This window comes from Neofelis nebulosa, chromosome 8 (assembly GCF_028018385.1).
Source record: "Neofelis nebulosa isolate mNeoNeb1 chromosome 8, mNeoNeb1.pri, whole genome shotgun sequence".
Taxonomy (NCBI): Eukaryota; Metazoa; Chordata; class Mammalia; order Carnivora; family Felidae; genus Neofelis; species Neofelis nebulosa.
In genome coordinates this window covers 52,571,460-53,148,175 of record NC_080789.1, presented here as the reverse complement: position 1 = coordinate 53,148,175, position 576,716 = coordinate 52,571,460, and the positions used below count along the sequence as shown (strand labels likewise).

The 576,716-nt window shown below is 40.5% G+C and overlaps 5 protein-coding genes, 1 long non-coding RNA gene and 8 pseudogenes across 17 annotated transcripts; 8 read left to right on the top strand and 6 right to left on the bottom strand.

Moving 5' to 3' along the window:
- The first annotated feature begins 6,653 nt into the window (after positions 1-6,653).
- On the top strand, positions 6,654-18,076 carry LOC131483808 (protein FAM136A-like; annotated as a pseudogene).
- A 31,528-nt stretch (positions 18,077-49,604) lies between these two features.
- LOC131483975 (protein mago nashi homolog 2-like) lies at positions 49,605-50,107 on the top strand (annotated as a pseudogene).
- A 12,505-nt stretch (positions 50,108-62,612) lies between these two features.
- On the top strand, positions 62,613-89,069 carry RXYLT1 (ribitol xylosyltransferase 1). 2 transcript variants are annotated; one of them, XM_058742155.1, is made up of 6 exons: positions 62,613-62,913; positions 63,711-63,866; positions 68,200-68,302; positions 82,724-83,038; positions 85,500-85,670; positions 88,640-89,069. In XM_058742155.1, the coding sequence occupies exons 1-6, from the start codon at positions 62,745-62,747 to the stop codon at positions 89,055-89,057; spliced, it is 1,332 nt and encodes a 443-aa protein (XP_058598138.1). In that variant the 5' UTR covers positions 62,613-62,744; the 3' UTR covers positions 89,058-89,069. The 2 variants fall into 2 exon arrangements, with proteins under 2 accessions (XP_058598138.1, XP_058598139.1); XM_058742156.1 differs by lacking the exons at positions 62,613-62,913; positions 63,711-63,866; positions 68,200-68,302 and adding an exon at positions 80,033-80,158.
- Positions 89,070-94,555: 5,486 nt separating this feature from the next.
- LOC131483807 (transcription elongation factor 1 homolog) lies at positions 94,556-99,434 on the top strand (annotated as a pseudogene).
- A 16,351-nt stretch (positions 99,435-115,785) lies between these two features.
- Positions 115,786-400,536, top strand: SRGAP1 (SLIT-ROBO Rho GTPase activating protein 1). Of its 4 annotated transcripts, none has more exons than XM_058742151.1 (22): positions 115,787-116,601; positions 255,634-255,829; positions 260,206-260,368; positions 282,903-282,965; positions 307,335-307,517; positions 307,975-308,103; positions 324,964-325,185; positions 327,680-327,781; positions 339,262-339,459; positions 340,197-340,281; positions 347,335-347,362; positions 354,027-354,060; positions 357,179-357,239; positions 357,524-357,601; positions 359,591-359,725; positions 372,349-372,454; positions 376,584-376,808; positions 378,761-378,840; positions 389,087-389,267; positions 390,727-390,861; positions 390,999-391,338; positions 395,269-400,536. In XM_058742151.1, the coding sequence occupies exons 1-22, from the start codon at positions 116,535-116,537 to the stop codon at positions 395,644-395,646; spliced, it is 3,189 nt and encodes a 1,062-aa protein (XP_058598134.1). In that variant the 5' UTR covers positions 115,787-116,534; the 3' UTR covers positions 395,647-400,536. The 4 variants fall into 4 exon arrangements, with proteins under 4 accessions (XP_058598136.1, XP_058598134.1, XP_058598133.1 ...); XM_058742150.1 differs by lacking the exon at positions 354,027-354,060 and adding an exon at positions 353,346-353,448; XM_058742152.1 differs by lacking the exons at positions 115,787-116,601; positions 354,027-354,060 and adding exons at positions 163,908-164,867; positions 353,346-353,448.
- Positions 169,551-169,904, bottom strand: LOC131519291 (small ribosomal subunit protein uS8-like). The gene has a single exon (XM_058742154.1). It carries the CDS (start codon positions 169,899-169,901, stop codon positions 169,563-169,565), a length of 339 nt encoding a protein of 112 aa, XP_058598137.1. The 5' UTR covers positions 169,902-169,904; the 3' UTR covers positions 169,551-169,562.
- Positions 183,240-183,355, bottom strand: LOC131484222 (U2 spliceosomal RNA; annotated as a pseudogene).
- Positions 284,104-284,652, bottom strand: LOC131519288 (actin-related protein 2/3 complex subunit 3-like; annotated as a pseudogene).
- LOC131519289 (COMM domain-containing protein 1-like) lies at positions 373,233-374,680 on the top strand (annotated as a pseudogene).
- Positions 382,253-382,719, bottom strand: LOC131519290 (large ribosomal subunit protein uL24-like; annotated as a pseudogene).
- A 32,026-nt stretch (positions 400,537-432,562) lies between the features above and the next one.
- LOC131519284 (small ribosomal subunit protein uS3-like) lies at positions 432,563-435,324 on the top strand (annotated as a pseudogene).
- A 2,080-nt stretch (positions 435,325-437,404) lies between these two features.
- On the bottom strand, positions 437,405-456,808 carry KICS2 (KICSTOR subunit 2). The gene is made up of 3 exons (XM_058742148.1): positions 456,574-456,808; positions 450,215-450,500; positions 437,405-438,652 (listed from the first exon to the last, which is right to left on the bottom strand). The coding sequence occupies exons 1-3, from the start codon at positions 456,806-456,808 to the stop codon at positions 437,836-437,838; spliced, it is 1,338 nt and encodes a 445-aa protein (XP_058598131.1). The 3' UTR covers positions 437,405-437,835.
- A 195-nt stretch (positions 456,809-457,003) lies between these two features.
- Positions 457,004-570,381, top strand: LOC131519285 (uncharacterized). Of its 2 annotated transcripts, XR_009265576.1 has the most exons (7): positions 457,004-457,118; positions 477,959-478,043; positions 483,672-483,732; positions 513,030-513,135; positions 515,027-515,105; positions 566,731-567,040; positions 570,165-570,381. It is a non-coding gene; the product is annotated as an uncharacterized LOC131519285 (long non-coding RNA). The 2 variants fall into 2 exon arrangements; XR_009265575.1 differs by lacking the exon at positions 570,165-570,381 and having other exon boundaries at positions 566,731-568,112.
- On the bottom strand, positions 459,413-575,070 carry C8H12orf56 (chromosome 8 C12orf56 homolog). 7 transcript variants are annotated; one of them, XM_058742145.1, is made up of 14 exons: positions 574,579-574,943; positions 547,117-547,297; positions 538,159-538,231; positions 525,773-525,923; positions 525,515-525,622; positions 520,476-520,546; positions 514,884-515,028; positions 508,224-508,330; positions 507,287-507,376; positions 499,702-499,825; positions 496,455-496,529; positions 496,084-496,158; positions 492,626-492,804; positions 490,356-490,772 (listed from the first exon to the last, which is right to left on the bottom strand). In XM_058742145.1, the coding sequence occupies exons 1-14, from the start codon at positions 574,828-574,830 to the stop codon at positions 490,589-490,591; spliced, it is 1,815 nt and encodes a 604-aa protein (XP_058598128.1). In that variant the 5' UTR covers positions 574,831-574,943; the 3' UTR covers positions 490,356-490,588. The 7 variants fall into 7 exon arrangements, with proteins under 7 accessions (XP_058598130.1, XP_058598129.1, XP_058598124.1 ...); XM_058742147.1 differs by lacking the exon at positions 490,356-490,772 and adding an exon at positions 459,413-460,818 and having other exon boundaries at positions 525,515-525,923; XM_058742146.1 differs by lacking the exon at positions 490,356-490,772 and adding an exon at positions 460,884-461,112 and having other exon boundaries at positions 525,515-525,923.
- Positions 575,071-576,716: the final 1,646 nt, after the last annotated feature.

Below are 576,716 nucleotides of genomic sequence, written 5' to 3'. Positions count from 1 at the left end.
GTATTTAACGATTAATGTTCAAGTTTTTAAAGTTGATAAAGTTTTAAAGTTGATCGAGTTTATAAAGTCTTAAATCCTCTGAACTCTATTAAATTCTTATAAACATTTACTATGCTCATGCAGACTGTCAGTTGTCAACATTTCCAAATTAATGCACACTTCAGTGTTCCCTTCCTGCATCATGTTCCCAGAAATATTATAAAAGATACCATAATATGATAATAAATATATAGCCATGCTCTAAAATGAAAAAAACTCTCAGCAGAACAGAAAATGTATGTGAGGAATTAACGAAATACCTGAAGCATTGAAGAGAGGGCTTGCATACTAGGTGCACAAAATTAGGTACATCTCTGGGAGATATGAGCCATATCAAAGGTGCTATATGACTGGAAGTGATGGAAATAGGAAACTGGTCCAGAATGTGGACTGGAAGTATTGCTCATTGGCCAAAAAAAAGTGGGGGGGGGGGGGGGGGGGGGCAATTTTCTAACTTGATAAAGCATGTTTTTTTTCAAAATGCCTTAATGAAAATCATGCTTAATAATGGGATGTTAGAAGCATTTCAATTAAATGTTCAAGTAAATAGGACAAGTTTGGCTGCTCTTTGCACTACAATACATCATTGTATTAGAGATGCTGGCCCATGAAATAAGAGAGAAGAAATGAAAATGAAAGAGATGAAACTATTATTATTTGAAGTGATATTACCAATTTAGAAAATCAACTGAGAAATTTCAGTCTGGCAGAGGTGGTTAGACACAAAATCAACACAGAAGCTTCCATAGTTTTCAAAACACTATCAGTGTCTTGTTGAAAAACTTAATTTTTTTGAGGCGCTTAGGTGGCTCAGTGGCTAAGCGGCCAATTTCGGCTCAGGTCATGGTCTCACGCTTTGTAAGTCTGAGCCCCACATGGGCTCTCTGCTGTCAGCACATAGCCCACTTCAGATCATCTGTCCTATCTCTGCCCCTCCCCTGCTTGGTGTCTCTCTCTCTCTCTCTCTCTCTCTCTCTCTCTCTCTCAAAAATAAACATTAAAGAAAGAAAAGGGGCACCTGGGTGGCTCAGTCGTTAAGCATCCAACTTCAGCTCAGGTCATGATCTCATGCTTCATGAGTTTGAGCCCTGCGTCAGGCTCTGTGCCAACAGTTCAGAGCCTGGACCCTGCTTCAAATTCTGTGTTTCCCTCTCTCTCTGCCCTTCCCCTGCTTTGTCTCTGTCTCTCTCTCTATCTTAAAGACATATAAACATTTAAAAAACATTTTTGAAAGAAAAAAAAAGATTTTTTTCAAAAATTTAACTCATAATAGTAATAAAAAGTACAACATACTTAGGCATAAACCCAACAATAAATTTCCAAGACCAGTATAGATAAAATTATAAGCTTACCAGAGACATTAAAGAAGTCTTGAATGGGGCGCCTGGGTGGCTCAGTCGGTTAAGTGTCCGACTTCAGCTCAGGTCACGACCTCACGGTCCCTGAGTTTGAGCCCCATGTCGGGCTCCGGGCTGATGGCTCAGACCCTGGAACCTGCTTCTGATTCTGTGTCTCCCTCTCTCTCTCTCTCTCTGCCCCTCCCCTGTTCATGCTCTGTCTCTCTCTGTCTCAAAAATAAATAAACGTTAAAAAAAAATTTTTTTTAATAAAAAAAAAAGAAGGCTTGAATAAATGGAAATACAGGTTTATGTTAAAGAATGAGAAAACTCAATACATCTTACTAAATGTCTGTATCTTAGTCCTTATAACATCCTTGATTGTCTTTTTACTCTACATAATCCCCATTTGGGAGAGTTATTCTTCAACCACCACACACTGGCCAATCGTTCAAAAACTTCTTACCTCCAGACCTCTCTCTTCAGCTCATTAAATAAATATTTTTTGAGCACCCACTGTGTCTTGGCACTTGAAGAACCTACAAAGCATGTGTTGACTATACACTTGATATCTACATCTGGGTGTCCTCATATTTAATTTGTTCAAAGGGAAATGCATGAACGAATCCTAAATCAATTAGGATTAGGTTTGGTGGCAAAGAGAAATTTCTAAACAAGATGGAGGTTTACATTTCTTTTACATCAAAGATATCAGAAAGCAAGTATGTAGGACACCTCACATACTTTCATCTTTCTGGTCCACCATCATCAGTGAATGGTTTCCATCCTTGTAGTTGCTTTTTTGCCCAAGATGGCTGCTAGACATCTAGTCATCACATCCACGTTCCAGGCCAACTAGAAATGAAGGAGAAAGGGAAGAAGGGCAAAAGCTGTTTGAAATAACTTCCTCATAAATCCAATTCAATAGCTTCTACTTAATGTCATTGCTCAGAATTTCGTCACATAGCCATTTCTATTTGAAAGGAAGTCTAGTGGGGCGCCTGGGTGGCTCAGTCAGTTAAGCGGCCGACTTCGGCTCAGGTCATGATCTCGTGGTCATGAGTTCAAGCCCCGCGTTGGGCTCTGTGCTGACAGCTCAGAGCCTGTAGCCTGTTTCGGATTCTGTGTCTCCCTCTCTCTGACCCTACCCCGTTCATGCTCTGTCTCTCTCTGTCTCAAAAATATATAAACATTAAAAAAAAAATTTTTAATGAAAGGAAGTCTAGAAAAATATAATGTTTATGGAGACCTCCAAAAAAATTAAGATTCCATTGATAAGAAAGAGAAAATTGGTGAAAATTTCTTCATGATGAGCCCACCTATTCCACCTTATAAAATTTTTCTTTTAGTAAAAGTTATCGCTGGGGCACCTGGGTGGCTCAGTCAGTTAAGCATCCAACTTCATCTCAGCTCATGACCTCTCTGTCTGTGAGTTTGAACCCCATGTCAGGCTCTGTGCTGACAGCTCAGTGCCTGGAGCCTGCTTCAGATTCTATGTCTCCCTCTCTCTCTGCCCCTCCCCTGCTTGCGCATGCGCTCTCTCTCTCTCTCTCTCTCTCTCTCTCTCAAAAATGAATAAACAATAAAAAAATTTTTTTACCTGGAAAATAGTAGTATTGTAAAAACACCTTGATCAGTGGAAAACTGAGTGACCAAATAAACCTCAGCAACCCTCATATGTGACTTCCCTAGACACATAACAAGAATGATAAGTGCACTCTAGTTTTCCCGTTGCCGTAGAAGCTATTGGGGAAATATAATTAAAAAACCAAATCTTCTGGGGCGCCTGGGTGGCGCAGTCGGTTAAGCGTCCGACTTCAGCCAGGTCACGATCTCGCGGTCCGTGAGTTCGAGCCCCGCGTCAGGCTCTGGGCTGATGGCTCGGAGCCTGGAGCCTGTTTCCGATTCTGTGTCTCCCTCTCTCTCTGCCCCTGCCCCGTTCATGCTCTGTCTCTCTCTGTCCCAAAAATAAATAAAAAACGTTGAAAAAAAAAAAATTTAAAAAAAAAAAAAACCAAATCTTCTGTATTCTATCCTCTCTGCAAAGATCATAGAGAAAGAAAGCATTTTTATGGCATTAAACCAGAATGTGATACACATCACAAGCATTCAATTAAGAGATTGCAAACGGGAAGAAATCTCGCTCTTTCACAGAGCTAAGCAGATAGAACTCATCATGTACATGTTTTCAAAATAATAACAAGCCCTCAAGTGAGAGAACTTGACAGCACAGTTTTTCATACATAGTTCATCCTAAACTTGCTTGGTAATTGAGGTGACCATCTGTGTTAGCTAATTGGCTTTCTCCAAAGGAGAAACTACTTCTCATATATTTATGACAGGAGGTCATAAATGTTGCAACTTTGAGCTGGACATCCAAAGTTAAGCACCAATCTCCACAGAAACTGTAAGAGAGGAGTGATGTCTCTCTTGACATGACATTTCAAAGTTATGGCTCCTTTTCCTAGATCCTTGAAAAAGATCTTCTTGGTTCACAAGGCTGACAAAAGTCCTACCTCGTCTTCCAAAGGATTTATATACATCTCAAAGAGAGGAGAAGGTACTTAATGTTACAATTTTCTAAAGTAAATACTCTAAGGAAAAGGAACCGAGGGAAATCTCTTCCTTTGTTTTCAACAAGGAGAACTAAGCTTATTTTTTTTTTAATTTTTTTTTAATGTTTATTTATTTTTGAGACAGAGAGAGACAGAGCATGAACGGGGGAGGGTCAGAGAGAGAGGGAGACACAGAATCTGAAACAGGCTCCAGGCTCTGAGCCGTCAGCACAGAGCCCGACGCGGGGCTCAAACTCACGGACCGTGAGATCATGACCTGAGCTGAAGTCGGACGCTTAACTGACTGAGCCACCCAGGCGCCCCATAAGCTTCTTATTTTTAATTTTCACTTGTCTTCATAGAACCTAGGATATTTCAAGATTTTTCAACGAAATGCTGCTGGCATTTTGAGTGGAATGATTCTAGCTAACATAGATCTGCCAGATATAATGCAGAATAGGTCTTAGGCAATAAATACTTGGAGACCCCAAGTTATTGAAATAGCATGAGATTTCTCCCAACACCTAGCCAGATGCTTCCATCATGTAAAGTGCCACCCCGGTTAGGAACCACTGTTAGGTCCCTTCTCTTCTCTGCCTCTGAGGTCATATAATATCACTCTTTGGCAAGTATACACAAGCCATCCATCTCGGAGGTACCAGGGACTCTCCCATCAGATTCATCAATGCAAAATTGCTAAATATCCTGAATCCTCAGGAAGACACATTCTATAAATGATGTGTTTAAAACACCCAGAGTGTCTTTTAAAGGAAGTGCTCTTCGACAACGGAGTTGTTCTCAAAAGTACACTAAAGACTCCTTCCCAGGGGAACTCTATTTTACTAAAAGAAACTCCTTCATAGCCCAGAGCCCAAACCTTAACTCCATTAACTGGAAATAGACCAAAAGGGAGTAACTCTTCCCTGACTGATTGCTAAAGCCAGAGGACAGAGAATTGTTTGTCTTAGGAGGAAACACTCCTTTTGGAGCATGAGGTGATGTATAGAAATGGACACTTACATGTGTATAAACAATTCTTGCACATTGTTAGATAATCTCTCATTTTTGCAGAGTAAATCATATTCCCCCACAAAAGTCCTTGAGCTCTGTGATTCACCCTGACATATTACAAGTTTATTCAACTAGGCACTTTGTTCACAGATCTCAGGGTCTCAAGAATATTGGCCTGTTTGGAAAAGCATCCCCCAAACAAACAACTTTTTAAAAGATTTAACTGAAAACATAAAAGATTTGTGGATAAACATGTAAAAAAAAAAAAAGTGTTCAAATTGACAGTTTTTTGTGTGTATGAATTACATGAGAGGGTTTTTTGTGTGTGAAAAGTATTTATTGACATGAAAAGATATGCGAGACACACGGTTGACTCATATTACAAAGTCGAATGCACATCATGATGCTGTTTTTTACAATATGTAGAAGTCCAAAAGTCTGAAAGTGTATGTGCTAAAATGAACTTGTCTCCTACCTCCAGTCCCTAAATGTTGTGTGAACTTCAGACAGTCACTTGACTGCCCTAAACTTGTTTTTTCATCTAAAATAGAAGCAAAGAAAGGATAAAATCAGAAAATGTCATAAGGTCATTAGCTTTGGAACCAATTTGGATGCAAGCATGTTGTAACCTTCCACTCCCCTTTTGGTGACCAGCACAGGCCTATTAGGGGAGGCTCAGTGAATGTTGCGTTACAGTTAACTTCTTTGGATGGAATGGATGCAATTTGTGTAGGCTATTTTACGTTAAACAAGATACTACAGTCAAAACCCACTGTGTGGTACTTGACACATAGAAAGTAGTACAAAAACTTTAGTTATTATTGTCATCATTATTATTGATCTTATGATTACATGACCCATAAAAATCAGTAAGATGGAAATTATCACAGAATTTTAATATTGGAAACAATACTGAAAGCAAGATGTCTTAGACTAATCCTTAAAATAAAAGGTAGCTTAGGGGCAACCAGGTGGCTCAGGTAGTTAAGCATCTGACTTCGACTCAGGTCATAATCTCTCATTTCCTTAGTTCATGTTCCCCATCAGACTCTGTGCTGACAGCTCAGAGCCTGGAGCCTGTTTCCGATTTTGTGTCTCCCTCTCTCTCTGCCCCTCCCCTGCTCATGCTCTGTCTCTTTCTCTCTTTCTCAAAAATGAATAAACATTTAAAAAATAATAAAATAAAAAGCAGCTTAATTAAAATCTAGTAGCTGATGATCTAAAAAGAACAATAACAACAAAAAATTAAATACATTATCTAATGTCATTCTTCCTGAATTCAAGACTTAAATGACTTGACTTGGAGTCAAAGATTTTAATAAGAATTAAAATCTATAATCCTATATATAAGATTTTTTTTAAGCCACAAAAATAAAAGCAACTAATATCTATAATCAGAAATAATTCCTGGGCAGGGTGCATGGGTGGCTCAGTCAGTTGAGCATTAAGACTCATGATTTTGGCTCAGGTCATGATCTCGTGATTTGTGAGTTCGAGCCCCGTATCTGCACTGTTAGTGCAGAGCCTGCTTGGGATTCTCTCTGCCTGCCTCTCTCTCTCTCTCTCTCTCTCTCTCTCTCTCTCTCTCTCTCTTTCTCTTTAAAAATAAATAAATAAAGCTTAATAAAGAAACGAAGAAATAATTCCTGGGTAAGTACCCCAAGACTGCCATATCCACAGGCCTACCTTCCACACAGGGTGCCTTGGAACAATGAACAGCTTCCCCACAGGCTTTGGAATGATGTGTTTCCAAGATGCAGAAGGCACGAGCAATCTGCTAACGAGATTCAGCAGGTTGAATTTTGCTTCCCCTATTTGGACTCTGCTCACGTTCTTAGCTGTTGATCAGTTTCCAGAAGAGGGGGAAAAAAAAAAAGTATGATGGATAAATTTGGACAAAATAAAATAATCATAGAGTTCAATAACCCCAGTGAGCAGTGTTCATCTAACAGAACAGGGTAAAAAGTTGAATCTCTAGGCAGAATAAGAAAAAAAGACATAAGCCCAGTGTACCCCAAATAATTGTTAGTAAATGTTATAAAAAGTGGTCTTTCTCTGTAGCTGCCCTAGGGCTTTAATACCACTGCAAATGAAGTCACTGAATTAAGTTTCCAAGGAGAATTAATGTATCATTTTGTGACCCGTAAAACCATACCAAAACTCACTTAGAGATTCTATTAAGAAAGAAATAATTACTTGCAGGATATGGAGTTATTTGAAGAATCAAATCACTGTAGCCATCACAAAAATCTCCATAGGCTTTGTCAATAGAGAACCCTTCAAATCCTTTAAAAACCTTATGAATACTGTAACAGCTCTAATGAACAAAAAAGAGGTTTTCCGATTCTGCCAAAAGTGTCACTATGAACAATAGAGACAGAATGCATTTTTCCAGGGAAGAGGAAAGAATTATAATAAAATGATAAAGATGACAGTGATAATATCTACTGAACGACAGTGATAATAGCTACTGAATAACTACCATATGCAAGGCATTGTGTTCACATTATTTTAATTCCCACAAAAGCCCTAATGTGATAAACATTATTTGTCCCCATTTTTTCTGAAGGAAATGCCAACTCATATATAGCAACCATTTTAGTTAGACTAAGTAATACTATCTGTTTTGATAAATAACCCCCAAATCCCTGTAGCTTAACACAATAAAAGTGATTATCAAACTCACGAGCCAGGAGATCATGACCTGAGCGGAAGTCGGACGCTTAACTGACTGAGCCACCTGGGCACCCCACATCTTTATCTTTTAAATATCAGGTTAGGTTCCCTTTCTCTCATTCCCCTTCCTCTTTTTATGTAAGAATTTAACATTTTTTATTTCCCTTACATGTAGAAAGTTCATGGAGATCCAAACACATTTTCTGAGTTTACTTAAGAAACAACATTGCATTGGTTGCATCTTAATGTTCTACACAGTTAAAATGGAACAGTTTTGTGAATGGAACATTGGATGGGTGGAAAATTTCTCTAATTTTGTTGTGATTACTGAAAATAAACTTATCGTATGACATGTCTGTCTAAATAAATGCCCTGAAGAACAACATTTTTGTCTTGTCTTGGCAGTGAACATACATTAGTCATTCAGCTCATGGCCATATGATTCGGAAGTGATCCATATTTTGTTGTACTTTGATATGAACACAAACTGCCTAATGATTTTTTATTTTCTAATTATTATTTTTCCCTTTACAAAAGTAATGTACGCTTATTAGAGAAAATGTAGAAATGATGAGAAAAAATGGAGAAAATGTATGGTGATGGTCCATTTCGTTTATTTCTAACTTTTGCTTTGATAAACGATGTTGAGACACGTATCTGTGGAGATAAATATTTGTTGCTTCATTGATTAATTTCTTAGATTTCAAGTGATAGAATGATTACATGAGAATCTTTTTATAAACTCTCAAATTGCCATCCAGAAAATGTGTGCCAATGTATGTAATAGCGGCAGTATAGAAGAATAGCCCACACTAGACAGAACTGAATATGGCTTTTGCTTTGTGTCTGCCAATTTGAAACATGAAGAGTGTTATATTTCATTGTTTAAATTTTTATTTCTTTGAGTGCTAATAAATGTTCTCTCTCTATTTTCTCTTTCTTCATGCCACACTAACCTGGAGATTTTTTCTACATTTGTTTGTTTGTTTAAGTAATCTTTATACCCAACATGGGGCTCCAACTCAACAACCCCAAGACCAAGAGTTGGCATGTTCCACTAGCTGAGCCAGCCAGGCTCCCCTAGCCTGGATGTTTTAAATGGGGATCGTATTACTAGTTTGTGTGCCCATTTGCTATTGTGGGACCATTGATCTTTTAAATGGCTCCCAGGGATGTCTCCTGTAGAAGGGACACAACCTGCTGACTGTCATTGGTCATCTGCCATTCTCTTTTTTTCTCTGACCTGACTTGCTTCAGAAATATCTGCAGCCAAGGTCTCTACTGCTGAGAGACTGACACAGCCACCAACTCAGGTGTCCACAAACAAGCTTCCTCATGCTAAGCAGTAGCACTACGAATGACTCCACTCAATCCAGGGAAGCGTCTGCCTCCCTAATTACTGCTGGTGATGCTGAAGTACTTGTCCTCAGATCACCAAACATGCCTGAGCTCTTTATCCCCTCACAAAGGCTGTCTGACCTAAAGGGGAAGGGCCAGAATTCAAGGTCAGCTTCTCAAAGACCCACAGTCAAGCGTTGATTCCTCTCTGATTCTTTTTGTTTAAATCTCAGACCAGGAAAAGTCATTATTTCTCATCCTATATCAAAGGAACAAAAAATATAAACGGACAAGAATTTTTCCAAACTCGTTATTCCTACTAAGAACTTGTGTGGAACTTGCTAAGAACTTAGCAAGGATGAGGGAGTAGTTGAGTAAAATAAGGAATTGAAGGGACCAAAAAAAGCCGACATTTCATAATACCATCTCTTCTTTACAATAAGGACTTAGATATATTTCTTTATGCGTGAATTAAAAACCGGAGGGCCACATACCAAAATATTGACTGTAGTATTTCTGGAGCCATAGGATTTGGGGGGAACAAAGGGGGAGACTTCCATTATTTATACTATACACCTCAAAAATGGAGAAAAAGGCATATTGAGATTATAGATCATTTTTACTATCTTTTGGTATTTTATGTATTTGCCAAATTTGACTGCATAAAAAATTATGTACCAAAAATACAATAACCAAAGTTAAGGAACAAAATAAAATCAGTTAAATAAATGCTAATATCCATTATATATATATATATATATATCCATTATATTATATATATTATATATATATTATATATATCCATATATATAATATATATAATATCCATTATATATATATATGGATATATATAATATATATATAATACCTTTTATAATTTATTCACAAACTAGGAACACACACAATTTAGTGGTATAACAAATTTGACAGCAAATCCAAATGGACAACAGATATATAATAAAAGGCTCAAATTGATAGTAATCAGGGAGATAAAAACTAAAGTGACAATGAGATACCATATTTCACCCATAAGCCCAGGGGGAAAAATGAGTAGAGCTACAGAACTTTTTATTGGTGGAAATGTGAGAAAAGGTGTGCTTTCGTGTATTGCTAGATGTTTGAAATGTTTCAGCCTTTAAGGGGAGCAGTGCAGAGATCTATTAAAATTAAAAGTACATATACCCTAACACAGAAATCTCACTCTTGGAAATCTATCTCATAGACATAAAAACCAGTTGGTGAGAACATGCCTATAGACATGATTATTGCAAAATTTATCAGAACTTAAGCACAGAAACAAAATGAACGCCCATCAATATATGAATTGCTGAGCGACACATCACAGAATATTATGGAGCCATCGTAAATAACAAAGTGCTATGTCAGATGATTTAGACAGATTCCCAAGGGATACTATTGAGTGAGAAAGCAAGAAGCAGAAAAATATACATAAAATCATACTTTTGGAGAAAGAAAGAGAAATCCTGGTATTTAGAAATCCTGTATATGTATACATGTCAGTGTAGTATTCCATGAATGCAAGGCAAAGTGCAGGTTAATTTATTAGAGTGGTTTACACTAAGTTATTACATTGCGGTGTCCTGGAGGAAGGTGAAGGAGCTGATATAATGGGTGCAGAGAAAAGAATGATGGGGAAATCTAATCCCAGACAGAAAAGAAAGGAAAAAGAATACTGGCTTTTTAAAAAATCTATGTAATAATCATATTTATATTTTTAAGCAAAATTATATGAATGTAGGTAACTTTTTACTTTTTAATGGATATCTTATAAATAAGGAAATATACTCCTAAAAGTTGAGATATATACATTATAAAAATAGTTAGCTATAAAAATCATATAAAAATATAGACCATAGTCAAGGGGAAATTATACTTTGCTTGATATCAAGGTCAAGAAGTTCAAGTTTCAAAAATAGTCAATCATAATTTATCATGATGTCAGCTAATACTCTGTTTATGTTAAAGATCAGTACAAATTATCCAAAAAATTTTTGATAGTTTTGAAAAAATGGTATACAAAAAAGTTTCCAAAAATAGGTCAAACCTGTGAAATTAAAAATCATTAATAAGTGAGCTTTTACAGCATAAATGGAATGGCATTGATAGTACTAATTCAAGAAATGATTTATAAACTGTTCATAATGATAAAACTGAAATGGTAACTAGGAATTTCAATAATAAGCTTTAGGATTAACCAGGTTTGGGGTTAATCCCAAATTTTTTGGACAATCAAAAACAAGATGGTTGGTTTGTTTTGGTTTTTTTTTAAAGATATAGGGGCACGTGGGTGGCTCATTCAGTTAAGCATCCAACTCTTGATTTCAGCTTAGATCATGATCCCAGGGCAGTGGGATCAAGTCCCGCATCAGGCTTTGCACTGAACATGGAGGATGCTTAAGATTCTCATTCTCCCTCTCTCTTCTTCTCCCCAGTTTGCACTCTCTCATTCTCTCTCCCTAAAAAAATAAATAAATAAAAATTAAAAAATAAAAAAATTTAGACTATGTCTGAGTTGGCTGGTATTTTCAATAAAGATACCATTTGTCAAATAAGATATGAGAGTAATAAACCTGTGGACAACACTTGAGCCATAGAATTATTTACCTTTGAATTATCTGTCCCAGTTTAGTGAAAATAACTTTAAAACCAAATGGTACTAAGAACATCAGCAGAGCCTTTTGAAGAGTACAATAGCATGTTCTGGGTGAAGAGAAAGGCAAGATTATTGAGATACAAAGCTAGACTATAATCAAAGGGATGGGGTTTAAAAGAATCTAGAATGTGTTCAGAAATATCTCATCTCGGGGTGTCTGGGTGGTTCAATCAGTAGAGCATCTGGCTTTGGTTCAGGTCATGATCTCATGGTTTGTGAGTTGGAGCCCCGCATCGGGCTCTCTGCTGTCAGCAGGATCCTTCAGATCCTCTCTCTCCCTCTCTCCCTGCCCCTCCCTGGCTCATGTCTCTCTCCCTCTCTCAGAAAAAATAAATAAACATTTAAAAAAAAGAAATATCTCATCTCTTAAACTGAAAAAAATTAAAGTTCCATTTCTAAAGTTTGTATTCAACTCTCCGATATTAAATAGTCCCTCTTTTTTGCTATCCCTGCCTCCAGGACTGTATTCAGTTAGCAGTAGTCTGTATAAAGTATGATAAGAGAGTGAAAAATACCACCATGTCTCTATCATGGGACTGCTGTCTTTTCCTGTCTGATGTGAAATTCTCAAAATTGGAGTCATCAGTGCCACCTCAGAGTCTAGATGCCATATTTATGATGTGATCAAAATCATTTTCTCATATCTGACACTTTCCTAAATTTGCTCACTGTCACCTTGAAATAAAAAGAGAAGATTATTTTAAATTTTTTATTTATTCATTTATTTACTGACAGAGATCTTGAGCAGGGTAGGGGCAGAGAGAGGGAGAGTGAGAGAAGCCTAAGCAAGCTCTGCATGGCCAGCACAGAGCTTGATGCTGGGCTTGAACCCACAAACTGTGAGATCGTGACCCGAACCAAAACCAAGAGTTGGATGTTTAACCAACTGAGCCACCAAGGCACCCCAGTATTTTAAATGAACATTCTGGCTTGTATGTTAAGAAAAAGGGAATAGAAATATAGCGGCCACCATTCACAAATATAGGATGCAATGGGCATGCTCAATTTTGTTCATTGAAACCTAAGTTTGCAGGGGTGCCTTGGTGGCTCAGTCAGTTAAGCGTCTGACTTTGGATCAGGTCATGATCTCAGTTCGTGAGTTGAAGCCCCCTGTTGGGCTCTGTGCTGACAGCTCGGAGCCTGGATCCTGCTTAGGATTCTGTGTCTCCCTCTCTCTCTGCCCCTCCCCTGCTGGTGCTCCATCTCTCTCTTTCTCTCAAAAATAAGCATTAAAAAAATGTTTTAAAGGAAACATAAGTTTGCAAAACTCATTTAGAAACAGCTTGGTGTTAGATTTTAATATTTTCACCAGGATTACCATTTTGGGGACCGTATTCTAAGAAAACAATTCTAAATCTAAGGAAAAAAATACATACACATAGCTCCTCCCACTATTATCTATAATAGAAAAAACAAAAAGAAAGAACAGTTTAAATTTCCATAGAATAATATTAACAATGGTATTTCCACCTTCCCGGTATTATGCAGTCACTAAAAATTATGTTTAAAAAGACTATGTCAAGGCAACAAAAGCAGATATAAACAAGTGGGACTATATCAAACTAAAAAGCTTCTATATAGAGGGAAAGCCATCAACAAAATGAGAAGGCAACCTACCAAATGGAAGAAAATATTTGCAAATCATATATCTGATAAGAGGTTAATATCCAAAATATAAAGAACTCATACAAGTCAATAGCTAAAAAGCAAACAATTCACTTAAAAATAGACAGAGGATCTGAATAGACATTTTTCCAAAGAAGACATACAGATGGCCAACAGGTATATGAAAAGATGCTCAATATTACTGAACATCAAAGAAATGCAAATCAAACCACAGTGATATATCACCTTACACCTGTTAGAATGGTTATTACCAAAAAGATAAGAAATAACAAGTGTTAGTAAGGACGTAGAGAAAAAGGAACCCACGTGCACTGTTAGTGGGAATGTAAATTAGGCAGCCACTATGGAAAACAATATGGCAGTTCCACACAAAATTAAAAAGGGAACTACCACATGATCCAGCAATTTTACTTCTGGGTATTTATCCAAAGGAAACAAAAGCAATAACTCAAAAAGACATGTGTACCCCCCTGTTCATCGCAGCATTATTTACAGTAGCCAAGACATGGAAATGATCCAACTTCCATCACTGGATGAATGGATTAAAAAAAAAACTGTGGTATCCACACAATCTCACACACACACACACACACACACACACACACACACACAGTGGAATATTATTCGGCCATAAAAAAAGAAGGAAACCTTGCCATTTGTGACAACATGAATGGACCTTGAGGATATTATGCTATTATGCTAAGTGAAATAAGTAAGAAAAAGTTAAATACTATATAATCTCATTTGAAAAAATATTTGAACTAATAAATACAGAGAGTAGATTGGTGGTTGCCAGGGGTAGAATGGAGGGTGGGCAAAGTGGATTAAGGTGGTTGAAAGGTACAAACTTCCAGTTATAAAATAAGTCATAGAGATGTAATGTACAGCATGGTGACTGTATTGTATATTTGAAAGTTGCTAAAAGAGTAGATCTTAAAAGTTCTCGACATCAGGGGAAAAAATTGTAACTATGTGTGGTGATGAATGATAACTAGACTTGTTATGGCGATCATTTCACAGTGCATACAAATATCAAATCAGTATATTGTATGCCTGAAACCAATGCAATCGTTATATGTCCATTATATCTCAATAAAAATAAATCAGTGACAAATAAATAAGAGACTATACCATACAATGGAACATTTTGAAACCATAAGAAGGAATGAAGTACTGATTCATACTACAACATGATGAACTTTGAAAACGTTATGCTAAGTAAAATAAGGCAGACACATAAGGCCGTATGTTGTATGATTACTTACATGAAGTGTCCAGAACAGGCAAATCCGCAGAGAGAGAACATACATTTGAGGCTTCCAGGAGTTGCAGAGAGAGGGAGAAATGGGGAGAGAAGAGGTAGGAGATTTATTTGGGAGGATAAAACTTCCAGAATTAAACAGTGATGGTTGTACTTTTTAAATATGCTAAAAACTGCTGAATCATACCTTTTAATAGGGTATATTTTATAGTATGTGAATTACAGTTCAATAAATTATTTTTAAAAGACTATACCAATATAGGAAATGTTTACAACATGATGTTGCAGAGAAAAGTAAGGAATAAAATTATATAAACAATATAGGTTGCTTAAATAGATCTCAGAGAGGATAGCTGACATCATAAAGCTTACTTGTTTTTTTCATACCATATCCATGCTCATTTCAGAGGAAAAAAAGAAACTTCTGCTAATTTCTGCCTGTTAGTAGAAAATTAGTCCTTCATCAGAGTAATAATATTCCTAAACTTGCCTAATTTCTAGAGATATTGATACTACCTAAAATTAAAAAACCATGTGTCTGAGGCTTGAGTTTTATTTTAGTCAATAAAACATCTTCAGGGCACTTGGGTCGCTCAGTCGGTTCAGCTCTGGACTCTTGATCTCACGGTTCATGAGATCAAGCCTTACATGGGGGCTCTGAGCTGACAGCCTAGGGCCTGCGTGGGATTCTGTCTCCCCCTCCCTCTGCCCCTCTCCTGCTAGTGCTCCCTCCCTCTCTGAAAATAAATATATAAACTTAAAAAAACAGAGATTCTGAGGGCACCTGAGGGTCTCAGTCAGTTAAGTGTGCCACTCTTGATTTCCACTCAGGTCATGACCTCACAGTTTGTGGGATCAAGCCTCACGTCGGACTCTGTGCTGACAGTACAGAGCCTGCTTAGGATGCTCTCTCTCCCTCTCTCTCTCTGCCCTTTCCCCGTACATGCTCGCTCACTCTCTGTCTGTCTCTCAAAATAAATAAACATTAAAGAAAAATTCCTATGTAGACGATCATATCATTAAATAAATAAATAAAAGCTCTTCATTTTATCTTTTTTAAGTTTTATTTATTTATTTTTGAGAGAGAGACAGAGAGAGTGAGTGGAGGAAGGGCAGAGAGACAGGGAGAGAGAGAGAGAATCCCAAGCAGGCTCTGCGCTGTCAGCACAGAGCCCTACACAAGTCTGGAACTCACACACCGTGAGATCGTGACCTGAGCCGAAACCAAGAGTCGGACTCTTAACCAACTGTTCCACCAAGGCGCCCCTTCATTTATTTTTTTTTAATTGAAGTGGTAGTCAAAGACTGCTTCTCTTTTTAAAATTATTTATTTATTTTTTTATTAAGTAAACTCTACCCACAACATGGGTTTCAAACTCACGATGCTGAGATCAAGAGTTGCATGCTCTACTGACTGAGCCATCCAGGTGCCAAATACCTTCATTTTAAAAGAACATTTCCATTGAAACAGTTCTGTCAGAAGCTTTCCAATGCATCATAGTTGGTAGCTGCCGACGGAAGAAATATTTGAACAGAGATTTCCAGGAATCACAGAGCAAAACCATTCATGCAGTGACATGAAGAACTGACAAGTGAACCAACAGCACGGTTCACGTTACTTCATCAGAGTTTGTTGAGACGTCATTAAACTCCCAGATAGGCTTCAGACTTATCCCCAAGCACTCATTTCCTGGGAGTGAGTTGATAGGTTTAATTTTTCTGTGTGATTTTAAGAATTCAAGATATAGCCCAATGGATAAGAAAATGAATTTTAAGTACAAAATGTAAATTTCTCTAGGAACTGTTTTTCTATGTATTACTCTTTATGTGTGTTTCATTTACTACTTGGTTAGTAAATAAACTTTCATTGTTTAAATCAGTAAGGATAATATTCTTCATCAGAGATGCGCTCTATCTGGATTCAGATCCCAAGTTCATCCTTGTGTAGCTGCACTTTGATCATGTACTTAACTTCAAGTTCTCAAGTTTCCTGATCCATAAAATGGGCAGTTATTCCTTTGAAGAATGCACATACACACATAAATATACTCTGTGTGTGTGTGCAGTTTCTTTGCATGGTGTGTATTCTTTTCCTTTGGGGGAGATAGATGTATATATTCACTTCTTTAAACCATTTAAAACTATGACAGGGAAAAGCACTAGTCGAAAAAAGAGACAAAAAATAGACTCTTAAATACAGAGAACAAATTGGTGGTTGTTGAGAGTGGGGGGTGGAGGCAGGGAGGACAATGGGTGAAATAGACAAAGGAGATTAAGAGTACATTTATTTATCTTGAACACTAAGAAATGTATAGAATTGAATCATTCTATTGCCCACTTGAAAGTAATATAACACTGTATGATAACTGTACTTGAATAAAAAAAGGAACAAAACGTTAGTTATAGGTTGGGGATAAGAGAGTCCCTAGAGAAAATAAGAAGTATACGCAATGCTGAATGAGAACATCTGTCAGGGCAGAAGGCCTAGAGTACGTAGCGAATGAATACAGTAGAGATGTCCTGTGGAGAGAAGAAAAAGAACCTCCAGCTAGGAGGACCCAGAGCCCAGTGTCCTGACTATTCCTCTACTTCAGACACATACAAATGAGAATATTCAAAAACTTGACTCAAACCAGCCCCAAGGTCAAATGTCTTCATGAATACACCCTGAAGTCCTAGGGCTTGTCTCTCTTTCCTTTGTCATCACTAAATCATCCAAGAACCAGTAAAGAGTTTCATAAGGGCTCTTGGGTGGCTCAGTCTGATAAGCCTCTGACTTCAGTTCAGGTCATGATCTCATGATTCATAAGTTCAAGTCCCAGTCCAGCTCTGTGCTGACAAATCGGAGCCTGGAGCCTGCTTCAGATTCTGAGTCTCCCTCTCTCTCTGCCCCTCCCCAACTCATGCTGTGTGTGTGTCTCTCTCTCTCAAAAATAAAAATAAACGTTAAAAAAATTTTTTTAAAGTTTCATAAACTTCCTCTTCCTTTTCTCTCCTCTCTCCTTTTGTTTTCCTCTAAATGTGTAGAATATAATGAAACACCTTTTAAGGAAACTCAGAGTCTCTGCCTTTGCATTCTCAATGGTCTTTGTACAGAACTGACTTTCGAGGTGGAAACAAAAAGGAATCTTAAGTAAAGTTTAGTTTTAAAACTTCAAACCCGGTAGCACGGGATCACCACTGCACAGCTACAGCAGCTGCAGGTGCAGGAGGTGGTGAACTCCACAGTGCAGGGTCTGGAGAGACAGAACTTCCAGAAGGTGCAGTGTTCACTGTTGTGAGGACTGCCGGGTGGCCATGCAGCAGGTGCACCAGTGCAGTGAGTGCTGCCGTATACCTCCGGCTCAAGCCCAGGCCCTGGTGACCAGTGAGTTGGAGAAGTTCTAGGACTGCCTGGCCTGGTGCACCATGCATTGCATCAACAAAGCCAAAGATTCAATAGATGCGGGAAGTAAAGAGCTTCAGGTGAAGTGGCAGCTGGAGAGTTATGTGGCCAAGTGTGTGGATGACCACATGCACTGAGAAGATGAAGGAGTTTCTCCTGTCCATTTGGAAATAGAAGTTTTTGCAATGGCCATTGGAGTGGACAGCAGGAATCTATTTAAAAAGAGAAATGGGGGGGGGGGGCGGCGCCTGGGTTGCTCAGTGGGTTGAGCATTGGACTTCGGCTCAAGTCATGATCTTGAGGTTCGTGGGTTTGAGCCCTACGTCAGGCTCTGTGCTGACACCTCACAGTCTGGATCCTGCTTCAGATTCTGTGTCTCCCTCTCTCTCTGTGCCCCTCCCGCACTCATGCTGTCTCTCTAAACAAACAAACAAACATTAAAAAGAGAAATGGGAGCTTTGGTCCTTCAAGTGAATTTATGAGGAAATTAGGGATGGCAGCAAGTTTGAGGCATGTGTCACTTTGCTCCAGACACTGGTTCCTTTATGTTTCAACCCTAGAAAGTGAAATGAGAAACACTGGTGCTAACATTTGGGACAGAGATAGCATAGAGAGTTTTTGGTAGCCTAAATTTCACATGCTTGTCCTGAAACTAGGGATCTCAGTCGTGCCAAGCCAGAGCCCTCCAAGGTTCCAGATCTTTCTTAGTATACAGGTACCAACAAGCTGGTGGGTTCCTCTAACCTTCCTATGATCAGGTGGTCTGAGCAGAAGTGCTTCTGTTTGTTGCCAACCTCCTGTTTATCAGAAGGATCTCTAAATCATTTTCCATAAGCTGATAAAATGCATGGGGTCACAAATGTAGAAGGGAAAAAAGGTTTCTGGGTCTTTGCTTTGCTTGGTTTTGTTTTATATACAAGGACTTGAAGTTGATTTAAGATGCAGAGTTGGGAGGGGTAGTTTGGATAAGAACTTTGAACCGTTCTTGTGGATATCTGTTTCTGACCATCAACTGTGGATATGCATTTCTTAACATACACATTACACCTTTCAGCTAGGAGACCCTGCAAAACCAAGAGAGGCGATGTTACACTGGGTATGGGAAGCCACCTTCCCTCTCTCTGGCTGCCATGGTGGGCCGTGAGGCTATCTACAGCAGAGCCACAGGACAATCTTGCCGTGACACTCCCCCTTGAAGGGAAAGGGGGTTTTGGCTGCCCTATATACCAGTATCCAGGAATGATCATTGAAGGAGGAATTGTTGCCTTCTTAAGAGAATTATTAAGTACCGGATTTGGGAAAACCTGGTTTTTATAGAACAGAATGGAATGAAAGCCTACACTCAGTATTGCTTATTTTGCCCCCTGAAATAACAAAACCCTGATGAAACAATCTCTTGGCAACAGGAAGGTCAAAGGAGAAACAGTAGGCAACTCAGGGGTGAGCTGTGATTCCTTTAAAGCAAAAGGGGGCAACCTCCCCCATTACCAAATGCCACTTTTGCCTGGAGCCTTTGCAGAAAGCAGTGTTCCTGCCCCAGCTCTAGCACCTTTTCATTTTGATAAGCACCTTATTGTCTTTTTACCAACTTATTACTTGAAATGGTAATATAGCCTGTGTTTGGTGATTCAAGGCCTTGATCTATTTTCCTAGTGGTTCAGTTTTTAAAAAATGAATAAGGTTTACTTTTTCCTCCAAAAAAAAAAAAATTCAAAACCAATGCAGTTGTCATGAGTATTGAATGCGATGATTTATTTGAAGTACTTAGCAGGATGTATAAACATCCAACTAATGCTAGTTGTTGTTGTTAGTTTTTGTACTATGCTCAGGGTATTAAGTGACCTCCTGGTTCCCTGAAAAAAATAAGTCCCCCATCATACAGAAGTCACTTACTCTCTTTGCATTAGATATATGAGAAAGTATTTTTCTTTTCCTGTTCAAAACCCTAGGGAAATTAACTCCTTTAGGTGGGTTATGGAAGTCTAGAGTCTCAGATACAAAGACTCCTTCTAGTAGAGATTTAAGGCATTAATTACCTCTATTGAAAACTTTGTTAGTAATGTAAAATCCATTTATACAAATGCAAGTCTTTTGCTTGGATACAGGATGGAAAAAAAATGTCATATTATTATTATGTATTATAAATACGCAAATCTATTTTACTAGCTTTGTGGTTTCTTTGAAGTGATTTTTAAATATACTGAGAAAACTTTTTCCTTTCTATAGACTCATAAATATATAACACTCAGGTACTCATATGGTGTATTATTTATGGTTAAATTTATGATAGGATTATCCTTTCATTGCTTCCTTGTGAATTAATTTCCATATACTACTGAATAGTATTCTTTTCTATTAACAGTGATTTGCTTTAGGCTATGAAATGTATTTTGTAAGGAACAAGATGGTGAAATATGCTTCAAACATACCATACTGTATTTTTCAATTCATAGTTAAGTTATAACATAAAGTCCCTGGTATTAAGACACCGAATGATTTAGTGAGAAAAATCTGAGATTCCTAGTCTGGATTTGAATTTGAACTGAATTACTTAACTTCTGAGTGGCCTAAAGCAAGTTCCTTGGTCTTGTTTTGCCTCTGTTTTCTCATTCCTTTTTCCTGGATCCATGCAAAATTGAAAATAATTAACAAGGCGTTTAAAAACAATTCAATTAATCAATTGTAGTGGACTCTATGATTTTGAGGGCTGAAAGATTCACTTCCCAACACCTATTTGTCCTTTCTAACAGCACCCAAATTTCATTCTGAGGAGCTCTAGCCCATTGTATATGGTCTGGTGGGGCTCTATTTAGATTCCCTAGCTTCCCCTAGACAAAGGACATACCAACGCCCCACGATAGGCCAAAGATTCTCTCCCTGAGTGGGTGAAATAGAAACTGGATACGTTTACCATTTGATTTTTCCCCGAGGAACAGGGTCCTGAACACATTTGTTGTACAATAAGCCCCATGTTGTGCTTCGCACCTCAAGAGGAGCCCTGGATGAACCTGTTTCCAGCTTAGTTTCTCAGCTTCCCATAAATTACGTGAGCATGCGAGAATCTCCATAGATTCCTTCCTGCTTAGGTTGGCCAGAATCACCTATTTCTGTTGTTTACAACAAAAGAGCCCCCATGAATAGGTCAGTCTAATTCTATTGAAGGTTTTCTCAGAGCAGGCACTAAGCAGGGCATTGTGAGGGCTACAGCAATTCTTCAAGCATAGTGACTATTTCTAACTCACTGGGGAAACAGGTCCATAAAAAGAAAGTACTGTGTAAGGCAATGGATAATAAGCACCAAATGAGTAGGAAAAACCATCCTGGAGAGGCAGTGCTTTATTGTGGTAAAAATATCCTGCTGGAACTAGATATTGTGCATCTGAGCCTCAACTCTGCCACTTTTTACCTGTGATGGGCACATTTCTCAGACTCGCCCCTTCTCTCCTGCTGCAGTTAATAAGATAGCAGATTTTGGGGGGCATCTGGGTGGCCCAGTCAGTTAAGCATCCAGCTTCAGCTCAGGTCATGATCTCACAGTTGGTGAGTTGAAGCCCCGCATCAGGATCTGTGGTGACAGTCCAGAGCCTGGAGCCCACTTCAGATTCTTTGTCTCCCTCTCTCTGCCCCTTCCCCACTCTCGCTCTGTCTCTCTCTGTCTCTGTCTCTCTCTCTCTCTCTCTCAAATATGAGTAAACATTTAAAATTTTTTTAATTAAATATCAAAACTCTAAGGTTCTTAATAGTTTTCTTTAAAGCAGGTAGTAGACTGGGAATTAAGAACAAAAACCAGAAACACTCCCTTTCCAAGAGAATGCTTTATTTCTTCATCTGCCTCCATGTACCGAGAAAAATTTTAAAGAGAGTCAAAGGGAAAGGACAAAGGGTCTTTACTTCAGGGTCGTGGCATGAGAGACAGAACCCCCTCCCCAACCAACAACCCTCCTTTTTTTCTTTTTTTCAACGTTGTTTTTTTTTTTTGTTTTTTGGTTTTTTTTTTTTGGGGACAAAGAGAGACAGAGCATGAACAGGGGAGGGGCAGAGAGAGAGGGAGACACAGAATCGGAAACAGGCTCCAGGCTCCGAGCCATCAGCCCAGAGCCTGACGCGGGGCTCGAACTCACGGACCGCGAGATCGTGACCTGGCTGAAGTCGGACGCTCAACCGACTGCGTCACCCAGGCGCCCCCAACAACCCTCCTCAAACACACTCTCCATGCTTCTTCCTGGCTCTCCCAAGCAGCAGAGCAGGTAAGTGAGATGCTCTCAGGATCCAGAATGGAAGGACTGATGAAGCTGCTCCACCTTGAGACAGTTCACACACTGCTTTTGTCCCCTGAAGCTGTTGCAGATGGACTCCATTCAAGCTTCGTGGGAATGCTTTGCCATAGAGACTGCATCTGCTTTCCTGTGGCCTGGAATACTCTTACCTCAGATTTCCAGATAGCTCAGTCCCTCAGCTCCTCCTTACTTGAATGTCACCACCTTGTCAAGGCCTTTTCTGGTCACCTTATTTAAAAATTTCAGTCCCCTATCTATCCATCCATCCATCCATCCATCCATCCATCCTGTTTCTTCCTTATCCCCTTTTCCTGTTTTATTTTTCTCCATAGTACCATCGCCATCTGCCCTGTCGTCCAGACCTTCTCCACATCCACCCCCAACCTTCTCAGCCCTGCTTTGTCACAAGAAGGCTGACCAGTGGACTCTATCTGCAACTTCCTTTGTCCTCTGGCTTCCTTTGTTGGGTTTGAACAATGGGAGACAGCAGGAGGAGATCTGGGGGAAGAAGTGGTTGGGGATTTATGGTCCCGGCTCCATTCCTGCTAAGTCCCTGTGCATGGGCTGCCTTCCTTAATGAAGATCACAACTCCTATCAGGTGGCCCTCTCCATTCAGCTTTCCTCTCTGAGTTCTGGTGAATTCTCCATCACCTTACCTTACAGGTCTCAGGGTGTTAGGACCTCCCCACCGCTGCTAACTCCAAGGCACAATGCATCCTTTGCTCTTGTAACCCTGCTTCATTTTGTTAATTATTAACCTTTACTAAACTCTTTATTAATTATCTATTAATTATATTAATTATTGATTTTTGTTGAACACTTCTGACATCGCCCATTTTGACTGACTTTTTTACTTTCGTAACTGCTGCATCATCTGACATCCTATACATTTTACTTAATTTTTACTGTTTCTCTCCCACTAGAACATAGGATCCATGAGGTCAAGAATATCTGTCTCTTATAGAACAAACCAACGGTTGTGGGAGGGGAGGTGGGTGGAGGATGGGCTAAATAGATGATGGGGATCAAGGAGGGCACTTGTTGTGATGAGCACTGGGTGTTGTATGTAAGTGATGAATCACTAAATCCTACACCTGAAACTAATATGTATGTAAACTATATGTTAACTAACTGGAATTTAAATCAAAACTTGGAAGAAAAAAAAAAAAAGAATATTTGCCTCTTTTATATACTTCTATATTCCCAGAACTTACAACAGAACATGGCACATAATCAGAGCAGAATAAATAGTTGTTAGGTACGTGATTGAATAATGACTAAATGTATGACCTAGGAAGAGACATGTAAAGTCAAGTCTGTAGATCTTTATCTTCTCTATATACAGGGTTCCTGCCTTTACAGATGGTGTTCCCTCCCTTCCTTCCTTCCTTCCTTCCTTCCTTCCTTCCTTCCTTCCTTCCTTCCTTCCTTCCTTCCTTCTTCCCTTCCTTCCTTCTTCCCTTCCTTCTTTTCATTCTTTCATTCTTTCATTCTTTATTTCTTTTGGTGTCAAAAGCAAATGTTTTCTCTAGGTGGATGGGCATTATTTCAGCTCCCAATTCATACTTAACATTTTTACATAACATCATCTAGGAACATCTTAGAGAATACACATAAGTAAACCCATATATTTATAATCTGACATAGCTTTTTACTTCATAATGTTCATAAACAACATTGCTAAGCCAGAGGTAAAATCATGTAAAAACATTTTTTTTAATCTTTATTTATTTTTGAGAGAGAGACAGAGCATGAATCTGAAGCAGGCTCCAGGCTCTGAGCTGTCAACACAGAGCCCAATGCAGGGCTCGAACTCACGGACCACAAGATCCTGACCTGAACCGAAATCAGACACTTAACTAACTGAACCACCCAGGTGCCCCAGAGGTAAAATCATTTGAAAACAAAGAAAAGAATTGGGCTCTGGGCTGGCAGCGTGGAGCCTGCTTGGGATTCTCTCTCTCCCTCTTTGCCCTTTCCCTTCTCTTGCTCTCTCTCTGTCTCTCAAAATAAATAAATAAACTTTTTAAAGAACAAATAAATAAAAATAAAACAAGACAAAGAGCAGTCCAGCAATGAGGAGAAAATTGCCAACCAAACCTGACATATGGATGGGCAATAACATATAACCCTGAAGCATAGATTCCAGTATTTCGTTTCATTTATTATTTATTTATTTATTTATTTATTTATTTATTTATTTATTTTAGAGAGAAAGAGAGTGTGCAAGAGTGGAGGAGAGGGGGAAAGGGGGAGAGAGAGGATCTTAAGCAGGCTCCACCCTCCATGCAGAACCTGACACGGGCTCAATCCTGCGACCCTGGGATCATGACCAGAGGCAAAATCAAGAGTGGGAAGCTCAACTACTGAGCCACCCAGGTGCCCCTCATTTTAAAAACATTAACTATAATATAAGCCTCATGAGAAAAACACTTACAGCTAGCACATATTAGATGCTCAGTAAGTATTTGCTAATGTCATAAATGATAGTCACTCTGTACTAAGGAAATATTTGGAAATGACAGAAATATTTGTGATTGGATAATTGTTGCAACACTTTGCTCCCTCCTTGTAATGGAATATTATGCCCCCACTCATTGTCATGTGAAGTATATCCTATGGAAGAAGCAGTCCTCATCTCATTGATTCTGAGGATAGCGATGTGGTGTGGAAATACTTTGGCCTATGGGATGTGAGCAGAAGCAGCATTGTGCAAGTTCTGAGTACAACCTTAAGTGTGATTTCTCGTTTCAGCGTGGTTTGCTGTTGCTGTATTCTGCCATGAAAAAAAACAGCATGTGCAGGGGCACCTGGCTGGCTGAGTCAGGAGAGCATGAGACTCTTGATCTCAGGGTTGTGGGTTCAAGCCCTGTGTTGGGTGTAAAGGTTACTTAAAAGTAAAATTTTAAGGGGCGCCTGGGTGGCTCAGTCAGTTGAGCGTCCGACTTCGGCTCAGGTCATGATCTCGTGGTCTGTGAGTTCGAGCCCCGCGTCAGGCTCTGTGCTGACAGCTCAGAGCCTGGAGCCTGCTTCGGATTCTGTGTCCTCCTCTCTCTCCACCCCAGCCCTGCTTGTGTTCTGTCTCTCTCTGTCTTTCAAAAATGAATAAACATTTTTAAAAAAAATTTTTAAGTAAAATTTTAAAAGGAAGGAAGGGAGGGAGGAGGGGAGGGAGGGAGGAAGGAAGGAAATTAGAATATGTGTAGATAGAAGAGGCTCACTCAGACCAGTCCCAAACCAAGAAGACACATAGAGCCAATCCTCAGTCTACTGGCAGCCTAGAACCACAGAGCCACAGCGGATCAAAAACAACATGTATATGGACAACAGATACATGTAGGATGTTTGTTATGCAGGATTACCACTGCAAATACAGAAGCCGGTACCCAGAAATGGGGTGTTGATGGGATAAAACCCTAAACTATATGGATGGAGGAGGGATAAGGACACAGTTACAGGAAACAGAAAAATGACAACCCATATTATTTAATGACACAACATTTCATAAAATTATCATGCATATTAGCTTTCTATCCTGAGATGAGCTTTCAAGACAAGCTTGTTGTTGCCATTTTTACACCGGTGAGTCAACCCTTCCTGACACCATTTCGTAGCAAATTGATTTCCTGTCTCTTAAAGTATTTTCATTTTACTGGTATACACAGAATGGTGATAGTACTGTGTGTTATTTAGGAATCAATCTGTCATTGAGACTGAAAGTGGATGTATAATAATTGCCCATCCCATGAAGGCATTTTTAATGTTCACCAAAAAATCCATTTCTGTGCAATATTCTAGAAGTAATGCTGTGTAGTGGGTGTTTGCATCCATTTGAAGATGCTGAATATATAATTGCCTTTTTTTTAATATTAGAGAGACAGTGGGCAGAGGAGAGAGACAGAAGGAGACAGAATCTTAAGCAGGCTTAACGCTCAGCACAGAACCCAACATGGGGCTCAATCCCATGAATCCTGGGGTCATGACCTGAGCCAAAATCGAGTCAGATGCTCAACTGACTGAGCTACACAGGTTCCCCCATGCATTAATTCATTTAATCCTACACTGAAGTAGAAGGTATTTATTATCTCCATTTCATAGCTGAGAAAACTGAGGCAGAAAAAGATTAAGTTCAGAGAAACAGCAATGGTTGGATCTGGATTTGAACCCAGCCAGACTGGCTTCTGAGCCTGCATCTTACTCACTCATTCCCCACCCTACTGCCTGTGAGGATGAATGAGGCCCCGCTACTGTCCTCCAGGAGCCTACAGTTCAGTAGTGAACACAGACAACAACTACAGTATAGTGTGATGTGTGCCATATTAGCTATACAAGGAACAGGATTAGAAAGGAGAAATTAAATTTCTAGAATAGTAGGGAAGACTCCGCAAAGAAAGTGACACCAACTTGATTATCATAAATAAAATTCATATTTGAAATTCTGTTTAGGGGCGCCTGGGTGGCTCAGTCGATTAAGCAACCAACTTCGGCTCAGGTCATGATATCGCAGTCTGTGAGTTCAAGTCCCACGTTGGGGTCTGTGCTGACAGCTCAGAGCCTGGGTCCTCCTTTGGATTCTGTGTCTCCCTCTCTCTCTCTCTGTCCCTTCCCTGCTCACACTCTGTCTCTCTCTCTCTCTCTCTCAAAAATGAACATTTAAAAAAATATTTTTTTCATTCTATTTAAACTCATTTCATGTACCTAACTTAATTGGCTTTGGTCACCAAGCAATAATTTATAACACTAAACTATATATTACTTGATCCCAGGGCACAAAATTCAACTAGTTAAGTAATTATGTTTTCAAAAATACAACAGAAATTAGAAGAATAAACTAAGTCTTTTAAAAATGCATGAACTCTCCACCATTCCCATGAACAAAACAGGAATGATGTGAAAATGAGAGACTACAACACAGAGGTTTATGTACCTGAACAAGGTAATAATCCAAATCTGATGCAAAATTGAAATGGGACTGGGTTTTGTTACCTTGATATAATTCTCCATTTGGTGTTGTATATATTCTAACCCAGACTTGGTCACTGTAGACGAAAATGATGTTGAACAAAGTATCTCTGATGGTTATAGAAGTAGAAACCTTGGCTTCTAGGTTAAGGAATTCACTTTACACTGAATCTTATGCTACAATAAGCAAATTCAGACATTTTTCTCTAAACGGAGCAAGGAGTGAGCTCCATTTCTTCATAACTGGAAGTGACAAGTGAAATAAAGTTAATTTAATAAGAAATAAGTATGATTGGAGAAGAATACAAATAGGGCTCATTAGGGAAAGTATTACCATGCAATTAATTTTAATGGACTTATTCACACTCCAAGGAGTTTAAAGCACTAGATTATTTCCTATGAAAAGTTCTGAGAATAGTAAATCAGGTTGAGAATTTAATTTTGGGGCACCTGGCTGGCTCAATCAGTGGAGCATGCTACTCTTGATCTCAGGGTTGTGAGTTCAAGCCCCACGTTGGGTGTGGAGATTACTTTAAAAAATAAAATCCTTTAAAAAAAAAAAAAGGTAGAGAAAATTTAATTTTTGAAACTACATTGAGCAAAGACCAAATATCCATGTTAATCAATTAGAGTGAATTGTATTTGGCTCAGTGGTCAGGCAATAAATTGCTTTGTTTACAACACTAATTCATTTGTGAGAAGATGGCATTAAGTGCAAAGTAATTGACAAAAGCAAATGCAGAAAAAGGAACCAAAAAAAAAAAAAAAAGTGGGAAAAGACCCAACTGAATTAGAACAGAAAATGTTCTTCCCCGAAAGACACTACTATGGTTCTCTGTCCTGCGGATTGCCCTTACCCCAGATCCACCCAAACAATCCTACTCCTTCACGTCCCAGCTCCAAAGCCACGAATCTAGTAATTATTCTCTAATGCCTTCTTTCTTCTTTGTGCTCCTTCAGCTACAGATAACATTGTTACCTTGCATTCTCATTAATTTTGTTTGTATTTATCAGCCCAACCTAAAGCACAATGTGATATGCCTTTAGGATATTATCATGCAATTGAGAGCTAGATGGAACCTTAAATATTCGTTGGTCTAATACTTTGGCAACAGGGTTCAGCAGATCCCAGACTAGAAATCAGGATTAGTGTAGGGTTATTGGACTCTTGGCGCTCAATGGAAAGAGGGTTGTTCTGTAGAGTGAATTAAAAAGAACTGAAACTTTATTTTTATTATTTTGTTTATTTTAAGAAATCTCTACATCCAGTGTGGGGCTGAACTCATGATCCCGAGATCAAGAATCATACACTCTTCAGATTGAGCCAGCCATGTGCCCCAAGAATTAAAACCTCCAAAATGTGTATTTCTCAGTGACTAGATACAAATTTGCATCTATATTGACATGGGGCTGTGTCAAGAATCTCTTGGGGGGTGTCTGGGTGGTTCAGCTGGTTAAGTACCAACTTTTTATTTTGGCTCAGGTCATGATCTCCAGGTTTGTGAGTTTGAGCCCCTCTTTGGGCTCTATGCTTGCAGTGTGGAGCCTGCTTGGGATTCTCTCTCTCTCCCTCTCTCTCCCTCTCTCTCTCTCTCTCTCTCTCTCTCTCTCCCTCTCTCTGCCCTTCCCACGCTCGCTCGCTCTCTCTCTCTCTCTCAAAATACATAAACTTAAAAAAATTCCCCATTTTCTTGGGGAAATGAAGAAGTCGTATCATTGGTAGCTATTTTAGTTATGGATGGTGAATGTTTTAAAGGTCTGGGATGACTTAGCTTACAGGATTGTTGGGTGCTTTATGATATGACACACATATGACATGAGAGCCCCATAGTGGACTAAAGATAACAGCAATCTTTTATTCTCTTACATATCATAGAAATAACTAGATACGACAAATAAAAATCATTCCTTTACAAATCAGTGTTGACTACATATAGAACCTTGTTACTGAGCAGAGAGTGTTTGAAATGATCGATTCTTTTTGAATCATCTGTTTCCATGAGTTGCTACACAAGAGTTTGGTTTTTGTCTTGAGTGTGGGAGGGTATGGAAGAAGGATGAAAGTTCTGGGGAGAGGTGAGACACGGATGGTGGAAAAGGATGGGATGAGAGCAACTGCCGGTGGCTTGGAGAGCTGAATTTGATCCTTTGTGGGGGTAGATTCTTAAGAAGCTAATTTAATGAATGGTTTCATGAATCTCTGAGAGGAAGGAGAGAAGGTTTGGTGATGTGTTGACAAAATGTTGAACAGCACTTATAGAAGGCCATGCCTGATCCTCACTCTACCACGGGCTTCGTGCAGTTTGGGGTACCCTGAGACTCAGACATTACCGATGTATGATCTGGAAATCACCCTTCTCAAAAAGGCACTGGCAAAAAGAACTGGTGTTGAAGCACGTTGGCAGGAAGAGACCGTGGAAAACTGGAGCAGACTCATTGAAGAGAACACCTGAGATGTCTCCCCACTTCACCACTGGGGGATATCAGAAATAATAGGCAGAATAATTATCAGAAATAATAAAAATCAGAGATTTTGCAGGGTTGTGGGTAGGACTCATGGTGAGCAAGGAATAAGAGCCGTCGTAATTGGAGCACTTGTGTGGCCTTGTTTGTGCTCATAGGCTGGTAAGAGCATTTGGGTCATGTTCTCATTCAATGGATAATAAAACTGGTCAAAAGACCTTAAGTGACCTGCCCAGGATTTCATAGCAAGCTAATGACAGTTAGAACCAGCTTCTCCCCTGATCTCCTGGAAAACCATAGCATTCATACGGGGTTGCCAGCTAGAATACAATGATTTTTTTCTCCTCTAAAATTGTATATCCATGTAAATCACTAGAGGCTAATAAGTGCTTTGTTTTTCTACTGTGAACAACTAGAAGCCTTTGCTTCAAATGGGTTATTAAAATTAACATAACACTTTACCCTTTAGATTCAGAAGACTAAATAGAATTCCCGACCTTACTATTGATACAAATATTTAAATAAATCTACTAATATATATGGATTCTAATGATGACTCACTAACACACCACTAGGAAAACGAATTTCTTTACCTTAATTTTATATGATATGGCCTCAGTCTTGTGCTTCTGTGTCCTTTGATCTGAATTTACCGTCTTTCCCTCTCCTTTGGCACTTGAGCCATCAGTTACTTGCAGTTTCTAGTGTACCTCCATCTGGTAGCTTTCCTTGAACTGCATTCAAATTTTCCACTTCCTATTTGATAAGAGTTAGGAAACCAGTCGAGAAAGTAGTTGAATTGCACATAAATGGAAAATGAACGGGAAAGCACTCTATCAGAAGTAGGATACAGTTTCTGTAGTGCTTAGATTGAATGGTATCCTCTTTGGCAGCTCAGAAATTTTTATGGAGGCATTCCTACCACTGGGTTGCCTCCAACAAGGTTGAGCTGCCAAGATAAGTGATTTTCACCTAAGAAAAGTACTGGCACATAGACAGAATACTCTAGACATAGGATATGAGCCCCGCTGCTAAACATTATAACAATTCTAGGTTAGGAAGCTTGATTATACAAATAGGCCATTATGATGTTATTTAGAACAAAGTAAAATTTGGAAATCACTTAAATATCAAAAAATGAGGAATGGTCAGGGTGCCTGGGTGGCTCAGTCCGTTAAGCGTTCTACTTCGGCTCAGGTCCTGATCTCATGGTTCATGAGTTCAAGCCCTGCGACAGGCTCTGTGCTGACAACTCGGAGCCTGGAGCCTGCCTCAGATTCTGTGTCTCCCCATCTCTCTGCCCCTCCCCCACTCACTCTCTGTCCCTCTCTCTCTGTCTCTCAAACATAAATAAACATTTTAAAAATTTTAATAAATAAGGAATGGTTAAATAAATTGTTACATCCATGCAACGTATAACCATAGCTTAAAATCCATTTATAAGGCATTAGTTATAACTTGAGAAAATATTTTTGTTATCAAATAAAGTTAAGAGAATTTAAAATACCATATGACAATAACAATAGCTAACCATTACTGAACGTCTACTACATATCAAGCACTGTTCCAAGAGCTTTACACGTAGAAGTGTTTCAACTATGGGGGAAAAATGGGACCAGAAATTCACCAAAAGCATTAAAAAGTGATTGTTTCCAGGTGATATAGTTATGATTAATCTTATTTCTTCTTTTTGCTTTTTAGAATTTTCAAATTCTTCCTAATAGCTTTATTTAATGACCATGCATTACTATATCAATGAGGGAAATATTTGTATTTTAAAGTTCATTATCATTCAAAAAAAACTGGAGCCACACAAACCACAGCAGAACAGATTCTTATCTCATCTCCCCTTAATATAAGGCCAAAAAAGCCCAAAGTACACAAGTTTTCAATTACTTACATATATTTTGGTACTCCCAGGGCAGGTAATCAACAAGAGTATGTCCCTATACTGTTTTATTTCCTCTGTAAAACCTGATATAGTAGTAACTCAAAAGACCTATTTCATATTATGACAAACTATATGCCAACAGATTGGGCAATCTAGAAGAAATGGATAAACTCCTGGAAACACATGACCTCCCAAAAGTGACACTGGTAAATAGAAAATTTGAACAGACCAGCAATGAAACTGAATCAGTAATCAAAAATTCCCAACAAACAAGAGTCCAGGACCAGATGGCTTCATAAATGAATTCTACCAAAGATTTAAAGAGGAATTAATACCTATCCTTCTCAAACTGTTCCAAAAAATTAGAGAGGAAGGAAACCTTCCTAATTCATTCTATGGAGCCAACATTACACTGATACCAAAACCAGATAAAGACACCATAAAAAGAGGAGAACTACAGGGCAATATCTCTGATGAACTTAGATGAAAAAACCCTCAACAAAATATTGGCAAAAACTATTACTCAGCCATAGAAAAGAATGAAATCTTGCCATTTAAGATGATGTGGATGGAGCTAGAGAGTATTATGCCAAGCCAGAGGAAGACAAAAACTATATGATTTCACTCATATGTGGAATTTAAGAAACAAAACAAGTGAGCAAAGGGAAAAAGAAGAGAGATAGAGGCAAACCAAAAAACAGTCTTAACTATAGAGAACAAACTGATGGTTACCACAGAGGAGGTTGGGGGGGGGGGGTCGTTAAATAGGTGATGGAGATTAAGGAGTGTGATTGTTGTGATGACACCAAATGTTGTACCAAAAGTGTTAAATCACTGCATCATACACCTGAAACTAATATTACACTGTATGTTAACTAACCGGAATTTAAATAAAAACTTTAAAAAAAGTCATTCACCATGATCAAGTGGGATTTATTCTGGGATGCAAGCATGGTTCAATATGTGTAAATCAATCAACATGATACATTGCATCAATAAAAGAAAGGATAAAAACCATATAATCATTTTAATATGTGCAGAAAAGGCATTGGACAAAATACAACCTCCATTCATGATAAAAATCCTTAACAAAGTAAGTTTAGAAGGAACATACCTTAAAACTTATTGTTTTATATGTTTTATATGTTTCTATATATTCATATATATTCTATATATGAAAAACCCACAGCTAACATTATACTCAATGGTGGAAAAACTGAGAACTTTTCTCCTAAGCTCAGGAACAAGACAAGGATATCCACTCTCACAACTTTCATTCAACATAGTGCTGAAAGTCCTAGCTACAGCAATCAGACAAGAGAAAGAAATAAAAGGCATCCAACTTGATAAGGAAGAAGCAAAATTTCCATTATTTGCAGATGACCTGATACTATATATCAAAACCCTAAAGACTCCACTAAAAACTACTAGAATTCACAAATGAATTTAGTAAGGTCACAGGATACAATATCAATATACAGAAATCCCTTGCATTTCTATACACTAATATTGAAGTAACAGAAGGAGAAATTAAGAAAATAGTCCCATTTACAGTTGCATCCAAAATAGTAAAATACCTAAGAATAAACTTAAACAAGGAGGTGAAATACCTATACTCTGAAAACTATAAAACATTGATGAAAGAAATTGAAGATGGCACAAACAAATAGGAAAATATTCCATGTTCATGGATTGGGAGAACAAATATTGTTAAAATGTCCATCTTACCCAAAGCAATCTACAGATGTAATGCAATTTCTGTCAAAAATACCAATAGCATTTTTCACAGAAGTAGAACAAACAGTCCTAAAATTTGTATAGAACCACAAAAGACCCTGAATAGCCAAAGCAATCCTGAAAAAGAAGAACAGAACTGGAGGTATCACAATCCCAGGTTTCACAATACATTATAAAGCTGTAGTAATCAAAACAGTATGGCACTTGCACAAAAATAGACACATGGATCAATAGAACAGAATAGAAAGCCCAGAAATAAACCCATGATTATGTGGTCAATTAATCTTTGACAAAGGAAGCAAGAATATGGAATGGGAAAAAGACAGTCTCTTGAACAAACGGTGCTGGGAAAACTGGACAGCCACATGCAAAAGAATAAAACTAGACCACTTTGTTACACTATACACAAAAATAAACTCAAAATGGATTGAAGACCTAGATGTGAGACCTGAAACTATAAAAATCCTAAAAGAGAGCACAGGCAATAATTTCTCTGCCCTGGGCCATACAAATGTTTTTCTAGATTATGTCTCCTGAGACAAGGGAAACAAAAGCTAAAATAAACTGCTGGGACCAAATTAAAATAAAAAGCTTCTGCAAAGCAAAGGAAACAATCAACAAGACTAAAAACCTACTGAGTGGGAGGAGACATTTGCAAATGACACACCTCGCCTGTATCAGAATGGCTAAAATCAAAAACGCAAGAAACAACAAGTGTTGGTAAGGAAGTGGAGGAAAAAGGAGCCCTCTTGCACTTTTGGTGGGAATGCCAACTGGTGCACTCACTGTATGGAGGCTCCTCAAAATGTTAAAAATAGAAGTACCATATGATACAGTAATCACACTACTGGGTGTTGACCGGAAGAATACAAAAGCATTAATTCAAAAAGATACATGCACCTATGTTTATTGCAACGTTATTTACTTTTTTTTAGAGAGAGAAAAAGCACAAGCAGGGGAGAGGGACAGAGGAGGAGAGAGAGAGTATCTTAGCAGTCTCCACGTTCAGCGTGAAGCACAACACAGGGCTCGATCCCACAACCCTGGGACTGTGACCTGAGCCAATGAGTCAGGAGCTCAACTGACTGAACCACCCAGGTGCCCCTATTGTATCATTATCTACAATAGTCAAACTATGGAAGCAGCCCAAGTGTGCATCGATTGATGAATGGATAAAGAATGATATATACACACAAAGTAATATCACTCAACCATAAAAAAAAAAGAATGAAATCTAGCTATTTGAAATAACAAGGATGGATCTAGAGCGTAAAATGCTTTCTTAGCAACTTAAAGTATATAATACAGTATTGTCAACTATAAATTTCTAAGGCAGCTCGCTCATTCTGACATTTGAAGGAAGAGTCACTTACCACAAAGGAAGGGCCACAAGTTCTGAAGCCAAAGAGATGAAGGGAATTGTCTCAGAAAAAAAAATAATGAACATGAGTTCATTCTCAACAGACATGAGTCGGTCCCATAAATCCACCCTAGGGTAGCCTTAATTTCCTATTCATGCCATGCCAATATCTAACGCCAACAACGCTACCAGGAAAAAAGCGGCTTGGAACCTTACTCTAGATGGACCAGGCTGATAACACCTGAACCCACTTGATCGATCATAACAGTACAAAAAGAGAAACGTCCCATCACTTTATGCCTCCTGACTTGCTGCGATCAGAAGTACCACCTATATTCTCGCCAAAAATCAAATCGGAATCAGATCTCTACTTCTGTGTGTTTGAAATTTTCCACCATGAAACATTTGTAAGGAATATTGGCAAGTTGACTGAAACTTTTAAGAGGACTTGAAGTGAGCCTCAGTGGCTCAGGCGGTTGAGCATCCAACCCTTGATTTCAGTTCTGGTCCTGATCTCACCGTTGTGAGATCAAGCCCCACGTCGGGCTCCATGCTGGACGCGGAGCCTGCTTAAGAGTCTCTCGTTCCCTCTCCTTCTGCCCCACCCCCACTCCCGCTCTTGTGCACGGGCATGGGAGTGCTCTCTCTCTCAAAAAAAGATTTTTTTTAATAAAAAAAAATGAGAAGACTTGAAGCAAAGCTGCCGACAGCACAACTTCCACAGAGCTATCTGAGCAGGAACCGGTGTGGCCACCCTGACCCCAAACTGCTGCCGTCACACCACTCCAGCCTCTGCACCGGGAGCTCCTTGGCTCTCCGTCCACCACCACTGCCATTTCTTGCAGGCTTGCTGCTGCTCCTGCCGGATGAGAAGGAGCTTCTGACCTTTTCTCTGGCACTGGTTTCTGAGACAAAGCTTGGTGTGGTGTGGTGGAGTCTGGGTCACATAACAGCCTGCACTGTAAGAGAGAAGGAAAAGGCAAATATTTAACATTTGTATGGACTCTAAGTCTTTGCCCTTCCCCAGACCCGTAAGGAAGAAAATTCCCCAGAGGGTAAAGGGTCCAAGTACTAGGCCCAAAATGAAAGACAATTGCCTGTTACAACTTTTTTTTGTTTTAATTACAACTTGTCTGATTATGTACAAACTCCTCAGTCTTATTCAAGTTCCTCCAAAATGTGAATCCATCAAGTTTTCAAGACTTGATTCTCCTCTTCCTCCACCCATGCTCTGCAGTTCAACCAAGCTGGCTGATCATGGTTGACTTTAAAAACCCTTTCTCGGGGCACCTGGGTGGCTCAGTCGGTTAAGCGGCCGACTTCAGCTCAGGTCATGATCTCACGGTCCGTGAGTTCGAGCCCCGCGTCGGGCTCTGTGCTGACAGCTCAGAGCCTGGAGCCTGTTTCAGATTCTGTGTCTCCCTCTCTCTCTCTGACCCTCCCCCGTTCATGCTCTGTCTCTCTCTGTCTCAAAAATAAACGTTAAAAAAAATTTTTTTTAAATAAAACAAAAACACTTTCTCTCTCTCTCTCTCTCTCTCTCTCTCTCTCTCTCTCTCCCCTCTCATGCTTACACTAGATCATTTTCTGCAACATTATACCCCTGGAAATCTGGCTCATTCTTGAAGTCTATCTCGTTTATTACATCCTTCATAAAAATTTCATGATCTCTGAAATGTGAAGTTGTTTCCTATTGCAATCCCGTGTTACTTTATTTGGACTTTCTCCTAATGATTATTACATTCTATCAGGTATTACATTACATACTTGCTCAAAGTTCTCTATTACACTCTAAGCGTCTTTAAAAAGTATTGCATTTGATGATCTTTGTCGCTCTTGTGGTGTTTAGAAGAGAATCTTGGATATAATTATAGTTTCATTAAATGGAATTGAACCATGCTTATGCATAAGAGGTTATTATTTTTCATTATTTCAAATATAAGGTCTTGGTAGAATGGATTAAGAATGGCCTGTGGAAGGAAGGAAGGAAGGAAGGAAGGAAGGAAGGAAGGAAGGAAGGAAGGAAGGAAGAGGGAGGGAGGGAAGGAGGGAGGAAGGAAAGAAAGAATGCCCAGTATACATACATTTTTGTACGTCAGTTATACCTCAAGAAAGTTTAAAAACAGGAGAATGTCGGGGTGCCTGGGTGGCCCAGTCAGTTAAGCAACCAACTCTTGATTTGGCTCAGGTCATGACCTCAAGGTTCGGAGGATCAAGCCCCAAGTCAGACTCTGGGCTGACAGCTTGAGATTCTCTCTCCCCTTCTCTCTCTGCCCCTCCCCTGTTCATGTTCTCTCTCTCTCTCTCTCTCTCTCTCTCTCTCTCTCTCTCTCTTTCTCTCTCTCTCTCTCAAAATGAATAAATAAGCATTTAAAAAATAATGTTAAAAAAAATACAAGAGAATACCCAGATGGCGTTAAAAATATATCAGACTGGCAGGTTTCAGCCACATAAGCCACACCCATTCCCATTCTCTTAGCAGCCAGAGTCCTACACCCAAATGATAAACCTTACTCTGCATCCATACCTCATTTCATTTCCATCTGTTCCACATCTAACCCCATGCCTTCTCCATCCAGCTTTCTACTGGTGGCAGCTTTAGCTTTAATCTTAGGCATTATTGTTATCTTAGGCATGATCTCTACTATAAAATCCCAGAAGAGAAGACAATTCTATGTATAGAGATAAGGAAGGTTTTCCAGGAAAGATGATATTTTGACTGTTTTCTAGGACTTAACTAGGCATTTACTAAATGGAAAATTGGCAGAGGGAATTTTAGACTGAGAGAGAACTGAACATATATGCCATAATCAAAATGCATTGTTTTCTGTGCTGAATCATTGGCATATAAGGTGGGACAGGAGAGAATATTTTGGATCCAAGCAGGCTTATGCAGTTGCTTAGACTTTATGTTCTAGCACAGTAGCTCTCACCCTTTCAGCATGCGCTGATAGTTTTAAGAATCTGAGGAACCTTGTGGACTCCCTCCCTAGAAAATTATTTGCTATAGACGAAATTTCCAAAAAGTTCCAAGAGTTTCAAAAGATGCATTAAGCCCATTTGCGGACATGTGTCCACAGACTGTTGGGTTAATAACTTAATTTTTAGTCACAAAGGAGTTATCAAATAAAAGAAAACTATTGTTTATTTTTTGTTCCAAATTTACATTTCTTGTTTTCTCAGTCTTTCTCAATCACTGATTCATCGATGCCTAACTGCAAGGACCACCGATCCTTGGGATCATTCTGTGGCAGAGGCTTTTCTTTCTTACAGAAGAGGCTTTTCTTCTTCTGGAAGAAAGCCATGTCCTAATGTGATTTGAAAACGGTCAAAGAAAGTGGGTCCTTGAAAACTACATAAAGCTGCCTCACCAGCACTAGAATAATGGTTTCTGGACTTTTTTATATGAAAGAAGAAATACTCATGTGTTTACATCACTATAGTCAGATCTCTATTACCAGAAGCTAAATGCAAATTCTTTCTAGTTCTTACCGTGGTCAACAAAACACTAGGTACTTACCTCCTTAATCCTATTTTATGGCAATGGAGGTGAGTGGGGAGAAACTGTCTTCTTTTAGAAAACCTTATGAGTGACAGACTTAGGATGGCTGTCCCAGGTCCGTTACTAGAGGATAGTTCTCAGTCAAGCAAACCAAGAGCATAGAGAAAGGTTCCCCAAGAATTTAAGGCACACGTCCCTCATCAGCTAAAAACTAATGACTTCATAGTCTTCATAGCTCTCAGGGGGAATGCTGAATATCTCTCTTTGTCCATAGCGAGAAAAGGTGTCTGAGGGATGCCTAACAACACTAATTTAATAACCTCTCAAGCCACTGATTATTTGGATATTTGTTTTCCTCCCGGGGCTGTCCAGAGCAGAGGCTTTTACAGTCGGAATGTTTCTGGTTCTACTTTTCATCTTCAGTGGCTGGAGTCAGGGGTCTACCAACCATTTCCATTCATATCCCACAGGTACTTCCATTGCAATATGTCCAAAATGCAACCTACCTCCCCTCCCCTCCATGACCGAATGAATGGTACTAGATCCAGAAATCGGGGGATAATCTCACACTCTTTCCTCCACCCCCTTGGTCGCTATGTAGCTGTGAGCCTACGACCTGCATTTTCCTTGTGTCCTCTTACTGTTCCACCTTCTCTTCCTTTCTCATCCAGACAGTATCAGTTCCTAAGCAACTACTGTCTTGCTTGACTCATGTTCCATGATGTAATTATAAAATGAAATTCTGATCGTTTTTTTTTTTCTTTTTGTGATGTTTATTTATTTTTTAGGGCAGTTTATTTACTTATTTTGAGAGGGAAGGGTAGGAGCAGAAAAAGAATCCCAAGCAGTCTCCACAATTCTGTGAGGGAGCCACAACTCTGTCAGTGTGGAGCCGGACGTGGGGCTCAAACACACAAACCGTGATATCATGACCTGAGTCAAAGTCAGACGCCCAACAATCAGAGGCCCATTAGGACCTCTTCCACACTTGCCTCAGTAATGCCATCTTTCACTACTTTATCCCATGCCATACACGGCAGCTGAACCAAACCACCAATAATTCACTGAATGAGTCAGACTCTACAGCTTTCCCTAAAAAGCTTTTTCCTCTCACCTGGAAAATCACCATTCATGCTCAATACTTAACTGAGGCATTACCACCTCCAGGTATCCTACCTTGACTCTGTCTTCAACAAGCAATAGAACATGGTATCGAAGAACATCACTCATGAATTCAAACTACTGGTTCTGTGACCCTTGTCTAGTAATTTCACTTCTCTGTGCCTCAGTGTCCTCATCTGTAAATAGGGGATAATTTCTCACAGCGTTATTGAGAAAATTGAACAAGCTACTATATATAAAAGTGGTTTGAAGTATTCATGGAATATGGTAAGTGCTCAATATATGTGAGCTATTTTTCTAAGATTGAGTTAGATTCCTTGGTTTTGGTCCCAGCCTTCCATGAAGTTGAGAAATGTGTGGAAGTTATGGACCTGCTGACAAAGTCTTATCCACTCGTCTTGTAGTTAGGGAAACCAGAAGGCTAAAACTATTAGTTGGCCTCCCTTAGACTTAAGGTTTGGACTACAAGCTATGCCAGTGGGCAAGATTTGAAGGGTAGAAACCACCCAGGGTCATCGTCCAATCAATTCTTTTTTTTTTTTTTTTCAACGTTTTTTATTTATTTTTGGGACAGAGAGAGACAGAGCATGAACGGGGGAGGGGCAGAGAGAGAGAGGGAGACACAGAATCGGAAACAGGCTCCAGGCTCCGAGCCATCAGCCCAGAGCCTGACGCGGGGCTCGAACTCACGGACCGCAAGATCGTGACCTGGCTGAAGTCGGACGCTCAACCGACTGCGCCACCCAGGCGCCCCTAATCAATTCTAAGCAGTCTGCTAGCAAATATTACCTTGGAAATGACTGTTCTAGATTGCTGGGTATTGAAAGGCAATTTGGCAGAAGCAGCAACATCTTGAACTGGATCCCTAAAGGTAGAAGCTACACACAGCTACAAGTATCCATTTTTTGGTTTCGTAGGTGTCCAGAGGCGAAAGCACAGTGGCAGTACAGCTGACAATCTTGACTTCAGCATAGCCTTTTTATGTGGCCTCAGGGCCGTAGCTCCCCTATAGGTCAGTTCTCTACTATTCTGAAGGCGTTGCTGGAGACCCAGCCTAGTATCTGCTCTTCCTCCCTTCTCAAAATATTGTAAGTACCTAACTCCCTGTATTAAATTCCTTACCGCTTCGATTATCTAGGGTGGTTTCTGTTTCCTGCACTGACCCTAACTAACAATCTAACTGCCCCACTATTAGCTTTCATGTCTTTCAACATAAGCTTTGCAACACAGTCAAGGTGCTCCCTACTTCTCCATGCTCTCTTATGCACCTCTACCCTGTTCCCCTCTTCCCTGGAATCACCCCCCAGTAATCCCAAGTCTCCTACTTGAAACTACATTTTTGGAAAGCACCTTAGTCCATATAAACAACTTTTATTTTGCAATTTTTGGCAAAAGCAATCTACAACAGTACAATAAGGATTAGGAAAGTTTACATGCATCAACTCATAACCTAGCCAAGATTTTATGAATCATTTCCAGATTTCCATAGAAGTCATGATGTAACTTGGAGATCTTTTTCTCAGGACTTTGTAGGGCTTTTCAATATCTATTTAATACCTCTTACTTCTGGTGAAAGAAATTTCTATAGCCCCAAGTTCAACATATAAATAGCATTAAGCTAAGTTATATTACCCTTGGGGAATACAAGATTTGGAATCAAAATAAGCCCTTTTAGACCAAAATATGTAATTGCTTCAATATTTAAAAATTTTTAAGTAATGCTGAATTCCAATACCTTTTAATGTAAGTTAGGGCATGGACCCCAATCTATATTCAGGTTATACATTTTAAGGTTTAGAGATATAGATCTTGAAATCATCTTCTTCAGTAACTTTAGTTTATCTGAGAAAATTATACAACTGAAGTAAAAATCAGCAACACAAAAATACTATAATTCTAAAGCTATTAAGAACTCCATGGATTCAATGGGAAGTCTAGAAACACGTTCCTCCATTAAGTCTTCTCTGAAGTAGCTTTTTCGTCGCCCAGGCCACTGGGTATATGGACACTGGGCATCAGCATGCTTCAGCAGAAACCTTCCTGTAAGGAATATAACCTTAACTCAGTTTTGCTAAACACTGATACCTGTGCTATAAAAACAAAACAGGGCTGCTTGGGTGGCTCAGTCGGTTGAGCTGCCGACTTCGGCTCAGGTCACAATTTCACAGCTCGTGGGTTCAAGCCCCATGTCGGGCTCTGTGCTGACAGCTCGGAGCCTGGAGCCTGCTTTGGATTCTGTGTCTCCATCTCTCTCTGCCCCTCCCTCACTCATGCTCTGTCTCTGTCTCTGTCTCAAAAATAAATGAACATTAAAAAAATTTTTTTTAAACAAAACAAAAACACAGCATGTATGACTTCAGTGTCTTATGCAAATTTTTATGAAAAAGCTCAAGTTTTTTTTTCTTTATGAAAGATTAAGGCTTAAGCATGACTCCAAGGATCTGAACCAGCCAGCGATTTGAGAGTAGATACACAAAGCTCTATGCTCAGAATGTCTCGATCTTCTGACACTGACACACTGCCAAAAGAAAACCCCAAGTATCCCACTCTCTCTTCTCTTAAACCCAGTTCATTCTTAGGGGGCAACTTCGTCATGACATCTCCAGTGGCCATCTTTCCAACTTCCACACGTGGCCAGTGTATTTGTTTCCCGTTGCTGCTATAACAAATTGCCACAAGTTTAGTCAACTACAACGCTACCCTTTTATTATCTCACAGTTGTGGAGGTCAGAATTCCAGGAGGGCTCAGATGGGTCCTTGAGTTAAAGTCTCACCAAGAGGCTGGCTGGCCTAGACTCTTTTCCGGACACTCTGAGGGATATTCCATGTCCGGGCTCATTCAGATTGCTGACACACTTGTCCCCATTTCCTTCCCGGCTGCCAGCTCCTGGAAGGTGCCCACGGTCTTTGGCTTGTGCCTCCTCCTTCAAAGCCAGCAGCAGTGCTCCAAATCCTTCCAGAGTTTCAAATCCATCTGACTTCTCTTGCGTCGCTCTAACTTCCTCCTCTGCCTTCTTCTGGATTAAGGGCTCATGTGCTTACACTGGATCTACTAGAAACTCCAAGAATCTCCCTGTTTCAACATCAAATGATTAGTAACCTTAATTATACCTGCAAAGTTCCCTTTTTACCATATAAGGTAACATATTCATAGTCCTAGGGTTTAGGGACTATGAATCTTCTTAGGGGCCATAATTCTGTCGACCACAATCAGACATGTTTGAAACTGAGTTTTTCCAATTGGAGTACCTACTTCTTATAGCATTCAAAGACCAACGGGAAAAATCTCTTTATTCACAAGTGTCTACTTCAAATCCCTGAAAGACAACATTTATTTGTTAAATCTTATAATCGTTGCCTCGGCCAAATGTATTTATACTCTCCTATCCAATGCCTTTCTTTTATCAAATAATGTAAGCTAGTTTGGTCATATGCAAACTATAATTACAAGGTCATTATTCTGGAGAAAGCATTATGTGTGTTTGACATTGTGTGACTATGCATGACAATCAGAATAATGTGAATTTTTGTGTCTGTGTATGTATGTATATATGTGTGTGTATATATTTTTTTTCCTTTATCCATTTATCTGTTAATGGATGCTTAGGGGTTTTTTTTTTTCCATGTCTTTACAAATGTAATGCTACAGCGAACATGGGGATGCAGATATCTCTTCGAGTTAGTGATTTTGTTTCCATAAGTGGAGTTGCTAAGTCATATGGTAGTTCAATTTTTAATTTTTTGAGAGGCCTCCATACCGTTTTCTTTTTTTTTTTGTTAACGTTTATTTATTTTTGAGACAGACAGAGACAGAGAATGAACGGGGGAGGGTCAGAGAGAGGGAAACACAGAATCTGAAACAGGCTCCAGGCTCTGAGCTGTCAGCACAGAGCCCGACGCGGGGCTTGAACTCACGGACGGCGAGATCATGACCTGAGCCAAAGTCGGCCGCTTAACCGACTGAGCCACCCAGGTGCCCATACTGTTTTCTATAGTGGCTATTCTAACTTAAAGTCCCACCAACACTGCACAAGGGTTCTCTCATATGGGTGGTATATAGGTGTGTGCGTGTGTGTGTATGTATGTGTGTATATATATATATATATATATATATATATATGTATCTGTATATATATATGTATATATGTGTGTGTGTGTATGTATATACACACACACACACACACACAGGAATTTATTCCACCATAAAAAAGGAGGAAATCCTGCCATTTATGACAACATAGATAGACCTTGAAGGCATTACACTAAATGAAATAAGTCAGACAGAGAAAGATAAATACTGTATGGTCTTACTTATATGTGGAATCTCAAAAAAAAAAAGGAGCTCCCTGGTATAGAGAACATATTAGTGGTTGCCAGAGATGGTGGTCAAAAGATACAAACTTCCATTTATAAGATAAATAACACCTAGAGATGTAATGCACACCATGGTAACTATAGTTAACAATACTGTGTTGTATATTTGAAAGCTAAGAGAGTAGATCTTAAAAATTCTCATCATAGGGAAAAAAATGTATAACCACGTGTAGTGATGAATGTTCACTAAACTGATTCAGGTAATCATTTTGCAATACATGCATATGTCAAATCATTGTGTTGTACACCTAAAACTAATACAACAGTATTTGTCAATTATATCTCAATTTTTTTAAACTTCTATGAAGTATTTTTCCTTTCTTCTTTAGAACAACCACTGATTTTGCTCCTCATGCAAATCATCTCACTGCCAACAGAAGGGAATTTACAAGTTGACAAATCTGCTCCTCAAGACACAAAATAAATTGAACTGTAAAAGCTTTCAACATCTTGGGGCGCCTGGGTGGCTCACTCGGTTGAGCCTCTGACTTCCACTCAGGTCACGATCTCACAGTTCATGGCTTCAAGCCCCGGTCGAACAGCTCAGAGCCTGGAGCCGGCTTGAGTTGTGTGTCTCTGACTCTCTCTGCCCCTCCCCTGCTCACATTCTGTCTCTCTCTCCCTCTCTAAAAAATAAATAAACTTTAAAAAAAAAATTAAAAAGAGCGTTTCTTGGTTTATCTCTCTCTTTCTTTAAAAAAAAAAAGCTTTCAATATCTTTAGATTCGCCTATATCCTCGTGCAAAACAGATGAGTTTCAAAATCTCTTCCTATGAAGGCAACACAAGCAGAATAAATCCCACAGAAGAGTTTACCCTTCATTTTTTTCCGGTGAGGAGTCCTAATGCGACTCACTCGTCCTCTGACATCCGCAGCGGCTTCCCTTTGCTCCAGTGACAGCCTCTATTTTCCTGCACACAAGTGACTGCACAAAACATATTTTTAGTAAAACATACGCAATATGTGTTTTGGGTACAAGAGGTAATGTCAGCTATTACTCATGTACCCAAAGACCACATGATATGGATAATATTTGTTGAATATAGTTGAAAGTATTCATAGTAACAGAATCTCAGATTTTTTTTTTCCCTGAAAGGGATCATGGCTCAAAAGCCATATAAACCATACAATCTTAAAAGCTTACATTTTCTGTTACTTGCTCTAATTTCAAACTACCTAAATGCAATTATTTTTCTTTCATTGAACTCTTATTATCAATCTCTTAAAAGGTAGTTTGTATTGGGGTGCTTGGCTAACTCAATCAGTACAGCACGGGACTTTTGATCTTGGGGTTGTAATTTCAAGCCCCAGGTTGGGTATAGAGATTACTTAAAAAATAAAGCATTTTTTTAAAAAGTAATTTGTATTTCCCAATAACTGCTGCTGATATTCAGAGAATCTGTAACTTCATAGGTGAGGCAGAAAAGTATAGTACTTAGAACTTATACTGTCTCTTCTGTTTCCATATGACATATTTATACTATTTCTATTATGATAACTTGAGAGTATTTCAAAAGGCTGACACCATCTCTATCTACTTCTTTTTTTTTTTTAATGTTTATTTATTTTTGAAGGAGAGAGACACAGAGTGTGAGCAGGGGAGGGACAGAGAGAAAGGAAGACACAGAATGCCATGCAGGCTCCAGGCTCTGAGCTGTCAGCACAGAGCCTGATGTGGGGCTTGAACTCATGAACCATGAGGTCATGACCTAAGCCCAAGTTAGAGGCTTACCTGACTGAGCCACCCAGGTGCCCCTCTATCTACTTCTTATATCACTGATAGCATAGTATCTGCACATGGTGGTTGCCCAATAACGATTTTTGAATAATTTATTAATAAAATTCACAGAACTCAATAGAGCAAATAACAAAGTAGAGAATAGTCCAGTTCTACTAAATGCTAATGAGTTATCAACCAATGCATTATGTTCTGTTCTTTTCCAGTCTGTTCTGGGTGCCACATCTTTAAATCAATTTTATTCAGGTACAATTTATATGCAGTTAAACGCATTCATTTTAAGAGTCAATGAGTTTTGACAAATGCATATAACCAGGCATAGTCTACCGGCATAATCAAAATACATGTACCTGCATGGGGGTGGGGGTTGCAAATGGAGGCTGCACACACAGCATGTTTTCATCAAGCACAGAAACCTTTTATAACGGATGGTAAGCCTGCCTCACCTCTTTGCCCTGGATTAAATCGTTATCTCTCTGATAGTGGACAGTGAACAATCCTGCCTTTTTTTTCCAGGAGAAGACACTGCCTCCATCTTCTAAGACTGCTATGCAAGCATCCTTGAAAGTATACTCCAGAACAAAGATGGCCAATGCCTTAGCTCACAGAACATACAGAAATGTGAGAGACCCATGGACAATTATGTTTTTTTTAATTTATTATTTATTTTTGAGAGAGACAGAGAGAGTGCAAGCAGGGGAGGGGCAGAGAGAGAGGGAGAATCTGTCAGTGCAGAGCACAGTTGGGGCTCCAACCCAAGAAACTATGAGATCATGACCTGAGCTAAAATCAAGAGTCAGACCCTTAACTGACTGAGCCACCCAGGCACCATGAGAGTTGTTTTATAAAAGAGAAAGAAAGAATTTTATATACATTCCAAAAAGCATAAATTACCTCTAGAGGTAAATGTCGCCTAAATTAAACTTTTTCATACACATCGACTAGAATTGGTCTGAGACCAGAAAACAATATGCACAACTCTGATTATATTTTAGAATGATGAGAAAAATTATAGATAATGGGTTATTTGAGGAATAATTGCTGGAAATATTTGTACCCTTTGCGTCCATGCACAAGTTCAGACTAGATTCTATTGTCTCAGATATACTCACCAATAGGGGCCCCCCTCCCCTACCTCTGACTCTTGCAAAGAATAACAATAAAATTATCGTAAGAGTTTTTGAGATCCAAGCTTGATTTTAAGCTGCCTTTATTCTGGGTTGTAAGCAAGGCTGAGCAGATTTTGAGGCCTGATGGAAATAAGAGTAAAGGGATCATTTAGGATGAAATGAGTAGAGGATAAGTGGCATCGGTGACAGCATTTTGTACAGTCAATGGACACCATGCCAGCAGTATGGCAGTGACAAAAGGCTCTTGGCACCGATATCAGTCCACCTATATGAGTATGGCGGGGTGGTACAGTGTAGGACCAAAGCCACTGGCCCTGGGCCTTATGTAGGTGCTGCACACAGAAGGCATCATCAGCAAACCAGTGAAAGAAGAAGCAAATAAACATCAGAGCATATCACACGTAAGCCACTATTTGGAGATAAGTGTCCATGCAGAGTGGATGGTGGCAAAGCCAGAGAAATCTTTCTTCTTTTAAAGTGTGATGATAGGGGCGCCTGGGTGGCTCAATCGATCAAGCGTCCGACTTTGGCTCAGGTCATGATCTCGCGGTCCGTGAGTTCGAGCCCCGTGTCGGGCTCTGTGCTGACAGCTCAGAGCCTGGAGCCTGTTTCAGATTCTGTGTCTCCCTCTCTCTGACCCTCCCCCGTTCATGCTCTGTCTCTCTCTGTCTCAAAAATAAATAAACGTTAAAAAAAATTTAAAAAAAAAAAAAAAGTGTGAGGATTATTCGATTGTGCCCCCAGATTGGTGTAACCTTGGAAACATGGTTTACTTATGAAAGAAGCGTTACTGAATGCAAATACCTTTAATCACAAATCTAGAATTAACCTTGTGGCCTTCCTTTCCCCCAAGGAAACACTGCCAGTTCACAGATACAGAAATATGTCATTTTTATGTGTAATAAAATTTTTTGAAGAGTGTGATCATTTGTATGAGAATATATCAGAAATCTCTAATATAAAAACAGTTGTGTTCGTACAGTTAAAATTCTACCTGCAGCTCCCTCCTCTGTTGACTTTCAATAAATGCAGTTTCCCTTCTGCCTTTTAGAATAATGCATCTTGACAATATTGTTTGATTCCTAAATTCTCAGGGGATTTTCTTTGGATGATTCCATTTCTATTAACTAATATATTTTTTTCTTTTTGCTAACTTAAGCAGCTACGCTGTTAGAATAAGGAACACAAAATCTATTACAAATAATATTTAGGGGCACCTGGGTGGCTCAATCGGTCGAGCGTCTGACTCTTGATTTTGGCTCAGGTCATGTTCTCACAGTTCGTGGGATCGAGCCCTGTGTCTGGCTCCCGGAGCCTGCTTGGGATTCTCTCTCTCTCTCTCTCTTCCTCCCTCTCTGCCCCTCCCCGCTCATGTGCTCTCTCTCATGCAAAATAAACTTAAAAAAATATATATTATTTAAATTCCTTTCATCAACATTTATTTTAATCACAAGATACATATCAAGCCTATAATATTTTTAGTTTAAACTGGAAACTTGGCCCAAATCGTTCAGATGCTGTTTTTTTAGGCTGACTGTGTTACACATCTTGCACATAGTTCCACATGCACATAGTTCCACACATACTTATGGAATGAATGACACCACCAATAGTTGATGCAAACTTTCTCATAGTAAATTTTAAGGCAATAAAAGGACTGTCAGAGACTGTTGGGTTGGCTATGCTCGTGTTACCACAGTGTCTGGAACAGAACTTGTCATCTTGCCACAAGGAAGGTCCCTTTGAGCAGGACCTCATTTTGCTCACAGCTGGTGCCCTCAGTAAAAGTAGTGAGGAGCACGTAGTCATTGTCCAATACTTTTTCTTGGATAAATAAATGTGTGCTTGAGACCATCACCAGATTCCTGCTGCCTTCAGGATAAGGACAAAACTCTGCATTATTGAATACTTTGTTCTTAAAGTCCTCTCTACCTGTGTCTCTTGAGGAGACTACTAATTGCTGTCCCGATAAGCAGAACTGCTTTGCCTGAGGACAGTTCTTGGATATTCCAGCAGACATTTATTTTTTATTTTTTTAATGTTTATTTTTTTGAGAGAGAGAGAGACAGAGCATGATCCGGGGAAGGGCAGAGAGAGAGAGGGAGACACAGAATCCAAAGGGGCAAATTCTCTTCATGCCTGATGTCTATCAACAGGCCAAGAATATATATTCTCCTCCGAGGAAGGGATACAAACATTGGTGAACAAGAATACATTCTATCACTGCCATGTACCGAAAAATAGAATGTAGAATGTCAAATCAGCCGTTTAATGGCATCTGCAACTCAACCCAGTTTATTCTTACAAAAACGAGGAAGCCGTTGGAGAACAAGAAGCCGGAGGCACTGTAAGAATGTTCTGAAGGAAACCCACGGAGCAACAAGGAACTGAAAGCAGTTTCATTCCCAGGACGGAAGGCCTCCGGGACTGCTCCTTCTCTCCAGAAGGACATCATACGGGCGCCAGGCCTGGGATAAGAATGTTTTGTCTGGCGCCAGATGTATTGATGACCCAGTATGGAATACACTGCAGGTGCAGGACCCGTCAAGATGCCAAATACTATGTTGTATGTGCTTGGTGTCATCAAGACAATTTGCAAAAATAAAAGAGGCTTGAGGCAGGGGAGCGATGCTTCACCTCTGGAGAGTCTTAGCCCCCTGCTTTGCAATTCTCTCATCACTGCACCTTTAGGACCTGTCTCTCTACAGGAAGAAATGGAGCAAAATATATCATTTAATTTTTTTACTTTGATAATTTTAGAAATATAGGCTAAAAATTCCTTTCACTAAAAACAAAACCTACGAAAACTGTCACAAAATTAAAACAGTCACAAAATCTCTTCCAAGTCTCTGGAAAAGATAACAGCAAATTAAAGAAACTCTGTAGAGCAAAGATAAGACGAAAGAAAGAGCAAGGTTGCACAAAAGATATAAAGCACGATAGCAGAAGATATACAAAGCAGTTATAACCACATGCGCAAAAGGCTTAATGTCCCATAATGAAAGGCAAATACTAGTTAAAAAGTAAAATCCAACTATGTGCTGCTTGAGAGTTAAACCTAAAGTAAATTAAAAAAAAAAAAAAAAAGAAAGGAAAAGTCAAAACTGAGCGATTGAAATTGTAAACACAAAAAGAGGGAACAAAAATGACCATGGCCAGTGATTTCTACCTGTGCTGCTGTGTAGGGCACAAGGCAAGCTTGGACTTGAGTTTCTGGAGTATGAGGTTCAGCCAGAGAGAAAGCTTACATATGCCAACCACAGCAATTACAAAAATGATGTCATGATCAGAAAGCGGGCTTAAATACACAAGAATGTAATGGGAGAACTGAAGAGAATTATTGATGACAGTGAAATTACAAAAGAAGATGCTTTGTGGCCCCCCTCGGACAGAGTTAGCCACCTGGAGCTTAAAATTGTCAATGGAGATGAACACATTTCTTTTACCACATCAAAAATAGGTTCTCTTGTTTATTTTCAAAAAAGTTATTTGTAGATCCTGCAAGAAAAATAAAAAATAGGCTCTCTTATTGACATAAATCAGTCAAAGGATCCTGAAGGCCTTCAAGTATTTTACTATTTGTTATAGGACCTGGAATGTTTAGTTTTTAGTCTTATTGAATTACAATTCAAGATGAAACCAATCTAAGTTGTATGTTTTTAAAGCTGTTTTTATATTTAATTAAGGGATGAGTTTGTCATTTATAATACTGGGATTTTTATAAATGCGAAACTTTTTTATATGCCAATTAAAAATAAGAAAATACATAAACAGGGGTACCTGGGTGGCTCAGTCAGGTGGGCATCCAAGTCTTGATTTCGGCTCAGATCATGATCGCACCTTTCCTGAATTTGAGCCCTGCGTGGGTTCTATGTTGATGGTGGCACGGAGCCTGCTTGGGATTCTCTGTCCTCTCTCTCTACCCCTCTCCCACTCATGCTCAAGCCCTCCTGCGTGCTCTCTCTCAAAAATAAACATTTTAAAATGAATAAAATATGTAAACAGGCTTAATGTCTATTCTCATTTGGGTCCAAGTGGTTTGGACAGTCCCCACACATATTAAATTCTGTAAATAAAAGCAACCTTTTGTTGAAATTATGTTCTAATAAAACATGTCAAAGCCTGAAAAAAAACACACAAACAGACAAAAAAGAAAGTGGATAAGGAAATATCAGCTCAGGTAGAGTTTAAATTTTAAAAACTTAAATGTAGGGGCACCTGGGTGGCTCAGTGGGTTAAGTGTCCAACTTTGGCTCAGGTCACGATCTTGCAGTCCGTGAGTTCAAGCCCTGAGTCGGACTCTGTCTGACAGCTTGGAGCCCAGAGCCTGGAGCCTCTTTTGGATTCTCTGTCTCCCTCTCTCTCTCTGCCCCTCTCCCACTCCTGCTCTGTCTCTGTCTGTCTCTCTCTCAAAAATAAATAAACATTAAAAAAAATAAAATAATTTAAAAAATAAAAATAAAACTTAAATGTGGGGGCGCCTGGGTGGCTCAGTCAGTTGAGTGTCCGACTGCGGTTCAGGTCATGACCTCACTGTTCATCGGTTCAAGCCCAGCAGCGGGCTCTCTGCTGTCAGCACAGGGCCTGCCTTGGATCATCTGTCTCCCTCTCTCTCTGCCCCTGCCCTGCTAATGCTCTCTCTCTCCCTCTCTCAAAAATAAATAAATAAAAATTTTAAAAAATTTAAAAACTTAAACGTAATAAAGAGGATAATTTAATAGTGATAACAATTTATGTTGGAAAGAGAGTAGTTATTTATTAACATAAACCACACACGTCCCCTCAGAACAGGAGATAGGACTTCAGGCCTGTGTGAAGCAAGAGAGTAAAATTGAACCCTTGCATAAGGTCCAGAATTTCCTTCTAGCCTATTTATTTTTTAAAAGCCGGGGGGAAGGATTCTGCCCATAGTACTAGGAACTATGAATTAGTTTATTGGCTGCTCAGAAACTTGGAAGAAAAACAAAGTCGCCCGGAAGCATTAAAATCCCAAGACTGCTACACTTACTTGTGTGGGATCTTAACCTGCAAGACCTGCTTAGAACAAGAGCCAAAAGCTAACATAATATTAAAATTAGTCCAGGTAAATAAACTGTGGTATCTTCCCACATTGACACACTGTACAACAATGAGAATGATCAATACAACCACACACAAACATGCATGAAATTCACATATGTATTGTTGAATGAAAGAAGTCATTCAGAAAACTATAGGACTTTTTTTTTTTTTTTTTAACGTTTATTTATTTTTGAGACAGAGAGACACAGAGCATGAACGGGGGAGGATCAGAGAGAGGGAGACACAGAATCTGAAACAGGCTCCAGGCTCTGAGCTGTCAGCACAGAGCCCAACGCAGGGCTCGAACTCACTGACCACGAGATCATGACCTGAGCCGAAGTCGGACGCTTAACCGACTGAGCCACCCAGGCGCCCCTATAGGATGTTTAAGTACAAACAGACCTACTAACAGTGCTGAAAGGCAGGATGGTGATCACTCTTGTGCAAGAGAATGGCCCTGTCTGAAAGGGGGCAAAAGGCTGGCTTCTAAGGTGCTTCTGCGGCAATGTTGTTTCTTGATCTTGGTGCAGGTTACAGAACGGGGTTCACTTTGTGAAAGTGCATTAAGCTGTATGCTCATGATCTTGCCCCTTCCTATATGGATTTTGTACTTCAACAAATGTCTGTTCTATGTTAGACTTTCATAAAAAGAAAGGAAAATGGGTCCTGGTCTATTGAAACTCAAAAACACAATCCAGTCTCTAGAGACCCTTTTTGGTTTTTTTACTGTTTATGTATATTTGAGAAAGGGGGGGAGGGGCAGCGACAGAGGGGGACAGAGGATCCAAAGTAGGCTCTGCGCTGACAGCAGAGAGCCTGATACAGGGTTCGAATTCACAAACTGTGAGTTCATGACCTGAGCCGAAGTCAGATGCTTAACTGACTGAGTCACCGAGGCGCCCCTAGAGACACTTTTAAAACTCAAGGTAATCTTCATTTGACCTTTACCCAGGACAGATCCAACTCCCCCCAGGGGAAACTAAGCAACCTTTATCTAAGGAACTAACAAGGAAAAACTTACCAACATTCAAATATGACAAATACTGGGGCGCCTGAATGGCTCAGTTGGTTAAGCATCTGTCTTTGGCTCAGGCCATGATCTCATGGTTCGAGGGTTTAAGCCCTGCATTGGGCTCTGTGCTGACAGCTCAGAGCCTGGAGCCTGCTTCAGATTCTGTCTCCCTCTCACTGTGCCTCTCCCCCACTTGCACTCTGTTTCTCTCTCTCTCTCTCTTTCTCTCTCTCTCTCTCTCGAAAATAAATAAAACATTTTAAAAAATAAGAAATTAATTAATTAAAAATGACAAATACCAACAGTGGAGTCAACAACAGTATTTTGTAAACAAAAGTTTTCCATTCCCCAAAAGAACACCAGAAAAGCCTGTTAATCAATGAAAACCTGCTAATCAATGAAAGCCTGCTAATCAATGAAAGTTTATTAGAGCCACTCCAGTAAGGAAGGACAGAATCTTGACAGAGTCTGAGTAAAATGTCTCAGAAGAGGAAAATAAAGACAGGGTTCTCGGGCCGGGGCTAGGTGATCGCAAGGTAAATCTTGGAGGACAGGGAACTAGCTGGGATCAGAATTTAATACATTGTATCTTTGATTGGATGAACATAGTGAAACTAGGATTTTGAAGCAAGATAAGTAAACTCTTTGAATTGGTTTACAATCTTAACCTCCAGGAGCAAGTATTTCCTGGAGCAAGTAGCAAAGCTAGATTTGCCTGCCTCAGTATTGATTAGTTAAAAATAGGAAAAGTATGATTTGGTCCAGGATTGATCAGCCCAGGGACAAGAATGTATATTGTTTTCGATGATGTATATTTATACTTTCAAATACAAAAATGATATGTGTAAATATGAAATTATACGCACAAATACAAAATGATATTTTCAAATGCAAAATGACGTAGACATATATTAAAATACAAATGAACTTGGGGCGCTTGGGTGTCTCAGTCGGTTGAGTGTCCGACTTCAGCTCGGGTCATGATCTCACGCTCCCGTGAGTCCGTGCCTTGCATCAGGCTCTGTGCTGACAGCTCAGAGCCTGGAGTCTGCTTCCTATTCTGTGTCTCCCTCTCTCTCTGCCCTTCTGCTGCTCACGCTCTGTCTCTCTCTCTCTCTCTCTCTCTCCCTCAAAAAAATAAACATTAAAATACAAATGATCTTTTCAAATACCAAAAAATGATATAAACATTTATATTTTCAAATGCAAAAAACTATAAACACAGTAAAAATGTAAATTAACAATAAATGGTAAATAAACATTGTTATTAAAATATAAATTATTAACAAATAACATTAATGAAAATAATAGTTCTCTAACTATTAAGTACAAATAAAACAAAACGGAGCCTGGGTGGCTCAGTTGATTAAGCGTCACTTCAGCTCAGGTCATGATCTCACCATTCATGAGTTCGAGCTCGAGTCGGGCTCTGTGCTAACAGCTCAGAGCCTGGAGCCTGCTTCGGATTCAGTGTCTCCCTCTCTCTCTGCCCCTCCCCGACTCATGTTCTGTCTCTCTCTCTCTCTCAAAAATAAACATTAAAAGTTTTTTCATAAAAACTCGATTATCCCCAAACTATTCTATAAATGCCATAAAATTTCATTTACAATTCAGGAGAGGTTTTTAGTGAAACTTGGCAGGCTAATGCTAAGATGTACGGAGAAAAGCAAAGGGGCAGGAATAGCCAAGACAGTATTAGAAAGAAAAAAACAGGTTAGGGAGACTTGCCATACAAATATGAACACTTAGTATGAAGCTATAGTGACTGAGACAGTGGCATATAATAACTGAGATGGTTATGGTTGTAGTAAATGACACAAGAAAGTCCGAAAAATCAGACCAAGACCCACATATACAAGAAACCCTGATGTTGCAGAGGAGGTCTTGCAGATCAGTCATTGAAGGATAATCTATCAATAATTGTTACTGGGATAACTTGTAACACTAGTGGTGGGAATACGCAATATTGTAACATGTCAGCTCTACCCAAATTATTCTATAAATCCAATGCAACTTTTTAAAGTTTATTTGAGAGAGAGACAGAGGGTGCACATGCACATGAGGGTGCACAGGTTGGGGAGGAGCAGAGAGAGAGAGAGAATCCCAAGCAGGCTCTGCACTGTCAGCACAGAGCACCATGTGGGACTTGAACTCATGAACTGCTAGATCACGACCTGAGCGGAGATCAAAAGTCAGAAGTTCTACCAACTGAGCCACACACATGTCCTCAATACAATTTTAATCAACAGAATTATCCAGAGAACTTTTTCTTAAAGCATACAGATACACACACACACACACACACACACACACTCCCCAAACTATAAAAGAAATGATTGATAAATTTAGCTATATTAAAATTTAGAATGTCTTTACCATAACAGACAATATAAATAAAGGTAATAGAACAGCCAAAAATCAGAAGAATACAATATATTTTGGGGATCGAGCCCCATCCATGTCAGGCTCTGTGCCTGCCCCTCTCCTACTCTCTCTCTCTCTCTTTCAAAATAAATAAATAAACTTAAAAAAAAAAACACAAATGATTGCAATATAAAGTAAATAAAGAAGCCCCACCATCAAAAGTAAAAGGTAAGCAATGAATAGAAAATTGTTCAAAACATACAATTCACAGAAGAGGAAAACAGAAATTAATTAATTAAATAAAAGTTACTTAAACTCACTATTAACCAGAGAAATGCTCATTAAAACAACAGAATATCATTTTAGCCACTGCATTGGTAAAATTAAAAAGCCAAATTAAATGCTTATCACTTGGTGATTAAAATACCCCACACTCTTTTATAATCACTACTAGATTTAAAAATACCCAAACAACAAAGAGTAAAAACATTGCACTTTCAGAAAATGACCAGTGTTGTAGAAGTAAATTAATAGGTTTCTATGATTTCATTATTAAGAAAGACTGATAAAAATTTTAAACTTTCCAATTGAGAAAGTTAGGGAAAAGGTCAAACAGGAAAACAGAAGGAAGAAACAAATAATGCACAATCTAGTAATAGCAAAATAGAAAAAATCAGAACTGATAAATAAATCTGAAGATGATTGGAAAGGAAGGGGAAAACAAATAATAAAATAAAATAGAAAATCTGAAATTTTTAATATAAAAGAAAAACCCCCAAAAGGAAATTAGAAATTAGATAAGGGATATATCTGAGTATTTTTCAATCCCATTGAAGTAAATTATTCTCTTGGAAAATTAAAATTGCCAAAACAGACTCATGAAGTATTACAGACACGAATACGCCAATTAAATGTTATTAAAGAACTGTCTCCAAAAATAGTTCTAGGGCCAGTGAATATTAGTGAAAAGTACAATGAAGCTTTCAAGGATCAAGTATTTTCTGTGCTGTATAAACAGTTCTAGGGCCGTAGAAAAACTGGAATGCTATCCAATCCAGGTAGCCAGCAGTAACCCTGGTACAAAATAAACACAACTGGGTTTATAAAAATAAAAGTAAACTTCAGTTACTGATGTGCAGTATTAGTCTGGGGTATCTTTCTATCAGGGTGAGTTAATAGAAATACAAATGTCTGAAGATTATGGATTAAAGGAATATGTACAAGCCATCAAGACCTAGTGATGGGAAGTCAAAGTTGAGAAATATACCAAATGTGGACATTCTTATAAGCACAAAAATGAGATGAGCAAAAAAACACAGCAAGGTTTAAACAGCTCTAAAAGTGTTAAACACTTGTATCACTCCTAGGGCCCTACAGTAGACTTCTCCAAGCTATTAGAAAACCAGCAAATACCAAATTGATACTAAATTAAAAATGGAGCCAAATGGGTCCAGCTGCCTTGAAATCCTCTCAGTGGCTGTGACGCCTACCCAGAAAGCTTATAGTAAAATAGAGTCCACGAATATCCATAGCATTTAGGAATATAACAGTAATAATCTTAAATAGCTTTTGACTAAAGCTAGTGGATTACGTGCAATACGTAAACAAAAATTGTGATGAGACATTAAAGCAGTGATGAAATTGTGTACGGAGCTCAGAGGCTGCTGGGGGCGGGGCATGATTGAGAGAAAGATTGGCAAAGGAAGCGAAGTTTGCGCAGAACCTGTTTCTACTCATCTGTACCTTCCATGTCACCTTATGGTTCTGCTGTCTCTAACCTTCATATTCTAGTTGTATCTGTTTGGCTTTTATTTGCTGTTTGGTTGGTTGTTGAAAAAAACATTACAATGTGCTCACTATTTCCCAATGTCAATAAATTTCAGTAGATTTTCTTCACTTATTTGTATCATCATCATACTTACATAGAAAAAAAAATGTATCTCAAGGCCCCTGGGTGGCTCAGTCAATTGAGCCTCTGATTTCAGCTCAGGTCATGATCTCGTGGTTTGTGCATTTGAGGCCCCCATGGGGGCATAGATCCTGCTTTGGATCCTCTGTCTCCCCCTCTCTGCCCCTCCCCTGCTGGTTCTCTCTCTCTCTCTGTCTCAAAATATAAAGAAATAAACTTTAAAAAAATGTATCTTATTGGGATTGATTCTTATAAATTTAATATAGCTATAGCTAATGACTTAAAGATTTGTTACATGGCCAACCCCTACTAGAAGTATCTATTAAAAACAAAAACAAAAAAACCACTTTGTTTGAAACAAAGGGTTTTGGCCAAGGTGTAAAATATCTCCCAAAAGTAGTTAATGCCCTTCTTGAGTATTACTTACACCTTAATAAACTTAGGAGAGAATTTTGGCCAGGTATCACAAGAAATTTGTACTGTGGATTTCTAAGAATAAATGTGCAATATTTCTCAGGCAGTTGGCAGAAGGCATTAGGGCATTAGGACTTCTTTCTTTATATTTTGTTGATTAATAATTCTTCCTTTTGCATACAGAGATGAAAATTTCACCAAACAAAATTTTTAGACTTGCTTTAGTTTAATTTATCTCGTGTTCCTTTATGTACTCCCTCCCGTGGTTTATCTTCCTTGGGCTGGTTCCCTATCTCTGGAGCTCCAAACTCAGTATTTATTTAGTCCCTTCTTCCACACTGCTCCACTCACCACCAATTCTCTTTCCCTTTCCTTCTCTCATTCACCCATCCCAGACTAAGGAGATTACAGTGATACACAGAAAGAGGCTCTCAGCCATAGCTCGCACATTAAAAACAAAGAGAAAGAAAAACGAATACCGCTATATTTAGATCAATTAGAATATTCCTTCCTTTGTGGGGTGCCTGTGTGTCTCAAACAGTCAAACAATGACTCTCAATCTCAGCTCAGGTCTTAATCTCTAGGTCATGGGTTCCAGCCCCGTGTTGGACCCAGCATTGGACTCCACGTTAGGCATGAAGCCTACTAAAAAAAATAATAGAAAAGAAAAGAAGATTCCTTCCTTTGTAACCTAAATACACAACCAAAATTTATATTCAAATTATACAGACATTGGTAGTTTGAAGACAACACCTCAATTTGTATGGTCTTCTTCCCTACTTAAGACAACCTCAACCCCATACTTGTTTTATCTTGCATATTATTCTCAATAGTAAAACCATTAGATAGTAGCACCTGAGTGTACATTGATACAGTGGGTGTTTTATGTACTTATAAAATAAATACTCCCTTTCCTTAAATAACTATCATTCCCACAGAAAAGATAGGCCAAATAAAAATATACATAAAACAATTGCTACCTCCCCAAGAGACCACCAGAATAACCTGGTGATCAAGGAAAGCCAAATTTATTAAATCTACTACTGTAAGGGAGAACAGTGCTCTTTGACAGAGGCTTAGTAGCCTCAGAAGGAGGAAGATAGCAGGTGATACTTCATAGGCTATGGGAGTCTGAGTACAAATGGTTTAGGACAGCTCTTTTTTTTTTTTTAATGTTTATTTAGTGTGTGTGTGTGTGTGTGTGTGTGTGAGAGAGAGAGAGAGAGAGAGAGAGAGAGAGAGGAACTGAGCCGGGGAGGGGCAGGAAGAGAGGAAGACAGAGGATCTGATGCAGGCTCTGCACTGTCATCGCAGAGCCCAATGCAGGGCCTGAACTCACAAACCATGAGATCACCAGCTGAGCTCAAGTTGGACATTTAACCAATGGAGCCACCCAGGTACCCAGGACAGCTCTTTTAAAACAAGGAATTGTTTTGGGTATTGAGCAAAGTTTTTGACATAATAGCTTAGGGCTGGTGGTATAGTGGCCACTTTGTCCTTGGTTTTCCAACACTTTCCCAGATTTAGCACTAAAACCCCTACATCCTGGGGACCCTTCAGTCCTGGACAAATCCAGACAGGTGAACATCCTAATGGGTGAGCACACCAGTACAATGATTTTGAAGCAAGTCCTGATAGCTAAGATGTTTTTTCATATGTAAAGTATTTCATAAGTTTTATACGCCAAGTATTTGCCCAGATAAACCGTGTGTTTCAGCTAAAAGAGATACTTGCCAAGAAGAGCAAGTATTTTTTTAGATCAATTAGTTTGCAGAAATTTTCCTGAAATAAACAGTGAAGTTAGTTATTAGTTTATGGCCTTATGCTCTTGGGCAAGAATTTACTAAAACTAGGGAAAAGTCATGTTAATGTAGATGGCCTGAGTTCTCAGTCCTGACACTTAAGCAACGTGGCTACAGTTGGTCTCAATTTTTTTTTAATTTTTTAATGTTTTTTTTTTTAATTTTTTTTAACGTTTATTTATTTTTGAGACAGAGAGAGACAGAGCGTGAACAGGGGAGGAGTAGAGAGAGAGGGAGACACAGAATCTGAAACAGGCTCCAGGCTCTGAGCTGTCAGCACAGAGCCCCACGCGGAGCTTGAACTCATGGACAGTGAGATCATGACCTGAGCCAAAGTCGGACGCTTAACCGACCAAGCCACCCAGGCGCCCCTATGTTTATTTATTTTTAAGGGGGGGGGGTGGAAGGGGCAGAGAGAGAGGGAGACAGAGAATCCAAAGTAGGCTCCAGGCTCTGAGCTGTCAGCACAGAGCCCAAACACAGGGCTCGCACCCATGAATAGTGAGATCATGACCTGAACTGAAGTCTGACACTCAACCAACTCAGACACCCAGTCGTCCCCATAAATTCATTTTTTAATACTGATAAGAATTCAACAGAAAATATTTACTGAACACCTGAAATATGCCAGATCCTATACTAGGCACAAGGGACACTATTAAAAGTATATCTGTAGAGTGACCCAAGGCTGGTGATGCGTTATCATCTACAAACACATATTAAGCATCTATTAGCCTTAAGACGATGCACTAAAGACTAGTGACTGAAGACCATGTACTCTTGCTGCCCTAGTCTCATCTAATCCTGATAATAAACATTTCATTTTTGCCTCAATTACTGAGTTTCCTTTAAAATTTACTGGGCACATTGAGGAGGGCTCCTGTTGGGAGGAGCCCTGGGTGCTGTAGGGAAACCAATTTGACAATAAGTTATATTTAATTAAAAAAATAAAATAAAATAAAATAAAATAAAATAAAATAAAATAAAATAAAATAAAATAAAATAAAATTTACTGGGCCAAAAACACAGTAAGGCAAATCATCCACCTCTAAAAAAAAAAATGTCTCTTCATATCATGTTTTCCTTCTATACCAGTAGTAACACTAGGGGCACCTGGCTGACTCAGTCGGTATAGCATGCAACTCTTGATCTCAGGATCATGAGTTTGAGCCCCTTGTTGGGTGTAAAGCCTACCTAAAAAAAAAAAAAAAAAAAAGTAGTAACACCATCCTTCCATCTAGAAAACTATGAAGTTTTCTTTGATTCCTCACTATGGCTCAGAGCTGATACTTCCTCAGTACTGTGCCTTAACTGCTTCTAAACAATGATATCTTCAAGTTCACAGTCATTATCAGCATTTATTTCCATTTAAAAATGCTTTGTTTTCTTTTTCAAAATGTCACTCTAAAGATTCTTAACAACAACAGCAAAAGCCAAATCTGAAATATTTTATTTGGGCAAAGGAAGTGAGCAGAAGCAAGAAAAGAAATTATTTCTTTTCAAAAATCATATTAACCCCACTTGACAGAAAACTGAAAGATAGCAAGTAACTTGACTTAAGGTTATATAGTTAATATATGCTAAAGCTAATATTAGGCTAAGAAGAATAGCCATAGGAAAGCAAGAAACAAAAACATATATTTTTTTAGGAGAAAAGACCAAAAATGAGAATCTGTAAGCAAAGGAATTTTCACCCCTTCATTTGATGACAGTTATCTAATTTTGTATAAATATATTGGTTGGATATACATAATAATTCCACTGATTGTGCTCAGAGTACTTTGAGAGCTTCTTTGGAACTGCCTTTAAAGTTTGTACTACCTTGTTTTATATTCTCAACTATGGCAGAGTCATCCTTTGATAATGGATTTAATATGGAGGAACAATCAAACATTATGTATTCAAAGTCAAATTGGAAATTGGATCATTAAGATCTATGATCAAACTCAAGCAGTTCATCACTAGGATCTGATGTTGTTAAGCAAAACAAAACAAAACAAAACAAAAAGCAATTAAAAAAAAACAGAATGAGATGAGGGACCAGGACATAGTTACTATAATGTCAAGAACACAGAACTTAAACAGATGCTGGGTTTTTAGTCCAGCTCAGACACCAAAAAAAGTATAAGATGTTGATCAAGTCACCTCATCCCTCTGGACCCAAATTTCCTTCCAGCCATAAAATTTTCCTTATCAAATTATCTGGATGTCACTAGGGAAGACAGAGACCAGACCCCAAGAACATAAAATTCTGGAAAGGTAAGTTTTTATTTTTGTTTTTAATGTTTATTTATTTTTGAGAGAGAGAGAGAGAGAACGCGCGCAAGTAGGGGAAGGGCGGAGAGAGATGGAGACACAGATCTGAAGCAGGCTCCAGGATCTGAGCTGTTAGCACAGAGCCAGATGCAGGGCTCAAACTCAGGGAGGGTGAGATCATGACCTGAGCCAAAGTCAAACATTTAACCCACTGAGCCACTGAGGCACTCTGAAAGTGAGTTGTTTTTTGGTTTTTTTGTGTGTGTGGTTTTGTTTTTGTTTGTTTGTTTGTTTGTTTGTTACTAATGAAGACATGGAAACTTTATCCAGAAATATTAAGAAAACTGCATCAAGTTGGAGAGTTCAATCAGTCAGGACATAGCCAGTGAGGGCTGTGAGGTCCTATTCCGCTCTTGTATCCTACAAGCTGTCTGGCTACCAAGACTACCAAGTTGAACAAGTGTTAGACACAGGGGCGCCTAGCTGGCTCTGTTGGTAGAGCTGGTGACCCCTGATCTCAGAGTCATGAGTTCAAGTCTCACATTGGGCATGGAGCGTACTGTAAAAAATAGTGAACCCAATCGACAAAAAATTTCACAAGGGCTTGACAAAGTTTATTGACAAAGTTCAATTTTACGGTCCCTATTAGACAAAAGACTGTACTCCTGTTTCCACTCAAGTAACAAAACTTAATTTTCTCAAATATGTTTATTACAGTGAGCCATACATAACAAAGTTTGCTATTCTGACCATTTCTAAGTGTACCATTGAGTGGCATTAATTACATTCACAATGTCCTGCCATTCCTAACTGGGAAATCCAGAGGGCCGTGCTCCACCAAGCGACAGAGACAGCCAGAAGCCCCACCACTGACCTTTTGTTAATGGACATGTATGTTCCTTCATCTATAAAGTTGCAGGCCCTATACTAAGGACGGAGAACAAAAACTGGCATGGGACCGTGCTTCCACATGGACTTCGTGGATCAAGGTGGGCGCTGTTTCGGTGTTTTGTTTGTTTGTTTCCTTTACAGTCAGATAACAGGTACGTTTTTATACACGTAGGGAGGAGGGCAGGGTTGAAAGAGGCCGCGGATACACTTCAGAGGTCAAGGAGCAGCTCGCAGGAAGACGTGGTCTCCCAACGCCCAATTCCAAAGACCGAGGCCAACAGGCTACCAAAGGGAAGCGGGTGAAGGTGCCAGGCCTGCGGAGGGCGGGGCGAAAGAGCCCTCGGGGAGGCTTGGGAGGGGCTGAGGGCGGGGCCTGGGCTGGGCGGGCACGGGGGCGGGGCGGAGATGCCGGGGAGGCCCCTGGGCGGGGCTTGAGCGGGGGCGAGGCCGATTCTGGTGAGTCGCTCCGCCCCGGCTTGGGCCTGCACCTGAAGTGGCCGGAGCCCGGGCGCTGAGTGCGGCTTCTTCTCCCGCCCGGCTCCCGGGTGGCGGTGGCCGACGGGAAGCCCGAGTGGGATGCGGCTGACGCGGAAGCGGCTCTGCTCGTTTCTCATCGCCCTGTACTGCCTCTTCTCCCTCTACGCCGCCTACCACGTCTTCTTCGGGCGCCGCCGCCGGGCGCCGGCCGCGTCTTCTCGGGGCCTAAGGAAGGGGGTGGCCCCGGCGCGGGAGAGGCGCGGCCGAGGTAGGACACTGGGTGGCCGCAGACCTGGCGCTCGGGTCCGGGAGTGCCCGCGGGCTCCCGGGTGCCTCTCGCCTCCTCCCGCCCTCGGTTGCCTGCCGTGAGCTCGGGCTTGAGGCGTGTGCGGGTGCCTCAGTCCTCGCCCGAATCTCGCACGCCATCCTCACTGCCCACCCCCAAAGCTGGCAGGGGCGCACTCCTGTATAGCACGTCTGGAGTACGCAAGGCGTGGCCGGTCGCCCAGTTCTTGGAGATGCAGCTGGGTTTAAGACCTCTTATTTCCTCATTGAAACAAAGAGACTTTTCTAATCATGCAGTGACTTGGGAAGGCCTGAGCGTTTTGCCTCCAAATTGTGATCTTCTGTCCTGTGTTTTGACCTATGTCCGATTCCGATTCATATTTCTCTCTCCCTTTTTCCAGAATTTTGCACAATAGTGTCTAAAACTGTTGGACACTTTACATTCCGAAGTCAAGTTTTTATGTGTAGGGTACGTGTGTATATACAACCTATAAAGAATTGCAAAAGGTAAACTTGTAGCTTGATACGTGCTATCCAGTTATTGTAGGTTTCATTTGGGAGAGAGAAGTTTGTGTCTCCTGTTAACATTCTAAGATCTTTCAGAATAAAGATTTAATAAAAATTAAATTTTGACTTCCTTTTTTTTTTTAATTGTATGTGTTTAACCAGTTCAAATTCAGTTGCTTTGAGCACTCCCTAACATCTAATTTAAATGGCTTGAATTTATCTACAAGACTGCTCTACCTTACTGATAACACTGTCACTCTTTTTAAAACACAGAACAATCTACTTTGGGAAGTGAAGAATGGAATCCTTGGGAAGGAGATGAAAAAAATGAGCAACAACACAGATTTAAAACTAGTCTTCAAATATTAAATAAATCCACAAAAGGGAAAACAGACTTCCATGTACAAATCTGGGGCAAAGCTGCCATTGGTAAGTTAATGTATAGAGCTAAGACATGTGAAAAGAATCCTAAAATGGACTTTATTAATATTAAATTAATTTATCTTAATACATTTAGGATATGTCATCATTTGTTAATTAAGGCATCATGGTGCTTCTTTTTTTTTTTTTTTACTTAATATTCCTCCTTTCTGTTAAACAATATCTGTGTAAATATAAATACACGTACATAAATATCCTATTGTTGGTCTTTAGCAGAGTACAGATTTATTTGTGGACACAAAGTAGAATGTAAGCATTATTATGTAGAAATGCCCATGTCCTCTGAATTTTCATGAATCTATGTGTTTATGGGATACTTGATGCACAAGTATAAGATGTGGCCTCTGTACTTGATGGCCAAACAAGTTTGGGAAACACTGAACTGAACAAAGTTAAACAAAGTTCTTTATTGCAGGACAATCTCAGAGCCTTTAATACGTCTGTGTTCATTATACATATGTAAAATGGGGATATGGTATATAGTTGAGTAAACTTGAATGCCCACAAAATTATTTTTGCTCTGAGTATCATAAGAGTCTAGTGTTCCAAGTTATATATTACACTCAATTAAAGAATGGGATCCTCAGAGTTACAAGAGTCAGAAAGAATTTAGTGAATTAAAAGAAACTTTACTGGACCTTTAAACATACGTTGGATTTATGTACAGTAAGGGATATGGATAGAAAGGGCCAGATCGGAAGAAAGTAATTGGAGAATGATGCTTTTGCCTTTAGCGTTTCATAAATTCATTCGCCCTTGCATCCAAATATACATCCTTGAAGATCACCCCTGACCTCCCAAGCTCCAATCAAATTCTAGCAATTTTTTCTTTATAAAATCTCTAATATTAATTTTTCTGTAAATTACCACTTCCCCATTCTAGTTTTTAATTAAATCTATATCTTAACAGGTTTTCATGTTTTTAGACTTTTCTCTGTTTTTGTTTTTTAAGTTTATTTATTTATTTTGAAAGAGGGAGCAAGAAAGAGAGAGAGCAGGGGAAGGGCAGAGAGAGGGAGAGACAGAATCCCAAGCAAGCTTTGTGCTGTCAGTACAGAGCTCCAGTCGGAGCTTGAACTCATGAACCATGAGATCATGACCTGAGCTGAGATCAAGAGTCATATGCTTACCCTGCTGAGCCACCCAGGCACCACTGGACTTTTCTCTTTTCAATTCAATAAGCACAAAGTGGCCAGCTGAGTTTTTATCAAACACTACTTTTCATCAACCTATTTCCCAGGCATAAAGGATTGTAATTCCATTCCTATTCAAAAAGGAGGGGGGCACCTGGGCCCCTGGAGGCACCCAACCTGGCAGTTGGGTGTTGAGCGACCAACTTCAGCTCAGGTCATAATCTCACAGTCTGTGAGTTCAAGCCCCACGTCTGGCTGTCTGCTGACAGCTCAGAGCCTGGAGCCAGCTTCAGATTCTGTGTCTTCCTCCGTCTCTGACTGTGCCCCACTCACACTCTATCTCTCTCACTCTCAAAAATAAGTAAACATTTAAAAAAAAAAAAAAAACAGTTAAAAAAAAAAAAAAGGAGGAAAATGAAGTCATGGTCCAAGCAATTCTTAAATCCAACCAGGCAAATCATTAGGTTTTAAGGCCTGAGAATAATCTGTGGCTCAAAGTTGCTTCTAGTCTTTTGGCTCTACCTCTGTAGAGCCATCCTTTCTTTTTCATGAATGGTAGCATATGCTTGCAGCTCAATGGTTTTTTTCAGCCTGCTGATAGGATTTTGGGAGTCCAACACCCTTCTTTCATTTCAGCATTTCTGTGTCCCCTCTAATCCAAGCTAGCAGTGTTTCTGCTGATACAGCATTCTCAAGTCTTTGTGGGTCTCCCATGTATGTCACTCCATTACACAAGAGCTCCTCCACAGGTCTTTCCTGGGTAATCCCATCTCTATTTCTGCCTTCTACTGAGATGGCTGAGGAGATCCATAAATGACACACCTAATATCCTCAAAGAGCCCTCTATGTGACTGAATATTTTAACCTTTTTATCCCTTCTGAGTCACTAGCAAAAAAGATATTCACCTACATCCTTGGCCTTTTTTCCAGAGCATGCCTTCCTGACAGTGAATCTCCTAGTTTTCCACCTCTTTTGCAATTGAATAGACAGAATTTCCCAAATCATCAAGTCCTGGCTCCTTGCTTTACAGTTTTTCCCTCAATCACTCTTTGCTCTCACATTTACTATAATCAGCAAGAAGAAACCAGGCCACAGCTTCAATACTACTTGGAAATCTTTTCAGCTAAATATCCAAGTTTATCATTTATACATTCCACTTTCCATATAATTTCTGGACACAATTCAGCTAAGCTTTCTGGTGCTAATATAACCAGGATCCCCTTTTCTTCAGTTTCTAATAGCATGTTCCTCATTTCCTTCTGAGCCCTCAGCAGCAGCACTTTTAACATGCATATTTCTACCAACAGTCTGCTCAGATATTTATAAAAACCAACATAGGGGTTCTTTTCTACTATACTTTTTCATGTGAGTTCTCACTAGCTGAGTCACTAACACCCATACTTCTACCTATAACCTGTCCAAGGCAATCTTATCTAGCCATTTTTTTTTTAATTTATTATTTGAGAGAGAGTGAACAGGCAGGGAAGAGGCAGAGAAAGGAGAATCCCAAGCAGGCTCCACACTGTCAGCACAGAGCCCAACGTGGGACTTGAACTCACAAGCCATGAAATCATGACCTGAGATGAAACCAAGAGTTGGATGCTTAACTGAGCCATCCAGGCACCCTTCTCATCTAGGCATTTTTAAGTCCTGCTCCTCAAAATTCTTCTAGCCTCTCCCCATTACCCAATTCCAAACCACTTCCACATTTTTAAGTATTTGTTACAGTAGCATTCCATTCCCAGGTATCATAATCTGTGGTTTCCTATAGCTGCCATAACCAGTTACCAAAAATGGAGTGGCTTATACAACACAAATTTCTCATTTTTTTTAAATTAAGAAATAATTGACATTTAACATTATATTAGTTTCAGGTGTACGACATAATGATTTGATATATTTACATATTGTGAAGTTATCAACATAAGTCTAGTTAGTATCCGTCATCACACATACGTGTACTTTCTTTTTCTTGCGATGAGAACTTCTAAGATCTACTCTCTTGGAAACTTTCAAATATACAAAACAGTATTATTAACTATAGTCACTGTAAACTTAGAATCTTACATTTTTGAGGGTAGAAGACTAAAATGTGTCCACAAGGCTGTATTCCTCTCAGAGGCTTTCAAGGAGGATCTGTTTCCTTGACTTTTGCAGCTTCTTGAGGTTACCCAAATTCCTTGGCTCATGGCTCCGTATCACTCTGACCTCTACTTCCATTTTCAGACCTCCTTCCCTTACTCTGACACTCTTGCCTCCTGTTTGTGAGGACCCTTTGCTATATAGGGCCCATCCAAATAACCCGGGATAATCTTCCTGCCTCAGCATCCTTAATCACATATAGAAAGTCTCTTTTGCCATGTAAGATAACATATTCATAGATTCTAGAGATCACATCTTAGGACATACTGGGTGGACAGGGAGGCATTATTTGGCTACCACTTTTGGAAAGCTGTATCTGATTGGCTAGGTATTGAAACACGGTTATTTTGTGTGTGTCCTCTAGTTCCCCAGGGCATACTTACACATCTGTCAGTGTAAGTAAAACAGGGCTCCCAGGTTACTTCATTGTGTGACACTGCTTTCCTCTCCTCTCAGAGCTTTCATTCAGGTGAGATCATGGTAAAATACCAGGGGCTGCCGTAAAGAGAATGATACAATGGCATTTGTCTGCTGAGGGCATCGTGTGGTGAGGGATGTGTGTTCCAGTGAGGAGGGGTTACTATCTCCTGGATGTAGTGACTGTATACACGCATACCTGAGCCTCTCTGGTTGTGTTTGGCACAAAATCGTGAATCCCCCTAGTTTGTTATGATATAGAAACTAGAAACCGTTCTAATCATATAGTAACTTATATTATAACACATTTCAGGATAAAGCAGGTAGTAAAAGTCCAGTGATAATTAGGGGTTTCTCAAATTTAGGGTAAGAAGATTATTGTCCTCATTATAACCCACATTTTGCCACATGTCACACTGTCAACCTCTGAATTCTGTCTCTCACACATGAACTGCCATATTGATGATTTTGAGCTATTGCTTGGTAGAACTGCCTACGAAGGGACCAAAGAGGAATAAAATCTGGTTTCTTGCTCAAATTATGTAAATGAGCAGAGCATAAACTCATCTCACACACCAGAGTAAACCAGACAGTAAATGGGTTTGTTTTTGTTTTTTTTAATTACCAGGTTTGTATCTCTGGGAGCATATTTTTGAAGGCTTACTTGATCCCACTGATGTGACTGCTCAGTGGAGAGAAGGAAATTCAGTTGTAGGAAGAACACATTACAGGTATTAACTGTGCAACATTAACCTTTGTTGTATTTCTGTGCAATGTTTTATGTAAATACTAGAAGAAAAATAAAATAAGAGGAAAATATATTTAGAGACAGTTTTTGCACTTCAACTTGCTGTGAAGAATAGAGAAGTAAACTCATGAATATATATTTGTAGTTAAAGCTTATCTGAACGTTTTACAAAATACTTCCTTTTTAAAATTTTGTCTGTTTCATTTTTATTGAAACATTGCTGATTATATGGGAAAGCTCATGCTCCAAATTTTGTAACATTTGATTGTTGATAAGCATTTAACATTCCATATCTTGAAGGAATAATATGTAAACTTAAAAGTATTCTCATTTTTCTCTTTTCATATAATAGTCATGTTCACATATTTTTATAATACTCAATTAGTGGGCGTGCCTGAGTAGCTCAGTCGGTTAAGCATCTGACTTCAGCTCAGGTCATGATCTCATGGTTTGTGAGTTTGAGCCCCATGTCCGGCTCTGTGCTGACAGCTCAGAGCCTGGAGCCTGCTTTGGATTCTGTCTCTCCCTCTCTCTCTGCCCCTCCCCTGCTTACCTCTGGGTGTGTGTGTGTCTCTCTCTCAAAAATAAATAAACATTAAAAAAAAATTTATAATGCTCAAGTAGTATCAAAGCTGTTGTTATGAGCTTTGAAAATTTTATAAAAATGTATTTGTATATGAGTTCTATCATGATTTAATTTGTATAGATTACCATTTTAATGAAATACTAAAAAATCTTTTTTTAGATTGCATAAAATTTTTATCTATGATTCCATATTTTCTAAAGATTTTTTTAAGTTTACTTATTTATTTTGAAAGAGAGAGAGAGTGGGAGCATGAGTGGCGGAGGGGCAGAGAGAGAAGGAGAGAGAGAGAATCTCAAACAGGCCCCATACTGTCAACGTGGAGCCCAACATAGGGTTCAAACCCATGAACTGTGAGATCATGACCTGAGCTGAAACCAAGAATCAGACCCATAACCAATGAGCCACCCAAGTACCCCCTAAAGATTTTTAAACAGGTAGAATTAAGATTGTTTTATTTAGGAAAAATGTGATAATTTTGCTATATGAAAGAGTGCTATTTTCTATTAGATTTTGCTTTCTTATTGAAATAAAAAATAAAAATAATTATTTTTAAATGCTTATTCCATATAAAAATTGTACTATTAGGGGGAAAAAATGCCAACCAAAGATTCAGGTTTGTATTAGCATTCTGTTTATTTCCCACAGAAATCAAGAAGAAAAGCTATGGTTAATCTCAATTTCATTTGCATTTTCACTGCTCCTTTCATTCTCTGTTGACTTTATACACACTTGGAAAACAATTTCATTTCATGTATCTTTTCAAAGTAGTCATTCTTGAAAAGTAAAGACGGACTGTAAGTAATACCCAATTTATATGAGGGTTGTTTGATTAAATATGGAATCAAGATATGGGGTTTAACTACATGTAGTACTACAGGTCTCTGTTTCAGAGGGAAGAAATGACTCTGTTCACCATGAATCAATAACACATGTGGTCTGTGCTCAGGATATGAATACACTTATGGTAAACTGAATTTTTGAGTCAGCCTGATGAAATTCTGCACACTGCGGGGGCGCCTGGGTCGCTCAGTCTGTTAAGCATCCAACTCTGATTTCAGTTCAGTTTGTGAGTTTGAGCAACGCCCCCCCACCCCCACCCCACCGCAGTGTCCATGGGGCAGAGACTGCCTGGAATTCTGTCTCTCCTCTTCTCTCTCTCTGCCTCACCCCCACTTGTGCACATGCTCTCGCTCCCTCTCTCTCGCTCTCTCTCTCTCTGAAACAAAACAAAACAAAATTAAAGAAAAAAGAGCATGTACTGCAGCCAAAATATCTGAGTTCCAATTCCAGCTTTACCTCTTTATTTTTTAGTGTTTATTTACTTGTTTTGAGAGAGAGAGCATGCTAGCAGGGCAGAGGCAGATAGAGACGGAGAGGGAGAATCCCAAGCAGGCTCCGTACTATCAGCACAGGGCCTGACAAGGCTCGATCCCATGACTGGGATTATGACCTGAGCCAAAATCAAGAGTCAGCTGCTTAACTGAGCCACCCAGGCGCCCCCCGCTTTATCTCTTATTAGCTGTCTGAACTTGGGTAAATCTCTTAACCTCTCTGCCTGGATCTCCATAAATTTAAAATATGGCAAATGATAGTTTCTATTTCACAGGATTATTTTGAAGCTTAAACATTAACATATAGAGTGCTTAGAACAGTATCTGGCACATAGTAATCACTAAAGAAGTCTTGTGTTGTTACTAGTTTTATTATTTTTACTATTACTTAAATAGGTACTGCAACATCTCCCTACTTTTCAGTTCCTTCTCTGTGTTTCCAGTATTGAATATTATCTCACCTTCATGTTCCTTCACATGATACATATAAAGATACATTCTTTATATTAATACCTTCAGTTAGGTTACAAGCCAGCCTGGGACTCAATCTGTCTCTTGCAGAAACTTTGCCTGTCTCTACTCATAGCTATCATAGATTGATTTACAGTTTCGTTTCATGAGGCAACTTCATTTTTAATTTCTTAGGAGGAATCTTACCTCTGTTCATCATGGCCTTTGCTCATCCTTAAAAGACTGCATTCAAGACCCTATAATATCCATGTGCAGCCATTATATAAGATATATAAATGACTATCCATTTGATAAAATGAAGGCTAGATGCTAAATTACTTAATTTATTGTCATCAGGGCTCAATTATGGTATTTTCAATGAGCATCTGCTACTTAGGAAAAAGTTGAAAAAAATGGAGTGCCTGGGTGACTCGGTTAAGCATCCGACTCTTGATCTCAGCTCAGATCTTGACGTCAGGGTCGTGAGTTCAAGCAGCACGTTGGGGCTCTGCCCTGGACATGAAGCGTAGTTGAAAAGAAAGAAAAGGAAAGGAAAGAGAAAGGAAAGGAAAAGTTGGGGGAAAAAAGAAAAAGTTGAACTTATTGCTAAAGATCATGATAGAATAAATATGTCTGATTCTATTTTTAGAATTTCTAGACATTACTAGTATAAGAAGTTAGGGAGCTCACTACTCATCACAATGAGTGAAACCTTCTTTTAAAAGAGGATTTTTAAAACTACTAAGTTTTAATTTGTATTTCATAAAATTCACCCATTTGGGGGCACCTGACTGGCTAAGTCAGAGGAGTGTGGAACTCTTGATCTCAGAGTCGAGTTTGAGTCACATGTTGAGCATAGAGGTTTCTAAAAAAATAAATAAGATTTAGGGGTGCCTGGGTGGCTCAGTCGGTTAATCATCCAACTTCAGCTCAGGTCATGATCTCACAGTTTGTGAGTTCAAGTGCTGTGTTGGTCTCTGTGCTGAGAGCTCAGAGCCTGGAGCCTGCTTCAGATTCTGTGTCTCCCTCTCTCTCTCTCTGCCCCTCCCCCACTTGCACTCTGTATCTCTCCCTCAAAAATAAATAAACACTAAAAAAAAATTTTTTTTTACAAAAATAAAAAATAAGTTTTTTTAAAAATTCACCCATTTTAAGTATATGATTCAATTTTTTTTTAGCATGGTCAGCACACAGTGTTACCTTAGTTTCAGGTGTACCACACTGTGATTCAACACTCTGTATGTTATGCTGTGCTCACCACAAGTGTGGCTACCATCTACGTAAGTGAAAGCTTTATACATAATATTAATGGTTACTGGGACTACCTTTAAGTCAAACACTGGACCATAGATCAGTGAGGGTTTCAGATAACATTCTCACTGGTAAACAAAGACAATGTAGTTAATCTTTCATAATTCGCATTCTCCCACTCTAGCCATGCGAGAATGAGAGTGGGACTATTCCATCACAAACGTTGAATTGGCAAGGTATGGAGTCATGATGGTAATGCCGACCACAAAAGTAGGGTGAATTGCAGCAGCTATTCAAATGTAAAGGCCGCTCATGAATTCAGTATACCTAGTTTGTAAAACCAAAATTTTAAAAACTGTTTATTAATCAAAATTGATATAAAATTCTGTGCCTAAGAGACATGTGGACAGTACAGCTTGTGTATTCTTTTTTTTTTTTCTAAGATTTTATTTTTTAAGTAATCTCTCCACCTAGTGTGGGGCTCAAACTCACAACCAGGAGATCAAGAGTCACGTGCTCCACCGACTGAGCCAGGCACCCCATCTTGTGCACGTTTTTCTTTTTGTTTTTGTTTTTGTTTTAGAGAGAGTGGGAGTGAGGGGCAGAGGGAGAGAGAGAGAATCCCAGGCAGGCTCTAGCATGGAGCCTGACACGGGACTCAATCCCACGACCCTGGTATCATGACCTGAGCCGAAATCAAGAGTTGAAAGTTAAACCAACTGAGCCACCCAGGTGCCCCAGCACTTACAATTCTTTTAAGTTTATTTATTTATTTTGAGAGAGACAGAGTAGAAGAGAGAGAATCCCAAGCAGCCTCTACACCAGCAGCACAGAGCCTGATGGGGGACTCGAACCCACAGAACTATGAGATCATGACCTGAGGCAAAACCAAGAGGCAGACACTTAACTGACTGAGCCACACAGGCACCCCTGTTCTTTTTTTTTCTTTCTTTTTTTTTTTTTTTTTTTTTTTGGTGTTTATCTATTTTGAGAGAGAGAACAAGCTGAGGAGGAACAGAAAGAAAAGAGAGAGAATCCCAAGCAGGCTCTGCACCATCAGCACAGAGTCTGACACGGGGCTCAGGGTCACAAACCGTGAGATCATGACTTGAGCTGAAACCAACACTCAGTCACTTAGCTGACTGAACAACCCAGGGACCCCTGTACTGATTTGTATCTTATTTACTTATTTTACTTAATTTTTTACTTATTCTGGCATTTGCCAGACTCATAGCTGGCAAATTAGTAGTCTTATCTATAATTCTATTAATATCATAGTGGTGTGTATGTAGTGTTAGTTCAGTAGTACTTGTTGAATTTAGAAAAAATGAAACAATAATAATTACATTGGATTCTAAAAAATATATTCGTTTCATACTCAGCTTAAAACTCAAAATTTGAATGATTTCTCTGGCCTTTCTACATGTTGAAAGTACTTGCTGGGGGGCGCCTGGGTGGCTCAGTCGGTTGGGCGGCCGACTTCAGCTCGGGTCATGATCTCGTCAAGCTCTGTGCTAACAGCTCAGAGCCTGGAGCCTGTTTCGGATTCTGTGTCTCCCTCTCTCTGACCCTCCCCCGTTCATGCTCTGTCTCTCTCTGTCTCAAAAATAAATAAACGTTAAAAAAAAAAAATTAAAAAAAAAAAAAAAGAAAGTACTTGCTGGGAGGAGATATTTTAACTAAGCCAAGGAGAAGAGAAAAAATATTGGAAATTATAAGTCCTGACTATTAAATATATGCTAAGAAATGCAGAAGAGTAAATCACTGTTCTAAAAATTCTGTCTATGAGCTCTTTAAATATGCTTGTTCTTCAGTTAATGGAATTTTATGATTGTTGCTTGACTAATAACCTTAGAAAATGAAAATGTACTTTTCATCACGCGTGAATATACTCTAATATCTCATAAATAAGTCCTACTTTATATAATAAATGTATAGCTGGAAAGTTATGATTAAATTGAACTTTTGTAACTTGATTCATACTTTACATGCAGCAAGAGAATTTAAATAAATTGGTAGGGCAAATAACTCCCTGAGAGAGAATTATGCTTATTCATCTAGCATCTACCGAGGCCTATACTACTTGTTCATACTAGGCTCTAAGGATTTCAAAGTGAACAAAATACTTTTCTCTGGCCCCAGGGAGTTCACAGACTAGTGGTTGAAACAAATATGTAAATAATTTCCATACTCCATATAAAGCATATTGATAAGGATGTGAATACTCTATCGTGTTAGTAGGTAGGGAAATACAGAAGAAGGCAACTAACCAAGTCTAAGTAGAGTTGTAGAGTTGGGGGTATGATGCCTATCAAGAAAGACCTCCCAGAGGAGGTGACCGCTGAGCTGAGTCTTCAGAGATTAGTAGGATTTAGCAAAGCAGTGAGAGGAGAGATTATATTCCCACAGAGGCAACATCAGAGACTAAAAACTGATAAATAGCCATTTTGGTCATGGAATTGTAGACCATTCAGAACCCCTGGGGCATCATGATGGCGTGGGGTACCTGAGATTGGGAGTTCAGGGCAAGGGGCAGATCATGGTGGACCTCATGTGTGCCACGTTAAGACTCTTGGACTTTACTCTTGGGCAGTGAAAGCAACTGAAGATGATTAGACAAGATAGTGGTATTGTCGTGTATGTTTTTGGTGCCGATTTCTCTAGTAGCCATGTGGAAAAATGATTTCAAGGAGACAACTGGGTGCAGGCAGACCAGTTAGGAGACTATAAGTATCCAACAGACCAACAGATATATAAGTAAGGGGTGAAATAAGAATATGCTGGCGCAGTTGGAGCCAGGGACAAGTTTGAGAAATATTTTGGGGCCCAACTATCAGAATCTAAGGATTATTAGATGTGAGGATGAGAGCAAGAAGCAAATCTGACAATCCCCTCGTTTCTAGCCTGCATGACAGGATAGCTGGTGTGCGATCAAAATAGCAAATACAGGAATAGGAGCAGGTCTGTCCACTCCTCTCCAGCTCACTGCACAGCACCTGCTTGACTCCCTGTTTCTCAACAGACAACCCTGCCTCCTATTTCCTCAAGAAAATTGAGTGTATCCATGATTATATTCTCTAACGTTCACCTTCTGATCTCCATCTGACCCCTCACCTAACCTTATGTCTTTCCCTAGCTCTGAGACTTCCTGGTTCAAGGTTAATTCCCTCCGCATGTGCTTCCCTTCTGCTCCTTCCCAGACCTTGCTCTCTCATTCATCTTTAATCTTTCACTCACTATTGCTTTCCCACCTTCTCATCCAAACTTTCAAGAGCGTCTGCATTCAGTATGCCCAATTCCTCACTTCTCACTCGCTCTCAACCCACAGCAATTTGACTAACACACCTCCCAACACACACAAAACTATTTGAATCTTATAGGATTTTTCTTTTACCCCTGAAGTTTCTTTACCCAGGTCTGTGTTTCCAAGACTGTGTACGGAGGCACCCTGGGGCACCATAAAATATATATTTTTAAAGATTTTATTTTTAAATAATCTCAACACCCAACGTGGGGCTCAGACTCACAACCCAGAGATCAAGAGTCACATGCTCCACCGACTGAGCCAGCCAGGCACCCCAGCACCACAAAATATTTTAAATATTTGTGGGAAATACGGTTATACTTCATATCTGTCAGACACCATGCAAACTACTGGCTCGAAGTAATTCACAGTTTCAACATTAGATCCCCCTACATTTATTTCAGTGATGTCATATCTTTGTGGAGCTGGGTTTTCCATGGTTGCTGTGCTAAAATTCAAGTACTGTGCAAAAATCAATGTGGGACAGGGAGTGATAGTGGCAGTGTCCATTCTGACTCAAAAGTTTGCAAAGGTGTGTAGTCCTCAACAGGTGCACACATCCATCTCATTATAAGGTATTTGTGGTTAGTTAAGAATGAAATAGGAGGTTTTTTTTCTTTCAGTGTGTGCCTGTTATTTTTCTAAGTGACTTTTGGGCAGTTAGGACACAAATACTAAGTAGTTTGGATTTAATGACTTTTTTAAGTGTACTTATTAGAGAGAGAGAGAGAGAAGGGGAGGGACAGAGTGAGAGGGAGAGAGAGAATCCTAAGCAGGCTCCTCGCTGTCAGTGCAGAGCCCAATGTGGGGCTCCATCCCAGGAACCATGAAATCATGACCTGAGCCAAAATCTAAAGTCAGACGCTTAACCAGCTGAGCCACCCAGGCACCCCTGGACTTAATGACTTACCATACTGAACCATTACTCATTTCTTTTGGCTAAAAAAAATTACTGAAACACTGAAAGTGCTGGGAATGAGGAAAGTTTAGGAACCTCAAATTTACACCTCAGCTCCCCATCATTGACCCTGTGGCTCACACCATTACCTAAACATGACCTCGAGGTCTGGAAAGCCGATTAGTCAGAGCATGAGAGCCACGTTCCTGCTGCTGGAACATAAGAGCACTCTGCAAAAGAGAGCTGTGGAGATTCCAAGACTAGTCCAATGAGCCCCAAGTGAATCAGACCTCATTTCGTTAGTTTATGTGAGTCAATAAAATTAGAAGTATTCCTTTCACATGAAAGTGACATTTGAGCACAGCTTACTGTACTATTTTATTTTAACTTACAACTAAAACCAGGTACTAAAACACTTACTGTAAGCTCCCAAGTTAATGACATATGAACAAAAGTTTTGCAATGTCCATCTAAGTTAATACTGTGCAAAGTTATCTTTTGGTTTCTTCCTATACAGATATGGCATATTTCTAGTTATTGGAGACCTTTGTGATAGAAAGGCCCAAAACATTATGAGTTACTGAAATTTTTATAAGCTAGGTAAATATAGTTTACCTTTTCTGGCTAAATTATAAAATGTCTTCTGTCTTTATCTGTTTCTGTTTGGCTTAAGGTTTTTAACTTATTTAAAATAGTCAGCACCCGGGGGCACCTCGCTGGCTCAGTCTGAAGAGTGTGCGACTCTTGATCTCAGGGTTCTGCGTTCGAGCCCCATGTTGGGTGTAGAGATTACTTGAAGATAAAAAAATCAACTTGTGGCAGTGCCCATGTCACCGCCTCTGCATTGGCTCCACACAGACAAGGCAAAAGATGTCCAGCCTTACGGGGACTGAGTGGTGTATCGAGTCTCTTGTTTTCCAGAAGTATCCTGGAAAGGAGCTTATTAACAACTGCACACTCTCCAAGACAGAGTCCCTGAGCTTTCTGAATACAGAACTGGCTGCCTTCACAAAGTACTCAGAGGACCCTGGTGTCCTTGACCTCACGATGAAGAAACTGGACCTCAACTCTGCTGGGCAGCTAAATCTCCAAGAATGTGTTAACCTTATTGGCAGCCTGGCCGTAGCTTGTCATGACTCCTTTGCAAGGTCCACCCATTTCTAGAAGTAAATCCAAGGGGCTCTCGGGCCTGACTTCACACCACCCCCTTTCCTTCAAAGAAGCCTCAATCTTCACCTCCTCCTCACATCCTACACATACCCTGGGCCCAGAGCATCCACCACCCTTTTGCAGGCCAGTCCTGCTGGTAGTTAATAAAGCAACAGCGTTGGGGCACCTGGGTGGCTCAGCCAGTTAAGCGCCCAACTTTAGCTCAGGTCATGATCTCATGGCTCACAGGTTCAAGGCCCATGTTGGGCTCTGTGCTGACAGTTCAAAGCCTGGAGCCTGGTTTGGATTCTGTCTCCCTCTCTCTTTAACCCACCCCTGCTCACACTTTGTCTCTCTTTTTCTCTCTCAAAAGTAAATAAACATTAAAAAAAATTTTTTTTAAGTATTATTTGCAGGTTATGGCTTTGAGGTATAAAGCATTTTTCAATTGATATATATTTATTTCTTTATATAACATTGTAATAGATAAAACACTTGCATAGTGTTTTATAGTTCAATAAACACTAACATGAGAATACATATTAAATGCTATATTAAGTGATACAGAATAAAATTGCTATGGTAGTTTACATTAAAGGGGAATCAGAAGAGGAAGGTAAAGGTGGAAATGTGTTCCAGGAAATATCAGTAATGAACAAAGGCAGAGAGGCAGATAAGTTTGTGATTTAAGGGTGTATGGGAGAATGAGATTACATGTGGGGAGTGGAACTAATTTAGTCAGAAACAGTGGATTGTAAGGATAAAGGGTAATGGTTGTAAAGCACTTAATACAATATTGGTCATGGAGCTTTCACTCAGTGTAGGTTATTAATCTGCGAAACAGCAGGAAACAGTATTATATCTGTACTTCAGTTTTAATTACATAATACTATAAATAGAAAAAAACTGGAAGTAGACATGACAAAATGCTGTCTAACCCTGTTTTGGGAATTACGGGCACAGAATTATGAGTGATGGAAACATCTTTTGAATTTTCCAAGTTATTGTAATAACCGTTTGGTTATTAATAACCAAACTAATAAATGGTTTTTTTAATTATAAACCTATCTTAAAAAAGAAAGATGTAATTTTAAAAACAAATGAACTTGCAAAATTTGAATACTGAATTTATTTATTGTGCTTTTAAACAACGCTATTGCTTTTTTTTTTTTTAACGTTTATTTTTAAGAAAGAGAGAGACAGAGCATGAGTGAGGGAGGGGCAGAGAGAGAGGGAGACACAATTCAAAACAGGCTCCAGGCTCTGAGCTGTCAGCACAGAGCCTGAGGGGAGCTCGAACCCATGAGTCGTGAGATCATGACCTGAGCTGAAGTTGGACATTTAATCAACTAAGCCACCCAGGCACCCCTGTAACTTATAAATAATACTTTAAAGCAGTTATCTCAAGGATGCGCAATGACAGGTAAAGATATTATCTCTCAGGGCATAAAGGCTCCTGGTATTGTTAGATAATCTTATAAATTATCCTGATAAAAACATTTTTAGACACAGTCTTATCTAGTTAGAAATTGAAATGAAATATTAGATAAGTTCAATACTATCCTTAATAAAATGTTTTATGTCTTTTTAAAAAAATAGTGCAGAAGTCTATGTGACATTCTTTGAAATAGTTTGGGCACATGATATATATGTACTTAAATGTCAAATAACTAAGCTTGAGGCCCATCTCTACCATTGCCTATCTAGTGTTACTAGCTTTATATAAGTCATGTAACCTTTCTCAAAATTTCCTTTTCTTCCTTTGGAAAACTGACCTAGGGTAGGAAAGCAAGACTGGAAGACTTCATGTGCTCTAGGAATTAGGCCTCCCTATAAATCTAAAGGAGAAATTAAATGTTATATACTACCAATAATAAATTTTTAACCCTGTCATAACTATTATCATGATCCCTAAAGTATTCTTTACCTCGCAGATTTTGCAGATTCTCTTAAATTGCTAAAGAATCATTGAATCATTGGCCATCTCAATGCTAGGTACTGTCCAACACAAAACACAGTTCTCATTCTCGTAGGTTACTGTCATTGTGTAATAAAGTCATAGAATCCACACAGTATACATACACACAAACAAAATATATATTTAGGTCTTGGGTTTTTAATATTATCTACTAACTCTAGTATTTATTAACCATAGTGCCATGGAAACAACCTCTGAAGTAGATAGGTCTTAACTTACAACTCAGTGTTGCCATTACAAGTTGTGTAACTTAAGCCTGATTTCCCAAATGCAAAGTGGGGATTAATGCGCTGCGGAGTTGATAAAGGTTAAATGACAACCTATGCAAAATGCCTATCATCCATATAAAAGGCATTTAATAAATGTTGGATTTTTTGTCCAACAATAGTAAGCAATAAAAGCAGGATTTCAGCATATTTGTACTAAAGACTCTATCAGGTTATGGGGAGCCTGACTGGCTCAGTCAGTAGAGCATGTGACTAATGATCTCAGGGTTGTAAGTTTGAGCCCCATGTTGAGTGTAGAGATTACTTAAAAATAAAACCTTTTTGAAAATAAGATGGGGCACCTGGGTGGCTCAGTCAGTTAAGCTACCAGCTTCGACTCAGGTCATGATCTCACAGTTCGTAGGTTTGAGCTCCGCATCGGTCTCTGTGCTGACAGCTCAGAGCCTGGAGCCTGCTTCAGATTCTGTGTCTCCCTCTCTCTGCCCCTTCCCCAGCTCACACTCTGTCTCTCTCTCTCTCTCAAAAATAAACATTTAAAATTTTTTAATAAAATAAAACAACCCAGTCAAGAAATGGGCAGAAGACATGAACAGATACTTTAACAAAGAAGACGTCCAGATGGCCAACAGACACATGAAAGGATGCTCAACATCACTCATCATTAGGTAAATACAAATCAAAATCATGATGAGATATCACCTCACACCTGTCAGAATGGCTAAAGTTAGCAACATAAGAAACAACAGGTGTTGGCAAGGATACCAAGAAAGGGGAACCTTCTTAAACTGTTGGTGGAAATGCAGACTGGTGCAGCCACTCTGGAGAAGAGTATGGAGGTTCCTCAAAAAAACAAAAACAGAACTACCCTACAGTACAGCAATATTCAGTATTTACTCAAAGGATGCAAAAAATCATATTCGAAGGGGCACTTGCACCCCAATGTTTATAGCATCATTATCAACAATAGCCAAACTGGAGAGAGCCCAAATGTCCATCAACTGATGAATGGATAAAGAGGATGTGGGGTGTATATGTGTATATATATATATATATATATATATATATATATATATACACACATATATAGATATATATAGATGTGTGTGTATATATATATACACACACACATATATATCTATATATAGATAGATAGATATATCATGGCCACCAAAAAAAATGAAGTCTTGCCGTTTGCAACATGGATGGAGCTAGAATGTATTATACTAAATGAAATAAGTCAGAGAAAGACAAATACCATATGATTTCACTCATGTGGAATTTAAGAAAAAAAAAACAGATGAACACATGGGAAGGGGGAAAAAAAGAGAGTGAAACAAACCACGAGAGACTCTTAATGATAGAGAACAAACTGAGGGCTGATGGAGGGAGGGAGGTGGGAGATGGGCTAGATGGGGGATGGTTATTAAGGAGGGCACTTGTGATGATCACCAGGTGTTGTATGTAAGTGATGAATCACTGAATTCTCCTGAAATCAATATTACACTGTATGTTAATTAATTAAAATTTAAATAAATTACCCCCTCAAATGGAAAAAATAAAATAAAAAATAAAATCTTTTTAAAAATAAAGACTCTAGCAGGTTATATGGTTTAGCAGGTTATAAAGAATCCAGGACCACTGTGACTAATTTTAACATAGCTTAAAGCTATTTTTTATATTTAACACTTAGGTTAAAATAATTTAGAGGTAAGGGCACGTGGGTGTCTCAGTCAGTTAAGTATCTAACTCTTAATCTCAACTCACATCTTGATCTCAGGGTTGTGAATTCAAGCCCTGCATTGGGCTCCACACCTAGCATGTGGAGCTTGAAAAATAAAAACAAAAACATAACCCACAGCAGACACATCCTTTTAAAAAATAAATAATTTAAAAAAATAAAATAATTCAGTGTTGTTGGTTGTTCTAAAGGAGCACATAATATAAAAATGTAAGTTATGAAACATGTCTGTTCCTTTTATTACTTTTTTATTACGCTAAGGAGCACATTCTCATTTACCCATCACCCAGAACTAAAAAATTCCCATTTGCTTCAGATATTTAACTTCCCTCTTAAAAGAGTTAAATATTCCCAGTAAAAGGGAAGCTTTCTTTGTACTGTTCCCATTTCTTTTCTCTTCCTGCTCCGAAGCAACCATTGTAGTGAATTTGGTGTGTATCCTCCCATTCAGATTTTTACATTTATACTTATAAAATTTAAACATAATTTTTGTATTATACTTTCAAATTTGCACACAAATATCATTTTCTGTGGGTATTCTGCACCTTGCTTTTTCCCTTAACCTTGTGTTTTTGAGACTTAACCTCCATGGATGTTTACACCAGCATCCGTTTCTCAGTTCATCACTTACAATTCATTCAGATAAAGGCATAATGGCAACTCACACCCTAAAGAGGATGGGAACTACTGACCTAAACACCTTTCCAGTGTAAACTACACGGAGTTTCATACTGTTCAACTGTGTTTCTTTGCTTAACGACTCAAACTCTAGCCAGCGCTTATTTTGAATGTGGTTAAAAACAACAAAGCTGCCACATTTTTTTTCTTTTTTTGTCTTTTTTTTTTTTAAGTAGGCTCCATTCCTGTGGGGCTTGAATTCATGACCCTGAGATTAAGAGTTGCATGTTCTACTGAGTGAGCCAGGCAGGCACCCCCAAAGCCACCACATTTCTGATTATCATATGCGATTGATCTGCATACAACCAAGCTTCCCATTAATCGACAGCCATGCTCTATCATTCAAACATGTTCAAAGAAACTTGTATTAGAGAAATTATGTTTCTAGAAAGAATGTAGGTTACATCTCATTGTAGATTTTATATAAAAGGATTTAAAACTTCTGATATCAGGGGCACTTGGGTGGCTCAGTTGATGGAGCAGCCAACTCTTGATTTCGGAGCAGGTCATGATCCCAGAGTCATGGTAATGAGTCCCATGTCGGGCCCCACACGGTGCATGGAGCCTGCTTTGGATATTCTCTCTCTCTCTCTCTCTCTCTCTCTCTCTCTCTCTCTCTCCCTCCCTCCCTCTTTCCCTCGCCCTCTGCTGCCTCCCCCACTCATGGGCACATGCACACACACACACACACACACACACACCTCTGTCTAAAGTAAAAACAAAAAATAGTTAAAAAAATAAAACTTCTGACATCAAATACTTTTGTTCTGTTTTTTTTGTCTCTTGTTTTTGTTTTGTTGTTTGTTTTTAACAGCTTCATCACTGGCCCAGCTGTAGTCCCAGGGTATTTTCCTGTTGACGTGAATAATGTGGTACTCATCCTAAACGGAAGAGAAAAAGCGAAGGTCTTTTATGCCACCCAGTGGTTACTTTATGCACAAAATTTAGTGCAAACTCAGAAACTCCAGCATCTTGCTGTTGTGTTGCTTGGAAACGAACATTGTCATAATGAATGGATAAGCCAGTTCCTCAAAAGAAATGGAGGCTTTGTGGAGCTGCTTTTCATAATATATGACAGCCCCTGGATTAACGACATGGATATCTTTCAGTGGCCTTTAGGAGTGGCAACGTAAGTACAAATATTATTACGTATTTCTAGACCCTAAGACCTGAATTTCTGAATCAGGAAAACGGTGCTTTAAATTTGTAATAAACACAGTTCTGGAATCATCTGGGAAGCCACGTACAATCTTTTCCATGGAAAAAAAATCTGGTTTGGTCTCAGGCTTCAGTAATAATAATAATGTTTTTTAGAGTATTTTAGCATGTTATAAGGAGAGCATATAAGTTATTAGGGGTTTTTTGTGTTTAAAAACTCCAAATGTATAGGATGAATTTTCAAGTTTATCAGTACCCTAAAGAGATGTTTAACTGGGGCAGCTGGGTGGCTCAGTTGGTTGAGTGTCTGACTGTTGATTTCTGCTCAGGACATGATCCCAGGGGCATGGGATCAAGCCCCATGTCAGGCTGCATGCTGTGTGTGTAGAACCTGCTTAAGATTCTCTCCCTCCCTCTCCCTGTGCTCATCTCCCCCTCTCCCCAGTTCACACATTCTCGCTCTCTCTCAAATTAAAAAAAAAAAAAAAAAGACGGTGAATTGTTTAACAGAGAACAGCAGACCTTCTTAAAACAATTTACAGAATCTATATAATTTATAGTAAAAACAAACAAAATTTTACTTGACAAACAATATGAAATCAGGAGCATATGGTATCTTGAGGGTTTGAGAAGATCATAATATGCTCAGATCTGCCACCGAGACTGCTTGAACTGGCACAAATTTCTTCTATGATAAGAGGGGTTAATTAAGTAATAGCTAACTAAGGCTTCTGAAGATGTCTATACAGTCTTTATAAAATGGAAAGCTTATTTTTTATCTTTCTGTTAATAGAGGGCTTTTAATCAAGTTGACTTTAAGGTAAGTTAAACTTAGATCAAGCACTGCTGCATAAACTTCCTAAGAGCAGGGGATTTGTCTCTTGCTCACACTACCAGCAGAGCCTGGAACCAACCAAGGCTGCACAGAGTAGACAGTAAACACTTGTCAAATGGATGAATTAGGAGAAATCTCACCAACATGTGTTTTGAATTAGATACTCATTGTTCATTACTATCACTTGTTACCAAATGTGACCTTAAACTGCTACTTGGTTGGCTACACAAATATCATCAGATAAGCATATTCACAAGACCTATTTCCTGGCCCATGCTGCAGTATTTCAACTAAGTTTGTGGTAGAACCAGACCAAAAGATTTATATTAAGTATAGCCGGGTATAAGACCCTTTGAAAAATCTATCCCTTGAGTAGAGCTCATACTTATAAAATGCTTTGAAACAAAATTACCCTTTTGCAGTAACACTACATGGGCTATTCATACGGTTTCCGTACATTGAATGGAAACTCTTTGTAATTCTGTTATTGTTGGACTAGGCCAGTACTTTTTTGTAGATCAGTGACTTCCAATCCAATGCACCTTTGCCCCCCAGGAAATATTTGGCAATGTCTGGAGATATTTTGACTTGTTACAAGTGGAAGGGGGAGGTGACAATGGTATCTGGTGGACAGAGGCCAGTGATGGTGTGAAATATCCTACGATGTACAGGACAGTCTCCACAACAAAAAGTGAACTGGCCCAAAATGGCAATATGGTAAGGTTGTAGCGCAGGTGCACAATTTGGTGTCTATTCCAAATGCCCCTAAGAATGGGCTGATTGCAACAGGCCTCTCCTGCATGGCTGCAAGGCTTTTTCATTTGTTTGTCTTTGTAATCTACTTTAAAAGCCTTTGGAGTTGGAGCTCTTTGCTACAGCAGTATGTGTTCTGTAATCTTTCCATCACCTGGCTAAAACAGTAATTAAGGGACACCCGGGTGGCTCAGTCAGTTAAGTGACCGACTTCACACAGGTTGTGATCTTGTGGTTGGTGAGATTGAGCCCCGCATCAGGCTCTGCACTGACAGCACAGAGCCTGCTTAGGATTTTCTCTTCCTCTCTCTCTGCCCCTACCCAGCGCTCGCTCGCTCACTCTGTCTCTCAAAATAATGAAAATAAGACAAAAATATAACTAAAATAGTCATTAAATCATGATCATTATGAATGTAGATTATTTATACTCTGAAGGTATTTCAACCTTCCTTATAACTACAAGCGTATGGAAGTTGAGGAATATAAAAAACAAAAGCACTTCATGCACTTAACCTCTATATCAATTTTGTAAAAGGTGCCAGCATGAGGGCATTTTCTTTTTAAATTTTTTTTAAGATTTTATTTTTAATCTCTTATACCCAACATGGGGCTTGAACCTGCAACCCCAAGATCAAGAGTCCCACACTCCAATGTGAGGTTATTTTCTTAAGTCAGTAGATTAAGGGACTTTTCCCAAGTAAGCTTGGAAAATTACAGTTTGGAGTTTAGAAGATCATATTTGAAATCTCTTCTCTCTGCACCCTCATGCTACCTAAGATGTTAGGTTATAATTTGCCAATCTGATCGTCATACGTTGTTAACTCCTATGTACTTATTTTTGTAGATATAGGAATTTTCCTGTGGTGGAGGCAAGCTGGTCAATGCTGCATAATGAAAGGCCCTACTTATGTAATTTCTTAGGAACCATTTATGAAAATTCATCCAGACAAGCACTAATAAACATTTTGAAACAAGATGGGAATGCTAAGCTTTGTTGGGTTTCAGCAAGAGAACAGTAAGTTCTATGTTTACTTGGTTCACCCACTTTGTTCTCAGATCTGAGAGTTGCTCTATGTAGCAGCACAGGTTTCCAAGGAGACTTTGTTAACTTCATTCATACCAGTCTTTCTGCAGAAGAGATATTGTTAGTTAAAGCTGTGTAGAAACTGGGTTTCTATCATCCATCCTGAAGAGGAATACTAGTAACTCTCCTATGCAGATGTCAATTTTTAAGATTCCACAACAGTATCTGTTAGCTAGACCTGACACACAAGACATTATGAGTGCCAGTAAGATCTTAGGTTCATCCCTGAAATATTCAGCAGACCAGATTCAGTGTTCCAAGACTGGCATGAAGTACTCCTCTCATCTTCAGAACCTGACACCACCCTGAGGACAGGAGGACAGGACATGCCAGTCTTTGAATCTCCAGATCCAACATAGGATCTTACACAAAGTAGGCCAAGGATAAATGGGGAGTGGATGGATGGTGGGTGGATGGATGGATAGATGGATGGATGGATGGATGGATGGATGGATGGATGGATGGATGAATTTAATAGGTTAACTTTCTTCCATCTTTTACATGGTAGTCATGAAACACAGGTTCATGGAGTGAAGGAAGGAACTTTGGAATTATTCATTTTGTTTTTAAATAAATGCGGTTTTGTGTGTAGAGTAATCAGAGAAGAACTGCCTAAAAAATGTCCTTCCAGATCTAGAAATATACTAATTGTAATAGATACTCTCTTTTTGAAAGCATAACTCCCAATTCTACTGTTAGTGTAACCATACTATATCCATTCAGTCAACAAATATTTTTCAAGCAACTGCTGTATGCCCGAAACTATCTTAGCCATGAAGGATACAGCAGTGGACAAAACAGTGAGAAGTCCATGCCCACCTAGAACTCACATGTTTGTTGGAAGAGACAAACCAGTAAAATATATTGTGTGTCAGAAGATGATAAATGCCGTGTAAAACGAGTTGAGCAGAGGGGAGATGTAGCAAGGACTGGGAATTAGGAGTAGAGCATCGGATGTTCTAGAATGGCCAAAGAAAGCTCTAGTGTGAAGATTACATGCAAACATGGACCTGAAGAAGTGGGGGGTGGGGGGCTCCCGTGTCTATTTAGGAGAAAGGTAGTGCAGGCAGAGAGAGCGCAGATGTAAAGAGCCGAAAGGGACAGCATACCAGGAAAGGAATGAGTGAAGGCAGTGGAAAATATCAGAGTTCATTGTAGGAATAGAATTCTTCTTGTAATTCCTCTCATAGCATTGAGCCAGGAGGTGGAGTGGGTGTCCTTCTTGCTTCTCATTGCTGCTTCCAGACCATTCTCCCTTTTTTCCTCCCTAAAATCTCCCATTTTAAATATCATGCCCGCAGAGAAAACCTTTCATTGCTCTTCCTCTATGAAATCATTTACTGATCCTGGGGTTTATCTCCTTCAGTCTCTGAAGAGTTTAGTTCTGGCACACTCCCACTCTCTCTGATGTTACTCTGACATAACTCTTGGTGATGCCCAATCTATACAGATGGCCCTTCCATCACCTTTTTCTTACCCCCTTTATCCAGTGATCCGGTTCTCCATTTGGTTTGGCCATTCGGTGTCATGGTCGTTTCTTAGACCTTGTCATAGCACATACTGTGTCTTCTCTGTGATCTCAAGTCCCAGCATGTCTCTCTGTAACCACCATTTTCTGTTATTCCCTCTCAGTCCCTGTAAATATTTGACTCCAACAATTTGGCTGAGATTTATAATTCATTGTTCCTGCTACTTTTCATTGTCCTTTGCTCACCTCATCTCTGCTTTCTTCTTTTCCCCACTTAAATTTCATAGTCAACTATGACTGGTATACATTCAACTCCCTAGTTCCCTAATGGAGCAAACCCTAACTGTGGTTAAATCCAGCTCTCCTATCTGCTCTATACCTGTACCAGGCAGCCAAACACACACAACATGCGTGCGCACACACACACACACACACAGAGAATTGTGTCAGTAGACCTAGCTTTAAATACATGACCTTGACTCTCAAGTGCCCTGCAGTCATACATTTCCCTTGTCTGTGTATTCTCCACCTTTCCCACAAGACTGTTTCGTACCTTCTTCTCCCTTCCCAGTCACCATTACCTTCCGACCCTATTGCTTATTTCACTGAGAAGATGGGAGCAGTCAGGAGAGAAGGTCTAGCTTTCTGACAGGTCTCTCAGCTTCTACCCTTGCCCCTGGACAGTCTGTTCTCACCACAAGGGCCGGATTAATTCTGATAAAACATGGGTCAGGTCAGCCACCCCTGATCACAACCCTGCTTGATGGGATGCTCTGAATTCATCTTCTACATCTCTCCCCCTCAGTCACTCTGCTTCAGCCGCCCTGGCCTCCTTGCTGGTCCTTGAACTTGCCAGGCACACACTGTCCCATGGCTTTTATGCTTGCACTTCACTAGATTCACCCCTTCAACATCTGCGTGGTTTGCTGCCTCACCTCTAGCTCTGACTCAGAGGCCCCTGAGATGAGATGCTCCCTGATTACCCATTTAAATCTGCAACGCTGCTGGCTCAGAAACTCACTCCTCACTTCTCTGCTTTATTTTTCTTCATAGTACGTAATTAACACCTAAGTAAGATACTGACCTGACTTGATTACTATCCATTTCCACCACTAGACCTAGAACATGAGCTCCATAAAGGCAGAATTTTGGAGGGGGAGGTAAGGAAAGGAGACCTGGCACACAGAAAATATTGGCGGGATACACATTCATTCAGAAATTTCAAGGTGACTACTAGATTTTAAACATGACCAGCTGTAAACTTTTCACATTCTTAAATATTTTCAATCAATCTGTTTGGGCAAGATTTTATCTATTTCTTCTGCCCGTCATCTCTAAAATGTGTTTACCATTTCTTACAACTGACGTTTGCTTTCACAAAAGACTTGCTTTAGTAAAGTGAAAACTACAGTTGTTTTTCTGATTTGTTTAGGTGGCAGCCTCAGGAAACAAATGAAAGCCTTAAGAATTATCAAGATGCTTTGCTTCAGAGTGACCTCACATTGTGCCCAGTAGGAATAAACACAGAATGTTACAGAATATATGAGGCTTGCTCCTATGGCTCTGTTCCTGTGGTAGAAGACATAATGACAGCTGGCAGCTGTGGAAATACGTCTATTAACCATAACGCTCCTCTGCAGCTACTCAAGTCCATGGACGCTCCCTTTATCTTTATTAAGAACTGGAACGAACTTCCTGCTATTTTAGAGAAAGAGAAAACTCTAATTTTACAAGAAAAGATTCAGAGAAGAAAAATGTTACTTCACTGGTATCAGCACTTCAAAACAGAGCTAAAAATGAGATTTACGAATATTTTAGAAAGTTCATTTTTAATGAATAATAAAGGGTAACTGTGAATTATCTTTTTGACCAAAGATCTGATTTTTCTTAAATCATGTCTAGTCGGGGGTGGGGGGCGGTATTTGTGTGTGTGTGTGCATATAAATGTCCTTTGAGATACACTTGTAGACCACAGATTATGTCTGTAATGTTGACCAAGCGCTTCCATAGTAGGCCACTCCCAAAAATGAAATTAAATGTTACTCAAACTCACAAAGTAGGTGATTTAACATTTATCGGCTCTTCTCGCCCATTTAAACCCATCCTAGGGACACAGCATTGTGTGGTAGAAAGACAGCTTTGAAGTCAGACAAAATCTAGGTTAAAACCTTGACTTTGCACCTACTACCTGGGGACCTTGAGCAAGCCATCTGAGTGTTGTGAGTCTCAGTTCCTTTCAATGTAAAATGAAGATCATGGTACCTCATAGGTTAAATTTTAAATATGAGGGGCGCCTGGGTAGCATAGTCAGTTAAGCACACAACTTCAGCTCAGGTCATAATCTTGTGATTCATGAGTCCAAGCTCCACGTCGGGGTCTGTGCTGACAGCTCAGAGCCTGGAGCCTGCTTCGGATTCTGTGACTCCCTCTCTACCCCTTGCCCACTCATTCTCTCTCTCTCTCTCTCTCTCTCTCTCTCTCTCAAAAATAAATAAACATTAAAAAAAAAGTTTAAAAAAATCTTACAGAGTTATATCTTCAGGTTACTCAAGTTTTGTTGGATTGTGTCAAAGTAGGTGCCTGGATGTACAATTTGCTCATAATTCATACAAGACATATACTGGAAACAGAGCCAGAAAATTAGTGCCTAAACTGGACAGAAGTTGTCCTTGAAGTACAGAGTAAAACTAGCCCACCCAGAGGGGAGCGCTGCACGTGAAGCCTGGCTGATAGCCTGAGAGCAGTGGCTCTGTAAGGCCTGCGTGAGTAGTCTTATATCTTCAGGTCCTTGGGCTCCTGAATGGATACAAGCAATCTTGAGGTCAGTCTGTTGCTACACCTCGCTTTTTATTCTCTCAGGAATCGTATGGCTTACCTCCCGTGAAATGAGGGGATTTACGTCATTGTTCCCTTCCAGGAGATTTTTGTCTCCTCATTATATGAATGGCCCTAGATAGTCAACAAGTCTAAATTTCCCCACACTTTGTTAGACCTGGAATTCCCACAGGAGTGTCCATATCACCAGGTCTGGCAGCCTGCTCGTGAAGGACCTCATCTTCACATCACGTTGGAGAATCATGGTGCCTGCCACAACCCTATTCAATTCTAAGGAAACTCATCCACCTGTGTACTGTGTTTTACCACAAGATGGTACCATCTTTCTCTTTATGTGGTACTTGGTGCTGTTTGTCAACCTTCCAAAGAATGCTTTCTGCATTCAGTGATCCATTTGTTGCCAGCAAAGCCTTTGGAATGTCAAGACCTTGGCAACAGACAAGTGAATCATATCAAAAGAAATGTTCCAGTGTCTTCCAACATCCTTCCTTACTCTACGGAGTTTGTGAGTTACTTTCTAACGGGCAACTCCAAGCTGTCAGTTGACTCTAGACTTAGTTGGAAATCTGCCTACATAGTTCTGGCGATTTGCATGACAAAACTGGAGTCCATAAAGCTTGAAGCTCCAGAACGCATCAAGGTCTGAATTCAAAGTTTCACTAAACCAGAAATACAGGCTTTGAGGCCAATGCTGGAAGGGAACTCCACTATTTCAGGTTGCTTTTCTGTCACTTATACAGAATTTTACACCTCAAGAAGGAGCCAGTCAGCTGAATGCATTCATACATTAAATATTTTGCAACATACCCTATGTACCAGGAATGTACCTATATGTAAGGAGTTAAAAAACAAACGACAACAGCAACAAAAACTGTGTCCCGTCCTCAAGAGCTCACAGCCTGCTGGAAGAGAGAATTACACAAATATTACAGAGCATTCGTGCTAAGAATTCCAGTAGACATATTTACAAAGAACTATGGGAATTCAGAGAAAGACCTGTCTGTCCATGGATAAAGCATCCGAACTTGTCTAGAGTGGAATTTAAAGGATAAATAGATTTCATGGCATCTTTTAGTACCAGCATAGGGACTTTGGGGCAGAATTTTTTCTCCTCTAGGATCAGCTGGAACCAAGACTTTCCTGATGCATTGCTTGAGGAGAAGACAGGTTCCTGGGATGGTTATAAGCTACTCAGGTTAACTGCCACTAGGTCTATGGAACCACCCATCAGCGCAGGCAAAGGGTTTCAGTTATCTCCATCCATCAAGTGAATGCATCCCACAGGGGATTCATCCCAGAGGGGATCACTGAAAGCTGGCTCATTGAGAGGGTAGTTCCCAGAAGGAATTGCACTCCCACTTGATGCAAGTTGTCTGGCCTATTGCCATAGTGTCTTCCATGTGTCACTGGTCCTAAAGTGACTTTTTTGTTTCCATCTAGATGTCTTTCAAACATCTTAAACTACACAATTAGTTGTCTTCCTCTTCCAAAACACACACACACACACACACACACACACACCTATTTCCTCTCAAACCTTAATCTCAGTAAATGGTGTCACTAACCATGCTGTTTGTCAAACTAGAATCTGCAAATTCCTATTTATTTCTCCCTAGCCTTTCAATTAATTACCAAGTTCTATACTTTTATGGCTCTTCAAATTTATATTTGGCTCAGGCACATTTTGTAATGAAATAATCTTTTTTCAGGTAGCAAGTATCTGCTTCAGAGATAATATGATGTTACTGAAATTAATTCCAAATTTCGGAAAACAATGTAGAAAACCTTACATATAAGATACATTATTTGATCTATAAAATAAATGAAAGCTATATCTGGCAAATAGAACTTACGAAGTATGAAGTTTACTTATGGTATCAATAATTTCTAATATAGACCTTATAAGAAAAAATTTTTGCAACTATGTATGGGGATGGATGTTGACTTATTGTGGTGATCATTTACTAATATATACAAATACTGAATCATTATGTTGTACACCTAAGTGTGATGTAATATTATATGTCAATTATACCTCAATAAAAATAATAATAATTTCTTGTTTATGTTTATTTATTGTTGAGAGTAGAGAAAGCGGGGAGGGACAGAGAGAGGGGGGAGACAGGATCCGAAGCGGGCTCCACACTGACAGCAAAGAGCCCAATGCGGAGCTCAAACTCACCAACCACAAGATCATGACCTGAGCCAAAGTTGGATGCTTAACCAACTGACCCACCCAGGTGCCCCAAAACTATGTTCTTTTTTTCTTTAATGTTTATTTATTTTTGAGAGGTGGGGGAGGGGCAGAGAGAGAGGGAGACACAGAACCCAAAGCAGGCTCCAGACTGAGCTGTGAGCAAAAATCCTGACCCTGGGTTCGAAACCCACGAACCGTGAGATCATGACCAGAGCCGAAGTCGGACATTTAACCAACTGAGCCACCCAGGTGCCCCTGTTCTTTTTTTTATTTTTTTCAACTTGCAATCTCAGTCCCTAGGGGTCCTACATTTGTACTGGACGTGAGGCGGCCACCACAGCAGTGTCACAGAGGAAGTTACACTCTGGGCTGTTCACCTGTCAGGATGTACTTCTATTGAAATCATTCTATTGCAATGGTTCTTACGTGCCCTCTTTTACAGTTAAAATAACTTTTGCCAAAAGGAGTAAATAGTGCAAGTGAATATAGCATGTTTTACTTTCTGATGTGGGACTGACGGTGGCAAAACTAACACACTCAACAATAACTGTTGAATACCTACTGTGTTGCTAATCAGTGGACCGCAGATTCTGTGAATTAATCTCACTGCCGACCTTCAAATTTTGCAAAGCCGGTAATGCTAAAGGAAATAAATAAATAAAATTACAAATTAAGCACTTGGAAATATTTTCAGATGCTGCTGCATTTTTTATTTGCTTTCTAGAGTTCACACTTGCCTCTTTCAAATAATAACAGGGATTATGTTTTGTTTTATCAATCTGAATGCAAATGATAGATTCTCAGACTGTTTACTGAAAGAAGTTAGACAAACAAGCTGCACTTAGAATATCTGGATGGCTAAATCAACTTGTTTAAATTTATCTTAGGTTCAAGCATGGTTTCTACAGCCTGTCTTGCTTAAAATGTATTTGAATTGTTTTAAATATATTATCTTATTTACCTTTCTGAAATGAAAATGGAAGCAATCCTTGCAACTTACCTTCCTGGATACACCTACAGTGAAGCCTTGTTTTTGAAAACCACAGAGGAATCTCCTGCCAGGCCAGAAGGGGCCTCCTTAATGCAGTCAGACCTCAGTTTCTAAAGTTGGTGTTTTTTCTTTTTGATTTGTTCTTCTTTTCTAGTCTGTTGTTTGAGATACTCGTTTTAATTAAAGCCTTTTAAAACTCACTAAAAACAAAGCAAAAAATGTGATAATGGGTCAGTAAGTCAAAATCAGTTTTCTAATTGATGTTGACCTTTTATTCATTATGTCCTTCCGATTTTCTATTCCTTACCTGTTGATAAACTCCAGCTGGGATTTATTTTAGTTGCATCAAAACCTTTCTTTAAAAAAAATAAATAATTCTTGGGGCATCTGGGTGGCTCAGTCAGTTAAGCATTTGACTTCAGCTCAGGTCATGATCTCATAGTTTGTGAGTTCGAACCCCGTGTCAGGCTCTGTGCTGACAGCTCAGAGCCTGGAGCCTGCTTTGGATTCTGTATGTGTGTGTCTCTCTCTCTCTGCCCCTCCCCTGCTCATGCTCTGCCTCTTTCTTAAAAATAAATAAACATTAAAACAAATAAATAATAAAATAATTCTTCAGTTCTTTGGTGAGCTTTTGCTAGGTTATACTACCCATCTTGTCTGTATTCAAACTTTTGATATTTTTGTTCATTGCGGGTTCTTTTGCATTTTGACAATTTAAAACAAATATTGAATGAAAATACTCATTTTGAGGGACATGTGGGTGAACCGAGGGACATGTGGGTGACTCAGTCGGTTAAACATCTGACTCTTGGTTTCGGCTCAGGTCATGATCTCAGAGTTCATGGGTTCGAGCCCTGCATCAGGCTCTGAGCTGATAGCCCAGAGCCTGCTTCAGATTCTCTTTCTCTTTCTCTCTCTTCCCCTCTTCCTCTCTCACTCTCTCTCTCTAAGTAAATAAATAAACATCAAAAAAAAAAAAGATAGATATAGCCATGTGTGGGCACTGCAAACTCAGTCAGTAGAGCACATAACTCTTAATCTCTGGGTTGTAAGTTTGAGCCCCATGTTGGGTGTAGAGATTACCTAAAAATAAAATCTTAAAAAAAAAAAAAAAAAAAAAAAGATAGGTATATCCAGGTGGTTTACTTTGGCTGATGGAGGATAGTAGGGGTGATGTTTCACTTCCAGGCAGGAACTTTAAGTGACGATGCATAATTAACCTCATTCCCTCTTTGTACCTCATCAGTTATGAAAGCCTAGGTCAAGAGGAACCTCAATCAGCCTGTGTCCTGAGTAAACAGACCCCGTAACAACCCACTATGAACATGGAGAACGACATGGATAAACTTGTTATGGTAAGCCACTGAGATATGAGGGTTGTTTGTCGTGCGGCATAACCTAGCCCACCTGACTAGCACATTCCACATCCAGGGACAGTGCCCCTTCTTCCTGTCTGGCATACGCATTTCTAGGAAGCAAACAATAACTGCTCTCCCCTGATAGGTTAGACCAGTGGTTCTAAAACTAGTGGGTGAAAGTCTGATAAGAAAGAGGAGATTTGCATAGTCTCAAAATATCTCCTCACAAAATACTTATTAATTACAGAGGAAAGAATAGTAAGTTTTACAGGGAAAAAACTGGGACACCTGAATGGCTCAGTCAGGTAAGTATCTGACTCTTGATTTCAGCTTGGGTCATGATCTCACCGTTCGTGAGTTCTAGCCCCACACTGTCAGTGCAGAGCCTGCTTGGGACTCTCTCTCTCCTTCTCTCTCTGTCCCTCCCCCTCCCCCTGCCTCCCCCCCCCCAAAAAAATAAATAAATAAATAAACTTAAAAAAAAAAAAAAAAAGGAAACCTACGGAGACAAACCTGATAGACACCAACTTAGCCAAATGATAGAATTTATATTATGGGATAAAGAGATAAGTATCATATGCCTCTTGACAGGATGCATTATGAAGGACATATCATTTCTGTGATATTACTGGTAAAAATGCACACCCTGAAAGTATTCCTGAAGAAACATAGAAAGGACCAAATTGAAGGACATTCTTTAAAATAACAAAGGGTCAGGAGTAGCCAAGAAGACATGAATGAGTAAGAAGGAAAAAGTATGGGGGCATCTGGGTGGCTCAGTTGGTTAAGCAGCCGACTTCGGCTCAGGTCATGATCTCACGGTCCGTGAGTTCAAGCCCCGCGTCGGGCTCGGTGCTGACAGCTCGGAGCCTGGAGCCTGTTTCAGATTCTGTGTCTCCCTCTCTCTGACCCTCCCCCATTCATGCTCTGTCTCTCTCTGTCTCAAAAATAAAAACGTTAAAAAAAAAAATTAAAGAAGTAAAAGATATATGGAAAGTTATGTGACACAGGAACATTGCAGATCATCAGAAATATGTACTTTTCAGTAAGTAGTTCTGGGCTGACTATCCATGTGGGAAAACATGAACTAAAGCCATGCCTCACAGCACACACAAAAATAAATTCCAGGTGGATTAAATATAAAAGTATGAAAAATGGGCACCTGGCTGGCCCATTTGATAGAACACGCAACTCCTGATCTCAGGGTTGTAAGTTCAAGCCCCATGTTGGGTGAAGAGCTTACTTAAAAATAAAATCTATTTAAAAAACGTATGAGGGGCACCTGGCTGGCTCAGTTGGGTAAGCATCTGACTCTTGATCTCAGATCAGGCCTTGATCTCAGGGTCATGAGTTTAAGCCCCTCACTGGGCTCCACGCTGGGTGTGATGCTTACTTAAAAAAAAAAAAAAATGGTATGAAAAGCAAAATTACAAACTCTTTAAAAATATTTATAGGAAAAATAACTTTATAACTTTGAGATAGGAAAGGACTTTCTTTTAAAGGTACAATGAGCAGAAGCTACAAGGAAAACCGATAAACTTTACAGTAACAAAAGGTATCATAAGGAAAGGGGAAAGGGATCAACATAACACTGTATGTTAACTATACTAGAATTTTAATATTTCTTTTTTAATTTTTTTCAATGTTTATTTATTTTTGAGATAGAGAGACAGAGTGTAAGCAGGGAAGGAGCAGAGAGAGAGAGACAGACAGACAGACAGAGAATCTGAAGCAGACTCCAAGCTCTGAGCTGTCAGCACAGAGCCTGACATGGGGCTCGAACTCACGAACCACAAGATCATGACCTGAGCGAAAGTAGGATGCTTAACCAACTGAGCCGCCCAGGTGCCCCTGGAATGTAAATTTCTTAATAATTCAAATCATAACTAATATTTCATTTTTTTTTATTTTTGAGAGAGAGAGACAGAGACAGAGCACAAGAGAGGGAGGGACAGAGAGAGAGGGAGACACAGAATTCAAAGCAGGCTCCCAGTTCTGTCAGCACAGAGCCTGACACAGGGCTCGAACCCACAAACCACGAGATCATGATCTGAGCCAAAGTTGGATGCTCAACCGACTGAGCCATCCAGGCACCCCAATTATATGGGAATTTTTTTAAATATAGTAACAATAAACAAGTAAGTAGATAAAGAAAAAACAGATCATCAACCAATAGAAGATATAGGTAGTGAATATAACACAAAATATCAGAATTCAGAACATATGAACAACTGTGATTAGAAAAACAAAACAATTAACAGAAAATGGGCAAAAGAAATAAAGGGTAGTAGTTGGGAGAGGCAGCGTGGAAAAACAGAAAGTGCACTGACAAAGAATTCCAAGGATATTGGCTTTGAGACCTAGCTCTGCCAATACCCCTTTACTTTTCTGGAATAAGTAACTCAATCTCTTTGAATCTAGTTTTCTTATCTGTAAAATGGGAGCAAAGGGTGGGCATCCAGCATGAAAAGGCAGAGAATGAGAAAGGTTTGAGGTGGGGTGGGGTTGGGGTTGTCTATCAGTTAGGCCAGCCCAGGTTCTTAATGCTATCTGCCCACTAAGAAGACCTGAGGAGATTTTTAAACCACCCTGCCTTTGAGATTCTGTTTATTTCTCAGGGTCCTCAAACTCCAGCAAACCTCAGAATCTCCTGAAAAGCTTGTGAAACCACAGACTGTTGGGCCCACTCCCAGAGCTTCGGATTCAGTAAATCTGGAGCAGGACTGATCATTTGCATTTCTAACAGGTTCCCAGGAGATGCTGATGTTGAGGACCTACCCACTTGGAAAACTACTCAAAGTACAGTATGTGCAAAAAAGATTAGGAGGAAATGCCAGGAGGGTATTTGAGAGCATATGCTTTTTTTTTTCTTTTTGTGAAATGAGGAACATATCTCACCACCTGAAAATCTACTGCATTTTGTTAGCCATATGCATTTAAAATACATGCTTTTAAAATATGCTTTTTTAAAAAAAATATGCTTTCAAAATACATGTGTTAAGGAACTGACTTTAGAGATTGCTCCCAGGAGGGAAGTTGTTGAATGAAAGAGACTTCCACTATATACATTTTGGTACTGCATGAATTTTACACCACATCCATATAAACAAACAAAAAACAAAAAAGAGTAAATCCAACAAAACCTTGGCTCAATTTATGAGTAACCATAGTAATAGAGAAACCCTCTGAATATATTATGTATGACTATCATCTTCCCCATATTTGGTTCCCCAATATTTCTTATGTTATAGTAAAATGCATTCAAACAGTTACAAATGATAAAAAAAAAAAATGAGGGAAGAAAGGAGGATGGGTAAGTGGGAGGGGAGGGAGAAATGGAAAGCAAAGAAATATGGGCAGGTGTAATAAAGTTTGTGATTTCTGCTGAATCAACTTCACTTTCTTGGAGGGCAGGGAGTTGGGGGGGCGGGGACAACAAATAGATGAATATCAGGATCAAAATGTACACAACAGAGTATAAGGAAAGACGTCAAGTCAAGGGCAAATTATCAATTGATAACATTTTAAAATACTTTATCGAAGGGATTTCCATATCAACAAAGACTTGAGAGAAAAGGAAGGGGGCGCCTGGGTGTCTCAGTTGGTTGAGCGTCTGACTTCCGCTCAGGTCATGATCTCGCGGTTCATGGGTTTGAGCCCCAATCAGGCTCTGTGCTGACGGCTCAGAGCCTGGAGCCTGCTTCAGATTCTGTGTGTGTGTCTCTCTCTCTTCTCCTTCTCTGCTCTCTCTCTCTCTCTCTCTCAAAAATGAATAAACAAAAAAAAATTTTTAAGGAAGGAAGACAAAGCAAGCTATCACCTACCTATGTATATCCACCTGTGACACATACATTAGATGCCAGATAGATAAAAGATACTCAGTTTGAATCTTTATGTATATAACATATACATATTATATATTTGGTAAACCTTGGTTACAAAGTAGAAATGCGGAAAAGGAAATTTTTAGTTATAATATGCAGTGGTAAGCTGATGGCTTTCACAGGTGCAAGTTCAGGTTTTGTCCAGAAGAGGGGGGTGTGAAACTATAAATGGCATCATGGTTTTTTCGTAACTTGTTTCCGGCATTTCCCTACTGAGCAGCCAGAGGAAAGTCAGGGTTGGGGCAAGGCGGCTATTGGCATTTGGGCAGACAAGTCTTTGCAGTGAGCCACTGTCTCCCACACCACTGCTTTGGGGCCACCCACCAGAACATCTGGCCACACTGCCAAGGCATGATACTCTGTCGGGCCCCTTTCCTTTACAACCTAGGAATCGAGATGATATTCTCAGTGTTAGTTTTCATTCTTTCCACCTGAACTGGTTAGAATCCAGAATGTGGGACGCCTGGGTGGCTCTGTTAAGCTTCTGGCTCTTGGTTTCCCCTGGGCTTCTGGTCTCACGATTTGTGAGTTGGAGCCCCTAAATCGGACGCTGGGCTTGACAGTGTGGAGCCTGCTTGGAATTCTCTCTCTCTCCCTCTCTCTCTCCTCCTACCCACCCCCCCCCCCCCACTCAAAATAAATAAGTAAAACTAAAAATAAATAAAAGACTGTCTCTCAGGTGAACGTGGCAATGAGGGGAGGCAAGTGTTTGTCCTCCTAGAGACACGAGGCGCAGAAAATCAAAACGGAAGCCACCTCCCAAGAAGAAGATGACAAGCATTCACCTGGCCCTTCTGCAACCATGAGAAGTCTTGGGACGTGAAAATGGACCATGCCCGCAAGACAGAAGTCATCTCTTAACACCTAGTGCCCGGAGAATTCAGATGCCCGTCTCGCATTCATCAGAACCAGTGGGTGCGTACAGCGATTGGATAGATGCCTGCGAGACAGCCAATCACTAGCGAAGCAGAAGGCCCACCCACTTGGCTGTCCTGCCTGCCGTGCACCTGCCCCACTGCGGCCCGATCCATAGATGTTCCAGCGTCCAGGAGGCTGTGTATCCAGGGCCTTCACAGGTATATGGAGTGGGTGTGGGGGTGAGCGTGTGCGGCTGCAAGTGTGGCAGTAACAGTGTGCTTGTGGGCACGGACTGGAGTTGAGTGGGGGTTGTTGGGCCCCCTGGGGGCCTGAAGTGCTTCCCTTGGCTCTGAAAGCCTTTAACTCGCTTACTCCTCCTCGGGGCCTGTGTCTCTCGACTACGTTCTGGTCAAGGACAAGCCCAGCAGAGGCTGCCTAGGGACTCTCCAGCCTCCTCACCCACCTAACTGACACTTTGCCCGTTTGAACTGGACCGCCCTTCCTCCCTCCCTGCCTTCCAAGGCCTGTGGCCTGAGATTCAAAGCCACAGTCCCACGGGCCCCTTGGCCAGGTCCTGGCAGAACAGCCCCTTTTCATGTTTAGCTGCTTTTGTAGAGGAGGAAGAGGCTGGGCGGAGGATAGCTGTCGGTCCAAGCCCTTAAATAAAACAGCCGAAGCCAAAAAAAAAAAAAAAAAAAAGAGTCCGGAATGTGTTCAGCATTTAATGAAAAATGGGTTTGTGTTATTGAAGTTTGCACGATCAGAAATATAAATGCAGGAAATTTTTGTGAAAAGTGCAGTGTTCAAGTTTGCCAGAACTTCAGTAGCTTTTAATTCTTCTTAGTGTAAAAAGACAAAATATGCTTACTCGTTTTATTAAATGTAGTATGTTCATTAATTCCTCATGTACATTTCATTTGAAGTTACTTAAATAAATCCTCCTTAAATAACCATCAAGGCCTGTCGGGATACAGTTATGTTTTCATATGTGGCATGTGCTGTGCAAGTAAATCTGTCTGCTATGTTGTTTCTCATTATCCGGACAATTCAAGGAAGAGGAGAGACAGACGCCAGTAAACACATGTAAACATGTTCCTCCTTGCTAGCAATCAGGGAGATGCAAACTGAAATAAAAAGGAGATGGCATTTTAGACTCATCATACTGGCAAAAAATGTAAAGTCACATGTGAGTGTGTAGGAACATGGGCACCTTCATGCACGGTTGGAGGGTTTTAAATCAGTGTGGCCACATCGGAGAGCAATTTAGCACAAGTGATAACGTGAACGGTGCATACACCCTGCAATTCTGCCGCCCTTAAGTTGAAAACGGGCTGCATGTTAGGCTTGTTATCCCCGTGGGTTATCGACCCACCACCCTATGAGAACCTCTTGCGCATGTGCATGGGGAAACAAATTCAAAGATATTCACAACATTACTACAGCAAAAAATTGGAAACAACGTAAAGGCTCATCGACAGATAAATAGTGAGATAAAATATGTGTGGTAGAGTCATTCAACGGAAAACTAAGGAAACTGCAAACCACAGGTGTGTACAGAATCATGACCAAATCTCAGGTGTAAGTTTGAGAAGCAATGCTCAAAGAGCACACGCTGCAAAGTGACATTGCACACTGCAGTTAAAATGAACGATTTAAGCCTATGTGTATTAATCTTGTGTTCGTTTTCTGCGACCGGTATAAAAAAATTACCGAAGATTCAATGGCTTAAAATAGCACACGCTTATTATCTTCCATTTCTGGAAATGAGAACTCTGAAATGGGACTCGGTAGTGTCAGCAGGGCTGGCTTCCTTTCTCCAGCCAGAGGTGCCCTGCCCTCCTCCAGGATCTGGTGCATTGAAGCGCCCCTAGTGCATTGGGGCCGAAAAGGGGGGCACTGGAGCACAGGTGCCACGGGCTGAGGAAGCAGATGATTCAAATGACTGGTGAGCAGCTGTTAAATTATCAAATGTCCCGCTGATCACAAAATTGTCATGCAATTTGTAAAGAATACAAAGAAAAACCCATTTCCTTCCTCTACACCTATTTACGTGAAAAAGGTTCTCAGACTTTCCATTTATCATAAACAAAAGAAAAATGGAAAGAGGTTCCATGCTAACTCCTGTCTTATTTTAGAAATCAGTAAACATCATCCAAAGAAATAGGAACTAATTGAGAAATTAAAGCTCCATTCATTTCCCTAAAAGGTGCTTCTCCGGGGGTGCCTGGCTGGTTCAGTTGAGAGAGAGGGCAAATCTTGATCTCAGGGTTGTGAATTCTAGCCCCACGTTGGGTGTAGAGATTACTTAAAAAAAAAAAAAAAAAAAAAAGATACTTCTCCAATAAAATTTTACCTTTATGTTTAATAATTACTTGGCAGGATTTGTAATTTATTGTTGGATTTATTGTGTAGTATTAATAATTTTAATAATAATTCAAGAAAATTTTTTTAGCACTGAAGAGTCCTGTGCTCAAAAGAAAGAAAATAAATTTTAATAAATTAAAACTTATTTTATATATTTTTTATCACATGGATTTATGACAAGAGAATATTTATGAAAAGAAAACATCTTTAAGGATAAAATATATTCTGTTAAGATAAAATTCTGTGGGGAAAGTAGAATGGGAACATGGATTCAAAGAGATAAAAGAATAATATAAAATTCTTGTCTGTTAAAAAGAGTTCATCCAAGGACACTTTTAATAAAGGTGAATACCAGGGGAGCCTGGGTGGTTCAGTTGGGTAAGCATCTGACTTTGGCTCAGGTCATGATCTCACGTCATGAGTTTGAGCCCCGCATCAGGCTCTGTGCTGACAGCTCAGAGCCTGGAGTCCACTTCAGAGTCTGTATCTCCCTCTTTCTCTGCCCCTCTCCCACTCGTGCTCTGTCTCTGTCTCTCAAAAATGAATAAACGTTAAAAAACATTTTTTTAATAAAGAAAGGTGAGTACCAAATCACTGATAGTTAGATTTCATTGAACACATTTTATTTATTTTCTATTGGAGTATAGTTGACAAACAATGCTATATTAGTTTTAACTGTGCAACATAGAGATTTAATCCATTGGCTAGATTTTAAAATATGGAAATGATAGTTTAATTTTAATATGCCAAAACTTAAACTATGATGGAATTTACCTTTTGAACTGTTTACATATAGGACAAAACATTGTAGATATTAATCCAAAAATGTTCGGAGGGGTAGAGAGTTTTACAAAATTACCATAGTGGGCACAAAAGCAAAAATTCCGAAGGCTGCTGCTCTAGGGTAGCATTGCTGGGTCTTAAGGTATTGAGGGTATTGGTCTCTACGGGGATAACGTCAACTTATTTGGCAGGATGGTTGTAGCAGTTTCCGCTCTCTCCAGAAATCCATTTTCTTTGCTAATGGGTCACTTGAATTTGCTAATGAGTTAGCTAAATTTCCCAGGAGTAGGAAAACATTTGTTTCTGCCAGCACTTTAGCTAGCGTTCATGGAGCCCTGCTTCTTGATTAATGCCAAAGACAAGGTCTCCGTCAATTTTAACCTTCATGTATTACCCCGAGTGTCTCTCAACCCCCTAGCTTTGTTTTACATCATTCCCTCTCCCTGGGACGCCCCCTCCACCCAACTGCCACCAGCTTATCACCCATGCTTCTGGTCTGAGCTTAAATGTCCTTTCCTCGAAAAGTCTTTCCACAAACAGCCTACCTAAAGTTTCCTAATTCTCCATTGCAGAACCCTGTGGAGCTTATATGAGTTAGGAATGATGTATTTGCTTCTTTGATCATATATTTGTCTATCTCTGCACTAGATTGTAAGCTCCTTGGGGACTGTATCTGTTTTATTCACCTACATATGCCCCAGCATTTATTATAGCTCCTGAATCATACTAAAATCTCCATAAATATCTCCAGAATAAACAAATGGATGAATGAATTTTTTTCAGACTGTAACAGACATCATCTTTAATCCAATCATTGATGGATTTGAGCAGGATGTGACAGGCGTTTCCTTGAATAAAAAGGTTCTTCAGGCTTTTATGCTTCATTTCCGTTTTGGACTGTTGAAAAGAATTCTAAAGCACCCTTCATATGACCCCACCTCCTCCTTTTTTTATTCCTCTTCTCCCTCCTCTTTAAAAGGTCTTCCTTTTCAGGGCACCTGGGTAGCTCAGTCGGTTAAGCATCTGACTTCAGCTCAGGTCGTGATCTCACGGTTCAAGCCCCATGTTGGGCTTTGTGCTCACAGTTTGGAACCTGGAGCCTGCTTCAGATTCTGTGTCTCCCTCTCTCTCTCTGTCTCTGGCCTTCCCTGCTCATGTTCTGTCTCTCTCTCTCTCAAAAATAAAATAAACATTAAGAAAATAAAAGAAAAAAAAGGTCTTCCTTTTTTTTACTCCCTCTGTAATATATTCAACACTAAGATGATGGATAAATTTGGTAATTTTGCAAATGAAAGAAGAAAAATGCGCTTTATTATTCCCCAGTCTTCAGCTCCAAGTTTACAGGTGAACTTGGACTGTCAGGGATTGTACATGTAACCAACAGTGATGGAGTTCAGGACGTGCTACCCCAAAATATGGCACCTTGGCATACTAAATATTTTAAGCTGAGGGAAGTTGAGAAATGGCAGGCTCCTGGAAGGATTCTCTGATCTTCCCCCTGAAGCAGGTCTTTAGATTTTCATATGAGAGATGCCCTCCCCATACCAGGAGGATCCTTATCCCCAAAGATCTCGGAGAGGAATCTGAAGGAACAGGCCTTGCTAAGTGTCTCCCAGTTTATTACACTTTATCTATCACACTTTCCCATGACTTTCCACTCTTCATCAAACCTATCATAAAAATGCCCAGCTCTTATTTTCCTTCTGAAGGCTTCCATGTCACAGAAAACTTGTATAAATTTGTAGGCTTTTCTCTTGTTAATCTTTTGGTACAGAACTCCAGCCAAGAACCTAAAGGGAATGGAAGGAGAAGATTCTTTTCCCTCTCCCCTTCAATAGCTAAGATAAATTGTCATCAAATCCTCTGGTACCAGACTACACTTCCCTGTCTATAATACAAGTTTCTTAAATGTGCAGTGTAATTCTAAGACCACATTTTATTTAATTAATTACTTTAAAGATTTTACTTTTAAGTAATCTCTACATGCAATGTGGGGCTGGAACCCACAACCTTCAGATCAAGAGTTGCTTGCTACCCCAACTGAGCCTACCAGGTGCCCCACTAAGCCCACATTTTATTTTCCTATTTCTTTTTTTTTTTTTTTTTTTTTGTAATGTTTGTTTATTTTTGAGAGACAGAGACAGAGCACGAGCAGGGGAGGGGCAGAGAGAGAGGGAGGCACAGAATCCGAAACAGGCTCCAGGCTCCAAGCTGTCAGCACGGAACCCGACGTGGGGCTTGAACTCGGGAACGGCAAGATCATGACCTGAGCCGAAGCCCGAAGCTCAACTGACTGAGCCACCCAGGCACCCCAATTTTCCTATTTCTTAAAAAAAAATTTTTTTTTTTAATTTTAGAGAGAGTGCAAGTGTGAAGAGGGGCAGAGAGAGAGAGAAAATCTTAAGTAGACTCCACACTCAGCACAGAGCCCAATGCAGGGTTGATCCCACAACTCTGGGATCATGATCCTAGCAGAAATCAAGAGTTGGACGCTCAACCGACTAAGCTACCCAGGCACCCCTAAGCCCACATTAAAAGAAAAACCTTTAATGAGAATGAAAGAACAAAATTTTAAGCCTGTCTAAATCTAATTTCCAATTGTATTTACATATATGTGTATATATATATATATATATACCATATACATGTATATGTGTGTGTGTATATATATATATATATATATCCCTGAACCTCCCCTTTATGTTGTTGTGAATCTGTATATTCTAAGCCTTATTTGATGTTGATAGTAACAGTGACAACTTTACGAAGAGTTTCATGTTCATTATCTCATTTAATTTGATTACTCTTCAACAGATGGCTTCTGGGCAAGCCCACATAAGTCCTTGCCGGAGGAGAAGCTGACAGCAGCTTTCCCTGATACTGAGTACATGTCTTCTCTACAGGGCTCTTGTCCTGCAGTCACCAACCAGCTGCCACCAAGCCAAGAGTCTGTCCACATCTGCTCTCACAGGCAAAGGCTTGCACCCCAGATCTATCCTGGCTGGAAGGGTAAGTTTCCTCTTCCTGTCTGAACTGGGACAACCATCTTCTCCTGTCCTCAGACATCGGTGCTCCCGGTTCTCAGGCCTTTGGGTTTGGGGTAGAACTTCACCGCCGCTGCCATGGGTCTCCAGCTTGCAGATGGCAGGTCGTGAGACTTCTCCGCCTCCGTAACAACATGAGCCTTGTCCTCATAGTGTATCTCTTTCTGTATTTGTACCCTGTTGTTTCTGTTTCTCTGGAGAACCGTAACTAATGCAGGAACCAAGTATTTCAGAATCCACCAGATTTAGGGGTGCCTTCCCACACAAAGCCAGACTTTTTTTTTTTTTTCAGTTATAATTAGATAGAAATTAAGGGACACAAAAAGGCAGATACTAGCCAAAGGTTTCAGTTTTCCTTTACTTCTTGAAATAAGAGCACTAAGAACCCTGGGTATTACCTGCTCTTCTCCTACTCTCTGCCTGCAATGGTCCAAGTGGTCCAGCGTTCGGACCTGGCTACACTCACATAGTCTTTGGGGGCAGAGGAGAGAGGAGCTGTCTTCCATCTGCCTCTGAGCCACTGTATGCATATACGGGTGATCCCTCAAAAGAAGGCATAATATTCTTTGTGGGAAGGGACTGGGAGATTTTCTGGCCTCTTTTTTTGCTTTCTTCAGAGGAGACTGTGGGCTAAATAGTGACATCTATCACGATTCCCTGATCTTACAGGAACTGCTGAGGGGAGGGGTTATTTCCCCCCATTCTTTTTTTTTTTTTTTAATGTTTATTTATTTATTTTGAGAGAGAGAGAAGAGGGAAGGCTGCTGTCAGCTTCTCTTCCTGCAAGGACCTGCATGGGTCTGCCCAGAAGTCATCTGAATGGGGGAGGAGCAGAGAGAAAGAGGGAGAGAGAATGAGCACTGGGTGTCGTATGGAAACCAATTTGACAATAAATTATATTTAACATAAAAAAAAAAAGAAAGAAAGAGGGAGAGAGAGAATCCCAAGCAGGCTCAGCACAGTCAGTGAAGAGCCCGAGGCCAGGCTCCATCTCACAGGCCGTGAGATCATGACTTGAGCTGAGAGCACGAGTCAGGTGCTTGAGTGACTGAGCCACCCAGGCACGGCTTCCCCCTATTCTATAACAGTAACATTAAAAAACTAAGTAACACAATTTCTTGAAGTAAAAAACAATTTGTTAATAGGGAAGTGGAAAACTATTGCATATTCTGTTCCATTGCCACAAATATATAGTCAACAGCATAGTGGTTACGTATTAGACTCTGGAGCCGGACTGCCCTGGTTCTGATTCCAGCTTTGCTACTTAGTAGCTATACATGCTTGGGAAAGAATTGTCACCCTCTAGATCTTGATACTCTCACTATAAAATGGGAATGACAGTGATAGTGCCAAACTCACAGGGTTGTGATGAGGATTAAATAAGTTATTTCCGTAAAGTGCTTGGAACTGCACCCGTGCACCTCTGAAGCAGTGTTCCCTGTTATTATTATCATTAGTTAAAGATTTTATTTTTAAGTAGTCTCTACACCCAACATGGGGTTCGGACCCACACCCCGAGATCAAGACTGGCATGTTCTACTGACTGAACCAGCCAGGTGCCCGTTATTATTATCGATGTTGTGGTTCTGGAGAAAAAAACCACAGGAGCCCCAGTGAAGAATGACATACAGGGGCGCCTGGGTGGCTCAGTCGGTTGAGCTTCTGACTTTGGCTCAGGTCATGATCTCGTGGTCCGTGAGTTCGAGCCCCGCGTCGGGCTCTGTGCGGACAGCTCAGAGCCTGGAGCCTGTTTCAGATTCTGTGTCTCCCTCTCTCTCTGACCCTCCCCCACTCATGCTCTGTCTCTCTCTGTCTCAAAAATAAATAAACGTTAAAAAATATATATCATTAAAAAGAATGACATGCAGGGGCACCTGGGTGGTTCAGTGGGTTAAGCGTTCGACTTTGGCCCACGTCATGATCCCGAGCTTCAGGGGTTCCAGCCCTGAGTCAGGCTCTGTGCTGACAGCTTGGAGCTCAGAGCCTGGAGCCTGCTTCGGATTCTGTGTCTCCCTCTGTTTCTGCCCCTTCCCTGCTTGCACTCTGTCTCCCAAAAATAAATAAATATTAAAAAAAAATTTTTTTTAAGAATAACATACAGGGGTCCCTGGGTGGCTCAGTCGGTTAAGCATCTGACTCTTGATCTTGGCTCACGTCATGATCTCATGTTTAGTGGGATCGAGCCCCAAGTCAGACTCTGCGCTGACAGCATGGAGCCTGCCTGGGATTCTCTCTCTCTCCCTCTCTCTCTCTGCCCCTCCCCTGCTTATGCTCTCTCTCTCAAAATAAATAAACATTTTTTTTTTAAAAAGAATAACAGACAGACCTTGTCACAGTTTTATTCCAAACTGGATTCCAGGTCCCATCAAAAAGATTGACTAATGCAGGAATCCCAAGCACTGAGGAAAGAAAGGCCAGTAAGGGATCCTTTTTGGCCAAAAATGCTTCTCAGGGGCCCTTCAGTCCCACCACTTGGGTGGCTACTTGCTCTGCCTCCCTGCACCCCACTGTGATCTCTGGCACTCATCCACAGCTATGGCAGCGCCTAGAGTGGGGAAACAGATGGATCTGGAAACCCTAGTGCCTCCTAGATCTAGGCTGCCCTGGGTTTATGCAACTGGACTGGAACTTTCAGGAAACCAGCAATTCCAGTTTGCATTTGGTGAGTGCACACCCAGCGTGGGTGGCTGAAGGGTCTGCTGCCTCGTCATATACCCTCACAGGAGATGCCCTACTGCCTGGACAGCCTGGAGCCTCTGTCGCTGACTCAGTCCGGCCCTTCCAGGCTGTCTTTCCTGATCGCACTTTGTATACAGCTCTGAACCTCATGACGCCATTTCGAATGCATTATCTCTCTCTCTCTACAGCTATGAAGTCTCATATTCTTGCCCCCCTTTCCTAGCCAAGAAAACAATGGTCAAAGAGTACAGTGACAGAGATGGAACCCAAGCCCAGGTTTCTGCCTCTAAACCCAGGACTCCTTCAAATACCCATCAGCTGCTTCAAACCTAACAGCTCTTACTCTCAGAGACCTCAGCTAAGGTGGCTCAGCAAAAAGGTAATCTTCCTCTCTTCTGAGTGTCTAGAGCTCTTTGTCTTTTACTTTCACTGGTCACGCATCATTTTAATAATTTCACCTCATCAAAAATAATTAAGCAAGATTCCTAAATACAAGGAATTCCCTCTGAAAGCAAAACAATTTCCAAATTATGCAATTTGTCAAAGGATGTCATGTGTTTCAACAGACATTTATTGAGCATCTAGTTTATGTCAGGAACAGTATTAATGCGAGCATAGTCCATCAACTCACAGATAAGCAATCCCACAGGTGGGATCTGACAGATACATGAGAAAGTAGCCTAGCAAGTGCTCTGGCCAAAGGAAGCACACGATGTTAGGGTGCCATGAGAAGGGGGGTAGAGAGGCAAAATTTGTCATCCCCAAATATGTCTCTTTGGCTGGCGGATTATTTTAGATTGATTATTTTTAAGAAACAGAAGGTTCCGGAAAAACCTTTGTTCTTCCCCCTAACTATCCCAAAAGGAATTTAGATAGAGGACCTGCTCCAGGACGGGAGTTATCCCCATAGATAACTACAGTATAATGTGAACTGGGTGGGGTAGACATGGAGGAATTTAGCTAAATCTGCTAAAATACCTCTCTCTTTTGTTTGTGTATGGCCCAGCAAATATTTGTTTGCCAGGCATTTACTCTTTTTATCTTCCTGTGAATTGTCCTTTTTCCCCTTTGAGGTCCCAGACCCTAGCTTCTCAGCTCTAGACACATATAACCCTCAATTGCCTATCTGTGGACTTCCTGTTCCCAGATGGTAATCCTTTTTCAAAAATCATCTTTGTTTTTACAAAAGACTATGTACCTTGAGACCCTTTTAAAGGCGAGTGTCTCCATTATATTTAAATAGGATTCTGTTTACCAGCCTTTGGCTTCTCTGGTATGCTCCTGAGAAGCATATATATATATAGACTTGTTTCTCTGTAAAAGAGGTGATGAAATTAGGCAGCCTTAAAATGTCTGCTGCTAAAGTATAATGGAAGAAGGGGAGGGGTCTGTTATTCATTTCCTAAAATACAAGCATTAGAGATACATGTATTTCTTGGTATAACAAATCTTTTTGTTAGGGTTTGCTCTACATACGAATCCATCTCTGATTCTGATAACTGAATTGCAGCTGCCATTTCTTGTCTAACTTTGGCTGTTTTCCTCTGAGTAATAATACCATTTTTTTTTTTTTGTATAAATGATGGGATTTAATACTTTCATCAGGGTGGGCTCATTGAATATTCATATTCCGCTTACACTGTGCGGCAGCCACATGGGAAGTTGTAGTAGAATTTCAATGCAGAAAATAGTAACTCTGATGAGAAGACTGTTATGTGTGGGTGTTTGGAAGTTATGAAGATGAGATTAAACAAAGCAAATTCTATTTTAATAACGATTTGTGCAAAATGGGAACAGGTGATTTTAAGCAGATAATATTTTTCTAAGGCAATTTTATTCAAAGAAAATTGAAGGTATTTAAAAGCCCTCATGTATTTTAGCCATAACGAGTTTTCTTGAAAATCAGAGAGGAGTGTTTTGGGTGGAGAAGAGTTAAATTACACAACTGAACATTTTAGAAGCTTCATTCGTTTTTGTTGTTCTCTTTTGCTTTTTCTCTCCCTGTGACCTTCAGTTTCTTTCTCTTTCTCTTCTATCCTTTCTCTCCTGCTGTCTCTTTTTAGGATCTCTGGCATTGACCCTTCCAGGGCCTCATCTAAACTCACCTTTATTGTTACATTCTACCCTCTTCTCTACCGGGAAGTGCATCAGAATGAAATTGGCAAGATCTTCTGACAGCTTGTCTTTACTACTGTGTTGCCAGGGAAGGGAAAAATGGCTATTTATACAGTCCATTTCCACAAGCTGCTGCTAAATTATGGGCCAAGTTTCCTTTAAAACAATGATTAATACTTCTTGATTGAATACCTGGCAAACTCTACTGGACTCCTCCAACTTGCGAATGAGTGAGATTTCCCTAGACGTGGGTAGGGTTCAACTGAGCCTTCACTTGGATATTGGGAAGTAGGTTTTTGTTGTTGAATTTAATTTATGCCAGTTGCAGATTGTGGGGCTCATAGTCATACACGGAATCATATAACACTGCCATCTTTTATGTCAAAAATTGTCAAATATCGGCAATGTAATATGGTTCAACTTAATAGATACTCAATGAATATTTGTTGGTTAGAATTGAAGAGACTGTAGAGACCATTCTGTAAAAGATTTGAGGTAGTGTATAGGAAATGCAAACACACAGTAAACTAATAAATTACAAAACAATCCCATTAAAACCCCCAAAATTCTCAATTAACATAGGAGATTTAAACAAAGGGGTAAATAGACACACATAAACACACCAAAAGATCCTCCATAACTGCAGTGTTTTTGCTGTAAACTTGGAAGTTAGCTTTTGGTACCAAAATAATAATAAGGATGATGACGTTTATCACTTATGTGCCCAGCTTGGTGCTAAGTGCTTTATACACACTTTGCATTCATTCCCTACCACAAACCTATTAAGGTAATAATCAGCCCCATTTTACGGATGAAAAAGTTAAAACAAAATTTTTATTATCTTGGAGGAGAAAAGAGTCTAGTTTCTTAATTTTTTTTAACCTTTTTTATTTTTGAGAGACAGAACATGAGTGGGGGAGGGGCTGAGAGAGAAAGGGAGAAACACAGAATCCAAAGCAGGCTCCAGGCTCCGAGCTGTCAGCACAGAGCCCTTTGTGGGGCTTGAATCCAAGAACTGTGAGATCATGACCTGAGCCACCCAGGTGCCCCCAAAACAGTAGTTTCTTAGAGATACATTCAATTGAAAAAAACAAAACAAAACCTTGACCATGTTATCAACATTCCTTGAGTAAATGTAGCTAGTGTTTTGTAAGGATATTCTTTTAATGTCCCTCGACCTTGGGCAAAGATTCTCATGCATATGAATTACCAGGGGACTTCCTCCTCACCCAAAACTCAGACCCTATGAGACTTTGCTCTTCAAAGTGTGGCCTTTATGACAGCATTATTGGCATGGCTTAGGAGCTTATTAGAAATGGAGGATCTCAAGCCTCACTCCAGAAAGTATTAGGACCTTATTTTCACAAGATTCTCAGGTGATTTGTATGCATATTGAAGTTGAGAAATATGTCTTTAAGTGCAGAATATTTGAATTCTAAATAGACTCCTAAGGTGATTCTGATGAAGATGATCAATGGTAAGATCATACTTTATAAAACACTGCCCCGGGCATGATACCAACATGTGATTCACTGAAAACACTGCAAGCAGTTTGAGAAGCCAAGGGGTCCCAGAGTTAAGACAACATAAGACGTGCATGGCCAACAGTTGCTGTTCTGATGCTCTGGCTGGATCAAAGCCTAAAACCTAGGATGTTGGCATGGCTTCACCCACTTTTCCATCTCGGCAGGCAGAGGAGAAGGTATCCTTTCCATGAAGGGGAACGGTAGGATGGCCTACTTCAGACATGAAATTCTTAGACACTGAAACTATAGCTAAAAGAATTGTGTGAATTTGGCATTAACTCCTTAATGCATTTGTATTGAACTTTTAAAAAAAAATTTTTTTTTAATGTTTATTTAATTTTAAGAGAGAGAGTGAGACAGAGTGTGAGCAGGGGAGGGCCAGAGAGAGAGGGAGACACAGAATCCGAAGCAGGCTCCAGGCTCCAGGCTCCGAGCTGTCAGCACAGAGCCCGACACGGGGCTCCAACTCACGGACTGCGAGATCGTGACCTGAGCCAAAGTCGGACGCCCAACCGACTGAGCCACCCAGGCGCCCCTGTATTGAACTTCTAAAAATGATTTAAGTTATTTAGGATTGGGCCAAAGTGGTACCGTAGCAAGGTGCATGGTTTATTTTGTGGCTGCAAGGACCCTGTGGATATTCCTAACTACTCCCAGGATATATGCTCAGATGGTCCATTAACTAGTACTTCGGGATATCTGGAGTGGTTCCGAAAGGCAAATACTAGATGACAGGGCGGATTAATATGTAGCAGGGATCCTACTATCAGGCACTGTACATTTCTCCTCACGTGCCCCTACAGAGGAGTGTGGCAGGAGAGGAGTGAGCTTTGGGGCCGTCGCTGTTGTGTAGCTAAGAAAACAGCTACCGCAAGGTGGAGCAAAGTCACAGAATTAGAATCACAGTTGCTGGTCTCCAAGCCTGGCTCACCCTGGCTTTCTGGATTTTAAGTCCCAGGCAGTCTCCATATCCAGCTTTGTGAACTAAGTGGGCTCTTGAGTATGGGAAAGATAAGGAGAACCTGAAAAAAGAAAACTATGAAAAGAACATTTGACTTGTTAATCACGCTGCATGGTGGGATCAGAAGACATCCACAGAGGGCAAACCGTGAATTAGTCACACGCATTTCACTGTACATGAACCTGCTTCATAAGTTTAAAGAACCGTCAGTTCACAGGAAGCAGAGTAAACAATTGGGAAAACCCACTTTGGAGGCAAGCTGATATGGGCTGGAATTCTGGCCCAGCCAGGCCTTCACTGGGCTTTCTAATTTCTCATCTGTAAAATGAGGACAATGGTATCTACCTTATAGGGTTCTTTTAAGAATGTATGCAAAATGCTTTGTTTTAGTGGATGGGACCCAATTTCCAACAACAGTAAGACAGTGATTTACTAATATTAGGGCATTAACACTCAAAACCGTTTATTGATGGTTTATTGGACATGATGAAGTCAAAGATATTTAAGAGACTATCTCTGATTTTATTTTTTTAATCTTTTTTTTTAAGTTGTATTTATTTAAATAATCTCTACACCCAACATAGGGCTTGAGCTCACCACCCAGGAATCAAGAGTCACACACTCTTCTGACCTAGCCAGCCAGGTGCCCTGCCCCCTCTGTCTCTGAGTTTTAAATACCTTTCTTTCAAAGAAGATTAAAACTGAGATAATAATCACAAAGATAACTAACATCCACTGGGTCTGTACAATGGTCTGATGTTGCTATAAGCACTTTAAAGGATGATCTCAGTAAGTCCTTACCAAATCTCCGGGAGCTAGGCATTAACGCATTGTACAGACAGGAAAGTGAGGCCTGGAGAGGTGCAGTAATTTTTATCAGCTCACTCAGGAAAACTGCAGAGCTAGGATTCATCTCTGAGCACTCAGTCTTTGGGGCGTGTGCCTACCACAGTGGTTCAGGTCTACCTCCAGCTAATAATTCATTTCTAGGGGCTGCATTTTGTATTGCCAAGTTGTACTTCCCAAGTGCAAATATAAGATAAATCCAATAGCACCATGGATGGATGATATGAATCACATTTATATTTGCCTGCAATAATCACCAAAGTAAGCTGCTTATCTCTGGTCTCTCTCTTCCTATGCCCAATCCATCCTTCCACACTGCCAACAGTTATCTTTATAGAACACCTATGTGACCATGACACTACTCTACTTAAAAGGTTCACTGTTGTCTGCAGAACTGTGTCTAAAAGCTCAGTATAGGAGGCCTCTCCCAGTTCACCTTGACCTTCCTTCCCAGCCTCTCTGCTTTAGATATTCTGGCTTTTCACCCAACTCTTACATAAGACAGTTAGTTCCACATGAAATTAGGACAGTCAGGGGTTCTGCAGTTAACCTCTTGTTTTGGCACTGTGGAAAAAAAGTTACATTTTTTAAAAGATTTTAATTTTTAAGTAATTTCTGCACCCAACTTGGGGCTTGAACCTACAACCCTGAGATCAAGAGTTGCACGCTCCACTGACTGAACCAGCTAGGTGCCTTTTAAAAATTTTCTAAAAAAATAAAAACAATTTATTCCTGTATTCTGTTGTTATAATGTAAAAAAGTTGTTTAAAAATTAAATTTTAAAAGCTGCACAATTAAAAACAACCTGCACAGACTATCAGTTGGAATATATAAAAATTTTCAAAATGTTTTTCACCTATCAGAGATCTGGTATTTTAGTGGAAGATATCTTGTAACTGTATTTCCAATTGCCCCAAAGTATGATGTTCCTTTTTCCCCATGGAACGCAACCCCTTCCCTCTCTGAGGTGGCAAACTGCTTACTATTTATCCTTCAAATTCAGTTTAAATATCACTTTTTGCCAAACCTCTTGCAGCCCATTTTTCCTTTTCAGGACTCCCAAAGCCAGGAGTGCTTCTCTTACAGTATTATTATACATACATACATACATACGATATACTTTGAGATCCTTTAGAGCGGGGACCTGACCTCGGAGTCCCTAGCTCTTAGCTTGGTATTTGGCCCACAGTAAGAACGTGAAAGTTTATCACGGGATACATGAATGAATGATCAAAGTCTAAAAAATCCCTACTCTGTTTAGATCTTGCAGGGAAAACATTTGTATACTGGACACGCCTCTGAACACATCGCTTTGATAAACCAGACCCTCACTATGTGCGAGGTGATTGGAAAGGAGAAAGGAAAGGTCCCAAGTGGTAAATGTGTCCGTGAGAAAGCTGGACCACGCCTTTTCCACCACCCTAGCTCCTAGAGCTACTCCCAGGATGGGGAGAATATTGTGTTCCAGATGAGTATTTTTCTCCATCTCCACTGAAAAGCTTCACCCTCTTTTGATTTTCAGCAGCCAAGTCATTCACAATTCAGTGAGCCTCCAGTTTTCCTACTGGGGTGCAACGTCTTGGAGTCACATCCCCTCCCGTCGTGGAGAGCTCCAACTCTCGATTTCTCCGATGGATTCTGGAGAAAGCCCCTCCAGAACCCCCTGCTTCGACCCCAGGAGGCCCGGGTGGGGAAGGGGCTTTCCAGCTGCTGAGGCTGCGGTCTGCCCCGCGCGCCGAGAGTAGCCGAGCCCCAGCCCGGCGAGGCGCGGGGGGCGTCGCCTACGGCCGCCAGGGCTCGGCGCGCGGGGCGGGGCCGCGGGGGGGCCGGGAGAGGCATCCATCTTCCCGGACGAGCCTGCGCTTCCTTACCAAGCGGGGCGAGGGCGAAGGGCACGGGCCACGGCGCCGCCCCTCCCGCGAGCCCTGCCCCTCTTCGCCAGGCCCCGCGGGACCCGTCCGGCCGCCGCCGCCGCCGCCCGCAGCTCGCTCTCTGGGCGCGGGGAGCCGCGGGCCGTGTGCGCGCCGGCAACTTTGCGGCCGCCGGGGGCGCGGCTCCTCCCGGTGCGCGTGCGAGTGTGCAAGGCAGCGGCGGCCTCCTGGGGGCAGCAGCGGAGAGCGGGACGGGGAGAAAGAGGTAGCGTCGGCGCCCCGCGGCCAAGGAGACAGAGGCCCCTCGCGGCGCCGGCTGTCGAGATCTAAACTCCGCCGGTGCTGCGCCCAGGACGCGTTCAGACCGCGCAGCGGCCGCCCTCCGGCCCGGCAGCAGGGACTCGCTCTAGGATTACGTTTCCTCTCGTCCGCCCGGGCGCTAGCGGCAGCTTTTGCCGACGGGGGAGCGGCGTCCGCGGCGGCAGCATCCCGGCCCGGGCGGGACCCTCGAGCGGCGGAGCCGGCGGCTGGAGCAGGAAGGGAGGGTCGCGGCGTCCGCCCTCCAGAGCCGGCCCTGCCCCCGAGCGCCCGGTGCGGGTTTGTAACAATGGTGCGGAGCGCCGGCGCGAACCCCGCGTCCGCCCAGCGGCCGTAGAGGAAGTGGCCGGCTCCGGGTGGGGTGGGCAGGGAGACGCCCCCCGCCGCTGGCTCGCGGGAGTTTGCCTGCGCGCCGGGCCTCTCCGGCCCCGAGGCCCCCCTCCCCCACTCTCGGATCACCGACGGCAGCTCGAAGCGGAGAGTATGGTGCCGGCGCCCGGGTTAATCTAGTCCTCGGCTCGCTCCTCTTTTCCGCCTCCTCGTCTTCCTCCTCGTCTTCCTCCTCCTTTACCTCCTGTGGGTGCTGCCTCCGGGTTCCCCGTGTGTGGGAGTACAACTCTCTGCCTCTCCAAGGAGACTGGTTTGTGACGACCGAACAGAACTTGCCCATTGAAAGCGGACCCAGAACAGCTGGATAATGTCCACTCCGAGCAGATTCAAGAAGGACAAAGAGATCATAGCCGAGTATGAAAGTCAAGTCAAAGGTAAGGATGGGAGCGGCTGCCTTGCTCCTTTTGTGTGCCTTCTTGTCATTGTGCTCGAGGAGTTGCATTTCTAACTTGGTGTCTGCGTTGGAGGAAGGCGGTGAGGGACAGCCAGAGCTTCTGGTTGAGCCACCCTGGGCTTCATGCAAGCCCATCCCCGTCCCGTCAAGCCCACGGGGAGCTGGAAACCAGGTGGCTTTCTCCGACTCCTAGAGCGCACCTCCAGGAGAGAGAGAACTGGCTGTAACTTAACCACCACCTTCAGACGGGCAACTTAACACGGGAGGCAGGCGGCAGCCGTGGTTGCTGGCCAGTTACCCTCTTCCTCCTCCTCGTTACTCTTTTTAACTGGTATCTTTGTCACGTTATTTTCAAGGAATCATTTTCCTGAAGTCTGGACATCAAGTGATCCGGAGCTTCATTGAGTGCAGACGATTTTAGACCTTTACGTTGTTCGCTATTAATTTATTAGGGCGAGTCCGCCGTTTAGAAAACAGCTCCCTGAAAGCCTGGCTGTTAAACCAAGCGGGGACTAGTGGAATCTGACTCCTCCTTTACAATGGGCCAGAATTCAGTGCCATCTTCCACACTCACCCGGGAGTATTGCTTTATCATTTGCTGGAAGCTACTGGCATGTAAAATGAAGGTTTGGATATTTAAGTGGTAGTTTCAGTCCATTTACATTGTCAACTAATGAAGGAACCTAATTAAGGTTGATTAAGCATTTTTACTTAATGTACCTTGGGTTTTTAAAAATGGATTTTCTCTCTGCTACAAGTATTTTGTGTTGCTGTTGAAGTGTTTAATGAACATCTATCTCTGCTGTGTTTGTTTTTTTGTCTTTTGTTTTGTTTTGTTTTTTTCATCTTCTGTGGTCTCTCCTGGGTGGATTTTCCCTATTGAGACAATGGATGGAGTGTTGAGGTTGATGCTGTGCTTTGGAATATTCACTGCAAAGTTCATAACAATTGCTATGCAGACACCTGTGTTTTTTCTGATACAGTCTTCTAAAAGGGCTGCTGAGAGAGGCACTCCTTACTTGCCTTGGGAAAGGCAGGAGCAGCCTGGGTGTTCTTTTGTGTGGTCCAGTTGTGGAAATGCCCAGAGTCCTATGCGAGGACCTGGTGGACCCTCCATGCCCTGAGGGTGGATTTGGACCCACTCATCTAGGCCACCAACAAAGGCCGTGTGGAAGCCCAGGGACTCATGCTTTCCTTTAGGCTAACCCCTATAAAGGATGTAAGCTAAACACTGTTCAGGGAACCGATTTTTAACTGCTTGTAATTAAGATAATTTCTACTTACAGCAACTGGTTACATTGACATGGAAGTTAGGATAGCAGAGGAGTAATTATTTCCTTAGTGACAGGTAAACTTTTTCATAAGCAGAACCTCTCTTAATGTTACTCCAGCACGGCCTGAACAACCTTTCATTTTAAGGTGGAACTCTTGTTCCTCATCACCATTCCTTGTGCAAGGTTTTGCACATGGCTCTTTGTGGTAGATCATGGAGGGATGGTAGTCTGGCTTTCTTGCTGCCTGGAGCACCTGCTGGCAGAATGCACTTTCAAGTATTGGCTTAGTTGTTTCTGTTCTAAGCTCATTTGTCCATGATCAAGTCCTTATATGAAAAATAGTTTCATGGTTAATTTCTTTCAGAATGTGAATTCTATTGTTACATGATTACTAATGTGCTTGAGATACAGGCCCTCTACACTGATTAAAAATCAATAAAATGGGATGTGTTGCAATGTTTACAATGCGTCTATCAAATCCAATGCAAGGAAAAATTATGAACACGGTGAAGATTATTTTTGGAACAAATTCAGCCCCATAGAAAGTGATCCCTAGTCCTCTCAACTTTCCTCATTTACACAGACCTACAGCCTGAAAGAGGCTGCTGTATGACTCTTTCTGACACCTGACCTGCCCTTCTCATCAGGACCTGCGTCCAGACTATCTGCTTTCACACATCCTATGTCTAACCCACATCATCCTACCCATATGCAGTTATGGGAATAGGGTAATACAGTGGAGCTGGATCACGTACACCTTTAAGGGCACCAGTACACCTGCACTTCTAGGCAAAATCAAGATCAAGTGGGACAAAAATGACCGTGAAATAGTGCATGAGGCCAAGCTGTCCCATGCAGTGACAGTAGGTTCCTTACTAGGGATGTGAAATGCAGGACTCTGATTTTCTGTTGTATTTCCTGAGTCCCTCTTTAAGGGTGAACATCTTACCCTGGTAGAGTGCTAGTGTGCTGTTTAAAGATACGTGGTTTTGGAACAACTACCTCTTTTAATTCCAGCCAACTATTTCATCTGATGATAAACAAAAGAAATGTGGCCTGTTTGATTGCTAACAGAAAACCAGCTGTGCTGGACCCAGAAGACATAGGTTTGTTCCCTGTGAATAAAGTCATATGTATTGGACTGTCTGGGTGACTCTCTGGGTAAGGGTGATTTCAAGAGTCATTTTTTATTATGTGTGATTTTTTTTTTTAACCTTCTGACTTAAAACTTAATACTCTGGAGTATTGTTCTTTCTTTCTCTCTCCCATTTCCCTGATACCAGTTGCACGTATCTCAGAATTTCTGAGATAATGATTTGATCTCAAGGAGTGACTCCAGATGTGGGATTTTGCCAGTGTGGCTGCCTGCACATGTTTTAGGAACAGACTTCCCGGAGCTGTTCTCAACTGTGGAAAGAACCATCATAGGTGACAGTGTGTAATTTTACGTATAAAACCATAAATACATCTAGTTAGATATGTCATGGTAAGTCACTTAGTTTCTGACTTTTGGTTGTCTTACCTATAAGATAAGGAGTTTGGATTCCCTCATTTCTAAGATGTCGTGTCAATTCAATTCAATTAATAACTTAGAAAAATTTTCAAGCCTTTTGTGTTTCATTTACTACCTGGTTTGGTGGGGCGGGGGTGGGAATCACCTTTGCTTTCACTTTTTAAAAAAAATAATCAGTTCACAAGCACTATACATTATTTGAGTTCTCAGAAAATTAAAATGTAATGCAATAGGGAATACAGAAAAATAATAAAACCGTGTTCAGAAAAGCATAGCACACAATTGTAAGAGGGGGTAGAATTGTGAATTATACACATTATCAAAGAATAGATTGGTCTAAATCAGGGACAAAAGGCACCCCCCCCCCCTTAAATTTAAAAGGAGTGTGTTAGCTAGGAGAAGAAAGACTATTTCATGCATGTTAGTCAACTTCTCAAAGATTTAGAATCCAGAGAAGTTAATCTCTTGTTTGTGGGGGCCCTTAAAAAGCTACTTGTCTGGAGAAGTGTATGAAACTCCTATCAGTTGACTGTTACTTGTTAGCATCTCTGGCAAAAAGCTTAGCAGTAGAAAAGATCATAACAACTGGCTAACAGAAGGTTTGGAGATTATCTGGATTTTAGTATTCTATGCAATTTTTGAATTCTGCAGCAAAAGTATTGTGGCTCACATAAAAAAACTACTAGCTCCCATATGGGAGCCAAAAGAATCAAAAGACACATTTTGTGAGGTGGAACTCATGAACGAGAGGTTGTGTTTGTTTTTAATAATGCATGTTGTTAGTTGCTAAGAATTGACAGCTATTATTTGCAGTATTTTCTCAGGGATAATCTCCTACTCATCTACATGCCATATGTGCAGGAAGTGCCAAGAAAATCTGTTCTTCTTCGACCACTCTGCTGCCTGAACTACAAATAGTACATTTTGGTAGCAGATGGAACACGAGGAAATGCCAATTCAATTTGATATGACCCCATGTCATGCAGTGGGTTTCAACAGGAAAAAGTGCTGCTGTCACTAATATGGAACCTGTGTCTGCATCTGATGTCCTTTCACGTAACCTGTAATAGAAAACAGCAACAACTTAAATTATGAATTAAAACTTTATAGCTGGGAGGGACATGAAACATTTCCTGTCCAACCCATTCATTTATACGATGCAAGGAAGCATAATGATAGAGTTACACAATTAACATACCTGGGGCTAAAAACCCAGGTCGTTTGTTTTCAGGAACAATGATTTACTTTTAGATTCCTCACAAAGTACAGCAGGAGATAGAACACTTCACTATTTAGACTTTACATTCATTGAAGGAATCCTAGTTGGACCTAGAAGAGAACAGCAACGCCTCTGGTCTGTTAACAGGAGGAATTAATTAAATTGATTAGCCGTAACTAAGTTGTTTTTTTCACCAAGATCATTTCAAGAAACCACAATGTGCGGGCAGCGGCTTCACATGCTTGCCTTAAGATCAGGGGAAAAAATATGGTGAATATGTACAATTGTAACTTTCTTGAAATTTTGGTCAAACTAATGCCAGCTAGTGTAGTAAGCCCTGTTACGTTGCCCGGAAACCCTGATTAGTTTCATGAACTTCAAAATCTATTAAGGAATAGTTTGGGAGAAATTTTTGAGCAGAACACATCCTTCTGAAATACAGATGCAAGTTGGCATGTGCTACAGCATGATAAATCTCAGTTCTGGCAATCGAGATTGGTTTGCTTACTCTTGTGAAGTGTTGACCAATATAGGGGGCACACGTTTTCAACTCTGGTTCTGGTTTGCGAGTCTGCTTTGTAGCTTCACCAGACCCTTTTCTGATTTCATTCATGCTGCCTATTTCACTTCGGTTCAGACAATTAAAAATTAAGGTAAAGAGAGTAAACTGTATATCTCCTTACTCTATTTTTGTTTTCATTTTTTGAGGTAAAAGGTGGGATCAGGGATCGTTGTTTGAGAACACTTTTAATCATTTGAAAGTATTTGTTTGTTGGTCTGGAGTTACTTTCTACTTTGTTGGCAACATATATATGCACTCCTGTTATTATTTCAGGATGGGAGGAAAGAGAACATCATGTTTAAGAGCACAGATTTTGGTGTTAGTCATCCAGCCCTGCCACTGATCACACGCGTGGTCTCTGAGAGTCCATTTCTAAATCTGTAAAATGGGGCTGATAATAGTACTTACCTTCTTGTTTTTCTAAGGTTTCAATGAGGTGATTTGTGGAAAGCTTTGTCACAGGCTTGCACATAATAAATAGTCAGTAAAAATTAGTCCTTGTCTGTTTAATTTTAGTTTTCTTTATATTTCAACTGCTTCTTTGTTACATTCTGACTTAAATGAGCTTTTTGAAATCCAAATAAGTAATCACCAGCCTGCTACCGGAATAAATCCCAAAGTGGGCGAATCTTTAATCATTCTGATAAAGTCCCATGTACTTTTGGAATGGCGTATATAAAAAGGGAAATGTGGTAGGCAAACCAGAGAGATCCCCAGCAGCTTATAAGTGGATTTTTTGTTGTCATTTTTCATCCAAGTAACAGAGCCTAAAAGCCTACTTCCTGAGCTGCCGTGTGTTGGCTTGCAACTTTTGTTTTAAATTTTCTTTACCTTTGTTCAGTGACATTTTATGGGAAGTGAAAACTGTGGTCCAGTCAGCAGATTTTATTTACTGGTGGTAAAAAGGATTCTTATGACATGGGATCAAGTCACTGGTTTAATTTCAGGGTCTTGAGAAAAATATATTTTTTAAATCAATATGGAAATGAAGAATTAATTTATAACTGTGAATTTGATTCTTCATGAGACAGTACTTTGTTCTTTTCCAGTTTTATTGAAGTATAATTGACATATAACAGAAAGTACTATGACAATAGAATTTATTATTTATGTATATTTCATACCTTTTAGTACAGGGCTTTATTAAATATTTCTTGAGTGGGTAGAGTGATATTTGGATTATCATTCCTTTATAGTATAAGTTAACATGGTGATCATTGAAAATTATGGAGGGTGTCCAATAAAGTATTACCACAGAACTAAACTGAATTCAAGTAGTGTGTAACTTCTTTAGAAAGTCATAAAGTTAAAACCAAACTAAATGTCCAACAGTGGGGAATGGTTAACTAAATTCCACTGGGGATGGTTAACTAACTTATACACATGGAATGTTATGCAGTCATTAACAGTAGTTTTTTTTTTTTTCAGTTTATTTATTTTGGGGGGGGGCAGATAGAGGGAGAGAGAGAATACCAAGTGAGGGGCTCAATCCCACAGGCTGTAAGATCATGCCCTGAGCCAAAATCAAGAGTCAGATACTTAACCGACTGAGCCACCCAGGTGCCCCAACAGTTTTTGAAGAACATTTTGGTATGGAGAAATATTTTATTATTTTTTTTTATTTTTTATTTTTTGTTAAATATTTATTTTTGAGAGACAGAGAGTGCAAGTGGTGGAGGGGCAGCGAGAGGGGGACAGAGGATCCAAAGCACGCTCTGCATTGACAGCAGTGAACCCGATATGGGGCTTAAACTCATGAACTGGGAGATCATGACCTGAATTAAAGTCACTCAACTGACTGAGCCACCCAGGTGCACCTGGAGAAATATAATAGTTGAAAAAAAAGACTATAAAAGGATGGTGAAATAAGAATGAAAAATAATCACACCAGCAGCTACCAGTTAGAGTGCTCGTGGTGTGCAGGTCACTGTTGTGGCTGCTTTGCATGAGTGGGGCTGAGCTTCACATGCACATAGTCGGCTGTAATGCATGGTGGAAGGAATTTCCGGTTCTCTTCCTTCTCGGTATATGTTGTACTTCCTGTGTTTTTGGCAGTATACCTTGGGAAGTGAACTGGTTTAATGCCAGAATCTCACCTTGAGCTCCACCCTCTTTCAGGATGGGGATGGGACAAAGTAAATCCAAGCAAAACTTGATCTTTGGCTTGAACCTCTGCTGATCACATTTGTCCACAGCACAGTTTCAGACTTCTGGTTTGCTTACAACTTAGTGATATATTTTGGTTTTGCTTTGCTTTGAGTTCAGCTAGTGTGTGTGTGTGTGTGTGTGTGTGTGTGCGCATGCACGTGCGCGCGTGTGCGTGTGTGTGTCTGTTAGGAATAGCAATTTCTCTTTTCTTTTTTTGGTGAAATGTATATACAAATAGGTATAGACAATGATTATTCACAACTAAAAAAATAAAATGAATACCTGAGCTGTTAGCTCAGCTGTTAGACACATTTTCAGTGTCTTAGAAATCCCATGTTGCCCTTTTCCTGACAAATCTTCCTTCATCCCATGGACTGCCCCCCCCCCCACAACAATTCTGATGAATTTAGTGTTAAAGTCATTCCCTTATTTTCTTTAGAATTTATGACCATTTTATAGTTTCCTTTAGTGTGTGTGTGTGTGTGTGTGTGTGTGTGTGTGTGTGTGTGTGTCAGGAAGGGGGGGAGGGGCAGGGAGAGGGGAGAGAGAATACCAAGCAGGCTCTGCACTTTCAGCTCAGAGCCTGATGTAGGGCTCAAACCCATGAACCTCGAAAAACCATAAAATACCTAGGAGTAAATCTAACCAAAGACGTGAAAAATCTATACACTGAAAACTATAGAAACCTTATGAAAGAAATTGAAGAAAACACAAAAAAATGGAAAAAGATTCCATGCTTCTGGATAGGAAGTACAAATATTGTGAAAATGTCGATACTACCTAAAGCAATCTACATATTCAATGCAATCCCTATTAAAGTACCACCAGCATTCTTCACAGAGCTGGAACAAATAATCCTAAAATTTTTATGGAACCAGAAAAGACCCCGAATAGCCAAAGCGATCTTGAAAAAGAAAACCAAAGCAGGAGGCATCACAATCCCAGACTTCAAGCTGTACTACAAAGCTATAATCATCAAGACAGTATGGTACTGGCACAAGAACAGACACTCTGATCAATGGAACAGAGTAGAGAACCCAGAAATGGATTCACAAACGTATGGCCAACTAACCTTTGACAAAGCAGGAAAGAATATCCATTGGAATAAAGACAGTCTCTTCAGCAAGTGGTGCTGGGAAAACTGGAAAGCGACATGCAGAAGAATGAACCTGGACCACTTTCTTACACCATACACAAAAATAAACTCAAAATGGATAAAAGACCTCAATGTAAGACAGGAAGCCGTCAAAATCCTCGAGGAGAAGGCAGGCAAAAACCTGTTGGATCTTGGCCGCAGCAACTTCTTACTCAACATGTCTCTGGAGGCAAGGGAAACAAAAGCAAAAATGAACTACTGGGACCTTATCAAAATAAAAAGCTTCTGCACAGTGAGGGAAACAATACACAAAAGTAAAAGGCAACCGACAGAATGGGAGAAGATATTTGCAAACGACATATCAGATAAAGGGTTAGTATCCAAAATCTATAAAGAACTTATCAAACACAACACCCAAAAAACAAATAATCCAGTGATGAAATGGGCAAAAGACATGAATAGACACTTCTCCAAAGAAGACATCCAGATGGCCAACCGACATGAAAAAATGCTCAACATCACTCATCATCAGGGAAATACAAATCAAAACCACATTGAGATACCACCTTATACCTGTCACAATGACAACTCAGGCAACAACAGATGTTGGAGAGGATGTGGAGAAAGAAGATCTCTTTTGCATTGTTGGTGGGAATGCAAGCTGGTGCAGCCACTCTGGAAAACAGTATGGAGGTTCCTCAAAAAGCTAAAAATAGAACTACCCTCTGACCCAGCAATTGCACTACTAGGCGTTTATCCACAGGATACAGGTGTGCTGATTCGAAGGGACACATGCACCCCCATGTTTATAGCAGCACTATCAACAATAGCCAAAGTATGGAAAGAGCCCAAATGTCCACAGATGGATGAATGGATAAAGAAAATGTGGTGTGTATACACACACACACACACACACACACACACAACACAATGGAGTATTACTCAGCAATCAAAAAGAATGAAATCTTGCCATTTGCAACTACATGGATGGAAATGGAGGGTATTATGCTAAGTGAAACTAGTCACAGAAAGACAAAAATCATATGACTTCACTCATATGAGGACTTTAAGAGACAAAACAGATGAACATATGGGAAGGGAAGCAAAAATAATATAAAAACAGGGAGGGGGACAAAACAGAAGAGACTCCTAAATATGGAGAACAAACTGAGGGTTGCTGGAGGGGTTGTGGGAGGGGGGATGGGCTAAATGGGTAAGGGGCATTAAGGAATCTACTCCTGAAATCATTGCTTCACTCTATGCTAACTAATTTGGATGTAAATTTTAAAAAATAAAAAATAAAATTAAAATAAAAATAAAATAAATAAACATTAAAAAAAACCCAACAAACCCATGAACCTCAAGATCATGACCTGAGCGGAAATCAAGAATCCAATGCTTAACCAAATGAGCCACCCAGGTGCCCCTCCTTTATGGTTTTGTTGTATGTTGTGTTTGTACATGAAGAATACAGAGCTGTTTAGGGGCACCAGTCTTAGTTTAGTCAGTAGAGCATACGACTCTTGATCTTGGGGTTGTGAGTTTGAGCCCCCATAACGGGCATAGAGATTATGTAAAAAAAAATACAGAGCAGTTTGAACATGTACCAGATGTTTTCATGGTATTGAGAAATTGATATTACTTAAAAATTAAAATAATAGTATTTTGGCATGTATAAAAAATCTTTATCTTTTGAGTATACATGCTGATATATTTATGGGTGAAATTATGGTGTCTAGGATATGCTACAGAATAATCTGGGGGAAGGTGAAATAGGTAGGAATACAGATAAAATAAGATTGTCCATGAGTTAATAATCATTGAGTATGTGGGGTTCACTATATTATTCTCTTATTTTTGAGAGTGTTTACAATTTTTCCTAATAAAAAATTTTAAGTGTTCTTACGACTTCCATTTTTCACTCAATATTATGATATTAAGATTAATCCACACGAATGTGTGCAGCTGTAGTTAATTTATTTTCATTGGTGTATTTATTCCAGTGTGTAAAAATAGTCTATTCATTCGGTATGACATTTGGGTTATTTTTAGTTTTTTGCTATTATGAATAATAATATCCTATAGGTGTCTCCTGGTGTACATTTCTCTAGGTATACTTACTGAGTCATAAGGAATGAGCATGTTCAACTTTACTAGGTAATGTCAGACTTTTCTCAAAATCCTGGGTATTTACACTCTTCCCAGGAATGGATCAGAACTCTGCATCCTGAAACATTGTGGAGCAATGGATTATTTAAGGTAAATGCTAAACTGTTATACTAAAGAGAACCCTAGAAGACAGCAATGTAAAAACATAGAGATTTTTCTTTTTTCCTTCCTTCCCTTTGTTCCCTATTTCCCTTATTTCCTTTCTTTCCTTTGTCTCTTGTACCAAGTTCTGAAGGTGTGTGATCCAAGTCCATCAGAATTGCTTTGCTTCATTAAATTACTGGAATTTTCTCCACCTTGCTGGTCTGCTGTCACCTAGGGAACTGAACTTGTCTCCCTGGTTGAAACTGGGTCTTAAGTATATCCGTGTTCTAGCTCATGGGAAGGAAAAGGAGTCTTGAGGAGCACGTGCCCCAGTGTTTTAAAACCCAGGCCACAATTAGCACACACAATTTTCATTCATTGAACGAGTGAGAATTTAGTCACATGGCCACATCTGCTATAGGGGAGATTGGCAAACATTGTCTGGACAGCCTGGTTTCCTGCTACGACTCTGTGACCATGGCAGAAGGAGAGGAAGATTTTAAATAGAACTACACTATGACCCCAGCAATTGCATTACTAGGTATTTATCCAAAGGATACAAAAATACTGATTCAAGGGGGCACATGCACCCCAACATTTTTTTAGTAAATCTTTCAAAAACAATTTCTTTTAAGTTTGTTTATGTTGAGAGAAAAAAAGAGCTCAAGTGGGGTAGGGGCAGAGAGAGAGGAGAGAGAGAATCCCAAGCAGGCTCCACACTGTCAGCACAGAGCCTGAAGCAGGGCTTGAAGTCAACTATGAGATCATGACCTGAGCTGAGATCAAGAGTTGGACATGCAACCAGCTGAGCCACCCAGGCACCCCTACGCTCCAGTGGGTATGGCAGCATTATCAATAATAGCCAAACTATGAAGAGATCCCAAATGTCCGTCAGCTGATGAAGAAAGACGATGTTATACATACATAATGGAATATTACTCAGTCATCAAAAAGAATGAAGTCTTGCCATTTGCGACAACATAGATACAACTAGAGTATATTAATCTAAGCGTAATAAATCAGTCAGTGAAAGACAAATACCATATTATTTCACTCATATGTGGAATTTTAGAAACAAAAGAGATGAAGGGAAGGGAAGGAGAAATAAAATAAGGGGCACCTTGGTGGCTCAGTTGGTTAAGCGGCTGACTTCAGCTCAGGTCATGTTCTCACAGTTTGTGAGTTCGAGCCCCACATCAGGCTCTGTGCTGATAGCTCAGAGCCTGGAGCCTGCTTCAGATTTTGTGTCTTCCTCTCTCTCTCTGCCCCTTCCCCACTTGTGTGCATGCTCTCTCTCTCTGTCTCTCAAAAAATAAGTAAATAAGTAAATAAATAAACATTCAAAAAAGATAAAAACAGAGAGGGAGGCATATCATAACACATTTTTTAAAAGAAGTTTATTTATTTTGAGAGAGCAAGAGAGTGTGTGCCTGCAAGTGGGGAAGGGGCAGAGAGAGGAAGAGAGAGTATACCAAGCAGGTTCTGAGCTGTCAGCACAGAGTGCAACACAGGGCTCAAACCCATGAACCATAAGCTCATGACCTGAGCTGAAACCAAGAGTTGGACTGTCAACCAACTGAGCCAGCCAGGTACCCCAAGAGACTCTTAATTATAGAGAACAAACTGAGAGTTGCTGGAGGGGAGGTGGGTGGGGGATGGGCCAGATGGGTGATGGGCATTAGGGAGGGCACTCGTGATGAGCACTGGGTATTATATACAAGGGACAAATCACTAAATCTCCTGAAACCAATACCATATGTTAACTAGCTTGAATTTAAATACAAATTTGGAAGAAAAAAAAAGATTTTTAAAAAATTTATTTTGAAAAAGAGAGTCAGTGGAGGAGGGACAGAGAGAGGGAGAGAGTGAGAATCCCAAGCAGGGACTGCATCATCAGTGCAGAACATGACACAGGGCTTGAATTCACAAACCATGAGATCATGATCCGAGCCAAAGTCTGAAGTTTAACCAAATGAGTCACCCAGGTGCTCCAAGGAGAGGAAGATTTTAGTGGACAATAAGCAGTTAGCAATAAAGATAGGTTTTTTGGAGAGGCAATCTATTTGGGGGCAAAATGGTATTTTAATTTGTATGTGTTTCATTGCTAATAAGGTAGAACATCTTCCCTGAATAGCTAAGGCACTCCTGAAAAAACCAAAGCTGGAGGCATCACAGTCCTGGACTTCAAGATATGTTACAAAGCTGTAATAATCAAGATAGTACGGTACTGGCACAAAACAGACCCTTAGATCAATGGAACAGAATAGAGAACCCAGGAATGGCCTCACAAATATATGGCCAACTAATCTTTGACAAAGCAGGAAAGAATATCCAACGGAATAAAGAAAGTCTCTTCAGCAAATGGTGTTGGGAAAACTGGACAGCGACATGCAGAAAAATGAGCCTGGACCACTTTCTTACACCATACACAAAAATGAACTCAAAATGGATGAAAGATCTAAACGTAAGTTAGGAAGCCATCAAAATCGTGGAGGAGAAACCTCTTTGACCTCGGCCACAGCAACTTCTTACTCAGCATGTCTCTGGAGGCAAGGAAAACAAAACCAAAAATGAACTATTGGGACCTCATCAGTATAAAAAGCTTCTGCACAGCAAAGGAAACAATCAGCAAAACTAAAATGCAGCCAATGAAATGGGAGAAGATATTTGGAAATGACATCTCATATAAAGATTAGTGTTCAAAATCTGTAAAGAACTTACCAAACACAACACCCAAAAAAAACAAATAATCCAGTGAAGAAAAGGGCAAAAGACATGAATCGACACTTCCAGCCATCTGGATGCCCAACCGACACATGAAAAAATGCTCAACATCACTCATCATCAGGGAAATACAAATCAAGACCACAATGAGATACCACCTCACACTTGTCAGAATGGCTAACATTAACAACTCAGGCAGTAACAGATATTGGTGAGGATGTGGGAAAAGAGGAACCCTTTTGCCCTGCTGGTGGAAATGCAAACTGGTGCAGCCACTCTGGAAAACAGTATGGAGGTTCGTCAAAAAATTGAAAATAGAATTACTCTATGACCCAGCAATTGCACTGCTAGGTGCTTACCTAAAGGATACAAGTGTGCTGTTTTGAAAGGGCATGTGCACCCCAGTGTTTATAGCTGTGCTATCAACAGTAGCCAAAGTATGGAAAGAGCCAAAATGTCCATCAATGGATGAATGGATAAAGAAGATGTGGTATCTATGTACAATGGAGTATTACTGGGCAATCAAAAAGAATGAAATCTTGCCGTTTGCAATAACATGGATGGAACCAGAGGGTATTATGCTAAGTGAAATTAGAGAAAGACAAATATCATAATGACTTCACTTATATGTGGAATTTAAGATATAAAACATTAACATAAGGGAAGGGAAGCAAAACTAATATAAAAACAGGGAGGGGGACAAGACAGAAGAGACTGTATTTAAGAAGAGACTCTTAAATACAGAGAACAAACTGAGGGTTGCTGGAGGGGTTGTGGGAGGGGGGATGGGCTAAGTGGGTAAGGGGCATTAAGGAAGACACTTGTAGGGATGAGCACTGGGTGTTATACATAGGGGATGAATCACTGAATGCCACTCCTGAAATCATTATTGTGCTATATGCTAATTAACTTAGATGTAAATTAAAAAAAAAAAAAAAGAGCATCTTTTCACATTTTGGCTGGCTATGTGTTTTTGTCACTAAAATACTTATATCTTTGCCCATTTATCTGTTAGTTTGTCTTCTCGTTGATTTTTTAGTTTTTCTTTTTAGTATGTTCTCAATATTAATTTCTTATCAATTATAACTACTGCAAATATCTTCATCATGGTTGTAGCTTATACTTTCACAATTATAAAAGATATCTTTTGATAAACAGAGGTTGTTTAAATTTATTAGATGTATCAATTATTAACCTATGTTTGGTGTTTAAGCAATTCTTTCCCTACTTTGAAGTCAGAAAGATATCTGTCTACATACTCTTCTAAATGTTTTAAAATTTTATTTTTGACAAATTAATGGGGTTTTAATTCATCTGAAGTTTATTTTTTATACTGTGAGCTAGGGATATATTTTCATTTCTTTTCATATGAATGGCCAAATTTATTTTTTTAGTTTTATTTGCTAAATAGTTTCTTATTTTATTTTACTTTCTTTGATTTTGTTTTCTTATTTTGTGTAATTTTTTTTTTTTTTTTTTTATTTTTGGGACAGAGAGAGACAGAGCATGAATGGGGGAGGGGCAGAGAGAGAGGGAGACACAGAATCGGAAACAGGCTCCAGGCTCTGAGCCATCAGCCCAGAGCCTGACGCGGGGCTCGAACTCACGGACCGCGAGATCGTGACCTGGCTTAAGTCGGACGCTTAACCGACTGCGCCACCCAGGCGCCCCTTATTTTGTGTAATTTTTAAAGTAAGCTCTGTGCCTATTGTGGGACTTGAACTCAGGACCCTGAGATCAAGAGTTGCATGCTCTACTGACTGAACCACCCAGGTGCCCCCCAGTTCCTTCTGTCCTGATTACAGTTTCATATGTGCATGAATTTATCTCTGGGTACTGTTATGTTTCATTGGTTAGTTATAGGTTATTGCACCAGTATTACATTCTTTTAATTACAGTAGCTTTATAATAACTCTTTATATCTGATAGGCCAAATCCTCCTTACTTATTTTTTCAGAACTACCTTGGGGATCTTGGTCTTTTCTCTTCCATATACATTTTAGCATCAGCTTTTCCTTCCCTGGGAAACCTACAGGCATTTTGATTGAAATTGTGTGACATTGTAAGTCAACTAGAAGGGAGTTAGCATCTATATAATATTAGTTCTTCCTATGCATTAATGTGAATATTTCTCCATTTACTTAGTTCTTGTTAAAATGTCTTACTATAAAGTTTTATATTTTCTATGTTTTTATTAGATTTATTTCATGATATTTTTATTATTAATGTTCATGAGATCTCTTCTAAAATTGTTTTCTGTTATACAGAAATGCAGTTTATTTTTGCATATTGGTCTCATATCACACCACTTTGCTGGTCTATTACTATGTCTAATTCTTTTTTTTTCTTTTTTGTAAAAAAATTATTTGCAAAGCAAGACAGTTTTATTTCCCACTTTCCAAACTTTATGGCTTTAATTTATTTTTCTTGTATTTTTGCCCTAGACAGAATTTGGAGTACAAAGTTAATAAAAGTGGTGACTTTGGCATTCTTTTCTTGTTCTCGACTTAAAGGGATTGGTTTTAAGCTTGTCCTCCCTTAAAGGATGATGATTGTTTTCGGTTTATTATAGGCATTTTTCATCAGGTTAAGTATAATCTCTTATATTTCTTGTTTACTTGAGATTTTAATCATTAATAGGTGGTTGAATGTTATCTTTTTTTCTTTTTGTGTCTATTAATACTTTTTCTTTAATCTGTTAATGTGTTGAGTAATGTTTATAGGTTGCCTAATATTAAACCATCTTTGCATTCTAGAATTAAACTGTCTTCACTGTTGTATTTTATGTATATAAAAACAGTTGGAGGGGCACCTGGGTGGCTCAGTTGGTTAAGCATCAGGCTCTTGGTTTCAGCTCATGTCTTGCTCCATGCTGACAGCTCAGAGCCTGCTTGGAAGTCTATCTCTTCTTTCTCTCTGCCCCTCCCCCTGCACGCTCTCTCTCAAAATAAATAAATAAATAAACTTTGAAAACAAAAACAATTGGATTCAGTTTGCCAGTATTAAGGGTTTTTTGCCTCTCAATACCTGAATGAAACTGGCCCGTGGTTTTCCTTTATGATAATATCCTTGTCTGGGTTCATATCTAAGTTATACTAGCCTCACATAATGTGTTGGAGAGTATTACTTCTCTTTCTATTTTGTGGAGGAGTTTGACATTTTGGAATATTCCTTTCCTTGAAAGTTTGGAAGAACTATTTATCTGAGTCTAGTTATTTACTTTGAAGAACTTTTTTTAAGTTTATTTATGTATTTAATTTTGAGAGAGAGAGAGAGAGCGTGAGCAGGGGAGAGCAGCAGAGTGAGAGGAGAGAGATAATCCCAAAGCAGGTTCCATGTCCAGCATGGAGCCTGATGCAGGGCTGGCTTCCACGACCTTGGGAATCATGGCCCAAGTGGAAATCAGGAGTTGGTTGCCCAACTGACTGAGCCAGCCAGGAACCCCATGTGAAGAACTTTTTAACCGCTCATTGGTAGTTAGTCATTTCCTTTATTAGTTATAGGATTATTTATTATCTCTATTTCTTCTGGCATCAGTTCTGATAAGTGATATTTTTCCAGAAATTTGTCTATTTTATGTTTTCAAATATATTGGTATGTTACTGATAGTATTTTGTTATCTTTTTAAAAAGTGGCTGATCTGTATTGAATATAATATATCATTGGGGTGTCTGGGTGGCTCAGTCAGTTGAGCGTCCAGCTCTTGATTTCAGCTCAGGTCATGATCTCATGGTTCTTGAGTTCAAGCCCTGCATTGGGCTCTGCACTGATAGTGCAGATTGTGATTCTCTCTCACTCCCTCTCTCTCTCTGTTCCTCCCCTGCTTGTGTGCACTCTCTCTCTCTCTCAAAATAAATAAACTTAAAAATTTTTTTTTCCCTTCTCTGTTTCTTGCTGAATGTTAAAGGGGGCTTGTCTATTTTTGCTGGTTTTTCTTTTTTATTTTATTGATCATTGCTCTTATCTTTACTATGACCTTTGTGATTTTATTTGGGTTTATTCTGTTCTTTATTGTTTTAAGTTGGATCCTTATTCATTTTTATCGTTTTCTGCTACTATAAGCATTTAAGACAAATTTCTTTTCTAATATAAATGTTATTTCTAACAAGTGTGTTACTCCTAACAAAGGTGTCTGTTCTTCATTCTAATAATTATTTATGATAATTCCCCTTGAAGTATCACCTGTGCTGCATCTCACAAGATTTTATATGTAAAGTTCATTAGAATTAAGTTCTAAGTATTTTCAGTTTCTCAAATTGGTTTCTTTTTAAAATTTTTTTATTTTTATTTTTTTAAAATTTACATCCAAATTAGTTAGCATATAGTGCAACAATGATTTCAGGAGTAGATTCCTTAATGCCTCTTACCCATTTAGCCCATCCCCCCTCCCACAACCCCTCCAGCAACCCTCAGTTTGTTCTCCATATTTAGGAGTCTCTTCTGTTTTGTCCCCCTCCCTGTTTTTATATTATTTTTACTTCCCTTTCCTTATGTTCATCTGTTTTGTCTCTTAAAGTCCTCATATGAGTGAAGTCATATGATTTTTGTCTCTCTACTTTCACTTAGCTTAATACCCTCCATTTCCATCCACGTAGTTGCAAATGGCAAGATTTCATTCTTTTTGATTGCTGAGTAATACTCCATTGTATATATATACCACATTTTCTTTATCCATTCATCCATCTGTGGACGTTTGGGCTCTTCCCATACTTTGGCTATTGTTGATAGTGCTGCTATAAACATGGGGGTGCATGTGTCCCTTCGAATCAGCACACCTCTTCCCCGTGGATAAATGCCTAGTAGTGCAATTGCTGGGTCAGAGGGTAGTTCTATTTTTAGTTTTTTGAGGAACCTCCATACTGTTTTCCAGAGTGGCTGCACCAGCTTGCATTGCCACCAACAATGTAAAAGAGATCCTCTCCCCATCCTCTCCAACATCTGTTGGCCTGAGTTGTTAATGTTAGCCATTCTGACAGGTGTAAGGTGGTATCTCATTGTGGTTTTGATTTGTATCAAATTGGTTTCTTCTTTGACCCAAGAGGCATATAGGAATACACTTTCAAATTAAAACAAAAAAAGTGGGAATATTTAATTTCTCTTTTTTTTAAAAAAATACAATTACATTGTGATCTGAAAGTAATAGTGTTTGAAATTAGTTGAGGATTGTTTCCTCTTTTACTATTCTCTGGAGGATTTCATGTAAGATTGGAATTACCTGACTCTTAAATGTTTAGTAGAACTCATCACTACAGTTATCTAGATCTAGTGCTTGCATCAAGAAAAAGTATCTGTCATTGCTTGCACATTTACATATTTTTTGATTGACTGGCATAACATTGGCTATAATATTCTCATATCTTCTTAATCCCACAGCATCTGCAGTGATGCCTCTTTTCTATGAACAACAATTGTCTGTGTGCCTTTTCCCCTTTTTTCCTTGATTGACTTCACCAGAGTTATTAGTTTTTTAAAAGAGCAATATTTTTGCTTTCTTGATTTATTGTATATTTGTTTTCTGTTTCACTGGTTTATTCTTCCTATTATTCTCTTCCTTTTTTTTTTTTTTTTTTTTGGTGAGCATTGTTTTGCCAGTTTTTAAAAGTTTTTTCTTATTTTCCAAGTTCTTATTTTTCTTCTTTTCTAATGTAAATATGTAAGCTAATAAAATTTCCTCTACATACTGCACACCTGGATTCTACAAATTTTTATAGGTAGTATTTTTGTCATCTTCCAGTTATCACGTTTTCTAATTTCTATTATGATTTTTGCCTGCCACCTGTGATATGTTTAAAAATGTGTTTAAAATTTTGCAGATATGTAGAGTTATTTCAGTTATCATTTTGTTACTGATTTCTTACTTTAACTGCACAGTTTTCTTTGTTATAAATCTTTTACACTATTGAAGATTATAAGCCACAATCTCTCCTGGCACTTTGCATCTCCCTTCCCCTGCTTTATATCTCTCCATAGCACTTATTATCATTGGTCTATTTTATACTGACTTTATCTTCTTTGGGGGCTTTTTAAATTCCTTACTTATGTGAAAGCTGATGATGTGATTAAAATCATATTTTAAAAATACTTTACCTGCATTCTAGTTTCAACTAGATAGCTCATGCAGTGGTATCTCTCTAACTTTATGGTATAGGAAATAGAAGTCTAATATACATTTTTTTGAGCCTATCAATATAATTTTTAGTAATGAGATTTAATTGACGTAATATTAGTTTCACGTGTACAACATAATGATTTAATATTTGTAATTATTGCAGAATGTTCACCACTGTAAGTCTAATTAACATCCGTCACCATACAGTTACAATTTTTTTTCTTGTAATGAGAACTTATTTTTTTTATTTTATTTTTTTAAAGTAAACTCTTTCACATCCTGGGGCTCAAACTCATGACCCTGAGATCAAGAGTCACATGCTCTTCTGACTGAGCCAGCCAGGTGCCCTGTGATGAGAACTTTTAATATCTACTCTCTTAATCCCTTTCAGACAGTTATTTTAGATTTTTCCATTATTGATTTCTATTTTAGTATGACAGTTCTATAGATTATAGAATTGAAGATACTGTGAGAAGAATTTAGTCTTGTGTTTTTTCCTAAAAAGTATTACAGGGTCTGGTCCTTACCATCTAGAATAATGTTTATAACCTAAGTTCAGCACCCTGGGGAGGATATACATATAAGAGAGCAAATAATATTACACTAACAGTTATAAATTCTTTTTTTTGTTTTTAATGCTTCACCCTCTGGATAACGGCACTTTTTTTTTTAATGTTTCATTTACTTACTTTTAAGTAATCTCTACACCCATCGTGGGGCTCAAACTTAAAACCCCACATCGAGAGTTGTATGCTCTTCTGACTGAGCCAGCCAAGCGCCTTAGTTTTAAATTCTTCATATGTATGTTTGCATTTGCACCTAGAAAAATCCAGGATGTATGGATTTTAGGGATGAAAATGTGTACTGAGGTCTCCTATAGTGGGCAGAGCGAGACAGCATCCACATTTTATTGATAATCTGAGATGCTGTTGGAAAGGCTCTGGGGTTTTGCTGTTTCTGATCGTCCAGACTCTGCTTTCATTCTTGCAGTTTGCAGGTGGTAATGTCTCTTTTCTTGTGGAACTGCTTCATTTTATCCTTTGGAGTTCCACTCTAAAGCTGGCTGCAGAGACCTTTATAGTTCAGGGCCCCATGTCAGAGATAGCACCCGCCAGCCTTCCTGGCACCACAGCGGAGTAGCTGACCTGGCATTACCAGAGCATTTACAAAGATTCCAGCATTTCTCAAAGTGCTTGATGTGCTAGTTTCTGATCTGTCATTTCTAACTCCTTTCTCAGTTGGTCTGTGGAAGACCTCTGGACTTTTGCCCTTTGCTTTTATTATTTTGAAGGTGCAGCTTACAAAAACAGCTCTCTCCCTTAGACCTCCCGCAATTAAGATAGAACAATAGGTGTCTGCTTATCTTACTGAAGTCAGCCGATTTTCCCTTCTGAGGAAGTCCACATTTTAGTCTGGCTGTGAAATTAGCATGTTTGAAAAATGGAATTAAGCCTCCAGACATTATTTACCATAGAGAGCATGTGGGAAGAAGTCAGTCTGCTCATCTTGTTTGACATAGGTCATGACAGTATGGCATATTTTGATGTCTTGTCAGTGTAGTTTGTGAAAGTTATGTGAGGATTAGTGATGGCTTTTCCTTGTGCCTAATTTGTTTTTCTTTCTCTTTCTTTTTTTTTTTTTTTTTTTGAGAGAGCACGAGTGGGAGAGGGCAGAGGGGGAGAGAGAGAGAGAGAGAGAGAGAGAGAGAGAGAGTATCTTAAGCAGGTTCCAAACTCAGTGCAGAGCTTGACGTGGGGCTCTGTCCCACGATCCTGGGATCATGACCTGAGCCAAATCCAAGAGTCAGATGCTCAACTGACTAAGCCACCCAGGTGCCTCTTCTTGTGCCTCATATTAATATTCTACAGTTTGAGCACAGTGCATTCACGTTATAATCTCCAAGCGTCAAGAGAAAGTTTGGAACTCAAGGCCAAAGGTGTGACCATTGTCGTAGGACTTCCTGTTGCCTGTTGCCTGTCCTTCACTGAGGGGAAGGTGAAGAGAGCTAGGTCAGAAGAGCCTCCTTTTTTGGAAGGCACAGGTTGAGCATAAAAGTGGAGGGCTGTTCTCAGGCTGACCTTTGAGCTCCAGTAATTTGCTCTCATTTCTTCCTTGCGCCCACGTTTCCTTTTTCTCTTCATCACTGCAGACAGTTGATGCACTCCTTACTAATAATGGCACAGAAAGCCAGCAAGTTTTGGAACTTTAAAAAAAGGAACGTGTGGGGCGCCTGGGTGGCGCAGTCGGTTAAGCGTCCGACTTCAGCCAGGTCACGATCTCGCGGTCCGTGAGTTCAAGCCCCGCGTCAGGCTCTGGGCTGACGGCTCGGAGCCTGGAGCCTGTTTCCGATTCTGTGTCTCCCTCTCTCTCTGCCCCTCCCCCGTTCATGCTCTGTCTCTCTCTGTCCCAAAAATAAATAAAAAATGTTGAAAAAAAAAAATTAAAAAAAAAAAAAAAAAAAAAGGAACGTGTTAGATCTTGTGTCCCTTAGAAAAGAGAGTTTTCCGAGTACACCACTACAAAAAGAGAAGGAGCTGATGAATGCCTTTTCAAATGACCACTCCTTTTTTAAATTGAACTTCTATTGCAGTTGTATTAACAATGTTTACAGGAATTCATACACGTGTCACCGAAAGTCTATGTTTGGAAGATTTCCACACTATTTTTCTAGTGTTTAGGGTTTTAATTATACTCATTTTCCTGCATTCTCCAAATACCTATCTATAAATAGGTATCTCTTGTTTGAAGCTGGGGCCTTGCAGCTTCATACCAGAGTTAAGTTAGACTATAATACTAACTTAACTCTTTTCTGTCAGGCATTGCAATTCCTCAGCGGTCTTGGAATTAAACTGTGCAATAATGTACAAATAGCTCTGTGCACTATGAAATACAATGAAAGTTACTTTTATTGTCTTTGTGGTCAGTCATCTCTCGGGTGTTTCTGACACTCTCATATGGTCATGTTCCCCATTTTCATTATTTTTCTTTTTAAGTTTATTTATTTTGAGAGAGTGTGAGAGCAAGAGAGGGGCAGAGAGAGAGAGAGAGAGGGTGAGAGAGAACCCCAAGCAGGCACCACACTGTTAGCGCAGAGTCCGACTAGGGGCTTGATCCCATGAAAGCCCATGAACCGGGAGATGATGACCCGAGCCAAAATCAAGAGTTGGATGCTTAACCAACTGAGCCACCCGGACATCCCTGTTACGTCCCCTTTTCCATTACCACATAATACTCTGAAATGTGCTTGCTTGAATAGATTGATATGTTTCATGTAGCGTAGTAGTTTATAGTTTATGGCCTCGGGAATCAGATTGCCAGAGTCTGAATCCTGGCCGGGCCACTCTCCAGCTCTTTAACTATGGGCAAATTACTTGCTCCCATTCTGTCTCACTTTCCTTGCCTGTAAAATGGAGATACAATAATAGTGATTGGAGGGGGGCTGGCGGCGAGGCCAGTGAAAGAATTCACCCGAGGCAGAACAAAGGAGATAGAAGTTTATTGAATACACTGCCAGGGAGCAGTGGGCAGGGCAGCAAAGGAGAGACCGACACCAGGAGGTGGTGAGGGCGGTTATAGGGCGGAGTGAAAGAGTACAGGGACATACGGAATTTTCCCTTGTTTTGGTAATCTTAGGAACTGTGCCTGGTTGTGAGTAGCCCATTGGTCAGTTAGGGCCTGTGGCCTAACTGTGATCTCTGGGCCCTTTTGCCTTGGTTAAGTTTCCATTGCTCAAGCCTGGTGCCTAAAAGCGGCCTCTACACCTCCCTCAGAGCATTGTTAAGACAAACAGAGTGTTGAACAAACGAGCTGGCACACGGTAAGTGCTCCAAAAATGTTAGTGTAATGCCACTTTATGAACTCTGGCTCAGGAAGCAATAATAATAAACTAAAGGGCACAGAAAACTTAGTAGCTGAAAGGAGACTAAGGATACATGAGGACTAAATTTAATATGGCATCTTGCATGGGATCCTGGAACAGGAAAAAGACATTTAGGTAAAAACTCCAGAAATCTGATTAATATATGGGCTTCAGATAATTTTAAAAATATTAAGAGTAGGAAAATAAAACATTTGCTGTTTTATTTAAAAAAAAATCCCACTTACATAACTTGTATGACTATACAGAACTTACTGGCTAAAGTACAGAATTGGTAAGACAAAAAATGGAAATTCTCAAATGGATTAGTGTATATACTTCCTGTGGCATTATTTGTATTTACATTCGTAATATTTACACATCGATCTATTTACTTAGTTAACGAACGTGATCATTTGCAGAATAGTTAATACTGCTCAGCAATATATCATCTGTACTAGCGCTGCTCAGAGTTGGTCCCTAGACCAGTGCTGGACAGCAAACTAATTGTTACCAGTCCATGAGGAGATAAAGTGTATCGTGATACTGCTTTCTTTATCCCAAAAGTCTTGCTAAAAATGAATGTCAGCTGAAGTAAGCAGTGCTTAGTGATGTGATGATTTAGGTTCTGGCACGAGCTTTTTATCTCATTATGGACCTGGAAGGTTCATTGACCTTCATTTGAGTGGTTATTGGTCTGCACCATTCCACAGTAATGTATAAAGATCTGCCTAATCCCTTTGTTAAAGAAAAGTTTATGTATTTATTTTTGAGAGAGAGTATAAGCAGGGGAGGGGCAGAGAGAGGGAGAGAGAGAATCCCAAGCAGGCTCCATGCTTTTAGCGCAGAGTTCAACACAGGGCTTGATCCCACAAACCATGAGGTCATGACGTGAGCCAAAATCAAGAGTTGGACGCTTAACCAACTGAACCACCCAGGGCCCCCTGCCTAATTCCTTTAAAGGCTATTACCATTATTTGTTCTTTGTTGATTTAGAAAACAAGATCGTCCTTCAGTGTAAGAGTGGTAGCCATCCTATGGCCACCTCTGTATTTGAATATTCGTCACTGTTAGCGATTGGGCTTCCTTTAAGGAGGCAGCATGGTATACAGGTTAATATCCTAGATAAATACAATTCAAATTGTGGTTCCTCTGGAACCTCACTTCTCCAGTTTGAAAATGGGTGTGATGATTACATCTATTTTATAAGATTATTGTGAGGAATAAATGAGTTTATACCTGTTAAGAGTTTAGTGCTGCCCTTGGCAAATGGTAAGGGTTCAGCTAAAGTGAACTGCCATAATAATGATTATTGTTTTTTTAATGTTTATTTGAGAGAAACAAAGCGCGTGCGTACACACACGGGAAGGGGAGAGGCAGAGAAAGAAGGAGAGAGAATCTTTTTTTTTTTAATGTTTATTTTTGAAGGAGAGAGAGACAGAGTGTGAGCAGGGGAGGGGCAGAGAGAGGGAGACACAGAATCTGAAGCAGGCTTCAGGCTCTGAGCTCTCAGCACAGAGCCCGACGCCGGGCCCACAAACTATGAGATTGTGATCTGAGCCGAAGTTGGATGCTTAACCAACAGAGCCACCCAGGTGCTGAGAGAGAGAATGACAGAGAGAGAGAGAGAGAGAGAGAGAGAGAGAGAGAGAGAGAGAATCTTAACAGGCTCCACTCCACGCTCACTGGAGCCTGATGTGGGTCTCGATCTGTGACCCTCAGATCGTGACCTGAGCTGATACCCAAAGTTGGACACTCAACCGACTAAGCCACTCAGGTGCCCTAATAATAATTTTATACTACTACCTGAAGCTATTGTCTTAATTAGTGGCAATTTTTTCCTGAAATGACTTAAAACTCACTCATCTCCAGAGAGATTAAAATTACTTAACAGACTTAAACTTACAAAGCAAACACTAAAAATGTAAATTTTAATGGTTCTGTAGAAGCGCAATAGGAGATATTTAGCCCATCTCCAGAAGGTATATTGGGTCCAATCTTAAAAGAATTGTATTGATAGACTTCTTACAGTATTTAGCTACAAAGAGGTACTTTGTTATAGTTCTTCCTTTACATCATCATTGCTAGAGAAACTTGAGGGTAATGAATTCTGCTTTTTCCGTGTGTATGATTGCAGCTATAGATGTAGATTGCTCTACCATTAACTTGCATTAGTTACTTGTTCATTAAGAGTTGCCAAAAATAAACCATCAAACAGATGAAGAGAACCATAGTTATTCCAGCCGCTGTCAAAGGCCTAATGCACTCCTTTGCTTCCACATAGAATGTATCTGTATCGTATCTGGATGTGTCCTGTTTCTTTCTTCCCTTTGAGCATGGCAGCACCCTTCCTAAAGAACACCTGAAATAGATGGCAGCTTACAGGTCTTCCACAATTACACTCTGATTTCTCCTCTGTGTTAGCCTGTAGGTATTCACTGTGCCATTAAAGTCTTTATCACTTGGGGCTCATGAGTGGCTCGATCAGTTGAGCGTCTGGCTCTTGGTTTTGGCCCAGGTCATGATCCCAGGGTCATGGGATCGTGGGATCGAGTCCCATGTCAGGCTCTGTGCTGACTGTGGAGCCTGTTTGAGATTCTCTCTCTCTCTCTCTCTCTCTCTCTCTCTCTCTCTCTCTCTCTCCTTCCCTCCCTCTGCCCTTTTCCCACTCATGTTCTCTCTCTTAAAAAAAAAAAAAGTCTTTATCATTTGATTGTTTTGAGCTAAGATCTAGTCTCCCCTCATAATGAATCAGAAAAAAAGTTTGGGTCCACTCTTACTCTTGTGATCTGATGCAAAATGCCTGTTTACCATATAAATGTCACCTGCGGTTATTAGTAACCCTGCTTACAGTACTAGCAGCTGACATTTACAGTGTGTTTCTTTTAAGGGAGGTCATATTGCTGTCACCTTGTAGATGGGGAAATGAAGCGCAAAACTTAGAGACTTAGTTTCCCCAAGATCTCACAGCTACCAGATGTTGGAGTCACCAGAGTTCAAGCCTGTAGGCCATCCATTATGCAGAGCTATGTAAGGACACTGCCTTATGGAAGGTTAAATGCTTAGATTTCTTGTCACCCACTCCATTTTAACTTCCAGAAAGCTAGAAAGAGTGATTACCATTTTTGTCTTGATAGAGTTTATATCAAGTCAGATAAAAGTCTTTTTGTTGTTGAACAATTACGTAGGAATACGAAATTGTCTTATTATCTCAATGGATTACTTGATGAGGAAACTCATTGTAACGTTGGCTCTTCGTTTGTAACAGAAAAGGCATTTTGGTGGGTAAGTATTAAAAATCGAAAGTGGAATACTCTTGGTTAATGGTCGTGCCTTGTTCCTAGGGGTAAGAATGGTTGCCTCAGCTCCCCTGTTACTTCCAGCAGAAAGCCTTGCAGGTTCTCTAGTGAAGGGGCCCCACCCTGTCTTGATTTCTCCTGGGAAAGAAGTTGTATTTCATTGGCTAGTTCTCTAGATTTATGCAAGACTTCCCTTTTTGTTAAATTGTTCCTCTTTGAGCAGGTGTTGAGACTTCTGGTAGACCCACTCAGCAAAAGTCAGAATCACCTGCAGGGCTTGTTTAAGCAGTTCGCTGGGCCCCACACCCAGCCCTAAAATTTGCATTTCTAAAGAGTTCTCAGGTGATTCGATGCTGTAGGTCAACGACTAGGAGTTGGGAACCCTTGCTGTTAGAAGCAAAGCAATTTTGTAACTTCCTTAAGTTAGTCAATTTAGATGCTAATTTTACTCCCAATTTCCCTAAGATCTTTAGCTTTCTTAGAATTGCTCACAATTCCTGTAAATGGACATCAAATCATGGCAGTTTTAAACTAAGAATATACAAAATGTGTGCAGCCCTCTGCTTCTTGCTTTTGCTTCCCACCCTCCCCCAGTTTTCGTCATTTCTTCGTTTCTTAAATTATGAAAACCTTTTCACATCACATCTGGGTAAATTGAAAACTAAAATGGGAACATGATGAGCCCTGAAGGAATAAAGCTTCAGTTTCCTTGCAAATCTGCATGTGCTTTTGAACTAAGGAAGAACACAAGGCAAGTAACCTTTTTAGGACTTCCTGTAGCACATTTCCTTTTTCCACTGTCGCTACCAACTCTTAGGATGGTCCCGAGACTTGAGGCCTAACCGTGGGACTTACTGACGTGCATATGGTACTGCGAGTTATGGTTAATTCCCGGCTGGTGTAAGGACAGAGTTTTTCTGTAAACAGGAAAGTTTATTATATTTCATGAGAGCTTTTTAAAAAATTTTTTTAAAATCTTGGATTCACTGATAATTAATGAAATTGCTATAGTTACATGGGAATTTTAACTTATGTGAGGGTTAAGCTCTCAAGTCAAACAATAAGGAGAAAAATTAAACAAAATTACCCTTGAAAATCCCAAAGTTACCGTGTTACCAAGAATTAAGTCTATGAAAGCTCAAAAGCCAGAGAACTAACTTATGTGTTACTGGTTTTTTTGTTTTGTTTTGTTTTTTGTTTTTAAAGTAATCTCTATATCCAGCGTGGGGCTCAAACTCCTGACCTTGAGTTAGTTACTTGCTCTACCTACTGAGCTAGCCAGGTGCTCCTGTTTGTTTGTTTTTGCTTCTAAACTATGGCTTCACCCTTTTGTTTGTTTTTGGTTATAGATTATTGTCTTCACCCTCTCATGTGGCCAAGGTCTAGTTGAAAGAACAAAAGAATGTTGAGGGAAAAAGATTTTCACTTCCTCCCCGGGTCTTTATAAGTAAATACAGATATATAGTTCAATTCCAATAAATTAAATGTGCTTATAATGTGACTCTATTATATTGTTAAGATAGTTTAAACATTTGGGGTGCTTGGGTGGCTCATGGTTAAGTGTCTGACTCTTGATAATCGGCTCAGGTCATGATCGCATGGTCAGTGAGATCAAGCCCTGCATGGGACTCTGTGCTGGCAGTGTGGAGCCTGCTTGGCATTCTCTCTCCCTCTCCCCCTGCCTCCTCCTGCTCACTTGGGTGTATGCACACGCACTTTTTCTCTCAAAATTATTAAACATTAACAAAGAAGATAGTTTAAACATTTGATCTGGGTCATTGGTTTAAATTCTTTTACAGTCATGTTGGAATTAAATATCATTCATTCAACAAACAGCTATTGAATACCTCCTTTATCAAACTGTAGACTCTCCAAGAGTAGAGGTCTTTTTAATCAAGGCACCTGCTTTGCCTTATAGTATTTGCTCAGGCAGTGTTCATTGAATTAATAACTAATGAAACACAGCCTGTGTCTTTTTATGGTTTCTGTTCCAGATTTAGAGATGTGGAAGCAAATGAAGATTTGCTATAATATATGTTAGAGGTATTTTAAATTTATGAGAACATTGTGCAGGAAGAAATTAGTTCTGCCTGGGAGAGAACAATGCGCACTCACGAGAGAGACGTTTGAACTAGTCTTGATGGATGAGTAGGAGTTCTCCAGGAAATGAAGGGCATTCCAGGTAAAGGAGAGTCTCTTCAAGTGAGTTATTCTGTGTTTTTCCTTTTTAGGAATCATTAGCTTAGTGTTCTAAACGCTTTGAGCAGAGTAAAGAGATAAGAATAGAAAGCTAATGCTGACAATAGCTTGATAGCTATTGAACATGTATTACCTGCCTGGCAGTGTAACGGTATTTTGCATGCATTATTTTGTTTGAATGTCACAAGAAACACACAAGAAACACGTTCTCCAGATTAGAAAATGAGGAAAGTTTATTTTGCCAGAGGTGACATAGTGAGAGGATAGCAATTATGCTTTATGTGCGTATGTGGCATTAGCAGTTTATGCTTTGGAGACAGTGGGAAGCCATTGAGGGTGATACCCTGAGATGCTAGGGTACCAGATAGATTGGAACAGCCTAAGTAGAGGGAGGCCAGTTTAAAAGTCTTCTTGTACTCTACTGTGGCATATTGAAGGCCTCAGTTCTGCCCTTGACCTTGAGGGTGGAAACATTGAGAGAGAAGGAGATCTGAGAAGTGGAATCTCGAGTTCTTGATGACCTGTGGGAGGAATAAGTCAGGTTTACAGAGAGGAGAACAAGATGCACAGTGACCTGGTGGAAAACAATGTCATGTATTATTTGTCGCCTTTCAGACCTTGTGTTTTCTCTCTGTATAATTCAAAAATATGCTAGCACAATAGTGCACGTACATAATTTGTAAATGCAGAAATGGAAACATACATTGAGATTCTGCTTTTTCTTTATGAGGGTGTACCATCAAGCAAGTTTGGAGGCTGCTGATTCACATGTATCCACGGGATGTGTCCCCATCCGCTGAGACTAAAAAGAGTGAATAGGTGAGGTGAAAAGAGGACTTCTGTGCTTTTATTTCTGTAGGTGATTATTTCAAGTTCTTTCTTTTTGAGCCATTTGCCTTTTTTTTTTAATGTTTATTTTTTGAGAGAGCACAAGCAGGGGAGGGGCAGAGAGAGGGTGACAGAGGATCCAAAGTGAGCTCTGCGCTCACAGGCTGACGGCAGCGATCCTGATATGGGGCTCTAACTCATGAATCCCGTGATCATGACCTGAGCTGAAGTCCGAAGCTCAACCTACTGAGCCACCCAGGTGCCCCCAGCCATTTGTCTTTCGCATGTCAGAAAAATCCAAAACATCTCTAAAGTTGGGTTAATGATACTAAAGTACTCCTTTCCTACGGGACTGAGTCTGTTCTAAGCTGGTCTTGGCATTGGAGAATGTTAGAAGTGGAATGGGCATGAAGATCACTTAATCCAACATGTGCCCACCCATCCAGAATCTCAGACAGGTGGCCATTGGGCTGTTGCCTCTTTGAGGTAAGCATCCAGTCCCACACAAGGAGGTTTCTTGGTAGAAAGTTCTTCCTTTTATAAGGCATGGTTTGCTGCCCCATAGGCGGCATCTCTACACTGGTTCTTTTCCTTCCCTTAAAACCATTACAGAGCCAGTAACACCATACATAGTGCCTTATAGTTTACCAGGCATTCATACATGCAGTCACATTTGATGCTCACAGTTCTTCTCTGAAGGCATATGTTTGTTCGTATTACAGAATTGAGGCAATTGGGGCACCTGGGTGGCTCAGTGGATTAAGCATTAGACTCTTGATTTCGGCTCAGGTCATGATCTCGTTGGTTCTTGGGTTCGAGCCCCTCATCCTCGATGGGCTCTGCCCTGGCAGTGCGAAGCCTGCTTAGGATTCTCTGTCTCTGCCTCTCACTTTGCCCATACCCTACTTGTGCATGCACTCTGTCTTCTCTCTGAAAAATAGAATAAATAGGAGCACCTGGGTGGCTCAGTCGGTTAAGTGTCCGACTCTGGCTCAGGTCATTATCTCATGGATCGTGGGTTTGAGTCCCGTGTCAGGCTCTGTGCTGACAGCTCAGACCCTGGAGCCTACTTCAGATTCTGTGTCTCCCTCTCCCTCTGCCCCTCCTCTGCTCGCTTGCTCTCTCTCTCTCAAAAATAAACATTAAAACAAAAAAAAAATTTTAATAAAATAGACAAGGAAAAAAAAAGAAAGGAGGCAGTTGAGATTATGGCTCCATGGAGAAGCATTCTGGTAATTTTCCCCACAAGTATTTGTCATGTCTGATTTGTATATTCTGTGTAGGAGGCATCAGGGTACCAGGAGCCATCTGACTTGGAGTTTCAGTTCTGATCCTACCACCTTCTAGTAACAAGACCTTGGGCGAGTTATGTTGCCTTTCTGAGCCTCAGTTTCCTTGCTTATAAATAGGGATATAGCTCTCCATCTCAGTGCTGCTGGGAAGATTAAATTAGATAATTTTTAAAACCATTGTTAAAGCCTGGCTATGAGTTAGGTGTGCAAAACAAATGTTGCAGAAGAATTTCCTTGCTTTGCTTATCTGGTCTCAAATAAGTTTTTAAAAATCTGTATATAGCATGATGTTTTATCGTTGTTAAATTTTATACTAGGGGTTTAGTTCCATACTATCAGCTAATAGAGGTTAATGTTTTTTTCTCCAGCTTTATTGATAAATAATTGATATAACATTCTGTACATTTAAGGTGTTACAAGATACTGAGTTGATATGCGTATGTATCACAAAACGATTACTACAGTAAAGTTAGTTAACACATCCATCACTTCACATAGTTACAGTTTTTTTGTTTGTGGTGAAAACATTTAAGATTTACTCTCTTAGCAACTATCAAATGTATAATACAGTATGGTTATAATCATTCTGTATATTACATTTCCAGAACTTATGTATCTTATATATGGAAGTTTGTGCTCTTTGACTAATATTCTGTTCTCCTCTTCCACCGCACCCCCACCCCGCAGCCCCTGGCAACCACCATTATATTCTCTATTTCTATGAATTTGGCTTAAAAAAAAAAAAATTCCCCATATGATACCATATGGTATTTGTCTATCTCTCTGACTTATTTCACTTAGCACGATGCCCTCAAGGTCCATACACGTGTTGCAAATGGCAACATTTCTTTCTTTTTCATTGATAAATAATATTCCTGTGTGTGTGTGTGTGTGTGTATACATACACACGTGTGCACACACATGCATGTATGTATCACATTTTCTTTATCCATTTATCCATCAATGGACACTTAGTTTGTTTCCATACCATAACTATTACAAATAATGCAGAACGTGGGGGTGCAGATATCTTTTTGAGGCAGTATTTTGTTTCCTTCAGATATATACCCAGAAGTGGAATTGCTGGGTCATATACTTTAATTTTTTGAGGAACTAATGGAAGTTACTTCAGAACTTAATCCTGTCATTTGTCTGTTTAGTTACCTCATAATGATTATTAATATTATCTTGATTTTTAAAAAGTTTATTTGATTATTTCAAAAGTCATAGAAAGATGCATTATCAAAGAAATTTAAGCTATTTCCATTTTGAGAAAAAAAAGTTAAATCTGCATTGACTCTTTGAAAAACATTTAATTGTATATGACATCAGCTGGGTTACTTTGCTGCATTGTAGCCAGTTGGGACTAAATAAGAAGGACTAAGAGTAGGTTTTCTTTTTAATTTGAAAATTTTCATTTATGGAGTCATGTGATAAATGCATATGTGTATCTTTGGAAATAATATTTGGAAAGAGAGGATCAGTTAGTTCCATTGGACTTTATTTCATCCTGTTTTCATGTTCTGTCTGGAGGGGAAAAATACGATTTTCATCTTCATTCTGAGAACTCTGTCACTTTCAGGGGTTTTAAATCTTGATAGATTCGAAAGCCCTTTGACAACTGCTGGCTCATGTTTAAGTGTATATTTAGCCTGCCAGACTGTGAGCTTTCTGAGGACTGGGATCCTGTGAGAATTTTGTACTCTGTTCCTGGCACACAGCACAGTGCCTAGAACATATAATGACTGAATAGCTGTTTGCTGACTGAAGTGTTACTTATTGTTATATCCGCTGAAATTTAGTGAGTGAAGATTTATTAATACAACTTGGGAGTTCGCTGCTGTATCTTTTAGTTCAGAAACACGTTCTATAGAAAAAAATAAAAATTCAGAAAAAATATTTTTTCACAAACACGCAGAATTATATTGAATGTCTTTCTCTACATGGAGATAGTATAAATGTGGGAAATGCTTTGTTATTGATGGTAATTTTTCTTTGGACCTCCTTGTAATATTTCCTCTTGAGGAAGGCATATTTTGGTTTTGTCCCGTAACACTTTGGTGATGGGCCTGGTGCCGTGGACCCTAAGTGAACTTAAGTCCAGGGTACATATCAGATGGCTTGTCCAGAATTCCAGTCCCACTCTCACTACTTTTAGCCAATAATGAAGAGCTTTGGTTCTTTATCCCAAAGGTCTTTTTATGTGTCCTCTTCAAATTTCGTCCATTAGCGCATCTCTGCAAAGATGAAATCTATCCCCATTTCAATTTTTTAAAGTCCAGCTGTGCAAGGAGTCTCTTATCTGTTGTATCCATTTTCTAGCAACTTCCGGGGCCCTTGAGGGCTATTAAGCAGAGAAGAATTCAAGGCCAGACATTGTGGGTGAGGGTATCTCTCTCCAGTTAGGACTTTGACTTTTTTCCAAGAATTGTAATGACTCATTTGAGAATGACGCATTATGCATTCTATTTCTTTTGTCCATAGTGGAGTTGCTTGTATCTCTAATTTTCGTTATGGTCAGTTCTCTGTGGTAATTGCTTTACTCTTCATTTTATTTCATTTTAGTCATTATTTCTAAATCAGTATGTTCTGTATGTCGAATCACAGGTCTCTACATTTTCTTAACACTACTTTGGAATTTTTGCCTCAACATGAATTTAATCTGAGAAAAAATCCTAATGTCCTGACTTCTGGCAGGAAGTATTTGTGTTAGGGAGCTCGCATAAATGATTTTTCCTTAAGTTCTAAAAAAAAAAAAAAAAAAAAAATATATATATATATATATATATATATATATATATATACACACACACACACATAGTGTTTGCCAGTTGAGGTTTTCAAAAGATTAATGCTATTCAATGTGATTAAGTTGTCTTCTTGGAAAAAATATGTTACATATAACCATAGTTAAGGAATGTTTGCTGCATAGGTTGACCACACAGAGTGACATGTAATTGTACTTTTCAAGTTGGAAAGTGGATAATATTTGATTCAGTGAAGGGTGTGGCATGATAAACACAATTCTTCATGAGGGTATATAAACTGATACACTCTTTGTGGAGTGTAATTGGACCCTGTAATCTCACTTTTAGAAGTCTATCCAAAGGAAATAATCAGAGATGATTAAATGCATAATCATATTTAATCAATAATAAGATTAAATTCTTATGCAAAATGCATAAGAATCGTCATCATAGTTTTCTTTAAAAAAAAAATGAGGGGCCCCTGGGTGGCTCAGTCGGTTGTGTCCAACTTCAGCTCGGGTCATGATCTCATGGTTTATGGATTTGAGCCCCATGTCAGGTTCTGTGCTGACAGCTCAGAGCCTGGAGCCTGCTTCAGATTCTGCCTCTCTCTCTCTCTCTCTCTCTCTCTCTCTCTGTTACTCCTCTGACGCGTTCTTTATCTCCCAAAATAAATAAATAAGCCTTAAAAAATGATAATTAGAAGCCATATAAATCTCTAAGAGTCAGGAAATAAATCAATTATGGTATGTACAGGGATTAGAGTATTATGGAACCACTAAAATTATGAATTTGAAGATTATTTTAAATCCAAAAGAAACCTTTCAAGATATGCTAGTAAGTGCGGGAAAAAAATCTATGGTGAATAAAATATGATATACACCAGAATATCATAGTCATCATTTCTGAGTAAATGGGACTGACAACTTTTTAAAATTTTCTTTGTGTGTTCCTGTATTATCCAAATTTTCCATAGCAAATATGTATTTGTTATATGTATAAACATATATATGAGCACATGTAAAGCACTAAAATGATGCCTGGCACCATAGTGAGCTTTGAAATACTTTTTTTTTTTTTTTTACTGTTGTGATATTTATTTTTATAAATAAGAAAAATACTTTTAACCTCCCTCTAATTGTAATTAATTATTTTTATAACAGACAGATGTTTGTTCAACATCTGTTTCCCATAGACTGTGCTCCGTTATCTATCATATATATGCCCCAGCACTTACCTAGTATAGAGTTAAGTGCTCCATAAATAATTGTTTGGACTCTTAAAGATCAGATTTCTAATATTTTCTTTTATTTCAGTTTCCTAGCAGGAAGGTCTCCAGTGAGAAAGCTGTTAAAATGTTAGCTGTTCCCAACTGAGAATTTTTATGTTCTTATGAGTCTTAAAATGTATGTAAATGAGGAAATTGCACTGTCAAGTAGCATGTTATTGAATCAGAAATATGTGTATTGGTGGGATGCTTGGGTGGCTCAATTGCTTAAGCATCTGACTTAGGCTCGGGTCATGATCTCATGGTTCGTGGGTTCGAGCCCCATTTAGGGCTCTCTGCTGTCAGCGCAGAGCCGGCTTCAGATCCTCTGTCTCCCCCTCTCTCTGCCCCTCCCCTGCTCTTGCTATCTTTCTCTCTCTCTCTCTCTCTCTCTCTCTCTCTCTCTCTCTCTCTCTCTCTCTCTCAAAAGTAAAGAAACATTAAAAAAAAAAAAAGAAATGTGTATTGGCATATTTTATGTACAAATTGGCACTGAGATTTCTTTAAATATATTTCTAAAGTTATAGTTTTAAAAGTTTAGAACATGAAGGACTTGAAACAGATGATCACAAAGCTTCTATCTCAGACATCCTTTTTGACCTGTCCTAAGGTTACAAGGTTAAGCAAGAAATAGGCACATTTTTCATAGCCTCAAACGTTTTTTGGTGGGATAGTAGGAGTGTGTTTGGTATACAAAGGTCCATTAATTCTATAAAAGGACATAATTTGAATCTCTAGTTGATTACAAGTTTAGAGGTCTCTGTAATATACAAAGTTTCTTAATTGTAAATAGTCACTTCCCAAGGCTTGCTGATCTCTATGAGGAAGTAATGAGACAGCAAGAATAACCAGCTGCTGTTGATGAAACCGAATGATAAAATTCACTTAATGAAAGTAATGTGCTGACAGCAGTGTTTACTGCTTAAAACATAATAATCATGTTTATTGTATCTCTAAGACAGAATATATCTGAAATGTACCAGAGGAAATTGAGAGTAATGTGCTTTTTCAAAAATGTGTGTTTATTTATATGAAACCAACATGAAAAGTTTGAAAAACCTTTTATCAGAGGTCTCAGTTTTATAGACTTAAACTGGAAAGATCACAGAATTCGAAAATAACCATCGTTTATAAAAATATAAGAAATTCAGAAATATGAACTTGGAAGACATAGGCACCTGGGAAAAATATTTTAATATCATGGACTAGAGGCCTTGTGAACTCCGAAAGACCTTGAAATCCACTTGCTGATGATTTTTGGAATCTCAGAAATAGTGTTAAAATACCATAGGATAGAAAAGAATAATTGGGAAGCTTAATGCAATCAGAGCCTCATAGCCTGTTACGGGAAGTAGCATTTGGCAAAGCCTGCTAAGCTACTGTAAATGAATGTTAATTGCATTTTATCAGCCGTTTGTACTATCTCTGTTACATAATTTGAATATGTATGACCCTGTAAATATGTTTAACAGTGAAATTACAGTGTTTGTGGAACTCAAATTCCAAAAAGCATATAACCCTTTGATGAAGAATTATGTTTAAAAACTACACAGTTCAAGATGTTTCTACCGTTTAGAAGTAGTCTATATACTATGCAACAAGTATTTCTGACTAAAATACTGTGACAAGCAGAATGGTGTATGTCAAAATCAATTTAGAAGACAGACGTGATTTGGTGAATTCATTGGTTATGCAAATAGGTAACCAACTAGAGTGTTTTAACTTTTTTAGGATCAAATACAATTTATTTTCTTACTGTATGTGATTTTGGTTGGCTGTGTCATTTTCTGCTTAGAAATTATTAGCGAGCCAACGAACCAGACTTAGGAATTGAATGGCACCTCCTTAACTAGCAGTAATGTTGAAAATGAGAATAATAGATGGGAATGCCTCTTTAGTTTTCTAACTGTACTTATTTGGCATATGTAAGTAAAACTTGACTCTCTGCCAATGCTTTCTTTTTTGCAAAACGTAGATCCACTGGAAGGCATTTTTCCCTTCAGAAGGATTTAAATGGCATTGTTCTTCTGGAAAGTATAATCTAATAGGAAAATACCATTCCTATCAGAACCAAAAAAGCCTGTAATTAAGATGTGTCTCTGTCATGTTTTTGTTCTCTTTTTTGTTAAAACAGAAACTCAGACTCATTTAAGTAAATAAAATTGTCGGGTGAAACATTTGTTTTCAAAGGTTAATGGTAGTGTTACAAGTATCTGGTTACTTCATTTTGATGGTCTATAATGTTAACAAATTCTCATTTTAAAAAATTTGGTTATATCTTGTTACTTTACATTTTGAGGTAGATTTAGATTAATTTAGATTCTTTTGCATGTTGCCGTTCTTTGTCAACACAAGGGAGAAGTGCCGGGTGAGCTTCAGAGTCCAAGTGAGTGTTGGACCAGATTGTAGATTCAGTACTTATTAGCTTCTCAGCCCTGTCCTAATCAGGTTACCAAATCTCACTGGGACCTGGTGGCCTCACCTTCCTGGGGTCATTAGAAGGGTTACCTGAAATCCTCACAAATATGTGGAAAGTGTTAAGAATGTATGCCTGAAGTCCACTGTGGTTCTTACAGCACTGCTGCTGCCAGTTGATGACAGAGCCTCTTTATGTTGTAGGTTATTTAAAACACTTCACCTTTCTGCCACCCTCACTTGAGAGAATTTGCTAGTTGGTACATTTTCCTTTAAAAACTTGACCGAGGGTGGGGGCGGGGGGGGGGGGGGGGAGGGTGCACCTGGATGGCCAGTCTGTTAAGTGTCTGACTCCTGATTTTGGCCCAGGTCTTGATCTCACTGTTTGGTGCTTTGAGTTCGAGCCCCTCATCAGCTTGGGATTCTCTCTCTCCCCTTCTCTCTCTGCCCCTCCCCCCCATCTTTTTCTCTCAAAAATAAACTTTAACAATAAATAAATAAACAGACAAGTAAATAAATATTTGACAAAGGGAAAAAATATCCAGAATGCAAGTCAGCTCTAAAGCCAACATGAGAGAAGTTTTGTTATGTCAGACACTGAATCCTAATGTCTAAAATGAGATTGGAACTTTCTTTATTGATTCATAATCTGTGCTGTTGCCGGTCTTACTGATACGGAGGAGTTGACAAGCTTTCTCTGTTAAAAGCCAGGAAGTTAACATTATAGGCATTGTAGCTCTTATGGTCACTGTCACAACTACTCTCCTCTGCCATTTGTATCCAAGACTGGCCATAAATTACAATGTGTAGATTAATGGGCATGGCTGTATTCTGGGAAAGCTGTATTTATAAAAATAGGAGGTAAGCTGGATTTTGCCCATGGACTGTAGTTTGCCAAATACTACTGTAGAGAATTAAGAGTTTGTTGGTGGCCTTTTTAAAAATCAGAGACAAATTCTTGTTCTCAAAGTTGCAGTTTGTATGACAGTTGACTTTGGTAGTCAGGTTCCCTCACATCTCTTGGAACAGAGCCAGGGGGAATGGGGAGTGCCTTGCTTGCCTGAGAGGTTAGACATTACACCTGTTGATTCATAAGTAAGTAGATGCTGAGTTATCTTAGGATCGTGTTCTGGCTTTGCAGTTCAATCTTTTGCAGTTCACCTGTTGTTCTACCCCTTACTACCTGCAAGTTATTGTTTTGTGACGTGGCTTTCTTAGGGCTCAGTTTTCTCACGGGTAAAATAGTGATAATTTTTACTTTGTTGGGTTGCTATGAGGATTGAATGAGCCCATGCATATAAAGTGTAAGGCTCAGGGTGCCTACGTGGCTCAGTTGGTTAAGCGTCTGACTTCGGCTCAGGACATGATCTTGTGGTTTGTGGGTTTCAGCCCCACGTCAGGCTCTATGCTGACAGCTCAGAGCCTGGAGTCTGCTTTGGATTCTGTGTCTCCCTCTCTCTCTCTGCCACTCCCCTGGTCACACTCTGTGTCTCTCAAATAAATAAATAAGTAAATAAAAATAAATAAAAATTAAAAAATAAAGTGTAAGCCTCAGTGCCTGAAAAAGATAAATCCAATAAATGATAGTTCTTAAAAACTTAGGTGAGAATCTTACCTTGACGGCTACATCAAAGCTTTTTTTGTTTTTAAAAACTTTTTTGTTATTTTACGTCCTTTGGTTTTTTTAAGAGTTGGAAGGAAATACACTTCTGTGTAATTACACACTCAGAATTATTTGGAACTGTGCCTCTCAAACGATCTGTGGTGAAAGGCTATTTTTTTTCCAACGTGTCATGAATCAATGTTTTTATAAAATACACTAAAGTGAATTATTACAAAAATGAAATAAACAAAGGCAGATAGATATATACACAGCCCCATTTTTTTTTTTTATGAGATCTAGTAAACACGTAAAATTTCTAAATCAAATCTCTCTGCTTATTTCTTTGGGGACTGGTGATAAAGATATGGCAGACTGGTAGCTCTGACCCACACAGTCATACTTTGAGGGGCACTGGTGTGGGCAGAAGCAAATTCATGGGAATTCTTTTAAAATACCCAGATCAGTCACTCTTGAATAGAATCAGTTACTAAATAGCGAATTTGTCTCTTCTTCTTAAAAAGTAGTGACCAACTGTAAGTGAACGTTATTAACTTACCCAAATTTAACCCAGCCCCCACCACCGCCAGTGGAAGATGATCTGGTTTGGGGTAACTGGAGATCCTCTTAGGGGATTAAGCCTTGATGTTGCTCTGGGCCAAGACCCTCAGTTGGAGCATCCGCATCCCCAGGTTCCAACCTGTGGCTCCAGCACTGATCCTGAGAGCCCAGACCTCATAGAGTATGGTATCTCAGGTCCCCAGTTTCTTCTCCATCTTCTGAAATCTGAAAGCACCTCCTGTGACCTCTTTTAAACCACACTCTATGTTATATTCTCATTATTTTCTCTGGTTTCTCTCTGTAGAACTGCAGGTTTATAAGGATAGGGACTCTGATTCTTTTTTTGGTTTGCCGCTCCTGGGATACCCTGGGTGCACCTTGAAAATGTGTTGATGTGTGAATGAATGAGTGCATGGTGCTGTCCAGGCCTCTCAGCAGCCTGACCGACATCCTTTATCTGTATGCTCTTCACTTTGCTAGGGTCCCTCTCAAAAATATAGCCAGATTGGGAGGGGGAGGGGTGGGGAGGGCGTCACTCCAGAGCCACACATTGCTGTCTACGCTTTTTTCAGTGCCCATAATCCAAAAGGACAGGTACTGTGTATTTCGGGAAGTTGACTGTTTTCTTATCCTTCATTTTTTTGGTGCCGATTGTGTAATAGCATTGCAGGAGAGCAGCCAACAGCGGTTCTACCACCTACAAAGTCACATTGACTTTCTGGAAACTGTCAGGGTCACACCTTACTTTAGTTGAAATCCAGTGGCATTGAGCTCTTGAGATTACAGATAGTAATTTTCTGCAGTAGACACAATGGTGTGTGAACATACGACTGAGCTGGTATACATCAAAGTGCTTGCATGGGATCTAGATCATTGATACATTACAGTAAACCACTTATGGATATTTTATGATACATATATGGAATAATATTACCATATCATGGGGATAGAAAAGGTTATCAGAATTTCATTTGCATGGTAATAATCATTCGTAAGGAGAAAGAATTTATCATTTTAAGTTGATAGCCTATGGTGATAGATTTTAGCAGTTATATTTTGTTTGGAGGACCAGGAAAGTTTATAGCATATTGACTAGATGCTGGCTTTGGATCACGATGTTTAGATTCCCATCCCAGCTCCATGACCTTGTTCAGGTTAGTTGACCTCTTTACCTCACTTTCCTTACCTGTAACATGCAGGTAATAATAGTACCGAGGCATATGTTATTGTGAGGATTAAACATAATTCATGTAAGTCATTTCATGGTGTTCATCATTTCTTTAGCACTCATTATTACCATTTAATGTGTGTAGAGTCTTTGTTGGTGTAGTAACACTTTTTGAAAGAAACAAAAGGCTTCAGAGTACCCGTAGCCGTTGTATTTGAAAATCAAGTGTATGTCCAGAGTGCTGTTTTAACGTATTTCTGCCTTAAACTATTTTATATACATTAATTTATTCTTCTGGAGTCATTTTTTTTTTTTAATTTTTTTTTAACGTTTATTTATTTTTGAGACAGAGAGCGAGCATGAATGGGGGAGGGTCAGAGAGAGAGGGAGACACAGAATCCAAAACAGGCTCCAGGCTCTGAGCGGTCGGCACAGAGCCTGACGCGGGGCTCGAACTCACGGACCGCGAGATCATGACACGAGCCGAAGTCGGCTGCTTAACTGACTGAGCCACCCAGGCGCCCCTGGAGTCCTTCTTGAAATAAAAGTTACTTTAAACTTTTTTTAAATGTGGTTTTCTTATTAGCTTACATTTTATTGCCAGTTGACTTTGTCAACTGTCAGAATATTGTTATTTGAATTACCTATGTTTAATATTTGAGATTGTCAGTCTTTCCTTTTACCGTATCTTCTGTTGCTTATAAACTGAATGATCACTTCCCCATAGATCTGATAAATATTATATTCTTTTTTTTTTGATGGTTTCTCTATAACTTAATCTTAATTAAATTTTAGAATGATTTTTAGAGTGAGTACTTTTTCATCCATTCAGTTTTTCTGTCTGGTTGGAGCTACTTCTTGTTTCCTATCTTAAATTTTTAACACAATATCGAGAGGTGATATATGGTGTATTAAGAGCTTGTGACTCTTGATCTCAGGGTTGTGAGTTCGAGCCCCACTTTGGGAGTAGAGATTACTAAATAAATAAATAAATAAATAAACTTAAAAAAAATAAAGTAAAATAAATGATGAAAACCCTAACAAATAATAAGCAAGCCATATTTTAAAAAGTTGTAATTTAATGGAATAAAATAGTAGGAAGTATTATGAAAGTAAGCAATGTGGAAAACAAATGGAAAATTATAATATAGAGTTGCTTATACAGCATGAATATAATTAAGTTAAATATGCATTTTTAGATGAATAGATAAAAAGTGAAGCTGTAGTGTTGAGACTAAGGATAACTCTTTTTTTTTTTCTTTCCACTTTCCAATATTTATAATGTTGCTATAAGGTTTTTATAATTAAAAATTTTGGGGTGCCTGGGTGGCTCAGTTAAGTATCTGACTTTGGCTCAGGTCATGATCTCGAAGTTTATGAGTTCGAGCCCCACGTCAGGCTCAGCACTGACAGTGTGGAGATTTCTTGGGATTTTCTCTCTCTCCCTCTGTCTCCCTGCCTCCACCACTTGCATTCACTCTCTAAATAAATAAGTAAATAAATAATTAAACTTAAAAATTTTTTAAAGACAAAATGCTATTTAATTGCTCAAAATGACAGATACTAAAAAAATCATACTGAACCTAAATCTTTTATTATAGTTAGCCAATTTATTGAATTTATTTACAAAATGTTTGTTAAAGTCTGTTTTGTAAATCAACTTCTTAGATGTCTAAGAACAAACAGGGTCTCTTAGTTTTATGTTTTGTACCCAAATACTAATTAGTTACCTACAAAGGAACAAGACAGCTCTCTTAAAACTCTTAGTCATGACATTCTGTAGATAGTTCATAAAGTAACTTTTCAAGGCCAGTGAGAAGTCAGCAGTGGAAACATCTGTGACCCAATAAGGGGCTGCCCAGAGATCATTGCTGGTTCCTGAAGCATGTGCAGGGATATCCAGTTCCAGCCCAGACAAAGTGCAGATCTGGTTCATCATGCAGTTGCATCGTTAGCCTTTAGTCTGGGTGACAGGCTGCCAAGCCACCACCTGCCTAGCAGGACATTCAAGCCCACTTGCCAAGGCCGTTATTCCCATTTGGGGTCAGGCCAGCAGGGACCTTTCTCATTTAACCCTGGATGTCTTCATTTCCATGAGGTTTTCAAAGGAGAATGAAAGACTCAGCAGGGCAAGTGGTAGTAAGATTGGACACACCCCAGTTTATGGAATTGTAAGACTGTTCTTTGGTTATAGATGGGCCTGCCCTTGTCTCTCTCAGTCTATCCCCAAAGCTTCTCTTTTGAAACAAAACACATTTTTGTAGTAGCAAAGGTAATTTACCAAGGTAAGTCTTTTCCCTTGAAGTTAGAAGGAAGCCATTTTTCCTTTTTTGAAGTCCTCTAGGTAGTAGACTCTGAAACATCTCTCATTGCAAGTGCTCTTGTTCTTACGACCAAACATCTTCCTAAATTGAAAATTAAAGAAAAATTACACATACACACACACACATAGACACACACACACATAGACACACACACACACACACACACACACATACACACACACACAGGGAGAGAGAGAGAGGGAGGAGAGAGGGAGAGGGAGAGGGAGAGATAGGGAGAGAAAGGCTACAAGTAGATGACATTGTTATGTATACAAAATTGTTGAACTTGTAAAAATGCCTCTAGTATCAGACTGTGTCTTCATGCTGACAGCCCTACCCAGGGCTTATTCATTGTTTAAAACATACCCCTATTTTGACATTTCCTGTAAAGGGAAATCCTTTTGAATGCATACAGTAAGAAGTATGTAGAGCATTAGTCACTGAGATTTTTACATGTAATAGTTGAATATTGTCATTAGTTTTGATTCCCACATTATTGGAGTAGATTTTTAAAATGGAGCCCAACAGGGAGCGTTCCCCTTTTTCCTACAACTGTGTTATGTAGAGCCACTGGCAGGAAGAAAAGCATTTGCTACTTCAAACATCCCTGGGAGCTGAAACTAACTGCTTGTGGATAATGTATTGTTGAGAGAACAGTGGTCTGGCTCATCAGATTCAGATTTGCTGCTTATATTTTCTAGAATATATGATATAATGTAATAATTTGAACTATCTCTTTTCACTAAAAACTGTCTAAAATTTACAGTGAGTTGCAGTTGGGGCACCTGGGTGGCTCAGTAGGTTAAGCGTCTGACTTTGGCTCAGGTCATGATCTCTCATTTGTGGGTTTGAGCCCTGCGTCGGGCTCTGTGCCGGCAGCTCAGAGCCTGGAACTTGCTTCAGATTCTGTGTCTCCCTCTCTGTCTGCCCCTCCCCTGCTTGTGCTCTCTCTGTGTCTCTCAAAAATAAGCAAAAATGTTAAAAAAATAAAAAAAATGAGTTGCAATTTGAGCAAAAGTAAAAACATTTATGTAAATTTTTTAACTAACCATAAATAATTCAAAAATACTTTACAGTAAAAAGTAAGATGCAAAATGACTTAAGGCCCTCCCTGTGTGTGTCAGGATTTTGATCAGGGGATTTGTGTGGAGGTGCAGTGACCCCCCCACCCCCCCACCCCCCCCAGCCCCCGCCAAAGGTATCTCACTTCTATTTTCCGCACAGGAGCATACAGGGAAAAACCCAACACATGAGGGAGGATGAGGAAAAGAGACCCTGAATGGATAGCCAGCTGGGGGGGGGGGGTGGTGTGGAGGTGGCAGTTGGGGGTTATGCTTCTCCATGCTTTCTGGAGAAGGGCGAGGAAGAGGAAATCCTCTTGCTATAAATGCCCCATTTAGATCCATTGGAAACATTGGATTTGGCAATAGAGGAGGAAGAAAAAGGTTTGACTCATCAGATGCAGGAGGATCCACTTTAGAAGTTGAGTGTAATTACGGTTGAGCTGTCTCAGGTCTGCAGCTGCCTCTTGTCTGGAGAAGGTTTCTTTCAGCTTCCCATGTTCTCATCCAGTGACCACAAGCTTTCAGTTCAAGGAACAGAGTTTGCTTTGAGAAGAAGAAATGGCTCTTTCCAAATTTTCTTCGAGATTTTTGAATGGCTTCTTAAGGTTTCTAGCTCTTTGTCCTCGTATCTCATCTTGCCATCTGCACCGGAACTTTCCCCCTCTTTTTCCATATCATGATTTGTCTGGAAGGTAATGCCCAAGAAGCTCCATTTCTTCTTGACTAAGGACAGTCTTTTTTTTTTTTTTTTTCATTTATTTATTTTGAGAGAGCAAGTAGGGAAGTAGCAGAGAAAGGGAGAGAGAGGGAGAATACCAAGTAGGCTCCCCACTGTCAGCACAGAGCCCAATGCGGTGCTCGAATTCACAAACCGCAAGATCATGACCTGAAACTGAAGTCAGATGCTAAACTGACTGAGCTACCCAGGCACCCACAACAGTCATTTTATTTCCCCTCTCCTACAGCCTGCAACCTGCACTTTGAATTGAGGCTTTCACAGTAGGAAGACTTTTAAGATGATCTTTCAGGTCTGCTCTGTGTTCTCTCCTTTAGAAATATCGATAGAGGCTGGATGGCTCAATAGTTGAAGCGTCCGACTTCAGCTCAGGTCATGATCTCACTGCTTGTGAGTTCAAGCCCCACATTGGGTTCTGTGCCGACAGCTCAGAGCCTGGAGCCTGCTTCAGCTTCTGTGTTTCTGTCTTTCTCTGCCCCTCCCCTGCTTGCTCTTTGTCTCTCAAAAATAAGTTAACATTTATAAAAAAACATTATATTCTTTAGATCCACCCATATTGTTGCAGATGGCAAGATTTCATTCATTTTATGACTAATATTCCATTGTATACCTATACCACTTCTTTATCCATTCATCTATAGGGGGGCACCTGGGCTCTTTCTATGATGTGGTTATTGTAAATAATGCTGCAGTAAATGCACGGGTGCATGTATCCCTTTGAATTAGCATTTTTGTCTTTTTTGGGTAAATACCCAGTAGTACAATTATCGGATTGTATTTTTAATTTTTTAAGGAACCCCATACTGTTTTCCACAGTGACTGCACCAGTTGGCATTCCTACCAACAGTGCACAAGGGTTCCTTTTTCTCTACATCCTCACAACATTAGTTATTTCTTGTGTTTTTGATTCTAGCCATTCTGACATGTGTGAAGTGATACCTCATTGTGGTTTTGATGTGCATTTCCCTGATGATGAGTGATGTTGAGCATCTTTTTCCTGTGTCTGTTTTTCATCCTTATGTTTTCTTTGGAGAAATGTCTGTTCATGTCTTCTGCCCATTTTTAAATTGGATTATTTGTTTTTTGGGTATTGAGTTGTATCAGTTCTTTATATATTTTGGGTACTAGCCCTTTATTGGATATATCATTTATAAATATCTTCTCCCATTCAGTAGGTTGCCTTTTAGTTTTGTTGATTGTTTCCTTCACTGTGCAGAAGCTTTTTATTTTGATGTAGTCCCAATAGTTATTTTTGCTTTTGTTTCCCTTGCCTCAGGAGACCTATCTAGAAAAATGTTGCTACGGCTGATGTCAGAGTGATTATTGCCTGTGTTCTCTTCAAGGATTTTTATGGTTTCAGGTCTCACATTTAGGTTGTTAATCCATTTGAGTTTATTTTTGTGTATGGTGTAAGAAAGTGGTCCAGCTTCATTCCTCCATCTTGGGCTGACTTTCCACAGAGACTCTAGAACTCTGTATGGAGTCCAGAGGCTTTTTATCTGTTGCCCTGAGTAGCACTGAGTTTATTGTAGCTATTTAGTTTCTGTATGGAGTCTCTTTTCTTGCAGTATCAGACATTGGGTCTTCTTGTTTAGAACGTGGAGATTTCTCTTTTCCGAGTTGGTTTGCAAGTAAAGCACAAGATGGACCAAATCACAAGATTAACACGTCCAAGGCATTGCGTACTCTGGGTTTTCATCTTCTCCCACCACAGGGTAAACGTTGACAGGAGCTTTACATTTTTCTAGAACTGTGAGGAGCTATTAATGTTTCTTGTCTGTATCAAAAAGCTTTTTTTCAGTGACTGAAAATTCTGTTAAAACTAAACGAATTGGCAGCTTCCCAACTATCCAGGCACATGTCACTATCTTCCATTTTTACCCGGGGAGGATGACCATGGTCTCACATTGTTGGGTAATTCTGCCACAAAACAGTGTAACGTCTACCATCTTGGTCAGAAATACAGCTCATGGCAGAACGAAGCCCCTCCAAGGTAGTCTAAGCTGCCACAGAACCTTCTGCAGCCCTCATGTCCAGCTAGGTCACAGCATACCCTGATGAACACTGGACATGGTTCTGTTCAGAACCAAGCTTGCGCCTGGCACCTGGGATGGATCATGAATGGAGAGGGTCAGTGGGGATGGAGGACTGGTCCAAGAAAAATACACCCTCAGCCCTGCCCATGGCTCCTCCTTCTCTTAAATTTTACTTTCCGTGGCCCTAGAGGCCCCCTCCCCACTCCCATTTTGTGCACATGTGGTTTTTTTCTGCCTTGAAAGTCGTTCTCCTCCCCGTGTGCGTGGGAACAGTATCCATCCTGTAATTTTCCTCATCCCTGTGACCACAGTGCCCAGGGCAGAGCCAGGTGCAGAGTGGATGCTAAGTGCTTCATGCTTGTTTGTGGAAGGAAGGAAGGAAGGAGTGAGTGCGTGAATGACAGAGGGGCAAAGCCACACACATAATGCCCTCCTGGCTCAGCAGAGGGTTTTAGGAGAGCTTGAAACTCCTTTGAGAATTCTCAACTGGGAGGTGGTGGTGGCAATTCTGGCCTGGGCTCCTGATTTCCTCCTCTCCCCTCCCCTGTCCTCCACTTAAGTAGGTTTTAAAAGAGCATAGCACGTGTGAATTGTCTAGTCAAGTAGTGACACAGGCAGCCACGGCTGCTGCTCTTAGAGGTTTAATGCCACTTGACAACATTTTAGAGATCTGCTCTGTAAAAACAATGGAATGCAAAGCAGGAGAGCCTGTCTTATAAAGAAAATAATAATGGCCTCAGAGTTGGTTTGTTTCTCCCTTTGTAAGATCTTTGTTATTTGGGAGTGAATGAGTAGTGCCATAAGAGACAGCTAACAACTGAACTGGCTTTTCCCTCTAAAGATCCTGAGACCTGGTGTGTGTCATACCAAATAGTTACGTCTTTTTCTCCCCCAGAGAGTTAGTCCAAGCATCTAACCTGTGCTGGGTACATGGTAGGTGCATACTGTATATTTGTTGAATGAATAAATATGGTAAATACTAAATGTTTCTTAGTCACAGGGAGTTGAAATAAAAGTATAAGAATGTCTCATGGTTATTGTGTATTTACCATGAGCGACTCTTTTGTCTGCTTTGTGTAGTTTTTCCATGAAATGCCATTTCTCCCTGACTGACCTGTGGCTTCCCTCCCTTCTTTCACTTTTACAAATGGCTGCAGGTTCACACTGATGACATCTCTCGACCTCGCAGGTACTTCCGGAATACTCCAGGCTCTGATGCCTGCCCTGGATAAGAGTAATAGCATTAATCTTCGTTCACCCCTCTCCTCCCCAACTCCCAAGAAGCCAGTGCTGGGTTTTTTTGTTTTTTTTGTTTTTTGTTTTTTGTTTTTTGTTTTTTACCAGAAAGGAGTAGCATGGTTTTTTAGAGCCACGCTTACACTTTAGAAACTGAGGCTGACAGGCCAAGAGTTAGGGGAGAGTAAGCTGGTAGGGAGGATGTAGAGGAGTGGATGTTGTTCAGGTGTATGTTTTTTCCTCCTTCATGCTGCTGGCTGCAGTGACTACTAACCAACGCTTGAGTTTTGGTTTCATGGCGGAAAAAATAACCCGAGTTAATGCAAAAGGTTGTGCTTTCTGACTGTGGGAAGTTGAAACTGGAACTATTTAGAGGAACATGGTGTGAGCAGTGTATGTTGAAGCCAGGGGTGTGGCCTCTGCTCCCACACCCCTTCACTCACCGTCCACCTCTGCAGTGCCCAGCCGCACCTGGGGTGAGGAGGGAGCGCCCCAGGCCTAAGTGCTACCTCCTGAACTCCTCAGGCCAGGCCTGCCCGAGCACCCACGGGTGCACAATGAAAGCTGTTCACCTGAACGTATGCAAGGGCTGAATCATGACACGGTTCACCTGAAACTAATAGTACACTGTATTGTTCACTGGGATTTAAATAAAGAAGCTCTTCACCTGGCCTACAGCAGGTCTGCGTGGTTGGTCAGTTTCGTCCTCAGCCAGAAAAGGTAGGAAGCCAACTACTCCTCCGGGCTCTGTTCTGCCCCGTTCCTGTCCTCTTCTCCTGGGCCTTGTGGAAAACTGGTTCTGCTGTAAGTCAACACCCCAGCCTTCATAGGCTGCTTCTCCAAAACTTTGCGTTTCTTCCTCTTCATCTCCAAGGAGAAATACATCCCTGGGGGCCTTTCCTAGAGGAAGCTCTACCCCCTGCTCAGCCCCGCTTTGCTGGTTTCAGACACCTTTTCGTTCTTCGTACGGAAGCCCTCCCTCTTCCGTGGGGTCAGGCCACCTGCTGGACCCCACCCTCTCTCGTTCCTTGGGACACTCAGGGACTTGGTTCTGGGTCGCTCCTCCACACTGTTGGGAGTCCTTCAGTACCTCTCTCTTAGCATGCTCATGGCCCACGTCCAGTGGCCTTCACTCCCACACCTGAGTTGTTACCAGAGGGAAGTTTTCCGATGACAAATACCTGCTCTTTTGTCCTTGTTTGTCCTTCTTGTCCTTCCCGTCCTCTTGCTTACGTGTTTCCAGTAGACTTGTGTAAGAGATGGCCCTACTCAGTCACTTGACCCTCAGTGTTCTTTTCACCATCCCCACACCCCATGGTCTTTGGTTCACCTGCTTCTCTTGAGGTTACTTTTGACCCCCATCAAAGCTGATCATTCCCTCCTCTGTACCCCTGGGCTAACATTTGGAGGATATTAGTACATTCAGACAATAAACTGGCAAAGGAGGTTGACTCTGTGCCTTCTCCCCCTCAAAAAAGTATGGTGCAGCGATGAAGATGATAGGGGAAAAAACTACCTGGGGGGGCCTGGGTGGCTCAGTCGGTTAAGCGTCTGCCTTCGGCTCAGGTCATGATCTCACAGCTCCTGAGGCCCCACATCGGACTCTGCTGTCAGCGCAGAGCCTGCTTTGGCTCCTCTGTGCCTTCTCTTTCTGTCCCTCCCCCACTTGCTTTCTCTCAAAATAAACTTAAAAAAAAGATGACCAACCTAGTATATGCACATAATTAAAAATAATAGAATAAACATGCGTATAATGAAAAATAGCCTTTCGTGTTTCACCTCCAGCCTTGAACTGCAGCATCAATCATTTTTAAATGTTTGGTATTTAGTTTCTCTGGTGGTTACTGCCATATTTCTAAATACTATAGTTAAATCTCAAATAGGGATAGTGAAAAATAGTTTCTGAAATAATGAAGTCACAAGTAACACTGAATTGTTGCTGCCAGTTTCATTATGAAAGTTTTGAAAACTGTTGTAGATAAATGCCTTTAAGTCATGATGGTAGTGGGTCAAAAACCTTCACCTCCCACCTTCTCTTTCAGTGTTAGGAATGGAATTTTTAAAATATAATTGTGTATTGTTTTTGTATATTTTAATAGCATAAAGTTGATGTTTTTCCCAACCCTATTTTTTTTTTTTTTTAACCTTTTGGCTCTTGAGGCCATTTTTTTTTTTTTCTTCTTCATTGCATGAGGGTCCAGTATGGAAAATTTATGGCACCTCGTTTATAAAACCTTGGTAAGCACTTTGTGTAGCTCTTCAAAGGTACAGCTCATTCTTCTTTGAATCTTAGAAGGTGGGCTTAGAATGAGCCTGTGTCTCTACTCTAAGCCACTGTTACAGGAAAGGTTACTGAGGAGAGGCGTACTTTTTGAAAAAACACTCTAGCTACCTCATTTTAGAGTGCAAAATGGCTGCCTGTGGTTGAAAATAAGTTGGTAGGTAGAGACTTTAGTGCACTTAATTAAAGTACTGTGCTGAAAGAAATTGTAGCAATTATATATTATTAACCTAAGAGGTGCCAAGGCTTTGAAGTTATTTGCTGTGGCCCATTATTTTCCTTGATTGCATGCCATCTCAGATGGAGCTGGGCTGTTCAGTTACGTAGGCATTTAGAAGAAGAGCAACATAGTAAACCCCAGTCCAAATTAGGATCTTTGGAACTCTGTGCTGCATACTCAAGCTACTGCAAAGGGAATCCAGTCTTTTGCTGCTATAGTTACTTTGTGATTATGATACTTTCCCTGCCCACTCCCCAGTCAGACATTATTTAGTTTATTGGAAAATATATGTTGTATGTGTCAACTAAAAACAGGGTGTCATTTTGGGACTTCAATGGAGGAGGATTTTATTTTAGACTGAAGTGAAAGAATACAGAAATTGAAGATCTGAGCAGAGCAGTGCCGGGTCCATTAATGTAAGAAAACCAGGCTTTGCCAATGTAGGGCTCAGAAGTGCTTACACGTGCGGTAGGCAGGCAGCAGGGCATCTCTGGCTAAGAAGAGATCAAAGTGTACTTTTCTGTATTAATAACTCTGCAAAGTGGCAGAGGGTTTCAGCGAAAAGAATAAAATAAGGTTCTAGATCTGATTTTTATCATTTTAAGCTGTCCTCCGCTACAGTTACTAAGTAGAAAAGGTTTCCTGAGTACCCATGACATGCCTGACAGCTAAAATTTGACAGCTGAAAATGGATAGGAATCAAATAGGCCAATCCCTTTATTGTACGGAAGAGAAAACCAACTCGAGAGGCCAAGTGACTTACATAAGTGACCTTGGACAAATCCTCACATAAGTCTGCTACATTTTAGATTTCTAAAAAAATGTTTATTTTGAAAGAACATTCACGTGTTCACCCATGTGTGTGAGTGGGGGAGGGGTGGAGAGAGCTCGGGGGAGAGAATCCCAATGCAAGATGATATGACCTGAGCCCAAAGCAAGAGTCAGGCTTCATGGACTGAGCCAACCAGGTGCTACATTTTACTTTCATTAGCTCTGAACATTTAAACATTTCAATATTCATTAGAACTTTCTTACTGTAGTTACATCTGATGCTACTGATGAATTTGGGGGGTAATGGCAGGGGGCAGTGCATGGGGTCTGGAGCCGACAACCAAGAAAGAATTCTTCCAGAAGTCTTTGGTGCGAAAAGGTGATCTTATTAAAGCACAGGGACGGGACCCATGGGCAGAAGAGCTGTGCTGCAAGTGTGTTGGGGGGGGGGGTGGTGCGTGGTGGTGCAGTGTATGACTGTTTCACCGAGTTGGGGAGATAACGTCAAGAGGGAGTTTCCAAGGAGAGTTGGCACATGCTAAAGACTTACTGGAGGCCTGACTACTGTCAAGCCAAGGTGGTTTTTCAGAGCAAAGCCTTAACATTAATGACAGTAGGTTGTTCCTAGTGGCCATTGATGGGATTGCCTTTTCTGGTGACTGGTGGAGACTCTTAACCAGTTAAACCATTTGCTCTTTTGTCCTTTGCTGTTTTTGGGTGGCCTGGAGTGTCCAAGGAATATCCTACATGTGTCACCGGGGTGGGGGTGGGGGTGGGATGCTGTTAGCCTGCACTTTGCCCTCCGCTTGCCCCACGTTCCCTCATCACTACTATAGAGAGTTCTGTTGTGCACTGGGAAGTGAAAGCCTTCATCTGTTTACTGAAAAAACATTTATTGAGCATTTACTGTGTTCAAGGCACTCTGTTGTGACTTTTTAAGATCTGGCCTGATAGGATAGTTTAATATGAAAGTTAATGTTAAACCAAGACCAGAGTCTTTCTTTGGCTTCTCCGATCTTTTGCTTATCCCACATGGAAATTATTAAGCCACTGTAGAAAAGGTTTAATGTTGCACATATATAGGAAGTATGTTTGGAAAGGTTTACGGAACTGTCGGCCCTGCATTGCCCAGTTCAGCAGTGCAAGAGAAAATTCTGTTTTTCTTCTTTCCTCTACACTCAACTCAGAATACCTCTGTCCACCAAATGTGTGGTGATTTTTCTGACACCAAGGAATTCTTAGCAGCTAGGTGTCCTACAGTTTAACTCCTTTGTGTCCTAGGATTTAACTCCATTCTGGCACTGTCTACCTGGAGATAGTCAGATCCCCCAGGCTAAGGGCTCAGCCCTGCAAGGCTGCCCCCACTTCAGATGTCCATTCCAAGTCCAGGTTGTCACCTTGGCTTCTGACCAACCAGCTATGAATTGTAAGTTCCAATTCCACCCCCCCCCCACCCCCCACCCCACCCCCTCAGGGCAAACAATTGATCCTTTGCTAGAATGGTGCACAGAACTCAGGAAAACCATTTATTTTCTAGATTACTGCTCTATTATGAAAGGACACAACTCAAACAGCCAGTTGGAAGAGATGCACAGAGCCTGGTATGGGGAGGGGTGTGGAGTTTCCATGCCTTCTCCAGGTACATCATTCCTCCAGCACTTCTGTGTGCTCACCAGCCTGGGAGCTGGCCAGATGCCTTCCCTAGGAGTGTTTATCGAGGCTTCATCACGTAGGCACCATTGATTGATTCAACCTCCATTCATCTCCCCTCCCTAGAGGTGGGGGTGGGGTGGGGTGCGAATGAAAGTTCCAACCCCCTTGGGGTGCCTGGGTGGCTCAGTGAGTTAAACGGCAGACTCCGTTTAGGCTCAGGGCGTGATCTCACAACTTTGTGGGTTTTCTCTCTCTCTCAGAAACAAATCAATGTTTGTCCCCTGTGTAAGTGGTCTAACTCCACTGCTGACCTTCAGCTAGTTATGACCCTACAGCAACAGAGTGTTAGTAAGTCTAGATGTTTTGTGAAATTGCTACATTTCTAGCACTGGCTCTTTTTTTTTTTTTTTTTCCAATGGAAGCATTTTATTCGCATGTATATATTCCATCCCTAGGAAAAGACTCTCAGGACTTTTCCCCCTGTGTGCGTTCATCTTACTCCTTCATGGTCCATGATGCCAGCTGAGGTTGTCAGTCCCATGAAACCAAATTGGCTGGATGGGAGCAGATTATTCTGCCATTTTTCTAGATCTTTGAGTTGTACACGAAATCTGGGGCTGATGGCGCCACACTTGTTTAATCGGCTCGTGAGGTTCACAACCATTTTCCCAGCTCTGTGATCAGCAGTGATTTCAAATAAACCAATGTAACCATGCTTCATCATCATAGTCAGAAACCGGATGATGATTTTGGAGAATGGCCTAATAAGTTGGCATTTGCCTCTCTTTGCAGTGTTAATACTCTTTAGAGCATCTGCCAAAACCTTCATGAGTACCAATATGGTGGCACAGAAAGATGGCTCGTTTTGTTGAACACTCTGTACATACTATGGGGACTGTGTCTGTGCATAGGAATGAGGATCTTTTTTTGAAAGTAACATTTCCCAGTGTCTTCTGAAGAATGCTAACTCTCAGTTAATTTGGAATTATTTGAAAATAAGCTTCTGTAGTTAGACAACTTTGGGGAGCCTTGATTGTTCCAAATACATTCAGAAAATCCTTCACACTGGATTTGATTTGCTTGATCAGAGAACCCTATTCCCATTGAACACGTATGGACCTCTCTTGTTACCACACAATGTGGGTGGCCGTATTTTGGGCAATGGTGGTAGGAGCAGACTGATTTGATAGACCTCTTTTTATACAACAGATGTCAATTGAATGTTAATTAACATTGAAGAGATCATTCTAAGTTACTAACTCTTTTGTAATGTAAATGAAACCCTTGAATTGTCCATTTTTGACAGGGTCAGATTTTGTTTTTAAATAAAAGATCTGGTCACAGTAAAAGCCTGCTACTAGAACATATGTGCTATTTTGATTTGGTTTCCATAGGAATAAATATTGAGATTACTTTTGTTTGGGGAATTAGGCTAATGTGCTCCATAACAATATGTGCAGCCAAATTTAGGGGAGATAATAGTGTGAGAACCAAGGCCACTAGAGCTGTACTTAGGAGAATAATGTTTGGGCATGCCAATTGTGGTCTCAAATGTACTACCACTGCATTGTTTTAATGGCTTGGTTATGTGGAGCAAAGGGATATTTTCACCCTCATCAATGAAATCTGTGTACAGTCTAGGGAGGAGGTGAAAGAAAATTCCTCTAAAAGGAATTAGCCTTTTATTTAGGCGGCAATGCTTGAACATGCTCTCAAGAATCCCATTGGTCACCCCCTCAGTTTACCTTGCCTGCTCTTTCAGATGTGTCTTAAAATAGCATGATTTGCCACAGTCCTATTGAAATATGGTGCTCTCCACTTAGTAAAATGTTTCTGCATTGGATTTCATTTAATTGCGTTTTCATGTGTCGTTATTCTGAGCCTCAAATTCAATTTGGGAACACAGCTAACTAATAGAAATCTTTCTGGGTATTTCATTTGGGTTAGCATTTAGATTTGGGGGCGGGGAATAGAGTTTTGTCCCTTGATGATTTGCAAAGGTATTTCTAGATATTAATATAGAAATCCAAGAACAAGAAGGCACAGAAGGCCCGCCCACCTGCCGCTTAATATATTTCAGAGCCTGAGAAAAAGAAAGGTTTGGGTACATGGGGTGGTGGTGTCTCATCCTCTTCGCAGCTGCTATTCTGTGATAAGAAAGTGGAGCTCAATTTACGCTGACCTTGTGTCTAACCAAAGTGTATCCTACAAACTATTGGAGGAATTAAGGAAGAACTTCCTGTGAAATACGGCTAATGTTGGCCTTTAAAGGGTTGAGAAATGAAAATCTGTGAGCATGACGCATACTCGCGGGGTGGGGGGGCAACAGGATTTCCTGTGCTGGAAAGGAAGCTTGTTTGGAAGACTTTTAATTCATTCAGAAATGTGGAGACCAATATGGCAGTGAAGAGCTTGGTTTTGCAGTTACGGAATCTAATACAGTCAGCCGGGTACATCCCATTGTTAATTTATAAGAATATTCATTCTGTATTCATTCCAAATACTCATAATGTTATCTTGAATGGGAACATTTTCCTTGAACATCTCATGTAATCCTTTTATGATAATTTTAAAATGTAATTCTGCCAGATAAATGGACACCTCATTGGGCACTTTAGTCTCTGTTCCAGTATGGGAAATTTCCTCAAATTAAAATTTAGATTTTGCAGAGTTTTAAGCAGGGTATGTTAAAACTTTTAAAAGATTTATGTCACATTACGTAAATATTATAGAACTGAAATAGATACCAAAAAATACTCGGTGAGAATCCTTTGTGATGATGTGTAAATTAAGACTCAAAGCAACAGTTTTAAGCTAATGTATGTTGGTATTTTAGTTAATCTTTTTGGAATCTTCGTATTTACCATTTTGTTTTAAGTTTGTTTATTTTTAGAGAGACCAAAACAGTGTCAGTGGGGGGAGGGGTAGAGAGAGGGGAAAGAGAGAGAATCTTAAGCAGGCTTTGCAGTGTGAGCACAGAACCGGACACAGGGTTTGAACTCCTGAAACCATGAGATCATGACTTGAGCTGACACCGACAGCTTAACTGACTGAGCCCCCTGCCCCTATATTTGCCATTGTTAGATAGTGGTTTAAAACTTTGTTTTAAATTTTTAAAAATTTATTTGAGAAAGAGTGCAAGCAGGGGAGAGGCACAGAGAGGGGGAGAGAGCAAGGTAATCCCAGGCAGGCTTCACGTTGTCATACGGAACCCAGTTCAGGGCTCAAACCCACAAACTGAGATCATGACCTGAGCCAAAATCGAGTCGGATGCCCAACTCACCGAGCCACCCAGACAACACCTAAAACTTTTTTTTTTTTTTTTTTTTTTTTTTTTTTTTTTTTTAAAGGAAAAAAATGTATTGGGGTACCTGGGTGGCTCAGTCGGCTAAGCTTCCGACTTTTGCTCAGGTCATGACCTCAGGGTTCATGAGTTTGAGCCCCGCATCGGGCTCTCTATCAGCACAGAGCCCACTTGGGATCCTCTGTTTGTCTCTCTGCCCCTACCCCGCTTGTACTCTGTGTCTCAAAAATAATTAACATGAAAAAATCTGTTTTAAAAAAGAGGCAAATGTATCAAGTAAGATCGAATTGAGGTGTACCTTTTGGCAAAAGCAATGCTGAGGAAGCCACACCTACTTGACTTTTTTGCTTCAAATTGGGCCACTTTAGTTGGAAGAGTCTTGAATATATGGATTTCATTTATTGACCACGTGTCATTGGTTAAGTCTTACTGTAGTTTTTGCTGTTTATTTAGAACCAGTTGAATTACTATGAATACATGAAAATTACTACAGTATATAATGGTCTATACCTTAAAACTTCTTTAGGGATCAAGTTGACTTTCTCAAATGGGGCCAGGTTGGCTACATAATGAAAATATTATAAGTGGTGTATTTATTGGTGTATATCCATGATTTTTTATTAATCTATATTCTGTATGTTAGATTCTAAGTAGCTGTGAAGTGTTTCTTTACATTTAAACTATCTTTGCTCTAAATCCCACCCCCCCAACCTATCTGTTGCAATGCATCCGACTTTAGAAATAACTGAGGATAAACATGAAGTGCCGAACTTCATACCAAGGGGGTATTAGTGTTAAAGGACTTTCTAGAACTGGTGTAGAAGTTCTTAGCAAGTCTTGTTTATTGTTTTATTGAGGTGTTGGGAGGAAGCTTGGGGGGGAAAAGCTATGTAATAAATGATGGTTCAAGGTGATTTTCCAGATAAACTAAGGAATTCCCCATTACCTCCAGTGGACCATTCTCTCTCCTTTGGTAAATAAATGGTGATGAGAACAGCTCTCCATCTGTTGTTGTGAACTAAGCAATGCCTCATATCTCCATTTGCCTTTGGGTTTTTTGTTTTGTTTTGTTTTCTAATTAAAAATAAAGTTACAAGGAAATTACAGTTAGAATTCTGCCCCCATCAAGCTTAAAAAGAAATCATGTAAAAAAAACCATGCATGCTAAAGAGGAGGCTTAAAAATAACAGGAGAAAGTGATGGAGGTAATGAAACACGTCTGTTTGATATTTACAGAATGTGAACTCTCAATCAGACTTAGGCACTTTTTTTTTTTTTTTTTTTTTTTTTTTTTTTTTTTTTTGCTGTTAGACAGTCATGACCTGCTGGTTTTGTCTGTTGCCATGTGGCTATTGTTCAGACATTTCCTTGTCAGGCATTTTTGTTTATTTTTTAAAGTTTTATTTATTTTGAGAAAGTACACGTGTGTGAGTGTGGAGGGGCAGACAGCGCGCATGAGAGAGAATGAATGAATGAATGAATATGAATAACCCAAGCAGGCTCTGTGCTGTCAGCATGGACCCTGATGGAGGCTGGATCTCCTGAAGCAACAGAACCAGGCAATCATGACCTGAACCAAAATCAAGAGCCAGAACCTTGGGGCACCTTGGTGGCTCAGTCGGTTGAGCACCTGACTTCAGCTCAGGTCGCTGATCTCACAGCTCTTGAGTTTGAGCCCCCAAGTCAGGCTCTGACCTGAGCTTGTTTCAGATTCTGTGTCTCCCTCTCTCTCTGCCCTTCCCCCGACTCCTACTCTGTCTCTCTCAGAACTAAATAAACATTAAAAAAAAAAAAAAAAGTTAACCAGTTGAACCATCCAGGCGCTGCTGTCGGGCATTTTTTAAACACTTAAACTGTGTGCCAGTTCCTGTCCTAGGTGCTAAGAATTTATAGACCAATGCAGATAAGGTCCTTATGCTGGAGAAACTTCCTAGTTCTTCAAAAGCACTATTCCTAATATGGTGTGTTACTTTCTTCTCTACAGTGAGAGAATGAGAACCCTTGGACTAATAATTCTAATAGTGGATTAATCGTTAAAGAAAAAGCCATCCATAGTCTAGCCCCATGTTTAGCCGTGCAAGTTTATTTTTCCCAGTCCTCCAAAACAAAGACTTTTTGCTGTGTTATCTTGTCTCGTCTCGTCATGGCCTGTGCTGAGCTCCCCCATCTTTCTGCTTTCACTGTTGATTCTTCCTTTCCCTCTCTGACTATCTGAATTGTACTTGTGCTTTAAGGCGGAGCAAAAGTTTGCTTCATCCACGTACAACGCCATTTTTTTCTGTTTGTTTTGCCCCACGGTGTGCTCTCCATAATCCTAGACTATCCACAGTTGGCATCACACAGTTTAGCATTTCTCGCTTATGGGTGTGCGCAGTACGTTTTTAGACACCCCCCCCCCCCCCTGCCCCCAACTCTGAGCTTTGGTGGGAGCTCTTTCTAACCACGGCTTCGATTTCCAGCTGCTTTTAGGAAGAAAGCTGGACTAGAGCATGGGAGGGGTGACACAGGAGAGCCTGAGATTAAAAATTAACCAGATAATCATCAAGGAAGGTAACCCATATGAGAAATAATCAGCTGTGTAAGTTAGAAGCATTTGAGCCCTGTAACTTGCCAAAATTCTATTTTCATAACCTCTTATTGCAGCAACTTGCCTAACATGGTTCTCCGTAAAAATTTAAGTTGGGCTTTGGTGGCTCACTAGATTTAGCTTGCAAAGCTGCCTTGTTTGGCCTTTGTGGTCTTGTAACAATCATCAGGATATTTTACAAAAATTCAGGTCTGTAGTTTGTCCAAAATAACCTCCCCCACCCCGGTGAACTATAGGGGACACTTGATGAGCTCATATTTCAAGAGCCATGGGTAACAGCAGCAGCAACAAACATGTATTGGATGTTTACTATGTGCCAGACACTGTTCCAAGAACAGGATGAGCCTCACAGTATCTCTTGTAAGTAGATACTGTCATTATCCAAATATTATAGAGAAGGAAACTGAGGCACAGAAGGGTGAAGCATCATCTATAGCATGATCCCACAGCTTGCAGAGGGTGGACTGGAGATCCAAACATGAGCAGCCTCACTGCAGATGTCCACAATCCTTTCGCCTCCCCGCCTCCTTCAGAGAGACTGGGGCACCTGTCCAGAAGGCCTCCCTAAAGTGATTGACAAGACTTGGTTATAAAGTAGCAACGTGGATTTTAATGTGTCCAAGTAGAGCAGCAGTTTATTTTTCTTTCCACTTCCTCAGATTGTACTTAACTGGATTCTTAACTTTGAGACAAAATGACAGCTGCATGAAGAGGCTTGCACAAATCTAATTGCTTAAAATTAGTTTGCATGTTTATTATTTTTATTAACTACTTACTATTTTTGTCACATTTGCTCATTTCCAAGGATAGCAACCTCATTTTCCCTAAACCAAACTGACTTCTCCTTTCTCTGGATTCTGTCTGTACTCATTCTGTCACTCCATCATAGACTGTATTATTTTAATAGTGATCTCCTTATTAGACAGTAAGCATTTTAAAGATTGCATAGTCCTTTCTTTGACATCCATATAACAAATGCACGGAGGCATGTAACCATGTTTAGGACAGTGCGTTTTACAAAGTAGGTTTTTAATAAGTATTCTGTGTCTGAGAGGGTATTAAGATAAAAGTATACATGTGTAAAGTGTGCATATAAAACTCTTGTTCTAGAGGTTTGCAAGCATTCTCAAAAGTAGAGGGAATAGCATAAATCCCCATGTGCCCATACACTGCGTCAACAACTTTGATGTTTTTAAATTGTGAAATACACATAATGAATGTGATGTACACACATACGCTCTTAAAGGAATAACAATGAAAAATGAGACCCTGTGTTGTAATCACTTAAGAAATGTTATAAATGTACCTGAAGCCCCTGGGTTGTGTTCTGTTGTCTCCCACCACAGGCAACTCTTACCCTTAAGTTGTGTGTTAACTCATTTGTGGCTGAAGTTGCCACAGTTATTTGTATCCCAACACCTGTACTACTTTCTCCTTTAGTAATCTCCCAAGTTTTAGCTGGACCTATGCCTTCTAAAGACTATTTTCCACGTTCCCTTGCAGTTACGTATGGCCATGTGACTAAGTTTTGACCACTGTGATGTGAATAGAAATGATCTGTGCAACTTCGTTGTTATGTCCTTAGAAGGATTGTGCTCTTTTCTTCTTTGGGTTGGAATGTGGATATGATGGCAGGAGCCAAAACAGAGTCTTGGGGACCATCAGACAGAACCCAGACGTTGAGGGTAGAAAGGGAAATAATTTAAGAAGTAGGTTTTGTTCTCCCTGGCCCACAGTGGACTATGCTTGGCACTTTCCTGATCAGTTGGCTTCTAATTTGCCCTGGTAGGCTTTACTTCTATAATGCAGTTGTTAAAAAGTTTCCATTTATTTTTGTCAAAGGAATAGAGTCATATATTCAATATCCAAAAAGTGTTAATGTAGAATGAAAAGTTCCCCCTTGCCCTTCTGCTGTCTGACCTTCCTTCCACACAAAGGAAACAGTAGCACCAATTTCGTTCCTATCCTTCCAGGGAAATTCACGTAGTATTATGTATTTTAAATTCAGTTAATTAGATTATAAAAATTTGAAAATAGCTATAGTTCCTAATCCTGAAACATCTTTGGACGTCTGCTTTTGGCCACGGTTGTGGATTTTACCTGAAGCGACAATTCTGCATTGCTAGGTTCTTGCTAAAGGGTTGTCAGAACTCTGAAGCATGCTATGTTCAAATACAAAAGAAAATGTTCTCATTTATCAAAGTCTGGGCAGGGGAGGAGGTAGGGGCTGCCTGTGTCCAAGTTAACGGACAACTAAGTTGTCACTGCTTTTGAGTTCCTTAAGAGCTGGGTTGGAGACGGCCAAGCAGAGGAGTCCCAGCGCGGTAGTATGCGGTGCTCCAGTTATCTTGGTAAAGCACCAGCATGTTTTTGAAATTTTTTAAAACTGTTTTATTTATTTTTGAGAGAGAGGGTGAATGAGGAGCAGAAAGAGAGGGAGACACAGAATCTGAAGCAGGCCCCAGGCTCTGAGGTGTCAGCACAGACCCCGACGTGGCGCTTGAACTCACAGACTGCGAGATCTTGACCTGAGCCGAAGTCAGATGCTTAACTGGCTGAGCCACCCAGGTGCCCCACGTCAGCATGTTTTTGAAAAGCCAAGTGAAGGTACTGGGGCTCCTGCAGTTTACATACTGGGGAATTTAAAACCTCTATTCAGAACCTCAAACCCCAGCTTTGATTTATATACACCTCTAAACCAGCAAGTTAAGTTTGCTTCCTAATCCTAGAACAATGGAGTCAGTACATGGAAAGGAGAAACAGTGCTAGCTGTAAACAGACCCACAGATGTGAGAAATGACAGCAGACAGGATGACAACAGAGGAAGGATTTTGGCCTTGGCAGCCTAGGGCCATTTAATGGGTGACAGACACTCCCACATACCTCAGTAAGCTCTTTTGCTGTGTTGGCACAGTAACACAGCAAAATGGGATACTTCGTGTTTGGGAGATGTGCCTGAGTCATCGAGATAGTGTACTCAGTGCATTGTGTTTTAAAAGATTGTAATCAGGCCAATGGAAGAATGATAACTTGCAGCCTTGAAACTAGAAGATAAACAACCTAGAAAGAAGACTGAAAGATTCAACTGTGTTACAATTAGTAATTTCTACAACAGAAAAAAACAAAACAAAACAAAAAACAGAAACCAAAATAAAATAAGGAAAAGAACAAACTGGGAAAATCAGTTTTGCTATTTATGATAAGCAAAACTTAATACAACCTAGAGAGGGGTTCCAGAGTTTTACTGGAAGAGACTGGGGAGTTCCTACAGTTGATAGGCTTAAAAAAAAAAATACAAAGGTATAGAACTATAGGGTATTTGTGAAAACATGTATTTTTACAGTCTTGTTTTTAATAAATGCATATGATGATAAATGAAAATATAACAGAAAGGACTAGAACTTTGTATAAGTCCCTCTAGAAGGATTGTCCTTAAAATGAGTATAAAACATTTCCGATTTGTTTGTTTTGTCTTTTTTGTGCACATGCAAAAGAGGGTAAAAATGTTTAGGTCCCCAGAAAACTTTGCCAAGACTATTGTACACCCTTGGGGCAATTTTTCTTAGCTGTGTCGGGATCTATGATGGCATTCTCAGAGGTCCCTGAATTCTCTGTAAATTTGTATTTAAATGCTTTAAAAGTTTTCTCTGTGCTCCCAAAGGGGTGTATTTTGGATTATGATCTCTCAACATAATGTTGCCTTGCGTTTACTCCCCCCTCCAAAAAAAAAAAAAAAAACTTTATTCAACTATAATTCACATACCGTATAATTCACCTGTTGTTACATGTACATTGCAGTGATTTCAGTAAATTTATAGAGTTGTGCAGCCATCACACGGCAGTCTACGGTTTGTGGTTTGGCTCTTCTCAGGCTAACGTGGAGGTTCAGTCTAGATTGAAAACCTTTCCATTACCCCCCACCAAAAGAAATCCCTCCTGTTTTTATTTTGTTCACCCTTGGTCTAGCTGGCCGTTCCAAGTACCCACTGATCTGCAGGCTGGCCCTATAAAGTTGCCCTTTTTCGACATTTCACATAAATGGAATCAAGCACTCTGTGATCTTTTGGATCTGGTCTCTTTACTTACTTACATGATGTTTGAGGTTTATCAGGTTGTAGCAGGTCAGTAGTTCATTTCACTTCATTGCTGATGAGTGTTCCATTGTTTGGACCTGACATTTTGTTTGTCCATTCACCTGTTGATGGATGTTGAATTGTTTGCAGTCACACTGACTTTGGCTTTTGTAATCAAATGGATGTTAATAACCATTATGAAGCTAAAATGGTGATACAAGTTTTCTCAATTTGAGGTTTTTCGATTTTTCCAGGACCTTTTCATATTAAAAAAAAAAAAATCATCTATTCAAATTTGAGAAAACACTGTTCAGGTATGTAAGATTTGTCAGCGGTATCCTAGTGATTGGGTTTACCTTTTTTAAAAGTGTTAACATATTACATTTGAAACAAAAAAAAGTGTTAGATGTAACAGTATTTATATATCTATCTGGTTTCCTTAAAAGCATAGGGAACACTAGGTCACTGAAAAGAATCTCTTGGGTCTCTGCCTAGTGAAGTCAGAACAACAATTTGTTACAGTAACCTATCAGTATCACTAGGTGAATTCCTAAAGGAATGATCTGTGTCAGAAATTCTTCAGAGGAAATTAGTTTAAGTCTCACACTTTGCCTCAGTAAATCTCATGATGCTTGTACATATCCAGTGGCCTTCCTTAAATATTCAAAAATAATCCATCTTTTTCCTAGCAGAAACTGACTCTGGGTAACCGAAGCAAGGAAGACAGAACTTACTGAAATTCTAGAACTCTAATTATGGGAGACAGAATTGAAGGAGAATTGAACAACCAGAATCTGGGGTAGTTCTGGGGAACCAAGTTGTAAGAATCCAAAGACAGGGTCTCTAAGGTGTTAACATTCAAGGAACTCCACTCCAAATGCCTTTAGTTCTTGTATGACTGTTCAAAATCATATTCCTGGGAGGTTGGGCATGGAGTGGTCACAAGCCTCCCCGACCTCCTTGAGGAAACATCAAAGTCTCACACTTTATTTCTCTCATTTTCTGGTAGCACCTTCCCGTTAACACATCTTCTCTATTTTGAAAAGGTTTTCTGCTTAAGCAAGTTTGATTATCCAACTGCATCATAGCTCCCTGTTTTTACAGCTTTATTGAGATACATTTCACATTCCATGAAATTCACACATTTAAAGTGGTTCAGTGGTTTTTAGTATATTCAGAGTGTGCCACAATCTAAACTCAGAACATTCTCCACACCCCAAAAAGAAAATTCTTATTAGCTATCCTAACCCCACCCCATCTCCAGGCGGTCACTAATCTATCTGTTCCTGTGGATTAGTCTATTCTGGATGTTTCCTATCAATGGAATCCTATAAATATTTGATCTTTTGTGACTGGCTTCATTCACTGAGCATGTGTTTTCAGGGCTCATCTGTGTCGTAGCATGCATCAGTACCTCAGTCCTTTTTATGACTAAGATCCCATTGTATGGCTATACCAGTACTGTTTATCCATCCATAAGTTGATGGACATTTTGGTGTTTTTTGGGTTTTTTGTTTTTGTTTTTTTTTTTTGTTTTTTTTTTTTTTTTACTGTTAGGAATGATCCTATGAACATATGTGTACAGATTTTTTTATGGGCATACATTTTCTATTCTCTTGAGCATATACTTGGGAGTGGAGTTGCTGAGTCATATGGTAACTCTGTGTTTAGCATTTTGAGGAATCACCAAATTGTTTTCCACAGTGGCTGTACCATTTTATTTTCCCACCAGAAATATATGAGGGTGCTAATTTTCTTCCATCCTCATCAACACTTGGTATTATTTGATTTTGTGATATTAGCCATCCTGAGTGTGAAGTAGCATCTCTTTGTGGTTTTGATTTGCATTTCACTGGTGACTAATGATACTGAGCATCTTTTCATGTGCTTAATGGACATTTGTGTGTGTGTGTGTGTGTGTGTATATAATTTTTTTTTTTTTTTTTGAGAAATGTCTCTTCAAATTCTTTTGCCTATTTAAAAAAAAAAAATTTAAACGTTTTTATTTTTGAGAGAGTGAGCAAGCGCAAGCATGAGCAGGGAAGGGGAAGAGAGAGAGGGAGACACAGAATCTGAAGGAGGCTTCAGGCTCTAAGCAGAGAGCCCAACGCGGGGCTGTAATTCACAAACTGAGATTGTGACCAGAACTGAAGTAAGACACTCAACTGACTTAGCCACTCAGGCACTCCCTTTGCCTATTATTAAATTGACTTATTTGTCTTACTGTTGAATTGTAAGAATTGTTTATATGTTCTATGTATAGATCCCTTGTAAAATGTATGACTTGCAGATATTTTCTGCCATTCTGAGCATTGTCTTCGTTTTCTTGATGGGTCTCAGTCTAGCTTACCTGTTCTGTTGTCACTTGTGGTTTTAGTGCCATATTTCAGAAACCATTGCCTAAACTGAGGTCCTAAATATTTACTGTGTATTCTAGGAGTTTTATAGTTTTAGTTCCTACATTTAGGTCTTTGATCCGTTTTTTGTTTTGTGTGAAATGTGAGGTGGAGGTCCAAATGCATTCTTTTGCATGTGCATATCTAGTTGTCCATCACCATTGGTTGAAAGGACTATTTCAATTGTCTTGTCCCAGTTGAAAATCAATTAGCCACAAATGTGAGGATTTGTATTTGGACTCTGTTCTGTTCCATTGATATATATGTATATCCTTATGCCAGTACCACACTGTCTTGATTATTATAGCTTTGTTGTAAGTTTGGAAGTGTAAGTCTTCCAACTTCGTTTTTTTGAAGGTTGTTCTTTTTTGTTCATTTCTTGTCCTATCCTGGGTTGCTTTCATTTCCATATGAATTTTAGGACCAACTTACTAGTTTTTGCAAAAAATCAAACTGAGACTTTGATGTGGATTGTGTTGAATCTGTAGTATTTCCTTCTTATAGATAATAAGTCTTAAGATCAATGAACAAGCAATGTTTTCTCATTTATTTGGATCTTTAACAGCTTTCAACAGTGTTTTACAGTTTTTGGCACAAAAGTGTTAAACTTGTTAAAGTTTTCCTAGAGAATCTTTTAGCTGTGTAATAATGTACATGGGATTTTCTTAATTTTGTTTTCAGATTGCTCACTGTTAGTATATAGAAACAGAATTGATTTTTGTATATTGATCTTGTATCCTGCCACATTGCCGAACTTGTTCTTCCTCTCATTTTAGCTACATCTTTACAGCAACAATTTAATGTAAGCTAACAGCATTCATTTATGCATTTATCAAATCAAAAATTGAACAGCTATGACTTTTTAGGGCTTAGTACACTTTAAGCCTTGTCTTCCATGATCTTTTCTTTCTCACATGCAGCCATGGCCTTTTGTATGCAACCCACTTTATCTCCTATCCTATCATTTGCTCCGTTCCTTGACCTTCGTTCTGATCTTTTAGTTTATGCTTCAGTACATATACTGTGCATTCTAGCATTTCTTCTCAGTTGCGGGCGCTTTTTCCTTTTCTGTAAGAAATTCTCTTTGTATCCTTTCAAGAAAGGTCTTTTGGACTGTCTGTAACTACCTTAGGCAAATATAAGCCCTTCTATATTCTTACTGTCTTTTGTACTTCGCTCCATGATAGAAATTATCCTATTATACTGGAAATACTTGAGTGTATGCTCTTGGACATGCTTTTATAAGGCATCTTTATAGCAGTTTGTTCTTCCCATTTACTGTTTGCTTCTAATTGTTTATAAGAATGCATATCAGTCCAGGTTCTCCAGGGAAACAGAATCCATAGTGGTGTAGTTTTCTGCAGGTTCAAAATCTATAGGGCAGGAGAGCAGGCTAGAAATTCAGGCAGGAATTGACGCTGTAGCCTTGAGGCAGAATTCCTTCTTCTCTCTGGGAAACCTTTAGTATTTGCCCATTTGGCTTTTCAAATAATTGCAGCCCACACACTATGGAGGCTAATCTCATTTACTTAATGTCAGCTGTTTATAGATGTTAAGCATCTACATAATACCTTCAGAGCAACACCTAGATTAGTGTTTGATTAAGTTACTGGGTACTATATCCTATCCAAGTTGTCACAAAACTAACCATCAGAGTATAAGTTTCTGTAGGAAGGGGGTTTGAATCTTTTATTTACTCCAGGAAGTCAGATGCAGTGTTGCATAATTAAGAGATGTTTCATGAATGCTTGATTGGGTGATCGAATGACTTGAACAAGGTTAAGTTCAAAATCTAACCTGAAGACTTGGAAGTTGTAATTTTGGTAAGATTATTGCTACTTAGTAGGTGATTTCTATAGTCAGATATTAAACTGATAAGAACAGATACTACACTTGATCTTAGCCAGAAGGCCGAGAAGTGATATATAGTCAGATATTATTAGCAGGAAATTGTTTTCCTCAATCTCTGGCAGCCTAATCATTTTAACTAAAGCGTCTGTGCTTTCTGTTCTGCATTTATTCCTACCTCCTAGTCACTGGTATGTAACCTGTTTTATTTTCTTTAGTTGACTATACTTCTAACTACTTGACTATTAAATTTATCATTCCAGACTAACAGCAGGTAGCCCACTTCCTTCCCTACCCTCTTTGGCCCCATTTTGAACTTGTAAGCATTGAGATGCCACTGTCCACAGCCTCTCTTCAGGTACGGTAATACTGGGTATTTTGAAACACATTGAAGTCATGGCACATTTTTGAGGGGGAAAAAAATAGATGGAGCCTTACGGTAATGTCTTAGCAATATCTAGGAGACATGGTAGCAAAGCAGAATTAAGAGGTTAAAAACCTAATGATAGCAATTATGTGGTGGTGAGGTTGTTGGTCATAGTTGTAGACGTCATAATATTTTCTCTTGGGCTTTTGTATTCTCTCTGCAGGTGATGGTAAAACCAGTATGATTTTTTGCCTTTAAGGAACAATGCTTGTATTTACTTCCTGTAGGTCAGCTCTTGGGCAGGCGAGAATGGTGGAGAGGTCAGCCTAAACTGGTCTCAAAGGGCCACATTTGGGGTCAAAGACCTTTTCTATTTGCCCTGACAAATACAGGGTGAAGATGTGGATGTGTTTGGAGAACAGAGGAAAAAGGAATAGGCCCCAGAAACAATACACTTGACGATAATTTGAAGTGTAAGGGGTGGGTGGGGGGAGGGGGAAGCTTAATATTACCCAGGATACTGAAAGCATTTGCAAATTGCCTTTACCATCCTTAAGGTGGCCCAGGGAACTCCCTGGCCTCTAGAGTTCTCCACATTTCTGCTGATTTGCCAGCGACGTCTAAAGTAGCCTTGGCTGTATCTCTGGAATTTGTGCCGATATTGGGGAGCCTCTGTGCCCATCCGTGTAGTGGTGGTGTTTCGTCTAGACGGCTGTGGCCTAAACTGCTCTCCCTGAAAAGGCTTCACTCGATTTGGCTGCTACCAGCTGAACAGCTGTTAAATTAAGATAAACTCTTACATTCCTGACCCAAAACTCCTCCATCCCCTTGCTGAGCTTCTGTGTGAAGTGGCCCCACATTTCTTATTCTGTAGTCCCCAGTTGTTGTCAAACTCTCAGTGAACTCTGGACAACCGTCTCAGACTTTAAAATAGTTACTCGTCGCCTTGATTACTTTGCATTTCGAAGAGGTGCTAAATGTTTCAAATAAAGCCTGCCTAAACAGTCGTGTCTCATTCCGGTTTCCTCTCTCAGAGGAAGTGTCTTTCAATAACCCCAAACTACTGGCTTCTAATTTTAGGGATAACTAAGGTAGGATCAGGATGGAAAATAAGCTCCTCTATTGATTTGCCTTAGTCATTTTACTCCGAAGCCTATAATTAGCTCTATTTTCTCTACCTGTAATACATGTTTAGGTTTACAGTGATGTTGAAGAAACAGCGGATGATGTACAGGGTTAGAATTTGGGGATAATACTTTTGGGTACTTATATGAATGGCACTGTGGGGTTTGGGGGGGGCAGTGAGATATTACACATCCATCTAGTTTATTTTCAGTGCTATTGTGATACAAACTCATTGACACGGATCACTCTTATGAGTGCTTTACTTGTAATTCATTTAATCCTCATAGTACAGTAACCCCTGGGGGCAGGGGTGGGGGGGACTGTCACCATCCCTCTTCTGTAGTTGAGGAAACTGGAGGGGTGAGTAAATTGTCGCAGGTCAGGGAGCAGGTAAAAGTCAGCACTAGACAGAGCCCACATTCTTGTCTGCTTTGTGCATCTGCAAGGAAAGCTGGCGAAGTAAAAATCTAAACCAAAACCTAGACGAGGAATATAAACCCTCTCCCTCCACACCTGAAGACTCTAGGTCTGGCACAATGGCGGTTTTTCTCCATTTTAAGGCTGTGACAAAGGTTCGCTATCTGCAACACTAAAGAGGAAGATACATACATGTAAGGTGGTGTTTAATGAGTCCCACCCAAAGGGCTTAAATTCACTTGAGATGGTCACTGGAGCTGTTTCTGTAATAATATTTTAAACACCTGGTAAGGGAATCAATTGTTTTCTTTTTTCAGTCTTTATGAAATTTCACCAAATGGGGGCCATTCAGCTTCTAATGTTCAAATTCAGCTTATAACCCCTCCTTGACTGGCCTTTCCCTCATCATTCAGTTTAATGGAAATACTTGCTTTTCCTGCCTCTATGTGTTGCTCCTTCTGCCTGGAGTTTTCTTTCTACTCCTCACTGCATTTTTCTGGGGAATCCTCCATTTTTTTTAAGACCTAGTTCAAAGGTCACATCTTCCATAAAGATTTTCCTTAGGTTAAGTTTGTGCCTCTCCTTACAACTGATCATTCATTTCCCTCTATGTGACAGTAGCTTATATACTTCGGTTTTAGCACCATAATCCTTTTACAGTGCTTGTGCACGGACTGAGATGTTACTGTTCTTCCATGAAATAAATACAAAAATTGAAATTAAGCATTTTGAATTCTTACTACCTTTTTTTAGGTATCTTTTTTTTCAAAAGTATCAGTTTGTGAAGGATTCAAAATTTAAGAACCTGGCCCCTCCCCATGATAATTTGAGAATTACTAGTTGTCATTGTTTCTTATCTCTCCTCTATGCTAGACTAGAAGCACCTGGAGAACAGGGTTCATCTTTGCATGAAGAGTACTTTTGTGTCAACAGTAATGAATTTCACATCCACAGCAGCGAAACTGCAACTTTCATAAAACGGTTTTTCATATCAGTTATTTATCCCTTTTTTTTTTTTTTTTAAATTGCTTTTTGAGAGTGCAATCGAGGGAGGGGCGGGGGGTGTGTAGAACAGAGGATCTGAAGCAGACTGTGCTGACAACAGAAAGCCCAGTGTGGGGGGGCGCCTGGGTGGCGCAGTCGGTTAAGCGTCCGACTTCAGCCAGGTCACGATCTCGCGGTCCGTGAGTTCGAGCCCCGCGTCAGGCTCTGGGCTGATGGCTCGGAGCCTGGAGCCTGTTTCCGATTCTGTGTCTCCCTCTCTCTCTGCCCCTCCCCCGTTCATGCTCTGTCTCTCTCTGTCCCAAAAATAAATAAAAAATGTTGAAAAAAAAAAAAATTTAAAAAAAGAAAGCCCAGTGTGGGGCTTGAACTCATGAACTTTGAGGTCATGACCTTAGCTGAGTTGGATGCTTAACTGCCTGAGCCGCCCAGGAGCCCCAATGCTTGTCCCTTTTTAAACACTGAATTATACTCTGCTTTGTGCCTCAATTATTATACAGTAAAACCTTGGTTTGCGAGCGTGATTTGTTCTAGAAACATGCTTGTAACCCAAAGCACTGGTATTTCAAAGCAGATTTCAAGAACCATGGGCTCAATTGTGATCACGTGATGTTTGTGGCATCACATACTACTTGTATTGCAAGACAGCACTCGTTGATCAAGTTAAAATCTATTAGAAATGTTTGCTTGTCTTGCAGAACACTCGCAGAACAAGTTCTCACAATCCAAGGTTTTACTTGTGCTTTTGTGGTTCTTTTTCACTAAATTCTTGTTTGTTTATTTATTTTTGAGAGAGCGAGAGAGACCGCATGAGTGGGGGAAGAACAGAGAGTGGGAGAGGGAGAATCCTAAGCAGGCTTCTCTCTGTCAGAGCACAGCCCAACTCAGCACTCAGTCCCATGAACCATGAGATGAGGATCTGAACAGAAATCAAGAGTCCGAAGCTTGACTGACTAAGCCACCCAGGTACCCTCTCACTAAATTCTTGAGGGTCATTAACTTTTGCATCCCAAATGCTCACCCTAGTGCTTGGTACAAAATGAATGGTTGATAATTTTTGCTGATTAAGTGAACAAGTGAATGAATTCCAGCTATTTATTTCTTGTGTTTAGCTACCTCACTTGATTCATTAATACAGTCTCCCTAGATCCCTTATGATTTAACCCTATATGCTAAAGAAATGTTTAAAATAGGCTTAGAAGAATTAATTTCTAATGTTTAACTATAAAATTTACATTTTATTGAAATTTAATGTTTATTATTGAGAGAGAGAGCAAGCACGAGCAGGGGAGGGGCAGAGAGAGAGGGAGACACAGAATCTGAAGCAGGCTTCAGGCTCCGAGCCGTCAGCACAGAGCCTGATGCAGGGCTTGAACTCACAAACTGTGAGATCATGACCCAAGTTGGACACTTAACTGACGGAGCCACCCAGGTGCCCCTAAAACCTACACTTTAATATTACTGTTAAAAATCACTAGCCAAAATTTAGGTGGCACTGTTTTTTTTTTTTTTTTTTCACATGAAAAGAATATTTCCATTCTCTAACTTTTTACCTGTACTAATGCCTTTGTATCCTGTTCACATGATCGTAAGTAACCCTGCTCACAGCCATTCCCTCCTTCAAAGACTTGGTCTTTGCCTGTGAGTTGCTTCTCTTTTCAAAAATAGGGTAGCTAAGGGAAACTGCAACTATCTGTCTGTGATCCATTTACCATATATTTTTTTTCTAGATGGGTTCCCTATTTTGCAGATTACCTAATGAGGATTTGGGAAACCCTCTGAATGATCCGTTTTGTAATTTACATTTGAATGCTAGATTTCAGTAAAAGCAGCTAACCTTGCTTGGACAGTGCTAAAACTGTTTTCTGATATTGCATTTTAGCTTTCCCCATTTATTCGGCAGGTTTGTTACAGTTTACTCAGGATTTTGAGGTTTTTTGTCTTTTTTCATATATTTGTAAGAAACAGCCACCAGGAAATAATGCATGTAGAGCCAAATAAAAATATATTTACATTAACTTAAGTCAAAAGGGGAAATAGAAAAGGTATATACATTAAAAAAAAAAAAAAAAAAAAAACTTGAAATATTCCAAGCCAAGCTTGTTAAATAAGCAACATAATGCAACAGGTCAAGTGTTTTCATTGTTGGTGCTTAGTTTCTTCTAGAGCAAATTAGTATTTTTGGAAAAGAGGTGGACTGTCCTATGAATAATTCTCATTCAGGAGATCAGGAAACCTAAAAGTATAATGATATTCCTAGTGGACTGCCAAACCTACTCCAAATACGAGCATTTCCAGAGGAGCCAAAAGAAGGGGGGTATTCTGTTTGGAATATTATGGGATTAAAAAAAATGAGCAGATTGCATTCACAGAGAAATGAACTATGGGTGAAGGCAAAACAGCTAATAAAGAGGAGCTAAAAGAGCATGAAAGCAGCGATCCACATTTTGAAGATTTTTCATCAGGGACACTGAGTGATCATGGCAACGGTCTCCAAGGAGACCTGTGGAAATGTGAAAAACGCTGAGGTCATACAAGCACCCAGAGAAATTCCGGATTGATTAACAACTTCTAGAGTATCTTTCTCTCTTCACCTTCAATGCCTCTAGCCTTATAAACAGCATTTATTAGAAGGATAAAGGAAAACCAAATGTGATTTACCCCAAAGAGAAAAAGTAACTCTCAGAACAGAAACTCTGCTCAAAACATTGTGAGCAGCCTTTCACTGAACTTCAAAAGCTATTCAGGAACTTGGATATTCATGAAGTGAGAAGTCCCCAAGGATTAAATGGAAGCTTTGGTCATAGGTGGTAGTGATGGTTATTGTTTCACTGAACAGGATGCAAGTTTAAATTCCAGGGCTGGAAGCAGAGCTCCCAGAAAGGGTTCTCTTGTTAAGTTCTTCATTACTAACCAGGCAGCTCCCTCTGGTTCAGGGACCCCTCCCTTTCTAATCCTTCCCGGATCCCACTGGTGCTACGAGGGCATTGTTTAGGTGGATGGTGAGAAATGCTGTTGGGGGCAGTGGTTTCCTTAGGTCATTCAGTGAGTAAACATTATTGCTTGTCTGTGGCAGCCCAGTCAGCTCTTTATCAGACATTGGGAAAGAAAATGTTGCCCGTGGTCTCAAGATGCTAAAAGTTCAAAGAGGAGGTGGACAAAATAAAAACCAAGCCAGTAATTGCATGGGATAGGAAACCTGCACAGAGTGTTATAAACATAGGGAGACTAGAGGGAGATGACCAGGAGACATCAGAGACAGGAAGAAGTTTCAAGAGGAAGTTTTGGCTGTGTTGAAAGCCCAGAAGGCGTAGGATGCCTTGGATGATAAGTGATGGGATAGAAGATAGGTCTGAGAATTGCATGCAGACCGAGAAACTTGATGAGAAGTAGTCCAGGTGTGGGATGTGATGAAATTTAAGTACTCCTTTGCGTTCTTCTGCTTCATTTATTACTTCTGGGAGATAGCATTTTTGGATTGGAAAAGGGGGTGTCCTGGCTGATCAAATTCAGGAGGTCTGGCCCCTGGGATTTGCTGACTTACTAGTGGGGACCTTTGGGGATTTCTGCTCTAGTCCTGACCTTGTTGTGCACAGTTTGCACATAGATCTCACGTGTTCACGTTTGTAAGTCTCAATTACAGGATTTGGTCAGACTACAAGCCTAATGTCTACCCCATGGTGTAATTATGCAGATTAAATGAGTGAATATGTGTAAAACATGGAGAATAAATGCTGCCTAGTATATAGTAAGAACTGTATAAAGGGTCATCGTTATGAGTCGGTATTATTGCTCATCTGGGATTCTTTCAAGTCATTGGAGCACCTGGACTGTCCTCTGGATCCCTAGCCTATACAGAGCTGGAACAGGTCTCTCAGAAGGACCGAGAGCTCTCCAAGAGGGTGTGACCCTTTGGAGGGAATGATGCCCTGGGTCCCTAGCTATATAATCCAGATGGAAAACACAGGTTAATTCAGTGAAAGGTTCATCTTTATTTTGGGTGTGCTGGGATCATCATGAGCCAGCAGCACTGCAGAGTTTGATCCTTTTGAGTTAGAGGTGTTGCTATAGTAATTTTTAGAAGGGACCACATGGGTTTCACAGCACTAAAGGCCTGGGATTTTTACTGTAAAATCATCATTTAGAATATGAAAGACAGATTCTGCTTTTTGCGTTTTTGTTTTGTTTTAGAAGGATGTATTATAGCTGGTAGTGCAGTGCAAATCTCCTCTCAAGAATTGCTAATTACTGGGGCGCCTGGGTGGCTCAGTCGGTTGAGCGTCCGACTTCAGCTCAGGTCACGATCTCACGGTCTGTGAGTCCGTGAGTTCAAGCCCCGCGTCGGGCTCTGGGCTGATGGCTCAGAGCCTGGAGCCTGCTTCCGATTCTGTGTCTCCCTCTCTCTCTGCCCCTCCCCTGTTCATGCTCTATCTCTCTCTGTCTCAAAAATAAATAAACGTTAAAAACTTAAAAAAAAAAAAAAAAAAAAGAATTGCTAATTACTATCTGAATATCATCTCCACAGCAAGACTTGCTCAGGCCCAGAGTTCAAAACAGTTCACAATACAACAGTTGCTTGCTGGAGTTCTTGGCCATGCTGACTCCCCAAGCTAGTTGTGAAGAATCAGCGAGATGATGTGTCTAAGTTGTTTAGCTTAGAGGAAGCCCTCAATAGATGGCAGGGGCTATTTTTACTCTTCTCATCTGGCTGGTCTCCTCTAAGTTGGTGGCTAGGGCCAAGGAAAGATTAAATTGTGCTGTCCTCACTGGAAGTTTGGTGGTTGCAAGATTTTCCTAGCACATCTTTAGTTTGACCAAACTACAGAAATAACTATAGGATTCCAAATTGGTTCATGTTTTAAAATTGGGTGTGGAGGAAACGGGTCATAGAAAAACTGCCTAAGGAATTCCAATTGCTTACAGCCACTGAGATGGACATCTTTTATGGGGGGAAATGATATTTTTATTGTATAATAATAATTTTGTGACAGAGCTAAATTCCTCCCTCCCTCCCTCCCTCCCTCCCTCCCTCCCTCCCTCCCTCCCTCCCTCCTTCATGTTTCAAGTTTTTACTTAAATTCTAGTTAGTTCACATACAGTGCAATATTAGTTTCAGGGGTAGAATTTAGTGTTTCATCACTTAGAGTAATACAGCACCCAGTACTCCTCACAACAAGTGCCCTCCTTAATACCCATCACTCACTTAGCCCATCTCCACCCACCTCCCTCCATCAACCTTTAGCACTCTGTAATTAAGTTCTTTCTTAAGTAATCATAGTCGCCCCATTACCCTGTTTTATAGATGAGGATACTAAGACACAATGAAATTAAGTAACTCATTCGTGGTCACGAGTGATATGTTCCATGTGGTCTCCATTGGCATTTCCCCAATAATGATGGAGTCTCTGAGAAGGTGATTTTTGAGGAGAAACTTGAATAAAAGGAAGGAGCAAGCCATGCCAGACTGTGGTAGGAGAACATGTCAGGGCAACATTTCAGAGGTAGAGACTATCCAAGGAGCAGCAGCAAGGACAGTTGTGAAGAGAGAGAAGTGAGCCAGGGGAGATGAGGTGGGGAAGAAAGGCAGGCACTAGGTCTCCTAGGCCTGGGAGCCCATGGTCAACACTGTTTTAGGCTCTATTCTATGAATTATGGGAGGAAATGGGAGGGCTGTTTTAGACTTCCTTATCAATCACAACCTCGCATTCAGTGTTTACATGAAATCAAGAATAAATTATTTCTGATCTAAGAAATTTTCTAATCTAGTCTAAGAAATCTGTGGACATAGCTCTTAACTCAACCGAGAATATTCTGTTCATCATTCCAGGGCAAATGCGCAAATAGAAAGGATGGTAGGAGATCATAAGCATTTCAATAGCATTTATAGGTTACAGACTTTTTATATTAGTGATGCCCTAGAATGAATGAAGTCTGTCTTAATGCAGCATGTAACTTGACCAGTAAAATCTTTTAAATATGCTCCTATTATCCACGCAATGAAAAAGTGTTAATTCTTTATCAAGATAGAGTAGGCCTGCCGTGATTCTACCCCAACCTACTTTTCCAGCATCATCTCTCAACATTTCTCAAGTTATCCTTCACATTCCAGCAACTCCAAGCTGGTTGCAGTCGCCCCAGATTAGATCAAGTGCCCCTCCTTTGTGCTCCTGAGCTACTCTGGGCATATGTTGCCTGGTGTGCATCTGTTTACTTGTCTCTCCAAATGGACTGTGAGCTCTTTGAGGGAAAGACATGATGTCGTTTTTAACACTCAGCCCCAGTAATACAGAGCCTGCTATAGAATAGGAACTCAGTGAATGCGTGATGAGTGAGTGAATGAACTTCTAGTCAGCCCTAGGAGTAGGTTCATTTGATTACTAAAAGGGGGCATACATGTTAAGACTTGTCACTTGATCAGTACTTCACTGAAGACTTAATAATCAAATCCCTCCTGTATATTCTGTCTGTATCTACTCCTCTCATTTATGTCATTGAAGTTAACCTTTTCTCTGGGCTGTGAGTTCCTTTTAGAAAGGAGATCAAACAGAAAACCCAGAAATAAACCCACAACTAGATGGTCAATTAATCTTTGACAAAGGAGGAATGAATGTACAATGGGAAAAAGATGGTCTCTCCAACAAATGGTGTTGGGAAAACTGCACAGCCACATGTAAAAGTGTGAAACTGGACTACTGTCTTTCACTGTACATAAAAAACAAACTCAAAATGGATTAAAGATGTAAATGTGAGACCTGAAACCATAAAAATCCTTGGAGAGAGCACAGGCAGTAATTTCTCTGACATAGGCCATAGCAACATTTTTCTAGATTATTTCTCCTGAGGCAAGGGAAATAAAAGCAAAAATAAACCATTGGGACTACATAAAAATAAAAAATTTCTGCACAGCGAAGGGACCAATCAACAAGACTAAAAGAAAACCTACTGAGTAGGAGAAGGTATTTGCCAGTGATGTGTCCAGTAAGGGTTAGTGTCTGAGATCTATAAAGAATTGATACAACTCAACACATAAAAAACAATCCAATTTAAAAAGGGGCAGAAGACATGAGCAGGCATTTCTCCAAAGAAAACCTACAGATGGCCAACAGACACAGGAAAAGATGCTCAACACCACTCATCAGGGAAATGCAAATCAAAACCACAGTGAGATACTACCTCATACTTGTCAGAATGGCTAAAATTAACAATACCAGAAACAAGTTTTGGTGAGGATGTGGAGGAAAAGGAACCCTCCTGCACCGTTGGTGGGAATGCCACCTGGTGCAGTCACTGTGGAAAACAGTATGGAAGTTCCTCAAAATGTTAAAGATACCATATGATCCAGTAACTGCAGTACTATTTACCCCCAAAATACAAAAACACTTAATTCAGAGGGATACATCCACCCTTTGTTTACTGCAATGTTGTTTGTATTAGCTAAACTATGGGAGCAGCCCATGTCTCCATGCATAGATGAATGGGTAAAGAAGATGTGGTGTGTGTGTGTGTGTGTGTGTGTGTGTGTTTGTGTGAGAGAGAGAGAGAGAGAGAGAATATTATTTAGCCATGAAAAATGAAATTTTGCTATTTGCAATGACATGGATAGAGAAAATGTATAATGCTAAGTGAAATAAATGAGTCAGAAAAAGACCAATCCCATATGCGCTCATTCATATGTGGAATTTAAGAAACAAAACAAATGAGCAAAGAAAAAAAAAAAGACAAGCCAAGAAACAGATTCTTAACTATTGAGAACAAACTGATTGCTGTTACCAGAGGAGAGGTGGGGAGGGGAATGGGTGAAATAGGAGATGGGGATTCAAGAGTACACTTATCATGGTGGAAAAAAAAAAATCCCATCAACTGGGGCAACCCACAGAGTAACCGGATAATAGAACATTTTATGGTATCTGCTGTAGGACACCTGCACTGTGTTTGCTACTCTAATTCATGAAGTTTCATCTACTTAAGTGTGAAATCCTATATTGGCTAATCCATAAATAAAATGTGAATTTCATCGCTCAGAGGTAACACTGTTAATATTTTATAGAACCCCACTAGTTTTTTATTTGTGCCTGTATAATTTTCCTAAAATGAGATCAAACTGTGCCACATTTTTGGTAACATTTTTTTCTATTCATAGGTTTATATACTTGTGGAGAGATAGAGATATATTTACATGTATATCTTATCCATGTTACTATATATTCTATGCTTACATTATTTTATAAAGGCTTCTAAATCTTCACACCTTTGTATTTTGGTATTTTTTTTTTTCAAGGGATGATTAGAATATGGAAATAGTTCTCAATATTTTTTTTAATTTTTTTTTCAACGTTTTTTATTTATTTTTGGGACAGAGCGAGAGCATGAACGGGGGAGGGGCAGAGAGAGAGGGAGACACAGAATCGGAAACAGGCTCCAGGCTCCGAGCCATCAGCCCAGAGCCCGACGCGGGGCTCGAACTCACGGACCGCGAGATCGTGACCTGGCTGAAGTTGGACGCTTAACCGACTGCGCCACCCAGGCGCCCCAGTTCTCAATATTTTTTACCAGTCATATCAAAAAAATTTTACTTCCTGTAAAGGAGAGAAAAATTTGAGATTTTAGCTTCTTGGGTACATATTTATGATGGTATTTAATAGCTAGCTTCATTCTGTCTCTCTAATCAAAATTATGTACCTCCAAATGCCCATTTTTAAATTCCTTTAATAATATCATCAAGATAATTTCCTCCCTTATTAGGCTAAGACAGTTTGATAAGTCTCCTTTGAGTTTCTTAGTGTTACAGAAAAAGTATACAAGATGGCTGTCAAAAGTTTAATTTCAGGGAAAGTCTCAAGAAAAGGCTACAGTTTGTACCCTTGGCTCTTCAGCTAAACTAATTGGGAACGTGAACTCCCTAACAGTGTGAGACTCCTATTATACAATCTGATATGTGACAAAGTGTGAGCTTTGTCCTCAGATTTTTGTTGCCATGCTAATTTTACCTGTGAGGTGCCTCGATGTATCAGATTCTTCTGATTAAGCCTTGGATAAAGTAGGCATCCTGTTTCTTTTAAGTTGGGTTTCTGCAAGGCACCCTCCATCTCCACCTAGTGCTGCATGTGATCAGGAATTAAGCAGATCACTAATTCCCTAGTTTTTCCTGATTATGATGTGTTCCCTGATTAAATATTTTAGTAGATCTTGTAACTTAGGCATCACACAAACACTTTTTTGGAGAAGCTGATATTTTTGTTTTATATTAGTATAATATACATCTATTACATTATTTCATATTATATAAACTTATAAAAATATTTGAAATTGTTCTGGTAACAAAGTGTATAGGACTGACAAAATCATGCCTTCATGAACTTTGTTGCTTAAATGAGTAGTGGCTTTGTTGACGTTACTCTTTCAGCTGGTGCCACCTGTTACTGAGGATTGAGTAGGGAGCAATTTGGGGAGCTCACAGAGGGGTCATCCCCATTGATGTCGTTTGGTTGCTTTGCGGCTTCTTGAGAACCACTCTTTTGAGGATGTGAAACTTGTAAAATGTATGAATGCCTCCAAGGGACTTTGTGCTTTTCGGCACTGTCTTTCCAGTGCCTGGTGCACCGTACCGAGGCAATAAATATTTGCCAGATGAATGACTGAAATGAGGAATTAATTATTTTTAAACTATTTAAAAAAATCCGATCACAGCTTGAGCCAAGCCATCCCATCTGGTTGAGAGCTATTTATAGCTCTTAAGTGGTATCCTTGTGGCACGGGACAGGAGGGATGACTGTCACCGTAGTTGATGTTATCCTGTGTGTCCATAATGCTTGAAAGAACAGATGATTTAAAGTAGGTGTGACTTTTGCCTGGATCTTGATTTAGCAGCAGAAACTGTTTCAGATTAAGTGGCCTGCCCTCTCCAGTCCAGAGTCAAAGATGGGCTGCTTTAGATGCACATCATACCAGCATTCATGTATTCCAGTTGAATCTACTGCTGACATCACTCTCATTCTTTATTATGAATTATTTGCTTCCCACATGAACAACTTCATTTCTCATCAAGGCAGTCGAATGCTAGGCCTTTCCATTTTTATTGCATGATCATTTGGAAAAATAAGTGGATATACAGCATCTTGGAAGAAAAATACTGCTAATATTTGCATACCTTGAAAACCTTCATTATTAAAATTGTGCCAATGAGGATATCCCTGCACTGTGGAAATTAAAATTTATAAGTGACCTCATATCATTCTCAGTGGCCTAGAATTCAAATTTTCTGGGAAAGTGTTACAGCAAAGAAAAATTAAGGGAAGTGCTAACATTTACTGAGAATTTATGTTACCTAATTTTCACAGTCGCCAACATGTTAGTAACAGAAATAAGAAAATCCAGCAAGGAAGAAAAGAGAAGGGAGGAAAGTCAAGAGGGGGAAGAAAGGAGTTATTTTTTGTATGAAATACTGCATGTGTTACTAAGATGGTCTGTGTGGCAAGTGAAAATTCCGTTTGGATCAACTTGGCTGAAGTTTCAAAGGATTTCCCTTGTAATCCTTTCCTCCAAATTTAGTTTCATTTCACATGCTAAAAATTGGACAGTGTATATTGACAGTACCTTGGTGTTGTACATGATTCTCTTTCCCTCACACTGATTTAAATGTGGATTTTTCTAAATAAATAATAATAATAGCTAAGAGTTACTGAGCTGGGATTGTGTGTTAGACACATTGCTTGCTGTTCAGTGTCCTTCAATCTGGATAACATCCCTGGGGAGGATGTGAATATAATCATCCCAGTTTTACACATGAGGAAAGTGAGGCTCAGAGAGCTTAAGTTCCTTCACCACAGTCACCCAAGTTGCAAGTGGTCCAGCTGAGATTCAGACCAACTTTGTCCACCTCCTGAATCTGAGCTCTGCTTTCTTTCTGGGTTAAGATTTACACTTGTTTTGGTTTACAAATCTAATGTTGTCATGGTTTTCATAGGATTGAAATAGAAGAGTTGCCAATAATATTGAAATTATTCCATTTATCATATTGCCTATTAATGAACCCAAACCTTTCATCTAAAGTTTCATTCTGTTTCCCAAGCATATCTACCTGGATATTTAAAAAAAAAAAAAAAAAAAAAAAATATATATATATATATATATTTTAATGTTTATTTCCAGAGGAGAGAGAGAGAGAGAGAGAGCATGAATGGAGGAGGAGCGCGCGTGCGCACACACACACACACACACACACACACACACACACACAGAATCCGGAGCAGGCTCCAGGCTCTGAGCTGTCAGCACAGAGTCCGACGTGGGGCTTGAACTCACAAACTGCGAGATCATGACCTGAGCCGAAGCCGGATGCTCAACTGACTGAGCCACCCAGGCACCACCCCCCCACTTTTTTTTTTTTTTTAAAGTAGGCTCCACACCCAGTATGGGGCTTGAACTCACAACACCAAGATCAAGAGTTGTGTGCTCAACTGACTGAGCCACCCAGGCACCACCCCCCCACTTTTTTTTTTTTTTTTTTTTTTTTAAAGTAGGCTCCATACCCAGTATGGGGCTTGAACTCACAACACCAAGATCAAGAGTTGTGTGCTCTACTGACTGAACCAGCCAGGTGCCCCCCCCTGGATATTTTTCTAACACCTCACACTTCTCTTCTTCACATAACTCCACTCTACCTGCACCCAATATATAGTAATGAGGGATCATTGACCAAATACATACATATTTCGTTTTCATGTCTCTTATTTTTTTCTGGAATTCTTGAATAGATTCTGCTCTTATGGCTCAAGAGACTCGATGGTCATCCATTCCAATTCTAGAGTTCTAGAACCTGCTCTCTGTAAGCAGCCGCACACCCCTATTGCACTGTAAGATCCACAAGAGCGGGCCTCACTGTTCTGTCATGCCTGGTGTGGTCCCTGGCTGGCCCATAGTTTGTACTTGGTAAACGTTTGTTTGGTAAACGTTTGTTTAGGTCGCTGGCTGGCTCATAGTTCATACTTGGTAAACATAGTTTGTTGACTGACTGGATTGCTACTTGTGGTACTGTTGGTGACCAGCAGGCCAACCAGCCGACATGTTTAGAGATTCCCGTCCTCCTATTTACAGGGGAAACTGCAGAGTCCCCATATCGCACCTCATTCTTCCTGAACTCACAGTGACCCAGTCCTTTCGGCAGAGTGTTCATTTATGCTCAAGACCTTATTGTCCAGCAAGAGCCATGTAAAATATTACCTCCTTCATGAACTCCTGCCCAGTCTTCTCAGAGGTAATTGCTCTCATTCTCTCCCAAACATTATAATATTGGAAACACCATAACCTGCATTGTATTTCTTTACTTAGAGAACTGGGGGATGGGGACCCGTGAGATCAGCTGGGTTAAACATGGCTAACTAGTTGATTGATTTCCCTACTGTTTCCTTACTATTGGGCTTTCGGCTTTTCAGAGCCTGTATGCATTTAATATGCTAAAATGCATTGTGAGGCCTATACATATGCCTCACTTGAAGATATATAGGTTTTCCCCCTTGTTTTGTTTGCCTTGATGTCTAGGAACACTGGTGTTTTCAAATGCCTACTCTCAGTACACTCCTGTAGGACAAATACTGGTGGTGATGATGGTGGTGTGTAGGTTGTATTTTCCTTTTCCTTCTCTTTTTTATTTATTTTTTTGTCAAATAGCAAATCATTGTCCAATTCTAAACGACTTCTCCTTTGGGATGCCTTGTGCTATGAAGATAGCAGCATGCTCTTCTCTAAAAGGCACTCTGGGCTGTGCATTGCTGATGGGGGTGTGAAAGGGTACATCCAACTTTGGAAAGTGACTTGACCTTTTCTTATAAAGTGAAATATATACCTATCATATGATTCAGCACTTTCACTCCTGTGCATTTAACCATGAGAAAACATATCCTCAAAAAGATTTGAATCAGAATATTCATAGCAGCCTTATTCATAATAGCCCCAAATGGAAACAATGGATATAAAATGTTCTTCAACAAATAACTGAATAAACAAATATTGGTGTATCCATACTATCATAGCAGAGAGAGAGAGAGAAATACTCCTGTACGGAACAACATGGATGAATCTTGAAACCATGAAAGTGCTTTGTTTCCTTTTTCTTTTTCCCTTTTCTCTTTTTAAAGTTTGGCTTCAAACCCAACACAGGGCTTGAACTCACAACCCTGAGATGTGACCTGAGCCAAGATCAAGAGTCGGGCACTTAACCAACTTTTTTTCCTTTTTCTTTTTCCCCTTTTCTCTTTTTAAAGTTTGGCTTCAAACCCAACACAGGGCTTGAACTCACAACCCTGGTCGTGACCTGAGCCAAGATCAAGAGTCGGACACTTAACCAACTAAGCCGCCTAGGCCTCCCAACCATGAAAGTGTTTTAAATACTGTGGTGGTTGGCAGGTACATGGGTACATACACCTGTCAAAACTCGTTGAACTGAATGCCTGAGATCTGTGCGATTTTTTGTAGATGAATTTTCTCTGGGAGAAGGAGTCCAGCACAGCATTCAAGAGCTGGGATTTGGAGCCAGATTACCTGAATGCAAATCCTGGTTGTACAGTTCATTGCCCCTGGGACCTTTGGTGAATTGTTTAACGTCTACTTTAGTTTCCTCATCAGTCAAATGGGATTGAAATCTGTGTCTACCTTTATAAGGTGGTTGTGAGAATTGAGTTAGATTGTTTGGTAGTGGTTTTTAAGTTCTTGTTAAATAAAATTTTAAAATAAAACACTCTGACCTTCACAACAGTACCCCCAGGTTCTTGTCCCTGGCTGCACATGAGAATCACCTGAGAAAAGTTCTAACAATACCTGGACTCCATTCCAAGGGATTCTGATATGATGGGTCTGGGGTGGGGTTTGGGTATTGCAGGGGTTTTTTTAAGCTCCCCAAATGATTCTAATATGTTGCTGAAGTTGAAAATCACCAATACATCAGTTTTTAAAAAAACGATATTTCGATGAGCAATGCTGTATGGTATTATAATATTCTCAATTTCCAGTAATTATGGTGCTGTGTAACATGCTGGACTTTATTTTCTCCATTTCCAGTAGCACTGGATGCCTTTCCAGAGAAAGCAGAAAAGATCAACTTAGTAGTGAATGTCCATAAAAATTGTTCACTTCGTTTTATTTACATGGAGAAGTAACAGAATCCTAACATTCAAGAGGGAGCCCTGAGACTACCTCTTTTTATTCACATCGTTTTTTTCTTTTTCCGAGTGAAATATTGCGTATCTAAAATGCTCCAGGGGGGGAAAGCACTCCTCAAAGTTGAGATGATAAAGAATAGAAATTTCAAAACACCCAAAATGCAAAATTGTGAGGCCTTTCTATTCAGAGCTCTCTAAATGCTAGGTGTCACTTTCCTCCCTTTTTAGTTGTGAACGCAGTCAGGCTGGAAGAACAGGAGTCCCTGATGAATTGTGAGGAAATAGGTTATATCCACTTTTTAGTGTCTCAGAAGAAGGAAATCAAAGTACCTCACTTTTGTTGGGAGTGACTGAGTGAATTGTTTGTGATTGCATTGCTGGAAAGATGATTATGTTCATTGAGATAAGAAGGAAAAAAAGGAGTGTCAAGAGTGTCGCCAATGAGAAAGCAGCATGTGGCACTAGACAGGCACTTTTGAGTATTACGTAATGCCATTTTTGCATTTGAAGATGAATGTAGCCAGATGACTTTTGTTTAAATGTTTTCTAAATATTCTGTAGATTTTTTGTTTTATGTTTGTATGCTTTTTTTTTTTTTTTAATTTTTAGAGAGAGAGAGAGAGAGAGCGTGCAAATGGGGCAGAAGGGCAGAGAGAGAGAGAGAGAGAGAGAGAGAGAGAGAGAGAGAGAGAGAGAGAGAGACAGAACCTTAACGCAGGCTCCACCCTCAGCATGGAGCCCAGCGCAGGGCTCGATCTCACAAATCTGGGATCACCTGAGCCAAAATCAAGAGGCAGAAGCTCAGCTGACTAAGCCCCTCAGGTGCCCCTATATTCGTATGCCTCTTACTGTTAATTAGTAGCTAATGTCTGGTTTATGTTTCTAACGTAATTCCAGTGTATTTGTATAGTCCGTGTTCCCCTTCCCCTCACCTTTTGTTTTTAAGAGAGAAATAACTCAGTTGCGAAAAGGAAATCTTTTATAATCATCACAGTGTGTTTCTTCATCAATAATGAAGTAATGTTGGTAGTTTTATTTTTGTAGTCTTTGGCAGATGATTCACATTTGTGCTGTGTCTGGGTTGACTGAAAAATTCCACCATTAATGGGCAGAAAGTGATAGAACATATGTAGAATAATATACTTGAAATGAGACCGGTGGCCCTTCCCTCATCTCATAACTACTCTGGGTGTTGGTTTCTGCATCGCTGAAATGGTTTTCATTTTGAATAAAAGAAGGTAATGGCCAAGGTACCGTTGACCAATTGGTGAAACCAGTCGCTTTCCTTCTTTTTTTTTTTTTTTCTCCTCTTCAATTAACTGTTGACACTCCTGCTTAAAGATGACTAAAATTACTCATTTATGCAGTGGATGCTGTTGTTCCTACCGTACATAAGACATGATGATGGGTCTTACTAAGGTGAGTAAGGCAAAAATACTATGAGCGTTCAGAAATTGGAGATCATACTTTATTAAGGAAGGCTCAAGATCAGGGAATGTTTTGCAGACTAGAAGATGTTTGAGTGATGCCTTAAAGTAGGTAAGATTGTTACATGTACCATGAAAAGTACATTCTAGGAGGAAGGAAAAGCATAAGCAAATGAATGAAGGCTGGAAAGCCAGTTCCTGATCATGAGGTCTAGTTTAGGGTTTAGAGTATACGTAGAACCACGTAGGGTGAGGTCTGAAAATAGGAGAAGACCAGACTATTGAATACCTTTAATGTTGTCCATCCAAAGCGTTTGGATAAATGTCTCCCTGTGTTTGTGAGATTTAACTTAAGACACTGACACAGGCACTAACAAGTTGTTCAGAAAAGTTCTTAGGTTGTGAGTTTGCAAACAGTTGACTCTGTCAAATCAGACACATGATTTATTCTAACCATACATAGTTCTGAGATTTGTCTTTAGATCCTCTAAACTTATTTTAGGTTTGCAAAAAGTCCCTGCAAAGGATAATATATGCAGGTATGACTATTTTCCAGCCGACCTTAAACAAATTGAAATTAAATTTCAATCTTTTGATGGTCTGAATGGTGGTCATACCAAAAAATACTTACCATGAATTCTTCTAATAAATAACAATTCTTTTAATGAATCTTTGGATTGTGTTCCGCAGTTCTTGAAGAATACTCCTAGGGACCTACCACACTGATGAATTTTAGTAGTGTTCTTGTTAGCAGAAGATCCAGGTAATAACATGATTTTATCCTTGGAGTTTAAGATGGCACTTGCACTATGCTTTCTCGGGTGTATAAGGGAAAATTCTTTGCTCCTATTCACTTTCCCTGTGTTCATTTCTTACTGCATTCTGATCTAATCTTGGATGAACTAGATAATCACGTAGCAGCCAATCATATGCCTGTGTTATTACTAGAAAGCATAGTTGTGGACAGTAGTTTGCTTTTCTTGGGAGACTGTGTTTTGAAAGAGGGATTCATTGACACACACAGGTTGCACAAGTAGAGGGGTAATACAGGTACAGACCTAGGATGTAAGTATTGGAGAAGGGAAAAGGGGACTATTGTCCATTCAGTAAATTGGCACACAGCAATGTGTGTGAACTCTATCCCCAACTAGGATTAGAACACGTAAAAACAAAAACCTAGTTAACTAGCACTGAGAATATCCTGTCTAGTCAATGCTGTTTAAAAGATGTAGAAAAGGGGCAGCTGGCTGGCTCGGTTGGTAGAGTGGGTGACTTTTTTTTTTTTTTTTTTTTTTTTTTAATTTATTTATCTTGAGAGAGACAGAGGCAGCGTGAGTAGGGGAAGGGCAGAGAGAGGGGAAGACAGAGAATCTCGAGCAGGCTCCACACTGTCAGTGCAGAACCCAACATGGGGCTCAAAGCTGCAAAACCGTGAGATCATGACCGAGCTGAAACCCAAGAGTGGGACACTTAACCGACTGAGTCACCCAGCCGCCCCTAGCATGTGTGACTTTTGATCTTAGAGTTGTGAGTTTGAGCCCCACGTTGGGGTTAGAATTTACTTAAAAAAAAGAAAAAACAGAAAAGAAGACAACGTTCTGCTGCACTTAGGGATTATATGAAAGGCTCTGCAAAAAAAGCCATCATTTTCTTTCATGCCTTATTAAAAACTATGCACAAGTACACTAACAGTAAACTACTTAGAACAAAAAGCTTGAGTAGTTAGAGCTTGAATCTAATGTGAACAAACTCATGGAGCTGATAAAATTTTAATAAGTAGCCCCAGGTTTAACGAGGCAGTCTTGCAATTTTAAGTGAACTAATGGTAATTCACAGGGGTTCTTAGTGTTATGTAGGATAAAATGGAAATGAGTGGTGTCACAGCAATGTTAGCAAAAAGGACAAGCCATCTACTGTAAATGTAAGTAATTCTGGCATATGTGGGAATGCACCTAAGGATAAAACCATCATTGCCACTTGAAATAACTTTTACGAAAAAGCAGAACTTAAGGTGGAGAAGTTGTGTCCAAAGCCCTTAGAAATACTGTCTTTCTGCCATCAGATCTGACCCTCATAAGGGTAGAAATTTTCACCTGAAATGAGAGGGAAGAGACTGTTTCTTTTTCTTTTTTTTTTTTTTTTTTTTTTTTTTAATGTTTTTTATTTATTTTTGAGACAGGGAGAGACAGAGCATGAACAGGGGAGGGTCAGAGAGGGAGAAACAGAATCCGAAGAAGGCTCCAGGCTCCGAGCTGTCAGCACAGAGCCCGACGCGGGGCTCGAACTCACGGACCGTGAGATCATGACCTGAGCTGAAGTCGGCCGCTTAACCGACTGAGCCACCCAGGCGCCCCGGGAAGAGACAGTTTCTACTAAAGTCAGTTAATTACTGCCCACGTGGAAGGCCTGCACTTGACAAGGCACAAAACACTCAGTGTATATCTGTTGTACTGCTTCAGCTGTCCCCTGTCTATGACGCTTGAGTCTCTAAACCCAGGCCTGACCTCTGGGCTGAGGTCTGTTCTCATGTTGCCTTTTGCTTTTGAGTCTATTCCATTGGGTTAGCCTCCCAGGGACATTCAACCAGCCAGAAGAGGCTTCCCCATCTCTTTTCCTTATTCCACCCATCCTAAGAGACCCAGAGGCTACCCCACCACTTTTTTTAAAAATTTTTTTTCAAGTTTATTTATGTTGAGAGAGACAAAAACAGCATGAGTGGGGGGGGGAGGGGAGAGAGAGAGATAGAGAATCTCAAGCAGGCTCCACACTGCCAGCACACAGCCCGATGTGGGGCTCAAACCCATGAAACTGCGAGATCATGACCTGAGCTGAAACTAAGAGTTGGACACTTAACTGACTGAGCCACCCAGATGCACCGCCCCCTTCCCCCCCACCCCCACCCCCACCCCCCGTCACTTTCATTAAGTCCTTGGAATATGCACTGGCTCACTGGAGTCCTTCCTACCTTTGAACTCCCAGAACTCTTCACTGTTCCATTTTTTGCCATGTTCATTACCCACCTTGCAACATTTCTTACATTTTGTCTATTCCTATGCATTGTGATTTCAAGCTTATGTTGCCCGTTAGTGCTCTATATAATCTATGATTCTTCTAAGATCTGAGCATAGACCCCCTCCATGTGCTCAATAAGTATCTGTAGGCTGACAGATTCCTTGGATACCTTGAAGATACTGTGGTAAGAATAAAGGTAGAAGGGAATTTGAGGGGTCATCTTGGCCACTGTGTGTCCCTTTCCCCCTGGACTTTCATGTTGTTCTGTGTATTTTCATGCGTTTCTTGAGGAGGTCCTACCACATCCTTAAGCATTTTTAACATCACTTCACCCCCTACTTTTTCCCAGTAAGTGTTTTAATCTGACTTCCTTTGGTGTCACTTCACTCTTTGTTCTGGTTTCATGAGCAGAGATGGAGAATAGGCAAAAAGAAGATGGTGAGAACAGATGCTTTGACTTTGGAGATTGTTACTGGGACGAAGTCTTCAATTGCCTATGAGCCGTCTCAGCAGTGTCTTTGGGTCCTCGCCTGTCCTGTGAACACCAAGAGAGCAGAATATGGCTTTGTTTTTACATACCACTCAATCACCAGTGACTTGCATATGACCTGGCACATGGTAGATATTAAGTAAATAAATACTTGTTAAATAATAACAAGCCCAGGATTTGAGCAATGGAGGGTTTATCATTTGGGTTTTATGCCACAGAGAATTGTGCCTTAATTTAAGAAAACCTTGTCAGTAAAATCAGAGACAAAACCCAGATAAGTTATTAGATTATTTTTTACAATAGTTATGCCATACTTCCTTCAAATAGCTACTTCAGTTCTTTGAAAATGTGATTTAGGTGTTTAGAAACATTGCTTTACACAAACATGTTGGGGAACTTCTCTCTTAGGAAGGGAATTATCTGAGAATCATGTTTTCTGAATTTATATTGATCCTACCTAGTTTGGGGTCATATTTTTAAATGGAGGACTAGCTTAATTATAAGTATAAAGGAAATTGCTAAACATCAGGGAAATTACACAATACTTTCTTGTCCGAAAACAACACTTACTCACAAAAAGCAGTGTATCTTATTGCCAGGAAGTTTAATAAGCTTTCTGAAAAGTCTTGGTAAAAAAGAACATCTGAAAAGATTAGTGGACATGTTTTGGAATGTTGTGTTATTAAGTCTTCTTTCTTAATCCCCCAAAGAAAAAGAACAGCTTGTTTAAACTTTCTTTGTGTGACCTACAGAGTATGAATCAACATATATTTTTTAAGGTCCTATAATTCTGTGGAGGATGAGAGGACACACAGGGAATCCCCACCATCCGTGAGTTTGAATTTTAGTTGGGGAAGCCAGGAACATTTATACCAAAAAAGACATTACTCTCATACATAAACACACATAAATAGAATAAAGGAAGAAGGTGGAAGAAAGTATTCTGAAATACTAATAACCATTTTCTCTCAACTAACAACTAGGAGTGATCTTTGTATATTTCTGAATTTTCTTCCATGAACATATATTACTGGTAAAATTTTTAGAAATTATCTTAAAAAGAAACTGCTTAACACTGTGCAGTGAGTACGTAATGAGAGGTATGAATAGAAAGGGCTAGAATAATCCAGGGCAGCTTGAACTCACTTGGGCCTCTGCATTGTGAGGATACACAGAAGAGTGGGGGCCTGTGCGAGGTCTTAAAGACTAGAAGTACCATAATAGTCATGGTATCTTGAACGTATATGTTACTTCTGCATCAGACTGGTCGCCTCCTCAGTGAACATCCTCCCTTTCTTTGTTGGAAGAATCTCAGTTTTGTTTCTAGATATCAGGGATTGTTTAGTTCACGGTTGGACATGTGACCCAGTCTTGGCCAATGCGATGGTAAAGGGAAGTGGGCTCAGGTACTTTTGAGAACATTTTTTAGGACACTGAAAGAGATGGCCCTTTATTACCTGTGGACTTGATCTGGTCTGGTATAGTAGCTGGAGCTGCAGCATGAGGGAAACCTCTTTCTAATCATAAAAAGAACCACTCAGACTCCAGACAGTGGAACGTAGAGGTCAAAGGAACCAGAGTCATGAACACCATTATTCTATGCCTTGGGCAAACGAGTTTATTATTCTCCACTTATAAATTTTATAATTGAACGAACTTTCTTATTGCCTAAAACCTTTTTCGATTGGGCCAAAAGCATTGTCACTGATATATCAGTTCTACAATTTGCTGTCCTGTGCATGTCTCATATTGACTGTAATGTGAACAACTCTGTGAAGTGCATAAGACAACATATTCATCAGGGTTCTCCGGAGAAACAGAACCCACAGGGTGTGTGTGTGCATGCGCGTACATGTGTGCATGTACATAGAGAGATTGATTGTAAGGAACTGGCTCATGGGATTATGGAGGTCTAGTGAGCCCAAGATCTGATGGGAAAGGCTGCTGGCTGGCTCAGGACATAGTTGCATTTTGTGTCCAAAGGCAGTCTAGTCTGATGGCAGAATTTCTTCTTGCTTGGCAGGCAGGGGTGAGGGGGTTGGGAGACGTGGGAGGTGGGTCAGGCTTTGTTCTTTTAGGACCTTCAACTGATCGGACGAGACCCGCCAACGCTGTGCCTTACTCAGAATCCACCAATATAACTGATTACACCCAAAAAACACTTTCACACAAACCTCCAGAATAATATTTGACCATGGTCCAGCCAAGTTGACACACAAAATTGACGATAATTATTCCCATATACTGATGACGAAAGTTAAGAGGTTACACTGGCCTAAGTGTTCAAATCCAGGTTTACTAAGTTTAAATCTTCCTGTGAATGAAGAGACATGGTGGTTATGTTCCATCGGTTTTGGATTTAATGCTTGCTCTATGCCAAGCGGCGTCCTAGAAGTCCAGGATCCAAAGTGTGGAGGAGGGGGAGGAAGAGACAGCCAGTAAAGCATGAGAATGTGCGCAGTATCTGGCTAAAGAATCTTCTACTGGCTTTAGTGGATGTTGCTCTTGGTGGTTGGTGAATCAGAAAGTTAAGTTGGGACCAGATTGTGGGGACCTGGGAATTCAAGGCTAAAGAGTTAATTCTTCTCTAAAGTTCATTTTTGCTTTATTTATGTAGACAAATACTTAGAAACCATACCCATCATAATGACAAAAGGAATCTCTATTTTAGAGAGAGGTAGTTCTGTGATTGGATACAGTGGACAAGAAGGAGTTTAGCTTTATCCATATGTGCTTTTTTAAAATGACTGTAAAACATGTTTATGTTAATTATAATTTGGCTGGAATAAAATTCTTTTTTAATTTATTTTTGAGAGAGAATGAGAGAGAGCACAAGCGGGGAAGGGGCAGAGAGAGAGGGAGACCCAAAATCTGAAGCATGGAGCCTGATGCAGGGCTCGAACTCATGAACCGTGAGATCATGACCTGAGCCGAAGTCGGATACTTAACTGACTGAGCCACCCAGGCAACCCCTGGTTGGAATAGAATTCTAATTGATCATTCTTTATATAGCGGGAAAGCTGTGCTGTGGATGACAATGTTCTAGAATCCTATAGGACAAAAAAAAATTTAAAAGCCTTTCATCTTGGTGACAGTTTCTAATTTGTCACATATAATTTTATATATAGTCCACCGTAGAACTTGAAGTAAAGGAGATCCAAAAAACCATCAAGAACATCTCTTTTTAGATGTGGATAATGTAGCATTATCCACACCTCAAAAGAAATTTATCGTTTTATGCATTACTTAGTTCAAATCAAACTTGTCTATGACATCTGGGCCCCATATGGTTGATTAATTAAAGCAGAGATCCTGAATTGGGATAGTTTGATATTCTGTTCAAAGACTGATCTCCCTTAGGACTAAGACAGGAAAAGCCTGACATTTTGATTTCTCTGTGTACAGGGACCTTTAGCATGAGAACAATAAACAGCCTTTTGTAGCTTCTTAATGAGACATGTAGTATGTTATGTTGACAATGGGAGCTTGCCTAAAACTGTTCTCCCTCCCTAATCACTAATAAAACGAGTGCGTTCTTTTTCTTTATTCTGTTCAGCCACGTCTGCAGCCTTAGTTTTTCCCAGTATTAAGCACTGCCCCCCCCAAGTGTGTGGAAACAGCACCCCTTGGTATGCTTAGCCTTGAGTCTCTAGGGGTATCCCCACACAGCCATGGACAGCCCCAGGTTACCAGGTCAGCCAAAAAGTAAGTTGAGTGTTTTGCACATGAGCACACGACACCCGTGGACCAAGTGATGTGTGATAGTCTCCAGAAAGGGATGCTGAGTGCTTTCTACTGAGGTTAGTGCACCAAGAGGGTGGCAGATGGGCCACTCGTCCTGAGAACACCTCCTTCAAGGAGACAGAACAGTGGGGATGCCCAGGAGATTGGAGGTGGGAGCCGCACGGCCTCATGACGACCCGCCCTGTAACAATTTATGGGAAATAGAGTAGAAAAGAATACTTGATTGCTTTTTCTCTTTCTTTCTGTCTTCTTTTATTCCTTTCTGTGTAATATTGTCCAAGTAAAAATGAAATCTTGGGCAGTTGAACAGCTGGAAGTTGCTGTAAATTATGATGCTATTTGAAAATGTATGGAAATACACTGAAACAGTACTTTTCACCACATTGGCACCTTCTGCTGCTGTTTATGAAATTCCTTTAGAATGTATTTAATTTTTTCTTTGTCTGAAATGCCTTTATTTGAATGAAAAGGTGCCTTAAAGGCTTAAGATTTGCTAATGTACTTCTCAATTTAATCTGAACAAAATGTACTTTTTATATATAGAAGTCTGACTTGAGTTTTTAAATTTTTTTAAGTTTTATTTATTTACTTAGAGCATGAGCAGGGGAGGGGCGGGGGTGGGGAGAGAGAAAATTCTAAGCAGGCTGTGCACTGTTAGTGCAGAGCCTAATGTGGGGCTCGAACTCCCAAACCGTGAGATCATGCATGACCTGAGCTGGTCAGACGCCTAACCTACTGAGGTGCCCCGAGTTTTTACCAAGAATTCTTGCTCGGGAGGAAGTATATTCCACAGCAAGAAGGACATGTGCCAATCTCAAGACTGGTTTCAGGCTCCTGCTGCGACCATGTCAAGTAGAACACTAATGCTTGACCTCTGCTCAGGGCAGCACAGAGTTGTTGGGCAGAAGTTATAGAAGGTATTTGTAATGTGTTTTTTGTTGTTCCAGAAGAGCTTTCGGGGATTTGCAAGAATCCATAAAATACAAGAGAACAAAGACATGAAATGGAAGTCCTGGAAGAAAGGTTGAAAAAAGGCATAAAAGGGAGCTAGAAAGGAGTTGAGAAAAGTATACCAGCACAGCTCAGAATGCTTAGCTAACTAGCAGGCCCCAGGCTTCGCAGGAAGGTTTGTTTCTTCCAGTGAAAAGGGAAACTTGGTCTGTTAAACACCTCACAGCAACCATGAAGTGAAAAACATGTGTTTTTCTCGGGGGAAGAATAATTATTCATCCTTGTTAAGGTAGCATTTTCTCCCAAGGGTGCTCGTAGTTAGAGAAGCTGCAATTAGTTAACTGCCTGTGACATTATGACCCTGGGAAGGTAGCTTAATGGCTCTAAACTTTTATTTCCTTTCTATGACCCAAAGAGATTGAACTAAAAAGATCTTCGAAGTCCCTGCAACGCTCAAGTTGAGTTATGTGCGCTCTTCAGTCCGAATCCTTTTTTCTTCTAGAAAGTGAAACATTCTTTTTTCTTTATGTCTCCCGTTTCTTCTGAGTGAACGTAGGTACACTCCTTCTACCTTCTCTCTACCCCTCCTTTCGCTGTTGCCCAACCTGGTAGTCTATCAAATGTCTTTCTCAGATGGCTGCTTATCTATTTTCCCTACTTAAAAAAAAGAGAAAGAAAGGAAAAGCTTAGCAGAAGAGCTGTGAGCCTGGACTGTTATGCCTCCAGGGAGGAGGGGCCCTGGAAGGGATGGCCGTGTGTCCCTGGGGCCATGGAGCACTGTCTGGAATAGAGGTCTGCCAGGAAACAGGAAGCAGTTTTTAGACTTCCTTCACTTGCAGGGTGGCTGAGCATTCCGCCTGGAAGCTTGGCTTTTTGTTTAAAATATAGGCCACAAGGAGAACGGTCTCTGGTAATGCCACTGAATGGCTAATTGTTCTTAATTGTATTCCTCTGTGTTCAGCAGACCACTAACTACAGTATCAGCTTAAAAACAGTGTTTAGGGAAATTGTTTGTGACTCGTTTGTTTCTAACATTCCAGTGTTTTCATGATTGGAGGCAGCATGCCTCAGGGTGTCACCATAAAGGCTCACAAGGGCACCTGCTTTCTCAGCATGTGGCGCATCCCCCATGAATTATGCACATTTGACATATGGAGAATGGAGCCTGCCTAAGGAAGCACTAGACCCATTGTCATTGCCATCATTGTGCCTTACCTTCTCAGACCTGATAAGAGGCAGTTCTCCTCTGGATTGGGGCTGTGATTATTTCTTCAGAGTGCTCCCTAGAGACTGTCAGAGCTTAATGGCTTCTGAATGGCAGTGATGCTTTTGTACCATTTAGTATTGCTGGTCTATGAAAGATAACTTTATTGTGCAAAGTAAGATACTTGAGGCAGAGTTAATGCCTGATAAATACATATTAAATTACAAGACTTTCTTTCCCTCAAACATCTTTTTCTCCCACTTTTTGCACTTTTGCAGTTTGGTACCTCTGCTGAGATTAACTGTAATCCCTTGTCCTTCTGTTTGAATAAAACAGAATGGCTGTCACCATGCCAAAAGATGAAGTACTTATTTTTTTAAATCAGAGTCCTGCATGATAGGGCTTTCGTGCTTAAAAAAAAAAATAACTAGTCGGGTCCATTGGATTTGGCTGTCAGCTCAACTAGTGACTTATCTTGACAATGTCTGTGCTGATCTGTAGCTAATACAATAAGCTAAGTACATAAAGGCTGAAGCTCATGATGTTCTCTAAAATCATAATTAAGATTTTTTTTCGGAATTTTACCTAGATTTCATCAAATGTGGCCTTTAACGGTAAAATATGTTGGACATTCTTTGCTAATAAATCTTCAATGTCGTCCCGTGTTCTCAGAGACAAGGATATACAGCTCCTTTTCCCAATACACCAAAAAAAAAAAAAAAAAAAAAATTCACTCCTTTGAGTGAAAGCCCTTTCTAGCATATTAGCCGTTTTCTTGCCTAATATCTTAAGTTTTGCTGAAAATAATGCTTTTCTCTGATACAGTGATGCTATTGAGCCTGGATTCCATTGAATAGAATGACCCTACATGGCTCTGATTTCTGAGCTTTTCTGTTTGCTTTTCTTAGGAAATGTATTATTGTATTACCTTTACTTATTGGCAGTTCTTGACTCTTTCTGCCTTTAACCTGTTGCCTCCATTGTAGGTTTGTACATCAGATCTCTGAGTGTATTAAAATTCTCTGTAAAATAAGAGTACATGTTAATAATAACCTGAATAAGGAACCTAAAATTCTGTGCATTTACAACCATACCATCGATTCTGCAAATCTCTCCCCTTCTCAACTCCCTTTATGTGCAACTCAAGTAAGAAAAAATTGAAGGTAATCTTGTTGAAAAGATTCTCTATGGGCATCAAAGTGATGGTCAGATAATTCTCACAGTCCTTGAGACTGTCATTTATACTATAAGGAAAACACCTTCTGATGTTTGTTTTTTTTTAATGTTTTTATTTTCGATAGAGACAGAGTGCGAGTGGGGGAGGGACAGAGAGAGAGAGGGAGACACAGAATCCGAAGCAGGCTCCAGGCTCTGTGCTGTCAGCACAGAGCCCGATGCGGGTCTCAAACTCGGGAGCTGGGAGATCATGACCTGAGCTGAAGTCGGTCAGTCACTTAAGCGACTCAGCCACCCAGGCGCCCTTGATAGTTCTTTAATTAAATAGAAAGAACATACTTGAGAATAACCATACACAATATGACTTATATAGACTTTCCAAGCAATTAAGTTAGTGACATCTCTAAATAAAGCATACAGTTATGAATTAAAATTTGATTGCCTTTTATTCCAGGCCATCTCAAAGTATATGGAAGATTTGGCAATAGTTTGTTAAGTATGATGGCAGTCTCTTTTCTTGTTCATTTCTTCTGATTCCTGGTCAGATGCTGTTGTTCGTTTCCAGTCCTAGTGGGGCCATGGTGATTTTGCTGGTTGCCTCAACTGGGCTGGATCTTCAGAAAAATTTTCCACACTTTGCGATACATGTCATAGTTCCTCACTGGCTGCTTCATTGAATATCTTAATGAGCCATCGTTGCCATCACTGAAACTTGCCACCGAGTGCTATTAGTGCATGTTACTTTTGCTTGTCTCTTCTCCTCTGAACTTATCCTGTCTCCTCTCTGCACTGTTCCACACCGCCTTCCATCTGTCTCTTCTCCCCGTGCCGGCTCCCAGCAGGCACTCATTCCATTGTTCATCGTTGGTCATTGTTTTTAGCACAATGCCTGACGTATAAAAGTGCTCATTAGATAGATATTTTTAATGAATGGATACATCGAAAAATTATTTTAGCTAGTTTCCAGTAAAAACATTAAAATTAGAAACAAAAAAGGAGGAGCCCTTCAAAGTAACTGAGGGCCCGGGGAGGACCATAGGTACCAGAAAATCTACACTAAGTTTGGTTACAACAAATTAGTTCCAAATTTAACTTTGTGTTTCTTGAAGGTTTCAGAAAAGAAAGCACAATGAGCAGTGCATCACTCATTGTCTGGTGAAAGAAAGCATGCCAATGCACCAGGAGAAACTATTCTTTTCTTAGCGCTCGTTTCTGTATGTATGGTTGTTCCTTCAACAAAGTTAATAGTAAAAATTAGCATTCATTGAACTGTTAGCTGTCTCAGGCCGCTATCTAAGCATATTTATGTATTAGCACGTTAGTTCTTATAACATTTGTACTATTTCTGCATTTTATACTTGCAGAAACTGAGGTATAAAGTAAGGTTAAATGCTTTGTCTAAGATTCAATAGCCTGTAAGTGGTAAGAGTCGGGATTTGAACCCAAGTCACCCTGACTGGCTCCCAAGCCCTCCCTTTTAACAACTGTTCTTTTCTAGGGCTGTAAGAAAAGGAAGAAGAATGGATTTATAGGGGCTGGGGGTGGGTAGAGATGATTTATTTGGAATACATTGACTTTGAGTTGCCTGAAAGTATCCACAATAGAGATGCTCATTAGGCTAGGGGATATACAGGTCTGCAGTGGGGCAGAGCTGAACCAACATTAGGTGATTCTTGGGTGTCAGCAGCACATGGTTGGTATATGAAGCCATAAGGAGAGTCTATGGAATACAAAATGAGTAAGTTTTAAAAATCTCTCAGGAAAAAGGTCCAGGAAAAAAATACACACACACACGCACAAAATAGTTCAGTAAAGATATCACCACAGGGAGTTCCCGTAATGTTGCAGTGGAAGTGTATGTGCATGCTAGGTGCCGGGATTGAATGCAGCTAATAAGGAGGAATGGGCAGCAGGCATTTCTCTCATTGGGTAGTAGCCAGCCACGTGCTGGGGCATATTCTACCTCAGCTCTCACAGCTCTGTGCAGGAGGGTGCTGTTATCTTCCCATTTTACAGTGGAGGAAACGGAGGCCCAGAAAATGAGGCAATGTGCCCAGGTTTACACAGTTACGAGTGGTTGAGTTTCAAGCCAGAGCTTTGTGACTGCCCTGTGCTTCTGTTCCTGCTTCCACACATTGGGTATAGGGCCAGCGGCAGTGGTGAAAGCTTTGCTGGGGAAGTCAATCTGTCTCTCCTTACCATCATGCATGCATACAGTTGAAGGTCCATAGTTGCCTTTGACAGTGCTTAGAAGAAATCCAGTCTGGAAAGATGTTGGGGACTAGGGTTACCGGCGCTTCCTCGTTCTCACAAAAGACCCCTAGAACAGCAGCAGTAATGGGAGAGTTGCTTTGGAGCAGGGTGGGAACCCAGGTGCAAGCTGCATGAGCTAGCAGCAGAGGACCCCCACCTCCTTCACCTGTCCCCCAGCGACTGCCCTCCTATTCAGGCAGCAAGCACCGTTTCCTAGGTAAGCTGCCTCTAGGCGTACGCTGCCCCCCCAACCCCAAGACTGTGCAGTGACGTGGACAGGTCACTGATCCACTTCTCAGTGATTGAGGCAGAAACGATGACTTCCTGGCGGAGCCCTCAGGAAGCACCCCCACCCCAGCCCCAGGAAACAAAACAAACAGAACTCTTCCTATTCCCCCGTTTTGACATCCTCTTTCTGCCTGCCCCTCCCCCACCAAGAAAGAGCAGAGATTAGGAATCAGCACTTTTACTTTTAACTCTTTATTGCCATTAATATTAATGGGTGATTCTTCTTGGGAGAGGACAGCTCCTGTGTCTCTCCCTCCCTCTCCCTGCCCCTCTTCCTTTCCCTCTTCCTTCCTTCCCATTCCCCCACCATTTTTTTAATCATTTCTGGTATTTAAATTTTTTTTAAACGTTTATTTTTGAGAGAGAGAGAGAGAGAGAGAGAGAGAGGGAGAGACAGAGCACAAGTTTGGGAGGGGCAGAGAGAGAGAGGGAGACCCAGAACCTGAAGCAGGCTCCAGGCTCTGAGCTGTTAGAACGAAACATGAGATCTTGACCTAAGCTGAAGTCAGTCGCTTAACTGACTGAGCCACCCAGGCGCCCCTCATTTCTGGTGTTTAAATAGCCATCTTCTCCCCAGTACTTTTACTGCTTCACAACTCAGCTGAGTCAGCTTATAGACCCTACACCTTCAAAGTGTTATCATCATCATTATTACTCTAGGGACGTCTAAATGTTGTAGGATGATGTCACTGGTATGTACACGCTTACTTTTGTGGGCTTTGTTGTCTGTCCATTATAATCCTCTGTTTTCTCTGTGGAAAATGATGCTTTCTGGAATGCTGTTCCTTTTCCCTAGCCAACTTAGAAATTTTCTTCCTTTCAAAGTAGAATGCTTCCATGAGCCCTGGCCCATGTTTCAGCTTTCTCTGTTCTGCTTTGGGGAGGTGTATTAGGGTCTGGTCCTCAGGGAAACGGATGGAGATTTGAGTGCAGGCTGTTTATTGGGCAGTGCTTTGAGAATAGCACATCTTCTGAAGGTTGTGCTGATCCCATAGGGAGCTCTGGAGTTGGGGTGGCCCTAGGGATGGGGACAGACTCTCGAGTGAGGTGGCTCCCTTTAGCCAAGGACATTGACTGGGGAGGAGCGGAGCCGTGAGCCATTCCCAGCCAGCACTCCTGGCAGGAGTGAGCACTTAAGTTTCAGAGCAGAGATCTGGGCAGAATCCCAGGATCCTCTGCAACAGCTTTTCTGTCCAGTCACCGCACCCTGATCTCTTCAGGCTCTGACGTCTCTTTTGCAGAAATCATCTTGGCAACATAAGGAGCCTTTTCAACTAAAAATACCTCCTATCTTCCTTTGCCCTAAACTGTATCATGAACTGAAATTCTTTGTGATGAACAATAGAAAGAAGCCAACATAATATGAGGAAGTTCTGTTTTCCATTTTCTCCTTTACACTACTTTTGTCACCGTCCTAATTTTGGGCTTAATTACCTCTGTTTGGATTCATGGTATGGCTTCTTTTTCCCCCCATCTTTAAAAAAATTTTTTTACAGTTTTATTTTGATATAATTGACATACAATAAACTGCACATATTTAAGATGTACAATTTGATAAGTTTTGACATACGCATATGCCTATGAAATCATTAAAATAGTAAACATTTTACCACCATCTCCCCTAAATTTTGTCATACTTTCTTATTCTTCCTTGAATGCCTTTCAGCCCCACCACTGCAGGCAACCACTGATCTGCTTTCTGTCTCTAGTTTGTATTTTCTAGAGTTTAATATAAATGGAATCATGTAGTTTTTTTTTTGTTTTTGTTTTTGTTTTTTTTTTTTTTTTGAGGGCAGGTCTGGCTTCTTTAACTTGACCCAGTTATTTTGAGATTCATCCGTGTTGTCATGTTTATGAGTAGTTTCCTTCTGTTGTTGAGTAGTATTCCATTGTATAGATAGATATATCACAAGTTGTTTTTCCATTGATCTAGTTGATGGACATTTGAATTATTTCCATTGTTGACTACAGACAAAGGTGCCATGAACATTTGTGTACAAGTCTTTATGTGGACATCCATTTTTGCCTTCGGGTACTTAGCTGGATCACATGGTAGGACTGCATTTAACTTGATAAGAAACTGCCAAACTCTTTTCCAAAGTGGTAGTACCATTTTACGATGTCTCTGGTAGTAAGAGAGCTAAATTTGCTGTGCACCATCACTAACACTTGGTTGTGGGTCTTCTAAAGTTTAGTCAGTCTGATAGTGTGTAGTGATATCACATTGTGGTTTTTATTTTGCATTTCGTTAGCTCAGAGGTCACTAAAAATTTTCTCTTTTACAAGTTGTATATTTTTAGCTCTTGTATTTAGGTCAGTGCCCATTTTGAGTTGATTTGGTTTATGATGTTCCGTAAGGGTTTAATTTTTTTATATGTGGATACCAGTTGTTCCAGCACCATTTGTTGCAAAGATTTTCCTTTACCCATTGAACTTTATAGCACTTCAGCTGACCATATACGTGTGGCTCTATTTCTGGACTCTGCTGTTCTTCTGATCTATGTGTCTGTATGCTGATAACGCACTACAGATGACTAGAACTTTATAAGAAGTCTTGAGATTACATAGTATAGAACTTCGACTTATTTTTCCCAAAATTATTTTGGCTATTCTAGGTCCTTTATCTTTTCCCATTAGTTTTAGAATCAGCTTATTGCACCAGCTAGAACCTCTAGTTCGATGTTGAATAGAAGCAGTGAGAACAGCAAGAGGTCCTAATCTTACAGAAAAATCATGCAGTCTTTTACTGTTAAGTATATAGCGTTAGCTTGGGGTGCCTGGGTGGCTCGGTGTGTTGAGTCTGATTCTTGGTTTCAGTTCAGGTCACGATTCCAGGGTCGTGAGATGTAGCCCCACGTTGAGCTCTGTGCTAAATGTGGAGCCTACTTGAGATTCCCTTTCTCTCTCTCCCTCTCTCCCTCTCTCCCTCTGTCCTATCTATCAAATAAAATTTAAATTTAAATTACATGAAAAACTTTAAAAAAAGTGTAGTATTAGCCATAACTTATTCATAGATGCCCTTCATCAGGATGAAGTTTCCTCTTATTTCTAGTTTGCTGAGAGTTTTTATCATGAATGTATTTGAATGTTGTCAGATTTTCTGCATCTATTTTTTAAATCTTTCTTTATTTATTTTGAGAGAGAGTGAGCATGTGAACAGGGGAGGGGCAGAAAGAGAGGGGGAGAGGGAATCTCAACCAGGCTCCTCACCGTCAGCACAGAGCCTGATGCAGGGCTTGATCTCACAAACTGTGAGATCATGACCTGAGCCAAAATCAAGAATTGGACCCTTAACTGACTGAGCCATCCAGGTGCCCCTCTTTTCTGCATCTATTAAGATGATTGTATGTCTTTTCTACTTTATTGTGCAGATATCACTTTAGCAGTACAAGGAATCATTTCAACTGAGAATACCACTTGGTTTCTTTTGTCCTAAACTGAATAATAAAATGAAAGTCTCCATAATGTAAAACCAAGAATAACTAACTAAATGGAGAAAACCTAGATTCCATTTTCTCCTTTAGTTACCATTGTCCTAATTTTGGCCTGAATTACCTCTACTTTGGATTAGTAGACTAGTTCTTAACTGCTCTTTCTACCCAGTCTGTCTCCCTTCCTGTCTTGGTCTGAGAAAAATTTTCCTGAAGAACACTTCTGGTCATTTTGTTAGTTGCTCTCATGACAAAAATCATCACTGGCCCCTCATTATCCTTAGGATAAGGTTCATCTGTTCGGTGTGGGGGTGGGGGGTGGGGGTGGGGTCAGTATCTTCCACAATCCATCTTTTCCTACCCTTCTTGATCTAGTCTATATATCTCATTTCCCATGGCTGTGTTCTTAGACCTTAGGACACTTAACACATTGTATGTTTTACTTTTTTCTAGATCTGTTTATTTTATATTTCCTCCAAGATAATAGGTAGCTGAGGATATAAGCTGTGTTATGTTTATTTTTATATACCTATACATGCCTCCCTTATATAATGCCTTGTGTATGGCACTGTACTTTATTATGCTTATTGAATGAATGGATGAACATAACTTATATTATTTCCACAAATGAATATTTAATATCAAATAAGAGAATATATCTTTGGTACAAATGGAGAATATTTTCTCACCTCCACTTCTGTAAGTCCTCTTTAACTGTGATACCTCCTGAGTGAGTGCTTTTTTTTTTTTTTTTTTTTTTTTTACCACTGGTTTTTGGGAAACATGGAGTCTTGGATCAGATGTTTTCACTTGAAAGGATATAACATATTTTAGAAATGTGGTGGATCACATACATGGGATATTATGACTTCGAAGCACTTTTTCAGTTTGCAAAGTGCTTCTAGTTATAATTTATTTTTTTGACCATTACCAGAGTAATCCAATTATTCTTGGGGGGGGGGGGGTGGGAAGAAGAAGAAAGGAATCCTAACTAATACACACACAAAAATTCCCTTCACTTTGATACTGATTGAACCTAATAGCTCTTGTTTTGAATTTCATAATTCTAGAAGAGTTAAGCTTGAAAATGTATCTCTAAACAATGGAGCCTCTGTTTTCCACTAAAAGGCAGTGATTGTGTTGAGCATTTTAACTGGTTATCAAACCTCAGGCTGCCGGTTTGAAGAGTGAACTTTGGCAAAAGGAACTTGGCTCTCAGCACTGTTTTGCAGCTGGTTAGAATGTGAATAAACTTCCTATTGAAAGAGAGACATATCTTCTCAAAGGAGGAGAAGAATAAAGCCCTCAACCTACTAACCTTTCTCCTTTCTGTCTGCCTGCCCCAGCCTCTACTTACCTTTTTTGAAAGCATCTTCAAGTATCAGAGAGAAACTCAGAAAAGAACTAGACAGTTCTTGCTCCCTTGTAATCCTCATCCTAGAGATTTATTCTTTGTGAAATCCCTACATCAATCAAGAGTATGGTTTTCTTTCAGATCTCTCCCTGATTAAGGAGTTGTGCAAATCCTACAAGCCTTGTGTTCTGTGGACCTCAGCTCTTTCTCTTTGACTTGACAAGGACTCTCGTTCCATCTGATTCCTTGCAGGATAATGGCTTTAATGTTCACTGTATGCTTCCTTAGGTGGCCCCATATCATCAGCTCCTGACCTGCATGAGGCTTTCTCCCACACCAGTACTTTGGCACAGCATCCTGTTGGTCTCAAAAAAGGTTTACTCCTTCCTGAATCTCTCCCTGCCCTCCCTTCACCCCAGAGTTCATCTTAACCAAAGTCTTTGAGTTTTCAAGTGAGGTGGTGATAAAAGCTGTACAAGCCTTCATATTCTATAGAATTTTTTTAAGTTCTATGAATGTAGCAGGAACATCTGAGATCTGTTGGAAGCCTTGCCTGGGATTTATCATTTCAAACAGTGAGCTGTTCTTGAATGTTCCCTTACAGTGTTCTCTCCTCTAGAATGACCTACCCGTCTGTCCCTCATCCCCTGTACCCCTTCTCTGCATTAGGTGTCCTGCGTCTGTGTTTTCTTACCCTTCCCTGCTTGTTGCTGTGGTGGCACTTACCCTCTTGTATGACAGTTATCTGACTGATGGCTTTTTTAATTAGGTGAGCTCCCATTGTTCAGAGAAGAACCCATTCACAATTCCTCCTTTTTTTTTTTAATCTCAGGTGTCTTATCTGAGTATCTGACACATGGTAGGCATTTAGTTCATGTTTCTGAATGGACCATTTAATACCTTTTATAACTCATTTAACTATTGCCCTTATTTTGTATGCTGGGTTAAAAATCTTTTCCAGCAGGAATGCCTGGCTGGCTCAGTTGGTGGAGTGTGCGACTCTTGGCATTGGGTTTGTGAGTTCAAAACCACATGTTGAGTGTAGAGATTACTTAAAAATAAAATCTTTAAAAAAATTTATATATATTATATACATGATATTTTATATAATATATATTCTAGCAGCCACAGCAGTGAACCTAATCTGAAAAACATAATTTTGTTTATCAAATTAGTATAGTATTCTTGCCCCAATTTTGGCAGATATTTTTAAGAGTGTACATCTGATTCACAAAAATAGATTAAACTTGAAAAGCTCCTTTCACCATTGCTCTTCATTTTATCAGAAGTTTATTTATTTATAAAAAAATTTTTTTAATGTTTATTTTTGAGAGAGAGACAGAGCATGAGAAGGGGAGGGGCAGAGAGAGAGAGGGAGATGCAGAATCTGAAGCAGGCCCCAAGCTGTTAGCACAGAGCTCGAACTCACAAAGCATGAAGTCATGACCTGAGGTGAAGTCAGACGCTTAACTGACTGAACCACCCAGGCACCCCAGAATTTTTTTGGCTTGACTTTTAGAATGTTTATGTTGATGGTATGAAGATTAATTTTCTTCACTTCATTTTGGTTCCTAGGCATGCTCCTAATTTTCTCATTTAAAGGCTCTTGCTATTGGGGGAAGGAGGATCTGTTTTTTGAACTTAGTGACTTGTTAACTATTGGTAGAAATGATTAACATTTTATCTCCTAGAGAACATACCTTTACTCAGTGGATCCGGCATTTTTGCTTTTTAAGTTATGTGGGATTTAGGCAACTTTTCTCTACGTACCTGGGAGTATGCAGAGGACAAGTTGCTAACCTACAGCTCATGCTGAACATGACTTGTTGGCCTAGATATTTTAGCATCTTTATCACCTGGGACATGTTACCACCTTTAGGGTTTGTGTTCTCTTCATTTTAAACAGACTTTCTCCTATCTCTCTTAAGCGCGCACGCACACACACACACGTATGTACATGCACGTGCGCACACACACGAACACGCACACACACTAATGCTTTCTGTTGCCCTGGTAACCAAAATTGGTGAATCAAGATGGAGAAGTAAAACCCATACTGCTGAGCCTGCCTTCTGATTTCTGGATGAGAAAAAGAAGCATAATGCATTTGGAACACTAAATGGAAGTTAGTCACCCATAGTGATCAACTTAGGGGACTACAAACACAATTTGTGTTATTTGACTTTAGGGATGGAAATGTATCGATGAAGCCTTTACAAACAGCCCCAATATGGAGTATTAGAGTATCGAGTAATGCTAAATTAAATGTTCAATGGAGGAGGAGGTTGGGGAGGGGGCAGGAAAAGGAGAGTAAACGTGCTAACATTTTGAATACAGTTTGCATATATCATCTCGTTTAATCTTTATAACCTTGATGGCAGGTATTCCCATTTTACAGAAGAAAAACCCAGACACTAAGAGGATAAGTCAGCCAACTAGTTAGTGGCAGGGTGGGATACAGACCTGTGGATGCAAAGCCAGTACTCCTTGCGTTACCCCAGACTGCCAGGTTCATAGTGGCGGTTTATAGTGTGGTCAGACCATCTTTGGAAGTGGAGGAAAGAATGCCCTTGTCAATTAGTGATGTTTGCCACAGGGCTAAGGGAGACCAAGGGTGAGCCACATGTGGAGACTTTGACATTTTATACTTTCTTTCTAAACTTCAATTTCTTGGAGTGCCTGGGGGACTCCGTCAGTTAAGCGTCCAACTCTTAATTTCACCTCAGGTCATGATCCTGGGGTTGTGGGATTGAGCCCCACATCAGACTCCATGCTTAGCATGGAGCCTGCTTAAGATTCTCTTCCTCTGTCCCTCTCCCCTGCTTGTGCTTTCTCTCTTTCTCTCTCTCTCTCTCTCTCTCTCAAATTAAATAAAAAATAAATAAAATAAACTGCAGTTTCTCTGTTTGTAGAGAGGAAGAAGATGCCTTATCACTTTGTGAAGCCTTTGCCTCATTTTTGCACTGGCCTTCATTTAAATTTTTGAGTTAGTTTATACCCTTCATCTGGGAGATGATAAACTATAAAGCTAAAGAGAACCTGGTCCTTCCAGAGCATAATCTTTTCATTATCTAAAATTTTTTTCATTTTATAAGACATTTCACTAATTTTTTTTTAAGATTTTATTTTTAAATAATCTCTATACCCAAGTGTGGGCTCAAACTTACAACCCCGAGGTGAGGAGTCACATGTTCTACCAACTAAACTAGCCAAGTGCCCCTCACTAATTGTTTTTAATATATTGCTGACATAGCCTCTTGCTAGCACAGGCCCTCACATACTTTAGTTTCAATGTTCTATAAAATTTTGCAGAAATATTTTCTCCTGTCTTTTATCAATAAGCTGTGGTTTCAGAGTAGCACCATATTAAGTGGTTCCCGCCCCCCCCACCTCAGAAAAAAAGAAGGTAGTTCTATATACTTCTATCAGGAAGATGCCTTAAAGCGTCAGTATGTTAGTGTCATAGGATATTTAACATTTTAGCATTTTATTTACTTAATTACTTTTCCTGAAAAGCTTTTCTTGGCCTAGCAGTCATTAGACTGATTTTCTTTTATCCTTTGCTCTATTTTGATGAGATTTCCACCCCTCCCCCCCCCGCCATTTTTCATTAAAAAGAAAAAAAGCAATATGCAGTTAGTAGAGACAATTTGGTATAAGGAAAGATTTTCGAGCCCTACAGATGGAGGTTCAAACCTTAGCTCTGCTACTACCTAGTTTGTGGGGCGTTTGAGTAATTTATATCTTCTTGGAGCCTTGATTTTTTTTTCATCAAAATGATTATAGTAACTACTTTCATAGTTGTTTTAAGTGAGGTGATATATATCGTGTCAGTAACCATTAGTACTGTTTCCTCCTTCCTCTTTCCCTTCTGTCTAAGTACTTGACTTAGCTAGACGTCTACTAACCCCCCATAGCCAGTTCTGTGCAAGGGGCTAAATAAGTACCTACTAAATCGAGTCCTTTAAAGTGTAACTTTTCGAGAAACTCCATCGAGGTACAAGAGAAAAGCTGCTCATAGAAAGAGGGACAGTACTGAATGTTGGTTTTCTTTTCTTGAAGTGGTGCCTGAAACCGAGTTGTCTTTGAAGCAAAATAATGAGCTGCTTACGGACATTTGAGTTGAGGGTAAGAAAAAAAAAAAAAAGAATACTAGCAAATGCATTTCTTTTGGTGACTATTAAATAAGTGGATGCGTGTATTTAAAATCATTTGAAGATGTACAGTTCTGATTATAAATCACTGCCCTAAGAGAACTTCTTCTCTATTTAATGAAGGCAGATGATGAGCTGAGATAGTGGCCTCTTTAAAAAGATGCCGTCCAGAAGTGAACATGTGCTTCGGCGTTTGTTACGACTGAGCCACTGATTGTGTAATGTGACTTGGACAAGTTACTGATGCCTCTTAGCTCTATTTGCATGACATAGAAATGATTCACACTCTTAGGCAACCTAAGTCTGTAAGAAATGGAAACCACTGAAAAGGGTATGATATTTTGCAAATGTGTAATATGGTTTGAAAAATTTTGATACTAGCTATAGACCAGGAGTTTAACCCCAAATCTCTTTTGACTACTGGAACACTTTAGTTGTTGAAATTCCTTATAAAATGTAGTTTTCAACTAACTCCTCAGATATTTGAGGGCCTACTATGTGGCAGGCAGTGTTCTTGGCTTTGAGGAGAGAACTGGGAACAAAATAGGCACATGATTGGGGCAGCTGGCTAGCTCAGGTAGAAGAGTATGCAACCCCTGATCTTGGACTCAGAAGTTTGAGCCCCACATTGGGTATAGAGATTACTTAAAAATAAAATCTTGGGGTGCCTGGGTGGCTCAGTTTGTTGAGCATCTGACTCTTGATTTTGGCTCAGGTCATGATCTCACGCTTTGTGAGATCGAGCCCCACATCCTGCTCTCACTGTCAGTGCAGAGCCTGCTTGGGATTCTCTCTCTCCCTTTCTCTGCCCTGCCCCCACTCTTTTACTCCCTGCCTCCCAATCTCGCTCCCTCAAAATAAACTTTTTTAAAAAGTAAAAACAAAAAACAAAAACAAAATCTTAACTGAAAAACAAAATTGGGGCTGGCTCATTCAGAAAAGTATGGGACTCTTGATCTTGGGGTTATGAGTTCAAGCCCCACATTGGGTGTAGAGATTACTTAAAAAAAAATTAAAAATCCCTAAATAAAAATAGATACATAATCCTGCCTTCGTTGGATTATATTCCAGAGGAAATAAGTAAATAAACAGTAAATAAATAACTATGTAAATTGTATGGTGTGTCAGATGGTGGTAAGTGCTATAGAGAAAAATGAAGTGGGAGCATTGCTGCACTTATAGCTATGATAATCAGTAAAGACCTCAGTAAGAAGGTAAAGTTTGGGCTGAGACGTCAAGGAGGTAAGGAGGCAAGCTTGGGGACATCTGAGGGAGGAGGCTTCCAGACGAGGGAATAGCTGGTAGAAAGGCCTGGGGTCAGAGCTTCCCTGGCAATGCTGGTGTAGGGACCAACGATGGAGAAAGAACACCTACAAAAGTGTATGTTAGGACCGTGGATGAGACAGGTGTTGGCTTTTCACCTGAGTAGTATCGATTTTGAGTAGAGAAGGGACATGATTTTATTTTCTGTTTGAAATCATCACTCTGGCTTTGTATTTAAAGGAGGCTCTGTGGAGCAAGGACACTTTTCTGCTTTACTAAGTACAATTTTAGTAAAAACAGTTTTTTTAGTGAAGCATCTTTCAGGATAGGTAAATGAATTTCTTTAAAAAAATTGCAGTGCCTTGTAATGATCAGGCTGAAACCCAGTTTTCATCAAGTGTCTGTTTGTTCAAGTTTTTTGTTTTTATTTATTTTGTGAGAGCATGAGCAGGGGAGGGGCAGCGAAAAAGGGAGAGAGAGAATCTCAAGCAGGCTCTGCTCTGTCAGTGCAGAGTCTGACATGGGGCTCAATCTTACAAACTGTGAGATCATGGCCTGAGCCGAAACCAGGAGTCAGATTCTCAACTGACTAAGCCACCTGGGCTCCCCTGTTTGTTCAATTTTTATGTCAGCTCTGGAGATAGTCATGGATATGGCATAGGGAGAAGATGTAAGAGTTGAGTCTGACTGACCTCAAGACTTCCTGGAAGGTTTTTTTTAAAAGAACTAAATTCTGCCAGTTTTTGAAATTCAGATTTACCATTTCTAAAAGTGAAGTCCAGGAAATAATAAAATGAAATCAAAGGTCTTTGTTTATTAGGTTTGGTCAGTCAAGATTCCATGATTTACTTGTGGATTAAAAGAGCTTATTTTTCAGAGTTTTTTTAAAAACTTAAAAAGTTTAAAAAAAAATTTTAACGTTTATTTATTTTTGAGACAGAGAGAGACAGAGCATGAACGGGGGAGGGGCAGAGAGAGAGGGAGACACAGAATCGGAAGCAGGCTCCAGGCTCTGAGCCATCAGCCCAGAGGCCGACGCCCGTCGCAGGGCTCGAACTCACGAACCGCGAGATGGTGACCTGAGCTGAAGTCGGACACTTAACCGACTGAGCCACCCAGGCGCCCCAAAAACTTAAAAAGTTTTTAAACAGAATGTGCATTCTACATGAACAGCAGTGACACAGCCATGTCAATGTAACAAGCATTTGCTGAATTATCGCTTTGTCAGAGACGGTGCTCAATATGGAAGACATCTGGATAATTGAGATATAGTTGCTGCCTGTAGAGCTCAGAATGCAGGAGTAGAGACACATGCACATTAATTTGAACCCACAGTGGCTTTACTATGGGCCCCCATAGAGATCCAAAGGAAGGTTAATGGGAATATCAGACAGAGACAGTATTCCAATTGGGAAGATCTCAGATGACAAAAATATACTATAGTGTCACATTTGTTGATTTTCATGGTCCAAAACGTATTTATATTTATTTTATTTTTTATACTTTATTAAATTTATGTTTATAACTTATATTTTTCACAATATAAATTATCCTTAAACATCTGATCCACTATATAAGATAGCGCTTCCATCAGACTTCTAAAGATGCAGGTCCATAAACTGTTTAAGGAGTCGTCAGTGTCAGTCAAAAGCAAGGCTATGAAAATCCAGTTCTCACTGTCATGAACTCATTTAAAAAGAAAAAAAGGATAACTCAAGATATCAGGTGCTTAATAGTAGAGAAGCATATGCACAAGATACACTGAAAGAGAAATAGGAAAATTACAAAAAATTAAAGCACCATGCTTATAACAGCTCTATTCATAATTGCCAAAACTTGGAAGCAGAGATGTTCTTCAGTAGGTGAATGGATAAATAAACTCTGGTGCCTGCAGACAATGGGGCATTATTCAGCAGTAAAAAGAGATGAGTTCTATCCAGCCATAAAAAGACACAGAGGAACCTAAGTGCATATTTCTGAGTGAAGATTCTGAAAAGGCTACATATTGTACAATCCTAACTATATGACCTCTGGAAAAGGCAAAACTATAGACAGTGAAAAGATGAGTGGTTGCAGGTTGAGTTGGGGAAGGAATGAACAGTCTGAGCAAAAAGGATTTTTAGGGCAATGAAAATACTGTGTATGATTCTATAATGATGGATACGTGTCACTATTCATTTGTCCAGACCCATAGACTGTACAGCACTGAGCGAACGCTATTATAAACTATAGATTTACAACGCTTATGATATGTCACTGTAGGTTCACGGATTATAACAAATGTATCATTCTGGTGAGTGATGTTGACAGTAGGGGGAAGCTACACCTATTTGGGGATAGAAGGATATGGGAAATCACTGTATTTTCTGCTCAGTTTTCCTGTGAACCTAAAACTTCTCTAAAAAACTAGAGTCTTTAAAAAAAAAATTATTTACTGATACAACAAAAATATAAGGAGAGCTTCCACCATCTGGCCCAAGGTTATGGGCACACTCCTTCAATTGATAGAATATGTTTACCTTTTGAAGATCAATAATGGACAGCATTTTTTTTTGGTATGAGCTTTAATATTTGTCCTTTTGTGACTGGCTTCTCTCATTTCGCATGATATTTTCAGAGTTCATGCACGTTGTAGTATATGTCAGTACTTCATTCCTTTTATACTTCCAAATATTCCATTATGTTGGATACACAACATTTTATCCATGCATCAGTTGGTAGACATTGGGGTGGTTTTCCCTTTATAACTAGTATGAATAATGCTGCTGTCAACATTGGAGGTCACAGTATTTTGCCAGGTCATGTAATCACTGAGGATAATGAACGCAGGGCCCCACTTTGCTGGAACGATACAGGTCACGGGTCCTCACTGCTACCCTGACTGGTCCAGGTGAGGAGCTGATCATCAGGCACATTGGCGCTGATGAGCTTTTTCGGCCTCTTGCTCCATGGCAAACTCCATTTGTTCAATCTGCTGCTTAGGTTCAGGCCTCAGGCAGGAGACCACCATGAACCAGAACAAATGCCCACAGCTGGACCAGAGAGCCAGTGCTTATGCCAATGGTAGAACATCCGTTAGTGCCTGACCTTGGAGCAAAGACGGAGAGGCGAGACGAGAGTCCGGGCGTATTACAGCCTGCCGGGGGCCTCTCTGTAACTCCGCTTGCCTGTCTGTGATGTCCTAGGGTACTTGGTGTCTCTGGTAACTTTTATACCAAGTAGATGTGTGCTCGTTCCTGCCCCCACCCACCTCTAGTTTCGTAATGAGAAAGAGAAACCATATGGGAACTGAGAGTGAGCATATGGGTGTGAGGAAAAACATACGGGCGGATGGAGATGGGGCTGTAGTACCCGTCTGCCTGTCTTTGTCTGCCGGCTTCTTAATGTGTTCTCCCTCTCATCAATTTTCTTCTTGGAAGGCTTACTTTTTTTTTTTTTTTTTTTTTTTTGCCTATGCATGATTTAATCTTGAATGAGCCATGGTGTAAAAAGTCTCCAGAAATGGTTCCTTGGTTGGTTGGAACTGCATCTCATTCTGTGTGATTCAGTGGGCACTGAGTTGGGGATAATTAATAAATACTGTAGCCAGTGTGAACCCCCAAGTGGACGAAGGGAATGCCGCCACCAGAGGAATGAAGAGCAGTCTACGAGGATCTATTTGAAGTGTTTTGAGCCTAGCTCCTTTTGTGGCTCAAAATTTGTGCCGGGACAATGCAGGCAGTGAGTTTTCCCAAAATATCACCAAATGGGTTCAGAACACGCTTGGTAGGGGATAAGGTGAGTGGCAGGTAAAACACCTTGGCACTTAGTGGTATTATGGCCCTTGGGTTCCTTCTCAGAAGCTTTGAAGACACCCGAAAAGCTAAGCTTGTCTAGTCATCAGTGCTGTGCCCCCTCCCACGCATGCAGAGAGGCTCAGCTGTTTTCAGCCATGCATTGGCCTAATCCTCATCACTCCTCGGAAGACTTAGGAATTAGGGCTCTCCTCCCACAGGAGAGCATGCGGCCTCCACTTACTCCTAATTACGAAGTTGTCTAGTAAGCATGCAAGGCCAGTTTTTATAGTGACCATTAACTATGATTGATCGTCCTTGTTGAATGATTTGACTTTATGAGCAACCTCACGGAGTGTTTAATAAGGTGAAGTAGAGTCCACAGGATATCATTTAAAAATATTGTTTGTAGACAGCGAAGATTAGTGTTTAATTTGCTGTCCTTTGGTAATTAGGGTTTGCAGATAGGATGCTGGTTGGACAAATTGTGTTACTTGGGCAGTCTGTATCTTCAGTTGTCTACCTGCTTTCTGGGGTGTCTCCTTAAAAAAAAAAACAAAAACCCAACAACTATGAATTTGAATCCTGTCCTAAAAATCATCTACCACACCCTACTACAGCCCTTATCAACAGAATGCTTGTTTTTAGTGATTTCTTGTGTTGAATCTCCAGTTTCCCCTCCCTAGCCTTCTTTTTCACTGGGTCAGATTAATGGTATGTCTGTTCACGAAGCTGTCCCATTTATCTAAAGCATTTATTGAAGGTGGGTAATTGCTCTCTTGAATGTATATGAAATGTCTTGCCCCAGGAAGGCAATACTGTGTGTTGTACTTTACACAGTCTATCTTGCACTCTGTCATTTGCAGGACGGGATGTATTTTTCATTACCAGACGATGGGGATTACTTTGCCACTTCAATCAAAACATGACCTTAGCAAGATCCAAAATTTAATATGGAGAATCTGTTTAATTTCACCCCTGCCAAAATGCCAAATACCATCCATCCTAATCCTATGGCCACTTCCTAAAAAATAAAAAGTTACTGCATTTTTCTAGCAAAACAAGTTTCTGAAATTGTCATTGGGAAAATAAATTCTGATTACCAAAATCTAATAACATACATATTCCTTCAGGGACAGAGCTTGTCCATAAATTGAGGACACCTGTGTATTTAATCTTTAAAAAAATTTTTTTTCTTTAATTTTTTTTGAGTTCAGTGCTGGTACCAGGATAGTTGGTTAAGCTGGGAGTATTTTACTCTGTTCCTTAAAACGGTAGTGAAGCCTGATGGATCCTCTAAAGCTGGGATAGAAGCTGAGGAAATTCAGTTCATCTGGTATGTGTCCTGAAGATTCAAATCCATGTGATTAGATTATCCACAGTTATTCTCCGAAGATTTGCTGATGTGCTTCTTTCCATGTTTGAAATTCCTATTTGTGTGGGTTTTTAAAAAAAAAAAAAATGTTTGGAGACCTTATTAGATTTATTAATAATAAACAGTATGTTTTTCTGATTATGATTCTTCCAAACAAGACTTTCAGTCAACAATAATTGCCTTTATTGATCACCTACACTGTACTGGACTTGAAGTAGGATATCATTTAACCTTTGTAGCAACCCTATAATCTGCATTATTATCTCTCCTGTGAAGATGATGAAGCTGGTGTTCAGAGAGCTAAGTAAGTTCCTCAAATGTCGCAAAGCTAGTATTATGGATGAGGTAGTATTTAAACGCAGGTCTTTGAGATATCAAACCCCTGACATACAGGCTTTAATTACCATACTACATTGAGAAGAATCCACCAGATTTATCTTTTGGTTTTGAAACTTGCAAGCTCCCTACACTATACCTTTAAAAAAAAAAAAAAATTCTGAGCCCTAATGTATATGCCTTGGTGCTAAGCTGAAATGACCAAAAACAAAACAAAACAAAACAAAAAAACAAAAAAAACCCCACCCATCTGGAGGTCAGACTGACCAATGTTATGCATCCACATCTTTGAACAGCTGTTGAAAATTCTACATGGTGTGTGTCTGCATGATGGACCAACTTTTTATAACACTTCATATTGTGAAAAATACCCTTGTGTTTTGGTTCATGAGTAGAATCATTTAAGGTAACATTGATAGGACAATGACACAAATACTCTAAATCACCACCTGGAATTCTGAGAGATTAAACATTCAGATTCTCCCTTGTCCTTCCCACCAGCCAAGGTTCCCTTCTGGAACTTGTGTGGATTCTGTATTCTTACTACTTCTCAGCCTCGTATTTTCTTCTCTTTGCCCACCTCCACTGACTAGTTTTAGGCATCTTCTCGTCTCACCTGTACTCTAGCCTTTCATTAAGTAGCTTCATTGGTCTCCCTGCCCCACCATGACTTTCCTCCAATTATTCTGCTATCAGAGTGATCTTTTCAGTCACTTTCCTGATGAAAGTAGTCCTATGGCTCTTTATTTTGGTTTCCTTATCTCCTGTATCACTCAGTAACCTGTGGTAGGCTGCATAATCTGTCAAAGATAACTTTATTTCCAGAACATGTGAATGTTACCCCATGTGATAAGGACTTTGCAGATGTGATTAAGTTAAGGATCTTGAAATGGGAAGGTTATCCTCAGTTCAGATGGGGTCATTGCAATCACAAGGGTCCTTCTAAGAGGGAATCAGGAGGGATAACAAGAGAGAAGATGGTCGTGTAACAATAGAAGCAGCTATTGGAGTATGCTTACAGTCCAGGGCCAAGGAATGTAGGCAGGATGTAGAAACCGGAGGAGGCAGTGAACAGAGTCTCCCCTAGAGCCTCCAAAAGGAACTAGCCCTCTTGACACTGTGATATTAGCCCCTAAAGATTTTTTTTGGACCTCTGACCTCCCTCTGAACTTTAACAGAATAAATTTGTATTGTTTTAAATCATTGAGTTTGTGGTAATTTGTTACAGCAGCAATAGGAAACTAGTACAAACCTGTTCTTTAATCATTGACTTTCTTTTCCACTAGACTTGTGCTTGCCAATATGGTGGCTATTTATATTTAACTTTGAGAAAAAGTAAGCATTTCAGTTCCTCAGTCACACCACATTCTAAGTGCTAATTAGCCACATGTGGCCAGGGGCTACTACACTGGACAGTGTAGGTCTGTCTAGAACTTTTTCATAGGTGCAGCGCATCCTGTTGGACAGAGCTGCTTAGGACAAGAATTGTGCCTACGTACCTAGGTATAATCCCATCTGTTCTCACCCCTCAATTCTGTCTCTCACTGCAAAAGCCCTTGGGTGGATCTGGAGCAGACACTGGGCAGGCCCAGGAAGCAGGCTCAGGCTGTATTGGAGAGGGAATTTAGAGCATACTCTGCATGTGGAGCAGGACTTGTGTGAAGGCATTGCCTTGCCCCCAGGACTTCTTACCGGCACAGGGGCGCCACTGCCCGAGTCTAAGGGTGTCTTCTTTGCACCTGTCAGAATGGATGGTAGGTGCATAGCATTGTTGAATAAACAAATTTGTTGAAAACCTAATGCCCTGTTTTGTGTGAGTACTGGGATGTCACAATGAATAAAACAACTTTCTTGTCCTCATGGAGCTTCCATTTTAGGGGAAGAAAGAGCCAATAATTGTATACTCTAATATCAGGGAATAATGAGTGCTATGAAGAAAAATACCTATAGTAATGGGATAGATTGGTGGGGGCTAGGAGCTGGTGGGTATATTTAAAAATTTTTTTAATTTTTTTATGTTTTGGGAGAGAGGGAGACACAGAATTGGAAGCAGGCTCCAGACTCCAAGCTGTCAGCACAGAGCCAGACATGGGGCTTGAACTCAGGAACCATGAGATCATAACCTGAGTCAAAGTCGGACGCTTAACCGACTGAGCCACCCAAGTGTCCCTGGTGGGTATATTTTAGATAGTTGGATAAAACCTTTCAGGAGTAGTGACATCTGAGGATAAACTTCAGTGAAGACAGGGGAGATGAGAAGAACGGGGGAAATTAGTTGATATGGTGTTCAGTTTTAATCACTGTTGTTCAGAACCCTATGTGCCCCAGCAGTGCACTTACCACATTGTCTCCCATGCTTCCTTTTGTATGGTCACACTGGGTGTCCATACTGGCCAAGATTGTATTATCTTACTGATCATTGTTTAGGTATTGAACATTGTGTGTCTCTGTACACAGACACACACACACATTTACAATCGGAGCTGTTATTTAAATGCTAGTTGAAGAGGACCTTTACACTAAAACACTGTGTGCTTTTCAAAACGGTGCGGAATTACCAACCTGTTGTAACTTTTCCCCTTGACCTATGCTTTGCTGTTTGAGAGTAGGAAACTGGCTGATTGTCTAATCCCCATTTACTCCCAAAACCACTCTTTAGCTGCACCTGGGTAGCTGAGTCAGGCATCTGACTCTTGGTTTCAGCTCTGGTCATGATCTGTTTGGTCATGAGCTCCATCAAGCCTCACATCACGCTCTATGTGCTAACCCTGGAACCTGCTTGGGATTCTTTCTCACCCTCTCTCTATGCCCCTCCCTGCCCTCTCTCAAATGAATAAATAAACTTAAAAACAAAAACAAAGAAAACCCCATTATATAGAACTGTGTGGTCTGGTAAGGCAGCTACTAGCCATATGTGGCTGTTCAGCACCTGACAAGTGGCTGGTCCGAGTTGCAATGTGCTGTAAGGGTGAATACACACCAGATTTTGAAGACTTAATACAAAAAATTGCCAAATATCTCATTAATGTTTTTATATTGATTACACATTGAAACTATAATATTTTATATTAAATATAATTTATTGTCAGATTGGTTTCCATACAACACCCAGTGCTCACCCCAGAAGCTACAATATTTTAACATTATGACTTAATAAAATATTTTAAATTAATTTCATCTGCTTCTCTTTAATATAGATTTATAGATTTTATAAATTTAAAATCACATACAGAGCCTGCATTTGTGGCTCATATTCTATTCCCACTTGCTTATTTTCTGAGGTTTCTTGTCTACACAGAAGACAAGGGTTTATCATTCGGATGTGTAAGAATGCTGGGGAGGGGGACCGTCAGCCACGGACTAATGTCTATGTCATATAATATTTAACCCCACAGGAACCACTAGTTAAGGGGGAGGAATCAACAGATAGTTACTGTTCAGTAGATTCTGAAATATGACTGTTATATACTTTAGAGTTTCTTTGAAATATGACTGTTACATACTTTAGAATTTTATCTCCATTGCATAGTTTTCTTCATTTTAGGTTGAGAACCATTTTTGAAAGAATTGTAAACCCTTAAATTATTTTCTTATGAAATTACCTGATATGACTGAAGATAACATTGCCGAAATAGACAAAACCGTTGTTTTTTTTAATCAACAGATTTGTCAGAATAGCTTCAAAATTATTTTCTTTTTTAATTGGTTTTGTAAAGAAAATCGTATAATTAGAAACAGCAAAAGTAGAATATGTTTCGATGTTTTTCCCTTGGAAGGAGTGTGGCACAGAAGCTGTTGGAGGTGGGAGAAGGAGTAAAGGATTTTTAGGAACCTCCCTGTCACGTAGTTAAAAGCATGGGCTCAAGTCAGATTTCCTGGATTCAGAACCTAGCTCCACCTACTAGCCAAGTGACCATGGGCAAGTTCTTAACCTGTTTTTGTCAGTTTGATCATCTGTAAAATTGAGGTAATGATAACACGAAAATTGAATGAGTTAATTCATGTAAAAGAGAACAATGCCTGGGGCACCTGGGTGGCTCAGTCACTTAAGCGTCTGACTTCAGTTCAAGGTCATGATCTCATGGTTGCTGAGTTTGAGTCCTGAGCCAGGCTCAGTGGTGAGAGTGCAAAGCCCACTTTGGATTCTCTGTCTCCCTCTCTCTCTTCCCCTCCTGCACGCACGCTCATTCTTTCCCTATTTCTCTCTCTCTCAAAAATAAGCGAACATTTAAACAAAACAGAGGAGACTGGGTGGCCTAGTCCGTGAAGTGTCTGACTTCAGCTCAGCTCATGATCTTGCAGTTTGTGGGTTTGAGCCTCACATCGAGCTCTGTGCTGACAGCTTGGAGCCTGGAGCATGCTTCAGATTCTTTGTCTTCCTGTGTCTTTGCCCCTCCCTTGTTCACGCTCTCTCTCTCAAAAGTAAACAAACATTAAAATTTTAAAAACCAGCAAAACCTGACATAATTTGCACTCAGCCAAAATGTAGCTATAGTAATACATTATTATTGCAGTTGTCATTACTTTTATTAGAGATCTTATACGGTAATGGAAAATTTGAATTTTCTAAATCCTCTATCATTCATAACCTTTATCCTTCTGGCAGCAGTGTGTCCATGGAGAGGGGGTGGGTATGTATTCTACCTGTTTTCATGACGGAGTCATTGAGCCCAGAAGAGAGTCAGTAACTTGCCCAAGGTCATACAGGTATTTAGTGACAGAGCTGGGAGTCTCAGCCAGGTCTCTAAATACCCGTTTGTCCTTCCCAGCAGCCTGATAAGCAGGACTTTGAAACCTCAGGGGTAAGTTTTGTTGTGGTATACGTTAACACTGTGTAACTCCCTAATTAATTTTGGGTTTTCCCTCCTTGAATTATACCCCAGGAACAGCTCACCAGTGAGTACTTGTGGGTGGCTCGAGAGTATGTTTATTTTATGCAAAATCCGAGCAAACTCTAAATTTAAACATCACATAGAAGAGAGTTATCTTGTATTGAAATGATGGTGTCCTCATCTAACTGGTATTTAAAGTCCTGCTCTATCCGACTTCACTGTGTCACTTTGAGTCACTGTTGTCTTTTTGTAAAATGAGAGTCATACTACTTTGCTCCCCAAATAAGGATCAGGATTTTTTGTGTTCCTTTAACTGTTTTCCCATAGAGAATCTAGCTGTCCCTCCCTTTAGGCTGGGGCTAGGGGAGAATTTACAGGCTTTGAAGTCTGACAAAGATGGATTGAAACCTAGCTCTGTCACTTAATGCTTTGAGGCCTTGGGCTGACCACCTAATCTCTATGAGTCTTAGTTTTCTTATCTGCAAACAGGGATATTGGAATGTATTTGGCAGGACTGTTGTAAGGATTAGTGGTAATCTGATAGAGTGTGGCCCTTAGGAAGGGACCAGTGACGGTGGTTCTTGATGCTCTGGAAAATCTACCTGTGTACAGGCATTGAATAAACCATTAAAGGTTGAAAGGTCAAAATGGATATAACCTAAAGCTTTCCGTATTAAAAAAATATTTAGAATATACAGCAAAATGTTATCAAAAGTAATCTCATGATAGAAAATCAAGTGGGTTTTTTAAGTTACATTTTCTAACATTTTACAGCATGTATGTCTGCTTTTGTAGCAAATTATTCTTTTTTAAATTAAAAGAACTATTCATACTTTAAAAAAAAAACACAAAAATTAATTGTACCATATTAACAGGTGTGTTCCCCAAGATGGACGATTCCCCCTCTTCCTTCTACTCTAATTTTCTAAAATGAATATGTTTGCATGAATGAGGGAAAAAATAAGAGTGCCTTTTTTTAAGTTTATTTATTTATTTTGAGAGTGTGCACGGGAGGGGCAGAGAGAGAAAGGAGAGAGAAAATCCCAAGCAGACTCCGTGTTGTCGGTGCAGAGCCCAGTGGCGGGCTCAATCACACAAACTGAGAGAGATCATGACCTGAGCCCAAATCAAGAGTAAGACACTTAACTGACTGAGCCACCCAGACGTCTCCAAAATACCGATTCTTAAGAAATATGTCAACATGTTTTAGGACCAGTAGATGTAAAAATGATACTAATAACAATAGGTACCATTTGTTGGGAATTATCTGTGTGAGGCTCTATTTGAATTCTTTACGTGTATTATCTAATTTAATCCTCATAACAATTAAATGAGATTGGTTCCAGTGGAGGTTTAAGTTTACATAAATTACCCAAGGTCAGGACTCAGAACTTCAAAGGAAAGAAAATTTCACTTATACTAACAGAGGAAATTTTCCCTTACACTCAGCTGAGGAAACAAAGCTTTCTATAAAATTTATGACTAAGTTCTCATTGGACCCAGTCTTCTCAGCTGTAAGGTGTCATGCAAACCTTAACCTACCATATAGTGAATTCTTCTTAAGCTTCTCTTGACTGGGCAGGTCAGGAGTGGATGGGGAATGGAGATGGAATTGATTGAATATCCTTTTCCTGAATTAGGCTTAAGGGACAGCATAGCAGAAAAAGGGTACAGGTATCAAAAAGGGAAGTAGTGATACGGAAACCTGCTTTTGTAGTGCTCCCAAGTATGGGAGGTTATGGGTGAGTAAATTTTCTTATAGTGGACAATGAACGTGGTAACAGTCTTCTATTTAGCCTTTTGTTCCCAGAGTGATTAGGAAAAGATGTTAGGTTAATTTTGAAGGAAGTTTCATATCTGAGTAGTCATACCTATTTCCTCATTAACCTTTAAACCTTTTCTTTTAAGTATTTCTGTATTCACTTCTCATGACTTGTCTTATTACATTCTAGACTTTCTGATTGGTTGGCTTTATTTTGTCTCGAGTGCACTTGTACAGAGTACCCTTTTGGAAGTTTGAAATTTAATTTGAAAAGTATTTTTGTGAATTCTTTGCAGAGGGGGAGGGATGTCCCAGCTTATTCATCTTTATATAAAAGCAGCTAGTGTGAGTCATATCATTGGCATTTTGATACATATTTGTGCAACCAATGGATGAGTTCTTGTTTTAGTTCAAGGAGACTTCTCTAAGGGTTAGAGTTGCCAGATAGTAGCACCGGCTGCTCTGGGGAGACAGTGAATTCCAGGCAGGCATGAACTTGGGAGAATTTGATCACCAGACACCAGATAGGGCTAAACGACTTTTTTTTTTTTAATGTTTCTTTATTTTTGAAAGGCAAAGCATGAGCTGGGGAGGGGCAGAGAGAGGGAGACACAGAAGCTGAAGCACGCTCCAGGCTCTGAGCTGTCAGCACAGAGTCCGATGCGGGACTCGAACCCACAAACTGTGAGATCATGACCTGAGCTGAAGTTGGACACTTAACCAACTAAGCCACCCAGGCGCCCCAGGACTAAATGATTCCTAAGGCTTATTGTAAAGTTGAGATTCTGTGATTATTTTATTTCTCTAATGTGTCCAAAGAAGAGAGACACAAAAAGTAAATGGGAACACAGATTATTCAGGAAAGCCTTTGATAGCAGTGATGGCTAATGGGATTTGTACCAGCACTGGGAGAAGTGCTTTTCTCAGATTTCTTGAGTCAGCAAGAACCGTTCTTGAGAAAGAGTTCCAATAAGATTGGACTTCAGATCATCTTCCAGTTTTAGGCTGAGCCCCAGGAGAGAATGGTGAGAAGGAGAAACTTCTAGTATTTTCAATTCCCAGAAAACTAGCGTGAGTTGTAGAGTAAGTCAAGCCATTGGCATCCAGGTGACAAATAAATTCACTTAAAAGCTGGGAAATAATATTAGCGTCACCTTGTTTTGATGGATTTTCCACACACCGTTTACATTGCTGCCTCATTTCTGAGGTCCCTCAAATTGTCATTAATCTGCATTTTGTTTCTGTTATATTTATGACAGTTGAGGGTATTATCTTGTCCAAAAAGCTTAGAATTTCTGTCCGTCAGAGAGCACACAGTGGTAGTCTGGAGGCAAAACCTGGCACAGAGATGGGTTTTGCTTGGCCTGTACACTGTTTTAATTTAATTAGTTGCTGATACTGAAAAATTTGGATATTTTGCCCAAAAATCCAGATTTCAGGCTTCTCTCAAAAACACAAAATCAGATTTGGCATAACTGCATCAAGCTTCCTATGCAGCAACTGTTACCTGGAGCTTGGTGGCTGGATGAGGTGTGTGTTCCCACTCAGCACGGTCATTACCTTCCCTTGGTATTTTACACCCTGTCACTTCACTCATTGATGGGACTTATCCTGCCTCTGAGGGCATTTGAGTTTTTGACCCTTCCTCTGTTAATGCCCCCATGCACATCTTAAGACTCTAAGTAGCTATTATTTATTTCAGTCTCAGGAAGGGACTGCTGAACAATGCAAAGTGTTTCATTGGATTTGGGCAGAGTGCTCTGCCTTTGGGATGATCCCAGCTAGTCAACCCTATAACCAGAGTGAAGAAGAAAAAGTGTATTCATCCTGTGCCGTGCTGCTGGCATTCAGAAGAGCCCTGACTAGGAGACGGAGCCTGGAGTGTCCTGTGGTCTGTCGCTTGCCCGAACTCAGGACTCCTTGGCACCTGCACTGGGGAACAATCCAGTGGATGGCAGAAGGCTCAGTGCCATCCATTCAGATGGCTTTCTGAATGCCGGCAGGCAAGAGAACATCAGCTGTGCCTGTGAAGTAGTATGAGTTCTCACCAGAAACATCTAAACTTAAAAGGAAGGGGGAAAATGTGCTGTGGGTCAATGTGGAAAGCTCTTGGTTTTATTGAAGTGGTCTCATTTTTACTGAGAAGGAAGATGGTACAAGAATTCTGAGAGATTCTACCTGCTTTTAGTGGCCTTTCCACTCCACCCCTGAGATGCCAGATACTTAAAATGCTCCAGGAGCTTCATAATTGAACCATGACAATAGAGTGAATACAAAGAACTTCTGCTTGGTCTCAGAGCTACAGTTAGTATTGGGGTACTGTGAAAGAAGAGCATGGATTAGTCACATGCTCAACCACGGAACTTGAAGTTCCATCACACGTGAACTTCCACGTTCGTGACCATTCATGACCAACTTTGCTTCCACCTAGGTTTCTAAAGGTTTAAAAGGGGAAGATCTTATGACTCTGACCAACTTACACTTTAAAAACAAAAAACAAAAAACACATTTGAGAGAGAGGGAGCAAGAGGAGGGGAGGAACGGAGAGAGGGAGAGACAGAGAGACAGAGAATCCCAACTAGGCTCCATGCTGTCAGCACAAAGCCTAACTTGGAGCTTGATCTCCTGAACCATGACATCATGACCTAAGCCAAAATCAAGAGTTGGACACTTAACTGACTTAGCCACCCAGGGACCCCTACACTTTGGTTTTAATACGAAAAAGAAGTTATGCTTGACCTTGAGATTTTATTCTGATGCTGGCCTAAGACTGCAGCCTGGTAGTCTGATATCTGGGATTTGTTAGAAGCAGATGTACTCTTCAGAAATCTAAGGGCCCTCCGGTGCCCAAGACTGGTTCAGTGACTTCTTGAACACCTTTGTCACTTCACATTTTTTTAAAAATTTATTTTGAGGGGCACCTGGGTGGCTCAGTCGGTTGAGCGTCCGACTTCAGCTCAGGTCACGATCTCACGGTCCGTGAGTTCGAGCCCTGCGTCGGGCTCTGGGCTGATGGCCCAGAGCCTGGAGCCTGCTTCCGATTCTGTGTCTCCCTCTCTCTCTGCTCCTCCCCCGTTCATGCTCTGTCTCTCTCTGTCTCAAAAATAAATAAACGTTAAAAAAAAAAAATTTTTTTTTTAAAAAATTTATTTTGAGAGGGAGTGTATGTATGGGGAGGGGCAGAGAGAGGGAGAGAGAGAGAATCCCAAGTAGGTTCCGGGCCATCAGCCTGGAGCCCAACACCCCATGCGGGGCTCAATCTCATAAACCTCCAGATCATGACCTGAGCTGAAATCAAGAGTCGGACGCTTAACTGACCAAGCCAGCCAGGTGCCTTCACATTTATTTCATTTTTCCACCTGCCCTATTTCCTTGAATACCCCTCATTTTTCCTCTCTTATCTCTCTCCCTCTTCTCAATTCTTTTCTCCTTAAGCTGTTTCCCTTTATCCTTCTCCTGCTCCAACCTTCCCTCTTTTCCAAACTCAGTCTATCAGCTCCTCGTTTTTCACCTTCATCTTTGGATGACTTCTGCATCTTACATAAGACACAAGTATTAGAAAGTGGAGGAGGGACGGTATAGTATCCCCCAAACTGAGAAGGCACTTAGAGATAAGAAAACGAAGCAGGCCACTCCACATAGTTGACACAGAATTTTATTCAGGGTAACTTACTGATGGAGGATCGGGCAGACAACAGTCCAGCCGCACCGTGATTCTCTGCAAAGTCTGGACCTTAGTCCGCACAGTTTAGAGAGCAAGCAAGGGGTCATCTGGAGGGGCACCGTAGTGAGATCAGAGCGTTCACATGCACCTCGAGCGTTTGTATACACCTAATTGACAGCTAACCTATAATTAGATCTTGTAGCACTACCACCTGTGCATCCGGAAGGGGAAAGGCTATGTTCTCTCTCACAGATTCACGGGAGGCCAAAACATGCCTCCTCCCATCCTGGCCCTGGTGAACATTCCTAAAGTGCGTATGGTAATCTCCAAGGGTCCTGGAACACGTACTTCCAAGGAAAGTCATCTAGCAAACATGAACAAGATGCAGGGCCAAAGAGAGAGTCACTGCTGTCAGCAACCCCACGACAGTGCTATTCAACAGAGTCAGATTTAACAGAGGAAGTACACAGTGTGGGTAGAGACCTGGGGAGCAAAGTTTCAAGTAAAAGGCAATGTCTAGATTGTGGATGCATAACATCGGGGGAGAGGTGGAGAGAAGCTCACTGGTGCTGAGGATTTGGAGGAAGGACAGCATTTCACAACAGTGCACTGGCCTATTCATCTATCTGATCATATTTAAAAATCAGTGTCTTCCAGATAAGAGTAGCTATGTAAATGAGTGGACATGGCAGGGTGCCTGGGTGGCTCAGTCGGTTGACCGACTGACTTCGGCTCTGGTCATGATCTCACAGTTTGTGGGTTCGAGCCCTGCGTCGGGCTCTGTGCTGACAGCTCGGAACCTGGAGCCTGCTTCAGATTCTATGTCTCCCTCCCTCTCTGCCCTTCCCCCACTTGTGCATGCGCTCACGCGCGCTCTCTCTCTCTCTCTCTCTCACACACACACACACACAGAAATAAATAATCATTAAAAAATTTTGAGGGGCACCTGGGTGGCTCAGTCGGTTAAGCGTCCGACTTCAGCTCAGGTCATGATCTCGCGGTCCGTGAGTTCGAGCCCTGCGTCGGGTTCTAGGCTGATGGCTCGGAGCCTGGAGCCTGCTTCCGATTCTGTGTCTCCCTCTCTCTCTGCCCCTCCCCCATTCATGCTCTGTCTCTCTCTGTCTCAAAAATAAATAAACGTTAAAAAAAAATTAAAAAAAATTTTTTTGAAAAAAGTGGACATGGCAGAGGTCATAAAACTAATATTGTATTTGAGATCTTATAAAGAGGTATAAGGTTAGAAGATGCTAGGATTTTTACATTAGTATTTCTGAACTGCTTTTTAGTGTGAAGATGAAATGATACAGTATCTTTTAAAAAGTGTACCTTTTCAAGGTAAATTATAAAATGGATGGGCCACAAAAGAGATAAGAAAGGTAGAAGATAGGTATTTTGAATAATTTGTCATTTTAAGCTACTTTAATTTGAAAGTTATATCTAATTAAAGTGCAGTAGAAATGGGGCACCTGGGTGGCTCAGTCGGTTCAGCATCTGACTCTTGATTTGGGCTCAGGTCATGATCTCGCAGTTCATGAGTCTGAGCCCCACATCAGGCCCCAGGCATGGAGCCTGTTTGGGATCCTCTCTTTCCCTCTTTTTCTGCCCCTCCCCTGCTGATGCTTGGGTGCACACATACACACACACTGTCTCTCAAAATATAATAAACTTTTAAAAAGGTGAAGTAGAAGGCAACTCTGATCATATATGGTATTTATAAATCCTTCCATTCCGTATCAGTAGTCTATTGAATATAGTCGACACTGTTCTCCCTTGTCTAAATTAGCATAAAATAATTTTAAGAAATCTGTTGTCAGTAATTTGGCAGGAGATGTCATTTTCCAGTAATTTCATCAGTTAGGACATCGTCCTACAGCTATCTTTTCTAAAAGTGAATAATCAGCATTTGTTTCTAACTTATTAAACAAATTGAAACATTCGCTATAGTAAGTGAATAGGAACTGAATAAAAAAAAGCATCCCTTACCTTTTTAGAGTGTTTCCTTTAAAATTCCCCTAATAACTGGCCCAGCCCCTGCTTACCTTATTCCCCCGCAAAATGGAACAGACTGCAATCCGTGTAATGCCCTGGACTCTCCAGGTAGTCTTATGCCTGTGCTTTTGTCCATAATACCCTTCCCCTCGCTGCTCCCAGCTCAGCACTTGCCTGTTTATCTGCTAACTCTGGTGTCCCCTCAGAGCTCTCCCCGATTTCCCTGGGCACTTTGTTGTTCCTTCCTGTGTGTTTTCACAGCACTTTTTTCGTGCTTCCGTTATAGGACTTAGTGCGCTGCATTGTAAATGATGATCGTTATAAAAATAACAGTTGCTTGTTTTCATGTCTGTAGACTTGGAGCTAGCCTGAGAGGCCCTGAGGGCACAAAGCAGTTTGGTTTATCTTAGTTTCCCCAGAGCTCAGCACCTGGCACACGCTTGGTTTGTCAGATGAGTAGTTAAAAGCATTTCTTTCCTCACTTGTTTGAGTGGACATTGTCGAGGTGAACATTGTTGATTTCAAGTTTTGCAGATTATGTGGGTAAAAGTTGGATATTTGTGCAGGACTAGAAATACTGTTTTATTGTAGAGTTTGGCTCCAATCTGAGGATAAAATAAAAGAATGTTATTTTTAATACATAGGTTGTCAATCAAGTTGGACATTTTCTTTGGTACTTTGAAGAGATAAAATGAAGAAAATTAATGTTTCTGACGTTTTAACAAGCTGATGTTCAGTATTTGCTTAGGCCTGAAAAATCTTGAAAAATAAATGTAAATAGATACGAATATATGTACTTTAATATGATCTCTTTTAAGGATTTTGTAGCCTAAACCCTCAAAGGCATTGATTCCATATTCCAGAACTGTGACTGTCAGTAAATGGAAAATGAATGTTGAGGAAGCATAAGTACTTGACCATGTTCTGCTTTCTTTTGTATCAGCTCCTGAACCAGAGTTGCAGTTCACTTTGGAGCCAGATGTTATTGGAGCTCTCACTTATTGAACTGTAGTTAAATCAAAGTAAGATGGAAATTTGCCAATAGCGATCCATTCAAAGTCTCTAATAGAGACCTAAAGATAACTAAGTGAAATGATTAGGGTTTCCTTTGTCATTTTCCTAGACTAAGGTATTGTCTGTAGTAGAAGTAGACGTAGAAAGTATCTTTAATTGAGAGATGAGATGTGTAGAACACGGCAGTCCGTGGATTTAACGGGAGTCTTTTTCCACCGTTGACCAAATAGAACATGGTTAATGGGAAAGACCTTGTAGGGCTGGATGCCAGAAGGACCACATGGAGCAAAGAAAGAAGGGGGTAGTGATGGGACTGTGGGTTGTGGGGAGAGGGAAATGGAAAACCATTTTATGATTTAGCAAAATGTGGGTCCTGGGTCCATATGTACATAACTAAGCCCTCTGATACCTTGTTATCTTTACTGAAGCAAACGTATATCAGAGATGGTTATTGAGCATCTATTATGTGTTGTATGGAAATTTAGAGACATGATATTTGTATTAAAGGGATTTATAATCTGTATAGTTCAAAGCTTTACAATAATTTTAACATAGTACCAATTTCTAACAATTTAAAACTTAAAAACAATTAAAAAACAGCAATAGTTGACCTAAATACATAATTTCCCATAAAGCCACAACATTCAGAAAATACTAGGGAGTTAGTCACTTAGCTAGTTTTTATGAAATATTTGAATTTTGTGGGGAAGAGGAAGTTCTTTTGGCTTTCTTGATTTAAGTAAGTATAGAAATGTAATCATTGCTTTTCTAAACGATGCTAGATACTTGGCAGTTAAACTTTATTTGCTACATTAAGTTGTATACATTATCTATATACATTCTTTCAGAATATCTAGAAGGCCAGGTCTGGATCACTTGGGCTTGCGTTGTTTGATTATATACTATGTGTAATTGTTGAACGTTACCATCTTGTAGCATGCTGGAATTCAAGCTTTAGTACTTAATAATTGTAGACTTTGGACAAAATAACCTCTCTCTGCTTTGATATCCACATCTATGTAGTGGAGTCACTAAATAATAGGATTGTTGTCAGAATTAAATGAGCCAAACTGTATCAAGTACCTTTCACAGAATCAGGAATTTAGTAGGAATTCAGTATTGTCTCATATTTACCATGTAAATAGTAAATTGCTTGGGAGGTTAAACTGTGCACTTTAAAATTGTCATTACTGCAATAAAGAGAAGAGCCTTAATTTGAAAAAGCCTCAATTTGGGGCACCTGGGTGGCGCAGTCGGTTAAGCGTCCGACTTCAGCCAGGTCACGATCTCGCGGTCCGTGAGTTCGAGCCCCGCGTCGGGCTCTGGGCTGATGGCTCGGAGCCTGGAGCCTGTTTCCGATTCTGTGTCTCCCTCTCTCTCTGCCCCTCCCCCGTTCATGCTCTGTCTCTCTCTGTCCCAAAAATAAATCAAAAACGTTGAAAAAAAAAATTTTTTAAAAAAAAAAAAAAAGAAAAAGCCTCAATTTGGTACGCCTGACTGGCTCAGAGCATGCAACCTCATCTTGGGGTTGTGAGTTCGAGCCCCACGTTGAGTGTAGAGATTACTTTAAAATCTTGAAAAAAGAAAAGAAAAAGCCTCAATTTGCAAGTGATTCAGTACAAAAGATTAAACTACTTTAAATGTTTTTCATTCTTAAAACTTACTCCACAAAAATGTGTAGGCTTTTCTATTTACTCCATGAGGCTTCATGTTGAATTATATCAGGAAAGAAAGTCAACGTTTAGAAAATGCCTTGAACCTTTGAAAGATCACCAACACAGGCCATTCCAAAATGTAAATTCTTGTGCTTTCTACAGACCAGTGTTTTCCACGCATGGTCTTTTTCTGGTAGTAAAAGTCAATCTAATACTGGCTGAAATGTCCTTGCTTAATTATGGAGAAGTTAATTAAATCTTACCTCTTCTGCATTCCAAATACAGGCACGATAGTGAATCATTTAGATCTGTACTTCCTTAAACTGGTGTTTCTTGCAGTGTATTAAACAGCAATAATTGATCACCTTAATTTACTGCCTTTTATCCTGGCTAGCTGGCTTTCATCTGGGGGGAAAAAAAGGTGCAAATTTGTTTTCCATACTTCACCTGAAGATGTTATCTAGGCCAAAATACAATGTTTAGCTTTCAAAAGCTATGAAAATGGATGCTTTTGTACTAAGCTTTTATTCTAAAATGATACATTAATGTCCTTTCAAATGGAGATGTTGTGATGAAAACTTAAGAATGTAGATATGGCCTCTCTTTAAGTGTCAGAAATGTTGTGAAATTGACTTTACTTTTATATGCAAAACAATGAGGCATAACTGTACTGAGAGGAGTTTCTTACCTTGTTTTATTCCAAAAGGTTTTATCATAATTCTACTCCCCTCAAATTATTCTAACCATCTCTAGAGTTCTAGGATCAGGCCATGGTTTTCAGCTTAGAATGGAAGCAACCTGATGTCATATATGTCTGTGCTATTTAATTTGCTTAAATTGTTGGTGATATCCTAATTTAAAAGTAGGAAAAAGGGGCGCCTGGATAGTGTAGTCAGTTAAGCATCTGACTCTTGATTTCAGCTCAGATCATGATCTCACAGTTCATGAATTCAAGCCCTGCTTTGGGCTCCCCCCTGACAATGCAGAACCTGCTTGAGATTTTCCTTCTCTCCCTCCCTCTCTGCCCCTTTCCTGCTCATGCTCTCTCTCAAACTAAATAAACTTAAAAAAAGAAAATAAGTTGAGGCACCTGGGTGGCTCAGTCAGTTGAGCGTCCAGCTTCGGCTCTGGTCATGATCTCACAGTTCACAAGTTTGAGCCCCGTGTCTGGCTAAACAGCCAGCTCAGAGCCTGGAGCCTGCTTCCTATTCTGTGTCCCCTCCTCTCTCTGCCCCTCCTCTGCTCATGCTCTGTCTCTCTCTGTCTCTCAAAAATAAATAAATGTAATAAGTAAATAAAAATAGGAAGTAGAAAAAGACTAGGTTTGGTCCAGCCACTCTAAATCCCCTTCCCTAGAACCTAACTCTTCTGGGCCACGATATCAAAAATAACATTTTTAGTTCAAGGAACTGTGTTTCCATCCCCCCAATTTGCACAGCCTTCCAAATTCTGCATATTCTTTAAAGGCAGTGCAGGCCAGTGCCTGCCCTCTAAAGGGATCACTGATGATGACCCGTTAGTCCATGAGCTTTCCTTTTCTGAAAGTCCTTTAGCCCTGTGTAGTCAGCATGACCAAATCTAGAACTTTTTTTATTTTTCATTACATATTTTATGATATGATACAGTGTTTTACAAGATGAGAAAGTCTTTTCTCTTTAAAGCCTTTCATCGTCTTTGAAAGCGGGGATATAACATCTATAATTAGTAACCATTTTGCAGTTGAGGAAAGGTGAGTTCCAAGAGATAGTTACTCCTCCAAGGTCACACTTCTCACTGCAGCTAGTGTCTTGCTACTCTGTATTCTATCCTATATTTGCCTTATGCTTAAGTTTTGTCTTCTTTTTTTTTTTTTTTTAATTTTTTTTTCAACGTTTTTTATTTATTTTTGGGACAGAGAGAGACAGAGCATGAACGGGGGAGGGGCAGAGAGAGAGGGAGACACAGAATCGGAAACAGGCTCCAGGCTCCGAGCCATCAGCCCAGAGCCCGACACGGGGCTCGAACCCACGGACCACGAGATCGTGACCTGGCTGAAGTCGGCCGCTTAACCGACTGCGCCACCCAGGCGCCCCTTAAGTTTTGTCTTCTAATCAAGCCTGCTAATTCTTCAAAAGCCTTTTCTGATGAGACCTCCACATTTCAGATTCTACTTATGAGAAACTTGGTTGCTAATCTACTCATATCCTACAGGAGCTTTGGCCATATATGGCCAGTATATACCAGTATATGGTCATATACATGAACAGTATTTCTTTAAAAATTTTTTTAATGTTTATTTTTGAGAGAAGAGACAGAGCATGAGCGGGGGACAGAGAGAGAAGGAAATACAGAATATGAAGTAGGCTCTAGGCTCTGAGCTGTCAGCACAGAGCCCAACACAGGGCTTGAACCCACATACCACGAGATTATGACCTGAGCTGAAGACGGACGCTTAACCGACTGAGCTATCCAGGTGCCCTGAACCGTATTTTTAATTTTAGATTTTTTAATAGTCGTTTTGAAAAGTGGAAAGAAACATGAACAGGTGAAGTTAATTTTAATAATGTCTTTTATGTAACCCAATGTCTAAATTTTTAAACTTCAACATTAGTAGTTATCAGTGAGATGTTTTACATTCTTTCTTTTTTCGTACTGAGATTTCGAAATCTGGGATTCCTGGGAGGCTCAGTTGGTTGAGTGTCTGACTCTTGATTTTGGCTCAGGTCATGATCCCAGGGTCATGGGATCAAGCCCTGGGTTGGGCTCCACATTGAGCGTGGAGCCTGCTTGGGACTTTTCTCTCTCCCTCTGCCCCTCCCGCTCTAACACACACACACACATGTGCAAGCTGTCTCTGAAAAAAAGAAAAAAAAAATCTTGCCTCTATTTTACACTTACAGCACATCTCAGTTTGGGCTAGCCACATTGGAAGGGCTTAGTGTGACTAATGGCTACCTATCAGGCAGCATAGCTCAAAAGGTTCTCTACAATGTGTTTGAAAATCAGCTTCTCCTTTCTGATAACAGATTAAATGGAAATTCTCATTAGTTCCACACCAGATGACAGAAATGAGGGATTCATAACTGATTAAAATAATAGGCTCAGGGGAGAACGTGGATACCATTCAATCTTGTGAGTGTTTTATTGTTGTTAGTTCGTTTTGCCCAGAAATTCATAGTTCAGACAGGGAACCATACGGTTTACAAAGCCAGCTCTTATTTCGTGAAGTGTAGGATGCTTAGCGTTTCACTTATTTAGTTATTTGTGTGGTTTTTCTGGAATGCACGTCTGATTATGTATCTTCCTTGTTCAGAATTGTTGAGTTCTTCTTCACTTGTGTCTCCTGGAGTTGCTCACTGGAAAGATTCACCTGGGCACATAATTAAAGTCCCCTCCATTCCAGGTCCTGCCAGACCAACAAGATAAAAATAGCCAGCTGAGCTCAGGGGACTGGACATGGTATTTTTAGTAAGCACCCCCAGTGGTTCTTGTCTTGAAACCAGTTTGGGAAACTGGCTATTAAGATATATAAAATCTCACTTCTTGTAAGTAAGATTCTTCTTACTTCTTGTAAGTAAGCCATGGGGCTGCCCTAGGAACCTAACTGGACCCCCCTAGCCATCCTGGGTTGGGTTGCCGCAGCAGAGGGGCCCTGCGTGTGCGTGTGCTAGTCCTTGGGCCCGGAGGACCCTTCCCTCTGCCCATGTCAACAAGCTGCCAAGTCAGCCGCGGGATCACCTCCTCAGGGCCCACCCCTTTGCCCAACCGTGGAAACTTGTGCACACCTCCCCTTACTCCTTGACATTCATACGTTAAGGCCCTAAAGGTCAGCGGCTCTCACCATGTGCATTGCCTGTCTTCTCGCAGGAGGGGGCTCCTGACTTTCAGTCTGTTACTTGTAGCCCCTGAAGGAGCCTTGCCCACACCCACGGGAATAGTCAGTGACCGTAACGAGGGCCTGCTGATGCGAGTCGTAGCATCGTCACCTGTTTCGTGGTGGTTTGCAGGCGGTGGTGTACCTGGCATTCCCATCTTCCCGTTTAATCCTCACCGGTCTCTGGAGGTGGGACTGTTGTTTCACAAGGTGAAATTTGAGAGGTTAAGTGACTTGCCCCACGTCCAATGACTTGTGATTGATAATGCCGTAACTTCAGTCTGGGTCCGTATTCATGTCACCTAATTTCCTTGCAAAGCGTAAGAGAAGCATAGGTCTTGGATTCAGGTTTCTGGTGAAATGGAGAAGTGACCTTTGTTTACTTTTGTGGATTTTTCTTTTTTGCTCCAAATTTCTAACTAAACAACATAGTTCACCCAAGTTTGCAGCTGGTGTTTAATCAGCAGCTGCAAGGTTGTATGGATACTCACATGAACAGCGAGCCCGTGAGCAATCGACAGAACCTGTCAGAGTCCCATTGAGTTCTCTGAGACGTTCCGACCGCTCTCCCCTATCATTTGGGGGAAATACCTTATATCCATTGGGTGAAGGTACTGATAAAGCCTAACAGCCTTATTATCATAAGGAAAATCTGAGCAAACAAGTCTATGAAAAAATTGAGATGGTTTGTGATAACTTAGAAATGTTGCTGGACGATTATGAGTGTTACACCCCATCCATCAATTCTGTGCACTAACCCTAGTCATTTAGTAACATACCAGAGAAGCAAGCCAGTCTCATAGACTCAGTCTTTCCATGAAATATGCATCAGCCTGTGGTCTCATACAAATTTATTTTAAGAATTAGGACTTCCTTTTTAGCAGAGCAATAGGAAGAAATGCCTCTGTTTCCTCCTTTCCGAGTCAATTCCATTTTCTTTGGTATTAGCATATTTTTATAGCTTAGAGGAACTATTTCAATTCTTTTTACAAATTAATTGAGTAGTTTGAAAGCACACTTTTCTGTGTCTTGTTGTTGGATTATTAATGTTGGTTCCTTCTGTGGTAATGCTCTGGCAGGACAGAAATGAAATAAGAGTCGTTTTTTAAAACACAGCAAATGTTAGCCTTGTGAAAATGGCCATTATTATTATTTAGGAGGTCCTGACCCAGATTTAAATAATGACTGCTTAGAGCCTCCTCAGAGGTGGCATTTTTCTGCCTAAAAAAGATTGCAGTATTTCATGCAGTTGTTGGGGAGTCATGGTAATAAGTCCCTCCTGATGTTGTTAGGTAAATCTTTTCTATACCATTAGAAATTACAGCAATTAATAAGGTACCAGTGATCCTAGCCAGTTAGTTCATTTACTGTTCTGGCTTATAGAAGATGAAGTAAAAATACTGAAGCAAGAGCCACCATGAAAACATCATTTTAAAGTGGTTGCCCTTATGTTGTCAGATTTGATTAACTACCAGAAAGTATTAGACATGGAAATACGAGGATTTATTTTGTTGCTATTACCATTATCATCATTCTTAGAAATGTCTCAGCAACTGAAATTTCATGAAATTGTGATGCAATAGTTTATCTTTCTCTTTTAAGTTTATTTATTTATTTTGAGATAGAGCAAGAGCATGAGCCGGGGAGAGAGGGAGGGAGAGGGGGAAGAAGGAGGGGAGGGAGGGGGAGAGGGAGAGAGAAGGAGAGAGAGGGAGGGAGAGGGAGAGGGGCAAAAAGGGGGGGAGGGAGAGTGGGAGAGAAAAAGAATCTTAAGCAGGCTCCACACTCAGCACAGAGCCTGTCAGGGGGCTCAGTCCCACAACCCTGGGATCATGACCTGAGCCGAAATCAAGACTTGGACATTCAACTGACTCAGCCACCCAGGCGTCCCTGTCTTTTTTTATATAACAGCTATAAATCACCCATCATTTAACTCACCCACTAAATGTGTACAATTCACTGTTTTTCAGTACGTTCACAGCTTTGTAAACATCACCGCAGTCACTTTTAGAACGTTTTCATCGTCCCAAAAAGACACCCGCATACCCCTTAGCAGTCCCCTCCCATTTCTCCCAACTCCTCCAGCCATAGTAACAACTCATCTGCTTTCTATGCATTACTCTGTTCTGGACATGTCATAATGCAGTTTCCCTTCATGACTAGTTTCATTCACTAAGGTTATATTTTCAAGGCTCATCTATGTTGTAGCGTGAATCGCTACTCCATTCCTTTGTATGGCTGAGTAACCTTCTATACCTAGACCACATTTTGTTCATCTGTTCAACAGCTGATGGACATGTAGGTTGTTCCACTTTTCAGCTATTATAAACATTTGTATATAAGTTTCTGTGTTCTCATTTTTCTTGGGTATGTACCTAGGTAGGAGTGGGTTTGCTACATGTGTGTTAACTCTGTGTTTAACCTTAGGAGGACCTGCCAGATCGTTTTCCAAAGTAGCTGTGCTGTTTTGCATTCCTCCCAGCAGTGAATGAGGGTTCTGTTTTCTCCACATCCTTGTCAACACTTATTATCTGTCTTTTTTATTATAACTATCCAAGCAGGTATGAAGTGGTGTTTGCCTCTTCTTGACAGCTGATGATGTTGAGCCACTTTTCATCTGCTACTGGCCGTTCGTAGATCATCTGTGGAGAAAATGTCTATTGAGATCCTTTGCCCATTTTAAAAATTGGATTATTTGTGTTTTTATTAATGACTTGTAAGAGTTCTTTATGTATTCTAGATACAGGTTCCTTCTTAGATACATAATTTGCAAATATTTCTCCATTCTATGTGTTGTCCTCCCACTTTCTTAGTGGTTATAGCTGTATACCTTGTAATGTACGTATCCTTCAGGGCATTAAGTCTTGTAGGCTCTTCCATTGTCTGGGTCAGCTCCTCTTTCCATAGCTTCCTGGTGCGTTTCTCCATTATAGCAGAGAGCATAATGTGTTCATACTATCAACTTAGGATCTGTATTTCCTATTGGAATGAGTTGTGTCTTAGAAATCCTCCTAACTCCAGTTAGACCCTGCCTAACACAAAATAGGAGCTTGATGAACTAAATTAAAATGGAGCTTGAATCACCAAAAAAAAAAAAAAAAAAAAAGAAAAAAAAAAAAAAGGATCCAAATCAATACTAATATAAAAAAAATAATAGAAGGGGTTCTGAAAGATTGTCTTTAAAGCATCTGCAGGTGGGTAGGAAGCTGTAATCCCTCCTACAGAAATAAGACTCAAACTTTCTCTAGAAATCAGTCTTTAATGTGATACTTTCACTGGTTCCAGCCCTAATGATTCTTTGGTACCTCCAATGACAGCTACATCCTATAGCCACCTGTGGTCCCATTGCAAGGATTGATATGGTATGGGGCACAGTGCATCAGTGGCTTCTTTGATATGTTCTGAGCAGTGGACCAAAATGTATAGGACTATTTTATTCATTTATTTAAAATTCTTTTAAATTCATCAGTGCCATGCAATGTTAGATCACATCTAGTGAGGTCACGTGAATAAAGCCATACCACATGTACTGGGAAGTGACCTACTCTAACATTGTGCTACATTGTGGCTCGGGTATGGTGTAAGGAACCCAAAGGTTTTCCCTTTCTAATAAGACATGTCTTATGGTAGTACTTGTATATGATCTTTTTTTGTGATCTTTTCCTCATCTGTCTCCACCTTGTCTAAAGTAAAGAGGTAACCAAACAAATTCTCCTCCAGATTTTAGAGCATATTTTATTTTCTCAAAACCATACCCTAGGTTCTGTCCCTTCACATTTTCCTTATTGAAAATGCTGCTAGTGTCCTGTTTTGAAGGGGAAATTACTGATGATACGAAATAACTGTTACTCCCAGCAAAAAGAGGATGAGGTTTTTAACTGTTTAAATACAGTCCTCCTTCTCAAAATTCCCTGGCTCTTGATTTTAAACCCTGAAAGAAGCAAGCAAGAGAAAAATCTAAGAATGGGGCTGAAGAAGGAACCCCTGAGAATATTTGTGTAGTTCTCTTGAGATCTGTACTCTCAGCCACTTTTCTTTCTTTTTATTTGGCACCAAAGCAGCTTAAACGGGGGGGGGGGGGGGGGGGGAACCCTAGTTGACAGCCTAAGACGATTGATTTATTTTCTCTTAGCACAGCAAGATGTGCTAAAATTACCAAATCTTAAAGAGGCTTACTGAGATTCTTGAATGAGAAATCCCCCCACCCTTGATTTCTTTTTTCTTCATGAGACAAAAATAGTTCTATATTTGTGGGGGAAAGAGCTTGGCAGACACAGTGATTATAATACTGTATTGAAAAACACTTACTTTGATTGACTAAAAAAAAGATGCTGTTCATGGTAGTTAAAAGCCTGTGATAATGTTTTCACTCTGGTGTTCACCACACTTCTATGAGATTAATAACAGGATCCTGCAATCTAGAGGTGGAGAAACCAAGGAAGGACACTTAAGAAATGCTCCCTGTGGGACACCTGGGTAGCCTAGTTGGTTAAGCATCAGACTCTTGATTTCAGCTCAGGTCATGGTCTCACAGTTTGTGAGTTGAAGCCCTGTGTCAGGCTCTGTGCTGATGGTGTAGAGCCTGCTTGGGATTCCCTCCCTCCCTCTCTCTGCTTTCTCTCTCATAATAAAAAAGAAACTTAAAAAAAGAAAAAAAGAAATGCTTCCTGTGCTTTCCCAGTCCTCCCCCTAAAGCCTCGTTGCCTAGAACATGACATTATTGAGGGCCTTGTTTCATAGTTATTGTATCTTTTTTGCCAGGATAAAGTATTTAATCTCCTTAAACCTCAGTTTCTTCTTTGTAAAATGAGGATAATATTCGTACCTGCTTTAATGGGGTATATAATAGTGTTTGATTATTGGTAGCCATTATTGAATTGAGCAAGTTTCCTGACTCCCCATTCAGAAATTGACCAGCCTGCTGATTAAACTTGAGCTTGATTAAACATGGCCAAATGTATGTACACATATTGTGAGCTCAGTTTCTCGCTGTTGAAGAAGGATAAATTAGAAAGGGATTGAGGAGGTGTTATTTGGACATTTCTTTCTTTCTTTCTTTCTTTCTTTCTTTCTTTCTTTCTTTCTTTCTTTCTTTCTTTCTTTTTCCTTCCTTCCTTCCTTCCTTCCTTCCTTCCTTCCTTCCTTCCTTCCTTCCTTCCTTCCTTCCTGTCTGTCTTTTTCTCTCATCTCTACACCCATTGTGTGGCTCAGACTCCCAACCCCATGATCAAGAGCTTCATGCTCCGCCAACTGAGCCAGCCAGGCGCCCCGGACATATTTCTATATCCTACTACATTTATCTTTCCCAAAGAGAGGGCTTTTAGTGAATACTCACTGACTCTGGGAAAGATGAAATAAAGTTTTCCAGTATGAGTTTTCTTGTCTGGAGGTTAGCACTGGGTCTCTCAGACAAAAGCAAGTCAGAGTTATTGCTGTATCTTATTTTCCAAAACACACAGGTTCCTTTGTTACAGTCATTTACCGATAGTTTTGCATGACACACGTTTGCTTTTGTGTGTGTGGTTTATTTCCTCTAAATCAGTAAAAGACTAACCTTCACCTTCCTAATATATTAAAAATCATCAAAGGATTCTTTTCAGGATTATATGTGTCAATAGAACTGTTAGTTTGAACAATGTGTAAAAACTGAAGTCCAAGTGAAGAGCCTTTGATGTTGGAACAGAATAATAAAGTGGAATCTGAGGATCCCATTTATGAACGGATTATTTGAATACAGAAAGAAATTATTTTTAGGCAGGGCATCCCTATAAACCCAGAAGCTGTGAGTTTCACAAACTAGAAATTCATGCACTAAATAAAAATTACCAGATGACAGTGTCTGTATGTGTCTACCAACTGGCACATATGTGGTGGTTCAGAAGTCTGGAAGGAATGATGCTCACATCTTTGCCATTCAAACTTGAAGGATAGTTGAGGTAAAGCGCTGTCGAAAAAATTACAATGTACTTAGCTACCCAAAGATGTCACAGGTTACGAATTGTTGTCTTAAAAGCCTTAATTTATTTGCCCTCATGACTCCATGCATGTTTGTGGCATTGCAGATGTAACCCATATTTGCACCCTCGTTTATTACATTCTTTCCTGGGACTTGGCTCATTCTTTTAAAGGGTCGACAGATTATGTAAAGAACCGATCTGGACCCAGCAGTCTCCTAAAGGTCCGATACAGAGCTAAACATAAAATAGGATTGGTTACTTTTGTCTTGCACGTACCTGCACACCTCAGTAGTTTTCACAAAATCGCCAAATGGATTCTCTTCTTTCCTTAGAAATCCGAGCTCAGCTGGTAGAACAGCAAAAATGCCTGGAGCAGCAAACAGAGATGCGAGTTCAGCTTCTCCAGGACCTGCAGGATTTCTTCCGGAAAAAAGCTGAAATTGAGACGGAATATTCTCGGAACTTAGAGAAGTTAGCTGAAAGGTTCATGGCAAAAACAAGAAGCACCAAGGATCATCAGCAGTACAAGTAAGAGAGACTTGACTCAAATGCTTTTTTCCAAGGTGATAGTCTACCACCTTACCACCTTTCTTGGTTTTGGAATGTTCCATCTTTGGTGGATAAGCTGTTGATTGGCATATCCCCACGGATGAAAGCCAACTCTCCGCATTTATAATTTGTGGGCACCAGTGTATCGCATTTTTAAAGTATTCTCTTGACATTTTTTTCTTTCCAGTAAATATATATTTGTGGATAACTTTATATATAGGAAGAAAAGGTGTGTGTTTATAAAATTCCTGCTTACAGAAAAGTGAGAGTTGGTCTCTACCCCAGGAAGATATTTCAGTGGGCACATTTACAACGGCTGCTTCTTCAAGCAAAGACCTCAAGATTTGTGTCGTGATTTTGTATGAAAATAAGCAATAAGGGCCGCTTACGTTTAGCTCCCCACACCTCAGTCGCATTTGTGATCACTACAGTTGAGACTGACTTAAAGGAAGCATTTTTAGTAAACTGCTTAGGACCAAGTGTAATTAAACCTTGAATTAATTGTACTTCATTTGTTTAAAAAATACCTACAGATTTTATGATAATGAAATTTACTCTGTAATTTAGCTCCTAGAGACTGAGAAAGAGCAGTAGGCAACTTTACGAGAGTATATAAGTACTGTGACAGCGTAAGTGCAGGATGCCATGGACAGACCCGATGGAAATCCATTTATAGTGGAGGTGGGGAAGGGAAGGCCAAAGAAAGATCCTGGCAGAAGTGATATGTAAGTGAAGACATGCAGGACTAGTTGGCAAATCGAGGGGACTAGAGCAAGGTGTTCCAGGCAAGGGGAACATCCTGTATCAGGGAGCAGAAGGGAAGGGGGCGTGGAGGGCAGTTTTGTCGAACAGAAGGAGTCCAGTGGGAGTGAGTAGTGAGGTGGTGAGCTCTGTGGCCACAGGTGTAAATTTCACCAGCTCCAGGAGGCCTGTAGGTCACACTGGACAGTTTGAACTTTGTCCTGAGTGCATGAGAAGCATTTGGAGAGTTTTAGTTAGAAGGGTGAACCAACTCAGACCTCATTTTTAAATGATGACTAAGACCACGGATAGAACTGTGGACTGGAAGAAGCCATCGTAGAGGGAGGGAGACCACGTAGGGGGCGCTCACAGTAATGGCGTGAGCTAGCAATGCGGCAGGGAGAAAGAAATAGGCTTTTGTCTCGGAGATATTTAAAAGGGAGCACAGTCTGTCTTTCCTGGAAAAATAGTAGACTAGGCAATCTGAAAAGTATTTCTGCTGTAAAACTCCCAGAAATGCTGATTAAAATATAATGGGCATCACTGTAAATGTGTAATTGAACTCATAGGGAAGGAAGGGAAATTCCCAGGGGCCAAAAAAGGAAGAGGGGACTCTAAACTCAAGGGGACAGTTATAGCTGCCCTTAAGTCCCATGTGGGGCAGAGGATGAAGCATGTGCAAGGTAGAGAGGTGGAATGGAAGACCTCCCATCACCAACCCTATCGTATTGCCCCCAGCCTAAAATCCGGACCAGCAGAACTATCTCTGTACATTGGTGAAAGAGAAAATCTCCTATCCCCTTGCAGAAACACGGAGTGCAGTCTGCTCAGGCTGAGCTCCAGACTGGAGGGGGATGTAGAGAAGCCTCTCTTTGTCTTCACTGTTGGCTTTGCAGCACAATCTTGATAGGGAATGCTTTTATTTTTTTTAATTTTTTAATATTTTTGATGGCTAACCTCTAGTGTTGGCCCAGTGTAGAAATAAATCTTAGGATTCCCAGGGTGGACAAATGTCAAATGTACTTGACCGAGACTAGAGTTGGAAAGGAGGCTGGAGCCAGTACTGAATTCACATGTATAGTAACTGTCCCTTTGTAAAGTGATTACAAATAAGAAGACAGCCCATTCATCCATTCAGTAAATATTTTTGAATGTCTTCTGTGTTCCGCACTTGGTAATCGGTTGTGAACTGAAAACCTGTATGGGCCCATGCGCCTCAGTCTGATCTCTTAGTGGTTCAGCTGCCCCTTTTTTCTTTCTCTTGGTTTGTTCAGATGGTTTTTTGTCAAGGTAAACAGTGTGGAATTTTCTTTGACTTGAGCTTATTGAATTTGGGACTGAAGATAAGTCTACAGAAGGGCCAAACCAGGAGTAGGAAGAAAATCAAAGACAGACTTTATGAAAGCCTTGGACAGACCTGGCTTGAATACTGGCTTTCCTCTGTGACTTTGGTCAAGTTGTTTAACCTTTCTGAGCCTTGGCTTCCTAACTTGTGAAATGAGATTTTATGAACATTAAATGAGAAACATGACGAAGTCCTTGATGAGATTGATAGCCCTCATGAGTTATGCACTCAGTGTCCCTTCTCCTCACCAAACAAATGTTAAATCTTTGGCAGTTCTCAGCTTTGGGATGCTCATTGTGTAGAACAGCCCTTCACTTAAATTTACCACTGACAGATGACCAAGGCTTAGATCAGCCTTCTTGAACTCAAAGACTCTGATACTAGTTATGGTCTTCAGAAAATCAACATGCCTCACTAAGCTTCACCTCTCTCACTGATAGAGTGGATACAAAGAATTTCTGCCTTAAATTGTAGTGGTAAGGATTACGTAGAATTAATGTGTGTAAAATCTTTAGACCAGCCTCTAGATAAAAATAGCTAACTTTGTATAGCACTTACTATGGATCTAAGGCATTATAGTAAGCATTAAAAGCTATATATTAACTGAAATTATCCCCATAATAATCTTACAAGTACTGTTATTTTACCCACTCTACAAATGAAGTTACAGAGGCATAGAGAAGTTTAGATAATTTGGCCAAGATCACATAGCTAGTAAGTAGTTCTGGGACTTGAACTTGGACAGTATAGATCCATATTCGATGCTCTTGTGTAGTATTTCTTATAGGAGGTGCTCAGTAAAGGCCAGCTGCTATTATTGTTATTGTATATTATTGTCACTTACTATTAAGGCAATAATATATGCTTATTCAGTGAGTGAAATAACATTTATTTAATGCTTACCTGGGCAGGGCACTCAGGATGCAAAAATGTAGGAAACATTCTCAAAGTAGGAAATGTTCTCAGAGAATTTATGGGTTACTTCAGCATAAAGGATATACATAAAAGTTAATATATTAATGTAACATATACCTCTTAGGCTGACTAGATAGAGAATGTCAGTAGAAGGGCTCCTGTTGTCTGCCATAGAAGCAATGCCCCTTGCTTGATGGCTTTGATTTAAAAAAAAAAAAAAAAAAAAAGGTTCTCTAGGTTGGGGGTGTAATTCTAGTGTGGCAGGAGGCTTTTCTAGTTGGTACCAATGCTAGGGCCTGAGAACAGAGGATTTTCCCCCTACAACTGTTCCTACTTCCGTCTGAGACTTCCCCTTCCTTCCAGAGAGGATTTTGATTTGATTCAGTGTCAAATCTTGAATTGGAGGAACTTAGAGGCGGAAAGAGTTGACTTTATGATTTCTTTCCTAATTTAATGAATATTCAGAGTCATAAGTGAGTGTGAATAAGATAACATGTCCATTACAAATGGCACCAGTGCCCCTGAGTGGGATAAGCATTCTTGTGCCTTTTTTGTCATTTTTCAGTTAGACTTAAAAAAGAAAGGAAGAAAGAAAAGCAACGTCCTTTTTTTCAAGGCCAGTTGGTTACTGTTTTGTTTGGAGGTTTCCTTTAAGATTTTTTTTACAAGTCATATTTTGTGGTTTATAGTCACGTTTAGCTTTATTCTCTAGAATAAAACAAGGTGTAGTTACAAATCTGAACTAGTTTAATGACAGGTCACAAGGCAGTAAACCTCTTGGTTCTATTCACGGGCCTTCAGACAATGCTATAAAGCTGTGATTCCCAGGAACACTTCTTGGGAAGCTGGAGTTTATAGATCAGGGGATTAATAACTAATCCTCAAACGGATGTCCCATGGAAAGCGTACCTAGCCAGCTCTCTTTTCCAGCAGCAGACTGAACATTCAAGGCAGACTTTGTAAGCAGTAGCAAACCACAGTCTGTCTGTGAGACAGTAGTCAATAGATTTTTATGTAAATATCAACTACTTTCTTCAATGGGGTGTTTAAGGCTGAAAGCCTGCCTGAGTACTGTGTGTATTAGGGTCCCTGGCCCTTGTCAGGAGTGTGGGTTTTGACTGGTGTTCTGGTCCAAGGTTTTCTTTCCAAGTCTAGGCAATTGCTGGCTTTCTGCCATCACGGCCTGGAAGGCTGATACGCTGGCTCTTGAGTAGCCGCTATGAGCAATGCCCAGAGTAGGAAGAATAGCGACAATACCCATCTGTTGGGGCTCCTGGTTTGCCTTGCTGACTTCCCTCAGCTGGTTGGGGCAGCTTTGAAATTGATGGTAATTCGGTTTTTCTTCACTTCTCAGGAAAGACCAGAACTTGTTGTCTCCAGTGAACTGCTGGTATTTGCTTCTGAACCAAGTGAGACGAGAAAGCAAAGACCATGCCACTTTGAGTGACATCTATCTGAACAACGTGATTATGCGATTCATGCAGATAAGTGAGGATTCCACCAGGATGTTTAAAAAGGTACATTCCGTCACTTCTGCCGTAATGTGCTTTCTCGTGAGCGCGACTGAGAAGGAGTCTAGTGTCTTCATTACTTCATGGTACTCTGTTAAGTTTTAGCTACAAAAATAAAAGAAAGAATATTTTAAAGACACAGAACCAAAAGTTTAACCTGAGCAGGCCTGCTTGTCGAGTTGTAAATCACTGAATCTGTGACCTGAACGATGTGAGCAAAATTTTGAAATGAGATGTACGTGTAGACTGTACCTCTGTCCTTAGGAATGCATTGCCTGCAGTTAGGAAAAAATAGACCAGAAAGGACAAGCCTTCAATTCTGTGTTTTGGGCTCACACATGATCAGACACTTGTGAAGAACAAGATAACCAGATGTGCTGCTCTCTTGGAAAAATGTTACTGTGATTTTTTTTTTTTTCTTGCTCTCACCAGACTAGCAGCCGAGGCTGTGAGAGGGTGACAATGAAGAAAATTCCACTGGGCACAAAAAATTCAGTCTCTTACATGCCAGAGAGCTTCCTCCTTCCCAAATCCATTTTAAAAATAGGAGCTGGGCTTTTAAACCTTCTTATCGTTGTTACTACTCTCAGCCAGCTCTCGGTAATTTTATTTTCGTTGAGAACAATAACAAAATTGGACCATATCCTGTGTAGAGAACGCAGCTACTCTCCCAATGAGAGTAGATTTTAGTGTTTATATTTATAGGACATCGGTTCTCCCCATCTCTCCTCAGCTTTGTGCTAGTGGTATTTGCTGCCTATACCAATATCTGTACTCTATTCGGCAAGCATTAGTTTCAGAAAGTGGGGGAAAAGAACCCCCTTGTTGATTAATGACATATTTATGTTTCAAAGGGACCCTTGAAAACAAAGATGTAGTGTTAGGCAGGCCAGCTGGAAAACCTCTTAGCCATGTTTGATGTATCCACATTAGGTTCTATTTCTGACCTAGAAATGGAATTTAGTGGACCCCGGGTCCTCTTCTGCTCTGTGAAATAGGGGGAAGAAAATGTTTCAAACAAAGGAGGATCTTAAAAAAAATCTTGGAAGAACATATTAAGAAGAGAACAGGGAGAGAAATACCCAATGTGTCTTAAAAAAAAAAAAAAAATAGAGATCTGAAAAATAGTTTAGATGGAGCCATGAAAGTAAAATAATTTTCTCAGATGTCAGCCGTTTCAGCCGAGGCCTCATTTAGTTCACTGGCTTGTTTTTGTTTTGGTTTGTTTTGGTTTGGTTTTTTTGAGCATCTTCTCTGGGGAGGAGATGGTGTTAGGTCTTGGAAAGGCTGCATAGAGGAAGAAAAAACAGTCCTCCTGCTCAAGAAGGTCCCATTCTATCCAGATTTAGATGGTGCTGTATGATGTTTCCAGTGACAGGAAGGCTGGCAACCATTCAGCTAGGGTGTCTGGGGCCAGCACCCCAGCTGAATTCATTTATCTGTCTATTTGACAAAATATCTTTAAAAGGCCTAAGGAAGCAGAGTTAAAAGACACATCCCTGCCTGCGTGGAACTCATTACAGTAATTAACAGTCACCCCGCTAGAGGGACGCACAACCTGCTGTGAGAGCTTGAAGCTGGAGATCTTCACCTTACTGGGGGGTCAGGAAATTCTCCACAGAGGAGGGAGTACTTGGAGTGAGACCTGTTGGGGAAGGAGGTGTCCATCGAGCAGGCAAAGACAGCTGTTCCACGGAAAGCAGTCACGTGACATGTTCAGGGAAAGGAAAGAGTTCGATGTCACTGGGCCAGGTTGTAGGTAACTGTTAACTGTCGTTACTATTACAGGTATCCAGTGCTGCCTTTCTCAACCAAATGTAGCACACTACCCACCCCACCTTTCCATGCATATTATTACTAGAGAAAGAAAGTACAAGAGGCAGAGAGCAAAAGGGAGAGATTGGAACTTACTGAGAAGCCAGATCAGCCCCCTGGGACACATTTGTCAGCTAAAGGAACAGGAAGCTTAAACCCTACCTATCAAGTCCAGAGAACTTTAGGTCCCTTTAGATTAGAAAGCAAGACTAGTCTTTTCTGCCCCCTCCCCCACCTGTTTTTTCTTTTTTGATTATCAAACCTTTCTCTTCGGTCCAGCTCTTCTTCCATTATTGTGGTGCCAGAAGCATATTTTCTATCAGAATGGAAAGAAATCATCAGAGCCAGCCTGAAGTGACCTTTAGAACTATTATGGAGTCCTTAGTGAGCACAATGCTTGTCTTTCTTGGGAGAAGATTTTGAGACTTCTTCATTTTTCAAAAATACCCCCAAGTCTGTATGGGGATCCCGAGAGATACCGGGTGCCTGACAGGTTCAGCCTCTTACAAAGCTGTATTGTATTCAGTTTAGCCAGTGGTAGAAAATCCTTGTACCCAGACTGTTCTGTCAAATAGAGCTGGGAGCAGGTAATTCTAGGAATGTTTTTGTGCCCAAGTGAACATAATAATCAGGAAGACACTTATAAGAATATCTAATTCCGTACATGGGTATAGGCAACAACTTTAAAACTTAAATTTTAGTCACATCAGAACCAGTAATAGTTTTCTACAGGTAGAAGAAGTGAAGCTTTTTTAAAACAACAGTACCAAATTATTCAAATATTGATTATTTAGATTTAGGCCTTAGAACTATAAATGAATCCTGTTGGTGAGAATAACAGTGATTCATCTTTTAGGCTCTGAAATCTGGTATTTTGGGTATGAGTCTTGGCTTTGTCACGGTCGGTAGCTGTGTGGACTTGGGAATAATTGTAAACCTTTTAGGCCTCACTTTCTGCATCTGTAAAGTCAATATGTAACATTTTATTTTAGATAATTGTATGGAAGATTCATGAGTCATCCATGAAAAGCCACTTAGCCCAGTTGTCTGGACTTAAGAAGTCCTAGGTAATTTTTAGCTATTATCTTTATTATTGTCTGTATTGTAAACACTTATTCTGTACCGTTGTACTAAATGTTTCCTCAAACCAGTATACTAAGTATGTCCTTATTTAAGGAGAGTATATGGCACAACTGTGATAAGCACATCCAAACCATAGCATTGGCATATCACTTATTATGAAGTTCTGAACCGTATTTGTGAGCACACTCCGGGGAAACGTCTACCCAGTGTCCTTGCTTGTAGTCAAATTAAAATTTTGGTTCTCACATTTCAACGGTTAGTGGGAAATCAGGGAATAACCCAAGGAATACCTGTGTCAGCCAACTCCTCCCTCCCCCGTGCCTCTGAGGTCCCTCACCGCTATTTCACATGGAAAGTCATAACTTTGAGGCTACACTGATTTCTTCATTCATTTATTTAACAATAAAAGTTACTCAATTCCAGACCCTCTGTTAGATATGGACAGGGTAGGGCTCTGCTTTTACTCTGTGAGCTTCTGCTTCACCTAGGTCAGGAATTGGAGCCTCCTCGTACACATGGGTTTGTTTCATTATCAGCCCTTATTTCTTTCCCAGAGAACAAGAGGTGGTCAGGTATTTCTTGCCCCATTCTGGAGCTCTGCCTCCCGAAGCGATTGAGACCTTGCCTTCTTCTTGCCTTTATTCGTGCCGAAAGAGAGTGTCCTGCATCGGGCTTCGGGCTGCAGCCAGAAAATGTGCAGTTCATATGCTACACATAAAAATGTAATTAACGTCAGCAGTCATAATTTCAGGAAACAACAAAGCCAGCTTGCAGCAATCACTTTATTTAAGTACCTTATCACATGATCTAATTTCCCAGTTTTAAGAATGTTAATAGAAGTGTGTCGTTTAGAGGGAGCACAGCAAAATGGTAGCAGTTACATAATGCTGAATTATCTTTGTGTGTTTTAAATTATCTTCAAGGCTATCATTTCCCCATGGATTATTTTCAGATTATTAATGTTTTTATCCTCCCTTGCTTTGCATAAATATGCATTCAGGTTTGTTTATTTCTTCACCAATAAATGACATCTGTACACTACCACTTAGGGAACTTTGTGCACCGAGCATGGTGCTTGGTGTTTTTCACACATTAGCTCATGCATCCTTGCAGCTGCCCAGTTAACAGGTATTATAATCCACATTTCAGGGAGGAGGAAATAAAACACTCAGAGATATAAATTGCACAGCCAGGCTAGCGGAGACGTATTTTGTCTTTGCCTGTATGTCTTAGCTCATAGTTACAATGAGTCTGTTGGTGTTCTTCCGTGGTAACTGGAGATGTTACTCGTTGCATAGGTCAGACACTTCTTAGAATGGGACATTGTGGTCTTGGCTCTCTCCATTTCTTCTGAAAATCCTGAAGAATGACAATTCTGGATGAGGCAGCAAAATCTGTCAGTCATCCGGCTATAGGTGGGGATTCAAAGCAGCAGAGACTAGTCGGAGGCCACTGAGAATTACTCCACTTTGGCATAAATGCCAGAGGTTATCAGATTCAGACTGGGAATTATCCCAGTTTTGATATTATTGATTGTGTGGCCCAATCTGAAAGGAATCAGAAAAATTTCACATTCTTAGTGAAATTTGGAATCATTTTTGTTTTTGATTAAGGCCAGTCATACTCTACTTACATACCCCAGCATGAAAAGAGAGAAAACAAAATCATTTCTTAGGAGAAATACATGTGTTTTCATTTAGACCATTGAAAACATTCAGAGGCTTTAATGTAAATTAAGAAAAGATACTAGTCTACTACATATCTCTAACGCTCTAACCTTGTTTTCAAGAATCTGAAAACAACCAATCTATGGAAGAGAAAGAATCTATTTCTTTTTGAATATAAAAATACATATTCATTGTAAAAATTCAGAAAACATTAAAAAACAGAACTAATTCTCCATGTGAACACCACCTGTGGTTAGTATCTTGGGCTGTATCTTTTCAGTATTTGTATGTATAAACGTATTTATGTAATATACAAACATACATAAATGTTATTTTACAAAATTGAGATTTTGTTGCATGTAGCTTGTGAACCTGCCCTTTTCATGTAAAATTTGTTAGCATTTCCCATGTGTGGAAATAATCTTTTAAAACAGGATACTTCGTGCCCACATCGTGTTTTCAGCATCTGCATGGACATGTTCTTTTCCTGTTGTTGGACATTTAAAGCTTTCACGCATCTACTTTTTCCTTATGCTATATTCCTCGAAGTAGAATGATTAGGTCAGAGGGTGGTATTAGAGTGTCATGCTTTGGGTGAAATTTTTATCTTTTGCCTTTCTGGAGTAAAGATGGTCATGGTTGTGATTTACCAATGAGTAATTCATTTTCTGAAACATAAATTTCCTATTTTATTAACAGAGCCACCACATGTAATTTAGTATGCTGATGCACTAGTAGTAAATAATATAACAAGAGGAACTTTTTCCAGAGCCTTTCAGTACAGTGTGGCAGAAGAATTAAATGGTATGCTGGTGGCATCAGGGGACAGTTTAATTATTGATGGGACCTGGATAAATAAGTAGAATAGTTCAAGCTAACACTACTATCTGGTTCTCTTGAGTTTTACTGACCCTATGGCTAGCTGATTTTTCTGGAAATAAGTCAACATTAAACCCTTTTCAATGATGCGATTTTCTGAAATATTTTAGAAAATGCTTTGGATTTGTATTTGTAAGTTGCTGATCAGCGTGGCTAGCGCTGAATAAATAGCGGTTGTTGGTACTGCTGTTACTGATGTTTTGCCTTAATTACTTGGTGACAAAAGGACATGTGTCCTGGCTGTAAACTTAGCAGGTGAGTTACTAGATAAGAGTATTCACCATCAGTTCAGAAGCCGAGGACACTAACCAAGTGTAGATGTGTGTCTCCTTGGAAAATGATGTAATTAGAAACCTGATGGGAGCTAAGTTGGGACATTTTGTCATGCAGCATGGTGCGGTGGTACTGACACCCTCATGTTAGCGTTTGAACCCATCATTACATTCAAAACAGTTGTTGACAACACTTGAAACGTTTTCGTGGTTAAAAAAACTGGGTGGCTCAGTTGGTTGAGCACACGGCTCTGGATCTCAGGATTGTGAGTTCGAGCTCCACATAGGATGTAGAGATTACTTCAAACTTTAAAAAAAAAAACAACAACTTAAATGGAAGTGCGTGAACCAAAATTATTTTAAATGAACATCTCGGGGCGCCTGGGTGGCTCAGTCCGTTAAGCAGCCGACTTCGGCTCAGGTCATGATCTCGCGGTCTGTGAGTTTGAGCCCCGCATCGGGCTCTGTGCTGACAGCTCAGAGCCTGGTGCCTGCTTCAGATTCTGTGTCTCCCTCTCTTGGACCCTCCCCCGTTCATGCTCTGTCTCTCTCTGTCTCAAAAATAAAAAAACGTTAAAAAAAAATTTTAATGAACATCTCTAAGTTATTTTTTTTCCCTTCTGTTTGCTTATCTGTGATTTCTGATTTTTGTACGATGAACATATTTTGTAAGACACAGAAGAAAAGAATTATTTATTATAAACTAAAACCTTAAAGAAACTTGGCCCAGAGTATACCAGTGTCCATAGTAAAAAAAAAAAAAAAGGGGGGGGGGGAACAACAAACAGTAACTAATTCTGCTCCAAATGCTGTTTGTTAATGGAGAATTGGCCTGTGCTCCAGGTACACTTGAAAACTGTGCTTTGAACATATAAAATTCAGATGGTTAAGATGAAAAGACATGAACTCAGGGAATTTCTGAGCAAGATAGCAGCCTGCACATGGGCTCTAAGTGTCTTACCTGCCAAGTTATCTTTGAAATGACTAATCAAATATATAAAGAGGAAAAACTGGAACAATCCTTTTAACTTCAGGCAGATCTCATTACTCCTTTCCTCACTCTCTCATCTCCCATGTTACTCTGAGTTAAAGTCTGCACCCCCACCTCTTTTCTCTTGCTGTATTTTTCTCTGTAGCACTTCTCTCTTTCTGACATATTCTATATTTACTTAATATGTATTCATTTTGTTTCCCCTCAGTTAAAATTAAAAAAAAATCTTTTTAATGTTTATTAATTTTTGAGACAGAGTGTGAGTGGGGGAGAGGCAGGGAGGGGGGCGCAGAGGAAAACAAGAATCTGAAGCAGGCTCCAGGCTCTAAGCTGTCGGCACAGAGCCCGATGCAGGACTTGAACTCACAACCTGAATCAAAGTTGGGCGCTTAACCAACTGAGCCACCCAGGCACCCCTCCCCTCAATTTAAATGTAAGTTCCTGAGGGAAGTGTCCTTGTATCATTCATTGAAATACTAATACGTACTAGATGCTCAGTTAATATTTATTGAGTGAGTAGATAATGAATATTTACATTTATGTTAGAAACCAGAGGTGAATGTCACCTGCGTAACAGAAATTTCAAGACATTTCAAAAAGATCCCGTATTGACAGCTGGATTTAAGTAGCACTATTATGTGCAATCTACTTCTGAAGAGCGAGAACTCAGAGGAAAATCAGTCATGGGAACTTTGTGGCAGAGTGGAATAAGTAAAGTACCAGCTTTCTGGTTAGATGACTGAAAAGGGTTTCCCAAAGAACCAAAAAGGACCAGGGAAATTATAGATGGGTGAAGATTTAAAAAAAACTCATAAAGTTTTCTCTTTTTGTTTTTAAGATTTTATTTTTAAATAATCTCTACACCGAACATGGGGCTCGAACTCACAACCCCACTGTCAAGAGGTCCCATGCTTCACCAACTGGGTCAGCCAGGTGGCCCCTATAAAGTTTTTTATGAACTCCTCAGTTCATCTCTGAGCTGAATAGGCTTGAGTCTGATTTTGAGGAGTATACCTACCAAAGATTTTGAAAACTGAGCTAAGGGATAGACCACTGCCTGGATTCCAGACTGAACTTTGGATGATGCATGTACAGGACAGATCCAAATAGTGTTACAAAGATGTTTGAAAAAGACCTGATGTTGAAACCACAACTGTGAAGGCTGGTCAGAATTTGCATCCTGAATTGAACCAGGTTGATGTCTTGATAAAACAACAATATCAATATTTTGCATGTGGTTTAAACAAGACTCCAAATCTCATAATATCATATTCAAAATATCCAGAATACAATCCAAAATTACTCAGCATATAAAGAACCATGAAAACTTCAATTCACATGGGAAAAGACCATCAACAGATGATTCTGAATTGATGCAAATGTTGGAATTACCTACCAAACATTTTTAAAGCAACCATGATAAAAATGTGCCAAGAAGTACGAACAAACACTCTTGAAGTGAAGGGAAAGATAGGAAGTAACCAAAATAAAAAAAACTCTCTAAATGGGTTCAATAGCAGAATGGAAATAACATAGGGAAAAGTCAGATTAATTTCTGTTAATCTTGAAGACTGATTTATAGAAGCTGTCCAATCTGAACAACAAAGAAAAATTTGAAATAGAAAATGATCATTGCCTCATGGACCTTTGGGACAATACCAAAAGTCTGACAGCTGTATCAGTAGACAGCACAGTCCCTGAAGGAGAGGAGAAAAGACTTTGTGCAGAGAAAATATTTGAAAAAACAATTGCAAGAAAACTTCCCAAACATGGCAAATGAGATAAACATACATATTCAAGAAGCTTAGCAAAATCCAAACTGGATGAATCTTTTGTTTGTTTGTTTGTTTGTTTGGTTTTGGAAGACAGGGAGAGAGGGAGGGGCAGAGAGAGAGGGAGGGGCAGAGAGAGAGGGAGGCACAGAATCCAAAGCAGGCTCCAGGCCCTGAGCTGTCAGCACAGAGCCCAACGGGGTGCTTGAACACACAAGCCGTGAGATCATGACCTGAGCCGAAGTTGGACACTTAAACAACTGAGCCCCGCAAGTGCCCCCAAACCGGATGAATCTTTAGAAGTCAATACACAGATGCATCATAATCAGATTGAAAAGTAGCAAAATTATAGGAAGCAGCCAGGGAAAAAATGATACCTTACTTATTGGAGAACAAGAATTGGATGATTGGATTTCTTTCTGCATTAAATGCCAGTAGCCCCTTACCAGTTGTGACAACCAAAAATGTATTCGGATATTAACAGATGTCCCTGGTCAGAGAGAATTGGCCCAAGTTGAGAACACTTGATTCTTACTGACTCCTCCATTCTCCCAAACACTTTTTTTGTTGTTGTTTAAAGAAATGTGTAATTTGATTTTTCAATTACAGGGCTTACAACTCTTAATTAAATTAACATGGAGTAAGTCAAAAGACACCCAGCCTCCCATAAAGAAGGATAAAAAATACCATTCAGTACCAGGTTTGTTTAGGTTCATTTATTTATAAAAGATCAGCACTTAATAAAACCCATCTTCAAAGAGCTGTAGACACTGAATCCGTACCATTCTCCTCATCCAAGGAGGAAATTGCAGCCTTAAGAAAAGAACTGATGAGGAGAGAACATTCCTACCATATGTCGAGGTGTCTGCAGTTGAGATCAACGAAGTCTAAAGCAACCTGAAAACCGTATTCTGGTTGCTAGCCAAGCCTTCTTACCATTTGAAGACTGTATTTAATTTCACATGGTAGGATTCTAAAAGATTTCTAGCAGCTGCAAGAAATGCCATATTGGGGGGTATTGCACATAGAGTAAATATTTGAATTAAGAAACACTTGTGATACCTTGAATTATAGCAACCCAAAAATACGCACTTGCAAACAGATACTGACTGTGGCTGTCAGATCGATTTCAGTGCTTTTAAAATCTGAATCAAAGGGAGTGCCTGGGTGGCTCAGTCAGTTAAGCAGCCTACTTCAACTCAGGTCATGATCCCATGGTTCATGAGTTCAAGCCCTGTGTCGGGCTCTGTGCTGACAGCTCAAAGCCTGGAGCCTCCTTCAGATTCTGTGTCTCCCTCTTTCTCTGCCCCTCCCCTGCTTGTGCTCTCTCTCTCTGTCCCTCTCTCCCTCTCTCTCTCTCGCGCGCTCTCAAAAATAAACACTAAAAAATATTTAAAATCTGAAAGGAAAAAATTATTAGAAAAGTAGTTAGAGACAAGCAGGTATTTTACCAACTTAAATACATTGTCAGATGAACCTTAGAAAGTTATGAAAATAATAAATTTTGACACTGAATATATGAACTATTTACATTGAAAAAAACAGTAATGTTTAATAATTGATAGTAAATAAATACGTGCGCCATTTTACTTTTTAAACTTTGATAGTTTTAAGTGAACAAGAATCCTATTTGGCTTAGTCCACTGGCTTGAATAAACATGCCCACAAAAATTTCATCTCTTTAGCTCTTAAGATGGAGATTGCAGGGGTCTAATAAAATAATATTTTATTATTTGGCAAGGTCTTATAATTCCACTGAAAATAATCATAACAAATCCATTGTAACTTTCACTTTTCTTTCTCTTCATTTTTTTCTGAAACCAGCTTCCTTTTCAAAACAAAGTGGACATTCTGTTATTCATTCAACAAACATGTATTATCATTATGTGACAGGCACAAGGGTGCATTCTGAGATTACAAAAGGGAGTAAGGCCCAAATCCTCAGTACCCCAAAGGAGCTTATAACCTAATAAGGAAAGGAAGTGTAGAGATAAAAATTACGTTACAAACCAGTAACTGCTCTTACAGAGAAAGGACCTAAAACTGCCATAGCACAGGGGGGATTTTAAGACATACTGCCTAGGAAAATGGGAGCGCCTGGGTGGCTCAGTTGGTTGAGCATCCAACTTCGGCTCAGGTCATGATCTCCTAGTCCATGAGTTCGAGCCCCACGTCGGGCTCTGTGCTGACAGCTCAGAGCCTGGAGCCTGCTTCAGATTCTGTGTCTCCCTCTCTTTCTGCCCCTCGCCCGCTCACGCTCTGTCTCTGTCAAAAATAAATAAACATTAAAAACAGATTAAAAGAAAATGGAGAAAGGCTCCACAGAGTCTTTGAAGTGGCATTTGATCATCGTCTTAAACTTGGGTTTTACAGAAGAATTAGGGGAAGTGTATTCTTTTATACAGAGAGAACAGTAAAGGACAAGGTCCTGGGATTCTGATCAAGCCTAGCACGTATCTAGGAAATGGCTGTAGGGGAAGATGATGATAGGTGGGACTCCTGGTGGCCCTGTCTACCTGACTCCTAACAGCAGTGAGCTGTGAACATAGGTTAGGGCCTCCTTTTTTGCCTCGACCTAAAACTCCCATCAGTTATACAGCTGGCCAAGGTCAGGAATGTAGCCTGTAGGATGGTGAAGCATACATAATGGAGTAACAGCTGGCTGAGATTTAGAAAGGCATATTTGGTGGGGGTGCAGGGGGTGGGAGTGCAAGAATTTTCTGTTTGAGGAATTGGTAGGTGGTCATTTAAGCAACTGAAGAAGCCAAGAGAGCTTTTTAATCAGGGATATGACATAATCAGCTTTGTTTGTTGAAAGCACTACGAAGAGTCAATTGAAATGAGAACAAACTGGTCTTAAGGAAACTAGTGAGAAAGCTATTGCATTAGTAATCTGGCTGGTAATTTTTTCTGTTTCGTGAATTATGACCAGAGAGTAGTTCCATGTTTCTACTGTCTTCATAAAGCTTGCATTTATATAGATTGAGAATTAACTAAATGCTTTGTGGTGGTGGTGGTTTTACAAAAGATCTGTCCTAGTCAGATTTTCTTAAGGCTTCTACTCTTTTAACTGATGCCTCTTTACCCTGTTGGAAAAGAAAAAGAATCTAACAATGATTCCAGGATTCCTGGGCTTATTGTAACCACGTAGACATGGGTTTGGACTGTCTCCACAGAACGGGGTGGTTGCAAGTCACTGGGAGGTGTGTGTTACTTCTTGATAATCCTTTCAATATTTTAGCCTCCACTCCTTGAAATATAAAGAAAGAATCTCTATGGTACTACTAGCTGCAAGGCAACGATGGGGGCGTGGCAAGGAGAATGTGCTCTCATATCCTTAAACTGTGTCATGTAAGGAATAAAGACACTGGGGATACTTAGTACAAAGAAAGTCAGCTTTCGCTAGGAGAGAGTAGCTGTCTTCACGTATTTGAAGACCTGTCGTATAGAAGATGGTTTGCATTGTCTAGCTCTCTAAGTCTACAGGAGTTAAGACCAATTGATAGAACGTAGGTGGAGACAGGTTCCTTAATCTAAGGAGGACTATCTAGCAGTTACTACAGTCTGAAGTCAGCAAGGGGGAGCTTACAGTTAAGAGTTTTGCTTTGTTGTGGCTTTGGAATGGACTTTATCCTTCCTGCTGTAGTACCTCAAACAAAATTGAAGTATTCTAGAAAGTCTTGAAATATGTTGAAGGGACCATCTGAGACATACTGAGTTGAAAGTCAGTATGAATACACTGTCGCATCAGCATTTCAAAAAATGGAGGATGACCTCATGAAATGAAACAAGGAATGACCTTGAGCTGATAATAGCATCATGACAGAGCCTATATTCATGGAGTTCTTAGTATGTGCCAGATACTCTGTTACGCACCTAACAATTTAATCCTTGTAAGACCCCTAAGGAGTACACAGTTGACCCTTGAACAATGTGAGGGTTGGGGTGCCAACCTCCTGCACAGTTGCAAATCTGCTTAAACCTTCTGACTCCCCTAAAACTTAACTACTAACAGGGGCACCTGGCTCTGACTCTTGATTTTGGCTCAGGTCATGATCTCACAGTTTGTGAGTTCAAGCCCCGCATAGGGCTCTGCGGTGACGCTGTGGAGCCTGCTTTGGGATTCTCTGGCTCTGTCTCTCTCTCTGCCCCTCCCTGCCCCCCCCCCCAAATAAAAAATTAAAAAGAAAAAAAAAATTAACTATTGTCTACTGTTGACCAGAAGTCTTACTGATAACATAAACAGTCATTAACACATATGTTATATGTATTATATACTGTATTCTTACAATAAAGTGAGCTAGAGAAAAGAAAATATTACTTAAAAAGTCATAAGGGGTGCCTGGGTGGTTCAGTCGGTTGAGCCTCCGACTTTGGCTCAAGTCATGACCTCTTTGTGATTTCGAGCCCCGCATCAGGCTCACTGCTGTCAGCGCAGAGCCTGCTTCAGATCCTCCTTCGCCCATTTTATTCTTTCAAAAATAAATATTTTAAGAAATATTTTAAAAAATAAGTCATGTGGAAAAGAAAATGCACTTGCTGTACCATACTTATTTTTAACAAACCCTGCGTGTAGGTGGACCCGGGTAGCTCAAACCCATGTTGTTCAAGAGTCAACTGGATATTGTAATATTCTCCATTGTACAGATGAGCAAACAGTTCAGAGAAGTAAAAGGTATTAACAGGGGAGAGAGAGAATCCCAAGAAGGCTTCCGCACTTAGTGCGGAACCTGGCCCACGGCTCAGTCCCACAACCCTGGAATCATGACCTGAGCTGAAATCAAGAAGCGGGCACTCAACCGACTGAGCCACCCAAGCAGCCCTGATTTATGATTTAGGTTAAATTCTTGAAGATTGATTAGTTTATTAAATTTTGAGTTTGCTTCAAGAGCCGTATATAGAGATTTTACTTGGTTTAGATTGTTTGACTAAGCGTAAGTCAGACTGGATTGAAATTGTTTATCTGTCTCGCTAAACTGTAAGGCTGTGTTTCTAACCTTGGCACTTAGAAGGCACTCATAAAATCTCATAGAATGAGTGAGTACAAGAATGATTGAACTTTTTATTAGTATCAGAGAATCTCGACCTTTTGCTTACTAATTCAATAGATTACTTATAAATGAGCAAATCTACTTAATTGATTTATTTTTGTAAATAGTCTGGATTTTTCTTACCACAGTGCTATTAAGACTAAGATCATGGGTTCTCTACACAGTGTGGTCTAATTTGCTTCAACACAGAATATGCTCATAACCTGGCCAACTGTGTCATAGACATAAGCTTTTGGTCACACAGAGAGGCAGTGTGGCTTAGGATCCCTGCACACCACATTTGCCATAGGAGAGAAAGACAGTTGGCTTCAGTGAGAAATTTGTAGACTCAGGTTCATGTACTATAGGATATCTGTTATTATGCTAACAATAAGAAATGTTAATAAAGTTTGAGTTAGTAAATTTTTGTAAAGCAGCATATTGAAAAATGGTCTGGAGGGGCACCTGGGTGGTTTAGTCAGTTGAGCGTCCAGCTTCGGCTCAGGTCATGATCCTGTGGTTCCTGAGTTCAAGCCCCACCTACCTTGGGGTCTGTGCTGACAGCTCAGAGCCTGGAGCCTGCTTTTGGATTGTATGTCTCCCTCTCTCTCTGCCTCTCTCCCTGCTCATTCTGTCTCTGTCTCTGTCTCTCTCTCTCTCTGTCTCTCTCCCTGTCCCTGTCTCTCTCTCAAAGATAAACATTTTTAAAAAGAAAAAATGGTCTGGAAGTACGTTTCTTACATTTTAAAAAAGTTAATTATATTACAGTCTGAACCAAAATTTCATAACACATTCTGATTTTAATTGGGTGGGTTTGTTTATATCAGCTACTGAGGACTTATGCCTGAGTGATTATTCATTTAGTGACACTGAAAAGGCATGTCTAATTTGTCACCATTTTGAGTAGAGAAATAACCCTAGCACGAAAAACTGTGTTTCTTGAAGAGTTAAGGAAATGCAAGCTGAAAATGAAAATAGTGGTCACATCTCTTTTATTCCCTGTAGGATTTTAAATTTCAGTCTTGGGTTACTTCACATGTCTGTTCTGGTGCGTTTATACCTGGGAGGTTATAAGTGACTTTGGTATACATGACTTGGCATCTTCCAATTTTTTTTTAATGTTTTTATTGATTTTTGAGAGAACGCAAGCGGGGGAGGGGCAGAGAGAGGGGGGACAGAGGATCCGAGGTGGGCTCTGGGTAGAAAGCAGCAAGCCCTATGTGGGGCCCAGACCCATGAATCATGAGATCATGACCTGAGCCAAAGTTGAACCTCAACCGACTGAGCCTTCCAGGCGCCCCAACTTTGCACCTTTCAAGTTATCAGCATATGGGCTCAACATAGCAATAGCAGGCCCTTTTCACCTGGATGGCAAATGCCACATTTGCCTAGTAATTTATTAGTAAGTATTTTGGGAGATGTTCCAGATACTTCCTTTAAGATTCAGTTTTGTCTTGTTCCACAATGGAAGTTCTTTCTCCTGTACGTCTATGATTCTTATTTTCCCACATTTTCTAATGGCATGGAGTTTTGTCTCAGAGAACACTGATTGATTTTCTCAGGAATGAGGCTAATTCCATGCACTGATACTTAGTTGTGCATTGTCATAAATACAAAACCATGTTGCTTAATGGATAGAAGGGAATGTAGAGAAACACCATAAATGTTATCCAGAAGCTTGGTTCAGGACATTAAGACCATCCCAGCTTTCTGCATTAGGTGTTTCACAGGATGCTGTTGCCTCTGTCTTCAGAGTTTTCGTGACTCAAGAGAATCTATTATTGTAAATACATATGAACATGAGCTTTGGAAACTTAAAAGCACACATACTGTGGAAATATGGGTTGACCCTTTTAACCAAAATTTATATCTAAAACTCACCAAGCGTGAGACACTAAAAACATTTAAAACCTTCTTATTAAATATTTAATCTGGTTTTCCTCTTTCTCTCTTATTCCCACTCTGACTCAGCATAAGGTCAGGATTCTGGTCATCACAATAGATTTACTTTAAAAATGCCTCTGTGTGAGCCCAGAAGCCCTCTGAATTGGTCATTTAATCCAACCACATAGATCACTTGATTGATCGCTCAGTGTATTCACCTGTGATTGTATTAATTATGCTCTTTGTGCTGCCTTTCTCTCTCTCATTTCTGGGAGTTTCCAGGGAGCAAGGCTGCAGGCCTCCAGGAATAGAGATCCTGGCCAGGGACCACACAGTGTAGTGCTGATTACAGTGCTCTGCATAGAAAGCTGTTTGGGCATGTCTGGCTCTTCCATGAGATTTTAAGCTGTGGAGGGCAGAAGTCGTGCTTTATTCACTCAGGTCTGGGCCCATTCAACAAATGCATATCTAGAACCTATGGAGTGCCAGGCACCCAAGCAGGTCCTAGAGCACATAATCTCTGTTCTCAAAGAAACTCTGAGGAGAGAAAGAAATGTGATAGGTGTAATATTAGTTGGGTAGCATCAGCTTACCACTCACCATATGCCACGTTTTGTGTTAAGTATTAATAAGGACCATCGCAATAAAACTCTTAACATAGAGAGTACTTGTGTCTCCATTTTGTCATTGGAAAAACTGAGGTCTCACAAAATTACTTTATTTACGCACAGACTATACCATGTTTGACAATAGGCAGTTTGATTTTAGAGTATGAACTCTTAACCACTAAATTATACTGCCTGGGAGTGGTGAAAAATGTATTCTGAAATAACAGAGAAGGCGGGACATAATTTCTTTCTTTGGGAGACAAGACAAAGTTACAAGAAAGTTTTCAAAGTAGCAGATAGGACTCTATCAGGTACAAAAAGGAAGGAGAGTCCTGGCAGAGGGGCCAGCCTGGGAAAAGTACGGGGATGTGATTGAAAGCAGGACACGTGAGGTGGCAGTTTATGGCCAGGCTGAAGGATGTAGTTTGAAATTTGTGGAAGGCGAAGTAGACTAGTTAGGCAGAGGAGGTTATGAGAAATTGAAGAATTTTGAACTCTATCCTGCAAATACATAGCAAGCCTTTGGAAGGCTTTAATCAGAGAAAGGACGTAACTAGATTTTTTTTTTTTTTTAATTCTAATGGCATGCAGAAGATTAGATCAGCCAGGATAGATAGGATTGGTGACTTCTCCTTTAGAGAGATGAAATGAATCCTGGATGAACCCCAGATTCTGACTTGAGTGACACTGTTGCCCTGAAAGAACTATAAATTCATCAGAACCTTTTTAGAAAATAATATTCTCATATGTATCAAGAGGCTTAGAAGTGTCAATACTTTTATCCTACTAATTTCATGTCTGGGAATTGATCTTAAGGAAACAATGTAAAATGCAAGCTATGCCCTTAGACCAGCATTTTTGATAATAGTTCAGAGTGCTTAAAGCAGATTGGTGAAATTGAACGACTAAATAAATGATGGAATGATTAGTGAAAAATAGTGGAAATAATAGAAGAATGGTTAATATACATTCACTGGGTAGTTATTATGAATCCAATAATGATGGTTCTGAAAGTATGTAAGTACATGGAGAAGTGTATGGTAATTGGAAAAAAGAGTAGAAAAAGATACGTCATTATTACAGAACGATTACACTGCAGACCTATGTTTAGATAAATAAACTTGAAGGAAATGAAATTATAATGGTGGTAGGTGTGTACCTCTGTTCTCTATTTTTTAATATTCTTCAATATACTCAATTTTTATATGGAAAAAGGTAAACACTTGGGGATGGCTTGAACTCATGTTTGATGTATCTGAAACATCAAAGTGACAAACAGAAAAGAAATAGCCTTGATATTCTACTCACAGAGGCACACATCAGAGACATTCTGCACACATCAGAGACATTCAGGTATTCTACACATCAGAGACAGTCAGTAAATGTCAACTGTATTGAAGCTGTAACCATTTTCCATCCCCTTGGGTAAGAACATCAGGGTTCCGTTGTAATGTATGGGAAGTTTTACCATCACTGGAACTTACATAGACTCGTATTAATGGGGGGGGGGGGGGGCGGTGGAGGGTGGGAACCAATTCTTCATGTTCCCAACTTCGTACCTGAAGCAGGTGAAGCGACTCCCCTGCCCTGCGCAAAAGTAATTTTAATCCACCAATCTCAAGTAATGTAGAAAATACCTGATTTCAAATGTATATCCTTTTATATAAAGTCATTCTTTCCTCTTGTAAGGGAACACTGATTGCTTTTCTTAATACTGAGGTATCATTTTTCCTAGTAGTTCTTGTTCAAGGATCAAGGGTCTGCTTCATTGTTTTCAAATTTCTAATGAAAAAGAAACCAGAGGCATATTTAACCTATTGAATTTTTATGGGCTTTGAAAATCCAGGTATTTTCTAATTGGAGGGTTTCAGTTCATTAGTCTAACATTGCCACTGCACTAACTGTGTGCCACAGCAGGCGGCTTAAGATTATTTCTTTTGGGGTCCAGGGTAGTATTTTGAAGAAAGGATTGTTATTCACTGTTTGTATAATAATTTGGAGACATGCTTAAAGTTGAAGTGGGGCTAACATGAGGTGATCCAATCACTGTTAACATGCCATAAGCACAAGCACCATGACCCCAGCACTCAAGACAAGGACTTGATGTTGGGTCCAGCCCATGTATCCATGCTTCACTCATTAGTCACATGAACTTGGGCTTCAGAGCACAGTCCAGTTCTTTAACCATCTTTGCTGACTAAAGAAGTCATGGTGGGAAGACAGTAGTTAATTTTGAAGTTATTTACTAGACCGAAAAGATTTAAAACCAACAGGTAGCAACTTTAGTGATGTGTCATGGGTATAGCCAGGGGTTTACCGACCTGAAAGACACTCCCCGCCAACTTTTGAGAAAAATCTAAAATTCCCCATGGGAACCAGGATCCTTAAGGGCCTCTTTCATGATTTGTATATATCTTTTCATGTTAGCTTGAGGAAATGTCCATTTGCCAGTGGATGTTTTATTTTGGGGGAAGGGGTGGTACCTAGCACCCATTACATTTTTTTAAAGTTTATTTAATTATTTTGAGAGAGACAGGACATGAGTGGGTGAGGGGCAGAAAGAGAGAGAGAATCCCAAGTAGCCTCTGCGCTGTCAGCACAGAGCCCGACACGGGGCTCAGACTCACAAACTGCAAGATCATGACCTGAGCTGAAGTCAAGAGTCAGATACTTAATCACCTGAGCCACCCAGACACCCCATTAGCAGATGTTTTGTTAATTCATCGTGTGTTACTAGTGGTAGGACTTCCATGAAAATGGAATACGGAAAGGTAAGGTTACTTAACGTACATATGGGGAAGGGAGTATGGCTGGAGCACAATACTTGGGACCCTTCCAAATGAGGTGCCATTTGGAGGGATCTAATAACCACGGCAGAGGGACATCAAAATCAAATCAACCAGTGTCTGCCCAGCTCTTTCTACATGAAAGTCAATGCAGCAAGTCTCCTTAGAGACCAAAAGAAGGAGAAATATGACGTGGCCTTTACGCTTAAGGAAGTTGCCATTACAAATAGTGTCTGGGAAAGAAATAATTGTAATATTTAAGGAGAGTTTACTGTGTGTTAGATATCGTTCTTAATGCAATGTGCGTGTCATCTGATTAATGCTCTCATCAACCCTATGAGATAGGTGCAATGACTATATTCATTTTACAGATCTGGAAACTGAGGCTCAAGGGAATCCAAAGTCTTTGAAACTTAAGACCCAGGCGTTCTGACTCCAGAGCCCTTGCTTTTAAGTGTTATGCAATACTACCTCTCAGACAAATTTTTTATATTTCAGGGCCTCTGGGAAAAGGTGAAAGAGTAACCTAAGAGTATGCTTGGGAGAGCACATTTTGTGATGCCAGATTTCTTCTACCTCACCACCTGAAATCTTGTAAAATGTGAAATACACAAAGAATCTTCTTGCTTGTTCTAAGATACATGACCTAGGATAGCTTGGGAGGACTCCTATCACCCCAAATTTCAGTCTTTAATCTGATTCTAAATAGTCTTGTTCGGGGCCAATCAGACCGAAGGGACTTTCTGTTGTTATTGTCCTGAGCCTTTGCCAAGAAATACTTTATTTTTGGACCTCCTACCTGAAATGTGGTCAGCTGAGCAGAGTGTGTTGGTGGCCTTTGATCCCATTAGAGGGTTCTGAATCGGTGACCCAGACCCTTGAGTGAAATTTGATATTAAAATAATACCAAACTGAAGTCCTAGGAGATTCCAGTGTAATGTATACAAGTCAGAATAACCAAGACTTGGGGAAAATAAAACGAGTTTCAGGTGGCTTCATTTGCTCACTTGTGGCTTGCCTTTCACTCTTGAGTGACTCTTAACCCACCTCTTCACATATCAGGGACACAGCAAAACAGAAAGTCTCTAACTCCAATTTAAAGATTTTAGAAGCTGGCAGAGCTTGATAAACAGCAGTACTGTATCACGTAAAAAGACCTAGTGACAAAGGCTGCTAATAATGAATTTGCATTTCTCCAAGTTCAGGTACTGCTCTGATGTCATCTTCCCACACTGTTTTATCTTTCGGAGATTTTGCTTCATCACATTTGGCCTTTTTTGAGGGAAGCCTGACCCAGTGACCTTGCATTTGCAGAAGGGCTGTATTTCATCTAAGTCCTAATATTTCCTTACAAGTGGCCTGTGGGCCTTTCCTTTCCATCCTCTCCCCAGTGGCCAACCTTCAGCAGATGTGGTAACTAATTCAGCTCTTACTCAGACGCAGTATTTCAGCTTCTTTACAGATTCATTTAGCAAGTGTTCATTGGAAGCTTCCCATGTGCCCCAGCAGGACCTGGTCTAGTGGGGGAGGGAATGTCACCTTAAATACCAAACCGTTGGTGCCTCCTCTGCCTCCCCCTAGTCCTAGCCTGGTTGCCAAGCACCGTGCAGGACAACAGAGTCACAGAGCTGATAAAGATGTGGCCCTTACCCCTGATGCTGGCATTCCAGTGGGAGACACATAAATGATCCAGTGGGTGTGGTCGTTCTTGATTCAAACTGTAGGTTAAGCCACACTACGTTTTTTTCCATTCTCTGTAGCAGACTACATAATGAACTCAAAACAGGAAGAAAAGTAATTTGGATACATGAATGCCTTTAAAATAGCTTGTAGATTTTGCTAGGGAAAAAAAAGATTCAAAAACTCCTATATCAAACTCTTAGAATTAGCCTAGGGAAGACTATTTTAAATGCTGGTTATTTACCAATTGAGTGGAAAAGGAGAACTCTTTTTCATTGTCATGAAAATAATAAGTGCAGATGAGCACAGGGTGATGTATGGAAGTGTTGAATCATTCACTGAATTGTACACCTGAAACTAATATTATACTGTATGTTAACTAACTAGAATTCAAATAAAAACCTAAAAAATGCAGAAACAAAGGTATATGGACTGTAAGTGGCCTTACCATTGCACTGCTTTGAAAATGCTTTCTTTTAGCATGAGCAGGGGAGGGGCAGAGAGAGAAGGAGATAGAGAATCCAAAGCAGGCTCCAGGCTCTGAGTTGTCCACAGAGCCTGATGCAGGGCTTGAACCCACCAACTGACAGACATGACTTGACACAGTCGGACGCTCAACCAACTGAGCCACTTAGGCACCCCCTGAAAATGCTTTCTTAACGCTAAAATTGTAGTTAGTCACATAGTTCCCTTGGAAAGGGAGAGTTAATTTCTGTTTTGATTTCTAACTTAGCTTTTTGGGACTCACACTGCAAGACTTCTCTGTGACATCTCTGTCAGGATGCTGGAACTCATCTTTTTTAGTGATGTTAGTTTTGCAACTCAACTTCTGAGCAAGCATGATGCTTCACCCGGCTTACTTTTTCCTCTGTCTTCTTGATAAAGTCTGATTCAGATGGTTTACAAGAGCCATTCAGACTCTCTACTTATTTGCCTCTGTCCAGCCTATGGTGACAATTGGTGCACACATCTAGTACTTAGAAAGGCCATTTAACTAGAATCAAACAGACAATAACAACTGTTAACAAGATGTGGAAGAAGGTGTGCACTGTTGGTGGAAATACTAATTGGTATAGCTAATGAGGAAAGCAGTGTGGAGGTTCCTCAAAATATTAAAAGTGGAGGGGCACCTGGCTGACTCAGTAGGTGGTGCATGCAACTCTTGATCTTGGTGTCATGAGTTAGAGCCCCACGTGGCATGTAGAGATTACTTAAAACTAAAACCTTACAAAAAATTAAAAATAGAATTATCATATGATCTGGTAATTCCACTACTGGTTATTTGCCCAAAGAAAATGAAAGCACTCATTTGAAAAGACATACGCACCTCTGTGTTTATCGTAGCATCATTTACAGTAGCCAAGATGCGGAAGCAACCCAAGTGTCCATTGATAGATGAATGGGTAAAGATGTGGGGTGTGTGTGTGTGTGTGTGTGGTGGAATATTACTAAACCATAAAAAGGATCAGATATTGCTATTTGCAACAATACGGATGGACCAAAAGAGTGTTATGCTAAGTAAATTAAGTCAGACAAAGAAAGACACATACCTTATGATTTCACTTGTATCTGGAATCTAAGAAGCAAAAGAATCAAACAAAAAGCAGAAATGGACCCATAAATACAGAGAACTGGTGGTTGCCACCTGGGAGACAGGAAGGAGATGGGCAAAATGGGTGAAGGTGAGTGGGAGATACTGGCTTCCAGTTATGGAATGAATAAGTTGTGGGGAATGAAAGATACAAATAGGGAATGTAGTCAGTGGTGTTGTAATAGCATTGTGAGGTGACAGATGGCGGCTACACTTGTGGTGAGCATAGCATAACCTTTTAGAGATGTTGAATCACTATATTGTACACCTAAAAGTAATGTAACATTGTGTGTCAACTATACTTTAATTGAAAACAAAGGGCAGTTTGGTCAAAACTGTTTCTTATAGTGGGGCTGTGCTGGCCTTCTCTTGTATTATATACATTGTTTTATTTTCAGTCAGTGGACTTTTTAAGATGTAAATAATTTGGAAACAAGTTTATGTTACATTTTTAAAGATTCTTAATTTTTTCTTAATTGTAGAGCAAAGAGATTGCATTCCAGCTTCATGAGGATTTGATGAAGGTTCTTAATGAACTCTATACGGTAAGCACATAATCTTTCTTCTTTTGAAAGAATCTTTGCTTGGGAATTTTGGTTTGCAGAAACAGTGCTCTGATTCGAATTCATTCTAAGCTAGGGTGTTGATGGATGCTTCTCTGGTTGAAATGTTGATCCAAGTGGATAGATGCACACTACTACGGTCTTAGGCTACTCTCTCCATTGGGGAGACTGTGTTCAAGTAAATATGTATATGCAGTTAGCACACTTTAAGAAACTAGAGTTTAGATGTCCCTGTAAGATTATGTTTGTAACTAGTTGGATTATATGTGATCTATACGTAGATTTAATGCCAGAATATTTTGATTTAAATTGTTGCCATTTTTTTTAAATGCCCATTTATTTATTTTGAGAGAGAACTCGTGAGTGTGAGTGGAGGAGGGGCAGAGAGAGAGGGAAGGAGAATCCCAAGCAGGCTCCATGCTGTCAGCACAGAGCCCAACATAGGGCTTTCTCCCAAGAACGATGAGATCATGACTTGAGCTGAACGGAAGAGTCGAACGCTTCACCGACCGAGCCCCTGAGGCATCCCAAATTGTTACCATTCTTGCATTAGCCATCCCAGGATTTGAGCAATTTAGAGTTGCTTTTATTCTGTTACTTTAATTTTTATTCCCATTTCAGTTAAATTGTTTGGTTAATGACCTAATATATTAAAATTACTTTTGGGGAGGTATCGGTTTTCCTTCTTGGCAATAATTTGCTTTTTTGAATTTAAATTTTATTCAGGTTGCTGTATATAATCATAAGAAATTAAATAATTTAAAGCTATTTTATTTAAAAAAAAACAATGAGGTTGCAAGTTGGAGTTAGTCATATGTCTGTGTAAAATTTTTTACTCTTAATGATCTTTTTTTTTTTTACAAGGAATATTAGAAGTTCCTTTATTATTACCTGTTCTTATTAAGCACCAGCTTAATAGCACAGAAAATTTCAAATCACCCTTTGGCAATTCATTCTTCCCTCCCCTACCCAAATTCTTGATAAAGAGCTCTTCGAGTGAAGACATGCTCTCTTCTGTCTTCTGTATAAAACTTTATGAAATAAAGGCAAATTACCGTGTACCTCTTGCTGTAAAATGCTGCCCAAGGCTGTGGAAAAACTGGGTCTTCCCAGGCTCCTTTTACTCTTCAGGTCCTGAAAGACTCTTGTTCATAAATTGTCTCTTCACAAAGCAAGTCCACCACGTGCTGAGGGTCAAAAACTTTCTCACAAAGTCTCAGCCCAGTCTCTTGTCTCAGCTGCTATAAGTAGGCCCTCATCACCTCATCTTCCTGTTTGTTTGCAGATTTGGCATAAATTGCATTAAGTGGAAAATCAGGCTCTCCGGGAATGGGGAAATTAGTGATTCCCAGCAGATACATTACTTTCTCACCTTGGCCTTTGGAGTTGCATTTTTGGAGTTTCTTTAGACACTCAGAAATGTAGAGATTGTATATATCAAGGTTCTGTCAGCTTCATTCTTAATGTATTCATTCATTCATTCATTCTTGAGAAACACCTTGGCCTTGAAGTCATAGATGGCTTCATCCACAAATTCTGTATCATTTGTATCTCCAGGGGCAGGTCATTTGAACTGACTTCTAATAGGCAACAGTGCCGTGTTGCCAATGAGTTTGGTGTCAGGGTCCATGAGGGAAGAGTGGTAAGCCAGCATCTTGGCGGTGCTGGGCTTCAAGCTAGATGAGGAGATTGGGTTTAGAACGCAAAGCTGCTGGTCCGGTGGCCCACATGGGCAATGATCTTTCATTATTAAATAAAAATTCCTTCTGGAGGAAGTCGATGAGTTTTTATTTTATAAGAGAGAATCACATAATGAGAAGTGAATAATATTAATTTGTTCTAGCTATAGATATTTGCATTTTTTGCACAAGATTATTTGAATTTTTATTTATAGGCAAATCAAACCTGAAACATTACTAACATGTTTCTTGATTTACAGGTTGCATTTGTTCTTAAAAAGCCATGTGTGTGAAATACAATTTCGTAAATTGTTTTTAATGCTCCATTCATACTTGCTAATTGAAAGACACTGTAGTTTTAAGCTTTCATAAAGTGAGTGATAGTCTTATAAAATTCGCTTTCCAGTTTTTTTGTACATGTGTGATAAATTTGTATTTTTTTTTTCAACATTTTTTATTTATTTTTGGGACAGAGAGAGACAGAGCATGAACGGGGGAGGGGCAGAGAGAGAGGGAGACACAGAATCGGAAACAGGCTCCAGGCTCCGAGCCATCAGCCCAGAGCCTGACGCGGGGCTCGAACTCACGGACCGCGAGATCGTGACCTGGCTGAAGTCGGACGCTTAACCGACTGCGCCACCCAGGCGCCCCATAAATTTGTATTTTTAATGGCACATTTGCTACGCCTGTACTTAGGAATTAAATTGACAATTTCTATTTGTTAGTTCCTCCTTAAGGAACTTTTAACTTTGCTTGCAAAAGCCTCTTTATAAGGTCATATCCTCTAACAAATTCCTAATGAAAGGGAGTTTTTGATGATAAAGGCCATTTATTAGCCCACGCTTTGTGTGATTTGTTAATTTCTGATAACCTAAGTTAGCCAACCATTTCTATATTTAGAATTCAGAATTTAGATTTAGCATTTAAAAGGTTAGTGAGCATCATGCCTCTGAGCTATCCAAAGAAGAAACTCTATCGTCTTTCATTGAACTGTTTTAAGATGAGAGCTTTGTGACACTTTCCTTGTGGTTCCCTTTGCTTGGATGTTGTTTTACCTAGAAATATAAATCATTCTCTAATACGTTAAAAAATAAATCTGCTGGTCGTCACATCATAGACAGGTGCCTGCTGATGATGGTGTGAAACGAGTAATACTAATCAAAGCAACCATGGCAAAGACAAGCTTAATTGTTGAACAGGAGGAAAACCAGTAGAATGCCGTGAAAATTTTTTTCTCCGTGAAGGATGTGTATGGTGAAATTTCTCCTGGGCTCAGACTGTCAAATGTACTTAGACATTTATCAGACTCTGTGTAGATGAATCAAGTAAGCTGACTCCTCAAAACTCTCATCATTGTCAGTCTGAAAGCCTGAAGGAGCCAGGTTCTAAAAAAGACCACTGGAGTTTGAATGACCCTGTCAGGGTCGTTTAACCTCTCAAAGTCAGTTAAGGACCTAAGGGGTAGAGGAGATGAGGTTTTAATTAGGTAGTCTGTAGATCACTTTGAACTCTTGTGAAAAAATTTTATCTTAAGCAGAGAGCGTGCTCATCCAAGATCAGAGGTCTTGTTCCATAGGAAAAGACCTTCACGTTACTTACACACGTGCGCGCACACGCATACACACCCACAGTGTTTACTATAAAAGAAGAAGGATGTTTGGTCTCTCCTGCACTTTAAATTCAGATACACAATTTCTGTCTTGTTCTGATAAAATCTATTCATTATACATACTCAGTTTACATTCATAAAGAAAAGGTGAGGAGTGTTTGTACAGTGGGCCAGGAATTGGGGGGAATGTGGTTGAGGGTCCATGTGCAGCCACTGACTGGTCATGCACAGATGACCTTCTGAGTTGCATCGTGCATGGAATTTTGTACAACTGATGGTATAATAATGATCAGTGAAGCGACAAGTATAAAATACATAGCCTTAAGAAATTGAGGTTGCTGTTTAAGTGCCTTTTCAGACAAATCTTCACTCCTCCCTTTTTTTCATTTCTTGATATTCCCTGGGCGTCAAAAATATTTTGAGAAGTACCTTAACCTCCTTATACCAGCTTAACTTGAAATTACAGTCTACCTTAGTGGTGAGCTGCAGCCTTGTTTGTGGACTTTGATTCCCAACAATATTTCTCCCAGAGGCCTCTTGGTTATTCCAAACATCCTGTGGGAAGAGTTTGTCTTAAATAAAATACGGACACCCAGAAAGAGTAGAAAGAGATGCCTTATGATCATTTATAGCTTAGAATGAACCATGTTTTATCAGATCCTTTGAGTACAGGTTGTGTGCATCAGGCATAAATGCCTGGACTTCTGAGCGGGGAGGGGGCAGAGAGATGGTGCTTTCTGGAAGGGGAGCAAAGGCTTTGAGGACATGCATCTCCTTTTCCATATTTTTTCCTCAACCTTGCCTTTATTTGCAGAAACATGGCTTCAAAATGGCTTTGAGCCTCCATTTGGATTCTTACACCACCACAAGGGCCAGCCAAAGCAGTCAGGATTAGTTTGGCCTTGAGGAACAGAGATACTCAAAATAATGGTGGAAGCAAATTAGAAGTTTATAATCTCTCTCACATAAAAGAAGTCAGTCCCGAGGTTGGCAGCCTTGTGTTGGCATGGAGGTTACATAAAGCCATCCAAGAATCCAGCTTCTCCTAACCCACTGTTCTGAGAAATCTGATTATAACCTTCGTCCTTATATTTACAGTAGTTGCTGGAGCCCCAGCCGTTGCATAGGTGTTCCTGAAATGGAGAAAGGAAACACGAACAGAATGGAGAAAGGAAAAGAGGGCAGGCAGTCCTCCTGTCTCTTAAGGAGAGTTAATGAAAGTCCCATGTGAAATTTTCACGTAATGTTTCATTGGCCAGAACTTAGAACGGGATTCCAGCGGCCCTAGGGAAATCAGGGAGTTACAGCCTTGTAGGTGGCCAGCTCATTGCTAACCAGTTACAGATCAGAGGTTCTGTTTCTTTGAGAGAGGGGGAGAGAGATTTATAGGTAACTAGCCACGCCTGTCAGAGTAGCTAACATTTACCTCATGCTCAGTATGTATGTGCTGGTTATTGTGCTAATAAGCACATTACTTGCATTAAGTAATGTGATCCTCATAGCATCTGTCTGAGGTAATTACTATAATTTCCCCCATTTTACAGATAAGGAAACTAAGGCTCAGAGAGGCTTGACCCAGGTTGTGCAATAAGTAATAGAGTAGAATGTCAAGTCCAGGTCTGGCCTTCCGGTCATTTTATCTCTATTATTGTAGTTTGGGGACAACCATTTTCTAACAAAGATCTCTAAATGTTAACACCTCCCTAACAACACACAGCACTAAGCAGTTTATTACTTGCTCATTTGTACTTTTAGAGTCAGTGGCATTAATGTTGCTTCAACAAAAAGATAGGTAAAAAATTGAACATGTGCCTCAATGGCAACCTGTACTTCTTAGAAGTATTAATTTAAAAAAAATCTCTTTTTGACATTTATTTATTTTTGAGAGACAGAGAGAGAGACAAAGCATGAGCAGGGGAGGGGCAGAGAGAGAGAAATACACAGAATCAATCTGAAGCAGGCTCCAGGCTCTGAGCCTGTGGGCACAGAGCCCGATGCGAGGCTCGAACCCACGAACCGTGAAACCATGACCTGAGCCAAAGTCGGACGCTTAACCAGCTGAGCCACCGAGGCACCCCTAGAAGTGTTCATTTAAATGATCTAACAGATGGATTCATTGGGCTAAAAAGTGAAAGGGTAAACCAAGATCCTCAGACTCCCTGAGTCTAATCCACTAATTAACTTCCTTTTGCATTTCACATTTGAAAGAGAACTAAGTAGGTTCTAAAAGCAGGGAGAAGGCTGTGCTAGAACAAAGCAAAAGTGGATTGTACCAGTAGTCAGCAAACATCTGTTTGAATCCAAGCTCACTTAGTCAATCTGGGAATCTGTATTAGCATGGGTTCTTCAGAGAAAGACCTGGTAGAAGATTTAGAGAGAGAGGAGAGAGATTGAAAGACTGATTATAAGGAATTGACTCATGCGGTACAGAGGCTGAGAACTCCCATGATTTGCAGACATGAAACAGCAAGCGAGAGAGCGAGGGTATAGTTCTAGTCCAACTCTGAAAGTCTGAGAATCAGAAGACCCAATGATAGTGTAAGTTCTAGCCCAAGTTCAAGTCCAAAGAGGATGATTGTGTCTCATCTTGAAGACAGGCAGAGAGAGCAAATTCTCTTTCTCAGCCCTCCTGTAGTATTCAGGTCCTCACCAGATTGGATGAGGCTCACCCACATTGTTATGAAGACTGATTGATTTATTCAGTAAACATTTTTAAAATGCCTACTACATGGGGCTTAACTGGGTGACTCAGTTAAGCGTCCAACTTCAGCTCAGGTCATGATCTCATGGTTCATGAGTTCAAGCCCTGCATCAGGCTTTGTGCTGACAGCTCAGAGCCTGGAGCCTGCTTCAGTTTCTGTGTCTCTCTCTTTCTCAAAAATAAACATTAAAAAAATTTTTTAAATAAAGTGCCTACTCCAGTGCCAGGCTCTTTGGGATATACTGGGGATATACAGGTGAGAATAAAAATAAACTACATGCTTCCTATCAAAGCACTTATATTCTGGTGAGGAGAAACAGTAAACAAATGTATAGTATGGCAGGTGTAAGTGCTACGAGGAAAAGTAAGGCTGGGATACACATAAGGCGTTCAGAACAACACCTGGAACATAGTAAACACTTAATAAATGTTCCTTATTAATAAGTGTCACCTGGTGGTGTCATCCCCCCCCTTCATCGTCAGTGGAGTAGGGATGGAGAGGGGATGGTCCGCCTCTCAGAGTAAATGTGGAGATGGGGGCTGATATCAATGGTAATTAGAGATGGTTGTTACAGCTGTATGTATATGTACATATGTATGGTTTTTCCTTATAATAGATATATATTGCTTTGTAGAAGAAAAGAAAAAGGAAGGTAACTTCCCCTAAGAAAACCAGATCAATAGTAGATGTGAACAGGGCTGCCATTGGATTAGTGGAGAGGTGGAAATGCAAAAAGAGAAGAAAGATGGTGACCGAGAGAGTCAGAGGGAGCACTCCAACCAAAGTCAACCTTCACCAGTCTGCTAAAGGGCTCACCATAAAACAGTGGGTTAAAGTGTTAAGCCTGTCCCCTAATACCAAATTCGCAAAAGGTTATGCTGCAGTTTTCTGTCCTATATTAATATCTCTTTGCTTTGCAGCATTATGCTCAGCATTTTAGAAAACAAAGAGCTTACCGTCCTCAGTAAGCAGATTCTAACAAAGATGAACACAGACGGTCGTGATAAATCCACATGAAATTGATTCTTAATTATGTGTAATTGATTATCACACTCCCTATACATCAGTGACACACATGGCTAGCCAGAGTCAAGAGGTAATCCATCCCGAGGTTCCGTTAACATTATGAGGCAAGAACTGAGAAAATGAAGATTTATCCAACCCTTCTTAGGAGGCAAGCATGTTACCCCATTCATTTCTTACAGCAGCCCTGTGAGGCAGGTATTCCTAATCCCAGTGTAACAAATGGGAACTGGGGCTCAGAATGATTAGCTGAGGATCACACAGTTAATGAATGCTCCAAAATCTAAACCCAGCTTCAGTCCCCAGGGCCCATCAATTCCCCACCTGACAGCTGCTGTAGGGAAAGATGTGCAGAGCAGGTGGGGGAAGGAAGGGCGGAATGTGATCTAGTAGATAAAACTCATAGGTAAAAGTCACACTGCATGTTCTTATGGACACTGGTAAAAACTCATTTGAGCTTTCCAGACTGTCCATATGGGTTGCAGAATGGGAAACCCAAATGGCTTTGTGCCTTAAGCTTTAATGTTGGGATATGTTCCTTTGGGTGTGCCTCTTTAAGATCTGATCTTTCATTTAGCTTTAATGTTATATGTGTCAACACCACCTGTTCAGCTGTGTGTTCATACACAGTGATTACTGCTAAGTATTCATTAGCTGATACTCCATTCACCTTTGTTTCTTCCTTCCGAACTGTAGTTCCGGTTTGCCTAACAAATTTAAGTAGAGAATGGAAGCTGTGCTAGCACAAACCCAGAGGCCACCAAGCATCTTGTGTGGGATTTGGAAAATGGAGTTGCAAATGCACACAGATATCCACCCTGGCCTTTGCATATCTTTGAACCACTTCTCTCTTTAAAATGTTAAAATACACAACTAATTATTTTTTAGAGCTGTTGAGAGGGAAGACACTGTTTATTATTTCAAGCCCTTCCTTGAAAGCTCCACCTCAGAGGACTGCTGAGGAAAGCTTTCTTGGCTGGCTTGTGAGCCTCCCACGAACCAGGAGCTAATGCATTCTTCTGTAACAAAGAAACATGCCCAAGGCAAGGTTGAAAAGTCATTCCGAAAGAGCCCAAGATATTTGCCACCACATATCAGAAGATTTTTCTCTGAGCCTCAAAGAGGATATTTATTTATTTATTTATTTATTTATTTATTTATTTATTTATTTATTTATTTATGGCTAAGTATTTATTTTAGCTTGTAGGCATTTTAAGTATTTGAAATATATATATATCCCTGTAGTGAAAATGAAAATTCATTCCTTTGAGATGGACTACAAAGAGGTCTGGGTCTCTGAACAAAACATTGAACAAAGAGAAATAAGGCAGAAAAGATACGTAAAAAGCTCCCAAAATGAAAACCTCTTGGGAGCGCCACATTCTCCATGATGCCACCTGGAATACTTTTTAAAAAAGCAATCTATTTAGAGATCTTGGGTTGACAAAGTGTGTGTGTATATCCTTCTGCTGGCATTATTAATAGACACTTTGATGGAAGGAAAGAAGGGTGTTGGGATCAAGATGACTGCCAGCTTCTGAATTCTAATCTTGGGGTTGACATAGATTGACTTTGGAGACTAAGTTAGCTAATTTAGCCTGGCTTCATTTTCCTCCCAAAATGATTGGGATTAATAAAATTTCCATTGCATGGATCCCTGAGGATGGCTGTTTGATAAGAACTTTATGTGTAGATGCCTTTAAGGACACCCTGCTAATTAATGAAGCCAAATGCTCCCAGGCGCCTGCTTGGAATTTTCATTTTCTCTCTGAGATTTGAGATTTAGTTATGCTTGGCACTTATGAACTACAAATAAGACTGTCTTCTAAAAGCAGTAAGTGTTATGAAGTGGCCAAAAAAAAAAAGAAGAATGTGTTATACGAGGGTGCCTAGGTGGCTCAGTCGGTTAAGCGCTGACTTTGGCTCAGGTCATGATCTTGCAGTTCGTGGGTTCCGGCCCCACATTGCGCTCTGTGCTAACAGCAGGAGCCTGCTTTGGATTCTTTATCTCCCTCTCTGCCCCTCCCCCTTCTCATGCTCTGTCATTCTATCAAAAATAAAATAAAAACATTAAAAAAATTTTTAAAAAGAATGTGTTATACTGAGAATCCTTCTGAAAGAGTGTTTTATTTAAACAATTACATTCTGAAATACAGTATTACGACTTCTCAGCAGTTACAGTGCTTAGTAACTAACATCTTAATCAGACTGTCAAAAAGCTTCCTTGCACAGATTAAGGCCTCTCACCTTCCTTCTTTGTTCTTCCCCCTACCCGGCACCTTTTTTTTTTTTTTTTTTTTTTTTTTTTTATAAATGAAATGAGAAGTACATACTAAATTTGAGGCACAGGGTATGTGTCAAATTCCAACCCATTTTTCATCGAAAGAAAAGGATTCTACATCAGTCTTTTCCATTTTAGTTGATGCTGGAATTCTCAGGATTATAGGGCTTTCATTTTATGATTCCAAGTGTCTTGTGTCCTCAGTTTAAATATTTAACGTACTAAACCTTGTAACTTAAATGTCTAACACACACGTGTAATATTGTAGCCGCAGTGTTGGGGTGCAAGAGCTTCTGGCTCTGGGGGTCCGAGAAGACCAGCGTCAGCCACTTGCCACTAACAAAATCAAAAGACTGAGAGACTGAGAGGTGGTGAAACAAGAAAGGAATTTATTTCAGTGCGGCCAACACCTGGAAGATGGCGGACTGACCTCTCAAAGCCTGTTTCCAAAGTGCCCAGAGTTTACATAAGGTTTACATAAGGAAAATGTGAGGCAGAGGTGGGTGGGTATGTGCAGTGGGCAGTGCGGGTCAAATCCATCCTTGCCTTGGGGTCGATCACCAGTAGGGTCTTGCTGGCTCAGGGCAGCCCTTATTGCTTGAGGGGATAGTTTCACTTCCCATCAGGGAATGCTGTGCTCTTAGGGCCTTCCACCTGAGCCAAGAGGCTGGTTGGAAAGGAGAGCCCAGCTAGCAAGTTTGAGGTCAAAATGAAAGCAGCTGAAGTCCTCTTGCAATGTTGAAGACATGTGAAACATTTTCCTGAAAAGAATTAAGTATCTAATATTGCAGGAGACTTTGAAATTCTCATAAATTCTTTGGTCTTTCATTTTACATCTGCCTTCCCCCTCATCATTGCCAACTACTTTAAACTTTCCCCTTTTTCACTTCTGCCACTGTGCCCAGGGTGGCCCTGGTTAATAAGTATTCCAGTGCCAACTCTTGGGTATTTTTTTCAGGAGATTGAACTTGTATTTCACTCCCTCTAAAGACTGTATGAAAACCCCTTTTGAAACAAGGGCTTTCTGCATGACCTTCTCCATCACTGACTCTCTCTGTTGACTTACTGGGCAAGGATTAAGTCTCTTTGCAGGTCCGTTTCTTTGATCCATAAAACAAAGACCATCCCTCTGCACTCAGCCTCTCAGGTATGAGAATAAACAAGTGAGCCTCAGTGGGGCTGAGGCCATTGTGGACTTAAAGGATATGAAAGAAAGGTGTTTCATTAATTGTAACAGCATCCATTAAGCACTCACTGTGTGTCACTTATCACTGCAAGTGTTTGACATGTACTCATTCATTTTATCTCCACAATAGCCTTACAGGTCCTATTCTTATTTCCAATTAGAGGCAAGGAAACATGCTAAAAGGCAAAACGTAGATTTGAACCCAGGTGTTCTGGTGCCTGAGTTTAACCATTTATACTGGTGAGAGATGGAATGGGTGGTCTTTTAAGACCACACTCTCCTTCCTCAGACAGTGGCGTGGATGCTTAGCAAATATGTGGAGGACGGCTGTGACCTGTAATGTCCTAGGATTTATGGAGTTATTCGACATTTGTCCCAAGTCTTAGGGCCTATTCCCTGTCTCTAAATCCGTTAAAGGGAAAGCGCTAAAAGCGTTGTTGCCTTTTGCTCTAAAGTTATTATATAGGATCATCTCTACAGGGCCTTTCAACAAATACAGAGGTCCTGGAAATGCATTGATGATAAGCATGCCGCCTTGTCACCGATGAGCTAGACTAGGGAGATAGTTCCATATATGGTGTTGGACGCTGGACTAGATAGAGACGGGTCTTCACAGCTCTGTGCAAAGCCCAGAGTCACTCTGGGAGCTTCCTGGAGACCATGACACCTGTTTTTAGTGATAAGGGAAGGGTGGGAAGGGTGTTCCAAAAAGCATTTAGCACATGAGTGAAGCACAGATGTGTGAAACCACAGTTACCTGTGCAGAGAACTCCATGCACTTGAATATTACCAGAGTATTAGCAATCATCGAGGTAAAAATAAAAGGAGTTAGTAAGTTGGACTTCTTAAAAAATCCCCTGCCCTTACCACACTCCTTTTACCCCACTATACATGAAGTACTTGAGAGATAAGAAAGGAAAATATCCTTAGTAAAATCAGAATTTCTTAAATAAAGTGACATTCATTTCGTGGTAGAAATCTCTGATAATTGTGAAGTAGGCAGATACTATACCACATTAATTGCTCTCATGAAAAATTACTCTTAGGCAGTAATGAACCGGTATCAATCAATAGAGAATAAAATGTAATTGGATTTCTAGTAATGGAATGTAATGGAATCAAATAGGACAAGGCCTATTTGTGGTACATAGTAGGGGGCTCAAGAAATGTTTGCTGAACGTGACTGTTCATCGAGAGTTCATAAACAAAACCAATAACCCCTGTCTATGACTCAAAGACTTAAATTAGAAACTGCCTCTAGTGACTGCTACAGCAGAGCTAGGCGAGATTAAGATTAATAAATACAGGTCACTCTTGTTACAAATAGAAACATTTTCTTTTTAATAAGGCATAAAATAATTTATCTTCTTTAGGATAAATTTGTCATTTTTTATTAAAAGTTTTTATTAAAGCAGCACAATCTTGTGAAAATAATCATTTATATTGCCACCTTAAGATTACCGTTAAATTTAGCATTTTGAAAAAGATGACTAATGCTCTGCTTTAACTTAAAAATTATAATCAAAAATGAAAGCTTGTGGCAAATCTGTGTATCACCCCCACACCTATCAAAGAGTTCTCGGGTTTTCCTCCTTGGTGAGCACTTGATGATTGATCACGAATCAGCTTGGGAGCTAATTAAAGTCACTAGAGTGATAGATATCCTGGTATAAGGTTCATCAGTATAATGGTGTGTTAGACTATGTGGGCATTGTTCATTTCTAGATGTTTTCTGTGCAACAGAGCAGATGACTTACAGCCTCAGAGCCCAGGAGGAATCTTACATTCGCAGCATAGCATGGTATACTGCTTGCCTCAGATCAACAGAAGCAGAAGAAAATAATTAGTATAATTTGTTGTCACACCGGCTTTTCCTTTTGGTTAAAATGTATCTGCCATTTACCTGGACACTGAAAAAAGTCAATTCCTCTAGCTGCTGAGAAGTATCTTATATACATACACACACACTCAAATCATAAATTCTTATGATATTTAGCTGTCACAAGGCTAATACCCGAAATCATGAACTCACAGAATTTTAGAGTTGGAGAAGGCTTGGGGGATCCTGTGGTCCAGTCGCCCCTTTCACAAAAGGTGAGAAAGCTGTAGGCCAGCGGAGATGAGTGGTCTTGCCAGCGGGTCACGCTGGTGGGCATGGCAGCTTGAGGGCTCACCCCCTTGGAAATCTAAGACATGAGTGCCCCTTCCCCTAACAGGGGCTCTGGAAGCTAGAGAGGAAAACAGTTTCCAACAGAAAACAAAAACATGAATGAAAGTGTGGATTCTGTTTTCGTCTAGACTGCTAAATGCCATCCTATATCATTCCTCTGACCTTCATCAAATACTCTCCTTTTAGAGGGACATATTAAAATCCTTTTGGAAAGAAGACTTCTAGTTACATGATCAGTTTTTCCTTCTGTGATTTGGACTCCAGTGTGCACTTGTTCTCTCATTCCACACTTATCAAGGTGTTGGAGAGGTTCAGTTTGATCATCCCCCTAATTTTGGTTATGTAGGGAGACCTCATGTTGTCAGCTCTAATAGGTGAGACCTGCACTGAGGGTCAGAAGGGCTGAGGTCACAGAGCTGTTTTGTAGCAAAGCTAAGACCAAAAGCCAGATTTTTTGGATTTCATAGACCTAAGCTCTTCGTTGAAATAGTGCTCTATATAATTACTCCTGAAACAAAATCTTTAACATGACACTGAACGTAATAGAATTATTTTTTAAACATTTTCATTAGCCATAGTTCCTCCCTTTGCGTATATGTATTCTCTGTTCTTCCTTTTGTTTATCCTCTGCATTTCTCTTGCCCTGTCTTTTGGTTGGTTGGCAGTCCCTAGCCCGCAGGGTCCAGAGTCACAGACAATGCCTTTTGTTCAAAGAATTTGTTTGGATTATAAGTATAATTTGATGATAAATTCAGACTGGTATACTGATTTCATTTCACTGGAGCCACAGCATACCCAAGTTTTCCTTGATAAAAAAAAAAAAAACAAAACAAAAAAACAGCATCTCAGGGCGCCTGGGTGGCTCAGTCGGTTAAGTGTCCAACTCTTAATTTCAGCTTAGGTCATGATCTCATGATTGTGCAGTCGAGACCTGCATGGCGCAGTGAGCATAGAGCCTGCTTAAGATTCTTCCCCTCTCCCTCCACCCCTCCCCACCTCGCGCATGAACACTCTCCCTCTCTCTCAGAAAAAAAAGACAGCATCTCATACTATTTAATTGTTAATCTTGATTTATTTGCTCATTCTAGAGTTTTGCTGAAATTCTTAACATATACATACATAAATGGAAATATCATCAATTTCCTTCCCTTTACCTCTATCAGAATGATAATCTTTCCAGTCTGGAGAAATAATTACATGTTTTTACAATAGTCTGTGATGGGGCGCCTGGGTGGCTCAGTCAGTTAAGCGTCTGACTTCAGCTCACGTCATGATCTCATGGTTAATGGGTTGGAGCTTCCGCGTCGGGCTCTGTGCTGACAGCTCAGAGCCTGGGGCTCCAGGCTTTGGATTCTGTGTCTCCTTCTCCTTCTGCCCCTCCCCCCCATCTATCTGTCTGTCTCTCTCCCTCTCTTTCTCTCAAAAATACATTTAAAAAAACATGAAAATAACCTGTGATAATTTTTCAAGCATCAGTAACTGATATTTACTGTGCACTTATTATAAGTCATGCTTTTTGTGCTCTTTACATGTGTAAACATGTTTAATACTTCCAACTACCCTACACGTGCAGTGAGTAAGAATGTTAGGCTGGTTTTACAGTGAGGAAGTTGAGGCACAGAAGGGTTAAGTTACTTCCCCAAGATCACATAGTAAATTAAGTGCAGGAGCAGGATTCAAACCCAGGCAGTCTGTTCTGTGAGTCTGACCTCTAACCATCAGTATACTCTGTCTCAAAGTGAGTTCTCCCTGTTATTTTGCAAATATAATTGAATTTTGTAAATTCTGCTTTCATAGACCCATGGAGAAGCATATCAGCCTAGAAAGAGGAGATGATTTGTAAGAGTTCATCATCATGACCATCTTACAGATCACTCAGTACCTCAGAGATCAGCAACTTTTCCAGCCCTGATGCCACGAATAAGAAGAAAAACGCAGTGACAAAGAGCTCAGTCAGTTCAGTGTCTGACTCTTGATTTTGGATCTCATGGTTCCTGAGTTCAAGCCCCACATTGGGCTCCATGCTGACAGTGCAGAGCCTTCTTGGGATATTCATTCATTCTCTCTCTCTCTCTCCCTCTCTCTCCACCCTCTCCCCACCCCCCTTCTCTCTCTGCCCCTCCCCACTCACACTCTTTCTCTAAATAAATAAATGAATAAACTTTAAAAAAGTGACAAGTGTCACTCATAGGACTTAAGTGAGAGGTAGAGGTTGAGGGTAGGAACTAAGAGATCCATTCTAGGTATTGACTGAGCAGCATTAATATAGAGGTTTGGCTTCAACTGTCTTTACATTCTTCTTTTCTTTGTTTTTTTTTAAATTAAAAAACATTTTTTTAAGGTTTATTCATTTTTCAGAGACAGAGCGTGAGTGGGGGAGGGGCAGAGAGAGAGGGAGACACAGAATCTGAAACAGGCTCCAGGCTCTGAGCTGTCAGCACAGGGCCCGACGCGGGGCCTGAACTCACGGACGGCAAGATCATGACCTGAGCTGAAGTCGGACACTTAACCAACTGAGCCACCCAGGTGCCCTTGTTTTTGTTTTTTGTTTTTTGTTTTTTAAGTAAACTGTATGCCCAAAGTGGGGCTTGAAACTCATGACCCTGAGACTGAGTCGCATCCTCTACCAATGGAGCCAGCCAGGCACCCCCATCCTTACATTCTTTATATAAATAAAATATGTACATCCCCCTCTACTTTTCCCCTTACAGTAGCTCTCAGACTTAAATGTAAACTGATTAAAAAGAAGCCTAGGTGGGAATGCAAACTGGTGCAGCTACTCTGGAAAACAATATGGAGTTTCCTCAACCCAGCAATTGTCGTACCTGACGACCCAGCAATTGCACAACTAGGTATTTATCCAAAGAATATAGGAGTGCTGATTTCAAGGGGCACACGCACCCCAGTGTTTATAACAACACTATCAACAGTAGCCAAAGTATGGAAAGAGCCCAAATGTCCATTGACTGATAAATGGATGAAGAAGATGTGGTATATACATGCAATAGAATAATACTAGGCAATCAAAAAGACTGAAATCTTGCCATTTGCAACAACGTGGATGGAACTAGAGGGTATTATGCCAAGCAAAAGTAGAGAAAGACTTCACTTGTGTGGAATTTAAGATACAGAACAAATGAACATAAGGGAAGGAAAGCAAAAATAATATAAAAACAGGGAGGGGGACAAAACACAAGAGACTCTTATATAGAGAGAACAAACTGAAAGTTGCTGGAGGGGTTGTGAGTGGGGGGATGGGCTAAATGGGCAAGGGGCATTAAGGAGGACACTTGTTGGGATGAGCCCTAAGTGTTATATGTAGGGGATGAATCACTGCATTCTACTCCTGAAATCATCGCATTCTGTGCTAACTTGGATGTAAATTAAAAAACAAAACAAAACAAAAACAGTTAACCAGCTTGTGGCCAACCTGGTTTCCTTTCTATCTGTCCATCCACTTCCCTTACTCCTAAATTCCTTTAAAGCAAATTCCAGGCATCTATTTCATGTGTAAATATTTTGGTATGTGTATCTAAAACACCATACCATTATCACCCCTAAATTTTTATAATTCTTTAATAGCTATAGATATGCAGTCAATGTTCTGATGTCCAGTTGTCATAGAAATCCATATTTTAAAAAGTTTGTTTGTATCAGGGCTCAAGATCTCCACGTTGCAATTGGTGGATAGACCTTTAAATCACCTTTACCCTCAAGGGGGTCCCTGTAGAGAATAGGGACCCCATCTCTCTCTCTCTTTTTTTTTTTCCTTGAAATGTTTTTGTTAAGCTGGATTTTTAATCCTTTAGAGTTTTCCAGAGTCTGCATTTTGCTGATTGCAGCTCCCACTGTGGTTTAACATGTTCTTCTGTTCTCTCAATCTCCAGAGTAGTTGACTCTTTTTTTCTTTTTCCTATTCCTTACTGTTTGTTTGCTGCACATTGTACTAAAGTAGAAAAATAAACATTTCTTATGGTTATGTATGGATATGGGGGGGAGGGAAGGAAGAAGCCTAGGAATCTTTCTCCCCCCTATTGCCCATTGGCCTACCCTGAAGTCACAACTTTGTCTTCCCACTGAGTAGAGATTGTGTCTCATCTCTGGTCTGAAAGCCTAGCACAGTGCCTGACTTACGATACTCAATAGCTATTCAGAGGATTAATAAATGCAGATCAATATACTTTGCTTCCTGAAACCTGGACTAATATCCATGCAATTTTATAGTAACTGTCAGCATACGTTGAAAGGGTGCTAATTATGGGATGTACGTTATAGAAAGGCTAGAAGCCTTTTCAAAGTGTGAATTCACGTCATGAGTGTTATGAACATGTGAGTGTCTATGCCGGCAACTCCTAGGCACTCCTTATTGGTATGTTAGTTATTAAGAGGTTTTGATTAGCCTAGGTCTCCACAATGAAATACCAGGAAAGGCCTCCATCTGGTCTGCTTTGCCTTTTCAAGGCGGTGGCCTGTATCTCTTTGCTTAGAGCCTGAATATGAAGCAAGGCAATCTGGCCCCAGAGCCTGCACACTCACTTCTATGTCAGAACATAGAAACCGTCAAGAATGAGAACTGTCCACTCTGGGCTGCCTGGATGGCTCAGTAGGTTGAGCGTCTGACTTCAGCTCAGGTCATGATGTCACAGTTCATGAGTTCGAGCCCCACATCAGGCTTGCTGCTGTCAGCCTGTCAGCGCAGAGCCAGTGTCCTATCTTCTGTCCCCCTCTCTCTGCCCCTCTCCTGCTTGCATTCTCTCAAAAAATAAGTATTTAGAAAACAAAACAAAAAACTATCCACTCTGTTATGTGCTTCCCTGCATTCTATCATTTAATCCCCATTTTACCTCAGGGGGGAGCTAGGGCCCAAGGAAGTTAAGAAACTTGCTGGCTAGTAAATGGTAGCACAGGAGCTCGGATCCAGTGGGGCCTGGCTCCAGAGACTATTCAACAGCAAGGTTGGCTCAGGATTCTAAAGAGCAAGAGGACTTGAAGTTGCAGGTGGAAGGATCCTGGCATGCACTGTTAATGAGTGCTCTCTTAAAGGTACTTCCTGACCTCTGCCCCTGTCTGAAATAAGCCCCCAGAGACACAGCTTGGCCAAGCAGAGGCCATAACCTCCACTGAGGTTGCACAGCCCCCGGAAGGGCCAGATTCCCTGCAACACAGCCGCTGGGGCTCAGCATAGGGTGGCCCGGGGGTCCTTCATTCCCGATGCACTCAAGAACTTGCTGGGAGACAACAGGAATGGGCTTCCGAGGCTGTGGCCCTAACTTGGTGGTTTTGTTGGTCTGGCACTTGCAGAAGCTCCGTTACAATTAGAGCCTTCTTGTATATTGATTGTAGAAAAGAGACCTTTATCTTAGGATGTTAAGGAAACTCCAAAAATGTAGTTTCTCAGAAGAGAAACTAACCGTCCATTAGTAATTGATGGATTTAGTAAACCAGCAGGCTATGTATGGAATTAGGAAATATTGTCACTAACATACTGCTTTTCATTTCCTCTCACCCCAGCCACCATGCCTGTCTTTTTTCAGGGGCCATGAACCCCAAACGCTCACTATATTTCACAGTGATTTAGAGCTATTTATCATCTCATTAGTCCAATCCCAGGGATTTTATTGGCAGTGCTATTTAGGATGCTGGAGATGGAGAAGAATAATGCCGGGTACATACTAGGTATTTGGTAAATATTTGTTAAGTGAACAAATGAATGGACAAGCTGACTATAGAATGGCTTTCTGCCCTTCATTTGTTTCTCACCAAATGCCTATTTTACTCTCACTGTATAAAAGCAATATTAAGAATCCAAAAGTGCCTAGGACACTGTTGGTGCCCTAGCTAAAGTTAGGTCCATGATACTGGGTGGGTACATAGATGTCTGTGACACATGGCAGAGGGTCAGAAGTGCTATCAATAAGAAGGTCCTGGCAGTTGGAAGAACAAGATGGCCATGGCTGGGGAACCAGGGAACACATAGCAGTAGGTGAAATCTGAGCTTGCCTTAGAGGATGAGTCAAAAGGTTAGGTCGAGGTGCTGGGGGAGGATATGGCAGGCAGTGGGATTGGCTTGGGAGGAGACCACAGTGGCAGGAAAGTGTGCACATTCTGAGGAGGGAGCTTTAAGTGATTGACTCAGAATAGTGTACAGAGTGGTACTTGGGCTGGTGTTAGGACTACACTGGGAGGTCCTCCATGTGGAAGGAGACAGGACAAGTCTGAGAAAAGGTCACAGAGAGTGAGAAAAGAGAAAAGGCCCTATAACTGTTATCCTAGATTCTCTTTCTTTCCATTCCTCCTGTTTTATGCTAAATGAGGTTACTTCACACCCCACACCATCTTGCATATCTTCATGAGATTATTGCTGAAATACTGCTTTGATCATGCTATTTATAGCTCTGTGGATTCATGAACCCCTAGAGTCCATTTAAAACTTTTTGGTTAAGGTTTCAAGGCTCTCCTAATCTGGCCTGTGACAACTTCTGCATTCTTATCCTCTGGCTCCCTCACCCAATCATCCACTTTTCAAGCCCTTCCCTAAATCCCCTCCTTGAAGTCATAATTTACTTATGTCCACCTTACCTACATACCTTTACCCTTACCCCACATACCTTTGCTGGTACTATCCTTCCAGCTTGAATGTCTTCTCCCTTCATCCATGTCCATCAGAATCTCCAAGCCCCATTTTTTAATCTCCAAAAATTTAAACTCTTAGAGGAAGGAAACCAAGGGATGCCTGGGTGGCTTAGTTGGTTGAGCATCCAACCTTGGTTCAGGTCATGATCTCACGGTTCATGAATTTGAGCCCCACGTTAGGCTCTCTGTTGTCAGCACAGAGCCCACTTTGGACCCTCTGTCCACCTCTCTCTGCCTCTACTCCATGTGCATGCATGCACTGTCTCTCAAAAATAAATAAACATTAAAAAAAAAAAGAAGTAGGAAACCAAATCTTTAAAGTTACAGGCATCGTTGCCTTATGGATAATAAGCACCAAGCAAATAGTGAATGAATAATTATCTGTCAGCCCTACTTTTCCACTATTCCTAAATATAACCAAGAATAGCTCTATCCCCCAGGTAAAGAGGACTTCCATTTGTACAGTGTTTTAGAGTTACCAAAGTTTACAACATAGCAGTCTGGAACACCAAATCTGGAATCAGACTGTCAAGGTCTCAACTGTTGCTGCCACTTGCCAGCTGTGTGACCTTGGGCAAGTTAATTAACCTTTCTTTGCCTTTCTTGTGTCTTCTGTATAACAGAGAGAATAAATGTACATACCTCCTAAGTGTTTTTACAAAAACTAAATAAGCTATTATTTATAAAATGCTCAGAATGGTGTCTGGCACATAGGAAGCATTACATAATGCTTCTTCCCTAAATATATGCATTTTACACATATATGTTAATGGTGTATATTATATATGTACACAGACATATTGTAAGTACTCAGTAAAGTTTGTTACACACACACACACACACACACACACACACACACACCTAGGAACACACAATTGAGTGTCCACAATGACCTTGTAAGGTGAGCAGAAGTGTAAAATAAATTCCCTGTACCTGGTAACTGGTAGATCCATTCCCGGAACCATGTCTCCTCACTTCTGTGCCACAAGTCGGAAAGTAATAAAGCCTTAATCCACCGATCCTCTCCAAACACGTGGCTACTTTTCAGATACATTCATGACCCTAAATATTAAAATTTACCATAGATATTTTAATTATTTTGACTTAAAGTACAAGAGGAGTGTAGGATACATTGTATGACTCTGTCAATAAGGAAAAAAAATATTAATAGCTTCTGTGCAAAAGTTTTTGCATAGGATTTCACAAGTGCAAAGAAATCCATGATATGGTCACTTTCTGTTTGACGATACTCTTCTACAGTTAAGAAAAGATGGATTAGGAGAGGTAAATTGAGTGTGTTCAACGGAGAATTATGCAGGAGGTTTTAGTAGAGAAGAATTCACAGAGGAAAATATGTTATTGGAGTACATTTAAATGGTATATGACTATCATGTCATTTGGTATGCAAATACCTGTGTTTGCATGAAGCTTATGGAGAAGCTATTATTTTCTTTGCAGTATGTGTAAAAAAAAAAAGGCACCTTTGAAAAATAAAAGCTTTCTTCTACTTCTTTGAAAAAGAGAAAACTGTCTTATTTTATTTTAAATACAAAACACATTTAACTGCTGCCAACAGCTTACATTTTAAATAATGCAGTTTGTACTTGCATTCATTATCTGCAATTAGAGTTCTAAAAAGCTTTTAGTGTTTTTCTCCCCAACTTTTAAAATTCATTCATTGTCATTGCTAACATTTTAGAAAATAGTGGAAACCCTGAGTCACATTGGAAAACTGAACAAAGAAATTTCCTTCTGGAAATTACCATCAAACTAGGTAGAAAACCCTCAGCTATTGTACTGAACCACATTATGATGGGATATTTACACCCTTTTCTTGCTAGCCTTAGGTCAAGAATGTTTTCCTTTTTGGGGCTTCTTGGTGGCTCACTCAGTTAAGCCTCTGACTCTTCATTTTGGCACAGGTCACGATCTTATGCTTTGTCTGATCAAGTCCCTCATCAGGCTCCACGCTGACAGTGGGGAGCCTGCTGGGGATTCTTGGTCTCTCGGTCTCTCTTTCCCCACACCCTCAAAATAAATAAATAAACATTTTTTTAAAAAAGAGAATGTTTTTCTTTTAACCCAGGCTAGTTTATAAGCATCACCATGCTGGCAGCCAGCTCAGTGTCCTTAGTTCATAAGGCTTAGTTTCTGCAAATCACTTGGTTACGCTGGTCCTCAGCATCTAAATAAAGAAAGAGTTCAAGTCTTTTCTTCAGGATGTTTTTAAAATAAATAATTCTCAGATACCCGGGGCTGTCTGGAATGCCTTTTCATCTATCTATGATGGAAGTCATATGTTCTCATTTCTTCCTGGGTATTAGCAAGAAGAATACAGTCAGCTAAGCAACTGTGTGTGTGTGTGTGTGTGTGTGTGTGTGTGTGTGTGTGTGTGTGTGTGTGTGAGAGAGAGAGAGAGAGAGAGATTTTTTTTTACCCTCTCTTTAAAGATGTAATTGGAACCAGGACCCAAATGGTGTGTGGGTTTGCTTCAGGCAGGGTATACAAACAGAGCCAAGCCTAGAAATGCAAGGTGTGTAGTAAATTCATTGACCTCGCTGTTTGCCCAGCTGTAGGGTCACTCCCTTTTCATTCCCCAGCTGCCCAGCTGCTTCTTAATGCTATTTTATTTTTCTTTTAAACTGGAGTAACCAACGAAACTTTTCCTGGGCAGGTTTGGTAATTACTAAATACAGACAACTTTGCAATTACACACAGCTCAGAGAAAGCTGCATGCTTTGTACTTTAGCCCTTACTTTGTTCTTGTTCAACAATGCCTGTAATGTGATTTGCTAGCTTACCTTCTTAAGGAAAGACATTATCAGATTTTATGAAAATAAGTAAAAACTCTTCATTAACCCCATGTTTTCCTTTTCAAAACGTCACCTTGGAAGTATGTATTAAGTTGAACCATAAGAAAGTGCTGACTTCCTACCTTCTATATAACCTACCGAAACAGCAACTTCATGTGCTTCAACCTAAGTAAATATGTTGCGGTGAGGCTTCCGGTTCCCAAACTATTTTAAGATTCATCTTTTGAGATGAAAAAAATATCAAGTTCCTTACTTCAAAATCTCTTTAGATCTCTTCTTAACAACTACATTTTAGTTATAAAGGTGGCTCTGAATAACTTCTGGTTATTCACGAATGAAATAAAATCTATTTTATGTGGATGCAAATTTGACATAATTTATGGAAAAGTGCCACCATGGATAATTGGGTGCTAAATTCTGGTATGTTCCTTGATACGTCCATGGCATTGGAGTCCTACTGTGATATGTTGTTTCTTTTAAGGAGTATAAATGTGCTTAAAGTCAACAAGTTTCAGAATTGGCCCAGACGTCTGACTCTACTTATAAATAGCAGATTGAAATTATATTGGAAAACTGTGATTTTTAGGTAAAATCTTTGAAAATCTGTGACTTTTATTCTGTATCTAAAAAAACAAGGATTATATACAGATATAATAGATACTATAAGAGTAAATATACTTATTTATTACTTGAGAAAATGTTTGTTAAGCATCTCTGTTTTCTAAATGCTTTGGAAAATAACTATGCAGATCACTTTTTTTCAGATTAGCAGAGTATTAAATAGGAAGTTTGTGTCAAAACTTCCAAAATGTGCAGATTGCCTAACTGTAATTCTCTGAAAATGTACCATAGGAAATATAGTTTTGTGCATAAATATTTCTGTAACTAATATAATCAAAATGTTTAAAGATTCAAATTTTATTTTAATAAAAATTTTAGTTGAGAATTGTGTAAGTTTACAACATACATGGAAAGGATACATTAAAAACTTTATTTTCTATATATTCCTAAAGTTATTAAAATGCAACTTAGGTGTATCATTTATAAAACAAGAAATAGGATACATATAAAGGGTTTCAGCACAGCTTTCTTTATAAAGCAAAAAGTTGAAATATCCTAAAATGTTCAACAATTGGAAATTAGTCAAGCTGTGTCCCAGTCATATTAAAAAATATTATACAGTCCTTAAAAATATTTTTAGAAGAACATTTAGTGTTATAGAAAAGTGTTCTGATCTGTCAAATGAAAAGAGGATATAGAAGAGTAAAAATTGTTAACACAGTATGGTACAAATGTTTTAAAAGGAGAAACGTGTCATTTTCAAGTAAAGAAGTGTGTGTGTCTGTGTGTTTTCATAGGAAAAAAACCCAAGTGGCTGGACCAAAAATCTTAACAGTGGTTATCTCTGTGTGCTTTTTATATTTTCTTTTTTGTGTCATATGTTTTCTGCATTGAACGTAAAGTATTACTTTGTGGTCAGAAAAACAATTATTTTTAACTATGTATGTACGAACTTTAATATTTCCATTTTGTATTTTGACAAGTAGATTTTATTTTTTTTTTTTTTTTCTTTTTTTTTTTTTTTTTTTTTTTTTTTTAAATTTTTTTTTCAACGTTTTTTATTTATTTTTGGGACAGAGAGAGACAGAGCATGAACAGGGGAGGGGCAGAGAGAGAGGGAGACACAGAATCGGAAACAGGCTCCAGGCTCCGAGCCATCAGCCCAGAGCCTGACGCGGGGCTCGAACTCACGGACCGCGAGATCGTGACCTGGCTGAAGTCGGACGCTTAACCGACTGCGCCACCCAGGCGCCCCTGACAAGTAGATTTTATACAAAAAAAACTGTTTAGTAAAATCTGTGCTAATTTGGAGTTTTTTATAATTCCAAGGTTGGGGTAAAATTTATCCATGAATAATGGTTTATTCTGCAGATTAATAATGCAGAGATTTTAGAGAACACTTTTAAGCTTAAGGGAACTTTTCAAGTGCACTGAAAGCATGTGTAAGACTCTGTAAATCACTTTTTCATCAAAGCCTATCCCCTAAGTGCCTCTTCCTGGCAGGTGAATTTGCATATTTCTCCTTGCTTTATGTAGACGCAATCGTCCATAATTCATCTGTTTGACTAGCAATCTGGCTCTCCCCCTGCCAGTTGGAAGGTGATATTTTTAACGTATTCCTCATATAATGGCTTCCATTCACTCTCTGAGTTATAGACAGGCACCTTGTAACAATTTGGGTCACATTTTCACAGGTGATGAAAACATACCATATGTATCATGCAGAGAGCATCAGTGCAGAGAGCAAGCTGAAAGAGGCTGAGAAACAAGAAGAAAAGCAAATTGGAAGATCCGGTGACCCGGTCTTTCATATTAGACTGGAAGAGAGACATCAGCGGCGAAGCTCTGTAAAGAAAATTGAGAAAATGAAAGAAAAAGTAAGTAAAAACATTACAGAGCCTTTCTGTCCTCACTTGAGGTGACAGTGCTAAGAACCTCATTGAGGTGACAGTTGCAGTAACTGATAGACACACATTATAAATTGTGAAATGACACACATTTCCTCCAACAGGAATGAAAAATGTTTAAAAAATATAAAAATCATGTAATAACAGCTGGACATCATTTAGTATTGAATGCCAAGTACTCAGTACACAACGTGGAGAACTTGAATATTAACAAAGAGATTTCATTGCAAATGGGCCTGAAGCTCAAATACATACTTGGGTACTTTTAGTTCTTTAAATCGGTTTCAAAATGTACTTTTCTCAGAGGACTTCAAAGTTCATTTGTATATGTAGAATACATTGTTCAAATTAATAGAAAGTCATGTATGTTTCTGTGACTAAGTGACTTTGTTCTCTTTCCCAATACCTGGACCTTCTTCATTTCCAGAGACAAGCAAAGTATTCGGAAAATAAGCTAAAATCAATTAAGGCACGGAATGAGTATCTCTTAACCCTTGAAGCAACCAATGCCTCGGTTTTCAAGTATTATATTCATGATCTTTCAGATTTAATTGACGTAAGTACTTGAAATTTTTATGTTTTCCATATTTTTTTTTAACTTTTTTGAACTTATTTATTTTTTTTTAGTGATCTCTACGCCCGTACGCCCAATGTGGGACTTGATCACTAACGAGAGTGATCACTCACTCTTTCAGGGTGCCTGGATGGCTCAGTTGGTTAAGTGTCTGACTCTCGAGTTTGGCTCGGGTCATGATCTCATGGTTTGTGAGTTTGAGCCCAGCATCAGGCTCTGCATCAGCACAGAGCCTGCTTGGGATTCTCTCTCTCCATCTCTCTCTCTGTCAAAATAAATAAATAAACTTAAAAAAAAAAAAAAAAAGACAGAGTCATTCACTCTTCCAACTGAGCCAGCCAGGCACTGCTATGTTTTCCATATTGAGATGTAATTAGCAATAACTGTGTTTTATTGATTCTGAAATACCGTCATTTCTGAAACCGGTGTTATTTTATGTAATACTTAGAAGGAAAAAATGCTGCCAGTTAAACTGTACATGTCGATTCTAAGATGCATGTGAAAAAGTGTGCATCCCAAAACCAATAGAAAGCAAATTATTAAGTTCTGTGAAGCTATGAATGCCTGGTAAACTCAGCTGGGAAGGGGACCTACTCATCTTTAAATTATGTGATGGCACAACCCTAAATGCATTTGTTGATTCCAAATACATTTCTTGGTTATTAGGGCGCCTGGGTGGGTCAGTTGGTTAAGCGTCCAACTTCGGCTCAAGTCATGATCTCATGGTTCATGGGTTTGAGCCCCGCATCGGGCTATGTGCTGACAGCTCAGAGCCTGGAGCCTGCTTCAGATTCCGTGTCTCCCTCTCTCTCTGTCCTTTACTTGCTCACACTCTGTCTCTCTCCTCCTGAAAAATAAATAAACATTAAAAAAAAAATACATTTCTTGGGCCCCACTATTGTGAGATGCTGAGGCTTTGACAAACATATACACTTGTTTTTCCTTTTTTAAGTTTTTATTTTAATTCAAGTTAATGTACAATATTCTATTAATTTAAAGTGTATGGTATTATGATTTAACGGTTCTGTACATCACTCTGTGCTCATTACAACAAGTGCATTCCTTAATTTCCATCACCTATTTTACCCATCCCCCACCCCCAAGCATATACACTTCTTCAGGAATGGAAAGTGGAAAATACAGATACTAAGCAAATGATGACACGCATGATAGCTTTGTTACTAGTTGTGGTAAATACTTTAAGCAAAATAGAGTGGACAGAAACCACGTTTATAAATTTATCTAATGCTATACTTTCCATCTGAGGATATGCTATGAAAAGCGGTAATGGGGCTCATTCCGAACCCTCTAAGTCTATATGCACTGTTAGGTTCATGCAGTGATTACTGCTGTGACTTCCCATCTGCATCATGCTTTCATTCAGAAAACCTGCGCTGAGTAGCACGGTCACTGTGCCAACACTGTAGGAGACCACAGAGGTGACACAGACAGAAATCCCAGTCTAAAAACACACATATCTGCAAATAAAAGAAAAAAAACGATGTCGTAAGAAAAGCACAGATGAACTGATAGAGGTTCACAGAGTTTCCTGCTGGGAACTTTATTCATGTGCTGCTTTGTATTGATTGAATTCAACAATTTAAAGATGATAAAAATTTTTCCTATGGCTCCTAGTAGATCTACAATAGGTTAAAGCAACTTTATTTATTTCAATTTAAGTCTCATGGAGTTGGCTATTTTAGAGCCACAGTTTGGGACTTCTGCAAAAAAAATTGCTAAGTAAGGGAATTATTTTTTTTAGTTTATTAACACTGATGTACTTTTTTTTATATATATATGAAGTTTGTTTATTTTGGGGAGTGAGCAAGCAGGAGAGGGGCAGACACCTTCGAGAGAGGGAGAGAAAGAGAATCCCAGGTGAGCTCTACACTGTCAGATGCTTAACCGACTGAGCCACCCAGGCACCCCTGATGTGCCTTTTCTTTTTTCAATTTGAGTCTAAAAACAGTTTTATCTCCTACTGTCATAATTTCTTTATACAGAACCCTTTAGTAATAAAACCAGGAAAAACTTTTTTCTCTTCCTTTCTTACAAGTATTTTAATCAAGTAATTAATTTTCTTATGGCACTCTCATGAAAGGATTTTTTTTTCTTCTAGACTTCTAGGTTTTCTGAATAAAAATGAATGATTTTATGGCCCCTGTTTTCAAACTTAGATTTGTAAGAATTCTGCAAAGTATATAGAATATAGAGCTAATTCTTTGTAACTACTCCACTTGCTTATTTTTTTGGTTTAGGGCTTATTTTTGGAGTACTTGGCTAGGCCCAAATGAGTTTAACGCAAGGAAAGGTCTCCATATATTGAAAAGTATTTCTTTAACACCTGCAGGGTACCAAGCACTCTTCTTGACAGCGGGGATCCAGCAATGAACAAAACAAAAGTCCCTGTCTTCATGGAGTTTATGTAGTCATTAAGGAGTCAGCTCATAAACATATTTACATGCACACACACATTATATAGTAGTGACAGTGCCATTAATAAAAACACCATCAGTCTACTTCTTTTGATGGTATTCCGGAAGAGCCTGGTATTTGAGCAGAGAAGTGAGCTGGAGAGCCCTATGCCTATATGGGGAAGGAATCCCTCATACAGAAGGACTGGTAAGGCTCAAGGTATAGAGGCAGTGACTTGTTTGGCAAGCTGAAGATGCTCAAGGAATAGCAAACAACGGAGTAAGTGAGGAGGAAGGTTCTGGAAGAGAATGTAGACAGAAACCCAATTACTTAGGGTCTTTTGGACAGGAAAAGGGGTTTAGATTGTGTTCTAAGTGTGGTGGGAAGCCATTGAAGGGTCTTACTCAGGGAAGTGACATCACGTAGTTGACATTTTAAAGAATCATTCTGGCATCTGGGTGGAAAGCAGACTGAGGCGGGTGAGGAAGACAAGAGTGAAAACAGCGAGCTGTATCTAGAGTCTTTTGCCATTGTCCAGGCTAGAGATGGTGCTGACTTGAACTGGCATAGTAGCAGTAAACCTGTGAGAAGTAGTTGGTTGGATTCAAAATATATTGAAAGTAGAGCTAGTAAGAATTTGATATAGTAGTTGGAAAGAAGGATAAACAGGACTCCAGGTTCAGGTCCTCAGTAACTAGGTTAACAATGGTGCTTTTTACTGAGTTGGGGACCCTGGAGAGAAGTGGGTTGAAGGGCAGGGAGCCCTAGTTCTGTTACATATAGTAAGATTGAGATAGCCATTGGCCATCTGTGTGGCGATGTGCGGTAGCATTCTCAGTACTATGGGCATGTATAGGACAGGATCAACATTTCAGGAAAGTCACATTCACTTGTGGGGAAATAGGTTCTACTTACATAAATGGGTTACAAAAAAGCTTAGGGTGGAAAGCTGCCACCACGGGGTGAAAAACGCCCAAGGTTAGCTACCGAGATATTGTAACGGGATCATGAGTACTTTCCATCTGACACCAATATACTATGGTACTTTGATCACAAACCCCACTTGCCCCCCAGACCCTTTGCTTCTTACACAAGTTAATGATTACTGTCTGATTGTTTTTTCCGTGTCCACGTGTGTAAGGTCTTGTTTTCTCATGTTCACCATGTGGGTAATATCTTGTGAGCTCAGTAAATACAGAGCCAAAACCCCTGTTCAGGGCTCTTGTCCCCAACCGGACATTAGCCTCTCGTATTCAATTCTGCATCCGCTTTCTTGAGGGACAGGAGAGAACTCCAGATTCAGTCTGCGACAGTCACTGTCGTGGATATTTATAGAGCTCTTAGTCTGTGACAGGCAGGTTTCTACACATAATCTCACCAATTCATCACAAACCTCATGAGGTAAATACTATTTTCTACATTTTATAGATTAAAGCATTGAGGCTTAGGCCAGATAGCTTATCGAAGGTTACACAGTTAGGAGGTATGATAGGCTTCAAACTCAGACATTTAACCTCCAAACTAATTAACTCTGATGTAAATAAGTAATGGTTAAATATATCAGGTAATTTTCAATTTTAAGAAAGGATGGACTTTTAAAAGATCAGCCTTGGGGCGCCTGGGTGGCTTGGTCGGTTGGGCGTCCGACTTCGGCTCAGGTCATGATCTCACGGTCCGTGAGTTCGAGCCCCGCGTCGGGCTGTGTGCTGACAGCTCAGAGCCTGGAGCCTATTTCAGATTCTGTGTCTCCCTCTTCTCTGCTCCTCACCTGTTCATGCTCTGTCTCTCTCTGTCTCAAAAATAAATAAACGTTAAAAAATTTTTTTTTTTAAAAATAAAAGATCAGCCTTAAATTTAAAATGTGAGTAATTCTCAGGGTGCCTGGCTTGCTCAGTTGGTTAACGCATCCAACTTCAACTCAGGTCATAATCTCACAGATCTTGGCTTTGAGCCCCACGTTGGGCTCTGCGCTGACAGTGCGGACAGAGCCTGCTTGGGATTCGTTCTCTCTCTCTCCCTCTCTCTCCCTCTCTCTCCCTCTCTCTCTTTCTTTCTCTCTCTGTCCCTCCCCCCCCACTTTCAAAAAATAATAAATTGTGAGTAATTCTCAAATAATACAACTTCATTATGAATTTTGAAAGAAATAAGAAATGGGTTTGTTGTCATATTCAATTGAAGTTGAATCCTCTCAGTAAAAATTATGCATTCATTGACTCATCTTTGAGGCAGAGTGTGAATGTATATGTTCCAAAATGGCTGCTTATTTTGTAGGAATGCAATTTGCATATATAGTGGTGATCCTAAAAACCATTAAGCTTGACCCTTACTGATGAAAAAGAAACAGAATGATTATTATGCAGAGGCATCTAGAATCCTTTATGCTTTGTGAGCTTATGTAGCAAAATCACTTTTATAGTGAGCTATCTAATAATTATTGGAAGAGTTGTGAATACCTCTAGTGAGGAAAAAGTCAAGACCTTTTTAATGCATAACATTTTATATATGAAATGACATGGAAGATGCTAAATGTATCTTTACTGAATCAAAGCATTGTAAATAATTAAGAATTCAAGTTGAGACCTTTTTTATATATTCCTCCCTTCATTCTATTTGTGTCAATAATATGTCTCTTCTCTTATTAATTTCCTATGCTAGACCATGATGAATGGATCTATTGGTATAAAACAGTCATACACATTTCCCATAGAACTTGTATTTTGAAACAGTCTCTTATTATTACAGAATTAGTACATGTACTTTGTAGAAAATTAGAAAAAATTACATGCAAAAATAGCATGATCACATTCTTACCACCCCAGATCATCACTGCTAAAATGTAGACTTTTTTTGTGTCCACATACACATTTTTATACCAGAAGAGTATGAAAGCATATTTTTTATACGGCTTTTTAGCCTACTTTTTTCAGTAATCTCCATCTATCCATTTCAGAAAATTTTCCGTTTAGGAAAATTTTAACTCCTCTAATGGCCAGACCATATTCCTAGACCCCCCCAAAAACATTTTATAGCTAGTGTGTCTAGCCTAGACCAAATTTAGGATCACGCATTGCATCTGGGTGATGTGTTCCTTTGGTTTTTGTTTTTTGTTTTTTTAATCTAACAAAGCCCCTATTGAGGAGACATGGACAGTTGTTCCTCAGAACACCTCAGCTTCTGGATTTGTGTCCATTCGTTATGGTGTCAGTTAACCTGTTTCTCTATTCCCTGCATTTCCTACAAAGTAAATGTTATATAAAGGCTTGATAAATTCAAGTTAAGCACTTTGCAGCAGATTACACTGTAGGTTATGTTGCTGTGTCTTACGTAGATACGTAACAACATCTGATTAAACCACCAGTAATGATGCTAAAATTGATCACTGGCTTGGGGTAACGTGACTCTGATGGCTCCATCAGAGTTAAGTGTTTTCCCCTTGCAACAAACAGGGTATTCTAAAACTTCTTGAATTTAGAGCCTGTTAATTTGGAAGTATACTTATTTTTGGTTAGCAAAATGCTTTTTTTTTTTAATTTTGAGAGAGAGTGCACAGAGGAAGTGGAGGGACAGAGAGAGAGAATCCCAAGCAGGCTCTGTGCTGCCAGTGCAGAGCCAAATCTTAGAACTCTGTCCCACAAGCTGTGAGATCACGACTTGAGCCAAGATCAAGAGTTATGCCCAGCCAACCGACTGAGCCAGCCAGGTGCCCCCAAAATGCTTCTTTAGAGTTCAAATTAATGACGTAAATGAAAGGGCCGCCTGGCTGGCTCAGTCGGAAGAGCATGCGATTCTTGACCTCATGGTTGTGCATTCGAGCCCCACATTGAATGTAGAGATTACTTAGGTAAATAAACCTTTAAAAAAGTGTTGTAAATTAAAGAATAACATATTTTTATGCACTTCAGATTAATCACTTTTCACATGTACTGTTTGAAACCGTATTCAATGGAATCCTCTTTTATTAATTACCACAGTTCTAAAAAATCTAATGTAACACTTTGATAGACTAGTTCAAGTCTTTTCTGTGTATTTGAAGATAATATAATGTTTTTTTACAAATATATTTAATAATTCCAATTTGTCTATTTTTTATAAACTTCACCTTTACCTACCACTGTTAGTTTGAATTAATATACCTTTGTCTCTGTCTCTCTGAGAAGTGGCTATCGATGTGGAAGCATTCTATTTCTAAGTAATAGCTATTGGATTTCTTCTGGAATTTATTTTTAATCTTAAATTCTCCGTTGTGCTTTGTTGCAATTATTAACTTAATTTTGTGATGAACTCTACCCTGCAAACAACACTTCTATAAATTTAGTATGTAAATGAACTTGATCAAATTCAAACTAACAATGTAAGCTATCAGACCTCTAAAGTTTATCGAAGGTAATATAATGAAGAAAATGATGGCTCAGTTGTTAACCAAGTATTAGTTCAGCTGGAAATATTTGAATCTAGTATACCAAACAAGGTTTAGACATTTGTGGGTACTGCAAATACAGTTATCTCTAGGGAGAAGGGATGAGGTGATTTAGGAGAGGAATTTGGAGACTTTAAAAGCAGTATATATGTTTCACACTTTTCCGTAAGTATGCCACATTTTATATTTAAAAAAAGAAAAAAGTAAAATATGATGAAAGCATGCCTTAAGTATTAATGTAAAGCATACCAATGCACTTATACTTTCCAGTCTTACAATATTATGATTTTTCTTTTCATAGAGCTCTGAGTAGTCTTCTTTTGTACAAAGCTTATCTACTGGGTAGTTGTGGTTTCTATTTCTGAGATCTTTAATGTGGAACAAAAATGCTCTGGATAGGGGCGCCTGGGTGGCGCAGTCGGTTAAGCGTCCGACTTCAGCCAGGTCACGATCTCGCGGTCCGTGAGTTCGAGCCCCGCGTCAGGCTCTGGGCTGATGGCTCGGAGCCTGGAGCCTGTTTCCGATTCTGTGTCTCCCTCTCTCTCTGCCCCTCCCCCGTTCATGCTCTGTCTCTCTCTGTCCCAAAAATAAATAAAAAACGTTGAAAAAAAAAAAATGCTCTGGATATTTAGTGTTTTCACAATGTTGCATTTGGCACAACTTTTGCCTAATTTGGTATCAATTTTGTTTACTCTTAAATCTTTTTTTTTTTAATTTTGTTAATGTTTATTATTTATTTTTGAAAGAGACAGAGCATGAGTAGGGGAGGGACTGAGAGAGAGAGACAGACAGACAGACAGAATCCAAGGCAGGCTCCAGGCTCTGAGCTATCAGCGTAGAGCTTGATGTGGGGCTCAAACCCATGAACCGTGAGATCACGACCAGAGCCAAAGTTGAACCCTTAGGTGTCACCCAGTCACCTATTATGCCACCCAGGCTCCTTTAATACCTATTTTAGTAGATTTATAATATTTAATAAATTTATAATAAATACAAATTGCACATATTTTACAATCGGCTGGGAAACATATAGATGAATTGTTGGAGAAAAAATGTACAAGAGTATTAAAGAGCACCTACTGGCTGTGTGTGTTCACAGTGGCCTTGGTCTTGGTCACTGTGCTTCGGAGCAGAAGTAGACAAACTTTTTCTGAAAGGGACTAGATAGTAAATACTTAAGGCCTTGTGAGTCATATGGTCTCTGTCGCAATTACCATAGTGCAAAAGCAGTCATAGATAAGTAAGCAGTTGGGTGTGGTTTTGTTGCAATCAAACTTTATTGACCACATCCAGCCCTTGGGCTAGATTTAATCCACTGGCCATAGCTTGCTGACCTATGATTGAGAGAATGAACTGTTAGTTAATCCAGAGTGTCACTTAAGCAGAAGACTGTTTAAGATGGTTTCTCCCCTGAAAGTCCTAAGTAAATTTTCGTTTGTAGAGTAACAATCTCTTAGCTTGAAATCAGGTAGCAAATGGAATATAGTTAATTTCACAACAATAAAGGATGTTTATTATGTTACTTTAAGCATAAATGTAAATTATAAGAAATATATTATAAATATTGTTATAAGGAACATATTGTAAATATTGGCCAAAGGAAATTTAATTGGTTTGGGAGAATAAAGGCATAATTATAAAGGAAAATAGATTGTAGTTTTATAAATAAAAGATTTCACATTTATGTGAAAGATTTCACATAATGATCATTAGTATCCCCAGCAATAAGTCCAAAAAAGACTGTAACTGGGGCACCTGGGTGGCTCATTCAGTTAAGCTTCTCCCACTTGGTTTCAGCTCCGGTCATGATCTTGTTTGTGGTCGTGGGATCAAGCCCCATGTCAGGCTTTACTCTGGGTGTGGAATGTGCATGGGATTCTCTCCCTCTCCCTCTGCTCCTCCCCTGCTTGCTCTTGTGCACGCACATGCACACACTCTCCTCTCTCTCTCTCTCAAAAAAAAAAAAAAACAAAACAAAACAAAAAAACAAGAAAACAAAAGACTGTAACTAATTCTGTTATAATTGGGATGCATTGCAGCCCAGAAGTAAAATCCTGCAGGCAACAAATATTTGTAATTGAATGTGGAGATTTTCAAGTGATTATGATTTGCTAAGAGAAAAGAGAGGAGAGTACAAGTCTCATTTCCCATAATACCTAGATCTGTAATCAAATTCAGCCTTCTGTATATCTGGAATTCTTAAAAAAAATTTTAATGTTTATTTTTGAGAGAGAGAGAGCGAGAGAGAGAGCATGAGCGTGGGAGGGGCGGAGAGGGAGGGAGACAAAGAATCTGAAGCAGGCTCCAGGCTCTGAGCTGTCAGCACAGAGCCTGAGGCAGAGCTCGGACCCCTAGGCCGTGAGATCATGACCTGAGTGGAAGTCGGACGCTTAACCAACTGAGCCACCCAGGTGCCCCTATATCTGGAATTCTTAAAACAACTGGTGATGTGGCCTCTTTCAGTCCATCCTCAAAAGGTATTCAGAGGAACACAGTCCTCAACAGTAGAATTCCATTGGTACTTTGTCCCATGGCTCCTGCCCGGTAATAATAAAGTATTTGTCATCTTTTGGTATAGTTTCACAGTTTCAAATTACTCCCTGTAAAAGTTTGCAGGTCACCTTGTCATATGAAGGATAAATCTTTGTTACTCTTATGGAATACTGCAACAGAATAATCCCCTCCTGCAACTAATTTTCCTGGTAAAGATATCTGTCCTGTATTTTATTAGCCATTTATACAGAATGAAATTGAAATTAGATTACATCATATACTGCATGTCGTGTTTACTTTATCATTTTTAAGTAATCCTCTGTCCTAAAGCTTTTAGCCTTATCCTTTTGTCTCTAGAGACATGTGTTTAATTAAAAAGCAGCTTATTCAGAGTTCACATTTTTCTTAGTTTGACGTATGCCCACACATAATAGTATTAAGATTTATCCATGAAAACCTGCCAAATTGGAATACTGCAGCCCCCATTTGGCCTGAACTCCTATTAGGAAGATGATAGAGAGATCATGGTAAATGGGTTAGGATAGTGTAGTTATCATGTGAACTGATTTGTGTGTTTTTATCCTTTTGTGATTGAAAGGGGATTTAAAAACTGAAATGGGTTAGATGACTAAAGTAGATGGCTTTAAAAGTTCCTTCCGGTGGAGATGCCGTGGGCTTTGTTAAAGGAAACTGCACCCGCCTGTTTTCCACCTGCAGCACAGGCTGCTCTAAGTCTCTAGGGCTGGTTGTTCCATCTTGGCTGTGAATGTTGAAAGTCGCCTAAGGCATGGTCCTTGGCTTTCTACCTCTTGGTCCCTTGCCCTGATGGCTGCTGGATTTCTGTCACCAGTCCTGATCATCTTGCAGGGCTTCAGATTTGTATCCAACTGCCTTCTGGACTACTCTGACCAGATGCCTAATGGGCATCTTGAACATGTCGTACGCTCAGCTTTTTATCTCCGTTTCCCCTTTCATCGTCATCATTCTCCATTCACATAACTTTTTCTCATCCATTTTTTACACCTTAGCAAGTGGCACGCCTTTCCAACCATTTGCGTAAACCAAAAACCCAGTTCTCTCATTTCTCACATATAAATGCATCGGCAAATCCTGTCATCTGTACCTCCTAAATATCCCAAATCTTGCTATTTCTTGCTGCTTGTGCTGTCTCCTAGACAAAGCTCTTCATCTCCTGCCTACACGTAGCTTTCTAAGATGTTACCCATCTTCCACTTAAGACCTTCTAATCAGTAATCCATTCCCCTCCCAAGCAGCCAGAGTATTAAATATAAACCAGACCTGTTGATACCTATTTAAAATTCTCGAAAGGCTTCCCATTGTCTTTAGAATAAAATCTAAACTATTCACCAAGACCTTATGTGAACTGGCGCCCACCTGCCACTCCGTGTCATCTTTTGCAACTTCCTCTTTAGTCACCATATGCTTTGGGTACATTGGCCTCTCTATTCCCCAGACTCCTGTAAACTTTTTCCTGCCCGGGCCCTTTCTACTCATTGTCTAGGACACTCTTCCAGAGCTTTGCAGATTCCTTCTTTTCATTCATGTTGCACCCAGCTGCCCTGTATAAAAGACCCACACCCTTTCCCCCAGCACTCCCTAGTTCTCTGTCTTCTCCATAGCATTTACCACCTGACCTATTTATCTGGGCTTGCTTTGTTCTCTCTCCTTCTTTGTGATTTGATTCAGGGTGGTTACAGAGATTTGTCCTGGAGATAAAATGCATCTGGTGGCAGCTCCTCTGAGGAAAATAATTGCCCATGGAGCGGGACATGTATTAGGCCACAAAGGATTATTGGTCCTGCTCAGTGGCTCAAGCATATGCAACCTCCATTCTCCTCCTGTTTCCTACTTTGTATCCATTTCAGTGTACCATTTTGACATTTTTGTTGCACAGAAGAAACTCAAAACAAGTTTTGCTAAATGCTTGGCTGAGGTTATTAAAGCAGCAGCAAGAATTAAATTGTCAGCTCTTTATGGACCATCAGGAACCCAGACATGAGAGCAGGTGTGCAAAAGTTGCCTGTAGAATTTTAATCATCCAGTTCAGTCCCACAAGATGCCCATCTCTCACAAAACAAGTTTGTGGTTTCTGAGGTGAAGTACTGAATAGCTAGAGAGGAAAATAGTAAGGGACAAAGATAATTTATTCAGAAGAAATCAACTTTCTTCATTTGACATCTGAAAAAACTGTGAACTTACCTATTTCTGGTCCTGGGTTATGTGAAAACTGTTTTTGCAATTGTTTGCTCAGGTTGCACTACTTTAGAAAGACTCTCAAAGTAAGAGGTAGACCAAGTCTTTACCCAATACCCAGGACTCTGGAATGGTCAAAGCCGAAGCTTATTAATTAAAAAGCCAGAGACGGGACCCAGGACAAAAGATCAAGGAAGCCTCTCTGGTGGAGGCAGGAATGATGAAGTTAAGGTAGAATACTTCTGCAGAAGAGTTCCTTCTCTCTCCATTCTCATGACACCTGCAGTCACCTACGAGCTTGGGGCTGCCCTGTGAATGATATTGGCTATTACTATTCCGAAAACACGTGTAGGACTTGTTTCCTTTGGAGTGCCATTATCTTCACTCCCATCTAGGACCAAATTTCTGCCCAGTAGGGCTTCTCATGTCCTAAGAGTTTATACAAACAAATTCTCTCCCTGAATAGCTGGGATCCATTTATACCTGACTGTATAACCACCAAGTATATATATCAGCCAACCTCTCAGCCTTTGGAGCAAGATGAAGTGTTTGTCACAGTTCTCAAAACCTGGATTTCATCTTTACTTCTGACACTGTTTGCAACCCTTTTGCCTAAAGAAGCTAGCTTACTGTGGTGATTTAGACTAATACCTAGTGGGATATATCTTGACAGCTCTTAGGATATTAGAAAACGAATTCTCTTCTACTTCCAACACTCTTTCCTTCCCCAATTTTAATCCATAATTTTATGTGTCCATTCAGGTTTCCACCCATCAGAACAGCACTGTTTTGTTTTCATGAAATATCTTACTGGTTTCTTATGTATTTTCATCATGAAAGGCACTTGGGTTATAACTCAACTCTTTGTGCAGAAGCTGGCTTTTCTTATCGTCATTAATAATTCATAAGCTCCATAGAATTACTTGAGGCCTTTTAACCAAGTATCGTGAATCTTAACATATCCAGTGTCATTTAGCTTCCAGTTTAGAAAAGAGACGATTCTGTGACTGGCTTTGCTGTCTCAGGAGACCTTGAAAGAGAATTTTATTGTTTCTTTTAAAGTCCAGGGTGCGTGAAAAACCTAGAGCATAGACAATGCTGCGTATCACAAGTAACAGAAGCATGCTAATTAAGTGATCTTCTAGACTGATAAGCTCCCTAGGGATCAGAGAAGGCTATCGTCCACCAAGTTCATCACAGAAGCCTCCATGGTGAAGTATAGCATTCAAAATCCAGAAGACACCTGGGGAGTCCTTCTGGATTGGGTGTGAAGTCACACGCATACTTCTCCCCAGCCTCTTAGGAAACCGCAGCTGAAAGCCAGCCTGCCTTACTAGGTCCAGACCTACCAAATCCACCTGGCCCCAGTTGGATGCGGAAGCATGCACCGTGCTTTCCTAACTTTGACATTTACTCCCCCAAAGAAGCAACTCTTAGAAATTTGAGTTTAAGTCTGGGACTAATACAAACTTAACATGTATTTTTCAGAACTCTACCTCAATTAGGTAGTTGGAGGTTGAATTTCTTTATTTTTTCTTTCTCTTTTCCCCTTGCTCTTCCTTTCTCTGTTGAAAAGACACTTGGTTTGTGTGGAGGGTGCTTTTCTCTAAGTTGTTTCTTCCTCTTAATATCAATTTTCCATGAACTCCCACTGAGATCAGTACTCCTAAAATAAAGCAGCTTCATTATAATCAAGCTGAATCTGTCTTCTTTCAGAATAGTGGTATGTTTTGAAGCACAAGTACATTTCAAAGAAATGAGGCCGTTTCCTTTCCTAATTCCTGTTTTCACAAGATGAGGTATTACTGAAAGGTGGAATAATTTTTTGGTCCCTCTGATGTGTATAAAACGGCTACACAGAACCTTTATGGATTTTGAGGCGCAAAAGGAATAAAAGAGGACTTTGTTCTTCTGAAACTAGAATTTTTTAATTAACTGAAGATCATTCTCTGTATTTGAGTGCAGCCGATTCCGCTAGAAATGTATCAATGATGAGACTGCTGCATTTCACAACTGTATTCTGCTTGCATTTGTAAATGTGACATAGCATTTTTCTGATTTTTTAAATCAAATAATATTTAATCAAGGATATTCTCTTGCCCACTAGTAGAAATAACCACCAATGGACAGGGTTACAGTCCCTTTTATTTATTTATTTTTTTTGAGAGAGAGAGAGAGAGATAGAGGGCACAAGTGAGCAAGGGGCAGAGAGGCACAGGGAGAGAGAAAGAAGGGGGGGCTCAACTGAAGCGGGGTTTGTGTTCATCCAAAGTGGGGCTCATGCTCACCCCAAACGGCTCAACCCCAAGCTGGAGCTTACCTGATGTGGGACTCGCGCTCACGAACCGTGAGATCATGACCGGAGCCAAAGTCAGATGCTTAACCGACTGAGCTACCCAGGTGCCCTACAGGACCTTTTTTAAATCAGTGTTTTAGTGTAGTGCTTCTCAAAACTTTTAATGTACGTATAAATCCCCTGTGGATTTTTTTTTTTTTTAAACTTCAGATTATAATTCAGCAGATCAGGGGTGGGGCCTTAGATTCTGCATTTTTGATCAGCTTCAGGTGATGCTGATGGTCTATAGACCACACTCTGAACAGCAAGATTTTATAATGTCTTCATAGAAAAATCCCAAATTTAATAATTCTGAAATTGGAGTGTGAGGGTAGAAGTAAATATGTTGACATTTCAAAGGACAGGTCAGTGATTGAATCTGTACCTTCATAAAAACAGAAGTGATGGGGGCGCCTGGGTGGCTCAGTCCCCTGAGTGTCTGACTTCAGCTCAGGTCATGATCTTGTGGTTCGTGGGTTTGAGCCCTGCATCAGGCTCTGTGCTGACAGCTCAGAGCCTGGAGCCTGCTTCGGATTCTGTGTCTCCCTCTCTCTGCCCTTCCCATGCTCATGCTCTGTCTCAAAAATAAATAAACATTAAAAAATTAAAAAAAAAAACACAACAGATCTGATGGTTCATATCCTGGTGGATGTTACTTCCTTTGTGCCCCTCTAGTGTTCTTTTAGTAGCAAAGTAATGGACAACTTATATTCGAATTCCTTGAGAATGGAAATTACATTTTACTGTATTCCAGTTTTCATATTCCTGGAGCCTAGCAAATTCCCAGGCACCTAGTAGACATCTAATTACTAGGTTAAACTGAATCAAATTGAATTGATTGGATTGCATTAGAACAATATAGGGATGACCCGGTTTTGTACCTTTTAAAACCACTCCCTCTTTACGAGATTTATATTGCTTTTATGTACAAATTTAAAATTCTTTCAGGAATTTATAGCTGACCAGTATCCAGAGTTATATTTTTTTTTTAAGTTTATTTTATTTTTGAGAGAGAAAGAGAGCATTAATGGAGGAGAGCAGAGAGAGAGGAAGACACAGAATCCGAAGCAGGCTCCAGGTTCTGAGCTGTCAGCACAGAGCCCGACGTGAGGCTCAAACTCACGAACTGCGAGATGACCTGAGCCGAAGTCAGACACTTAACCGACTGAGACACACAGGCACTCACATCCACAGTTATGTTTTTAAAATTGTATTCTCTTAAAATGCAACATGAAGAAAATAAATGCAAATACAAATTAAAGATAGTGAAGATTTAAGAATCCCCAAATTCTCTCTCTGATAAAAGGACTTTGTCAGTCATTTCTTATTCACAAATTTTGTTCTGGGGATAAGAAAGAAGGCATTCCTGAACTTTTTTGGCAGATTCAAAGCTGTTTTCTCACTTCTGAAAGAGTACAGATTATTATTGAGTTTAGTAAATTATGCAGATCCAAAACATTACAGTTAGTATGTTTGCATCCTACATGGATTTCAAAAAAATCGTAGGATCAGTATGCACAAATAACCTTAAATGCTACTTTTTATTATTTCCTTTCAGTATTTGCTTTTGCTTTTATTTTTTAACAGCTTTCTTTAGATATTATTCACATACCATATACTTCACTTATTAAAAGGCTACAATTGGCTTGTAGTATATTCAGAGTTGTGTAGCTGTCACCACAGTCCTTTATAGAATATTTTCATTACTCCAAAGAGAAATCCTATACCCCTTAGCCACCACCATCACCCCAGTTTTTACATCCCCTAGCACCATTAATACCTTCTGTCTCTACAGATTTACCTATTGTGGACATTTCATATAAATGGAATCCTACAAGGTGTGGTCTCTTATGGCTGGTTTCATTCACTTAAAATAATGTTTCAAGGTTGATCCATGATGTAGCATGTTATCAGTACCTCGCTCTTTTGTATGACTGGATAATGTTTAGTTTTGTCAATTAGTTGGACATTTTTAGGTTGTTTCCACTTTTCAGCCATTATTTATAATACTGGTTTAGGGGCACCTAGGTGGCTTTGTCAGTTAAGCGTCCAACTTTTGGCTCAGGTCATGATCTCATGACTTTTGGATCAGGTCATGATCCCACTCATGACCTCGTGAGTTCAAGCCCTACATCAGGTTCTCTGCTGTCAGTACAAAGCCCACTGTGGATCCCCTATCCCTTCTCTCTCTGCCCCTCCCCCACTCATTCTCTCTCTTTCTCTCAAAAATAAACACTTTAAAAAATAATGCTGCTTTAAACATTGATGTACCAGTTTTTTTGGAATTTTTTTACTTTTCTTGTGTGTATTACTAGAAGTGGAATTGCCAAGTCATATGTTAACTGTGTGTTTAACTCTTTGATGAACTGTCAGACCCTTCCAAAGAGGCTACAATATATCACATTCCCATTAGCAGTGTATAAAAATTCCAGTTTCTCTACATCCTCCCCAACGCCTGTTATTTGTCTTTTTCATTATAATCATACTTGTGGGTGTGATGTGGTATCTCTTTGTGGTTTTGATTTGCATTTCCCTGATGACTAATGATGTTGAGCATCATTTCATGTGCTTGTTGACCATTTGTATGTGTTTTTGAGAAATGTCTGTCCAATTCCGTTGCCCATTGTTTAGTTGGGCTATATGTCTTTTTATTATTGAGTTGTAGGATTTCTTTATATATTCTGGATACAAAGTTTTTAGATCAGATATGATTTGCAAAAAAATTTCCCATCCTGTGGGTTATCTTTTTACTTGATAGTGCCCTTTGAAGCACAAAAGTCTTCAATTTATTTTTTCTTTTGGTGCTTGTGCTTTTGATGCTGTATCCAAGAAACCAATGCCTAATGCAAGGTCATCAAGGATTACTCCTGTGTTTTCTTCTAAGTATTTTATAGTTGTAGTTGTCACGTGTAGGTCTTTGATCCATTTTGAGTTAATTTTCATATATGGTGTTCTTTTATTTTTTAAGTGCTGTGATCTTGGCTACCATGCAAGTCTGAACAGAGCCCTGAGAACATATCTCTCTGCAGAGTATAATCTTGAAACTTCCAGACATGAAGGCTTAGACATTATTGAGAATGCGGTTGACAATTTGGAGCCCCGGAGTGATAAACAGAGATTCATGGAGATGTACCCTGCAGCATTCTGTCCACCGATGAAGTTTGAGTTTCAGTCTCACATGGGTGATGAGGTCAGTGGTTGATATATATATATATATATATATATATATATATATTTTTTTTTTTTTTTGTAATGTTTATTTATTTTTGAGAGAGAGAGAGAGCGTACGAGTGGGGAAGGGACAGAGAGAGAAGGAGACAGAGGATTCAAAGTGGGCTCTGCACTGAGAGCCGGGAGCCGAATGCATGACTTGAACTCAGGAAGCATGAGATTATGACCTGAGCGGAAGTCAGATGCTTAACCAACTGAGCCACCCAGGTGCCCCAGTAATTGATTGTTTTAAAATTAATGAATTGTCGGGGCGCCTGGGTGGCGCAGTCGGTTAAGCGTCCGACTTCAGCCAGGTCACGATCTCACGGCCTGTGAGTTCGAGCCCCGCGTCAGGCTCTGTGCTGACAGCTCAGAGCCTGGAGCCTGTTTCCGATTCCGTGTCTCCCTCTCTCTCTGCCCCTCCCCTGTTCATGCTCTGTCTCTCTCTGTCCCAAAGATAAATAAAAAGCGTTGGAAAAAAAAAAATTTTTTTTTTTTTAAAAATTAATGAATTGTCTTTTTACTTATGTTACTCTTCACATGCTGTACCCCACCAGTTGTCAGAACCCTCAGTTGTTTTCTCTCTCCTGCCTTTGCATGGGATCTTAGCATAGTTATATGCTAATATCAGCCATTACCACCTTTGGGTGAAATGCCTACAAAGGCCAAACCTACGTGCAAACTCAGTGTTTTGTAAGCACTAACCCATCTCAGAGTTCGTCCTACCTCTACCTCTAGACATTCCAATTTAAATTCAGAACAAACTATTTTGCTGGCCCAGTAGAATCTACCTGAAGACTCCCTGTGATCTTGATTTAAAGATTTTCACAAAGAAAAATAATTGTAAATGGCAGGAGAATGGGAGAGAGGGGAAAAAAATGCAGAACATTTATTTAAGACTGTAGTTGTCTCCAAACTGGTAAAATGAACATTAGACATGATATATTGTATCTTGGGTTCTTTATATGAATTTAGCTTTCTGTCCTATTTTACCCAAGGGGAAAAAAAATCCACCTAATCCGTTCATGAGTTACAGTGGTATATTTTATTATCTGCGGCTGGGAAAACAAGAAGACCCAATTAATGAGCACGCTATACAGCACTTGGTATCCCAGCTGTGCAAAACAATACTCAAAGATTAACAACTCAATTTTAGCTCATTGTGGTGACAGTATGGTTTTAAAAATAGATATAATAGCCATGACAGATTTCTTCAACGTCATCTTTTTTTTTCTGAGACACCTAGTGTTAATACTTATAAGTTATATGTGCGCATGCTGCATTTCTAACCTAATATTATATTTGCTCGATTTGATAGAGTAAAATACTCGATTAGAAATGGTGAGCAGTTTTTCTGCCAATAGCACATGTATTTGATAGGCAAGTGGCTTATCCTACCCAGAGTTGTGTTTCCAAAACCAAATGATTACCGTTATATTTTTTAGTTATGGATATGTCAAATATACACAATGATAAAATATCACAAATAAGTGACTTCAGTTGGGTTAGTACTTTTTCCTTTTTTTTTTTTTTTTACTATTATTATTTTTAATAAAATGAGTCAGTTGCCCTTTTTTTTTATGGCCTGTTTTGCCAGGGAGCAATAATTTCTGTGATGTCTTGGAGACTCCATTAAAGGAAACCCCCATCTGCTGGAGCATTTCTATGACAAGGAAGATGAAAAGAAACGATTTTGCTTCTGGTGCAATTTTAATGAACTAAATATAATAAAATTAAAAGTCTCTAATTGTGACCTTAACCGTAATTGAGACCATAGCCAAAATATCTTTCTGCCAAAGACTACAAGGGGCCTCTTCCTGTTCATGATGAATCACGTGATGTGGCCAATTTTGGTAAAGCAAGCCATGGTTAAAAGATGATAATAGTTACGTCTTCTGAGTTTTTACTGTGTGCCAGACAGTGTTCTAAGTGCTTTTTGTACATTAACTCATTCCATCCCCACCACAACGCCATGGTGTAGGAACTCCTGTTATCCCCATTTTACAGATGAGGAAGCTGAGGGTTAGTAACGTTACACAGGTACCCGTCTGACTGTCACTAGGAGGCTCTGTGGCCTCCCCTCCTTTTGCCTGTGTGGTTTGTTTGGATCATCCCTTGCACTCTGCCCTCTGCCCTCTGCCCCCTGCCCCATAGTCATTCAGAATTCCCACAAGTGAGACCTCAAGATCAGAGCTCACTCTCCAGCAAGTGCCCCATTTTTAGAGCGAAGCTTCCTGCAGCTGCTGTCTTCCCAGTCATCCATCCCCAGGCCCCACAGCTGCGTTCTGCCCTTGCCCCTGACATAGCAAGTCCGTGTTTAAAACTGAAGTGTCGAAGCGCCTCTTGAAAGGAAATACGTAATTGGAATCTTGAGCGGGTCAGCGTGACTCGTGCAGCATCTGAGCAGGAGAACCCTGCCTCTGGAGGGTGGCTTGCTGGCCCTGTTATAACTGCGGTTTCTGATTCCCCATCAGGTGTGTCAGGTCAGCGCTCAGCAACCAGTCCAGGCAGAGCTCATGCTCAGGTACCAGCAGCTGCAGTCCCGGCTGGCCACGCTGAAAATCGAGAATGAGGAGGTGAGTATACTCTCTGCCCCGCAGGGAATCCGAATTCTAATGGGACTGGAAGGCATTTGCTCGTGACCTAGGCATATTTAGTATTCCAAATGTGTCTCTTCATCAGGCATTTTTAGCTAAATCGTGGTTCCTAGAATACTCTCCTTGTAGAGGATGAATGCAAAGATTCTGTAGTCTACCAGAGATGAATTCTTCACCAGGGATCCACTGCATACTCATGAAAAAACACACATTTTATTCTTAAATTCATAGTTCATGTGGAAAACAGTTCCCATAAATGATTAAACTCAACATGTGTCCAAGAATATACAATAGTGTGTGAAATAAAACTTTTGAGTGACGTGTTAATTTAATCCTAACTTTTTTGGAAGTTAGTACTTTGCTTTTATGTGTTCTCTAAATTTTTGGTACTGAACATGGCAGTACTTATACAATTAGTACAGAAATCCTATTTTAAAATAGCGCTTGAGTGAGAATAGGAAACTATTTATTTGCTGACATTACTGGATTTAAATGGATAGAACATAAAATGTGAATTATAAATATATGTCGAACCAGAAAGCAGTCATACAATTCAGCTGCCTGTTTCTGAAATTAATTTAATTGGATCCACATTCTTGTTAAATAAAATATGAACTGCATATGTTTCTAAGGCTCTCAGTTATCATTTACAGGAACCCAAATCAAACTTACTCAAGTCAGAAAGTTTATTTAGTGGTCAATGTTTGTATAGCCTCGGGAATGATTGGATCTGTGTTCCGATGATATTATCAGGAATCTCTCTTTTCATTACTTTGAAGTTGTATTTTTTTTTTCAACTTAAATCCAAGTTAGTGAACATATAATAATGATTTCGGGAATAGAAGTTAGTGATTCATCACTTACATATAATACCCAGTGCTTATCCCAACAAGTGTCCTCCTTAATGCCCCTTGCCCATTTAGCCCTTACCCCCATCCGACACCCCACCAGAAAACCTCAGTTCGTTCTCTGTATTTAAGAGTCTCTTATGGTTTGTCTCCCCCTCTGTTTTTATATTATTTTTGCTTCTCTTCCCTTATGTGCATCTGTTTTGTTTTTTAAATTCCCCATGTGGGTGAAATCATATATTTGTGTCTTTCTCTGACTAATTTTGCTTAGCGTAAGTGATAGGTATTTGATAGGGATTGCATTGAATATGTACATTGCTTTGGGTAGTATCGACATTTTAGCAATATTTGTTCTTCCAGTTCATAAGCATGGAATTCCATTATTTTGTGTCTTCTTCAATTTCTTTCATAAGCTTTCTCGTTTTCTGAAGTTGTATTTTCGTATGTGTCGGTAGTAGTTTTCCCTCAAATTGGGATACCCAAAGCTACATGGTCCTATAGCTTGCCATCTCACCTCATCCCACTGTCCTTATCCCTGAACTAGGATCCTTTATTGTCCTGAGTTAAGTCGTGCATATTTCTGGACCAACCAATACACGCAAGAAATGGGATTCTGTCATTGATCACCTTATATATTGTGCTCATTCATAGAGCCCTTTGGCTGACAGCTCCAACAGAAACATTTTTTCTAGAGACAGTTCCTGAAAGGAAGGAATGTGAGATAGAAAAAGAAAACAATAATAATTCACCTTGATGAAATGATTAACCAAAATTCACTTTGGTGTACCCTCTTTTATTTTAATCCCACTGAGATGTTTTTAGCTACATGAACACATTACTTGTTTCTGTTCAGAGAGAGTGATGTGTTTCTAGACCAGTATAGTTTGGTCAAAATGCATTGCAGCTTTCTGGCTTCCATTCTTTCTGGAAGAACCAAACCACCCCTTATTCAAACATGTGTGTTTAAGATGCAGCCATGTGATGAAGTCTTCAGTTGCTGTGTAAAGTCCCACAAATGAGCCTTTATTGCTCTTCTTGAAGTGTTTTAGAGCTTAGAGTTTTGTGGAGGCATCACAAAATACTTGCCTGATGCAGTTTATTGGATCCTGATAGACCTACAGTTTGTATGTCTAGTGACTTCCTGTTGTTGTGGTGTTTTTGTTTTTGTTTTTGTTTTTGCATATCCTCCTGCTGTTTTATTTGAAAACAGCCTCTAAACTCTAGGAAAAGAACGTGTTGTGCCCAGGGTCAAAACTGGCGGCCCAGAGACCTGTTTTGTTTGCCTGCCACAGTTTTTCCCTGTTAAAAATGAGAGTCTGGTGACTGATCCCAGATTGCCTCACAAAGGGAAGAGCTGGGGTACTTGAGTTCCACTTTGCCATAGCCGTTCAGCTCCCAGTTTTCTTCCATTGGACTGTTCGTTTCTGTCGCCCGTCTGGCTTCTGCAGGCCTTTGAGTTTTTGACCCTTCACGTATGCCCTTTTGGGCACAACGTAGAAAAGCAGTGTCCTGCTGACAGTGGCAGGCAGTGCTTTCTGAGAATTAAAAGATTTATTGTAGTAACAAATGAATTAGGTTGTCTTGAGGTTTCTGATGAGCATGACTAGTGGTTTATGATCTGTTGGATATGGAACAAATTCATTGTCATGGAATAGGATTCCCATTGAAAGGAAGATTTAAATTGAATTTTTGACAATCGATAGATTTCCATTGGTATAGAAGGAGGAAACAATGTTTCACTATATTTCGAGATGCCCTGGAGGAACCTTGGTTTCCCAGAGCAATTTGGTCATCGTCCAGCTCCTCCCTGAGGAAGAGCCAAAGGTGAAGCTCAAGTCAGATGATGAGAGACCTTGAGAGCTGACTTGAGGGGTTTTGTTACTGTGGGTCCGTTCATTTCAGTACAATAAATATTTGTTCAACAACTTGTACGTTCCCCGTATTTTGCCAGGTGCGGAGAGTACAGAGATGAATGTCACAGTTAGCCTCTATCTAGCATGAGAGCCAAACCATAACAAGTCATTTGTATCATGTAAAAAATAAGAGCTGGGACGTAGGAATAAAATTGCAATCGTTGCCGACTTTGGAGTCCTGTATAGCACTTTTCTCTACCAGAAATAGAGAATCTGCCTCTGATGGAGGCAGACCTCCACTGATGGAGGTCAGAAAAGTGACCTGTCACTATCAGATCAAAGTATACAAGTAAAGAAACATGTATAATTCTGTATAATTCTCTGCCTCTGCACAAACAGCTATACACAAAGTCCAGAATTCACTGGAGAGAGTTTGGCTAACTAAAAATAATAATGACTGCCCAGCGAAGAGATAAAAGTTGAAAGGGAATTTCATCCAAGTTTACAAAAGCATGGACAGTGTAGCTAAATAGAACACGAATCTTTTCACCAAGTTTTAAACAACTACAAATAATGGGCACCATTCAAAACTGTAGGAAGCCTTCTTAGAAGGGAATTTACATGCTAAGAGCCTACAGGCCATGGATACATTTTGTTTGCTCCACAGCATTTGATTTTTAAAACTTAGTTGCTGTCATTTAAAAATTAGAAGTTGGGGGCACCTGGGTGGCTCAGTCAGCTAAGCATCTGACTTCGGCTCAGGTCATGATCTCACAGTCCGTGAGTTCAAGCCCCGTGCTGGGCTCTGTGCTGACACCTCAGAGCCTGGAGCCTGCTTTGGATTCTTGGTCTCCCTCTCTGCCCCTCCCCTGCTCACTCTCTCATTCTCTCTCTCTCTCTCTCTCAAAAATAAATAAAAATTAAAAAAATTTTAAATTAGAAGTTGGGAGTAAAAATATCTATTTCCAGCTTCTAAACAATTAGAAAGTCTGATCACACTAGACCTGCATTTCTGTGAGGTGATGACTGGCTTGGGCTTGGATGCTCCCCTTAGACGCAGAGCATGTGCTTCCTGTTTGCCATGCTCCCCACCCAGCCCACTTGCCTCATTTTCATCACTTCCTTGGCCCTTGAAGATATCTGAGCTTGCAGCACAGGCCTTAGAACAAAGAGAAGCATTTGTGAAATGACCTCAGGATACTCGCACATAGTAAAAGCTGAATAAGTTTTGAGAAGGGCTTGATTGAATTTGGGGTGGATACCCGTTTATAATTTGTCACTTCACAACTTTACAGGGCAAGCCTTTTAAAATGAGCCTTCAGTCTCATTATGCTACACTCTCATATCCCTGGTACCTCAATCTTCACGATTTCAAGTTCCAGTCGGCTGGCCGACAAATATTTATTAGTGCCACTGTGGGTTGTGCACATGGAATTAACAAAGAGCCTGCTGCCCACGCTTTATTCCCATTTTTGTTTTTTTGTTTTTTTTTTTAGTTGTTATTAGAGAGAGAGAGTGTGTTTGTGTGTGTGTGTGTGTGTGTGTGTGCACGCGTACACATGCACGCAAGCAAAGGAGGGTCAGAGAAAGAGAGAAAATCCCAAGCAGGCTTCGTGCTGTCAGTGTAGAGCCCTACTTAGGGCTCCATCCCACAAACTGTGACATGACCTGAGCTAAAATCAAGAGTTGGCTGCTTAGCTGACTCAGCCACCCAGGTGTCCCTTGTTTTCTTTTTCTTTAAGTTTTTTATTTGAAACATTAGTAAACATTACTTTTAAACACAACACTTTCAAAGCAACTTACATCTGAATAATCATCTGTACCTTTGTCACTATAAATATTCTCCAGACATGTTCCAATCTAATGTCACACCATCTTACACATGTTCTTAAAGTTCGTTTTTAACATCTGTTACAGGGATTTCAGCTTAGGGGACATTCTCTTTGCTCCTTTCTTTCAAAGCTAGCTCTGGAGTAATTCCCCATACAACTACATTTCCCTTTCCTTAGAGTTCCTCTTTCCGTCCTTTACCTACCCACAGCCAAAGAAAAGGAGAATGAATTGTAGAACTAGAACAATTATACCTTTCGTATTTTTAGTACAGCCTTAGTTTTAAGTAGTTTGCCCGATTTTCAGACCATTTGTCCCAATATTTGTCCAGAAAATAGTTTCCATAAGCATTTCACTTCAGTGCTATGACTAAAATCTCACGTATAAAATGAGTTTCTTCTAAGTTATAGTAGATTTACCCCCTTGGAGGGAATGGAAAAGAGAGAAAGCTGTGATTCCTCAATTAATTTGCAACACTGTGTAATAAACTGACAGCCCCATATAAATTTTCCTAGCTTTATTTAAAATCTTTCACTGACAGTTTACTAGGGAATAATTCACAGACTATTCTAAAAACATATTCCTCACACAGGATATTTTCAACTGTAATGAACAAGATTTTACGTAAACCTTGAAACAATTTTCATGACCTGGGTAATTGAGGGAAGTAAGAGATGTTTTGGTTATCTACCTCAGGGTTGAAAAGTCATATTTCCCTCAAGAATCACATTCCCATAATATCATTGACTACAGCAGAATCCCAAGTCATGTAAATCTGTGATCAAACCATTATGGACAATTATCAGATGCTTTTAAGACCTGGTATAAGATGTGGAGCTTGATAACTACTTAATCATAGTTACTATTTCTGATCTTCTCTGTGGCTTTAACTTCATTTTTGCTTAAGTGTCTTTTAATTTATTTAAATGTTTCTAACTTACCTGCAACCTTCTGTTGATGAAGTTAACAGTAGAAGCCTAAGAAAAGATAACTGCCATTTATCCATTAAACGATAGTATCATCTTGGGCCAAAATTGAAAACAGGGATCATTTGTCTTTCACTGAAAACATATTTTTAGAAGCAGTGTGTGTGCGTGTGTGTGTGTGCGTGTGTGTGCGTGCATGTGTGCGTGTGTGTGTGTGTGTGTGTGTGTGTGTGTGTGTGTGTGGTTTCAGATAAGCTTTAACTCCCCACAGGAAGCAACTTGATCCAGAAGAATACCAAGCAGAGTGAGGAGAGTTTCTAGAAAGGGTCTAGAAGTGAGTCATGGGCTAGGGCACCCTAGAAAGGATGGCGAGCTCAGGATGGCTGATATTCACAAAAGTGCATGTTGCTGGCTTGTGCTGAGTGTTGCTTTGATGACTGTGGATTTGCAAAGAGGATGACTTCAACCTCTACCATTCATTTAGTGAAGCCTTTGGATGATCTGTTCTGTCCCAGGCACTGTGCTAGTGACTAGAGATACAAAGATTAATAAGCTGGCTCTAAACTCAAGTTGCTTCCCCTATAGATGGCCAACATCGCCCTCTAAACAGTGAGGTAGGTGCTTGTGAGAAATGGGTTTGGCATCGTGCTCCTCATTATCCAGCACAGGCGAGGTCACTGGCATCTCTCTGTACCAGGAGCGAGGGGTGTCATGGCAAGATGCTCTGCTTCTGCTCCTGCCTTCTGTGCCCTGTGCTGGCAGTATGGCGCTATACCCTTGGCTAGTTAACTCTGGCACTGATCTGGTCTCTGTGTGTGTGCACATGCGTGTGTGGTCTCTGTGCGGTAATATTTCACACATCTGAAATGATACAGTGCTGTAAGTGAAATGCGTCTGAGGTCAGTGATGGCAAGAAGTAAGTAGGTAAGTGGGAAAGGGAAGGCAGAGCTGGGAGCTATCTTCACACATGGATTGATGAGTCTTAAAGGTTGAATGGGCCTGAGGAAGGTGCAAGGCACGGTGTCATAAAATAATGTTTGTGTTAGAGGTTGGACCGTGTTCCCCCAAAATGTATATGTTGAAGTCCTGACCCCCCCACTACTTCAGAATATGACTTTGAAGACAGGGTCTTCACAGAGGTAATTAAAGTGAGGTCAGTAGGGTGGACCCTCATCCAGCGTGATTGGTGTCCTTATAAAAAGAAAATTTGCACGCAGAAACAGAGAAGGCCATGTGAAGAGACACAGAAGATGATCATCTTCAAGCTAGACCTTCCCTCATGGTGCCCACAAGGAACCAAGCCTGCCAGAACCTTGACCTCAGACTTGTAGCCGCCAGACCCGTGGGACGATAAACTGCTGTTTTTTAAAGCTTCCCAGCATGCGGGGCTTGTTCACAGCAGCCCTAGAAAACGAATAGTGTGTTTAGAGAATGAAACCAAAACAACTGTTTTGTCTTCTCCGATGATTGTAAGGTCCTGTGAGTAAAAAGGCAAAAGAGCCAGTCTGCAGAAGCCCCGAGACAGTCCCCTCTTCTCCACGGTTCATTTGGATTGTCATCTCAGAGTCCAGGCCACCTGGGCACTCCTCCACTGCGGTACATTCTTCAGGTTTTTCTTCATTCCTTGTCACGTTGTTGGCCTCTCCTGCCAAAGCTCACTGCGTTTTCCTGCTGCTGATGGGGAGTCATTACAAGCCTCGTATCAGCTATTTCATATTTGCCTCATTATATTCCCTCCTGTGACTTATTAACATGACTAGTGTGTCAGAAGCTGGTGTTATTCTTTGTCGAGAACATCCCATGGGATAATATGTAGTCCCAGCCATCGTGTTTGGTGTTTTCTGTCACATCCTTTATTTTTTATGACAATTCCAAATTTAACCATTACACTCTTGCTTCCGAAAAGAAAGTTCAGAAAAGGAAAAAAAAAAAAAAAAAAAAGCGGTGTTGTTAACAATGGCAGGGAATCACGAGGCTGCCGCTAGGTCCACAGTTTGTGGGCCTGTTACCATGGGCCCTGGTGGGTGTGGATCCTGTCTAGCCCCTGGGCGGATGCTACTGCCTCCAAGACCTGGGTCAGTAAGTCTGGTGCTGGGACAACGGTTCACTTCAAGACCCGAGGTTGGTCCACAGTGTGTCTGTTACCAGGTGCTTGAATGGGTGTGGCACCCTTCAATTACCTGGACAGGTTTCTGGCCGGTGGGACTGGCCCTGTACCACAGATGAATGCAGCTGGCACAGAGTCACAGGTCCACTTCAGGGTCCATAGCCAGGACCAAGGTAGGCAGGCCTGCCTCCAAAAGCACAGACAGACACATCTCCCACCTGGAGCCAGGTTATGGGGCCACTTCAAGATCTGCAGATGGACTGAGGTCAGCAGGCCTGCCTCCAGGAGCACTGAGAATCATGCTTTCTAGCAAGTCACTGAACATGCGTGACGGCTCCATGACCAGTGCTGAGAGGGACTGGAACTGCATCATGGGTTTCTACACAGTTCATAGCTAGGACCAATGTCAGCAGGCCTGTTACCTGAGGCGCAGGTAAGTATGACTCCTCATGGGTCCCTTGGCAGGTACTTATGGTCGCAGGACCAAAGCCAAACAAGACTGTTATGAAGCCCACAGCGGGACTTGGCTGTTTCTGGCTCAGTAGCCAGGACTATGGTTGGCAAGCCTCCCACCTGGGCCCATGCCTACTTTCTCAAATTGGTCCTCCTCGGTCCTGGGCTCCACCAAGGTTTTACATGTTCCTACCTGGGTCCCAAAGCTCCCACAAATGCACTTCTGTCCACAGATGGCTGCCAGATCATTGTTGTGGTGGGGCAAGAGGGAATAGTAGGGGATCTCCCATTTTCTCGTCTTGCTGATGTCACCTCTAGGGTGGTGAGTGTTTTCATTCAGCCTATAAATATGTAATCATGACTTCTTAAAGCAACCACTTACAGTATTGGGTTTTTTTAAAGTAACCATTAATCTGTTCTTTTCCAGTAATATCTCTCCTTTGCATTATGTGTATCCCCAGCAATAATGAACAAGTCTGTTAAATTTCTTTGTGTTTTTTGTTTTATTTTATCACATGCCCTCTTTAAGCATCCGAACTAACACTGGTTGCCATTATTTCTTCTCTAAACGGTATTTTCTTGTTTAAAAGACAAGAGTAATTGAAACTATTTCTCCCTCCTGTAATAGTAAACCACGTCACTCTGCTGATCATTTCACATTTCACTGTCCTGGACAAGGTGCCTGGCCAAGCCTGAAGCCCATGGCACAGGGAACCATATGTTCCCAAAGGGAAGAGCATCAAATATTTTTGAACAGGAATAAAACCCACTGGTTCTGAACTATTAGTGCCCAGATTATTTTGGAAAAATAAACAGACATTCTCTCTAGAAGATGGTAGCTTCACCCTGGGCTTCAAGTAACTCTACCAAAACGTCCAGTAGACAGATATCACAGAGAGATACCTGCAGGAGCTCCAAATATTGAGGGTATCAGAAACAAACTGTAAAAGAGCTACTTACTGTGTTCAAGGAGATAAAAGCCAAGCTTAGATTTTGGCAGAGAACTATAACCTATTAACAGTGAAAGAACAGATTTCAAAATGTACTGGATAGAAATTCTAAAAATGAGAACTATACTGGCCCAAGTTAACAAATCAGTGGATGATGTTAACATCAGATTCAACACAGCTGAAGAGTGGATTATCAAAGTGGAGGACAAATCAGAAGAAAATAATTAAAATGCAGCATGGAAAAACAAAAGGGTAGAAAATGCAAAGAGAAGGGTAAGAGATATAGAGAACACAGTCATGTGTCATGTACTAATTAAATTCCCAGAAAGGAAAATGATAGAAAAGAGAGACAATATTTACAAAGATAAAGGCTGAAAATTTATTAGAGTTTATGAAAAATATCACACAATTCAAGAAGCCCAAAGAAATCCAGGTAGAATGTATTTTTTAAAATCCTTATGTAAACACATCATGGTAGAACTGTAAGATACTTTAAAAGCACCTGTAGAAGCATGCAAAGTAACAATAGACTCACAGCAAACTTCTCATTCAACAGGAACATAGAAGCCATAAGAAAATACAGTGGTATCTTTAATGTATTGAAAGAAAATAAACTGCCAACAAGTTTCATAAGTGAAAGTGAAATAAAAGACATTTTCTAGTCTACAGAAACAGTTTACCACCCGCAGACTCATGCTAAAAGCAATTTCTAAAGATGGGGGATTACTCTTAAAAATATAAGGAATAGGGGCACCTGGGTGGCTCAGTCGGTTAAGCATCCAACTCTGATTTCAGCTCAGATCATGATCTCATGATTGTGTGATCAAGCCCTGCCTTGGGCTCTACACTGAGCGTGGAGGCTGCTTGAGATTCTCTTCCACCCTCTCCCTCTGCCCCTTACCCCACATGCATTCTCTCTCAAAAAATAAAAATGCTTATCAAAATAAAAAGCTTCTGCACAGTGAAGGAAACAACCAGCAAAACTAAAAGGCAAATTAAAAAGCTCCTAGAAGAGGGGCACCTGGGTGGCTCAGTTGGTTATGTTTCTGACTCTTGATTTCATTCAGCTCCCGTCATGATCTCAGGTCAGATTCATGAGTTTAAGCCCTGCTTCAGGCTCTCCACTGACTGTGGAGCCTGCCTGCAATTCTGCCCCTCTCTCTCTAACCCTCCCCTGCTCATGCTCTCTCCCCCTCTCAAAATAAATAAATAAACATTAAAAAAAAACACAAAACTCTGAGAAGATAACATAGAATAATATCTTTATGGCTCTGAGATAGGAAAATATTCTTAAATAGGACACAAAAACCATTAATCATAAAGGAAGAGATCGGTAAATTGATTACATTAATGGTTCATCTAGATACTATAGAAAGTGAAAAACCAGAGCACAGTGTGATAAGATATTTGCAACACATATAACTAACAAAAGACTCATAACCATATCTACAAATAAGTAAGAAAAAGACTCATAGCCCAGTAGAAAATTGAGCAAGAGATTTGAGCAAAGTATTTCCAAAAGAGGAAATCCAAATTGCCTTAAACACATTATAATGAGCTCAGTCTTGGTCATCAGAGAAATGCATATTAAAACCACAATAAGATACTCAACACCGTGGTTTAAATTTAAAATTGATAATACCAATTCTTGAGGATGTGGAGTAACAGGAATTCTCTGTGTTGGTAGGAATACAGATCAAAACAGTTCTGGAAAACAGTCTGACAATCTCTTTAAGCAGCACTTCTGCTCATGGATGCTATGGCATGAATTCATAGCAGTCTTACTCTCAGTGGCCCAAAACTAGAAATAAGTCATCTATCAACAGTGAAAGGGATGAATTATGAGGTATTCCTACGATGAATAGCCAGCATTCCGCAATGAAACACTGTACTCCCAAGAAATGAATAAATCTTACTACATAAAGTTGCACAAAATAAGGAAGACAAAAAGTATACATGCTATAGGATTCCATGCATATGAAGTACAAAAAGGCTAAAACTAATATATAGTGTTAGAAATCAGGATAATGACTACCTTTGGGGAGGAAAAAGAGGTGTGTGGTAGTTGGGAGAAATGAGAGGATCTTCCCAATGTACTGTATTTCTTGATCTAAGTGGTGGTCACGTAAGTGTTCACTCTGGTAATTTATCAAGCAATACACTTATGGTATGCATATTTTTCTTTGTGTATTTTCACTTCCAATTGAAAAGGCTATTTGAAAAAAAAAATGTAACTGAGAGAGTACCCAGTGACACATGAGTTTTATAAGGATTCAAATACAAAGTAATAACCTCTTTAGGATAATGGAGAAGAGAGCTTGTCTTTATATTGGTGATAGCGGGTGTTATTTTCCTGTCTGCCTTTCCTAGTAGACTCTGAACTTCTTGGGGCAGGACTTGTGTCCTCATCTCTGCCTGACAGAGTAGATTCTCACTGAGCGTGCGATTCACGAAACGATGTCATAACGTGTGAAATATGTTCCTGTTCCCAGGTTAAGAAAACAACTGAAGCCACCTTGCAGACCATACAAGATATGGTCACCATTGAGGACTATGATGTTTCTGAATGCTTCCAGCACAGTCGGTCCACAGAGTCTGTGAAGTCTACTGTCTCTGAGACCTACCTGAGTAAGCCCAGCATCGCCAAGAGAAGAGCAAACCAGCAGGAGACTGAGCAGTTCTACTTCATGGTGCGCCTGTTACTTCCCAAGCTACTCTTGGGGCTCAGATCTGGGGTCTCCAGACACAGCCTGTAGAGTTGACCAGATCACCCGAGATTCTTTATTAAAATATGGACCCTCGTCTGCCCTCAGAGTTCTGATTCTGTTGGTCTGAGATAGGATTTAGGAGTTAGTACTTTTCTTTCTTTTTTTTTTTTTTAATGTTTTTATTTTATTTTTGAGAGAGAGATAGAGTGAGAGCAGGGGAGGGGCAGAGAGAGAGGGAGACACAGAATCTGAAGCAGGCTCCAGGCCCTGAGCTATCAGCACAGAGCCCAACATGGGGCTCGAACTCACAAACTGTGAGATCATGGCCTCAGCCGAAGTCGGACACTCAGCTGACTGAGCCACCCAGGTGCTCCGGGAGTTAGCACTTTTTTAAAAGTTCCTTGGATAATTCTGAGAGGCCAACAGATTTAAAGAGGCCTGCTATAAAACTACTTTTAAATTTTAATGTATATGGTCACCAGGAGAGCTTGTTAAAATGCAGGGTTTGATTTTAGTAGGTCTGAGGAAGGAGGGCCCTGAGACTCCGCTCTCTGATGGGCCCCCACGTGATGGCTGGTGCTGCTGTTCTGTTCAGACTACACTCCAAGGAGCAAGGTTCTAGGATCTAGAAGATAAAAGGGCTGGATTATAGGTATCCTATGGGAAGTTCCTTGAGAACTATATATTTTTAAGTTAAAAACGAATCTTTCCTCTTGCAGAAACTCCGAGAGTATTTGGAAGGTAGTAATCTCATCACAAAACTTCAAGCCAAACATGACTTGTTGCAGAGGACCCTTGGAGAAGGTCAGTTATCTGAAACAGATGGGAAGGTGACATGGACCACGTACTGTGTCACGTATCTGCTCCATAAAGACTGTGAGCTGTGGATTTGTGTTTGAAGAAGCAGAGAACACTGTTTAGATTGGGCTTTTGCTGTATCTGTAAAAATCAAGTTCTCCCTGGAACTGTCTTCTTTATAAGCTTGGTGCTAACCTTGAGGAAGAGTAGGGAAGTCTAGCGAGGGCTGAAAAGCCAACACAGAGCTCCAGAGGAAGGATCGGCAGAGCGTGATGTTCCTAGCTGCCCCTGCACCCAGACACTTCTTCCTTACCCTCTGGGACTTCTCCACCCTTCCAGCTCCACCCCAGTTGTTTCAGTGGGCCAGTATTTGTTGTCACGTCTCATGCCTTATTGTTCTCTAGAAACTGGTTAAACCAGTTTGGGAAACTTTTTTGTTTGTTTGTTTGTTTCCTTCCCAGAGACATTGATGTTACTTGAGAAATAACCTAATGAAGTATACTGCTATGGCTAATAATAGTAACAAAAACAGCAATAGCTACCACTTCTATAGGGCTCTCTCCGTGCTAGGCATTGTTCTAAACTATGTATTGAACTGGGCTATTACTTTCCCCATTTTTACAGATGAGGGAACTGATGGGGAAAAAAAGGGATTCTAGGCAAAAGGGACAGTGTAAATGGTATTGTTTCCCTTTTCATCTTCTTGAAATTTAAAGGAAAAGATAAATATAGGCAAAGTCCCTTTTTTAAGTGCCTCATAGTCTGTAATTTTATCTTTTATTGACACTAGATCTTGTTACAAGTTATAAAAAGTGAGAGAATATGAATGGGAGTAGGAAATGAGGGGACTGAGTTGTGTAACTCAGACCAAAAAGAAGTTGCTGCTCTTTGACCTAAACTCTTGTCTCCTACCATTCTAGAACCTTCCTACCAACCAAGTTTTTTTCATCACCTTATCTCCTGGTTTCCTCCAGGGAATGACCACTTGGAGAAAGGTCATCATGACCTAAGTCTCCCATGTATGACAGTAAGGATGCCAGATTCTAAGATGAAAGGCTGATTGCACTTAGGGAAAAAAAATTCACATTTAAACTACTAGACACTGTCTTAAAAAAGAAAATCACCAAATACAGTATGTGAACTGTCATTAGATACTAAATCAAAAAAGCAAAAGTTAACAAAAGGCATTTTAAGGACAGTTGGGGAAATTTAAGTATAGACTGTATATTAAATGACATTATTGAATTAATGTTAATTTTCTTAGATATGACAGCGGTGTTAAGATTATAAAGGAAGATTCTTATTCTTAAGAAATGCTTGCTAAGTATCATAACATTTGCAAGTTACTTTCAAATGATTCAGGAAAAAAAAAGATAAAGACAGAAGAAGAGAGAAGGAAATAAGGCCAGTGTGGCAAAATGGGAAATCTAAGTGAAGGGAATATGAATGTTCCCTGTACAAGGCTTTCGACTTTTCTATAATAGAGGCTTGAACTTTTTATAAAAAGCCTTTTTTCTTCTTTGAATCATGTCCTGAGTTGTTTTTTTTTTTCCTTCAGAGTATCCTATAAGATCATTTTTTCCATCTGCCACAAAATGCCTGATATTTCAGTGATGCCCCCAAGGTCAGTTGCCAGTCCCGAAGCATCAATTATCGTAAGTGTAGATGAAAGCTTACAGGCACAGACTCCTTCCCTACAGGACTTGGTACCACTTTAGAAATCGTGAGTTGGAGGGAATTAAGTAGTGAGTGAATTCATTCTTGGCACTTCATACGGACACATGTGTTAATTCACTTGGGATCACATTCCGAAACTTTTATGATACTCATTCTACATAGATTCCCCTATGTCTCCCGGAGAGAAAGCCCCAACGGTTCATATTATTTTACATGCCATTATTGGATAGGGCTATATTTTAACCAATTTGCTGAATCTACATGCCAGAGTCCGTCATTAGCTGCTGTACTGCGTAAAGCCGTTTTGTACCCTGTGAACTCGAAGCCAGGATTTCTTTATCTTGGAATTTCTCTCAATGGGTTCCGGTATCATAGTGACATTCATGTGTGGGTGTACCAGGCCGTCCCCAGATTGGATTGATTCAGGAACTGGATGGTTCTCCTCCAGTGGCATCAGACACACCAGCCTCTGCCCACTTGTCGAAGACCTTTATGCTCCCCGGCCCTACCCCACGTGCGGGCTTGGCAGCCTTCCACACCACTTGTTGGTCACTGCCTTGCCACGATGCTGGCAGCTTTGCCCAGAGAAAAGCTGGGCCTGGAGAATGTGCCCGCCTTTAGCTGGACCGTTGTGAGCCCCCTGACTCTCCCTGCAAGCCCCGTTCGAGTTAATAGGCTGATACCAAAGGAGACTGGGAGAGTTAATGGCGCCTGTCCCACAATGAGATAATCCAACGGTGAGCCCTTACGAAGGAATCCAAGTCTGGGTTTGGCTAAATAAGGTTAGTAGCACAGGATTCAGTGGTGTGTTTGGGGACAGTACTAACTTTTTTATATAAAACTCACATCCCTGAATTATGCTAGACTCACTGCTGCAAAAACTGCCTTCATAGTAAAACAAATAGAGCCTAACCCAGGGATTTAGCAGTTGATCGTACACAGCTGAAACTGTAACTACAGACATGTGTTTGGCCTGTCTTACTGCTTGCTTTTGGCAGCCTACCAGCGGCCCAGTAAGTCCTTTGATTTACAACATTGCAAAACAACTAGACTGGGCTCTTAAAGGGGTACTGTCAAAATTGAGAATTCCAAATCTTTGAAAACTATTGAAATGACAGCAAACACATAATGAGTCGTTAAGACCAAAGTCATCACCTTCTTCAGCATCCTTCAGCAATACTATTATATCCTTTTGTGATGTCCTTTGTTTTTAAATCGGAGAAGTTAGGTCAATATAGTAAATGAGGTGTACATCCGCAAAACTGAGGCACTGAAATTGTTTCTTTTTCTTCTTATAATGAGCCTTCGTGTTCACACTGGCTTCTTTGTGTGCAACCTTGGAGTTAAGGGCGGGTGTAAGTATCAGTGCAGTTTTCCCTTAAACACAGAAAACTTGACTCTGGAAGCTGAGTTCCATGTTAGATTGTTTGTAGACCTGGGCATAAGGTGTCTTGATCAAGGAATTAAATGGGTTATCCTCATCCAGTCCATTTCCTGTCTTTGAGTAAGAGTACAAACATACTTTCAAACGAGAAGCTGATTGTGAATAATTATGTTTTTTAGAAAAGCAATGTATTCTTTTAAAAAAAAATTTTTTTTTTAACGTTTATTTATTTTTGAGACAGAGAGACAGAGCATGAACGGGGGAGGGTCAGAGAGAGGGAGACACAGAATCTGAAACAGGCTCCAGGCTCTGAGCTGTCCTCACAGAGCCCGATGCGGGGCTCGAACTCACGGACCGCGAGATCATGACCTGAGCCGAAGTCGGCCGCCCAACCGACTGAGCCACCCAGGCACCCCGAAAAGCAATGTATTCTTAAGAAAGAAAAAGGACTGAAAACTCCAGGAGTCCTCATCAGTCATTCATTAGGGACCCAATCCTGGGTGCCTCCATTCAGTTTGAGCTGTGCACATTTTAAATGTTTCATCCAGTTGGGGTTTTTTTGTTTGTTTGTTTTTAATCTCAGATCGCCACCAAACAATATTTTGGTTTTCCATTTTGGTCTGTGATGATAAAATACACTTGAGTGTGAAAAATAATTCACTTCTTAATTCCCAAGTGAAATGGTCAGAATAGTCAACATAGGTGTTTCAGCAAGAACAAGATAATCCTGGGTCATGGGTCATTTTTTTTTTCCCCCTCCAAATGGCTTAGAGTGTGGGATGGGGTGGGGGTGGGGGAAGAAGTTGTCTGTTGTTTTTAATAATTAAATAGTCTTCCAAACAAAGTGATTGAAATCTAATCCTCAAACCACTGGAAGCTTTCACATTTCTCTGGGAAGCAGTTTCTTCTAAGCTTGTGTGTTACTGATCTATTAATGATGATACTGATTAAAAAATAAAACCTCATTCATCAGTTGAGTCACACTCAGTACTATTAGCTGAACAAAACAATGGAAGTGGTGGGCAGTTACAATATGAATGATAGTTTTTGTGAAGCTTGCTCTTGGTTCATTAATCGAAATGTGTCTTTTATAGGTTTTTAATTTTTTATATCATACTATTAACCATAGAAGGGTGGAGCAAAATGTTTTTAAGCCATTTAATATGTGATCTTTTTCTAAATCTAGAGAATATTTGGTTGGGATATTTTAACAAAAGTAGCAAAATTTTTCAGTTATATAAAACATTTCATTTCTAAGGAATTATTAGTATTTTCATCGCTGAATCACTTAAAAGTGATTAGCCTCTGTTATCCAGTTTAATTTTATAGATACTTTAAAATTTTAACTTAATATGTATTATATACTTCAGTAAATCTTTTTAGTGCTTTGTATATGACTTTAGCCCTGTGGGACAGAGCATAAGGCATAATCTGTACCTTTCTTTTAGGATCTTTCAAAGTATTTGCTAGGGAATAAAACTTACATTTTTATTTTATTATTTATTGTTATTATTTTAGAGAGCACAAACACATGCACGTGGGAGAGAAGGCAGAGGTGGAGAGAGAGAGGGAGTGAGAGAGAAAATCTAAGGGGCCCAACACAGAGCTTGATCCCACAACCCTGGGATCACGACCTGAGCAAAATCAAAAGTTCGACACTCAGCCAACTGAGCCACCCAGGCGTCCCAAGACTCGTATTTTTACAATATATTACTTGGGAGCTTAGGTCTAGATTTAAAACAAACCTGGACCCTCAGGTCAGACCCATCACATACTAGCAGTGTGACCCTGAACTTACCTACTGTGTGCTCAGTCTCTCCCATAAAATAAAAAGAGCCAGTACCTACTTCCTAAGGTTGTTGTTAAAATTGTGAGTTAGTGTACAGGAAGTGCTTAGAACAGTGTCTGATAAGTATTGGACATCATTGCTGTTTTTACTGTTGTTAGTAATACACTTTATGTCATACTTGTGTGATAATAAAGTAGGCAACATGACTACAGCACAGGCCAGCTAGTTTCTCTGCCTTCAGCCATTTGCTCATTATTTTTTTTAATGTTTATTTATTTTTTGTGAGAGAGGACACACAAGTGGGGCAGGGGCAGAGAGACAGAAGGAGACCCAGAATCCGAAGCAGGCTCTGGCTCCAAGCTGTCAGCACAGAGCCCACCGCAGGGCTCAAACCCATGAACTGTGAGATCATGACCTGAGCTGAAGTCGGACGCTTGACCGACGGAGCCACCACCGAGCTTAACCAAATGGTGCCCCCCACCCCCCACCGTTTGCTTATTCTACCGACTCATCCTGGGTGATCTCAGCTAGCTCCTGTGGCCCCACAACAACCTAGATTGTGGGGACTCTCAAATCTTCATCTCCAGCCCTCTCTTCTGTCTGTGCTTTAACCCTGTGCTAAAGGATAGCCAGTAAGACATCACGTGCCACACTCAGCTCACTGCCCTCCCCACTTTCTAGTAGACTGTCTCTCCCACTTAGGAGTAGCTACCAATTACTCTGGAGATCTCTGTCCACCTTCTCCTTTTTCTTGTCCCCCAAAGTAGCAAAAGGGAAGGGGCTTAGAGTTAAAAGATAGAGTTGAGTAGTGGGGAGAAAATCAGATTGTTCTCCTTTCCTCCCACCCTGACTCCAAGTCATGGCCCACAATTCTACTAGACCTACAATGGCCTGAGTCTGCTTTGAGGAAGGTATTTTCAGATATTAACTGTTGCCCCCCATTTAGTAAATAGATATTAATCAAATACTTTGGTTTCTTTTTCCCCCATGTTTATTTCTGAGAGAGAAAGAGAGAGAACAAGCGGGGAGGGGCAGAGAGTTGGGTGGGGTGACAGAGGATCTGAAGCGGGCTCTCGCACTTACAGCAGAGACCCCTGTGTGAGACTTGAACTCACGAGCCATGAGATCATGACCTGAGCCAAGGTCAGACACTCAACTGACTGAGCCACCCAGGCGCCCCTCAAATACTTCGTCGCTTGTTCTTCAAAAGTAGATAATAGAGTAAAAGACTCTGTCGCCTCTGAGTGTTCATTCACCATTTCCAACAAGCCGGGTTTCTCTACAACTGTTATGTTGGCCTCGCCCCGCAAGTCTGAATCATTCTGTTATGATATGATGGGTGGGGCGTACCTGTGAGTGCCGCAACGTGACCTCTCTCTGTTAGCTCTAACTTCAGGCTGTTTCAAGACCATATCATCATTCGGCAAACAAACGGGTGGAATGGGTCACTCCTCCACACCCCTTCCACAGCTGCACCCCACATGTGAGAAAGAGCAGACAACAACCACAGACACATTCACACTTGGAGTTAGCATAGATTGTAGAAGCACGACAAAAATACAGATCCGATGTTTAAATCGAGTCAGGAAGCCAGAATATGGAAGAAGAACCTCATGTTTCACATGACAGGGAACTCTGTGAGATGCTATTAGTGTATAGGTTGTAGAATGTAGCATAATATAATATCTTTGTACTTAGTATCTGCAAATGTCATTTCTGATTATAAAAGGCAGCTTCTCACCTGACGGTGTAATATAGAAAGAACCCCAACTTAATATAAAGAAAATAGAGTTTTCCCAACCCTATGTGACCACCTTATTTTCCCCAGGTATCAATCACGACACAGGAAATAACTAACATTCGAATCTTGGGTGTGTTTTATTTGTGTATTTCATCGTTAAACTTACACTGAAGATCCAACAGCTATTTCATGTTTTCTAAATAATAAATAAATAAATACCCTTGCCTCAAATTGCCAAGTGAAACATATTTCTCCAATCTATAGGATTTATTAAATTTTAGGTATAGATTTTATGAAATACTGTATTGACTTTACTTGTCTATCATATGCTATCCTAATGCTTTCCACCATAAAATTTGTAATTATTATAAACTCAGCATCTTAAAATAAGGGACAAGTGATTCAAAAGATTACCAAATGCATTCCACTGATTCCATTCAATTTACTTATTTTAATTTTTTTCTGCAGGTCATAAAGCTGAATATATGACTACAAGGTAGGCAAATGTTTTATCATAACTCATTGTGTCTCACCTTTTTTTTTCCCTTTACAACAAGCAACCATTTCAGCACTGTGAGAATGAACATACTTTGCCAATGAACATGGAAGATCATTTTGACTCGACCAAACCTAGTAACATGACATGTTTGGGGTTCTCACAAAACCAAATTTGCTCTGGCCGATCGGAGGGTTTCCCAGTGTGATTGTAAGACTCCTTAAGAAAGACCTAAATCAGATGGGTTTGGTTTATTTAATCCAAAACACTTTAAGTTTCTGGAAATAGTCTGATTTGAGAATTCAATTAAGAAGCAACATTATGTACACATCTAGTGTGTTAGCAAATGAAAAGCATGATGAGTTACTTTTTGCTCCTACTTTTCCTTATGTCCTATAAAACTTAGAACTCTACTGAATACTCAGGATTTTAGCTTCTTACCCCTTTCACTTAAAAGATGAAAATTTAAATACTATAGCTGTATTGCATATTTTTTTCTTTCTTTTTTTTTTTCCCCCTTTTTTTCATTCATGAAGGGATTTTGAAGCCACTGCTGAGAAAAGCCTTTTTGGAAGCAGATTCTGATCTGGGTTGGGGAAAATGTGCAACTTTTATTTTTCTGTGCCAGCATTTGTATAACAGCCAGAAATTATTCTAATTGGCGTATCTAGACTTTGTACTCTTGAAGCTGAGTTCTCTTTAAGGTGAGCAGAATTTAGAACACTGGGAGGGTGTGTGGGGGGGGCAGTAATTGGCAAGTTGATTTTCAAGGCTCTGTATGTTTCTACTGGGCAATTTATTCAAAAGGAAGCTTCTCTTCTTGGTGAACCAACTAGGAAGATACAGCTAGTGACTTGTCTGAACTTCACAAAAATACTGAGGTTTTTTTTCTTCCTTGCGTCAGTGACAAAGAGGAATGTTACTTCTGCAGTTTATGGAGCTTTTTTCATATATATTATCTCTTTGTAGTATCAACTGTTTTACCTGTTGTCTCTATGTTATAAGAAATGTAAGGCTCTTCAAAAAAAGATTTTTTAGGGGTGCCTGGATGGCTCAGTCCGTTAGGCCTCTGACTCTTGCTTTCAGCTCAGGTCTTGATCTCACGGTTCTTGGGATCCAGCCCCACATTGGGATCTGTTCTGGCAGCATGGAGCCTGCTTGGGATTCTCTGTCTGTGTCTCTCTCTGTCTATAAATAAATAAATAAATAAATAAATAAATAAATAAATAAATAAATGTAAGTAAGTAAGTAAGTAAGTAAGTAAATGTTTTTTTTAATATAGTTTATTGTCACCTTGATTTCCATACAACACCCAATGCTCATCCCAACAAGTGTCTTCCTCAGTGCCCATCACCTACTTTCCCTCTCTCCCACCTCCCATCAACCTTCAGTTCTCTGTATTTAAGAGTGTCTTATAGTTTGCCTTCCTCCCTCTGTAACTTTTTTCCCCCTTCCCCTCCCCGATGGTCTTCTGTTAAGTTTGTCAGGATCCACATATGAGTGAAAACATGGTGGTATCTGTCCTTCTCTGACTGACTTATTCCACTTAGGATAATACCCTCCAGTTCCATCCACGTTGCAGCAAATGGCCAGATTTCATTCTTTCTCATTGCCAAGTAGTATTCCATTGTATACATAAGCCATATCTTCTTTATCCATTCATCCATTGATGGACGTGTAGGCTCTTTCCATAATTTGGTTATTGTTGAAAGTGCTGCTTATAAACATTGGGGTACATGTGACCCTATGCATCAGCATTCCTGTATCCCTTGGGTAAATTCCTAGCAGTGCTATTGCTGGGTCATAGGGTAGATCTATTTTTAATATTTTGAGGAACCTCCACACTGTTTTCCAAAGCAGCTGCACCAGTGTGCATTCCCACCAACAGTGCAAGAGGGTTTCTGTTTCTCCACATCCTCGCCAGCATCTATAGTTTCCTGATTTGTTCATTTTAGCCAATCTGACCGGCGTGAGGTAGTGTCTCAGTGTGACTTTGATTAATATTTCCCTGATGAGGAGTGACGTTGAGCATTGTTTCATGTGTCTGTTGGCCATCTGGATGTCTTTTTTGGAGAAGTGTCTATTCATGTCTTTTGCCCATTTCTTCAGTGGATTATTTGCTTTTTTTAGGTGTGGAGTTTGGTGACTTCTTTATAGATTTTAGGTACTAGCCCTTTATCCAATATGTCATTTGCAAATATCTTTTCCCATTCTATTGGTTGCCTTTTAGTTTTGTTGATTGTTTCCTTTGCAGTGCAATAGTTCACTTTTGCTTTTAATTCCCTTGCCTTTGGAGATGTGTCGAGTAAGAAATTGCTGTGGCTGGGGCGCCTGGGTGGCGCAGTCGGTTAAGTGTCCGACTTCAGCCAGGTCACAATCTCACGGTCCGTGAGTTCGAGCCCCGTGTCAGGCTCTGGGCTGATGGCTCAGAGCCTGGAGCCTGTTTCCGATTCTGTGTCTCCCTCTCTCTCTGTCCCTCCCCCGTTCATGCTCTGTCTCTCTCTGTCCCAAAAAATAAAATAAACGTTGAAAAAAAAAAAAATTAAAAAAAAAGAAATTGCTGTGGCTGAGGTCACAGAGGTTGTTTCCTACTTTCTCCTCTAGTGTTTTGATGGTTTCCTGCCTCACATTCAGGTCTTTCATCCATTTTGAGTTTATTTTTGTGAATGGTGTAAGAAAGTGGTCTAGTTTCATTCTTCTACACGTTGCTGTCCAGTTCTCCCAGCACCATTTGCTAAAGAGACAGTGTTTTTTCCAGTGGATACACTTTCCTGCTTTGTCAAAGATTAGTTGGCCATTCATTTGTGGGTCCAATTCTGGGTTCTCTATTCTATTCCATTGGTCTGTGTGTCTGTTTTTGTGCCAATACCATACTGTCTTGATGATTACAGCTTTGTAGAAGAGGCTAAAGTCTGGGATTGTGATGCCTCCTGCTTTGGTTTTCTTCTTCAATATTACTTTGGCTATTTGGGGCCTTTTGTGTTTATGGAGTTTTTTTCATATATATTATCTCTTTGTACTATCAACTCTTTTACCTGTTGTCTCTATGTTATAAGTAATGTAAGGCACTTCACAAAAAGATGTTTTAGGGGCACTTGGGTGGTTCAGTCGATTAAGCCTCTGACTGTAGATTTCAGCTCAGGTTTTGATCTCATGGTTCATGGGATCAAGCCGTGCATCAAGCTCTGTTCTGGCAGTATGGAGCCTGCTTGGAATTATCTCCCTCCCTCTTTCTCTCTCTCTCTCTCTCTCTCTCTCTCTCTCTCTCTCTGTAAATAAATAAATAAGCTTTTAAAAAACACTTAAAATTTTTTTTAAATGTGAAGAAATGCAAATGTATCAATTTGCATTGAGAACTGTCATTGCCAAACAGACTAGATACGTACATTAACCTCACTCGTGCTTTCTCTCATTCACGTGGGCATCCTCCATAGGAGGCCAGATGAAGGAAGCTGTGTGGCAGCCACCAAACCAGAACCGGTCAGATAATCCAAATGTTGAATGGCCTGGTCCTGATTCTCTTCACCTGATGTGTACATGGTGAAGCAGAGCCATCGTGTGCCGGCTTCCTGATGAGCCACGTTGCCACAGAAGTTACTTTGAGAAGCCCTCAGGCAGTTTGTTTTCATCTCCGGTTTCTCACAACAGTAGTGTCTTCACATTTCCCTCATAACTTAGAATCATCAAGAGAGGCCATCTTCAGGCCTGTGGGAGACAACTCAAAAGACAGGTGTTCATTTGCCCCAACCAGGAGCCACTCTTCATGTCTCAGTCATGCAGGAATGACTGTCTAGCCCTACGAGGGGGCTTTGGTTCGAGCTACAAGATTCACTTGTCCCATGAATCTGCGACCAAACAGAATGAGCCTGTGCTCTTACCCCTTCAGCATCATCAGCTGCTCCAGATATTACCAAATGTACATCTCTGTTGGACCCTGTAGTAACCATTTTTTCCAGTTTCAGTAGTTGATGCTCTGATATCTCGCGGCCTTGCTCACCTTGGAGGAACTGCCACTCCCAAGGTTAGCCAATTCGTAGGAATAGTAAAGGTGGTGCTTGCACGTCTGCCTTTTGTATGCCGAGCGGACTCGTCCAGACCCGTAACCCCAACCGCATCCTTTACGGGGCTTTCAGATTCAGGGTGACTCTTCCCCTTCCCTAGTGACAGCCAGGTGCCAGACAACTGTTCCCCAGAGCCCACCAAACTTATTCAAACTAGCCAGTCCTAACCCGTTTACCCTGCCTTGCCCATTCCTTCCCATGGAAACCTATACCATTGCACATACTTCCTCTCACTCCCTCTGCCTCCTCACTGACTGCAGTGCTTCCCCATGGACCCCACCCCACCCCATGTAGTAGCATGGCCCCCTCCTCTTGGGAAGTGTGGGAAACACACTATCTTTTCAGTAACAGTTAACCTCTGATCTGTTGGCCTCCCCACAACGGAATAAAAATAGTCTATATTTAAAACACTTGTAAAATAATGAAAAGAGTGGATGAAACCAGGCACATAAGGTTAAGCTCCTTGATGGGTAGTTGTTTTGGTTTTTATGCCTACGTGATGCTTTCCCCCACGAATGACACAATTCAGTGTGCAGATGAGATTTCAGAAGAGCCAACTGGGGCAGGACATGACGTGCTGCCCGATAGAAGTTTCCATATTTGTTTCTAAACGCTTGCAAAGACTCCTTGTAACCTGTCCAGCACATGGGGCTTCAGGTGCTGCTTGCTGCACACCCCATCAGTCCTCTGAGCCCGCCTGCTAGTCAAGTCTTAGAATTTGGCTGTGGAAGGCTGTCAAATTTGCTCCCCTACCTCTCTCTTTTTTTTTATATATGAAATTTATTGTCAAATTGGTTTCCATACAACACCCAGTACTCATCTTTTTTTTTTTTTTTAATGAAATTTATACCCCTACCTCTCTTGATAGATTGGTGTAATGTCTTACAAATCTAGTCAGGCTTCCTCATATTCTTAGGATTTTGTTTCTAAACTGGCCTTTCTGAACTTTAATGAACCAAAAAGGTAATTCTTCCCAGACAGTTGGCAGCATAATGAAGGACTTGACCTGATTTTCAAGTGCGGTGTACACCCTCATATAAGCCTTCCAATTAGGGAGTTAAAATAGGAAGGTCTGAAGAAAATTCTTGGGACTATTTTTCCCTGTATTCCATTCAGCACAGCTGAAGAAGCTGAGTCAGGCACTTCTGGCTCTCTTTGCTCTTAAGGAAGAGGAACAGAAGAAGTTCCCTGTCTGCACTACAGGGCAAGATGAGGCAGGGTCTAAATATAGCATGCAGAACACTGCATGTGTATGTTAGAGACCCTAACTTAGCCACCAAGGCAAACAGACTGGAGATGGAGAGAGTCCAGAACAGAATAAGGGGTGCATCCTAATGCTCTACAAATATTTAAGTGATGAGACAGTTTGTTATAAAGAACTAATAATTCATATGAACCTCTATCTACTGCCCTGAAAGAGCATTGAAACCAAACTCATTTTTTTACTTGTGACTCCATTGATAGTTAACTTTTGCATAAACTAAAACCCCATTAATATCTGAGGAATATTGAAAAGATGCGATATTTTAGTTGTAACTAAAAATAATTATATTTACTTTCTCATACTGGGATTTGTCAAGAGCCCTAATTTTTATGACTCATTGTGTCTTCTGTGTGACCCGTAAGCAAGTGGAGTTTGTAACACTTGGCCAGATAGCTCACAATTCCATTTTTAAACAATCTAGCAAACAAATATCAAATACAGCATATAAGAAAAGAGTACTCTGAATGAATAGTTTGTATGGCTTTTGATCACATAAGTAAAAGTAAGTAAATGGGAAATGGGAAGAACTGTTTTCCCCATGGGTGGGGGTGGGGAGGGAACACAAGAATTCCTGTTTTGTAATTTTGATGTCACCTGTGGGGGTTTCATTCATTGTTTGATTTCTGCCATGCTCAGTAATTATATTCCCTTCCCTTAGGCCTCCAAATGTTCCCCCTAAGCCCCAGAAACACAGGAAGTCCAGACCCCGCTCACAGTATAATGCTAAGTTGTTTAATGGGGATTTGGAAACATTCGTCAAGGTACTGGCACCAGCCATTTGGGTGGCTGATCTCCACGCTTCTTGCCTATAATGGTCTCAGCCTCTCGTAAGAAGAGGCAGGTCATTATGTCCAAGTCTGTCCTGGGGCTCTTTGCTTTCCCAGAAAATCAATATAATATTTCCTGAAGTCAGAGAGGAAAGAATATTTGGTTTGAGTGCCCTCTGAAGAGGAAATAAATGTGGGTAGCATTATGCTGGCAAAAGAGAAAGCCCTCTTTATTTAAAAAAAAAAAAAAAAAAAAAAGCCATAATTTGTGCAAAAAGGAAAAGAGCTACCTGATAAAATATTTTGGTCTTGTGTGTTTTTTAATTAATTTATTTAAATTCGACTTAGTTAACAGACAGTGTAAAATATTTACTCGCACAAATTAGATGGCACAAAATATATTTTTAAAGTACATAGTTAGGGTAGCTCTGAACAGCAAGAGTCTTGATTTCCCATGACTTGAGGAATTCATTATATTGGATAAATTGTAAGACCCTGTGGTCTGTATCTTGTATCTCTGCTGTGTTTACTCTGTCTTCTTTTTCATCCTGTATTTCTGATAATGCTTCTAGCCGAGGACGAAGGAACTCGCACACGAGACATCAGGTATAGTGCAAAGGGAGGCGAGGGCACAGCCTCTTTTGCTCTTGGTATCATTTTCAAACCATCATCATGCTTGGCTTTAGTTAGATTTTTAAGGTCTTTAAAAGAACAATGTTTGCAGCTGGAAATTAGGTTTAAAAACAGGCTTCACTCTTTATAGATTCCTACCTATTTACTATCAAAAGGGATTACAGAAATCAAACACTGATTGAGGAAGAATTGTCTTCTCTAGCAAAACTGGATAAATAGTCTTTACATTACATACTTGTCAGTTGTACCAATTCAAGTCAAGGGCTCTTGTTAAGGCAAACCAGTGTTAAATACCAAATGCACAGCAATACTGGATTGTGGAGCCTCATGTAAATTAGACAAAAAAGAGAAGAGCTTTCTTTTTCGTGGCTAACATTTTACGACAGTTTCAGAAGACTAAACGTAGGTAGGAAACTACATCATTACTAACCTCCCCGATAATATGTTACAGATGGCTTAGTTTCTTTAAGACAGATCTTGTATCAAATATGTGCACTAATGGCTAAAAAAATGTGTGTGTGCATATGGCATCTACACATGGACAGATACATACATACATACATACACACACGTACACACAGAGATTAGAAACCTCTGGCTGCCTTAAAACTGAGCCCTTCACCTTGGCATTGAGAAGCCACCGGACAACCTAAATCACAATCACAAACCCACGGCCGTAAGCCTCCAAAGAGCCTGATTGGCTCTAATTTAATATAAAATTCTTGTCAAACTCGATTAGCTAGTTTCCCAGCCCATGGCCTGTAAGCGGGGGCAAATGACATGGAGAGAAGGGCAGATGAGATGAGAGCGCTGAGATGTGCAGAGGAAGGATAGAGGAAAGCTCAAAGAGACAAGTGTGTGATCCCATGGCACTGGATAACACAGTCCAAGAATGACTGCTTAAGGTGATAGGACAACTCCTGTTACATTTTTAAAGAGATTTTTTATTAAGAACAGTTAATAGAACCCGAATTTAGGTACTAAAGAAAGAGCAAACCATCTGTTATGGGAAATTCACTTATGTGAGCCCCTTGGTGTCCCAGGTGGCATGTAAACAATCTTAGGTCTTAGCAGTAAAACAATGGATACAGAGATCTCTGTGCTTCTGAGACTTGCTCTATCAGTTGACGTCCCCACAATACCACCGTGAGACAACAAGAGCAAACCACTTTTCCTTTTTCCCATGGGAAAATTGAGGCACAAAGGGATCTATTTGAATGATAGATGGGGCACAGCCCATTGTTTCACTTCTTATAAAATATTTTCTACCAACACGTTTGGCATCCATGAAATTAAATTAATACACACAATTATTTTTTGACCACAAAATTCATTATATCAGAATAGAATACAGATGATCAGCACAAGATTAGCAATTACCTGAGTAAATGTGAAGATGGAAATATTTTTGAATCATATAAAAACTTAAGACATTTTATGGAGAACTCTCTTTGTGCAAACATTTTTCTTTTAATAACATTTTATTCTTTGTTTATGCTTTTAATACTAAGTTCAGCAGAGGTGCAAACTAATGTTCTCCTTTTATCACTTGCCTTTAAATATTTGTTGTTCTTCTAGAGTACAGTGTTAAATGAATTGTTCATATAAGGGTTACTTCCCTTAAAGCACACATATCTTAAAGAAAAATCCCCTCACATATTCAGTAAGTTTTGATGTAATTACATTGCTATTCTTGAGCCAACTAGTCACACTAAAAAGAGTTTTTATCCTTAAGGACCTTCTCTAAGAAATTAATAAAGTTTACATCCCTAAAACAATTTAACTAATTAGAGGAACTTAATGCAGGCTCCAAAAGTAATTGAAGCATTAACTGGTTTACAGACTGATTAGATGGTCTTAAAACCTAAAATAAAACTATTCCTCGAGAAGTGTGTTGCCTATTTTAGGAATAATAGTTTAAATTGCTGAGCTGCATTGTCCCCAAGCCTTCCCCTTTTGCTTAATTGGAAAGGTTAGTGGGTTCTGAATTGTTCTAATATATTAAGACAACCAAATTCTTCTTGTGTTTCAGAATAAAATTCCTCATGAATTAGTACCTGATGTCTGCTAATCATTTTGAATCTCCATGTTTCCTATAAAGATCTAATTCGTAAAAGAGCATAGTCTTTAAAAGTACACAGAAAATAACTCCACAGCCCGTAACCTTCTTTAACTACATGGAGTGCATGGCATTGATACATGTTTAACTGTGACCTCAGCAGCTCCTTGATCTCCTCTGTCATCCTGTACATGTTTTTAAAAAGTTCCAGAGTTCACATTTGTTCACTGACTGTAGAGTGAAGAATGCACTGACTGGATTACAAGATGTGGGGAAAGAAGGCCACAAAACTTCCCCTTCCTAAGAAAGCAAGATTTAATGGGATGTGCATTTGTGCAGTTTCTTCATAATCCTTAAAACGTGTAAAAATAACGATGAAAAATCGATGAGTAAGTTCTGATGCAGACCAAATAAATATATGACACATTATAATCATCTATAAAGTAATCCTCATATCCTGCATCTGGAAACATATAAGTTTTTTGGTTTTTTTTTTGTAAATAACTGTTGTCATCCAAATGGTAGTGTACTCTCAGGGATGTCACAGAGAGGATCCCAAAATGGCTGAATGTTTGTGTTTGGTGACCAAGATGGCCGTAAGATGGCCACCTAAGATAGTCCTAAGATGCTAAGGTTAGAATACAGAGAGTTGTTCTTAGGTCCATTAGATTAATTACTTCTAATAACCTTTAAAAAAAATGAATGATTCACATATTCACTTTGATGTGTGAGCCTAAATATAAGGAAAAGAGATGAATTAGCATTGACATCTCCAGATACAACAGAGTAGATTGAAACAGAATTACCTTAAATGTATTTAATTTGGTTTGCTCCAGAACTGAAATCTACCTTTGGTTAAATATAATTTGATTTTCGGCCTTTGTTGAATATTTTAGAGGGGGATGTATTTGCAAATGATCATCTAAAAAGAGTAAAAATCACTCTTTAAGTAGGGTCAAACTGCGAGCTTTATTACTGTGTGTGATTTATGCCTCTCTTTTGTGGTTAAGTGGTTTCCATCTCTTTACCCAGGACTCAGGACAGATTATCCCCCTCATTGTGGAAAGCTGTATTCGGTTCATCAATCTCTATGGTAAGCCCTAAACTATGGAATGCTTTTTTTTTTTTTTTTTAAGGTTTATTTAAGTGATCTCTACACCCAATGTGGGGCTCAACCTTACAACCCCCAGGTTAAGAGTCACTTGCTCCATCAACTGAGCCAGCCAAGCACCTCTGAAATTCTTATTTTAAAAAAAAATAATCACTGGAAATATTTCAGTGAATGTGCTTTCTGTTAAACATTTGATTACTGGGGAAAGGGGAACCTGGAGGCTGTGATGGAAAGTTTTCATCCCCTTCCTCTTCTTTTCTCTTTAGGTCTTCAGCATCAGGGGATTTTCAGAGTGTCTGGTTCCCAGGTGGAAGTCAATGATATTAAAAATTCATTTGAGAGAGGTAATTGCCTGTGTATACCTACAAAGAAACCATGTTAAAAAGCCATCATTTGCCGCAGAGTGAAGTGGTATGCTCATTCTGCGTATGTCCGGAACCTCTCATTTCATTTTGGATGTTGAGACAGGAAGCTATTTGGAATAGCTGAGAAATGAAGCCAAAATCATAAAATTTTGTAATCAAGTATACAAAAACGTATGAGCTTTATATCCTGGTTTAGGACTGGCATTGGTAATCCTCAGCATGTTTCAAAGGTGGCACGTGAGAGGGTTCTAGAAGAATAGCCCGATAACCCTGGGCCTACTTGGCAGGCGTTGGAGGTGACTCATCCCAGCTACATGTCTGTGTCCTTTGTCAGAAATGCTTTCCTCCCTCTTACTACCACCCCCAGACTCCTTCCCTGTGACCTTACGTTTGTTCATAATTGGCTTCAAATAAATCCTACTGAACTGTTAATCCACACATTATAATTAGCAAAGCCGTAGACGTTAGTGTTAGGCAGACCCAGAATCAAATCAGACTCTTTCATTTACTAATCATTTGATTTTTGTCAAGCTACTCATCTCTTCTTTAGGTCTCAGGTTCCTCATCTGCAAGATTCCAACTTGGTGTGGGGATGTGGTATAATCACTGCAAATGCCTAACTCGTTAGTGATGGCTCTTAGTTACTGATGCTCCCCAATTATGATGATTTGTGTCCTTGGACTCCTGGGTAAATCTGTACCTTCCTTCATCTGTTTGAAAGTCAGGCTGAACATGCAGAGTGGGGGGTATCATGGCCTGGAGACAGGGCTTCTCTCAGTCTCATTTCCTTTGTCACAGAGCCCTTGAAAGTTTGAAATCTTGGTGGAAGAGATCAACTTGGCTCCAGATTGTCTTTTCTGTTTTAAGTTCTCTGATATGATGTGTGGAGCAGAACAGCCTTCTCTCTCAGCAGCCACATGCTCCCAGTCTCTTCTATGAACCATGTTCAGCATAAGCTGAAGTGTCTAAAGCGTCACTTTCTGTGCCAGTTACCACAGGCAAAATGCTTTATTATATTTCCTTGGAAATCCCCCTGGTATTTTGTTACTTGTTTGTGATCTCTTTGGGTGAGGCTTTCTCTCTGTGGGAAAGAAAAAAAAATTGTGAATTTGTGTTCAATCATTTCCCAGATAAAAGGAATCCCAGGTCCCTGAAAATAAACTGCCCCAAGAGGCAAAAAAAAAAAAAAAAAAAGTTAAAACGCAGTGTACAATTTTTGTGAACTTCAGAACAGACCTGTGAATAAAAAATGGAGTTTGACTTAAGGCTGCATGTTATGTTGAGCTTCTCAAGAATTTTATCTCAGTTTAATTCTCAGGGACGTGGAATAGCCAGGCCAGTTATGTAAATTTTAAAACTGCTTACCATAAAGAATGATATAATTTCATATTTGGGATATATTTTGTAAATTTGTACTTTTTATACAAATCCCTCGGTACTAGTAAGGGTACATTTTCAAATTCCTCTATCTGATTTCAGAATCTCCCACTGCTGAAGGCAGCTTTCAAATGTGCCGTGAACAGCACTGTGCCACTGGGAAATGTTTGTATAATTGTAGGCATTCACAATTAGGTGCATCCTATAATATTTCTAATATTGTATCTATATTGTGTCTTTTTCCAGTAGGATAAAAAACACAGAATGTAGTATTTGAATTCATGTCAAGCTAGGATTAGATTTTAACTATAAGTGCCACAATATTTTATTTTAAGATATGGGTAACTTGTAAGGGATTATTTGGTAGCCTGAGATTTTTTAAAAAGCTTTATTTTAACCAACTATTTTTAGGTTAATCATGGGTTAGGATATCTAAACCAATTAGTTTAATTTTAGTACTATATAATCTTTCATAAACCGAAATTAAAAGATACATGTATATATAGAAACATGTGTGAGTACAGAAATATATCTTTATTCAGAGGAAGAAACAGAAGCACTGTGCATGTAACTGATGTTTTTTTTATATAGGTGAAAACCCTTTGGCTGATGACCAGAGTAACCATGATATTAACTCCGTTGCTGGCGTTCTGAAGCTGTATTTCCGTGGGCTGGAAAACCCCCTCTTTCCTAAGGAAAGATTCAACGATCTGATTTCTTGTATCAGTAAGTGGATTTTTTTTTTAAAGTCTTTTCGCACCAGAATTGTTTCACTCACCAATTTCCTGGAAAGGCAGCGGCCCCCCTCCGCGTACCCTCCCCTAACCACTACCCCTTGACCACCAGATTTTTGAGACCGTTTGTTTTCTTTCTGGATACGATGTGAGTCATCCTCCAGCTGTGGCCTCGCCCTGAGCTGAGTGGGTTTTGCTCCCGAACACCCGCAAGTTCCATAGAGCCCGAGAGCATCCCGCTTAGTGACTGGAATAAAGCAGAAAGGCAGGTGCCAACCGACAGCTAAGGGAGAGGGGGAAGTTGTAACATGGAATGTAACTTCTTTTTGGCTCTTGGTTCATGGTTTTCTCCACCAATCTTAAGAGTGGAGTAACTTACCCATCTTGGAACATTACGTCGAGAACTAAAGTAAAATGAGATAAATGACCATCAGTACAGTGCAGACACCAGGTGGTAATTATCTGTCTGTGGGCATCCCCAGCTAATAGGCGAAGGTGCTGTGGGACTATGAATGATATATCATACAACTGAGAATCATCAGCAGGTAAACAGCATTACTGTGTTACTCGGGCGGCAGAGGCGGGGTTGGGGGGTGGTGGGTTGACACTATAGGAAAGGTGAAATAATGATGCCCGGAATTAGATGTTAACCATACCGAGTTCTGTACATCTAAAAATGCATGTGGGGCCGCCTGGGTGGCTCAGTCGGTTAAGCGGCCGACTTCGGCTCAGGTCATGATCTCGCGGTCCGTGAGTTCGAGCCCCGCGTCGGGCTCTGTGCTGAGAGCTCAGAGCCTGGAGCCTGTTTCAGATTCTGTGTCTCCCTCTCTCTGACCCTCCCCTGTTCATGCTCTGTCTCTCCCTGTCTCAAAAATAAAACGTTAAAAAAAAATTTAATAAAAATAAAAATGCATGTGGCTTTTAATGTTTATCTCTTTTTGAGAGAGTGTGTGTGAGTGGAGAAGGAGCAGAGAGAGAGGGAGGATCCAAAGATGGGGGGCTTGAACTCATGAAACATGAGATCGTGACCTGAGCCGAAGTTGGAGGCTTAACCAGCTGAGCCACCCAGGCGCCCCACAGGATGCCTTTTTAAAGCCCCAGTTCCCAGGCAAGGGTCTAGAGCTGATTCAAATCCCACAGTGAGGGCCTGCATAAGAATCAAGCTTGCCTCGGGGCGCCTGGGGTGGGGGGCTCAGTTAAATGTCCAACTCTTGGTTTGGCCTCAGGTCATGATCTCACAGTTCGTAGTTCAAGTTCAAGCCCCTCATCTGGGCTGTCAGCACAGAGGCTGCTTGGGATTCTCCTTCTCCCTCTCTCTCTGCCCCTCCCCTCCTCATGCGTGTGCTCGCTCTCTCTCTCTCTCTCTCTCTCAAAATTAATTAATTAAAAAAAAAAACAATCAAGAAACCGCCGTACCCCACCTGCCCAACCCACCCTTTGGTTCGCCCCCCAGTCCTCAAGTCCTCCTACCGTCAGAAACTCTCCCAGCTCATCCCTCCTTCCCCACTCCCAGTGCCAGTGACTTGGCTTCCACTGGGACTGCTGTTAACAGTCTGCCAAGTGGAGTCAGTCCCTATTTCTAGATCTTGCCAACTCTTCCCTCCTACCCACCGCCTCCCCGTGTCATTCTGTCCTTCACACCGTGGCTAGACCCCACAAGGCAGATTTGGTCGTATTGTTCCCACCACTCTCGTTTAAAACCTCTTTCAATATTTCCCACCAGAAGATGAGCTCCTTGGTGTGACCATTTCATAGAACCGAGTCATTTCTCTATCTGGTCTCTTTCTGCTTGTCCACACTTCCCTCTGCCACCCCTGGGCTGTGTACTTCATTTATCGACAGCAGCACGCCACAAGCTGCAGCATTCCGGGCCATCGCCCATCTCCAAGCCTTTGCCCACGCCGTGTGGTCTACTGTCCCTGGTAGCCATGTGACATCTGCTTGAAGGATAGCTGGCCCGGCACCCTTTCAGCATGTCGTCGTTTCCATACCCCCTCGCAGAATTAGTCCCTGTCTCCTCTACTAACGTTCCACTGTGTACATAGGTCTGTCGTTTTTTCTTAATGCCCCACATTAGCGTTTTTAACCCCTCCTTCTCTGTGCTACAGAGAGAATTCAGGGAAGAGGTTAAGAATGTAGGCTTTCAACTCAAATAGCCTGGGTTCAAATTGCTCACCAGCTATGTGACCTTAGGCAAGTTTCTTAAGCTCTCTGCATCCCAGATTCATGAGCTATAAAATAGGGAGAATAAGGGTGCCTGGGTGGCTCAGTCAGTTGAGCGTCTAACTCTTGATTTCAGCTCAGGTCATGATCTCACCGTATGTGAGATCAAGCCCCGTGTCAGACTCTGTGCTGACGGTGCGAAGCCTGCTTGGGATTCTCTCTCTGCTCCTCCCCAACCTGTGTGCTCGCGCTCTCGCTCTCTCTCTCTCTCTCTCTCACTCTCACTCTCAAAATAAGTAAACATTTCACAAAAATAAAACAGGGAGGGGCGCCTGGGTGGCGCAGTCGGTTAAGCGTCCGACTTCAGCCAGGTCACGATCTCACAGTCTGTGAGTTCGAGCCCCGCATCAGGCTCTGGGCTGATGGCTCGGAGCCTGGAGCCTGTTTCCGATTCTGTGTCTCCCTCTCTCTCTGCTCCTCCCCGTTCATGCTCTGTCTCTCTCTGTCCCAAAAATAAATAAAAAACGTTGAAAAAAAAAAAATTTAAAAATAAAACAGGGAGAACAGCAGACCACATATCACAGGGCTGAGAAGTAAATGAGCTTATCCATGTGAAATACCAGGAGGAGTGCCTAGCAAAGAGTGTGTTCACTGAAATGCCTACAGTGAGCTGCACAGGCCTGCGAGGTCTTGACAGATTATTCAGTTTTGTAACCCTAATGCTTGGCATCATTAATTCCAGGTACACAGTAAGTACATCACTCATAGTCGTTGAATGCCACCAAAATTTCACCAGAATTCTTTTGTCGGCATTCAGGCCTAAAAGCCTGGCTCTTGTTGAGGATGAACTCACCAGGCGTAATTCTGTCTCCACCCCCACCTCACACAGCCTGATGTCTTGTGTGGGGTTCAGAACTGTGCCTTGTGTGTCTATTCCAAGGCCCTTACATAGCCTGAGTCACCACAGTAGGCCTATGACCCAGCTGGAAAGAACTGAAAAGGAGGTGTCACACTTCTGGAATTCTCCTTTGGCCTTGTTCAGAGACTTTCCTAATATCCTAGCCAGAAAGTTAAATCTGGAAAAATAATAAGCACTCTACGAGGCTCGGTGGTTTTCTAGGTACATACATCTTATCAACATACATGTTTACATGTACCAGTGGGATAAAGTGCGTTGGACTGCCCTGTCAGTTAGTTTTGTAAAATCACTTCATACTTTCATTGAACAAAAAATATTATTGTGGTTATGAAAATCTGAACCGGGGCACCTGGGTGGCTCAGTCAGTTAAGCATCCAACTTCAGCTCAGGTCATGATCTCATGGTTTGTGGCTTCAAGCCCCGCGTTGGGCTCTGTGCTGACAGCTCGAAATCTGGAGCCTGCTTTGGATTCGATGTCTCCCTCTTTCTCTGCCCTTCTCTCTCTCCTCTCTCTCAAAACTAAACATTAAAAAAAAAAAAAAAAAAAAAGGCAGGAGTCCCGGGTTTGAAGGTCACTAAGGACGCTAGAGACTAGAGATGCTGGTTAGTTACAGATTTAACTGTGCTAGTCATTTAGGTAGTACTGTCAATGTTACTTACTGTTAGTGCTAGAGTTACAAAGTTGCATAGGTATTGAGCAGTGTGTCCCAACCCTACTTTTCCCCAGAAGTCCTGTTATTTTTAGTGCACATTTTTGCAGAATAGGAGGTTTTTCAAGAACATACAGTGGCACTGTTTATAACAACCCCTTTTCTTCCAACATCTAATCTCTTAAAAAGGAGAGGATTTCTAGCTATTATTGATTTATCTCTAGGCAAGCATTTTTCTCATACCAGTGTGACCCTGATGTATATACCGTATTTTTTTCTGGATTTTCAATCAATTCTTTGAGAGTGGTATATAATAGGTCATTCATCATTATATCCTTTCACTGACATCACAGGTTTTGATCATCTGAACCATTGATTAATTGCCTGCAGTGTGCAAAACTTTCTAGGGATTCAAAGACTTGATTTTTGCATTCAAGAGGTTTAAAAAAGTAGTAAGAGAGCTAAGGTATTTACAAATAAATGCAATCTAAGTTAGTATGTAATAGAAGCACAGAGAGAGAGAGAGAGATCTCATGTAGGTTGATTGTTTATATCTGTGTCATCTTCTCCTGGCATTGCTATAATTGGACTGATTTTTCCTACTAAAGTAATTTCATGTGGTATTTACTTTGTATAGAAAAATCTTCACTTTTCATCTTTTTTAAGAGTTTACATAGCTGTCTGGTTACCTACTACTTTTTGCTTATTTTTTGGAGAATTTGGGGGAAGATTTTTTTTTTAATGGTGAGTTGTTATTGTGCCATTTCCATGTCCGTAAATACTACATTCCTTGGAAGCTTGCAAATATACGCGGTAAAAGAAAATTGGCATTAGCACGCATGCACGCGCTCTTTTTAATGTGCACTATTCATTCCCCAATTCGCTGCATATTTCTTTTTAAAAATTACTTACCCGGATGAACACCTGGTCGACTCCAGTGCAATCTAAATTTGAAGTGACGTACTTGGTAGTGTCTCAGTTTCTCACCGAGGATTGTTTTAGTTTGGTTTTTTTAAACCATGCACTTTGTGAATGGTTTTGTAAATGCTCCAGAGTGTGCCCACACATTCTGGGCAGCTCCTAGAATGGCCATAAACCATGGCCTTGAGATTCCCTAGGGCAGAAGTCCACTGGACTTGCCCTACAAGAGCTATTCAAGCAATTTGTGGTCTTTCCTGGCTGCCTCGGAGCTGGGAAACCAGAGGACACATTTGCACTTCATTTTACGTTATGTGTTGTTATCCAGGTGACTACTTGAGCATGAGGAAACCTTTTTAAGGGGGTCTTTTACCTACCACAATACCAACATGTAGTCTTTGAGACTACTTGACAAGTACACAAAAAGCATGTGAAACAAAATATTGTCCCACGTAATGCCGCTACTCAGAGACTCAATGGTATGTACACATTTTCTTGCATTTCCTTCTGCTCTTTTTGTATTCGTGGGCACACACAACTTTTTTTTTTTTTAAGACAAAGTGGAACTGAATGATCCATTCTGTTCATAGTCAACCTTCTTTTTGACTCTTTTTTTTTTTTTTAAACGCTTATTTATTTTTGAGAGAGTGTGTGTGTGCAAGGCAGGGGAGAGGCAGAGAGAGAGGGAGACAGAGGATCTAAAGCAGGCTCTGAGCTGTCAGCACAGAGACCAACATGGGGCTCAAACTCACAATCCATGAGATCATGACCTGAGCTGAAGTCAGACATGTAACCAACCAAGCCATCCAAACACCCCTTGACTCTTTTATTATACATAATTTCACTTATAAAGCTATAAAAAGATGCAGAAAATTACAATGAACTCCAGTATAAATAATCACCTAACTTGAACAGTTTTCATTTCTTGAACAAAATTATCCCACCTGTACCCCTTCCATCATCCCTCTGACATTACATCACTTCCTCTGTGTGTATGAATATCTGGGAGGTGAAGACTCTTCTCTTCTTCTTTTTTTTTTAATATAGCATAGCCATAATACCATTATCATACCTTCAAAAAATAACAGTAATTTCTTAAAATCATCAAATAACCAGCCAGTACATTTTTAAAATAACTGTATTATGCAATTAATATGTGATCACTGTAGAAAAATTAGAAAATAATCTAGGAAAATAAACCAGCTGTGACTCCTCTACATATAGATAATGTAAACCTTTTTGGTATGTTCCCAGTTTTTTTCCTATACGTATACCTATGTACTTTTTTTTTAAGTTTTTTATACCTATCTACTTTATAAAAAAATTTTTTTTAACGTTTATTTATTTTTGAGACAGAGAGAGACAGAACATGAACGGGGGAGGGTCAGAGAGAGGGAGACACAGAATCTGAAACAGGCTCCAGGCTCTGAGCTGTCCGCACAGAGCCTGACGCGGGGCTCAAACTCATGGACCTCGAGATCATGACCTGAGCCGAAGTCGGCCGCTTAACTGACTGAGCCACCCAGGCGCCCCACCTATCTACTTTTAAAAGCAGCTTACTGAGATATAATTCTCATACCATACAATTCCTTCATTAAGGTGTACAAATCAATGTTTTCTAGTATATTCACAGGATTATACAACCATAACCACAATTTTAAAACATATTTATGACTCCAAAAAGAAACCAGAATTAGCAACCATACCCCGTTTACTCATTCCACCCCCAGGACCAGACAACCATGAATCTACCTGCTATAAACGTACCTATTCTGGCCCCTTAATATATAAATGGAATTATACAATCTACGGTCTTTGGTGACGGGTTTCATTTACCTAGCGATGTTCTCGAGGTTCACCCATGTTGTAGCATGTATCAGCACTTTATGTTATCGCCAAATACAATCGTCCATTGTATGGATATACCACAGACTTTTATTTTTTTTCAACTTTTTTTTTTTTTTTTTTTTTTTTTTTTTGGGACAGAGAGAGACAGAGCATGAACGGGGGAGGGGCAGAGAGAGAGGGAGACACAGAATCGGAAACAGGCTCCAGGCTCCGAGCCATCAGCCCAGAGCCTGACGCGGGGCTCGAACTCACGGACCGGACCGCGAGATCGTGACCTGGCTGAAGTCGGACGCTTAACCGACTGCGCCACCCAGGTGCCCCTAGACTTTTAATAAAAGGGGATCATACTAAATGACTGCTAATGGATGTGAGATTTCTTTTTGAGATGATGAAAATGTTCTAAAACTGACTGAGATCATGATTGATGAACTGCGAATATACTAAAAACCATTGAACTGTATACCTTGCATATATGAATTATACATGAATTATATCTCAATATATCTATTTAAAAATGGTACTATATCATTTGCTCTTTAAAAGCCATTTTTCAAATTTAATGATGTTATTAACGTTTTCCTGTGTCAGTAGGTATTTTTTAAAGTAAGATTTTAGTGACCATATAATGGCTTTTATTTAACACATCCTAGTTTTAGAAATTTAGGTTGTTTCCAGTGATTTTGCAATTAAACAAAATACTATGATGAGCCTTTTAGTACATAAATCTATTTGCCCATTTCTAATTGTTTCACGGAAAAAAATCTCTTGTTTTGTCTTCCTGGTTCTCCAGCGTGTGTTTTTGTTGCTGAAAATTCTTTCAGCTTTGTAGCATACGTGATGGTTTCTGTCTGAATTCTAAATTTCTGTTTGATACCTTATTAGGGGTTCCTTTTACCCCTAAAAATACGGAACGGGCTTAGTCTCTGAACTGAGTAAGTGAAGCTTCCTAATCTAAGACTGTTTCTTTACTAACCTTGATCATTCAGCAGGAGGAGAAACAGTTTGTATTTATTTATTTCTACAGTTGTTGCTATTTAGGAGAGAACGTTATGGTTTAATTCACAGAACTCAATCTATTAATGATTAATTAGGAAGATTTTCAAGCATTTCGTTTCTCACCCAGAAGAGCAGCCAGTAATTCATCTCAAGGCTAGGCTAAGATTCATCTAAATATACTAGAACATCTCTCTGTTTTTCTCTTTCGCTTTCATTCACACACATACACTATTACGTGCTCACAATTGATTGGTACCTTGACAATTTTCGGAACCTGACAGTGAACCTAAAAATGGCATTGGGCTGGGAATTTCACCTTGAATACTGCCTGTTGAGCTGTGGAGCTCAGAAATACTTGTGTACCTGCTCTTCAATAAACCATTTCTGAGTATGGCCATTAATTTCCTTCCCTCTTGTCATACCTGGGGATAAGCTTGCATCTTGTGATTTACTACTTGTTTTCTGACAAATACTTTTGCACATAGCGCACAGAGAACTGGTATGTTCAGAGTAATGGCCATTTGAGCTTTTTGCCATTTTGTCAAGTAACTGTGTTTTGTGGTGAGTTTTTCACACACATTTACACAGAGCTGTCAAACCCCCATGCTGTGAAGTTGGGATGCTGACATGGGAACTGTGCATTGCCAGGAAAAGAACATAAATAAGCCTAGGGAGCTCTGAGCCTGTGACCAAGATTGGACGAATGCCACTTTTACCTAATTACATGAGATTCCGAATTGTGGAAACAAAGGCCAGCTTAAAAGAGACCCACACGAAATACTGGTTTTCCTTTCTGACAACTCTTCTGAGGGGATGCAAAGATCCGTCTTTTCACGCAGCAGAAAACGGTGAGAGATCATGAGTTGCTGCGCTCATAGCCAGCTGGGAATGCACATTAATCAGAGCGTCCGAAGCAACCATAAATTTTGACCTGCTAACAGGACTCGGGAGAGTAAATGAGTCATTTGTGCCAGAGCGAGACTCCTGTAGGATGTGTGCCGTAGGCCTGTTGAGCAACCAGCCAGGTAATATCTGAGTCCTGCTCACAACCATCATGCTCCGAGGCCTTTGGGACAGATAGATCTGCTGCCACTTCAGGGATGCCAACAATTCCGCTTTGCTTTGATTTACGTTTCCTGTAGTTGCAGAGAACGTACGCCTGCCTCCCGTGATCTTCTCTGGCCTTTTTGGTGTCACTTTTTTACATGCCTGTAGCTTCTCTCTCCTGAAGCCCTTCATTTGCATCTCATGGTGCCCTCCCCTGATCTATTTGGTTAATTGTGGTAAAATATACGTAGCACAAAATGTACCATCTTCTCCGTTTGAAGCCTACGGTTCGGTCGTATTAAATACATGTTCCGCAGCCATCACCACTGTCCATCTCCAGGACTTTTTCATCCTCCCAAACTGAAGCTCTATACCCAGAAAGCAGTAACTACCCCGCTCCTCCCCCCCAGCCCCTGACAACCACTGTTCCACTTTCTGTCTCTGTGAATCTGACTATTCCAGGTACCTTATGTAAGTAGAACCCTACAGTCTTTGTCTTTTTGTGTCTGGCTTATTTCACTTAAGTTGTCTTCAAGGTTCATCCATGTTGTATCAGAATGTCATTTCTTTTTTTAAGGCCGAGTAATGGTTCGTTGTGTATATGTACCACATGTGTTGATCCAGTAATCCATCAATGAACATTTGGGTTATTTCTACCTCTTGGCTATTATGAATAATGCTGCTATGAGATTGGTATCTAAATACCTGTTCTGTGGAACTGTTGAATTGCTGAGTTATACACCTGAAACTAATATTACACTGTATGTTAACTAACTGGCATGTAAATAACAACTTCTTTAAAAATTAACAAATTAAAAGGAAGTTAACCACTCAATGAACAAATACCTGTTTCCCCAGATGTGGTTGTTTTGGGTTTTTTTGTTTTTGTTTTTTTTTTTAATAAAGCTTCGAAACTACCTTTAAAGGGTACGGGAACTAACTTTAGAACTGAGAGATAGAAACCAGAGGATCGTGAATTAAAATTAAGCCTCTTGGAAGTAATTGCCTGTGTCCTCTTCCAGCCTGAAAATGACTTGCCCCCTATGGGATTTGGCAAAGATTAAAGATTAATAATACATTAAGAATAGTTCCTTTCATTGGGAATGTGAGCTGGTGCAGCCACTCTGGAAAGCAGTATGGAAGTTCCTCAAAAAACTAAAAATAGAACTACCCTCCAACCGAGCAATTGCACTACTAGGCATTTATCCACGGGATACAGGTGTGCTGTTTCGAAGGGACACGTGCACCCCCATGTTTATAGCAGCACTATCAACAATAGCCAAAGTATGGAAAGAGCCCAAATGTGCATCGAGGGATGAATGGATAAAGAAAATGTGGTATATATATACAATGGAGTATTACTCGGCAATCAAAAAGAATGAAATCTTGCCATTTGCAACTATGTGGATGGAACTGGAAGGTATTATGCTAAGTGAAATTAGTTAGAGAAAGACAAAAATCATATGGCTTCACTCATATGAGGACTTTAAGAGACAAAACAGATGAACATAAGGGAAGGGAAACAAAAATAATATAAAAACAGGGAGGGGGACAAAACAGAAGAGACTCATAATTATGGAGAACAAACTGAGGGTTACTGGAGGGGTTGTGGGAGGGGGGATGGGCTAAATGGGTAAGGGGCACTAAGGAATCTACTCCTGAAATTGTTGTTGCACTATATGCTAACTAATTTGGATGTAAATTTTAAAAAAAAATTTTTAAGAAAAAAAAATTGTTCTTTCACATTCTTCCTTTTTTTCCCTCTAAGACCCCAAAACTAGCTCTCCCTGACAGTTGACCTTAACCTTATACTGAGGACTAGCCTAGAGAATCAGTAGACTTAACTCTTGAAACAACCCAGATCCTCAGTAAACAATGGCAGAAGTGTTTGTTGTTGTTTTGTTTTTAGTAATAACCATTATATGGCTGGAAAAGAGTGGACGGTATTGCCAGTCAGAAGACCATTAACAGAATAAGTCATCATTTCAATTTATAATTTGCATAAATATGTTAAACTTTGTAACTGTTTGGTTTGAGGCATGAATCGAAAGTCACTTATGCATGCAATTTTTTAAGGACCTGAGAATAAATGCTAGGAAATCTCAATATTTAGTTTTAAGATTAGGTCATAAGTGATTTCAAGTCAAGGTTGAGAACCACTGCTTTTACAGGAATTGGAACGGGAAACTGAATTAGGAAATTATTATCATGGTCCCACTTAGAAATAATGAAGACTTCAGTTAGGAAATCAGCAGTGAGATATCCAGAGATAGAAGCAGAAGAACTTATGTCCCACAGAAAATTGAAAAATGAAGTGAAAATACCACCTTCCTAGAAGGGATGGTCCTGACCTCGAGACCAGACACGTTTGCCATTGAAGAGAACCAAGTAGAGGGTCAACCACATTTGTGGGTGGGAGAAGGTCAAAGGTCAAAAACCTAGTAGAAGGAGAGTCTATTGGCTATTGTGTCAGAAATGAAGGCCTGAAAAAAAAAACCAGCCTGAGATTTTTGAGTAGGATATATGAATACCTCAAGTGCAATTAAGAGTAAATGTAGTAATATGAAATTAGAGTAAACTTCAAAAATGTTTCTGAAATATTCCTTGAGATATTTTTCTCATGGGTGCCTGACTGGCTCTGTTGGTAGAGATTGTGATGCTTGATATTGGGGTCTTGAGTTCAAGCCCCACTTTGGGAATAGAGTGTACTTAATTTAAAAAATAAAAAATAAATATTTTTCTCAGACAGATGCTTATTGAATGTGTTCAGAGTTGTACTTTATAAAGGGGCACCTGGCTCAGTTGGTGGTGCGTACAGCTCTTGATCTCGGGGTTGTGGGTTCGAGCCCCACATTAGGTGTAGAGATGACTTAAAAACAAAATTGTAAAAAAAATATTGTACTTTAAAGTACGTCGAAATCCAAGAAAGACAACCAGACTTAAACAGAAAATAGGTTTTAGTCCCAGCTCCACCCTTCCAGCCAGGTAACCTGGGGTAAGCCATTTACCCAGTTCTCATTTTCCTAATCCATTAAGTGGGGATGACATTACATGGCTTACCTACTCCCTAGTATTGTCATCTGCATTAAACTGGATAACAAATGTGAAAATGTAAAATATAGACCATTATGAAAATACTGGATTATTAGTATTTTTTTGCTGCTGTTCACAAGCACTTTAGTATTAAGAAGCTTTAAGCAATTTGTATTCCTAGTAAAGAGGTATATAATAATACTGGTAAGTCCCAGGTATCCCTGTCTTCAGGGAGCTCTCTCAGGGAAAACATGATAAGGAAATAAAAAACTGTAAACACCATGGTATAAGTTCTGTGAGAGCCAGAATGAAACCACTAATGTATTTTTTTTCTATTTATTTTTAAGATTTTATTTTAAGATTTAATATAAAACATAATTTTAAGTAATCTCTACACCTAACATGAGGCTCGAACTCACAACCCTGAGATTAAGAGTTGCACATTCCACCAACTAAGCCAGCCGGTCACCCCTCAAATCACTAACGTATTTCTAATGCCTAACTCAGTACCTGAAACCTAGTAGGCTCTGCTAAAATACATGTTTGAAAAACTGATGACGTATTATAACACAAGGTAAAAAGTCATATCATTAAAATACTACAATAATTTTGAGGAAGGAGAGATTCAAAGCCTGGTACATTGCCTGAATCATAGTAATAGACAAATAAATATAGGATAAATTATTAAATCATAAGGGAGATCTCCCCAAAAGCTACTTTAGTTGACATGAAGCAAAAAGGAGTTGAAACCATATCAAATGCAAAATCTAGAAATAACAGCAAGTGAAAAATTATTTTTAAACCTAGAAGACGCTAAGTTGCTCGAGACCTTGGAAATCAGAAAAAACAGTGATGGGTCAAAGGAGACACTCAGAAATGGTGTTACACCCAAGCTGATCATGGATTCACTGTCTTGATTACAGTTACATCCCACCTAGGGCCAAAGGATTGCTTATGGTCGGATATGAAATTTGGTACTCAGTGTTCTACTTTAAATGTAGCAGATGAAAGGATCCTGACCATGTTCTCTTCTGTCTGTAGGAATAGATAATCTCTATGAGAGGGCGCTTCACATCCGCAAACTCCTCCTGACCTTGCCTAGGTCCGTCCTTATCGTGATGAGGTACCTCTTTGCCTTCCTCAATCAGTAAGTACCCTAATGCTCTGCCAAAATGCCTGTCTTCCATTCCGTTTGCACTGCTCTGAATTCTGTTTTTGTTCTTGGATTCTGTAAAATGTACATTAGGTCCCATTTATCAGCAGAGTTGAAGAGGAGATGATTAAATGTAGACCAAAGTTATGTTTTTCCTCAGCAGATCAAGGTCATTGCATGATAGATGAAAGATGCAGAAACTGTGGCCTTACATGCAAAAATATACAAATATTACTAAAAAGAACACTTGTTCAGTGAAATACATGTTTTTCCAACTTCCATCCAAAGCTAATGTCATGAATGTTTTTGTCAAAATGATGCAACCCACCTGCTCACTGCAGAAAATGTCTGTGATTTTTGATGTTGTAGTCAAGGGAGGAGTGCAACTATAGGTGCAAATTATATACAGATCCAAGAAAGAGTGTCTGCAAATTCAATATAATGAGACCTCATCAAGAAGAAGATACTTCTAAAAGTCTCTAAGACAATGTCACAGAACCCTTAAGATAATCACTGCCTTATTTTCTTTTTTTTTTTTTTAGTTTTTTTTTTTTTGTAGCATTTATTTATTTTTGAGACAGAGAGAGACAGAGCATGAACGGGGAAGGGTCAGAGAGAGGGAGACACAGAATCCGAAACAGGCTCCAGGCTCTGAGCTGTCAGCACAGAGCCCGACGCTGGGCTCCAACTCACGGACCGCGAGATCGTGACCTGAGCCGAAGTCGGCCGCCTAACCGACTGAGCCACCCAGGCGCCCCGAATCACTGCCTTATCTTCAAAGAAACTTTATTGTTATAATTTAGGCAACTGGATTTTCATTTGCATTACTTTATAATAACAAAAATGGGCCCCATTATAAGACTATCTTCCTCAATTCATATCTGAGAGTCCCCTTGGTATTCAGTGATCGAAGGGGGGTAAGCTCAGGGAAATGCCTTCTCCATGTGGCACGGATTCTCCCTTCCTAAAATTAGGATATGTTCTCTTCTCTACTTCATTAGACGTTTAAAGTTCTCAGAAGCCTTGAGGACTTACTACAATCCTGCTAACCATTTCTGAGTTAGATTTCCCAGTCAGATTGACCCTGGAAACCAAGTATTATGGGGAAATGCTTGCAAGGAAGTAAAATATGCACAAGTGACATTAGGAACCCATTTGTACAGAAGTTGCCACTGGAAATAAGCAGTATCTAGAGAGATGGATATACACTATGTGTAGGTTAAATAGATGGCTATAAATTTTGCCTTTAAATAAGCCTAGTTACCCAGGCAGCTTTAAAAATCTGAAGGCTTGCTGACTATGGAAGGCAAGCTCGAGGGCTCCAAACCTCTGAGCGGGCTGCTGAGCAGCCTTGCCTAGGAAGCTTTCCACGGGCACCAGGACATCACAGAGTTGCTGCTGCGGAACAGGCTCTATGTGGAGGCATCACCTGAAGAGCTCTGCCCCTTTCTGGCGAAGATGAGGGGGATTCGTAGGTCTGTTGCATCTGTAGACAACCAGCTGGAGGCATTCTTGACTGCTTAAACCAAAAAGCAAGGTGGGGTCACATCTCAACAAGCTGCTGTCATTTACAAGCTCTGGAAGAGCCTAAGACAAAAATTCAAGAGAGCTTCATGAACCAGAGCCTGTTGGACAGTGGGCTTCGGGGCCTGAACGAGAGAGTTGACGGCAAATCACATCCAAGGCACTCAGCTCAAATACGCACCCCTGTTGCTATAATGAAGCTGGAAATAGGGAAACGTGGACAGGAGCCTGAATTTCTATGAATTCAGGAATTTGACCTGCTTTGCTGAAAATGGAATTGTTGAAGCAAAGGTGTTCATGATCCATCCCCAGTGACCTTGGGTCGGGTGTGTGTGTGTGTGTGTGTGTGTGTGTGTGTGTGTGTGTGTGTGTAAATCTTACTCCCTCATTAGTATTAAATCCTCAAATTCATAAAAAAACAAAAATCTGGAGGCTTGCTGTCTTCACCTTTAATTGCTTCACTTCCCCCAGTATGAAGTGCCTTTTGCATTGCTGTTGGCCCTCTGCATGCTGTCCCCACCGAATTTTCCAGACACACCTGAGCAAAACCCACCATGAACCAAAAAACGACAGTAGACTAGGAAAGCAGACCATAAATCCAGAAAGTTCTCAAAACCAGGGGTGCCTGGGTGGTTCACTTGGTTAAGCATCCAACTCTTGTTTTCGGCTTAGGTCACAATCTCATGGTTCATGAGTTCGAGCCCCTGCATCAGGCTCCGTGATGACAGTGCAGAGCCTGCCTGGGATTTTCTCTCTCTCTCTCTCTCTCTCTGCCCCTCCCCACTCTCTCTCTCGGTCTCTTTCTCAAAAATAAATAAGTAAACTTTAAAAAAACTTTTTAAAAGAAAGTTCTCAAAACCCGACTCGAACTCACCATGTATCTCAACAGAACAGCAAATGTGCCAGGAGTCAGCCGGCTGGCATTGCTTTCAGCATGTCTGCCTAAAGATGCCCCCGGCTTGCTACACCTGCCTTCATGCAGAGACCAGCCTCAGCCTCTAGGATAGGACACGTGGGACAGGAATTTTGAGAAAAGAAATAACCTATTCTCTTTTAATTGTAAAGTTGAAACCTGGATATCACATTTTTATATGAAGATTTTGCTCTTCAAGCCAGCACTAAATGAAAGACCCAGAAAGATGAATTGTGACTCTCCCTGTTGAGCTTACGTGTGTCTTTTGAAAATTAGACCATTCTTACTCTGAATCTCACTTGTCCTCCGTGCATCCGTTTTCCAGATGATGTGTAACATGACCGTCCCCTTTATTGTGAACTTTTTTTAAAGACTGTCTGCTTGAGAAATGGCAGAAGGGAAAGACATATGTTAGCTGAGGAGATAATGCTTTTGTATTTTCGACTTTCTAGCCTATCAGGTCCAAAAAAGGGTAAGGTATCAGGTCATGTGGTATTTCAATGTCTTTGTGTCTGTCACCATCCCACAAATGTGGCTGAGTCTCTTTTTTCCTTCTTCCATTTGTCATCTGTTCACCTGGATTTTACATGTCCTTTCAAGATTGACATTTTCTTCACAAAAAGATAACGTCTCTAGCTTCTCCCTAGAACAACACATTGTGCACATGTTAGAGTGAAAAAGAACGGACTTATTTTGAGGCCCTTGTGGAAAATACCTCACAGATACCCATGGGGTTGAATTTAGAAATTAGTTTGAGGCAACCAGAAATCTCCCCCAAGTTTGTTGTTTGCCAGCTTTAAAAGGAATGAGATAACTGGGGATTCTTTTCCCCTTCTCTTGCACTTAACAGTGTCTTTTCTGACATTGACAGGGTAGTGTTGGTGGTCTTACCCAAAAACACATCATAGAGCCCAGAGTTGTTTGCCTTCTTTCAGTGGTTACAAAGAAAAGGTACTTTGTTTTCCTCAAGGCTTTCCTCAAGATTTATGGGGAAAAAACTGAAATCTGAGATATTTTTGATTAGTGGGAGGACAATTTTGACGACATCCATCAAGTTTTATGGAGCTCACTACTGACCTTCCCGGATTTACTTGAGTAGCATTTAGAGCCTGGCCATAGTGTTTACAAATGAAACTCATTTACTTGATCCTGGTCTCCATTGTAATAGAAATTATCTTAAACTCTTGTGGCTTTGAAAAATGCCACTTAATTAAGTAAGTAGAATTTATATTCCCCTTTCAGTTTCTTTCTAGTTGAAAGTTTATAAGTTGCTTTACTTCCTTTGGAATTTGTTGAGCCAACTTAAAGTAGTATGGAACATCATCTTATTCTAATAACAAAAACCAAATAAAATGCTTTGGATCCCTATTTTCAAAATATAAAGTGTTTTATTAAACATCAGTTTTCAGGGCACCTGGGTGGTGGCCCAGTCGGTTAAGCATCCGACTTTGGCTCAGGTCAAGGTCTTGTGGTTCATGAGTTCAAACTCCTCGTTGGGCTCTGCACTTACAGCCTGGAGCCTGCTTTCGATTCTGTGTCTGCATCTCTCTCTGCCCCTCCCCTGCTCATGCTCGCTCGCTCTCTCTCTCTCTCTCTTTCTCTTTCTCTTTCTCAAAAATAAACATTAAAAAAAAATCAGTTTTGTTTTTTCTCTCTCGCCTTTTATAACTTTTCTTTTTTTCATAGCCTTTCACAGTACAGCGATGAGAACATGATGGACCCTTATAACCTGGCCATTTGTTTTGGCCCGACATTGATGCCCGTCCCAGAAATACAGGATCAAGTGTCTTGTCAGGCGCACGTGAATGAAATTGTCAAAACCATCATCATCCACCATGAAACTATTTTCCCGGATGCTAAAGAGCTGGATGGCCCTGTTTATGAGAAATGTATGGCTGGGGATGACTACTGGTAAGTCCAAGCATTTTAGTCTTTCCCCTGCCCTGGAAAAATCATGGAAGTATACATATCAATTCAATTAAGAAAAAGAATTGACTGTAAGTTGCCAAAGATTCCAATTTTTTAAAAAAAGAAGCAGCAGGAACGCTTCTTTAGATTAGATGAGAATACTGAGACCCATGACAGCATGGCCTCTCACTAGGGAAATTCCTATTCATCCCTTCTTTTCCCTCAAGGATGACATCTTTTAAGATCTATCCACCCTATTGTAACTCCTGTAGAGAATAGTGGTTTTGAAACGTATCATATAGAGCTGTACTAATTTTACTTTTATATCAAAGATAACTGATTGACAGATTTCAGTTTCATTCTGAAAGTTTTGGCTGTAAGTATTTCAAGTTTATCATTTTAAAGGAGCCCTCTCAACCAAATATGTTTTCATTCTTCTTTCCATTCTTACTAATAAATATTATCCTAACCAATTATAGTAGTAATGGTCGTTTTAAGCAAATTTATTTTAATCCTTGAACCCCTACTGTGTGCCAGCTCCTTGGTGCATGTGATCACTTTATACACTAACCACTCTACCAAGTAAAGTGAGGCCAAGAAGCCTGTCCAATGACTAATTGTAACTGCAGGCAGCCCAGGTCTGTCTGATTCCAAAGCCCACATGACCCTTCCCACTCAACAGTTGCCTCCCAGCCCACTTCAGAAACTGTTCTGTGCAGCTCAGATCCAGGAGCAGCTGGAAAGAGACCTATGTAAACCCATTCTGGACCCTCCTCAGGAACATCTCTTTGCCTCACCGGGGATTAAGTAGAAGGTAGCTGAAAGATCCTAAGTACCTGAAAGTACACCTAAACCATAATAATGGGCTTAAAACACATTACGATTGGCTTATGCCTTAAGAAAACTGAAGATTAACTATTTCCAGAAGCACTTCTTTCTAAATTAACAACAAATCATGATAGATTCCAGTTCTGTGATGTAGCCGGTAATTTTACACGTGAAATTCGAGTTTAAAAATGTTCACTTGAGCACTTTCTATGTGCAAGGTACTGACTGATCTTGGCTCTAGGAAGATAAATGTATAAAACTCAGCCCTGGCGAGATGCATAATTTTATCTTCAGAGTCATACTTACTGCAAAGCCAGTATCTTAGCACACTTCCAAATATTCAGGGCCATATCAGTAAGTTTTGCTCTTACTCCTTTTATCAAAGAGCGGTATGTGGAGGTCCGGTCAATATTATCTGATGTGTTGTATCCTACAATGTTTGTGGTCACCGCTTTTCCACAAACAGGGTAAAGTCCCTAATAAGGAGGCTTGCAGCCAGTCACCTGTGCTTGATTGTGTCCTTTTCCCATTCATAGTGTTTCCACGGGCAATCGCTCATTTTAAACAGAGAGTCAGTGATAAAGCAGTTACTCTTTCTCGCCAACACCAGCAACTTAAGTGGGCTTTTCCAGCAATGTCAGGTTTCTCTTTGTGGTAGATGCATCCCATTCACCAGCACATATTTGAGGAGTGTGGTAGTGTTAAAGGGTAAGTTTTTAAAAAGAATAAAATCGTGAGTCTCACGAATCTAAAATGAACACGTGTCAGAAGATGGGAAAGATACTACAGTCGATTCAAAGCAGAAATCAAAGAGCCATCAATTTATATGCAGTAAGGAATAGTGACATGAATTTACAAAAACTGGTGTAGCCGTAGCACAATAATCGCACTCCGCTAGAATTCAGCCAACTTTAACTTCTGTGGATACGAAAGACCAGTCAAAGATGAAGGACCTAGACTCCCATAAGACCAGATAATCCTTAGAGGCTCCAGCATCTAACGGAAAGGCTCTCCAGTAACTGACTCTTTTGCCATTCCAAAGTCCTACATCTTTACGTAGAGTAGCACTTGTTCATTTTCGAAATTCTTCCTTTGGCTTTATATGAATTTCTGTTTGCACTTGGCAGTGACAGCCCATACAGTGAGCACGGTACGCTGGAGGAAGTGGATCAGGACGCTGGTACGGAGCCCCACACCAGTGAAGACGGTATGCCCTTGGACCCACACCATTATAAAACTAATCTTAATACCCACTTTTTTGGGAAGTGTTTATATTAAGAATTCAGTAGCTACAAAAGAATATTTATAAAATGTAAGATATGAAAAATAATATTACAGTGAACACCACAGACCACCACCAAGTTTAAGAAAAAAGACAGCATCACCTTTGCTCTTCTCTGTTACCATTCCCTTCCTTACTCCCTCAGGGGTAACCACTATATGTTTGTTTTTACATGGTTCATTGTTTCATTTTCTTTTTTTATTCAATGTTTATTTTTTTTTAAGTAAAAAAATTTTTGTAATGTTTATAGAGAGAGAGACAGAGAGTGAGTGGGGAAGGGGCAGAAAGAGAGGGAGACACAGAATCCGAAGCAGGCTCCAGGCTTCGAGCTGACAGCACAGAGCCCGATGCAGGGCTTGAACCCATGAACCGCAAGATCACGACCTGAGCCTAAGTTGGATGCTTAGCCAACTGAGCCACCCAGGCGCCCCCTCTAATGTTTATTTTTGAGAATGAGAGAGCGTGGGAGAGGGGCAGAGAAGGAGTGAGAGAATCCCAAGCAGGCTCTGCACTATGAGCTATCAGCGGGGCTCAAACCCTCAAACCTTGAGATCATGACCTAAGCCAAAATCAAGAGTTAGACTTTCAACAGACTGAGCCACCCAGGGGCCCCTCATTTTCTATTTTTCTGAACTTTCTGTAAATGGAATCCTACTGTAAAGACTTGTCATGATTATTTTCCACTCAGTATTACACTCCTGCGACTCACCCACATTGTTGCATGCAATTATAATCATTTTGTTTTACAACTGTATGATATCCCATTGTATTTACTTTGTTATTGGTGAATATGTGAGGTGTTCTCTATTTTTTGCCCTTAAAAACAGTGCTGCTACGAATATTTTGAACGTGTATGCTATCGCAGTACTGCAAACAAACAGGAGTTTCTCCAGGATATACGCACCTAGGAGTAAGCATGTTTTCAACTTGACTGGATAAAGCCACACTATTTTTTTTTTTTTTAATTTTTTTTTTTTTTCAACGTTTTTTATTTATTTTTGGGACAGAGAGAGACAAAGCATGAACGGGGCAGGGGCAGAGAGAGAGGGAGACACAGAATCGGAAACAGGCTCCAGGCTCCGAGCCATCAGCCCAGAGCCTGACGCGGGGCTCGAACTCACGGACCGCGAGATCGTGACCTGGCTGAAGTCGGACGCTTAACCGACTGCGCCACCCAGGCGCCCCAAAGCCACACTATTTTTGAAAAGAGTTCTAGGGGCGCCTGGGTGGCTCGGTCGGTAGGTGTCTCACTTCGACTCAGGTCATGATCTCGCGGTTTGTGAGTTGGAGCCCTGCTTTGGACTCTGTGCTGACAGCTCAGAGCCTGGAGCCTGTCTTCGGATTCTGTGTCTCCCTCTCTCTCTGCCCCTCCCCTGCTCATGCTGTCTCCTTCTCTTTGTCTCAAAAAGAAATAAAACATTAAAAAAAAAAAAAAAGAAAAGAGTTCTAATTATATACACCACACCAGCAATATGTTGGTCTTCCGGTTGGATGTATTCATCCACACTTTATTGTATCAATATCAAACATTATAATCTTTGCCAGTATTGTCAGTGTGATGGTATCTTGTGATTTTAATTTGCATTTCTCTGATTACTGATGGAGGTGTTATTTTGCGATATAGAGTATTAATAGAAAATTTGATGTATAGTAACTGCCACAGATCAGGAGGTGATTACCACTGAAAAGCTACTTTGTTACAGTACCCAAGAGAAAAGGTACATCATGCCTCACGTGGCCACAGGGAAATGTACCAGGGTCGGTCAGAAGGCAGCCGTAGAAAGAGCAGGTAGGCAGGAGTCTTTGCTGTGGTTTCCACGGGAAGCAACAGGCGGGGCAAGGTAAGCGGGTTTCGGATTGGCTAGTTTGAATAATTTCAGCGGGCTCTGGGTTATAGGTGTTGTCTCTTGTCAGGAGATTACCTGGCGCAGGAGATTAGGACAGGTGGATAGTGACCCCAAGGAGGTGGTTGGGGTGTTGGGCTCTGGATTGGCAGGTTTGTATTTGAAAAGCACACCAGGCGAGTGATTTACACTATCTGTAGGAATTGGTAAACCTTGGGAGGGATAGTCCCTCGAGCGGCACCCAGGCCCTGGATGTCAGAATACAAAAAATAAAAAATACGGTTCATATAGCTAGCTATACTTACTTTTACATGCTTCACTTTTTTTGTGAAATTTCTGTCAAGTCTTTTGCCCATTTAAGTCCCATTTGCCCACTGTTAGTTTCTCTGGGCTTTTTTTTTTGCTTGTCTTAGTTTGATTGGGCTTTGGTTTTTTTCTTATTTCTAAGAGTTCTTTGTGGGTCTGGATCGGGTCTGGTATTATGTATATGTTTTGCAAATATCTTGTGCTCTGTAATTTGTCTTTCATGTGCTTATTATTACATCTTTTGCTAAACAAGGAGACTTTAAAGAAGTTACCAATCTTTTCCTTCATGGTTGCTTTCCTTTGTGTCTCCTTTAAGAAATCCTTCTGTGCCCAGAGGTAATGAAGATAATTCCTCCATATTCTTTTTTAAATCCTTTCAGGTTTTGTTTTTCACACATAGGTCTTTAATCTACCAGGAATTTCTTTGGGGGCATGGTGTGAGGTTGGGGTCCGTTCCTTTTTCTCCATGTGGATGCACTATTGTCCCAACATTAATTGTTCTTTATCCACAGCTCTGCACAAATCACATGTCCTCTCTGAACAAGTCTGTTTCTGGGCTCTCTCCTTTCCACTGGTCTACTTGTCTATCCCTCCTCTCTTAATTTTGATACTTTTTAATAAATCTTAATATTTGGCAAATCAAGACCTTTGACTGTTCTCCTTAGCAATTCTTGATCTTTACAACTTCACTTAAATTTTAGACTCAGTTTTTCAAGTTCTTAAACAAAAATTGAAAACCTCTTGGGTTTTGATTGCAGTTGCACTGATTCTATGTATGTTAATGTGGAGAGAATAGATATTTTTATAATATTCAGTCTTCCAGTCTACAAACATATTGAATGTCTCTCAATACACGTTTATACTTTTCTCTCTAGAGATCATTTTTTTCCTTTTTCTAACAAGTTTAATCTTTAACATAACTTTTCAACACTTTTTTTCATTTTTAAAAAAAATATTTTTTTTTAACATTTATTTTTGAGACAGAAAGAGACAGAGCATGAACAGGGGAGGGGCAGAGAGAGAGGGAGACACAGAATCTGAAACAGGCTCCAGGCTCTGAGCTGTCAGCACAGAGCCCGACACGAGGCTTGAACCCACCGACCGTGAGATCATGACCTGAGCCGAAGTCGGACGCTTAACCGACCAAGCCACCCAGGCGCCCCAACACTTTTTTTCATTTTAACAGGTTTTTTTTTTAACAGTATTTATTTAAATTCATGTATAAGATTACTTTATGCCTTCATTTTCTCATTAGTTTCTTCCTTATATTTGCCCTTTTCCTTTCCTACTTGGCAAGATTTGGCTTTGTGTTCAAGGTCTTTGTCCAGGTTGAGTCTAGTGATAACCACCTTGCCCGGGTGAACACCCACATGGACATTTGTGTCGTGCGCCCTCTCCCTCTGTACTTGTTCAGCGTAGATGACGTATTTCTTCCCGTAAACCTGGGCTACTTTGCCAATTTGCCTTTGTGGTGTCCTCCTACAACCTGAACTTCATCATCCTTTTCGATGGACATGGATCAAACATTGTACTTCTCTCTCAGCTCTGTGGAAAGAGGGGAAGACATAATCTTCCCGCAAATGTGGAAAGATGCATTGGAATGCCTTTTGTGGTTCTTGCTCCATTCAGAAGTCACCAAAAGATTGAACATCATTTTGGCCGCTGGTGCTTCAGCCGTGGCCATACAAGACTTTTTTTAATATGAACATATAAAGCTGTCAGTTTTCTCTTAGTACTTCCTTAGCTATATGCATGATCCTTTTATTTTCTCTTCGGCTGTGACTAATCTGCTTTAAAGCCATCCATTGCATTTATATTTTTTGTTTTTTTCTACAAGTTGTTTGGTTCACTTTTCTATCTGCTGCTTAATCATTCTTTGTAGCTGTTCGCTCTTTCCTCATATTAATCCTTTCCATCGTTATAAATTGTGATTCTGATCATTCTAATATCTGCATTCTTCCTGGATTTGTTTTTGTTGTCTCTTGCTCATTGAGTCTTATTTTCCAGAGTGTTTTGTAAATTTTTATGTGTTCCTCCAGAGAATCTTCTCATTTACTTCTGCCTGGGGCATAACCAACTTGGGACCATATTGAATTTTTAGCTTCAGGTTTTCCAGGCCACCCAAGTTGTGTGATTTTTAACTGCAAACCTGCCTGAGGACTGGAATGTGGTTGGGGTTCTTGGAGATGATTTGTTCCAAGGTTTGAGATAGATTCTTTTTTTTAAGTCTGGGAGGGGACAGTGGTGATGTATACAGTCTATGGAGAAGTATGGAGGGCAGGAAGGGAGGATGATTTCTAGCACTAGGAATTCACGGTGACACTGCGAGCGTGATCTTTTGTGGAGGGGGCTTACATTGTCCAAACTGAGTAGACCCTTGATTTCGTGTTTTGTCCAAAATGAAAGCTTAAGTTAACCCGGCAGGGAAAGTGCCCTCAAGGCAAACTCTGACTCACATTTTCTAGTGTTCTGTTTACCTCACTGCGTTCCCATTTCATTGAGTTTTTTGTCTTTGGTATTCCCTACTACGGTGGTAGCTTCTTAATGCAATTACAAAGATTTCTTTTTAATCCCAAGATTTTTCATTCATTTCAGCAAGAGGGTAATCAGGATGTCTCATGTCCACCCTCTGCTTTAAAAAAAAAAAAAAAAAGTTTGTTTCTAAAAGTAGGATGAACTGACATTTTCAGAACTTCATTTAGAAGAAATTCTTCACAGTGAGAGCTTCTACTTCTGTGATCTTGCTTTTGAAAGTCTCTGAGCCCTACCCTTGCCACCATCCCTTCTTTTTACTCGAGTTTCTTTCTTTCTCCGTGTGATTTATTCCTTTCTCACTGATGACTTCTCTGTCTCCTTCAGAGTATTTCCCTAGTGGCAGGAAAAGCTAAGACAAAGCCCCAGCCGTCTCTCTTCCTAAACATCAGTCTCCCCACCATGCCATCTGTTAGTTGTTCTTACCTCTTGACTACAAAAGAGAAGCTTTGCTGAGAGCTCTGTGTTTTCGATAATGTTTTAACCATGTTCACCTGATTTTTGCTGGAAAAGAAAGCATTGCGTACAAAGTTTGGATAGATATTCTTGCCCACAGCCAACCTGTAAAGGTCTGTAAATAAATTAACTAGCGTATTGATTATCTTTGTGATCCCCTGGGTATTGTATTTTCTTTTGTCCGTCATGATATCACTAGAGAAGGATAGTTTTTGTTTCTGAAAGAGAGGCTGTCATAGAACGAAACCAGCACCTACAAGGGCAGTGGGTAACAGATCTAGAAGGGACAGTGCCAGGGACAGCAGGTGCCCAAGAGAAAATGTGATGTACTAGCATTTTGTGTAAAATGACAAGAAATGGAAATCTAAGACTTGATAGTTCTGGGCAGTCAGAAAAATCAGCTGTACTGAATTGTCCCCCCATTGCACAGTTATAATAGCCATGCAGGAAAATGAAGTTATCGTGTTCACTCTTACTGATAACAGCAGCATTCTGTAGAGTCTCTGCAGGATCTTAGAGGACCATGTGACTCTCTATGAAAGGACCATGTGACTCTGCCATGCCCTAAGATTGATTTGCTCTGCAGTGAGTAGACTGAGATGTGTAGAAGTAGCTTATTGATTGACACTTGGCTCTGGAATGACTCCCTGAGGAGTAGAAAGAGTCAAAATAATGAAATTGCTCAGAATTACTAGTTGATACGGAATTACCAATAAAAGTGTACTTCTGATTCATCTGGTCATTCTTTCATAATCTCTCCACATTTGAATTAAATAAACAGTCTGATAATCCTGTTGCTAGTTGTTTCAAGAAATAAAAAGAGATAACAAGCATTAGAGTGCATGATTATGAAATTAGGATAAAATACATAAGTCTCTGTTAAATAGTCTTAAATAGCCCTTGGCCCGCATTGACAGTGTATGACTAAATGTCTAATTAATGTCTAATTAATGTCTAAAGAACATTAATGGTTCTTTCTTCATTTCCCTCTGACAAGTACGTAAACTGTACACTATTTTGTGGGCTGGTATCTTCCCATTGTTTTTTTCAGTAAAATGAAATTCAACTTTACATGGGCATGTTCACATAGGAATTTGAGAACTGCATGTCATAAAGTTCTTTTTAACAAATGGGCGTGTCTTCTTTCCTCCCTGGATATGTTTATTCATGTCCCCTGTACCATGGGCATGTTTATTTCTGTTCCTAAAGGAGAACTGGCGTTAAAAAAAAATTGGCATCAGTCATCTCTGACTTATTTTTTATCTGCAATTTGAGAACAAACTATACAGTCATTCTCTTTAAATATAAAGTTATAGTCCCTCCTCTATGAAGCAGGTTTGTAGATATTTAATAAAACTGTTATTCATATTGTTTTAATAATATAATTTTAGGAGGGAATACTAGCATGCTAACATGCCATCTAAAAGTTATAGTCAGTTGTTAAAGGACTTAAACTGTTGTTTTAAAATTATTCTTCACCTACTTTGCTGAGAAGTATACTACATGTAAATCATAGCATTGTGATTCTGCCATATGAAATATTCCCCTTAAACATTAACCACTAGCAAAAAGATGGAGCAATTTTTTGTCTTTATTTTAAATGCATAGCTGAAATTCATCTAGGCTCTTTCATAGAAGGTAAACCCTAAGTTTTTTAATGTGTTTTTTTATTTTTATGCTTTTGCCTTATGTGGCCCAGAGAACATTTGAATTTATTTTTTTTTTTTGAAATTCTTTTTTTTAAATTTTTTTAATTTACATCCAAGTTAGTTAGCATATAGTGCAACAGTAATTTCAGGAGTAGATTCCTTAATGCCCCTTACCCATTTAACCCATCCCCCTTCCCACAACCCCTCCAGTAACCCTCTGTTCTCCATATTTAAGTCTCTTATGTTTTGTCCCCCTCCCTGTTTTTATATTATTTTTGCTTCCCTTCCCTTGTGTTCATCTGTTCTGTGTCTTAAAGTCTTCATAGGAGTGAAGACATAAGATATTTGTCTTTCTGTGACTAATTTCGCTTAGCATAATACCCTCCAGTTCCATCCACGTAGTCGCAAATGGCAAGATTTCATTCTTTTTGATTGCCGAGTAATACTCCATTGTATACAAATACCATATCTTTTTTATCTATTCATCTGCCAGTGGACATCTGGGCTCTTTCCACACTTTGGCTATTGTTGATGGTGCTGCTATAAACATGGGGGTGCACGTGGGGATACAGCACACCTGTATCCCATGGATAAATGCCTAGTAGTGCAATTGCTGGGTCCTAGGGTAGTTCTATTTTTAGTTTTTTGAGGAACCTCCATATTGTTTTCCACAATGGCTGCACCAGTTTGCATTCCCACCAACAAGGCAAAAGAGGTCCTCTCTCTCCGCATCCTCGCCAACATCTGTCGTTGCCTGAGTTGTTAATGTTAGCCATCCTGACAGGTGTGAGGTGGTATCTCGTTGTGGTTTTGATTTGTATTCCCCTGATGATGAGTGATGTGGAGCATTTTTTCATGTGTCGGTTGGCCATCTGGATGTCTTCTTTGGAGAAGTGTCTATTCATGTCTTTTGCCCATTTCTTCACTGGATTATTTGTTTTTTACGTGTTGAGTTTGAGAAGTTCTTTATAGATTTTGGATACTAACCCTTTATCTGATATGTCATTTGCAAATATCTTCTCCCATTCTGTTGGTTGCCTTTTAGTTTTGCTGATTGTTTCCTTCGCTGTGCAGAAGGTTTTATCTTGATGAGGTCCCAGTAGTTCATTTATGCTTCTGTTTCCCTTGCCTCTGGAGACGTGTTGAGTAAGAAGTTGCGCAGCCAAGATCAAAGAGGTTTTTGCCTGCTTCCTCCTCAAGGATTTTGATGGCTTCCTGTCTTACATTGAGGTCTTTCATCCACTTTGAGTTTATTTTTGTGTATGGTGTAAGAAAGTGGTCCAGGTTCATTCTTCTGCGTGTCGCTGTCCAGTTTTCCCAGCACCATTTGCTGAAGAGACTGTCTTTCTTCCAATGGATATTCTTTCCTGCTTTGTCAAAGGTTAGTTGGCCATATGTTTTTGGGTCCATTTCTGGGTTCTCTATTCTGTTCCATTGATCTGAGTGTCTGTTCTTGTTCCAGTACCATCCTGTCTTGATGATTACAGCTTTGAATACAGCTTGAAGTCCGGGATTTGAATTTATTAAGTGAGAAAGAAGCTTAGTTGACTATCCAAGGATTTCTTATGCAGTTATTCCATACAAGATATTAAAGATACTTTAGGAATCTTTTGGGAAAAATTAACTGTTTTAAATGGGAATGTACATTACCAAGCAAAATAGAAGACAATTTCCTGAAAAAATATTTAACAGATGGACAGGTTTTAATCTATTACATGTGCATGTATTCTAGACTATTTAGAAACTAATACACTCTCGGTTTATAGTAAATTGAGGTATTGCTCATTGCTTATACATTTCTCTAAACATTTAGCACTTGTATTGGCCCTTTCTGTGTATAATTGGTTAGAAGTTTACTTATGTGTTGTTGATAGCAGGGATGAAGGACGGGGCGGGGGATGGTAGAAGATGGGAGGAAAGATCATAAGCCCCAGAATCAAAGGGCTTTTTGCAAAAGCTCAATGATGAAAAGCATCTCTTATAGTTGTTTTGTTTAGTTTGTCCTCTTAATTGCCTTCAACTGTTGTGATCAGAATTAGATCAGCACTGAAATTCCATTTCTAGTTCAATAGCTTTAATTTTTAATTTTGAAATCATTGTAGGTTCACATCTAGTTGTGAGAAATATTACAGAGAGATCCCACGTACTCTCCTCCCAGCTTCCCTCCATGGTAAAATCTTACATAACTGTAGCATAATACCACAGCCAGGAAATTGACATTGACACAACCCATCAGCCATATTCACGTTTCACCGGTTTTTCCTGCACTCATCTGTGCGCTTCCCTTTTATAGCCGTGGCCATTTCTTTCCAACCTCTGGCAACCACTAATCTGTTCTGCATCTTGATTATTATGTCATTTCAAACATGCTGTATAAGTGGCATCATACAGTATATAACCTTTTGAGACTGGTTTTTTTTTTTTCACTCACCATAATTCCCTTGAATATCTTTTGATCTCTGGATAATTGGGGCGCCTGAATGGCTCAGTCAGTTAAGCGTCTCTTGGTTTCAGCTCAGGTCATGATCTCACAGTTTCGTGAGTTCGAGCCCCATGTCAGGCTCTGTGTTGATAGTATGGAGTCTGCTTGGGATTCTGTCTCCTCTGTCTCTGCCCCTCCCCCACTTGTGCTGTCTCTGTTTCTCTCAAAATAAATAAATAAACTTTTAAAAAAACTTTTTTGATCTCTGGATAACATAATTGTTGAATCTGGTCTCTTAATTTGGGTACAGGACAGTCTAAATTGTGCTTTTTTCATAGGTAACTAGAATTTGTTACTGATACTAGAGAAAACAAAGTTATTTTACTGTTGGTGGCAGTTTGGAAGATTTGATAATGCCAGAAAAGTACAGGAAGAAATTAAATGTACTCACATAATATTTAATGTACTGATTTTTATAAACCTCATTTTTCTTTGAATAAGCAAATAAAGCCTAAACTCCCTCGTGTTCTGGGATACTGACTTTCCCATGTTATCCATGGTTATTAACATGTTACGCAGGAACTCCATCATTGTCAAAATACTATTGGAGCTATTGTGGAGGATATTACAGCCCAAGGAGAGATCTCATATATCATGTTGCAAAGTTTTAAATATTTCTTACTAAACTGTCATTATACCTCTGGTAAGAGACTGTGGAAATTAAGGTCCAATGTTCAATTTTTCTTTGCCTGAAAAACTGACCCCAGCAAGAGACTGTTTTTCTGTACCTCTTTTAACAGCCTTATTTTGTCCTGCATTGATGATTTGTTCATTACCTTGTTCAGTCTGGATATTTAAATGGCCGTGTTTATTGCCAAGGCCTCATATGGAACTTTCACCTAGTGTTTCATGCTCTTCTAACAGCTCTGGTCCCTCTTTGTTTTCCGGTGTGTTCTTTGTAGAATGTGAGCCAATAGAAGCGATAGCCAAGTTTGACTACGTTGGGCGATCCGCCAGAGAACTGTCCTTCAAGAAGGGCGCCTCCCTGCTGCTGTATCACCGCGCGTCTGAGGACTGGTGGGAAGGAAGACACAACGGCATTGATGGGCTCGTGCCTCATCAGTACATAGTGGTTCAGGATATGTGAGTAGTGCCAGCTTCTACCGCCAAGTGCTCCCATCAGAAGATTCCAGCCACTGTCCTTAAACTGACCTTGGTCTTTCAGGAACAGAGCAGAAGGGATCGCAGAGCCCAGACCTCTGAGCTGGGAACAGTTCTTTGCCTTGCTATTGGGTCTTTGCTAATGGTCCTTCAGGACCAGCAGGTTTTCATTTTGCAAACACCACCAGGAGGTTTGGAGCAAAGGCTAGGGAGAGATGCCTTTTGAAACTTTCAGGCTCTTAGAAGAATAATCCTTGCAGAGAATAGCTTTAAGAGCTGTAGTAACCACTGCTGGTTCCAAAACCAGAGGTTATCATCTCTTGCTGTCTGACCACTGTTTCAATTCAGATTCCCCAGAAGGAAGATACTGATGTAAACAAAGTCTAAAGAGAATCATCTCCAGCCTTCTTCTTTTTTTTTTTTTTCAATATTGCTGTAATTTTTTTAATGTTTATTTATTTATTTTGAAAGAGGAAAGAGAAAGAGTGCAAGCTGAGGAGAGGCAGAGAGAGAGGGAGAGAATCCCAAGCGGGCTTCAGGCTGTCAGCACAGAGCCTGACATGGGGCTTGATCTTGGGAACCATGAGATCATGACCTGAGCTGACCAACTGAGCCACCGCTGCACCCCTGCTATAATTTTTTGGGAGGTTTATTTATTTATTTTGGGGGTGGGGGACAGAAAGAGAGGGAGAGAGAGCCAAGCAGGCTCTGCACAGAGCCCAGTAGTGCAAGGCTTGAACTCACAAACCATGAGATCATGACCTGAACTAAAATCCAGAGTCAGATGCTTAACCACCTGAGCCACCCAGGCACCCCTTAATATTGCTATAATTTAAAAATATTTAAAGAGATGAGAAGATGCTTATAACCTATTAAGTAAAAGAAACAGGTTGCAAAATTGTACGTACAATATAATTCCTATTTTGTGAATATATTTCCTAGTACAGCAATTTAAGAGCAGTTTTTCAAGGGAAAGAGAAATATACCACATGAAATGCATATTATGATTAAATCATTCAACCTAATTTTAGAGATGTTAAAATGTGTCTCAGAATCCAAGAAATATTATGTGCATTTTATACATACATGCAGTGATATATATCTAAGCCACATAAACATATAAGTAACTATAGTATAAATACCATACATATATATGCAGACATCATAGATATGTACCCAGGCATAGATAAAAAGTATAGAAGGATATTTTCTAAAGTTCTAGCAGTAGTTGTGTCTGGTTGTTGCATCCTATTATGGGTGATTGTGATACTGCTCTCTTTTGTATATCTGAATCTTCCAGTTTACCAATGAAACTGTATTATTTTTATAATGAAAAAGTCGTGTTGGTAAGAAAGACTTATAATACGTAAATGCCATCACTTATTTTTTTGTTCCCATTCATCTAGCAAAAGACCCTCACTCTTGCTTCTCATTGTTTCAGGGATGATACGTTTTCAGACACTCTGAGCCAAAAAGCTGACAGTGAGGCCAGCAGTGGGCCAGTCACTGAAGACAAGTCTTCATCCAAGGACATGAACTCCCCAACAGACCGTCACCCGGACGGCTATTTAGCCAGGTAGGTGGAATCTGATCATCAAGCTGCTGAACCTCCACTTTTCCAAGGACTTTGAGCAGCCACAGGACCCGCAGCTTTGTGGTATTACCCAGTGTGATAAGCTCTCCTATTTTCTCTCTCTTTTTGTGTATGTCTAGACAGAGAAAAAGAGGAGAGCCACCCCCTCCAGTCAGGCGTCCTGGCAGGACCAGTGATGGCCATTGTCCCCTCCACCCCCCACATCCTCTTTCCAACTCCTCCGTTGACCTGGGGTCCCCAAACTTGGGCAGTCACCCCCGGGGCCTGCTGCAGAACCGTGGCCTCAACAATGACAGTCCTGAGAGGAGACGCCGGCCCGGCCATGGGAGCTTGACCAATATCAGCCGACACGACTCCCTCAAGAAGATCGACAGCCCTCCTATTAGAAGGTCCACATCATCAGGGCAATACACAGGCTTCAATGACCATAAGCCATTGGACCCAGAGACGATCGCTCAGGTAGGATGCATTTAATGGAATGGTGCATGCTGTGTACCTGGAGTATGATGAAGGAGGTATGCAGGATTTCCTTTTTGTAGCCATGTTGTTTTGTACAGAACCAGCTAAAGAAAACAAAAGAAATGAGCTCCTTCTTTAAAGCCTGGACTAAGGGTCTCTTTAGAAGAACCATTTGTTACTGGAAGGACCCAAGTGATCAGGTTCATACTGATTTAAATAGAAACATGGCAGAAATGTAGGACCCATGGCATTTAAACACATCATTGCTAAGTAGTTAGAAAAGTCTGGAAAAGAATAATAATGAAGAAGGACCGGCCCTACTGGATCCTGAATGCGTGCCAAAGATAATAAAATAGACAAATTGATAGAAAGAATGGAGAGCCCAGAAATAAATAAATGTTAGTGTATGATAAATATGACCCTTTCAACTTAAGACAAACAATGGATTAGTCAATAAATAAATGGAGAAATAATGGTTAGCTGTTTGAAGAACATCAAGTCTGAATCCTATGTCTTTGTTTACTTCTCAACAGTTAGTACAGAGGACTTTGTAGTTTTTTTTAATGATTAGAATTGACAGAGTGAGGGTGAAACAAAATTAATGGCTTTTCCATCATTCTGCCATTTTTCCTCTAGCGTTTTTTTTCCCCCAGCATAGGCCATCAGAAAATATGGTTAACACCAATGACAAAAAAGGTGAATAGATTCAGGGTTTGCCATTTTAATCTAAAGCATCTTCTATCTATCTGAAGCTTAAAGGCAAACTAAATTAATCAAAAAAGAGAGTGAATGAGAAAAAAATGAAACAAACATGGGGAAGTATTTAAAATGAATTATTTTTAATAAAGAGTATCCAAGGAGACCTGCACTGATGTGACAAATTTCCAAGCTATTTTCACTGTCCTAACTAAAGAAAATTTTGGATGTAAATTAGATTGTGAGGGGTTTGATGTGTTTTTTAAAAATTAAACCAATTTTAAATCTACAACAGTTTCTCGGTAAAAATCAAAAAGACTTGACCTTTTGGTTTTCCTCTGTTTGAAGTACCATACAGGGCCCGTTGAGATCTATACAGAACCAGCGATATTTGATTACAGCTGAGTTTAACGATTTGAGAAATCTGTAACTTCACTGCTTATAATAAGCAGGTGAAACAGGATGTAGGGAGTTAGGAGCTTGGGGGTGGGAAGGCATAACAACATCTATTTAACCCTTTTGCTTCTAGAACCAAGAAATCCTTTTATTGTAAATCATCAAAACAGAACTCAACAGATAAACCAGGCTCTCTGCGATCTCTCTGGGGCAAATACTTGTGTAAAAAAAAAAAAAAAATCCATATGTTTAGCATCAAATAGAAATCACATATGAAAACAATCACTTGGAAAGTGATGTCATCCTCACAAAATGGCCTCCAGCTGTGTCCTTTATTTCTCTTTCCATCTCAGCTTCAGATTTTCCCATGAGAACAAGTAAGCCCGCCATCATGGCGTTCATACCAAAAACATGCAGATTCTCTTATTAAACAAATCAGTGCAGTCCCTGATGGGGCTTGTTTTAAAACGACAATATCCATATGTGGTCACTGTATCTTGGTTTATTCGTTAAGCAAACCTTTATTGAGCACTTACTGTGCACCAGGTCCTGTGCTAGGCTTTATGAAGCAACGTTAAATCAATAGCCAGCTGCTTTCCAAAGGTGCTGACAAGCCTGTGAGGGAGATGGGTATGGAAATCAATTACCATTACGCAGCGCCATAAGGGTTATGCTCCAGGTGAGCGAAAGAAGCCCTGGGAGGGGCGCCTGGGTGACTCAGTCGGTTGAGTGTCCAACTGATCTCTCGGTTCGTGAGTTTGAGCCCCGCATTGGGCTCTGTGCTGACAACTCAGAGCCTGGAGCCTGCTTCAGTTTCTCTCTCTCTCTCTCTCTCTCTCTCTCTCTCTCAAAAATAAGTAAACATTAAAAAATTAAGCAAACAAAAAAAAGCCCTGGGAGAGTAGAGAATAGACATGTCAGTCAGGCTAGGGCAGTGGTTCTTCACCCCGTCTGTGTCACACAACACTCCGCCTTTGGGGTTTGCGTATACGAAAAATCACATGATGTAAAATTGTCCATCTTAACCATTTCTAACTCTAGAGTTCAGTAAACTATATTCACATTTTATGAAACAGATCTCCAGAACTTTTTCATCTTGGAAACCTGAAAACCTATACCCACTGAAGAACAACTCTCCTCTCTCCCCTCCCCCTCAACCTCTGGCCACTGCCATTCCACTTTCTGCTTCTATGAGTGGGGGACTACCTCATATAAATGAATCAGGCAGTATTTGTCTTTTTGTGACTGGCCTCTTATTTCACTTAACATAACGTCCTCAAGCGTTATCTGTATCGTACCGTGTGGCAAGATGTCCTTCTTCTTTAAGGCTGAATGATATTCCATTGACGTATATACCACATTTTGCTTCTCTATTCATCCATCAGTGGAGCACAGTCTACTTTTTTTGAAACATATATTTTGTAATTCCCTCTTTACCACCTGAAATACATTGATAGATGATATACCTGATTTGAAAAAAACATATGAAGCTCTAAATATAATATAAAAAAAACAAGGAAATAGATATTAAAACAATTAAATGTATTTCAGTTAATGCTTGACTACACTGGAAAACAATGGACGTAGTAAGGTGCTTTCATCTACATATATAATCCATGTAAATCTCATATAAATACAACAATTAAAAATGTGTTTTGATCAGGGCACCTGGGAGGCTCAGGAGGTTAACATCCAACTCTTGATTTTGGCTCAGGTCATGATCTCACAGGTCATGGGATCGAGCCCCGCATTGGGCTCTGTACTAACAACGTGGAGCCTGCTTGGGATTCTCTCTGTCTCCCTAGCTTGCACTCCTTCTCTCCGCCTCAAAATAAATAAATAAACATTTAAAAAATGCATATTGATGTAAGAGACGGGGCCTGGGCTCAGGTTATCATAAACAGAATTTTCACCTACATGAATGTCTGAAGGACATTCAAAAGTTGAAGAAGGGGTGCCTGGGTGGCCCAGTTGATTGAGTGTCCAACTGTTGATTTCAGCTCAGGTCACGATCCCAGGGTTGTGGGATCGAGCCCTGCGTCAGGCTCCGTGCTGATCGTGGAGCCTTCTTAGGATTCTCTCTCTCTCGCCCCGCCCCTCTCCCCTGCTCATCCTCTCTCTTTCAAATTTAAAAAAAACAAAAACCAAAAAAAATGGCAAACAAGATGCGGGATAATTCATTGCATATAAACTATCCAGGACACTGCAAGATATCTAGTATACACGACCTCTGCCCACCAAGTGCCAATAATGCCACCCCTTTATTGTGACATTTAAACACACACACACACACACACACACCATATCACAACAATGCCCTCCTGCAGGGCAGGACCTCTTCCAGTGAGACCATCGGACAGGAGCATCAGGGGAAAGCCTAAACTGAATTTTGAAGAACTGCTAGGAATTAGCCAAGTACATAGTAAGTGCCCAAAATTATTTGTTAAATCAATGAAAGAAGCCTGCTTTTCAATCCCATTCCCATTTATTTGAGAAACTGTAGCAGTGTCTAAATTGAAGCTGTCTTTTGCCATAAGCTGGAATAGAATTCTGTATAATCAGCACGTAAGGTGGAAATCACCAGAAGGCTACCTAGCACCTTAGAACGGCAGATGTCTGATATACGGCTGCAGGCACCCTGGCATCTTGGTCTCCTGAACATGCAGAGCCTAAACAGTCGTGTGAGATGCCATCATCATGCGCATACATTCCACAGACTGTGAACTTAACACACGATTGCTTTTGCTGGCCTGTCTGCTTTGAGCTGAAGTGTGTGTGCTTCTATACATTAGTACGAATTTATCAGTCTGTTCTGCCTCTCTGGTGATTTGTCAACAGGATATTGAAGAGACGATGAACACTGCTTTGAACGAACTCCGAGAACTGGAGAGACAGAGTACCGCAAAGCACGCCCCCGATGTGGTGCTGGACACCTTGGAACAAGTGAAGAACGCGCCCACCCCCGCCACGTCCACAGAGTCTCTCAGCCCTTTGCACAACGTTGCCTTCAGGAGCTCCGAGCCTCAGATCCGACGCAGCACGAGCTCCTCCAGCGACACAATGAGTACTTTCAAGCCTATGGTGGCACCCAGGATGGGTGTGCAGCTAAAGCCCCCAGCCCTTCGGCCAAAACCTGCCGTCCTTCCAAAAACAAACCCTACCGTGGGACCGGCCCCACCTTCCCAAGGTCCAACAGACAAGTCTTGCACGATGTAAACTCCAGATGAGCAAGGCCCTATGGGGCGGTGATTTAAGAAACAAAACAAAACAAAAAACGGATCATTGACAAAAGTCAGTGATCTTTAACTTTCCTTAGTTTTGTGCTTATAACTGGAGATTTTTGGCTTTTCTATGTTCTTGAATGTAATGTCGGAGACTAGCTAAATTAACACGGGCATTTGTATTTTGTAATTTTCTTCCTTTTTTCTTAGTAACTGGACATATGTCATTTTAAAGACAATAGAAACACTTAGATTTACTTGAAAATCCAATGCTGCACCATTTGTCACGAAGGCCACACCACTCTGCTCTCCGCGTCGTTCGGCGCTTCAGGTTTAGTGTAGCCTGGGTGAGTCGGAAATGTCTGGATCCAAAGGCACAAGCGTCTGAGTCCCAGGCCGTGGAGTATAACCAGTGTTGGTCTGTGGCGCTTGGGGGGAATGGCTGGAAAGTGGTAACGGCATTGTTGGGTAGCTGACAGCGAGTACCTCTGAGTCCGTGCAGTGGGACAAGGTCCCACTCGTGCCCAGGCTTGCAGTTGTCACGGTGGGATGTGCCCAGTGGGACTCTCAGCCCACTGCCTGAATGAGTTGCATGGTTGCCTCTTTCATACGAGTCACTTTCCTGGGTCCAGATTAAAAGCTCAGAGGAAGGGGTCGGACCCTCTGCAGTTACTTCTTGAACGGAACCTAGAAAAGGGGAAAGCTAATCCTCCAGAGCTATCGCTGTGACTCCTTCCTCAAGCCTGGTCAGGCCCCCGAAGACTTCCAGGTCCGTCCCCTGCATTCACAAAGGACTAGAACAGTCTAATTGTAAAGACTTCCTGGTTACACTCCTCCACAAGTTCCTTCAGAGGTCTGTTACAAACTGCCTAGAAAATACTTCCAGCTCCCCTAAACCCCTGTGTTCTCCTGTGGAAATGGAGAACACGGGCAGCACACAAGTCCTTGGTTCGCTCAGCCTTCTCTCCCGACTAAATGACCTCGGTTCCTTTAAACCCGATACAGAGGCTTGATGATCCTAAGGTGACTCCCCAGCTCTCCTCTCCCATTGGCCTCTTTGAGCCAACCAAGAACTGGCTGTGGTACTGGAGTAAGAGCCATGCTGGCCAAGGTGGGGGGGCGGGGGGGGGGGGGTCACATGGTTCCAGGAGGAGTTCCTTCCAATTTTGCACCCTGGAACCATGACTTTTTTCTTTTCTTTTCAGGTGGTCTCAACATAACCCAGATAGTCAGGTGAGCTCCGTAAGGTACCCTCTTTCTGTGACATCCTGGCACAGAAACCATTTTCTCTGTGTTTTCCCACTGTCTTAAAAAGGTTGCTTTGAATTCAGTTGTTTTTACTAAGGTACAAATCACCACTCCTGCCAGCAGCAGCTTATATCGTGTGTAAACCTATGAGCATGTTTTCTGCTCTGACCTTGAACTTAATGATAAAGAGAATTTTTTTTTTTTTAGATAAATGGGTGGCCCAGAACTAACCCCTTTCGACCACCATTGATTTCCTTCTAGCTTTGGTTTCAAACTGGAAGCCATTTGCCTGCCCACCTAAGAGTTGCACAGTATGGACTTGAATCTGTTAGCCCGCTGGTGAATGCCTCAGGCAGGAAAGAATGAGGATCTGTACTAAAAAATCAAGATCATTCCTGGGATCTCTCCCTCAGTTTGCCAGTCTAATCATTGTAACGCAGAGAGAGATTAAATTAATGACATACGGTTACCTTTCAAAGTCACACTTCTGATTGCCAGCCAGTGGCCTAATTTCACAGATGGATTGAATCGAGATTTTTTTTCCAAGTATCCAGGTATGGCAAGCTTTTAAATCTTTGAGGTTTCTGAAGCATCCACTTTGCCCATTGTGAAAACGATGCCCAGTCCAGCATCTTCTCTACCCCCCTGCCATTTCCCTTGAGCTTTAGTGGCCCTTCATCAACTTTAGACACCATGGAGACTCAGCCAGGATTCAGCTCTGAGTAGCACTCACCCTTTTAAACAATCTTCCCAAATTCCTAGGAAATTGAAACCTTGCTGAATAACCTCCCAGTTCTTTCCAGAGTCCACTTGGGTTTCTAGTTCTCTGCTGCTCGATGGGGAAGCAGAAGCCGAGAATAAAGGCGGAAGTAACGGAGGAGGAGACTTTAAATCTTTTAGAAATTGAAATGAAAAGGATTGTTAAAAACGGTTTTTCCATCGATGGTGCAAGAGTAAGATGTAAACAGAGGGTTTCAAAAGGGCAGAGGGGTGTCTTCTACAAGTTTTAACTTAGATCTTACTCCTACAAGTTCATGTCTTCAGATTTCTCCCTGGCAGTCCTGCCCAGACTCTCCCCTCTTCAGTGTTTACACCGCTGATGAAATGAGGGTTGCCTTTCCAACCACCACATTAGGATTCTGCTCCCTTAGGTGGCTGCTCTGGGGCCTCAGAGCCTCAGAGGCTGTGCCTTCTTGCAGGAAATTTCTAATGCTCCCCCATCACTGCCTTACCCATCTCTCTCTCTTCTCCCTATACCCCTGTGACACCTTGAGGTCTTTCTTTTTTTTTTTTTCCAGTCTTTTTTATTTGTTCCAATTCCCATAGAAGGACATGACCTCACAGGGAATAAGGATTCACCTATTCTTTCTTTGTTTTGGTAAAAGTCTTCAGATTCCAGGGAGAAGACAAGGTGGCCACTTCACAGAGGATCCAAAATAACACCCTGAAAGCTCATTAAAAGCTTCTGGTGCATTCGCCTAGTGCATGGCCTTCTCTACAGCCACACATCTAGTGGGGAGGAGGAAGCATGCAAAGGGTGGGGAGGAAAGGAAGAATCCTTGAGATGTTATGCCCCCGGTTTCAAGGATCATATTGTTCTTCGTGCACAGTTTGGCAAGGGGGTCATTTTGATGATGGGCAGACGATGGTTCTACAAAGATGATCAGACTCCACTTACGCAAGAATATATATTCACAGCTGATATAACTCTGTTCATGTCCCATCCATAGAACTCACTAAGTAGGCTTACAAGTTGACCTTTTGGTTTGGGTCAGGGGTATTGGGAAAGGACTGATTGATAAGAGAGAGAAAAGGTACTCCATACACATTTTCTGATGCGTGTTCTGTAAATTATTTGAACCAGTCCAGTGGCCCTTTGCAGAGCTCTGTATTCATGTTCAGGGTCAACGCTATCGGTCAACCATTTTGCACGTTTTCACACAACATGATCTGACTTTGGTGCCCCTTGAGCCATGCATAGAATAATTTAGAGCAGGCTCCCACTTAATCTACTGCAGGAAGCATGAATAGCTCTCAGCGGATGTAGAGCAAACGGGTCACATTGTATTAACCGAGTTTTCTTTGTACTCTTGCCATTCCCAAAAAGGGCTTATAATTTAAGGAAAAGGTAAGAGTGGGAAGGATTGTGGTCTCCCCAGCATTTGGGAATGACACGAGGTCTACAAAATGAAGAAACTTTAATGTGATAAGTACAGCCTCTAAAATTCAAAAAGCCCACACTGTATGTTAAGCAACTGGAATTTAAAAACTTAAAAAAAAAAAAGTAAAGAGCCCATAGGTCTATTGAGGATTTAGAAGACTTCAGATTTGGGATCGCATTCATTCTCGTCCTGACCACAGTAGTGAGACACCGTAAAAGCGGGATAAGCACTCAGATGAGCCTTGCTCTGAGTTGCCCATCGCTGAGGCCACAGTCCCGGAGCAACTTAGATGCAAAGGCTCATCCGTGTGTACAATAGAGCTCCCTACTCCAGACAGTCCCCTGAGCTGAAAACCAAACCTCCAGCTGGGCTGAGGTGTCAGGCTTGGTGCAGGGTGACTTTGGCACCCCTTTATTCAGATCAGTAAAACAAACTGGAAATTGAGATTTCACTTACCCTAGTATACTTTCTTTAAAAAAAATAGTCTATGTGGTATAATCGAGATGGGTACCTGTATCTTTAAATTACATAGGGACTTTTGTATGTTTAAATAATTGTACTGGGTTCCATAATGCTTATCTTAGAAACTGTTTAGTAAAGAAAATATATAAACCGTGCATTTGTGAATGCCCCCTTTAGAGCATTCATCCAAGTTCAGTGTGTAGTGTGATGGTTATTATAGATGTTTAAAGTATAGTAAGTGGCTGTGTAACAGGAGAGACTGCTAAAATTTACCTACGGAATTAAGGGTAACTCCTGCCCACATAATTAAATCAGTATTGTCCTTTCCTGTCGGTTTGATCAATTGCAGTACTGGTAGCTTCCTGCTTGTGACTGTTACTAATCGTGTCAATGTACATCTGTAGTATGTACATGTGAAAGTGCCTTTCTATTTTAGAGGAGTTTTAGCCTTGCTCTTTACTGTCACCCCATCCACCCCTCCACTCTTACGTCTGGCCCCCCTGCCCCAATTCCTACTGCCCCGTCAAGCGCCCCGTCCACCCTTCCACTCCTGCTCCCGGCCCCCCTGCCCCAATTCCTACTACCTATCTGAGCGGAAACTTCCTCCACGCTCTCCCTGCTTCTCTGTGTCCCGTCCTGTACCTCAGTGCTCAGTATCGTCCGTCTTGCATCCTTGTCCATCATCAGACTGTCTCGTTTTGCTGGTAGCCGTGACTGTGCCTTTCCCGTCCGCAGTGTCCCTGTGTCCTCCCTCCCGCTGTCTCTCTAGCTGCTGCAGCCCACATGTCACCTGTGATCTGTGCTGCCTCCGTTACAGTTCCTTGGCTCTGAGGCGGAAATTTGGGGGGATGCTTTTACAGTTCTGGAAGAAAAGAAATGTTTTGTTAATCTGTTGTGACAATGCACTTTTATGTATAGTACTGTACATTTTGGCATGTACCATTCCAGGCTTCAATATACAGTCAGGTCTGTTCTTCATGGTGTATCTTTATAATAAATAAGATAGTTCTGGCTGCCTTTGTCTTCTCAGTGATTCTCTCTCCGTGGTGTTTTCATTCCTTTCCTTTCTTTTTCTAATCACTGTTAACCCCCTGGAGAGCTGAGTTGCATTAGATGGTGGGAAACTAACTTTTTTTAAAAAAAATGTTTCTGTCTCACTTGCATTTTTATTTGTGCACTTGGAAATGAGACTTCGTGGACAGGGCCTTGATCATGAAGCCAGAGTTTTTCAGAGGATGGCTTGGAGACCCCTGTGCAGTAAGGAAAGGGGATTACGGGAGAGCAAACAAGCCTCCTAAACACTAGCCAGATTGAAACCTTTCCCTGGAAGAGGGTTCTTTGGCATAGTAGACCTTGTCAAGGCGATCTTTGGTTCCATTCGAATATCCTGAAATGCAATCCTTAGGTAGAGATTCTGTTTAGAATGCCCCACGTGTTGGTATTTTTTTCCTTCAAACTTTTTTTTTTTTAAACTAACCCTTGAGGTCTATCAGTACATAATAAAGAGTTTTACAAAATCATTTGTAATGTACAAGATTGAATATTGGTAAGAGATGTGGAATTTTTTTTAATGACACATAAACCAAGGGGGAAAAAAAGATTTTATTGGAGTATAAAATACAGAAAAGTGCACAAGTCATTAGTGTAAGAGTTTGCACAGAGTAATACTCTCCTGCATCTACCACCTACTGAGATCAAGATCTCCAGTATCCACTGCCTACCGAGGAGATCTGGCCAGGCTTGTGCTTCTCCAGTGTAATATCTTCATGAATTACATCATGGTTTGCTTTGGCCTATAGTTTTAACTTTCTATAAATGTCCTCATAGTATATACACTTTGTGCCTGGTTCCTTCTGTTGAAATGTTTGTGAGAGTTGTCCATGTTGTCACATATAACTGGTTTCTTCCATTTTGACTGGTGTATTGAATTCTATTTCATGAATTTGCTCAGTATTTCTTGTATATTTCCTGATTAAACTTTGGGTGTTGGATGCAGAAATCTTTAAACATGGACAGAACAAATGAGGGGCGCCTGGGTGGCTCAGTTAAGGGTCTGACATCGGCTCAGGTCATGATCTTGTGGTTCGTGAGTTCGAGCCCCGCATCGTGCTCTGTGCTGACAGTTCAGAGCCTGGAGCTTGCTTCAGATTCTGTGTCTCCCTCTCTCTCTGCCCCTCCCGCGCTCACACTCTGTCTCTGTCTCTCTCTCTCTCTCTCAAAAATAAATATTTAAAAAAAAATTTTTTTAAACATGGACAAGTGAATGGGGGGAAAGCCACCTGTTAAAGGAAATATTGTCCCACAACGTTGTAGAATGATGTTGAACTAAGCCCTTGACTGGAAGGGCCTACCCAAAAGCAGGTAGAACCATTTTAGGACCAGAGTTGGATTTAGAGGCTTCCCCACAGTAATGAATGGGCAAATCAGACTATAGGATTATTCCAGGAGAGACCCCATTATCCTGCATCACCCTCGGATCCAAAGGCCTCCACCTGCCACAACCCTCTCCATGTCCGCCTGCCTCCTCACGTCCCTCACTCCAGAAGTAGAGTCCCAAAATGTGGCTGCGCCTGGTTGTCAGCTCCCACTGTTCATAAGCCAGCACCCTGTAAGAATATTAGCAAGGCAGAAAAAGGACATTTTCTGGCTTTTGCCTTAGGTAGTTGGGATTCCTAATGTGGAAAATTCCCTAACCATGATCTAAAGTGCCAAAAAAAAAAGTCCTGGAAAGCCAAAAACAATGACAAATTCCATTGGCAAGTTCCATTTTACTGGCCATATGTCTCCATTTGGCTTTGGGGAAATATGGTCAATATACCTTTGAAATAATCATAGTGACGTTCAGGTGTTTCTACCTAGTAGAAAGCTTGCCTTTTATTAAAACAGTCATTTCATCAAGGTTAGTCTTCAACAAAAGAAGCTGGAGATCTGGGACAAGGCTGGATATCAAAATGTCCATGTGCGTGTATGTATGTATGAGAAAGAGAGCACAAGTGATCACTCCTCCTGGAGTCCTGAAACAACATGCTTTGTTCAGTGTTAGTATCTTGAAGGAAGTTATGACATGATCCACAACGTCTCCAGCTCTAGGATATTTGCAACCTAATTCTGGTGGCTAGCAGGCGCATTCATCAGCTCTCTATCAGGTGTGCCCCTGGGGGTGAATGCCTTTCTTTTGCTGCTTGGGTGTTCGGCTAACGTGAGGACTATCGATGAATTACCCTCTCAGCGATAATGCATCGTGTTAATCTTTTGTCTTTGACATACCCAGAGAATATCTTGCGTAAGAATCATGTCCCTCTAAATAAAAGTGGATGGTCGTGTCTATAAGCTAGAGGAGAGGAAAGCGTCATCGATAGTCTCGTGGCATATTTGAAATTTTACAACGATGTGATACTAACTAGAAAATGAGATCTGGGGTTCTAGGCCTTTGATGGACTACATCCATTTAAAAAAAAAAAAAGGCAACATGATCAGGATTTGTAATAGAAGGTGTGGTCTTTGAGCCAAAGATGATTATTGCATTAGTAACTGAATATCAGCAGATGCGTTTGAAGAGGGAAAGAAATTTTAAGTAAGACAAAATTGTTATCTTGTCCTAATTCAAACTCACTTATTGGACCTCATCAAATCAGCAACCCATGCCTCAGTTTCCCAAAGAGAAATAATCCACAGTGACATTTAACACATTATCTTCTAATCTTGAACGATGTCTATTTTTAGCACAGTTGAATTCATATTCTATATATACTTGTGTACCCCTGTTCGGTTTTTCTCCCTCACGTCAGTTCACGTTAGAAGTGTCAGCAAATGTGATTTTTCTTAATGGCTGTAAAATTTTCTAACATATGAACATACCGTGATGTACTTCGTCATTTTCTTATCATTGAGTGAGCCTATTTGCAGGTTTCATTTTTTCTGTTGAATATTACATTGTAGTGAGCAGCTCCATACACAGTCATTGTCTGCATTTTTGAACCATAAATTTAGCATGGACTCCAAAAGGTGAAAGCATTGATCCAGAGGTTGTAAGCATTCCCTTAGACTCATGACAAATGCTGCCAGAAAGACTGCACACGTTCACACTACTCCCAGCAACATGAAAGGATATGCGAGTTTAAAATAGCATTGTGTGTCCCTTTGCCGATGTAACAGGTAAATGATAGGTTCGACCTACATTCTTCGGGGTATTTGTTACGTGCACACTCACACTTCCAGAGTGAAAAGCTCCCGGTTTTACTCACTTCTCTGTCCTAAGTGTCAGATGTATCACTGTTGTTTCAGCTGAACATCAGCCAACGAGGCTTTCCTCGGGCACCTTAAGTTTGACAGACCTAAAAACTAAAGCCACTTGCTTTAATTTCAAAATACATGCTGCTCCTCTGATTTCCGATCTGTTTTACTGACTTTTGCTCTGTGTTAACCTCATTCTGTGTGCACTCCCTTGTGCCTCAACTCTTGCAGTAGCCTCCTGCATAGTTTTTGGGGGTCCGTTGTCTCCCCTTTGCAACAACTGTCTACACTCTGGCTAAGCAGCTTTCTACAAAACAAAACAAACTAACGATCATTGGACAAGCAAACATGTACTACTTACCAGGCATTGTTTTCAACATGTTAATAGGTGTGGCTGGATGGCTCAGTTGGTTAAGCCTCTGACTCTTTTTTTTTTTTTTTTTTTTCAACGCTTTTTATTTATTTTTTGGGACAGAGAGCGACAGAGCATGAACGGGGGAGGGGCAGAGAGAGAGGGAGACACAGAATCGGAAACAGGCTCCAGGCTCCGAGCCATCAGCCCAGGGCCTGACGCGGGGCTCGAACTCACGGGCCGTGAGATCGTGACCTGGCTGAAGTCGGACGCTCAACCGACTGCGCCACCCAGGCGCCCCAAGCCTCTGACTCTTGATCGTAGCTCAGGTCTTGATCTCAGGGTTGTGAGTTCGAGCCCCATGTTGGGCTCCACACTGGACCTGAAAGCTGCTTAAGAAAATACATTGAGAGTGGGGCGCCTGGGTGGCTCAGTCGGTTAAGCGTCCGACTTCGGCTCGGGTCACGATCTTGCGGTCCGTGAGTTCAAGCCCCATGTCAGGTTCTGTGCTGACTGCTCAGAGCCTGGAGCCTGTTTCAGATTCTGTGTCTCCCTCTCTCTGACCCTCCTCTGTTCATGCTCTGTCTCTCTCTGTCTCAAAAAATAAATAAACATTAAAAAAAAAATTTTTTTTTTAAATAAAAAGAAAGAAAAGAAAATACATTGAGAGGCGCCTGGATGGCCCAGTCAGTTAAGCATCCGACTTCAGCTCAGGGCATGATCTGCCCCTCCCTTGTTTGTGCTCTGTCTCTCTTTTTTTTTTTCTTTTATTATTTTTTTTAATGTTTTTTATTATTTATTTTTGAGCCAGAGAGAGACAGAGCATGAGTGGGGAAGGGGCAGAGAGAGAGGGAGACACAGAATCCAAAGCAGGCTCCAGGCTCTGAGCTCTCAGCACACAGCCCGACGCGGGGCTCAAACCCACGAACTGTGAGAGCATGACCTGAGCCGAAGTCAGATGCTTAACTGACAGCCACCCAGGCGCCCCTCCGTCTCTTTCTCAAAAATTAATAAACAATAAAAAAAGTTTCAATACATTTTTAAAAATTTATTAGAATTCATTTAGAAATAAACATGTTAATAACACCTAACATGTATTGAGTGCCAGACTCCATGCTACAAATACTAAATAGTTCAGCCCTCACAGGAAAGCCAAGAGAAAGAGCTACAGAGGGGTTCCTGTCATCATAGACACTAGCCACGGGCAGGGCCAGGGTTTAGTTCTGAGCTGTCTGCTTCCCCAGGGGCTGTGCCTGTAACACTGCTACATCCTGCCCCCTGGATGATGCTCCTGTCCTTCCCCTCCTCAAAGCCACCCGTGACTCCCCACCGCAGGCCCCGAACTTTGTCTTCTTCCCTCTGTATCTTCTCACCTAACGCGTAGCTGACTAGTAAATCGGTGAAACCACAGTGACGATGAATTCCTTGTCTGCCGTCCTCTGCGGCCTGCCGTGTCCACCCCACTGCCCACCACTTCCTCTCAAGAACCTTTCCTTTTCGGCCCAGTCACGGCACCTTCCCCTGAATGCGCCGGGCCTCATTGTCCCTCAGCCTACCTCACGTCATTCCTTACTCTAACGTGTCCCCGACCTCGCTCGAATACCTGCCTGTTGACTTAATGTTTATCCTTGAAAACCCAACTAAAATGTTACGTCTTTCATGACACATGCCCCAAATCTCTGGGCGGCCGTCCCTTTCTCCTCCATGCTTCCTCCCATCAGGCCCTCTCCACAGGCCGTGACTGAACAAGACGCACACGCTTCCTGGTCTCGTGAGGTATATTTCCTGGTCAGAACACAGGCACTGAATAAACAAGCCAACAACTATGTCAGCAAAATAATTTCAGGTGCCAACACCTGTAGAAAGCAAAGGCGAGGCGGACAAGGGTGATAGGATTGAGGGCGTCTGGGAGGGGAACTTCAGATGGGACGGCTGGGAGGTCCCCCCTGAGGTGGTAAAAATCTGAGCTCAGGTCGGAATGATGGGAAGAAAGTAGCCACGTGAAAAGAAAGATTTGGCACCAGAGGGAGCTGCTCGTGCACATGCCCTCCACCTCTGCGGGGTCACAGCGCTTAGGGAGAGAAGGTCACCACCACTGGAGCCCGGCAACGAGAGGAACCGGTGATGGCGATGGGTGGTGGGCAGAGACCAGGATGTGGAGGCCCTTGGAGCCAAAGTAAGTAACAGACTTAGATGTCATTCCCAGTGCAAGGAAAGCCATCGGAAGGATCTAAGGAATGCAACATCACCCACCGCTTTCCACCCACTCTCCAAAACCACAAGGACAGATCACCTCACACTTATTAGGATGGCCATGGAAAGAAAGGAAGGGAGGGAGGAAAGAAGGAAGAAAGGGAGAGAGGGAAGGAGGGAGGGGAGGGAAGGAAGGGATGAAAAAAAGAAAATAACAAGCATTGGCAAGGACGTGGAGAAACCGGGATCCTTATACACTGTTGGTGGGAATGCCGAGTGGTGCGGCCACTGTGGAAAACAGTGTGGAGGTTTCTCAAAAAATTAAAAATAGAACTCCTGTGTGATCCAGCAATCCCACCTCTGGGTATACATCCAAAAGAACTGATAACAGAATTGTGAAGAGCTATTTGTGTATTCATGTTATTGCAGTGTTGTTCACAACAGCCAAGACATGAGAGCAATCTGTCAATCAGCAAATGGATGGATAAAGAAGATGTGTCCGGGGTGCCTGGCTGTCTCAGTCGGAAAAGCATGTAATTCTTGATCTCGGGGTTGTGAGTTCGAGTCCCACATTGGGTGTAGAGATTACTAAAACAGTAATAATAAATAAATTTGAAGAAAAAAAAAAGGATGTGGCATATACATGCAATGGAATGTTATTCAGCCTTACAAAGGAAGGGAGGAAGTCCTGTCACCTGCTACAGCACAGATTTTGAGGACATGATGTTAAGTGAAGTAAGCCAGTTACAGAAAGACAAATACTGAGGTGCCTGGGTGGCTCAGTCGGTTCAGCATCCGACTTCAGCTCAGGTCATGATCTCACAGTCCGTGAGTTCGAGCCCCGCATTGGGCTCCGTGCTGACAGCTCACAGCCTGGAGCCTGCTTCTGATTCTGTGTCTCCCTCACTGTCTGCCCTTCCCCTGCTCACGCTCTGTCTCTCTCTCTCTCTCTCTCTCTGTCAAAAATAAATAAACATTAAAAAAAAAAAAGACAAATACTGTACAAGTCCACTTAGGTGAGGTACCTAGAGTAGTCAAAGTCTTAGCATGTAGAGTGGTGGTGGCCAGGGGCTTGGGGGAGAAGGGTGGGGAAGCTGTTCAGTGGGTGTAGAGTTTCAGTTTTGCAAGATGAAAACATGACAGTGTACAGATAGTTAATGCTACTGTAGTGTACGTGCAAAATTGGTATGATGGTGATTTTTATGTGATGTGTTTTGTGCAACAGTAAGAAAAAAGATCACTCTGGATGCTGTAGGAATCAGTTGGTGGTGGGGACATAGGAAGGAGATGGCAAGAGTGAGGTAGGATAGCATGGTTAAGCACGACAGTGAGAAATGGCAGTGGCGTGGACCAGGTAGCCTTGCAGATGGAGAAGGAGGGATGCATTGGGAGTACATTTTAGAGTTAAATCAACAGGGTTTGCAGACAACTTGGATGTGGGGATAAAGAAAAGGGAAGAAGCAAGAATGACTCCCGGGTTTTTGTTTCAGAGCAACTGGGTGGGCGATAGGGACCTTTACTTAGGAAAAATCAGGGAGAGGAAGAGGTCAGCAAGAGGCGCGCAACCAAGAATTCAGGATTGGACATGTGTAAGATGGCTGTTAGACTTCCAAGGGGAGACATCTAGGAGGGCAGCGGATCTGACTCAGGGCAGATATTTCTGGTCAGAAGATGCTAGTTTGGTATTTAAAGGTGTGAGACTGGAGGAGATCTCCTAGAAATAGGGAAGAGGGGCAAGATCCCAGAATCAGGCCGCAGTAGAGCCCCAACTTGCCGAGCTTTGGTGGAACGAGGGGTGAGCTGAGGAAACTGGGAGGAGCAGCTGACGAGGAAGGGGAAGACCGGGAGGGTATAATAGTATGTTATGTAGTGTTATCGGGGCCAGAAGCACTGTCCTCTCTGCTTAGGAAATTCTTAGAACTTTCTGGGATGTCAGGGTGCTTTATCTTCTCACCTCATGGAGATCGCTTCTTCAAAGAGCCTTCTCCTGATCCCCCGACCTAAGGACATGCCCCTTGCCACCTGCCCTAGTCTCTGACATGACACTGACTCTGGCTATTATGAGGCGATAAAAATCCTTATGATCATTTTAAGTTATAAACAGTCTTAATTCACTCGTTTATAATGTTTGATCCCATGTAAATCTTGCATTTAATTTGAACGAACATTCTCTTCCCCAGCTCCAGCTGGGGTCAGCCACAGAGGGGGAGCCAAGACCTAGGAGAGAAGAGGGGGCAGGAAAGTTCTTACTTGATCAGTACCATCTGCTTCAACTGGCCTTGTGCTTACACCAGAGCCAAACATGGGCTCTTTCCTTAGAGAAGTGCTTTGGTGAGTTTTTGGAGAAGCCCGACCCCATGGGTCTCTGCGGGATCTCCCCCCACAAGTCCCCTGATGCATCTCTCTTCTGGCTGTTTGCTTATTGCTTCCTCAACAGGCGGGAAACCAGCTCAGGTCTGCTAGGTTCTCTTCTCACCTCCAGACAGTCTTTGACCAAGACCTAAGGTGACGCTAACTCAGCCTTCTTTTGCATAGAGCTTGGCCCACTTCATGCATTCTATGCCCTGCAGCCCCTGGAAGTGCAGAGAGCCCACACTGCCACTTCATCAGCACCTTACCCCAGAGATCTCAAAAAGAAAGTCAGACTCCGCTCCACAGTGTCCCTCAACTGTAGGGGATATGTATCAAACTTTTGGGGGGGTTGCCCATTGATGCCCTTCTCACTAAAGTAGAAGTGAGCACCAGGCACCCCAATCTTCTCCTTTGAGGGGTGCTCACAGCACACCCACGCTTCTCTGTAAAAGCCTCTTTGTAAATCAATCTCCTAATATCCAGAGTCTGTATACCACTAGAGGAGAGTGAGGCTTTCACAGGCTTTTAATGAAATTGTTTGAAAATGTGCATGTTGATTTGGTCTCACACGTTGGAATATGATGTTTTGGTCCCTTGATGGAGCTTCCATTTTTATATCCTGTTACATAGTAGTAAATCCTATATGAAGAAAATAAAGCAGGATAACAGTAAAGGGAGATTGGGAAGTGCTGTTTTATTTTATTGCAGAATAAAACCATTTAAAATGGGTTAACTTTAGAAAAGGCAATACAGCCACATGAACCCGAGACAAAAATATATTAAAAGATAGTCAGCAAAAGTCTCCTTCCCATCCCTGCCCCCCCATTCACCTGTATCTCCCCACTCATCCTGCCTAGGTAACCTGTCTAAATGCTTTTTTGTGTGTCATTACTGTCTCTTTATATAAGCAAGCAAACACAAGCATGAATTATTCTTATTTTAGCCCCTCCTTGCACAAATGGTAGGATGCCACCCATGCTGTTATGCACTTTGTTTTTTTTGTTTTTTTTTTACCTCATTGTATATCTTGGACATTTCCCATATCAGGACTTGGAGATCTTCCTCACTCTCCTTTAAGGCTGTGAAGTTAAGTAAGTACTCCATTGTATGAATGTTCTATAATTTATTTAACCTGTCCCCTATTGAGGAACATTTAGGTAGTTTGCAATCTTTTGTTACTTCAGATAGTGTTGCAACAAATAGCTTTATACTTATGTCATTTCCCATGCATGTAAATGTATCTGTAGGATACTTTTCTAGGGGTGGGATTACTGGGCCAAAGGGAATGTGTGTTTGTGATCGGGGTCACTATTGCCAAATTGCCCTGCTAAGGGGCGGTACCAATTTATCTTCCCATCAGCCTGTATCCAGGATGCTTATTTAGCAGGTTGTTGGGGCAGCCTCTCCGTAGTGTTCACATTTGAGCAGCAATCTGAATATCAAAAAGGAGCCATCCATGTAAAAATCTAAGGGAAGATCATTCCAGGTAGAGAGAGCTGGGGGAAAGGTCTGAGGCGGAAATAAGTTCCTCATGTTGGAGGACCAGCAAAACTGCCAGTGTGGTGGGTATGTCACGAATGAGGGGGAGGGGGGTGGGGGCCCATGAACAAGACAGGTTGACGGATATAACGGGAGCTGGATCATGCAGACCCAGGTTAGGAGTCTGGATTTTATTCCACATGGCATGGGAAGTCATCATAGGCGGGTTGAGTGGAGAAGTGAAGTGATGTGTTTCCATGTTAGAAGATTATTGACTGCTTTTTTAAAATGTCTGTAACCGTCTTGCTCATCAGAGCAGACCAAATTCCTAATAAATACAATGTAAACATCCATCCTAAAAGCCTCTTCTCAGCAGAGACCCAATAAAACTGTGGCTACACAGGGATTAAAGACAAGCCAACTTGAGTGAGGCATGAAGACCTAAGTCACACGATAGGTCCATACTAGGTACGTTTACAAATAAGAAAAGGGAAAGGACGCCCATGTAAATCAGGAAGGCCTAGAACCATTATGAACTTAGTCTTGCCTCCAGCTGCATGCAGAAAGTTGACGTTCCTGTTTTTATTATGCATTCCCTGGTCCTAGATTCCTTAACTCAGGAAGAAGACCAGAATTCTCTAGTTCATGGGAATGCTTCTCCTGACCTGGGCTTATCCTGACCTGAGCTTACGTCGTTCTCCCTTTCGGGTTCCGTATCCACGATATAATGGCAAAAGGACAAACAGAAAAGTTACATGTTAACAAGTCGATATATCTTGCACAGTTTAAAATAACATTGAATTTTAAGCCAACTCTCTAGGGCTTTCCTTAGAATAGCCAGAAGCAAGACAATGATTTCATCTCTCCTAACAGTTGGACAGGGTGGCAAATGCCCCCAAACAGACGCTGAGTTCGGGAAGGGTATTTCCTTCACCCATCAGGCCGGCGATGGAATAGATATATCGCAGTATATTGCCTTTAGCATCTGTTTTTACTGAAATGCTCCTTTACTCCTTCACTGACACTGTTGGGACATCGGAGTCCTGTGCCAACGTGGACCTTTGTCTGCTTGTGTCAGCTGTGACCATTGTCACACTGCTCCTTCAGAGGACGCTGCTGCCTTAGCGCCCGCGTCTGGTTCGACGGCAGAGCCTCGGTCCGGCACTGCGCTTGGGCACAGCTCTCTGAGGCCGGCGACTGCTCAGCTGTTGGGGCCTGCCTGCCACACACAGCATGTGAACACTGGGAGGAGCCAGACAACTCCTACGTCCCCGTAAGTACTCGGAATCCAGAAGGAGCTCTATCGAGGGGGAAGAATGAGAGCCTGGAAAGGAATAGATCCACTTTTGGAAATTCTACTGTGTCTGGCGGCTGGGGGTTGGGGCTCAGGCAAGTGAACTGGAGAAAGGACGTATCCCACCTTCTAACTGGGCGGCTTAACAGTAACCTTCTCTCTTCACTGTGACCCATAGTTCCGTGTCGAGAAGTTCCTGGTGATTGTCTTAGAGAAACTTTCCCCCCTCATCCTGCCTTGTCAAGACTCAATTATAAACATTCTAAATGTATTTCTCAATTCCACTAGACTTTTTAAACTCATGACCTGCATTTGCCCTACATATGAATTCCTATTTTGAAATTTTCTCTATTTAATGTGAATTATTCCCAGAGCCCATAGGTGGTTTTTCTCATAATCAGATACATTTGAACCTCCTTTTACCCACCTGTATCCCTGGGATACTTGGTTCTCTGGCCATAAAACTTACTCTTCATGAGCATACTTCTATCCTAAACAAGCTATATTATTGCTTTTCTTTTTCTAAGTGGGAATTCATGAGCTATTATGAGTGGTAATTTTCCTTGTTTGGGTCAGCGTTTTATCTCTTTAGTCAGCTATTTGTGGTTGTGTATTTTAATTTTTTTTAACGTTTTATTTTTTTTTGAGACAGAGAATGAACAGGGGAGGGTGAGAGAGAGAGGGAGACACAAATCTGAAACAGGCTCCAGGCTCTGAGCTGTCAGCACAGAGCCCGATGCGGGGCTCGAACTCACAGACTGCAAGATCATAACCTGAGCCGAAGTCGGACGCTTAACCGACTGAGCCACCCAGGCACCCCGTGGTTGTGTGTTTTGCTTCACACCATGGTAAACAAGTTTTCCTAATTTCTGAGCATATTAATTTTTTTTCCTTGAACGGTTTTGTTGCTGGTGTTCAAATAAGAAAAACCGGGAGCACTGAGTGGCTCATTCAGTTGAGCATCCGACTCTCGATTTCAGCTCAGGTCATGATCCCAGGGTCATGGGATTGAGCTCCTTGTCAGGCTCCATGCTAAATGTGGAGCCTGGTTAAGATTCCCCCTCTCCCTCTCCCTCTCCCTCTCCCACTCCCTCTCCCTCTCCCTCTGCCCCTCTACCCTGCTCATGCTTGTTCGTTCTCTCTCTCTCTCACTAAAATAAAAGAATAAATTAAAAATAAGGAAAACTAAAATACTTTTAAGAGAAAATGAAACACTGTCTCCTATTTTGCCCCTAAAGACTGAAGTGATTAAACCACCATGGTTAAGTTCTAGCTGTGTCTTTTCCAAGCCATTTCTTCTTGAGGTGGCAAATGTGATGTTCCCATCCCTCTGATATAAATAGGCAACCGTTGTGGTCTGCAGAATTTGGGAGATTCTCCCTGGTTAAATAGTAACTTGGTCTAGAGTGTCGCTCACTTCTTTAACATTCATGGTTTTGGGTGCCTGGCTAGCTCAGTCAATACAGCACACAACTCTTGATCTTGGGGTTGTGAGTTCGAGACCCACATTGGGTATAGAAATTATAAATAAATAAACTCAAGAAAAAACATTTTGGCAGGGGGTGCTCGGGTGGCTCAGTCGCTTAAGCGTCCAACTTTTGGTTTCGGTTCAGGTCATGATCTCGTGATTCATGAGTTCAAGACCCACATCAGTTCTGAGCTGATGGTGCGGAGACTGCTTGGGATTCTCTCCCTCCCCTTCTCTCTCTGCCCCTCCCCCACTCATGCTCTAAATAAATAAATGAATGAGTAAACAAAAAAAAAACCATTCAGGGTTCTGTTTACCCACAAGAACAACTCTTTTACCTTTATGAGGAAGAATATTCTTTCTGAATACATGTATCAGCCAGGGCCTTCAGTTGAAAGCCACAAAACCCAACTCGGGGTGATTTAAGCAGAAAGGATTTTAAGACACACTCAAGGATGTTTCTGTTTAAAGGTGGTGATTCGAAGACAGACATTTACCTCTGCTACCTCCTTCCACCTCTCTAATAAAGGGTATTTTTTTAAGTAGGCTGCACACCCAATGTGGGGCTCGAACTCACAACCCAGAGATCAAGAGTTGCATGCTCTACTGACTGAGCCAACCAGGTGCCCCTAGGGGCATTTTTATATTTAAAAAAAAAAGACAAAGTCAAGGGTTAAAGAGAGTCAGGGAGTTGTAACATAGCAACAAAGTCAAGGGAGGCAACATAGCAACAAAGTATTGGATGATAGAAAGAAGACAAAGAGGAACTTATTTAGCATCTGGAGAAAGTTGTCTTCTAGCGGGAAAATTCATATGCACTAAAGAACTTCTCCAAGGCTCAGAAATTGACTGCACTATGAGGTGAGGCTGACACAGGGAGATCTGCAGACCTGCAGATGAAATTTTAGAGAACCAGCAAGAGCCCAGAGTGAGACAGAAAAGAGGGCAGAACGGAAGCAGAAAAACGAGCCAAGGGCGAGATGATGGAGGGCCTTCAGAGCACAGTGAGGCACTTGGATGTTCTTTTATGGAGGTTGGAAGATTTATAGAGAAGGTAGAGAGTCCATACGACAGGTTGAAAGTGTAGATGGAACAGGACCTAATCCTGCCCCTCTCACAGGATTAAATGATACATACATGGGTAGGTACATGGCCCAAAGTGGGCCAAATTAGGATTGATCCTGGGACTTGGGTGTTACTTTTGGAAAATCATTTCTCTCTTTTCCCTGAAGTTGCTAAACCACTAGGATATAGGCCTGGAACTGTGGGGGCCGTCCTCCAGCCTGCCTGAGAACAATGCCAATACAAAGGAAACAGACATCAGGAGAGAAATAAAGAGTGACAGTGGAACCAAATCTTGAAGCAATTGTGTGAGCCCTTGAATGCAGATGAGCCTAAGATGGAATACAACCCTGGGTTGACCGGCTCTGTAAGCCAATACATTTCCTTTTTTTAACTCAACGTAGTCTGAGTTGGGTTTCTGTCACTAGCAAGCGTTCGGATTAATACAGACACCAGGGGCGCCTGGGTGGCTCAGTCGGTTAAGCGTCCGACTTCAACTCAGGTCACGATCTCGCGGTCCGTGAGTTCGAGCCCCGCGTCAGGCTCTGGGCTGATGGCTCAGAGCCTGGAGCCTGCTTCCGATTCTGTGTCGCCCCTCCCCCATTCATGCTCTGTCTCTCTCTGTCTCAAAAATAAATAAACGTTTTTAAAAAAAAAATACAGACACCAAATCATTAACAGTGATTATCTTCACTAGTGAGATTCAGGTGATTGTTTGTTTTCCCTTTCTGCTTATATGTATTTTGTTTTGTTTGTTTTTTAGTAATGATGACAAATTTACTAATTTTGCAATAAAAGAGAAATTAAAGTATTATTTTAATATATGGATGGGAGAGAGAGAATGTCACTGATGCTTGATCAATCTAAGAAAGGGCTTCAGACACTTCTTGGAAATCTCCAATTTCTGCTTTGCTTCCTGGGTTCTTTCGTGCCTCCTTTGTCCCTCATGTTACTTGCATGATCCATTTTAAAAATCCAGGAATAGAGAAATGGCATTAATGGTTTCTGAAATTATCTACCAAGCCTGTGGTTTTCAGAGTGATCTCTATTCCTACATGGGCCATGATTGTACTCTAATCGAAGCTAATGTTGGTGCTGTATTTTTCTTTGCAAGAGAAAAGGATAGAACATGAGAAATTCCTTTCTTCTTTCCAGTAAATGCTTTCATACTTACTTACAGAAAAAGAAGAAGATGCTGTTGATGAGACTTTGCTGATAGCTGGAAACTCCATTAAAGTTAGTTTAAACATGGCGAGCATATTCCATTTCTAAAGAACAAATGAAATGGGCTTAATTTGCTGCTGAAGGGAGCTGTTCACCTTAAGGAAACTTCTAGCTCCTCAGTCCAGCAAGTGATAACCATAACCAAGGGGAATGATGGATCGAATCTTGGGTCCGACTCCTCTGGGGCTTCTTGAAGTAGGCTCTGGATCTCCCTGGAAATTTGGATATCAATTTGCCTGGGCCTGTGACCCATCCCCCTCCTTAAGGTTCTTCTTGTCAGTGATCAGTAAGTCCGTACAAAGCACAAAGAGTACTGAAGTTCATCATGCCAAGAAAGAAAATGACTCTGAATAACTTAAGCAAAAGTGGGATTTTCTTAAAAACTAAATAGTTAGCTCAGAGAATCTGCCAGAGATTTAGGCTTGATGGCTGTCTAGCTAGGAGTCTCCTCGGGGTAATGCCACAGAAATGACGAGGTGAAGACACCCACCTCTCCCCTATTCCTGAGCCCAGATTTCACAGCCCATACCTACGACCCCCCAAAACTGCACTTGAAGGAAAGAAGGTGGGAGGGAGGGAGGGAGGGAGGGAGGGAAGGAAGGAAGGAAGGAAGGAAGGAAGGAAGGAAGGAAGGAAGGACTGTGAATCTTTAGATCCTAACGTGAAAGCCACGTTTTGAGGATAGCAGAGCAACCAGGTAGGAAGAGCCATTTCTATCTGACTGGAGTACTATTATTTTTTGTCTCTATTAGAGGAGATGAATCTGTATCCTAAGTAATGTCATTGGGCTTTATATAAAGAGCTTCTTTTGCCTCCAAAAAACCTATGGCAAATGGCTTCAGCCAAAAGAGGTGAAGCCAATGATGGCTGTATGATGCCAGCCTGGAAGGTTCCAGCAGGAAGTGAAGAGGCACTAAAGAGGTGAAAGCTACTCATCTTGGTGGGGCAGACTTGGTGTGTTTAGGGCTTCCAGTCAACCTATAAGAAAAAAAAGTCTGTCAGGGAGAAAAGTATCACTGGTAACATCCACTGAAGGAAGACCTAATGGTACCACTTCCATCCATTATCTCGAGTAAAGATCCCAGTGGGTGTTCATGAAAGCTCAGGTGCTCTCCTCAGGCTAGATTAAACGATGCTCTCACCTTCCTGGGTGGACTGATGGAGGAAACAACAAAGGAAGGATGATTCCCTCCACATTCTTCACCCGAGAGAGTCTTCTTCCCACTGCAGTTAATTAATGGCCATTTGGGCCACAGACTGCCTCAAAACCATCTGGGTTATTTGTGTAAATACACACTCCTAGAGGCGCCTGGGTGGCTCAGTCGGTTAAGTGCCCAACTCTTAATTTCGGCTCAGGTCATGATCTCGCAGTTTGTGAGATTGAGCCCTGCATCGGGCCCTGCGCTGAGCCTGGAGCCCGCTTGGGATTCTCTCTCTCCCAGCCTCTCTGCCTCTCCTCAGCTTGCTCGCATTCTCTCTCTCTCTCTCTCTCTCTCTCTCTCTCTCTCTCAAAATAAATCAATAAACATTTAAAACAAAAATTCCTAGGCTCCACCCAAAAAATCTGAATCAATAGGTCTGGAATGATTATTGTGGTGATCATTTTACAATATATGTAAATATCAAATTATTCTCATCTATACCTGAACCTGATGTAATGTCGTATGTCAACTATACCTCAACTTAAGAAAAAGAAAAAAGGTCTGGAATAGGGTCCAGCAACCTACCTTTTACACACTCACCAGGAGATTTTCCTGCACAACAGAGTTGAGGATAACATGTAAAATTTTTATAGTAGCAAACTCAAATAAAAATACACCAAAAAGCTTTTTCCACACAGAGTTCTTGTTTATACATCAGAGTAATCTCAGAAAATGGAAACGTCCATGAATTCAGATTTTTTTCCAATATGTTTTCTCTAAATTCTCTAATGAGCCCCAACTTGAGCCAAACCATTAATCTGACTACTCTTTCTTTTCCAGAAATCCAAAATGACCATCTAAATTAGTTCCTCAGGAGCATTCAAGAAGAAGGTCAATCATATCTATGTAACAGGAGAACAACACATATTTCCCATTGATGATCCCGTACAGTAGACTAAACAAAGAAGAACGAAACCTCTGTCAGCACCAGGAGAGAAAAAGAGCCAGGCTCCTAGCTGCTTCTCAAATGGATTTGCTTCAAAGTACGATTTTTCTTTTTTTTTTTTTTTTTTTGGTAAAGATTTTATGTTTAAGTAATCTCTACACCCAACATAGGACTCAAACCTCTGACCCTGAAATCAAGAGTCACACGTTCCACCAACTGAGCCAGCAGTCGCTTCTCAAAGTATGACTCTAATAAATATGTCAATGAGGAGGAGGTGATTGGACTGAACTGGTAAGTCTCCTTCTGGATTTATATTACCACTGGTAAGCCTTATTGCCTCCAAAAGTATATTTACTTACCATTGGTAAGTCTTATTATGTGGAATCTGAAAAAATCAAACTCGGAAAGAGACTAGAATAGGGGTTGCCTGGGCATGGGAGAAATGGGGAGATGTTGGTCAAAGGGTATAAATTTTTCGTTTAGAAAATGAGTAAGCTCATCCATACCTGATGTACAGAATGATGACAAGAGTTACTAATCATGTATGACATACTTGAAATTTGCCAAGAGAATCGATCTTAAGTGTTCCCACCGCGCACGTACGGAAAACAACTATGTGAGCGGACGAATGTGTTAATCACCGTGGATATCCATAACGAATCATCACACCATACACCTAATTTTTATGTCAATCATACGTCAGTGAGGCTAGGAAAAAAATGTCCTTTATTGTTTACAGTCCATTATATTTATTTTGACTTTATACCATTTCATACCAGATTAACTTTTGAGGAATCCAATGGAGTTTGGCAGAAACACTTTTGGAGTGATGAAAAGAAACCTAGCTTCTGCAATGTCATTCTTTGATATAAGCCATAGAAGACTAGGGGTGGGGGTGGGAAGGGTGTCCATTCTCATCAGAGTTGAAAAGACTTAAGCCATGTGACCCAAGAATAAGAAAAGGTAATATAAATCCTGAAATGCATGCACAGAGTTTGAAATTGTACCCCCTTTGAAAGTACTATGCAATATGGTCCAGTTTTAAGGAGAGAAGGAAAGACAGGGCTTAATGAATCCTTGTCCTCTAAAGAAATTGGTCCCCCAAATTTCCATTTCATCGCCATGACAACTAGTACTCCATCATTGCCATAGTAACGAGTTGAATAGCATAGTCTAAAGACAAGCCCTCTGATTGGGTGACCAACGGGAGCCATGAGAAGCCGCACAACAATGCTGAAAAGGCTGTTCTGCAATCACGTTGACCTATTTCCAGCCTTCCAGTATGTTTCAGTTCTCCACTATGTTTCCCCGAACCAAATATTGTTTTTGGAATGAGATGATTTCAAGAAGTGTATAATAATTACCCTTCCACGTGTCAGTGATAAATTTGAGAGCATTTATTTTCTAATTTTCCAGAAGTGTGGCAATATCTGACAGCCACGCCCTTCACCATGCCTTGCAGTTTAATTGTGACATCCCCTCTGTTACAATCACAAGGCACGCTAGCCACAGCTAAAACCAGATGTTGGTCGCTGATGACAACAAGCTGCCTTCTCTGCTGAGGCCACTGAGAAGCTGAACTGGGAGGAAACTCTGAGGGTGGGGAGTGGCCCTCCTGGAAAATAACAGAGGGAGAAAAAGATCCGTGCGTGTGGCAGCGCTCTTATTTATATATGCACGTAAACTGGGATTTTCAGTGCAGCGATGGTTTCGAAGAAATGCTGTCCTTTTCAAAATGCGGTGGAGCTTTTGAAAGAAAAACATTTTCCAGCTCGTATTCTTGCTTGGTTACTTGCTCAAAGCAAACTGCTTATGTATTCATAAACCATTCCTAGTTCCTGCTCTTAGAAGCAAAGTTACCTTGGGAAACCCATTACACTCCCAGCCTCCCTCCTCTCTATAGTTTGGAGCACGTCGTTACCACGTGTGTACTGTCAGGAGACTTCCTTGATATTTTCGAGCTCTGGGATCTCATAAAATATACATGGAGACCCACGCGTGGGCAACACCGGAAGTTTCTAAAGGTGAGGGCTTGAAAAGCGCAGTGTAGTTAGAAGGTGAGGCGTTGGGAGGGAAGGGAAGGGACTTGTCTCCAGAGCACACACAACTGAATATCACAGAGCAATGAAAATGCAGTTTTCTTAAGATGCCTCTGTTAGTTCAACAGATGTTTCAGAGCACCTGCCACCTGGAAGACAGCCTTCCAGGTGCTCGAGGTGCGTGAGTGAGGAGACAACAAGCCCTGCCCTCATGGAGCTTACGTTCGGTTTTACCTGAGATTGAGAAATGGCATGCATCTGTATCCAAAAATAGACTTCTTTTGTGTGGGATGATGGAAATTATAGTGGTGGGGGTGGGGGGCCACCTCGAGCATTCTCAGACACTGCCATGGTGCTTGTTATATCCCAGCGTGTTATATCCCAGGAAATACAAAGGTTAACAAAACAAGGCTTGCCCCTGGCCTCAGGAAGTTGAAAGAGCGAAGGGCAGAGTCACTTAGAAATGGATGGCCACCCATTTATAAGAGAGATCAGGGCCCCAAAGGAAAGGAACTGAAGAGCCCACAGCCAAAGGAAACTGAGCAGGGCAGGGCATGAGAAGGGCTGGGGAGCCAGAGGACGTGCTGAGTGAAATGAGGGTGAGGACAAAGGGTATGTGGGGGTGACACGGTGCAGGGTAAGGAAGGGCATTCAGGATGCTGGAAAAGGCATGGGCTGTCCCAGGGCAGGGTGTCTGAGATGCCGCTGGGGAAGGGGGCGGGGCTGTGCACCCCTGACAACACTCGACCTAAGGGAGTTACTAAAAACTAAATCCTGGGGCGCCTGGGTGACTTGGTCGGTGAAGCATCCGACTTCGGCTCAGGTCATGATCTCACGGTCCGTGAGTTCAAGCCCCACGTTGGGCTCTGTGCTGACCGCTCAGAGCCTGCAGCCTGTTTCAGATTCTGTGTCTCCCTCTCTCTCTCTGCCCCTCCCCTGTTCATGCTCTGTCTCTCTCTGTCTCAAAAATAAATAAACTTTAAAAAAAATTTTTTTTAATTTAAAAAAAATAATAAAAAACAAAAAATAAATCCTTAGGTCATTAAACCATGTAGTAAGTCAGACTGTGCTCCCTTATTAATGTCATAGAGTTTTACTTTATTCTATACATGGAAAACAATTCTTTTGGTTTGGGTCAGCGATTGTAAAAGGGAATTTGGCTTGGTTAGGGATTAGAAAAAAGAGGGTTTGAACTCAACAAACAGTTGAGCTCTGTCTCTCTGCCCGGCACTGGGAAAGAGCCCCCAGACCCAGCCACACCATCCTTACAGTCAACTCATACACGTGGAATGCTACAGATCCAGCTAGAATATTCAGAATGTGACCAAAGAGAGAGGTACATACATTGGGCAACCTTCAGCTGAGCGTTTGTAGCTAGCTGAGCTGAGGACTTCAATGGTAAACCTCTCCAAGTCCAGACCACCTACCTTACTCCTCCCTGTAAGCTAGACCACTCAACACTATAAAGGTGTGGTTAAGAATCCAGGTGCTTAGGGGCACCTGGCTGGCTCAGTCGGTAGAGCTTGAAATTCTTTTGAGCATGCTACTCTTGATGTCGAGGTTGTGAGTTCAAGCCCCACATTGGGTGTAGACCTTACTTAAAATGAAATGAAATAAAGCAGAAAGGAATGCAGGTTCTGGAGTCAGATTAAGGCAGATTCCAGTCCCTGCTTTGTCTCCTTAATAGCTATAAAACTTTGAGCAAGCTACTTAACTACACCATGCCTCAGTTTCCTAACCTGAAAAATGGGATTTATTCCTTACCTATCACATATAATGCTTGGCAGATTAAGACAAGCCCTATCGAGTGCTTTGCCTAATACATAACACTCAGTAAACATAACTACCTTTGTTACTGCACCTTCCCAAGAAAGTAGGGGTTCAAAGTAGCTGCGGAATCACCTGGCAGGATGCCACCGTGAAGATCAGGGATTTATTCTCAGATCTGTTTTATGCCCTTCAGGAAATTTCAGTTTCTCCCTCCTAGGAAAGAATCAGTAATAGTAGTTTCCTGTGTGGCCACAATTAAGAGGATAATTCACTTTAAATGCATACATGAGGGGCTCCTGGGTGACTCAGTCGGTTGGGCGTCTGACTTCGGCTCAGGTCATGATCTCGCGGTTCGTGGGTTCGAGCCCCTGTCGGGCTCTGTGCTGGCAGGTCCGAGCCTGGAGCCTGCTTCGCATGCTGTGTCTGCCTCTCTCTCTCTGCCCCTCCCCTTCTCGTGCTCTGTCTCTCTCACTCTCAAAAATGAATAAACTTAAAAAAAAAGTTTTTAATGCATACATGAGAATAGATACTGATGTAGAGCTAGGACCGAGAGAACATATGTAACCCACAAATGCTGAGTAAAATGTGTAAGACTATGCCTCACAGGGAAAAAGAAATTTGATAACTAATAAAATGAGCCCTTTCCCACAGCAAGAACAGAGTTTACTGTCCAAGGGAAACCCTCTGACGCAAGATAAGGAATAATACAGGCAAAATGGCTAAAATTAACAGGCTGCATTCTGTCTTCTCAAAGCCATTTAGGGCTAAAAAGCACTACCTGAAATGTTTATCATATTGCCGTTCATAAGTACTATCTTCATATTCATGGCTTGAATGCAACAGAGTAAGCTTTCGTAATTCACACAAACATAGCAAGATAGACACAGAAAACCTGAGCTGGGTTCTCAGAACATGATTCTGCTTCACAAAGGCATCGTCTATGCCAAATAAATGAAATTTGAAGCATAGGAACCATTAACACCACAAACACAATTTCTTCCTTGCAAGGGAGGATGCCTCTTGTGGATCTGTTTTATAGAGTCTCAGGCTTTTCAATTTGGAAGGAACCTTACAAGCCCCTGTAGATCAACCTCCAGCCTACATGATCACTGTCCTAGGCACTGGTTTAAAAAAGGGGAAAGGGGGGTGCCTGGGTGGCTCAGTCGGTTGAGCGTCCGACTTAAGCTCAGGTCATGATCTCGCGTTCCATTAGTTTGAGCCCCACGTCGGGCTCTGTGCTGACAGCTCGGAGCCCGGAGCCTGTTTCAGATTCTGTGTCTCCCTCTCTCTCTGACCCTCCCCTGTTCATGCTCTGTCTCTCTCTGTCTCAAAAATAAATAAACATTAAAAAAAAATTTAAAAAGGGGAAAGGAAAGAAAGAGAGACGGAGGAAAAAGAGGAGAAAGGAGAGAGAGAATGTGAAAAACTAAACAGTAGACGGGTGAAATCAGAATCCTGCGACTCATCACTTAGCCAAACAACTCTGTGTCTCCTCCTAGGCTGATTTTAAACAAGTGATACTCATTGGATAGGAGGTTTGATCAGGTATAGATAACTGTAGTAAAGGCCCCGATAGACTCACCCTGTCGTCAATAATAACTCCAGAATACTACACTGCAGCCGTTGTAGAAAAAAATCAGACCCACACCCATAGCGCTGATTTACATAACAGTCTTATTTTTACCGGCGACCCAGGTGAGGCCTTATACTATGTGATTGCCACGGGCCAGTGGATATCTTTTTGAAATTTTGCTGGAGGGCCCCGGATGTCATAACTTTTAAAGTCAGGATAAAGGATATTTCAACATATGGCACCCAGAGAGGGTATTATGTGAGTAAACTAGGGTGTTTCTTCCATTAGTAACTTCTATGCTGCTAGATAGATTTCCCCGATGAAGAATTCTCCATTACAGTTTCCCTCCTTCCCTCCCTTCCACAAATTATAGGACACGTGTCATACCCTAGAAGAGCTCACCGTCTAATGAGTGCAAGAAGGAATCTTCGTAGCGGTTTGAAATACAGCATTTCCAGTAACACAAATAGTTCAGGAGACTGGAGCTGTCGGTGGGGGCCAGCCACATTGTACCCCAGTGGCCGTAAAGCAAAGCAGAAGGCCAGATGCCACGAGAGTGGTATGAATGAATTGGGCAAGGGTCCTTGAAGGGGAAGAGATCTCTTCTGATAGGGGTGACAAAGGAAGCAATACAGAAGGTGGCCTTTTCCTGGGTTCAAAGAGGCATGGGATTTGGGTAGGTAAAGAGTGCAGAAAGTAATAATCTAGTCTGGGGCAAAGGGTTTCAAAATGTAGAACCTGGGCCTGCAACCCCAACAACACCTGGGGACGTGTTAGCACACATTCTAGGGTCTACCCTTGACCTGGTGAATCGGAAACAAGTCCTAGCAGTTCGTGTTAAGAGCCGGCTGATTCTGAGGAGTTACTCCAGTTTGAAAACCAGTTATCTAAGTTTGAGATTTTCAAGCTGGGGTCTACGACATTGGGTGGGGAAAGAAATACATCTTTATTTTCATTAATCTCTAACTAAAAGTTAGCATCTTCTTCCATTGCAGATGTGAGCAGTGAACGACCATGGTAATTATCAGGACCAATGCTAGATGCTGTTACCGTTGACTCTTGAACAACACAGGTTTGAATGGTGTGGATCCCCTTATGTGTGAGCTTTTTACAGGACCGTCTTATAAATGTATTCCCTCTTCCTTATGATTTTCTTAGTAACATTTTTTTTTTCCTTTTAGCTTGCTTTGTTGTAAAGATTCAGTATATAATACATCATACAAAATATGTCTTGATTGACTGTTTATGTTATTGGCAAGGTTTCTGGTTAACAGTAAGCTATAGCAATTAAGATTGGGGGAGTCAAAAGTCATATGTGGATTTTTGACTGTGCAGGGGGTTGGGGTCCCTAACCCCCACATTGTTCCACGGTCACCTGTATTTAGAAATGCCTTAATAAATAAGAACACATATAATATCACAGATTACAAAGTGTTTTATAACTATACTTCAGTATAATAGGTTTCCTTTGCGACTCTGAATATATAATTTTATGCATTGAAAACATTCTGAGAAAGTGCCCATTAGCGTCACAGACTGCCAGAGAGATCCCATTGTACACAAATGTTAAGAACCCCTAACCTAGAAGGGTTCTAGACAAAGTGAACTCTGAGCAAAGGCTAAAGGGTAAGAAAATACAGGACAACACAAGTACTTCATTTTGCCTGCAACTTGAGGAAACAATGGAAGAGAAAAAAGAAGAAAGGCTGAACTTGATTATCAGAACTTAACATTTTTTCAGCAGATTCTGGGAAGCTACTTAGGATTTTTTAGAAGAGGAGGGGGGCAAGAATCAGAGCAAGAGAAACCCAATCAAACCAGAATTTCAAAATAATAGCCCAGAGTTCCTGGGTGGCTCAGTTGGTTGAGCGTACGACTTCGACTCAGGTCATGATCTCACAGTTCATGGGTTTGAGCCCTGCATGGGGCTCTGCACTGACAGCTCAGAGCCTGGAGCCTGCTTTGAATTCTCCCTCTCCCTCTGCCCCTTCCCCACTCACACTCTGTCTCTGTCTCTCTCAAAAATGAATAAACTTAATAAAATAAAAGAATAGCCTAGTAAAAGTAAGAAGGATAGACTGGAATACAAAGAAACGGGAGGTGAGAGATGAAATTTCTAATCCAGGATTGACTAATAAAAGCCCAAAGTGACGAGGGTGAAAATGAAAACATAAAGAAGGAGTTGAATAAGACTGACATTGAGTACAGCAGAGAAAGCAATCAAAGGTGACTCTGAAGTTTTAAGTGAGGGTCACTGGAACAGGAATCATACCAAGAAAAGATCAAGGGGTGCCAGGTAGAGCAAGTTGGGACAAGGAAAGTGCTGAGTTGCCTATAGGATGTCTAGGTGAAGACATTGGGTAATTATTTAGAGCATGGTCCTAACCTTCAAGACTTATTATAGCTCGTTTGGATTCCAGCAAGAGCTTTTCCCCAACTGAGATTTTTATGGACACATGGACACACAGGGGTTTCCATGAACCCTTGACATTATGGAAGCAAATTTTGTTTGTGGTCATGGGCATTTTTGTGGGAGAAAGCATGTACTGTCCCTACACACTCAGGGGGTATGTGACCCTCTTTCCCCTCCAGAAATGTGAAGAAGTACTCCTTATTCATCCTTCTAAACACTCCAAGCAAGGTAAATACTCTTGTCTGATGATTTGGGGAAGAGGCATGAGTCTCAGAACAAACAAAAGTCTCAGCAATGAAGCAGCAGCGAGATTACAGTCATTTGCGAATGGCTCTGAGTCAGGAGAAGCTCATCGCACAGTCACCGGATGAGGAAAGAGTTTGGAATTTCTTGGTCAAAATCCAGTGGAGATGACAGTAGAGACTCATCTCTTGAACCAAATCCTTCCTGCATACCTGTCTCTACAAGAGCAGTCATTAAGAACCCAACTTTTAAGACTAAAAATGGTCACTTTTACAAGAACTCCCACACTGCTCATCTTTCCACGTCCAGAGAAGCAAACTGCACTGACTGTGCCAGGATGGGAAGGGAGCCAACTCAGGAGTCGTGTCTTGCTTCGGTACTGCCCTCTACTGGCTAGTTCCAGTTACTCTCCCTCCCGATCTTTGGTCGGCCAGATGGAAGATTCTGCAATTACGCTGCTTCTGATAGAGCCTCTCTAGAGACTTCAGACCCCAAAGAGGTCAAAAAAATTTTAACACAAATCTGTCAGCTCCAAAACAAAAATAAAACAAGATCAAAATGTCAGTAACATTGTTAGCATTTTCTAATAGAGGGCATTTTTTTTTTTTAAGTTTAAACAAGGTTGTTTTATTTGTTTATTTGTTTTGTTTAGTTTCAGGAGTAGAATTTAGTAATTCATTACTTACGCAGAACACCCTGTCCTCATAACAACAAGTGCCCTCCTTAATATCTATCACCCATTTAGGCCATCCCCTGCCCATCTCCCCTCCATCAACCCTCAGTTTGTTCTCTATAGTTAAGAATCTGTTTTATAGTTTGCCTCCCTCTCTCCCCACCCCCATGTTCATCTATTTTTTCTTTTCTTCTTCTTCTTCTTCTTCTTCTTCTTCTTCTTCTTCTTCTTCTTCTTCTTCTTCTTCTTCTTCTTCTTCTTCTTCCTCTTCTTTTTGAGAGAGAGAGAGCATCCCAAGCAAGCTCCACGCTGTCGGCACAGAGCCTGACATGGGGCTTGAACTCACAACCCATGACATCATGACCTGAGCTGAAATCAAGAGTCAGAGCTTAACTGAGTGACCCAGGCGACCCCCTCTGTTTCATTTCTTAAATTCTACATGTGAGTGAAATCATATGGTATTTGTCTCTGACTGACTGATTTTGCTTAGCATAATACACTCTGGTTCCATCCAGGTCATTGCAAATGGCACCAATAAAATGCATTTTTGACCCTCGCTAAATATTTGTTAACTCCAGATAATTAAGACAATGAATACTTTCAATGTGATATATGTAAAGTGATAATAAATAATCAGAAGAGGCCAAGATATTAGGAAATTTAAAAGTTGTAGCCACAGATTGAATAGGGAAGTAAAAGCCTTGAAAATAGCTGCTTTTTCTTTTTTATTAAAACGAATTACCGTTGTTAGGTAGTATGTGGAAAGTGGTTTCCAAGTAAGCTTAATTAGCATATGTTTGCAACTATAGCTCCATAGAGCTGGGAAATAATAGAAGACCTATTACATTTTGCCTTTCTCTCTCTCCGTTATCACCTTCCAATGTAATCCATATATATGGATGATAAATGTGAGTCACCATCATCATCTGATGAGTCAACAAGCCCTGATTGGATGTACAATTCAAGAGGTCTTTATTGATAATGAAAGAACATGTCACTGTTCCTTTCTTATTATACCTTCAGGAACAAAAGGTAGAAGAAAGAAAATATTGCCGATACTAACGTGTAACTTAGACGTCACCTGTCCTTTCTCCTTCCTTTGAAGTCCTTCCCCTTCCTGACCTCTCAAAAAAGTCTGTATAAGGAGTTACTAACAATTTCATAGGGAAGGGAGAGGTTTTCACTGAAGCCTCTCAACTAGTCCCCTGAAAGACCTCCCCTTGGGCATTTCTGGCCTGCTTTGCAGGGGTGCATCTAAGGATCTGTTTCATTCTACTGGGCGGGGCACAGCCTCCTGCCTTCTCTCTCTGTTACACCCAGTGAACCTCTCTTTCCCCTCTCCCATCCACCCCAGTTCTTCCTCCAGGGAAGCCGAAGGAAAACCCTGTAGGTAACCAGACCAGTTCTACTCCACAGACCTTCTCAAAGTCGTCCTACCAAACATTTAGTAACTTCCCCCAAGAAGAACTTTTTTAAATTTTTTTTTTAGCATTTATTTATTATTGAGAGACAGAGAGACACAGAGCATGAGCAGGGGAGGGGTAGGGAGAGGGGGAGACATAGAATCTGAAGTAGGCTCCAGGCTCTAAGCTCACAGAGCCCAATGAGGAGCTCGAACTCACAAACTGAGATTATGACCTGAGCCGAAGTCTGTCGCTTAACCAACTGAGCCACCCAGGCACCCCTCCCCCAAGAAGAGTTTTATCGGCATCTAAGTGGTTGACAATTGTCCCATATTGTTACGATTCTTACTTGTGGGTAGTTGAAGTTTGACAAATGTACACAACTTGTTGAAGCTAGGTATCTCTTTAGCTGCTGCACATTCCATTTCATTGGAGTTAATTCCTTGCCAGAGACAAGAAACTTCTCCTCTTTTCCTCAATATCATCGTCCTTCTGAAAAGTAAGCAAGACTGCAGAGGCTCGGCTTTGATAAAATGAAACAGTATTGCTCCTGGAGATTAGCGCTGGTGTTAAAACTAAAAATAACATGAAAAAATACATAGAGAATAACCTTCTCCAGCTGTGCAAGGTCACCTGTACTTGCTAAGCGGGATGATTACAGACGCGCATCTCAGAAAGTGGCCTTGTTGTTGACAGCAGAGTTTTAAAACTTATGCAAATAAGTCACTGTGTCTGCATTAATGATTTACTGTGGAACTGTATGATTCCACATCAGTCTAGCCATCTACAATTTGGTCGAAAAGTTTAACTAGCACGTCCAGACCTTGTCAATGGGAGCATAAAATGAAGTCACACATATTTATTATTAACTCCTGGGGTGTCTGGGAGGCTCAGTCGGTTAAGCATCCAGCTCTTGATTTGGGCTTAGGTCATGATCTCACGATTTGTGGGTTCAAGCCCCGCAACAGGCTCTGTGCTGACAGTGTGGAGCCTGCTTAGAATTCTCTCTCCTTCTCTCTCTGCCCCTACCCCACTTGTGTTCTCTCTCTCTCAAAATAAATAAATAAACTTAGAAAAAAAAAAAAAAAGAAAAGGAAAGGAAGAAAGGAAGAAATCCCTGCTTAACTGCAGGGATTCCAGAGTCTTGACAAATTCCTCTCCCCACAATTTCTGGGAGTCAGGACCTCACCCCACTTGTCTGCTGCCTCAGCCACAGATCTGTCTCCTCATCAGTCCATGCACAGGATGTGCACAGGCTGTCCATCACTCTGCTGTAAACTACCTCCTACACTTTCTGGATGAAATCTTTGCCCCCAGCTACTGTCTGTTGCCCCCTCCTATTCTGCTTCTAAGCAGAAGCGGAGACCCTTCTTTTAATTCTCTGATAAACCTGCTCAACCCAACTGCAACCTTCAGGAAAGACTTCTCTGAAGAGTTCAAGAAAATGGAAGGGACATCGTAACACCAACACCGACTTCAAGCTGTACTTGGATATGGCTACCAGCAGCCCAGATACACATGCCACTCTCTTGTAATAGTGATCTTCGGACGAGGATTATACTACCTGGGGTGCAGTAGTGACTATTTCTCAAGATATGCACGCTCAGGGATCACTTTTAGGAAATCATTTTTAGGTCCTCAACTTTCGTATGAATTCTTTCCCAGAATGAGGCTCTGAGGAAGCCTTTACTAGGTTAAGGTACTTCTTTCTTCCTTCTTCATAACTGCTATTCTCCCACATAAAAACAAACTCATTCCTCACCCAGAAGTTTATATTCGGAGTCAGTTTTCCATGTGGTTTTCATGCTTCCGCAGGTCTTGAGAGCGAGGCGCTAACTGTCCTTGATTCTGGGTTGTCTTTCAGGGAGGTTTGTGTCCTCAAGAACATCCTTGGAACAGAGTGTCTCCCTTTATTGAGACCAAAGAGCAGACATGATGACCGTTGCAGGCTGAATTATGTCCCCTCCCCACCAAAAGATGTGAACGTTCTAATCCCCAGTACCTTGGGTTGTGACTTTATTTGGAAATATGGTCGTTGCAAATGTAATTAGTTAAGGTCATCCTGGAGTAGGGTGGGCCCCTAGTCCAATATGACTGGTGTCCTCATAAGAAGACAGCCATGTGAAGACAGAGACAGAGGGAGTCGCCATGTGGTGACAAAGCGGAGATGGGAGTTACGCAGTTGTAAACCAAGGAACACCAAAACGGCCAGCAAACCGCTAGGAAAGCAAGAAAAGATTTCCCTGCAGGCTTCAGAATGAAGACAGCCCTACCAACACTTTGGTTTCACACATTTAGACTTCAGAACTGAGATATAATACATTTCTGTCATTTATGCCACCCAATTGGTGGTACTTTGAGATGGCAACCCTAGCAAACGAATATACTGACTATGCAGAATAATAATGTTTCCCTCAAGTAAATGGAAGGCATGCTTACTGACCGTTACATAAGATTTGGTCTCCTAAGATCAGAATTCTTCTCCTGAAATGCAGCCTATTGCATGAGCAGGCATCCATCTGGGCCCATCCCCATTGACCCTGAGGAAACTGGGGCCCAGGGAACCCGTGCAAAAATGGTCATATTCTGGCTATTGCTACTGCTGTGAGTCATGGTCTCTTGTCTTCTGCCAGCACCCATGAAACTGTGGCAGGCTAACTTATAAAATCTCAAACCCTGCACAGTTCTCAACATGGGATATTACGGCAGAGTGTAAAAATCGCTGCCCACCAAACAAAGGAACATTTAGACGATCGGTTTCCTTAACCAGGTCATCACAAACACACACTCATCTAATTGAAAGAGATAGTTGAACTAAAATGTTCAAACAAAGTCTCTAGTACATATGTCATTTGGTCATCAAACTCTGAGAGCCCTGTGGTAACAGAAAGAACATTTACATATGTAATCTGCTGAGACAGTGTTTAACAGGGTGATCAATAATACTTTTAAGAAAATAAAATTCATATTAGGATAAAATTCTATGGGAGAAGTAGAATGGAGTTGAAGGAGCAAAAAGAGTGATATAATATTACAAAGCTTGTTAAGATATTTTCAAATAGGGAAAATGGTAGCTATCAAGCCTCTGTTGTAGCAAGATTTCACTGGATACATTTAAAAGAACAATTAACATTTTCATTTGAAATGTCAACAGCTACGATACATAATAAAATGAATCTTTTGAGACTATTTACATGTAATGATTATTTCAGATTTAAAAAAAAATTCATTAAGGTGTCCTGGTTTTTCAAAATTGATAGAAAAGTACACAAGTAAAACAAGTTTAAAGACTATTCACTGCCTCCCTGCTTAAGCGCTCTCAACTCCTGGCCTGCAGGGGGCGTTGCAGCCAGCTCACCTCACCACTGGCACAAGCCCAGCAGGCCCCGTGTTTGTCAAGGCTGGCTGCTGTATCCCCATCCTTAGCATAGTTGATGTTTAATGGTTGTTAAATGAATGAAAGTTGAATACTAGAAAGGAGTCATTCATGTCCTCTGATTCTTCTTTAGGGATTCCTCTAACACTGGCCTAGCCTGGAGTGGCTGAGGCCAGGATGGCTCTGGGTCAAGAGGTGTCCGCACTGCCATATCCTGTCACACCAAAAATGAAAAAATGCCAAACAGCCTACTAGATACATATGGCACTCCTTGGCTGTAGTTGGCTAAATGTCTCGTGTGCTCATGAAATGGCTGGGCTTAACCACGGTCACCCACTAGTATCAATACTGAATATTTCCCCTCCTTCCTCAGTGCCTAAAAAAGACTAACTAGTTGTAAAAACAATCGAAATGAGGGGCACCTGGGTGGCTCAGTCGGTTAAGCATCTAACTCAATTTTGGTTCAGGTCATGACCTCACGGTTTGTGAGATTGAGCCCCATGTTGGGCTCTGAGCTGACAGTGTGGAACCTTCTTGGGATTTTCTCTCTGCCCCCCCTCTCTCTCTGCCCCTCTCTCTGCCTTTCTGTGCTCTCTCTCGCTCGCTCTCTCTCAAAATAAATGGATACACTTAAAAAAAATTGAGGGGTGCCTGTGTGGCCCAGTCAGTTGAGCTTCCGACTCTTGGTTTTGGTTCAGGTCATGATCTCACGGTTTGTGGGTTTGAGCCCTGCATCGGGATCAATGCTGTCAGTGTGGAGCCTGCTTGGGATTCTCTCTCTCTCCCTCTCTCTCTGGCCCTCCCCCACTTGTATGTTCTCTCTCTCTCAAATAAACTTTAAAAATGAAAAAAAAAATAAATTTAATAAATTTTTAAAAACCTGAAGTTAATACTTTCAAATGCTTTCAAAACTGGGTCAGAGACCACAGGGGTATGCCCTGGCTTCCTGAGGCATGGGAAAAAGTGACTAAGTGGAATTAGTGAGAAAGATATTAGTATATGTGCTGCCGAAGCGAGCACTGTGAGAAAGATATTAGAAACTAAGGGAGAAACTAAGGGAGGAAGGGAAAAAGCAGAGGCAAATCATCAACGGTAATTAAGAGATAAGAAAATTAACCATGAGGAAGAAATAAAGGAAGATCATAACATTTACACAAGTGTCTTGTGATAAGGGGAAAGATGGCTGCCTTGTTTCAAATTAGGCAAAAGGCAGAAATCCTCATAAATTCTTATACATTTCTTTTAAAACTCCCCAGTGTCTGTAGAAGATCCTAAACAACAAACTCATTATTTTTTTTAAGATTTTATTTTTTTAAGTAATCTCTACACCCAGCGTGGGGCCCGAACTCACAACCCCAAGATCAAGAGTCTCATGTTCCACCGACTCAGCCGGCCAGGCGCCCCTAACTCATTATTTGAACAAGTGGCAAGAGGGGCGCCTGGCCGGCTGAGTCGGTGGAACATGAGACTCTTGATCTTGGGGTTGTGAGTTCGGGCCCCACGCTGGGTGTAGAGATTACTTAAAAATAAAATCTTGCCTTGGGGCGCCTGGGTGGCGCAGTCGGTTAAGCGTCCGACTTCAGCCAGGTCACGATCTCGCGGTCGGTGAGTTCGAGCCCCGCGTCGGGCTCTGGGCCGATGGCTCGGAGCCTGGAGCCTGCTTCCGATTCTGTGTCTCCCTCTCTCTCTGCCCCTCCCCCGTTCATGCTCTGTCTCTCTCTGTCCCAAAAATAAATAAAAAACGTTGAAAAAAAAAATTTAAAAAAATAAATAAATAAAATCTTGCCTTGCCTTTCAGAGGTACACAGCAGCAAGATGGCAGAGCAAATTTCCGAGAAGAGGAAGTTCATCGCTGATGGCGTCTTCGAAGCTGAACTGAACGAGTTTCTCTCTCAGGAGCTGGCTAAAGGCGGCTCCTCCAGGGTTGAGGTCCAAGTTACACCAACCAGGACAGAAGTCAGTATCTTGGCTATCAGGGCATGGAATGATCTGGGTGAGACAGGCTGGCAGATCCAAGAGTTGATCCCTGTAGTTCAGCAGAGGTTTGGTTTCCCCGAGGGCAGCATAGAGCTTTATGCTGAAAAGGTGGCCACAGGAGGTCTGTGTGCTATTGCCCAGGCAGTCTCTACGTTATAAACTCCTAGGAGGCCTCACCGTGTGGAGGGCCTGCGATAGTGTCTTGTGGTTCATCATGGAGAGTGGGGCCAAAGGCTGTGAGCTTGTGGTGTCTGGGAAACTCCAAGGACAGAGGGCTAAATCCATGAAGTTTGTGGATGGCCTGATGACTCACAGTGAGGACCCTGTTAACTAGTACATGGACACTGCTGTGTGCCATATGCTGCTCAGACAGGGCGTGCTGGGCGTCAAAGTGAAGAGCATGCTTCCGTCAGACCCAAGTGGTAAGTCTGACCAAGTGGTAAGAATCCCCTGCCAGATCATGTGAGCATTGTGGAACCCAAATATGAAATACTCCCCAGCAACCCCATCTCGGGACAGAAGGGTGGGAAGTCAGAGCTCCCTGCCATGCTGCAGCCAGTACCCACAATGTTAACAGGGTCTCCGTGGCAGCTGCATCTGGAGTTTGGTTTTTGCTCTGTAAAGACCTTTAATAAAATCTTTGAAAAAGAAAACCATGATAAAATAAAATCTTAAAAAAATTAAGATAAAAACTGGCAAAAGAATCAAGCCCTTCTATAGGAACTGTTCTTTAATATAACCAAATAGATGTAAAGTTTATTCTCATAGAAGTATTCCACCTAACAAATGAAAAAGGAATGACATAATTAGAATATCACTGTTTTGTAACCTCTAGTGATATAATTGATCCAGGTAATGCCACATATTAGCTACCTCCAAATAAAATACACAATAGTCACTACAAAAAAAGAAAGAAAGAAGAGAGAAAGAGAAAGGGAAAAAAAAAAAAAAAGAAAAATCTGATCAAACCTCTTGATCTAACTTCCAACATAAAGAAAAAAAGATAGAAAAGCATGATCACTGATAGCTTAAAGATACCATCAGCAAAGTCCTGACTGTAAAAACTTCATAGGTATGAAATAAACTAAACACTTCAGTCAAGAGGTGGAGATTGTCAGATTGCAGAGCAGAGTTGGCTATTGCTCTTTGTAATCAGTATTCTCTTTTTATTTCTTGCTGTAGACACTTTAAAAATAAAGATACAAATAGTGAGAGGATAGGAAAAGACATACCATATGAACAGTCAGCAGAAACAAACTGGAAGGGTCATAAAAATATCAGGCAAAATGTACTTCAAAGCAAGGAGTAGTGATGGAGATAAAGTAGGAAACTTCACAATGATAAATGGTCAATATGTGAGAAAGAAGAATTGTAAATGTATATGGGCCTAATAAGGGCTTCAATATACAAAAGGCAAAATGCTGCAGAAATAAAGGAAGACCTCTACAATCACAGTTAGATTTTAACACACCTCTCTTGGTAATTAAAAGAGCACCTAGATCCCCTCCTCCCCCGAAAATATCAGTAAGAATATAGAACTGAATGATGCTATCAACCAAGCATAAGAATTTGGAAACAAAGAACCACCCTATCCCTTAAATAAGGAGAGAGGGGAGGGTGAGTTGGTTAGGCATTTATCTGCCTCCTCTTCTAAGCGAGTTCTTTAAGTACTGTTCAGACATAATGACTAAGCACACTTATGCCACAGATCTGAAGAGAAAGACGAGAACAGGAGAGGTACTGAGTTTTAGGAAAGAATGGTCCGTCTTTTATTTATACAGCTTTCAAACCCAAGTAAGCTCCAAAGCCTTTTTTACATGCATGATGTCATTCCATTCTTATATATCCTTTGAAAAAGGCAGCCCATATGTTCTTATCCCCATTTTACAGATAAGGAAGTAAGCCCAGAGGCTGACAAGCAAAAAAAAGAAAGAAAAAACAAAAGCCAAGGTTGCTGCTCGATCAAAAGGTGGATGCATTTTACAGATCATGTGAGTGACTCTACGGGAGTGTGGTGAGTTACCAACCGTTTTCTTTCTTGTAAGTAAATTTTCTACAATGTGTTCAAATATACAAAGCAATATCGGGGGTATTGAATCCTTAGTTAAGAAGCCGTGCAGTAGTCCCCCCTTACCTGCAAGAAGTACGCTGAAGACACCCAACAGACACCTGAAACTGTATACAGTACCAAGCTCTGTATATACTATGGTTTTCTCTATACATACAAACTTATGATACTTATGATAAAGTTTAATTTGTAAGTTGGCGCAGTAAGAAATTAACACCAGTAATAAAATAGAGCAGTTATAACATTGTACTGTAATGCAAGTTATGTGAATGTGGGCTCTCTCTCTAAAAATCTGATTGCGCTGTCCTCACCCTTCTGTGATGATGGGAGATGATACGATACTGACGCCATGAGATAAAGTGAGGTGAATGACACAGGCTTTGTGAGGTAGCAGTAGGCTGCTACTGACTTCCTGATGATTCGTCAGGAGGAGGAATTGGCTTTCAGCTTCCAGACCTCGGGTGACCATGGATAAATGAGACCGAGGTAAGCAAAGCTGTTTATAAGGGGCAATGGCTACATTTTCACACACTCCCTAAAACCCTGAAATGATATAGTCAGATACCAGGTTGGACCCAAGAGGACAAAGCTGTGAATGTTCACCCTGTGTCCAAACAACATCGGAAAATGAACACTCCTTGATGAGCTTGTTGGCAAACTCAGTAAGTGTCGACCACACTCCTGGTTATGCATAAAAACTGATCAAGTTGTGGTTTAGAAACAATTTCTTCTCATTTTTTTTTTAATGTTTATTTATTTTTGAGCGGGGAGGAGGGGGTGCAGAGAGAGAGAGAGGGAGACACAGAATCTGAAGCAGGCTCCAGGCTCTGAGCTGTCAGCACAGAGCTTGACATGGGGCTGGATCTCACAAACTGTGAGATCACCACCTGAGCCAAAGTCAGACTCTCAACCAACTGAGCCACCCAGGCACCCCAGAAACAATTTCCAGGTAAACAGTCCTCAGAGAATATGCGGATTTACTCTTCCCATTACCAAAACACAGACTTTACAGATCATCTCATTACTGATTTTAGAGGACAAGTCTCACAGTAGAATCACTTTGTTTCTTGGCTTGAACCAAAATATGTTTAAAAATAAATATACATTTCAAATACATAGGAAATATACATTTCCCAGGCAAGGACTGGTTATTTAAATATCATATTGTCGGTTTTATTTACACTCTTCTCCAAGTTCCACTGAAGCATATTTCTTTAGGTACATGGGGGATCATTTCATTAAGGCTAATGGTGATTGTTTTCTAGAAAAAAAAAAAAATACGTGAACACCAAGGAATATTTTTCACTTTCCCGGAAAAATACAAAAAGGAAGAAAAATGATTTGAATTTTTAGTTCTAATTGTTTCCAGTTTTTTATAAAAGTTCAGTGTTGTTTGGATTTTTATATGACCAGAGTGAATGAAGTGCAGGAGTCAATCGCTGCTTTCTATTTAAAGCAAACTGGCTTTTTATAAATCATAGGACTTTTATTTTGAAAAAAGAAAAAGAAAAGAAAGAAAAAAGAGAAGAAAAAAGAAAGAAAAGAGAAGGAAAGGAAAGGAAAAGGAAAGGAAAAGGAAAAGGAAAAGGAAAAGGAAAAGGAAAAGGAAATGGGCCAGTAGGTCCTTCCACCAGGTAGTCCCAACCAAGGTGGGCTGGCCTCCTGGCACAGACTGGGAGCGGCTCAGCCCATGTTGCCAGCTTGCCTGCTGTGGCGGCCCAGTAAAACCGTGGCTCCATGCCATCGTGAGAAACAGGACTGATCCGATTATGTCACACACAAGTTTTGAAGGAACTATCAGATAGTAACAACTCAATTACTCTTTGTGGCTTATTTTTATTTGTAATCAATAACCTAGAAGTGAAGTCCTCCAGGGCCCATTATACCTTTAGGGGTCCATCTACTACCCCAGGAACACCTGCGGAAGGAAAGTGTGAAGGCGGCATGTGTTAAGAGACATCACTGCTTCTAAAAATAATTTGGAGGAGACAGGCATGAAACTCAAGTTCTGATGTGCTTAAGTACTCATCTGATTATTCAACTATGAAGAGGTCTTTGGCACACACAACTGATTTTTAGCAAGCACAAGGTATCAAGACCAACATTTTGACATTATAAAAGCAGGCTGAGTTGCATGAATGTCTGAAAGTGGACGAAAAACTAAGACTACATGCTTTTCCAGCCGAAGAGGAAGCAAAGAGTGGAGTCAAACATGAACGTGCCTTTCAGCAGAAAGGTGATAAACAGAAAGCCAAGCAGATAATATACTGAAGAATGAAGAAACCCCACGTAATGGCTTCTGCTAACTTTCAAACAGAATGAAAAATTCAAACTTTTCAAGGGTAAGAAGAAATGCAGTTAGGTGTGTAGATCACCCCAAAAAAGAGCCCATGACTATTAAAGTTTCTGCAGATCTTCTGAACTGTTAAACACCTGATGTTATGGAACCACTCTGGTTCACCTTTAATTTCAATAACTGATGGCTATTTTTCACCAAGACACTAGCTTTGGCATCCAAAATATTAATTTGTTGATGAGAATCATAAAATAATTTTATGTTAACTTTGCTAATTTATGAGATAGAAAACGTACAGTCCTTGATTCTGAAAAGGCCATTTAATATCTTATCCCAATTACTCATCCTGGAAGGAAGGGAAAGGAGAAAGCATTTGGAATTGCATTAAAACAGAAAGTTTAGAACAATATAAAACATGTGGAAAGAAAAATCAAAGGCTAATAAATATTCAGTCTACGTGAAATACAGGAAAATAGGAGAAAGTACCGAAAGAACTTCGCTGTACCACGGTTATACACAGTAGTCATGATCACTTCCTAGATTACTCTTTGGATACTTAATTCAATTGGCCTTAATTGCTTATAAAGTGTGCGACACAATTAGGGAGGATCTGTCTCTAATTTAGCTCTGGGAGAAGCATGAATGGATGGAAACTCTAATCATAGGCCACAGTAGATCATTAGAGCAATTAAGAACACAATTTCCAGTCTTGAAAACCTTTCACACAAATCACCTGCTAGCCTTTGGAGCCAGGTTTCAGACTTGCAAAAACTTTGGGGTTCTTAAGGGCAAGTGAGAGCTCATTGAGGAAGGAAATAAAGTGGGAGTCTCTTTCAGATTTCTTTGACTCAAAGATGACAACAATGGTAAAGTGAGGTTCTGGGCGGGTTAGGAAGTAGGTGCTCTGAACTTTGTCATCATAGAAGTGGACCACTTTCTCCAAGCTGTTCAGGTCGGACATGCGGTCTGTCATGATCATGATGACATTGGGCCAGTGCATGACCGGCCTGTCGCTGGGCAGAGACACCACAGCTGGATACTGGTCCACACCCTTGGGAGCCTCTCTGTAGGAATGGGGGTGGTGATAGCCGTGACCCTGAAAGCTCTCAGAACCTCGGTTGTCAAAGATTAAGGACACATTGGCAGCATCATACTTCCTGATGAAGCTGGAAATCTTCCCAAAGAAGTCTGGGTTGGCTTTTGCAGTCAACGTTTTCATTTCTGAAGGAGTCGTTTGTCGGCTCAATGCCTCGTGAAAGTAAAAGCTAAACTTGGCAAGAAGCATGTTTTTGAGTTTCATCAGCCAAAGGAAAAGGTGTGGGGGCTGAACGGCCTTCTGAGACTGCCCTCCAAACAGATGTTTCTTGGTCTCCCGCTGCTTTTCAAAGATCTGGCCCCAAGTCTGCAGCTTGGTGTGAGCACTGTGCAAGTTCACCAGAGACGGGAGGAACTTCCACTCGGAGACCTGAGCCTGGGCCTTCAGGAGATGACTCAGGACGTCGACTTCCAGCTGGAAACTGCTTTCCAAAGGACTGAGGATGGGGTGGTGAAATCTAAAGGGGAAGGGAAATTAATAGAAATAAGTGGAAATGTTACTGCACATTGACATTTTCTACCCTCAAAACAACACACTGTGGCCAGACAAGTAACATTATGTTTGGGGGCAGGGGAAGGAAAGGTTGAAGGGCTGGATGCCGATTTATTTAAAAAGTTGTTCTGACGTAACTTCACCGTCTCAGAGTTATGTCAGCATCATATCCTCCTGTGGAAATAGCCTGACATTTAAACAGAACATGAGAGTCATGGTTACCTTCCTTTCAAATACAAAGAAATGAAGTTAGCTGTACTTCTTTCCTAACCTATTTTATTCATTCTGGGAATTATATAACTCACATAAATATTAAAACAAGGCATCCTCTTTTTCAGGATGTAGTCCTAAAGAAGCACAGGTAAAAAGAAAAACAAAGTCACTAAAACATATCTTAAATGTGTACGTAACACATATAAACTTACTTAATGTGCTTAGTAACTCCACAAGGTATTATGGTAACTCCATAGTAACTCCAGAAGGTAAGCTCTTATTCAATCCTAGTCCCCAAATTTCCTTCATATTTAATGTTTATTAACTTTTTTTTTTTTTCAACGTTTTTTATTTTTATTTTTGGGACAGAGAGAGACAGAGCATGAACGGGGGAGGGGCAGAGAGAGAGGGAGACACAGAATCGGAAACAGGCTCCAGGCTCCGAGCCATCGGCCCAGAGCCTGACGCGGGGCTCGAACTCACGGACCGCGAGATCGTGACCTGGCTGAAGTCGGACGCTTAACCGACTGCGCCACCCAGGCGCCCCTAATGTTTATTAACTTTTGAGAGAGAGAGCACGAGCAGGGGAGCGGCAGAGAGAAAGGGAGACAGAGAATCCGAAGCAGGCTCCACACGGTCAGCCCAGAGCTCAATATGGGGTTCGAACTCACAAACCATGAGATCACGACCTGAGCTAAAATCAAGAGTCGGATGTTTAGCCGACTGAGCCTCCCAGGCGCCCCTCCTTCATATTTTAGTCACAGTTAAAAACAAAGTAGTAGCTAAATTTAAAAAAATCTAATATTTCAATATTTACTTGTTTTAAATTGGATCACTACTCACTAAATTAACTTTACGACTCATGGACTGCTACCTGCTCTTTGTAAAACATTTTTTCTAACAGTAATATTGTGCAGCGGGAGGGGAGAGGAGTGGGAGTATGTCCCCTTCAGGAACAGGGGGAAAAGGCGAAGTGTGAAGAGCCTGAGGCAAGTGAGAACATGACCCTTTCCCATCCATGCCTATTTCTGATGCTTCAGGTTTCCTATTCAGAGTCATTTCCTTGGAAAGGTCTTCTCCGTTCACGTCCACACTAGTCAGCCAATTTACTCTTCTTGTTTCTTAACACCTGTCTTCCACGTTAGTAGCTTCACTGCATAATTTGCCAGGCAAACTGGGACACATGGTCACCTTTGCTTTGAGCTCCTTCCTGAGGACAAGTCAACACTGCCTACTTCCTACACTCCTGTATCTCTAAAACATATGGCACAGAGCAGAGATTCAGTAAACATGGTAAACCAACTATGTGAAGATTTGAATCTTACTTTCTGCCTCATTGATTCTGTTGTTTGTGATCTAAATAAAATTCTGTAACAATGGCAAGGAAGGTCCTCTCTGTATGGACCATGTAGAGCTTTCTTGCTCAGTCTTCTTCTGAAAAATGCCCAGGGGGTGATTAGTGTCTCTCTGGCCTGATGCTCTCTCCTTCTCCAGGAGCCAACGCCAAGCCCTTATACTCTTCCTAAAGATCCAAAGCAACTGCAAGTGACCCTGATTTCAAATATGTGGGCAAGATCTAGCATTTACTGAGCATATCCTATGCCCCAGGCACCATGGGAGATGATTTACAGGCCTGAACCCACATAAGTTAATTGCTTCACTGTCAACAAGGCAGAGGCTTCTCATATGGCTCTCTTGGCCCCCGTTGAAGAGGAAAATGCTGGTTATCAATTAAAAAGTGAAGGAAAAAAATCATCACAAATAGACCTAGAGTTTTAAAAAAATCCATTTAAACATTAATTAGAGGGATTATTAAAAATTAATTAGAGAGTCCATATTAGGTTGGATATTTTAAGATAGAAACTGATGTGATAAGTAGGATGTAGTTATTCACATGACCACACATTATTTTTTTTTTCTATCGCCAGTATTTTCCCTTCAATATCCTTCAAGAGAAGGAAGCTAAAACATGGGTAGTGGAAGGTTTTAGTCTAATAATACATTCAAAGAATCAGAAAGATGGGGTGCCTGGGTGGCTTAGTCAGTTAAGCATCCAACTGTTGATCTTAGCTCACTCAGGTCATGATCTTGCAGTCCGTGGGTTCAAGCCACATGTCAGGCTCTGCGCTGACAGTGTGGAGCCTGCTTGGGATTCTGTCTCTCTGCCCCTTCCCAGCTTGTGCTCTCTCTCAAAAGAAATAAATAAACTTAAAAAAGTCGGGGGGGGGGGGGGGCGGGAATCAGAGACATAAACCAGATTTCAAATCCCCAGCTCATATACTTAATTAATAATTAATTAACTAATTTGGACTCTCCAAAGATTACATGCTTGAAGTAAACGTTAAGAAAGTCTAATACACATGCACACACACAACCCCACTATAGCACGTCTCAAAACCTTTGAAGTGTAAGAAATGTTCCTACCACCTTAGCCTTTAGGCCCTTTGACACTTAATGACCTTAAAACACCACAAGATTCTATAATCATGGGCATCGAGAAAATTTGCCAAGGAACTCAGAACATAGTAAAGACTGTCAATAATAGGAAAACGGTATGAGATTGAAGACAATTCTACCACAAATAACAATACTCCATTTTTCTGCCTCATTGGAAATCATCATTTATATCCAACGTTCTCTCTGAAAGAACATGAATTCTCTGTACTAATCTTCAGAAAGAATTCTGAACAAGCTCTTCCACAAACATAAACTAAAACTGTTTATATGTTCCACATTTATTAGGATGAATGTGAATTTCGAAGCTATTTTTCATCCTAAAGAAGAGCCAAAAATTCATGTTAGTTATTCTGCCAAGACTTTGAGATTAGCATTATGATGTATCATTTCCCCATTTCCATTCTGTTCTGTGCCTCATGCCTATTTACAACTCACACTATAGGGGGATCTGTTAAATTGTTGTAATCCAAAATATATACCTCAGCTATGGCAGCGAGGTTGGAAGAGTCTGAATACAGAATAAATTGACAACTATTTGCAAAGAACATCTGCTCTAAAAAAAGCCAAAAAAGAAAGAGAGAAAGGGAGTGGGGACAGAGAGAAAGCGGGTAAGAGAGAACTCTCTCCTTCACAAATCCACATCAAGGAATTCCTTCCAAAAGAAGTATGCAAGTCCCATGCATGTGAGGAGTCAGATTAAAATGATTAAAAACAATCTGTAGCACAGTGTGAACGTACTGAATGCCACAGAATTATATACATTTTAAAATGGTAAATTTCAAGGGCACCTGCGTGGCTCAGTCAGTTAAGCGTCTTTGGCTTGGGTCGTGATCTCATGGTTTGTGGGTTCAAACCCCACGTCAGGCTCTGTGTTGACAGCTCAGAGCCTGGAGCCTGCTTCAGATTCTGTGTCTCCCTCTCTCTGCCCCTCCCCTGCTCACACTTTCTCTCTCTCTCTCTCTCTCTCAAAAATAAATAAATATTAAAAAAACTTTTTAATTTAAAAAAATGGTAAATTTTATAGTATGTATATTTTACCATAATGAACAAAAATCTATAGTCTCTTCTCATTTAAAACTTTTACTAGTGGGGCTCCTGGGTGGCTCAGTTAGTTGAGCATCCAACTCTTGAGTTCGCCTTAGGTCATGATTTCATAGTTGTGAGATCGAGTCCTGCATCAGGCTCTGCACTGAGCACGAAGCTCGCTTAAGATTCTCTCTCTCTCTCTCTCTCTCTATCTCTCTGTCTGTCTCCCTCTGTTCCTCCCCCCCCCCTCACGTTCTCTCTCTCTCAAATTAAACAAAAAATTAAAAAAAAAAAACTTCTACTAGTTTTTAGATACAAATACATTGAAGATATCAAGATGCATTAGCCAAAGGTCTGCCTTATAGGACTTTCCATGGTAGAAGGAGGTACTTATAAATTGATACAAGTAGGAAGTAATATATCTGTTATGAGAGATAACAAAATAAAATGAGATTTTAGAAAAAGCAATTTCTTTTGGTTGAAAGATTATGCAGCCCATAAGGGAGACAGAATTTGAATTGAGCCATGAAGCTTAAAAAGCAGGTAGGATTTAGCCAGGTAAAGGTGAGGGCTTACATTTCTGGCCCCATTCTTTTATTTATTTATTTATTTATTTATTTAAAGTTTATTTAGAGAGAGAGGGAGAGAGAGAGAGAATTCCAGGCTCTGCACTGTCAGCATGGAGCTCCATATGGGGTCAAACTCACAAACCATGAGATCACGACCTGAACCCAAACCAAGAGTCAGATGCTCAACCGACTGAGCCACCCAGGTGCCCCTCTGGCCCTATTCTTAATCGCCTCCGATTCCACACCCTCTGCAAGTCTTCCCGCCAGAGGCAGAGTGCACTTTCCCATCCCTGGACTATGGCCTGGGCCACGTGACTTGCTTTGGTCAAAGGAAACACGTGTTAACAGATGTGATGCAAGCAAAGGCTTCAAATGAGCTTGGCTGGGCTTATTCTTTTGCACTTGGGCCATAGCCACCGTGTAGCTGCCTCCCTGCTAACCTCGGGCTCAGAATGAACGCGTACATGTGGAGCAGACTAAGCCCAAAGCTGACAGTAATAAGGCAAGCCCAGTGAGACCAACAGTGTTAAGCAGAGCCACCCTGCTAAGCCAGGCCTATCGGGCCAACTTCCAGTAGACTCACAAGCCTGTAAGTGTGAATTTTAGGATGGTCTGTTATACAGAATGATTGTGGCAATAGCAACTGATACATGATGCAGTATGACGGGGTTCAGAACATACTACCCCAAGATATGGCATCTTGGTATACTGACTATTTTATGCTGAATAAATTTGAGGAATATGTGCAGAAAAGACTTCCTGACCCTCCCCTGAAGCAGGTCATAAAACCCTCAAGTGAGAGGTGCCCTCCCCCTACCGTAAGCAAAGGAGCATCCTTACCTCCAAAGACCAGGGACACAGAGAGGAATCTGAAAGAACAGGCCTTGCTGGTTGCCCCAGCCTTCTACACTTGGCTCATTCCCTTTTTTATCCTAGCACATCTCCTAACAACTCTTACATCTTCAAATGTACTCAGCTGAATCTTGTTTTATAACAAAATGTACCATGAAAACACAGGTTTCACAGCTTCCTTGGGTCTTCATTATTTTATGAAGGCTCCCTGCCACGTAAAACTTACATTAAATACACTGGTATGTTTTCCTCATGTTAATTTGTCTTTTGTAAAGGGCCCCCTGCTGAGAATTTAGAAGGGTAGAAGGAACCGATATGTTCTTCCCCTCGAAGTTCAAGGACATTCCAGGCAAAACAAATAAGGGACCAAGGTAGGAAATAGCAAATACTTATCAGGAATACATTAGATTATGGAATGTTTTTAGGCTTCTGCTTAAAATCCTCAAAGAATTCTCGTTGAAGCTTCTTCCTTTTTACTAAAAGTTGGGGGACAATTTAAGGCATTTGATGGGAGGTATATGAATTTGAAAAGAGAGACTGGGGCAAGATCACAGAAGGCCAATAGTCCTCACTGTTAAAATCAAGGCTTGTTGAATGCCTAGGGTAGAATGTGTCCCACAGAAACTGCACTGTGGTTCTGTTCATGAAATTTTCAGTGAGTGAAAAGTCAGCTTGTTGAATGATACACACACAACCAACAGTTAATTTCACTTATCACAAATCTGTTTTTGAAGGAAAAAGGGTGAAAGGCCTAAATAAATCACAGTTCTGCCCTTGGTGAGAATCCTGTCATCTGAAGCATTCAGATAAAAAAAATGTGCTCCCTAAAATGTAAACAAAAATTTTATGTAATTCAATTTAAAAAAATGTTCTCTGGGGCACCTGGCTGGTTCTGTTGGTAGAGTATGTGACTCTTGATCTTGGGGTTATGAGTTCGAGCCCCATGTTGTGTGTAGAGATTACGTAAAAGGAAACTCTTCAAAAAAAAAAAAAGTTCCTTAAAATCTAACTGTAAAATCATAATTAAAGGATGTAAGTCACTTAATGATATATTACTACTGCCACACTAGAGGGATTTTTTTTAAAGCAGTCTAGAATGCATAAATAATTGCTTACTTCTTTGAAAGAATTACTTCTTAAAATTATACTCTTGATTTAGGAGAGTAAATATTTTGCAGTTATAACCTATCTTCTAGTTTTATTTTAACTATGAAACAGAAAAATTAGCCAGAATCTTCTTTTATGCGTACTGTTTAACACAGGTCAGTAGATTCAAAATGAATTCCACAGAATCAAAAAATATTCCACTGATGCTTCCTTGGGAGAAAAAACAAAACAAGTTCTACCTTGCCTCAAAAGTATTCAAGGAATAGTAGTGATGAGGAAGCTTGGGGCAAGCTGAGGGCAAAATATAGGCTGACACACACTGCCCCCACCCCCCACCCCAGGGTGGAATATGTATGATATTCCCCAGATACTCCTGGCTGTCCAAGAACAAAGGAAAGGGGTTGAAGTGCTTGCCATGGTGATGTGGGAAACTAAGGCAAATGAAAAGTTAAATTCCCTTACTGCCTTTGGTCCATTGACAAGTCCTTGAGACCAGCAGAATGACCTCCCTTTAGGAGCTCAGCTGCCTCAAGGATGACACTGTGCTGGGGGCAAAAGAGAACCTTAGTTTAACATTATCCCAACCTCGAGGATCCTGTAAGTCAACTTCCTTTATCTCAACTGCCTCAAGATATATGCTGGCAATCATACTCTAAGCTTATGGTCCCGATATACATCTAAAGGGTCTCATGACTGAGGTTTTATTAAATAGTAATAAATGGCATTTCCCTAGCAACAGCTAGCCCCTCAAGGTCCTGGAAACCTTGCTTCTAAAATTCCATAGAGACATACTCTATCCCTGACCCCCTCCCAACCTGAGGGTGTATAACGAGTTACCCATCACCATCCCAATGAAGCTCTTCCTGCCCATGGGTCCTCTCCACATGCTTTAATAACATCATCTTTTGCATCAAAGACATCTTCAAGAATTCTTTCTGGGTCATTGGCTCTGGACCCCACGAACCCACATTACCACCCCAAAACTTCATCAGTAGACATCCTGATCCTGCATGAGCTAAATTCATATTTTTCCTTCTAAAGGGCACACAAATAAAAACTCATATGATTCATGTTAATTATTCAACTTGAAATGCAGCATCATAACTGACTGTGATTCTGAAGGAATAATTTACATTTGCTTAATACTGTAATAAGTTCACCAAAAAAGGAAACCTTTAACACTTTTCTACTCTGAACACAACCGACTTCCAAAGAAAAGAAACCAAATATCCTTCTCATTTGTCTCTGAAAGTAGACTGGACCTTGCAATAACTCACACAGGATCTGCATCTCAAATCAGGGCCAGAGGTTTAGACTCTATGATATACATCATGCTTGTTAATTTTTTACTACAAAAGCATTTCATCATTGGAAAGATAAAAGATTCACACAATATTTTATAAGCGTTCTGACATGAATCAGATATATTGGGACAAATAAACATTCCCTGAAAGATAAACTGGGTCTTTTGGGAAAAGGATTAACTCTTTCAATACAACAGAACACCAAAACATGAATTATTTCTCTAGAACAATGGAACCATGAAAGAAATGTGTTTTGTGTGGCACAGATGCCAAATCAAAAGGTCTACAGAAAAATGGATATTATCCTGGCAAAGGGCAAAGCATGCTAAACTTATACCTAGAATAATTCTACTTCCCTCCCCAAATCACCATATTATACAGAATTTCAACTTTGCAGAATTTCTTAGCCAAGGAATTTATGTTGTTCAAACGTAACCCAAGGCTTCTAAATGAGATAATTTTCAGGCTAGGATGTATCTATAATCAGTAACTCCCTACTAATTAGATAAAGGCAGCACGGATGGAAGATGGAGACTGTGAATGAAAACACCTTGACCCTAAGTGACACTGCAACCCAGATCCATCAGATTCCATCCGTGTCCACTCAGAGAGATGAGGGGTACAGCCAAGTACTGCCCTAAGAGCTTCAAGAATGAAAGCTGGACTTTTGCAGGAGATGGAAGAAATTCTCAAAGCTCTGAGAAGTGGAATGTTTCAAAGAAGGTTCAAAGAGCACAAATCTTGGGGCACCAGGGTGGCTCGGTCAGTTGAGTCCTCTCCAACTCTTGATTTGGGCTCTAGTCACGATCTCATGGTTGGTGAGTTTGAGCCCCACATCGGGCTCTGTGCAGACAGCGTAGAGCCAGCTTAGGATTCTCTCTCTCCCTCTCTCTCTCTGCCCCTTCCCCCCACCTCTCTAAGTAAAATAAATAAATAAATACATACATACATACTTTTTGAAAAGATGACAGATCACAAATCTAATAAAATAAAAATGAAAATAGGTAAATAGTAATAACCACTCCTAGGAGACACACACACACACACACACACTCTGTTAAGGTTCAGTACTAGTATATCCCAGTGTTGGCAACCTTCTCTGGTTTATCCAACAATTTTTTCATGTGGACTATTTTCAGTATCACAGGGAACTTTTAAAACATACGTTTCTGGGCAACCAGTCCAAAATCATTAAATCTTACCTTCTTGGGGTAAGTAGTGGGGAGGCCCAGGTATGGTTTGTTTTCTTAAACTTCCCAAATGGTTCAGCAAACCACTTTCACATTAGCATTTGGGAATCACCGCGTGAGATCTCTTCCCCTTGAGAATCATTATCTCCAACTGTACTTTTGTTTTTGGATTTCAAAAAACTATTTTATTTTAAAAAATACAAATCAGGTTTTAGGAAGAAATAAAGTATTTCCAAACAGAAAATTTGTTAACATGTAAAATTTGTTTAAAAAAAGAAAATGTGTATTTTTATATGCATGGACTATCTCTCTAGAAGGGTAGGAAGAACTTGCTGACAACATTCATTGCCTTTTAGGAAAAGAATCAGACGAAGGACAGGGGCACGTTTCACTATGTATTCTTTTGTACTTTATAAATTTTGAGCCATATTAATGTATTGCCTACTAAAAATAAAACAAAAATTTTAAATGTCATAAAACAGAAAATACATGACAATAAAAAATAACTAGAAGACATTTTGGAGACAATTGGAGAGATCTGAATATGGACTATTTATTGCAGATGGTAGAAAATCAGTGCTGAATTTCCTGAGAAAACTATGCTACAGTTTTGTATAGTTCTCAGAAAATACAATCTGAGTATTTGGGGTTAAAGTGTCATGATGACAATGTGGGGGGGGGGGGATGGTAAATAAAATTTTATATAGAGAGATATAAAACAAACATGGTGATGTTTTAATAATATGAGTCCAGGGAAAAGATATTTGTGTGTTTATTGCATGGTTTTGTTTATTTTTTAAAGTTTATTTATTTATTTTGAGGGAGAGCAAGGGAGGGGCAGAGAGGGGGAGAGAGAGAGACGGGGGGCGGGGGGAGAATCCCAAGCAGGGTCCACACTGTCAGCATGGCTGACATGGGGCTCAAACTCATGATGCTATGAAATCATTGTTTTTTGTTTTGTTTTGTTTTGTTTTTTTAATTTTTTTTCAACGTTTTTTATTTATTTTTGGGACAGAGAGAGACAGAGCATGAACGGGGGAGGGGCAGAGAGAGAGGGAGACACAGAATCAGAAGCAGGCTCCAGGCTCTGAGCCATCAGCCCAGAGCCTGACGCGGGGCTCGAACTCATGGACCGCGAGATCGTGACCTGGCTGAAGTCGGACGCTTAACCGACTGCGCCACCCAGGCGCCCCTTGTTTTGTTTTTTTAATAATAGCTTTGCTATTTAAATCATATACAAAAAAAATACACTTGTTAAAAATTTTAACATTTATTCATGTTTGAGAGACAGAGAAAGAGCACAAGTGGGGTAAGACAGGGGGACAGGGAGACACAGAATCCAAAGCAGGCTCTAGGCCCTAAGCTGTCAGTACAGAGCCCAATGCGGGGCTCAAAGCCACGAACTGTGAGATCATGTCCTGATCCGAAGTCGGATGCTTAACTGACTGAGTCGCCCAGCCATCCCAAAATACACTCTTTTAAGGTATAGGATTCAATGGTTTAATCAGTTGTGCAACCATCACCACTATCTAATTTTAGAAGAGTCTCATGGCCCCCCAAAAGGGAACTCAATATCCATTAGCAGTCACTCCCCATTCTCACCTTCCCCTCTGACCCCTGACAACCATTTTCTGTGTCTATAAATTTGTAAGCTACATTCTGTGTCTATGACTTTGCCTATTCTGGACATTTCCTATAAGCAGAGCAATACACTATGTGATCTTTTGTGACTGGTTTCTTTCACATAGCATAATTACTCAAGATTCATCCATGTCGTAGCATGTATCAGTACTCCATTCCTTTCTACAGTTGAATAATAATACACAATGCTTCTCAAATTCCTTGGGTATTGCTTTTTGGGTAGGAAGTGATCAATACATTACATGTAGCCAGGCGCATTTTTTTTTTTTTTTAAAGTAGCAATTGCCTTCAAAGACAGGTTTTCCAGCTGATCAATGTCTTTAAAAAAAAAAAAAAAAATTAATGGGGCGCCTGGGTGGCTCAGTCGGTTAAGCATCCGACTTCGACTCAAGTCACGATCTCACGGTCCGTGAGTTCGAGCCCTGCGTCAGGCTCTGGGCTGATGGCTCAGAGCCTGGAGCCTGCTTCTGATTCTGTATCTCCCTCTCTTTCTCTGCCCCTCCCCTGTTCATGCTCTGTGTCTCTCTGTCTCAAAAATAAATAAACGTTAAAAAAAAAATTAAAAAAAAAAAGATAATAATAATAAAAAAAATTAAGTTGGCTACAAATAGCTTTTTGACTATCAAAAAAGTTCAAGTATGCCTTCCTCAAAAGTACAGATGCCTGTCTCCACTAAGGAAGTTAAAAACAAAACCAAAATTATGCCACAGGCACTGAAAGCAATTATAAAGGAGTTTCCAACACATGTTAAGTAATGGTTACATCGCAGGAATGAGTGGATGACTCAGCAAGGTGATTATTTTGAAAGGGACATTTATTTGAATAATGGTTTGTTAAGAAGTCACATTATTTTATACACAATTCGCTCGTGTGAACTCTTCTATAAGCAGCAAAATCAGTTATAATACATCTTGTAAGGATTTCTCCACTCTTGGTCTTTGGCCATTGTCTGGAGAAGTATCCACCCGGCATGGTGTTTAATGACGCCTAAAGAAGGCACCTAAGGTACACCTGGTGCTTAATTAATACGTATAAAATGTAAAACGACTATTTCTCCGCTTCACGGTTATTTAACGACGGGGTTTCACGAGTGTGGGGGAAAGACCTCGTCTGATGGGAGGGAGACGCTGCCACGCCTGTCCCTCCCTCCCTCCTCACCTACACTCACCTGGAGCTGTACTTCTTGAGGATGGTGTCCAAGAGGCCCACGAGCTCTTCAGCATTGATGAACTTCTGCGGGCTGAGGGTGTACATCTTCTCGTAGAAGTCTGCGATCTCCATCCGGGCCTGAACGAAGAAGCAGAGCTGCTCTGACAGGTGGGAAAGCAGTTCTTCCACGTGAGGGGCGGTCCCACCTAGTGCACCGCGGCCAGTCACCACCTTCTTCAGCTCGTTGTGCAGGGAAGTGTAGATGGTGCGGATGGAATCCTTCCTGCTGAAGAAGGACTGGCCCCCTGGTAGGCAAATGACATTAGCATATGACAAGTAAGGAAGAGAAAGCAGGACAAAAGCTCTCCCAGCATCCACACGGAAAGAAGGGGAGCCTACTGAGCTCAGCAAGTTATCATCAGCCGCCAATTCAAATATTTTGCTACTCGTAATTTCACCGAGGAAGAAGAAAGAATGCCTGGTACGACTCATTAGTGTGGCAATGCACCTGTGTATGATTTCCTTACCCGTGTACCGATTCTCCCCCACCCCGGTTCAATGAGGATTCACATTTATTTCAGAGGATAATTGACCTAGTAAGTGACATCAACCTGGATCTAAATAGCCCTCCTTCCACATAAATATATTTAAAACAAAAAAGAATACCCGATCGGAAAACACTGTTGTTATTCCTGATAAATCAGGAAATTTTATTTCTGCATTAGAGTTGCATTTTCCTTTGCCTTAGCTTTTAAGCCATACCAGAAAATGGAAAATACACATATGTGTATCTCCCTTACACAAGAACACAGACTACTAGGGTCCCAGGGGAAAAAAGAAAACCTTTAGTCCTTTTGTTAAAATAATCTCTATGACTGGGGTGCCTGGGCGGCTCAGTCAGTTGACCGTCCAACTTTGGCTCGGGTCATGATCTCACGGTCCGTGAATGCGAGCCCCGCATTGGGCTCTGTGCTGACAGCTCAGAGCCTGGAGCCTGCTTCAGATTCTGTGTCTCCTTCTCTCTCTCCCCATACCCTGTTCATGCTCTGTCTCTCTCTGTCTCAAAAGTAAACATTAAAAATTAAAAATTAAAAAAAAAATCTCTATGCCCAACATGAGGCTTGAACTCATGACCCCGAGATCAAGAGTCACACACTGAGCCAGCCAGGTGCCCTGAAATCTTTAGTACTCTTGACAAGGTTGACACTATAGGTTATAACAAAATAAGCACCATGCTGTGAATTATTAAGAGCAGGAAGCAATTATAAATACTGCTGGTGTAATTCAGGGGTTCCAAAGCAAATCAGAAAGAAAGAAAAAAAAAAAGACCAAATACATCCTTTTCTTTTTTTTTTTTTTTTTTTTTTTAAATTTTTTTTTTTCAACGTTTTTTATTCATTTTTTTGGGACAGAGAGAGACAGAGCATGAACGGGGGAGGGGCAGAGAGAGAGGGAGACACAGAATCGGAAACAGGCTCCAGGCTCCGAGCCATCAGCCCAGAGCCCGACGCGGGGCTCGAACTCACGGACCGCGAGATCGTGACCTGGCTGAAGTCGGACGCTTAACCGACTGCGCCACCCAGGCGCCCCCAAATACATCCTTTTCAATAGTTAAAAAGAATCAAGTGGCACAGACAGCATTTCCTTACTTCTGTATTAATGCATGATGAGCTCTATTTCTAATAATTATAGAGCCAGCTTCAGCTTCATAGATGTTTTCTTAAGCAATTCTGCACCCCACTAAAGGGTCACAGGTAAGACACTAGGAAAATGAAAAGAAATAGGGCAAGTTTAAAACACTAATTCTCGGGAATATATAAAAACCTCAGAAATGGGTGACAGTTTAAATTCTCTATTGATACACACAAAATAGTTTAATGAAGAAATTTATCACTATTCTAAACATATCAATTAGGAGTGAAAATTATGTATCAAGGGATTTGTAAACTATCCCCTTAATAAATGAAACATCTCACAATGCTGTTTTTAGTTTAGGGCCCCATTTATGTTTCAAGAAATGAATCTTACATCCCTTCCTACTACTGTGACCACCTTGTCCTAGTTTTTCCATGACTTTCCAAGTCTTGGCACTCAAGGTCTGGCTTCTCGGAAAACCCTTAGTCCCATGTCCTGGGAACCCCGTCAGCCCTGGGCAAACCCAGAAGTTTTGTCACCTTCCTACTATTCCATAAACTACTAATACTTAAAAAATGTTTTCTTCAATATACTGCCTAAACAAACTGACTAGCATTCAAATCATTCCTCCTGCTAATAGTGGCAAAAACTATGCGGTACAGGTGCATTGACCCCAGCCTAACATCCCACACAGGACTGTACCCTGAAGGGTTTGCCTTCCTTCCCTGCCTGTATTCAGTCTAACTTGGCAGATTTTGTGATGCGACAGTATGGAATAAATAGACCTCTGTGTCCAAGTTCAGGAAAAAAATCTCCTAGCTGAGGAAGGCAACAGAGTACCAAGCAAAATCCCTGGGCTGACTCAGTCAGTGGAGTGTGTGACTCTAGATCTCAGGATTGTGAGTCCAAGTCCCATGTAGGGTGTACAGATTACTTAAAAACAAAATCTTAAAAAAAAAAAATCTAAAAGCTCTGGAAGTCTGACTTAGTTCCAACTTTCAGCTTCCGAATTTATAAGCTGTGTGATGTGCAAATGACTTAGCCACTCTGAGCCTTCGTTGTTGTTTTTTAACACGCAGCTAGTAACAGAGTTGCTAAGAAGACAAAATGAAATAACATTTGGTATGTAATGTGCCTGGAGCAAAGCACATATTCCACAACCATAATCCCCTTCCCTTCCATTCATACCTGATATAAGAAAACTGTAACCACTAAGTGAGCTTCTAAAACTCTATGGTAAATTGGGAGCTTCACGTACTGTAAAAAAGAATAGCATCTATTTGAAAGATAGCTAGGTGATTTCAACTGTACTCACCTCCGCTGTTAAACAGCGTGGCCTTGGTGAAAAAGGGATACCTTCCTTTGTCAGATTACCCTTATTTGAGGGAGTGGAAACACCACATAAATACAAAAATACTGTGAAAAGCTTATCAATAAACACCATCACTAATATGTAAAACCAAGGGACACTATAAGGAAGGGAGAGACCACCAATGCATTTCTTTTAAACAGGTCTCTGTTCTCCAACCTCTCAGGAGCACAATCCTATTGTTGACTATCCTGGTAAGGAATATCCAATGGGGATGGGCCTTCCTTCATACTGGGAAACAAGGAATCAGAGACATCAGACACCTTCCTCTTTTCAATTTTTTGAATTTACAAAATACAGTTATTTTGAATTATTTCTAGAAGGCTCTATGTATTGAATCCTCATTATTTCTCAAGATTTCAGTGGTCCATCGCACATGATAAAATTTCACATAACAAATATATTAAAGGAGTATGTAAAATATCTAATTGAGTATTTTGTTCCACAGCTTCTTGTTAATGATAATTTGTAAACATCAGTTCTCAAGTTAAGGCATTTTCTACCATGCTAAATTCCAACAGCCAGAGGTTGAGGAAACCCTCTGGTAATGAAACCAAAGGGAGAAAAGTATGACCTAAAATCCTCCAAAGGCATTGAGATGGCATATTTTAAGCCATCCCCAAACAGGTATATTCTCCCCTCAAAGGAAAGAGAAAGCTCCAGGATAAGGAAGGACTCCACCCAAAGTTCTTCAGAACTGAGCCAATACAGGAACAGAAGCCTCCCTGTCAGGCCTGTCCTTTGCCTGTAGTGTTTGCTGATATGTGCATGTATAAACAGGATTCTCTGCTAAGGTCTCTGATGAACACTAGTTGTGAGTGAAGTCAGAAAGACTCACTTTTTTGAACCATGTTTTAAATGTTTAAAAATACACATAAAACTTTTTGTTTTGCTTTTTAAAGAAAACCATACATTCTAATTAGCAAAGTATTTGAAAAACATGGGAATGTCTAAGTGGCAACACAAAAATTTTCCCCCCAGGTTTTAAGAAAATGGAGTCAACAAAATAATCACAAAATCATATTGTAAGCACGTTATCACAAACACTCTCAGTATCAAAAAACCGTAAGATATCTGCAAAGTTAAAATTTTAAATCTGGAACCTACAATTACTACACATGGGAATAAGTTATGAGGCATTGAGATTAAACATGCCATTTTCAGAACATTTACTCAGAAGTGACAGATCACCTGGGAGTCTGAGCCATGCCAGGGCACGTTTCATACGTAAATTGCTCCTGGGTCAGTTTCAAGGTGCAGCCTTCAGGTTCATGCATGCAAGCTGGGCGTCCGTGTAGAACTAGTCACTTTACATAATAAGGGCCATTGCAAAGAACCAAGTCAGGGACAGTGATGGTCTCACACACGCTCTTACACACAGGCAGCTAGTTCTGTTTACCAAAAACCAACCAGACACATACAACTTAAACTAGAATAGCAGATTTTTAAGCTGGGGTCCATAAATAGGCTTTAGGAAATCTACTGAACCCTCTCAGATTATATGCAAAATTGTATTACACATATATTTTCCATATACAAGTCCATGGGTTTTATCAAATTCTCATACATGAGCTTTAAAAAGAATCATGGCACTGGGGTCAATTACCATTCTTCATGAAGTGGGGGAATCTAAAAATAACGAAAACTGCCAGAAAATTACCCACTTTCAATTTTACAGCCAGAATCCTCTGCATTTCTAAATACAGTTGACCTTTGAACAGAGCTGGGGGTGACAGAGGAGGGTGTTGACGTCCCCCAACACAGTCAAAAATCCAAGTATACCTTTTGACTCCCCAAAAACTTAATTACTAATAGGTTATTATTGACTGGAGGCCTTACTGATAACATAAACAGTAGATTAACACATTTTGTATGTTATATTTGTACATCTATTTGTACATATATATATTGTGTGTGTGTATATATACATATATATACAGTATTATGTATTGTATTATAATAAACTAGAGAAGAGACAATGTTAAGAAAATCATAAAGGATGAGAAAATACATTTACTGTACTGTATTTATGGAAAAAATCCGCGTATTAGTGGACCCAGGCAGTTCAAGCCCCTAATGCTCAAGGGTCAACTGTATATACAAGGTAAATTTAAAGTAGAATACATATGCCAATTTTTTATAAATCACATGGATAAGAACACAATCTGACACTTCAAAAGCAGGTATTCCAGTTTGAGATCTGTCAACTACCTGCACCAGTGAGCACAAACAATCTGCCAATCTGTAGAAAGGGGAATAATAATACTGCAACATCAACTGCAAATTTGTGAGAAGTACCACTGTAAAAAGGGGTGGAAAAAACACACAAGGTGAATCTATCTGACCAGTTTTTGCCAATACGTCAACATACTAAATAAGTCATTACCTGAACAGCTAAGGCAGAAGTTAAGATCTGAGAAAGCCCTACCCTTTGGGTGTTTACTGACAGCAGTATGTACATGCCCGCTTTCAGGAAATGTAAGGAAACTAGGGGTTAACAATCAAAATGGAACCTGCACTCAATTTTACCTTTCTATTCTACATTGTATATACGTGTTCTTCACTCATACCCAACCCTGTGCTTTCTGATAATGAAAGGGTGTAAACATAGGCCAAAATACTAACACAACTTTGAAAGCTCTGGGATTTATAGTATTTATTGCTGATAATTGTAAGCCGTAATATTTTGTATGCATAGCCTTTGGCTTTCACATATTTTATGTCCTCCTGATCTACTCATACTAATTGTTTCTGTAGTGAAAATCAGTTGCTCTTGCATCTTATTTTCAGGGGCAAGATTTATGACGGAGTAAGAGTGTTTACCATTTCCTCCGTAAGTCCCCTCTTGCTAGTGTTAGGTATATTTCTTGCCTTTCCTGTCCAGTATTCATTTCCTCATTCATTAAATATTTATTGAGAGCCTAGGAAGAGGGGGTAGGACTCCATCTGCAACTCGCAGGGGCCTTAACCTTAAGAGGCCGGATAAAAGTGTTCATTAATTATAACTAGGTTGTGTTGGCAAGTTTTGCTCCTCTGGCCACAGTGTCACTGATCAGAAGAGTGAAGACATACAGTTTGCTTAACTTCTCATTTATGGCACCAATCCATGCACTGAGCAAAATGGATACACCCATCGGTTTGTGGCACAGCCCTGCAAAGAGCATCCACCCGGGCGGCCAATCTAACAGCAGCAGAGGCCAGTGGGCGGGGTTTGTGGAAGCCGAGAGAAGGAAGGGAACGGTGGGAGAATTGGGAGTGCCAAGTTGAGCCTGAGGCTAGAAGTGACAGAGACAGGGAACCCAAGCCACTGCCGATCGGGGAATAGACCCCCTTTCCTTCCTCCTCAAAGGGCACGGGGGGCGGGGCGGAGGTACCTAGTTTTTGCCCCAGGTAGGTGAGGCTGTGATAGACCTTCTCGGCCGCGGCCAGGTGGGCCAAGGCCGCCAGCAGCGACAGCCAGCTGCCCCCCGCGCTCTTGTTGGCCTCTCGCTCCTTGTCCACATTGTCCTTGGCCTTGTCGTAAGAGAAGATACCCAGGTGAGAGAAGAACGTCTCCAGCACCGCCTGTTCCACCGGGACCGGGGCGGCCAGCGGGATAGACTCCCCCATGCGAGCTGCGATCCAGCTCCACCCACGTGGCTCTCCTCTCCCTCGCACTTCCGGGTTCTCAGGGAACGTGCGCACAAGCGTGCGTGCGCGCGAACGCCGCAAGCGGCGAGCTCGTGAGCGCGCTGCCGCCTGGACCGCGCCTGGGCCTTAGAGAGGACACCAGTAAGGGCCAAGGAAGGAGGGAAGTGGCCCGTCTTCAGCTCCTGAGCAACTTCGGCGCTTCGGCTCCCGTACTGCTGACTATTCGGATCTTTAGGGCAGAACACGAGACGGTCAACTCGCTGCTCCGCGGACCTGACTGCGTTCTGAGGTGAGCTGAGAGGCCCCTCCCTGTGAGACTGCGTCAGTGCTGGTGACGTCACGCTTACTTGACGTCTGTAGTTCTTGGTCTTAACATCTGGCCTGGGCTCGCCTGGGGCCTGAGGGCGGGGCGCGAAGATGAGGCTAGTGGCTCGAACTGTGCTCTCTCACAAGGAGTCAGTTCTCATGCCTTTTAAACCAACGCAAGTACGTGGCTTATAGTACCTGATACCGGTAAAGGTTTGTATCTTATCCCCCCGTTTCATTTTCACCCAGTCGCACACTTTGCAGTAATTCGCACCTGTATCCTGCACAAGGCATCTCAGGTTCGCGCGAAGGGAACAGCTTCCGAGCAGAGCTCTGCAGCTTGCCCATGCTACCCAATCTACCTTAGGCTTCCTTCAAAAGGTCTTCCAGGAAGGATACATTTTTTTTAAATTTTTTTTTAACGTTTATTCATTTTTGAGACAGAGAGAGACAGAGCATGAATGGGGGAAGGTCAGAGAGAGAGGGAGACACAGAATGTGAAGCAGGCTCCAAGCTCCGAGCTGTCAGCACAGAGCCCGACGCGGGGCTCGAACTCACGGACCGCGAGATCATGACCTGAGCCGAAGTCCGACGCCCAACCGACTGAGCCACCCAGGCGCCCCCAGGAAGGATAAATTAATGAAACTTCTGTTGAAGGTTCTGAATTGCAAGCCCTGTGTCATTCAGATTAATTACAGATTCCTTGACATTTAAGAAACACCGTAAACCCACGGGCGCCTGGGTGGCTTAGTCCGCTGGACATCCCACGTCAGCTCAGGTCATGGTCACCAGGGTTGTGGGCTGGAGCCCCGCCTCAGGTTCTGTGCTGACAGCTCAGAGCCTGGAGCCTGCTTCAGATTCTCTGTCTCCCTTTCTCTCTCCCCTCACCCTCTCTCTCTCTCTCTGCCCTTACCGTGCTCTCGCGCTCTCCCTCTCTCTCTGTCTCAAAAATAAATAAACATTAAAAAAAAAAAAACACCATAAACCCAGCTTATACTTATACACTTATATATACTTATATACTACTTATACACTACTCTGTATATACTTATACACTACTGTATATATACTTATACACTACTCTGAAATTATGCCCACTACTTGCTCAGTTTTTTCCTTTCTTCCTTGTACATGATTATTTTACACTAGTCACACTGTTGAATCACGTGTATTCATATGCCTCTTTGACCTAAGTGGTGAACTCCCCGAGTCAGAATCTAACATTCACTCACCTTTATAATTGTTTCATAATGGATAGTACAGTGATATTTGTTGAAATGAGGGAATTGTCTGTTTTCATTTTTTTTGTCAAACTAGATCTGTTTTGCTATCACCACCTTTTCATGCAAATCCAACAGTTTAGTTTTAATGAATATATAGTGCGCCTGTTCCCTGCTCTCAAGAATATAGTTGGATACAATCAGCCATGTTAACTGCAATACAAGGCAGAATTTTATGTGTTATAAAGGTGAAAAAGGAGGCAGCAGTCATATCTTTTGGGAAGAATCAGGGAGGCTTCCAGGAGGAGAATGTGATGGTTCTCCATGAATGAGTAGAAGTTAGTAATCAAAAAAAGTGTAGTACTAACACCAAAACCAACAGACAGTGAAAGAGGGTCATAAAGCTCACAAACATACCCAAGTAATATGAGAATTCCTAAGATAATAAAGGTGGCATCATAAATCAGTAGGGGAAAGGAAAACTTACTCAACTGATAGTGAAGGAGACATGATTGTGATGGGAAAAAAAAAAAAAAAAAAGCACAAAACAAAAACTCCTGTGTCCTGCAACAAAAAATGACAGGGGCACCTGGGTGGCTCAGTCGGTTAAGCGTCCCACTTCAGCTGAGGTCATGATCTCATGGTTTGTGGGTTCAAGCCCCGCATTGGGCTCTTTGCTGTCAGCACTGAACCCCTTTGGATCCTCTGTCTTCCTCACTCTCTGCCCCTCCCCCACTCATGCACACGCTCTTTCAAAAATAAATAAAACATCAAAAAAATAACTACAGGGGTACCTGAGTGGCTCAGTCAGTTGAGCATCTGACTCTTGGTTTCCACCCAGGTCATGATCTCATGGTTTGTGTGTGGGCTCCGTGCTGGCAGTGTGGACCTGCTTGGTTTCCTCTCTGCCTCCTCTCTCTCGTGTGCTCTCTCTCTCAAAAATAAATAAATAAACTTAAAAAAATAATAACTACATGTGTAAAAAACAAAACCATAAACAAACTAGAATACAAATGCAAGTGAAGTTAGGGATAGGAAAGAGCCTTTTAATTATAAAAGAATTGGAGGAAATTACAAAGGAAGAGATTGACTTGACAATAAAAATGTTAAGAAAACACAATGCCAACATTGTAACATATGTCAGACAAAAATTTAATATGCTCAACATTTTAAGATGTAGTAATCATAGAAATGCAGATTGAACTATTCAATTTTCCCCTATCAGGTTTTTTGTGGGGTTTTTTTGTAATTCTTAAGTGCTGATAATCATGCAGTGAGTTTGTGTTTCTACATTGCAGATGGGAATGTAACTTGGTATGACCTTCTGGAAAACATTTGGCAGTATACATTAAGGTTAAATGAGAATATATGTACAGTGTCTAGGACAGTGTCTGTGATAAGCTCATGCTTAATAGGTGTTAGTAATATCTATCATTATTTTTACTGTTGTTATCAATAGCGTCATCATACCTTTTCATCAGCAAAGCACCTAGTATAATACCTTGAACTTAATGGATACTTGCTGAACATTTGATTGGCTAATTCTCCTTGTCTCATAAGAATTTTATAGGAAAAGATAGTCAATGACATGTCAACGTGTTAAAACATTATAAAGCAAGAAGTTACCTTGAATGATCGTATGGTTCAGCCTATAAACAGGATACTTTGTACAGTAGTGATAAATGTTTGTTATTGATGGTACGTTAGCTATCTTTTGCTGCGTATCAGATAACCCCAAAACTACACCTTCAGGGCACTGGGCTGGCTAAGTTGGTAGAGCATGTGACTTTTGATGTTGGGGTGGTGAGTTCAAGCCCCACGTTGGGGTAGAGTTTACTTTTTAAAAAAAGTATTTGGAGAGCCTGGCTGGCTCAGTCAGTAGAGCATGCAACTCTCCATCTCAAGGTTGTGAGTGTAAGCCCCTGTTGGGCATAGAGATTACTTTAAGAGGAAAAAAAAAACCAGGGGTGCCTGGGTTGGGCACGTGGCTCCTGATTTGGGCTCAGGTTGTGGTCTCATTGTTCATGGGTTCAAGCCCTGCACCAGACTCCACATGGAGCTTGCTTGGGATTCTCTTTCTCCCTCTCTCTCTGCCCCTCCCTCAGCCTGTCTCTCTCTCTCAAAATAAATAAACTTAAAAATAATAAAACAAACCCAAAATGTTGTGGCTTAAAACAGTAAAAGTCCTGTATTATCTCTCCCAATTTCTGAGTCAGGAACTCAGGAAGGGTTCAGCTGGGCATTTCTGTTTCAGTCTCAGACTCAGAAGGTTGAAGTCAGATCTTGCTGGCTAGGGCTGTGGTCATCTGAAGATTTATTTGCAGCTGGAGAATCCACTTCCAAGGTGATTCTCTCACATGTCTGAGAAGTTGGCTTCGTCTGTTGGCCACAGGGGCTTTTCCACAGGATAGCTTGAGTGTTCTCACAGTGTGGCAACTGGCTTATTCCGGAGGAAATGATGATCTGAAAGACCAAAGCAGAAGCTGCAGTGCCTTTTATGACATAGCCTTGACCATGTTCAGGGCCAGCCTTGATTGAATTTGGGCAGGAGAGTAATGAAGTGCATGAATGCTAGGAAAGAAGGATCAGTAGAGGCTACCCAGGAGGCTGGCTCCCACAGGTGAGGATGACATTTTCAGCTGGAGAATTGTCTGTCTTCTTAAAAATGTCTCAGGATGGAAGCCGTTAAAAGTGCTTCTTTGTAGTATTGCTCAAGAAGTTGTTTCTTAATTTGAGCCATGATCTCTCCTATTAAGTCTAGAAAAACAGTTGTGTTTCAAGCTCTTTACAGCTTGAAAATTTCCCTACTGACAGTACCAGTGACAAAACCATTTTAGTGACAACAACCCTTTTGGGGGGCAAAAGACCATTAAGAACAGGCAAGGTGATGATTCATTCATTTAGTCAAGCATCCATTTTTGTCACTGATTTGATACAGTGGACTGTGTTTTATGTGTGGCCAATAGACACATAAAGTAACATACACCAGGGCACCTGGGTGGCTCAGTCAGTTAAGCATCTGATTCTTGGTTTCAGCTCAGGTCATGATCTCAGGTTTGTGAGATTGAACCCTGAATCAGGCTCTGTGCTAACAGCATGGAGCCTGTTTGGGATTCTCTCTCTCTCTCTCTCTCTCTCTCTCTGCCCCTCCCTCTCTCATGCTCGCATTCTCTTTTTCTTTCAAAATAAATAAATAAAATATATTAAAAAAATAAAGTAACATATACCAAAAATAATTTTACAACTTAATGATTATGCCAGTTAATTATCACTCAAGTTTTAAATCATTTGGACTCACTTCACTTTTGCTGTTCTATTTTATTGACATAATATTGACATAATAATAAAACTCATTGATTTAGCACTTACAGTGTGCCAGGTGCTTTACATATCACTAATATTCCAACAAACCTTCAAAGGTGTAGTTATCACCATTTTATTGTGGAGTAATTAAGTAATGTGTCCAAAGTACACAGCCAGTAAGTGGCAAGGCTGAAATGCAAGCCAAAATCTGTGTCTCTTTCCTTTCTCAAGCATGGCTGCTGTTAGGGAGTTATCCCCATTCGCATAGGCCTCCCACCTGAGATGTAAGAGACTTCCACATTGTTATTCAGGCATTCTCAAATTGTTTCTGTAGGTGTCTCCCATACTATATTGACAATATGGTTGAAAGATATGATTTCAGGGGCATCTCGTGGCTCAATCGGTTAAGCGTCTGACTCTTGATTTCTGCTCAGGTTATGATCTTGTGATTCATGTGTTCAAGCCCTGCCTCGAGGTCTGGGTTGATGGCATGGAGTCTGTTTGGGATTCTTTGTCTCCCTTTTTCTCTGCCCCTCCCCTGCTCACGCTCATGTGTGCGTGCGCATGCACTTTCTCTCTCTCTCTGTCTCTCTCAAAAATAAGTAAACATTTTTTTTTTTAAAGGAAAAAAGATATGATTTAAGTGAGAAGTCTTTTTTGGCTTACCAAGAGGAACCAGATATTTCATATAGAACAACCTCTCATTTTCTTTTCAGATTATTTTCTAAAAAATTTCAGACAATTAGCGATACATTATATAGCTCTTTAGCATCTAACTTTCAACTAAATTACCTTCTCTGTTGTATGTAAAAAAAAAGTCTGACCAGGGGCGCCTGGCTGGCTCAGTCAGTAGAGCATGTGGCTGACTCTTGATCTTGGGGTCATGAGTTCAGGCCCCGTGCTGGATGTAGAGTATACTTAAAAAAACAAAAGAAAAGGAAAAAAACCACTTTTTTTTTTTTACACTTAATTAACTCTTCCCATTTTGTTTTTCTACACTTCTAAATATAATGTGATTTTGAAATCAAGATTAGGAGATTATACAGGGTGATGAATTAAGGGAACTCATCCAAGCTTCAAGAGAGAAAGAATAGTTTAGATCTGTTCTCTAAATAACCATTGATTAGTATTGGTATAGAACTGCATTGTCCGATATTTGGTAGTCACTAGCAATATGTGGCTATTTACATTTAAATGAATTGAAACTAAATAAAATTTGAAATTTGGTTCTTCATTTGCACTAGCCACATTTCAAATGCTCAGTAGCCAACCATGGCTAGTGGCTGTTGGATGACACTGATACCAAAATTTGTATTATTACAAAAAAGTTCTATGGGACAATGCTAGGAAGAAGCGATATCAGAAGAAGGAATTTCACGGATAAAACAAAATAAGCCAAAATGAACAGCAAAGTCTATTATTATTTTAATCCTACTTCATACTTTTTTTCTTGACAATATTCGCATTTATGCTTTCTCTTCATAGTGTTTTATATGTATATACTTCTTTTTAAAAAAATATTTTTTTTAACCTTTATTTATTTTTGAGACAGAGAGAGACAGAGCATGAATGGGGGAGGGTCAGAGAGAGGGAGACACAGAATCTGAAACAGGCTCCAGGCTCTGAGCTGTCAGCACAGAGCCCGACGCGGGGCTCAAACTCACAGACCGTGAGATCATGACCTGAGCCGAAGTCGGCCGCTTAACCGACTGAGCCACCCAGGCGCCCCTATATGTATATACTTCTAAATAAGAAATAAGTACAACTAAACTTATGGAATACTTAATAAATTCCAGGAGTTGTGCAAAGTGCTTTACATGAATTAAGTCATTTTTAATTCTTACGGCAGTACTCTGTTGTGGAAAATTTGGAAACTATTTAAAAAAGAGAGAAAGCCGAGCTCAATCCCCAAACCCAGAGATAATCAGGGTTCACATTTCTAGTGGATGCTGTGTGGTATGCTGCCCAGATCCCAAGCTGTAGCTGCCAGGGGTGTCGGCTGCTAATGACTCACGGTGGCTTCTCTCCAAAATTGCCTTCTGTGAAGGAAACCGCCTCATCCTGGGTTACAGTCTGTCCCTGGGGGCGACTCAGATCCAAGGACTGGTCAGTTGTGAGGTACAAGGCAGAGTCCCTCAATTGTAACAATCTGGGACATTCAGCTTTAGAATTCCCCATGGGACCCGCCAGTTAAAGCCTCTGTGGCGAGTGCCCTGCGGTTCACCTCCCTCTGCCCCGTCCTGCCTCCCTCAGAGGTGCTGTTCCTGAAAGCACTCTGGAGTAAAATCAAGCACCTGCATGCACCTCCCTGCCTCAGTCTGTTTCCTAGAAAACCCAACCTAAGTCAGCATTTTCAGAACGTGAGTTCTGGGTTTTTTGTATATAACTGTTCAAGTTTTTTAAATCTGTCTAAACTTTTTTCACCCCAACAAATTTGATGATTTCTTATCGAGTGTTTTGTATGTTTGTTTATTAGTTGATAACATTTCTAGGAATAATTTTGCATGTACCTAAGTATGTTTCTGTACCACAGTTTTTATAACAGTCTCCTGGGATTCATCTGGCACATCATACTCCGTTAATCTTGTATTCTCAGATGTTTTGGTATTTCCTGGTTTTCACTGTGGCAGACCCTAGAACTCAACAGACCAACACCCATTCCCAGTTTTCCTCTTACTTGCCTGCCTATAGGATAGGAAAACCAAATATTCCCAAATGTTCTGTTTTCTTCACCTTACTGAAGATTACTGAGGTTGAGGGAGAAATTCCAGGAAAGGGAGGCATACGTGTATTGCCTTCCAAATAAAATGAGACAGTCAAAACTGGTCTTTGTTGTCTATTCTTTCTGCTTTGTGAGCCGGGGAAAGTCTAGAGCTGTAGTAGCCATCTTTCATCCCTGAAGGGAAAGTCAAGAAAATTCAAGGCTTTTGACTTTGAGAAAATTCAGCATTTAAACCAATGCCAGCAATGACCTATCTCTGGATTTCTTGTTATGATGAGAAAGATAACTTTTTTTTAAGCTACTTGTGTTTGGATTTTCTGTAATTTACAGCTAAAATCATTTATAAATGTCACTGATCCTGGAGTGCATGGGTGCCTCAGTCAGTTGAGCATCTGACTCTTGATTTCAGCTCAGGTCATGATCTCAGCCTGGGTCATGAGATCGAGCCCCGCATGGGTCTCTGTGTTCAGTGCGGATGGAGCCTGCTTAAGATTCTCTCTCTCTCTCTCTCTCTCTCTCTCTCTCTCTCTCTCTCTCTTTCCCTTTCTCCCTCTGCCCCTCTCCTCTGCTCATACGCTCTCTCTCCAAAATTAAAAAAAAAGTCAACTGTTCTTGACATTTGTGATTAGAGGTAACACAGTGATGAACATTGTATGTAAAAACCTGAATAGCAACAACTTAACATAAAAATCAGGGAGGAAGATGGGGCGCCTGGGTGGCGCAGTCGGTTAAGCGTCCGACTTCAGCCAGGTCGCGATCTCGCGGTCCGTGAGTTCGAGCCCCGCGTCGGGCTCTGGGCTGATGGCTCAGAGCCTGGAGCCTGTTTCCGATTCTGTCTCCCTCTCTCTCTGCCCCTCCCCCGTTCATGCTATGTCTCTCTCTGTCCCAAAAATAAATAAAAAACGTTGAAAAAAAAAAAAAAAAGAAATGTCTGTTTAAAAAAAAAAATCAGGGAGGAAGAGAATTAGGATCCTGCGTTTACAACATTTCTTCTTCTTGACCCTATGCAGCTCTGTGCTTAACCTTCCCACTTTCTTTTTCTTGTGGAGACCAGAGAAATAGCACACATAAGTCTTCTCAAATTTTTCCAAAAAACAATAGTAGTTGGAAGGGGAAATAGGCCTTTTATACATGAGAAACTTATCTCTCCAAAGAGGATGTTTTGGCAAATGCACCATGCCATGGTGTCATATCCACTAATACAGAATCGGCAGGGCTTTTTGGAGCATGTACTGTGTGAACTGGGATGCATTTTAGATTGTCAAGAAGTAACTCTCCATATATTTGACTGGAAATCATTAGTATCTCCAGAGTTAGGATATTTTATTCTCTCAGAATGAACATGGAGAATCAAAGAAGCTGAACTGAACTACCATTTGAAGTAAAAAGAGCAGTGTTAAATTGCAAACTAGATAACGAAATCGTATTTGAGTTTGATCCCAGCTTTCTAGTGACAGGTACTTGACAACGTGAAACCCGAATCTGGTAAGTCTACCTCCGTGACTGCTTCTTACTCACCCGGTCTTGAGACTGTTTCTAATTCTGCAGCCCCAGAAACCCTCAGGTTGTCTGGTTCTGGTTCAAAGTGAAGGCATGGGGATGCTTTTTGATAGCATAGTGAGAGTGTCTTAAGTTAGAGACGTTCTGGCTCATTCCTCCTAGTGTCTTTAGGATGGGAGATAGCTCCAGATCTGGCCAGACTGCTTGCCAGTTTGCTCCAGACTACACTGCCATTCACGGGCACAGACTAAAACTGAACTGGCATGAGTGATAAAGTGAAAAAGCAGCCTAAAGAAATCGCATATCTGATAGGAGCTTAATACCTAGATTATATAAAGAACTCCTATAGCACAGCAACAAAAAACATATATCCCAATTTTATTTTTTCCTTTTATTTTTATTTATTTTTAATTTTAGGTAGGACCCATGCCCAATGTGGGGCGTGAACTCATGACTCTGAGATCAAGAGTTGCATGCTCTACTGACTGAGCCAGCCAGGCACCCCCATATATCCCAACTTTAAAATGGGCAAAGAAGATATACAAATGATCAACAAGTATATGAAACAATGCTTGACATCACATCATTAATCATTAGGGAAATGCAAATCAGAACCACTATGAAATGTCACCTCATACTCATTAGGATAGCTATAATCAAAACACCAGAAAATAGTAAGTGTCAACAAGGATGGGGAGAAATTGGACCCCTTTTGCACTATTGGTAGGAATGTAAAGTAGTACAGCTGCTATGGAAAACAGTGTGGGGGTTCCTCAAAAAAGTTAAAAATTAGAGGGGCGCCTGGGTGGCTCAGTCGGTTAAGCGTCCAACTTCAGCTCAGGTCATGGTCTCATGGTTCATGAGTTCAAGCCCTGCATCGGGCTCTGTGCTGACAGCTCAGAGCCTGGAGCCTGCTTCTGATTCTGTGTCTCCCTCTCTCTCTACCCCTCCCCTGCTCTCTCTCTCTCGCTCTCTCTCACTCTCTCTCTCTCTCCCCCTCAAAAAATAAATAAACATTAAAAAATATTTTTTTAAGTTAAAAATTAGAATTACCATATGATCCAGCAATCCCACTTCTGGGTGTATATCCAAAAGAATTGAAAGCAAGATCTTGAAGAGATATTTACATACCTATGTTTATAACAGCATTATTCACAATAGCCAAGAAGTGGGAGCAACCCAAATGTCATAAACAGAGGAATGGATAAACAAAATGTGGCACAGACATACAACGGAATATTATTCAGCCTTACAATGGAAATAAGGAAATCCTGTTGTATGCTACAGCATGGATTTTGAGGACATTATGTTAGGCGAAATGAGCTAGTCACAAAAAATTAAATACTGTATGATTCCATTTATATGAGGTATCAAGAGTAGTTAAATTTATAGAGATAGAGAGTAGAATGGTGGTTGCCAGAGACAAGAGGGGAGAGGGAGAGGGAATGAGGAATTACTATTTAAGAAGTGTAGGGTTTCAGTTTTGCCAAAATGAAAATGTTCTGGAGATCACTGCAGTGTGAATATACTTAGCCCTGGAGAAGGGAAGGGGAGGAAGGCGAGGTGAAGATCATAAGTGCCCACAACGCTTAAAATATTTACTGTCTGGGCCCTTTACAGAAGTTTACTAACCCCACAAACCGTATTATTCATGGCCCATTTCACAGTTTTTGTATTTTCTTGGTGTATTAGGTGCAAGAAGTAGGAACCACTCGCACCATTTTGAGCAAAAAGGGATTTAATACAGGGAGTCAGGAGTTTAGCAAATCATTGGCAAGGGTGGTTGGGTCACCGGGGGTCTCCAGGAGTGATTCCTAGCACAAGACTGCTATTCTGGCCTACTGGGAAAGCCGATACCTCTGCAACCATCAGAGAGGTGGCAGTCAGTGGACTCCGTGGGTACTGTAGAGTTCAAAGACCTGTCACTGTAGCTGTGATCTGAGGATCAGGAAGCACTGCTTCCCCTGTGACGACCTCTCAACGCCCACAGAGTTGGCACCTGGACATTGAACTAATGCTGAGGAAAGCCCAGTGGGTGCACAGGTGAAACAAACAGGTGTTCTGTTGCAGCAGCAACAAAGCGAATGACTCCAGCCCCAGATCCACCTTCCAAGTGCTTCTGACTGGCAAAAGCAGAACCCTAACTGCACGGAGATGAGGGGAAACGTGGTTTTTCCTTCTTTAGCCCCTGCAGGATCAGAAAGCACACTAGGGGTTTGGAGTGGATGCTGAGAGCCAGCCGAGGGCACCCGCCACAGCTGGTCTGTGGCTTCAGGCTCTTTCCAACCCTTCTCACTTTGGCCAACTCCTTATCCTTTTATCTGAGAAACCTCCTCTGATGCTCCCTTCCCGACCTCCTCCCTTCCTAGATAGGATGCCCTTCCGTGAGCTCCCATAGCTCTAAGCTCTGGCTCAGCCATGTACGTACCACTCTGTATGATAACAGCCTGGTTCCTTCCTCCACTAGATTGCAGTCTCCTTGAAAGCACAAACTCAGTCTTACTCATTAACATGTAGGTAATTGGTGTATATTTGTTGAGAATAATAGTTACCATAATATAACATCAGAAATAGCGTCTCTTCTCCTGTTTTTGTTGTTCCGTACTCTTGTGTGCTGGTATCTGTACACAGTGCATGCTCAGTAAATATTAACTTCCTGGTTGGAGCAAAGAGAAACTCCACCAATGCTCTATATGTGTGTATTCCAATTTGACTCTGTCTTCTAACATAGGTTAGTAATACTGTGGAACAGCTAATGTTTGAACAGTTTCAACGTATGTGTACATGTACATATGCTCAAGTGAGTATATGTATAATCCCCGCAACTATTCTATTAGGTAGACGCTAATAGCGTCTACTATTTTTATTCCCATTTTATAGATGAAGAAACTGGGGCGTAGGTAAATATGTTATCTACAGTCACACCTAGTGACAGAGCTGAGACATCAGGGTCTAATATCAAAATCTGCACTTTTAGCCACGATGACGATGATGTTGATTGTGATGACAGCTGTGGTTCCAGACATTGTGCTCGGCATTTTACATGTGTTTTCTTAAGCAATATATTTCCTTGCAAAGAATTGATGCTTAATGGTTGTTACATGTGGTAAGGTAGATAAACCTCTTGATTATCTGTGGACTCTGCTGCTAATTCACTATGTGACTTCAGGCAAACTACTAACCCTTCTGAGCTCTCGTTTCCTTCTCTGCAAATCAGTGAATGATTTTTAAAATATTTCTAGTTCTAAAATTCCAGAACTCTGTGAAGCAATTCTACTTTGTTTTTCATTCCATAATTTTTACTTCTTAGCCTCTGAATTCTAAGTAGGATTCCTATAGGATCTCGATTTTATTTCAGTGTTTGCTCATATCTACATGGTACCTTGTCTGGTGCTCAGCACAGTTTGTAACAGCCTCATAGAGGTATAGATGGAGATTTCTGTAAATCTCCATCTATATAAATCAATTTGTATAAATTGAGATCCATCCAAGGGGAAATACCCATCTTCACAAGAAGCCATACTTATTGTTATATGTTACCTTCCTTTGGAGATGACATTCAAATATAACTTAGGGCTACCTTAGAGATAATCATCCCTCTGCACCCTTGGAAGCTTTTCTGTAGTCTGAGATAAGATTCTTATCCTTAAGGCAAAGTTGTGGTCACTGCCTAAGCATCTACATTTGTGACTGAATAAAGAAAGGTTTCTTTTATGAAAATTGTGCTGGGTACTCGTAAAAGGGTTCTTGGTCTGTGGATAATGCCAGATACAGTAGGGAGTTTTCTACAGGGAACCTGTTTTTATTCTTCTCCCTATCTCTTACAGTACAGTCAGAAACTCACAAATCATTCAGTAGCTTTTCTGAATCTTTGAGAAATTATTTATTAGAAAATGAGTTAAAAAAGAACTAGAATTCTCCCCCAATAAATAAACCAATAAATGGCTTATGTGCAATTCAAAATGATTCTGAAACCTTGACTTTACATTTGTATTTCAGACAGCCTCAAGAAAAATAGTACCTTAAATACAGATCAAATGAGAGAGTTAAGCCAAAATGCATGTGACCAGGGAAAGAAAATAAATAACTTTTAAGATAGCTATTCTTAGCTGCTATTTGCATACTAGGGGAATGGCAACATTCGCCTCTGGGGGAAAAGGAGCCTTTGAAAAGGAAAAAAAAAGTTGGCATTTTGGGGTAGTCGGTACGGGGGGAGGTTTGACAACAAAAATTAGGTTGCCTTGAATAATAGAACTTCCGAGATTGGACTTGAAGAACTTAAAAAAGAGATGAGAAGGAAGTCTGAGCAAAATGGCAGCACCCTGAGAAGAAAATACAGTGAGAAATTCCCCATGTTGAAAATGGCCAAAGAACTTTTAGGTACTTATATTTCTTTCCTTGTGCTGTATTATACTTCCTCCTTTCTTGTTTCCGGACTTCCATTAACAGTCCGTTATAAGCAACCACTTATAGGTGGTTGGCTCGGTTGGCTAAGCATCTGACTTCAGCTCAGGTCATGATCTCACAGTTTGTGAGTTTCAGCCCCACTTTCAGGGAGCATGAGCACCGCTTTGGGTGAACCCCGCTTCTCTCTCCTCTCTCTCTCTCTCTGTCCCTTGTGGGATTCTCTGTCTCTGCCCCTTGTTCACTTGCCCCCCCTCAAAAAAATAAAAATAAATGACCACTTATATGTAATGGTGCTTGGGGAATAAATGAAGAAGGGACAGTGGTCACAGCTAGGATGAAGCGGGGCACAGGGAAGATAGAAACCACAAGACAGACAAAAGCAAGAAGTTAGAATAAGACATGATCCAGAATTGTTTCTTAACTTTGGGGAATATACCTGTATATTAACAGATTGGATGAATTTCTTAGAAGCCTGGGGCGCTTGAGGTCACTCCGAAGAACACATGAAGGGTTAAAGTCTGATCTAAAGCAGCAGGAAAACTCCCAGACTCTGCAGGGTCAGCACAGTGGGTCCATATACTCTTGGTTCACTTTTCTACCAGGACTCAAATGTAGAGAATCCATAGAGAAAATTGGAGACCAACATTAAGAACCGTTCATTTGACTGGAGAAAGTACATATTTAAAAACAACAGCAACAACCAGAACTCTCTAACCAGTTCATATGTGGGTCTGTGCATTTCTTAGTAACTGTCACCATGGTAGCAAGGCAGTTTGACAAGGGCGCCTTCTTAGCATAGTACATACAAAGGGGAGAGATCACAGCTAATCATGTACTGTCTTGTACCTTCTTTATTTAGTTGTGCTCATCCCGTATTCCTATTAGCCTTTGACACTTCTCTCCCTAATGGCATCAAGCACAATGCTAGGAATATATTAGGCACTCAAACATGTACACTGATTGACTGAATTAAATAAATGGTGTTTCTACTATGCCTTCCTTTCCAGTCTATAGGGAATGTCACCCGGCAGAAATCTGATCTTAAAAATGGCTCCTCCGTTTGTCTGGGGGATCAAAAGTAGGCCATTTTCTTGATTGGGCTGGCCCAGTGTGGATTTCAGGTTGAGGGGGTGAAGGGACGGTGATTAGGTTCTCGGAGATACTGTATTACTGAAAGACTAACACGTGACTGGTAAGTAGAAAAGTGTAGGTAGAAAAGTGAGGCTATTCGAGGCCCGGAAACTTTGTGTAAGGACTTGCGCGCAGCACTTTTTCCTGGGTGCAAACACAACTCTGGCAGTTTCTGTGGTGTTTGATATTAGACCTGAGTTAAAGCCCTGAGGACAGGGCATTCCACTGATTCTGGCTTCAAACTGAGAAAGCTTTTTAAGCCCCTAGCCCCGCCTTATACCCAATTCACACTCAGCCTGGGAAGTCTCCTTATTATAGTCCCTTGAATTAATGATAATCTTTTACTAGGGCCTTTTCCCTAATACATTTTCACATTTCATTTTAATTGTCATCTATGTAATTGCTCTACATTTTCTGTTTTTTAACATTTTGTTATTTCACATTTTCTTTTAAAAGTGTTTAAACGTGGACACACCTCCTTATTTTAATAACCAGCATGCCCAGGTTTGGTACTTTAAAATCTGAGTTCCTGGGCACATGGGTGACTTAGTTGGTTAAGCGTCCGACTTAGGCTCAGGTCATGATCTCACAATTCGTGGGTTCAAGCCCCGTGTCAGGCTTTGTGCTGACAGCTCAGAGCCTGGAGCCTGCTTTGGTTTCTGTGTCTCCCTCTCTCTCTGCCCCTCCCCCACACGTGCTCTGTGTCTGTCTCTCAAAAATAAATAAACGTTAAAAAAATAAAAAATAAAAAAATAATAAAATCTGAGTTCCTGCATTTTCAACAGATCTTCAAACTGTGCCACCTTCGCCATATGGATAGATATTCTAATCATGTTCAAGACTGAAATCAGCTGCAAGAATTTGTCTTTGGAATTCTTTCTTTTTAAAGCAGTTTTTTTTTAATGTTTTATTTATTTATTTATTTTGAGAGAGAGTGCGAGCAGGGGAAGGGCACAGAGAGAGGAAGAGAGAGAACCCCAAGCGCTGTCAGCACAGAGCCCGATGCAGTGCTCAAAATCATGAAATGTAAGATCATGACCTGAGTCGAAATCAAGAGTCAGATACTTAACGGACTGAGCCACCCAGGTGACCCTGTCTTTGGAATTCTTTAGCAGTAGCTGTTGATAAAGCCCAAATGTGACCAGTTTGGTGGGTCAGCCACTGAGACATGATCATCATAATGCTATCACCCTCCCTGGGACCAACTATGCAGGACCAGCCTGTTGTGGAAAGGGCTGTATCAGTCACTATTCCCAGAGAGGAACAAGTTAAATCCTTCCAGACCTGCTGAGGAATTTGCCCTAGTTCTTCGAAACTAGCGGTGTAACTTGAAAGTATAATTGTTTGCAAATGTGTTTCTTTCTTCCTCACAATTACTTTTGAACCCTGTGAGACAGAGAGAAAGGCATTTCTCTTTGCATAGATTCAGACCACCACTGTTGATAAACTGATCTAATTCTGTATGAAATTTGGGGAGCATACAAGTAATGTGACTTCATTTTATCAAAGGAATGTTTAGACCTCTAGTTGTGAAAGTCAATGAATACACAATTGATGTGGTTATAGCATTCAGGTCTCCTCTGTCGATTTTTTTACCTCTGAGTTTAGCACAAGTGCTCAGTGAATGTTTGTTGAATGAGTGAGTGAATGAAAAGCTCGTCCCAGTGTGACTCCTGCCTACTTTTTAAAAAATACTTATGGGGCGCCTGAGTGGCTCAGTTGGCTGGGCGTCCGACTTCAGCTCAGGTCATGATCTCACGGCCCATGAGTTCGAGCCCCGCGTCGGGCTCTTTGCTGACAGCTCGGAGCCTGTTTCAGATTCTGTGTCTCCCTCTCTCTCTGACCCTCCCCCGTTCATACTCTGTCTTGAAACGCCCAGAGTCTAAGAGACCCCCAAAAAACGAACCACCAGAGTCCAGAGTCAAAGCTAAGCAGCAAGGGTCATTTATTGCAGGTTCGAACCTGGACCTCTGCGCCCCCGTTGCCGGTGACGCCAAGAGGCCCTGAGAGAGGTTTTTACACCCCTTTTATAGACAGGTACAAACAAGTCATGGGGAAATCAGGAATTTTCCACAGTTACAGAGCTGCGATTGGTTGGTGTTTAAAGTTGGACACTTAACAGTGTTCGATTGGTTCCTGCCTTTAGGTCAGACCACAACCGGGGGTACGGGTATCACAATGATTGATCAGGAATACACGGATGTGCCAGGCAACAATGATTGATCAGGAATACATGGGCGCGCCAAGCAATTGTACAGAAGCGGAACAAGCTGGTTAAGCTTGGTTAGGTTTCAGTTTCCCGTAACTTAAGCTTTTAAGTTTTAATTTTCTCAGGCCTCTCAGTCTCTCTCTCTGTCTCAAAAATAAATAAACGTTAAAAAAAAATACTTATTTATTTTGAGAGAGAGAGATAGACAGCACTCATACGTGCAAACTGGAGAGGGGCAGAAAGAGAGGGGGAGAGAGAATCCCAAGCAGGTTCCACACTGCGAGCACAGAGCCCATTGTGGGGCTCAAACCCATGAACCGCAAGATCGTGATTTGAGCTGAAATCAAGAGTCAGACACTTAACTGACTAAGCCACCCAGGTGCTCCCTACCTCCTTTTCCAACTGTATTTCCTACTGTCTTTCTTCCAAAAAAAAAATATACAGTAGTTTACACTCTGGCAAAACAGCTGTTCCGTTCCCCAAACACCTCTTCTGCTTTTCCACTTTGGTACTTCTGTTGCCATACCACTGCCTAGCATGCTCTTTTCTTACATCCCAGACCAGGAAAATGTGCCTGTTTTCTCGTCTCAAATGCCATGTCCTTCATGAAAATTTTACTGATTATTTCAATAACACATAAGCCTTTTCTCCTTATGGCTCACAGAACTTTACCTCGTGTTCATTTATTATCAACCATCTTAAGTTATAATTATTTTTGTGGTTGATTTATTCCCCTTTCTATAAAGTTAGCTTCTCAAAGAAAGGCACTGGGTCTTATTAAACGTTACAGTGATTAGCACACGCTTGATACTCAATAGCTACTAGTTGCTGAAATAATTTTAGTAATTAATTTTGCTATTACTGTACTACAACTCCAGCAAATTTTATCATTTTTCTAAATAAAACAAAAATGTTCTCATATATTAACACTATTGGAGCTCCAGAATTAGATCAGAACTGTATCTTTGTCAACATTTTCTTTCTAGTTTATTCTGCAGGTTGGATATTGAAGCATTCATTAAGACTCTCGCTTTGTGTTTTTTTTTTTTTAATATTTTTTTTTTCCCAACTTTTTTTTTTTTTTTTTTTTTTTTTAATTTTTGGGACAGAGAGAGACAGAGCATGAACGGGGGAGGGGCAGAGAGAGAGGGAGACACAGAAGCGGAAACAGGCTCCAGGCTCTGAGCCATCAGCCCAGAGCCTGACGCGGGGCTCGAACTCACGGACCGCGAGATCGTGACCTGGCTGAAGTCGGACGCTTAACCGACTGCGCCACCCAGGCGCCCCTCGCTTTGTGTTTTAATTTTTTTAATGTTTATTTTTAAGAGAGAGAGAGAACACTCGTGCAAGTGGGGGAGGGGCAGAGAGCTAGGGAGACAGAATCTGAAGCAGGCTGCAGTCTCTGAGCTGTCAGCACAGAGCCTGATGCGGGGCTCAAACTCACAAACCGTGAGAGCTGAAGTTGGATGCTTAACCCACGGAACCACCCAGGCTCATTGTGTTTTAAATGATCATGGACTTACTTGGTTCTTTTAGTGACATCATTAGCATTATTAAAAGTCATATCTTGTTCTCCTCAAAGAAGATCTTTTGAGTATTTTTTCCTGAACTATGTATGTATTGTTAAATTCTTAACTCCGGTGATCATTCATTCCTTCATTCTTGCCTGCATTACTAAAAAGCTGCAGTTCCGTCCATTCATCAATTTGCATATGAGGCAAAGGGTTTCAGAGAGACTCTTGGGGCTGTGCTTTTTGCATAATGTTAAACATTTCTTTCTACTGATGACCTATTCTTGACACATAATGATAAAAACAAAGATTCTCTTCCAATTTTTTTTTAAATTAGCTATCACCACCTGCAAGGCATAAAGAGAAAGGAAATGGAGCATAAATTATCCCAGAATTGAGCCTGGAAGTCATTTGAGAAACTTCCCTCTTGAAAGCAGAAACCCTGCTCTATGCTTTATTTCCTAAAATGTCTAGCCCTCCTGAAGTAGGTAATAACTCATTTGGGAAATTCTAAGGATTTAAGACAAAAGATATAAAGAGGTGGATAAGATTGTCCTTTACAGAATTTGTGACAGTCTTAATTCTGACCAGTGCCTGGGTAGCAGTCCTGGAATACAACTTTCCAAGTCTCTTAAAAGCATTACTCATAGTGGCACCTGGGTGGCTCAGTCAGTTAAGCGTCCAGCTTTAGCTCAGGTCATGATCTCACAGTCCGTGAGTTCAAGCCCCGCGTCGGGCTCTGTGCTGACAGCTCTGAGCCTGGAGCCTGCTTCAGATTCTGTGTCTCCCTCTCTTTGCCCTTCTCCCACTCACATTCTGTCTCTCTCAAAAATAAGTAAACATTTAAAAAAAAAAAGCATTATTCCTAAAATAAGTACTTCTCCAGTCAAACCCTCAGGAGTTTTTATTTTACTATTTTATTATTTATAAGGTTTTTTCTTTTTTTTTTTTAGTTATCTCTACACCCAACATGGTGCACAGATTTACAACCCCAAGATCAAGAGTTGCATGCTTCACCAACTCATCTAGCTAGGTGCCCCCCTCCCACTTTTTAAAAGTTTATTTATTTGTTTGTTTGTTTGTTTGTTTGTTTGTTTGTTTTGAGAGAGAAACGGAGCAAGTGGGAGAGGGGTAGAGAGAAAGGGAGAGACAGAATCCCAAGCAGGCTCCCTACTGTCAGTGAAGAGCCTGATGCAGGGCTTGAACTCACAAACCGCGAGATCGTGACCTGAGCTGAAACCAAGACTCAGAAGCTTAACTGACTGAGCCACCAGGTGCCCCTAGGTACCCTTTAAAAAAACTTTTTTTTTAAGTAAGAAGAAGAAACATTTAGATTAAATGTTTTCATCACCCCTTCACATTACCTCTCCAAAGAGGTAATGAGATTAAGGTTTGTTTTTCAATCATGGGAAGTTGAGGAATTTCAGCTAACTAGCCTGCTGGTCTAAGTAAGAGAAGAGAGATGGACAAAATGATTGCTTCCCTGAGAAGCTTGGCTGGGACCAAGTGAAGGTCTTCACAGCCTGGTGTCTATACAAGACGCCAATACTGAAAATAATATGAGTCTGGGTATATCTGAGCATGTGGACTGAGCTCCCGGATTTAATTACAAACCACCGAGTCGGAGGGAGTTCATCATTGTTTGTATCACACATCTATAACACATGTAGATCTGCTCCCCAGCAAGCCCCAACAACAAAAGCCTATCTGACTAGTCATCCTCCTGCTCTTCTAAATTGAATTTTCCAGATTTAAGTAGCTGAACCTGAAGTAAGCTTCTGAAAGGAACCAGTTTATCTGGTATCTGTAGCAGAGGTTGGCAAAATTCCACATTCAGGACCAAGTAGCCTGGAGCCTGTTACGTTTTTTCTTTAACAGCTTTATTGAGATATAATTCATGTGCCATACAGTTCCCCCTTTTAAAGTGTACAATTCATTGGTTTTTAATATATTTCCTGAGTTGTGCTACCATCACCACAATTAATTTTATAATATTTTCATCACACCCCCAACAATCCCATACCCATAAGCAGTCATTTCCCCTGTCTCCCCTAACTGTAATTAATCACTAATCTACTTTTTGTCTTTATATATTTGCCTATTCTGACATTCCATGTAAATGAAATCATACAGTATTTGGTCTTTTATGCCTGGTTTCTTCCACTTAGCATGTTTTCAGGATTCATCCATGTTGTAGCACATCAATACTTCATTTCTCTTTATTGCCAAATAATTTATTATATGGATGTTTCCACATTTTGGTTATGAATAATGCTGCCATGAACGTTTGTATACAATATTTTGCATGGATACATATTTTCATTTCTCTTGGGCGTATATATACCTAGAAGTAGCATTGCCGGATCATATGGTGACTCTATCTTTAACCATTTGAGGAACTGCCAGACTGCTTTCCAAGGCGGCTGTGATATTTTACATTTTTACCAGTAGTGTGTGAGGGTTCCAATTTTGCCAAGAATTGCTATTATGTATCTTTTTTATAATAGCTACCTAGGGGGTGAGAAGTGGTATCTCCTTGTGGTTTTGTTTTGCATTACTCTAATCTGCAGCCAATTTTTATATAGTCTAAAACTAAGAATGGTTTGTACATTTTTTAAATGTTGAGAAAAACACTTCGTGATACATGAAAATTTTCTGAAATTTAAATTTCAGTCTCTATAAATAAAGTTTTATTGGAATATAGCCAAACCCATTCATTATGTATTGTCTGTGGCTGCTTTTCTCACTACGCCGAAGTAATTACAACAGAGACCATATGGCCTGCAAAGCCTAAAATATTTACTGTCTGACCATTCACAGAGAAAGTTTCCCAACCCTGGTCTACAATATAGTTGGATTCGACTACAAAGGATCTGGGGTAGGAAGGAGGAAGTATGACTGCCTGGTAAGAATAGATTCCTTCTTCCTTTCCTTCCTTCCTTATTCCTTCCTTCCTCTTCCTTTCTTCCTTTCTTCTTCCTTTCGTAGGCTCCATGCCCAATGTGGGGCTCAAACTCATGACCCTGAGATTAGGAGTCATATGCTCTACCAACTGAGCTAGCCAGGAGCCCAGGATTTTTTTTCCTTAATAAAAATAGAATGCAAGCTGGCAGAATAAGGAAACACATCAGGATATTATGGAACTTAGGTAGACCACCATATTTTTATCTGGATCATTATTATAACATTCTTCCAAATCTGGGCTCTCCCCATCATACACATTTCTCCCAGAGTTCTATTCCTAATCTGCCACTCTGATCATATATTGTTCATCAGAAACCTCTAGGGGTTTCCCACATCCACAGACTCTTAGGACCATTTAACCAGGGTCTGGCATGATTTGATAGCATCTTAATGTTCCAACCTTGTCTTCCAGCACTTTGAACCAGACCACCCAGCCTGAATTTCAGGATTCTGTGCTCATTCTTATTTTTCTTCTACGTAGAATGCTTTTTCTCTTCTCCAAATCCCAAACACACTTTATTATTGTTACTGTGAAATGTTTCAAGTATACAGAGAGGTAAAGAGAATGATATAGGAATATCTATGCACTCACCAACCACCAAGCTTTGTCAAGTCTTATCATTTTCCATGTTCTGTGGTGTTAAAAAAATATCGTAGAGTTAGTTATTTTTAAAGCCTCCTTAAATACAAAATCTTATAAGTAGGCCTCCTTGAGGCCTTCTTCCTGTGATTTCCTGTGATTTCCTGTAACACTTTCTATGTACCTCCATCATTGACCTGTTCTGCCCTTATAAAATATTTTGAGTATTCCTTACTATTATCATTCTCATGGAGGGGTACAAAGATTATTTATTTTAGGTAGTCTAATGAAAAGACATTTAAAAAAATTTTAACTGTGGGTTTCTTTTTTAATGTTTATTTTTGAGAGAGAGAAAGAGACAGAGTGAGAGTGGGGAGGGGCAAAGAGAGAGGGAGACACAGAATCTGAAGCAGGCTCCAGTCTCTGAACTGTCAGCACAGAGCCCGATGCCGGACTTGAACCCACAGACTGACTCTGAGATCATGACCTGAGCCGAAGTCAAGTGCTTAACCAACTGAGCCACCCAGGCACCTCCAAAATTGTGTTTATTTAAAAATGCACACTAGATGGGCACCTGGGTGGCTCAGTCAGTTGAGTGTCTGACTCTTGATTTCAGCTCAGGTCATGATCTCATGGTCATGGGATCGAACCCTGTGTGGGGCTCTGTGTTGGGCACGGAGTCTGCTCGGGATTCTCTTCCTCTCTCTCCCTCTGCCCCTCCCCTGCTTGCACTCACTCTCTCTCTGAAAAAATAAAAATGAAAAAAAAATTATAAAAAATAATAAAACAAAAATGTACATTAGAAATGTATGTACATACTAGTGTTTAAAAATATATATCTAGATCACCAACTCTGTGATTTCCCAGATATCCTTTAGGACATGGTTAAAGTAGGTAGAGATAGTAGAAAATTATTGAGTAAATAAAAATATAGATGATATGGCAAAAATTTTGAAGATTGTATTCAAATAATTTAGCTTAGAAAACTTAGCTTGTTAGAACAGGGACTTTGTTTTGTTTATTTTTGTATGCTCTAAGTACCCAACTAACCCAGAAAAGATGCTTATTGAATTGAATTTATTTCTCTCTGGGGCAAGATCCTTGAAAATCATAGGGAACCTCCTAAACCTTCTGACAGACCACTTAAGACATTTCCCCCACATTGAATGCCCCTGGCACATATGCCAGAGACAGATGGTGCTTTTTTCCCTCTCTCCCCATCCTGTCCATTATGACAAGTTGCCCCAGTTGGGGCTTGATTAAGTATGAAAGAATGCCGGTGATAGTCATGTTCTGAAGGCATGAGGACTCCAGCTTGCCAGGATGCTCTCATTAGCGTTGCTTCAACAGAACGATCTCAGCAAATTTCAGTTTGTGGACCATTTTGGTTCTTGGATCTGGTCCACCACACACACACACACACACACACACACACACACACACACACACTCAGGATACTTTATGTTTTAGAGAAGTGTTTCTTGGTCTCCTTAAAATTCACTATTTTGTGGCATTTCTTTCTTCCTTTCTTCCTCCCTCCCTCTCTTCCTCTGTCACTTCCTCCCTCTCTTCCTCCCTTCCTTCCTTTGTAGGCTTCACGGCCAGCACAGAACCCAACATGGGATTTGAACTCACGCCCCTGAGATTGAGACCTGAGCTGAAGTCAAGAGTCAGACACTTAACCAACTGAGCCACCCAGGCACTCCTGGCATTTTTTCATTATTGTTAATACTGAACCATCTGAAGTCACGTTGGCAACTGAATTTGGTCTTGAGACTTGGCAGTGAGGAATCATTTTGTATAGCAAACCCAATGCACAATGTTAGCCAAATTATGTCATATGGTTACAAAACTCCTGTCCTATCTTCCAGCTTTTCTGAGTAAATGTGACTCTTTCAGAAGTTTCACTCCTCCTACCCTAAAATGACCTTATATGCTCTCAGATATCAGAGGATCCTAAGTGTGATGAAATCCTTTACTTTATTTCCTTTCTTATAGCCTGCTTAAATTTTAAGGTGGTGTTTTGGGAGAGTGGGAAGCAGGGGGAACCTCTGAGACCTCTGAGTCACAAAAGGAGATCAGAACATGTCTAAAGTTTGATTTAACCCTCAAAGCTTCACTCATATTGGTTAAATAAGCCTCTGGGAGAAGCCTATGAAACTTCTGTATATGGCTTTAAGAAGTGTTTTCTTTCCTAATTTCTACTGCTAAGGCACAGGTCTTTGCTGATCTTAAAACTCCATGACAGGACTAGCTTATAACCAGGTTTTTTAATGTTACACTTTATCATCCAAATGAAGACACTTTTATAAATGAAACAGGTACTGGGAAGAAAAAGGCATAAACCACCGAGCCTCTTATCCTCTATAACAGATCCTTTCAAACTGGGGACTGGTTTTTGTGTTTTTTTTTTCTTCCCAGGGGAGGGGACTAGTTTTCAACTTGAAAGTCTATGGGGTTTCTCAGAGAGTTTGAAGTTTTGTTTTCATTTCAGTGACATGGCTGTGTTTGCATTGTTTGCGCTAATCCATTTTTTGTCCCGAGTGGGAAAATTTTAATTGTCCCTCGTCAAAAAGAGAACAGAATCAGACTTCACTTCCAGATAGGGAAATGTTCAAGCCAAGCCAAGTCAGGGGACAGCATGGCCTGTAAAAAAAAGACATGTAGTAGTTCTGAAAGAGAAGAGTAAAGTGTGATAGCAGGATACTGAACTCAAGAGCCTGTGTTGTATATTGTACCGTATTCATTTTGCAAGAGGAGATGGAGTTTCAGCAAAATGTCATACATTACATTAAAAATATTAATTTGTATTTAATTTTACAAACGTTTCAGTCCTAAATTTGTGTTGGTTAAGTGTCCAACCTCTGCTCAGGTCATGATCTCGCCGTTCGTGAGTTCGAGCCCCACGTCGGGCTTTTTGCTGACAGCTAAAAGCCTGGAGCCTGCTTCAGATTCTGTGTCTCCCTCTGTCTCTGCCCCTCCCCTGTTTGCGCTCTGTTTCTCTCTCTCAAAAATAAACATTAAAAAATAAATAAATAAATAACTTTGTGTTGACTTAATAAGAGCATAAGGAGCTTTCTTACACCTATATTTATGTAGTACCTATTAAAGAAGCATAACCACAAAAAATAATTTAATTTTGAAGGTCCACAGGAATTTTAAAAGTTTGAGTCCATTCTCCTGCTTAGAGCAGTTTTAGTATTAGATCTTTTTCTTCCTAACCCAACTATGCCCTCTGGTGGTTTAGTTGCTGATAGAAGCAAAATACTCCCTTTATAAAATGTGTCCTTTTCAGATTCATTTGTAGATCAGCTGTGCAGCCGACAAAATAATTTCCCTGTAGAAACGGTGTTGTAAACAATGGCAGTTACTGCCGGATAGCCCACAAAAACCCACAGTGGTTCTAGGTCACTTGATCCTCAACCTCCTTTGACCTCCTTCACTGCCTTCCTCACTGGCCAAACAAACAGATCACCATGTCCCCAGTCACTGTCAACACCACTACTACTCTGTCCCCATACCTTTCCAGAGTAGAAAGAGGGAGGAAGTGAGTTAGTGCTTCTGTCAACTCCAAAATCTTATAGAAATAACTTGTGCCCTGAAACCTGTCCCCGTCCTGGGGCCTTCAGAGGAATGGGCCACCTAGAAGGAAACTTAGAGGTCCTCTTTGCTTCTTTCCAAATCTTGGGGTAAATAATCTTGCTTCCTTTTCTTTTGTCCTGCCCAGAGCTCCTCTTAGCTTTTCAGAGTTAGAGTCATCTTCCAAGTTGAAGGCAACAAGGAAGGAAAAGCAGACTAGAAAAAAGTGGAAAGAAAAGAAAATGCTTTGACCCAAGGTTTCCCCAAACCCAGAAGTCAGAAGTCTCTGATATCTAACCAGTAAACCTTCAAACACCTCGTCTCCTCCATGCTTGACAACTTTCCCTTACCAGTCCCTTCTGGAAGAGGAAGGGTTGAGGGAACACTCAGTCTCATGGTACCTGGTGTGTATCATACCAGGAGCATTTAAGCAGTCAGCTGTTATTTGTACTTTGTGATTCCGAGGGCCTCTCCGTGGTGAGGGATAGGGACGATGTGGACCCTGCTGTGTCTAGGCAGATACAAATCCCATTTTCAAGCAACTAGAAGAGGAGCACCTGGGTGGCCCAGTAGATTAAGTATCCGACTTCAGCTCAGTTCATGATCTCACAGTTTGTGGGTTTGAGCCCCAAGTCGTGCTCTGTGCTGGCAGCTCGGAACCTTGAGCCTGCTTCAGATTCTGTGTCTTCTTCTCTTTCTCTCTTTCTGTCCCTCCCCTGCTCATGCTCTCTTTCTCTCTCTCTCTCTCTCAAAAATAAATAAACATTAAAAAAAATTTTTTTTAAGATAAAGGAACTAGAAGAACTCTTCAGAAGATTATTGAATCCATTTATAGTGACAAAAGGGAAAATTTATATGATTTTAACAAAGTAGGAAAAAATAGCAAAAACATAGAGACAAGTGAAACACTTCAGCTAGTTAGAGTACCTGACTGTGGTACATTACTTAATTTGGAATTGCCCTAACATTGACATAATGTGTAAGTTTATTTAAAATAAATGAAAATGTTGGGGCGCCTGGGTGGCGCAGTCGGTTAAGCGTCCGACTTCAGCCAGGTCACGATCTCGCGGTCCGTGAGTTCGAGCCCCGTGTCGGGCTCTGGGCCGATGGCTCGGAGCCTGGAGCCTGTTTCCGATTCTGTGTCTCCCTCTCTCTCTGCCCCTCCCCCGTTCATGCTCTGTCTCTCTCTGTCCCAAAAATAAATAAAAAACGTTGAAAAAAAAATTTTTTTAAATAAATGAAAATGTTGATTGTTTTATCTATTGCTATTTAGTAAACCACTCAGTGGGGAGTAGGAGAGACTTAGAAGCTGGCCAGCAGGGAAACTGCTGATGGCTGTGAAAGGTTTTTTATTCATACCAGCAGCATCACACTGTGATATGAATTTTTTTCTCTCTATCATTCTTCTAGGTAAGGAAAGGAAAAGAAAGCTGGAAACATTGGAAAAATAAACGAGTTCTTTCCTGTGAAGGTGAGCTTGATTATTTTTCTGTTGAATTTTGGTAAAATAGCAAGGATTAGATTAATTAATGATTGATAACAAATGAAGATTAGTGAGAACGGGTAGGGTACTTAATACTACCTAAATATTTGTATTTAAGTTTTTATCTGCATTATGTATCCTATTTGAAAATAAAGTTTCTGTAAAGTACAAAAACAAAAATAAAATACTTTGGGTGTGAAAAAATAAATTAAAAAAAACCCCAAAGAATCTAAAACTCAGAAGCTTAAAACAACCCTTTATTTAAAAACAAAACAAAGTTGAGCTCATAAAAACAGAGTAGAAAGTGCTTGCCAGGGGCTAGGGAACAAGGGAGAATAGGGAGAGGGAGAGGACTACCTCTCCAAATTTTCAAGGGTACAAACTTTTATTTTTTGATTTTTTTTTTAAATGTGTATTTTTGAGAGAGAGAGAGATAGTGTGGGTGGGGGAGGAGCAGAGAGAGAGGGAGACACAGAATCTAAAGCAGGCTCCGGGCTCTGAGCTGTCAGCACAGAGCCCAACTCAGGACTCAAACCCATGAACCCTGAGATCATGACGTGAGCTGAAGTCAGATGCTTAACTGACTGAGCCATTCAGGTGCCCCAAGGGTACAAATTTTTAGTTGTAAGATGAAGAAAGTGTGAGAATCTAATGTATAACATGGTGACTATAGTTGATAATACTGTATTGTATAAATGAAACTTGCTAGGAAAGTAGAACTTAAATATTCTCATTAAAAAAGGTGAATATGGCGGGGGTGGGTGGGCGGCGCCTGGGTGGCTCAGTCCGTTAAGCATCCGACTTCGGCTCAGGTCATGATCTCGCTGTTTGTGGGTTTGAGCCCCATGTTGGGCTCTGTGCTGACAGCTCGGAGCCTGGAGCCTGCTTCACATTCTGTCTCCCTCTCCCTCTGCCCCTCCCCTGCTTGTGCTCTGTCTCTCTTTGTCTCTCAAAAATGAATAAATGTAAAAAAAAAAAAAAAAAAGGTGAATATGGGGGCACCTGGGTGGTTCAGTTGGTTAAGCGTCCAACTTCGGCTTGGGTCATGATCTCACAGTTTGTGGATCTGAGCCTTGCATCAGGCTCTGTGCTGACAGCCCGGAGCCTTCTGATTCTGTGTCTCCCTCTCTCTGCCCCTCCCCCGCTTGCATGCTGTCTCTCTCTCTCTCTCTCTCTCTCTCAAAAATAAATAAACATTAAAAAATTTAAAAAACAAAAGGTGAATATGTGAGAAGATGGGTGGGTGGGGAGAAATCCTTTCACAGTGTATAGGCACGTGAAATCATCACATGGTAAGCTTGTAAATATCTTACAGTTTTCTCAGTTATACTTTTACTATAAAACTGGGAAAAAATCCAGTCTTTTATTGTATCTCAGAATTCTGTAGATTGGCCGGGTGGTTCTCGTACAGGCCTCCCTCGGGGTCTCTCAGGATTTTGATGGGAGGTGAGCACTGGGGCTGGTGCTGTTGCCTCTCTTGGCCTCCTTCGCCCATTCCCTGAGTCCTTTCCTTCACACACTGTGCCGGGCACCATTCCAGTTGCTGGGTTATCATCTTGAATAGGACAAATGAAGGCCAGACCCTCAAACAGCTTACATTCTTAAATTCTGACATTGAAAAAATACCCAGGAAACAAATCCATTATTATGTGATGTAGGTGGGTAGGAGGCTACTTTGGAGTGACCAGAGAAGTCCTATTTGAAGTAACACTTGAAGATCTGGGGGACAAGGATTTGCTAGTGCAAGTTTCCAGGGCTTGAAGGGACTTGGGGATTTAAAGCGATGCACAAAATCCAGTGTGTTTGGGGAGAAGAGAAGTAAATGAGGAGACCAATTGGGTTAGGTCACAGAATTAGTCAGAGGCCAGGTCATGAAGGGCCCTGAAAGCCATTAAGGACTTTGGATTTCATCCTGGGTAATAGGAACTTTTTAAATCATAAATGTATTAATTCTCTTGTTGAAAAGATCACTCTTGCCTTAGAGAAAGGGGTCAAGGGTGAAAACAAGGAGACTAAATAAATAGGCTGTTGCAGTAGGTGCTGGAGGCTTGGACAGGGTGAAAGCTGTAATTCTGGGAAGTCAGTAGATCCCAAATATATTTTGAAGGCATCTCCAGTAAGCACTGCTGATAGGTTGCATTGGGTGAATGAAAAGAAAAGAGAAAACACAGAGGTTCTCAAGTTTCTCTTTTGAGCAGTGGGATGAATGAAATACCATTCACTGAGAAGACTGTAGAAGAACATTTTTTATTTGGGGTGACGCAAGAAGCAAATATAAAATTTTATTTGAACATGTTGAAGTATGTTATGCTTCCTCAATAATTTGTAATTGAACTCGATGGTTTGAGGTTTACCCAAACTGCAAAAATAAGCCAGGTTATAACAAAGTGTCCTGCTATCTGGGAAATTAGAATAAATGGTAAATATTTAAGTTCATCAAGCAAGTTAGTATTTCTGTTACGATAATAGCTACAATTTGTTAAAGGGTTTTTGTTTGAACCATATGAAATTATGGATATCGACAATTTTGAACTTGAAATGGCAATATCATATGGTTCATCCCAGTACATAGTAGCCACAGAATTATTTCTTTATATATGAATGAATAAATATTCACAAAAACCCTTAAGGTAGGCTTTTTGTTATCTTACAGTTGATAAAATGGAAGTTCTGAAAGAGGTTAACTAACCTGCCACAGGGATGGTGACAAGAAAGTAGGCAAGGAGGAATGAAAACAAGGTCTTTCTGCCCTAGCATCTGAACTTTAAGCCACAAAGTCATACTACCAAGATCTCTAGCCAAGGAGTCCTGCTGCTTCCAAACGAGAAAAGCTTCAGACCTCATACACAGATATGCAGATACAAGAGTGCTTGGTCTGATTGGATGGAGAATTGCTGACTGTCTCCCTTCTGGAGAAACCCAAGTCCAAGTGGACCTTACAAGCCAGCATTGCATTTTACAAGTAGATACACTGAACAAAAAGAAATCAGATAGTCAATACTATTAAAAGTTTCTCAAAAATTCCCATCAATTTCTTCAAAAATTTCCATATTCCCTTCTATAATCATCACTGAACTTCTCTATGCTACAAAAATATTAACTATAAAACAAGTGAGTCTAACCTCAGAGAAAGAATATATAATGTCACAGGTTGGAGCTTATCACTAGTCAACAAGCTTTGACCACTTTTATCAAATGCCTCAGAGCACATTTATTACTGTACTCTCAAGCATTCTTATACACTATTAGAAGTGATACTGCCCATGAGTGAGATTCAATAGGGAAACATGTAAAATATGTTATCAATTATAGGGTCTTCAAGCTTCTCCCTCTTTACATAGTTTCTAGGTTATCTAGATTTCATTAACGTGAACACTACGTGTGAATCAATTAGGAACTCTATAAATACAGTATATCAGTTTGATCCGTTAGTGCTTAGTTGTGTAAGACAAAGGCTGACAAAAGTTTCCATAACTAAAAAGCTTTCTGTCTACCCTTGGGAAGAGTATTTCCCACATAGCTCTTATATTAGCAGTGTCAATTAGAGCCAACTATTCCTGGTGGTAAGCAATAGAAATAGTCACTTGTCAATTAAATCACACTCCTACTAATGGAAAATTGAAGTTTTTATTTAATAAGCACGTGAATCTGGGGCACCTGGGTGGCTCAGTCAGTGAAGCGTCTGACTCTCGATCTTGGCTCAGGTCATGATCTCTCAGTTTGTGAGTTGGAGTCCTGCATTGGGCTCTGCACAAGCAAAGCCTGCTTGGGAATCTCTTCCTCTCTCCCTGTCCCTCCCCCATTTGCACTTCCGTGCTCTCTCCCTCTCTCTCTCAAAATAAATAAATAAACATTTAAAAAATAACTAAATTAATCTGTTCTTCAATACTATATTGATCAGGGGGTCTCTGAGTAGAGGAGCTAGTATAGTAGCTATTCCCCACATTGGTACAAAAAAAATAATAAAGTCAGTACTTATTTTTTTAAGGGCCAGTACTTACTAGTCTGTAAGTTCTCAGCCAGCTTCAGTGTTATTTTAGTAATAATAATGGTAATAATAATAATAAATACTATGTACCGAATCCTTACTACATGCCACATACCATGATATGTGCATTACAAACATCTTCACATTAAAATCTCCTAACAATCCAGTGGGATAGGTTGTATTATCTTTGTTTTGACTGAAGCTTAGAGATGCTAAGTAACTTCCCAATGTCCAAAACTGCTGCAGAGCTAAGATTTAAACTCAACCATTTTGGCCTCAAAACCCATGCTCTTCCCCCTATTATATGTGTGTGTGTGTGTGCATGTGTAACAGTAGAGCTGATTACTGTGAGTTTACTCTTAGTGCAGGTGATAAATGGCAATGCCTGTGTTATAAAAGTGGTCAAAGAGTCTAGAATTTTGAGCCCAGCCTGAAAACTAGCTTTATGTGCTTGCTTTTTTGGTGATCCTTTGTATTTGTAAAAAGTTATATATGTGATTTTCATATTCAAAATGTTTCTACAATTAGACTTCCTAAAAGTAATTATTTTGTAGTTGAAGTCAATATTTAATTGGTCAAATGTGTCTGATTACTTACAGAGATGGATTATTTAGTGATTTTCTTGGCTTTGGCATTAATGCAAAAAACACAGTAGGAAAGAATTGTGGAAAGATAACCGTTTAAAGTATGTATTAATTTTGGGGTTGCCCTCCCACATTGTGCACACGCATAGACAAATGTCATAAGAAAATCAGGATGACAAATTATTCAACCATTAGCTTTCAAAAATGCCACTGACATAGTCCTATATGGAGAGATTCAGATGCATTCTGAAGAGCTTTGGCTCCCAGAGATTAAGTATACTCTTAGAGAAAAGAGAACAGTGAGTGGGAGAAAGGAGCCCTTCAAGCACCTAAGACATGCAGGAGAGAATCCCAGGCCCTCTCAGGAGCCAGCACTGCTGTTAGCCCAGAGCTGGGGCACTTTGTAGAAGCTGAGGCAGAGCTGATCGTCCTCTCGTTGTCATTCTGTGGGTTCCACCCTTCACCAGGGGTCAGTCAACCCACTGTCCATCATTAGTCCAGTTTGAAGTATTGCTTGCATTTATCCCAAGAATCTTTTCAGCTTCTTCTGAATGTCTCTTGGGAGCAATCCCTCATCTAAGAGCTCAGGACATTCATAAACACCATTCTGTTCCGCCCCACCCCCCACCCCCCCGCATCTCCACCTCCAGATTAGAAACTAGAAGTCTTGTAGTCTTTGATGGGTGATAGTGGAGGAGCCTTGGATGCTTTGTGGGGTGATGCTGGTGACAGCTGAAAGAGAAACGTTCGGTCCAAAGAAAGCAGGATTATTTGGAATCAACGTGAAATCACCCATTGAGCTGGATAGCAGAGAAATGCACTACCCCATCACAGAGTGTTAAGAAGCATTTTGTCACAGGCAGAGAATGTTTAGAGCTGGATAAGAGCTTGGAGAACATCTTGTCTCACCCTTCCACATAGCAGAGGAAGCCCAGAAAGGAGACCTGCCTTTTTTAAGGTCAAATACCTGGTTAATGGCTCAGCCACAACCAGTAATAAGATGTCTTCAGTGAGTTTAATTCTCTCTCTAATGCACAGCACAGAAAAATCTGGCTTGCGGGCTCTTTTTTGGGGTTTTTCTCAGATCCTCTTTCAAGGCATGATAAGTCAAAATAGAGAACCCACTTCCTAAGTTCTTAGAATTCCAAGTTCAACAGCTCACAGTGACACCAAAGTTGAGTTTTTGTTGGATTAGTTTATTGCCATAAGATAAAGTGAAGACATTTTTTTAAATGGTTGGGAGAGCCATAACTGCTTAAAGACAATTTCTCTTTCACAGAGACTCTATGAGAATCTCACACTAGCCCATGAGTGCCTGAAACTGAGCACCAGAATGCATTTAATTGTGAAGAACGCCCAAGCTTCCTTCCCCGTGATAAATGAAGAACTGACCTTTCTTCTAGCTGTGCCTGTGTTCTTTTGCTCTTTCTCTGGTGAATACTTACTTCATTGGGATTTTTACAGGTAGACAGGCAGGAGTGTCTACCTATTGCTCACCATTTCTCTCATGACCACCTTGCAATTTCTAGTCCCCACACGGTTTATCTTTGGGTATTTCAGTGGGTTCACACCACTCTCCATTGTCACACCAACAAACTCATCAGGTTGCACTTTCTACATTTACTCTCCACAGGCCTCTGTTTTCTTTATAGTTTTTTATTTTTAGAAACTTCTTTTGAGAGGAACACTCATTTTTTAGCATCACTTTACGTATGTCATCGTATTTAAAGTTTATTTTTTTGTGGCAGATAAACGACTATTTAAAGACTTCTCTTACGGGTATTGATGGAACCTTTAAATAAAATCTGTTTCTAAGACACAGGGATAGCCAGATATTAAATAAGTCAAAATTTTAAGTCTTCTTGTAAATATTAGGTTGACTCCTGATTAACATTTGAGATTCTTATTAACGTTGCACACATTGTTTCTGTTCAACCAATTTCAGAACTTCATGAAAAAGTTGAGTGGTAGGTTGGGTAATAGGATACCACAATGGGAGCCTTTTTTCCAAGGCTGGCATGTGAATAAAGTACCTGCAAATCATGAAAAGAAACAAAATAGCTTTAAAAGCAAGAATTTTCACATTGCTCGCAGCAGTATGCACATACTCACTGGGCGTAGGGCTGTTGGGGATGGGGGTCTAAACCTAAGACTTAGCCAGTATCCGCAGCGGTCTGATCTCCCCTGTTTGTGACCTAGAACATCTCTGCTATGTGTGCCTTTCAGCTGACTGAGACACTTCACTTCATTCAGCAAAGGAAGTGAATTTCATTTATAATGTATCCATTCTGAAGGCATTACTAGGGAAGCCAGGACTGTCCTCGCCACAGTGTGTGCTGAGAGACTTGCTTCTGGTTTCCTCAGACAACACACAGGAAGTTGAAACGAAAGGGTCAAGTTGTGGTGACCTGGAGGCCCCAGTCAGGAGGGAAGAGTAGGATTCATCCCCATGGCCTCTGTGAAAGTTTGGGAAAAGCCAAGGGATGAAAGAGAAGGAGAAAACCGTTAGCCCTCCCCTGATGGCTTAAAAGATAGGTTCTCAACCCTGGGGGTGCACATGAGAATCATCTGGGGGAGTCTTTGTTGTTGTTGTTGTTGTTGTTGTTTTTCAATGTCAAAACCCAGGATCCACTGCAGACAAAATGAACAGAAGTTCTGCATGTGACACCTGAGTGTCAGTACTTTTTCAGTTACTCTGGTGATTCTAATGCATGCAAATTGAAAATCACTACTTTACAACAAGGATCACAAACCTAAATGCCCACAGGTAACCGATGAGGAGGAGGGTCGGCTAAGAGTAGAGAGGAGGCAAGTAGCACACTAACGAAGTACAAGTACGCCAGAGGGCAGCTGCTGCTGAGCTCTCGCCAACTCTTGTCATGCAGGAATGTGACGCCATTTTGGCAGATTTTTAAATGTGCGTAGCTAATCATTTAAAAATTGGGTTGTGTGATACATGCTACAACATGCATGCACCTCGAAAACATTATGCTAAGTGAAAGAAGCCAGACACAAAAGGCCATATATTGTATGATTCTGTTTATGTGGAATGTCCAGGATAGACAAATCCACAAGAGAGAAAGCAGATTAGTGGTCACCAGGGGTGGGGGGAGGGGAGCATGGGTTGTGACTGCTTAAAGGGTACCAAGTTTCTTTGGAGGTGATGAAAATATTCTGCAAGTAGATAGTGGTAATGGTTGCACAACATTGTGAAATGTATTGAAAGCCACTGAATTGCACACTTCAAAATGGTGAATTTCATGCTATACCTGAAAAAATAACTGCGGGGGCACCTAGGTGGCTCAGCAGGTTAAGCTTCTGACTTCGCTCAGCTCATGATCTCATGGTTTGTGAGTTGGAGCCGGGCACCAGGCCCTGCGCTGACAGCCTAGAGCATGGAGCCTGCTTCGGATTCTCTCTCCCTCTCTCTCTGCCCCTCCCCCACTTGTGTTCTGTCTCTCAAAAATAAGTAAACGTTAAAAAAAACAAAAAACAGAAAAAAAATAAGCTTTGTGGACCAATTCAGACAGGCCAAAGAAAACCGTTTTATAGAAGCCAGAGCGGGACCTATGGTGTAAAACCACATGGAGGAAAACCAGGGTCCACAAATTGGGCTGAAAATTTTTAAAAAGCCAATCTAACATAATGTATGCCTCCACATCCTTTCATGTCTGCAACCAAACTGGTAGCAAAGCTGTGCCTGCTGCACCCTTTTCATCTTAAGTCAGACACAAGCTGGGTTTTTTCCTTGATAGGTGCTAATGCAGAGCTGAGCGGCTGCCAGCCTATAAATAGAAGTGGGAACCCCTGAGGCGCAGAACAAGCTGGCTGATGAAACCAGCGCTTTTATTCCTCTCCCTTACTGTTCTGTTACTGAGCAAGAGAGGGGTAAAGGAAACAGACAATAATAACCACACTCATTAATTGTTTCTCCTTTATCAATTGCTTTTTTCCCAATGTGCTGTTAAATTCACACTCCCTAATTTATCATCCCCTTCAGTAGGGTTTGTTACTCTTAATTACTCACAGCATGTTAAAATCATTACTACTTCCGTGAGGCACTCACTGGCTGCAACAAAGACAATGAGGGAGGCTCGGCTCTTCAAAGACACTTTGAGGTTTCCTTAGTCTCTGCTAGCCTGGGAATACACTTCCACTGGCAGTGGTTTAAGAGCTCCCCCAAATCCTACTTTACCACGGATCAAAGTGAAATATTACTAAAAACAAAAATAGAATTGCCCTCCTCACTTCCATCTTCTAAATATCGAGCCGTGTTGCAGAAAGAAGATGAGATTCAGATTTTCCTTACCTGAATTCTTCTCTGTAGTCATTCCTAATATACTCAGCTAAAGTCTGGCTGTACCGCAGGCAGCTCTTGAGGATGTAAAACTGCTGATACAGCAGAACGGCTTGGCTGGGACTTAGCAGCTGAAATGAAGCTCCAAGCCCCTTTACCACCTGTTTCACAATACTGGCCAGGAAGGTGATCTAAACAAGAAAAAAACAGTGACAATGTAGACTGCATGCCACCCATAAGGCACCTGTTTCAGCTGGGGTGAAATCCTCACCGCCCTTACACCAATACTGCACTGTTTCTCACTGAAACGGTACTCAAGAGAACACCAGACCGTAGACCAGTTGGGTTTACCGATTGCCCCCCTCAAGCAGGATCAGAATAAATGCTGACCATCAAGGAAATTTGGTTCTAATGTAAAAGGAGAACATTGGAAGCAGGAGTGGGGACAGAAGAGGAGCTTGGAAAGGCCTGTGGCTTCCTCCAGGAGAGAAGATAGTCTCTCTTCTCTTCTGTTGTGAAGAACAAATGGCCCACAGAAATAAATTTCCTGTAACTTTCAAAGAGGGTTCCTCCAAGGCTGTAGTTCTCAAAATTTAGTATGCATAAAAATCACCTAGGCAGCTCACTAGACATGTGGAATCCTAAGACCCGCCTCAAGGTATTTACCATAAACAATTCCCATGGCTTTGTTCCACAGACAACACGTTGACAAACACCAAGTGAGAAACCCAGGAAAACCAGGCTTGACACAAACAAGTGATGTTGATGTCACTGTTTGCTGGGGTTTTCTTTTTTTTTTTTTAACGTTTACTTTTGAGACAGAGAGAGACAGAACATGAATGGAGGGAGGGTCAGAGAGAGAGAGGGAGACACAGAATCAGAAGCAGGCTCCAGGTTCTGAGCTGTCAGCACAGAGCCCGACGCGGGGCTCGAACTCACGGACCACGAGATCACCACCTGAGCCGAAGTCAGACGCTTAACTGACTGAGCCACCCAGGCACCCCTAGCTGGTGGGGTTTTCATTGAGACTATGTCTGCGATCATTTCTGATGGGGCAATGAAAATGGAAATAGTAGCAATAATGTGAACTTCTTGAATTCCTGCTTCTCACACACACACACAAAAGTCATTTACAACCGAACCAAGGAGGCCTGGCTGGCTCAGTTGGTAGAGCATGTGACTCTTGATCTCGGGATCATGAGTTCAAGCCCCATGTTGGGTGTAGAGATTACTTAAACACACACACCCCCCAAAGGGGCACCTGGGTGGCTCAGTTAGTTAAGCTACTACAAGAACAGAAAGGAACACTAGTGTCCTTTCAAGCTCTCATGAGCAGATCCCTTTGCATGCCCATTAAATTAGTAGCAATAAAGGTATTGCCTTTTCTATTGATGCTGCTCATCATGGGCTCAAACCCATGAACCTTGAGGTAATGATCCAAGCCAAAGTAGGACGCTTGGCTGACTGAGACAGCCAGGCTCTTCTAACTTTATTTTTTTAATTTATTTTGAGAGAGAGAGAGAGAACAAATAGGGGAGGGGCAGAGAGAGAGGGAGACGGAGAACCCCAAGCAGGCTCTGCACTGTCAGCGCAGAGCCTGACACAGGGCTCCATGTCACAACCGTGAAATCATGACCTGACCTGAAATTAAGATTCAGAGGCTTAACTGACTGAGCCACCCAGGGGCCCCATGCCATCTCTTTATTATGAGAGATTTATTTTTTTGTTTTAATCTACTTCTATGATTGTTATTTTTTTTTTTCAACGTTTTTTATTTACTTTTGGGACAGAGAGAGACAGAGCATGAACGGGGGAGGGGCAGAGAGAGGGAGACACAGAATCGGAAACAGGCTCCAGGCTCCGAGCCATCGGCCCAGAGCCCGACACGGGGCTCGAACTCACGGACCGCGAGATCGTGACCTGGCTGAAGTCGGACGCTTAACCGACTGCGCCACCCAGGCGCCCCTGATTGTTATTTTTTAAATATAATTTATTGCCAGATTGGCTTACCTACAACACCTAGTGATCATCCCAACAAGTGCCCTTCTCAGTGCCCATCACCCATTTTCCCCTCTCACCCACCCTCAGTTTGTTCTCCGTATTTTAGAGTCTCTTGTGGTTTGCCTGCCTCCCTCCCTCTCTGTTTCCCTCCATGTTTATAACAATTTTTCCCCTTCCCTTCACCCATGGGCTTCTGCTAAGTTTCTGAAGATCCACATATGAGTGAAAACATATGATATCTGTCCTTCTCTAAATGACTTATTTCACTCAGCATAATACCTTCCAGTTCCATCCACGTTGCAGCAAATGGCATGATTTCATTCTTCCTCATTGCCAAGTAGTATTCCATTGTATATATAAACCACATCATCTTTATCCATTCATCAGTTGATGAACATTTAGGCTCTTTCCATAATTTGGCTATTGTTGAAATCGGTGCTATAAACATTGGGGTACATGTGCCCCTGTGCATCAGCACTCCTGTATCCCTTGGGTAAATTCCTAGCAGTGCTATTGCTGGGTCATAGGGTAGATCTATTTTTAATTTTTTGAGGAACCTCCACACTGTTTTCCAGAGCAGCTGTACCAGTGTGCATTCCCACCAACAGTGCAAGAGGGTTCCCGTTTCTCCACATCCTCTCCAGCATCTATAGTCTCCTGATTTGTTCATCTTAGCCACTCCGACTGACGTGAGGTGGTATCTCAGTGTGGTTTTGATTTGTATTATGAGAAATTTAAAGCAAAACATGACATAATCAGATTTTTTAAAATAGATCCCTCCAACCAGTCTGGTGGGAAGGTAGGACAGACTATATAGATGTGATTGTACTTTCAAAGAGAGAGAGTCAGTGGTACTAGGGACTAGGATGGTGGCTGACAGGACAGAGTGCCCCAGTGATCCCAAGTGTTAATTCATACTCGCCAACTCATACTTGCTGTTTAAGATAAATGTTCATTTTTTCATTTACATATACAGCCAATATTTTAGTGTGTTCTGTTTTCTACAGGATATATTTTAGGTTTTTCATGAAATAAAGATCATATTTTAGATACCATTTTACCGGCAACTAAGTGGTTCAGTTGGTTAGGCGTCCGACTCTTGATCTTGGCTCAGGTCATGATCTCACGGTGGTGGGATTGAACCCCTTGTTGCTTGGGATTTTCTGTCTCCCTCTCGCTCTGCCCCTCTCCCGCTCATGCCTGCACGTGTATGCTTTCTCTCAAAATAAATAAATATTTTAAAAACTTAAAAATAAAAGATATAATTTCAGTCCTGTAAAGCACTCAGGCCCCAAATATTAAAAAGCGCTTTACCTTAATTAAATAATACAATCATCAGATTTACATCTTGCTTCTATTTCCTACTTGTAACTACTTATAGAGAAAATTTATGTTTTATTAATTAAGCACTGGAGCACCGATATAATTAACTGTGAGTGGTGCTTTCGTTTTTGCTTCTCGGTACTTACGAAGGGAGGACGACTTTGTAGGAAGGACATCATCCAGCTAATAGCAAACTCTTCTGGTCCCAATCCAAGATTTCCCTAAAAGACTCACAGAAATAAACAAGTTACATTCATGAAGTTTGAGTTGTACATGATATTCATTCTCAAATACATTTTATCTTGATTGATGAAATCAGTATTTAGGAAAATAAGCTGATGAATACTTAAGAGCAAAAGTAGTATCATTTGAGTCAGACAATTTTGGACACCATCTCTAATACAAGCATATTAAAGATATATTATTAATCATTTGATATATAATCACAGAAATATAATAGTCATATGATATATATAACAATCATACAATATAATATGTATAATAATATATATCGTACCTGCTGAAAGACAAGAAATAGCTCATATAAAAGTGCCGTAGCTGTATCTGTATATTCCTTGATAAGGTTCTGTAACTAGAATTTTAAATAATAGTCAACGCAATATCACTGGCAGAGCCAGAAAATGGTAATTTCTCCTGGTTACCTTTAGGTACTTATAAAAGAATTTTTGATTAACAGAAAATATAATTAGTGTGGTCATTTTTCCTATTATGTTTGGTTCAGTCATTCTAAAAAAAAAAAAAAAGGCTCCCATAAAAAGACTACTTGGAGTGCCTGGGTGGCTCAACCTTGATTGAGCCAAGTCTTGATTTTGGTTCAGGTCATGATCCCAGAATTGTGGTTCTGCACTGAGCATGGAGCCTGCTTAAGATTCTCTCTTTCTCTCTCTCTTTCTCTCTCTCTCTCTCTCTCCTCTCTCCCTTCCTCCCCCCCCCCGCCCCTCTCCCCTACTTATGCTCATTCTCTTTTTCTCTCACTGTCTTTCTAAAATTAAAAAGTATATATTTTTTAAAGTTTATTTATTTTTTTTTAATATAATTTATTGTCAAAAAAGACTACACATTAGAGAATTTCTAAGAAAGTGGGTCAGGGAAGAAGATACAATGGCCCACAGAATACTAACACCCAAAAAACTGCACACTTGGTTTGCAAAATCATTCAGATCAACAACCCTACATCCTTTCAAGTATTGAAAATATGCCCCCTAGAATTAAGGTGGGAGATTCTCTAGGAAATTTAGCCTTATGCCCAACGTGAACTACAACTCCCTCTGTAAAATGGGTATATATAGGGCTTAGAGACTTTTGTTTTTGCTCTCAAGAACTCCAGTTAGTGAGGCTGTCTTTTAGCACTTGGTGCATGAGAACTGTGTGGGCATGCTATAGGCCAACACATTTTCCCTGACAGTATTCTTTGCAAGAACGAGCTCCACTTTGAAATTTCATGCTGTTAGACCTTGGAACCAAAATTTATATGATCTTCACGAATAGCCTGCGTGCAAAAGATCACCAAGTTCAAAATCAGGAAACTCAGACCTATCTATTCTGCCCACTAGATATTTTTATATGGAAATGCCAGGGTGGGGGAGAGGGGAAAGTGGGTGATGGGCATTGAGGAGGGCACCTGTTGGGATGAGCACTGGGTGTTGAATGGAAACCAATTTGACAATAAATTATATTTAATATAAAAAAATGCCAATGGCAATCCAGTCAACTAATCCCAAACCAAGCTCATTATTTCCCCCCTTTTTAAAAAAATTTTTTAAATGCTTATTTTTAAGAAAAAGAGAGAGCACGAGCAGGGAGGGGCAGAGAGAGAGGGACACACAGAATCCAAAGCAGGCTCCAGGCTCTGAGCTGTCAGCACAGAGCCCAACACGGGGCTCGAACCACAAACCTCAGGCTCATGACCTGAGCCAAAGACAGACAGGTAACTGCTGAGCCACCCAGGTGCCCTTCATTATTTCCCCTTTGAACCTACTTTTCTTGCTATAATTCTTATTTGACACCCTGGCCAGAATCTAAAATTCATCTAATCCTCACAATTTATTTTCACATCAACCTATGAGTGCAATTTCCTAAAAATTACTGGAATCTATCCTCTTTACAACTACCATCTCTTTTCTTCATTAATTTATTCAACAAATATGCATCAGACCCTATACTAAGTGTTGGGGATATAATGGGTAGCAACAGGGACATGGATAATACTTCATGGAAGGTAGTGGAGAACAAACAATAATCTAATGATCAAATAAATAAATGCGTAGTTGCTAACTGAGACAAGGGCTGTGAAAGAAGAGAATAGGAAGTTAGGAGAGCTCTAAAAAGAAGCCTGGTCTCATTTCAGGGGTCAAGGATAGCTTCCCTCTGTCCTATTATCGTTCCTCACCTAGACTCCTGCACTAACCTCTCAGCCCTGCCTGAGTCTTGCTTCTATCCCACTCTTTAATCCCTGATCCACTCACTCCACTGTTAAAAATGGTATTATAGACACTCCATTATAGACTTATAATATTCAGACATATGAATATTATATTCATGTTATATTTAATTAACATCTGTCTCTCTAACCAGACTATAAACCAGTAAGGGCACAGGTTGTATCTGTTTTGCTTCTTGTTTGTACCCCCACAGGCTAGCACACTGTTTAGCTCATAACAGATTTTCAACAAATATTTATTGAGTGAATGAATACATGTAAGAGTTTTCTAAAACATAACTGTATGTTTAAGAACTATCAAATCATGTCCCATCCTTTTTTTTTTTTAAGTTTATTTGAGAGAGAGGGAGACAGAACATGAGTGAGGGAGGGACCGAGAGAGAGAGAATCCCAAGCAGGAACCACACTGTCAGCACAGAGCCTGACATGGGACTCGATCCCACAAACCATGAGATCATGACCAGAGCTGAAATCAAGAGTCAGACACTCAACTGAGTCACCCAGGCACCCCTGTATCCCGTCCTTTAAAAAAAATTATGTGTTGGGGCGCCTGGGTGGCGCAGTCGGTTAAGCGTCCGACTTCAGCCAGGTCACGATCTCGCGGTCCGTGAGTTCGAGCCCCGCGTCAGGCTCTGGGCTGATGGCTCGGAGCCTGGAGCCTGTTTCCGATTCTGTGTCTCCCTCTCTCTCTGCCCCTCCCCCGTTCATGCTCTGTCTCTCTCTGTCCCAAAAATAAATTTAAAAAAACGTTGAAAAAAAAAAATTAAAAAAAAAAAAAAAAAAAATTATGTGTTGTTCTGCTTGAAATAAACTAATAATAAACTGATTTATTCTCTCAGGATATGTGCTTTCTAGGTGGTTTGATATTCCTAATGTTTTAGTAAAACTTTAGAAAAACAAGTAATTCTCACTGAGTTTGCACTACTTGGATAGCTAAGGAGATGATAAACTAAAGCAAGAGAGTTAACCCTAAAATCTCTTAATGAGAGTGCTTTTTTACCATTAGACCCTACTATGGAATTACATATACATAAATATTTTGTATAGAGACAAATAAGCAGATTTATCTAATACATGCTGAATACTAATTATTTTCCTTAGTATACATACTTAAAACATCTAAAATGGATGTATTAATATTGATAGACTAGCTATCTAAGTTTTGAGGTTAATGGTAAAATATTTACTCTGAATTATATTTATAGTCTCTACCATTTCATGGTCTACATTAGAAGACAGAAATCCAGAGCACCCCTATATATTATATTTAGTCTACCCCAAAATTCTTATCTTATCATCTTACCTCAGCATCAAAAGACATCTCAACTAAGGTTGAATCAGCCACCAACTGGATATCAAACACAGGACAAGATTTTGGAATCTGAGGTTCACTAATTAATATTACCAAAAGATTAAAAAATGCTCCCCTAAAAAAAAATAAAAGGCAATTAATAAAGTTTGAAAAGAAAAATAGTAAAGCCAAGTTTGCAGACACTGAATATAATTATATTTAAAAGTATAAAGCATTAAGGCACCTGGGTGACTCAGTCAGTTAAGCGTTTGACTTCGGCTCAGGTCATGATCTCATGGTTTGTGGGTTCGAGCCCCACATCAGACTCTGCGCTGGTGGTATAGAGCCTGCTAAGGATTCTCTCTCTCTCTCTCTCTCTCTCTCTCTGCCCCTTCCCCATTTTTGTGCTCTCTCTCTCTCAAAATAAATAAACTTTAAAAAAAAAAAACACATGTGTATGTGACACATGCATATCATTTTTTTAAAAAAGTATAAAACATTGCAGACCATTCTCTGACTGAACTTTTGGAGCCTTGGACATACAGACAATTAAGTAGTGATAAAAAAAATTTAATTCAAAATATAATTTCTTTGTCTTTTGGCTCAAAGCAAGTGTAGGTCTAGAAGTTCACAAAGCTTAGGAAGCTTAGGAAGTCTGGACTTAAGGGAAATTTGGGTGAGTTCAGTTGAATCAGTATTTCCCAAAGGGCTTCCCCCTCTCTGCCCCCCGCCAAAGGGCTTTTTATGGCCTATTAATTCCAGGAAATATTATAGTAAAAAAAATAGATTATTTGTTTGAAAGAGGCATAGTAAATACTTGGTTAAACCAAATTCATTGCATATCTTTACTACTGGACTTCTCAGAGGCTTTAATATGCTCACATGCATTGTATATCTCTGAGACAAAGAAACCACCATATGAAACACTTCTTTTTTTTTTTTTTTTTTAATGTTTTTTATTTATTTTTGGGACAGACAGAGACAGAGCTTGAACGGGGGAGGGGCAGAGAGAGAGGGAGACACAGAATTGGAAACAGGCTCCAGGCTCCGAGCCATCAGCCCATAGCCTGACGCGGGGCTCGAACTCACGGACCGCGAGATCGTGACCTGGCTGAAGTCGGACGCTTAACCGACTGCGCCACCCAGGCGCCCCTGAAACACTTCTTAAAATGCTTATTTGAACACAGAGTTTTTTGACTCTAGAACCCTTTATAAAATTTTTGGGTTGAAAGACAGTTAACATATTAGCTTCAGGGGTACAACATAATGATTCAGCAATTATATGCACCATCAAATGGTCACCACGATAAGTATAGTTACCATCTGTCACCATAGAAGTTACTATAATATGATTAACTATATTCCCTATGCCATACTTTTCATCCCCATGACTTATTTATTTTATAGCCGGAAATTTGTACCTCTTAATCCCCTTCACCTATTTTACCCATCCCCCCCTCCATCCCGCAACCACTAGTTTCTTCTCTGTGTTTACAACTCAGTTTCTCTTTTTGTTGTTATTTGTGTTTGTTCATTTGTTTTGTTTTAAAGTTTCCACATGTAAGTGAAATCATATGGTATTTGTCTTTGACTTATTTTACTTAGGATAATGCCCTCTAAGTCCATCCATATTGTTACAAATGGCAAGATTTCATTCTTTTTATGGCTGAGTAGTATTCCAGTATGATATATATGTATATTATAACCTCTTCTTTATTCATGCACCTACTGATGGATCTTTAGGTTGGTTCCATATCTTGGTATTGTAAATAATGCTGCAGTAATTATAGTGCATATATCTTTTCGGATTATTGTTTTCATTTTCTTTGGATAAATACCCAGAAGTAGAATTACTGGATCATATGGTACTTATATTTTCAGGTTTTTGAGGAACCTCCATACTGTTTTCCAGAGTAGCTACACCAGTTTATATTCCCGAAAACAGTGCATGAGGATAGAATTATTTTTTTAACAAAGCATTTCAAAGGCTTACTATTCCACTGAAGACTGTTATTTAATAAAACTAGTATTAAACTTTAAGTCTTTTGCTTTCCAAAGTGGTGTACTATCCATTAATCTACACTAATAACTCACTTAAATTGTTACTACACATTTGAATAATACACACTATTATTTGAAAATAAAAGGGCAAAAAAAAAATCACAATGCAAAGCAAGGATCCTGAGGCGATAGGTTTGGTAACACCATCTTCATGCGTGTCATGCAATCCATATATGGTTGAAAAGGAGCTGAAGGCAGGCTATTAGGAAAATCACTTGCCTAACTGAAGACAGTGCCAGAGTAGCTTCGACAGATGGGAATAGTAAAAGAATTTACAGCTAGGACTATATAAAAATCCTCTATAACCATAAGCATCTCTTTGTAATGGAATAAAGGAGACTAAAAAAATCCCTGCTTGGAAATATTTGAGGCTTCATAATCTTTTTTGTATCTTAAATTAAAAAAAAAATAGTATTTATTCATTTTTGAGAGACAGAGCATGAGTAGGAGAGGGGCAGAGAGAGAGGGAGACACAGAATCCGAAGCAGGCTGGGCTCAAACTCACAAACTGTGAGGTCACGACCTGAGCCGAAGTCTGATCTTAACCAACTGAGCCACCCAGGCGCCCTGAGGTTTCTTAGCCTTTTTACAATCACTTAAATCATTACCATGATTACAAGTTCATGATTAACCAAAATTTTAATAAAAATAGGATTCCCTTCCTTTCTCCAACTCAAAGAGCAAGTCAGTTCTCATATCTACAAAAGAAGAATCATGTCAGCACACTTCTCAAAAAAGTAGGATATGTCCTACAGGATATTTGCTAATGTTGTATTCAGGCTGTTTTAAAATAGCCAATCTCACTTTTAGAAGATCCTTCCAAAATCAACAAAACATTCCATTTAGAAGCTTTTCTTGATATTAAGTTTGAAATGGCATTCCATTTTCTATTACATTTAATTAAAGTCCTTTATTTTCAGCAGTATCTTCTTTTAAAAGTATCATATATCCAGGGCTAAGGGAAGAAACTCAAATTCTGGGTCACTTGCTGTGATAATATATGAATTCAAGCATGACAGTATTAAAACATGAAAGGATTATGGCACATTTTGAGAAGAAATACACAGAACTGAGTTGAACTAATAAAATCTCTACTTAAGGAACAAATTAAGAGGAAAATGCAGAAATGATTAAATGCTTTTTTATTTGCTCAAATGGAGTTTAATTTGGAATCTACTCCTTCTGCCAACACTATTTAAAATCCACTAGGTCAATAATAGAAAAAATTTTAATCTATATGGTAGTTTCATCCCCAAAAACAAAGACGACTTATGGGGTTGACATTACAGTCTTAAAAAATGGTGCCAACAGTTGTGATACTTTTGTTTAGATTGTTATTATTTCCAGTGTAAGAATTTTGAATGCATTGTAATATATTTTTATACAGACTTTGAAAGGCAAACTCATGGTCTCATAAGGCAGTCTATGTTATTGTGGTAGGCAGAATTCTAATATGGCTTCCAAGATATCTTACCCCCTTTTATATATACCCTAAATAATCCTTTTTCCTTAAGTATGGGCAGGACCTGTGAATATATTAAGCTATTACTCCTGTGATTATGTTAAGTTAGATGAGAAAGGTGAAGGGATTTTGCATACATAATTAAGGTTCCTAATTTGTTGACTTTTGAGTTAATGAAAGGGAGATTATCCTGGGTGAGCCTGATTATCGAGCTGAGCCCTTTAAAGAGTGCTTAGGCCTTCCCTGAGCTCAGAGATAGTCTCCTGCCAAGAAGCAAACCATCATGAGTGTACAGCTATAAAGAAATTAATTCGGCCAACAGAAACCCAAATGAGTTTGGGAGATAACCCCAAGCCTCAGATGAGACAGCAGCCCCAGCCAACGCCTTGACCACTGCCTTGTGAAAACCAGAGCACATGATTCAACTGAGCTATGCCCAGATTTCCTGATCCACAGAAACTGTAGGATAAGTAATTTATAGAGTTTTAAGTCACTGAGTTTGCAGTAATTTGTTACAGGGTAATAGAAAACTAATGCAGTTATATTAAACATTTACTGTGCTAATTAATGCTATGGGTAACATGACAGGACCCTATGCATATCTAAAAGTTAGTATTACAACCAGACTGTATTATAGCAATATATGTGCACCAGTGTACATGAAAATAATTAGTCGTATCAGGAAAGAGACTTGCTGTAGTAAGGCTGATGTGTCCAAACCAAATTAAGAAAGAACAATTAAAACAACACTTTGCAGCAGAGGTTAGTAAGAGTGATGGTTTTTCAACTTGGACAGAGACAGAGAAAGGTAAGGACCAAAAAGTGTATAAAAAAGGTAACGTGATTCTGCAATAATTCAGTATGTCAAAAGACAGAAATGTAAGAAATAATCTTGGATCTCTGTCCTGGAGATTGGGGAAATGGCAGTTCTATCAACTACATAAAGAAGTATAGGGACGCTTGGGTGGCTCAGTCAGTTAAGTGGCCAACTTTGTTTCAAGTCATGATCTCAGAGTTCATGAGTTTAAGCCCCACATTGGGCTCTGTGCTTATAGTGCAGAGCCTGCTGGGATTCTTTCTCTCTCCCTCTCTCTCTGCCCCTTCCCTACTTGTACTCTCTCTCTGTGTCAAAATGAATAAATAAACTTCAAAAAAAAAAAAAAAGTATACATAGGGGGCACCTGACTGACTCAATCAGTAAAGCATGGGACTCTTGATCTTGGGGTTGTAAGTTCGAGCCCCATGTTGGACATAGAGATTACTTAAAAAAAAAAAAAATAGAGAAAATAATAGAGTGTGTCTTACTTGTTCACTGTAAAGCAGGGTCAACAAACTACGGCCTGTAGGCCAAATAACCCAGAGCCTATTTCTATAAATAGAAATTCTATAAATTTCCTTAATTGGAACAGAGCTATGCCCATTCATTTATATATTGTCTGTGACTGTTTTTCTGCTACAGTGGCTAAGTTGAGTATTTACAACAGAGACTATATGGCCTGAAAAGCCAAAAATGGTTACTCTATGGCCCTCTACAGAAATGTTTGACCACCCTGGTATACAGTATAGTATGCCCATAGTCCTTGGCACATAGCAAGTTGCTTAAGAAATGTTAATGAATAGGGGCGCCTGGCTGGCTCAGTCGGTTACGCGTCCGACTTCAGCTCAGGTCATGATCTCGCGGTCCATGGGTTCAAGCCCCGCGTCAGGCTCTGTGCTGACTGCTCAGAGCCTGGAGCCTGTTTCAGATTCTGTGTCTCCCTCTCTCTCTGACCGTCCCCCGTTCATGCTCTCTCTTTGTCTCAAAAATAAATAAATGTTAAAAAAAAATTTTTTAAAGAAATGTTAATGAATATAATCATTAAAATTAATTTATAAAGTTCTCTAATAAATAGCCAGAACAAAATTACTAGGAGTTCTTATTCTTTTCCCTGGTTCAAATGTTTTAGAGCCCATGCTCTCATTTTTCTTCTACTTTCAAAATTTTTTTTTTTCAACGTTTTTTATTTATTTTTGGGACAGAGAGAGACAGAGCATGAACGGGGGAGGTGCAGAGAGAGGGAGACACAGAATCGGAAACAGGCTCCAGACTCCTAGCCATCAGCCCAGAGCCTTGACGCGGGGCTCAAACTCACGGACCGCGAGATCGTGACCCGGCTGAAGTCGGACACTTAACCGACTGCGCCACCCAGGCGCCCCTCTTCTACTTTCTACTAGAGAAAATTTATTTTTTTTTTTTAAATTTTTTTTTTTTCAACATTTTTTTTTTTTTTTTAATTTTTTTTTTTTCAACATTTTTTATTTATTTTTGGGACAGAGAGAGACAGAGCATGAACGGGGGAGGGGCAGAGAGAGAGGGAGACACAGAATCGGAAACAGGCTCCAGGCTCCGAGCCATCAGCCCAGAGCCTGACGCGGGGCTCGAACTCACGGACCGCGAGATCGTGACCTGGCTGAAGTCGGACGCTTAACCGACTGCGCCACCCAGGCGCCCCTCTACTAGAGAAAATTTAGATAAACAGTTGATGAGGGTGGAAAAAAATTAAGATTTTAGTCAGAACATTGGCCTAGCATGTAATTCATAATCTATAAATCATATAAAAAGGTCAAGCAGATAATATGCAAAATATGCAAACACGTACTTTCTGGGGCAAAGAATGCTATTGTCCCCCTGTTTTACATTCTTTCATTCTTTCTTTTAATAATAGGTATCCCTATCACCATCCAAAGTTTAGCTAGGTACATAGCCATGTAACTACAGACACATCCAACCATCCAAAGTTTAGCTAGGTACATAGCCATGTAACTACAGACACATCCAAGCTCTCTTGAAGCTATATATGGGCCTATGCCTAAAGTTCTCATCTGCAGAATGTGAGCAGAAAAATCATATACGCCTAGTTTAAAAAGGAAATGTGCAGGGCTCCTGGGTGGCTCAGTCAGTTAAGCCTCCAACTCTTGACTTCGGCTCAGGTCATGATCTCACCGTTCATGGGATCAAGCCCTGCATTGGGCTCTGCACTGACAGCATGGAGCCTGCTTGGGATTCTCTCCCCCCCGTTTGCCCCTCTCCACCGTGCGTGCGCTCTCTCAAAATAAATAGATAAACTTACACCATAAGCATTTTTCTTTTTAAAAAGGAAATTTGCTTGCCTTCTACCTCTCTTCCTCCATTCCATAGGATTTAATGAAGTCTCAGAGGTCAGCCAGCTTCAATCATGAAGACAAACACAGTGTAATAAAAAAAGTCAGAGCAGGGCACTTGGGTGGCTTAGTCGGTTGAGCGTCTGACTTCAGCTCAGATCGTGATCTCACAGCTCGTGAGTTCAAGCCCACATCAGCCTCTGTGCTGACAGCTCAGAGCTTGGAGCTTGCTTCAGATTCTGTGTCTCCTCTCTCTCTGTCCCTCCCCTTCTTGCTCTCTGTCTCACTCTCTCTCTCTCTCAAAAATAATAAACGTTAAAAAAAAAAAAAAAAAAAGATGTCCAAGCAACAAAAGGGAAGGAACCTAGGTCTCTGGCTGATCTCGTAGAGGAAAGCATGACTATGTACTCTGGACTAGTATGTGAAAAGATGTAAATTTCTATCTTCTGCGGACCACATATTTTAGCATATCTTTATTATAGCAGCTTACCCTATGTTAATAAACCCCCAACATCATTCACTTCAAAGTCACACAATTATATATTAGATGAAGCTACTATAACTCCTGCATTTGCAATATAGTCTTTCTGTTGTGTGGGTATAAGGGCACTCTATAAAATTCTAGTAAAGAAGCCCTGGCTTTAAATGTATGATGGGGCATTTGGTCTCTTTCAAGTTCAGCAGACAATGACAAAATATAAAATTATGCCAAAAAAAATCTTTGTGACCTTAATAATCCAGAGAGACAGAGAGTGCTCACTATGTGCCAATTGATCTGTTCATCACAGAAGGAAGTGGAAAGACAAAAGAGTTTCATATACTTACAAGGGGATTGACTACAAGAGTAAAAGAGCTATCAGTTTTGGAAGACACTCAATAGAGTACTTAATGGGTTGCAACTACACGGTCCCAATGTCTTCTAAAAAACCTTACTTCTTAGCTGCCAATGTCTTCAGGCGTGATGACTCAGTTTCTGTTTCTCTGAACATCAGTCCCAGAGTCTGCATAATTTCAATGCATGCCCTAGAAAACAAAGAGGAAAAAAAGCACGGAAATGGCATGATTGCATTACAAGTCCAGAATTTCACAAAATCAGTAATCCTTGATAGAATTGCTCTCAGGTAATTTATATAGAAAAAAAGTACGAGAAGGAAATTCTGTATATCAGATTGTCAATGTTGGTTGACCACTCTGTGATTGCTATATAGTAAACACTCAGAAATATTTGTTGAATGAATCAATAGCTGAATGTCAGGATTAAGTTATTTTCATATTGTTTTTTTATCCTTAACATTTTTTTCTGATAATCACACACTACTTTAAAATTTTTTTTAATAATTTTAACTTTTTCAGGTAGGTAATATTTGGCTCAAAATTTCAAAGGTAAAAAAGGGCAGACAGTGAAAGGTGTCTTTCCTCCAGACACCCATTTTTTTTTTTTCCTTTGGGACAACCAATATTCTAGTTTCTTGTATAGCCTTTCTTTAAAAAGTAGAACATAATGGGGGCACCTACCTGGGTGGCTCAGTTGGTTAATCATCCGACTTTTGATTTTGGCTCAGGTCATGATCTCATGGTTCATGGGTTCGAACCCTGAGTCAGGCTCCACACTGAGAGTGAGGAGCCTGCCTGGGAATCTCCCTCTCCCTCTCTCTCTGCCCCTCCCCTACTTGTGCTCTCTCTCTCCCAAAATAAATAAATAAACTTAAAAAAAAGTAGAACAAAACGAATGCTATTTTAAAAAATTTATGTGAAGCAAAACTTGCAGCGCCATTTATCATTAATATGGTACGTATTTTGTCCAGTGCCTTCCATTCATCTTTAACACCGTAGGGGTGAAAGAATCTATGATTATCCAGTTAATACTTACACCAGCTCATCAGCCCTTTGGCTTCTATTTTGAAGTGTGCTCTTATCCCTAGACTCTGGCAAGTACTCACGAAGTTTGTTCACTAGGAAATAGAAAAGGTCACTGGTCTGTGAAAGCAAGCAGGAAAGAAGATGGTAAATAAGGTATCAGATGGTAAAACTCTATCTTTACATAATAAAAATATGAAGAAATTATTCTCTGGGGACGAAGTGAATTAAAATATCTCTCATTAATATTAGCATAATCCGAACTGAAAACACATTTACTTACCACCGGGAAACAGACCACTGTTCTGGTGAACAGAGCCAGAGCTAAAGCCTAGGGGTGATGCTGAGAGATGCTTAATAGGCTTGGCTCTCCCGTTAATATTGAAGGCCCTCTAGAAGTAGGTGTTTAATCTCAGGCAAGTCATTTACTTACCTGGGAATAATATATTAAATGGAGGCTACTCTAATTCCTGTCTTTCCAAAGTAATTTGGCCTTTGTGAGGATACAATGAAATAAGGGCTAGAAAAACACTTTTAAAAATGTTTGCTAACCTGGCACCTGGGTGGCTCAGTCGGTTAAGCGTCCAACTTCGGCTCAGATCATGATCTCACGGTTCATAGGTTCGAGCCCTGCATCAGGCTCTGTGCTGACAGCTCAGAGCCTGGAGCCTGCTTTGGATTCTGTGTCTCCCTTGCTCTCTGCCCTTCCCCTGCTTGTGCTCTGTCTCTCTCTGTCTCTCAAAAATAAATAAATGTAAAATAAATAAATATATATATTTACTAACCTAAAAGCAAACTCACAGCATTGGTGTAGCCTAATGAAGATGGTGGAGAATGATACTAGTAATTCTGTTAATACAGTATATTTCCATCTCTGCCAAAATAAACACAGACTTAAGAGTGCAGGAACCAAATTTTTTGTGCTTCTATGCCGTCTCTTGAGATAAATCGAGCATGAAGTAAGCACTGGCCCATGAAATCAGGCAAGTTGGTACTAATTAGAAATATAATGTAATTGCTTCTCTTTTCTGTCCCTCTCTTGTTCGTTTTCTTCCCCAGGACTTTTGTTTCCTAGTGACAAATTAGACTCTTTGTTTAGACAGGTATTATGGGTGCCTGTATATGGGTGCCTGTATATGGGTGATCTGGCATGAGAAGAGACTGAGGATGGCAGGTGGAGAGAGGGACCAGAGGAGAAGGAGCAGGATGCATAGCGGACCCTCTCAGAAGGGCTGCTGTTTACTCACTGCCCTGGTAAATTAGCACGGTTGGTGGCTCTGCACACTAACTCTGGTGCCTAGTTCTTTCAGTTCATATCCCAGCTCTGCCATGGGTCAGCTTTGTCATATTTGGCAAATTACATACACACTGTATGACTCAGGTTATGTCTAAGATGGAATTAATGTCACCTGATGGGGCTGAAATAAGATAGTATGTGTAGGGGCTTCTGGGTGGCTCAGTCGGTTGAGCATCCGACTTCAGCTCAGGTCATGATCTCACAGTCTGTGAGTTCAAGCCCCACATTGGCCTCTGTGCTGACAGCTCAGAGCCTGGGGCCTGCTTCGGATTCTGTGTCTGCCTCTCTCTCTGCCCCTCTCTAGCTCGTGCTCTGTCTCTCTCTCCCTCAAAAATAAATAAAAACATTTTTTAAAAGAGAAAAAAATAGAATTACCATATGATTCAGCAATCCCACTAATGGGTACACTCCCAAAAGAACTGAAAGAGTCTCAAAGAGGTATTTACACACCCATATTCATAATGGTAATATTCACAATAGCTTAAACATGGAAGCAACCCAAGTATCCATCAGTGGAGAATGGATAAGCAAAATGTGTTATATACATAAATGGAATATTACTCAGCCTTAAAAAGAAGCAAATTCTGACATATGCTACAACATTGATGATCCTAGAAGACATGATAAGTAAAATAAGCCAGTCACAAAAAGACAAATACTGGATGGTTCCACTTACATGAAATATTTAGAGAAGTTAAATTCATAGAAGTAGAAAGAAGAATGGTGTTGCCAGAGGCTGCGTGAAGTGGGGGAATGAGGAGTTATTGTTTGATGAGTATAGTTTCAGTTTTGCAAGATGAAAAGAGTTCTGGAGAGGCTCCAACAGTATACAGGACCTACTTAAAATCACTGGACCATACATTTAAAAATGGCTAAGATAGGGACACCTGAGTGGCTCAGTCCGTTAAGCATCTGACTTCAGCTCAGGTCATGATCTCACGGTTCGTGGGCTCTTTGCTGATAGCTGAGTCTGAATCCTGCTTCAGATTCTGTGTCTCCTCTCTCTGCCCCTCCCCTGCTTGTGCTCTCTCCCTCTCTCTCTCTCAAAAATGAACATTAAAATTTTTTTCTTTTAATGGTTAAGATGGTAAATTCTACGTTTATGTGTATTGTACCACAATAAAAAATAATGTTGAGAAAAAAAAACTTCATGGAGAAAAAATAAAGGGTTAGGAAGGAACATGAACAGAGAATTCTTTCATTCACTCATTCATTGATTGAACACATAACTACGGATTATCAGCTATGTAGCAGGAACTGTACTAGGTAATGAGATATCTTGAGCAAAGCAGACAAACAAACATGGTGTCCATAATCCTAAAGCTTACAATTTAGTTGACCTATGAAAAAATGTTCTCATAATTTAAAATTTACTTGTAAGAAAATTGTTTAAAAAAAAAAAAGATCACCTTAAAGAAAATTATACCCCATACAGTTGATTTCAAAAGGGGACATTGTGTGTGTGTGTGTGTATAGTACATAATATATTTATATAAAATTATATATATTTGTAAAATTTTATTTATATGAAACTATTATATGTATGATTTTTTATCATCTTACTCAGGAACCAAAAATTTGAGATGCCTCTAGTCTCCCCACGCCAGTGTGGGTTCCTGAGGAAGTTTCACACAACCTTATGTTCACCAGGGAGCCCAGCACAAAGTTGCAAAAATAAAAGAGAAATAAATATTAATAAATAATATTATAAATATTATTATATATTATATTTATATTATATATTATAATATATAATAATATATCATATATCATATATATTATATATAATTTATATATATAACTTATATTTAAATATAATTATTATATTTAAATATATATTATATATAATTTATTGTATATATTATATATATTTATATTATAATAATATAAATATTATAAATAAAATTAATAAAAAGAAATGGCTTAAGCTTAAAGCCATAATAACTTTAAAGAAAAAAGCTCCTAAAAGAAGATAAAAATGTTGACTTTTATTAGTTATATATGTTAACTTTGTATAAATGAATGTAAGATTGTGGTTGTGGATTAGAGAGAACATAAGGCCACCAGGTCTTGGTAGCATGGTGGGGAGGAGAACGAGGTACCCCACTAAGTGTGGGGAGACCACAAATAGGGAGACTGCCCATATAACTTTTATTTCCCTCTCTCTTCATTTTGGCCTCTCATTTTTGACAACTGAATTAGAAGACCTATTTTAATCCATCTAAGGACATTACATTAAAGAAGGGCTGCAGTATTTTCTTTTTTTTAATGTGTATCTATTTGTTTTTGAGAGAGTGATAGAGACAGACAGAGAGGGAGACAGAGAATCCCAAGCAGGCTCTGCACTGTCAGCACAGAGCCCAGTGAAGGGTCCAAACTCACCAACTGTGAGATCATGACCCGAGCTGAGATCAAGAGTTGAGCACTTAACTGACTAAGCCACCCGGGCGCCCCTGCAGTATTTTCAGTTAAGCAACAGAACATGAATGCTTTATTCCTAGATCTCTGATCAGGTTACTTTTTCACAAGACAATAAACTTTCAGTTCAATACGAATTGATTATGGGACCTGGTATACGCATGGCACACGTTAGACCTTAGGGTGAGTACAAAGATGATGAGTAAGACACATGCCTGTCCTGAAGAAGCTTATAGCATACAAGGGTAAATTTAAAAATTTGCCAAAAACTGTAGTAAAAAGGAGACTTTCTGAGCTAATTCTTGATGGTAGGAACTGTGTCTTACTCATGCTCACATTTCTAATGCCTATTCCCATTCCTGGCCTAGAGCAGGCATGTAATAAATATTTGTTGAATTGTTAGAAGGTGCTGAGATACCATAGAACTGCATTGTCCAACACAGTAGCCACTGGTCACATGGCAGTGCTTAAATTTAAATCGATTAAAATGGTGGGGCGCCTGGGTGGCTCAGTCGGTTAAGTATCCAACTCTTGATTTCAGTTCAGGTCATGATCTTACAGTTCGTGAGTTCAAACCCTGCGTCAGGCTTTGCACTAACAATATGGAGCCTGCTTGGGATTCCCCCCCACCTGCCCCTCCCCCCACTCACAATCCCCCCCCCCCTTCTTGAAAATAAATAAACATTCTTTTAAATTTCACTTCCCTAGCCACTGGCCACATTCATTGTGGCTAGTGGCTACTTTATTGAACAGCATAGATTAAAGGACATCAAAGAAAGTTCTATGGTACAGGACTGCCAAAACAGATGAGAAAGAGGAGGGTTCCAAAGTTCCCCATAGAGGATGACAGGAAAGGCAGAAGAACAGCATTTGAGCTGAGCCTTGAAGAATGGATGGGTAGGATTTTAACAGGAGAAAATGGAAGAAAGAGTAGCCTAGAGATAACAGCAGGGGAAATGAGGAGGGGCTGGAAGGACAAGGTGTTCAAGTCACCCCACGAAGCTGGAGCTTTTAGAGGAAAGAGATGAAAGCAAGGAAGTGTGGGGTTGAGTGGGTTAGGCCCAGCCTCATTCTGTTTCTTTGTATCTTTCTTTGGCTCCACAGCCAAGGCCATCTGCATCAGGCACATTGGAAGATTGGACATGCTGAAGACACCTCGAGGCCAACGCTCTGATATTCGACATCAACACCCTTCTTGCTAGTCTAACCTGTAAGTGGTACCTCAGTTCTCCTACCTAGACATCTGCTTTAAATCCAGTCCCCCGATTGTGTCTGGTTTATCTAAGTGGACATCTGTGAGCCCAGTGTGAAGTCCTTTGCTAGTCCTCTCCCAGCTGCTAGGTTTACTCTGGACAATCTTTATATCCTTGCCACCTCCCCTACCTCATTTCATGAAGACTCTATTGCCAGACCCTAAACAAGCAGATCTTCCTGGTGTCAAATGTTTTTGCAGACATTTGGGTATAACCTACGCATGTGCTGGAATGCCCTGATCTCTTTTGCACACTCTCTGTGTAGAGGTCACTCTCCCCGCCGGTGCTCTGTGCCTTCCCTGGGAGCATCTACAGCTGGGTTCGTTTGCCCAGTGCCTGCCCTATATAGATGTTGGCCCTTCCTGAAAACCCACCTTGCATGGGCCATGCCTGTCCAAATTTGGAATCTGTGACAGAAGTCCTTAGTGGAGAGCCTTAAATGCTAAAGCCAACGTGTTTGTACTTCGAAGGGAGAGCCACAAGTTTTTGAGTGCACAAGGACACAAAATCAGAGTTACAGATTAAACTGATACCACGTGTGGGATGGACTGGAGAGTTATATTTGGGTGTGATATAATACCAGTTTCCTTAGCCTTTTCACATTAACTCCATTTCCATGTTCATGATCACCTTGTGTGGTCATTTCGATGCCTGTCCCTATATGCTCTACAATCCTCTTTAGTTTTGGAGTCAAGACCCAGATGTTGTATTCCTAACAGGGTGTATCCAGTTCAAGCATTTACGTAGCACAGTATCATTGTTGCCTGTCTCGGTGTTGGGGGACATTTGACATAATATTCTATGCAGCTAATACGCCCTCTAATTAGGGTAGTTAACCATTTCAGTTTGCTTGGGACTATCCTAGCTTTTGCACTCAAAGTCCCATATCCTGAGAACTTCTTCAGTCCTAGGCAAGCTGTGACAGTTGGTCACCCAAGTGTGGGCAAACCTGGGTGGTTGGTCGTCCTACATGTGAAGCCCTTCGAATCTAAGACCAGGACTGTCTTGTATGGCTGGGGAGCTGTGCACTTTACAGCTGCTCAATAAAATGTTGGCAACTCTGAAACCACTGGCCAGAATTAGGATACAACATATAGCCATCAAGAGGAGCTCAACCCGAGGCAGGGCTCACCCCCTCGTTAGCACCATATCAGTACTCACCAGGGCTTCTGAATACCTGCCCATGAAACTGAAGTAAGTCTTACAGAGTAAGTCTATAACTTGCTGAGTGAGAGCTAGGTTGATTTGACTCCCCAGGAGTCACCTTTTTAAAAAGTCCTACGTTCACAAGTAACTTGTTTTAATTGTACTTATATTGTAGGGTTACCTGAAGGTAAAACTTCTTAAAATCTACTTTCTCATCTCACTCTCTGTACCCATACATCTTGCATCCCAGAAGCTCCCCCTCCAACACACACATATACATACCATATATGTATGGTATACAAACCAACCCACATAAGGTACTTTTTGCTACCATTCTCTTTCCCCATCTCCCCTCCGACACACACGTATACATTATTGATTACGTCACAAGATTTCAAATACTGAGTCATGATTGCATTAAATTTCCGTCAACATTTTAAAATACAGCCTCCGAATACAAGACAACATTTATTTGTATTTTACTACATGCTCAAATATCCTGCATTCGATAAATAGCTGGAACAAGTTTCAAAGATTAAAAATAAAACAAAACACCTACTTTCCAGAAAAGCCTTTTCAGAATGAAGTTTTTCTGGGCTGCTACTTTAAGTTCTGTAATTAGACAAAGTATCTTCCTCAACGTATTGTCTTTAAGGAAGAGTTCAGATTTAAGTTGACTGAAGTGCTTAATTTTCTCCTCAGATCTACAGAAACACAAGAAAAAAATTTCCATGTAAAAAATGGTAAACGGCAGTTGAAGAATATCAACAATTATTGACAGGTTTGTAAGACTTTGTTTCTAATGGAATTTTAATATAGTTTTGTGCTTCTAGTTTTATTACTCATTAGTAATGGACCTTGCTTTCCCCAGATTGAGCTATTTATAACTCTCCAGGCATACTTTTGCCCGTGCCCCTTTACTCAAGCTGTATCCACGTCAGCAATGCTCTCAGTGTCCCTAGGAAACTTCTGTCTCTCTTTCATAGTCTAGCTTGGAGTTTGCTACATACCATCTACCATACTGCCTGAGCCAAATGGAGTATTATTTGCTTAATATTTTTTCTTTAAATCAACTCCCTGTGTGTGTGTGTGTGTGTGTGTGTGTAGAGACAGAGAGAGAGATTATTCACAAAGAAAACTTTGTATCACTACTTTACAAGGAGAACCAGTGTCATGTGCCATAAATAGCAGGTAACTGTAAAAACATCAGGGAAGCAACACAGATTCTACATTGATGCGCCACATTCCCAGCCTGAGGCCTGCTCTCTCTTTGTCTCTTTGACAAAAAGGCAGATGAACATGTCTCAGAGAGCTCCCGCTTTGGGTACCAAGCCCAGAGGTTCTCCCTAATAAGACTGGACTAGTTGGAAAAGCAATCACTGTTCCACTGTGGAATTCAAAGTTATTTCTTGCCATGTCAGAGTACCACATGCATTCATCTCTTGTCACTGACCTGCGTACGTTCGATACTTCAGGAAAAGCTGGCTTTGCTGAAGAGAGTAACACCTCCCCCTTAAAGCCTTCCCTAATTCCAGCATGAATGAGGACCCTCTCCTATAGCACTTTTCCCACACATCTTATATATTAGAAATAATGTATATATAATATATATAACATATATATAACACACATATAATTTATATATATTATACATAACACACATATATAATATACATATTATATTATATTATATATTATATATTTATTATGTTTATTACATTATATGTTATATATTGTATTATATATTATAATTATATGTTATATGTATAATATATAATATGTATTATGTATGTTATATGTTATATATGTGTGTTATATATTATATATGTGTTATATATTATATTATATATTAATACATAAATATAATAATATTTATTTAATTGTATAATATGTATTTAATTATATAATATAATTAATATATATATATTATATATCTTTTGCCCCATTGTTGTGATCGTGTACTTGTCCTGGGCACTTTTCATGGACTAGCTCATGCAGTCCCACGAAGGGGGTATGGCTGGGAATTACTGTTACATTTATGGGATGTTAGAAAGGTTAAGTAGCCTGTCCAAGTTCATACAACTAGTGATTCAGAAGAGCAGGGTGCAAAGTAGTGGTAGATGAGATGTTTCATATTCTGTGTAGGTCAGTGGAAACTTCCTAAAATTTCTGACTTGAAGTCAAAATATTTTTAAAAAATCTTTTTTAACATTTTTATTCACTTGTTGAGAGACAGGAGAAACAGAGCGCAAGCAGGGGAGGGGCAGAGAGAGAGGGAGACACAGAATCCGAAGCAGGCTGCAGGCTCTGAGCTGTCAGCACAGAGCCCGACGTGGGGCTCCAACCCATGAACTGCGAGATCATGACCTGAGCCGAAGTCGGCCACTTAACTGACCCAGCCACCCAGGAACCCCAAAGTAAAAATATTTTTACCACCTACTCCAACCTTAATACCAGCCATTTATCCCAATACTACTGCACGGAATCTTGGCTCTTGCCTACTACCTCCCCTTTTATTTAAAAACACTATGCTTTTCTCTTCTATCCAATCACTGAGCCTCTCTTAGTAACAAAAACAGGAAGACTTCCTGAAAAACAGTCCTTTTCCAGTGGAGAGTCTGCAAGAGAAATGATCAAGAATTCAGGGATAGAAGTCAGAGGCAGAAGAACATGATTATAAATATGGGGTTCAGATTCTAGATCTGCCTCTTTACCTGAGTAATTACCATGGGCAAGTTACCTACTCTCTGTGTGCCTCAGTTTCCCATCTGTAAAATAGGTATTATCATACCTACCCCATCATTTTGATACTTTGGTTACTACATGTGCTTAGCACACAGTAAATATTTAATAAATAGTTTGTAAATAAAATACGAATGAGCTTTGAGACCCCACCTCCCTATACATCCACTTCTAATTACAATCCCATTTCATTTAAAAAATACTATAAAATCCCTCTGTTCTCTGAGAACTCCAAAAACAGCAGAAATGTAGTTTTCACAAACAAGTGAGCTTAGAAAACCACAAGCTCAGAAAGCATACCAGCAGAATTACTTTCCAATTGACTTTCCTATTTTTCCCATTAGTCGACAATTTGCTGAGATTCACATAGGGACAGTTTTTTTTTCCTTTGGCACCTATGATAATAGACTGAAATACCAAACTTACAAAAAAATTTTTTTTCATAAGAGAAAACACACTAATCTCTTCATACTAAAAATCAATTCATATGTAAATTGAGGTCTCATATACATCATAAATACAAGTTAGATTCAGGAGTCTATATTTCTGTAGAGACATTGATATAATCACAATTTCTCTGCCCAGAATATTTGTTTTTACATAGATGATGATAAACTTTACTTGGCTAATTTAAATAATAAAAAGTCTAGCGCCAGAAGACTCCATTATTCAATTTAGGAATAAGGGGAAATGTTACATTAATTTTAACAGATATTCTATATTTTCATCAGCTAGAAAATATAAATTCACTCAAATAATGTAGCAAGAAGGATTCTTGATCTAATGATAAGCTCTATTTTTCCCATATGTTTTCATTTTTGGAGGGGATATTCTACATAAATAATACATTTTTATAATGATTTACAGCTGGAAAAGGCTTTTCATACATTATCTCAGAAGCACTGTGTATATGTTCACAATGGTCCCTATACATCCATGATGTTACAGGACTCACATTTGTGACAGAGTTCTAATTTGAAACCCAAAGAATGTTTACTCCTTTTAAACTGAAGGTACCTTGCAGGCAGAGACCTGTCTTATATATCTTGTACATAGACCACATTCTTCATAGTGCATTTTAAATCACTGCATTTTAAATGTGTTGCCTTCGGGAATTAACTTTGCAAGAAATATGCTTTTCATGAGTCAAGAGAGTGGTAGAACTCAACTCTCTTTCTGGCCTTCAAGGATAAATTTCAAGCCACACATATACAGAGAGATAAAGCCTATTTTATTATCCAGTTAGTTTTAAAACCACTTTAAATAAAGCACTAAAATTAAAACTGATACTTTTTTGCAGTAAACATATGAAAACAGATAGAAATTCTAAGCTGTCTGTATTACCATCTTTTAAAAACTAAATCACAAACATCCTTACTTTACCCCTACATACCTCAGAACATACCTCAAAATAAACATTTTCTTACAAAATCATCGTCACATCTGTCAAAATTATCAATAATTCTTTGCTATGGGCTAATACCCAGTCCACATTCAGATGTCCTCCATTGTCTTAAAAATGTCTTTTTAGGGGCTCCTAGGTGGCTCAGTCAGTTAAGCATCGGACTCTTGATTTTGGCTCAGGTCATGGTCTCACAGTCATGGGTTCAAGCCCCATGGTGGGCTCCATGCTGGCAGTGCAGAGCCTGCTTGGGATTCTGTCTCTCTCTCTCTCTCTGTCCCTCCCTTGTTCTCTATCTCTCAAAATAAATAAATACACTAAAAAACTTATTTAAAAAATGTCTTTTATTTTTGGTTTGTTGAAATCAAGATACAAATAAGATACTTGTTATATTTGCTTATTATGTTTCTTAAGCCTTCTTAAAACTTTTATTATAGAAATTTTTAAACATACACAAAAATGGAGAAAATTGTATAAGAAACCCCATCTATCACCTAGATTCAATAATTTTTAACATTTTGCCAGTCTTGTTTTATCTATTCCCTTAAACACGTATACACACACCTTACCTGTTTTAAAACTGAAATAAAATATATATAACATAAAATTTATCATTGTAACCATTTTTAGGTATACAAATTAAGTGCATTCACAGTGTTGTATAACCATCACTACTATCCATTTCCAGAACTTCTTCATTTTCCCAAACAGAAACTCTGTACTAATGAACAGTAGGTCCCCATTTCCCTCTCCCCTCAGCTCCTAGTAACCTCTCTTTTATTTTCTGTTTCTATGAATTTGCCTATTCTCAATGCCTCCTATAAGTAAGTGGAATCATACAATATTTGTCCTTTTATGTGTGAATTCTTTCACTTAGCATAATTTCTTCAAGGTTCATCCATCTTGCCACATGTGTCAGGACCGCATTCCTTTTGAAAGCTAATATACCCACACTTTAAATCAGATTCATGTTTAATTGTTTTAACAATTTATTCATTCATTCCATAAAGGCAGCCTACTGTGTGCCAATGACCAAGGTACAGTCTTGGCCCTTAAGGGGCATAGTACATAATAGGGCAGCACATAATCAAATAAGCAATCATAAGATAGGCTGTTGAGTCCTAAAAGATGGTAAGCATAGAATGTTCTAGAGGGGCCCCTCCTAATGTAGTTCTGAGAAATGATTTTTAGAGAAAGGGATAGCAAGCTAAGTCTTGATGAGTTGAAGTTATTCATGAAGGAGAAGAAGAATAGAGAGTAGGGTTCCAGGATAGAGGAAAAAACAAACAAACAAACAAAACAGGGAGCTTTCTGAGAACTGTGAGATCATTTGGATCAGGAGGTTAGGGCAGGAGTTGAGGGGACACAACAGTTGAAGATGGAAAGATGAAAAGACACATCAGAAAGATCTTTATAAGCTACTGTAAAGTTTAGACCTTTTTCTAAAGGCAATGGAGAGCCATTCAAAGACTTTAAGGGAGGGAGTTACATGATCAGATTTGTGCTTCCGAAAGATTTCTTTGTTGTTATGGAGAATGGTTTAGAGAGTGAAGGCAGAAGCCAGCTAGGAAAATACTGGAGGAGCTCAGAACAAAGGTAATTGGGCTGAGTATGTGACAGTCAAAGAAGTAGATGTTATCCAGATATATTAGAGAAAAGCAATAAATCATGTGGTGAATGGCTGGGTGTGGGGGTGGTGGTGTAGGGGAAAGAGAAGATAAGGATGACTTCCAGGACTCCGGCTTAGGTGATCTGGGGATAACATCAGGCCCTGTGTTAGGGAACACAAGAGGAAGGCCCAGTCCCAGAAGGAAGATGCTGAGCTCTGTTCTGAATATACTGACTTTAAAGTTCTTTTAAGACCTACAAGAGGTGATGGCCAGTGGGCAATTATGTTTGCAGACCTAAAATTCAGGGCAGAGAGTTGGTCAGCAACACATGGAGTTACGAGAGGCAGAGATGAGGGAACAGTCCCCCACGCAACTCTAGCATATCATCACTCTTTACCTATATGGCTTTTGACTTCCGATAGGATTGAGCTCACCAGCACGTAGGGGGTCTTGTAAAAGAGTAGCTTTCTAAAAGAGGAAAAAAGTGGGAATAGTTAGAATCTTTGTTTACTGAAAATCAATTTCTCCTACTTTTAGTCAATACTGTATATCTATTCCTTAATCCATGCTATAGTACGTGATTTGTTTATGTAAATAATACCACAGAGTATTTGTTTCCTTATATAGTTTTTAATAATTTTAAACATGACACTTGCTCATTATAAAATGAAATTATCTATCAAAATCAAACAGTACAAAAATGCATAAACAAAAGATAAAAGTTCCATGTCTCTCCCTAATCCTCCCATCCCACTAGTCAAAGTACCTTACTATATACTTGATACTAATATAACGCTGTATGCTAATTATACTGAAATTAAAAACAACAGCGACAACAAAGTACCTTACTATATTATTATCAGTTTGGTTTATATCCTTTCAGTTATATAAAAACATATTAATTATAACATACATCTATAGGGGCACCTGGGTGGCTCGGTTCATTAAGCATCTGACTCTTGATCTCAGCTCAGGTCATGATCTCAAGGTTCGTGGGATCGAGCCCGGAGGCAGGCTCTGAGGCAGACAACGCAGAGCCTGCTTGGAATTCTCTCTCCCTCCCTCTCTCTCTGCCCCTCCTGCACTAGTGTGCATTCAAACACACATGCACCCTCTTTCTCTCCCAAAGTAAATAAACTTAACAAAAGACATACATCTTATACATATTAGATGATATCTTTTTATAATATATATTTAGTACTGGCTAAATTACATCACATATGTTAATCTGGAACTTTTTTTTCACTTAATATATGGTAGACTATTTTCCATTTCTTTATATATAGGTTTACTTCAATCTTTTTAATGATTACCTAGTATTTCATAGCATAGATTATACAATAGTTTTCTTAACTATTCCCCTATTAATAGGGTTATTTTTTCCCTCAAATCTTTAGTGTTGCCATTTTCCATTCATTCTGGGTCTTGAAAATAAGTTGGTATGTAGTGTTCAGCAAGTCCTCTAAATAATCTTTTATTTTATGTTAAAGCTTAACAGACAGGTTCGAAAGAATTTCTGAAACGTTGCTGATTTACAACTCCAAACAAACTTACCCCTTTCTTATTCCTTAATATCAGAGCAGGATGGTGAGTGGGTGGGGGAAGTATGTGCTTTTTCTCACTACTTTTGTTTTTTATTTATTTTTTTAAAATGTTTATTTATTCTTATTTTTGAGAGAGAGAGAGCATGAGCAAAGGAGCTGAACCATGACCTGAGCTGAAATCAAAGAGTCAGACGATTAACCAATGAGCCACCCAGGCGCCCCACTACTTTTGTTTTTTTAAAGAAATCTCTATACTCAGTGTGGGGTTCAAACTCAGGACCCTGAGAACAAGAGTCAAATGTTCTACCAACTGAGCCAGCCAGGCACCCCTGTTCTTAACTACTTTTGTCATTGTTTTAAGTTAAGGAAAAAAAAAAAGCTGTCTTTTTTTCCTCTCTAAATGTGAATGGTTACCTTAAATCTAGAATTTTAATTTGGGGATATTCCTTAGTTATTTAGCTTTCTAGCACCTATCTTCACAACATATAAATGGCAAAGAATTGCCATGTATTGTTTCTGTAGAATTTGAGATGCTAAAGAACTCAGATGTAATTATTTTTGGTGAAAGTTACAGATAAAATGGATCACTGAAGGAGACTTGGCTCTTTGGAAACCCTTAAAATCAGAATGAGTGCTAATTTCTCACTGGATGGTTTAGGTTTATTTTCCCCGAAAATACAGAGAGAGTTAACATGTCCATTCCTTTTTCCCAGTAGCATTTCCCTACCTCAATGTGAATAATCATTCTAGATCTCAAAGCACAAGAGATCAGTTAGCCAAGATACGTCTGACTGATTTAGGAGATTATTGTTTTTTAATTTCCTAAAACTTATGGAAGTATCACCAAGAATAACATGATGAAAGAAACGGTGTCACAAAAGTCATAACTTTCTAAATATTTATATTGAATTAATGTCTTATTTTTACTAGAATGAATGCTAACCTGATTCATCATATGTATGAAATATTTGCTTGCCCATTTTCCATCTTTCAAGAGATAGAACATTATTTTTTTAATGTTAAGTGTATTTATTTGAGAGAGAGAGTGCACGCAAGCAGGGGAGGGGCAGAGAGAGAGGAAGAGAGAGAATCCCAAGCAGGCTCCACACTGTCAATGCAAAGCCCGACAGTGGGCTCGAATCCACAAACTGCAAGATCATGACCTGAGCCAAAGTCAAAAGTCGAACGCCCAACCAACTGAGCCACCCAGGCATCCTAAGGGATGGAACATTTTTAATAATAGCATCTATTAGGGGCACCTGGGTGGCTTAGTCGGTTAAGCACTCAACTTCGGCTCAGGTCATAATCTCACCATTTGTGAGTTTGAGCCCTGCATAGGACTTTGTTTTTTTGTTTTTAATTTTATTTTGTATTTTGTTTTTAATTTATATCCAAGTTAGTTAGCATATAGTGCAACAGTGATTTCAGGAGTAGATTCCTTAGTGCCATTACTCATTTAGCCCATCCCCCCTCCCAAAACCCCTCCAGTAACCCTCAGTTCTCCATATTTATGAGTCTCTTCTGTTTTGTCCCTCTCCCTGTTTTTATATTATTTTTGCTTCCCTTCCCTTGTGTTCATCTGTTTTGTATATTAAAGTCCTCATGAGTGAAGTCATATGATATTTTCTTTCTCTGACTAATTTCACTTAACATAATACCCTCTAGTCCATCCACGTAGTTGCAAATGGTGAGATTTCATTCTTTTTGATTGCTGAGTAATCATCTTCTTTATCCATTCATAAATTCATCCATCATGGATCCATTCATCCATCAATGGACATTTGGGCTCTTTCCATACTTTGGCTATTATTGACAGTGCTGCTATAATCATTGGGGTGCATGTCTCCCTTCGAAACAGCACACCTGTATCCTGTGGATAAATGCCTAGTAGTGCAATTGCTGGGTCATAGGGTAGTTCTATTTTTAGTTTTTTGAGGAACCTCCATGCTGTTTTCCAGAGTGGCTGCACCAGCTTGCATTCCCACCTGCATAGGACTTTGTGCTGACAGCTCAGAGCCTGGAGCCTGCTTCGGATTCTGTGTCTCCCTCTCTCTCTGCCCCTCCCCAGCTAGTGCTCTGTCTCTCTCTTTTTCTCAAAAATAAATAAACATCAAAACAAAAATTTTTTTTAATGATAGCATCTACCAACTCAAAGATAACCCCCCTCCACTGACATTTATTTCAATGGTCATAGAAAAAAAATTAAATCTTGGCTCCACAGTAATTGTGCAAACTTGGGTACATCATTTAATTTCTCAGTGCCTTAATTTCATCATCTATGGAATGAGAATAACAGTTCTACCTCCTAGGGTTGTGTGCAGATTAAATGAATTAATATATGAAAGCATCAAAGCAGATCCTACCTGTTAATACATGTCCATTATTGTTACTGCTTTTACTATCAGAAGGGCTATGAGTTTGCCTGTCTGACTTGCCCCAATCATGTCTCTGCTGCAGAATTAAAAAGGAGTAATGGGGCGCCTGGGTGGCTCGTGGGTTAAGCGTCCGACTTCAGCTCGGGTCATGATCTCACGGTCCGTGAGTTCGAGCCCCGCATCAGGCTCTGTGCTGACAGCTCAGAGCCTGGAGCCTGTTTCGGATTCTGTGCCTCCCTCTCTCTGTGCTCCTCCCCTGTTCATGCTCTGTCTCTCTCTGTCTCAAAAATAAATAAACGTTAAAAAAAAAAAATTAAAAAAAAAAAAAGGAGTACTAAAACCCGGAGTTAGTCAATTCAGGGAAACATAAACGGTCATTTTGAAACATTTAGATAGATCAAAATTTGGTTTTTCTATTAGAACATATGTGGCCTCCTATTAATAGATCAGAGTTTCCCCCTGTATTTAAGATTTGTTTAAATTCTTAATTTGGAGAAAGCTGTTTAAAAATTTAGGAGCGCCTGGCTGACTCAGTTGCTGGAGCATGTGACTCTTGATCTTAGGGTTGTAAGTTGAAGCCCCACATTTGGTATAGAAATTATTTAAAAATAAAATATTAAAAAAATAATAAAAGTAAGAATTTAAGGAGAAATTTTGAGCATTTAACATGTAATTTAAAAATTGACCATTCTGAACCATGCTATGAGAAAAAACTTGAGCTGTTCTGTAGTCTTTCAGTTTTTAGCCATTTATCAAACCCCTTGCTTCCTTAGCTTCTTCTGAATGAAAAGAGCCTGTCATATTTTTTAATATTATTGTGTTATAAGGTCAATAGTAAAAATTATATATCACTGAAGATAACTGAAAAGGATCATGTTATTCCTGTAATAAATTACTTATTTTTAAACTGATCCTTGTGTAATAAAAAGATTACACATGAGAGTTCTGACTCTGTCTCTAAACCTACTATATAATCTTGAGTAAGTCACCTAAAATATTCATTTTCCTCATTTCTGAAATAAGGTAAAATTCTAAGTACCTTATTTTGGAGGAAATCACTCCAAAATTATCTCCTCCTATGACAATGACCCTGATTAACCTCCTTTCAATAGCTCAGCTAAGAAATACAGAGACATATTGACAGTGTTGAACTTTATCTGAGCTCTGTGCTCTCTAAAAGCAGAAATGGTTGAGAAAACATCCCAGCTAACTGAAAAAGACCACCCTGCTCACAAATATTCCAAGATAAGACCTTGTCCATCCTTCTCCATGATTGCCAGGAGACTCCCTTGTTTACCTGCCTCTGTAAAACCCCTGGTCCATCCCTGTTTCTTTAAGACACTCATTAATAAGCATTTTCCATCTTGCAATAGCCTGAACAGAATCATATCCTTAATTGTCCAGTGTGTTTGTCTTTCATAATACTATTAAATTCCAAAGCTAAATTTTGGAAAGCAGGAAAGGCATGTTGGCTTTAAAAATTACTCCAGCCAAAGTTACCTTATGAGGACACTTACTATAATATAATTGGTCCACGAACTTTTTAAGTGCAGAAATATCGATGAGGTTGTGGAAATAATGTACAAATGAAGTTCCAACGCCTTTTTCTCTAGGTTTGGGTTGCTCTGTAAAGGGGAAGCCAGGGAGGAATTTCCTGAGTAAAACTCATTTCCGTTCCCATTGCCCTTTAAAGGGACTTCACTTAGAGAACCGTTGTGATCTGACAGTGCCTTGGGTTCTTTCGTGTTGGTTGTGCAAGAGGGCAAGGTGGCAACCTTTCCCGTAGCTGATGTGGATTGACAGCTCCTCCTGGAGGGCGTGGGTAAGGGTCGAAAGGCACTTTGGCCATGAAGAGACGGCTCCTTGAGGTCTGAAGGAAGACAGAAGGTTGAGTCTGTGGATGGTGTGCTGACCTCTTGGTGGTACCTGTCAGGTAGAATGTAGCGGTAAACATAATATTCGTAACTTAACAGTAAGGGACAAAGGGAATCTGGTGGCCCAATTGCAGCAGTTTAAGACTTTGAAAGTAAGTAAATATTTTCACATAAAAGGAATACTTTTTTTTTTTTTTAATTTTAGAAAGAGAGAGAGAGGAAGGGAGAGGGGCAGAAGGAGAGAGAGAATTTTAGGCAGGCTCCATGCTCAGCATGGAGCTCAACACAAGGCTTCATCCCATGACCCTGGGATCATGATCTGAGTTGAAATCAAGATTACGCTCAACCAAATGAGCCACCTAGGTGCCCCAAAAGGAATGCTTATTAAGAGAAGGGAGTGATTTAACCTCACTTGCTTACCCATTGGCCTAGTGGAGGTAGGATATACTTCATTATACTTTTCTGCTTTCAGAAATAAAACTGTACCCAATGTCATTTAAAGAAGCACTTTCTATATCTAAAGTATTGTGCCTGTCCTTCACCAAACCCCAACATTTCCAATGTAAGAACTTTTCATTCTGCTTTTGAAACCTGACTCTTCTTTCATTGGGCAATTCTGGTGGATCCTATGAAGAAAAAATTACTCACATGGAGATATTAAGTGAGATTTCTTTTTTTTTTTGAAGTGAGATTTCTTAAGTTTTTTTTTTCTGATTCACGTCTTGCTAATACTCTGATTTTTCCAGTGTCATTCCAATAGTGTCAGCACATTTTTCAGAATCAATCCTGAGTTCCACCCTCACCGTGCCCATTCTCCACCTTACCATGACCATTCCTCTACTCTGCTGCATGAGGAAGCAAGTGGTAGAGGCTAAGAAGTTGTAGGATATGTTGAGATCTAAGTTCCGATCGTGGTTCTGCCCCTCAGGGTAATGTGACTTGGGTTGACCTAAGCTTCAATGTCCCAATTTTAAAATAGGAACCTGTAATAGCACCAATCTCAAAAATTTTTTGTGAGGATCAAATAAGAAAATACGTGCAATGTGTTTGTGACACTGGAAACACTCAGTAGGTGCTTAGCTATTAATATTACCCTATATGGCCTTGAATTACTGGTTTATCATTTTATACTAAAATATATTGTCTCCCTTATTAGATTGGAACCTTCATGAAAGTGGAAAGCCACTTTGTTTTTATTAGTCCTTAAATTAACTTTAAAACAGGTATAAAATTCACTTATTATCTGTACAAGATTATGAACTGTGTTGAGTTCCAGCCCACAGCTCAGTGTTGCAGGTACATGTGCACACACCCATCTAAAGTGGTCATTCCAATTTATTCATCCAAGTTCCATCCCACTTAAACAGCCACCCCTTGCCAAACCCTTAGGCTTAAAAATAAAACCCTTAAAAAAAATAGGGGTGCCTGGGTGGCTCAGTCAGTTGAGCATCCGACTCTTAATTTCAGCTCAGGCCGTGATCCCAGGGTCATGGGATCCAGCTCCATGTTGGGTCCGTGCTGAGCATGGAGCCTGCTTGAGATTTTCTTTCTCTCTCTCTCTCTCTCTCTCTCTCTCTGCCCTTCTCCCCTACTCACACGCTCTAAAAAAAAAAAAAAAAAAAAAAAAAAGATAAATAAAACCAACAAGCAAATTCATATATAGAATGAACAAAGCAATTCTGCTCCTGAGTATCTATCCCAGGGAAGTTTTCAGACAAGTCCATAAAGGAGGAGGGAAAAGGAAGAGGAAGAGAGTGATGGGGGAGAAGAATGAATATTGATTCCACCCCAATGCTCAATAAATGGATCTTTATGTTTTTATAAATGTGTAATTGAGCAATGAATCTTTGTTAATAATGATAAGCTGTGAGCAAATTATGTGCACAAGAATATATCTATTTAATGTTTTCAAAAGCCAATTTTGAGAATGAAGACATAAAGACTTATAAAAACCCTTATTTCTGGAGGCCTTGATCAAATCCTTTCTCTTGAGTTTCTAAACGTTCTGGATTCATATACTTACCCATATAGTATATTTGCATAGACAAGGGACTGGTCCTCCAATAGAATTATAACAACCTACTGTGCAAGAAATTCTTAGAAAACTAATATAGATGGTACCTTGTGCCAAATTATTGTACAACAGCATTTTTATTTTTTAAATACAGTAGCATTGGGGTGCCTTGGTGGCTCAGTCAGTTAAGTGTCCAACTCTTGATTTCAGCTCAGGTCATGATTCCAGGATCATGGGCTCTGCACTAAGCATGGAGCCTGCTTAAGGTTCTCTCTTCCTCTGCCCCTCTGCCCTTCTCCCCCCCTCCCCCCGCCTCAGAATACATACATACATACATATAGTAGTGTTATTAGTGACAGTGGAAAAGAAGAAAGCTATTCTGTCCCAAAGCTGATCAAGCATTCTGAGGATGCTGAATAAATTATTGCTCAGTGGCTGACATACTGGTAATTAGCAATAACAAAAGAGCTAAGTCTTAATAAGGGTTAAGCGTCACACACAGTTTAAGCACTTTACAGGTACATGATTTAGACCTCACATATCATCCCTGTGAGCAGGGTACTATCAGGAGCTCCATCCTACTCGTGAGGAGTGAACTCTGGGAAGGTTAAATCACCGAAGGCACAATCCAGATTTGAGGTCCAGTGTAGCTGCAGAACTTGCACGTTTATGTGCTAGACAGAGAGAAATTGCACAACTCCCTTTCTCTATTTTCTATCAAGAAGTGTTGCTTCTTAGAGAAAAATATAAGGTTCATGTTCTTGGGTTTTATCCCCTGTTCTGTTTTGCTAGTGGCGTAGCACATTCTCATTTCATTGGATTGTCAGGTCTACTTCTTTTTTTACATTTATTTATTTTTGAGAGACAAACAGAACACAAGTGGGGGAGGGGCAGAGAGAGAAGGAGACACAGAATCTGAAGCAGGCTTCAGGTTCTGTGCCCAATGTGGGGCTCAAACTCAAAAACCATGAGCTCATGACCTGAGTCGAAGTTGGACACTTATCCGACTGAACCACCCAGGTGCCCCTCTACTTCTGTTTATTAAACAGATCAGTTTCTCCAAAAGTTCAGCCTTTCACTTGCCATGGACTGTGGTTAGAAACTCTCCTTTTAAATTTCCAATAGCCAAATATCAGTAGAAGCTATAGATAGATGTAAATTCAGATCAGAATCCACCCTAGGGGGTACAGGCAAACCAGACCTAATCTGAGGGCTAAGCATTGGCACAATTTCTTTTTCCTCATGGATTATTCAAGGTGAACTCAATTAAATTTTCCTCTGAGCTGGCACTGTAAAAGTGTTCTATTGATCTCAGCCTTCCTCTCTGTTTCTTTACACTCGCAAGCAATATGCAGTCTTTTTTTCCCCCTGCAGCTTTAGGGAACTCTTAAGTAGGTCACAGTACTCTGTTTCTACTTGAAATACCTCCTTGGGTTTTCTCCTGTAAAATGCATATGAGAACACAGAACTATCCACTAATGAAGAGCTACACTAAAGACAGAGAAACCTAAATACTGAATCTCATCATCAGAGATCACTAATCTGTTTTCCATCCCTTAGGTGTTAAAACACCTGTTGTTTACTATTGCCCTAAAAAGCAATCATACTTATGTAAGTCTGATGTCCCAAGGTAACTGCATCCTTCTTATGACCTGCAGCTTCTCATAATTAGGCCTAAAACTTTACACCTCAGAGGTGTTTCAAAGCTCTGCACATGATAACATTCTTTAGTCCTCTAATTACTGTTTTTTATCCCAGCCTGCTCTTTGTTTATGCTTTTGATTCCTGTGCTTAATCATGGAGATGATAGTGCTAGAAAACTATGGGATGGATAGCAGACCTAGCTCCCTCCTCAGCCCCTTTATTTGGAAACTACTCCTTCCCTCCACACATGGAGCACACAGAAGCTGTTGTGCTTTTAAAGACTGACCTCTTGGCTGTGGTGGCCATTTTTCATTAGTGAGTCATTTATTCAAGCTAGGCATCAGCGACCTTCCCAGGATTTTTAAATTTTATGCAAGGTGTGTGAGTTAGCTTTTATCTGGTGATGGGAGCTGTGACATGTGAATTTAAGACGGGCAAAATGTGAATTTAATAACTTTGTTTATTGTGCCTCAAAAGACATGGTATTCAGTGAGAAAAAAATGAGGCTGATCCACCTACATCAGACGATACAAAGTTCTGTGCCCACTCAAGTCCCCAGTTCCAGCTGTGCCTCAATCTCAAACCATTCCTACATTCTGCTGTTTGGCTTCTGACCTTTGCTGACTTTGCTCACTACTGAACATCTAAAATTGAATACAGGGGCACCTGAGTGGCTCAGTAGGTTAAGTGTCCAGCTTTTGATTTTGGCTCAGGTCATGATCTCACCGTTCACGAGACTGAGCCCCACATGGGGCTCTGCACTGACATCGCGGAGCCTGCTTAAGATTCTCTCTCTTCCTCTCTCTCTGTGTGCCTCCCCCCGCCCTCTTTCTCTCTCTGTCTCTCTCTGTCTCTCTCTGTCTCTCTCTGTCTCTCTCTCTCTCTCTCTCTCAAAATAAATAACTTTTAAAAAAAAAGTGAAGGGGCACCTGGGTGGCTCATTCGGTTGAGCATCTGACTTCAGCTCAGGTCCTGATTTAACTATTCATGAGTTTGAGCCCCACATCGGGTTTGCCATTGTCAGCATGGAGCCCGCTTTGGATCCTCTGTCCCCCTCTCTCTCTGACCCTCTCCCGCTTGCACTCTCTCAAAAATAAATAAACATTGTTTTAAAAAGTGAAAACCTTTATAAAAAATAATAATAATAATTAAAATTGAATACAGAGCCCAGCAATTAAAGCATGCCAGATTAGAGTGGTAGGTAGACAAATCTACATTTGTCTCTGTATTTATGTCTATTTCTATATACATCTGTTGAATGAGCATTGAACTATATGAGTGGTCCCAGTTATTCCAATAAAATCCCCTTTTAACCTAAGTTGGATTTCTGTTACTTCTAATAGAGTTCCGACCCCCACAATAAACTAAAACAACTACTGCAAACATTAATTAGAAGCTTCTTTTGTCAGGATCTCAGTTTGCGAGTTGAGCCCCACCTCAGGCTCTGCACTGGCAGTGTAGAGCCTGCTTGGGATTCTCTCTCTCCCTCTCTGCCTCTCTCCCACCCCTCTCTCAAAACAAATAAACTTAGAAAGAAAGAAAAGAAAGAAAGAAAGAAAGAAAGAAAGAAAGAAAGAAAGAAAGAAAGAAAGAAAGAAAGAAAGAAAGAAAGAAAGAAAAGGAAAGGAAAGAAACCTATTTTTCTAAATTAGAGGAAAATAATGAGACTATCAGAGTGGTGTAGAAAAACTGGGGCATTTGTATGCCAAAGTGTGGAATGAAGAATATTGAGTCCAAGAGCATGTGGATGGCTATCAGTGGCATTGCCTTTCCCTCAGTATTTCTAGTTATGAAAGTCATGTCAGGAATTTCACTTAGTACCATGAGACAGCAGAGAGATCCCTCCTCCCAGAACTAATTAAAGTCACAGCACTTAGGGCAACATTGGAAATGCATCAACCCCTTCAAAACATGCTTTGTTATTACATGGATTTAGATGAGATCATGCTTCCCCAAGCCTATATAATGCAAGCCAGGCTAGGTCGTAAAGAACACGATTAATCATTCGACAAATATTAAGCAGCTACTATATGCCAGACACTAGGCCAAGCACTGGAAATATACAGTGTGCAAGAATACCTAGGTCCCTGTCCTTGTGAGGCTCACATTCTAGTGGGAGGACAGACAATAAACAATTGATAGGTAATTGTTTATAAAAGTGCTATGAAACAAAGGGAGTACTCTGATAAAACCTGTGTGCATCTGTTGGAGGATAGTATACCTCATTTTTTATGTTTGTTTATTTTTGAGAGAGAGAGAGAACAGGGGAAGGGCAGAGAGATATAGAATCCCAAGCGGGTTCTACCCTGTCAGTGCAGAGCCTGATGCAGGGCTTGAACTCACAAATCCTGAGGTCGTGACCCAAGCCGAAACCAAGAGTCAGAAGCTTAACCAACTGACCCACCCAGGCGACCCATGGAGGGTAATATACTTCAGACAGGTGATCAGGCAAGACCTTTTTGAGATGTGGACATTCAAGCTAAGACCTGAAGGATGAGAAAGAGTGAGCCACATGAAAAGCAGTGTTAAGAGGGGAAATAAAGTGTAAAGGCCCTGCGGTGGAAAAAGCTTGAGGTGCTCTAGACAGTGTGATAAGCAAGGGGTAAAGTGACTTGAGATGAAGCTGGAGACATAAGCAAACGCCAGGGCGTGCTGGGCTGTTCAGACCTGTGAAAAGTTTTATTTTTGGGGCAAAGAGACATTTGCAAAAAGATCATTTTGGCTTTAAGGTGAGTAATGGATTCAGACAGCGGTAGAGAGGTACTGTCTTAGCTTGTTTGGGTCTACTTTCAAAGCAGTTAGGCCACAGACTGGGTAGCTTATAAACAACAGAAAATGTATTGCTCACAGTTTTGGAGGCTGGAAAGCCCAAGATCAGGGTGCCTTTGCCTTATGGTAAGGACACTCTTCCTGGTTCCCAGCCAGTTCCTTTTTGCTGTGTCTTTACCTGGTGGCAAGGGCTAGTGAGCTCTCTGGAGCCTCTTTCTCAAGAGCACTAATCTCATTCATGAGGCCTCCACCCTCAAGATTAAAGCACCCCACCCCCCACCCCCCTGCCCCAAGGCCCATCTACCAATATCATCACCTTTGGGGGTTAGGATTTCAACACAGGAATTTGGGAGGGACACAAACATTCCAACCACAGCAGGTACGGACAGTGGAGATGGGGGAGAGCAGAGAGAGGTGTTGCAAATCCAGGTGAGAGGAGAGTTGCTTGTACCAGAGGACTGGCAGTGAAAACAGAAGTTGAGGGATTATAGACATGTCCTGGGTACAGAACGCAGGAATCTCAGTAATTCAGGAGTACGTTGACTGTTTAGGCCAAGATTTCCTAAACCGTGGTGGCTAGCTAACAGCATCATCTCGGGAGCTACCAAAAACAGACTGCTGAGTCCCATCCCTAAAGCTTAGGACTCAGTAGTCTGGGGTGGAGGCCAGAAGTCTGAACTTGCCATGAACCCTTGAGAGATTCTGACTTGAGGCCAGACTTGAAAAAACCATAGATTTTTGCTCTTATTCCAGGTGAGCTTTCTTCCCACACCCTGCTCTGCGCTATCTCCTCACGTGGCCCAGCCAGCACGCGTTAAGAGTGTATACTCATCTCAGGGCACCTGGGTGGCACAGTTGGTTACGGGCCCCACTCTTGATTCGGCACGGGTCATGATCTCAAGGTTCGTGAGTTCAAGCCCCACATCGGGCTGTGTGCTGACAGTGCGGAACCTGCTTGGGATTCTCTCCCCACTCTCTCTCTCTCTGTCCCTCCCCTGCTCATGCTTTAGATTGTGCTCTCTCTCTCTCTCTCTCTCTCAATAATAAATAAATGTAAGAAAAAAAATAAAAGAGGGTATTACTCATCTCAAAGCAGCAACAACACCAGGAAGCAGCAATGAGCCTCCCAGATTCTGGCTCCCTGACAAGCAAGTTCAAGCCCCGTAGCCCATCTAACCTCAAACAGCAGGGGTAGTTAGGGAAATGAGCTCTCCTATAGAACTGACTCTCTAACTAACCTGTTTTGGACATTAGCTTTGTTGAAAAAGCTGCCTGAAAGGGTGTGGTTTTACCTTCCTGTAAAAGGCAGAATAGTGGGCCTTTGCAAGTCCAATAATTGAGGTCCTTCTGAGCTTCACGGTTTCTTCATTATTATAGTCTGGAATTGGAGTTGGTAAGTTGAATTGGCCTTAAAACAGCAGGCTCCCAAAGGCAGAGGCCAAGGGGAGAGCGGGCTTTGCTGCCCTTCATTCCCTAAGCTTCCCAGCCCCAGCAAACCACCAAAAATAAATTCATCTACCACATAAAACCAAAGGAAGAAAAGTTTCTTAACCACCCCCATCTTATGCTGCACTCTTTGATGGAGTATCTTTTATGAAAATTCTGCAGCTATCCCTGGCTCCAGGAAGGATTTGAAACCAATCCAGATCCCCTTCTGTATATACTAGTGTAAAGATTAAAATTCTACTAGTCGTTTGGTTGTTTTTTTCTGTTCCAGGACAGGATGGAGTAACAGGGACTAGATATGCCCTCTCACCTAAAAAAAAGAAAGAAAGAAAGAAAGAAAAGAAAAAGAAACTGGGGGGAAAAACGTACAAAAAAATAAAAACAGCTTTTAAGACCCTGGACACTGGACATGATCTTATGGTTCTTGAGTTCGAGCCCCACATCGGGCTCTGTGATAGTAGCTCAGAGCCTGGAGCCTGCTTCAGGTTCTGTGTCTCCCTCTCTCTCTGCCCCTCCCCCATTGTGCTCGTTCTCATGCTCTCTCTCTCTTTCTCTCTCTCAAAAATAAATAAATATTTTTAAAAAAGAAATGTTGTTAAAAAGACACTAGACACTGGACAACAAAGACAGTCATCTCTGAGAGGTAGGAAAACAAACAAGGTGAGACCTAACAACTGCTCCAGCTTCCTGCCTTGACAAAGTTTCCAGGCCACAGTGCAGCCAGGGACCAACAGATGTTGATTATGGTGATACATATGATAAAATGTATCACACTGTATACTTCATTGCACTTTACTGTGTGTCAGTGTAACCTCAATAAAACAAAATACTAATAAAGCTTTTCTCCTTGAGCTTCTGGTTTCCATGCCTACTAAAATGGAAGTCCCACTGAAAGAAGAACAATTTTATTTTATTTTTTTAAGTTTAGTTATTTATTTTGACAGAGAGAGACAGCCACCACATGTGTGCATGAGCAGGAGAGGGGTGGAAAGAAAAGGAAACAGAATCCAAAGCAGGCTCCTAACTGTCAGTACAGAGCCCAAGGTGAGGCTATTACTCATGAACCCTGAGATCATGACCTGAGCCGAAGTCCAACACTGAACCGACAGAACCAACTGAGCCACCCAGGTGCCCCTAAGGAGGAACCATCTTAGATTTGTATTATTACGTTGTCACACTGGGGTGTCAATGAAAACCCACGCACAGAATTTCTAGGAAGAGCAAGGATGCTTACTAGGGAAGGTGAGAGAGAGGATTGCAGAGAGAAGGTTGGGGGAAATACAAACAAGCTTTGCCAATAGATGGAAGTAGCAGGGGTGGTTCCAGTGGAAATGTGTGGTTGCCACAATGCACGGAGAGTGTTACAGGCACTTGGTGGACAAGGGCCTGGGACACTCCAATCCCACAATGGGCAGGTGTTCTGCATGACAACGAGGGATCCCACGCAAAATGCCAGACAGCACCCTGCTGAGAAACCCTGGTGAGGGATTCAGTGGTTCAAGCTCTTTGGCCCCTCCCCGACTCCCAGCATTACAAAGGGGTCTCAGAGTGCTTTCTGAGCTAAGGTTTGCAATGCAGAACAGAACACTTACTGGTCAGTCCTGTCTTAGCCAGTTAAGTTTTCCTGATGTTCCAGCTTCAAATATAATCAGAACCTCCAAAGCCTTGAGAACACTGACAGGAACACAAGAGATCATTTCTGAAGGTAACTCCTTAAACTTTAAAAACCTTTAAGAGAGCTAGTTACTGTAGCCAAGTTTCCACCAGTTTTCTTGTCCAGAATAGTTGGTCGTAAAGTTAAAATTCTGTAAATTGGTGATGTGTTCTTAGTAATAAATAAATACATCAGTCGATCAACCAATACGTATCTATGCATCCATCTTCCTAAGCCAAGTTTTTTTTCGTGTGAGAAAGGAAGTTACAATAATGAAATTCGGGTTTAGAAGAGATTTTGTAGGTCATCTTGTTTAATAAGAAAAGGTTACTGAAAGAAAGTGCAGTGGAAAAACACCACCCTCTCCTCAATAACCTAAGTTAATGCACTGTATGGAAAAGCACAGCTTTGTGGACACTTCCCAATTAGGGCTTCATGTTTCCTTTATAGTATTTTGCAATGTTTTCCTAACTTGGATATTTCCCCCTTGCCATGACCTTTCAGGTCCCCAACCCACATTCATTTTCTCCATGCCAGTATTTCTCCTGACTTGCAGCTCTTCGGATCCTGTGCTCCCCTCCTCCTCCTAACGTCTATATACTTAAGGTGTGCAACAGAATCATACTTCAGGTTCTGCAGCTTATGGAGCTCCCTTTTACTTATTTGTTTATATGTTTGTTTGTTTGTAATTTTTTTTTCTTTAAGCTGTATGCCCAGTGTGGTGCTTGAACTCACAACCCTGAGATCAGTGTGTTCTACTGACTGAGTGAGCCAGGAGCCCCAGGACATCCTTTTTAAATTTACATCCGGAGGCACCTGGATCCTTCAGTCGGTTGAGCATCTGACTGTTGATTCCAGCTCAGGTCTTGATCCCAGAGTCCTAGGATTGAGCCCCACATCGGGTCAGCTCTAAGCATGGAGCCGGGTTGAGATATTCTCTCTCTCTCTCTCTCTCTCTCTCTCTCTCTCTCTCTCACACACACACACACACACACACACTCAGTCCCTCTCCCCTGCTTGCACTCTCTCTCTCTCACTTTCTAAAATATTAATTAATTAATTTACATCCAGCCTTCTCTCCTGCCTTCCAGGCTAAAATTTTTTACTGCCAGATGAACTTCACCAGCTGAGGCCTACTAGGACCTCAAGCTTAACCTGTCTAAACCAGTACTTGGGCTTGAACCCTCCTGTCATCCTTATTTCTCTGAAGGACATCACCTGGACATAACCCGGGCTTGAAACCACAGTGGCTTCTCTGTCTCTGTCTCTTATGTTCAGTTGCCGGTCTTGTAGAGTTTGCCTCTGAAATGTGTCTTCCATCCATCCTTTTTTCTTTATTCCCTTTACCACTAGTCCAGTTCAGATTCTCATTACTTCCCACCAACCTCTGATTTTTCCTTCTTCAAATGGATTACAGCACAACTGATGATTTGTCAATAGTTTCCTCATAATCTACAAAATGACACATAAAGTCTTCACTTGGACTTTTAAGACTCTCCAAAGCATGTGCCCAGTTTTACTTTTTAACCTTATACCTGGTATTCCTGTTCTGTTTTATTTTTTTACTTTATTTTTTTTACTTTATTTTATTTTATTTTACTTTATTTTTTTTTACTTTTTTTTTTTACTTTACTTTACTTTATTTTATTTTATTCTATTTTATTTTGTTTTTTTATGTAATCCCTACACCCAATGTGGGGCTTGAACTCACAAATCTGAGATCAAGAGTTGAATGCTCTACTGACAGAGCCAGCCAGGCCCCCCCCCCACCCCATTCTATTTTTAAATCACTGTGGACTGCTTACCTTTCCTAAAACATGTTCTACTTTTCCTGCCTCTATCTTCCTTTTTTTTGTTTTCTTTTGTTTTTTATCCCCTCCAGCTGCAAGATCTCCCTCTCTGTGTGCACTGAAAATTCACCATACTCTGGCATTTTGACTTCTCCCCACAACTGAATATTACCTTTCCCCTCTTTATTTTTTATTTTATTTTATTTTATTTTTTAACATTTATTTATTTTTGAGACAGAGAGAGACAGAGCATGAACGGGGGGAGGGTCAGAGAGAGGGAGACACAGAATCTGAAACAGGCTCCAGGCTCTGAGCTGTCAGCACAGAGCCCGACGTGGGGCTCGAACTCACATACCGCGAGATCGTGACCTGAGCCGAAGTCGGACGCTTAACCGACTGAGCCACCCAGGCGCCCTTTATTTTTTTTTTTTAATGTTTATTTATTTTGAGAGGGGAGGAGGTGCAGAGAGAGAGTGACAGAGGGTCTGAAGTGAGCTCTGTGCTAACAATCAAGAGCCCAATGTGGGGCTCGAACTCACTGAAGACACTTAATATGTGTACTCTGTGTTATCTATGTTTATGCAAATGTTACACATTCTGGTTGAAATCAGCTTCTCAAAGATAGGAACTATGCCTTACTCATCGTTCTATCCTTTACAGGGCCTAACATCATGCCCTACACAGAACAAGAGATTATGAATGTATTTGAATTTAATTTTAATAAATTATTTATTTATATTGTAAAATCTATATATTTCATTGACATAAGAAATGTTATACTTTACTATCTAAACTAACTGGATTTGAATTTAGAAGAACATTCTTTCCAAATATCTTCTTCATTATTATATATATGAAATAAAACTCAGTCCAAAGCCATTAGTAGAGAAAAAGCATTAAAATGAGCAAATTGAAATATAAAATAAGTTTTAGTCAGCAAATTAAAAACATGCTCTGAACAAAATCTCACCTGAGAGAGGATTCATTCAAACTTCGGGGCTCTTTGCCTCTCCAAAAGACAGGGCCATTAATCTCTTCTTCAACTAAAAAGAAAGAAAAAAGAAAGAAAAAGAAAAAAATCATTTAATACTTTACATAATTTGATTTTATGAAGAAGATATAGTTACATGTACTGAATTGATGATTGCTCATAAATCCCCACAAAAACTTGCAAGTCCCATATTATAAGCTGGGCAGGGGTACCTGGGTGGCTCAGTCATATGAGCATCTGACTTCGGCTCAGGTCATGATCTCTCAGTTTGTGAGATTGAGTCCCGCATCTGGCTTTGTGCTGACAGCTCAGAGCCTGGAGCCTGCTTCGGATTCTGTGTCCCCCTCTCTCTCTGCCCCTCACCTGCTCACACTCTGTCTCTCTCTCTCTCTCAAAAATAAACATACATTAAAAAATAAAACAAAACAAACAAGCCAAATGATAAGCTGGGCAGCATGAAGGAACAAAAGGAACTTTGGCTTTGATGTTAAAACATGTACTCAACTTCAGACCCTTGTAAAACATTACAATTTACAAGACTTTACCAGTTACTTTATCATTTTGGACCCAGTATCTTACTTTATAAAAATGAAGATGAAAGGCGCCTGGGTGGGTTAGTCGGTTGAGTGTCCAACTCTTGATTTCTGCTTGGGTTGTTATCCCAGAATTGTGGGATTGACTCCATGTTGGGCTTGGTGCTGAGCCTGGAGCCTGCTTAAAATTCTCCCTCTCTTTCCCTCTGCCCCTCTCCCCCACTGGCAGTCTCTATCTCTTTCTCAAAATTAATTAATTAATTAAGAAAGATAATTCTGTGATTGAAAATAAGATAATGTGTATAAAAGTGATTCGTGGTGCCTGGCAGAGTAGTTACACAATAAACATTAATTTAAAGTAAAAATCAGAGAACAGATCATAACTTGCATCAAGAAAATTATCATGTCCTCCCAATTATGTAAGTGTATTTCGTTTGCTTGCTTGGAGGAACAAATAATAACAGTATGTAATAAGTGTTTGGAACAAGAACCCAATGGACCTTTCCACAGGCCATTTCAAGAGGTCAGTACTAGCCTTACTTTCTAGGCTCCAAAGGAACCTCGGTGTGGCCCCGTCAAACCACCTCCCCATCCCTGCAGGGATGCGCACGCCATACAGAGAGCCAGGGAGGGAAAAGCGAGAAAGCCCTGCTCCCACAGAGAATTCCTTTCAGGGATTTCGCTGGCTGTCAGCTGCTTCCTTTCTCGGTTTGCTTGCTTCTCTGTCCTCTTCCCTCCCTTTTAATTTTTGTCAGTTTATTTTTCTTTTGAGGTAAAATTTACATAATATGAAACCAAAATCTTAAGTGTGCTTTCACTGAGTTTGACCCCATTCCTTTTGAACGCTTTGCACAATTCTCTGTTACTGTCATGGATCTGAGAGGAACCAGGGCCCCTTCATGCCTGGGAGAAAGAACCCTCTCACCTCAGAGGGCCAAAGGTGATGCTGGATGGGGTCTTTAAAAAGATAGCTAGAGGGGCGCCTGGGTGGCTCAGTCGGTTGGGCGGCCGACTTCGGCTCAGGTCATGATCTCGTGGTCCGTGAGTTCGAGCCCCATGTCGGGCTCTGTGCTGACAGCTCAGAGCCTGGAGTCTGTTTCAGATTCTGTGTCTCCCTCTCTCTGACCCTCCCCCGTTCATGCTCTGTCTCTCTCTGTCTCAAAAATAAATAAATGTTAAAAATTAAATAAATAAATAAATAAATAAATAAATAAATAAATAAATAAATAAAAAGATAGCTGGAGGGTACAGTCCATTCTAGCTTGCTCTGGTCTAGACATAAGATGTCAACACATTCCCCTTGAGGTGCAGTATAGTTCATGAGATTTGTAGATCACGTGGGGAGTTGAGACAAAAATTCTGTTAAAAAGTGGGAAACTGAGGGGTGACTGGCTGCCTCAGTCTATAGAGCATGTGACTTCTGATCTCAGGGTTGTGAGTTCAAGCCCCACATTGGGTGTAAAGATTACATAAAAATAAAATCTTTAAAAAAAATTTTTTTTGGGGCGCCTGGGTGGCTCAGTCGGTTAAGCGTCCGACTTCGGCTCAGGTCACGATCTCGCGGTCTGGGAGTTCGAGCCCCGCGTCAGGCTCTGGGCTGATGGCTCAGAGCCTGGAGCCTGCTTCTGATTCTGTGTCTCCCTCTCTCTCTGCCCCTCCCCCGTTCATGCTCTGTCTCTCTCTGTCTCAAAAATAAATAAACGTTAAAAAAAAATTTTAAAAAAAAAAAAAAAATTTTTTTTAAATGTTTTTATTTTAATTTTGAGAGAGAGCGGGGCGCCTGGGTAGTTCAGTTGGTTAAGCGTCCAACTTCAGCTCAGGTCGTGATCTCGCGGTCTGTGGGTTCGGGCCCCGCGTCGGGCTCTGTGCTGACAGCTCAGAGCCTGGAGCCTGTTTCAGATTCTGTGTCTCCCTCTCTCTGACCATCCCCCATTCATGCTCTGTCTCTCTGTCTCAAAAATAAATAAAGGTTAAAAAAAAATTTTAATTTTGAGAGAGAGACAGAGCATGAGCAGGGGAGGGGCAGAGAGAGAGGGAGACACAGAATCTGAAGGAGGCTCCAGGGTCTGAGCTGTCAGTACAAAGCCCAGTGCGGGGCTGGAACCCATGAACGATGAGATCATGACCTGAGCCGAAGTCAGACACTTAACCGACTGAGCCACCCAGGCGCCCCTAAAAATATAATCTTTAAAAAAAAAAAGTAGGAAACTGCAGCTGCAGGGGAAGGACCAAACTGTAGTGGTCATCTGTCATGTGGTCTTCTCAGAGCCTTCTTTCTTTGAGGAACTGTCCTCTTCCACAGTATGGATGCCCATCTCTTAAATAATTTTTTTAATTATTTAGTTGTGAGAGGGAGAGAGAGAGAGAGAAAGCGCACGAGTAGGTGAGGGGCAGAGAGAGAGGGAGACAGAATCTGAAGCAGGCTCCAGGCTCTGAGCTGTCAGCACAGAGCCCAATGAGGGGCTCAAACTCATGAACCTTGAGATCATGACCTGAGCCGAAGTCGGATGTTCAACCCAGGCACCTGGGTGCCCATCTTTTAAAAAAAGAGACTGCTCCTTCTGATGAAGTAAGTGATGATTCAGCTCTAGGGTCCCTCATTTGTATGAGTTCCTTCCAAAGTCTTAGGAGAAGCCCTGACCATGTGTGCCAATGGTCAAATGTCTTTATAAACAAAGGGAAGACATGTTAACCACAGTCATTCAAGACCACAGGCTCTTCCCACTTCAGTTTTCCTTCTGTCTCACTTCTTCTCTTGGGTGTGTCCACAAACGCTCTATGTTTGTGATTTCTTCTGCCTATCTATCTTGGGAGTGCTGCAGTCATTCTATTTGGTGTTTTAACTCTTTTTCTTAAAGAAGGCTCTGCACGTTGTATGAGCTTCAGTCCCCACAAAATCTGGATCCACCCCTATCCAAGCCATAGCTGACTGGTCTAGGGGTTGGCTCTGATCCAAGTTAGGCTGATCAATGTCTCCCTCTAGACTTGTGACATTTGGATGTGAGAGGCTGAGCTAGGAGTCTTTGAAACTAGCTGCATCCAGAAGAAAGTCTCTCACAGGCTGTTCAGGCTCAGGAACAGGCCTCTGGGTTTCTGGTCTTCCACTATTGGGTCCTTCTGTTCCCCTCTTGATTCCTTAGGAGACTCCAAAATCAATCAGTTTTTCCTACTTGTAAGTGAATAATTTTTACTAATTACATAGACTCCAAAATGAGTCAGTTTTTTCTACTTGCAAGTGAAAAACCTCTACATAAGTCTAAGACCCCAGTCATAGACACTTCTAATAGTAGGCATTTCACAAACGTGGGTACTAAATGTGATAGAAATAATGCCTTTGGTCATTGCTGGAATTAGGTAGAACATATTAGCGCTTGTGGTGCAGAGGTCAGACAGGTTTGAACCCCTTGCTTCAGGACCACACATTACAGACTGTCTGGGAGGTGTACCACAGGGGTCCTGGAGATACAGCAGTACCTCCTGCAGGGGACAAACAGCTAGGAGGAGAGCTGGAAAGAAACAGAGCACAGCACTGTCAGCATACTGGAAGGGGGCAAGAAATCACTGAGGCTTTTCTATTAGGAAGTTCGTATTCCCTAAACAATGAACGTGAGTTGTCTCTTAAACATCATTTCATCCAAGTTCACTAACCAACCTTGAACTTTCTCTTTTTTGTGTGACGTCATCAAAAGGTTATGACCAAAAATGACTTTAGTGCCTATGCCCCTGCCTCTTTATGTTAGTTTTAAATTTCATTTGTAACGGTGTGGAGAATCTCAGGATCAGCTGTGATCTCCACTGAGAAATGAAGTACAGCTATGGTCTCTGTGTCTGCATCGGATAGGAGTTCTGATCTCCTGGATGCCAGTGGCCAGAGTCTGGCAGATACAAGGCCATAATGACAAGAGAGCCTGAATGCAGATAACAGACGAGACCTATCCTCTGTGTGTTCCAGTATGTTCTCTAATGTGCACACAGCAGTTTACTGTCTTCTTCAGTAGCCTAGGTATGAAGTTTTTCCACCATTTAGCACAGTGGATATCTGATGGCATGTTCAGTAGTGCTGGTCAGCTGACAAACATTTTTTTAAGTTTATTTTTATTATTTGAGAGAGAGAGAGCGAGCACACAAGCAGGGGAGGGGCAGAGAGAAGGAGAGAAAGAATCCCAAGCAGATTCTGCATCATCAGTGCAGAGCCCAATGCAGGGCTTGAACTCACAAACTGTGAGATCATGACCTGAGCCGAGATCAAGTCAGACGATTAACCGACTGAGCCACCCAGCCGCCCCTGAGGAATATTTTTTAGAAAGGATGCTACAAACACACACACACACACACCCACAACAGTGCTTTCTTACCTGCAAGATTTCCAGTTATATTTATCAAAACCCTATTCCTATGAGGAAGACTGCCAAGCCTACGTAAAAACTATCCACTAAACCTGAGAGACTCATCAATGCCTTGTCGCTTTAGTTTTTCCCATCTCATTGGTTTTAGAAAATATATAGTTTTCGGTATAAAACAAAATCTCATATAGTTATATAAAACCTAGGTTCAGTTTATGTTTCATCAAATTATCATGTTTCATTCTGGTTTGAGGATTCGTCTACTTCATGCTCTGCCAGTGTTTCAAAATATACCCTAAAGCCATTAAGGTCTTTTCTATGCTTTTAGAACCACAGTGACCATTTCTATAGCTACTAGACACCTGTGGCTATTAAAATTAAAATTAAATTGAAATTCAGTTAGCACTACTCACATCTCAAGTGCTCAGTGGCTCAGGTGGCTCTTGGCTACTGTATTAGACGTAATTCTACTACATACAGAACATCTCCATCATTGCAGAAAGTTCTACTAGAAGGTGCTGTTCAAGAATGTACCTGAAACTAAAGGGCTAATAACCCAATTCATTCTAGAGCTTTAGCAGCTAGTGAGTGCCCCACTGTCGCTCTACTCCCATCAGCATTGTTCATTTAGAGTTAAACAACCATCCTCTTCCAGCTACACATAAAAAGTACAATTTAAAGTGCTACCTATGACTCATGTAAGGACGCATAGAGAAAAGCCTCTTTTTCTATATATCTCCAGAAAAGTAGGGCCTAATTAGGAATCCTGTTGCAAATGCAATGAATAAACTAAGTATCTTTACTACAAATGATTTGCACTTTTGAGTTTCCTTTGTTAAGATAATCCAGTTGGTTTGAGTGCAAGCTCCTTTGCCACATGACACAAATATTCCCTAGGCTTTCGCCCTAGAGGTTTGCAGTAAGTTCTAATAATTATCTTTATTCAGATGCTCAGTAGTTAATGTGTGCTACTTCTCTAGCCATGATATCATCATTATTAACACTAATGGCTACAGTAATGACTGTTTTCAAGTAGATGGTCAGACAGGTTTGAGCCTCTCTCTTGCTTCAGGACCACATATTACAGACTGTCTGGGAGGTGAATCATGAGGGTCCTGGGTATGTAGTCATGCCCAACCCAGGGAACAAGCAGCTTGGCAGAGAACAGGAATCAGAGCGCATTACTGTTGGCATGCTGGAAAGGGGGGACGTTTTTTATTCTCTAAGGTGTGCTGTGTATGACTCCTTGTGACAGTGGCAGTTTTGTGTTTTCAAAACTCATTGTATAAAGTGTTAGATGGAACCTTTAGAGAATAAAGTAAGGAATGGGGAGAGGGGGAAAGTTATAAGTTTATGAACCAGCCATGCACATGAACACAAGCTAAGTTTTTAAAAAAGTTTTCACTGCTTTTAACATCATTTGTGAAGTTTCTAAGAACTTAAATTTTATAAAACTTTTACCTGTCATCAGCTTCTTTAATGTGTGTTTTTATCTTCTTATACATGTTGGGGGAAAAAAAATCCAAGAATAATTATGCTTGTGGACAAGGATAAATATGCATTTAAGGCAACCAACGCCAGTTAGGTTCCCTAATTAGTGTGACAAGAGACCTGGTGAGCAACCGGGGATTTAATAAGACAAATTACAACTCCTACAAATAGTTGCCATGCCATAGAGTGTCAGTGTGGAAAGGTGCTTATCCATGAGAGTGTACAAACACTGGACAGTTTTCTCACACTTTGTAGTTATTCAATACTCTAAGAATTCTGAGTCTGACTTGGAGTGAAGTCTAGTGAAGAATGAATTGGCTGGTGTGGGCTGGTCTGGCTACTCTGGCTAGAGGCCAGAAGTGGAAGGACTTATCCAGGAGCCCTGTCAGACTTCCTTCTGCCCCTCTTCTCCGCTAAGGATGCCATCTTAACAGCTGACTGCTTTCCTGCTGTGTGCCCTGCCTTGCCCACGTCATTTCATGCAATACAACAACCCTGTGAAGCTAGTGATGGAGACCAGGAAACTGGAGCTCACAAAGCTGGTAACTTGTAGACGGTCACACAGCTGGGAAAGGTGGGAGCCAGGATTCAAATGTGGATTTGGCAGGTCCAAAGCCCATCCTCCTCTTCTCTGCTTTTTACCAACTCCCAATTATGGGGATTGATAGTTTAAAGGGCTCCTTTAGGTACATACACATTTCATATACATATATAAAATAAGACCATGAAATAAACAGTGTAATGCTGAACTATATGTTCTATTTTCATCTATTCATCCTTAGGTTTTTAAAACATATTCATCAGAAACATTAACATAAAGCCCAAAATGTGAAGCATAAAAGCAAGTAAGCTCTAGTTGAGCTGGATGAGCGCCAGGAGCCCTGACTCCTCATCCTCCCCTTCTCGCTCCATCCCACTGTGAATTTTCTAGATATCCTTGGGCACAGTGGGAAAATCATCTGCATCAGATGCTGAGCTCCCTGAAAACAAAATTAAAGATGACCTTTCATCTTTCTGTCTAGGTGTGAAGCATACATAGTTCTTGGGTGAAAAGGTTCCCAACAAATACTTCTGAATGAAGACTGGATGCTGTTAATAACCATAATAAACCATATTTTTCAGGGTAGGACCCTGTGGCTTCCCTTGCTTGTGGGAGCCAAGATTCAAAGAGATGACCATCAGGAGTTTTCCTAAAGCCAGGTTCACAATATTTCTGGTTATTTTCTACATATCTTCATGTATGGCAAGCTTTGCCCAGGCACTATGCTGCCAAGAATGGATGGTTCAGCTCACTAATCATCATGGAATTGCAAAGCAAAACCACAGTGAGGGGCACCTGGGTGGCTCAGCTGGTTCAGCATCCGACCCCTTCTCAGGTCATGAGCCCTCATTGGGCTTTGCGCTGACAGTGCAGAGCCTGCTTCAGATTCTCTGTCTCCCCCTCTCTCTGCCCCTCCCTGATCATCTCTCTCTCTGTCTCTCTTTCTCAAAGACAAATTTAAACAAAACAAAACAAAACAAAACAAAAAAAACCCCACAAGATACCACCTCACAACTGTTAGGATAGTTAACCTCAAAAAGTCAAAAGATAACAAGTATTGATGAGGATGTAGAGAAAAGGGAACATTTGTGCACTGTTGGTGAGAATGTAAATTTGTGCGGCCACTGTGGAAAACAGTATGGAGGTTCTTCAAAAACCTAAAATAGGACTACCATATGATCCAGCATTCCCACTGTTGGGTTTATATCCGAAGCAAATAAAGTCATTATCTCAGATACTTGTACTCTCATATTCATAGCAGCATTATTTACAGTAACCAAGACATGGAAGTAACCTAAGTGTCCAGGAATACATGAATGGACAAATAAAATTGGGGGGGGGGGGGTTGTGGAGCAGACATCCTTACACACACATTTAGACTTTAAAAAAAGAAAAAAAAATCCTGGGGTGCCTGGCTGGCTCAGTAGTAGAGCATCTGATTCTTGATATTGGGGTCATGAGTTTGAGCCACATGTTGGGTGTAGAGAGTACTTAAGAAATAAATAAATTAAATTAAATATGAAAACCAGGAAATCCTGCCATTTGAGACAACATGGGTGAACCTGGAGGACATCATGCTAAGTGAAATAAACCAGCACAAAAAGACGAACTCATAGTAACAGGTAGTAAGACAGTAGTTACCAGGGGATGGGAGTTAGGGAAAAAAGGTAGATGTTAGTCAAAAGATAGATGTTCATTATAAAATAAGTTCTGGAGACCAAAATGCACAACATGGTGAACAAAGTTAACAATAATATGGTGTATACTTGAAATTTGCAAAGGAAATAGATCTCAAATGTGTCCTCCCCACACACGTACAAAATGACAACTATGTGAGATGATTAGCCTGATTGTGGTAATCATTTCAAATGTACTCATGTATCAAAACATCACATTAGACACCTTATATATAATTGTAATTTGTCAATCATACCTCAGTAAAGCTGGGGAGGAAAAAAAAGAACATTCCTTTTTGTCTCATAACGAAATACATCTTTTCTTGTGTCACTTTAAGAAATATATTACATACCTTTTTTGTTGTTAGAAGCGGCAATGAAATGGAAATGAGATGGATGAAATGGAAATGAGAATTTCTTGACACCTTTTGATTTTTCACACTCTTTTTTCAAAACAGTTGAAGAATAGATGATACGAATATGTTGGTTGGTTTCTCTGTCTGGTGGACTCAGAAATTGTGGGTAATCATCAATCTGGAAAAAAAAAAATTGAACTGACTGAGGACAAATACAACTTTATCCTGTGATAATAAATCCCCTAAAGCTTAGGGCAAATTTAAACTCCATTCTTTCTTTTTTTTTTTTTTTTTTTTTCCTCCTGGAATATCTTTTCTCTTGGTCAGGTTTCTCAATTCTTCCCCTGTTTGTTTTAGTCTTTACTAAAAATGTGCTCAGCAGCAGAACTCAAGTAACTGTTTACACTATAGGATTGCAAAATAAATAGAAACTGTGTTTTTGTGTGTTAAAATATATCCCCATTTTCATTTTGAAAATAGATTTTTTTTTTTTTTTAATGTTTTTTTTTATTTATTTTTGGGACAGACAGAGACAGAGCATGAACGGGGGAGGGGCAGAGAGAGAGGGAGACACAGAATCGGAAACAGGCTCCAGGCTCCGAGCCATCAGCCCAGAGCCCGACGCGGGGCTCGAACTCACGGACCGCGAGATCGTGACCTGGCTGAAGTCGGACGCTTAACCGACTGCGCCACCCAGGCGCCCCGAAAATAGATTTTTTAAAAGATCTTAAAAATGTAAAATTAATGGGTTTAACCTAGGATTTTTCTATGTAGTACACAATGTCCATTTGTGGGGAACAGTGTACAAAGATTCTGTGAATACAAACATCTAAGTGTGAATTATTGGAAGTTTCCTGCTCCTAAATAGCTTTCTCTTCTCTCCAAAGTACTCCATTTTCTATTCTTTTTTAAGAAATTCTATTCTTGGTTAAAAAGAGAAAAGTTCTCAATAAATACTTAGGATTTTTAGATTGTCTCTACTTCCCTTTTTATGACAGGTAGGCAGCAATAGCATCTGACTGAGAAGCTAAGCGTAGAGCCAGAGAATCACCAGAGGCATATTTAAAACCTTTAATCCAAGCATCGGGGGAATACCTCTATAGACTTTTTTTTTTATTATTTTTTTTTAATGTTTATTTATTTTTGAGAGAGAGAGACAGAGACAGAGCATGAGTAGGGAAGGGGCAGAGAGACAGAGACACAGAATCCAAAGCAGGATCCAGGCTCTGAGCTGTAAGCACAGAGCCCGATGAGAGGCTCAAACTCGTGAACTGCAAGATCATGACCTGAGCTGAAGTCTGACACTTAATGGACTGAGCCACTGAGGCGCCCCTCCTCTATAGACGTTTTGCAAGCACTTACAATTTGTATAAAAATGTTTCCTGTGATCATTCAATTTCATCATTCTCTTTTCACAAATATAGGAAGGAAATATCAAATAATGGCAATAATTTAAAAATCTAATTCAGAGGAATTAAAGATAGGAAGATAAATTAATGAAAAGCTATCAAGATCTACTCGAATTTAACTTTTGAAATTATTTTCAAATATATAGAGTAATTCAAACCAAGGTAACAAAGCATAGTCCAGTAGAGGTGTTCAAAGGATGTGCTTTCGTTAATAATAAAAGTTTATATAATTAGTGGGGTGCCTGGCTGGCTCAATAGGTTAAGCATACTACTCTTGATTTTTGGCTCAGGTCATGGTGAGCTCAAGCCCCTTGTCAGGCTCTGCACTGACAATGTAGAACCTGCTTGGGATTCTCTCTCCCTCTCTCTCTGCCCCTACTTCCCTCCCACTCTCTCTCTCACTCTCAAAAATTTTTTTAAGTTTATAATTAGTAAAGGATCCTCTTCTGAGCAATATTTTTCAGAAACACCTTAAGCTATTTGAGACCTTCCAAGATATGCTTATAATGTTAGAATCCTGGGGCGCCTGAGCGGCTCAATCAGTTAAGCATTCGCCTCTGGCTCAGGTTATGATCTCACAATTCATGGGTTCGAGCCCTGCACTGGGCTCTGTGCTGAAAGCTCAGAGCCTGGAACCTGCTTCAGATTCTGTGTCCCCATCTCTCTCTGCCTCTCCGTCACTTGTGCTCTGTCTCTGTCTCTCAAAAATAAATAAAAATTAAAAAAAAATTTTTTTAATTAGAATCCTATTATACATATGACTAAGATTTTGTTTTATGTAACTCTGTATTATATTTGTCTCTTGTCTTTGCCAGGAAAAATTATGAAAGGCTGTGAAATGGGAAAAAAAGATGATCTAGCTGTTCTCCATCATTTATTGTCTTTGAGCTATTTTAAAACACTGTAAATTGTAGGAGTGCCTGGCCGGCTCAGTCAGTAGAGCATGTGACTCTTAATCATTGGGTTGTAAGTTTGAGCCCCATGTTGGGTCTAGAGGTTACTTTGAAAAAAAAAAAAAAAAAAAAAAAAAAACAAACACGCTAAGTTGTAGAAAACTGGTAATAGTGCAAATTATTCTAGTTCATACTGATACAAGTTGATTGTGTCCAGTAAAATGCAACTGATTACCACCCTTTGATAAAGAGAACAGTTGTTATGTATCTGAACCAGTGAAATTGTGTTTCTATGTTTACATATAGTTTCTTGTGAAATTATATGCTCTTTATCTAGGTGTCTGCAATTCAGAAAAGCCTTTACCTCTGATTACATTGGTGGGTTGCATTTTCCTCTTTCCAGAGGATATTAATAAATTAATTAAACAGACTTCTGTTTTGATGACCTATAGAGATAAGCACTTATATAAGAATAAAAGTTCTATAATTCCCCCCAAAATAAGAAAATTTAACATCTAATACTTTATTTTTTATTTTTTTAAGATTTTTTTAAATGTTTATTTACTTTGAGAGAGGGAGCACACACATGCAAGCACAAGCGGGGGAGGGGGAGAGAGAGAGAGAGAGAGAGAGAGAGAGAGAGAGAGAGAGAGAGAGAGAATCCCAAGCAGGCTCTGTGCTTTCCATGCAGAGCTCCACTCCGGGCTCGATCTCACAGACAGGGAGATCATGTCCTGAGCCCAAATCAAGAATCAGATGCTTAACCAACCGACTGAGCCACCCAGGAGCCCCCTGTTTTTCAATTTATATTTTTTAAGATTTTATTTTTAAGTAAACGTGGGGCTGGAACTCATAACACTGAGATCAAGAGCTGCATACTCTGAGGCACCTGGCGGCTCAGTCGGTTAAGTGTCCGACTTTTGGTTTTGGCTGAGGTCATGATTTCACAGTTCATGAGCTTGAGCCCCGTGTCAGGCTCTGTGCTGACAGTATGGAGCCTGCTTGGGATTCTCTCTGTCTCCCTCTGTCTCAAAATAAATAAATAAACATTAAAAAAAAGAAGAAGGACACTCATTTAACCAGGTATGGCACTCCATTTTAAGGGCCAAACGCTTGGCTGTACTTATGGTACCAGTCCTTACACGCCTTCCCAGGAAAACTAGCCCAGAGACCTGGCTTACAGGTATTAGGAAGACCACTTCCTAGCAAGACAGGCAATCAACAAATTTTCAGAACCTCAAAATTCACTCAAATTTATACGTACTACAAGAGAAATCTGGTGGAGCTTCTTGGGCCTGATTTCCTAGCCTAGGAAAAGCACGTAATAAAGGCTTTTAAAAGTCGAACCTGACATTCATAAAAACTTCTAGACAAAAGTTTTTGCAAAGTATTTTTAAGGAGGCCTATCTGGTAAATTAACACTCTTGCTGTACCTATGTAAATAATCAGGTCAACCTGAAGAGCCTTATTTTGTGAGTGAGTGATCTTTTCTTTGAGATTATTACGATGGGTGATGTGGGACAGATTGTCAGGGAAAACTGTGAAAGACTTTCAAATGGGGAAGGGGGATCAGTATGTATTCAGTTTAGTTCACCTATGCAGGCTATCTATGCCTTTCTTTGTCTTTGAGGTTATGGTACAATGCTGTAATTCATAGAAAACTTTTCTGTGTGTGTGTTGTTGTTTTTTTTAATTTTTTTTTTTTTTTTACGTTTATTTTTGAGACAGAGAGAGACAGAGCATGAACGGGGGAGGGGCAGACAGAGAGGGAGACACAGAATCGGAAGCAGGCTCCAGGCTCTGAGCCATCAGCCCAGAGCCTGACGTGGGGCTCGAACTCACGGTCTGTGAGATCATGACCTGAGCTGAAGTCGGACGCCCAACCGACCAAGCCACCCAGGTGCCCCTCTGTGTGTTTTTTTAAAACAAATAGAAACTTAAAATTTCTGATACAGCTGTCAACTTTTGTCCTATTTTTTTCCCTTTATGCTTAGAAATGTCTTCTGTACCCTGAAATCAAATACTCACCTATGTTTTATACTTTCCTTTACAGTTAGCTTTCCAGTCCTTCTGGAGTCTATAGAGAAGAGTGTTCCTTAAGACATACGTTGGTCTAACTGGCTGTGATTCCAAGTGTATTTAATATTAATCTGGTAATAATTAGGCTTCAAGTAGAGACTGAGTATAAATAAATATGTAAAATTATGTCTGCCTCAAATTGCTTATTAGAAGTTTGGGGAGGAGATGGGGCGCCTGGGTGGCTCAGTCGCTTAAGGGGCCGACTTCGGCTCAGGTCATGATCTCGCGGTCCGTGAGTTCGAGCCCCGCATCGGGCTCTGTGCTGACAGCTCAGAGCCTGGAGCCTGTTTCAGATTCTGTGTCTCCCTCTCTCTCTGCCCCTCCCCTGTTCATGCTCTGTCTCTCCGTGTCTCAAAAATAAATAAAAAACGTTAAAAAAGAAGTCTGGGGAGGAGAAAAAGTACCTATAATAATTTGAATAATAATTCCACAGTTTATGGAACATGGCAAAAATATAGTACTATATATATGAGGTAGTTATTATAAACCTCATTTTGCAATGAGAAAACAAACATTCAGAGGATGTTAAGTTTACAAAACTGGTAAAAGGTGGAACTAGAATTACGAGATAAGGCAGTTGGTTTCCAAGGCCAATGTTATAAAAATGACTAAAGTTTAAGACCACAGCCCTAACTAGTGGTCAGAGGTAGGGATTTTGTCAGGGAAAAATAAAAGTGTTTCTATTCTAAAAGCAGGACTGGAGGGGCTTCTGGCTGGCTCAGTCTGTGGAGCCAATGAATCTTGATCTCAGGGTCATCTCCATGTTGGGCATGAAGCCTACTTAAAACTTAAAAAAATGTTTAAAAAAAATTAAAATTAGGGGCAACTGGGTGGCTCGGTCAGTTAAACATCCAACTCTTAATAATGGCTCAGGTCATGATCTCTCAGTCATGAGATCCAGCCCCAAGTCAGGGCCCTGGGCTGACAATGTGGAGCCTGCATGGGCTCTCTCTCCCTCTGCCCCTCCTCCGCCCACAAATTCTCTCTTGCTCTCTCTCTCTCTTTCTCAAAATAAATAAATAAATTTTTAAAAATATTTTTAGAAAATTAAAAAAAAAAAAAATAGGGCTGGAATCCAAACAGTAATCAAACAGCTGGATTCATTATTGTGTAGGAGTTTCAGTCAAATTTTGCTAATTCTTTCACTTGAGACTGAAGTAGGGCCAGATCTCTTTTTTATTTAGTTGCTATAGTCACCGAGTTTGGTTAGCTTTGTCATTCAAGAACATAATACCTGGGGCGCCTGGGTGGCCCAGTCTGTTGAGCATCTGACTTAGCTCATGTCATGATCTCACGGTTCCTTAGTTTGAGCACCCCATCAGGGTCTGTGCTGACAGCTCAGAGCCTGGAACCTGCTTTAAATTGAGCCTCCCTCTCTCTCTGTCCCTCCCCCACTCATGCTGTCTCTCCCTCAAAACTAAATAAACATTTGAAAAAAAAATTTTTTTAACATTTTTTTGGAAGCACCTGGATGGCTCAGTCGGTTGAGCGTCCGACCTTTGGCTCAGGTCATGATCTCACGGTTTGTGAGTTTGAGCCCTGCGTCGGGCTCTGTGCTGGCAGCTCAGCGCCTGGAACCTGCTTTGGATTCTCTCTCTCTCTCTCTCTCTCTCTCCCCCTCTGCCCCTCTCCCACTAGTGCTCTGTCTCTCAAAAGTAAATAAATATAAAAAAAAAATTTTTTAAATTTTTTTAACATTTATTTTTGAGAGACAGAGAGACAGAGTATGAGTGGTGGAGGAGTGGACAGAGAGGGCAACACAGAATCTGAAGCAGGCTCTAGGCTCTGAGCTGTCAGCACAGAGCCCGATGCTGGGCTCAAACTCACAAACTGCGAGATCATGACCTGAGCCGAAGTTGGATGCTCAACCGACTGAGCCACCCAGACTCTCCAAGAGGTTCCTGTTCTTTATCTGCTCATAGTACTACTCTAATGCTTCTAAATCCCAACAGTGTGTTTACCCATTCTTCTGCTGATGGACATTTAGGTTGTTTCTTGTTTTTGTTTTTTAATTTTTTAATGTTTATTTATTTGAGACAGGGAGAGACAGCATGAGTGGGGGAGAGGCAGAGAGAGAGGGAGACACAGAATCAGAAGCAGGCTCCAGGCTCTGAGCTATCAGCACAGAGCCCGATGCTGGGCTTAAACTCACAAACTGTGAGATTATGACCTGAGCGGAAATCAAGAGTCAGACGCTTAACCAACTGAGCCACCTACATACCCCTAAAAAAAGTATTTAAAAAAAGAACATAATACCTTCCTTAAATACCCTGTGGTGGCATTTATTCGTGTAAATATTTTCTGTATTCACTGGCATGGAAAGACATCCATGACATGCTGTAAAGTAAAAATAAGATTACAGACTGATATGTGGAATGTGGTTCCATATGTGTTAGTGCACAGAACACGGTTTGGAATGTTACGTGGTTAACTGTGGTTATCTCTGGGTGGTGAGATTTGTTCAAAGATAAACTGAAGCAATGTTAAAAATTTTAAGAGTCTATTTGGGCAAAAACCGATTCAAATCAGGCAGCATCCAATCTAGCAGATAGAAAGGTACTCCAAGGGGCTGTACAAAATGAAAAGACTTAAGCAGAAGGGAGTGGGAACAAGGAAGTTATACTTGGCAAAAATGTTAGTTATTGCAAAGTTACTTTCCTTTAGGAGATAGTAAGCGTCTACCAGGCAGATTACCCAACTAGTGCTCATCAGGAGGTTCCTGATTCACTGGTTTAAGATTCCATTTCTGGGAGAGATGAAAATGGAATTAGGTTAAGTCTCCATTTGGGGCCTGTCTTTTAACATTGTAAGTACAATGAGTACATAATTTAGTTTTACCTATTTTAATTCTAAGAATCATCTACATGTTATGACAAAGACAGTTGTTTCACTGATTTGTAAAATATTTCAGCTGGTAGCCCTAGCATCTCATAGTCCTAAAGCACAAATGTGTCACTCTGTCACCAAAGAACTAAAGGGGGGTCGGCAGTGAAGACAACATCTAGCATGATGCATGAAGGCAGTCTACGGCAACATGACTTTTAAAAAGGCATTTCTGTGCACACTGTGAGGCCTCCCACTATAAGGGAGGTGGTAAATGATTATAGTGATGACTGCCACACAGCCAAGGGGACACATCGTATTCTATAAAAGGGTGGATGACATCGGATAAACGGACAGTAACAGTGAACAGTGGTAGTGCCATAATGATCTATCACTTTTCACTTGCTCCATTCTCTTATTGGTTCATCTAACAGTCACAATCTCAGTTGCAAATAAAGAGATTATAGTATAAAGTGTATATATGCATATATATATATGTATATATACTATAAAGAGATTATAGTATGACTACAATACTGTAGCTAGAACAAACTCTTACAGAAACATTTAATTCAACTTGGACTTGAATTACAAGGACAACGTTAGAGTAAGGAAGGTCGTTTCTCACTCTCACTCTGTTTTTTGCATTTAAATTAAAAAAAAAAATCAGTCTTTTGTAAAGACCACAGCATGTTTGTGAAGCATGAGAGGACCACCCAGGAGCTAAGCAAGGCTAATTTACACATCCATGGGAGGTAAAAAGTTTTCTGACTAGGAGGCTTCTCCACTGTCAGGCAAGGAGACTTGGTCCAAAGAATATGCCTTCAGTGCCTGAAGGAAGAAAATAAAGCTCTTCAGTGGGACACAGTTGAACTCAATCCTATGTTAGCAATTTATTTTAGACCTAGTGTTATCTGAAAAGCAAATTTTTGCATTTACACCAGAGACATCATTAGGAAATTCAAAGCCAGAGTTTCTATTTTGCCCCAAAGCAAGAAAAGATATAGGTAGGTAGGTAGATAGGTAGGTAGATGATAGATGTCATGCTCCTACAGAACTACTTTGTTTAAAATTTTCTAACTTTAGGGGTGCCTGGCTGCTCAGTCAGTAGAACACGTGATCTTGATCTTGATCTCCAGGTCCATGAGTTTGAGCCCCTTGTTGAGGTACAGTTTACTTTTATGAAAAAATTAAAATTTTCTAACTTTATGTCTTAGAAATAAGCTTTAGTAGCTTATTTTAAGTAAGCTTAAATACTTTAAATAGTTTAAAATAAGCTAAGTAGTAATAATTTAAATCTTATTTGTAAACAAATATTTAGCTTATTTACGTGGGAAATAAGTTAAGATTATTCATTGTATCATATAGCATTGAATTTATGTTTTTAGGACTATTTATCAAAGTTGAAAGAAGTGCTTTTACCCAGACACCTTTTAATACAGATAATAATACCTGAATATTGGGGCTCCTGGGTGGCTCAGTTGGGTGAGTGTCCGACTTTGGCTCAGGTCATGATCTTGCAGCTTGTGAGTTCAAGCCCTACGTCGTCGGGCTCTGTGCTGACAACTCAGAGCCTGGAGCCTGCTTCAGATTCTGTCTCCCCCTTTCTCTGCCCCTTCCATGCTCATGCTCTGTCTCTGTTTCTCAATAATAAATAAATGTTAAAAAATTTTTTTTTAAGTTTAAAAAAAATATCTGAATATCTCCATGAAAATAATTTTAGAACCGCAAATCAGGAAACAGGAAATTTTTTCTTTTTTCTTTTTTTGTTTTTTTTTTAGTTTATTTTTTTAACTTACATCCAAGTTAGCATATAGTGCAACAATGATTTCAGTAGATTCCTTAATGCCCCTTACCCATTTAGCCCATTCCCCCTCCAGTAACCCTCTGTTTGTTCTCCATATTTAAGAGTCTCTTATGTTTTGTCCCCCTCCCTGTTTTTATATTATTTTTGCTTCCCTTCCCTTATGTTCATCTGTTTTGTCTCTTAAAGTCCTCATATGAGTGAATTCATATGATATTTGTCTTTCTCTGACTAATTTCACTTAGCATAATACCCTCTAGTTCCATCCACATAGTTGCAAATGGCAAGATTTCATTCTTTTTGATTGCCGAGTAATACTCCAGTGTGTGTGTGTGTGTGTGTGTGTGTGTGTGTGTGTGTGTGTGTGTGTACACACACGACATCTTCATCCATCCATCCATTGATGGATGTTTGGGCTCTTTCAATATTTTGGCTATTGTTGATAGTGCTGCTATAAACACTGGGGTGCATGTGCCCCTTGTGAAACAGCATACCTGTATCCCTTGGATAAATACCTAGTAATGCAATTGCTGGGTCTCTCTTTTTTATGTTTTTTATTTATTTTTGAGAGAGAGAGAGAGAGAGAGAGCATGAATGGGGATGGGCAGAGAGAGAGAGAGAGAGAGAGAGAGACAGAATCCAAAGCAGGCTCCAGGCTCTGAGCTGTCAGCAGAGAGCCCGACGCAGGGCTCAAACCCACGAACTGTGAGATCATGACCTGAGTTGAAGTCAGATGCTTAACTGACTGAGCCACCCAGGTGCCCCAGAATAGACTTTATTCTATGATTTGCTGACATACAAAGTCTCATATACAATTAAATCAAACTATTTACATTTACTTGATAAATCACTTCTTTTAAATACAATTGCATGAAATTACTATTGACCCAGTGCTATACTTATACTTCTCCACTAATATAAACTGTACCTTTAGCTTATCTTTTCTCATTAGAAACTGAGGTTGGCAAGTTGGAGTTATGTAGATGGCCTCATAAATTCTTCCAGTCAATATTATAAAAACTCTAAGACCATTCGTAAGTTGTAGCACTTTCTTTTTTATCTTTTAAAAAAATTTTTTTTTAGTTTATTTATTTTCAGAAAGAGAGTGAGCACATGCAGGGGAGGGGCAGAGAGAAGAGACAGAATCCCAAACCAGCTCCACACCATTACCACAGAGCCCGATGTAGGGCTGAAACTCATGAACCACAAGATCACGACCTGAGCTGAGATCAAGAGCTGGAAGCTTAACCAACTGAGCCATCCAGGTACCCCTTTTTCCTTTTTTTTTTATGTGTATTAATTTATTTTGAGAGAGAGAATGAGAGGGAGAGAGAGCATGCAGGGAGAGGGGCAGAGAGAGGGGGAGAGAGGAAACCCAAGCAGGCTCTGCACTGTCAGCACAGAGCCTGATGTGGGGCTCGATCCCACGAACTGAGAGATCACGATCTGAGCCAAAATCAAGAGTCAGATGCATAACAGACTGAGCCACCAGGCACCCCTCTAGCACTTTCTAATGCCTGACCTGACTTTTTGTGCCCCTGAGAAAGTTTCCTACTATATAACCACCATCACTATTACTTGGAGCCATGTGTTACTCCAACTGTAAGATTTGGGCCTTGGGAAAAATCTTTTAAAAATATCTTAGGAGATAATCAACGAGCCTTGGAATATTCTGACAGCCTGATACAAGTGTGTATTGGGCCATCCTGTATCAGTTTGAGCAGATAAATTTATTTTGACAGTGTAATCTGTAGTAAACACCTAGTTTTTCTGGGGGTGAGGGTAAGAAGGTGGAAGGGGGGCTGGAGTCTGAGTAGCTGAGGTCACTCATGTAGGCTCTGCATGTGCCTGTGTCCATCTGCAATACAAATTCTGTACACCAAGGCTCAGTTGAACTTGGTAGTACGATGCACATATTGCTGGGAAAATTAAGTACATCCGTGGTACTCTGATGGGAGAGGACACCTGGAAGCATGCACTAGGTTCTCCTGGATTTTATTTCATGCACCATTTTTTCCTTTGTTGAATTTAATCTGAATCTTCTCCTTATCATCAACAATTTGAATCTTGTGAGTCCTTCTGCTGAATCATCAAGCATGAAGGGCAGTCTTGGAGACCTCCTACACAGCAGGACGATCTTACCCAGCCATAAGGCCATTGGCTGAGACTACTGGTTCTGCCTCCTTTGGGCACTACCAGTTTTGCCCTTTCCCCAAGATAAGAGTCAGAGAGGGCCAGCCCACCTTCATTCTTCCCCTTCAAAGGATTCATAAGGATTCTGATCCTTGTGGCCAGATCCTCTCCAGAGTAAAGATGGGGGAAGAGGAAGAATTCAGTGTTCAAACAGTGTCACATAGAATACAGTAAAGCTAACATTTATTGAGCACTTATTATGTGTTCTTCTAAGTGCTTTATACATATGATTTCACTGAATCCTCAGAGACCTGCTCAGGGTTGCACTGCTAGTATGTGGCAGACCAGATTCAAAGTGAAACCTGTGCTCTTGACTTATACAAAATGACACACAAAGAATGAAACATGCATATGCCGAGAAACTAACTGCACTGTGGGTCAGAAAATAAGATTGTTTCTTTCTATTAGGAGTCAAAACAGTGTCACCATGACGTGGATTTTTGTATTCTCACTGTGAGACACTAAGAAGAAAGACTTTATTTACAAACATGATTCCTGTCATAACAAATGTCACACAACCCTCAAAAATTCCAAATTTCTTAATTCCTGAATTGACCCATTTTGCTCAAGTGGCTCTCATTTCTTACGCATTCTGATGAATTGTCCACCTGCAGAGTTCCTATCAAAAGCCTGACATCAAAGAGGGATTAAAACATGAAAGAGAATCTCAGGTTCAGAAAGCCTGAGAAAAAATGAACTTATCATAAAATAATGTACAAAGATCAGGATTAAAATCACTTAAAAGCAAACTTCTGAGAGGAAGATACTCAAGTATCTGAAAGGAGGGGCACCTGTCTGGCTCAGTTAGGAGCATGCGACTCTTGATCTCAGAGTCATGAGTTCAAGCCCCATGTTGGGTGTGGGGATAATTTAAATAAATATTTTTTTTAAAAAGTACAGACTGAGGTCAAAAAATAAATAAATAGAAAATAAAGTGTCCCCCCAAAGCCATTAGGCAGACAGCGAACTAATTAGTATATACTATTCTAATTAAATTCTTATAGATCAATTCATTATTTTGTGCCCTAATTTTTTTTAAGTTTATTTAATTTGAGAGAAAGAGAGAGAATGCAGGAGGGGCAGAGGGAGAGGCAGAGGAATCCTAAGCAGGCTCTGTACTGTCAGCGCAGAGCCCAGTATGGGCTCGAACCCACAAAACTGCGAGATCATGACCTGAGCCCAAATCAAGAGTTGGTCTCGGGGGCACCTGGGTGGCTCAATTGGTTAAGTGAGTTTGAGATCCACGTTGCGCTCCAGACTGACAGTGTGGAGTCTGCTTGGGATTCCCTCTCTCTCTCTCTCTTTCTCTCTCTCTCTCTCTCTCTCTCTCACTCTCTCTCTCTCAATCTCTCTTTCTCTCCCTCTCTCTCTGCCCCACCCCTACTTGTGCTGTTTCTGTCCCTCTCAAAATAAATAAATAAACTTAAAAAAAAAAAAAGTCAGATGCTAAACTGAGCCACCCAGGTGCCCTTCTCCTGTCTAGTTTAAAAGATAATTGTATAAAGCTGTAATTATAAATCTGTGTTGATGGACACTTAATGTAGAAACTGTAACATGTATGATAATAACAGCACAAAGGAGTGGGGAGGGAACAGACTTATATTTTTGTATACTATTGAAATTGATAATGATCTGAGCTACATTGTTATAAAGTAGGATGTACATTAATTTAAAAACATCCCCAGGGCAAACATTAATTTAAAAACTCCAAAATACATAGTATAAAAGAAGTCACAAGAGAATTCAAATCGGATACTAGCAAATACCTATTTGACACAAAGGAAGGCAGTAATAGGGAGGAAATAGGGGGAAAAAGACATATGAAAACAAATAGCAATAGAACAGATGTAAACCCTGCCTTATCAGTAATTATACTACTGTGAATGGATTAGACACTCCATTCAAAGTCAGGGATTGAAAGGATAGATTTTAAAAACATGATTTGACTAATGATTCACTTGTACTGTAACAAGAGACTCACTTTAGAGTCAAAAACACAAATAGGTTGAAAGTAAAGGGATGGGAAAGATATACTGTGCAAACAGCAAGCAAAAGACAGCTGAAATGGTGATAGTACTCTTAGACAAAATAAGACTCAGTGCAAAAAAAAATTTTACTAGAGGGGAACCTGGCTGTCTTAGTTGTAAAACATGCAACACTGGATCTCAGCGTCGTGAGCTCGAGTCCCATGTTGGGCATGGGGTTTACTTAATAAAAACATATATATATGTTTTATATATATATATATATATATATATATATATATATATATATACACACACACACACACACACACATATATATATATATACATACATATATATGTATATATATATATTTAAAATATATATATTTAAAATATATATATATTTAAAATATATATATATTTTAAATTGTACAAGAGACAATTTATAATGATAACAGTTCAATCCATCAAGAAGTTATGACAATTATAAGCATATATGTACCTAAGAATAGAACCCCAAAATACATGAAGCAAAAACTGAAAGAATTGAAGAGAGAAATAAACTCAACCATAACAGCTGGAAACTTCAATACCCTACCTAAAAATTAGAGCAGAAATTAGTGAAATGGTGAATAGAAAAACAATAAGGAAAATCAACCAAACCAAAAATTGATTCATTGAAAATCAACATAACTGACAATCCTTTAACAAGATTAACCAAGAGAAAAAGAGAGAAGACTCAATCTATACCTATAATCAGGTATAAAAGGAGATAGTATCAACCTTACAGAAATAAAAAGTATAAAGGAATCCTATGAACAACTGAATACCAACAAATTAAAATGCCTGGATAAAATAGACCAATTCCTAGAAAGACAGGAACTACCAAAACTAACTCAAAAGAAGTAGAAAATATGAGTAGACCGTTAACAGCAATATGAATAGAACTATGAGAGATTGAATTAGTAACAAAAAAACTTCCCACAAAGAAAGGTACAGTAATACATGGTCTCATTGATGAATTCTACCAAATGTTTAAAGAATTAACACCAATCCCTCACAAACTCTTCCAAAAAGTAGAAGAGGACCAAACACTTCCTATATTATTCTGATACCAAAACCAGACAAAGACATCATAAGAAAACTACAGACCAATAATATTTCTTGTAAATATAGATGTAAAAGTCCTCAACAAAATGCTTACAAACCAAATCCACAGAAATGTATTAAAAAAGATTAAAAGGCACTGGAGTTGAGAGTTATAGATCTAACAGAAGACCTTAGCACAAGCATTTACCCATTCAGTTATCTCCCTTGTTCAAGAAAATTCTAAATAAAGTATCACTGAGAGAAATGATGATACTTGACTTTCATGATGTCATTTTCCCCCCCTATTTAGAAAATACAGGTTTAAGAGATTATTATTATTAGAATTGCTCTAATCCCTTCATTTACCACCTGGCCTATTCCATATTCAGTAGGAAAGGTAGGGTTTTTGTTTGTTTAATTTACAAAGTTAGTAGTTTCTCTATTTATTTTTTTTCTTTTTTTTTTTTAATTTTTTTTTTAACGTTTATTTATTTTTGGGACAGAGAGACAGAGCATGAACGGGGGAGGGGCAGAGAGAGAGGGAGACACAGAATCCGAAACAGGCTCCAGGCTCTGAGCTGGCAGCACAGAGCCCAACGCGGGGCTTGAACTCACGAACCGCAAGATCGTGACCTGAGCCGAAGTCGGACGCTTAACCGACTGAGCCACCCAGGCGCCCCTAGTTTCTCTATTTAAAAAGTGATGGCAGACAGGAACTTTATTATGATAAGACCTGATTAAAATATGTATTCTCGAGGAAAACAGCCCCAGGAAGAAATAATCAGCAAATCCAGAGGAGACATTCTACAAAAAAAAAAAAAAAAAAAAAAAGGGGCCATCTCTTCAACATGTAAAAACAAGGCGGGGGGGGGGGGGTGATACTGTTAGTCTAAAAAGGGGTCCAGGAGACAGAACAACCCACACATTTGACCAGCACAAAAAGACAAAAAGATGTGACTATTGATGGGAAGTAATAGGAAATAAACAGCACCAGCTAGGAGTATTGTTGTCAAAACACTGCCCCTGGATCTTACCCAGTTTAAAGCAACTATAGTGGATGAAGGACATGCCCAAGGATTCCAGATCCAGACTGTGGAAAATTCTCCAGAAAAAGTGACCTCATTTCTCCAGCAAATAACTGACAGAAAAATGAAAGAGGAAGGAGGAACTGTCATAGATTAAAAGGGATTTAAAAGACAGATAACCAAACACAATTTGGTGGGGACCATTATTTGAATCCTAATTCAAACAAACCCACTGTGGAGAGAGCCAAAGCATAAGAGACTTTTAAAAACTGAGAACAGGGGCGCCTGGGTGGCGCAGTCGGTTAAGCGTCCGACTTCAGCCAGGTCACGATCTCGCAGTCCGTGAGTTCGAGCCCCGCGTCAGGCTCTGGGCTGATGGCTCGGAGCCTGGAGCCTGTTTCCGATTCTGTGTCTCCCTCTCTCTCTGCCCCTCCCCCGTTCATGCTCTGTCTCTCTCTGTCCCAAAAATAAATAAAAAACGTTGAAAAAAAAAATTAAAAAAAAAAAAAACTGAGAACAAACTGAGGGTTGATGGGGGGTGGGAGGGAGGGGAGAGTGGGTGATGGGTATTGAAGAGGGGATCTTTTGGGATGAGCACTGGGGGTTGTATGGAAACCAATTTGACAATAAATTTCATATATTTAAAAAAAAAACCCACTATAAAGAGACATTTTTTAAGGGGTACCTGGCTGGCTCAGTCAGTTGATCTTGGGGTTGTAAATTCAAACCCCATGTTGGGTGTAAACATTACTTAAAAATAAAATCTTAAAAAAAAAAAAAGACATAAACCAGAGGAAAAGTCAAAAGGGAAAATCTGAAGGTAGACACCACGTACTGGACCACAATTTGGAGATCATTTTATTTCATGGAACATTAAGTAGTGGAAGTAAGTCCCCAAAAGAGCTAAATTGTGAGATATCTTTCAACTTCCATGGTCCTTTGATGACCTAACTTCCTCTCTGACAGCAAGCTCTAACTCTCCCGTCTCTGTCTCCAAAAACTGGAGGAAAGCAAGTAATAAATTAATTCACTCAAATTTCAATTTAATGAATTACTTGTTCCACGAGGATTTCAGAGCAAATCTGAAGGAGGGCCAGTGGTAGGATTAAAGGTACTGATGAGATAGCCTATCAATGTATGGAGATATCTTGAATGGATTTCCCTCAAATTAAACCACATTAGCAATTACCTATGTCAGGCTGTACACAAACTTATTCCTTAGTAGAAGCTATTTTTACATTTAACATTTGGCAAATTCTTCCACTGACATAATTAAAAAACTGCAGCCTCCACCAGGTGGGTTGTTTTTTTTTTTTTTTTTTTCCATTATACTCTACCTGGGCTTTAGTGTATCAATCCCTAAGGACATCTAAGTAGATGAGTTTTTTGGGGGATCTATGAATATTGTTGGCAAGAATGATCCACCCACATATGCCAAAAAGAATAACCAGTTTGGAGAATTGGGCACAGCCCCATAATACTGGAGACTCCCTAGACTATTTCAGTGTTAGGCCTGAAAAATCATTGTCTCTGGGACAAGAGCCACAGCTAAGACTAAAAGGAAAAAAGCTTTCAAGGCTTGACCCTGTGAAGAGGATACGACATCCGTCTGCGTCTTTGCAACCAGACCTGTCCTTGAACGGCATCAGAAACAGCAATGACACCAGTGTGAGCTTTGAAGGACAACAATCTTGAATACAGAGGGGTGGTATGAGGAATGAAAAAGGTGTTTTATTTATAACTTCATCCTCTCCTTCCTGACAGCCAATGCCCAGGAGCCAGGTAATCTGCAAACTGAGGTGACCATGTTGTCTCTATTGCAAAACCTAAAAACTTCAAAAGCAATTTGGAATTTGGATGTAAGTGATGAATCACTGAATTCTCCTGAAACCAATATAGCACTGTATGTTAACTACAATTTTTAAAAATTAAAGTAAGAAAGAAAGAAGGAAAGAAAGAAAGAAGGAAAAGGAAGGAATTTGGAAAGCAGGAATTTGTAGAAAGTCAGTTGTTACTGTGTACATAATGGTTCAAGAATGCTGGCTGTAAGGTCAAAAGACCTGAATTTACATTCCAGCTCCAATGTTTTCTGAATATGACCTTGTGCAAATATTTCCCCTTTGGGTCGCCTGGGTGACTCAGTCGGTTAAGTGTCCGACTTTGGCTCAGGTCATGATCTCGCGGTCTGTGAGTTCAAGCCCCGCGTCGGGCTGACAGCTCAGAGCCTGGAGCCTGTTTCAGATTCTGTGTCTCCCTCCTTCTCTGACCCTCCCCTGTTCATGTTGTCTCTCTGTCTCAAAAATAAATAAACGTTAAAAAAAATTAAAAAAAAAAATATATATATATACTTCCCCTTTGTCTGCCTCCATTTTATCATCCAGGGGGGGAAAAAAGACAATATCATCTTCCTCATAGAGTTAATAAGATTAAATAAGATTTAAAGTGTTTGACACAAGGCTAACACATTAGTGCATAGCCAATAGATATCTATTACAGTTAATGACCTTTGATTCTTCCTAAGAACCTCAGTAATGCAATACTGGCTAGATTCATGGCCTACTCAGCATGGTATTTGTCTCTGATGATGGCAGCAAGGGGCATTTGGGAAGAGAAGAGAATGCTCTTTTGTGTTACCTCAAATGAATAAGGCTTTATGTGAAAATATCTCTAACTTCTTTGACCACCTCTAAGAATAATACATCACTCATGAATGTATCTACATCATTTGGGGCCATATTTATATGTGCAACTGATTACTGATTTCTCTTACTTTTATTAAAATACTACTTTTAAAATCCTAAGGGAGATCCCTTATTTTTTGGTTTTCAATTGAAGTAAAGTTGATAGTACTTCTTTCTTGTTTCTGAAAATTTTGTGAACAATTCTATATTTATCTTATCCCTTAGTCTTGTTTTCATAGTCTCGATTCAGATTTCTTCTTTCAGCTTTAATTTCAGAGAATAAACGCACCCTAAGCTTTTGGCAGTTGAGCATCTAGTTTCTAATTTATCCAGTTCAATTCATCATGGATACTTCTGAGTTCCTACTGCAAAGTGCAGAACTCAAAGATGCAAAATGTAAGATGGACTTTCTCTTTTCAAAAAGCTTAGAGTCTTCTGGATATTCAATGAGAACTTATTATTATTTTTTTAATGACCTGCTATGACCGAGACAGGTATAGCTTAGAGAATCAAAGCTTAGCGAATCAAAGCATGGATGCCGCAGGCTGACTCCTACAGTGCAAATTCTGGTTCTGCCACTTAGAGGATGACCTTGGGCAAGTTGCCTAAGTTCTCTGTACTTCAGGTTCTTTATCGGTAAAGCTAGATACAATATTATCTGGGGTTGTTGTAAAGATAAAGAAGTTCCAGGGTAGGTACTTAGAACAGAGGCTGAGTGGCATATAGTAAGCACTCAATAAAATGCCAGCAATTTGAGGTAGACATTAGAGCTGTTCAAATACTCCTTTTCTCTCTTTCAGACACGTGGAATGCATATATGGTAGGATCACGTTTTCCTACCCCCTTTTAAGATAGGCATAGGCTATGTGCCTGACTCTAGCTAATAAAATGTGAGAAATTACATGTGTCACTTCTGGGTAGAAGCTTAAAAATAAGTACATAATTTTCCAAGTTAATTTCCCTCTGCCTGGTGATTAAGCAAGCATATGGCTGAGATGGAGTCCCTGATACTAAGATGGGTGACTAAGTGTCACATATCTTGTGACTGAAACGAAGCTAATCCACAGTGGACAAGTAACTTGGATGAGATGGACTTTATGTTGTGTTAAAGCACTAAGACCTTGGGGTTGTTTGTTAGTGCAGTTAACCTAGGCTATCCCGACCAAGACACTATCATTCTAGGCACTGGGGGGTACATCAGTGAATCAAACTGACAAAATGCACACCCTCATGAAGTTTCTCAGGACTTGAATGCAGGGGTGCCTGCCTGGCTCATTCAGTAGAACACGCAGATCTTGGTCTCAGGGTCATGAGTTCAAGCCCCACGTTTGGCATAGACCTTATATTAAAACAAACAAACCAAGAACAAGACTCGAATGCAAAATCCAAACTATTTTGTGCAAACTATTAAGAAACCAAAGGTGGCCCTCAGTTGGTTAAGTGTCCAACTCTTGATTTTGGTTCAGGTCATGATCTCACAGTTCATAAATTCGAGCCCCATGTTGGGCTCTGCTGCTTGGGATTCTCTCTCCCTCTCTCTCTCTGCCCCTCCCCTGCTCGTGCTCTCTCTCTTTCTCTCAAAATAAATAAACTTAAAAAAAAAAAAAAAGGATGGATTAGAGTTTACCACCTCTTTCTTCCTTCCACAGTGAGACTTTTGAAAGGCTGCAAATGAATCAAAAAAAAAAAAAAAAAAAAGCTAGAGAAGAAAAGAAGCATCCATAATATAGTCTCATCTTCCATAACTCTTACTACCAAAGTGCACGACTCAGGTAAACAACACAGAGATCATCTCATACAAGCACAAAGGAACCATGAAAAAAGCTGAACCTGAGCATCAGGAGACCCTCTGAGACTTTGCCCTGGCTGTTCCGCTAACTGCTTATGTGTGATGAGTTGTCAAGTCTCCAGGGTCCCTCAACACTTGGAATAAGGAAATAGGATCTTTCCCTCTGAGAGGTAAACTGTATGATGTATCTGAGCATCCATTTACTCTTCCAGTTCTTCCCATTGACAGATAGTTTTTAACCATCTTCTATGTGTCAGGCAACATAATGCACAGTGACCCAGGGATGAACAAGAAAGACAAGGTCTCATGGAGCTTGCATTTACTATGGGGGATGGACAATAATAAGTCATCAAACAGATTAATCTTATAATGCCAGTAATGTTAAGTGCTTTGAAACAAACAGATGTGGTAAGTGTGATGGGGAGTGGTACTCTAGATTGAGGGGTCATCGGAGGCATCCCTGTGGAGGTGAAACTGAATTTGGAAACATGACTGGCAAGAAGGAACTAACTCTCCGAAGATCTGGAGGAAGTGTTCCAGATAGGATGGCACGTGCAAAGTCCCTGAGGAAAGAAGGAAGAGCAAAAAGAGCTCAGGGAAGAGTTGGAGATGAGTCAGAGATAGAGGGGTCATATTATGGAGGCTTTTATAGGCAATACAAAGAAGAAGAGTGATATAACTTAATTCACACTTCATGTTTAAAAAGATCATCCCAACTGCTAGATGAAGAGGAATGAGTTTGGAGGTAATTTCAATAGTTGAGGTAAGGGACTGCACAAGTGGCATAAGTAAAAAAGGTAAGAAAGGTCCTGGCCAGATATATTTTGGAAGAGAAGTGACAAGGATCAGAACATACTATCCCAAAATATGGCACCTTGGTATACTGAATATTTTGAGCTGAAGGAATTTGAGAAAACAGCAGATGCAGGAAACTCTCTCTGATCTTTTTCCACCCTGCTCCCTTGAAGCAGGTCATTAAGACCCTCACGGGAGAGGTGCCCTCCCTATACCCAGAGAAGGACACTGAGAGAAAGAAATCCAAACAAACAGACCTTGCTAGTTTTCCCTAGGTTATTATCCTTAGTCATACCCCCTTTTTTGTGCTATCCCATTTTTTTTCTTTATCCTAATATTAAACACACACAGATTGACCTGTCTCTTCAGGTCTTTGTTACCTTTATAGAGGCTCCCATATCATGTAAAATTTATATGAAATAAATGTGTAGGCATTTCTCCTGTTAATCTGTCTTTGTCAGTTTAATTTTCAGACTCAGCCAGGGACCCTGATTGGGTCAAGGGAAACTTTTTCCTCCTCTACACAAATCAAGAGGGTATAGTGATTGTTGGATGTAGGGAGTGAAAGAATTAAGGCTGGTAGATGATGTTATTTCCTAAAATAAGGAAAGCCAAGGAAGGAACAAATTTAGGGGTAGAGATCAGGAATTCTGTTTTTGAATACGTTAAACTCGACATACCTACTAGACAGATTTTCAAGAAGAATAAACAAGACAGTATATTTAAACACCTAATACAGGGGCGCCTGGGTGGCCCAGTCAGTTAAGCATCCAACTTTGGCTCAGGTCATGATTTCACGATTCGTGAGTTTGAGCCCCACGTTAGGTTCTGAGCCTAACAGCTCAGAGCCTGGAGCCTGCTTCAGATTCTGTGTCTCCCTCTCTCTCTGCCCCTCCCCCACTCACACTCTATCTCTCTCTCTAAATAATAAACAAAATTTTAAACACTTAATATATAATCAATGCTCAAAGAATTATTTTCTTTCCAAACTTATTAAATCTTCTAAAGTCAAGTGCCCTAATATGAAAAGAGAAGATAATATCTATCTTACAGACTCATAGTGAACCTAACAGACTTAATATATGTGAATAAAGATTATCAATAATAACACGTATGTGGCTGTTACCTGTGCCAAGTACTGTTTTAAGTGAGTTACATTTATTTAATTTAATCCTCTCAAAAACAATCTAAGGTATCACCTCACGCCCGTCAGAGTGGCCAAAACAAATCAGGAGACTATAGATGCTGGAGAGGATGTGGAGAAACGGGAACCCTCTTGCACTGTTGGTGGGAATGCAAACTGGTGCAGCCGCTCTGGAAAACAGTGTGGAGGTTCCTCAAAAAATTAAAAATAGACCTACCCTATGACCCAGCAGTAGCACTGCTAGGAATTTACCCAAGGGATACAGGAGTGCTGGTGCATAGGGCCACTTGTACCCCAATGTTTATAGCAGCACTCTCAACAATAGCTAAATTGTGGAAAGAGCCTAAATGTCCATCAACTGACGAATGGATAAAGAAATTGTGGTTTATATACACAATGGAGTACTACATGGCAATGAGAAAGAATGAAATATGGCCCTTTGTAGCAACATGGATGGAACTGGAGAGTGTGATGCTAAGTGAAATAAGCCATACAGAGAAAGACAGATACCATATGTTTTCACTCTTATGTGGATCCTGAGAAACTTAACAGAAGACCATGGGGGAGGGGAAGGAAAACAAAAGTTAGAGAGGGAGAGAGCCAAAGCATAAGAGACTCTTAAAAACTGAGAACAAACTGAGGGTTGATGGGGGGTGGGAGGGAGGGGAGGGTGGGTGATGGGTATTGAGGAGGGCACCTTTTGGGATGAGCACTGGGTGTTGTATGGAAACCAGTTTGACAATAAATTTCATATATTAAAAAAAAACAATCTAAGGAAGGCACAGAATAGATGTTAAATAACTGGACCATATCTATACAGGTAGACAGCAAAACCTGAATAAAAATAAAAATGTATTATTAGGGGCATCTGGGTGGCTCACTCGGTTAAGCATCCAACTTTTTTTTTTAATGTTTATTTATTTTTGAGAGACAGAGAGAAAGAAAGGCAGACAGAGAGAGGGAGACATAGAATGTGAAACAGGCTCCAGGCTCTGAGCTATCAGCACAGGGTCTGATGCGGGGCTCGAACTCATGAACTGCAAGATCATGACCTGAAGTCAGATGCTTAACCAACTGAGCCACCTAGACGCCCAAGCATCCAACTCTTGATTTTGGCTCAGGACATATCTCACGGTTCTTGGGATTGAGCCCCGCATCAGCCTCTGTGCAGACAACACCAAAGCCTGCTTGGGGTTCTCTCTCTGTCTCTCTCTCTCTCTCTCAATAAATAAACATTTAAAAATGTATATATTATGAAATGCCCAATGTATATTGCAGATCATCAAATCAGAAACAGAAGAAACAGATTATGTTGAATATTTAACAAATATGTATTGACCATCTGGTCTATCTAGGAGCCAGAAAGAAATACAGCAATGAAGAAAACAGACCAAAAGGCCTGCCCTCATCAGCTCAGAGGAGGAAAAACAGCTCAGAGAAAGAATGACTGGGGCTTAGCCTAGAAGATGTGTTGGCTCTGAACATACTAGTGGGGAAAGCAGGGATTAGTTGGCAAACTACTGCGGCCCCTGCAGCACAGCCTGTGACCTGTTTCTTTTCAAGCTAAGAATGTTACATTTTTTTAAAGTAAACTCTATGCCCAACGTGAGGCTCAAACTCACTACCACAAGATCAAGAGTCGCATGCTCTACTCACTGGAACCAGCCAGGCACCCCTGTTTTTACATGTTTTAAAAGGAGAGAGAGAAGGAGGAGAGGAAGAGAATTATAAATATGATGATCTGAACAACGTTGAAGGAGGAGAAAATGTTCAAGACAAGCAAACAGGCCAGGCTGTAAAAGGTGCATTTGTGGCCCGTTGAGGCAGCCACACGGAGCCTGGGACGACTGGAGAGCCAATATTCACTGGGAAGGGTGGTGAAAAGACAAAGACAGGCAAGAGACTACAGGCAAGGCTGCTGGAGTTGACGGATTTTTTTTTCTCTGTAGGTGATGGGATGGCCTTGAAGGAGAGTGAATTCATAGGAAATTCACTTCTGGAAAGTTGCTTCTCACACTTGAAAAATATGTGCTTAATCTTGGAAGAGCCTGAAGAAGTGTTTTGATGCCCACAACAAGAGCAGAATTCTAGAGTATTCTTCCAAAAGCAACTTTTGAAACAGTGGGGGAGGGGCAGAGAGCGAGGGAGACAGAATCTGAAACAGGCTCCGGGCTCTTAGCTGTCAGCACAGGGCCCGACGCGGGGCTCGAACTCACGAGCCTTGAGATCATGACCTGGGCCGAAGTCAGATGCTTAACTGACTGAGCTACCCAGGCGCCCCCCAAAAGGAACTTTTAAAGAAAACGTCAGCCTTTTTATTATAAAAGCTCCCCCCAAGCAACCTTAGAAACTCTCTTTTAGGACATGGACCATATCAAACACTTGAGATCTCCGGGTGGATTTTAAGCACATCTTTGCTGGAAGGGAAATCTCATTTGTATCCAATCCAAGTTCTGGTGTAACTTTTTGCTGCTGTTACCTTCAAAATTTTTTAATGTCTATTTATCTATTTCTGAGAGAGAGAGAGAGAAAGAGAGGCCATGGGGGGAGGAGCAGAGAGAGACAGAGAATCCCAAGCAGGCTCCATGCTATCAGCTTAGAGCCTGATGCAGGGCTCAAACTCACGGACCGTGAGATCATGATCCGAGCTGAAATCAAGCACAACTGAATGAGCTACTCATGTGCCCCTCCATTTTTTTTCTTTAGGAGAGAAAATGGAATTTTATTTGCAATTTTTTTTCTGAGGTGTAACTGTAACATGAGACATGAACTAAATAAGGAATCTGACTGAACATGGGAAGAAGGCTGGGGCCCAGAGGCATAAAGGACTGGTTTGCTTGGGAGTTTACTGCTGTGACAGCTAGAACAAAGGCAGAATGGAAACCTGAGCCAATTGAAAGTTAAATAACAAGAAGACAAACTTTTACAGTAAAATGAGAAAACCTTTGAGAATGGAAAAGGATGTCTAAATAGTTGGCCCTAGAGGACAGCACCCTAGTAAAAAAAAAAAAAAAAAAAGGAGATTAAACAGTTTATCTTTCAAGGTAGGAGAAACCAGTTCTAAGAAACAAAGGTGCCTGGCACCGAAATCATGTGATTTAAGGAACTACTGACTTAGCACGGATAGGAGATGACTATATGAGATATAACACAGAAATCAGGAAAATTCTCTATATTATGGTATTAAGTTCGGACTTAATGTTCATAGAGGGACAATTAGCTACATCTGTGGCCAGTAATTGGTGCTAGAGAAAGCAACTCTGTGACTGACACCCATTTTCATACACCCTGTGAAGCTGTGCAAGCCACTGAACTATAATAACCCTAGAATTATAAAACCTCAGAAAAAGGGATCGTTAAGGCATTTGTACTTGGCATGATTATATTTCTCACTGAAACAATACTTTTAAAAAATGATTACCCATTTTTAAAAAATATTAAGAGGAAAACAATTCTGTATTCATTTGCTGTTGTAACATATTACCATAAACTCTGTGGCATTAAACACCACAGATTTATTCTCTCATAGTTCTAGGGGTCAGAGGTCCAAAATGGGTCTCACTGGGCTAAACTCAAGGTGTTGGGAGGACGGCATTCCTTCTGGAGGCTCTAGGAGAAAACCTGTTTCCAGGCCCTTTCCAGCTTCTAGAGGCTGTCCACATTCCTTGTCTCCTGGCTCCTTCCTCCTTCAGAACCACTAGTCTCTTTGCTGCAGTGCTCTGCCTGCCTCTTTCTGCCCCCCTTTTCCACTTTGAAGGATTTGTGATTACATTGGGCCCACTCAGATAATCCAAAATAACCTCCCTATTTTATTTATTTGTTTGTGTAGGCTTCTTTTTTTTGCTTTTTATTGAACAGGTTTGGGGGTTTTTTTAATATCCTTATTTATTTGTTTATTTATAGAGAGAAAGAACAAGTTGGGGAGGGGCAGAGAGAGGGGGCGCCAGAGGATCCGAAGCGGGCCCTGCACTGACAGCAGAGAGCCCGATGCGGGGCTTGAACTCCCAAGCTGTGAGATTATGACCGGAGCTGACGCCAGATGCTCAACTGAGCCACCCAGATGCCCCAATGTCCTTATTTGAAAGTCATCTGATAGCAAGCAACCTTAATTGCATCTGCAACTTTTAACTGCTCTTTGCCATGTAATGTAACATATTCACAGGTTCCAGCAATGTTCTGCCTACCACAACTTTAACCGTAGTTAAACTATATCGTGAAAGATGGACCTTCAATCTGTCAGCAGTGCTAAAATCATAGATCTGTTCAGCACCTTTATAGACATTACACATTCTTCTATAAGCCTGAAAGGTAAATTATGTACATAAAGCATGACCAAATAAATTGGTATGCCTTTTCGTAGGATTCTTGGCTTGGAGGCCTAGGGAACTTTATTGCACTTTTCAGATTCTAACAGCTCAAAAAGAAAGATTTATAGCAACTATTGAAATATATATACTGTATTTCTTGTTGGGGAGAGTCACAGTATCCTAAAATCATTACATTTTGTCAAAACAATAAATGTTTACACTGCAGACAGTATTCAAAGCTGAGCATTTAATGTTTTAAAGACATTTGGTAAAGGAAATTAATTTTTTAAATTTTAGTTCAAGAGAATGAAAATAGTGGTAGTAAGGAAGAAGGCAGTTTTGCTTCAAACTTTTACTCAAAAAAAAAAAAAAACAAATAAATTTGCACAGTGATATTAGCCCACAGGGCTATTTTAAAAAGAAAAAAAAGAAAGCTTTTTTTTTTTTTCTCAATTAATTTTATCCTTTTTTTTACAGATGTGTTCCAAACAAACTAGGATTGTCTTTGCAAAACAGCCCCATTAAGAGTTCACCAACTTCTCCCTTGGGTGATGCAGAGACTCAGACAAGGGCGGGGGGGGGGGGGGGGGGATGGGGGGGAAACTAGGCTAGACACTTGTCCCCAGTGGAAAAAAGAACACACCTGGAGAGCAGCTGAGCTAAAGGGAGCCAAGGGGGGAAAAACAGTAATTGGAGAGGAGACTGCTTACAATCTTTTGTTGATTTATAAGGTATATCTATTCCTGGAGGGAAGGGATACAGTAGCAGAACACTAAAACTGGGACAAGGGGTGGCTGTGCCAGATTGTGTCTTCTGCGAGAAGTTTTCCCAGCATGGCCTGGGCCCAGCTTGGATCAAGTGACCTGTGTGAGATTGCCGGGCATCCTGTGCACATCTCATTCATTCATTCATTCATTCATCCATTCACTTACTCATACTGAGCACCTAACACGCTCTAAGCACTGCTGATAAAAAAAATAAATAAAAAACAAGGCATAAAGTACTTAGCACACTGCATTTATTTGCATTGGTTTTGGCTTTTTATCTCTCCCACAACAGTTTCTAGGAAGGGGCCCTATTTCCTTTGTGCATCCCTCAGTGTCTAGAACAAGTGCCTGGCACAGGCTAGATGCTTAATGAAAAAAAAAATGACTTTAAAGCGTAGTTTTGATAGGGGGCTATGTTCTCAAACCTGTATCCCTATTTGGGGGTACAAGGGCTGACCGGTACACACGATGAGAATGGGCAGGGCATTTTTATTCGGCGTCCATACAGCAATCCACCGTTTTCCTGTGTGTCTGCTAGTCCCAAAGTAAGTTAAAGAAAAGTACGGGAGTCCTGAGGGGGATAGGGAAGGTCGGCCTTCCCCTCCCTCTTCCCGCGTGCGGCAGGCCTGGAACCTGGGGGGGAGGTACCCAAGAAGGGATTCCCGCAAGCCCGCCTGCCCGCCCGCGCTCCTTACCAGGTCAATGGCCACGACGTCCCGCAGCGCCACTGCACGCCGTATGGACTTGGGCGGGTTCTCGGTCAGGTAGATGAGCCGATCGCTGAGGACCACGTACTTGAAGGTGTGCTTCTCCGAGTCGGACACCACGATGCACGGCTCGTAGGCGCGGATGGCGTCGTAGACCTCGGGCGGCAGCCGCCTCCGCAGGAACGCGTCCAGGCGGCTATTCGTGTGCGCAGGGAAGCCGGCTCTTGCGGAGCCGGCCATGTGCGGCGGCCGCGGCCCGGCCGAAAGCGGGGGGTTGGCGGACGCCTGTGCAGGGCCCCGCCTCCGCGCCGCCTGCGGTGGAACCCGCGCGCGCCACAAAGCCGCCCGCCCTACTGCGGCCACCTCCCCCGGGCGCAGTGCGCGGGGCCCCCAACTTCGGGGCGCGACCCCGGGGCCTGGCTCCCGGGAGCACCCTCCCCGGCCCCGGCCCCGCCTCCCGCCCATCCTCGTGCCAACCTCAGACAACAATGGACCGGGCGAGATGCTGGTCCTTCAGGTGAATCATCATCACGCATCCCCGGGGGCTGCGGGGCGGATATTTAGCGGCTCTCTTCGCCCTCTGCTCACAGCAGCCCGAACCTCCCCCCCTCCCCACCGCCTGCCCCAGCTCTGGAGGATCGCGCCGTTCTTAACAGACTGTGCTGATGAGGGAATCCACAAGTTTAAACTGCTCTTCTGTTAGAAACGAGAGGAAATTTACCGATTTATTTTTTAACAGGCAGAACACCCCTAGGACGCTCTTAAGAGCAACCACGCGGATTTAGCATTTGCTTATAACATTGCCTGATACAGTCCTCTATTGTTTCATGAGTATAAACACACACCTTTTCTGTCCAACTAATTGAAAGCTCTCTCTCAGAAGTAAATCCTATACGTTAATTTGGCACGCCAGAGCCTAATGGGGATGCTTGTGTTCCCCGTGTCCAGGGACAAAGCCCCGTAGACCGGCGGAGCCCGATCTGTGTAGGATAAATGAATGGGTGAGGCCTGCATTTAAGGAAATGGAACACGAGGGGTTGAGGAATGCTGATTGCCCAGCCTTGAAGCTGAATGACAGTAAAAGTACTGAGTAGTTTTTACAGATCACTTATCGGTTTAGGTTAGTGAGATGAGAAGGGCATAGCAGACACCTGCCTCTCATAACCCTAGGCAGTAACTTTCATTTTAATTTCAAATTCTGGGGAAGTCATTCTCTCTCCCTGCCCATTAACCCAAAGAAATGATACACATTTATGTGTATTTTTGTTCCAGCTACCAACAACTCAGAATCAAATTGTATATTCTTTATTGCAGTTCATGTTCTCCTCCTCATATTTTACTGTTGTATACTATATGCTGTAAGCAACTTCATGTCTTTTATCGAAAAAGTATAAACGAGGGGCGCCTGGGTGGCGCAGTCGGTTAAGCGTCCGACTTCAGCCAGGTCACGATCTCGCGGTCTGTGAGTTCGAGCCCCGCGTCAGGCTCTGGGCTGATGGCTCGGAGCCTGGAGCCTGTTTCCGATTCTGTGTCTCCCTCTCTCTCTGCCCCTCCCCCGTTCATGCTCTGTCTCTCTCTGTCCCAAAAACTAAATTAAAAACGTTGAAAAAAAAAAATTAAAAAAAAAAAAAACTAGAAACGAATTAAAATACACAGATATTGTGGACTAAAACACTGCAAAAAAGGAACGGAGGAGAAATGGTTGGGTGGCTAACCAAGTCTGAGGTTAGCAGCAAAACAAAACAAAACAGTATTTCTTTTATTGGAGAGGTTGTGTTTAGTGCCTAAGGAGAGAAGCGCCACCTGCTGACAAAATCATAAATGACCTAGCTAGCGTTCCAAGTTTTCTTAGAATCTGTTGGTACATCTGTCGGAACCTTCATAACTTCATAGCTGGGTGAAAAGAGAGCCCCAGAAGCATGGCTGTTTCATCTAAAATAAAGACTATTCCCTATCTAAACCACTCTGAACAATTTGTCGCCTCAAACCAACAGAAGGCAAAGGCCTTTTACCTTTGCCAAATAGTTGCCTCACAAGAGTGTTCAGAGGCAAATGACCACATGGCAAGTGAAATGTGAGGCCCAAGTAGGGGAAAAGGCCTCACTGCCAGCTGCTGTTTGGTGTTT

Excerpts from the sequence above, each read along its gene's own strand:
- SRGAP1 (XM_058742150.1), top strand. The coding sequence starts at position 116,535 with ATGTCCACTCCGAGCAGATTCAAGAAGGACAAAGAGATCATAGCCGAG. Across the intron at positions 116,602-255,633 it reads GTATGAAAGTCAAGTCAAAG|AAATCCGAGCTCAGCTGGTA; the intron begins GTAAGGATGGGA and ends TTCTTTCCTTAG. Across the intron at positions 357,240-357,523 it reads TCGGTTCATCAATCTCTATG|GTCTTCAGCATCAGGGGATT; the intron begins GTAAGCCCTAAA and ends TTTTCTCTTTAG.
- C8H12orf56 (XM_058742140.1), bottom strand. The coding sequence starts at position 575,055 with ATGGGCGGGAGGCGGGGCCGGGGCCGGGGAGGGTGCTCCCGGGAGCCA. Across the intron at positions 507,377-508,223 it reads CAAAGGGCTGATGAGCTGGT|GGCATGCATTGAAATTATGC; the intron begins GTAAGTATTAAC and ends TTTGTTTTCTAG. Across the intron at positions 492,805-496,083 it reads TACAAAGTCGTCCTCCCTTC|ATCACCTTCCTGGCCAGTAT; the intron begins GTAAGTACCGAG and ends TTTCTTGTTTAG.
- LOC131519291 (XM_058742154.1), bottom strand. The coding sequence starts at position 169,901 with ATGAAGGTTTTGGCAGATGCTCTAAAGAGTATTAACACTGCAAAGAGA.
- KICS2 (XM_058742148.1), bottom strand. The coding sequence starts at position 456,808 with ATGGGGGAGTCTATCCCGCTGGCCGCCCCGGTCCCGGTGGAACAGGCG. Across the intron at positions 450,501-456,573 it reads CTACCTGGGGCAAAAACTAG|GGGGCCAGTCCTTCTTCAGC; the intron begins GTACCTCCGCCC and ends TTTGCCTACCAG. Across the intron at positions 438,653-450,214 it reads CTCAAGAAGTACAGCTCCAG|ATTTCACCACCCCATCCTCA; the intron begins GTGAGTGTAGGT and ends CTTCCCCTTTAG.
- RXYLT1 (XM_058742155.1), top strand. The coding sequence starts at position 62,745 with ATGCGGCTGACGCGGAAGCGGCTCTGCTCGTTTCTCATCGCCCTGTAC. Across the intron at positions 63,867-68,199 it reads CTGGGGCAAAGCTGCCATTG|GTTTGTATCTCTGGGAGCAT; the intron begins GTAAGTTAATGT and ends TTTAATTACCAG. Across the intron at positions 83,039-85,499 it reads TGGCCTTTAGGAGTGGCAAC|ATATAGGAATTTTCCTGTGG; the intron begins GTAAGTACAAAT and ends TTATTTTTGTAG.